General features: G+C 46.7%; 5 protein-coding genes and 2 non-coding genes across 9 annotated transcripts; 5 read left to right on the top strand and 2 right to left on the bottom strand.

Annotated features, from left to right (window-relative positions):
* The first annotated feature begins 22,608 nt into the window (after positions 1 to 22,608).
* LOC142572967 (proline-rich protein 5-like) lies at positions 22,609 to 79,838 on the top strand. Of its 3 annotated transcripts, none has more exons than XM_075682446.1 (10): positions 22,609 to 22,621; positions 45,616 to 46,010; positions 64,985 to 65,071; positions 67,415 to 67,463; positions 67,534 to 67,642; positions 69,232 to 69,323; positions 70,397 to 70,475; positions 73,239 to 73,306; positions 76,037 to 76,202; positions 79,640 to 79,838. In XM_075682446.1, exons 2-10 carry the CDS (start codon positions 45,712 to 45,714, stop codon positions 79,750 to 79,752), a joined length of 1,062 nt encoding a protein of 353 aa, XP_075538561.1. In that variant the 5' UTR covers positions 22,609 to 22,621; positions 45,616 to 45,711; the 3' UTR covers positions 79,753 to 79,838. The 3 variants fall into 3 exon arrangements, with proteins under 3 accessions (XP_075538561.1, XP_075538560.1, XP_075538559.1); XM_075682445.1 differs by lacking the exon at positions 22,609 to 22,621 and adding an exon at positions 31,862 to 31,950 and having other exon boundaries at positions 67,534 to 67,588; XM_075682444.1 differs by lacking the exon at positions 22,609 to 22,621 and adding an exon at positions 31,862 to 31,950.
* A 20,392-nt stretch (positions 79,839 to 100,230) lies between these two features.
* LOC142573472 (U4 spliceosomal RNA) lies at positions 100,231 to 100,371 on the bottom strand. The gene has a single exon (XR_012826331.1). It is a non-coding gene; the product is annotated as a U4 spliceosomal RNA (small nuclear RNA).
* Positions 100,372 to 131,645: 31,274 nt separating this feature from the next.
* LOC142573471 (U4 spliceosomal RNA) lies at positions 131,646 to 131,786 on the bottom strand. The gene has a single exon (XR_012826330.1). It is a non-coding gene; the product is annotated as a U4 spliceosomal RNA (small nuclear RNA).
* Positions 131,787 to 204,996: 73,210 nt separating this feature from the next.
* Positions 204,997 to 358,141, top strand: LOC142571087 (cytochrome P450 2C6-like). Its single transcript, XM_075679378.1, has 10 exons — positions 204,997 to 205,099; positions 237,367 to 237,412; positions 275,995 to 276,244; positions 282,165 to 282,289; positions 284,457 to 284,563; positions 286,753 to 287,057; positions 289,208 to 289,323; positions 314,083 to 314,341; positions 349,708 to 349,898; positions 357,591 to 358,141. Exons 3-10 carry the CDS (start codon positions 276,018 to 276,020, stop codon positions 357,779 to 357,781), a joined length of 1,521 nt encoding a protein of 506 aa, XP_075535493.1. The 5' UTR covers positions 204,997 to 205,099; positions 237,367 to 237,412; positions 275,995 to 276,017; the 3' UTR covers positions 357,782 to 358,141.
* Positions 358,142 to 368,351: 10,210 nt separating this feature from the next.
* LOC142572965 (uncharacterized) lies at positions 368,352 to 398,497 on the top strand. Its single transcript, XM_075682442.1, has 4 exons — positions 368,352 to 368,740; positions 373,158 to 373,402; positions 374,827 to 374,920; positions 396,450 to 398,497. The coding sequence occupies exons 1-4, from the start codon at positions 368,446 to 368,448 to the stop codon at positions 398,489 to 398,491; spliced, it is 2,676 nt and encodes an 891-aa protein (XP_075538557.1). The 5' UTR covers positions 368,352 to 368,445; the 3' UTR covers positions 398,492 to 398,497.
* Positions 398,498 to 420,609: 22,112 nt separating this feature from the next.
* LOC142570574 (uncharacterized) lies at positions 420,610 to 471,863 on the top strand. Its single transcript, XM_075678946.1, has 5 exons — positions 420,610 to 420,849; positions 444,484 to 444,685; positions 464,688 to 464,791; positions 466,601 to 466,760; positions 471,631 to 471,863. Exons 1-5 carry the CDS (start codon positions 420,727 to 420,729, stop codon positions 471,861 to 471,863), a joined length of 822 nt encoding a protein of 273 aa, XP_075535061.1. The 5' UTR covers positions 420,610 to 420,726.
* Positions 471,864 to 480,889: 9,026 nt separating this feature from the next.
* LOC142572966 (luciferin 4-monooxygenase-like) lies at positions 480,890 to 523,282 on the top strand. Its single transcript, XM_075682443.1, has 6 exons — positions 480,890 to 481,088; positions 484,247 to 484,415; positions 499,370 to 499,645; positions 513,369 to 513,513; positions 520,741 to 521,010; positions 523,124 to 523,282. The coding sequence occupies exons 1-6, from the start codon at positions 480,898 to 480,900 to the stop codon at positions 523,249 to 523,251; spliced, it is 1,179 nt and encodes a 392-aa protein (XP_075538558.1). The 5' UTR covers positions 480,890 to 480,897; the 3' UTR covers positions 523,252 to 523,282.
* The last annotated feature ends 34,501 nt before the right edge of the window (positions 523,283 to 557,783 follow it).

Below are 557,783 nucleotides of genomic sequence, written 5' to 3'. Positions count from 1 at the left end.
TAATTACCGATATACACCGCAGTATAACTTTGTACGGCACGTTTTTAAAGGGAAGCTGAAGAGTCTGTCAAATTCAATAAGACGCTCATATACGGATGCGGGAACCTTATAAACTATGTAGGTAAAATTTGTTTTTTTTTTTTCAATTAGGAGCAACGTAATCGTCGGTTAAAATTGCGCTGTAGCTCCGCCCCCCGTCGAATGCCGCGCGCTGCTGCTGACGCTGACGATGCGAGCGGAGACCGGAAACCGCGGTATTGTGACGTCAACACTAGTGTTCCGTTCCTTCGCAGCCTCCGCGACCGTGCCTGACCGTGCTTGTTTCTGCGTGCGTGCCATCGTAATCTGCTTCGATCGACCCTGCATTCCTTTGTTGGTGCGTCTGCGTGTATGTAGAGTGGTAGTCAACGTGCGCAGCATCAACTGAAGTGGTGGGCCGATCATGCCGGCTTTCTGTGCAGCCTACTGTTGCTTGAACACCAGCGGCCGCGACGATGTTGTCTTCCATTATTCCCACAAGACAAGAAGCTTTTAACGAAGTGGGAGGCTGCTGTGAAGCGAAAGAATTTCAAGCCCTCAAGAACAACAGTGCTGTGCTCCAACCACTTCCGCAGCGACGGACGATCTCCCGCCCTTGACGCAGGTTTCGTCGCAAAGCGCCGCGAATTTTCTATTTGCACGTGTGTTGTAAAACAGCCTGCATGCAGCTACCATAACGCAGTGCAAATGTAGAGTTTGCATGTGCTGGAAAGCCGGCGCACGCCAGGACGCTACGCTTCCCCCTTCTCTCGCGCACAGCAATAAACCGACCGTCTCACGTAGCCGACGGAATTCGCCGCCTTTACGACTTCGGTTACGAGTAGTGTGCGGATGGCGCACAGATGAAGGTCACTACACGTAATGCATGAACCGGGAAGCTTTTCATGCGTTTAAACCGTCTTTGTAGATTGCCGACAGCTTTGGACAGCCCACAAACGCCGACGATCGCATCCCCGCTTACGTTCCACGAGGAGGCATGCAGGAACACAACACTACAGTGGTTTGACCGGAAACGAGCTCACTAGATCGGCGAAAGATCGGCCAGATCACTAGATCGCCTTGCAAAAAACATACTCACCAAAGGGCATTTCCAACACGAGGAAATCCCAAGACTTCGCTTTCGTTCGCGTCGAAAGCACTGCTCGCACCAGCATCGTTTGCTTCTTCGAGAGGCCGGCTCTTCGCAATCGGCTCGTACATGTAGGGAGCAACGCCTAACTCCTCAGAAAAACGCAGTCTCTCTTAATTTTCCATTACCGTCTCAGAAAAACAGCACCAAACTACCTGACACCGCGCTTCGTGTGTAGCGGCAGCGGTCGGTTCGGACGAACACTAGTGTTGACGTCACGAAGCGCCCGACCAATCACAGGCGGAAACGAGACGCGCGAGCTGGGCGTGTTCGCTGCTGCACTTTTCGTCGAAATAAAATATATTTGCGCTTTCTTTCGCTCAATTTCGATACGATATTCGAATTCGGAGGGTTGAAAACCATTATGTACAGATGTTCACTCATTTTTTCTGGAAAACCTTTCAGCTTCCCTTTAAGGCAACACCGCGTTCACTAGAAGCGCGTTTGTACCGCTTTCAAGCGTCGAACCCGTGGCTGAGTGGTAGCGTCTCCGTCTCACACTCCGGAGACCCTGGTTCGATTCCCACCCAGCCCATCTTGGAAGTTGCTTTTTATGTATGAAGTGCCTGCCGTGATTTATCGCTCACGGCCAACGCCGCGGACGCCGACGCCGACACCGACGCCGACGACACCGGCTTTTCTGCGACACGAGCTCCTTAACGCTATCGCGTTAAAACGTAGGGAACCTGCGCTGCCTGCGCTCTAACTCAGCCGGCCCACTCGGCTCTTGAAAGGTATATGGCACCCCAAAGTCACGTGGTACGGTTGGGCCAATGAAAGCGTCGGCGGCGCGGGAAAAACAAATGCAGTACTCTGAAATTTTTTCCAGTGACTGTATTCGCCGTTAGTCGCCGTAGCCACGGTTTGTTTAGGCTTGCCAGTCATGGAGCCGTGCGATCTCTGGAGCGGCCGATGCCGTGACCGCTCAGGTCGAGCGCCAGCGTGTTCTATTCTCGCGCTAGACGCACGTAAGCCGTCTTCTTAGCGGTTGTGAAGTAAAACCCCTCAATGTACCAAAAGTAGCGCCATTCGTAGATCTTTCCGCCACACTGCTATCCCCGGCGTATCCTCCTCCACGCCTCCTGTCGCCCTAGCCCCCTCCACTCTCCCATTGGCCAATGGGTGTCACGTGGAAGCACGCGTCGCGCTTTTGTATTGGCGGCGAGGAGTTACGGAGTCGCCATCTGTCGGAAGCGCCTCCCTTGCGTAGTATGAGGGATCACGCGGCGCGCTCCTCATAGGTTTCGCATACGACGCTCAATAAGAACACCACGCCGCAGCCCTCCTAGACATTTATGTAGGTACCCTCAAAACGACGGAAGCTTTTGACTATCGATGTAATAATCTTGGGCAAACTGAAAGCACAGAATCGTTTACAGACGCTATCTCTTTACCGAATACGTACATTGAACGCCGCTGCGCGCGGTCGCCGTGATGGAGTCTGCCGAACCGGCTTTTTGCGTGAAAGGTAGGCAAACGCTGAGTGTGAACTATGTGAAATATGTTATTAGAGTGGGCTGTCTGTGTAGCCAAATGAAGCATAACAGAATGGAGCCTCAATCCAGCGAATATCGCACGGGTTCACAGCGACCGACTGCGCCTCTGCATGCATGTCCACGCACAAAGTTTTGCTTTCGCTGTGAGCGCGTTTTCGCACCACGCCGTGAGCTTTAGGCCGGAGCATATGAACATTTGACAGTACACTAGCATCCATTGTTGCGTGGACGCTATCAGAAGTGTTCAAAAATAATTCAGTTATAGAGACTTCGACGCCTAGCTACGGCTACTGTGATGGGCCGTCGCGGCGATTCAATCTTCCTTTTTGTCTTCTAAGTTCTTGGACATTTGAATATTATTTCTCAAGTTGCGTCGCACTGTATGTTTATCGGTCTTCTCAGCGTGAAATGTCCCTCTTCTTATTTTTCTTAATATATTGCATTAATTCATAACGGAAACATGACCATATGCCGTGGCTTTCTTTAATGTGAGTCTTACCGCTCCCTTTCCGCTCCAGTTAACTTGCCAGTATCTATAGCATCAACAAGTTCATAGACCAAACCGTCATGACATTAGCCGGGCAGCGGTCGTGGGCGAGCGTCTCAGTGCGCGTTTTCTGCTACTCTCCGAACATCGCGCAGTCCCGGCGCCGTAGCAGAAATGCTCCTCGCGTCTGTGCTTGCTGCATACCCGACTTTTAGCCGATGGCTGTCTGTCGGTTCTAAGTTTCGCCAGCCAAGCTTTACGCAGCTCCTTGCCCTGCGGCTACGTGTGAATAAGGCTGCACCGGCCTCCGTTGCGCACGTCCGACACTGCGGCACCTGAGCAGTAGCCTACCATGCTGCACGCCTCCAAAAGCAGCCACTACCTATTATAGTACTTTCAAATGTTTTCAAGCAGACACCCAAGGCAGTAAAGCCTTACCACTTAATCAGAACCGTGGCGTAAGTGGGACTTTAAACTTTCGTTTTCAGCTCGCTTCCGAAGCAGCCGACGCATCCGCTGTGTCCACGTGATCCCTCATTCCACGTCACGCCGACGGTGGCGCTAGCTTTTCCAGTGGTGGAGCTCGCCCCCGATATTTTTGCTTTACAGCGCGCTCCGACCGCCATTGCCGGCCCAGTTGCTACGAAAGTACGCGCAGACGTATTGATAGCGGAAGGGTGGGGGGGGGGGGTTGCGTCGAGGGCTAAATCGCGGCCGCGGCGGCCGCATTTTGACGGAGGCCATATGCAGAAACGCCCGAGTAGCGTGCATTCGGGGCACGTTAAAGCCAGCTGATCGAGACTAATCCGGAGTCCCCCATTAAGACGTGCCTTATAATCAGATCGTGGTTTTGTCACGTAAGACCCAAGAATAATTTTTTTCTCTGTCTTGTGTACTTTGAGGGTTCCATTTAAAGCAACACCGCTTCCCTACGAAAACCAACAACGCGAAGGAATACAGACGCACGTATTATGCAGATAGAAAAATTAGGATTAGTGTTACTGGTGCTAATCAGGGGTGGCATAATTATTTTCGGGACCTCTGTCCAGTTGTCCTATCAAGTTCGTTCTTGCTATCAAATTCGAACCACTTGCACTGTAACAAATAAATAAATAAATAAATAAATAAATAAATAAATAAATAAATAAACTGATTTCATGTTGTGGTACTTTGTTGGTACGTTGCGGAGGAGGACGGAAGTGGTTGGCGCTACTTTAGGAGATTGAGCGGTTTTACTCCGGAGGCGGTAGTTGCGCCGCTACAAATGCTCCCCGTCGCCCGACAGCACACTGCATTCAGCAACCGGCGCTTGACAGACGCCGCCGGCTGCGCTTTCGCACCGGAGCAATGATATTTTTGTTTTCGCGTCCGAGGCCGCGGATATTCCAAGCGCGCGGCGCGCCGGTATCGCCATCTGATTTCAGTCGCACAAACCAGCTGCTGCTGAGCCCAGATTCCCTATTGGTCTCGTGTGCGACCGACGGCCGCGCTGCGAACGACGCTCCGCTTACGTCAGACGAGGGACTCGCCTTTGTCGTCTGCTACGCTGCCGATAAAATAGCTTCATCTTGCCCGCGTTTGCTCACGCTCTCACTGCGTGCTCGCTTAGCATGGCGCTCGCGCATTGCTATCTGTATTTCTTGCTAGTGGTAGATTTAGAAATGCAAGCATTAGGAGTACAACAAACCTCTATGTTTAATGTATTTTTTATTTAACTTTACCCGTTGTGTTAGCTCAGTGGCAATGGCGGAGCGCTGCCAAGGCCGATATCACTGATTCGACATCGGCTGCATTTAAACGGGGGCGAAAAGCAAGAACGCTGGTGTATACTTAGATTTAGATGCACGTTGAAAAACGCACGTCGTCAGCATGCGCAGTTCTCCACTACGGCGTGCCTAATAATTATACGGCTGCTTCGCCCCGTAAAATCCCAGAATGTAATCTTTATGGACATAACTTTTTTTTTATGTCATCGCAGCCCCCTCGGACAGGGACAGCCATAAAACTCGTGACTCAGAATTAAAACATCGCGCCGAGCGAGTAAATGAGACTGTGCGCACATTTGGAAATGAAGCCGGATCACAGGGCTCATTCGCAAAATTTCGCGTCGGTTAAACGACATTGTAGCTGACTACAAATTTTAGGTGTCTCGCATAATTCTAATCACTTGCTGCGGCAAACATCAAACTTTTTTTCACGCTAAAAAATACCATGATTTTATTGACAAGCAGTTAATCTCCAACATTAGATACACCACGGTCTTTCATGTTTCGCACTCGTCAAGCATGCTGACACTATTTTCTTGCAAATAAATCGCATTACAGCTTTATAAAGCAAACATTTTGTTTGTTTAGGTTAGCATAAGACTATTTCTGTTCAACGCACTTTCAGACTGCCCGCAACGACTCCGAAAGTATCACTTTGTCGGCGTTATAAAAACATTGTTATAACGAGAAATAAAACGCCGGATAGCTTGTGAAAATTTTATTGTGCCTTTGTTTATGTGTTTAGTGTGTATTAATGCGGTGCGTGTTTAGCGTTCCATCTACTTGTTCAGTCAAGTACTAAGAAACCTAAGCCTGACAATTTTTGTTGTTTTAGTTATAAATACGTACGACGCGTTTACAAAACGAAGTATTTTGAAATCGTGGTCTAAGCAAAGGTTCCCGCCTGTTTTTGTCACACAACGAAGCTAATTATCATTGATGGAGGAACCTCACCAGTGCAATGGGCTCGCTACCGATGACAGGATCAAAGAAAAAAAAATGGTTACGCTGAGCCGACCAACATGCCGAGGTGCGCTGTGTCTGAGTGAAAGTGTCTAAGCAAGTTTAAATAAATGTTATCTTGCGAAGGTGAGCACTGTCGCACAAGACTACATAACTAGTTTCTACACTGAATTTGTCCGCCCTTGTATCAGACGGTATACAGCGCACATTTAGCTGCAATGCCACTAAAGCAGTGCATTAATTAAGGGGACACCGTGGCCACATACCTTCCTGAGAATTGCATCGAACGTCTTTTGTAATGTGCGTAACACGCTGGGCAGCAGCAAACTGGGAACGTCTGCGGCCAACGGGGCAGGCTACAGTACACGCAGCGCGCAATGCAGAGCCGAACACGGTATTACAGTGCGGACACAATAGCTAAGAGCCAAATGCTGCAGTTAATTGCGTAGAAAAAAAGGGACGACAAATCATTATGACTGCGCCACGACGGCGGAAGTGCAATGGCGAAAAACCACCGCCGTATAAACGCACGTGTACACACTGATGAGTAGTGAATGACTCCAGGAGGAATCCACCCTATAGTGTTGTGACGACTGCGACTCCACTCGCTTTCGCAGGAAATAGTGTCCTGGAACGTTCCATATATACTGTTCTATGAACCTGCCAAATGATATTTCAAATACTCGAGCAGAGCACATCGGCCGACAGGTTCAAGTTGTCTTCACGTAGCGAGCGCGAACGCGACACGGCAGCGGTGTCCCACCTCTGACGTAACACGCGAGAGGGCGTCACTCAAAGATCTCGTGGCTAATAGTATGGTCGGCAGGAAAGGGCAAGGAACAAATCTCGCACACTCTATGCAGGCGCGAACCTTTGCCCGTAGGAGAGCCCCACGAGTCATTTCACTCTTCATGTCAGTGTGTGATCGTTCGGGCGAAGAGTGGCTGAGCATGACCTCAAAGGACAAAAATTTTGTCATGGAGGGCTTGCTTCACACAAGGCGAAAAATGAGCAAAATAACGTTCCCTGATGTACAGCAGGGGTCAGCAAACCATGGCCCGTGGGCCGGATTCAGCTCACCGAGGCCTTCTGACTGGCCCACGGCCAGTGGCGGTCCATTTCTTGAGGGCCACCTTGTAGGCGGGCCGCTCTTCCTCGCAAGGACTCCGCGGCGCCTTCGCCTAAGGCTTTTCTACAAATCTTGCGCCATCACGCTTCTTACATTTGCAACATTGCGCCTAAACGCCTCGTCGTCCGATGCAGTGCCGATGAAACGGGAGCCTCATGCGACATGATGCTCCGACTGGCCTGTCCGGGCACAAACCAAAAGACGGGCCGCAGCTTTCACGGCTATGCACATTCGCGCTGTACCCTGCATGGGCCGAGAGAGCTTGCGCAAGTTTCTACCGGCAAAACTGCATGGAATAAAGCTGCTTTCTTCATTCCACAACATGGTGCAAGTTCCCGTCAAGAGCATGCTGTATATGGTGGCAAAAAGGGTCATCTCCAATGAATTGAGAGAAAAAAACAACCAAGAACTGAACCCACATGCAGCTCAAATCTGTAACAACTGATGGGAGAAAGCATCTCTCGAGTTAATAAAGCGCGTATGCCAAATAATAAAAGTTGTTGAATTTGGCGATTCCCAAAGCCAATGGTTTTGCTCTTCATAATTCACCAGACGATCTTTTGTGGGAAATTCGTAGACATATCCTTTGTTTCTAAAACCTGTTCTTCCACTTGCTATTGTTGCCCGCCGTGGTGGCGTAGTGGCTATGGCGTTGCGCTACCAAGGCCGAGGGCGCGGGATAGAATTTCGGGCGCGGTGGCCCCGTATCGATGGGGCTGATATGCAAAAACGCCTGTACACCGTACATTGGGTGCACGTTAAAAGCTCAAGGTGGTCAAAATTAATGAGGAGTCCCTACCTTCAGCGTGCCTCATAATCAAATCGCTGTTTGGCACGTAAAACCTTAGCACATTATTAAAGTTTAAAGTTTTCAGGTTGCACAGGCTCAATCGCTGCTTGTTCTGTGAAGTCTTTATGGAGAGAGATTGAAAGATTGGAGGTCTGACGTATTACAAGACAATTCTATGGCTGAAGTGCGGAGAGGTTTTGTCGCCTTTCTATAACTTTAGGATTGAATTCAAGAATTCAGTTCACAGATAGATCGGCTCGAGCAAGTACTGGCCAGCTACGAGCAACTCCAGAACGTGAATATTGTGAAGATATAAGAGAGCACATGAATAACTCAATGTGAAACGTCAAGGAGATGCACCCCTCATTCATGACTTGTACGGGCGAAATTGCAGCTTTTTTGAGAAGCAAGGTCCAAATTGGCAGTGTCGGCATTTACATTGCAGTTCGGGACTTGCGCGTACACTAATACGGCATTTCCTTCCACATTTCCGACAAGAATTATCGGCGATTTGCGCACACAATTTTGCGAGAGTTGCTCAGAACTTAATGCGTGGAAAGAGGAAGTACAAACACTCCTAAATATATTTAGCTGCGATGATGTGGTCTGTTAGCTTTTTGTCAATTACAGGAAAAAATGAAACGAAAACCAAGACGCAGGACCAGAAGGAGGCACACATACAAACAACAAACACACAGACACCGCCGACAGTCCGAGGACTATATGTGTGCCTCCTCCTGGTCCTTCGTCTTGGTTTCCACAGTTTTTTTCTTTAAACATTAGCTAACTGGTCCAGCAACTAACGCTTCTTGTCAATTACACCTAAGTGACCTGCAGTCAAACATAGAATAAATTTGATTTGTATAATTACTAGGATCTCAACAGGTCCCAAACACGAAGTAATTAGCCCGAGAGTACATGTAAATCTTTTGCTCTACTTATCTTTCTAAGGAAACTGAAAAATGGAAAGTTAAAATACACGGTTAATATACTTGACGAACATCTGAGTTCCTTGCTTTTTGTTTCTTTCTTTATTCAAGAATGGTGCCGCCTTGCCCTCGAGCGTTACAACAGGAAGACGGGGGGGGGGGGGTAATAGCATTGATATAAACATCTCTTCGTTTTGGCAACGTACTTACCCTTCAGGCAGCTGGTTCCATTGCGCGATGTACTTGAACTAGCGACCAGGCACGTCCTGGGGCTGTATTCACGTTTTATGGTATAAACGTTTCACTTGGAAATATAAAACCGTTTCCTTAGGTAAATATTCTTATTCATTCCAACCTTATTGTAGAATATTTGAAAAAAGAAATAGATTTAACCTTAGTTTTCGTCGGCCCAAGGACAGCGATTCCCAACTCAATTCTTGGTTCATTATGGTAACATTCTCCATTCTTCTATACCTTCTATAGGGCATGCCTAGCCGCTCTGCTTTGAATGAATACATTCTATTTCAGAAATCAAAGTGGTTTCTGATGAATCCTATACAGGGCAGGCATACTCTAATATTGGTCTTACACATGTTGTAAACGCACTCCATTTTAGTTCGGACTCGCAACATTCTAAATCTCGGTGAGCAAACTTCAACGTTCTACAAGCTTTGGATACTATTTCATCGAAGTGTGCATTCCATGAACAATGAGAAAAAACGTGACACCTAACTATTTGCAAGCTGGAATGAATGTGGTAACCGCATCAATTTTAACACTACATACAGACATTTTGATGGCTTTTTTGTTACTCATCAGGCATCCTGCCACATTTCACTAATGCAATAAAGTAAGAGCATCAGGTCCATCCCTCCCACTAATCCTCGCCCCACGCCTTGGTAAGAAGGCGCAATTGTCATGCATTCAATTATAATACATTCTGCTTAGTGCCCCGCGCGGCATTTTGCTGGCATCACAAGTTTCCCATTTGTATGTAGGCTAATATTGCAAGTATGCCAATGTGGCAATGTAAATATTGCATAATTTTTTCTCTCGTGTATTTTTGGGGATATTTCTTCTCCACATTTATTTACTGGCGTGATTATCGTCATTCATCTTAATGTTGTTTTTATCCAGCTGCGTATACTTTATTATATTGCAGTTTGTATTCGTTCCCATTGGTAAAATTTCATAGTAGAATGTCTTACGTATTCTACGTTGTAGTCAGTGGCTGCCGTGTTTTTTTTTTTCACTTCTTTGTAATTACGTTCCATTTTCTTTCTAACCTCATTCATATTGTGCTTCCTGCATTGTTTGAGTACTGTTGCTCGTTGTCATTGGCGTCTGTGCCATTTCCATTCATCTACAGCTCTCTTTAACTATTGTGAGATTCATGCGCGTTCTAGAGGGCCTTTATGATTGATGTGTTCATTGTCAAAAACATACAACCCGGTTATTCAGTTCCGTTCAGTTTATTGCCCTTAAAGACCTCCGGAGGGGGTATTACCTAAGCGGTGAGTTTTACGTACGTTCCGCGTTATGTACGCATCATTAGCTATATGCAAAGTGATCAATCACACGCTGTGGAACAAAGGCGGGCAAGCAATGTCAACAATGTCAGCAGGAAGCCCGTTCCAGTCTTTAGTTCTTCGAGGAATGAAGGAGGCGAAAACAATGAAGGGTTTCTGGCACGTGGGCGTGCGACTTGCTGCGGATGACTATAGTGCGGTGAGAGATGCGTGCTGCGGGAACGATGTACGGCGCACGATGAAGGACGCTGAAAAAGAAGTTCAGATAGAGCTCCAGACTAGCAATCCGTCGGCGATTAGATAGTAGTGTTAATCCAGATCCTGCGTTAAGTTCAGAAATACCGACATCATATGAATACTGTGAGTGAATGAACCTAGTAGCTCGGTTTTGAACAGATTCAAGTGACATGATAAGACATGCTTGATGTAGGTTCTAGAGGGCAGATGCACATTCTAGTTTTGCTCGAACAAGGGATTTGTATGCAAGTAGTTTTACGCTTTATGGAGCCTGACGGAGGATACGCTTTCAAAAACCCAGTGTCTTATTAGCAGATGATACCGTGTTAGAAATGTGTTTATGCCAGGACAGATTATGGCATACAGTGACACCTTGGTACTTACTTGACTCGACTAGTTCGAGAGGCATGCTTCCGATTTGGCCAAGAAATTACAGGGGAAAGCTGCTACTAGCCAACGACGTAACTTTACATTTTTTGCATTAAGTCTTACTTAACAATCGTCACACCATGTTTGCTTCTTGGCGAGATCTTTCTGCAGGGCTGTTTGACTGTAGGTGCTAAATGTAGTGTGATAAATGATACACTCATCGGCGGACATTCGGATGTTAGAGAACACACTGAAGGTAAGTCTTAATATATATTAAAAATAGTAGAGGACCAAGAACCGATTCCTGAGACACGCCTGATCTTACTGGCACAGGGCTAGGTAGGTGATTATTTATAATGACAGATGGCGAGCACTTACTAAAAAATTTATAATCCAATTCAAAACATCAGGACGTAAATTAGGTCTGTTAAGTTTCAATATTAAACGCTGATGAGGGGCTTCATCTAAGACCTTAGAGAAATCCAGAAAAATTATGTCAGTTTGTATTTTACAGTCAAGGTTAGTGTGAACATCATGAAGGAAGATGGCCCGCTGCGTCTCAGATTAGTAACCTCTGCGGAATACGTGTTGAGCGGGATAAAAAAAGTGATTGGAGCCAAGAAAATTCATCATAGGAGACTAGGTGACATGTTCCATGATTTTGCAAGGGGCGCTTGTTAGAGAGGTGGGCCGATAATTTAGCGGTGAGCTTCTGTTACTTGATTTGTGCACTGGAACGACGTTCCCAATTTTCCAGTCATTTGGAATGCAACCTGAAGAAAGAGACTGGGCAAATATCAAAGACAGATAGGGAGTGGAAACGTGCTTTGTGTTGCTTTTATTTTTGAATTTATCTCGTTCATGCCGCAAGATTATAAACACTAGACTTTGCCAATGGCCGCACAAATACCGTCTACATTGAAAGCAATGGCTGGTATTGAAGATGTTATACTAAGCGATGGTGAAATGGGAGATGCATCAGATTCGTTAGTGAACACAGCAAAGGCGGAATTAAACAAGTCAACGAAATCAAAATCAATAATAATTTTGTTGGATTCCTTAGAGTTATCTTAATAGTGTACGTGCGTTACATTATTGTTTATGACTGCAAAAATGCCTCAGATTATTAATTAACAGGTTTGATATATCAGTGTGCTAAAAGGAGCGCTTAGCATTACGCAATGTGCCAACGTAGCTCTGTTCAGCTTCCTAATATTTATCCCAGGCGCATAGGCGTCCACTTCTCTTGGAAGCGCTATAAAGACAATTTTTTAGAACTGCAGATAATTTTGTCAGAAACAGTCACACCGTAACGCCAACAATGTCCATTCTACGTTGCGGTGGAGTCGCAGCCAAGATGCAGCTAGACACAGCCTCCCCAGTTTCATTATCACTTGGCCTACCTACGCACAGCACGAGAATCCGTGGCCGAAACTGTAAGAATCCCCGCTCAAGTTGACATGATTCTTTAGGCCACTGCCGGTGCGCGGTCAGTTGCAACTGGACGTTACCTTTGGCTCGAGGTTTACTGAAAGGCACACTGGCTATTGTGGGTTATAGCGGACCCAACCTGTGTGGCCGGAACGTCATGGGAGCACTTGACCTTTTGGTGGAGCCGGTGCTCAGCGCAACACAAAAAGTCGAGATTGCAACCAGTAGCGAAGCTGGCAGTGGCGTTGAAGACCAGTTACAAGAGCTTTCCGACGTTTCTAGACTAGAGCTGGGGCTCAAGAAGGGGCCGCCTACCCATTGGCGTCTGCGTGACGATGCTGTTACTCGGTTCTGTGAGTCACGGCAGACGCCGTGCTCGTTGCGCTCTAAAATCTAAGCCGAAGTTGATAGGTTAGTTAGAGTGGAATTCTTGCCCGGATCCCACACTCAGACTGGGCGGCGCCTGTGGTGACAGTTGCAAAGCGTAATGGCAGCATTTGCTTCAGCTACAAAAAAAAAAAAAACTACCACCAACCAAGCTTGCCGCGCGATGCAATAAACTCTCCTTCAGATAGAGGACATCAAGACGGCGTCGAACGGCGGCGAAGTTTGAGAGCGCAGCTCATAGGCGCCTGTTCCTGCGTTGAGTGTCGGCGTACCTCGGCATCCCTCGGCGTAACCGAGCGAACGAGCACAGCAAAGGATGAAAGCGCGAACGCGGAGTGCAGCGGGGGATGAAAAACGGCGATAGCTAAAAATAGCGCGGGAAGGAAAGCGGAGGAGGAGAATATGGGCAAAGCGTGAGAAGAAAAGCACAGGGGTGCGCAAGACGTCTTCTGCGGCGAAGATCGCTGTGAGATGGTGCCGTTTACGCGCGCCTCATCTGTTCGCCGAAGACGCCTTCGATAAGGCATGCGGCGGGCGCGTCCACCGACATCATGTATGGAAACAAAGCGCAGCATGAGCGGAGGTCTGTCTGCGGCGGCTGCTGTGAATCACGCCCACGCGCCATCCGCGTGCTGCCTCCTGCGATTTCCCGATTAGCGAGGCAGTCGCGCCATACTTCGCTCTGCTTGCAACGGCCTGCACGAAACAGATAGTCCGCACCAGCAAATATATCGCGAAATGAAAACACATACAGACCTCCGTCCACATTTCGCATAAGCGAGTCTCGTTATCGTTGGTCAATTTTTTACTCGTACAACCATCGATCTCCGTGAGGCATACAATCCAATTCCTTTAGACGAAGAATCACAGATGCTCACGACGGCGGATACCGAGGGCCTTTTTTGCTTCCCCCGCCTCCCGTATGGAGTAGCTTCTGCGCCGGCGCTCTTTTAATGTCGCATGGAATAAACTTTGCAAGGACGGCGAGATGTTCAGGCCTATTCGGAGCATATAATTATTGTAGAAAAGTGTTAAAATGCCTCCACCTTGCGCCGAGTGCTGGGGAGATTCCGTGAAAATGAAATCCTGTGCAGCAACTCCTCCAGGTTATGCTCTGACTGGGCTGCTTGTGCCGCGCAGGCCTGCCACGTTTTTGGGCTCGAGCTAAAGCTTCCTCGCCCGAGATAAAGCTTCCTCTTAAGAGGAAGCTTTAGCTCAGACCCAGATCTTACGCTGCCTATTGAAATACATGTAAAACGCAAAAACGTTCTTCTGAGGTAACCCCTGGATCGATTTTAATGAAATTTGTTGTATTTAAGAGAGAAAGTTAAATTATAGTGACTGTTCAAAGCGGAATTTCAATTTAGGGCCTTAATTTTATGAAAGAGATTTTAAAAAATTCGAAAGTTTGAAAAAAATATCGAACTAAGAAGTTTACAAATTCATAGCTTTGCATCAAAAACAGATATCGCGCTTCCATAAACGGCATCCATTAAATAATTCAAAGCGGACAAATGCGATATGTTATTTTATATCTTACGTGAATTTGTTACGTTCTTTACAAGGGTTCTGCTGAAGCTGTATTTCCATATTACCAATATTTTTTTAGATTCATGTGTAACACATCAATTTTGTCCGCTTTAGATGTACTATCATATGCAACTCCCAGAATTGTATTATCTTTTTCGTTGCTGAGTGACAGTGTTCTAAACTTTATAGTTTAGTTTCTTGGAAATTTTCAATTTTTGGCAACTTTTTATAAAAAATTGAGGACCTAACTCCAAAATTCTAAACCAAGAGTCACTAGACTTTAACATTTTCTTTTAAAAACAGCATACGTCATCAAATTTGGTGCAATGGTTGCTGAGAAAAACGAATTCTCCTTTTACATGTATTTTGATAGCAGCACCAGCACAGGGCAGCCAGTCCGTACATACACTGGCTAACCTCCCTTTGTCTCCTCCCCGAGCTAAAGTTTCCTCTTAAGGCGGAAGCCCTAAGTGGCTCATACCCCCGCTAGTCTGGAAAACGCGGCGTGCGGTAGAGAAAGTCATGTGAGCTTGCCTAGCGCAGACACGCACTGTTGCCACTGCTCGCACGTTCGTCGTCCTCTTCTTCCACAGGTGGCTCCGATGCCGCTCATCATGCCAAAAAATAAAGGCAAATTAAGATAGAGTCAATTCAGGCACTCCAGCCTACGACCTTCGTTGGGAGTCAAGCCCTCCAGCTTATGTCGAACCCAGGACGTTTGGTGCTAAGTAGAGCGAAGTAATTATGGCCCAGTTAAATAATGCAGAGTTAATAAGCAACTCGAGCCCACGACCTTTGGTTTTCATTAAGGCTAAGTTAATAAAGGCACAGTTAATTAAGGTAGCGCCGATTAAGGCACTCGAACCCACGACCTTTGGTGGGATAAAAAAGGTAACAAGAAATAACGAGTCATTCGAATGAGAATGTCACCTAATTTAATGAATGTATCTCGAGTGCGCAGGCTTTCGCCTTCACCCTCTTTGGCGTATGCTAAAGCGACTGTCAATATTTACTATGTTACGTTTCGCATGCTTGGTGGATACAAATACAACTATTACTTTGAGCAGGGCCTTGGCCTGCCTGGAGGCGTGTACCATCTTGTACTTGTCCGAGGTGGGCGTTCGAAGGATGTGCGCTTTTGTTCGTAGACGCCGTCACAAGCGTAAAAGGGAGCAGGGCACCAGACGGAAAAAAATTCGGGGGTGGCTGAAGCTCGGGAAGACATGCTACTTATGTGTTCAAGCCGCCGCACCGATGGCACTACGCAATACATCCGTGGTCGCGTCTTCACATTGATTTTGCTGGTCCGGTAAATTACTATATGCTAGTAATTGTGGTCGATTCACACAACACGTAGCTGGAAGCTGTGCCGTTGAGAACTTTCCCAGCTGGGACAACCATCCATGCCTTGCGCACCCTCTTTAGCAGTTTTGTGCTGCCGCGCAAAATCCTCACAGATAATGGACCACAATTTTCAAGCGGGTAGTTCAATACTTTCCTAACGTCAACGGGCATAAGTCACCTGCGCGTCGCTCCGTGTCCGCCATAATCGAACGGTCCATCCGAAAGGGTGGTGGTTACCATAACAAAGCCTGCAGAAAAACAAGCAATGATCAATGCATACGCGGGTGGCCAGGAGTGTACACATATACCAACGAACGCCCCCATCTGGTGGAAAAACACCAGCTATGCTGTTGATTGGGCGCAAGGTGCGCTCCACATTAAACAAAGTGTTGCCTTCAGCAACAGTCACAGGGCGCGACAACCATCCCATTGTAAACAACTTTTTCGTCAGAAAGATTAAGCAGTTTGGGTACGAAACTATGGCTGTCTCGGAGACCCTCGGACTCGAGAACGCATCCAAAAACGGAGACGTCTCACAGAGGCCTCTCAAACAGGGGCCCAGGGACTGAAAGGAGTACCCGTGTGACGGCCCTGGGACCAAGTGAAACCTATTGCTGTAGTGCAGGACACGGAGTAAGCACAGCCGGGTCTCTCTGCCGGAGGCAACAGAGCCATCGACTAGCGCGCCGGTACTGATAGGGCAGACGTTGCTACAACCACGGGGCTACGTAGGTAGACCCGTTCGAGACGTGCCCCTGATCGGTTCTCGCCTTGATAAGGTTGCATTATCTTGACGCGGAGCACGTGCCGATGTCATACTCCTATTGGTGCAGATTTTCTTGTTATCGCTATCTTTCCTTCATTCTCTTTCTGTCCCTTCCTTTTCTGGCCCAGTGCTTCATATTACACGCGGCTACCCTAAAGAAAAAAGTCAATTCCTGGTTGCTCTTCGCTGGAGGCACGCGGTCGTTTCAAAAGGCTTAATTACTTCTTATGCCTGCAATATTTGATCAATTAACTATCGAAGAACTATTAGCAGTTCTACCGTGGTGTAATTTTTCACGGAGCTTATTTGATTGCACCACACGAGAAAATTAGCTTAGCGTGCAACACGAAAATGTGTGTGCACACTTGAAGGTTCAAGTACACCAGCGCATTGAATCCGGCCGGCTGCTACACTGCTCCCCTTCAAGAAAGCAAAAAAAAAATTGAATTATGGGGCTTGGCGTGCCAGAACCACGATCTCATAATGAGGCGCACCGTACTGGGGTGCTGCGGAAATTTGGACCCCATGGAGTTCTTCAACGTGCACCTAAATACATGCACAACACTTAAAAGCAGCGTTCCGAGTCAGTGTTCAAAAGTGAAAAATGGGCGAGCTTGTATGGAAGCATGACTAAATGCAGAGCGCGAACCTACCATAGGACACGTGCTAAGGCAGAAGAAACGGAAAAGATAACCCGCCAATGTTGATCGCAGCGGAATGTCTAGGCTTCTCTAGTGCCTTAGCTTGTGTCCTAGTAGTTCGCGTTCTGAATTTAGCCAGAATCAGTGTGTCGCAACGGTACGAAAACAAAAACGAAAAATGAAAATAAAGGAACGCTATTTCTCACCGAAACGCTACTTATTATTTTGTTTCGGAGTGAAACCGAATTATTTTTTATCGGTTTTTGTTCAAAGTGAAAGTCGATAATCCGAAAGAACCGATGCCAGGCGACCCCAGAATTAGCGCGCATCTCAGGGTCCGCATAAGCGCATATCTCTGGCAGCGACAGTGCGAGCGATAGCCGGTCAAGCGCTCCACTAATCTAAGCCTGCCACTCGGTGCACTTTCTGATTGGCATCGTAGCAAAACCGAGAGCTTGCGCGCTGCAAAGCTTATCGTTTCGTTTTCTACGGGTACAACACTTTCTAAGCGAAGCTTTATGATTCGTTTCTGACCGTTTAAGTTCATTTTATCGAAACAGCGGTCTCTCATTTCGGCTAGTACGCCCGTTGACGGGCTAGTTCTAAGATCGTGCTCAGTGCCTTGACTCGAGGCACTGAGCATGATATCAGAAGTCATAGTTCACTTATCGAGAAAAACAAATGCTATGTTTTTATCGTTACCTTGCTTCGCAAATTTGTGCATGCGAATAGAAACCGTGATTAACCGTTCATACTTTCTTTCTTTTTTTTTGGGGGGGGGAGGGGGGGCCAAGTACAACGGGAACGGCACTTTTTTCAGTGGAACGAAACTAAAACCAGAACGAAAAACAATTCTTTCCGACACCCTGTTCAGAACAGGACTGCGGCGAGGCACTGATAGCGGTGACAGCCCCGTATTAGTCTCCTCTCGGCACCGTACTGTTAATAGCGCTGTTTACTTCAAGTTAAACAATTCTTCAGGGGTAAGGTATCCAGTCTTGATTGGCTAAAACTAACATACCGCAACGTATAACAATAAGGGCTGCAAGCCTTCTATCACGCAAAACAGAAAAAGAAACGGGGTGCGTGAATTAAATTTTCAACGCGTATTACAGTAGCATTTTCGAGTCTCACTGTATTAACATAAGCTTTTGCTCCAACCAACACCAGTCGAATTTTCTGGCAAATCATGAAGCGCAAGCACGGTCAACGATAAAATATCTTTATACACAGAATGGCGAGCAAGACGAAACAGCATGGGCGCTCTCTCTGTTGTGTATTGCACTATATTATCACTGACAATGTTATACGACCTGGGCTACGCCCACACTGCTGAAACGGAAACGCTATGCGGAAGAGCCACCAACAATTCGTGGAAATACCGGAGTTGCGGTCTGTGTGGCGTTTCTCACACGTTTCCCAGACCAGCTCAAGGTCCTGTAGATATCTGCTGCGTGTTGATAGAATGATCGTGAATAAGGAAAAGTGACTACGTGCTAACTGAAAAGGTGAACAAGCCTGTGCGTTATAACGACTTCTTAGTATTTGAGATCTATATACCCACTAATATTTAACGGTGTAAGCGAAGCTCAAATTTCAAAATACTTATTTCGTTTTTTTCTTGACGTCAAGCCACGAGGTTAACGCTATTATATCAAATGAGAAATTATCCTTAAAAAGAGCATCAATTAAATGGAATAAAGCTTTCACTCAACGCCCAGTACTGTCATTTATGTTTAAGTTTTTATTTAGTCTAATATTTATGTAATTTTTATTGTCTTTCCCTAGACACCGCCACGGGTCGCCCATCCGCCGCTCTGTCCAGAAATTTTAGAGACACCTGATGCAAACAAACAAAAAGTAACTAATAAGTTAACGAACGAAACACTGTATTGTGGAAATCGCAAGAAAACAAGAACGAAAAAATATACGAACCAAACGCCGTATTCGTGAAATTGTGAATGTGCCGAATCATTGAGACCCTCCGCTATATGTGATAGGGAGCCAGTTGGAAATTTAGACGTGATGCACGTATTCCTAAGTAATACGCTATACCTTGGGGAACGTCACTGCTGAGAACACGCGATATTAGGCAGGAAGGCACTCAATGCGCGCGCGGTATTTACGCTCTCTCAAACCTGATAAATTTAAGAAAATTGTTGTAAATAATCACTATTATGGCTTGTGCCATAATGCTGAAATCCTTCATGCTCCCCGTCAGAGACAGCTTCTATTTTTTTTTGTCAACTCCTAGCTAGACAAGAAAAAGAAAAACAACTTGAAAAGAAACACTATTCACTGCCATCTGCCGCCTTTTCTCGCACTATTCTGTAGCACACGTGTTGGGCGCCCCCGATCTAAGGCACGAAGAAAAGGCGGAAGTAAAGCGTGACTCGCTGTCATTGTGAAACACGTATTAGGAACACGTGCCGAGCGCGTAAGCATGCACGCGGCGTTTCGAACGGGTATGGATCAGCGTATTTAACCTTGGAGCCAGCCGCGAATGCGAGATAAGGTCGGCGACACGTATATATCTGTATCGCGCCGGCACACCGCCAGTTGTTTACTGATTTGCATTTTGCATCGGAGCGCACGGACTCGTTGGCTGATTCAATCGAACGAGAGTGCACGTGACCTTTATCGAAGTGTTTTCGCTAGTCTCGTGAAATACCAGCTCATCGCAAGCGAGCTGTTGAGGATAATAATGACACTGTAGGGAAATTTGAACACAAGAAGAGCCAGTAGCTATACATCAAAGGCAAGGAGGTTAACCAGGCTGAGCCCAGTTGCCTACCCTGCACTGGGGAAAGGGGGAAAGATGAGTGAAAGATGAGCAGAGAGGAAACGTTCTAAGTATGCACGCAAAAAAAATGCATAAGCGTTCATTGTTACAGCCAGTCACTGGCAGTCATATAAGATGGTGTACCTCAAGAAGGGCGCCTTTTTGGCCTTCGGTCATCGCAGACGCACGAGGACACTGTCCCAGCATTTTCTGTTGTTTAAAAGGAATTGCGATCTTGTTTCCCTAAAAGCGGCAGTTACAAACAATGACGCAGGCGTTTATATCAAATTGCAATACAGGGTATAAAAGATATAGTCTCCAGTTTCCGCCACTATGCGTGGGCATTACCTTGGCATTGTTAAACACTGCACTTTTGAAAGGTTGGACAGCGCATGTTGCCAATATGCAAAGTACGCCTGGACAAGCACACCCACGCCGACACAATTACACTTAAGGATACGAGGGTTCCTTTTGTATGCACAAAACGCCATAATATGAGCTTGCTGCTGTTCGTCAAAACTGTGGTCTCGGCACCTACTCGGGAAAAATAGGACAGTATCGTTCACTGCACGCTTCCCGGTGATGCTTACAAGGAAATCGCCGCCGCTTTGCCGACGTTGTTTACACCGTGCGCCTTGCATACTCCGCTGCCGACACAGCACGCGCTCGGCCTTGGAACCGTCACGGATTCTTCGGCCGATGAAAGAACTTAGCCAATGCAGCGACGATAACCAAAAATAAACAATAGAAAGGAGGATAGGCCGCCTCCGTTTTGAAACGGGTGTACGCGGTTTACACCGTGGGCGGCAGCAGTTCGTTCGCGCGTGTGATAGACAAGCTATCCTGCTGCCAGCCCAAGACACAAGTACACTCAGCACCCTGTCTCGCGCCGCCGAAGTCGGCGTGCTATCGAGTGACAAGGGGGGCGGCGCGTCCCCGCAAGCCTCCCATGACTACGTCGCCGTTGTTTCCTCAATGCGCACGGTTGCCGCGTCTGCTTGGCAGCCAGTTTCTTTTCTTTTTTGCTTTCCACCCACGTTGGCAACGCTGTGCAAACGCTCTCTCAACGCCGCTCTCGTGTTGCCAGATGACCGCGCGTCGGGTATCGCTCTTCCCCGGAAGCTGAGCCCGAGGCACTATGACGAAATAGCGATGGGCCGGTAGCGTTTCCGCTCGCGTTATGCGTGCCCGGTAATAAGGCGGCTTCGCGACCGCAGCTCGGCGTCGTCCCAAGGAGACAGCGGACCGCTGAAAGCAACACGCCTGCGAGTTTCTTCTGCGTTTATGTTTTTTGCCTCCAAGGTGGGTTTGCAACTTACTTTGGGAATGAGCGTAAGTTTATAGTAGCTTTGTTCACTTATAGAGTTTTATCTCCTTGAAGCTGAACACTTTCTGTTTCTGTTGTTTGTTTATGTATGTATATAACGTTTCCGTTCTTGTGAGCACTTAGAGCGTTCGTTAGTAGAGTAACCATGGGCTGCCCTGCCGCTGCTGTGATGTCACGCGTGAATCAGGCTCTCCCATGTAAAATGTTATCAGCGATAAATAAGCACATACCACGAGAGCTCTTCAAATGGCGAGCTTTAGACCTATCACTCAGATAGATCTTGCGTGTGTTTTACAAAATTATGTGTCACCAACCGCTTAGCCAAGTCCCGGCTCCCTGCCCTATTATGAGGCGTGCTCACAAATGCTCTTATACGTGCATATAAACGGACTGAAATTTTGTAGCAATGTGCAAGGAAGCCTCTAGTTGATATTCCGAAACATGCAATGAGACACTAATTATATCTTAGGCCGCTACTATTGCATTCCTTGCGTTATTTGTCAGAATAGTGCACCAAAAGCAGACTACTTATTAAGCAGGAAAAAGAAGTAACAGATGATGATGATAAATAGGGTTTAACAGTGCAAGAGCCATGTACGGTCAAAGAGGTTAGGATGTATAGGATGACGTGAAATGCCATGGCGACCTTAAATTCGTTAAAAGTTATTTAGGGCACGTATTTCAATGTTAGGTGCTTTATGATTGAAGTACCATGCATGGCTACAGAGCAGAAATGACAATAAGTGAAATTCGTCAGCAAAACTAGAACCAGAGCGAATAGGTATGGTGTCAACTGAAATTTGGGAGTGGGCATAGCTGCAAAAAACGTATCTGTTTTAGTGTACCTACAAACGGCATAATGTGCCAAGGTGCGCACATAGAACACTTGCAGCGCAAGCGCCAATAGGGCTTGGCTCCCGTAGTCTCATCACAAAACAAGGCCTCGACGTGAAGGCTGTGTGTGCAGTGTATATTCGACTCTGGGTACTATTTTATCGGAACCTCCATCTTTAGCAAGGAGATGACTGTTTGAGCAGGAAACATTGATTTATCAGTCAGCAAAAAGGCAAGATGCGATGACAATGATTGATTGTATGCCGATGAGAAGTGCTTCCTTCTTTGCGTCACGCACCCCTTGCATTTTATTATAAGTACGTACGCTATTGTTGGCGTCTCTCCGCACTAATGACACTTGCAAGGATCAGCTTTGCATGTTTGTGGCCTATGCGTAGTCTTGCACAGGGAGACGTCCGCCATCTTTCTTGTCGCTCTAACATGTATGATCGGAGATAAGCTTCTACGATAGGCAGTTTGTTCGCAGTTTGCTTGTTCCATTTCTCTTGCCAAAACGTTGGCAGCTTCCTCCTAGTGTGGGGCTTAATGTCTAAGAAACCAACGCTTCAGACGCACTGCTAGCCTGCTTGACTGATGTCGCCATTTTGTCGGTGTCTTTATTGCACATTATACTAGGGTGTACGGGAATGCCGCGTGCTACTATGTTCGAGCCTGTTTGGTATGCTGCGGGAAGCGATGCAACGCGTTTATTGAAGGTAGGATTCTTGCTTTCCGTACCAGATCTAAGTTCTTGGACTAGACTAAGGGGCTCAAAATTGTAAATTATTGCTTTGGCTTGCTTACTTTGACTGACGTGTCTAACAGAATTCTGAATGGTGCATGCCTCGGCGCTAAGTATGCTGAATTGTTTGTTTATCGTTTGTTCAAGTGATAATTCAGGGCTAGTAAAGCATATGACATGGAATCCGGTGTTTTCGAACCGTCAGTATAACATTACCGCATCGGTACCTTGACTGGAGAAAAAAAAGAAAGAAAACAAAAGAAAATGTGGCTTTTAATTTCATTCAGACGAGCCTTGTTCGATCATTCTGTGATTGAAATGTCACAGTAGATAGTGGGGCGCTTCCAACGAGGTACGCCAGGACGCAACACTTGCACATTATTAAGAGGGAGTGATATATTGACGCTCTCACAGAGGTTTCTTAAAGAGCAAATGGCTCACGAATTTAAGATTTGATATTTAACACACTAATGTGGTGCATTTTAACAGATACAGATTAATTAGCAGGATAGGGTTTCCCAAAGTTAAAAACTGTCCTGGGTGCCACCCTAGTAGAAAAGACATACAATGTTCAATTTTAACAGGCAACACTCAGTTGCTTTCAGAGATATTATGCTTAATTTAAACCGAACATTCTCTACAACGAATCATCGGACTATACAGAAACAATATTAGCAAAATAACACAGCTAAGGAAAAGAAACCGGAGAAAAGACAAAAGAAGGAAACTATTAAACATACATAGAAGAACAATAACATGCGCAGTAGCAGCTAACCAGGTATATTTTCTTACAAGAATTATTTCAGTAAAGGAAGACAGCGAACGCAATAAGGAAAGTGATTTGATTTCACATAAAATGCTATACCAGTTTGATATTCCGGCAAAAAAGGCAGTTTGTTTGCCGTAGTTAGTTCTAGCTTTTGGGAGTAGTAGGTTTTGTAGCTCTGCAAATATGATTTTGTTAGTGTAGGCAGGCCGGCTGTCAGTGAAGAGCAATGTTTATTGCCGATGGGACACTGGAATATATAGAAACAGGAGCGTGACGGTCACAGGTCATGATGCCGAGTTGCTGGCAGCATGATGTCACAGTGACTCAGCTCTGCTACAGTTAGCATTGATTATACTTTCAAGAGCTACCTGTTTGCGTAGAAGACCAAAAATTAAGATTGATAGCTTATGAAAAAGCAACTCACAGAGAGGAAGGATATTTACATTTTTAATATGGCAGGGGAATGACGTATAGATGGGCGAAATGTCATGTGTCTTACAGCCCGATTTTGTAAGAGGTAAAGGTGTTTGAGGTGTGTGTTATATGTGTTGCCCCAGGATGACACGCAGTAAGAAAGATGACTATTAGCGTAAGCATAATATTGTCATAAAATATTGTGAGGCTGGAAGCAGAAACGTGTTCATGAATTAAACGCGTTCAATTACATGAATCCAAAACGGATATTTTCAAAGGAGCGATGTCACATGAAGATCAAATGTGAAGCGCCTATCAATGGTTATGCCAAGAAACTTGGTACTGTTAGAGGTATAGCGTGATTGTCAAACGAAACTGCTAAGCTGGAGTTTATGCGTAACAGGGGAGAAGGGAGTACCATAAATGTGGCCTTAGAAGGATTAATATGTAACAAGTGTGCCTTACAGCTGGACTGCACATGGCGAATGTCGTAGTTAAGTTTTTATTGAATAGGATTGCGAGATTTATGAGCCAAAATGGTGTTACCATATGAATGTAATATACAACGAGATTGGAAATGTGCTGTAGTTAGAGGATTAATGAATACAAGGAACAGTAGGGGAGGTCCAAGAATAGATAGGAACGGTCTACAGGCTCTACACCATTTAAGAAGTGGCGCTCGTGTGGAGCAATTTCCGGCAGATTTTGCACAGCTAGGTCCACTTGTAGCTATAGGCACCCTGCGCATGACCAGGCAGCGCCACTGATGATGATGATAGCAATGATGATGGTGATGTTTACTGGCATCCACTTTCAAACGGGGCTGGGACAAATAGTCAGCTAGCCTGCCTGACTCAACCAGGTTTTGCTGCATATATCGCGCTCTAGACTTTTGCCTATCTGATCTCTGCGTAACTCTCATGTTTAGAACCTCGATCACTATAATATATCATTATTAACACTTGCAATGACTCCGGTTCTGTCAATCTTTTCCCTGCTGTTTTTTCCACGAATACAATAATCGTCTCGAAATGCTCGACTGCTGGCCAGATAATGATTCTATCCGATTTGAATCAAAATACTTTTGGAAGTTGGACACTCCCTATGGGTTTCGCTGGGTTAATATCTTAAATAACGTTGTCCCCTATCGAAAAGCGCCGCCGGACGGCCGTCTTGACGTTTCTTGGGGCATGGCCTCCAAGATGAGGCAGCGCCCCAGCTCGGAGGCGATGGTTGGGGGAAGGGGAGCTGGCGCGGTTATCGCTATGGAAGTAACAGCCTGTCCGTGATCATAATGACAGGGTTCCTATAACTGCGAGGCTTGGATACCTTCTTTCGTGGCACACACTTTAAGAAGAGAAAGCTCATAATACTTCAGGCAACGTCTACGAATTGCGGAGGTGGCGGTTGCAGGTGGTTTCAACGTGACCAGGGTACATGTTCTTCAAACTGTAGTCCGCGGAGTGTATTGTCTGCCCTTCTATGACGTCCTGTTATTGTGCGCTGTTTCCGCTCAGGCAGTGCCAAGGCAGAAATTTATTATTAAGCTTCCCCGCAGCATCATGTACATCGGGTTGTTGTTTACGGCTTTAAAAACAACCGAAGAATTCATGCAGACTTTTGCGACTGCCGAGCTGGTGTCGCGGTGAGGTGAAAACACGCTGCGGCTGTGTCTTTACACGTTCACAGGCTGCCGTAAAACTTGTGCACAAGTCAGCGACGTACATGGAATCTTCTTTCGCCGTAGAAAGGGTATCGGGCTTCAGAAGAATTCACGAACTAAAGGCAGAATTTAGTAACGGCTTGTTGGCTAGCCGCGGTTTGTAATGTAAGCATGAGTTTACCCTGGTTTCAGGCGCTTCAGGTCTGGGGTATGCCGAATGCCAATCAGCTGATGCGCACGTTGCAGAGACAAAAGTCTTTTCAAAATAACCCACATTGCTAGATCCTGCGTCAATCAGGAAGCGCTGCTTTCGAATAAAAAAATAACAGCTAAACGCAGTTTCAAATATTTTATTGCCCAAGAAGCAGAATGAATGACGAGGCAAAGTTGTCGCTCACACAAAAAAAGTAGTTCGTGCGTTTGAGTTGATTTTCTGTTCAGGATGGGGTTTTCAGAAGCGTCGTTAACTAGAACCATACCAGTAACGGTTGCCTTAGCCCAATCAAGTTGCTTGGCTTGATTACAATTTGGATTGAGGTGAAGTATACTAAACACATCCATCACATTGACACGCGCTGCCTCAGCCAACTCGCAACATCATCTGCTGCTTTGCAAAATGGAGTAGTTGGTGAAGTGTGCAAGTAACCGGCTGGTAGAGTGGGGAATAGCAGATATTTTGGAATAAGAAGTCTGCTTAATGTGGGGGATTTCTAAACAGGTATTTATGAAACGGGACGGCAATCTGTAAGACGTCGGCGAGAGAGAGAGAGAGAGAGAGAGAGAATTTATTTGAATGAAGGCATAGAGGTCGGCCTGAGCTAACACGCTCTAGCCTGCTACTCTGCACATGGGGAGGGGGAACAGGGACATAAAGGCGTGATGAGGGATGATGATGACATAGAAAGAGGGGTGCGCGCGCAACGGTGAAAGCAAGTTCAACAGTCTGATAATAAACATTCAGAAAGCTCATTAATGAAGCGACTATCTGATTCCGTATCTATAGTCAGTAGCCACCAATTCAAGTGAACTTAGAGGCGATAGGACCTCCCCTGCGTGAGCCTCCCCTGCGTGAGCAGCACAAGTGCCAAACAAAAGCTTTATAGCATGTAAAGAGCTGCGATAAGCGGCTCTAGCACGGCGAGCACCTGCAGGGCACTTGCAGCGGCCGGATCATGGAGACCACCGAGAATTACGCGAATTGACTCTAGAAGGTGCTTCAGCATTTTCTGTACGCTCTCTTTCTAATTGTATCCATCTCCTTGCTTGCGCGTAGTGCCACCGGTTTCATTGGCCGTATCATTCTTGGCTTCATGGCGCAGAGAACCACTAGGGCCCGCTGACATGGCCGTGGGCCTAGAGGGCAGAAAGGGCTATTCCGTGTATGTATCAGCTGGTGGAGGTGAATGTTTGTCGCGTGCTGTCGTCGACCTTAAATTAGCAGTAGGTGCCGTTGCCGTCCTTGATGCACGCACAGGCAGAGGTGGTTGTGGCGCCTGTGCCCCGCTATGTAGTTCTTCTGAAATCGCTTTGTGGCGCTTTTTTCGCGAGCGTTGGTTACGTTGGCGAACATATTGAGCAGCCTCTTTACGTGAAGATTGGTCTCCTGCCTTTTTTCGAAGAATATGAACTTCTCGTTTCATCTTTGGGCATTCCTTCGAAGTCGCTTCGTGAGAGCCAGTATAGTTGGGACATTTAAATGAAGACGCCTCACAGTCGGTGGTATTATGCTCTCCACTGCAACGCGAGCAGGTGGCTTTGCATGTACATACAGCGCTCACGTGTCCTATCTTTAGACATTTCCGGCACTGAACAGGCCTAGGAACCAATGGTCGTACACGGTTTATCATGTAGCCAACTTTGACAGACGCTGGTAATGTCGCAGAAACAAACATTAACTTGATACATCGGAAGTTCCCCAAGCGGTGAATCACAAGAATGCGCACCGATGACCTCAAAAGACTCTTGAGGTCCGCATCCTTCATGTCAAGCTCCACGTCGGAAATCACACCAGTCGTTGTCTCGTTCCCGTAAGTACTAAAGGAGCAGACGGCGATTGCGCTTAACTGTGGAATGGTCTTTAACTTCTCCAGTATTACGGAATTTTTCACATCTATTATCATGATGTTCTTGCGAGCGTTGATCCTGATCTCGTTGATTTGACCAGGGGCCACACTTTCAAAATATTTGGTTAGAAACTCTCTGCTGAAGCAGTTCATGCTATGTGACGTCGACAGCGGCACGTAAGAAACCAGGAAGGATTCCTGCTCACTCTGATTCGATAAAGTTGTCTCAGTCGACATACGGCGCATCTTCTTCATACAGCAGCCTATGGTGTACTCGCTGTCAGAGTCCATCGCTTCTGGCGTTGAGCTCTCCCAGAAATCTAGCTAGTCCGAGCTTCTAAAGGCACGTTGTCCAAAAGTGAGCGATGAAGCGGATGACTAACCTTGTTCAGGTGGTCGTGGGAACATCTTCTTGCTCATCCGTCATGAAGTGACTCTTACGGAAATAAATGTGATGACGTTAATCGTGTTTTCAACGTCCGAGTGGCATTCATCAGCTGTTAGAATTCGCATTACTTTCATCGACTTCTTACGTATTACGCTCGGTTTCCTCAACAAAATAACCGCAACCGAGTGGAAAAGAAACGTACTGCAGGTAACTCGATCACCTTGTCATCAGAATAGATGAAATGAATATACCGAGTATGCTGATGACTTTCTTCTAAGAACCAGCTGGGTTCAGAGTTCGGGCCATTGCTTCTCCGATATGCGGGCCGGCAATATGCTTCGTACCAGGAGCATTGCTGTAAATATTGTGCAGCCTACAGCGCAGTAGGTTTTGCGGTTTGGACGAGGACGCATTGCAATTAAAGTGGAGAAACTCGGTTTTCAGGTTAAAGGGACACTGAAGCTTAATATTAAGTCAATGTGCGCTGTTCAAATACCATTTCAGAAACTTCGAAACGCTTGTTTCATGCGAAGAAAAGACTTATTTTAAGAGAAAATGCGTTCTGAAGCGTCAGCGTACCCCTAGCGCAGTTCAAGTCGCCCGCCCTCCGATCGAGGAGTGGTGACGTCATGGTCTCATAGTGACGTTGTGCTATCGGTGAGCAAAACGGCGCCCGCAGACGGCGCTACGGCTGTTCTGCGCAAAACGCAAACGCGCGGCCAGCAACAGAGTCAAGACAGAGCCGACAGCAGCGCGAAACTGGAACTATGGTAGCTAGTGAAAGGGAAAGCGCGCGACGATAAGCTGGTTCTATATTTTGCGACGCCAACTTTAACCCTCGTTGCAGTGGACGACCCTGACAACGACACATTGTTTCGCGATGCTGGGCTCGACTTCAACGATTTAAGCACTGATGAACGTGACCTGCTGCTGAGGGCTCGCGCTGCCGGCGTCGTTGCGTACTACTACGTCGGCAACTGTATGTCATGGCTGTACATATACACACATTTCTATCTTTTCCTTCGTGAAAACCAAATGCTGCACTCGCCGCCCCGTCTTCAACCTGCAGTTGTTCTTGCGCTTCGGAGAATGTAGGCAAGACCGACGGAACAGCGCTACGGGAAAGGCACTTTGAAAGGCACTCCACACGACTTCAGTAAGTCAGCGTTCAACTCGTAATCCTCTGGACGAAAGTGCAGCGAGCACACTGTGCGATTTTTCGGCTTAACGGTACGGTACGGTACGGTAGGTACGGTACTTAACCACTTCGAACGCAGGTTCACTCGTTGGTACAAAATGATGAGTAACGTTGGATTCGCCGCTGCAACTGCCCTTGGCCAATTTCCGCGGACCCTTCGCGCATCCCACGACATCACATGGACGTGGCATTCTCGCTGCTTGTTCCAAATGCAAGTTTCGCGAGTCAGCAGAACCATCGCAGGACGACGCGATAACGAAACAACTGAAACTCCAAAGCGTGCTCGGCGCCGAGTCGAGAGCGCAGAGTCGAGCAAAAACGAGACCTTTCGACCACCCATACTACTCAAGGGTAACGTCAAAATCTTATTGCTTCTCAGAATCGAACAGGTGTAGACAAGTAGCATTTTCTTCCGTCTTATAACCTAATAAAATGACTCTTTGAATACGAGTAGTTGAGTCCCTCTGACACAAATTATGATGAGTAGTGCCTTCGTCATCGGGCTAGTACCGGAATATCGCTGGGGGGTCTCAAATCGTGTCATGAATTTACCGCAATTTCTCGGTTACTAAAGCTCTGTTCGGAATTATATTGACGCCTTAGACGCTCTAGAGCACTGCGTTATCACTTTGACTTGACTTCATAGTAACCTTTAGTGTCCCTTTAAGTGTAAGGGATCCAGAAGAAAACCAAAGTGAAGTGCCCGTCTGGTCTCTGTTTATTGACGCTGCCATTACTGCTGCAGCTCTCAAATTGTGCTTGCGTCCCTGCTAGAGCGCCATCGTCGGGGCTGGGGTTACATCTGGAGGGTGCCTATAGAGAAACTATTCCTCCTCTGTATGAGGCGAGAGGAGAATAATTGAGGACATCGGGGAAGTACCGTCGTCCGGTAATAATATATATATGCACATGATGACTATACGAGTATATAAAGTGACCTGGCCGTGCATTTCCATTTATTCGGGCGGTGTCATTTACAAGCATGCAATCCTCTCAAGTGCTCTAGCGGTGGCCGTTATATAGCAGAAGTTGCAGCGCTTCAAGGGGCAGCCATCTTTTGAGGGCGCTTCAGGAGCTGGCGAAAAGATCAACCGGAATAATGCACAGCCTGTACTTCATGCTTGACGCCAGTGTTACCCTGTCATGCCTTTTTCGTCAGTTGCCCCGTCATCAAACCAGCAGCCCAGCGCGGGACGAGCCAGCACGTGTCGGCGCGGACCGATATTAAGTGTTGTGGTATGCGTGATACAATATTCTGGTCTATACTAAGCAGAGTTCGCAGATGCCCGTCAGTGAAAATAATTCTTAGCTTTTTCGATCAAACATGACTTCTAGTGAGCGGGCTGCTATATGCTGTCGCTCGCAATTCGTAGTGTACGCAAATTGCTAACTTCAGCTTAAATGTGGTATTCAGAGCCAACAACGCTGATTTCTCGCTGAGTTCGGTCATGGCTAGAAGTCCGCGCTGTCCTGCTCTCACGAAGTCAGGCTTAGAGGGAAATAAGGAAGGTACACTTCGTATCCAACCGCGCCCTCTCACTAACAAAGTGAAAGTTTTTACAACATTAATCCTGCCTATTTTGTCCGATGGCTAACAACCTTGCCCTTAAGGAGGCTGGATCTACTCGTTGATGGCATTAAATTGTTTACCAATATGCCCAAAAACAGCACACATGCATAGAAGGCAGAAATGAAGTTCTGATTTTCGGCGACAGCTTTTGGGAGGGGGGGGGAGTAATAATTGCACCAAAGCCTACCCATGCGAGAAGTGCTTAGATCACTAAAACGATAACATGAAAATTGCATAAAAATCAATTTCATAAATCTCACTGTAGGACTTTCATGTCGGATAGCTCGGTGCGCACAAGATGGTCATAATTACTCATTTACATGTACAGGAGCAGACGAAGGTGAGTCCACTTCAGAAATCATGTAATAAGCAATCACCCCCCAATTATCACCATTTCTCTTACTAGTATATCCTGCCAAATTCTTGAACATGTCATCTGCTCACACCTTGCTAGCTTCCTCGATTCGAGCTATTTTTATTAATTCGGCACAACAAGGTTCTAGGAAGTCGTGCTCTTGCGAGACTCAGTTACTGTGTTTTGCTCACTCCATGCTCATTCTTATCGACAATCGTTTTTTACCTGATTGCATCTTTCTAGATTTTTCTAAAGCGTTTGACAAAGTTGACCATTGCCTTCTGCTTAAATTCAGGTGTCTCAATATCGACGTAAGACTTCTCAGCTGGACGTAACTTTTTCTTAAGAGACGCTCGCAGTACCTGTTAACAATAACAATTCATCGCTAACATCTATCACGTCAGGTGCACAACAGGGGTCTGTTCTGGGCCATCTTTTCCTCTGAGTTTATATTAATGACCTCACTGACTGCATGACTTTCCCTATCCACTTATTCGCCGACGACTGCGTTATTTATTGCGAAATATCTGACCCTACCAATGTTTCGGCTGTACACATTCACAAGAATAGTATAGTATACTTATGTACCACTCACCTCTGTGTGCGTTTAAGGGTAATCAAATGAAATGAAATTAATGAAAAGAAGTTGTACTGGGAGAGCGTAAGTGATCCTGCCACGTTCATTCGAAGCTGAAACAGGAAACACAAATTATCGCAAAGGGCACCAAGCGCCGTCGCACCACTGCGCACCTTTTGCCCACATACGCCGATAACGACTGCTGTAATCCACAGCGCATGACAAGGCTGATAGAAACCTCTCATGGTTGCCGCGGTCGCCTTTTTGTAACGGCGCGCGCTATCTGCTGCTCCGGCTTCGCTGATGGTAAGCATGAGTGCCGCATCTTCTTTCGCGGCTCTCGCACTATTGAAGGAATACCGGCAGGACAATTTCGACTGTTCATTTCTAACGCGCTTACTAATGCAATTAGCATTCTTACGACGCTTCACGCACTTTCTGGTGTGTCTGTCTGCCTGTCTGTCGGTCTATGTATCTGACTGTGTTCCCGGGAACGTGGATCGCTGGGTACGTTCAGTGAACCTCTTTCACGCGAACTAGTTATTGGGTATGTGCCATTGGGTGTGGTTGCCGCTCATCAGTGACCATCTTTGACTGCTTCGTAGGGTCACTGGATAAGTGGCGCATTTCAATGAATCTTTCCAATGCAACCTTCGGTCACTGGGCACGTGCCGCTGGTGAAAGAAAAAGATAAGAAAAAGAACTCCCTTAAAAATTTTTTTGGTGCTGGGCGAAATCGAACTGTTTTCATATATATCCCGACAAGATTGTCTCAATATGTATATCGCAGCAGCACCGCTAGATGGCGCAGGGTGTCCAGACAAATGCGCGAGAGAGAAGTGTGGCCTCTCACACGGAGTGTTGCCGTATGGTGTTTCGCTACATTGATCCAATGCTTCAAGTAACGTCGAGAATCTCGAGACGGCTTGCACCGAATTTTTTTTTCTTTTTCTAAATAAGGTGTCACGACCACGAAAACCTAGAAAGTAGGCTGGCAAGCCTCAGAACGCCAGAAATACATTGCTATAGTAATTTTATACAACCAGTTACGGTTTCGTATTTCAGGAGGTTCTATGTCGTGACGTTCCAACGCGGTAGATGGAAGAGAACATCTAGTTGTTTTTGAACTCGCTCCGGCTTGCTCGGTGGTCTATTACGCTGCTACATTGAGCAGCATAGTGAGTAGCTGCATAGAGAGCCAACCTTAGCAAGTGGTAAAGCGTCGCAATAGCTTGCTCACACGTGACCACATTCTGTATCGTGGCATCATCACACATATACTTCCTGAGAAATGTCCTGAGAAATGAAACTGAGAGTGGTCGTACGAGCGCAACTAGAGTAAATCATTTCGGGTGCTCTGGGATTTGCCCTTATGTTCTTAGGGTTCTATGATCGCGAACATTGTTAAAAAAGAAATTGCCCAAAATCGTGACAGTGGTCCTTCAACCACTCCAGATGACCACTTTCCTTCCCAACCTTTTTACTTGTTAGTTTACAAATCCAGCTGTGGCGGTGTGACAGCACAGGAGTAAACTTATAATGCTGGAATGGCTCCGCCAAAAAGTTTCCTCAATGGATCCGCAGAGTCGAACCAAGAGACTGTAATACCATGACTGCTAACAAAAAACATCGACGCCGTGATATTGTGAACAAATCAGCACTTTCCTATTAAAACGTAACTAGGGAAAACGCGAGTGCACTTTATCTGTGAGACACCGGTAGTTAACATGTGGCACGTGAGCGCGATTCAAGGAACGTCCAGAAGCAGGCTCGCCCGGGTCTTAACACTCGGTGTACGTTTGGAAAATGCCAACACAAGAAACGCTAACGAAAGGCGATGTGTTGTGAAAAAGAGAGCGAGAAATTAATTCAGGGACTGGGCACAAAGCATTCATGTAAAAAAAATATTGAAGAAATATTGATAAGGAACTGCTAGGTCGTGGCAACTCTCGATCAGCAAGGATTGCGAGAGGAGTGGGAAGCAGTTGCATCATATGCGAACGTAGCTGAGAACCATGTGTCAACACTGTCGAAAGGAGTGATAGCGGCATATACCACTTCTTCTATTTATGCGTATTCTCGGTGATACTTCCGGCACTGATGCGGTACTGAAGCGCACCTTAGTGCGGTTTGACCAAATGCTGCCGTGTGCTGACGATGCTCTGCGTCGCACAGCTCCGACGCTTGTCGGAGCTGTGCGACCGAAAGTTGGCCAATTGTCAAGGCTCTCGCGATGCTTCTTCGAAGAATTGGCCACATGTGATAAATGAAGCGAAAGTCTTGAGGCAAATGGTCAGGGATGGTTCCTCGCACAGGGAGGCTGCCGCTAAATGGCGGCGTCAGCGCTCACATCACCGAAGATCTGAAAAATCTACTGCTATTGCTAAGGATGCACCGAGTCCACTGACAGTCCACACACTTCCACAGACAACTAGCAATGGTAGCAACGAGTATCCTAAGCAGAAAGTGTCCGCTATCATTGCCTCCTGCGAGGAGTGGCCGCCGTTGCCACGGCTAGATCCACCACCGGAGCAACAAGATGTAGCGCGCTCGCCGAATCATGATTCATCTTCTGACAGCAGCCAAGACAAGAACAAACCAGTTGTCACCATAATTAGGGCTCTTATGAACATGCTACAAGTACCACTGACTGTCATTCACACACACCGGCGGTTCCAGGTGCATTTCAAGCACTGGATGCCCTGAATCCGGCACTGCTCGGTCTTGAGAAGCACCATGGCTGCTCTACTGCGCTCGCTTCTTGAAGAAGCCAAGGAATGAGTCTATCTTCCAGTGCAATACCAGAGTCGTTAAATCCCGTATTTTGGACTTTCGTCCCGCTGTCTTTAAGAAGAAAATTCTGATCATTGCCATTTGTGAGCCAAACATTGAGACCGCTGCGTCCCCATTCCGCTCTCAAGGACCGACGCCGCGAGACAACTTGGCCTTCTGGCACGCGCGATCTCCTTAGCAGAGTGGAATACCGTACATACAAGGCGCACAAGACTGCACCGACTAAACCCATCACTTCAACTCAGACCTCCAGCCGGTGTGCACCGGCGTGAAGCGTCTCTTCTGTGTGGTTATGGCTTGGAGTGGCCTTCACGAATGCCTACTCAGCACTAATTGGAATGGCTGATAGTCCTGCATGTTATGTTTGCGAATGCGAGGAGAACATTGACCACATATTGTGCCATTGTCCTCAATTTCAAGCACAAAGACAGTATTTGTCCCACACATTGAGGAAACTAGACGATCGTCGTCTGAGTGAACAGACAATATTAGAGCACCGTCCCGACCGATCATCGGCTCAGAAGGCAGCGAAGGCACTTTTGTGTTTTCTCAGAACTTCTGGTTTGCTCGAGCGACATTAACTGAAGTGCTGTCCGTACAAGTACCTACACCTCCTCTCTCCCTTCTTTCTCTTCCCCTTCTCCCTTCCCCCAGTGTAGGCTAGCCAACCAGACTATTGACTGGTTAACATCCCTGCCTTCCTGTATTCTTCTCTCTCTCTCTCTCTCTCTCTCATTTTCGTGTCTGCCACCTGTAGCGATCGCAGTAAGGTCATTGTTTGCATCAGATTCGATTTCACTTATGTTTTACAGACAGTAGCACCTGATGATGACAATCAGTCCTTTTGCCTCACTGTAAAACGCAAGAACGTCGCACACCTCCGAATCGATTTGACAGCGCCATACTAAGTGGAATTTTAACAGCGACACCTCGACCATGGATTATTACCGGCGATTTCAATGCGCATCCTTCGCTTTCGGTAGCTTAAAGATGGCTTGTCGAGGAAGCTGTGTGCTATCCTTCGTGTCGGACAATGAACTCTCCTGCGTAAATGATGGCAGTCCCACTTTTATGTGAGGATTGAGATAGAGCAGCTACCTGGACTTAACTTTTCTTTCAAGATGCCTCAGTGCCAGTGTGAAATGGTTTCCGGACAACGAAACGCATGGCAGTGACTACGTTCCAACATAATTTATTATCAATGGCAAGCGCAAGTCATACTCTACCAGAGTTCTTCAACGCGTCGACTAGCCTAAATACACGTTGGTCATGGAGCAGAATTGTGAAAACATATAGCACTGTCTACCTGGCAACATAGAGGAGCTTATTAACGACGATGCTCAAGAAACCACGAGAGTTTCTAGGCCTCTTCCTAAATTTTATGAATTCGAAGCAGAATTGGAGTGGCTTCGCGCAATTCGCCATCGCACGGAACGAAGGTACAGGCGCACTAAGTCGATCTACGACCTAAGGGAGGCAGGACGCATACAGAAGAAGATCCAGTGTCAGATCAACCCCCTGCAGTCTCTAAGATGGAAGACTTTCTGTGATTCACTTGAACTGCATAATCCCCCTGTCACATATATGGGGAACGGTGGGCGCTCTTCGAACGTTACCGCAACAACACCACCTCTTCAAATGCCTGGCTCTCTGCCAAGGTCACCGAGAGATCGACGTAACGGAGGACTTCAGTTTGAAGGTTGCTGGTCTACCGTCCTCGTTCCGCGCACATGATCCCATGACGTTCCAAACTCGCGGAATTCTCGTGTGGAAAATATGTTTGTCATCGAGGAGTTGCATGCCGCGTTGGCAGCGTGCAAACGTTCCTCATCGCCTGGGCCTGACGGGGTGACATATGCAGCTCTTGGCAACATCGGTCAAACGGCCCGGCGTCCACTTCTAGACGTGTACAACAATTCATGGCGTGAAGGAGTGGTTCCTGCTACATGGAAGTCTAGTCGCCTTGTGCCTCCGCTCAAGCCAGGTAAATCACCCCTAGATGTGGCATCTTATCGTCCCATTGCTCTGGCAAGTTGTCTAGGAAAGGTGACGGAGAGAATGGTCCTGACACTTGTTGAGTGGTAGCTAGAACACTACAAGATGTACCCTGACGCTATGGCAGGCGTCCCACGAGGACGCTCTTCTGTAGACAACCTCATAGATCTTGTTTCGTCTGTTCAGCCCTAAAAAGGCCTAAGGAGACTGTCAGCGGCGATGTTCCTGGACGTTAAGGGCGCATATGCCAACGTGACCCATCGAACCATCCTGAACGCCTTGGGCGATGTCGCCCTAGGTGGCCTTGATTTTCGAAGGATGCTCAACTACCCGAAGGACAGGTGATTCTTTCTGCAAACAGAGGATGCTGCGTTATCACAGCAAACCTACCGTGGCGTGCCACAAGGTGGAGTCTTGAGCCCCACTTTAACCTCGTGGTCATCGACTTGGTTCATACCCTTCTGCAACCCGTCCATGTGTCGATATATTCAGACAATTTGGCCAGCAGGACCGACGCATCTCCAGGTGCGCGCCAGACTCCAAAAAGCGGCCACACTAACATCACGTTATCTTCGAGCAGTAGGTCTGGAGGTGTCATCCGAGAAGTGCTCTATGATTGCTTTCACGCGCAACGCAATGAGACCGAACGTTGTCAGAATTAGCGGACAGCCTATTGCGTGCGAGAAGACGCATCTCTTTTTAGGAGCGGTAATAGGTCGGAACTCCTCCTGGAGTCCTCGTGTCTCCTACCTAAAAAGGAAACCGGTCATGATAACCCACGTGCTCAGATTTCTTGCAGAAAAGTGACGCGGGGCGTCTGTCAGTGCGACGCTCTAACTCTATAACGCACTGTTCCTGAGTCTGCTACGCTATGGCTTACCTGTACTGGGTGGGACCTGTAAGACCAGCCTTCATGCCCTCCAGCTTGTGCAAGCTCAAGCTCTGCGAATTAGTCTTGGCACTCCCAGGTGCGCATCCAAGGCAGCAACAATAGCCATCGCGCATGACCACCCCATCAATACGTCTATTAAAGTCGACGCTTTAAGAATGCACATCAGGCACTTCGCCCGACTTCCATCGCATCATCTGGCCTCTCTTCCTGCCGCTCGACCTCGTTCAGCATTTAGCAGGCGCCAACCGTAGAACTTTACCGTCAAATTTCACGCCTGCAGCACGACCATCTCTACGGCTGTGGTGCCTGCATACACTCCAGGCCCTTCTTGTCATTCCCGGCATCAAAAAGAAAACGGAAATGTCATCTTTCGACCTCAAACAAACCGTGCTTCCATTCCTACATGACAAGCACAAAGAACGCATCCCCATTTACACGGGCGGTTGTGTCTCCTCTAAAACTTCAGCTGGAGCAATGGTAATTCCCAGAAAATCTCTCACCCTCAAATACAAAACGTCTCATATTACATCATCAATGGCTGCAGAACTCGCAGCTATCGGTGCTGCTCTGGAGTTATTGGCCACAAATTATCACTTTCATGGTCCATCTCCACGTTCCAAAACTTCCGTGCCGCCTGTGGCTCGGCGTGGCATTCAGAAACTCCTATTCTTTCGGCATTGAAATGACAAACAGCCCTACTTGCGACACCTGCGGCTGCGAGGAGACGATCGACCACCTCCTATGTGACTCTCCCCTTCACAATGTGCCAAGAGAGGTGCTCGTGACCGCGCTCGCAAAACTGGGCAATCGCCGCTTCACAGAAGAAGACGTTCCAGGACACTGGTACAGACTGGTTTCGTCATTCAAGGCCTTAAGGGCTTTGCTGAAGTTTTGAAGGGCTTGTGAATTGTGCGACCATCTTTAAATGTTGTAGCGCGTAGCATCGCATTACTGTGTCAACTTCTCTCTGTTTTTTTTTTCTTCATGCAAAAAATAAGTGAGGCGTGCAGACAGGACACAAGAGTAGAGAAGTGGACAACACGAACGCCGACTATCAACTGAAGGGAACACTGAGGCGAAAAAAGAAGACACAAAACTCATCTGCGCATGCTCAGGAATGGTAACACCACGTGTCAGTCGGGTACACGTGGCGGTCTACGTGAGAGATAACTGTTAATACACTTAATCTCTTCTTTATGCAAAGTAATCGAAGGCTGACTCACGCACGCACTTCCACCATTAAAGATATGTCATGCCTCTACCATAAGACGCGTATCTTCATTCTTATGCCTGTACAATATCGCGCATTCATCTAACTCTGGCGTGCAGTTGCAATCTCGGCAGTGTAGTGAAATATTAGAAGGTGACCCACCGGTTAACGACCTTTTATGTTCCATTAGCCTCTGATTGATACACCGCCCCGTTGGCCACAGATAAGGGGAATTTTATACACCACACCCATACGACAGTCAGTCAAACTGTTGTTCTTATTTTGCTTCGCTAGACAAATATCTGTTCGTTTTTTGCCTTTTACCCGCTCCTTTTTATTCTGTACGGCAGCACCTATCTTACCTAGCTCATTGGGAGCAGTGAAAGCAACATTAACATCATATCTACTTGCAACTTTTTTAAGCCTGTGCGACACTGAATGAATATACAGAATAGCCACTACTCTTTTTTTGCTACTACTGCTTTCTGTAATCACGTCCGTCCCTCTCGAAACCGACTTCTTTAGGCGCTCAGCCACAGTGGCCACCGCTACACTAGGATAACCTGCTTCTAATAGGCGCCGGACCTGCGCATTAAAACTGGCGCTCATTTTGTGCATGCAGGATCTGGTGAGGGAAGACATAAGGCACGACATGGCAATTCCGTTTTTTACTAATTTAGAATGCTTGGATTGAAAGTTTAGCAACGGCTTCGAAGATCTTGGGTAGTACTGCCAACAAACATTGTTTTGTTCGAAGATCAACGAAATGTCAAGAAACTGAATTACGCGTCGCTGAGGAAATTCCTTGGTAAACTGTAATCCTCCCCCATAAAGTTTAAATTGATCACTTACTGAGGTAGCAGCGGAATCGAATTCTTCCCTATTGCAGAAAATCAGGTAATCATCAACGTACCGAAATATCTTGATAACGCTATCACCTAAGGCTTTCTCTAAGCAGTTGTCAACCTTACTCAGGTAAATGTTGCTAAGAATAGGGGCAACCTTTGAGCCAATACAAATGCCTGATTTCTGCAGAAAAACGCCATCTCTCCATCCAATCAGCGTCGACTTCAAGTACATTGAAAGAATTTCTAGAAAATCTGCCGTGGAAACATCGCATCTGTCAATAAAAGCCGATTCTTGCACTTGTTCTTTAATGCAATCGTTTACGGAATTTAGTAACCCGTCTTGCGGCAAGGAATAATACAGGTCTTCGATATCCATACTAAAAGCTGTACAATCACCAGGATTTTCCTCTCTCAAATACTGAACTAGTGCCTGAGAATTACGTAAGCAAAAGGGGTCTGAAAAAACTAGTGAAGCTAAGCAGTTCTGTAGGTAACTGGCGACACAGACCTGCCACGTGCCTTTCTCTGACACTATAGCACGAAAAGGAATTTCTTGTTTATAGGTCTTGGCCGAGAAAAACAGTTCTAAGGTGAGGGATTTAGCTTTCTTGACATTACAGAGAAGCCTATCAAGATTATGTCTTAAGAGGTCAACCGCATGTTGCTTAACTATCGAAGGCTTGAGTTTTACTGGCTGTAAATTCTTTTCTATGGCTGAAATCGCTTTTTCTGAAAACTTGTCATCTGGCATAATTACGAAATAACCTTCCTTGTCAGATATTACTCGTCTAAGTTTATGCTCGACAAGGTAATTAACTAACGGTCGGACAGGGTCAGGCGCCTTAAAATGAGCATTTGATTGTTTAATGCTAGCATCGCAATCCTAAATACAGCGCGAGCGTTCTTCTTCCGGGACGAACCTGGTTATGCAGCGCAGTATGCTTAAAACGTCAACGGGTTTTATGTCAGGCTTAAAACAGTGCTGAGGACGTAAAGCAAGGGTTTTTCTATGGTTATCACTTACGATGGCGTCTCCAAGAACAAGTACGTTATTAGACGGTGAATTATTAGAAAGGTGTTTCAACTTACTTTGTTGAAGCTCCGGAAGTTTCATCCTCCAGAGGAAGTCCACGTGTAGCACGGCTAACTTATTCCACTCGGCATAGGGGCGGTTCAAATGGCGACCGTCCCAGGGCCGCGCAACGGACCCTTAGACACTCCTGGTAGAACCTAACTTGGCGCCATGATTCAGCCGAAAGAATAGCTCCAATCCTCCTGGCATGCCCAGTTGATGGTTGAAGGAAGCCGCACATCATTTGAACTTCCAATGCGACGACACGATTACGACTAAACCACGACATGATTCTAGCGCGGAGCATACATATCGCAATTAAGGAAGCTAACGAAGCAGGATTGTGCAGATAAGTGGGGGAACATGGAAAAGGGCTCAGGGTACTAGAAATGAAGCTTAGAACGACAGAAAGCTGAGCTAGTTGGTAAGGATTCATTATGCAAAAAAGAAGTAAGGCGTGCAGACAGGACAAAAGAGTAGAACCGCCCCTATGCCGAAAGGAATAAGTTAGCCATTATCATTGAAACAATGCGTGTGCACATACGACACTTTGCCCGGACCCCTACCCACCACCTAGCAAGTCTCCCAGTTGATAGGCCCCACACGACATTCAGTGCGACTGTCTTCGCGCACTGTGCCTCTTTCAGGTCAGGTTACACACCTGCGGCAAGGCCTTCCATTCCTCCATGGTGTATGCGCCGTACTCAAGTGAACCTTACAATCCCAGGCCTTCAGAAGAAGTCGGACTTGCCATCATCAGCGCTCAAGCAACTAACTTTACTTCTCTTGTACGAGAAATACAGCGACTGCACACACGTCTACACTGATGGATCAACTACATCAACCAGTTCCGGCGGCGCTCTAGTTATACCAGCAATGAGAATAACCAAGCGGTTCAAGACTTCCCATGTCACTACGTCCACAGCTGCAGAGCTCGCGGCTCTCCGCGACGCGCTTCAAGTGATAAACGCTGAAAGTCCTAGAAAATGGGCCGTCTTCTGCGATTCAAGGCCGGCCTTGCAATGTGTGCAGTCGTTTCTCCGACATGGAACTCACGATCAGCTCACGTGCGAAATCGCGGAACTTGTTCATCACTTAATAGCAAAAGGACATGATATCTCTTTTCAGTGGATACCAGGTCATTGCGGTATCCTTGGAAATGATGACGCCGATAAGGCAGCTCGGACGTCAAACCAAGAAGACCGCTGCGTCCCCATTCCTCTCTCAAGGACCGACGCCGCGAGGCAACTTGGCATTCTAGCACGCACGATCTCCTTGGCAGAGTGGAACACCGCACATACAAGGCGCACAAGACTGCACAGACTAAACCCGTCACTTCAACTCAAACCTCCAGCGGGTCTACACCGACGTGAAGCGTCTCTTCTGTGTCGGTTATGGCTTGGAGTTGCCTTCACGAATGCCTACTCAGCACTAATTGGAATGGCTAATACTCCTGCATGTGATGTTTGCGGATGCGAGGAGAACATTGACCACTTATTGTGCCATTGTCCACAATTTCAAGCACAAAGACAGTCTTTGTCCAACACATTGAGGCAACTAGACGATCGTCCTCTGAGTGAACAGACCATATTAGAGCACCGTCCCGACCGATCATCGGCGCAGAAGGCAGTGAAGGCACTTTTGTGTTTTCTCAGAACTTCTGGTTTGCTCGAGCGACTCTAACTGAAGTGCTGTCCGTACGCGTATCTACGCCTTCTCTCTCCCTTCTTTCTCTTCCCCTTCTCCCATCCCCCAGTGTAGGGTAGCCAACCAGACTATTGACTGGTTACCATCGCTGCCTTTCCTGAATTCTCCTCTCTCTCTATATATATATGCCAACTGGACTCCGCAGAAGAGAGGCCACTTTGCTTTATCACTTATGGCTAGGGGTGGCATTCGCGAAATCTTACTCATTTCGCGTTGGAATGGTCGACGACACTCTCTGCAGTGCCTGTCTTTGCGAGGAGACGCTAGAACACATTCTGTGCGACTGTCCTGAATATAATGTTCAGCGACAGTCCCTGGCATCCGTTATAGCGCACCTTGACACTAGACCATTGTCAGCTGAAACGGTTTTCACATGTCGCCGACAGAAGACATCGCAGGTGAAGGCGACAAAGGGACTACTTCGGTTTTTGAAAGAGATGGGCTTGGGCAAGTGGCTGTGACAGTGATGTCACGTACCACGCAAGAGTGACGGACTGTAACTGATGATTTGTGTGCTGTGCTATGTGCTTCCTCTCTCTCTCCTCCCCATCTTTCATCCCCCTCATCCCGCTCCCATGTGTAGGGTAGCAAACCGGTTGAGCTAAACTGGTTAACCTCCCTGCCTTTCCTTCTCCACTTTTTCCTTCCTTCCTAGCCGTGCAACACGCGGACTTCCTCTGGAGGATGAAACTTCCGGAGCTTCAACAAAGTAAGAGGAAACACCTTTCTAATAATTCACCGTCTAATAACGTACTTGTTCTTGGAGACGCCATCGTAAGCGATAACTATAGAAAAACCCTTGCTTTAGGTCCTAAGCACTGTTTTAAGCCTGACATAAAACCCGTTGACGTTTTAAGCATACCGCGCTGCATAACCAGGTTCGTCCCTGAAGAAGAACGCTCACGCTGTATTTCGGATTGCATTACTAGCATTAAACAATCAAATGCTCATTTTAAGACGCCTGACCCTGTCCGACCGTTAGCTAATTACCTTGTGGAGTATGAACTTAGACGAGTAATATCTGACAAGGAAGGTTATTTCGTAATTATGCCAGATGACATGTTCTCAGAAAATGCGATTTCAGCCATAGAAAAGAATTTACAGCCAGTAAAACTCAAGCCTTCGGTAGTTAGGCAACGTGCGGTTGACCTCTTGTCAAGACATAATCTTGATAGGCTTGTCTGTAATGTCAAGAAAGCTTAATCCCTCACCTTAGAACTGTTTTTCTCGGCCAAGACCCATAAACAAGAAATTACTTTTCGTGCTATAGTGTCAGAGAAAGGGACGTGGCAGGTCTGTGTCGCCAGTTACCTACAGAACTGCTTAGCTTCACTAGTTTTTTCAGACCCCTTTTGCTTACGTAATTCTCAGGCACTAGTTCAGTATTTGAGAGAGGAAAATCCTGGTGATTGTGCAGCTTTTAGTATGGATATCGAAGACCTGTATTATTCCTTGCCGCAAGACGGGTTACTAAATTCCGTAAAGATTGCATTAAAGAACAAGTGCAAGAATCGGCTTTTATTGACAGATGCGATGTTTCCATGGCAGATTTTCAAGAAATTCTTTCAATGTACTTGAAGGCGACGCTGATTGGATGGAGAGATGGCGTTTTTCTGCAGAAAGCAGGCATTTGTATTGGCTCAAAGGTTGCCCCTATTCTTAGCAACATTTACCTGAGTAAGGTTGACAACTGCTTAGAGAAAGCCTTAGGTGATAGCGTTATCAAGATATTTCGGTACGTTGATGATTACCTGATTTTCTGCAATACGGAAGAATTCGATTCCGCTGCTACCTCAGTAAGTGATCAATTTAAGGTTTATGGGGGAGGATTACAGTTTACCAAGGAATTTCCTCAGCGACGCGTAATTCAGTTTCTTGACATTTCATTGATCTTCGAACAAAACAATGTTTGTTGGCAGTACTCCCCAAGATCTTCGAAGCCGTTGCTAAACTTTCAATCCAAGCATTCTAAATTAGTAAAAAACGGAATTGCCATGTCGTGCCTTAAGTCTTCCCTCACCAGATCCTGCATGCACAAAATGAGCGCCCGTTTTAATGCGCAGGTCCGGCGCCTATTAGAAGCAGGTTATCCTAGTGTAGCGGTGGCCACTGTGGCTGAGCGCCTAAAGAAGTCGGTTTCGAGAGGGACGGACGTGATTACAGAAAGCAGTAGTAGCAATAAAAGAGTAGTGGCTATTCCGTATATTCATTCAGTGTCGCACAGGCTTAAAAAAGTTGCAAGTAGATATGATGTTAATGTTGCTTTCACTGCTCCCAATGAGCTAGGTAAGATATGTGCTGCCGTACAGGATAAAAAGGAGCGGGTAAAAGGCAAAAAACGAAGAGATATTTGTCTAGTGAAGCACAATAAGAACAACAGTTTTACTGACTGTCGTATGGGTGTGGTGTATAGAATTCCCCTTATCTGTGGCCAACGGGGCGGTGTATCAATCAGAGGCTAATGGAACATAAAAGGTCGTTAACCGGTGGGTCGCCTTCTAATATTTCGCTACATTGCCGAGATTGCAACTGCACGCCAGAGTTAGATGAATGCGCGATATTGTACAGGCATAAGAATGAAGATACGCGTCTTATGGTAGAGGCATGACATATCTTTAATGGTGGAAGTGCGTGCGTGAGTCAGCCTTCGATTACTTTACATAAAGAAGAGATTAAGTGTCTTAACAGTCATCTCTCACGTAGAACGGCATGTGTACCCGACTGACACGTGGTGTTACCATTCCTGAGCATGCGCAGATGAGTTTTGTGTCTTCTTTTTTCGCCTCAGTGCTCCCTTCGGTTGATAGTCGGCGTTCGTGTTGTCCACTTCTCTACTCTTGTGTCCTGTCTGCACGCCTCACTTCTTTTTTGCATAATGAATCCTTACCAACTAGCTCAGCTTTCTGTCGTTCTAAGTTTTTTCTTCTTTCTCAATTTATACTTTTTATACCTTTCCCTAGCACAGGGTAGCCAGTGGTACTTGCACTGGCTAAACTCGGTCTTTCCTCCTCTTTTTGCCATTTTGCCTCTGTCTCCCTCTTGTATTCTCTTGTATTTCAACAACGGAAGAGGGCACGCATCCTTGATTATTCGCACACAGTGTTGGTTTTGCTTACTTATATTCAGCATTCCTTTTACAAAGCGCAAACAGAAAACACTGCTCGTGAATTAAGAATGGCTATACAGGATATTTTTCATACAAAAAGCGCAAGTATATCTAGAGTATCTAGCTTTACTTACACTGAGTGGATCTCAAATGCGTGTTTTGATAGCGCCTTTTCCTCTTGTCACGCACTGCACTTTATGTATTTAAGGCGGCAAAGGCGCACTGCGCGTGTCATCGAAGGAAGACGAGGCGTCCGTTGTAGTGGTTTACATTGCTCTCGAGATATCTCTACGCAATCTGCTCAAGTGCGAAACCTAATGACACCTCGCATACCGCCTTATCTCGCAGCACGCCTCTCGGCTAATACTCGTGCTCCCAGAGAGAAGAAAAGGAAACTCCGGCGTTCATGCCACCTCTGGCTTGCGGCTAGCGGAGCTCGGAGTGATGTCGCATCTCCTCAACCGAAGTTTCAGAGCGCATCGTCGCACGCACAGCACCCCTCCTGGAGGCGCGGAGACCGAAAGGAGTCCCAGGAACGCCCTGCCCGCGTCGAGGGCTGCTCTGACCGATGTTCCTGAACACGAAGAACTGCGCAGTGGCGGCAGGAGGCAGAGCTCGTGCGGCCTCGCGTCTGCCGCTTCTACAGCGTCGGGTCCAGCGCAGGAAGCGAAGGTCTCCCTCAACAAGTACGCGACGCTGAATGCTTCGGGAGGAGTACTGCCCAAGAACCGTGATTGGCTGCGGTGAGTGAGCCTTCAAGAAAGATGACTCGCACATTGAAAGTTGCACGGAAACTGACGGTGTAACACTTTGACGGGCTGCCGCGTTGTGTGCCCTGTTTACTTCTAGAAAAAAGCATCAAAGTACATAAAAGCTTAAGGCACAGTAGCACCCAACTCTCCTCAATCGATCAATTAGCGTACACCGTTGTGGAAAAGCCAGGTATTCTCAGCATGGTCTATCGATTCTCTCGCGGCGAATACAACAATAACCACGACCATGGCCAAATGTAGAATAGAATGAGCGAATGCAAATTCAGCATTTTACAACGGGATAACCCAAACCGCCAATCTCGAAAAGCAAGAGACAAAAGTCGAAGGACGCTTAAGCCTCTCCTTTAAGAGTAAAGCGCGATAGCATCCAGAGGTCCTTGACTGCTTGTCAAACTTTCCACGACCTACAGCTTATATAACGGTAATGTTGACCGGAAAACGCTGGCGGCGAGCGCCATGCACGAAAGTGAACTTTCTGGTAGAAATGAGACCTTTTCCCTGGGCCGATCCCGAAGGTGCGCACAGCCGCGCCAAAACATAGATAAACAAGAACAACAACAACAACAACAACAACAACAAGAACATAATTTTCAGGTTTCTGTTATTGTTTCATACTTCTAATATTTCAGTCTGAGCAGATTTAACATAAAAAGCATTTGTTTGTGGGCTGTTTTTCTCAAAATTCCGAGGAATTACTCAAGAACTTAAGACAAGGTATGAGTAAGCTTAGTGATAAAATGGTGTGGCAATATAAACCGCATATGCCGCATGTCATATAGCAAGGCAAGGAAATATGTGTACCTAAATATATACGGGCATTTTCGCTCAGAGGGACGCCAGTGCCGGATGCCGACGACAAATTTACTGGGAGAGGTGGGTCCTTGATGCTATCGCGTTAAAATTGTACTGCGCTTTGTATCCGAGACGCACAAAACAAAAAGTCAACGGGTGTATAGTTTGTCTTTGTTTGCAGCCTTTGTACAAGTGTTACATTTTAATGTAAATAGTGTTCTTTGCTTACTTCAGTCGTTTTGAATCTATCTATCTATCTATCTATCTATCTATCTATCTATCTATCTATCTATCTATCTATCTATCTATCTATCTATCTATCTATCTATCTATCTATCTATCTATCTATCTATCTATCTATCTATCTATCTATCTATCTATCTATCTAATCTGTTTGCGTATGCCGCTAGGTATGTGAATCTAGTCGCGATGCCATCAAGGTCAATCAATTGTCACCATTCCCGCACTCACCTGACTCTCGTAATGCCACCCTAGTTGTCTAATAGGTGGTACCAGGAGAAATTGGCTCGGGGTCGTGATGCCATCGTGGCCATTGTGTCGCCGTCATACCACATAGTAATCCAACACTTATGTCTTCGTTGTCACTCCATCATCTTCATAACGTCGCCATGCATCCTTTGTTACACCTCTATGGTGATGACGCCGTGGTCGCTCCATAGTCGTCATCCCACCTTTGTGGGCTTATCCTCGTCATGGGTCGTCGTCACCCCTTTCCGACCCGGTGGTTCAAGTTGTATAATGGCTCGGGCCGCTAAGTGTGGCATCGTCGTCGTGATTCCGTCCTGCTCGTTGCATCATCGTCATTGCAGCTTTGTCTTCCGACACTCGTCGCGCTATCGTCGTCACGCCATCGTCGTCATGCATCTGCCGCATGCTGGGACCATTAGGTTCGTGGTCGTGGTGCCATCTTGGTCGTTGCATCTCCATCATGACATTTTGTAATCCGTCAGTCATCATGCCGTCGTCGTCACACCATTGATGCCACAACGTCGTCATGCATTCTTTTTCACACCGCTGTAGTGATGCCGTCAAGTTTGTTCAATCGTCAACATTCGAGCTTCCCCCGCAGGGGCGTCTGCGTCAGCAGGCGTTTGGTGTGTTGCGACACCACGTACCCGAGCACACGAGAGTTGGACTCTCTCGCGTCTAACCGTGCGCGGCTTAGCCGTGTCCGGGGAAAAGGGGATACTGGGGGCTGAGCTAATGCCGGGTGTTTGTACCTTTACGGCCCCTCGGCGGCGGCAACACACCCCTTTGGCCTCTGCTTCACGCAGACGGCACCTCCAGACTGACCCACCTGGAGGAAATCGGCAGTCGCCTTTTCCTGTCCTCCTCTCCAATCTTCGTCTTTCTCTCCCACTTTTCCATCTCTCCTGTCTTCTCTTCACTTCTTATTACTTCCGTATTTCTTGGCGGCAAGGCTGAACCGTGTGTAATATATCCTGTCGTGGGTATGCATATATTAGGTTATAGCGGCGATGCATTGCTGGCGTCTTCAGGTATTCTTCCAACCTTGTAGCGTCCCCTTGTTGGGCTCGGTGGTGGGTGGCCACCATCGCCGCCGAAATTTCCAATGCTATATGGCAAGCAACTTTCCTCCTCTACCTGATCGCTCCCTGAAGAGGGGGCGCACCGATGAAACATTCACTTTCTTAATGCAGCCAAAACAACCTTTTCCAAAGTACCACGTTGTACATAGTCAGCACGATAAGAAAACAGTCAGAATGATCTCACCATTTGTTGTAGCGAAATCTCCCACTGAAGCAATTCGCCCAGGCTATAAAGTAACGAAGATGGGAAGTGGTGATCTTCTCGAAGTTCGCGACAAAGCGCAATATGACAAACTCTCGAAACTTGTAGCATTTGGGGAAATTCCAGTCTCAGTGGGCCCACACAGATCCATGAACACAGTGCGCGGGGTCGTCTCAGAAGATGACCTTCTCGAACTGAGTGAAAGCGAACTACTAGAAGGATGCCAAGACCAGAACGTGGTAAAGGTGCAAAGAATAACATTAAGGCGAGATGACAAACAAACACTGACCAAACACATAATCATTACTTTCGGAACCAGCAACCTGCCTGAAACAATAGAAACCGGCTACTGCAAGCTTCGTGTTACACAATACATCCCAAATCCGCGTCGATGCTTCAAGTGTCAGCGTTTTGGGCATGGGTCGCAAACCTGCAGAGGACGTGCTACTTGTGCTAAGTGTAGTTCTTCTGAACACGCTTCTGACATCTGCACTTCACCAAACCGCTGTGCCAACTGTGAAGGAGATCACCCCGCCTTACTCGCGATCGTGCCCCTCGTGGAAAAAGGAGAAACAAATAATAGAACTGAAAGTCAAACTAAACCTATCTTTTTCAGAGGCACGTAAACGTTTCGCTCTCCACAACCAGTCTAGTCCTTCCTACACCGATGTGGCGCGCCGGGGGGCAGCGCTACATCCTTCGGTGGCCGCCCAAGTCGCACGGAATGTGACGGCGGTTACGCCATCAGCCCCCCTGGCGGGAGCAGCCACTGCTCTTCCGCCCCCTACCACGAAGGGCCAGCAGACCTCCGAGCCTGCCGGTCCCAGGGCCACTGCTCGTGCAGACAGGCCCGATAAACCCCCCGCGCGTGCCCACTGAGCGGGCGTCATCCAGCGCCTCTGACGAGGCGATGGATGTAACAAAAACTTCTCCGGCGTCGCAGACGCCGAAGGAACGGCGTTGCTCCCTGGAGCGCGCCAAGAAAAAAGATATACCCGGCATCAAGGGGCCTGGAAAGGTCCCTTGAGCCAACCTAATTCATATCTCTTGACACACAGCACATAAACACAAAAAATATGGATACACAACTATTACACTGGAACGTGAGAGGTGTGATCCACAACCTCGATGATATCAATGAACTCTTATACAAATGGAATCCAAAGGTGCTGTGTGTTCAGGAGACACATCTTAAATCTACGCAAACAAGCTTTCTTAGGCAATACGCTATTTTCCGGAAGGACCGAGATGATGCTGTTGCATCGTCCGGCAGGGTAGCAATAATAGAAGACAGAGGCGTTGCTTGTCGGCAACTGCAACTCCGAACTCCTCTTGAGGCAGTTGCTATCCAAGCAGTATTATTCAATGAACTAGTTACTATCACGTTCGTATACATCCCCCTAGTTATCAACTCTCTAGCACAGCATTTCAATGCTTTATTGATGAGCTGCATCACCCCTACATAGTCGTCGGTGATCTAAACGCGCATAGCCCACGGTGGGGCGACTGTCGCTGTGATGCGAGAAGACGGCTTGTAGAAAACATCCTGTTCTCTTCAAGTTTCTGCTTGCTGAACAAAAAAGAGCCAACATTTCACAGCTCTACAAACAAAACATTTTCTTCGATAGATCTTAGCATAGCGTCTAGTACAATTGTGCTATATCTGGAGTGGGATGTCATTAATAACCCTTATGGAAGTGATCACTTCCCCATCGGTCGGAACCTTAAAAAACAAAGCGAGTGTCATGCGCATCTTCCTCGATGGAAAGTTGACTCAGCCGACTGGACAAAGTCTCGCGAAATAACACAGCTGCCCTGGAATGATATCTCCGAACTTAGCTTAGACGACGCAGTAGCATACATAACAGCGTTCAATGATGAGGCTGCATCAGTATGCATTCCCCAAACAAATGGGTCGCCCTCGAAACGACGTATTCCATGGTGGAATGAGGTGTGTAGGGTAGCCAGTAAAAAGCAAAACAAGGCATGGAACCTCCTCCGTAACTCCCCAACAACACAGAATCTGATTAATTTCAAGGCGATCAAGTCGCAAAGGTAGCAGAATGCGCCGCCGCGCTAAACGCGAAAGTTGGAAAAACTACATAAGCAGCATCAATTCATATACAGACGAAGGAAATGCCTGGAAAAGGGTGAACAAAATAAAAGCCCGCGAAACCCATCCCTTACCTTTATTAAATACACAAGGAGACACTCTTGAGGATCAGGCAGATTGTCTAGGATCATATTTTGAGCACATTTCCAGTACATCTCATTACACAGATACATTTCTAAAATACCAGCGACTTGCAGAACAGATGAAATTGGGTCGGAACAGCTCATCCAATGAAGCATACAATCGTCCATTTGGAATGGCTGAGTTCCAGGCCTCACTGAACTGTTGCAAGAAGTCCGCCCCAGGAAGTGACAGAATAATGTATGAGATGATCAGACACCTACACCCTGAAACCCAAGAAACACTACTGTCACTCTTCAATTCTATGTTCTCCGCAGGCTGCATTCCGTTTGCCTGGAAAGAAGCAATCGTAATCCCCATTCTCAAAGAGGGCAAGGACCCTTCCTCACCTGACAGTTATAGGCCTATAGCTCTGACAAGTTGTATATGCAAATTATTTGAGAAAATGATTAACCGTCGCCTCATCCATTTTCTTGAAAGCAACAAGATACTCAATCCCTTACAGTGCGGTTTTAGAGAGGGTAGATCCATAACAGATAATCTTGTCCGCATCGAGACAAATATCCGTGATGCCTTTGTGCAGAAACAGTTTTTCCTGTCCGTATTTTTAGATATGGAGAAGGCATACGACACAACCTGGCGCTTTGGAATCCTCCGTGATCTGTCCGTAATGGGAGTTCGAGGCAACTTGCTATGCGTCATTCAGAGTTACCTCTCCGATCGCATGTTCCATGTTAGAGTTGGTAACGTTCTGTCTCGTCCATTTACGCAAGAGGCTGGTGTCCCACAAGGAGGTGTGCTGAGCTGCACTCTTTTTATTGTCAAAATGAACTCGATCCAGACTGCCATACCACGTAGTATGTTTTATTCTGTATATGTAGATGACATTGAGATATGTTTTAAATCATGTAATCTAAGTATCTGTGAGCGACATGTACAGCTTTGCATAAATAAATTGCCTAAGTGGGCGGAGGAAAATGGTTTTAAGCTAAATCTGAGAAAAAGTACGTGCGTCCTGTTCTCTAATAAGAGAGGTATACTGGCGGAACCCGCAATCAATCTCAACGGAGAACGGTTATCTGTGAGCTGTGAACACAAATTCTTAGGGATCCTTCTAGACAGTAAGCTAACTTTTGTGCCGCACCTGAAGTATCTTAAGGCAAAGTGCCTCAAGACTATGAATCTGCTGAAGCTGTTGTCATGCACAGCTTTGGGAAGCGACAGGAGATGCCTAATAAAGTTGTACAAAAGTCTAATATTAGCACGTCTTGACTATGGCGCCATAGTCTATAATTCTGCTGGACCTAGTACTCTAAAAATGCTAGCTCCTGTCCACCACTTAGGCATTCCGCCTTGCAACAGGCGCCTTTAGAACTAGTCCTGTGCAAAGCCTTTACGTCGAATCTAATGAATGGTCCCTATACTACCAAAGAACATATTTAAGTCTTTCGCATGCCTTGAAGGTAAAATCACCTGTGGATCATCCATGTCATTCAATTATTCACGACTCCTCCACGGCCAGGCTGTTCCGTAACCGCCAATGTGTCCGGCCTCCTCTGTCCCTCTGGTTGGAAGCACTCTCAGAAAAAGCAGGGGTCTATCTTTTAGAGAATGTCTTAATGGCGCCCTCTCCGCTTCCACCGCCTTGGGAGTGGCAAACTATCCAATGTGACATCTCTTTCTTAGAATTATCGAAACAAGTACGTGAGGCTCACATACAAGTACATTTTAGTGAACTTAAATAGAAGTATTCCTATGACGAATATTACACAGATACTTCGAAGTCTCCTGCTTCGAAGCATCTCCCTCATTTTCAACATCTGTGTCGCTAAACCCACACACCAATATCTTTACGGCAGAAGCATACGGTATACTTTCGGCTATTAAACACATAAGGCGCCGAAATGTCGCTAAGGCTGTTGTCTTTATAGACTCATTAAGTGTCGTGAGAGCCCTGATTAGCTTACAAAAGCATAAGAATCCCGTTTTGAATGAGCTGTATAGCTTGTTGTGCTCCGCATATATGTGCAACCAAGCGATTATCCTATGCTGGGTACCTGGCCATAAAGGAATAAAAGGCAACGTAGCTGCTGACGAAAACGCTACGTCAGTGAGTTTTAGCGACACAGATGGAAATATCCCCATTCCTGCCACAGACCTAAAGCCCTTTCTGCGCCGTAAATTGAGGAATCATTGGCAAGCAGAGTGGGATACAGAAGCATTGAATAAGTTACACATCATAAAACCAAAACTGCGGAATTGGATAAGTGAGAAAACAGCACGGTACAAAGAAGTACTTCTTTGCCGATTAAGAATAGGACACACTTACAGTACTCACTCCTACCTCTTGACTGGCGGGGATTCTTCTACTTGTAGTAGGTGCGCCGATAGCTTGACAGTGCTCCATGTTCTTATCCAGTGCTCTGCAATGGAAACATAGAGGAAAACGTATTTCCCTTCTGCATATCGGGAAAATATACCACTTCACCCTGCATTTTTTCTTAGTGATGCACCGATTTTAAACTTCAAATAGCTTTAGATTTTTTAGCTGAAAGCGACATTCTAAAAATAATTTGGCCAGGAAATTTTAACACGTGACTACCAGCCCTAGTATTCGAGGGCCGTCTTGAAGATTTAGTTTAACTGTTGTGTCGTTTTCGCATGTTTTTTATCAAAACACAACTGCCATCGTCCACGTGCATAACTAACCAGTGTCGTTATTTTACTAGCTATACATTGACGTCATTTACAGCGAAAGTTTTTAGGCCCTTATACAGCCATGTCACACCTACCATAATAAATTCACTGTCCACGCCATTCAGAATAAATCCTTTAAATTACCATTTGCAATGGTGCTCTTTGGCCATAACTGGCCCTTGCGCCATTAAAAACCACATATCAACATTCGAGCTTCGTGATCTGACTCTCGTTATGCTGTCGTAGTAACGATTTCATCTCTGAACCAGTGGTCCAAATAGCATGGGTCACCAGGCTTTTGTTCGGAGTCGCAATCCCGTCTTGCTCATTGAAAAGACGTCATTCCAGCTTTGTCAGCCAGCTGTCGTCATGCTCTCGTCATCACACCATCTTCGTCACGCTGTGGTTTCACCGTCACTTCAATAAAGTCATCGCTTTGTCGTCATACCGCCTCCGTGGTTCCATCATCATCAATCATGCTTCGTCATTGTATTGTAATCATACTGTCGTCACTGAATCACGATTATGGCGCTCTTCTGGTGCTACCTTCGTCAGTAGTTATCATGCATTCATTGTCAGATCATCGTTGTGATGTCATAGTGGTCATGCCATCATCGCTACTCCAGCTACGTCATCTGACTCTCGTCATGCAGGTCGTCATAGCAGGTCATGTCATCGTCGTTATGCAGGTTTGGCGATACACTCATCGTCACGCTGTTGTCATCACACACTCGTCGTCATCCCATAATTTGCATGCCGTTGTCTTCCCATTGTCGTCGCTACATCGTCGTAATCCATTAATCGTCATGCATTCGTGGTCATGCCGTTGTCGTCACGCTGTCCTTCCACCATCGTCATTACTTCAGTATCCTCTTCACGTTGTCGACATGCCGTCGTCGTCAATCCATCGACATCATTCCTTGTTCTTCACTCTATCGTAATTATGTTGTCATTCAATCGTGATTATTATTCAATTATTCCAAATACACTCAAACGCAAATACACTCTAGAGGGGATTGGTTATCAAGAAACAGTAATTATACAATGTTATACAATCGAAATGGTTATTACGGCAGAATACAATAAAAACAACAAAGCAAAAACGGCGTGATACAAACGAAATGACTTCAGGGTCTTAATACCGTTGGGGTCTTTGCATTGTCATCATTCCAGCTTTGTCAGCCAACTGTCGTCATGCCATCGTCATCACGCCATCGTTGTTGTCCTGTCATTGTCGTCACGATACCGTCATTTTCCTGCCATCGTCTTTATTCCGTCATCATCACACAGACGCTAACATGCATGCATTCGTTATTATAGCGTCGTTATCATACCCCCTTAGCCTTGCAATCGTCGTCATTCTCGCTTCTTCCTCCGGTTATCGTCACACCGTCCTACTCACGCCATCGTCATCTCGCTGTCCTCATGTCGTCATCGTCGCGTTGTCGCCGTTATACCACACTCATAATTTCGGAATCGACATGTCACTGTCGCCATGCCGTCCTCGTTTTGTGCCTTTGTCGTTTCATGAATAACATACCTTCTTTCTCGTCCTGTCATCACTGCGTCAGTGTCATAGAGTATTCGTCATGTTTCCATGCTCATGGGCGACTTTGGTAAGCGAGTACCATAGCAAATCGGGAGGATGTCGTAATATGAGCTTATAGCCGTATCAAGAAAAGTCCCAGGATTACCAGTAGATATGATAAATAAGCGTTATTTAAGGAATATGATATGTCGCTATGTTGCTCGATTGCTATTCGCATTGCCGTCGACAGTCATAGTGAGATGACTTCTGCCGTAATTTCATTTGTCTCGTGGCCATGTTATCTCATTATGTTTGTATGTGTGAAGAGAGAGAGGCGAGGGAAAGATAGATCAGAGAGTAACTCCGGTTGGCTACACTGTAGTTGGGGAAAGGATGGGATAGAGGGGGAAAAAGAATACGAAAAGAAAACACACATAAACAATAGAGAACTGTTTCTGCGGCCGCTGTCCCACAGTCTGCGAGGGTGTTACATAGTGTTACTGAATTTCAACGCCCCACCAATACGTTCTACGTGACACATTGCGCAGGCACAACATGCCGCACAGTCAGGTGTCTTTTAAATAATCTGGCAGTGCCTTCACAGTGGCTCGCGCTAATGTTCGTGTAGGCCAGTTTCCAAGAATGTTATTTTACATGCGCGGACGCTTATCCAGTTGGCATAGCGTGACTGAGAAGTCTGCTGCTGGCGGGTTGAAAGGAGGGCACTTGCAAAGAAGGTGCGCGATCGTCTCGCTGCACCCGCAGAAGTCATACAGTGGGCTATTGACCATTCCGATCAGAAAGGCGCACATTTTTGAAAATGTATATCCAAGCCACAGGTGGACCAGAAGGGTGCAGTTACGTCGGAGTAGGTCGAAAGGAGTACGGAGCTATCAATTAAGAGTCGAGGGTACCAAGGCGTGCACTTGTGAAATCGGTTGAATTTCATTGAACCGGTGTTCGGTTTCGAGCAAGCGCGACAAGCTTTTCCACTGCGTCGGCTCTCGAAAGAGGAATTGCAACTCGGTTGATGGGCATATCGGGCACATTGCGCTTGCTCATTGTCATATAGGTCACAGTGGCTAGGCGATCACTGATATATTACATCGTGTCCTTTGTCAACTACTCGATGATGGACTTGTGTGATCTCTAAGGCGATCTCCTCATGTGATCCACGATGCAGGGCTGACTGTGAACTATGAATGATTGCCTTGAAGTCACAGGAGATTGACTGAATGAAATGAAGAGCCGCACGGAGGGTCAGCAGTTCAGCAGCTGCCGTCGATGATACATGTGACATATTTAGCGGTGTTATAAGGGATCCTGCTGGAATAACCACCGCGGAAGCTGGAGGTACGACTGACCCGTTCATGTAAACATATACGCCGCCACTGTTCCCTTTATGTAAAACAGCTAATGTGGCCTGTTTGAGGGCAAATGACTGCATGCAAGAAAGGCGTCAGGCAGGGAGATACGATCTCTCCAATGCTATTCACAGCGTGTTTACAGGAGGTATTCAGAGACCTGGAGAGAGAAGAATTGGGGATAAGAGTTAATGGAGAATACCTTAGTAACTTGAGATTTGCTGATGATATCGCCTTGCTTAGTAACTCAGGGGACCAATTGCAATGCATGCTCACTGACCTGGAGAGGCAAAGCAGAAGAGTGGACCTAAAAATTAATGTGTAGAAAACTAAAGTAATGTTTAATAGTCTCGGAAGAGAACAGCAGTTTACGATAGGTAGCGAGGCACTGGAAGTGGTAAGGGAATACATCTACTTAGGGCAGGTAGTGACCACGGATCCGGATCATGAGGTTTACATATTCAGAAGAATAAGAATTGGCATTCTCATAAGAAAGGCATTCTCAGATCATGAACAGCAGGTTGCCATTATCCCTCAAGAGAAAAGTGTATAATAGCTGTGCCTTACCAGTACTCAACTACGGGGCAGAAACCTGGAGGGCTTACGAAAAGGGTTCTACTTAAATTGAGGACGACGCAATGAGCTATGGCAATAGTAATGATGGGTGTAACGTTAAGAGACAAGAAAAGAGAAGATTGGGTGAGGGAACAAACACGAGTTAATAACATCTTAGTTGAAATCAAGAAAAAGAAATGGGGGGGGGGCATGGGTAGGGCATGTAATGAGGAGCGAAGATAACTGATGGTCATTAAGGGTTACGGACTAGATTCCAAGGGAAGGGAAGCGTAGCAGGGGGCGGCAGAAAGTTAGGTGGGCGGATGAGGTTAAGAAGTTCGCAGGGACAACATCGCCACAATTAGTACATGACCGGGGTAGTTGGAGAAGTAAGGCAGAGGCCTTTGCCCTGCAGTGGGCGTAACCAGGCTGCTGCTGCTGCTGATGATGACTGCATGTTAGCTTTATTCGTGACTCCTCGGATGGCGAGGCGTTTTTCAGGTTTGTGCAGGCTTTTAAAGGTGAGAATGGTGTCACTGTATCCATGTAGCTCTTAGGCAACGAGGCACGATTCGCAGCAGTTATACGGTTGAAATTTGTGTGTCGGCAAGCTTCAGATAAGAAAGCATGATTGTGATAATGTAGTCGCGCAGCGTGCCCAATATGCGTCCTGTGAACGTCGGCGGCTATGTACGTTTATATTAGGTGATCTTGCGCTATGACAGTCGCTGCCGCCGTAGACCTACACTTCGACGACAGACCTAGACACGTCCTTAGAACATAGAGAACGAAATATGTCAAGAGGGGACACTCGGCGAAAAGTGGCAACAGGAAATACGTCACGCTATAGTATTAACGTCGACCGTTTGCTGCCACAAGCACCGAAAAAAAATAATGTTAAATGAGATTAACAGAAATTGTTTTATTTTTTATTTTTTCAAGGCAAGAGTAAAAATATCTGCGTATAAATTAAACTTTCCGGCATACTTCCGTTGCCTAGCAACGGGTGAATCAGCGCATGACGAGCCAGATGCATGCGTCATTCGTCAGACCCACTGCCGAAGCGAGAGAGATCGGCCGCGCATCTGAGCGTTGGTCTGTTCGGTCGCCCGTCTGCCTGTTTTTCTATTTTTGCATTTAGCCTGGTTGGGTGGGGTCCCAGCGAATCCTTGCGTTCCTTCTGAACTTCTACATGGCACCACTGCACTATTGGACTAGGGCAAGGTGAGAAACTTTGTTCGACAGTCTGCGACGCATTTCAATCAATTAGCCTTACGGCATGGTACCTAGGCTAGACTTGTGGCGCAGTTAACGAAAAACAGCGCGCCCTTCGTGGCGCACTTAATTTGAATTAATGAATCGTACTGGGAGATGTTTGCGACGCTTTCTATGAGCCCCAATATTATTTTAACTTATTTCGATAGTTTTTGGGCATCGTGGGCCTACAGGGTGCTTTGACAAAGTTTCGCCTCTGAATCTTACTGCAACAAGTTTTGGCGCTTTCTCTGACCCCCAACATTTTAGTAACTAATTTCGTTACTTTTTGGCGTACTTTTCAAGCGCAGTGGGCGCGCCTGGCGCTGTGACGCGGTTAGCGAAAAGCAGCTCGGCCGTGGCGCGCAGTTAAGTTTTGCGCTTTAATGCACCGACAAGTTCATGGCGCTTTCTCTGACGCCGAACATTGTTGAAAATTATTCTCGGTATTGTTTTTTTTTCTTACTTATGAGGCACGCTCGCCGCGCCTGTCGTGACGCAGCGAAGAGCAGCTCAGCCGTGATGACAGTTAGTTTGGCACGTACTGAATCTTACTGCGACAAGTTGGTGACAATTTTTATGGCCCCGCAACAACTTAAGTCTTCTTTCAGTACTCACGCTTGTCAAAAACGTGACGAGGAATTGCCAAGAGCGATAACACGGTAGCGTGTTGCTTGCGCCGGCAGAACGCGCAAAAGATAACGCCAGGGAGCTCAAACGCCAGGAATTTGTAACTCGAAAATGCTGTCTTGTGAACGACTCAAGACAGGCTTTCCACCCACGCATTTGTCTTGAGTGCGAGTAGAAGGAATTCTGCGAGTGTCCAGCATGGTCTGGTTGAGAGCCTGTGTTGTGGCCACGTGTGTATTCTTAGCGTACTATCGCGTCGGTTGTAGCCAATTGAGTTCTGGAAACGCGCAGTAGCCCGTGTGTATTCGTTCTATTAAAATGCAGGAAATAAGGCCCGGCAAGAGAGCAATGCTTGAAAATAGGATGTTTTTGTGGTATGTACGGTATTATTTGGGATGAGTCGGGTATTTTCCACGCTGTGTATGTAAAAGCGAACTGATTTTGTTTATAATGCGACCCACTCACCACTTTCGCACGCTTCGCCTCTACACGCACTATTCTTGCATGTTAATTGAAAAATGAGACGTGCTTGCAATTAAATTTTTTCAGCTGACGTCGTCTGGTGGAGCTTCCTACGGGAACAACAGCTGCTTACCTGGTGCCACAATGTTGGATGAATGCACAAGAAGCCCGCAATGAGCATTAATATAGAATAAAATAAACATTTCCTCATGTGACAACGCGTCTTGCATCTTTATGAAACTGCACGTGGCACATATTTGACGGAGGCTTGCAAAGATCGTTCGCAATCAATTTTATTTAATAAACGATTTCGCACGAATACCGCCCGCGTTCGAGCTATAGAAGCAAAAGAAAAAAAAAGAACGAAACTGCGCAGCCGGCTTGACGCGCACCAGTTAGCATTCAAAACGCGCGCGCACAAAACCGAAATCAGACGTATGCTTCAGGTATTAACACCGGCGGCTTGGTGCGCTGCAGTCATTTGGGCCGCTGGGCTCTATGGGAGCGTCCGCTCTTGTTGTATTCCTTCCTCTATGCTTAGGACTTGAGCGCGTAGTTCCTGAAATGCGCGCATGTTTCCAGTTCAATAAAAAGAAGTATACATACTGGTCAGCTGTGGAAACAACAGCGGAACGTGATGACACGATTGAAGAAATGTCAGTATAGCAAAAAATGACAGAACGAAACGAAATAACGATGCAGTTTGGTCGCTGGCTCTAGTTAAAAATATAGTTTTGAACATTTAAGTTTCGTTGTGGCTCAACCCCGAAAGAGGTATTGAAGCAACGAGCAGTAAAAACAGTAGAAAACAAGAACACACAGGACAGTGCTGTGACAGTCTTACTGTTAGGTCCCGCGATTAGGGCTGTTTGCTTTGTAAGCACGCACTAAATTAGTCACCGAATCACTTTTTTGCAGCTAATTGAGAGAGTAACATATTCCACAATTGTCAGCCGCGGCAATCAATTACTGTTTCAATATATAGTCTATAACACTTTGACAGGTTAAAATTGTTTGAGACGCGTCTCGTATTGTGCGATGGTATAAGACGATTCGGGGAAGTGAAAAAAGAATGCGCCTGCAAAATTATTGACATAATTTGTGGAGTTATAACTATCTCCATATATAATATGTGGAGACAGTTATATTTCAAATACCTATTTTATACTTGTTCTTGAGGAGCATAAACTCGTAAGAGCCGATTATTGTGGGTGGTAAAAAGATGCGTTTATTGACTACAGCGCGTTGTAACGCGCAGTTCGCATCTGGGCTGGCAAAGGGGCACTTATCGTTTCGCAAACATGTAATAATGCCCATGTGCCTCGTGATAAGACTCGTATCTCCTCCTCCACGACGGCACTCCTGTACAAGGGGCTAAGCCTTGCGTGATAACAGCGCTCTCGCGTGATGACCTAAGCGGCGCAGAAATTCAATTTCAACCCCCCGAGACCGCATGGAAGAATGGAGTCGTTTCAAAAACATGTGCGGAACACGAGCCATTAGTAGATTAACTCCGAGACAGCTTTTTATGGTGCAATATTATTGCCGCACGAAAACCCGTATGTTCCCATTTATGAAATGGGGCAAGTCCCATATCATCGGGCGAATGTACACGGATATCATCCATAATTAAACCCGTGCGTTCTCACATGCGGGACTTGGCTCATGTGATCTGCGGGAAGATGCCGGTTGCTGATGTCTACAGGGAGCATGCAGCATTCTTGGGAATCAGTAGCTTTGTATGGAATGCACAATTTTATCTTTAGCGAAACAATGAGTCAGAAAGAAATATCAGAAAATGCAGTGGGGTTGAGTAGGCGCAACTCGATTCGCTGTTTTAAATCAGCAGGGAGAGTGGGATGCCGGTACAAAAGGAAAATGGGAACATAAAATGAAAGGGATCAGGGAAAAAGAAAGGAAAACCTTTCCTTCGATTGAAGGATAATGCAGGGGTCCCAAGGACAAAGATTTTGAAGAATTTGCAGGAGCACATAATCGCCGGAAAGAAATGAATTGCCAGTTAATAAAATATGCTTGACGGCCTCGAATTTATTACAGATATGTGGCATACACTCCAAAAACATTTGCACCCTTTGAGGTGTATATTTGCCACGCAACACTAATCGTCATCTCTTTTGCTCGCATTTCCTTTCTATAACGGCGCGAGCCAGGTACTTCCAAGTCACAAACGGCACGCGCGTTATCAGCATGACCGAGCATTCTCGACAGGTAAGAAACAAGCGCTGCGTTTTAAGGAAATTAAATGCGGGTAAGACAGATGACGATTATTGTTGTGTGGCAAAAATACACCCTAAAGGGTGTAAACTTTTTTTAGAATGTAGAGAGGACAAAGCCAGAACATGCTTACGGATGAAGAATTCAGTGGTGGAATACGACAGCCCAATTTCGAGAAAGAAATGTCCAACTACAATACGTGGGACGATCTCTGTTGACACCCGGCATTGGTGTGCAGCATTTCTTTACTTGAATCGTCTGCCTTCTTTTATTTTTCGACCGTAGGACAAAGTGATCAAATTATTGCTGTCTTAAAGGTAATATCGCAGCATTGCCCACCACACTTACGGAAGGTACAGACTGCCGCTACCCTAGCGTTTACGGCCTTTTCTGGAGGTCGCGTCCTTTCGGAATCACAGATGGATCCTACACAATGCACGGACGTCTAGATTTGTTCTTCCGTCCAGTCGTACTTTTCCGTTTTTTAATTTTATTGCTACAGCATATAGGCAGGCACACGAGGCGCGTTCCCGCCGTCCCTGTGGTGTTGTGGGTGGGACGGCGATTGCAGTGCCCGCGTGGCTCAGCTAGCCGAGTCAGGTTTGCCTCGCAGCCGAGCAGATATACGCGTCATGCGCATTGTGTGTTGGAAGTCCCGCGCTCTGCTGTAAGTGCCAGGGAGAGCACGCGGGACTTGATGCTAGGGCTAGCCGAGAAGGCTTGATGCGTGCTGTGTTCTCGCCCGCGCCGGTGTTGGAGGTCACGTGGGCTGCTGAGCTTGCCAGGCGCGGCACAAAATGGTGACAGAAGCGGCGTCACGTAACTTTCGTTTTCGGACAAGAACGTGCGCGCCCCGTGACCGGCCCTTCTCATCACGCCCGTGTCGTGACCGCGAGCGCTCGGCTATCAAAGAAATTCTGTTCGTACGCGTCTGCAGACGCGCAACACTGTGGCTGCATGCTTAATTTGTTAAGTAGTCGAGTTTTTTTTTTTAGAACACGAGCATCAGAGCTCCTGTGCCCTTTTCTGAGTGCGCTCTCGGTGTGCACAGGGGTGGCTTTCAGCGAAACCGCTTAAAGTAGGTAAGCAGGATTTGTGGTTTGAAACTCAGCAGACATGGGGCCCTCTAACGTGAAACTATTCCAATATGTTTTTATTCCAATTTCCTGACGTCAAATTTGCGAAACCGCTAACGCAATCATCGGGCGGTGACCCGAAGGGCTGTCTGAACAGACCAATAAAATGCTCTCTCCTCGTTGATAGGAGGACATTTTTGTTTGCTTTAAAAACGAATAACATTGTCTAAATTGAGCGGCTTGTCTTATCTAATTGGCTGACAATAGGCGATGAGCACGCTCAAATGGAGAGGGCTTCGATGATGCCGAGCCATTGCCTTGAAAATTGATAACCGGATGAAGAGAGTGGTGCCGGCGTCTGCGATTGGTTCGCTTTCCTTTACTTATCTTGCGGTGGCTGGTCGAAAATAGTGACAGAATACAGCGGAAGGCTAAGAATGCTGCTAAAACGGATCCTCGGCAAAAAATAGTTGGCAGAACGAGGTTGTAAACATGCCGAAAGTGCTCGAAAACGTTACACGGCTACGCAAAAAGCTTTATTGAATGCAAATAAGCCCATGCTCTCCGGTTGGTGCGAGTAGCCAGTGCCATCGGCGGCAGCTATCTCTTATTCCTTTCGGAACGGGGCAGTCTGCTGCTATTCAGAAGAAAACTCAGTTTTTTTCGGCATATTACCGCATCTTTAACGGTTACAGGTCACTTTGACGTGGTGAGTTCTCGCGGTTTTCTGACGTCGCGTGAAAGGCACGTTAAGTGGGTGTCGCCCGAAATCCTTTGACCAATAGCCGAGCGCTCATGGCGAAAAGACGTCGAATCCTAAATAACTATTTTTCTTTTGTTCTTCCCAGTCATGCTTAATCAGTGTGTTCACGACATATCAGATGGGGGGCTATCGCGGTTTTCGTGACGTCGCGTGACATACAGACGAAGTGGGCGTGGTCGAAAAAAGTTTTTGACCACTGGCGGAGGGCTGATTGCAGAATTGGAATAGAAAAGTTTGAACTAGCTTCACGTTATAGCACCCATGGCGTAGTTCCGGAGTAGGTATAGTAGCGAAGAAATCGTGCTGGTGAGGCGTCTAGAGATTGCCAGGTGGTCTCCAGGTCCACACTTTAGGAGGTGTTAAGGAACCGTGGACTGGATCTGTTGATCAATGAGGGCTATTAGACGTTCGCTTTCTGCGGAAGCTATTCTTGATGTATGCTTGCTATGCGTTTGCACTAATTATTGTATTCTTTATGACTGCACTTGTTATTGCCTTTGGGACGAAGTCTGATGTAACGTGCTGTTCCGCGTGCCCGGGCAGCTCCTGTGAGTGGTCATTTTTTCGCGATCACGTGAAATGTTCTGTTACGCGTAACGGCCGAGATTTCCGCTCCTCCTGAAATGCACATTACTTGCTGCTGCGAGTCGGACATTTCTATTCTGTTTAGACTATGAACAAGTTGGAAAGCGAAAGGTAATATGGTGCAACAAAGGAGGGCAATGTTTAAGTTCAGTGTCAATAATTCCACTCGATGAACTGTACAGCTGAATAGAGGACAAATGTTGACAAAGAAAGGTTCTTGAAACTTTGGCATTTGACTGAGGTATGTGCATCCCAATTTCACCTGTACGAATTCCCTGATGCTACATTGCCGCTTTCGCATCATTACTAATTTTTGATAGACCATTCACTAAATGTAGCTTACGGTTCATCTGATATCTTCCGCAATTAAAAAGCTGAAGGAGAAAGCACACCAAGTATTGTTATTTGTTACACAACATACAGTCAGGCAAGTTCATTTTGGACAGGTCGCTGTAATTGATCATCTCAATGGTTATCCTATGAGGGAAATAGCTGAGGCACACTTCGTTTGAATTAGAAAGCGCTTTGTCTCATCCAGCCATTCGGATGTGGCATTATCAGTAATAATGGACTACTCTGGACAACCATGTCAAGTATTAGACGAGTAATTTTTTTTGCGTAACTCTCGCATTCTTTTACGTCTACTGAAGGAGCTTCATTGCGTACGTTTTCTTTTCCTCAAACAATTCGTATTTCTCTTTCAGTCACCTCGTGTTGCGTACCGGTCATCCGATTATCCCACGTTAGCCGCCATTCGCTCAGCATGCGGTGTGGTGGTATTCGCGGACCGGCGTCGTTTTGCAGTGCTTTGCTTGACACTTGTAGCGCGACGGCGTTTCGGGACGCGGGAAGCCTAGTGGGCGTCTTCCTGTCGCGTCAGGCTGGTTGCAGCGCCTGCTCTTCGCTGTCCATTTGCTGTCAAGTGTATATATGTTTTCGAAACAAATATATATAATAATAATTGTTGCGGCGATATGGAATATATCCCGCAGTGGCAGTCACTGTCGTAGTAATGTTAACTGGAATTTACTTACAGATTGCAGCACACAATCCGAAGTTTATTCAAGACCAAGGACTTTCGCTTAGAACCCGGAGAAATGGCCATACTGCACGAGAAAATACGGTATGCGCAACTGATCACTCAGACTGTTTCTTTTGAACGTCACTGACATCTTTGACTGCAACCGTGTTATCTCCCCATCTTACAAATTGCACAGACTTCATGCACTGTGTTAAGAGGTGCTATGTGATTGCACTGGAATCACGACGACTACGTAAAAGATGCTGACGTCATCGTCACGGGACGCTACGTGGCGCCTAGTTCCTGGGGGCACTAGAAGAGGTCAGGAAAAGGATACCCGCAATGTCCAGGCGCTCGTCAAAAAAAATCTTATCGCATTAATACTTGATAGCGTGCATGTGCCTTCACTGTGTGTTATTGCTGAATACGTGCCCCATATCAGCTGATGTTGCATGTGGTGGCACTTCCACTGGCTTGAGCACCTGAGTATACGAGGTGCCTAGCTTTAGGGCCGTCCCTTTTTTCGGTGTAAACAACCAGCCAAAAATAAATACAAGATAAAGCGAAAGCCGTAATACAGGGCTGAGAAAAAATGTCGGTAATCCGCACATTTAGATATGGTCCATCCCTTTTTTTTATTCTCATTACTGCCGCTCTCGACCAAGAGAATACCAGTTGCACATATTAAACGTAGATACCACAATATATATCGATAATATGCAAGGGGAAAGCGCGACAATAGCACCACAATTCTTGAGGAGAAACGCTGACAGTATCTCTAACGCCTCTATTCGTTATTGTAGGTATACAGTATGAACGGCAACTAGTTTGCTCAAGAAACGTCACGAGGGCATGCAGGAATGAGTGCTCAGAATCGCATGCTCACGAGGTGGTGACGTTACGATTTAGTCATGATTTAAGATGCGCAGTGAACCTTCAGGGTCCTGTGGGAGTAATGCCAGGTGCGGCAAGCCGAGGCAGCTCGCCGCGGCTGCAAGGAAAACCAGTGGCCCGTATATAAATGGCTGCAGCATTTGATAGCCCCGTGGATTGCTTGAATTTTACAGGCCTACATCTATAGGCTTGGGTATTTCTTTTGTGGTTTTGTGTACTTTTTTCTAAGGGTGTTAGATTTGTGTGCTGCTTCATGTATGATAAAGTTGTGCATGAAGGAACAAAAGGTTAGCAGTATTTAGGGAATAGAACGCAGTTAGGGCGCGCCAGATTAGAGTTTTAAGACCTGATCGAAGGCGTTGGCATGCACAAAGATACAAAACGTACAACGATTCCAACAGATCAGTGGCAATTTAACACTATCACGATATATCCACGAATTCTACGGAGGCGTAATCATGACAGTGTAAAGGGTCCGATCAAAGAAAAGCTCTAAATGCGGCACGAAAAAGTGCTATCCTATGGAGAGCGTAACGATAGCTGTTTAAATGGTCCGGTTAATGGAACGCTCTAAATGTTGCAGATAAGAGTGCTGGTTCACTAAATCAGCTGCCATGTCGCACTGGCTTGTTCCTTGAGTTCATTTAATCTGCAGTGGCAATAGAGCACGCGCACTTCTGTGGGGCACATAAGCTCTTCAGTTAATGAGCACCTTAAATTTTTAAACACACTTTCACTTTCACAGAAGGTAACCGAAGGCTATCTGGTGTTCACATTGTTGTATGTTGAGCGCTGTATATAGACCATATACCACTAAGATGCTACAAGTTTATGCTTCGATTTACTCAAACGTTCATGCGCATGACTTGAAAAACAAGTTTGTGTTTGAAGTAACCAATCTCTCTACAACAGCAGTATTACACATATTAAATACGCGGAAAAACTTCCACGTGAACTACACTTGTTCTGATTATGACCGCTTCTCTACGTTAATCTCTCTTTTTTTTTTTTGCACAGGCTGTGTCAGTGGGCTGAAACTCAAAGCGCAATATTCAAGTGCATACAGTAGCATTGGCGGTGTCAGATGTAGTGTTAGCACCAGCCGTACAGTGGTTGATTGAAAATCAGAAAAACACATGGTCAACTGCTGCGGCTACAAAACATCGATGTCGGAAGCGTATTTAGAGTCGGAGACAGAGAGAGTGGCCGTTCTTGAGAAATTCTGATGAAGCTTAACCTCTAAGATTCGTGCCGAAATTAGCGAGAAGCTCAGGGATACACTTCCTTGGATAGTTTTTGTTTTTGCCATGCGTTCGGAATTCAGTAAAGTGTGTGCCTCTGTTCTTAAAGCTTTATTCGTTATTTTAGTAGAAGTTTGATGCGGGATTCCAAATAACTTGAGCATTGCTAACGAATAAAAACAATTTTGCGAACTTTCCTCTCGTAAACATTTTATTCTTCCTCTTGTTTTCTCCTGCTTTTCGGACGAACAGAAGGGCTGTGTGGAATCATTTCAGTCGTGGTTTCAATTTTTCTTCTTTTTGATGACAGGACGCTGGGAAGCTCGAAGGCAGGGCCTTTCCTGTTCGACTCGTTCAAGGTACATTTGCGACTCGATCTTCTTCTGCACTATATTTCAGTCACTTAGCCGTTGTCTTTGGCTGTTTCAGCGCGAAATTGAAATCTGCCTCACCGCTCTGCTGCAAGAACTGCAAGCTGTGCCAAGTAAGACTTTATGCTCACGAACTACACGATTGCCAGCCAGACCACCGGTAGTAGGTATGAGAATTCCCACATTCAGTACACGTGTGGGAAAAATCCAGCAAGAGGGTGTCAAATTCACTTCGTACATTGTTGTTACTTCGGTGTTGTGAAGTACAAGTTGTTGAGTTTTACGCCCCCTTTTAAATCGTTCACATGCATTCGTTTATTTTCGGTTGTCATAACAGTCAGTTGCCGGTAACTTGTCAGGCGTACGCGTGTCGTACGCAAAGTGAGAACAGTGGCCCTTTCGAAACATTAAGCTTCTGGAACGCACTGATGACGTGCCTGTGAGTGCATTCCAGTAGTCATTCTGTGTAAGCAGCTTGCGCTTTCCAGGCGACATTCCATAGCGTTCATATTATGGTTGGCACTATGGCCTTTGTTATGGTTGCCCGCTCTGCGCAAATACATTTGTGTAATGAGATTTCGACTTAGTGACGATGCAGGTCATCACAGTACACCTTGGAAGATTTTGTATGGCGGACCACAGGGTTGATTTTTGTAGTCAAACGTTTGACAAGCAACCGCCTGACCAGGTTAAAACATAGTGTATGAAATAAATGTTTAACAGTGACCACGCGCCGACAGAGGTCACGTTTGATAGACGTTAATAAGAGCAGCATGTCTACAAACACGTCAGCAGGGCCCCCAGAAGCATCTGGACACACCTTAGATTGGAACGGTGCAAGCATCTAGGTGACAGGCCTAAATATGCTATCACTAATGCGTTTAGAATCACTGAGCATTCGAACTACTGGAAACACCTTTAACAGAAATGATGACCATCTTCACCCCATTTATGCGAAGCCATTTCGTCGCGAGTTCATTTAATTAAACATATTTGTTTAAGTTGTTACAGTGGCGACGAAACTTGCCAGTGACCATAATAGCTATACAATGATTGTTTATTTGTAAGACATATGGGAATGCCTTCTCTCAGCCTGTAGGCTGTGCAAAAAAGGCTCTTCGCTTTTTGAGGCAGATGCATGACGAAGGGAGAATTCAAACAAGTCTACGAGGAGCTCCTACTTTATTTGTAGCTCGCACTTGAATAGAGTTGCATGCATGTCAACGAAGGACACCTATGGTTCGCTTTCTAGAAACTGATTGTATGTTAAGTCACGCGTCCGTGTCCCCATTTGCAATTTGCGCATATATTATGCATTGAATAGCAATGAGAGGCCACGCATGACATCTGGGACTGCGCCCTAATAGTTCACTGGCGGTCGTAGCTTACTCCTGCTCTTAATTTACTTGCTCGAATGACGCGTTTTTGTATAGATAATCTTTTCAATGCTGGTCGACTCGCTGAAGCTATCTTCCACTCTCTCCTAAACATGCAGGGAATCTCGTGTATTTACGTGGTTCTATATAGATGAGCTTCCAGGGCCTTCTTGACCAGTGCGCGCTGAGGGTAGGAATGATAGGCTCGGTCATTTTGTGCATTTCCTGAGCCGCAATATATGATAGGTAATCCCGTATAACGTTGGGCGAAAGAAAATTACTTCGCCGCGGAAGAGATAGCTGTGAAAATTTTTACTTGCTCTGCTGCAGTTTACATCGTTGTGTTATCCTTTTTTTCATTTGTTTCTCATTTGCTGCAGGAGAGAAACTGCTGGAAGTGCTTTCCTCCGAATGGGAAAACTTGTTTCGACACGTCCTGCCCACCCTTGACATGATCTTGTACGTCGTCAAGGCACGCACGTTCCGACAATCACTTTCGCGTCAGTCCCTTAGAGTCTGGAAACTGCCCCCACTTTTACGCGACTAGAAGATTTAATTGGCAACCGTGAAATCAAACCTACTCGGAATCTCGCTGCGGCGCCTTCTAACGCTGAAAAGCTGTGAGATAGGCCACGGTATACGCGAGCGCACGAAGTACTCAGCAGTGTCAGTATCGTGCGTTTCACTGTTCCCTTCAGGTACGCACACACTCCCAGCCCGATTTGTCTGCGCAGCGTTGCTTGCGAAAAGCAGTGGTGACAACAGATGTAAGACTAAGCTGTGTCACGTGCAATGCGTTTTCAGCTTTCATTTGATGCTGCTGAAGCCGTCCCACTTGCCGCAGAAATGAAATTAGAAAATCATTTTATTTAGCATGTATTGAGCTACAGTAAGCCGGATAGCGAATTTTTTATGATAATCCGCAATTTTCTCATTGGTACTATTGCTCTGAATTTAATAGTTGATCGGTTAACCAATTAATAATTATTAATTATGCAATTAGGTGGAATACAAAAATACGCCTGTTCCAAATGATGACAAACAATTTTACCTCGGTTCTCTACAGCTCTGTGGCGTTTACATAATTTTAAATTTCGGCACAGTTGCGTAAGACACCCTGACAGAGACGCTGCAAGAATGTGGGGTACACTCCGAAAAGCGATGTCAAACGCTAAGCACTAGGCTCAGAAGGAGGGTTCACATAGTTGAATGCTCTTAGCGTTCGGCCATCTTATTGATGTTCTGCATGGTGTACGGGAGTCTCTTTGCCTAATTGTGGCCAGAGGTGGCATTAGAGTTCTAGTCCTGTCAAAATTTTGCCAGGTATTAGCGTTGAGTTACGCAACAGAACAGGCACTGGAATGCCACGCACTCTCTCTCCTTGTTTACTTTTTTTTTCTCAATGAGCTCAGAGTTCTTGGCGTCATTATTGTCGCATTGGACAAAGTGTTGGCGGGAGTTACGTATGATGCACATTGGCACCTATGATGCGCAGTAAATGATAAAGTGTTAATTTTAGCGCCTATCGTAACCGTGTGTATGCAGGGTAAGGGGTCAACAACCGTGAGACAAGCTTTTCTTGTGGTGTTCCGAGACGCAGTGGTGACAAAGCTGGATCTTGAAGGTTTGTAACTGCTATTATCGGGCACATCTTAAATCACCTAGCCTGCTCGTTGCGTGCATTGAACGCGCGTTCTCATTGCACGCGCTGTCTTGTAACCGCACAAAAAAAGCAGCGTTCTTTTCCGGAAGGTAATGTCATTGTATTAAGGTGCCTTTATTTAAAGTACAGGAAATGCAAAGATGGGCCAGCTTTGTGCAGTTCCGTCTTTTATGTTCCGGAATGACTGGAAATCTTTGTGCCGAAATCTTCATTGCTAAGCTCGCACAATCCCAGTTATCTATCTGCATTGAATTCTGTGGTTTGACGAGCCAAAACCACGATTTGAGTATGAGGCACACCGTCGCGGGTACTCCTGATCAGTATTGACCATCAGTGCCCCCAATTCACTGTACACTGGCGTGTTTGCATTTCATCCCCATGGAAATGTGGTCGCCGCGACCGGCATACGATTCGTGCCTAGTAGTGCAATACCATAGCCTCTAAGCCGTCGCGGCGGGCAGTTGTTTATTCAAATTCCTTAAATTCTTCAAATTTAAATTCTTTGAACCACCATCTGAATAAGAGGTACACCTTGTGGGAGCCTCAGGATTAATTTTGACCACCTGTGTTTCTTTACCGCTTACATAAATACAAGTACACGAATGCTTTTCTTTTCTTGCATTTCGCCTCCACTAAAACGCGTCCGCTGCGGCCGCGATCTGAACCAGGACCGCGACCTCAGCAGTGCAATGCCATAGCGACTGGGCTATACCGCGGCACATATCCCAAGTTCCTGCTAGACTGGGTTGCACTAAAGCTCTTTCGGAAACTGCGGCTTACACTTATAATTTGATGCAAAACTACCTCAAGTTTGACCGAAAGAGAACGCTTTCGTACACCACATGTGATGTCAGTAGTGCTTTCGTTATGGGGGTGTTATTCCGTCTGTGCAGTCTAACAGTGAACATCTTCATAAGCGAGTGTATCTAGATGCCCAGCCCTGTCTATAAAATCCGCTGACAAAGCGCTCACCCCTGCTATGTCTTGTCCATTGCTTTCCCCATAAGATGCACCCATAAGTGCGGTGCTTGCATTCTTCTTGGCCTATTTATTTCTTCTCGCATCGCGCGAAATCACGCCTGGACGTGCGGTACATCTGCGATGGTCCGGTGACTGTTGTCCGCAAGTGATGTCGCTGCAATCGCATCATTGCGGAAGCTATGTGTATTCTTCGTCATGTATACTGTCATCCCATATGATAACTTTGATGCCGCTGTCAGTCATGACCTTCCGAAAATGGCGCTGTGAAAGTCTGCAAAGATTGTCGAACGGTTTGCGTCACTTGCACTTGTCAAAGTCTCTCAGTGTTAAGTCATGAGCAGCTCTTCTGAGAAACAGGAAAGCCACTGTTTGGCCCTTTCGTGGTGGACGAATATCAGTGGCGATTTTCGCAAATGTTACTTATGAAAAAGGGTTAGGTTGAAGTGTTTGCTTCTGGACATTGATTGATAAAAATGAGGTTTAAATCATGCGCGAGCCAGCGCAACTATATTAATATATGTCTTTAACCCGCACAACTTTAGAGGTAAAAGTTTAACATGTGCCACGAAATGCAGCGGCGTTGCATAAAGTATATTTCCAAAAGCCCTTTCTTATGCAGTGCTCTATAAAACTGCTCGAAACGCTTTGCACATCTTAACGGTGGCATATAAAACTGTGGAGTTATAATATGCTCTGGATTCCTAATGGAGGGACGTGCACCAAGCATAAACAAGCTTCAAATGTGCAGAGGTAACACGTGTGACAACGAAGATATGAAATAATTCTTCCAATAACGCTCACTGTATGATATTTACAATTTACATCGTAAGAAATGCCGCCTATTTCGAATAATTGTGCTGAAGGGGTCCCATTGCGTTGATTTCATTGGAAGCTTATAAAAATGCGTAAATTCTAAAGAACCACAACTTATGCGTTTCCTTGCATTTGATAGTTCTCTCATTAAGTCATATTCGCAATTTGAGGTTAAGATGTACACTTGATGTAGCGGCTATATTGCAGTGGTTCAAATGGAGCGATAAATTGAGAGCTGACTCATTCTTAATGCTGATTTTAGAGAAATGAGTTTGACTGTGGCGCATATGGGATGCGGTTGTTTTGCATTTTGATTTGTAGTCAATATAAATCTGGTGCCAGTTCCGTCGATCAGGTGAATAAACAGACCCTCGCAAGACGCACGGTATGATGCAGCGTTTTAGGCGTTGGCTATCTTGCTTGCAAATAGAAAATATGTGGTTGTACTTACCTTCAGCCTTCCGCCGACTGAAAACACACCTCGTCAGAGAGAACCAGATAAAAAAGCGCCTCATTCGTGTTACTTGCCTATCTTAGTACAATATACTTGATTATGCAGTGTGGTAGTGGACCGGTACATTTACTTTAATGACGCCCCAAGTAATTTCACAAGAAATAAAGTATACCTAGTCTTGAATTACTAAAGTGACCAAATTGATAGATAAAGCTCATGTACAGAGAGCAAAGTTTATTCTATTTCGCTTGTACTGGCAGTTGTGAGCAGACATTATTTCAGTTTGCTTACACACAAAATACTAGGTTTATCACCTGCCTGCGTATTCCCGTCGTAACTCGGTAGTGTCCTGGATGCTGTTGCCTGTTAACTACATTGCATCACTTGACACTGCAACCAGGACAAGATTGCCTTAGTGTTATACAGCTCTTGCTATCCAGCAAGATAAACTCTGTATGACTGGTTTATCTCTGCAGATCTCATCAACGAGAACACTCGCCACCTCGTCCCCGATGGAATCCGGCACATGCTTCTTATTCTTTACGTAAGCCTTTATCTCGTCGTAGCAGAAACGAAACTAAATCATGCATTACTACCCTCTCATGTAGTTTCGCATTAGTTTCGCTAAGTGAAGCGTTTTTGTCAATATGATCCACTTTTTGATAATAGCGTGTGTAATCGTATTGTCCCTGTTATATACATTAGTTGGGTCCCTACGATGATTGCATGGGTTTAGTTTTGCTTTGATTCATTACCACTTTAACACAATTTACACTGACCCTTCCGTATGCTCATTAACTCTTTTCGGCTTCCACCTGATTGTGTTATTTAGATTTCTGTGCAATATTTTGCGATTTCGACCAGGCTATGTTCATTACCTGTTTCATGTAGCTGATTGTGTTCAGCAATAACCATTTGCGTACCTCCCACGGCTTCGCCTCTCTGCCAGGCACTACCCTAAAGCCCGAAGGTGTTCCGGCAGACCTGATTTATGTAGATGTATAAAAGATGCGCGATAAAATTACCATCTTTATGATTATTACTTAGTGAAACATGTCGAACGCGAATAATAGTGATATATAACATAGCAATGGAAAGAAGCTTCATCCATAGGAAGAGCCGACTTTCAAGGGAATTCATTCCGACTAGGTTCCATGTTGTACATAGAACGCTTCTGCACTTATGTCCCTCTTACTAAGTTAAACATATGCAGAAATGAGATTGAGTGTAGGTATGATGCACAAATGGCGTTCTATGTGCTCAACAAGTTATGCGCCGCGATCCTTATTTATTTCTGTTCAGTCTAAGATAGGGCATCTTTGTTCATTCTGAACTCCATATACCTTATACGCGCGAAATGCGCACTGTGGCACACACAGTTCAGGGCGATTCGTTAACTTCGCCAGGCGTAACACTGAATATGATACACGAAATGTGATTTGATGTCATCGCGGCCATATGCTGCCCGCCCTCACTATATTTGACTAACACAGATATAGAGAAAGTAATGGAGCATAAAAACTGACCTTGCAGCTTTTAGTATTGCTGGATCAATGATCTGTTGCATATTTTTCAAGGGACGCCTTCGAATGTGGTTCACCCTTAGTAAGATTGCGGAAAGTGCTGTTAACTGCAGCAACGGTACGATGAAGACTGTGAAGCTGTAAAAAGTGTTACTGTGAAGCGACGTACTAAGATGAATTACAAACTAGCCCCGCTAGAAGTTCTGTGAAAGTAGTTTGGGCACAAAAATTAAGCATACCGAGTGGGGTTTCTGTGCTTAGCTGGTGAGTCAATGAAATGAAACGGCATATAAGATGCGAATACTGTTAAAACGACTTTGATCGTAACCGTCCCGGCAGTGTTTCGTACCAACATGAACCCACATTTTATGAATCAACGGAATAGCACAAGCTTCTTTTCAGGTACGCTCTGCTATGAATTGCCTGATACGCCGCGCAGTTTGGGACTCTCCGCTGTGTTTCCGGTAGAGTCACTGCCCCCGTCATCAGCTGAACTAGTGCAATGTTTTTCAAGGCCTGTTATAATTCATCTCGAAGTTCGTCTCACTAAATTAGCTAAATGAAATCCTGGAGTATTAAGTGCCAAACCCACGATCTGATTAAGAATATAGCCGTTAGAAAATCTCAGTTTTCGCAATATGTACCTAAACTTAACACGAGCGTTTTAGCATTCATTTCGCCTCCATCGAAATACAACCCCCGCGGCCAAGATCAAATCCGCGATGTCGAACTCAGCAGTGCAATGCCATCGCCACTAAGTTACCGCGGCGCGTTTCATATGACGTAAATATATGCGTTTCATAGCACTCAGACGGTTCAACGAAACGACTTTGTGGAATCACGAACCAACGGATGCCATCACAGAACAGCAACATATGCTGGTTTATTCTTTCAACTTGTAATGAACCTAAAAAGCGATACAACAGAGTCTTGAAGCAGGAGCCATAGCTACGGTATGGCGATTCATGAGCGGCGCAAAAAGTCTGGTCGAGTGGTCCGCATGGTGAGCAGTGGCTTTTCCGTGACACGTAGCCTACTTGTATCATTTGCTGTTGTCGAGACCAGTGATGTGCCTAGGCGTGCAAGGTCTACCCCGCCTGCCAAAGCGATGATGCGGCGAAGGCTTCGCTAGATATACGCTTGTACTTGTGGCAATAATGCACCACCACAACATCTTGGACTGCGAGAACAAGGTTTTGACGAAGACCCCGCATTTTCGCTTTTATGAGTACTACATAATCCCGGTATTTGCTGTCTCTGAACTTACTGGCGTGTGTAGCTGGTCATAAAATTTGATGTGGCCGAATAGCCTTAAAACTGATAAATAATTCCTTTCGTAAGTACATTCTAAGCAGCAACATAAGGGGTAAGGAGGCAAGGGTAAGACAATGAATTGTGATACCTGGAGGCAAAAGAAAAGGAAATGATTGACCCGTGTCTGTGGAAGCTGGCGTGGCCATGCGGACAGTGCTAACATTGCGTTTGAAAACAAGAAGTCGACAACCCTTAGGACAAGAATGTAAAATTATTTTAGTCTGCTAAGGCTACAACACCTAATTTCTTATTGAGAAGAAAGGAGTGAATAAATGTTGAATGAAATAAGAGAAATGTAGCTAGTGTTATTGCTTAGCTTATTTCGCTCAAATCCCTTCAGACGCCTGTATGACAACGGTCATCATGAAATCCTTGAACATGCTTCGGCACTACATATATATATATATATTTTGTATTTTATACCTGTTTCCGCGCAGAATGTCAGCGACAGTTATCCGCCAACAAAGACCAAACTGAAGCTTGAAGTACTTCTCGCACGGCTTCTGGATCCCTTCTTGGGATTTCAAGGCTTCTACGAAGGCAAGCCTGAGCCCACGGTAAAGTCTGCAGAGCCTGAAGTCGCCGCACGCAGAAAGTCAGCAGGTACGCTTCCGCGTACGGTTTCCTTATCACGTTTCTTGTTACGCGCACGCACGCACGCACACATGCACATACACACAAAAATGCCACTGTGCTGTTATAGAAACGAAGCTTGCAACAGAGCACCGCTCTGAAAAGAATGTCGCACCGCCATTTGAGGAAGAACATACATTTCTAGGCGTGTTACCCTAAATAAAACAGAGTTTATAAACTGAGAGATATCACCGCGATAGTAAAAAAGCAAAATATTACGCTCCCGTCTTGTCACACAAGCGTTCCCAGTTCTACGGAATGCCTTCAACATTTTTACTGATCTCTTGTGCTGAGTGCACTCGATTTTCCAACGGGTGTCCATAGAATATCGTCGGATTTGAGGTTGCGTGTAGAATGCGAAGAACGTTCTTTAGGCCAGAGAAGAATCCTATTAAATACAGCTTACCTACTGGGAATTTGAGCGCCGAGAGACCAAGTGCATTACTGACCTGTTACACGGTATCATGCATAAAAAATATTATTAATCTCTGGGGCATTACGTGCCAAAACAGGATATGATTATGAAGAATGCTGAAGTGGGGGGACTTCGGATTAATTTTGACACATTGGGGTTCTTTAACGTGCATCCAATGCACGACATAAGGGCATTTTGTTATTTCGCTCCTAACGAAATGCGGCCGCCGTGGCCGGGATTTAAACCTGCACTGTGGTTTCGCAGCGCATTTCCAAAGCCACTATGCCACCACGTCGGGCACTACGCGTACAGACAAACATGCCATCAAAGTTATCATTCTTCGGCTTGTAGAAGACTTCCTAGAATTCGACTTACCAGCAGATACTTTACCGATCGTGAGGAAAGCAAGTAGACTGGCCCTATGGAAGTAAAGGGCATGCCTTAAATACTGTCACATGGTTTATGCCTAATATGTTGGCGGAGAATAAAAAAGTCGGAGGATATCTTCTGTAGTGCATTAGGTGATATATCAGGAACACAAGAAAAACAGTTTTATTATGTCCTTTCTCCTGGCCTTGATCACGGTCTTTAAACGCTCTGGGTACGCTTCGATCCCAACCGACAAAGTATTCATTGGATAATTTATCTCCAGGCTCGGTCCAGCGATGCTTTCAGGGTCGCCATGCTAGTGTGCTGAAGAGCGAGGGCATCCTGCTCAATAATAGTCTTCATAGAGACGGCCATTGCGTTTGGCCCAGGGTAGTTCGCCGGCCAATCGTCAGCTAGAATGTAGCCGAGCGTGAGAGCGCGACAGCACTGCTATGGTGTTTACTCTTCGAGTTTTGTGCTCCGACACCATCCTGCTGCAAAGTCCTAGACTACTCGCAGAAGTAGGATAGAAACGAGGGCGGCGAATGAGGCAGTAGAATATCTTTAAAAGTATGCGCGAGTTTAGAAGTCTGCGCATTTTGTCACTATAACAAGAAGAATGCGGCCGCTGGCGATCACCCCAACTCAAGCCATGACAGAAACTGCCTGGGAGTGTCCAAAAACTATCCAAATGACTGCATCAGTAATCTCTGACGTAGGAAAAAGCAAGGGACGCGGTTTACTGTGGGTATTTCTTTGTCGTCGAGGATGAGCTTGATGTGGCGTAGTTCATTGAGTTTTCTTCGGGACTTCTGTCGAACGACTAATAGTTCTGACTTCTCGGGGGAGCACCGGAGACCACTTGTTTTTGCATATTGCTGGACGACGTCGGTCGCGTGTTGAAGGGCGTCTTGTTTCTCTCCTTAGGAACCAGTGGTGGTCCAGATAGTGATGTCATGGGCGTATATTGCATGCCTGATTCCTGGTATTCCGTTGAGTTTGTCAGGTAATTTCATCATAGCAATATTGAAAAGGGTGGGTTATAGAACAGCACCTTGTGGGGTTCCTTTGTTGCGGGTAGGTAACGTCCGGAAGAGGGTACGCTACCAGCAGACTGGAAGCACGCGGACATCATACTCATTGCGAAGCCAGGCAGACTCTCCAGCTTAGAAAATATGAGACCAATCTCACTGAATTCATGCCTACGCAAGCTTCTGGAACATGCCATTCTGAACCGGCTTCAACCTTACCTAGAATCCAGCTACCTCTTTCCCGGAACAATGTTCGGATTCCGGCCCCACCTTTCTACCCACGACATCCTTCTTCAGCTGAAGGAACAAGTCCTTGAACACATCTCACAGCACCACACCGGAGCGATTTTAGCGCTCGATTTCAAAGGCGCTTTCGACAATGTGGCTGACCATATCATCCTCACAAACATAAGCCTCACGAACAGTGATCGTAATACTTACAATTATATACGCGCCTTTCTAAGCAACCGCACGGCCACAATAGGCATTGGCTCACTCAGGCTGACTGAAACCATGACCACAAAATGCCCCTTTGCTTTAAATGTGTATCTTAAGACATGCTCTAAGAACAGCCTTACACTTTTGGCTCATTGTCGTTATACTAACCGCCTCCAAGAATCCTGTCGCATAGTCGAATGAGAAGAAACGGAGCCTTAGCTTATCTTGTCGTATAGGCTTGGCAATGGCTCGTGAAAACTACGTAGGCTTGACACAGTTCCTGTACTGCCGCGTCTTCTATGCGCCAGGCGACAATATTTATAGAAGAAAGAAATCAGACGATTAGCGAAAAAAGGAAAGACTTGCCAGTACTTCGCATGATATGACAGAACGTTCTTTGATAAATGGAATAAGACGTACAGTTCACATCGCGATTCATAATACTACTTCAGTGGTAAATTGCATCAAAGCTGGGGTTGTCCTCGTTTCTGTTGCGCACTTGCAAAGCTATTCATGTCGCAGAGTCGGAACCCAACACCTGGGTGAAGGATTCTTGCACGTGTGCCCATGGTGAATGGGTTTCGTTAGTTCATTGGCCTTTTTTCGCGATGGTCGTTCGCTGGTAGCTTTCACCGCGTGTACAAAGACGCAGAAATAAAAAGCCCATGCTTTCGCGCAACCAATGTTGCCAGGCCGCGAGCGTCACCGAACGCCAACTATATTATCTCTGTGAGATGCACGTGCGCGCGCGCGCGGAAGTTCCGGGACATGTGAATGTTTAGATGCTGTTGTGGAGCGCTTATGAAGAGCCACCCACTTTTTTTACCGCCGCCCTCTCCCCTCGTAGCGACTACTGGAAAGGAGGATGGGGCTCGTCTTCCACACCGATAACATAAGTATGACGAATTGACTTATATGTATGGACACCTGTACTACCGCTACAGCTGTGGCGGTTGACGGCTCTATTCTCTACGAAATTGCGCGATGATGCAACAAACGGTAGCTGGATAAATATTCTGACGGCAAGAAATGTAGGACTCCAACAGCATCGCTACATTAATTAAGTGAATGGTTTTCCACAAGCGCTCGGCCGTTCGCTTCATTGACAACCATCGTAGATGCTTTCAGCACAATACCTTTCTTTTTACTTGCAGATGGAGTACCGCTACCTCGGAAGCTGTCCCGACCGATGAGCTCCCAGCCTCGCCAGATCGAAACACTGCATGAGCTTTTTCTCACAGCTCTGCGGAAGCAGCCAGATTTTTAGTTGTTACGCGTGTCTTACATTTATCTTGTATATACTGCATCGTCAATGCAAAAGACACGGGCTTTAATAAATTATTGCGAGGTTTCCGTTGGCGTTTTCGCACACGTAAGGTATGCAGTTGCCTCGCCGCCGGCCTTCATTGGCGGTAGCGCTGCTGTAACACACAACGTCATGCACTAATGCGAATGAGCCTGTGTTCCGTGAAGGGCCCGGTGTAATTAGCACTACGACTGTTGATTGCATCCCTTCGAAACAAGAGTTAGATCAACGTTTGGTGACATGCTATTGTTAACGACGTGTGAAATTGACAAATTAAGAACTCTTTTTTGATTTCGTAGATGGTGGTGCATGGCCATTCTTACGCGGGGTGCTTTCTTTAGTCAATGCAGATATTTAATATATATAAAATAAATCAGATGCGCGCCGCAATCGTGAAGTTTTGGAGGACAAGTTCCTAGGAAAGCTGGAAATACTTTGTCGCTAATAAGGTGAGCTACAAAATACTTTAATTAGCAAAAATTCACTTATTAACTGGCTTACAGCGCAGCTTTTCTTTGCCAACCTTGGGGGCTTTCGTAACCGTGGGTGCTGCAGCCTGGCTCTTCTCTAGCCCAACAAGCCACCCAATCACACCGGAGTTACAGGAGCCGCCTCGCGGTAGAGCATCCGCCTCGTATGCGGGAGGTACCGAGTTCAAATCCCTGTGCCGCGAGAAACGCACCGTTCTTTTTTAATGGGTAGAAATGTTCCCTGACCTAGTGCTCGACTCTCATGTGGGTTCACATCTCAAATAGGGGGCCCAATAGAGATTTACAAGTTGTCTCTGGTCACCTGGTTGTCCAACCACATACAGCCCTGTTGAAGAGCATCCGCCGCGGCTGTGGGAGGTAGGTGCTACTGCTGGGTACCTGCCGGTGAAATAGGTACAAGCGCGCTCTCGGCCTGTTGGTCGGCCATTGTGGGACCTCAAAGCTGTTTGTTCTAAACGAAGGTGTATCCACCTCAGCAGGTGCATTTCGGGCGCCGCGTGGGGAATGGCCACCATGCGCGCGACCCGAGCCATCTGCGACGGGTAGAGTCATCTATTTTGAACCTCGTGCCCAATAGTCTCAGTGATATTTAATTATTTCGAATTATTCCAGACGCTTCAGTAACTCAACTTGTGACTAAGCTTATGCTCCGATATCATATCCATTACGAAACCCATTTAATTTTGTACTGTCCTGTTGTTTTTCTTTATTTTTCTGATTTATTTTGAATTTACTCCCAGGTCGTCTCAACAGGTAAACCGGAAGTGCTGCGCAAGAAACAAAAATGTCGCTCGATGCTCGTGCCACTAAAACAGGTTGTGATGGCGTTTCGGCTGACTTGATGCGAATAGCTGCAAGATAAATACATGATTGGTCAAGTTGGCACATGTAATCGTTATAATACTGTAATAGTAGATGATTGGTAGCAATGGTAGACATTCATAACGCAGCTAAATAAGCAATCAAAAGCGAAGTAGCAGCCGACACATGGAATACTCACGCATTTAGTAGGTAATTCGCCGAATTTCTGTACCATTCTATAGCTTTATTTTTAATGCGAAAGCATTATATGCAGCATTACCCTAAAATCTGCTGTTGTCAGCAGCTTGACGGATTGACGCTACGAAAAATGGCCGACAGCAAAGAGTGACACCACATAAAAAATACTTGAATTGACGCCGAATTTCTCATAGAGGTTCCTGTAAACAAAATAAATTAACTCCTTTGAAAAGAATATTCGGTAAATTTCGGCCGTGGTGGAAATCGAAAACGGACCGCTAAGGTGCGAGATGAGCATGCTTCCCCCATGCCACAGCGGCTCCACGGTTCTAGTTGACTAAATATGTGCCAGGTGTGTGCGTCATAGGGCACGTCACGTCGCAGCCATTTCGCTGACTATGCGTGTAGCCTAGAGACCTTTTGCATCCGCGATGTGGCAGCAGTGCGTTCATGACCCCAGGGAACTTCCGGTCAGCCATTTTCGACAGTACAGTTAGCCAAGAAAAAAAGAAGTATTTTGTCGCATAGTATACTCCAGGCACATATTCTTGGTGTTTTCAGATATAAGGAACGTGCGCTGAACATCAAGCTCATGTAGGGGCTTTTTTGTTGCACTTAACACTACAATTCACCTGTCAAACGTTCCAACTCTGCAGCAAAACTTGTGCCAGCTGGAGGGTCCTATAAGTATATAGGCTATTGTAACATATTCCACTACTGAGGGCTTAACCGGAAGTCTTCTGGGCACTCTGTAAGCATGAAGAGGGTCTAGAGCGTGCGCAGTTCCGCACGCGAGGGCGCAGCCAATAGGCAGGAGGTGGGGCCACGCCACGAGTGTTTACAATGACTGTATAAAACAAAAACCATTAATGTCCAAGTGAATGCTGCTTAGCGTTCCTTCGAGTTGTGAACACCTCGTAGTCAAGGGGCGCGTCGAGTCGCTTGGCGTGTTTTCAACCTGCTAGGGTTAAAAGCCCCGTGTCGCAGAAAATCCGCCGTCGGCGTCCGGCGTTTTAGAAAAAGTTTATTTCCACAAAAAACGAACTCAGAGTCATAATGACGGCACAATTCCACGAGGACGATAACATATACGAAGTACGAAGCATTGAATACATGGCGCGTCTTGAGTGAAGTGTCCGAGTCCACACTCACTAACATATAACCAGATTGACAAACGGAAACGCACAGTTACACATAAACTAAATATCACATTACATAAAATGATGTTCAATATATACAGTGTGCACAGTGGTTACGTGTAATGCTGATGTGACTATACATAGTTTTGCAGCCATGCTATTAAATGTGTATATCCAAAGATCATGTGTACGAGAGCACACAGAAATCGGGCGCCCCTACATTCATGCATATTCAGTGAATACTTTTGATGGTCTCGCTAGAAGAACCAGGCCGGTCGGAAATTGAGCCATACGCGTCATCAGCCACTGGCAGGTAACGCCATAACAACTGTCGAATGAACTGCTCTTCCCCAGGAAAGAACAACTCCTCTGACAGAAACGACATTAGCTGAAGGCAGAGCCTCTCCAGAAGTGGAAACAGAGCACGGCGACGATGATCCGCGGCAACTGCCTCGCACCGGTTGCGCCACAGACAAAAGGCCCCCGCTTCAATTAAAAGTCGCAGCGAAGGCGCCATGGGAGAGGTGACCAGTTGTAATAAAGCGATTAACTCCAAGGCCACTGAAACCAGCCTGCACGGTTCTCCAATATAGCTTACCAACGATGCATCGCATTAGCACATGATTCTTGGATTCTGGAAGTGGGCAATTCGGACACAGCGAAGATGGGACTACGCCCGACCGCTCTAGTCGGTCACGCGTTGGTAGCACTTGCCACCTTAGACGCCACATGAAGTCGCGTTAGTGGCCAGGCAGAAATGACGCAGTTATCGCACCCACTACACATTATTGGAGCGTGCGCGGCGCGCTAGGCGGAACTAGAGAAAGCAGAAAAGCTGACATTGTATCCCCAATGCGGTTTTCGACAACGTCTATATCACGACATACCTATTATACGTGGCAATAAAATGTCACGGCCGTACAGTAAAATGCAGGTGCTTTTAACACTTGTGGTCCAAGATTTAAGTGTTCGCATGGTAGCATGTAACGAATTCTTGTGCCAGGGAAATAGCAGGCGGGTGCACGCACAGGACACTGATCATACTGTAACAGACGGAGCAGAAATCGCAGAGCAAGCGGCCGCCAGTGGACAAACACGGATGGGAACGCGAACCCACCGCGAGAGCGTGGTTGCCGAAGTGCCGCGCGACAGGCCAGTTCTGTACAGCCCGAAGAGAAGAAGGAAGAATGAAGGGACTGCAATGACCTAGTAACCCGTAATGGTGGCTGTAGAACACAAAAAACGTTCCACACATGTCCGCAAAATACAGACTGCGCTAAGTACTTTCTTTCTAATAAGGTTAAATCACACCATTGAACATCCTGAATATTTCGCCTTACTTCTCAAAGAATGGAGAGCCACACAGTCTGATATGCCATCATAGGTGTAATCAAGGCCTAAAATACGAATAGAATCGCTCTCTTGAAGACGGAGAAGGGGCTAAGGCGTGTATGTCAGGAACCAATGAACAAATAATGAAATTTTGAAAAATTTGGCGCAGCACCTTAAATATTTCCGCTCTCAGTGAAAACTTGAAGGCTACGGGATAAGCTATGTTCATTCTTAAGGTACAATGTGATGTCATCAGCGAAGGCTGTCACCATCAACACCGCTACCAGGCATTGGGAGACCGCGAACGTAAGGATATATCGGTACCGCGCACAGAAATGGCTCCAGGCTGAGCACTAAGAGTACTGGGGACAGAAGGCAACCCTGACGAACACCACGAGTGACAGGAAATGGTGAACCCCCTTTCACAGCCATCAAGAAATAATGAACTTCGGATATTTGAATAGGCATTCCTAATAACTTCAATAAAACTTGATGAAAAGGCGAACGAGGTCAATGCATTGAATGTGTAGCTATGTTCAAGGTGATCAAATGCCTTTCCTTCATCTAGTGAAACCAACCGCCCAACTGCTGACCTGGTGAGCGCATACGTTATTATGTCATGCGTAACGAACGAGAGACTTTGTATCTCTCTGCCAGGGACCTAGCGGGCCTGATGGTGTCCTATTAATGAAGGCATCAGGCTTGCCAGAGGTCGAATGACAACAACTGTGAAGATCTTGTAGAGACCGAGACGAGACTGAGAAGCGTGATTGACCTCCATTCCTCTGGGCGAACTGATGATCGATCGTGCTTAGGTATCAGCACAATACGGCGTCGCGAAAACTAGGCGAGAAATCAAAGTTGCCGAAGCAGCGGCTGATAACAGATACGAAAGTCGCACCAATAGCTTCCCAGAACGTTAGATAAAACTCAACTGGTAACCCGTCCTGCCCTGGGGCCGAGCCACGTTTCATGGAAGATAATGCTGCCTCCACCTCATCAGCTGATGGTCGTGCACGAAGACGGTCAGCTACCTCACGTGGAATCTGAGGCAGCCAACCCTACGCGCCAAGTTTTCAAAATGCGTTACAAAGAGCGAATAATCACGCGTGGGACGCGACGTAACAGCAAGTGCTCTTGGGGCCGCAAAATCGAACGCATCCGACTGTCTAAAAAGCGAGTTTCTTGCGAAGCGCAGGACTTCAGGGTGTGTACACGGATTACGTCTGGATCGCGAAGCAGCAGCTGGCAAAGACGACGCTGCGATGAGGCATTGGAAACGCCTCTGGAGCTCACGCTACCATGAACGAATCAACGGAGTCAGTAGGCTGACCCGCAGGGCAATATGGAGCTTCGTGGCAGTATCCGCCAGTTCTTTTCACATACGTCGTCTGAGTGCATGTCCTTCAAATGAACAATGCAGACGGCACTGCACCTTGCGCGCGTCCCATGACTCTGGGCCAGATCAAGAAACAGCGGCGCGCAAGACTCTTGACAAACAAGACCGCGAGCGCGCGTCATGTAGAACGCGGATCTCTAGACGCCAAGGTTATACTGATGAGGAAGCCGGGAAGCGAACTTCATGTATAACTGGTCGGGGATCGCAAATATAAACAGTGGATGAAGGTTAACTTATGACATCAGATCGGGTGACATACTGAGCTAAAAATTGGAGGACGCTTAAGCTTCGCCTTCAAGAGTGGAACGCGACAGCGTTCCCGTCGACCCGCCAAGGGGTGTAAGACAATGGGCTACGGCGCAGCGACTACGCGCCCCGCATCGGACGCGGTGAGCGTCGAGCAACGCAGCGTTCGGCGCGACAACGAAATGTGCGCCTGAGCAAGCGACGCACGCCTGAGCCTTAGAAACAGCTCGTTTCTAAGGCAACACCGCGTTCACTAGAGGCGCTTTTGTACCGCTGTGAAGCATCGAACTCGTGGCTCAGTGGTGACGTCTCCGTCTCACACTCAGGAAACTCTGGTTCGATTCCCACCCAGCCCATCTTGCAAGTTGTTTTTATTCATGAAGTGCCTGCTGGGATTTATCGCTCACGGCCAACGCCGCCGACACCGACGACACCGGCTTTTCTGCGACACGAGCTCCTTAACGCTGTCGCGTTAAAAACTTGGCAGATAGGCACGGTCTAACCGGCTTGACGATGCGCCGCGTTGCCACGTCCAGACAAGTAAAAACCACGAGAAAGTCGATATGTATCCAGCAACGAAAAGTGCTGCACGAGGCGAAACAACTCCCGTGCGTTTCAGTGAGGGTGACCCCTGCAAGGCCTTGCGCTTCTGCTCGTGTGTCTAAACCGTAATTGAAATCCCCAAGAAGAAGCACTATACTATCGTCCAGGAAATACATTTGCAGGTCACGAAAAAATAATTGGACTTTAGTGGCCTGTGCGGGTCCATATTTGCACAAAATTCGTAACCTAAATGAAGATAGCACACAATCAAATGCCAATATTCGCCCTGTTCCATCATAAAAAACATGATGATCTGGTAAGACAGCCCTGTTGAAAATACTAATACCGACTCCACTAGATCGTGATGTCGCGAACGACAAAAAAAAGAACTCTAGGTTTAAAGTGCGTTTGAATGCAAGAACGTGTCCAATGGTGAAAAGATTTGTTTCTTGCAAACACAGCATGTCACAATATTTAGCGCGGGCCACCCGGTTAATTTGGACTTGTTTTATAGGACTTCGGAACCCCTGTGCGTTTAATGAAGTAATGTTCAGGCTGCAAGCCACATTTAAAGTGTCACCAAACTGACCTGGTCGTGTTGTTCAAGTCGGCGCCCCGGGAATAAGTTCAGGGGATATGCAGTACACACATCCCTTCATCGACCCTCTCGAACAAATTGGAGCTTTTTTTGGCCGCTGTAACTCGGCGCGGCGATTTGGGCCCCCGTCTGAGTCAGAGGCTGACACATGGGCACGCTTTACGTCTCGTGGGACCGCCATTTCTACGTCGAGCCCATCCAGGCTTGGCGAGAGTCCAACGCTACTATCAACTCCGAGTGCTGAAGCTGTTTTCTGGTGAGCATGATGTCGGTAGCGGTTGGGCGGCGGAATTGATTTCATCGCCGCCGACAACTTCGGCAGCCGGAGCCTCATTCAGATGCAGCGGATGCGGCGTTGTAGGTGAGCAATTGAAGGCGGATGAAGCCATAGCAGATTTCGTGGGTGTATCGACGGCGGTAATCACGGGGTCAGGTGTTTTAGCTGTGTTTAAAACCTCGGTGCGATCAGGAGGAGTGATGGTAGCAGCCGAAGTGGAGGCGCTATCGGCCACATCATGCGTGTCTTTCGCTGCTCGGAAGGCCAGCGAACATGGCGCGTTGCAATCTCCCACGACATCTGTACTATGGTAGGTCTTCTTTTACGGTAGAGGAAGCCGGCGAACATGGCGCGTTGCGATTACCCGAGTTGCATGCCTCTTTGTCACTTGGCGATGCTGGTTGATGCGGTTTCAAGGTGACTTCTTTGGTTACGGTGTGCCGTGCAGTCGCGACCGCAGCTGTCGGCGGCGGTAAACGGGGAAAAACTCCAGCAGCAGCGTCGGAGCATGAATGCCGCAAAGGGTGACCGTAGAGTGACCATCCCCTCAACTCCGACAAGGATGGTCCCATCTGTCGCTTTCGTAGCCATGGATACCACAACGGCCAGAGAACGCTCCGGTGCACTGTGCATGGCAGTGGTCGCTGGAGCCGTACCGACGACACACGCGTTGCAAGCAGCGATAGCCAAACGTCCCGCGATGACCAGAGACTCGCAGGTAACTGAGGACAGGGGATGTGGTGGGCATTTCTATCCGAAAGAAGCGGGTGCCCTTAAGCATGCCACGTCGTCCGCTCATAAGACCAGCGTTGACAGACAGAACATTGCCATATGGTGATAGTGCCTGGACGAGGACTTCGTTCGGAACGAAGGACGGCAAAAAGAGGCAGGTTACGTTGGTGACCTGTGGGCTGACGGGAACGGCAGGACAACGCTCGTTACCGATGACAAGGCAGACAGCATCTACGATTAGAGTCATGGAAGTCATGCTCTTGACGGTGACTTGGAAGTTGAGGCCTCCCATGTGCTGAACGCTGTAAACCTCTGAGAGGCCAGATATTCGGGCCGTCGCGTCGACGATGGTCTCGGGACCATTGCCCACAAGGAAAATAACATTGAAGAGTTCAGCCTTCGAGGGAGTCCACAACGCTGTAGACGCCATGCCATGAGAAGTGGAGGAGCGGAAACTCTTGTTCCGTTGCTGCGTCGGCGGTGGACACGCTACAGTGTGTTTAGAAAACGTAGAACACACAGAGTAGCTACGGCTGTAGTAGACTACATGGGAGAGACAATCAGCTGCGCAACCATAAGGAATTGCACGGTAGCGTAGGGGGAAGAGGTCGCCATAGCGCTTGCAGCGACCGAAGGCTACCGAAGAGACAGATCACTAACCATATTAACAGATTCCAAAGCTGCATGCAGGCATTACATGCAGGGGAGAGTCTGTAAAGAGGCCCTGCGAATCCTCCTCGGAGCAGGAACCCTCGGAAATAAAGTGAAACACAAACTTTTCTGGATACCGGCTCATACCGGGATAGAAGGGAACGTGAGAGCAGACAGTCTAGTTCGCGAGATAACATACCGAGCTGGACAGATAGAGCCTCTCGAGAACCCTACAACGGTGGAGCCGACGTGTGCGGAAATATTAAACTACTATAGAGGGCAAAGAATCAAATATCCTCCGCCACACACAATACTTACACAACAGGAAGCAGCCGACTGGAGAAGGCTACAAACCGGAACTTTCTATAATCTACACATACTAAGTAAAATGTACCCGACACAATACAGAAACTCCTGCCCATGGTGCGGAGAAATACCAACTCTTTACCACATAACATGGGAATGTAAGCATAACTACACATTCCATAAACATAAAAACCCGAGTGCGGAGCAATGGGAGGGCCTGCTCACCAGCAGCGAGCTCACCGCCCAAAGGGCAATGGTGCAGCACGCGTGCGAAGTGGCCAGGCTCAGTGGAGCCCTGGAATAGGGGCACACCCGTGCTGAAGAGCCAGGCAGCAAGCGCAAGACGGCTCACCTCTAAACCCCTTGATAGAATCAATAAAGTTTTTCTCTCTCTCTTTAGAAAACGTTTATTTTGACAAGAGACGATACGAACACTGAGTTACTATCCCGGCACAATTCCACAAGGACGATAACATATAAGAACAAAACACAGCACGTTTTCAATCTAATGTCCGAGTCCTCACGCACCAACATAAAAACACATATACCCACGAAAAGGCACAGTTACATATAAACTGAATGTCCCATATATAAATTGATTTTCAATATATACAGTGCACAATTGTTATGTAAAATAATGATGTGAAATAACACTTTACACAATTTTGAAGTGATGTGCACGATATGTGTACATACAAAAATGATCATGTATACGAGAGCACACACACGGATAAATCATGGGCACTTACATTCTATGTGCATGAAATGCATAATTCTGATGGCCTGGCTACAAGAACCAGGCTGGTCGAAAATTCAGCCATACGCATCCATCCGCCACCGACAGGAAACGGCATGACCACTGTCGATGAAATTCTTCTTCTCCAAGGATAAACAACTCCTTTGACAGAAACGACAGAGTAGAGCCTCCCCAGAAGTGGAAACAGAGCGCTGTGACGACGTCCCGCGGCAACTTCGTCACACCGGTTACACCCCCCCCCCCCCATAGACAAAAGTCCCTGCGGCAACTAAATGTCGCGCAACGTGGCCACGTGAGCAGCGACCAGACGTAATAAAGCGGTTAACTCCAAGCCCACGAAAACCAGTATGCACGGCCCTCCAAAATATCCTGGCAACGGCGCATTGCAGCAGTACATGCTTATTGGATTCTTGGAGGGGGCAATCGGGACACAGCGAAGGTGGGACAATGCCCCACCGCTCTAACCTGTCATGAGTTGGAGTCGCTTATCACCCTAGACGCCACATGGTCCCGTAGGGGGCCAGGCAGAAATGTCGCCGTTATCGCAACCCCAGACACATTATTCGAACGTGCGAGGCGCATTGGGGGAACTAGAAGAAGCTGTAAGGGCTACACGGTTTTCGAGAACGTCTACATCAGGACATACCTGTTGTATGTGGCGATAAAATGCCACGGCCATACAGTAAAATGTAGGTATGTTTAACACTTGTGGTCCGCGATTTAAGTGCACGCCCGGTAACATGTAACGAGTTTTTGTGCCAAGGAAATAGAAGCGAGTTCACGCGCTGGACATTGATCATGTTGTAACAGGTGGAGCAGAAATCGCAGAGCAAGCAGCCGGCAGCGGACAGACACTGATGGGAACGGGAACCCACCTCGGCAGCGTGGCTGGCCAAGGGTCGCGCGACAGACCAGTTCTGTACGGCCCGACCAGAAGAAGGCACCAAGAGGGGACTGCAAGGACCTAGTAACCCGTAATGGTGGCTGTACGACGTGACAAACGTACCGCACTCGGCCGCAAAATACAGACTGCGCTAAGTACCTTCTTTCTGATAGGGGTAAATCATACCCTTGAACGTCTTCAATATTTCGCCTTACATCTTCAAGAATTGAGAGCCACACAGAGTCTGATATACCATTAGAGTTGTAGTCAAGGCCTAAAATGCGAAGAGAATTGCTCTTTTGAAGACGGAAAAGGGGCTTAGGCGCGTCTGTGGTGAATCAATCAACAAATAACGACATTTTGCAAAATTTAGCACAGCACCTGAAATATTTCCGTACTCAGTCAACATTTGAAGGCTACGGGTTAAGCTATCTTCATTCCTGAGGTATAATATGATATCACCGGCGAAGGCTGTAACCTTCACTACATCGCTACCAGAAAGTGGGAGACCGCATACGTAAGGGTCTCTCACTACTGAGCGCAGAAATGGCTCAAGGCTCAGCACAAGGAGTACTGGGGATAGAGGGCACCCTTGAAGAACACCACGAGTAACGGGAAACGGTGCACTTTCAGGGCCACCAAGGAACAATGTACTTCGGAAATTCTAATAGGCATTCCTAATAAGTTCAACAAAATTTGACGAAAACCGAACGAGGTAAGTGTATAACATATGTAGCTACGTTCAAGGCGATCGAATGCCCTCTCTTGATCTAGTGAAACTAAGAGACCACGTGCTCACCTGGTCAGCGTGCATGTCATTATGTCACGCGTAACATACGAGAGACTGTATCTCTCTGCCAGGGACTGAGCATGCGTGATGGTGTCCTATTAAGGAAGGCACCAGGCTTCCCAAGCGCCGGGTGACAACAGCTGTGGAGATATTTTATTCGAAATTGAGAAGCGTGATTTGCCTCCATTCCTCTTGACGAACTGATGATAGATCTTGCTTATGTATCAGCACAATACGACCGTCGCAAAACTAGACGGGAATTCAAAGTTCTCTAAGCAGCAGCTGATAATAGATACGAAAGCGGCACCAATATCTTCCCAGAACGTTAGATAAAACTCAAGCGTTAACCTGTCCGGCCCTGGGACCGAGCCACGCTTCATGGAAGATAATGCTGCCTTCACTTCATCAGCTGATGGTCGTGCACAAAGATGGTCAGCTACCTCAAGTGGAACCTGAGGCAGTCCACTAAGCATTGTACGAAAGCGAAATCCTCGATAGCCATGACCTGTTTGCGTCGTACGCGCCCTGTTTTCAATATGCGTTACAAGGAGCGACAAATCACGCGTGGGAGGCGACGTAACAGGAAGTGCTCTTGGAGCCGCAGAACCGAATGCATTCGGCTGTCTAAAAACCAAGTATCTTGCAAAGCGCAAAACTTCAGGGTGTGCGCATGGATTACGTCTGCATGGCCAAGCAGCAGCTGACAAAGACGACGCTGTGATGAGGCGTTGGAAACGCCTCCGTAGCTCACGCTGCCATGGCCGCATCAACGGAGTCAGTTGATTGACCCGAAGAGCAATAGGAAGCTTCGTGGCAGTGAATATGTGAAATAGTAGTCTGTGCCTGAAATCTTGATATTGAAACGTAGGCTGCTTTTGTTTTTAACGCGTCTTGTCCTCCTATTATGTTTCAAATGTTAGTGTCACTGGTTTATCCTACTCCATGCCTTGTAAAGGGAGTCCTAACCTCTGTCAAGTGAATTCACTTTCACCTTTTAGTTCGGACTTTCCCCGATTCAATATGGAAATAAATTCAGTTTAATTCAATTCAATTCTATTCGCCAGTTCTTCTGACATAGGTCGTCTGAGTGCACGTCCTTCAACTGAACAATGCAAACGCCACTGCACCTTGAGCGCGTCCCTCGACTCCGAGTCAGATCCAGATACAGCGGCGCGCAAGACTCAAGACAAACAAGAGCGCGAGCGCGCGTCATGTAGAACGTGGATGTCTAGACGCCAAGCTTTTACTGATGAGGAACCCGGGAAGCGAACTTCAAGTATAACTGGTCTGTGATCGGAAATATAGACAGGAGATGAAGGTAAACTTATCACATCAGATCGGGTGACATACTGAGCTAAATTGCTTGGCACATAGGCACGGTCTAACCTGCTTGACGACGCGCCGCGTCGCCACGTCCAGGCAAATACAGAGCCATGAAAAAGTCGATATGTAACCAGCAAGGAAAAGTGCTGGACAAGGCGAAACAGCTTCCGTGCGTTCCAGTGAGGGCGATCTCAGCCAGGCCGTTGCACATCTGCTCGCGTGTCTTAGACGCAGTTAAAATCCCCAACAAGCTCCACGGAACAACCGTCCAGGAAATACACGTCCAGGTCACGAAAAAAGTCAGTGGATTTAATGGCCTGCGCGGGTCCTTATATGCACAAAATGCGTAACCTATATGCAGACGGTATACTATCAAATGCCAATATCCGCCCTGTCCCATCATAAAAGACATGATTATCTCGCAAGAGGGCTCTGTTGAATATAATACCCACTCCATAGAGCGTGATGTCTTGAAGAAGAAGAAACAGCCTAGGTTAGAAGTGCGTTTGAATGTAACAACATGTCCAGTGGTGAAAAAAATGTTTCTTGCAAACACAGTATGACACAATTTTTTGCACGGGCCACGCTGATAATTTCGGCTTCTTTTACAGCACCTGTGAACCCTTGTGCGCTTAATAAAATAATTTTTAGGGTGTTAGCCATATTTAATTATAACTATCACCAACCTGACCTGGTCGTGTTGTTCAAGTTGGCGCCCCGGGAACAAGTCTAGGGGTTATGCAGTACACACATCGCTTCTGCGACGCTCTCGAAGAAGGCCGAGGTTTTTGGGCCGCTGTAATTCGCCTCGGCGATCCGGGCCGCCGTCCGAGCCAGAGGCTGACGCATGAGCACGCTTTACGTCACGTGGGGCGCCATTTCTATGTCGAGCTTATCCAGGTTTGGCGAGAGTCCAACAGTGCTATCAACTCCGAGGCTGAAGCTGCTTTCTGATGAGGATGATGTCAGTAGCGGTAAAGCGGCGGGATTGATTTTATCGCCGCCTACAACTTCGGATGCTGGGGGCTCATTGAGATGTAACGGATGCGTCGTTGTAGGCGATGCAATTGAGGCGGATGAAGCCACAGCAGATTTTGTGGGTGTATCGACTGTAGCAATCACAGGGTCCGGTGTTTTAGAGCGCAGCTCTTTGGCGTCCGTTCCTGGGTTTCGCGTCGTCGTCGGCCTCGTAACCAGCTCCGCCCCCCTTTCATCCCCCCAGCGCTAGCAGCGACCGACTGATACCGCTGGATGCCGCTGACGCCGCTAGAGAGTCAAGATAACGTGACTGCATAGAACACCGTCGCCGCCATGCAGAAAGAGGAGGAAAGGGTCCCCCCCCCCCTGTTCTTGTGTGGCGGATAGGGTGCTCTTCAGTTGCCGACGCGGCGGTTATTCGTTGTCCCTGAAACCAACTCCGCAGCTGGGGTTGACTCACTATCGGCGTCAGCGGCATCAGTCAGTCGCTGCTATCTCTTCCCTCCTCCCTTTATCGTGTTGTCCGCTTGCTGCGCGCGCTTCTGCCCCCATCGTTTGCCGCTGGGTGTACACGCCGCCCCCCTCCCCCCTATTCCTGCGAGTCTCCGGTTGTCAAAGCGCCGGCTCGAACTTAATTCCTTTCTTCGCTCCTCCTCCAATGCAACCCCTGTGCGGTGCCAATCAGAGAGCCAGATCGGTGGCGGCGGATCTGTATATGTGCACCGCCCGAGCCGAAATTGCCGCTGCCGTTCGCCCTGTGCGGTGGCAATCAGAGAGCCAGATCGGTGGCGGCTTGACATAAAGACAAACAGCAATTTCCTAACACTTATTCGGGAGTACATCCCGTTCCTCTCGCTCGTAACGCGTCCCACGGCTGTGACAACCTCGCGAGGCACTTGTATAGATCTCGTCTTTGAGAATCAAGCATTGGTGTACCAAGTCGAACATATATCAGTCTATTTCTCCGACCACAAAGCTTCCTTCATGACTGTCAAGAACTGTTAGTGGAGTCTTTGTTAAAGGAATACGTGTGAAAAATAAAAAAAAAATTCTGTGATAGCGCATACATGTGTTGCTCGATTTCTTTGCCTCAATCTATCGAAAAGGCGAAACAGCTTATTTGCTGCGCTCAAATTTCGCATTAGGAAGTAACGTAATCGTCGGTAATTTTTGTTGTTTCCCTGCTTTTCTTCCACCAAACCTCCAATCGCCTCTTAATAATCCCTATTGCGGACATGTTTACTTTTTTCTGTGTTTAAAACCTCGGTGCGGTCAGGAGGACTGATGGCAGCAGCCGAAGCGGAGGCGCTTTCGGCCACAGCATGCGTGTACTTCGCTGCTTGGAAGGCCAGCGAACATGGCGTGTTGCGATCCGCCATGTCACGGTCTTCTTGTTTAGTACAGGAGGCCGGCGAACAATGCTCGTTGTGACTTCCCGAGGTGAATGCCTCTTCTCTTTCATTTGTCGACGCTGGTTGAGGCAGCGTCAGTTCAATTTCTTTGGTTACGGCGTCACGCGCAGTCGCAACCGCAGTTCATGGCAGTGGTAAGAGGGGAAAGGCTCCAGCAGCTGCGTCCGAGTATGAACGCCGCACAGGGCATGCGACCGTAGGATGACCATCCCGGCAACGCCGACAAGGACAGCCACGTCCATCGCTTTCATGGCCATGGATACAATAACGGGCACAGAACGCTGCGACGCACTGTGCATGGTAGTAGTCGATGGAGCCGCACCGACGGCACACGCGGTCCAAGCCGCGGTAGTCAAACGTCACACGATGACCAGAGACTCGCCGATAACTGGGGACCGGGGTTGTGGTACTCATTTCCATTCAAACGAAGCGTGTGCCGTGAGCACGCCACGTCGTCCGCTCTTAAGACCAGCGTTGACAGACATAACCTTGGCATATGGTGATAGTGCTTGGACGAGGCCTTCGTTCGGAACGGACGGCAAAAAGGACCAGGTTACGTTGGTGACCTGCTGGTTGACGAGAACGACAGGACAATGCTCGCCACCGATGATGAGGCATCGAGCATCAACAATTCATGGAAGCCATGCTCTTGACGGTGACTTGAGGCCTCCTAGGTGCTGAACGCAGTAGACCTCAGAGAGGCAAACTATTCAGGCTGTCGCGTCGACGACGCTCTCGGGACCATTTCCCGTAGGGACAACAATATCAAAGACGTAGGCCTTCGAGCGAGTCCACAACGCTGTAGGTGCCATGGCGTGAGAGGTGGACGCCCCCAACGTGGCATCCATCGGCGAACGTCGCTTGATCAAAGGAATTTCGAACCACGCATACCCAACCCCGCAGGCCCTCCATGTGGTGCAAGGAAATTACTGAACTAATTCAATTTCTCAAATTAAAACAAGTAGAAAAAAACGTAAAGTAGGACTCAAGCACAACCTGCAGTCATGATAGCGTCAGATTATAATTTGAATATACCAGGAAACATAATTCTGTTACGCGGAAACTCAAACACAAACCGGATACCGTTTTCCAGCTGCCACTTGATGTCTGTCTTGATGGTATCTTCGACTGGTCGCCTCCATCCCCTGAAGCAGAGCCGGGCAGATCCAGATTTCCCATAGCCCAGAGGTAGGTGACAAGCGCGCAAGCCGAACGTGCGACTGGCTCTCGGAGGAGGAAATGGCAGATGCGAAACCACGTGACTACTGCCAACGTCTGATGTTTCGTCTATCCCGCTGCCGGGAAAAAATTGGAGGACGCTTAAGCTTCGCCTTCAAGAGTGGAACGCGACAGCGTTCCCGTCGACCCGCCAAGGGGTATTGGGCTACGGCGCAGCGACTACGATCCCCGCATCGGACGCGGTGAGCGTCAACCAACGCAGCGTTCGGCGCGACAACGAAATGTGCGCCTCAGCAAGCGACGAACGCCTGAGCCTTAGAAACAGCTCGTTTCTAAGGTGACACCGCGTTCACTAGAGGCGCTTTTGTACCGCTTTGAAGCATCGAACTCGTGGCTCAGTGGTAACGTCTCCGTCTCACACTCCGGAGACCCTGGTTCGATTCCCACCCAGCCCATCTTGGAAGTTGCTTTTTATTTATGAAGTGCCTGCCGTGATTTATCGCTCACGGCCGACGCCGCGGACGCCGACGCCGACACCGACGCCGACGCCGACGACACCGGCTTTTCTGCGACACGAGCTCCTTAACGCTATCGCGTTAAAACCGGCGGACGCGCCGATGGGCGGAGCGTTCGTCGAGACGCCAGCATGCAAAGGCCTTTGGTGGCCTAGGTTACAGTGGGTCGTCGCCAACAGCAGCGACGCGGCGCTGCGTTGACGTTTCAATCTCGACGACTGCTCCGACGACAGGGCTCGGAGCGCTCAGAGCGTTTCGAAGATGGAGGAGAGCCACCGAGACTAACCAGCCGAACGCGGGGCGCGCACCCTCTTTCAACAAGCCGAAGACAACGCCACTCGCGAGAGCAGTCTAAAGCGCTCATAAACGACCAGCAAAAGATGACATAAGTAGGGGTGGCGCTTCCCTTATGCTGCCCCCTTGGTTCCTTGCATGCGATAAAAAATCATAAATAACAACTACAAAGCCCGTTTTCGTGCATAGCGTTCGCCACCGGTGTTTCCCGGTGAACAATATGGTTACATAAGCTGCAGTTGCCGAGAAGTGTGTTATCGCGTTCCACTCTTAAAGGCGAAGCTTAAGCGTCCTCGAAACTTTCATTTGGGAGCTTACCGAGACTCAGGTAAACACAGGCGAGAACTTGCGTGGACAAGGACACACACACACACACACACACACACACGCACGCACGCACGCACGCACACGCACACACACACACACACACACACAAAGAACATTTCAGAAATCCCAAAGCGCCTGTATAGGTTTCGCATGCTCACACGCAAGCAGTCTTGTGTGTCTCCGCCGAATTTTATAGTGAAGCTGATTATGCGGGCCCTGTGCAATCGTTGTCGCACTTCGCTAAAACTGTCATCATCAGTAATGGCTCGAGCGTCGTCGTCCTCCACAGCTAGCTCGTTGGTGGCCCTCGGCGCTTCCGCGTGAACACGCTCCTGCCACTGCTCCCGCGTTCGTAGTCTTCTTCCACAGCTGGCTGGGTTGCCGCTCGCCAATCCAGCGTAGAATTTTAGTTCTCGTCGATGGTCTGAGATTCTCGATCTGCAGCTTCTTGCCTGGTTTGGGAATCTCAGAGCAATCTCCCTCACTTCCTGCCTGGGAAACTATACGGAGAGGATCGTCACGAAACGCATCCAGCAACACCGAGAAAACAAGAGGCTCTACCAAGACACCATGTTTGGCTTCAGGGCGAACCTCTCGACGCAGGACGTGCTTCTGCACTTCAAGCAAGAGGTCCTGGAGACAATGCCCAAGAATGGGGAAAACATAGTCATGGCACTTGATAGAAAAGGTGCTTTTGACAACGTCAGCCGCGATAATAGATAATAGCGGGGCTAAATAACACCAACTGCGGGCGAAGAATTCATGACTATGTCAAAGATTTCCTGACCAACAGAACGGCCACAGTGGGACTACGGGAGTTGAGGAGTGATGTCTTCACCACCCCAAGCCTCGGTCATCTCGCCCAATGTGGCGATGATCGGCCTAGCAGAAAGACTCAGCAGAATCCAGGGCATCTAGCACGCGATGTACGCAGACGACATCACGGTATCGGTGAACCATGGATCCCTGGGAGAGAAACAGGAGAAGCTACAACAAGTAGCAAGTTGTGTAGAAAGATACGTGAAGGAAAGAGGACTAGCCTGCTCTACAGAGAAGTCTGAGCTACTGAGGGTAGGAAGGCACCCCACTGATGCACCACTCGAGGTGAAACTGGAGGGGCAATACATCCCGGAGAGGAACATGATAAAAGTCCTGGGAATGTGGCTACAAGCACACAGGAAATGCAGCCACACACTCAGCCTGCTCAGCAAAGGCGCTGAACAGGTAGGCAGAATAACCAGAGTCTTCCACCGAAGGCATAGGATGAAAGAAGACGACACGCTAAAGCTCGTCAAAAGCCTCATAGTCAGCAGGGTAATCTACTCACTGCCATACCACCCTATTATCAAGAGCGAAACGGAACAAGCAGGGACAATCCTGCGGAAGGCCTACAAGACGGCACTCCACCTACCAAGAAACACACCGAACGATAAGCTGCTACAGCTAGGTATTAGCAACACCTTCGCCGAACTGGCAGAAGCACAGCTTGGAGCACAGTTTCACCGACTCAGAGACACGGCTACTGGAAAAGCGCTCCTGACAAAATTAGGTCGCGACCCAAGGAGGCATCTCGATCGATCCACCGATATACCCGACGAGATCCGTAAGACCCTGCAGGTCAGTACCATTCCGAAAAACATGGATCCAAATCTTCGCACGGCCAGAAGGCAGGCGCGAGCAGATTATGTGGAAAGGAATTTAGCCAAACTAGAAAACACGGTTTTCACGGATGCAACACTGTATCCACGGAATAGACATACAAACTACATTAAGGCAGCTTTGGTAGTGGTTGACAACGCAGGCAAGCTAATCACCTGCGCAACTACACGTAGCGCCAGGATAGTGGAAGCGGAATCGGCTATTCAGAGTTACTGAACTACCACAAAGGCAAGAGAATTAGATACTCCCCGCCACACAAAGCCTTAAGACAGCAAGAAGCAGCTAGTTGACGGAGACTGCAAACGGGAACCTTCTCTAACTTAGATATACTAAGCAAGGTGTATCCTACACAATTTAGGAACACATGTACGTAGTGTGGGGTAACCCCCACGCTTTACCATATAACCTGGGAGTGTAAACGTAACTACACATTTCACCAACACAAAACCCCGACTGCGGAGCAGTGGGAGAGCCGGCTCACCAGCTGCGAGCTCACCGCCCAAAGGGCAATGGTGCAGCACGCAAGCGAAGCAGCGCGGCTCAGTGGAGCCCTGGACTAGGGGCCCAACTCTGCCAAGAAGGTCAAGCGTCTGCAGCGATGAAGACGAAGACCGAACGCTAAACCCTTAATGGACCAAATAAAGTTTTATCGCTCTCTCTCTCGTCGATGGCTGTCGTCGTAATGAAGACACCGCGTGTACGGGGATATGAGCTATTGCTTAAGGGGTATGAGCCATTCATTGTCTTGCGCGAGGAACATATCGAATTTTGAAGCAATTTTGAAGAATCGGAAGTAGCAATGGCGGGTGGATGCTGCTAACTAGGGCACCGAGCACACTCGAGACATCAACCGCAAGCGACAAGGGCGGACTGCGGGCATACCTTCACTATGCAGGATAAGGTGAGGCGTGCAGACAGGACACAAGAGAAGAGAAGTGGACAACACGAATGCCTCACCTTTTCTTGCATAATGAATCCTTGCCAACTAGCTCAGCTTTCTGTCGTTCTAAGCTTCATAGCTTCACTGACGTCCTCCTCTCTGTCGCAGCCGAAAGTGTGAGTAATCTCATTAAGAAACACAAAACGTCAATCGTAAAATCAATCCAACCCATCGTAAAAATGATTGCAGCGCCCGCATCTCCGGTGGTGGGCCTTGCGACAAACACACGGGGCTTGGATTAATGGTTCCGCACATTCCACGCCAGCTGCAACTATGGGAAGTCCACGAGCAGTGCGTACCGCTGAGGAAGAAGCTAGCTACCGCGAGCGTCAGCGAAAGTTGGCTCGTGAACGAGCTCGTCGACGTAAGGCTGACTCCTAGCTACACGTCAGAGATGCCAAGCTTAAACGGCAGGGCCTACCCCGATCTGCGCGTCCGAGAAGGCGAAGCTCAACGTCAGCGGAACACAGCTTCGCTTTTCCACCGTGTTCACGAACTCGAAGGCTAGGTGTTTTTTTTTGTACCGTAGCCTAGCGGCTGCTAATATATTTGTTATTTGTGCGTTGTTGGGCCTCGGGACGTTATTGTTAGAAGGTAAGAGTAGCGGGCTTGAGAGAGCGTCATCACGAATCCACTTCGAGTAAGCTATTTTTTGAATTGCAGAAAGAAGCCCCGTAGGGCCAGCCAAAAATTGCCGTGGCCGACGGTATTTCACGTCGCCCTAGCGGGGTATTGGGAAAAGTTTTCAACTAGCAATAGTCGCCCCTCAGCAGCACTTCATTGGGTACGACACCGCCTCTGCGCAAAGCTGACTACAAGAGCGGTTCTACACGACCCCATTGCAACACACGGTATTACATTGGCGAGGGGCTTGTTTAAAATATTTGCTTTCTTCTCAGCAAATACTAGCACAACTGAAAGAAATGAAGTGTTTTTCTAGATGGTACGGTCAGTGCAACTACTTCTTTTATCTAAAACAAGTTATTTACGCCATGACATAAGTGTAAGTTCATTATATTATTCATGAATATTACATCACCTACGAAAATGCTATGAAACACCGCAATGTTTTGGCTAAGCCACCATGTTACGGCCCACTTTCGTGGCGTTTAGCATGCTTTTAGGGTGCCTCCATGTCCTGCACGCACGCCGCGCCACAAGAGCGGGAGAGGAAGTGCGCATTGAGGCATCCTGCATGCTTAGGGAGCTGGTTACTTGAGCTGCTGGCCGGTCTCCCCATGCATCGCTGTCACAAAGATGGTACGGCCTGTAAGGTAGGTCGTGATCCATTGAAACATTCTGCCTCGAATGCCTAGCTCCTTTAGTGCACCGAGAATGGTGTCGTCCTAATGGCTCATCGTCATATGCACTTTTGACGTCCACAAAGAGCACTCCTGAGCCTACGCTTCTTTTCCTGTTCGGCGGTGGAAACCAAGTTAATCACGTTGCCAATGGAGGATACTTATTTGGGAAAGTCCGTTAGCATGTCTGGGTAGAGGACGCACTTCTGGAGAAATCGTGCTAATCTCAAGACAGGCACGTACGCGAGGAGGGGGGGGGGGCCCAGGCTGCCCCCCCCCCATTCCCGCCCACGCCACCACTTCTCATACACATTTCTAAAGCGCCGCCAAATCAATGTTGAAACTTGGGAGCTATTCGGCGGGATACACGCTGTTATTGCTTAGTGGCTATGGTGTTGGGCTGCTAAGCATGACGTGCGGGATCGAATCCCGGCCACGGCGGCCGCATTTCGATGGGGGCGAAAACACCCGTGTGCTTAGATTTAGGTGCACGTTAAAGAACCGGAGAACCGGAACCTCGAAATTTCCGGAGTCCCACATTACGGTATGCCTCATAATCAGAAAGTCGTTTTGGCACGTAAAACCGCATAATTTAAGGCTATTCGGCGGTCAACATTCTGCTGCCTTTTTGACGCCTTTTAGATGGCGGTAGTTGTATCGGCATCTCTTGGGGTGTGAAAGCCAGTTTTATCATCGATTCGGTGCCCGCGTGATTAACTCGAGATGCATTCAGTTGTCGCCGTGTTTTCGACGGTCATGCGCATCGCTGTTGCTTCGCTAGTTCAGCCTTGTTTGTTTAAAATGACCCAGGGACCAGGAAAGGGATTCGGTTCGTGGTCAGCTGGTCTGTATGCACGTGGAACGAGTTGTGGCCAGAGAAAATGCCAATTGCGCTGAACTTTTCCTTTTGCTTCATTATTTCCTCGAGTAACGGTTTACCGCGACGCTGGCAGATCCTCGGCACCATATACCCGTGATATGGGTTAGATAAGGTGAAAAATGAATAATGCGAGACAGCGTCCATCATCAAACCCTGCAATAACCCCTAAACTCATTGGCAAAATTGACTGTCACCCCTTAACTTGTCTGGTTTTTCCCTAATTCTATAGCTATTGTCGTGCAAAATTTCCAACTGGAAACTGGAGTCGCAAGGGGTTGAGAAATTAGGCGATCTACTAAGGAAGAGAGCCAACAACCAAACAAGAACAAAAAGCGAAAACTATCAAATTTCACCGTTGTTTATGAAAATATTTATGGATCAACATCTTTTTATTTAAATATGAAGTAGAACAGGAAGAGGAAGTGGAGAACTGTTTCGTGTGTTCTGAATGACCCTTCTACAGTTAAAATTGGAGCCGCCTAACGTAGCCACTTCTCTGCTGTGCTTATGTAGGTGTTTTTATAACCTTCCACGGTGGGCGTAGTACGTCTATAGAATCGCAGCGTCCTGCGCCTTACGCGATTGTACGGCGCTGGCAGCCACGCATCGTTACGTACCTTCCCAAATAACAATACCAGTCGGTTGTGGCACTTGGTAGAGCATAAACGAGGGATCCAAAAGAACTGTGATTGTTTCACAAATATATAGTTCAGCATACTTCCTCCAGAGGTAATTCAAAAAACGTTACTATAGTCGGATACAAATTAACTCTGCAGTCAAGCCCCGCCCACGTCCTCATGAGTGCCAGCCACTGTTCCTCCGCGAGGCTGCAAATAATTCGTACTTCAAACTTTTCCTGTTACCCAAATAAGGCGGTAACCACAAAAAGAAAATTATTAGCGCGTAATTTTTTACCTTTTCCCTCGCCTATTATTGTGGAATGACCAAAGCCTAATTCTTTATTAAACTGAAATAACATGCTTGGTTTGCTGCAACTATTTATTGTCAAGTTTAACTTCAGTTCGCACTGAAGTTTCATGAGTAAAACGGGTTCAGAAGTGAGATGAGTGGCGCCGCAGACTTTTGAAGAGTGAAGTGCTCAGAGTCCATACACTTTGTCCATACCTGTTGCGCACTTCATTGCTTCCGCCGATGAAAAGACCCTTCAAGAACAGCAGACGCTCCGGAGATATCAAGTACGACGCCATATTGAAAAGGCCGCATGACGACGATTTCGTTTGCGTCTGTAATTGGCTGGCGAAGTAACACAACTCCGCGCGGGCTGTGTGCCTTGGTTGCCAACTGTTGTGTTTTTAAAGTGAAAGCTTTACTGGCCGCGAACTTGCGGTTTCGCCGTGGCCATGCTCCGATGAGGCACATGACGTCACACCGCGTTTCTCGTCACACCACGTTCCTCGTATTCGTTAAAACTTCTTTCTGGGCGAGTTGGTGCATACTTGACTTAAAAATTGCAACAGCGGAAACACATGCAACCACAAAGTATCAAGGACGAGACACAAGCGCTGACTGTCAAATAAATTTTATTGATGGAAGACGGATACCTTATGTGAGGGGAGAGCCAGAAGTGAAGGGGGAAGGGAGTGATACAATCGGGGGAAAAGACATTGCGCATCGACGAACGAACGTGCCAGCAGTCAACGGAATCAGGCGCAGAAAAACAAGAAAACGAGAAAAAAACTAGAAAAAAACTAGAAAAAGGCGAGGGATACTAACATACAATCAAATCCGCAGTCGCTTCCAAAAATTCCAGCTCTGCAGCAAAAAGCGATGCAGAAGGCGTGCTTACGCACTTGCTGCCGTATTTATGTATGTGGAACGCTTCCAAACTGATGCGCGCCGTTGCGTCGGCACTCTTGCCGAGAATCTTTGTCTCTCCCAATCGAGCCTCGCATCCTTTGCGTTCAATTACGTGCGCGACCAAATGCGCGTACTTGTCCTTTAAGGTATACTTAAATTTCGGGCATGTTCCCCCAAGCGTTCATTAATGCAGCGGCCGGTTTGGCCGACATAAGCCTTTCCACACTTCAAGGGAATGGCGTAGACCACTCCTGCGGAACACTTGATGAACGGCTTCTCATGTTTTAGCTGACAACCTCTTTGTTTAGAGTTGCATATGCGTGGGCATAACTGTGCCAGCTTGTTGGGTGCCGAAAAAACAAAGGACACCCTATGCCTGTTGGCCACCTTCTTCAGACTGTGCGAAGTCTTGTGCAGGTACAGCACAACCAAAGGCTTGTCGGTCTTCCGACGGTCATCTTTTCTTCGTGTTCCCAGTTTTAGCTTCTCAAGGAGGGTCTCAGACACAGCAATGAAGACCGAATGGGGGAACCCCGCCAACAAAAGTCGGCTGGCCTGATTCTCGAAACCTTTCTGCATTATGTGCGGGCACGATTCCGAAGAGAGGATTCCAAACAGTGCGACGCTATAGCTCTTTTCACAGTTTTGGAATGCGCTGAATCATATGGTAACAAGTCTTTTTTGCGCGAGGCAAGTAGCCCAAGCAAACGTGCTTTTCATTTAAGGTTAGTCTCAGGTCTAAAAACTGTAAAACATGTGCGTCAGGTAGTTCGTAGGTAAAATTGAGCCCAAGTGCATGCTTGTCAAATGCGTTTAAAGCTTCACCCACTGTAGAGAGGTAGGTGAAGGCCGTCTGCTTTTTTAAAAGCACTAAAAAGTTGTCTACGTACCTAAAAACCTTTAAAACAAACCCCCCACCCCCCAAAAACAAGAAGACCTATCTAAAGTTTATCTACTTTTGCTATATATATATCATAAAGAATTGGGTCCACGCAGGGCCCAATGCAGATACCGTTGCGCTGCAAAAAAGGCGAGTTGTCATAAACAATAAAACTAGGTTTCAGGTAAAACTGCAATAACGATATAAAATTATCTACTGACAAGCCTGTTGAATTCCGTAATGACACTTCGCCGTTTGCTTCTACGCATTCTCTAACAGCCAACAAAAGCTGATCTTGAGGCACAGAATAAAACAAGTCTGGTACATCTACGGAAAAACCAAAGCCAAGCAACAGCGCGACATCCGTAGATTTCTTTGTTAGGAACGGATCATCCAAAGCAAGCGTTTTGAGATGCTTTTGCAGAAACCGACTAACGTTTATTTGCCACGAACCTTCTTCACTAACGATAGTCAGGAATGGAATATCTGGTTTGTGGGTCTTGGCCGTAAAAATGCGTTTAGGCTATTACCTCTGCTATTAGCAACAGCCCTTGCAAGTTTGTCAAGATTTAGTTCTTTACAGAGGTTAATAAACTTGGTCTTGACCCTAACGGCACTCTTCTTAACAGGCTCAAAATTGTTATTGATGGCCACTTGGGCGTTTTCAATTTACATTCCGCTTGGGGGAACATGCCCGAAATTTAAGTAACTTAAAGGACAAGTACGCACATTTGGTCGCGCACGTAATTCATTACACAGGGTGCGAGGCCCGATTGGGAGAGACAAAGACTCTCGGCAAGAGTGCCGACGCGACGGCGCGCATCAGTTTGGCAGCTTTCTACATACAGAAATATGGCAGCAAGTGCGTAAGCACGCCTTCTGTATCGCTTATTGCTGCAGAGCTTCAGTTTTTGGAAGCGACTGCGGATTTGATTGTATGTTAGTATCCCTCGATTTTTTCTAGTTTTTTTTCTAGTTTTTTCTCGTTTTCTTGTTTTTCTGCGGCTGATTCCGTTGACTGCTGGCACGTTCGTTCGTCGATGCGCAATGTCTCTTCCCCCGATTGTATCAGTCCCTTGCCCCTTCACTTCTGCCTCTCCCCTCACCCCCTCACATAAGGTATCCGTCTTTCGTCAATAAAATTTAGTTGCAGTCAGCGCTGGTGTCTCGTCCTTGATACTTTGTGGTTGTATGTGTTTGCGCTGTTACAATTTTTATGTCATCTTCCTCGTCGTTGCGTTCGCCTCCGCTTGCTTCGCCAGCTGCGCCGCATGCCTGATAACATGTCGGAGGATTGAAAAGGAGAGTTCGCATGCGCCGCAACCGCAGTTGAGGCGGCAGTATGGACGACGACAATTCTGATAAGCAGGAGGAAGCCTGGAATCAACATCGGAACGAGATGAAGAGGAAACGAATCGCCCAGGAAACAGACGAACAGGGCGCCGAACGACTGGCTAAACGCCACAACATAGCTAGACAAGTAGACTAACCTGGACTTGCAATCAACATTAACCAAGGCTAACCATGCTATGCCTTAGCTTTCGCTACATATATCCTGGCATAGCCGAGCCAAGCTACTGCCAATTTTTTTTTAAAGTTGTATTTTGCTAAAGTAATCCTTATTTTACACTTTGGGCTTCTTTACTTGTTCTTTGATCGAATCCCGGCCACGGCGGCTGCATTTCAATGGGGGCGAAATGCGAAAACACCCATGTGCTTAGATTTAGGTGCACGTTAAAGAAGCCCAGGTGGTCGAAATTTCCGGAGTCCTCCACGACGGCGTGCCTCATAATCAGAAAGTGGTTTTGGCACGTAAAACCCCAAATATTATTAATATTATTACTTGTTCTTTCACCCTCCGTGGTTGCTCAGTGGCTATGGTGTTGGGCTGCTGAGCACGAGGTTGCGGGATCGAATTCCGACCACGGCGACCTCATTTCGACTGAGGTGAAATGCGAAAACACCCGTGTACTTAGATTTAGGTGCACGTTAAAGAACCCCAGGTGGTCGAAACTTCCGGAGTCCTCTACTACGGCGTGGCTCATAATCAGCAAGTGGTTTTGGCACGTAAAACCACATAATTTTTTCTTGTTCTGGGCAGTGTTCTGCGTGTGTTTCTTTCCTGCGCAAGTCCATTTGGCGTAGTTCCTTGTTTGCCAAGTAAAGGTCAGGTGTATCGCACAGGCGTATCTGTGAAATACACCTTATTTCATTTATCATTTGAGGGCTTACGCGTTGTTATGGCGAATGGTGGACGTTATTCACATTTGTACTAGTAGAGGTAACCCCCCCCCCCCCTCATTCCCTTAGAAGTTACCTTGGGTTGAGCCCCTCCGGAAAAACAAATCCTGGGTACGTGTCTGTCTCAAGACCATTCTTTCCATGATGTTAAATACACAGCATCGTCCCTTGACAGAGGAAAACGTTCTCGGACACGGGCACAGACGGGTTTCGGCACTCAAGGCCTTAAGTGCTTTTTCTCAAGTTCTTAAGGGTTTGTGAATTGTGCGACCGACTTGGAAGGTTGTAGCGCGTAGCATCGAGTGATTGAGTGAAATTTTCTCACTTGTTGTTTGTTTATTTTATCACCTTTTATTCCTTTAGCCCTTTCGCCAGCACAGGGCGGCCATCCGGTACTTACATTGGCTAATCTCTCTGTCTTTCCTTCAATTTTTTCCCTCTCTCCTCCCTCGCTCGTGCAACAGGTCTGTAAGATAATATGGCAGGGGGCACTTGCCAGGCTTCACAAGCGCCACGATGCGACTGATCTTCCACTTGTTTGTCACGGTACCTGAATGCCACGATGTGCTAAATATAGAGAAAAGGACTTTAGGCGCTGCTTCTCCGAGAAAGCGGAGCGCAGTGTACGTGTTGGTGTCTGGTCCGGCTGCTGATGAACGTCTTGAAGCACCAAGTGCGGCATGTAGTTCTAACGAAACGATGGACATTTGGGTGAGTTGGTATGGCAACATATTTTTGGTTTACAGTGTGAAGGGCCACAGACGAAGACTAGAAGCAGAGAGGACGAGTGTTCGTCCTGTTGGCTTTTAGTCTTTGTCTGTGTCCCTTCGCGCGATAAACCAAGAATAAGTTTAGTTCTTGCATCGCGAATATAACATCGAAGCGGTCATACAATGCTGGTGGTGCTTATCCTTCATAGGATGCCAGTGGGCGAGAAGTTATGCGGAAAATAATTGTGTAGTGATCCTCTGTAACTTCCACCTCGTTTATACATTGCACAATGCCAGAGCCTGAAATGGGTGCTTTTACTGTGCAGGAAACGGTAAGCTGCGCATTACCTCTCACGTTTTGCAAAGGGACTTTCGAAAATTTGGGGAAGCACAAAATCCCCTCTAGCGCTTAGTGCTAAGTTTTTAAAGGTGTCAGCGGCGAGTTCAAAGTGAGTTCGACCACATGTAGAAAAGTACGAGGAATATTACGTCCTCTATTTCCTCTCTGCGCGGCGATATACAGCACGTAATTTTTCGTAATAAGCAACGACAGAGGTTCTAGGTGCGAATGCGTGTAAGTACTTCGTCGTGTTCAGTAGTGCAGACACAATGACATCTTCTAGATGGCGTGGCGTGGGCTGGTTCGAACAAGCGCTCTCTACCGACATCTGATAAGGGGGCCAGACAGTGCATCGCACCTATAGTGGGCAGGTTTGAAGGAACCCTTTTAGCTGTACTAAGGTTGGTTCATGGTCACTACCACGTGTCTCCAAATCGGTACATTAGAATCTTGAGGACAGAAGGGTTCCGGACACAGACGCAAGGTCCAAGCAAGTACTATACGAAAGACTTCGGGGAAGCGTAGGCGAACCGTCATTAACCATAGCTAAATTCTCGTCAAGTATCGTCAAGTATGTAGGTGGCTAGGTCAACACCTCGCCTATTGCGACGCTACTCCGTAAAGGGCGATCGGCATGAAAGTCTCAAATGATTATGTGTTTTCTAAGGTGCACTTTGATAACATAATTTAGGTATGGGCGCTGAAAGCTCTTTTTCGACAGTATCTAGCCTACAATGATCCGAAATACTGTGTTTTTGCTTCACAGTCAGACAGATGTATTCATTTGAAGTATGTTCAGGCACCGCATATCCGACGTACACAAAGTCGCGACGTATGCAAAACAGAACTTTGCTTTTGCATAAGTGATTGCGGGACCGCAGTTGTACGTATGCTCATAGTATAAAAGGAGATGTCATTTTCGACTCGCATATAACCAAAACCGAAAACTAATAGTTGAATATTCGTTGGCGTGAATTCGAAAGGCGACTCTGTAAGTGCAGACGTTCCACTGCATAATGACAGATCGACGCATGAGCTCTTGAAAACAACCAGTTCCTACTGATAGCGCTATGATGATCTACTAGTGTAGAGTCACTAGAAACGGCTCGAGTGTGTCCATAATTTGTAACGCAGCCAACTTTGATGGTGCATATAAGCTAGAAAGCGCATCACGCATCGTATTCGTCAGCTGTAGAAGCATGCTCTCTACCTTAGCTATATCAAGCTGGTTCCCAGAAAGACGCTCCGCCGAATATTTATGCGTATGACTCTTGCGGGAACCTATCGACGTCAAGGGAGTGCGGGCAAACTCAGAATAATGTTGCAGATGTCCGTTCCCTGGTAAAGCTGTAGACGTGCTTGATAAGCCAGCAGTGGTCGTCTGATCATTTGATTTGCTTTCTGGTTGTGGTAATGGCGGTGCAGGCAAGGTGTGAGGGACCAGTTGAACCTCGAGATTATGCGGTGCGGGCGTTCTGGAGGCACGCTGGTGTTTGTGCTATGTCCCCAGCGGCGCACGGATTTAGCTGCCTCTCTGGCACATCGTGTGATCCAGAGAAATTTGCACACACAGGCCCGTACACTTCACAGTCATCCACTTCACGACTTCCGCCACAACGCTAACAAGTGATGTTTTTGCAAACCCCATTCCCGTGTCCTATCTGCTGGCATCTATTGGGTTACCAAAGGAAATGGAAATAAAAATAATGTCAAAAAACCTAGAAGCTGCTGTATAAGACACAATGGGTGATTGCGTAAATTGGCGATTCAGTATCGTAAGAGGTGCTCTGACGAAAAACCTAAAGTCTTGTGCAACGTCAGACACAGGACGAATTATCTTGGCTGCATACAGAAGGTTCTGTAGAGAATTCCTTTTTATGTGGCGCCTGCTAAGTGCGGCAGACTGACGAATGCCTTAATGATCGTTCGCGTGAAAACGCGCGCAATGTGCGCAATTCCAACGGTTTTTTTTTGCCCAGCGTACTAACACGTGCGCCTGTATTGCTTAGTTCGAAAGAATCTGCTGTTTACAAGCACCACGGCTATCGAACCCACACCATATATCATCTGGTACAGATGGCGCGAGAACAAAACGCATGCTCACAAGCCATCCATTGCCATATCTGACAAAGAACTAGAGTTTTTAGGAAGACACGGATGCAGCAGGAGATTGTAATGCTATTTTAGATCGCCGTGTTTATATATTGCTTTTATTTTTGCTTTGTTAATTTCTTTGCTATTCATTTACTTTTCTCGGCTCCACTTTTACTGGTTTTAGTTTTTTTTTTGTTCAGGTAGCTCTTTCACTCCCTTGTATGATTTCGTCGCATTGGTAAAACTTCAATTGGTAGTCAGCGCTTGTCTGTCACTTGTCCGTCCACACTTAACCTTTGTCCTGTACACATACCTGTATGAGACTGTTTGAACACTTAGTCTCATCTAATTGCCGACGCAAAAAATAATAGAAATATCTCGCAACAACTCTCAGACGATTCATTCAATCCCCATTACATAATTGTTCAATTCATCTGTTGTACCCAAGACAGTAATCACCGGACGTTGCTTGCTCAAGTATGGTAAACACAATCGCGCCTCCTTTACAACTGTTAGTACGGCGCCAAGGGTGGTTATTCGCTTGGTATGCGGTAGGCCCGTGTTCGATTTCTCGCAGCAGACTAAATTTTCCTAATTAGCCACCCTTTTATTGTTGCCTACAGTTGCCAACGTTCTACTGTCGGATGTTTCGACGCCCTTTGTCAACTGTTAACATTTGCCCTTAGGATAGTTATACGGTTATCATGCTGCAGGCCCGAATGCAACTCTTTGACACGCATGTGATATCACGCGTGAACATTAGGGCGTCTGAATGATTAACTTCTGGGGTTTGTGGAGGCCAAGACGACTATGTGGTGATGGCGCTCTGTCCTACTTATCCGCTGCCCGGACTGGCAGTTGCGAGGCCGGTTCTTCGCCGAAATCCGACGCACATCTTTTGTGCACATGCGTGGTTTCATTCTGCCGGCTCATAACAGTTTTGGCTAGACCGATTCTTATAGTGGATAGGATCTGGATTTTATGCGAGTTATCAGAAGAGTTTCTGCCTCCATCTAGTACACAAGCTGAGAAAAATCTGCGAGCGCCCTACTGTTGAGCAGTTGTCATCAAGCTATCACGCCATCGTCTCAAGCTTTTGCAATTTCGTTGTTGTCTTGGTGGCGCTGCTGTCGTAATCGTGCTGTAACCATCTCTGTCGTTATTCTAGGGTCGTCTTCGCTATCTAAATTGTGCACCATCGTCAAACACCATTATCAGCGCCGACAGTATACTTGGGAAGTATTGCTAGTGCGTCCACCTGATTACTGTGGTCTGGATCGAAAATTCGCTTTATTTACCTATCAACATCGATGGTTTCTACAATTGTTGCTCACTGTATACATAAAGCACTTGTTTCACAACATTGCCATATGCCGGCGCAATCCTTCGTGGAACATGCCAAACGGGTAGTGTGATTATGTAAGAACTGCTTTTAGTTAACGTGGTCGGTGACCGTCAAGTGACCTTAAGCCAAAGGCCAGAGCTGTTACCCAGTCACTCAAACGAGAGCACGCGGGCAATTTGCGAGAACAAAACGAGATTGCCCCACCCTTCGTGCAGGACTGCATTACATAGGCTAGTTAGTTCCAAACAAGTTACAAAAATACTGCTTCCGAGTTCTTCCTAATGTTTTTTCACAATATCACTGAAGCTGTAACTTCTAGTATGCTGAAATTTTATTTGTCATTTTTAAAAGGCAGATCCAGGACACCCTACACTTCAATTCCGGGAAATGGAATTTGTAGCGGTTCTACTGCACTCGCCGAGGTGCTGTGTAGCGTGGCGTCGGACGCCTCTGGAAGCGCGCTCTGCCTTCGATGCGCGGCGCTCGCCGAGCTGCGGCGTGACGTGGTTCCGAAAGCATCTGACGCGCTGTTTTGCTTCCATGAAGGAAGGAAAAAAATATGCAGACCCGACGCATAATGGGAATCGATGTAAGCGAAGCTTTCTCTCCTGTTTGCACTCATTGACGTTATTTGGCGGTGACGTATTGACGGCATACGACAGTCGTGACGGGATGTGAAATGTTAGCTTGCCTCCTCCGCTTGTGTTTTCTGTTCTTGCTCCGCTCGACGCTTTATGCGAGCCTTCGTCTCGTCGGCACTAAATGCACGCTTCGGCGCCGTCCTGGGTTGTAGCGTTGTAGATCACAAAACTGCCTTCTCTCTCTATTCATTCGCTAACAATCCCCCCACTTCTTCCGTCTACAGTCGTTGCTGTTGTGGGTGAGCACGGAGACAAGCGCGGCAGCTCCTGCACAACATTTTCGAGGGGTCAAGCGTAGTCAGTTGCTCAGATGCGACGCGGCGTAAACCTCGACACGAGTTTCTCCGGTCGTCTTTCCGTTGCGCCACACTCCTGTGACGTACTAAGGCGATAGCCGTAAGGGCCCCGTGTCCCAGAAAATGAGGTGTCGACGCCACGGGCGTCGCATTACTAATCATTCCAAACCACAACCATGCAGGCCTCCACGTGGCGCATATCTTGTCTTACATCCTTTACAAAATGATTCCTCGGAATTTCGAAAGTGACAGCTCATAAGCCAATGTCATGAAAGAAAACACTGACAGCGCATCCCCTTTATGTTTTGGCGACATGGCTACGTGTCGACCACGCCTCGAAGCGGCCGGCGTGAATGACATGCGCCTCCACTGCGTCCTGACGTCGCCTGCGTTAGCGACATCCAGGACCACATCATGAGCAGCAGCAGCAGTGGCGAGTTGAAGAAAGAGACAAAGAAAGCTTCGCCTTAAAAATTAGGAGAGAACATCGCGTCACACAGCCAGTCTTGGCAAGCGAACGCTTCGTGAAGCCAGCCCTTTGCTCAGTGGCTGCCAACACCTGACCTCTTGCGTCGAGAACAACGGAGCAAGAATCAAGATTTGCTAAGACGTTTGGTCGTACTTCCTACGGGCGCTTTTCTTACAGCTGCGCAGTGCGCTCGGTCTCCCTGGCGTCTTTCCCTACCTGCCGTGCCTCCTTCAGCCGGTTCTTCTAGCTGGGAAGCGTCCAAATGGACTAGCACTCCATATGGCGGGATGTGGTGTGGTAGGGTGTGCCATTGAAAACATGCACTACACCGACTTTAAGATTGCGGCTAGTATCTCCAACCAATCTGCTTTGCCGATTGCCATTTTATGCTTACGTCTACTCTCGATTAGAGGAGAGTTAGCAGTATTTTTCCTATGGGTTTAACGTTGCCGCCGTCAAAGTAGATCTGTCGTCAGAGGGAGGCTTCGGCAAGTAGCTCTATAAACGCTTCCGTATGCCGTGCAACCGCGAGTGCCGTAGCAGGCTACTTTTTCGCGCAAATCTCATTCCGCACTGCTGGCACACGAAGGGCTTCTCACCAGTATGAATCAACACGTGGTCTCTAAGCGTAGTATATCGTCCGAATGCAGCCGGACACAAGTGACACGAGTACGGCCGCTCCCCAGTGTGCGTCATTACGTGATTACGCAGCGTTGAACTTCGTGCGAAGGCAGCCGGGCACAAGTGGCACAAGTGCGGCCTCTGACCTGTGTGAGTAAAAATGTGGCGCACGAGGCTCGCTTTCTGAGTAAATTTCCCGCCGCAGAGGTGACAACCGAACCGCTTCTTTCCTGAGTGAATCAACATGTGACGCTCGAGGTCTGCTCTGCTTGTGAATCTTCGCCCGCATATACCACACTCGTGTGGCCTTGCACCAGAGTGTGCCAGCTCGTGGCGCCTCCTACTGGGCAGGTGCGCGAACGTCGCAGGGCACAGCCGACATTCGTGAAGTCTTTGATTCGTGTGCGTTCGAGTGTTTCTCACCATCTCCGCATTCCGATTAAATGCTTTGTCGCGCATAGTAGAAGTATGTGGACTTTTCGCGCTGTGCGGCAGATGGTGTGTACGGAGCTTCTGTTTGGAGCTCACAATCTTCTGGCCCACGACGCACTCCCAGGATATGACGTCCACGTGCTTGCCTTGTGGCTTGGCTTGGCCTACTCCAATTTTGTCAGGGACCCTGCGATTGAGAATAAGCATTGCTGAGTGTGACTGCAGTCGCAGTGGGCTCAGACAAGAAAGGAAAGAACCCTGACCCATGATTTACTAATACTCGTCTAAAATTAAGACGCATTTGTCTTACTAGATTGCAACACAGCCCGCTCGATATCTCTATATTTCTGTCCCTAATACGTCGGCTTCTTTGTTTGGCTGCCGTAGGATACGCTTACTTTACTTTGACTGCTTGCACCAGCCAAGAGCACAATGCAAACAATCAGGTTACAGGCACAGAAATATATTTACATAATAGCTACTATGTCTCCCAAAACCACATAGCGTTCGCGTACCACTCATGTGTAAGCACAATACCTCTAACGACCTAACTAGAGCTTAATTATTATATGCTATCGTACACAATGTTTCCTTGTATAAATAACTGTGGACCGAAATAAAATTAGCCTTTGTAGGAAACGTACGTTTGCTAAGTGCATAAATTTTGAACGTTCGAATCACGGAATATCTGAATCGAATTCAGACCACACCTTTGAGAAAACGACCGCCTAATGTCAAATTGATTACCATTTTTTTAATTTCTAGAGACTGACATTTGAAGGCGGCATGCAGTCGCTGGAGCAGCAAATAAAATGTATTATTTACATTATTTTATGTATAAAATACCGTTTTGAAGCGAGACTTTATCCTGTCATATCCCGAGCTTGTAAATCAAAAGTAAATAAAAGGTTATGACAAAAACCGGATACGGATCATAACAAATCCATGAGAACACAGGAGAAGCATGACCCCAGCTGCTGAAAGACGAAAGGTTTCTTGCTTTCCTATGCGCACAACCCCCCCCCCCCCCCCCCCCACACACACACACCGGATGTCCTTTTATGGATTTCGAAACATGATGACGCTGCGAAAATGGATTCAGTAGCCCAAATTTATAAAAAAACGCTAGGTTACCTAAAGTGTAGGCATTAATTATTACTGAACTACTGATAATTACTGAAATCTTCACGACTTCATGCGTTTGTTGAGCAACTTGGGCTTCCCCATACTAACGATGGCTCCCTTGCAGCTTATTCGTTGCAAAAATTCACCGGTGGCACCTCTCTTTCCCTCGCTTGACACAACGTCCGTTGCACCTAGCATTTCAAAGGAAATGAATACCGTTCAAGTTTCAATATGGAATCGCACTCCTGTAATAATGTGAATCGCACTCCTATTGTACTTTTGTCGTGCTGATAAATCAGAGGTTCCTGGGAAGGTGGCTCCCTGACCACTATGGAAGAATATTTAATGAAACAACTAACACGACTAAATGTTCCCTTAAAGAGCTATTGCGTTTCGCCTTCCGTCTTCCTCACACATCAAACAAAATGGCGTGGTGCGTAAGGTCTAATGAAGGTAGAGAGCGATTGAGAACACCCTGAAAACTGTCAAGTGCGACAAACTTTGCTAAGCGTCTGGTGTGGTCGTCCTAATCTGGCACCTGCGTACACAATTTCAAAATGAAAGTTACACACGCGTAACAATAACACTAAATATATGACGAATTGTAAGTTGGACTGGTATATTTGTGTGACTTGTAAGCTTATGTAGTGTACTTAACTATGATGTCACACGAAGTTGTGTCCTGCGTGTTGCACAATCTGCACAGCCACAAATATTAGTTGACCTTACGAGACACTGGGGAATCTGAGGGCAAACCTATAATATAACTACTCCTTAGCAGTGGATTGCCACGCAGCTCAGCTCAGTCTAGACGTGCAAGTCTGTAATGCAGCGGGCGCGGGCCGCCACGAGTATCCATGTACTTCTACTGGCCGCACGCCAATTGACATTTTAGTGCCATTTTATTACGGTACTTAAAAAAATATTGTTCCTCCTCCTTGGCGTTAGGCGACATGCATCCGATCAATTTTAAGTTATATGTACTGCAACGGGGAACTCACAATTCGACGCAGTGCAGGGTGGATGAATATTGATCCTCTTGAGGGTGGCGTTGTTCTGGTTCACTTTGAACAGAAGCGCAGCCTCCAGTTGCCCCTCGGGTGAATCGCCTTTTGCCCATACCTTCAAAAACACAATAACAGACTCCCAGCATTAATAAAGAATATTCTTAAATCGACCAAAGATAATGCATGCTTCTAATGAGAAATGCGCGATTTTGTCTAGACTACTTAAGGACAACTGTCGTAATGTATGAAGACATATCAAGTTCCCGCAAAGGAATTGGCTAAACCTATTTAAACGCTTGCCATATTTTGTCATATTAAAAGATGTGTCAATTGTTCTGGAATGGGCACACAAATCGGGCCGACGATATCACATTAAGTTTCATACTTTGCGGTGTGCCAAGTCGCGAGGATGAATAAACGCAACGACATGAATAATGCTGAAAAGCAGGTGTGGCAGGAACACATGATATTTTGTCACTAATCCACGTGACACGCGCTGTCAGAATCAACGCTCTTGTGAGTTGCAGGTACCGGAGTTTCAAGGTTACCACTTGGCTACACTCATGCCTTTCGAGATCAGATACAGGGTGTCTTGAAGACAAGTTCTTCTTAACTGACTTTAAATAGGCCAGCTGTATTTGGGATCTCATTATCTTGTAACCCCTTCTGAAAAAAAAACATTGTTTAGGTGACTTTTAGGTGTCGTATGAATACGCAAATTCTATCAAGTAATCGCTTCAATGCCGAGAGGAAGTAATAATCAGCAACTAAAGGTGTAATAAAAAGAGTATATTCAGCCGTAAATGGTGTGGTATTTAGGCGCCTGCATTGTCTGCTGTACCACCGCCAAGTGGACTTTAACTGCGCTGCTACACGTAACGCGAGGCGACCGAGTTCTCTTTAAAGTGGACGGAAGCATCAATTGGTCAGCAGTCGAGATAAGTAAGAGAGGAAGTATTGTTCAAAAAAAGAAGCAGAGAAGCGATTGATACGACCCAATCCGTTTCAAGCGTAGATAATGGTACAAGGTATATCAAGAAGTTTCGAGGAAGGGAAAAGATTAAAGAGAACAATACAGAAAAGTCTAGAACGAAAAACATGTATACCATACCTGAGTAACCCTAGAAGGCTAGGTCACTATTTGTAACTGCTCCGTTGCCAAGGGAATGCCAATAAATTATCGTCATCATATGTCGATTGGCGCCGAAATAAGCGGTCATGCGGTTTCATTTGAGCGGACTCAGCGCAGCAGGAGCAGCGCGCCAAAGCGATTCGTGTTCGGCGCAAGTTGTAGACGTTCATTCACACACATTGTGCTGCATTTTCGGTTCATCTTTCTCTGGTGGTGTTCCTTTTCAGATATCTCGCGTATATATTTGGCAATATACGGATCCATTTTCTGCAGTTGGCGAAGGCATTGCAGCTAGCCAGTGTTCGCTCCGTCGTATGCTTGGGTGGCAGCTCGAAACCGATATGTGTTAAAAGTGCCCGCCGTTGATGTTAAGAATGCAATGGTTGAGTAATTGGCAAGTATACATTAGCTTATTGCTCTCATGATCGTGACCAATATTGTTTTGCGTGTGAAATGTTTCGCTCGTCACAGGTGGCAAGTACTTTCACGCGCCAGCCGCATCACCAGCTCCTTAGGGTCATAAGAAAAGGACCATGAACCGGAACAAACTTTCTGAAATCGAAGCCCAAGCAGGTCGGCACGAAATTTTATGCGTAAAAGACGCATCCGATATTCTGCTTTTTCATGTCTTGTTAAATGATGACACAACGTCAACTCATCAATGTCGCTGGTGGCCGACGTGATCGCTGCGAGCAGGCATCCTCGAGTGATTGTTTTTCGGTATAATCACTTACGCGCGATTTCGGGTCTTCCCAACGAACGCGTTGGAGGCCGTCTCTTGCGCTGTGCAAGGTGCGGTTGGCTTAGTGCGCGTTTGGTGCCGAGTCGCGCGAAATTTCATGAAAGTGATCATATCCCTGAATGCAACTACACGTTTTCAAGCTGGCAACGCATTTATCATTTATCCCGCGGCCACATGCCCCCTCGTTTGATTTTGCAAACTTCGAGTTGTTTTCGGGTCCGAGCCCAAGTGACTTCCCATCAGGACCGGAAATAGCCGCTGCCAGTGGGCTGCCAAAACTTCGAAAGTCCAAGATGCACAGGTTCATGCTGGCCGGGGCTTCCCCTAGGGTTCCCTAGGGTTTCCTTCCCCTAGGCTTCCTAGATGTACTTAGCACTTCCGGAAGTGCGAATGGCCGTGCTCTCTAGGGCATACACTTCTCCAGCGCCGACTAGCCGGTATGCCAACCTCTATACAGGCGCCATGCGACAATTTAAGGCAGAACAAGCACGTGAGCAGGAAGGCCTTTCCGAGCGCAAATGTTGTCCGATAGGCTGTCGTCCCGCAGTCTGTGCACATGCCCTGCCAAATTGATCCCGGTGGTCAGTTTCCGGTGGTAGTAAACATGTGCATGCTGCCAGGTTGCGTTTCTCTTCAAGTTGACGTCGCTGTTGTGCGCATGCAGTCGGAAGCTACAGGAATTCTTGAGACGTGAATCATCACGACTGCACGAGCGTTGTCACTCCTGGCGCATCTGCAGTGATACTCCCAAAGTGGCAAAGGATTGCGACATGTATAATACCAGATAGAACATTCGCTCATCATCGCGTGTGCTGCTTTTCTGGCGCCCCTGTCACGAGTCATATCACCGCTTTGCACATCTTCAAGGTTTCTGGTGCATGCGCAGTAATTACAATGGTGCTATGCATAAACTAAGAAATAAACGCAAACCAGTTGCGTGCGCTATTGTTGTCTTCAATCGGCCGGAAAACTGGCCACCGAGTTAACCTTGCCACGTGCTGTATTGTTCTTGTGGGAAGCGCCTGCCGGACGACAGTTGTGCTCGGAGCAAGCCTTCCGGTATCCGCTTATTATCGCTTATTGTGTCACTTCGCCCAGCTATAAGACACCGAGATTTCCGCCGCTCGATCCAAGGAGCTTCATGCAATAATTTCGAGAGGGAACTCTGGCGCTAGTGTCTAGGGGAGCTGCAATCGGGGCGGTTCAGCGAGCATGGGAAGTACATAGATTTGCCTACATTTTGTCCTTCTGGCTTCAAATGGCTCCGCGGCTTTGTAATTTAGTCATATTCAACAAAGTGCTGCGTAATAAACAATTCAACAAACATTATTGAAATTATTTAATGGCAGGATTCGGACACAGTACTTCTAACACAGAGGCCCGATAAACGAAAACATTGTGCCACGCACGCATGGATCGGTATGTGGCGTAGGACGCCCTTATGAATTGCTTGCGTGCAAGCCAGCGTGTTGAGGCGCTCGGCGCGTTTCAATTTGGCTTTTCGAAATGTTGAGCCGCTCCACTTAGCCATTGTGCGTGTTCGCCGAGTTTTCTGCACTTAAAAAAAGTACAGCTCGCTTTAAAACTTAGGACAATTCAAGACAGACAAAGCATAACGAACAAAGCCACAAGAAAGTCTGAACCTACAAGTACGAAGATCAAATGCATGTACTTACCATGATTCTCATGGTGGCTGAACGATCGCAGCGCCAAAGTTTCCTTTAGTAGTAAGAGTATGAGTCTATGGGTTGATGCACCTTGGTCATCACTTACTCAAAACAAGAGTGAAACTTTGCGGAACACCTCTATTTTCTACAACTGCCGTCTCCGCCGGCTGGATCCTAAATTGAAGCTGCAGGTTTCATGGAACTTCTCCCGCCGTGATATAACTTCCCTATGGTTAGGGGTAGCTTTCGCGAAAGCATACTCATTCCTTATTGGCATGTCCGACGCACCAATCTGTGACTCATCCAACTGTGAAGAGGTAGTGGTGCACGTGTTGTGTTTTTGTAAGGTCTATGACATGGAACGCGACGTTCCTCCGAGGGTGTTAAACCGATTAAACAGGAAACCATTTTCAGGCGCTAACATTCTCGGACCATGGCCCCACGCGTCGCAGGCTTAAAGAGCGACGCTGGCACTCCTACGATTCATGAAATCGACTGGCTTCAGTCACCGATTGTAGGCGGGAAGTGTTGGACAATCGCTCGTTTTCACACTGAGAGTGCCGTCTTCTTTCCCTGTCCTTTCTTTTCACCCCTTAAACTCCTTCCCCCGTGTAGGGTAGCAAACCGGACGTGCGTCTGGTCGATTTTCTTACCCTTTTCTCCTTTCTTTTCCTCCTACTCCTGCGACGGCGCTACTGTTAGAGGATCGGAAGGAAGTAGCAATGTACGTGAATTGCCAAACCGCGTCAAGATTACCTCAGGGCTATAATCAGCGCCAATTCCTCCCTTGTCGTTGAAAAGCGTAAGAGTAAATCACAAACAGAACAAAAGCGGTGGTTGCGTAACGTTCTTCCTTTCGACCTACAGCCTCCTTTCCCCTCAAAGACTCTGGGATCCTCAATCGCCTGCCTCAGTCGTACATAGACACCACGCAAATTCGTTTGGTTGCGAAGTTTCCAATGGTCGTTCTTCCAGTGAAAACGTAAATTTTTAAAAGAAGACGAAACAAGCAGACTTTCAACTGACGTGAAGAAAACCGGTTCCATTTAATCCACGCAAAGAAAGGTGTTACTTTGTTATTGTATTCGTTATAAAAACGCTGCAACAAGCATTTGACACATTCTAGTTATTCCGATTTTATAGCTTAAATTTTGTGTAAACCTCCGCCAGAGTGGCACGGCGGAACTTGAGAAAGAAACTCGCGGTTGCCTTCCGGGAGTTAGCCTTACGAGTCTAGAGTCTAGACGAAGCCTAATTTCGAAGTCGCAAACACGTTGTGTGCTTCCAATGTTTGCCTTGCGTCGCCGCTACAGTCGCCGGCTGTAGGAGAAGGAGGTTGAGAAACACGCGCCAGTTTATCCACGGTCAGAATTTATTATGAGGTGGAAGAGGTGACGTCACCGAGGCGACGTTGCCAACTGTCTTGTTTTAACCCGTCTTTCCTGGCTCAGGAAAGTTCTTTTCAGAGAAATTATAATAATAGTAGGCTTGTTGACATCGTAGAAGGGTAAATACCAACCACGACTGCCAAACCGCTGATCATTCATCGCTATGCATAGCCGCTCGCCATGTTAGTTATAGGAAACTACGAGCTTTCACAAATAACGCACAACCTCCTCAGAGCCCTCGACCCTATCTGCACATAGTAAGCTCTTTTTATGAAAGGATTCTTTGCGACGCCTCTTTTTATGTCCCGAAGCAATCGTGCAAATATGATTCTCCCCCACAAACGCACGCAAACACACGCGCGACATGTCGTTCTTGGATAGGAAGAGACGAGATAGCTATGCATCAAAATTCCTATTAATAGCTGACAATGCAAAATCTGAGGCCGAGAAGCGGTGGGTTGCTGTCGCGGTGGACGCAACAGCCAGAGGCGGCGACTGCTCCATCCAGCGTGCATAGCTGCCGTACCGTTGTCAGCGTTGTTCACGGAATGAACCTTGCTTTCACTGGAAAAAACAGTAATTTAGCTTGGTACTTATGTCATGAAACGACACGTAGTATACGTCACCGACACTAGCCGAAGATTCTTATTGAAACCGATGCTGCCCCGATGAATTCCAACTGCCATGAACAAGGGCACGGAAGAGGAGGGGAGCGGTAGGAGGGGTGGTCGGCTGTTATTTTTTTCTAAAGTATGCCAAGAAATTGCGGCTGAGGAGCCCTAGAATAGCCCCCGTCCACTAAATTCCAGCTTTTTGTTGGAGCAACGATACGAACGATTCAAGTGCCTCGAGCCTGCGCAGCATTTATACCCTTTCGCGACACAACAAACTGATTCGCTTCCGTCAAAAATCAATCACATTTATTTATCAGCTTTCTTGCATTTCGGAGCCCAAGGGAACTTCGGTAGTCAACGGAAATTACAATTCCGTTCAAATACAAACTGATTCCACTGCTAAAACTTGTAAAAATAATTTCCGCGCTTTGCAACCAAGAAATATGAGTGTCGGCATACCGGTGTTGTGAAGCAGGCTTCCGCGCAGAAGTACTCTCCGGAACGTCCTAGAAGAGTTAAAATACGCACTCCGGAGCTTTGCGTAGCCAGCCCGTTCCACACTGCTCAGCGTCTCCAGTGTGTAACTCAGTCACATTTAATGTTTCGCCACCCTGAGCATGCGTGGGTGATGTTTAGACACTACGTGGGCAGATGGGTTAGCATCGGTATCTGGCAAAAAGCGTCGCCATCTCTCTGGTGGCCAACGAAAAATTGAATACACCTTGCTTATTTGGCTCTATCTCAGGAACCTACGAATACACAAAGTAATATCGCGGAATTATGTGTGCAAAGATAATGTGTTCCCGAGAATTCTCATTTTCTTTCTTGCGTACTTTTTAAAAATTTTCTCGGTTCATTCGCTGCACCAACAGGCAGCGTTATCGCGGTTATCACTTCGGCTGTTAATATTTTAGTCTGATCCTGGTTCTCTCAGCACACGTGCAAGGCTTTGCCATCTTAAGTGCGTTGCAGGATTTTATTTCTGTATCAGCCAGTGTTCTAGTAAACTAAGGAAAACAGGAGAGGCCGCAATGCATTCTGCGCGGCTGTATGTTAGGACAACACGACAAGGCAGAGCAGGGACACTTTTTTCCGCTTCCGCGAAAATAAAAGGTAAGCACGCTTTTTATGCAGTCGTTATGCAGAGAATAGCCGCTTACATTATTGAAACAGCTTTAAGACTAAACGAAGGGTCTTCCACACGTAGTGCACTTGTCTGTGGTTTGTAAATGCATTGAAGCTACTTATTGACACCAGCTTCTGAGTCGAGTGCTCACGCACTACCGCTGACAGAAATTGCGCTTCGTTATATCCCGGAGACTGCTGCTCCTTCTGCGGAGGAATAAAAAAACTGACCATTTATCTGTGCTAAAAATGATTGAATGCTTTCTGTATGGACGAGGGGCTAAAGTTAGGCGACACTAGGCGTGCCTGTTCTTGGTAAACCATTACAGACTGCCTGCAGTTTCGCGAAGTGCGGAAACCAATTGAAGGAGCACTGCGCAATGCGAACAGCTCTGCAAGCGCTGTTTTTGCCGCTTTGTCCGCCACTGCAACGGACGCATTTCGCATTTAAAGGCAAAATTTTACAGCGAAGGTCTATGTGGCTAGGGTTCTATGTAGTTTGCGTGTTTGTGCATGAACAACAAGCGTGAGCCGATCCCGGATAGTGCAACACGAGGCCATCCGGCGGTGGAGCCGAAGTAGGCTTGAAACTCTCTGTGCCTAATAATGTAAATAAATAATAATAATGAAATAAATCAATACAGATGCATTGTTTTAAGTAGATGGGTATACTGGAATCGTCTGCGCACCGCACATGGGTTCACAAGCAGCAGGCGTTGCTATTACGCGAAGAACAAAACATACGTACTATCGTGCGCAATATGAGAGCGAAAACACGAATAGCCTCGAAACCGAGTTGCAGCGACACGCGGATGGCGCTGTCGAAAACAGAGGGGTAAGGGGGACGCTCTCCCGCTAACTGTTGGCACTCCCACCGCGCGTGTGATTGTCGGAAACGGCAACTTACGAAATTTCGCTGGCAGCCGATGGCCGATAAGACGGTCACGTGCATGGTAACTTAAAGCGGATCAATTTCTTTAGTCATGGTTTTTTTTGTGAGAGTGCAGCTTTGAGGCGCCTGTTCCTGCGTTTAGCGCAAGACATCTTCAGATATACCCCCGTAGGATCTGATGTATATCGTATGGAGCGCATCGTGTCACGTGTTCCAGACAGAGGGACAGATTTCCCAGGAAAGTAGCTCTCGAATGTTTGCGCTTCAAAGCAGTGCTGCTATTGGACACGCTTCGGTGCACAAAGTTAACAGTAACCGCTATATCAAACAGCTTTATCAATGTGCACTGGCGATGCAAAGTTTCACACTTTGTATAAAGATACGCATGCTGCGGGTGCCAACAGTTATTAGAACAACGTTCTCCTTTGCATTTTGCTTCCAATGGCGGCCGCCAGGTATCGCCAGTAGCAGGGTTCGAGGCTATGTGACACGTGCTCCTGTGTTCCTGCTGATATTCCTCACAATAGTACAGTACAACCATAGATCCTTGACTCGCAAGAGGAAAATGCCACCGACTGTAAGAATATTTTTACCGTAGAAATGAAAGACGGAATTGTGATTTCCACTGTGTATATATCTCCAGGCACGCCGAAGTGTGACGTCGATAAGTTTATGACCACGCACTTTGCGTGGGTTAGCCACGATGATATTACCCCTGCGACTATTGTTGCAGGCTTAAATGTGGGCATTTCAAAGTCAGACAAGAAATGGTTCACTCAGTTTGCGCTAAAAGAGTTTGGCTTGAAGTGCCACACCAATCTAAGTCACTCAACTACTCAATAACGGTCGTGCATAGATATAACTTTGGCCTAGAATCTCTAGAGGGTTGTAACCGAACCAATCACTGCATACATCAGTTATCACAAAGCTGTCCTCACTATCATTACCAAAAGACGAAAATTAATACATCTACCTTTGCCTAACCATGTGTGATGTGCTACAGCTTCGCTGGTCATCTACCTTTAATGGCTCTATTAGTTTTGTGTCTCCCCCGCCTATAAAATGGAAAGGCTGCTTGTCTGTTCTTCTTCATTATCGGATATTCATCTCCGATGTGCGAGGTTTGCAGTTGTTAACTGCGAGCTAAGCCACCGAGCAGATTTAGCTGAGAACGAGCGAATTTACCTTTGCGGAAAGTTGCTCGGCCGCGCATTCCGTACGAAGGTGCTTACGCCAGGGCTTAGAGACCCACGTGATCCGGTCTTCCCGCAAAGTTTTGTTCCCCCTATGCAACCCAAATTCTTCTAGAAGGGAAAATGATTATGTACAGTTGACCAGCGGTTTCCGACTTTTGGAAGCGAGTCTTCCTGTCACAGGCATTCGGCAGAACGAAGAAGACAGTAATTAGGACAAAGGTTGAAGAATGTTATCCGCTAATGCCTTGTATATATAGAAGTCAATAAAGCCTTCACGGATCAAGAATATTTGGCTGCCTGAACCTGATCAGCATCTTCAGACAGATGTTTAGAAGGCAGCATAACCAAACCTGCTACTTCAATCTAGTAGCAGTTAAAGAAGAACCTGGCGTGTTAAATGTTTTTGCTACGTTCTTAGCATATATGGAACAATGAAATATTATGAGAGTTGACTTATATGAATTGAAAGCACTATTTTTCGGGAACAGTTCCGAAATTTGTTCTGAAACTACAAGCCACCCAAAGTTGCCCGGTGGCTTGCAAATCAGCGCTCGAGGGAAGCTCTAAGTTCGTCCATGTAGGGTATAAACGTCGCTGGCATGTAGTATTCTTCTGTTGAAGTTGAATAGTAGTTAGCCCGATGTTTCTGCGTGCTAACTACTGGTGACATTTCGTATCATTCATCGACTGTCTTTGGCATGCGGAAAATATTTTGTGAAACTCCAGCTCAGGGTTACCAGCTATTCCTTATAGCTGGTAACCCTTATAGCTGGTAACACGAGGCCTACGTAATCTAAAGCGACGTCCATATCAACAGACGTGCTCTGTAAGTACCCAGACAAAGAATGTGTTAAGCTCAAGAAGGTGTCACAAACAGTAAGACATGACGAAGTTGAAGGAGCATACTCGATGGTGTATGGCAGACGCGGTGGAAGCGCTTGTTGCATTGTGGGAGGCTTACATGAGCTCTTCTAGTATTGAAGCTATTCGGGGCAATGCTTCACTAATCAATGGGACCGGCTCGTGGCGTTCCAGTCACAATACCGGTTCTACAATACCGTAGTAAGCGGCAAAACGATTTCGAGGCAGTTTCAAGGTGCATTTTCAGGACCGCAGTTCTTTAAGTTTATCCCCTGAAGAAAGCGCAAACATCTTCAACCGCGCCGAAGGCACTTTTAATGTCTTTAACATTCGAGGCGTCAGTCAGGCAGAGATTGAGGGAGTGCAATGAGAAGTGCCTATTTAACGCAGTGGGAGACTCTTCGTGAATGAACGCCTGGACGCCACGGAATGCTCCACTCATCACTGCCGCGCCGTCGTCACCTTGACCTCTCACGTGTTCTAGCAGCAGACTTAGTTTAACAAGCTCACGTTTCAGTATCTGAGCACTGACATCTTCTGCAGTTTCAAAGAAGAAGAGATCCTCTCGAATGCACAAAGTGCTCGGGACAACCTATCGCAAGCGCAATGAAAATTGTGCTGTTTGCTATATGTCCGACGTTTCGTCTGCTAGCACGGCAAAAAAAGCTCTCTCTTGTTGCCTTCTCTATTTTGGCTTGGATTAGCTTCCAGATAATCGAAGTCATCTCATTGTGTATACGTGGACTTAAGTACAGAGCGTTGTTTCCAGCTGTTTAAGTGTGATCAACCAAGACGGTGGCCCTTCCATTTGTTCTGTAGGGTAAACACGCCCTAATGTTACCGACATTGTTTACTGGCACTTGAAGAGCAAGTCTTCCTAAATCTTTTTCGCCCCTGAGAGCGAGGCCTTGTCTTAATCACAGCCCGACAGTCTCGACAATTGCGCGCAGTTTGGCCTTCGTGTCCTCAAACAAGTTCTTCGCACGCTGGTTGATCTGTATGTGGACGCTATCCACTTTACCTGCCGTCACATCAAGAAAACTTTGTGCTTCAATACTAGCCCTCTTTTGGTAATCTATCCGTGAATGGTTTTCAAAAGTACCAACGGCGTGTTTCGATTTTCTAAATGGTGTAGTCACGAGGCATTTGCATGTTTGGTGAGCACCTTTACCAGCTTCCGTTTTAGCGCGAAAAAGCACCCAATTTTTACAAAATGCTCCATTTTTACCATCACAAAAAGCAAGCCAACTATATCATTGAAGCCAAAGGGGACAGGAACCTGAGTCTCTTGTAATTTTTAGATACCTATACCTCAAAGTTATAGCCGGAAGGTGGCGTGCAGAACTCGAAGAGTGCTCGATCTTTGATGTCACCAGGTATGTATGTGCAATCAACGTGCAGTCCAATGTCATATTCACTAACTGGGATGACAGTTCTTGCTGCTTCTTCAGCATGATGAGATGTTTCAGAGTCCCCACGTGTCTCTGCAACGTTTCCGTTTGTAGAAGTTGAAGCTGGCACTGAACCAGTGCATGACTCCAATAGTAAGAAAAGAATGTATAAAATTAGCCTGAATATAAATTGTAAGCCTAAGTGCATAAAGACATTGTTTTTTCTTTTGGTAACGATGCCTATGGCTCACCAAATAAGGTTACGTGGCCTGACTGCTGGTCGCATTATATAATCACCATCTGATGATCTTACTATACAGTGTCCCCGTTTTCGAGGCAGGCACACCCGCCGGCCGTTAGAAGTATACAGCCCGTTTAAGTTTGCGAAATTTAAAAAGAAACAGTAACAATTTTAAAAATTTACATGAACTGCACCTACTGTACAAAAATTACAGATTCCTTCTGGTAATGTCAAGGCATATTTCTGGAACATGCTATAAGTTAGACGCAATCGAAGTCAGCAGAGATAGCAATGCGCGTAAGCGCTGCAGAGTCCACATCCTCGTGATAAACTTTTTACGCTTCGATATTTTACTCCGAACAACACCTCTGATTCTTGGTTATGAAGGAATTAAACAAAAAATGCTAGTTAACTCGTAAATATCATCGGATCACCCCTTGTGTGATACTACACTAAAACAATTGAGCTCAGATTTCAGAGTTTAATCACCGACCATTCAGAGCGTGAGTGATTCAGACCATGGCAATTGTGGGACCGAGACAACTTGCTCTATGTATAAATGAATAAAAAGATAAATCATGACGAGCGTCACGCCGCCAAAAAAAAGTTGCCCAAACAAGTTGGAAATTTCCTATTGGAGCCAATGGGAATGAATGGGAAATTTTACATTGTTTTGGGCCGCCCATTGGAAAAATCCACTGGGCTCAATTGGTTGCCCCAGCTATTTAAGAGGGGCCTAACCAACGTAACCAATCAGTAACAAAATCAAAATCCGTATGGTTTGACCAATTAGGCTTGTCGGTGAACCAAGTGCACCCTTTAGGAACATCCTGTAGTTCCAATTGGACTTCTCAGTTGTACTCAATGAGCCTAACCAACTTAGCCAATTGATGGTAGCACAAGTAAATTCCAAATGCTTTCACCAATTATGTCACATGGTCAGGCTCATTATTCCATTGGTAATACCAGTAGTTTCTAAGGGTCTGACCTGTCGCGTTAAGTTCTCAGGCCTGTTATTCTTTTTGGAGACAAACCAACAAGCTTTGAAATGTGACAATACCATCATAAATCCGAAGGTGTTTTCCTAGCTTGTTTATCTTACCAGAACCATAAATTTGGTGAGAAAACAATAAAGGAACACTAGAACAGATCCATATTCAGACCTGTTCACTTATGGGTGGTGGACTATCAGGGTTGAGGGCATTGACACTACATGTCAGTAATGTTCTGTGAAGTGCTCTATAGCTATCCAAAGGACCACGAAAACGGAAATAAGGTGAAACAAAGTGTATTTTGACAAGGTGCTGTACAAAGTTCTTGAAGTGGCAAAGTTCTTGAAGTGGCACTGAACTTCTTATGGCACAGAGTCCGAAGACTCAGTCTTTTCAGTCCTTCGAAAAAGATTAAGCATAACAAGATTAAGCATAACATTAAGTAAATAACAGCACATGTAGAGACGAAAGCAAAAATGAGACACACGCGGTGCAAGGTGTGTCTCATTTCTGCTGTCGTTCCTTGTCTACAATGCACTGATGTACCTATATTTAAGCAAGGTGAGCTATCTTTAAGTTCGATAATATTTTGGCCATCAAATCAAGATGAAAGTTGTATAAACGATACCAGCATGCACGAAATTGAACGATAAAGTGAATGAATTGATGTACCTCCTGGCCACTTTTTCTATGTCGGCTAACTTTTTCATTACAAAATGGTTGAACAGGTTCAGGCTGTTTGGAGTATTTTAGTAGGCAGGCCAAGTCGCAGTAGTAGTAGTAGTAGTAGTAGAAAATGTTATTTGTTATTTTGTAATGAAGCCTCAGAGGCTGGACCCCTCAGGCCAGAACCCCATTTGCTGCTGCTATCCGGCTGGCCTGGTCAATTAGTTGGAGCAGCCTTGCCTTGTAACGTTCCGTCATGGTAGAAAACAGTAAAAATGGGCAGCCCAATTCGAGCAAGTCCTTTAACCAGTCGACACAACAAAATCCTGCAGATAGCCTTTGTTGAACAAGTACGAGTCTAATAAGGTAAATCATTTTGCACTGGTGAAAGTATGTTCCCCCATGACAGGAAGCTTTCGTCATAAGTGCCTCAAAGTTCGTGCAATAGAATTATGCGAAAGCTAATGTTACATTCACTTAGCACGCATCACTGATACCCTGCATGGTGTCAAAGGTTGCTTCACGGGACGATACCGGAACCTCTGACAGTGCTTGCCTGTAAATAAATCAAAGGGCCAACTAGCAAGGAAAAGACAGAAAATGCCCCCAAAACCAATTATATCCCCATTAAAGAGGTGCTGGAGGAACCTTAGTAGTCATGTTAATGCATTAGTTTTTTAGGGAGCCAAGAAAATGCTCTGCGTAAATCTCTCATTTCTAAATGTATTTTCGAGTGTTCACCCCCATTGATCACATTCATCAGTGGCACCACAAGGTACGATGGCACCAGTGATTGCACAGGAACCTTCGACGAGCGATGTATGAAAGCTGAAGCGCTTGACTTCGATTTTGAAGATATCGACGATCCCGACTGTGTTCGCCACTGTCGCTGTGCTTTGAGCGGAATCTCCTTCTGTGGTGACTGGTTCGCCCAATAAAAGCTTAGCTTCCTAATTCCTAAAGAGTTTTGCTATTGAGCCCTTCACCGTCTATATTGCGTGACAATGTATTTATTTTATTCATATGCGAAGATTCCTTACCTATTTACATGCCTCTCAAAACAAGTGGACCCCATATACGCTATAGCATATCAAGACACATCACACATGCAAGAAAAAGGCGAAAAGCATTTGTTAATGACTGTACTGGATTTACTTCATCCAACATGGAGTAGTACGGTACATTATGCCGCCCCTAATTACCAGGGCATAATATGCATGTGGACGAATTTGCATTTTAATGAGCTGGTTCTTTGGTGTATGAAATATTCTACTACATTTGTGTACATAGGTATCAGTGTGGATGTGTGTTCCGGGAAAGGAGTTTGTTCGGACAACAAGAGGCTTCTGCCTACCCCCTCACCCACCCCGCCCCCCCCCCCCCCCCATGAAAACGAAATCCGCTACTATTGTCGATAGAGCTGTGATTGCATCAATAATAACATGGACAGAATTTCAGCACCTTAAATTTCCGTGGAAAATTCAACGGTGTCCATCATGGCAATCAGAAGTAGTGATACCTGATTACGCTGCCATGTCCCTCCATTAAACCTATATTTACACAGTACTGGTTTGACGTTATCCCTCTGTGTCCATTCTGCCAAGAAACAGAATCCCTACACTATGTTTCTGTTATGTCGCCGACACAAATTGTCAAGAAAAAGATTTCTTAAAATTCCGCTTGCCTAATTAGGGTTAATCTTATCATCAGAAATAATACTCTTTCGGCGCTACAGTTATGTTTCAGCCACAAAGGACGTGTTTGATGCCATGTACGATTACATAAATTCAACTAAACAAATAAATTTTTAATGTTCTTTCGTCATTTATTTGTTATTTCTATGTGTTTTCCTTGCTTTAATCGGATATGTGATACTTCAAAAATTAAGTAAACATTTCAGCCCACAATTCTTGGCCAATCCCTCAGTCTTGGTAAGAGCCATAATATGAGGCAATAATAATAATAATAATAATAATAATAATAATAATAATAATAATAATAATAATAATAATAATAATAATAATAATAATAATGTCTGTTCTTCAGCAACTACTTCTTTTCTTTAGAAATTGTTTATGCAATTATATTAGAATAAAGTTATATAGTCACAAAAAATCACCGTCCCTTCCAGTTCGTGAAGTTAGTCAAACAGCGAAGTTGCTTAGCGCTGCCGTTGAGCTTCGGATTCCCGGACACGCAGCCCAGGGTCGACATTCCGGCGCTGATGATGTGTTTCCGCGTCTCGGGTGCGCACTCCGGGATCGGCCTCCCGGCGCTGCCGTTTGAATTCGACACCTCTGGCGTGCAGCTCGGGTTGGCCCTACGACGACGAGCCCGTTCACGAGCCAACTCTGACTGACGCTCGGGGTAGGCAGCTTCTTCCTCAGGAGCACGCTCCACTCGTGGTCTTCCCATAGTTGTAGCTGAGATTGGAATGTACGCAGCCACTAATTCAAAGCTCCGTACATTGGCCGCAAAGCCCACCACTGGAGATGCGGGCGCTGCAATCGTTTTGACGATTGGTTGGATTGGCTTGACGATTGACGTCTTTATGTTTCTTAACGAGATTGCGCACACGTTCGGCTGCGATGGAGAGGACGTCGGTGACAGTATGCCTGCAGTCATCCGTCATCGCGACATGAACCATCTGCCCAGCATTGCCGCTTGCAATTCTTCGAAATAAATTCCTTCAAAATTAAATCTGTCCGTCACGCAAGACAATGAATGGCTCATACCCCCTTAGGATCTGCTCATGCTCCCGTAAACGCGGCCTCACCATTACGACGGCGCAAGTGAAATTCTACGCTAGAATGCCAGCTGTGCAACAAGACAAAGACGACGACTAACGCGGGAGCAGCGGTACGAGCGCATTCGTGCTCGTGAACCTCTGCCGTCGCATGGCTCGTTCGCGCTGCCGCACGAACTGCGACGGCACAGGTTCTTGAGAAGTGTTCTGTTTTTTGAATTCTTCAAGAAAGCCCCGTAGGGCCAGCCAAAAATTGCCGTGGCCGGCGGTGTTTCACGTCGTCCCGGCGGGGTATTGGGAAAAGTTTTCAACTAGCAATAGTCGCCCCTCAGCAGCACTTCATTGGGTACGACACCGCCTCTGCGCAAAGCTGACCAGAAGAAAGGTTCGATATGACCCCATTGCAGCACACGGGTTTACACTGGCGAGGGACTTCTATAAAATATTTGCCTTTTTCTCAGCACAATTTACCCCAACCGTAAAAGTGCAGTGTTCGTCTAGTTAGTATACTTAATTTACCTACTTCTCTTATCTAATATGTTTTATTCTTGTAACGAGATTAATATAAACTTGTTATATTCCTTACAAAAACGCAATGAAACGCCGTACAGTTATGACTACGCCACCACTGGTAAGCCCCACTTTCATGAAAAATTTATCAAGGAAGCTCCGTCGCGATCTAAGTTGGCGTGTAGCATGCTTCGCGAGGCGTTTGATAGTGGCGTTATGTTCAGCTATGTGTTATGGGTGGCGCTCCTCTTACAACATTTCCTTACCCGTAAGCTAGCTGCCACAAGGGAGGCGCCGTGGTTTCTTAGTGGCTATGGTGTTCGGCTGCTGAGCCCGAGGTCGCGGGATCGAATCCCGCCCACGGCGGCCGCATTTCGATAGGGGCGAAATGCGCAAACACCGATGTAATTAGATTTAGGTGCACGTTAAAGAACCTCTGGTGGTCCAAATTTCCTGAGACCCGAACTACGGTGCGTCTCATAATCATGTCGTGGTTTCGGCCCGTGACACCCCATCCTTTAATTTTAAGCTGTCACAAGCGGAAGAGTGCGAAAATGCTCCCCTTACCGTGCCGTTTTTACTGACGTGTTACACGTCAGTAAAAAGAGAAAATTGCAGCTTGGTAAGACAGTGAACACTTTAGAAGATCACCTATCTACGTGATTCGCTGCAAACAAGGAGGTTCAGGCGGCAAATGGCTTCAAATTATGCTGCGTCAATAACCAGCAAAGAAGTTAGGTTAGCGCTGGCCTTACCTGTGGTAAGGCCACATAAATTGATTTTGGCTATTTATTATTCACAGATAAAGCATGACCAGTCTGTGCTCTTGAGAAGCTTCCGTAAGAAGTGGGTTAAGGTTGAATAACTCGCAATGGCAATGCCAGAGAGTGAGACGGCAACATACATACGGAAAGGTCCGTGTAAATAGGTCGCGAAGCTTGGAAAGAAAGCGTGCCAAAACCTACCACCAAAATATGAGTTAGTGGTGCACGATTGAAGCGCGACTACGTGACGGGGGACAAACATTGAAACTGAAGAACCTGTGGTGAGAAATTTTCCGAAAATTTTTAATCACCATAGTGTCATACGAATAAATATTCTATTTCAAATATTTTTGCTGTACTAAAACAACAAATGTAACTTTTTTCTATTTCACAATTTAGTAGTTCATTCTTGGTAACCCCTAACAACCAGTGATTCTGGCGCAAGACTTCGCAAGACTGTGCGAACAAGTTATTATGTCGTGCGGAATGGCGTTGCTCACTTGAACGCCATGGTTTCATCCGAGCTTTTTTTTTATTTCTTCGCGTGTTTGTTCAAAGTGTGGCGTGCGCTTCGCTTCAAACTATGCGTGACCTAGCACACGGCATTCATTGGCGAAAGATGTGAGTGCTGGTTTTTTGTTATCGTGCAAGTTCACGCTGTGGCATCCGACGCGCTTGTCTTTTCCTGACGATAGATGCGGAGCGCTCCGCAAAAAAAAAAAAAAAACGTCGCGCTATGTTCGCTTGCACTCTGTCACATAGCTCTGACTGTCCGATGGACAGCAGCATTAGTAAGCCGAAAGTTTTCTAAATTATAATGTGGGGCAATACATTGTCTGATGAGTGTTGCATACGAATACATGGTGTCGCAAGGAATTGCGAATGCTTCTGTCAAAGGAATCCCTGTATGCTGCTATACATTACGACTATCTGCTGGCCATAGTACTTTTCACCCATTGAAACACGTTTTGTTCGGTGAATTATATTGGTTGCATTAGTCTAGACGAATAAAAGTGAACTTTCTTTGGAAGCCTCTGTGGCAGTGTTATCTATTTTTATGCTATTCGATGACTTTCCTAAGAAAGCTACTGGAGAAATCGCCGTCATTAACAGCCTGATGGTGTTCACAGTAAGACATACGTTACTCCTATAATTCAAAGACACGCTTACGTTTCACCTGAGGTGAGTCGCAAGCTCGCCTTAGCCTCGAAAGAAAAATAACTGCTGCAGTAGTGGTCGAAATGCCGGACGCTAAACAAATTCAAGCATTCGCGCCCAGCAGCATAATATCTTGACGTCACTTCCATTTTTGGTTGTGATGTCACTTTTTATTTTTAATTTTCGCTTGCTGTTATTTGTCCAGACAATACGTAGATGGCAACGGTTGCAACGAGCCGCTATTTTCTTGGCATGTGGGCTCATATGGAAGCTTCGCTACCAATTTACATATACCTCGCATACGGCTCTGTACGTTTTATGTTTGTATCCCAGCTTTTTAGGACTATCTGTTTTAATAGCTCTTGTCGCCATAATAAGACACAATTACTGGTGCAACAAGAGATGTACTAAATAATGAAACCGGGATCATGCTAGTCCGTGTTCTTTCTTTAGTTACTGTCTTGTTAGACGAGTAATCATGTCTTATTATGCTCGATACCAACTAGTCAAACTTCCTGCCTTAATCTTGTCACCAATTGCTGACCTCCTTTTTTGTGATATGTTTTGTTAAGTCTGAATGGAAAAAATTGTTTTATTAAATTGCAATACGAAAGCTACGAGATATGACTGCTACTACTACCCTTTAGTCACTTCAAGAACCTGCGGACACGTACGTGAACCACTGTATGTTTGTGCCTAAGTTTGTCCAGTGGTATGCTTCCAGACATTCGTGTTCCTAACGCATGACAGTAACTTTAAAGCAAAAGAATTTTAGCACGTGTTTCACGTTGGTTTTGTAACACATCTGTTTTGGTGTATTTCAGTGTTTGTACTAAAGACAAGGCATCGCGAAAAAAACATGGACGAAGAAGCGACGAGAACACAGAACTGGCACAGTCCTTTTTGTCCTTTCTTCGTCTGTCTTTCTTTTTTCGCGCTGCCCTGATTATGTTATTACGATACCATACGGGCCTATACGGGCCTTTCCCGCCGCAACCTTGCACCCAAAGGGGTCGTCGAACTGTACGCACAGCTTTTCTTTCAAAATGACCAAGCTGGTTAACTCGTTCTCATGTGTTTGGAGCCACACGCGAGGGGTGACGCTCAGATAAACGATGACATTGGTGAGCATAATCACTGGGCCCCTTTTGTTATTAGCAATGGTTTGGTGCCTATGGATACAGCTCAACCTACTATGGGGCATCGGTCATGAATCGGGTGACAGTAGCTTAGCACTCGCGAGTTCACAGAATTTGATCCATTCGCCAACGTCGTCTCCATACAGACCAGAAAACACACCAGGGTCACGACGGTGGGCAACCACGTGGTAGGCGCCAAATGATGATGATACCATACGCAGATGCTCATGGGGTTAGCCGCCGCAAGAAAGGCCAGGAAGTCCTTGGGCTATTGGCGCCCACCACGTGGTTGCCCACCGTCGTGACCCTGGTGTGTTTTCTGGTCTGTATGGAGACGACGTTGGCGAATGAATCAAATTCTGTGAACGCGCGAGTGTTAACCTACTGTCACCCGATTCATGGCCGATGCCCCATAGTAGGTTGAGCTGTGTTCATAGGCACCAAACCAAATCAAACCAAACCATTGCTAATAACAAAAGGGACCCAGTGATTATGCTCACCAATGTCATCGTTTATCTGAGCGTCACCCCTCGCGTGTGGCTCCAAACACATCAGAACGAGTTAACCAGCTTGGTCATTTTGAAAGAAAAGCTGTGCGTACTGTTCTACGACCCCTTTGGGCGCAAGGTTGCGGCGGGAAAGGCCCGTGTGACTCGTGTGCAGACATCTACAGAGCCGTATGTTTCATCCATCCTAGACGTCTTGGCTCTTTGCCGCAAAGGTGGCGACGATATGAACGAACTAGCCCGAATCGAAGTTTTAAGATTTGTGAAGTGGTACAAAAATATCGATTGCGATAGCACTAATATGCACATTCCAGGTGAACTTTCGCCGTCACCGTAACGTTCCGTACTAAGCCCAAGGTGGTCCAAGTGCGTAAGAATAAGCGGCCCGCGCGCCGTACACTGCGGATACAAAGCAAGAATGGGATAGCGGACCGATGATAATGGTGGCTTGACGCGTGCCGTCTTCACCCGTGTCCAATGTTCGAGGTCACTGACGCTAGGGCAAGAATACGCGTGTCATGAACAGTAGCGTATATCGCACAGCCTGAGAGCGGCTGCATGAGGCTGACCGCGCACCTGGTGTACGTAGCCGGCGCGCTGTTTTTATGGATGTCACGCCTTCATGAAAATAGCTTTTATTGCGACAGCAATGACAGGGACGCTCTAAGCGAATTTCCCCCGTTCTCACCGCCATTGTTCTGACGTTGCGTATAAAGTCCAAGTGCGTTAGGGTCTCATCGCACACCGCGGCGCAGTTCCCTACAGGCGCGAGAGAAAGCGTGAGTGGGTGACCTGAGAAGGGTGCTGGCTCGGTCTAAGCGTTGTTTCCGTTCGCCCCATTCTGTGCGCAAAAGGGGGAGCGCGCTAGCCAAGCCATTGCTGTGCTTGGCACGGCTGAGCACGGCTTCGGGCGCCATATCTTAGAGGTAAACTGCGGCGGGTACAAAGGTTACAAGAGCCGAGATCGCTTGTGGCCTTGTGTGCACTGTGCTCTCGCGTGCCTAGGGTTGCAGGTCGCGCTTTCTGTAGTTTCCTAGACGTGATTATGCTAGAGGCAATACATCGCGTTGCCTCGCCGCTGGCGCCGCTCTGCATCACACCAACGTTCTGATAGCGAGGGTTCGCCATCATTGACTGAGATATGTTCATGTTTGCGTATTTGTGTGTGACACCATGCTTCTTATTTATTTGGTAAGCCTATGAGCACTGAAAGGTATACCGCCGATAAAACTACTAACATTTATTCGTATAGGTGTCTAATGATTTGCCACTGTAATCGAAACTCAGAATGCAGAGCCCTAGGTGCGGCACAGCGTACAACACCTGAATTTAATTTATATTGAAGTCCTTTATTACGTATGACCGTGAGAAGTGAGTGGCATAATGTGGCACGCAAGTTCAGCGCATCTCCTCCAGGACAGCAACCCCCGTCGCCTGAATTTTATTACCCTCAATTTCCTCTTGGGACTCTGCGCTGACCAGCTAGCGCCCGTAGTTTGTCATTGAACTGAAACCTCCAGCCTGCGCAGAAGATACCACACAAACCGCCCTTGGATCCAGCAATACGGAAGGGCGATACGTTGGCACGACGCAGCACGCGAGACACATGCTGCCGCGCAGCAGAAACATTACCCTAGTCGATGCCAAGCATCTCAAAATGCTGGCGAAGGGAGCCTTTATGCGAACGCCTACGCCCTGTTTTGGAGTATTCGCAGCGCGTGACGGTGCGTATGCTGCCGGTTCATGTGCAGGTTCATGTGGAATAAGGTAGAAAACTGGGACAGCTAGTGGACATTCTTTCGAGGAAGCGCAGCCCTAAACAGTACATGAGAAGAGTAACCCGATTTACACTGACATAACCATTTATTTAGAAAAAGGGCAAAAAAAAGCAACAACAATAAAACAGACGTTCCGGTTTGAAACATGATGCGATGCAGCCAGCGATAGCTGGTTGAATGCTAAAGCACAGCATTCGGTGCCCTTCTCGCTCCTGCACTTTAAAGGTGGTGGCTGCCCAGTGGACACAAGCCCCCTACGTGTACGTCCACGAGCACTACACTTTACAGCACTACCGACTACCTACCACTAAAATAACCCCCCCCCCCTTTGCCCACCTTAACCACTAAGCAGCTACCGGCTGCCCATGTCGTGTGCGGACTGGAGCTACCAGAAGCGGAAATTGAAGCCTGTGGCAGTGAAGCGAAGAAGGAGGTAAAAGAGGCACCTCAATGTGGAAATCATTTGTATATAATAATTTCTGGTTATAATATTCACATCATTATTATAACAACCATGTCTCAATACCATAATCAGAGGGAACTTCTCTTAACGGTGACTCTCACATAAAGGCCCCTCTCGCCCCCTTTGACCCCGTCAAGAACTCAGTAAAGTTGTTTCCCTTTCAGTATTCACGCGATGCACCAAGTTTCCAACGCAGTAAGTGCTGCCCTGTTTCACCTAGTATAGTTTAGAATAAAGATTCGCAGGTTCGCCTGAACAATGTACGTTAGCGAACAAGAACCATTCTTCGATGTCGAATATAGTCTATGTTGTTTTCGTTTAGGCAGGCGCGGCACCTCGGTGACGGAGCGAAAAAAGAAATTGGGAGTTTATGTGTCAGAACCACGATATTATTATAAGGCACGCCGTAGTCTGGGACTCCAGAATAATTTCGGCCTCCTGGTACTCCTTAACGTACAACGAAGTCAAAGAACACGAGTGGTTTTGCATATCACCGGCATAGAAATGCGGTCGCAATTGCCCGTTTTGAATCTGCGCCATCGCGTGCAGCAGCTATTTCCGCATAGAGCTCAGGATCGGGCTGCTGTGATGAAAGAACAGGGCGGGAACGAAGCTCGGGCGTGTATCTTAAAGGAAGTCATGCGATGTAGCAGTTATATAGTAGCAAACCAAAGTGGGGTTTGCTACTATAGACTATACTACAAACTTGAAAAAGATTGCTATTCGCATTGATATTTCCTGCAGAAAGCGCAGACCTTATGATCACCATCTTCCGGTGCAGCGACCAAATGCCGAATTCCGGGGCGCACTCCGTTTTAAAAAGCATAGTTGAAGTTTGTAGCATTTATTTTCTGCATACACACATGTCAGTACTTGCCTCACTTAAACGGCATAATTAAGTTGTTGTCTCTTCTTTCTGCACGACCAAAGAAAACACGCATTCTGAACATTCCTCTTAATCCAGCCATGCGGTTGTTTCAGTCCCGGGGGAGTTGTCGACCGCAGTGGTCGAAACTGGATCAGTGACGCGCACTTTCTTCGAGCGCCAGCGGTTTCGCCCACGCAACACCGAGCGGCCTTTGATGGTGCTAGTTGTTGCATCGGGCAAATGCTCGTCGTTGCCTCCAGTCCGACTCCAGTTGGTGGCTCTAGGTGGAGCTGTGACATTGTAGAGGACAGCCGCCGCCGCGTCCTCACCGTAGGCGTGCCCCGACGATGGCCCCTGAATCAAAGGCTGATGGGCGATGGCCGTCACCATCGGCTCGTCAGCTGCGATTTCCCTCGTCTGCAGCAGTTGGCTGACGATGAACATGACCGCCACCGAGCCAGCGAACGCTACCAGTGCCGATACGAAAAATGCCATGCCACGACTCCACGACCCGTTGGCTGGTGGCTTAATCGGGAAGCTGGCGTCCAGGCGTTCCGATGAAGTGGCAGCTACGGCAGCATCTTCTTCGCCTTGCTTATCCACGGGAATAACGTCGTCGCATTGACCGAATGACGGCGCAGCGCCTCAGTGCAGAAGAGCGGCGGCCGAGAACGGTGCCAGCAGGGACTGGACCTCGTCGACGCCAGTGCAAGACACCGAGGTGCGCGGTATCCAATAGTGCGGGGACATGGCTGGTGCCGAAGTGCTGCCCCGGGGGTGCTGCGTGACTGCGCCTCGGTAGATGAGCATGGCTATCGTGGGCAGGTTAACAGTTAAGTGGCTATCAAGTGAGGTTCCGAGGCTATTCTCTGGCACTTCAGGTGAACCTTGCCGATGTAGAACGGCAGGCACGGAGATCTTTACCTCAAAAAATGGCACGGAAGTTGCACTGATTGAGCATGAAGGAAGAGCATGCAGACTTCTTCTCTTTCCTCGTTCATGTGGTGCCTTAGCAAGGGCGTTGTACAAGCTCTTTCTGCTCAGAATATTTAGCAAATAAATTTGGCCTTTACTTTACAAGTTTTAGGAAAATAATAGGTGACAAAAAAAAAAAAAAGAAACACGGCCTGGTTCCCAAGCAGCAATATTTGTGGCTATGTAAAGTGTTTTAAACTTGAACAACCAAGTTTACTTGAGCGCTGTAGGACTGCAAGGAATTTCGCAATTGATCTTATTAATAACGTTTGGGCATTATACAGAAAATTATACAGAAGTTAGATAGTCAGAAAATTGTACGGGCATCTACAAGGGCATCTGCTCAGTAGAGGGCCGGTCCTCGAGGTTCACGAGCGCTGTCATGCGCAACCGTCTATGGTCTATGCCTGCTGAATTCCTATAATCTGCTTCGAATCCTAGCAGTGACAGTTGTGGGCAATTTTTTAAAGTCAAGCTTTATATGCCTAGGCGAAACCTGAAATGCGTCTGTCTGCGCCTTTGTACAGAAGAAAATCATGACCAACGATGGCTCAAGTGTCGTCGTTTTCTTCCACAGCTAGCTCGTTGGCGCCCCTCGGCGTACCCGCGCGAACGCGCCGGTTGCCATCATAGGAAACTCTGTTGTTGTTGTTGTAGCCTGTGACTTGTATATCCTACCCACGATGGGGGATTGGCCAAGAAATGGGTGGATTATTCCAAATTATTATCTCAACTCGTGCCACTGCTCCCGCGTTCGTCGTCTTCGTCCACAGTTGCCGCTCGTCATTGTCAAGGATTGGTGGTAAGCTATTCGCACTCTCCGAACCGGAGGGGATGGGGCGACAACAAACCCACCCAGCGAGCGGTTACTGATGGTTCGAATGCTGACCGGCGATAAGGTCCACGCCTGATCGACCGTGAACCAGAGGCGTGAGACGGAGGGCGATGTACAAACACACACTCAATTTATTAAAGTAAAATCATGTCCGACACATAATGAAAAAAAGAACATACAAACTACAAGCAGTGGGTCCTAGATCGCGGAAGGCGTGCGGGATACACAACACACGCCCTGACCCCACGCGCGACACAAAGCCCACCACGTGGGAACTCCTAACACTGGCGAAACAACAAAAATACGCGACCCAAATGCAAAATACACGCGACAATAAACATGCAGACTCTACCCTAACGCGACATACAGTGATGAAAGATTAAACGCGATAAAAAATCCAGTCCGGCGGAAAGTTCTGAGAGCTGCTGAACACGTAGCGTAGGCTTATCTGCGAAGTGTCAAGTAGGACGTCCGAGCTGGGGAGGCGCCGGGCTGCTAGGTCCGTCGTCACCGCACGTCGCTGCCGAAGAATGGAAAGGACTCGGGCCCGCGTCGACGGAGTCTCCGGCTAACGGAACTCAGGCCGCCGTCCACACCTTGCCTGACGCCCAATTCACGTGCCGCTTGCACCGCCGGTTCAACAACTCTGCCCGCTTGTCGCAGTTCACTCTACGCTCGTTCTCTCTCTCTCTCCTCTCTCTCTCGCCGCGCGCCGGCTGTCACGTGAGGAACCGGTCTGGATGCTGGCGGGATCTAGGGAGAGCGCTCTCCGCGCCGGGCACGCCGCAGCGGGATCTCTTGGCGGCGGTGGGCTGACGCCGAGGAGTACACGCACTTTGCGACACCACCCGGCGACAAGAATGTTATAGAATAGCATTCAGAACAAAACACAAAGTCGTGTACGCCCACTGAAAGGAGCCCCTGCTCGCTGCTGCGCAGCCGACGGTTACCCGCACCACCGCTTCGGTGAGCGTTCTTGGGTGGCACGAACACTCGCGCACAAAGCATTGCACCACACTTCCGCAATGTCCTCGCACTGGTATGAGCACATGACGTACAATGAACAAGAGAAGAAATACAAGGCATACCTGAACGAGGCTACGAAGCAACACGATGCCCGGAGTAGTATTAGTGGAAAAAAAAAGAACAAACCGGAGACAACTAATGTATGGCCGAACTCTTCTACCCATTCCTGACAATTCAGACCCGGCTAAGGTACTCAGAGCCCACGTTCTCTGCACCCTTGATGCTAAGCACCTTAAAGTCATACTCCTGTAGGAGCAGGAGTACCCGCGAGTTCACGAACTGGGCCTCCTTGAGGTATCTGTGGGGTTGGTGATCCGTCTGGACCGTGAATCTTTTACCGTAAAGGTAAAAATTGAAGCGCATTACTGCCCAGACAATAGCCAGACATTCCTTCACTATGGCCGCATAGGGCTGTTCTCTCGGCAGGAGCTTTCGGCTGGCGTATGCAACCGGGTGAAGCACTCCCCCCTTATCGTGTAGCAGGACAGCGCCGAGCCCCTGGTCGGAGGCGTCGGTGCGTAGCACGAATGGCTGGGAGAAGTTGGGGATCTGTAGAATGGGGGCTTCGGAGAGCAGCCTTCGCAGTTTATCGAATGCCTCCTGCTCGGGATCTCGCCATGGTATCTGATTCGGCGCCCGCTTCTTCGTCAGGTCCGTCAAGGGCGCTGCGATGGTGGCATAATTTTTGATAAATTCGCAATAGTATTCGGCCAGTCCCAAGAAGGCCTAACTTGGCGCTTGGTCTTCGGTGGGGCAGCCTTGCGTATTCTATCCAAAGTGGACTTCATGGGGCCCAATTTCCCTCCTCCAATCTTGTGTCCCAGGAAAGACAGCTGTCGAACCCCAGTTAGTATTTCTTGGGGTGGACAGTCATTCCCGCCTCTCGTAGCCTCGCCAGTACCTTCCCCAAGGCATCCAAGTGTTCCTGCCAATTATTTGTCGCGATCAACAGGTGGTCGTATTAAGGGTAGACGTTGGCGATGCCGTCGAGAAGTTTCCGCATGAGTTTCGCGAAAACAGCAGGAGCCGTTTTGATGCCAAACGGCATCTTCTTGAATTGATAAAGCCCACTGGGGGCGGAGAACGCTGTTTTCTCCTTGGATTGTTCGTCTAGAGGCACTTGCCAGTACCCCTTTGAGAGATCCATCTTCGAAAATATTTTCCGGCCTCCCACCTCAGCGATCCGACAGTCCGCTCAGGGATCGGTCCCGAGTCGGCAATCAGAACCTCGTTGAGCCGTCGGAAATCCACGCAGAAACGGTTCATGTCGTGGGGTTTTTTATCAGTACGGTCGGGGCGTTGTATGGTGAGTGAGACCTTTCTACCACCCCCATGTGGAGCATCGTGGAGACTTCGGCTTCCACTTCTTGTCTCACTGCGAAGGGAAGTGGGTACTGTTTTACATGTGCACGTTCTTGCGTCGTTGTGGCCAACCTGCACACAGCCCAGTCGGTGTATCCTGGGTGCTCCGAAAACACATCATGTTGTAGGGCGATTATTGCTCGCAACTCCTTCGCTTGCTGCGAGTGGAGTTTATCGGAGACAGTGACGCCGCGGTAGTCTTCTCGCTCCCCTCAGGGCCACATTGGCATTCCTCGGTCGCTGGCACTTGCCACCACTGTCACGACTGGTGTCTCAGCTGCTGGTTCCCTAGTGTGGTACTTCTTTAGCATGTTCGCATGAAATGTTTTCACACCGACATTGATTTCAACCACGCAGTCCATCTCGCCTTTCCTTTCCTTCATGACGTACGGCCCCTTCCACTTCATAGCGAGCTTGTTATGATCGGTAGGCAGCAGTAGGAGTACTTGGTTCCCGGGCGCATAATCCTCGCCTTTGCTCTGCGATCATAGTATGGCTTGTAGCGCTCTCCTGCCTCTTCAAGGGCCTCATGTGCTTCTGACATGTCGTTTCGAGGCTTTCTCTCAAGTCGACGACGTACTGGTAGGCCGTCTTGACTTCCTCCTCTAGTCTCGTTCCGGTCCAAAACTCCTTGAGTATGGGCGGAGGACCCCGCATGTTCCGCCCATACAATAGCTCGAATGGGGAGAAACCGGTGCTGGCCTGCGGGACTTCCCTGTAGGCGAATAGTAGCGGCTCAATGAACCTGTCCCAGTCCTTGGGCTGTTCAGTACACACGCACCGCAACATCTTTTTCAACTTCCCATTCAGCTTCTCCACGAGGCCGTTGGCCATGGCGTGATACGGTGTCGCCGTCGGAAGACGCAACGAAAGTAGGCGTCCTACCTCTGCCATGAGTTCGAAGGTGAAGTTGGATCCCATATTACTCAGCATCTCTTCAGGTACGCGTACCCGAGAGAAGATCTGTAGCAGTACCTCGGCCACTCGCTCGGCTTCTATGCTCGGCAGGGCAATGGCTTCGCGAAAGCGTGCTGCATAGTCGACCAGCGTCAAGATGTATCTGTTACTCTTTCGGATTGTTGGTTTCAACGGCCCCAGGATATCAATCGCGAACTTGCGAAATGGCGTGTCCGCCAGCGGCATCTTCTCGAGTGGTACCTCCCTTACGCACCCTCGGCTGGCCGTCTTCTGACAAATGTCGCATGAAGCGACGAATGCGTGCGTATGTCCATGCACTCCCGGCCAAAAGAAGTCGGCCAGTATGCGGTCCGTGGTCTTCTTCTTTCCAAGGTCACCCGCCATTAGCCCTCAGTGTGCCAGGTGGAGGACCTTGTCGCGATGTTGTCTCGGCACTATCAGCTGCACCGTGCTATATCCCGAGTCTGGCACGTATTCACGGTACAGCAGACCGTCCCTCAGTTGGATGTTGAATGATCCGCCCCCCTTGCACTTCATGCTGCGTTGCTCTCTCTGTAGCTGAAAGAGCTGTCGCAGGGTAGTGTCTCGCTGCTGGTCCTCCTTCATTTGTTCGGGAGTGACTTCAGCCAGGGTGGACGGCGCCGGCAATAAGCGGAAGGCCTGGGACTACTGCTGTTGGGTCTGCCGGCATGTGTTAACAGCAGCTACGGGCGGAGGCTGGGCTCCTGCTATCGATGGCTCCGCCCAGTTATCTTCATCCCGCGCGGAGGCTTCACCCGCGCGGAGGCTTCACCCGCGCGGAGGCTTCACCCGCGCGGAGGCTTCACCCCACGCACCGTATGGCTCTGCCGGGGCTCGGGCACCCTCGATGCTCCCCAGGATGAGGTCGAAGAGTGGGTCCTTCATGCATGCCGCCAAGACCTCCCCTCGGTAGAAGGGCGTGTCATTCCTGATTCGAGCCTCGGGCAAAGTTCTCACTGAACGCTCCACGAAGTAGAAGGCTCGGCATCGGCCTGTCATATCCGATGACTGGAAAAGGTCCCAGCTGCCGATAACGATGTTGCAGCTACTGTCCTTCAGGGCCTTCACAGCCTTCCGGGCAACACGGCGTTCGACTACAGGGACATCACCCGCAGCTGGTGAAGTGCCCAGATTTACAACGGGCAAGCGCTAGCCGTCCTTTAATTCGAGGTAGCCATCCTCCTCAAGGCAGGCTAAGACATTCCTAGCGGCCGGCTGTTCCCTGTTCGAGTGCTCCGGCGTCTTATTGGTACTCGTGCATTGTGACGCAAGATGTCCCGGTCGGGAGCATAGCTAACAACGGAGCCCTGTTGCACTGTTGGGCTGTCGCCTGCCTCGGCCCGCATAGGGATTGTCCCCGGCTTGGCCTCCTTGTTTTGCTTCACGCTTGCCGAAGTTGATTGTATCTCGGGCGCTCACATATTCGTCGGCCCTCTGGAGCATATCCAGGATGTCCCGGCTCTTTTTTCCCTAAGGAATATCGCCAGCGCGGGCTTGCAGCTCTTGAGAAACTGTTCGGCTAGGAGGATGTCTTTGGTTCCCTCGTAGGACTTCGGGGCCTCCGAGGGGTGGACCCATCTCTCGCAGTAATTTTCCAGCCGGGCGAAGAACTGCGATGGCGCTTCGTCTTCCTGGGGCGCTTCCGTCCTGAATTTCTTCCGGAAGCCCTCTTCTGTCATGCGGAAGCGACGTAGGAGGGCCCGTTCAACCTTGTCGTAAGCCAACGCCTCCGACGCTGGCATGCGGCCGAACACGCTAAGCGCTTCTCCCGTCAGGCACGTACTCAGGGCGGTGGCCCATTGTTCCCTCGCCCATCCGTGGGCTTCGGCCACTCTCTCAAAGCGCGTCAGGTATGCGTCCAGGTTGTCCGCCTTCTCGTTAAGGGGTGCCAGTAGTCTCTCAGGGCTGACCCCCGCGAACTGCGCTGTCACCAGGCTTCGATTGGGTACGCTTTCTGAGCCGCCACTATTGCTTGCGCAATCACTCTGTGCGCGAAGTACTCCAGCTCCTTTCCTATTTCGGGAACACGCCGGTCGTTCTGCGCCTTGTCGCGGTCATCGTTCTCGCGCTTTCGCTGCTCCTGTTCCTTTAAGGTGCTCGCGATGCACCGCTCGTTCCTCGAGCAGAAATTCCTGAAGCACTGTCTCTTCTAGGACCAGCTGCTTCCCGACCGTAACAAATCGCTCCGCTTCCTCGGCCATATTTCGGCCCCTTTAGACTTTTTGACAGACCGCCTTTGTTCTGCCCTCTATGCCTCGTGGTCACGACAGATCGTAGTCAGCAGGTCCTGTCGCGGACGCCGCTTGTCAAGAATTGGTGGTAAGCTATTCGTACTCTCCGAACCGGAGGGGATGGGGCGACAACAAAACCACCCCGCGTGCGTTTACTGATGGTTCGACTGCTGACTGGCGATAAGGTCACGCATTACGCATTATCGACCGTGAACCAGAGGCATGAGGCGGAGGGCGATGTACAAGCACACACTCAATTTGATAAGTAAAAGGATGTCCGAGACATAATGAAAAAAATAACATCCAAACTACAAGCAGCGAGCCCTAGGTCGCGGAAGGCGTGCGGGTCACACAACACAGGCTCTAACGCCACGCACGACACAAAGCCCACGACGGGGGAACTCCTAATGCTGGCGAAATAACAAAAAATACGCGACTCAAATGCAAAATACACGCGACAATAAACGTGCAGACTCTACCCTAACGCGACATACAAGAATCAACACGCGATGAATAATGAAATGAAAGATTAAATGCGATAAAAAATACAGTCCGGCGGAAAGTTCTGAGAGCTGCTGAACACGTAGCGTAGGCTTATCTGCGGAGTGTCAAGTAGGACGTCCGAGCTGGGGAGGCGCCGGGCTGCTAGGTCCGTCGTCACCGCACGTCGCTGCCGAAGAATGGAAAGGACTCGGGCCCGCGTCCACGGAGGCTCCGGCTACGGGAACTCAGACCACCGTCCACACTTTGCCTGACGCCCAATTCACGTGCCGCTTGCACCGCCGGTTCAACAACTCTGCCCGCTTGTCGCAGTTCACTCCACGCTCGTTCTCTCTCTCTCCTCTTTCTCTCGCCGCGCGCCGGCTGTCACGTGAAGAACCGGTCTGGATGCTGGCGGGATCTAGGGAGAGCGCTTCCCGCGCCGGGCACGCCGTGGCGGGATCTCTTGGCGGCGGTGGGGTGATGCCGAGGGGTACACGCACTTTGTGACAGTCATTCCAGCGTAGACACACAGTTCTGTCGTCGTAATGGGGACGCCATGTTTACGGGGGTATGAACCATTGCTTAAGAGGGTATCAGCCTCTCACGGTCGTACGTGACAGAGAGATGCAATTTTGGAGCAATTTTATTTTGAAAATTGCAAGCGTCAGTGGCGGGCGGATACTGCTGACCACGCCGCCGAGCAAACTTCAGACATTGAACGTTTGTGTAACCTCATTAAGAAACACAAAGACATAAACAGTAAGTGAGAAAGACTAATGCACCGTCGGGATTAACCCAGTTATAAACACTGGGGCCGCACGTTTTTCGCTTCGCTGGTTAACCCTCTTGCCTATGCCGAAAGGGTCGCTCCTCGTGAGGGGCCATCCTATGACCGATTGGCCTGCCAGGTCATAACTGAGCAGAATCTGAATAAAGTTGTTACGACCACTAACCCTCTGTGCAGAGTGTATGGTAGGTGATCTTTATTTTTGTTCGGCTAGCCTTATGGTCATGGTGAAGAGTGGGATGATGAAGCAGCCTGACGGCAGCAAACGACACCACGATGACGACCATGGTCATCCTCAGCGTGGCGGAAGGGTCCAAAGGACTAGGCAACCTCAGTTTTTCGCACTTAAATGAGCCCTGAACCACTTTTTATCGAAGTGTACCCTCCCTCTTCTTCCTATTCCCCATTATAGGCCTTCGAGCCATCCCTTAATAAATACAGTATGTAATCATCATCAAAGTGGAGAAAGGCATTTGAAGGGAAAATAGGTTATTTCAGAAATACTTTGCCACAAAAAGTACTTCAATGTGTACAGCAGAAGCGGAGTTATTGACGATCAAACACGGCCTCCGCTCTGCTGGTTCCTTCTTCAATGCATTGCACTGCGAACGCTATGGCGCAATGGGGCGTGCCCCCAGAACGCTGCGCCTTCCAAACACCACCGTGGCGCGCAGTTCGTTTCATTTTCTAAGTTAACGTAGACGCCATGACTTCCACCTTTGGTGCCTACTGTTGGCTAAACAAAAGCCAAACGCGGTGGTCCTCAGCGAGCCGCACTGCGCTTAGCCAGCGGACTCGTGGTGGCACCCCGTGGCGACCGCGGTATCTACGCCATGTAGCCGACCGCAGCTTGAGGTCAGCTGTCGGCCAATAGCAGCCTTCGAAGGGAATGACAAACCAGTGCCTCCGATGACATAATAAAGTGTCCAGAAAACAGACAAGACAGGGCCTTCTGTTGAAAAGAGAGCGTTTGAGGGAACAGTGACTTCGCGATCCGCTTGCGAGCTCCACGCACCGGGTAAGACAGCAAAACTTGGCTGAAACGTTCACATCAGTGTATGCTACCAACGGACTATGTTATTTCACCAAGCCAGAGGGGTGGTTCAGGGTCACTTTAACTGCTGCCAGAGTAAAAGAATAAAAAATACTGCGCATCCGACGAGCCCGTGGAAATTCGTGTTTACTGAAGCGTTGTAAGATGATTACGCAAATGTGCACGCAAATGTTGGTGTTGGACGCGTTTAGGTCGATATTATTGCGGCAGCAATTATATGGACACTCCAAGCAGATTGTTGCCGTCGCCGTGATGTTCTGTATAAAGTTCAAGGGTGATATAACACTGTCGCCGCGCGTCGTATGCTGTATGTGCGATTAAAGGCACGCAAGGGAAGCCGACGATCGTGGTTCAATCATGCGCGCGCGAACGAAGAAAGCTGAGAGCAAACGCACTGTTTTCCGTCGCGCGACAGGCCGTGGGGGGACAGGAGGGAGGGTGGGTGCGGCTTTGTGCTCCGGCAGCAACTGCGTAGTTCGCGACCGGGTGCAAGCGGAACTGTTGTTCGCGGCTCAATCTCGCGTGGCATACATGGAGGCAGGCCAACCTATTTAGATTGGACCTAATCTAAAGACGTTGAGGCAAGCGAAGGGGTACCGCAGGGGCGAAGGCGGCTTCGACTCCGCCATCAAGTGTGTATTTTGTAAGTAAGCGCCTGGTCTCACGCCTATACTGAAATTGATCTGCAAGCGGTTCGTACCTTTGTGCGCGCTGTGTGCTCGCCACGCTTGCGTTGAACCAGTGGACCACACCGTCACTTCGCTCGCTGCTGCTGCCGCATTGTCTCACACCAGCGTCTTGACAGCGAGTGTCTGTGCTCATCTTGTGGGATGTGTCCTTGTTTGCTCATCTGCGATGACACCATGTGCTTGTTAATACAGTTTGTAAGCGAATGTTTCTAAGTTTATACCACCGAGAAAACTAGTATCCTTAGCCTATACTTCGTATAGGCTATTTTACATATATGTGTTTATGTCCCGCCACCCTGGGCTGTTAACGCCGCTGTTTTCTGGCTTTAACGACGAAGTGTACTTTGCTACAGTCAATTCGCAAGCATGAAAATAGTTGTATAAATGCGTTCAGCATTTCATGACCACGAAGTCACTTTACTTCTAATAAAACATAGAAATGTTTGTGTAACAGCCAAAGTCGGCGCCCATGGAGCGAATATAAAATCGTGTATAGCTGTGCACTAATTTGCTGTCAACCGATGCCTTGCCTTTTGGGCGTAATTGAGATTCTTTAATACATGCGAATCTCAGTGTAAATGTATTTTTCTCTCGGTACAAGCTTAACTGCACACGCACGCACCCACACCCACCCACACGCACCCACACGCACCCACACACACCCACACGCACCCACACGCACACACACACACACACACACACACACACACACACACACACACACACACACACACACACACACACACACACACACACACACACACACACACCTACGACGGCCGCGACGCCTCAATTTTGTCGCCTTCGGTTATATTGCTTGACACGCTTTGCGTGTACCCTGGCTGCCACATGACGTCGTTCAGCAGCACATTTCTGAATCAGCATATTCTCACGTTCTGAACCATTTTTCTGAACCACATTCTGAACCGTCCTAAACGCGCCAGTTCTACGAATTTCTTTCGCGCTATAATCTCCGCGGCACTAAGAGCCCGTTCTGATGGCTTCTATTGCTCCACGGAGGAAGGAACCTGAGGAGAGGCCCTATCCCCTCCGCTCGCTAGGAGAAAAATGTGGAGGAAATAACGTAGTAGGTTCTCCTGTTTTTTTGGTGTTTTTTATTTTTTTGCTGTAGCGGCCACGCCTTTCGGGCCACAATGGCGGCTTTGTTAGGGTCCTGTACGCTCCCACGTGTTGCTGCGTAGGTTTCGTATGTGGCAAAGGCGCCCTGCGGGCCGGTTTGCGCTGGTCTCTATAATTTGGGGCGCTGCGTTATCTGGACCGTGCTCTCCCGGGTGTTGCTGTGGCCAGGTGGCACAGGAGGAACTAAACTTGGTGAAATGAACGCGCATGCAACGTTGTACGCAGGGCAAGGTCGATCCAAATAGGTTGCGAAGCTTCGGGCGAAAAGCGGTTCAGTAGAAATTGTCATCGACATCAGCAAGGGTGGTAAGGGAGCAGCGATTGAAGCGCGACCATGTTTGGAGGGAACAAACATTGGGAAAGAAAAATGCGTTTTTTAATTCAAGGGAGACACAGTTATATGCATTCAACGAAAATAAGATTTCTGGTCAATTTTACATATTCGTGATCAGTTAAGAAAGTAAAAGTTTATTTAATTAAAATATTATAATAAATATGTTTCTTTTCAGCGCCCATCGTTACAGGGGTGTTCCGTACTCCAGCGTAGCGTATCGTACTGCTGTCGAGTTGTAGCGGCGCCTGCCTATCGAAGCTCGACCGACGTTACTTATTGGGTAGCGTGGCGTTGTCGGCGGGCTGCAGGCATCCGGTAAACCATGGCGACCAGGCAAGGGCGAGACAATTTCTAGAGCGAAACTTGCACGGTTTATTCAATGGTAGATGAAAGATAATGAGAAGAGAATGAAGTGATCGAAAGTATACACTTCGGATTCCCTTAAATTGGCTCTCTACAAAATGTGGGAGGGATCTTGCTTCCGTCGACGTTACGTGACCGGCACAGAAAGAGGGCCCCTCCTCCTCTGGTTATACCGTGACTGCTGCAAGGAGGAGGCCATCCCGCCTCCTGGAACCGTAGACGCCTGTCCATCTCTTCTGCGCGTTGCGGGTTCGTGGATGTTCTCCTGTAGTTTGTACGAGGAAAGGATCCCTCTAAGCTCGCACCCCCTCACACGTACACGCACACACACACACACACACACACACACACACACACACAGACACACACACACACACAAACAAACAAACAAAAGAGGCCTGTACACTGCGGGGCTTCCGCCAGACCGGCAGACACTCGAAATGTTCATGGCGAATTAGGAAGTCACGCTTCATTTCGACGAGGCCTGGTGGAAGAAGGTCGGGTGAGCGAAAGTTCTTTCTGCACGTGGTGCGGGACGCCAACCATCGCAGGAGAAGTCACACCTCATTTCGATGAAGATGGCCGGATGAAATACGTTTCTGCACGTGGTGCCAGACGCCAACCCTAACTTCATCTCCGGCGGGGGAGGAAAATCCAGACGCGTAGGGGCCAGCAGCCGCTGCGCGAGGGATCGGCGCTTTAGTAGCTGAATTCCCCTTAGAGGTGACGAACCCTTAGTTCGTAGATGGTAGATTCCTGGGAGTTGCCATCAGTCCCCGTGGCACCCTTGTGACTTTTCTTCATGGTGCGGTCCGGTGAAATTGGTCTTGCAAGCAGGTCTCGCAACATTTTGTCTCCTGCGCGGGCAAGCAATCACCCCAGAACAGTGCCGGGTCCACAACCACAAAGCAGCGAGCTCAAGGCCACCCTCCTCCAAGACACACCCGGCTTTTAAAAGAAAGAAAACCCGCTGCACCGTTCCCATTCTTTAGTCGCGTCCTCCCCCCTGGACACTAAAAACAGCCATTTCTTGAAAGCATTAAGACGTGGTTATAAAAATCAGCTAAAAATTGGCTACACTTCAGAAAAAACGTATGAACAAACGTACAAATGCCACGCAAACACGGGTGAGCATGAGGCTTTCGTTACTCTAGGGGCAACGACTGAAACCTACGGCTTTGCCGTTAAGCTTACCCTTCTTGTAGCGAATATCGAAGCTGTACTGTTGAAGAGCCAAGCTCCAGCGCAAAAGAGGACCGTTTTTCGTAGACATGGACTGATGCCATGTGAGGGGACTGTGGTCAGTCTCTATGGTGAATCTTGAACCATATAGCAAGCTAGCTTCTGCACCGCCCATACTACACAGGCGCATTCCTTTTCCCATGCACTGTATGCTTCCTCACGAACTGAAAGCTTTTTACTGGTGTACAGTACAGGGTGTTCGTTCTCGTCATCTCTCTTTTAACAGAGCACCACCCCCATACCCCTGTCGCTGGCATCACAATGAAGAATGAATGGCTTAGAGTAGTCGGGCGCGTTCAACACTGGCTGTCTTGTTAGTGCGTTCTTCAGCATACGAAAAGCCTTTTCTTTTGCGTCATCCCATTTTACCATTTGTGGTTCTGTCTTTTTGAGAGCATCGTCAAAGAACTTGCAATCTTGGAATACCGCGGGATATATCTTTGCTAATAACCCGCCAAGGCAAGGAATGATCTGATGTCCCGCTTGGTGCGTGGTTGTGGGAAGTTGTCTATTGCGGTCAGTTTAACCTATAACATGACCTAGATAAGCTATATCCGCGCGCCCTAATTGGCATTTGGGAGCCATAACAGTTAAGTTGGTCTCTCGTAGAAGACACAGCACGGTTCGCAAGTGTTGCGTATGGTGGGCCCACGATGAAGAAAAGATTGCTATGTCATCGAGATACGGAAGTGCAAAGTCCTCCATTCCTCGCAGCACCTGGTTCATAAGCCCAGAGAAGCAGTACGGCGCATTCTTCCATCCAAAGCTCAGGACTTTCGGACAAAAGGTTCCTATCGGGAAATAAACGCCGCAAGCCTGCTTGCCCTCTCGGTCAACAGAACCTGTCAATACCCTCTGACTAAATCGAGCGTAGAGATGAAATTAGTACTGCTCACGTTCTCAAGCCTTTCCTCGATATGCGGTATTGGATAAGACTGGTCCTTCGTGATTAAATTGAGCCTGCGCTAGTCGATACATGGTCACGGCTCCTTTCCGTGGACCTCAACTAAGGTAAGAGGCGAAGTATAATCACTCTCCCCTGGCTCGATTACACTTAGCTCTAACATCTTGTTTATTTCAGCAGCCATGACTTCACGCTGACGAGGTGAAACGCGATAAGCTTTCGAACGAACTGGGTTCGATGAGGTTAAGTCGATGTCGTGAACGATCGCAGTGGTCCTGCCCGGTGTGTCTGAAAATACGTCTTTAAATTCAAACACCAGTACCCTCAGTTCGGCCCTCTGATTGAGATTCAACTCCGCCTGTTCTACTAACTTGTCAATGGTCTCGTGAATGTCTTTTGCCTCCGTCACTGCTGTTAACTCCGGAAACTCGACAGGCATATCCTCAGGATGGTTAAGGGCCATGTTCACAATGGCCTCCCACTGCCGGTAGGGTTTAAGTAGATTGCTATGGTACACTTGTGATGTCCTTCGTTTTCCCGGTACCGTGATTACGTAGTTTCTTTCAGATAATTCCTGAATTATGTCAACCAGTCCTTCCCACTGAACCTCCAGTTTGTTTTTCAACGAGGGTCTCCGGATCATTACCTTTTCCCCAACTTCAAAGCGTCGCGTGCGAGCCGTCCTGTAATAGTAATGCATAGCATTGCTTTGGGCCTTACGCATTTCCTGCTGAGTGATCGTTGTGGCAGGGGTTACGTTCAACAACTTTCTCCTGCATTCTGCCTCTCGAGACATTTCAGGCTCCGGCGTTTGCCCGACCTCTTCCTTAGCTGGTGCACTTTCCGCATTATCCCTTTTAGGGCTGTACTGTTTAGTGCTGGTTGACGCATCCTCCGTCAAACCTGTTTCCTCCACCTCTGGATATTCGTACACTGCCTTGGCCAGGAGCTCCGTTGCCTTGGAATGAGTTAGGGCTTGTACTGGTGCCCTCACTAAACCCGATTCCCTTGCGTCGTAGCAAATCCTCTGATTTGTTAGAAAACAAGTACGGATACTGCGGTGGGAGATGTGCCGATACGGCGGCTTCAGTGTCCAGTACTCCAAAAGGGCCTTCGATACGAATCTTGGATACAGGGAGACAAACACTGAAGGCCTCATCGGCTTACCTTATCGAAGCACATTCTCCCGTGAACTGGCCTTCCTCTACGTACGACGGTTGCACCACGTCCATTGTGGCTGCCGAGCCGCGAAGCACTCTACACGGTTTGCCATTTACCACGAGGTCTCGAATGTATGGTTCTAGCAAGTTCAGATTTTCTGCGTTATTACTTAGTGACATCAATACTAGTTTGGGATTTCTGCCCCCCCACGGAGGTATGCCCCGTTTGCTGGCTGTTGTAGCAAACTACTGCCTTCTTTCCATCGAAAGCCTTTTTTTCTTACCTTTATGCCCTCCGTTCGGGTGGTTCCTTTTCTACCTCGCTTTACTCGTCACTAGTTTTCACCGAGTCTGACCTTTCCATTTTTTTATACCCACTCGACTTTGACCATCACTTTGGCTTGTCGGGTCTGTATTTATTCATCCCCTTCCGAGGAGCTTCGTTGCCTTCGTCAGCACGGCGAGTTACGTACTCCTCAGCGAGATTAGGCTGCTCTCGTAACAGTGTCTACACCTGGCCTATCCTGAGCCCAATACTTGATGCTCAGTGGCAGCCGGTGGCAGAACTGTTCTAAAGCAACGCACTGCATTGCCTTCGCGGCGTCGCCGAGTGCACCCTCTTCTCTGAGCCATTCTTTCAGGTTTACCACCAAGGTGTATGCAAAATATGAGTGTGACTCGCTTTTGGTCTTCTCGACTTCCCTGAATTTTCGCCTGAATGCTTCGGCTGATAATCTATACTTTTTAAGCAGATTTGCTTTGACTTCATCAAAGTCCTCTGCTTCTTCTTTCGCCTTGCGGGCAATGATACCAGCTACCTCCCGTGGCAGTAACGCAAGCAAGCGTTGCGGCCACGTGTTTCTTAAGCGTGGATTGTCTTCGATCACGCTACAAAACAACCTTCTCGAGAAGTTCTATCCAGTCCACGCGCCAATTACCTTCTTTTTGTTCCGTCAGCGCTGCATCCAGAAGTACTAGACGCGCTACATTACGATCCAACCGCTGGGCACCAACCGCTGAGCACCGGATGCTGTCGAGGATAGAGGAAAGGTATTACTGGCCGCGTCTGACTGTCGACGTCGCCCGATAAATTAAGACGTGCCGAGACTGTCAGCGACTCAAGACACCACCGACAAGGCCAGCAGGATTACTACTGCCGAGCGAACCTCCTTCCTGTCCATTTCAGCAGATCGGGATGGATTTGTTGGGACCGTTTCCGAGGTCAACATCCGGAGATAAGTCGATCGTCGTGGTGACGGACTACTCACCCGCTTCGCTGAAACTAAAGCTCTATGGAAAGGAAGCGCAGCAGAAGTGACGAAATTTTTCGTCGAAAACATGCTGCCGCGACTTGGTGCCCAGAAGTCCTCATCACCGACAGAGGAACGGCCTTTGCAGCAGAGCTCACCCAAGCCATTCTGCAATGCAGCGAGACAAATCACAGGAGGACAACTGCCTACCCGCAGACAAAGGTCTCGCGGAGCGCCTGAACTAAATCCTCGCCGACAGGCTAGCAATGAACGTCGACCTCAACCACAAGACGTGGGACGCGGTCCTGCCCTACGTAACCTTTCCTTACAACACGGCGGTGCAAGAAACAGCACAGGTCATGCCATTCAAGCTGGTTTACGGCAGGACTCCGACGACTACTCTCGACGCCATGCTGCCGCACGTCACTGACGAAGAGAATCCTGACGGCACTACGTATCTCCAGCGCGCCGAAGAAGCCCGACAGCTCGCCCGCCTACGCATGAAGAACCAGCAGCGTACCGACAGCCGACACTACAACCTCCGACGACGCTACGTCGAGCACCAACCCGGCGACCGTGTTTGGGTTTGGACGCCGATACGCCGAGGAGGACTGAGTGAGAAACTATCGCGACGCTATTTCAGACCCTACATGGTCGTCCGACTTATTGGCGCACTGGTCTATGAGGTCATGCCAGACGGAATTTCGCATTCACAGCGGCGCCGCGCACGATCTGAAGTGGTCCACGTGGTGCATCTTAAACCCTTTCACGCACGCTGACGAACTTCCTTATTTTGTTTTCTTTGCTTCGCGCGTTTTTCTTTTGTTCGTTTGCAGGATCGGTTCGATGCTTTTTAAGAGGGGGTATAGACACGTGTACTTGTTTATCTTTATCGGGCGACCACCTTTCACTGCCTAAGAAATGTTATCGCACAGCGTAGGACGCGCTTGCATGTATCGGAGGTTTCCGGAATGTTATCGATGGTTCCTTCAGCTGTCTGTGACCGAACCTTGTGTAATATTATTCCTTGTGTGCGCGACGCGAATAATGTAGAACTTAGGGAAGGCACGCGGGTCCGAGCGATTACTCTGGAACATTCGACAAGTGTTGCATAAAAGCCGACGCGCTTGAGCCGCCGATCGTGTTCCCTGCTCCGTTGAGTGTAACTTGCTTTTGTGGGCACACGTTCTCCCAATAAAACACTAGTTTCGCCATTCACCCTTTCGCTTTCTTCATCGTCACTACCACGTGACCATATATACGGAACCTCACGGCGACGACGACGGCACAAATCGCTTGGAGTGGAGAAATTGTACGGAGGCAAAGGGGAAGATTAAAAATCGGCAACTCTGCACCAAAAGTATACAGCAACTCCGCCGGAGTTGTCTATGCGGGGGCATTACCCAAACTTTGAAGTTGGCCTAGGCCAATATTTCTGCTTCCCTTACTCCCCAGTTTCTTGTTGGCTCACGCCCAAATTTAACTTGGCCCACCCCAAGTTTTCAGTTTGCCCAACACCAAATTTCGGATGGCGTACCCAAATTTCAAGTCACCGGGAAATTTCACTTGGCCCACCGCTATATTTTGGTTGGCCCACCCCCAAGCTCAAATTCGCCCACCCGAAATTTTAAGTTCCCCCACCCCGAAATTTCATTTGGCCCTTCACTACTGCAGGCTTCGACGTGCATTTTCTATGCAGCCCTATGTATCCCGACGGGTATGCATATTCTGATAATGTGGATATTCTCTCTGATCAATTTATTTTTGGTTTGAATTGTTCCTGATCGCTCATAAAGCTACCAGTCACCTACACGTACTCTATTATACCAATTACATGTCTCCGTAAATTACACATTTTTGGCAGATATAAGGCATTATTACAGTTGGTGCGTGACTCACTGATATGGCCGGAGTACTCGCCAAAAATGCTTACGCCTATGACGAAGCTTTATCTCATGCCCAACTCCGATGCCGCCTATTCAAGCACATGTAAAACACAGAAACATTTTTCTGAGATAACTACTGGGCCGATTTTTATAAAACTTACTGCATGCGATAGAGAAAGCTATAGTCTAGTGCCTCTCGGAAGCGGAATTTCTATATATGTCTCAAGTTTTTAAGCGAATTTTCATAAGTGGCAAATCTGAAAAAAAATACAAGCTCAAGGTTTACAGATTGTAGCTCTACAGCAAGGAAAAGTATCGCAGTTCCATGAACTTAAACCGTTAGAACATACAAAGCGGATGAATTTGATATGAAAATTGATATCTTACCTGCATTGGTTACGTTGTTTACAGGGTTTTGCAACTGTTATACTCACAAATTGTGGTTTATTTTAGAGCCATGGATTACACAACGATTTTTTTCGCTTTAGATGTATTATTACGTGCAGCTTACACAATTGTGTTGTTTGATTGCTATGTTACAGAGTTACATACTTGATATTTTGGTTTTTGAAATTTTGCGATGTTTTCCCATTTTTATTAAGAAATCAACAACCTAAAGCGAAAGTTGGCAGCCATCTTTATCTTTTTCTTTCAATTTCAACAAACTTCATCAAATTTCGACAAGTGGTTGCCGCGAAGATTGATTTCCCCCTTCCTATGTACTTAAATAGGAGCCCCCGAGCTAAAGCTTCCTTCTAAAGATTGGCTGAAGTACGAGCACTAATCGGCCTTTTGTAGTTGAAGGAGGCAATGCCGAGGAGCTGCATGCCCAGCTGATGGCAGTGTACGGCGACAATGCCCCAGACTATGCCTTTGATGTGCAATGGCCCAGAAGAATTCAGCGCGGTGGAACAAGCCTGTTCGACAAGGAATGGAGTGGCCGACGGTCGTTCAATGGGGAACCAGAAATCGATGTGCAAGTGGAGGCTGATAAGTATTGAACAAATAGCGCAGTACGTTAAGCGTTAGTGGGGGCTCAGGTTAAAATGACACCCGCGTCTATGTGGCAAATTTCTCACCCTCTATGGCAATAACGCGAACTATATGAAAGCCCCTTGTAGTAGATTGACACAATACGGGACCGCAAGTTCCTTGGTGTCGTGAACATTTGTGCTAGCGCGATACGTGTGAGACCGCGCCCCATGCCGAAAAAGGAGAGCCTGTTGGTACCATGCGTCCCTAGTAAACGTTAACTGGTATAGGTATGACCTATCCGTTTCATAGCGGAGCATTTGCGTTACTGTAATATATCTTGTGCTGTAGTCATAGAATCGGGACAATGTGACAACGTACAGTCAACAGCGAAAGATTGCGGGATGCGCGAGCGCGTGTCAAAGCGACCTTCCTGCCCTTCTAGCGGTGAACCCCTGGTGTCGAGACCGCTCGCCTGCACGCATGCGCGGCTTTCCGAAACTGCAAGCGTGCATGTTTCCGCGCTTTTTCTTTGCGCGCCGGCTATATTTAAATGTAGCCGCGAAATAGCCCTCATGAGATATGCGCCGTGGCGGCTTCGACGGGCAGAACTTCGTTTATACAACGGAAATCAATTGTCCATTTTCGTCTTGCCGGTCTCCTTCTATAGAGCGCGTCTTCTGCCACGCTTTTCTGCGGTAGAACGCACCGTTCGTAAAAAAGAAAGAAACAAAGAAAGATTGGCCACGACAAGGTGCAGCTCAGAAAAAAAAATGATCCTTTGCGTTCGCCACCGGGCCGACCCTATGCGTCAGCGCTCGTGACTCGGCAAAAAGCGGAGGCAGTGGCGCCCGCAAGTTAACGCTTCTAAGCACGTTTCACACAGTTTCGCCCGTCGAAGCCGCCACAGCGCATATCGCAAGAGGGCTACCTCGCGGCCTACATTCGGATATCGCCGGCGCGCAAAGAGGAAGCGTGGAAACATGCACGCTTGCAGACGCGCATGCGGGCAGGCGTCGGTCTCGACACCAGGGGCTCACCGCTAGAAGGGGAGGAGGGTCGCTTTGACACGCGCTCGCGCATCTCGCAATCTTTTGCTGTTGACTGTACAATTACGCAGGTGTGACGGTGGGGTGCCACTCGCGCCAAAGCTTCGCATTTGGCGATTTCCTGCGCTAAAGCCGAAGCGGAGCTTGGCGTTGCACTCTCGTTTTCGCGGCGTCCTACCCTGGCGCGTATGCACACAAAGTGGGAGCAACTATAAGGGCATTGGCTGGGAGCATTGAACAAGCATCCAACCTGACTGACATCAGTGCGCATTCTTTAATATCTCAAACTTCCTCTGAAGAGGCTATTCGATGCTCTTAGGTTATTACCTTAGCGGCTATTACAGGAAGTACGCACATCCAAATCGAAAAAGAATGTCTCACTGGTTAATTTTTGTATTGCTACCGATGAGGGTTGCATAAAAGAGCCCGTGAAACTGCTGTCGATGCTCTTCATTCGTTTCATCCACTGCCGCGCTACTTGGGCTTTCCCCCCAGACTGGTCGATGAGTGGCTGATCTTTGACGGCCTGCGCCTACTGAGCGACCGCTGCTGCGATGCACCAGCTTGAGACCTATCCGCCAAAGTGGAGCGGTCTTCGCTCGGCTTGACGCCAGAGCCTTCGCCAAGGCTCACGTTGCTCGCTTTGCGCTTCAACAGCGGCACCGACGGCGCTGACATTTCGCTGACATTCTTGCCCACCAAATCGGTGAGCGACTTGGTGCTGGACCTCCGACGCTCCAAACCCATCGATGACACTGTAGCCGCACCAGGGTCCGGCACCGCCGGTCCTTCGCCGGTTGGAGCGTGACTTCCGGCAGACAGGCTCGCCTTGCGACTCACTAAATGGATGATTTCGCTGGCCCTTCGAGCCATGCTCTGACGTCTCGAGTCAGCGAGAGCTGGTCCTGATGGTACGAAAGAAAAAAAAGAGTGCTGTTTAGTCTCCATTAAAATTGTCCAATTTTGTTCTTATTTTATGCCTAAACAATAAACATGAATCTTGCGTGCATTTCCTAGTCAACGCTGAGTACCAGGTGCTTTCAGGTGACGAACAGCATCTGTTTATCAGCACGTCACATGTTGCAGAGAAAAAAGGGGGCGAGCGCAGTTTGTTAATGAGAGGAAAAACACAAGTGACATATGACAATAATTATTCAGGGGCAAAATAAGCTCCGCCACCCTAAGGGTTTTAAACATTTTTTATAAGTTTCGTCAATCTCATAAGCCTAGCACAGTGAGGCTCGTAGAATGAGAACGAATGAGACAAGAATCGCGGCAAAGATGCTAGCACCCGCCGTGGTTGCTCAGTGGCTATGGTGTTGGGCTGCTGAGCACGAGGTCGCAGGATCGAATCCCGGCCACGGCGGCCGCATTTCGATGGGGGCGAAATGCGAAAACACCCGTGTGCTTAGATTTAGGTGCACGTTAAAGAACCCCAGGTGGTCGAAATTTCCGGAGTCCTCCACTACGGCGTGCCTCATAATCAGAAAGTTGTTTTGGCACGTAAAACCCCAAATATTATTATTAAGATGCTAGCGGGAGACTGATTTATTCCCCAACGAAGTAGTACGAATACACTAAACGCGTAAGGATATGATAAAGACGAATAGTCCGGGCGAATAGTCGCAGCCTTTGTGAACGTTCTACACCATCGTATTGTAGAGAGAGTGCGATGCACGCCAGCACATTCATTCTACGCGAGCCTCATCAATCTGTTGAAACGGCGGGGGCACCAAACGCGGACACATGAACGCATGGAGAAAAAGCCGTGTAAATCAATATTGATGGGAAAGAAAACTGAGTCAACGCACATGGTTTCTGTACACATGTGAAATAAAACTGAGGCGCGAAATATGATGGATGGTTGCTATTTTCATGATATTGATAAATGCATAGTGCGCGTTTCTTGCGTACGACGCAAATGTGCGCCCCGACGAATTCGACGGACGCTCTCTGGCTCTCGAGCTGTCAGCTGAACTGGCCAGCACTGCATTATCCTTTGTAAATATACTTTGTAAATAGTCTCCACTCCTTAATCCTGCGTTCGCGTAACATATTGGTGGGGGGGGGGGGGGGGGCGTTCCGCGTCCTCGCCACGGAGCTCCGCAGCGGCGACACCGTCCTGCTTTCCGCCATGGCTCCCGGTGACGAAACCTCGTCTGCTTCTATTCCTGCGACCCCGCCAACAACGTACGTTACGGTTACCAGCCCTGGCGATCCTGGCATCCTGGCAGCGATGCTGGCATATTCTCCGGCCAAGACAACGTAGAAGTTAAGGACTGGCTCAACCTGTATGAGCGTGTTAGCCAAAACAACCGCTGGGACCCTACCGTTATGCTAGCCAAAGTCATATTTTAATTGGGCGGAACTCCTCGTGTCTGGTTCCGGACACGCCAGGACGAGATCTCTAGCTGGGATTCTTTCAAAGAGAAGGTCAGTGACCACTTAGGAAATCTCACTGGTCGGCAGCTGGCTGCTAGAGAAGAGCTTGGTACCCGAGTTCAGTCTTGTACTGAATCGTATGTTTTGTACATACAAGACGTGCTCGCTCTTTGCCAGAAAGTCGACGACAAAATGACCGCGGTTGACAAAGTCGGCCACGGACATAAAGGGATCGCGGACGACGCGTTAAACTTGTTGGTCTTCAACAATGTGTCCACCATCGACGCCATTGTCAAAGAATGCCGCCGCTTTGAGCTCGCGAAAAGCCGCCGCGTCATTCCATAGTTCTCCCGGCTCCCTAACACGTTTGCGACTTCATCTTACGTCGACCTTACCACTTCACCACCCTTAAATGAGCACGTCACACGTATTGCTTGCGCGAGCTCGAGGCTACAAGTCCTGTGCCGTTCTATCCACGCCCACTTCACGCTACCATTGACCAACCAGTCCCAGCGATCTCTCTCATTCAGGCAGTTGTGCGGCAAGGATTTGCCAACCTAGGTTTTCCTGCTGCCTGCTTCGTCTTCCGACCGGACGCCCGACCGGTGCAGACGGCTACGCCTCAATGCGATCTGTATTCCCCTCCCAGATACCGCAGACCTACCGAGTGGAGAACTCCGGACGACAAGCCCATTTGCTTCCGTTGCCTCCGCATTGGCCACGTCGTTCGCCACTGCCGCACCACCTGGATATCGCCATATTCGAGCTCCTTTCCTTCGTGTGGTCGCCCATATGCCGACCTTCGCCGTTACTCGCCGCTCTGTATGCCTCCCACTTCTGACGTATCCGTCGACGACAGTCGTCCTGGTCGTTCGCCCTCCTCTCAGCGCCGTCGGCCACCGTCGCCCCAGCCACGTCGCTATTCACCGCCGACGAATTATGGACTCTCCTGGGCGGAAAAATAGGCCATGCAGCTCGTGGGGTAGTGCTGCATTATCTTCGTCGCGCCGAAATCCTCCATTGACGCTGCCAACGAACCAGTACTTGATGTTCACGTCGACGGTGTCCCTTTGACGACAGATACTGGAGCCCAAGTGTCCATAATGAGTTTTAACCTCCGTCGTCGACTGAGGAACGTTCTCACGCCTCCTACTATTCGAGCCGTACGCGTGGCCGATGGTAGCAGTGTTGAGGTTACTGGAATGTGTAGTTCCCGTATCAGTATCGCCGACCACAACGTTCCTGTTCTTGTTACAGAGCTGACCAATTGTCCCTATGACCTAGTCCTCGGACTCGACTTTCTTACAGCGCATTCAGCTTTGATCGACTGTTCTGCCGGTACGCTTTGCCTCGAAGTTCCTCTACTCGCGCATGTCCGTGCCGTAGTGCCGAACAACTTTAGTACGATCGCCTTCATCCGCCTGCCGCCTAAAGCCTTGACTTTCGTCGATTTCCTATCATCTTTTCCTGTGCCCGATGGTGATTACGTCGCCGCATCTGTTCCTGATGTCCTTTTGATGCGCAATATCATTGTGCCCCACTCCGTCGTCACCGTCCCCAATAACCGGGCATACGTTCCCTTCGTCAATTTTGGCCTGACAAGGGAAATTCTACCCCAAGGTATATCGGTTTCAGCGCTGCGTGCCATAGGAGATGACCACGTCACGACGTTTTCAGTAGACGTCTGCTGCAATTCTTCAGCACGTCCTCAGGATGCTATTTGCCGTGACGCAGCATTTCGTCTCATGATTGCTGCGCACCTATTGCCTGAACGAGCAGCAGCTGTGTGTCGCCTTTTGGTTTCCTACCACGCAATCTTCGACCTCAACAATCGCCAATTAGGCCCGAATTTTAAGCGTCACATAAATACTGGTGATGCCAGTCCCATTCATCGCCGGCCATATTGAGTATCTGCTTAGAGCGTAAGGTTATTCAAGATGAAGTGAACAAGATGCTTGCCAAAGGTATTGTTGAACCTTCGCTGAGCTCTTCGGCGTCTCCCGTGGTACTTGTTCAAAAGAAAGAAGGCACATCGCCTCTTTGCGCAGATTATCGTAATCTAAACCTTCTACCCCTTGCCTACCCGTCTACCCTACTACGTCTACCCTTGCCTCGCATTGACGACGCCCTCGATCGTCTCCACGGTGCCAAATACTTTTTCTCAATAGACCTACGCTCTGGTTATTTGGCAAATTTCTGTGGATGAAAAGAACCAAGAGCAGAGCGCGCTCGTCACACCAGATGGTCTATATCAATTCAAAATTATGCCAATCGGTCTATGCAACGCGCCAGCTACGTTCGAAGGCATGATGGACTCTTTGCTTCAAGGGTTCAAATGGTCAACATGCCTCTGCTAGCTAGACGACATTCTCGTGTTTTCACCTACATTTCAGAAAAACCTTAAGCGCTTATCAGCTGTTCTTCCAAGTTTCCGCGAGGATGGGCTGCAACTAAATTAATCTAAGTGTCACTTCGGTCGTCGGCAGATTACAGTGCTGGGCAACCTCGTCGATGCTTCCAGTATTCAACCAGACCTGGAGAAAATTCGTGCTGTCACGTCTTTTCGTGTACCTCAGTCTGTCAAAGACGTCCGATGTTTTGCAGGACTTTGCTCCTACTTCCGACGCTTCGTTAAAGATTTCGCCGCGATTGCCCAACTGCTTACTGACCTTCTGAAGAAGGACGTGCCGTTTACGTGGGGAACCGCTCAAACTTCCGCGTTTGCCCAGCTCACCAACTTTCTCATCACGCTGGCCCACTTTGACCCGTCGTCTCCTACAGAGGTGCGTACCGTTGCCAGTGGTCATATTTTCGCAGCCGTCTTAGCCCAGCGGTAACAGGGTCAAAATCGTGTTATCGCCTACGCTTGCCGCCTCCTCACAGAAGCGGAGCGCAACTATTCCACTACAGATCGTGAATTCCTGGCTCTCGTCTGAGCGGTTTGCAAATTCCGCCTGTACTTGTATGGAAAGCACTTCTCTGTAAACACGGACCACCATGCGCTCTGCTGGCTTTCCTCACTCAGGGATCCTACCGGCCGGCTTGGTGGCTGGGATCTGCGGCGGCAAGAATATTCCTATGCAGTAGTGTACAAGTCAGACCTACTACATCAAGACACAGACTGTTTATCACGCTATACAGTGGATGAAACACCCACCAAACCTGACCCCGTTGCCGACGCTTGCGCTTACTCCGTTTCTCGGCTGCTACACGTTACCGACGAGCAACGCCATGATGCCACCTTGCGCGCCATCATTGATGGTTTGAAATCTTCGTCTTCTGATTCGTCCCTTCACCTGTTTGTTCTCTGGGATGGTGTCTTGTACCGCCACAATGTACGTCCCGACGGTCCTGCCCTACTCCTTGTCATTCCTAAGCACCTCCGGTCAGCTGTTCTCCAAGAACTTCACGATTTAACAACGGCAGGGCCCCTTGGCGTCTCCCCCACCTATTACCAGAGTGGACGACGCTTCTGTTGGCTAGGCCTTGCATTCTCCGTCGAGAAATGCGTTGCGGCGTGTGAGAAATGCCAGCGCCGAAAAACACCATTGACGCTTCCTGCTGGCTGCCCTCAATCGCTCGACATTCCTTCGGAGCCGTTCTTTCGCGTTGGCTTGGACTTACTTGGCCCTTTCCCTCTATCCACGTCTGGCAACAAGTGGATCGCTGTGGCGACAGATGACGCCACGCTGTACGCCATCACCAGAGCTCTTCCGACGAGCTGTGCCACAGATGTCGGCGATTTTCTATTACGCGACGTGATTCTGCAGCATGGCACTCCACACCAACTGCTCACTGATCGTGGTCGGACATTTCTTTCTAAAGTCATCGCCGACATCCTGCAGTCCTGCTCAACCAAGCGCAAGCTGACTACGTCTTACCATCCATAGACTAATGGTCTCACGGAGTGTCTGAATCGTACCCTAACAGACATGCTTGCAAAGTATGTCCCGTCCGACCATACTAATTGGGACCTTGCCCTACCCTATGTCACTTTTGCATATAATTCTTCGCGTCACTACACTGCCGGTTATTCCCCGTTCTTTCTGTGGTTCGGCCGAGAACCTGCATTGCCACTGGAGGCATCCTTTCCATCTGCCGCAGCAGAGATCAGCGAGTATGCACTTCACGCCATCAGCAGGGCAGCTCAAGCACGCAAAATTGTGCGCGCCCGCCTGCTGACCTCGCAAGAGAAGCAACGGCGTTTGTACGATCGCCAACACAGTCATGTCCACTTTTCACCTGGATCTCTGGTACTCCTGTGGTCCCCGACTTGTCACGATGGCCTATCAGAAAAACTCCTGTCTCGGTACACAGGCTCATATCGAGTGCTGTGTGCCGTGACTACAGTTACGTACGAAATAGCCCCAGTCAGTACTGGTGCCTCATCTGCCCCGAATTTCACTGACGTTGAGCATGTCGCACGCCTCAAATCATATTACTCTCCTGTTATCACCGATATTTAGACGCACCGCGACGGTGCTTGCGCCGCCGGGGATAATGATACATGCATATTGCGTGTTTCTTGTGGACGATGCACGCGGGTGCCCCGACGAACACAAAGAACGCTCTCTGGCTCTCGAGCTGTCAGCTGAACTGGGCAGCGCTGCATTGTCCTTTGTAACTATACTTTGCCAATAGTCTCCAGTCTTTAATTCTTCTTTCGCGTAACAATAATGTTACGCTGGGAAAAGAGAGCAAAGTCGTCGACAGTGAAGAGGACGTAGTGGCAAGAGCCTCTCAGGATTCTCGGCAGGTGTTTATATACTCTTTGTAAATACACCTTGTAAACAGTTTTGTACCACTGACATTTTCGTGGGCATGCGGGGTACGCGTCTTCGCCATGGAGATCCGCAGCGGACGTCTTACCCAGCCTTGGACCATGCTTCCAGTGCACGGCAACGCATATGGAGCTGCAATGCCGACTACGCATGCCCAGTACGTTGCTCTACCTGATCCGCACGACCCCGGCAAGTTCACCGGCCTCGATGGTGTTGACGTGGAAGAATGGTAGAAGATGTATGAGTGCGTCAGAAAGGTGAGAAGGTGGAATCCGACCATAATGCCGGCCAATGTCATGTTCTATCTCTACAGAACACCGCGAACGTGGTTTTATACACATGAGTAAGAGTTAACCAGGTGGGACTCGTTCAAAGAAAAGGTGTCCGACGTTTTTGGTAATCTGGCCGGTCGACATCTAGCCGCCAAGCAACAACTCGCCGCGCGTGCCGAAACTGCTAGCGAGTCGTATGTCTCCTACATTCAGGACGTCCTAGCCCTCTGTAATAAAATCGACGCGTCCATGCCAGTGGCGGACATGGTTGGACACAATATCAAAGGCATCGCGGGCGTCGCATTCAACCTACTGGTCGTCAGAAACTTATGGACTGTCGACGCCATCATGAAGGAATGCCACCGTTTCGAGCAGGCGGAAAGTTCCCGTATATAGAATCAGATTACATGGCTTCCAAATACTGCAGCGGCCTTTTCCTGTACGGACCAATCTAGCTCGCCACGACCAAGCGAAAAGGTGACCTGAATTGTACGCCATGAACTCGAAGCAGAGTTCCTGCCTCCTCTCAACAGACGTCTCGGAACAACACTGCTGAGACGATATCGTTGATCCAGTCCGTGGTTCGTCAGGAAATCGCTAATATGGTTCTTCTAAGCGCCTGCTCCTTGAGTGGCCCTGACACCCGCCCTGCTCCTATTCCTCGGTTATGTCGCAGTCCACCTCACAGTGTCGGTTAGCCCTACGCTACCAAGAATCCCTCGGACTGGCGTACACCTGACGACAGGCCGATTTGTTTTTGCTGTGGCCGAATATGTCACGTTTCCCATCTCTGCCGGAGCCATTGGCCGTCCCCTCCTCGAAACACCTTCTGGTATTGAAGTTAGCCCCGAAGTTCCTCACCCCGTCGCTTCTACGATGCTTCCGACGCCACCACCTCGACTCGCCGGTATGCTCGCTTACCCTCGCCTCAAAGTCGCCAGCCACGTCCGCACCAGATTCACCGCTCCCCGTCGCCGACCTACCCAGGACAGTCCCAGCAGGAAAACTAGGCAATGCGGCACCTTGAGGTGGTGCTGCAATGTCGGACTCGCCGCAAAATGCTCCTTTGACGCTGCTTACAAGACATAACCTTCTTGATGTCCAAGTTGATGGCACACTCGTCACAGCCCTTATAGATACCGGAGCACACATATCGGTTATGACCAGCCACCAACGCCGAAATTAAAAAAAAATAGTTACGCCTACCGTTACTCGGTTCGTACGAATCGCCGACGGTAGCACGGTGACCGTGTGAGCATTTCCGGCCGCCATACTGCCGTTCTTTTGACTGTGCTTGACCAATGCTCCCACGACCTCATCCTAGGCCGAGACTTCCTCTCCACCCTTTCAGCGCTCATCGATTGTTCTTCAAGTACTGTGCGTCTTGACCTACCTCTACTAGACGTTCCTCCAACACCACACGAAATTCGCCTAAGACCTGCTGATTTTGTTCACGTTCCACCTCATGTCTTGACATACATCGAAATGTCGCCTTCTACGCAAGTTCCCTATGGTGATTACATCTCCGCTCCCATAACTGCCATCGTTCTCACGCACAGCGTTACTGTCCCGCATACAATACTGAGCTTCACAGATAATCGCACGTACCCCCTGTGGTGAATCGGCGTCGCTAAACAGATTATGCTTAAAAATATCACCCTGGTTACAATCACTGCTTTAGAAGTTAGTTGTGTTGAGACTTTCGGCGTCGACGCTTCCTGTGAGCCTTTCCAATCTGCCACATGTACTGACAACGACATTAGGAAAACGATCGCCCCGAATCTCACTCCTGCGGAGACTGAACAGCTCTGGAGTCTATTGCTTTCTTACAAGGATATATTCGACCTGAACAACCGACCCTTATGCCAGACGTCACTTGTCGAACATCGTATACACATAGGCGATAATCCACCCGTCCATCAGTGACCCTATCGAGTTTCAGCTTCGGAGCCGCACGTTATCAAAACGAAAGTAGACAAGATGCTAGTGAAAGACATCATCGAACCATTGTCGAGTCCCTGCGCGTCTCCTGTCGTGCTGGTCAAAAAGAAGGACGACTCATGGAGATTCTGCGTTGATTACCGCCACCTCAACCTCCTCACGAAGAAGGACGTCTACCCGCAGCCTCGTATCGATGACGCCCTCGATTGCCTATACGGGGCAAAGTATTTTTCGTCCATCGATCTGCGGTCCGGATATTTGGAAATTGCTGTCGATAATCTAGATCGTGAAAAGACCGCCTTTATAACGCCTGATGGTCTTTACCACTTCAAAGTTATTCCTTTTGGCCTATGCAGCGCTCCGGCTACCTTTGAGCTTATGATGGACTCATTACTCCAAGGGTTCAAGGGGTCGACTAGTCTCTGCTACCTAGATGATGTTATTTTATTCTCGCCCTCATTCAGCACACACTTTGAGCGCCTTTCAGCTGTACTTGCCATCATTCGCAAGGCCGGTCTACAGCTCAACTCCAAAAAATGTAACTTTGGCCATCGTGAGAATACTGTTTTTGGACATGTCGTGAATGCGAGTGGCATCCGACCGGACCCCGAGAAAATTTGCGCGGGGAAATACTTCCCTGTTCCACAGGTCCGCGAAAGATATGCGAAGTTTCGTGGGCCTCTGCGCTTACTTCCGGCGCTTCATTAAAAATTGTGCCACCATATCACGCCCTCTCACAGATCTCCCGAAGAAAAGTGTGCCGTTTTCATGGGGATCCTCTCAGGCCACCACCTTTTTACGCCTTACCACCATGCTCACCTCCCCCCCCTCACGGATTCTAGGACACTTCGCTACTTCAGCCCCTACAGAGGTGCGCACCAGTGCCAGTGGCTAGGGAATCGGTGCCGTCTTGGCACAAGTTCAACACGGCCATGAACGTGTCATCGCATACGCTAGCCGTCTTTTGTCACCTGCGGAACGTAACTACTCTATTACCAAGCGCGAATGTTTGGCCGCTGTGTGGGTAGTGGCGAAATTCCACCCCTATTTATACGGCAGGCCCTTTTCCATTGTAACGGACTACCACGCTCTCTGTTAGCTTTCGTCCTTGAAAGACCCCACAGGGAGGCTTGCATGATGGGCTTTGCGGCTGCAAGAGTATTCCTACTCGGTGGTGTATAGGTCTGGTCGCCTACACAAGGACTCCGACTGCTTGTCCCGTAGCCCTGTACACATGCTCGCCATTGCCGTCATGGGCGCTTCCGCAAGTGTTCTTTCTATTTCCCAGCTTTTGGATATGGCCAACGAGCAATGCCATGACGCTACTCTGAGGACCCTCCTTGACCGAATGGAATCTGCTCTTACTGATCCATCGTTACGGTGGTTCGTTCTCAACGACGGGATATTGTACCGCCGCTTTTGTCATCCTGACGGTCCTCCCCTTCTCCTTGTCGTTCCTCAACACCTCCGCTTAGCCGTGCTTCAGGAGCTCCATGACACCCCAACTGCCGGGCACCTTGGATTTGCTCGCACTTACGAGTGCGTGCGCTGCCGCTTCTAATGGCCCGGCCTCGCACGCTCCGTACGGCGCTATGTAACTGCTTGCAAGCCCTGTCAACATCGCAAAAAGCCAGCAAAGCTTCCCGCCGGGTACTTACAGCCGATTGACATTCCACCTGAGCCGTTCTTTCGCGTCGGTTTGGATCTCCTTGGCCCTTTCCCAGAGTCCAGGTGCGGCAACAGGTGGATCGGTGTCGCTACTGATTACTCGACGCGCTGTGCTATCACTCGGGCACTTCCCACGAGCTGCGCAACCGAATTCGCAGGTTTCCTACTCCGGGATATCATTTTAGCACATGGCGCCCCGCGACAGCTCCTTACTGACTGCGGCCGCACTTTCCTCTCCCAAGTCATCGCCGATATCCTACGCTCATGTTCTACCAAGCACAAACTGGCTAACTCCTATCATGCCTAAACTTAATCGGGCCATTACTGACATGCTATCGAAATATGTTTCACCAGACCACAAGGACTAGTATGTGGTGCTCAATTATGTCACGTTCGCCTATAATTCACCACTCCACGATACTGCTAGGTATTCCCCCCTTTACTTGCTCTTCGGTCGTGACCCCGTATAATTCTTGGAAACTTCGCTCCCCTTGATACAGGATTCGAGGACCGAATAATGCCCGCGACGCCATCGCCCACGCTGACCGTGCCCGCCAGCTTGCCCATACTCTCCTATTGGCATCGCAGGAATCTCAACGGCACGCTTACAATCGCCGCCATTGTGACACATATTTTCACCAGGCTCTCTCGTGCTACTTTGGTCCCCTTGCCGCCAAGTGGGGCTCTCCGAGAAACTTCTTCCATGCTACAAAGGCCCTTACCGTGCTCTTCGTCAAGTCGCCAATGTCACATACGAGATAATCCCGGAGACCTCCGCCATGCCACCCGGTTCCGCATCACCTGACGTCGTACACGCCTCTCGACTTAAACATTACAATCCCCTTACCGATGGTCCCGTGTGAAGCACCGGGACGGTGTTTTTTCTGCTGGTGGTCGTGGTACGGTGGGAAAAGAGAACAAGGTCATCGACGGTGAAGAGGATGAAGTGGCAAGAGCCTCTCGGGATTCTCAGCAGCTGTTTATATACGCTTTGTAAGCACATCTTGTAAATAGTTTTATAACCGTGACAGAAGTTTTGGATTGCGGGCATTATTTTCTTCGTGCATTTCCTAATCTGTATGTCTTTCATTCATTTCCAGCTTTGTCCATTTCTTGTAATGACTATGTAAGCCGACTTTGTCTTCTATCGTCTCGACTTTGGTTGGCACGCCTTTCTTGTTTTAGAACAAGATACCAGTTGGTCTGATCGCGGAGACTGTGTTTGTCTGTGATGTAATGTGGTTACTTTACGACTGTATTGGCACAAATTACACCCGTTCGCTTATTTTTACAACTGTGGGACTAATCTTGACTTCTTACAGATTAGAATATTGCTATGACGATTTCTTTTGGAGTGTTGGTACGTGTGATACCGATTCTCAGTGGTTGAAGTTTAAGAATACACTTATGCTATCGGGTCCCCAATTCTACGATTCTCCGCTTTCGTATGAGGCAATCGGTGATATCTAATTGATTCTAATTATTCCAGACACTTTAGCAGCTCAATTGAAAATTCCTGGAAACCCGAAGTTAGAAAGTGAAAGTAATTACATCTCTAATGAGGTCGCACACAAGAAGGCGACATGATATTTTACCGGCTAATTAATAGAGAACAGTTGATCCGAGCTCTGTTCGTGCGTTGCGTTCCCCTAAAATTAACCTGAAAAACATCTACGCCGAGGTTCGAGTTCCACTAAGAGGCACCTAAGACAAACATTAGTGTCGGCTACTATTTTTTCATGTTTTTTTTTCAGATTTATGTTTAATTTCGTCACCACTCGTCTAAGTGTATTCTAATTAATTAAAATTATTCCAGACACTTCAGTAACTCAACCCGTAAGTAAACTTAAGGCCTGATATCATATATATAAAGAAACCCATATATTTTTTACTGTACTCTTTTTTTTTCTATTTTTGCTGATTTATTTTGAATTTCCTGTCCGGTCGTCTCAGCAAGTGAACTGGAAGTGCTGCGCAAGAAACAAGAGTGTCACTCCATGCTCCTGTCACTAATAAAGGGCACTTTAAAAGTGACACATCTAAACATGTGCATTTCTCTACAGGTTATGCTTTCAGAAGGCGCCATATTCTTTCAGTGTTTCTATTTCAGCAAAAAAAAGAATATGTTTCAGTATTCTTTCTTCCCGCGAACGATAATAAAGCGGAATGACTTATACTCTCGCGCACTTGAAACGGAAGACATCGAAAATTAAAAAAAGAAGGGATTACCAGCTGACTGGTTAGTGTATGCGTTTTTTTCTTCTATATACGTATGCATATTCTTATGCATGAGATCACGATGTGCCTTCTTTCTTTTTGATTTTGTCTATACCGCTCTCAGTTTGAGAGTTGTCATAATATAACCACCGTTTGCTGGCCACTCTGCAACGACTTCCACTGGAGTCAGCAGTATTGTGAAATAAATGAAATGAGGAAATGTCTACCGAACGGTTTTCCGGGGCCAAATAAATGAAATCCGCGTACTGAACGGTGTGGGGATGTGTTATCAGGAAGTACCGTGTCCCCTTGAAAGCGATCGTATCAACTGAACCGGAACGCCGGGACAACCACTTCCGTAGGCACTGACTACGTAAGGGGGGGGGGGGGGCACGTGAACGTTTTGTGTCTCAGTATTGCTTCACTTTCCAGTAAGCAATGCTAATGAATCACAAAAAAACATTTCTAATAATTTACCACATTTATTCGGGATGAAAGCATCGTCGCTTGCATGCAAAGGTCAAAAATAAATACAGGGTGTCCCATTAGCTACCATGCACCAAGATTAAAAAAAAAAGAGCAATGCGTTACTCGAAAGAAACCAAGTGCATATTGTTTACAGTACAGGGCAGTAGCTGCTAGTAATTTTTTCGTTACTGATATTTAATTAGGTAATTGTAATTAATTATCTGACCCGAACGTACTATCCTAAATTTCAAAGCAGCAATGAAGCATTTGTAAGCACTGCCAAGGGACCTCTCACTGTGAAATCTTCAGCGACGTACAAATTACGTACTAACTTATTCCGTCGATGCATAAACCCAGAGACATATGAAAAATACCACTTCATTACGCTCCCAGAGGCATCATAAAGCAGCGTCCTCGAACAAACTCCCTTTGAGTTAGCCAGAACGAAATCAAAGAAATAAAGAAAAACACCGTGATCAAGCTAGTGCCTTATATGCCGCGCTTCTGCCAAAGTAACGCGTCGCGTTTGGTGTTAGTTGGAGACAAGTTGTGATAGCTGTTGTCTGATAAAGTGGACGGATTGTGTTATTTTCTTTTTGCCGCAAAACCTATCTCCACAAAAGCGAATTCACAAAGTCAGTGCAAATGTTCAAAGTTGCGTTTTGTTTTGTCCCAATCGTCATGTCTTTTGCTAATGATCAGAAGGCAAACATGATCCTTGTCTTGGGAGCTACAAATGACAAGAGGAAGGCCGCAAGCATATAGATCAGTCGCGGAAGTGTGGCGGTAGAGCAAACGCGTCGGCTATCATCAGGAATGATGAAAACTTGAGACAAACCGACTGCTTCAAGAAATAGCAGCGGATGACTCTATCTCCCATCGTTCCCTCGCCCATCGATTGGGTGAGGGAAAAAGCGCGAGCTAATGACATCTTAGTTGAAATGATGAAAGAGAAATGGGCATGGGCAGGACATATAATGAATGAATGAATGAATGAATGTTTGATGTTTTAAGGCGCAAGGGCCAAGTATGGCCAAAGAGCGCCATGTCCGTGTTAATGACTTCGCAGTGTAATCATGAGTTCGATGAAGTTGGTGTGACGTGGCTGTAGAGGGGCCTTAAAAATGGTCGCGCTAAAGTGCGTAAAATCTGTATAATAGGATTATAGCGATGACTTATGACGTGTACTATGAACATTAAGATGCATTTAAAAAGAATGATACGATGTGTAAAAATATATAAGGTTATAAGATATGCTAGAGCACTACTGCCTCCTTAGAACCCTTGAAAAACAAGCGCATGGAGGCATGTGCTACGCAAAACTTATCGCAGTGGCATCCTCTGGAGCGAGGATGCTCTACGAATTTAATGGGCTTATAACGTGTAGAACTACATCCTTTAAGAAGTCGAGGACTGCCTTGGTATTAAAAAGCGGTTCCTTACCAAGAAACATAGGCGGGTGTAAAGGGATGTAATAACGGTATGCAAATGGAAAATGTTTCTTTCTTTCAGGTTCGGCTTTCCGACACTCCAAGAGGACATGGAAGACGGTCAGCCTCTCACCGCATCTACCACAGGTTGGAGGTTCACTTCCAGAAAGTAGATATTGATGGGTCCCAAATGTGTGTCCTATTCTGAGGTGACAGAATAGGACATCTGTTCGCCGAGATTTTGTTGGGGAGGGCCAGAAACCTAGCTGTGGCTTTATAACGTGTAGTTTATTATTTATTTCTGCGTCCCACATGCGTTGCCAGTGGTTTCGCAGTTTTTTCCGTATGTAAGGTTTCAGATCTGTGAGAGGCACCAAAGCAGTATTATTACCAGCAGGGGGTGCAATTGACGTAGCCATCTGGTCTGCCAGAACGTTACCTTCGATTCCCCTATGGTCAGGGACCCAGCATATTATGATATTCTGGTTAGATGAGTACGCTTTACACAAGACCGAATATAGTTCATTAAATACGGGATTTTTATGTTTGCTGAGTGACATGAAGGCCTTCACTACGCTTAGAGAGTCTGTATAGATCGCTGCTTTTAAATGTTTCGATTTTCTTATATGCTTCACCGCAGAGAGTAATGCGCAGGCCTCGGCCGTAAAGATACTTGTTGCCGGGTGCAGTGCATCGGATTCCGAAAAAGATGGGCCGACGGCTGCATAGGATACCTCGGTATTTGACTTCGAAGCGTCTGTGTAGATCTCTGCGCAGGAGTGCTTGTACTGAAGTTCTAGGAAATGCAGTAGGATTTCGGCCTCAGGAGCGTGCTTCGTCACTTTTGTAAAGGATATGTCACATTGTATCACCTGCCACATCCCAAGGAGGTTTAAGAGCTTGGTTAGGTGGATTAAGCGATGCTCGAGGAGTGGGACATGCATTTCATCGCTAAGCTCCTTCACACGCAACGAGAAAGGCTGTCTTATAGATGGACGATTGCGGAAAAGTGTAGCACACGTTATATCGGTAACGGTATTAAAACATGGGTGTTCAGGATTGGAGTGCACATTAAGGAAATATGTAAAGCTGATGTATGATCTCTGCAAGTGGAGCGGCCACTCATCCGATTCGGCATATAAGCTTTAGATCGGGCTTGTTCTGAAAGCGCCAGTGGCTAGGCGGATATCTAGATCATGAACAGGATCCAGCATTTTTAGCGCGCTCGGGGCGGCAGAGTTATACACTATGGCGCCATAATCTAATCGTGACCGTATTAGGCTCTTGTAGAGATTCATTAGACACTTTCTGTCACTTCCCCACGTAGTCTTAGATGGAAGTTTCATTAAGTTCATTGTTTTTAGACATTTTTCTTTCAGATATTTGATGTGTGGAATGAAAGTGAGTGTATTGTCAAGTGTAATACCTAGGAATTTGAGCTCTTCGTTGACAGCAATTTGTTGTCCACACTGTTCTAAGCAAGGATCCGGGACCAGGCCTCTCTTTCGTGAAAAAAGAACACCAGAACTTTTCTTAGGATTGACTTTAAATCTGTTTTTCTCTGCCCATTTTGTTACTTTGTTCAAACCATGCTGTACCTGTCTCTCGCACACTGCGCGGTTACAGGATTTAAAAGCTATTTGAATGTCGTCCACATAGACAGAGTAAAAGAGGGTTGGTGGTAATGAAGCACGAATCGTGTTCATCTTCACGATAAAGAGCGTGCAGCTGAGCACGCCTACTTGGGGTACACCCGTTTCTTGCGTAAAAGGACGTGAGAGTGCATTGCCGACTTTTATCCGGAAGGTACGATTGGACAGGTAACTTTCTATTATGTTGAGCATATTACCGTGGATGCCCATTTCTGACAGGTCTCTTAAGATTCCGTAACGCCACGTTGTGTCATACGCCTTTTCCATATCGAGAAATATCGATAGGAAGAACTGTTTATGTATAAATGCGTCCCGGATATTCCCTTCAACACGTACGAGATGATCGGTTGTGGAGCGCCCTTCTCGGAATCCGCACTGATAAGGATCAAGTATTTTGCTCTGTTCAAGGAAATGAATGAGTCGCCGATTTATCATTTTTTGGAACACCTTACAAATGCAACTTGTGAGGGCTAAGGGGCGGTAACTGGCCACTGAGGAAGGGTCTTTGCCTTGTTTCAAAACAGAGACCACAACGGCTTCCTTCCACGCGGTTGGAAGGTACCCTGCATCCCAGATGGTGTTGAAAAGTGTGAGTAGTCTAACTTGCGTGTCAATGTGTAAGTTTTTGAGCATTTCATAGATGATTCTATCAGATCCTGGTGCGGAGCTCTTGCATGCGCTCAAGGCAGCTCTCAATTCGGCAATACTAAAAGGACGGTTGTAAGGCTCATTCTCTCGACATTTTCTTCTTAATGGCTTACGTTGTTCTATTTGTTTATATTTCAGGAAGGATTGCGAATAATGATTTGAACTTCATGCGCTCTCAAAGTGCTCCCCCAGTGAGTCTGCCTGATCTTGCAGTGTATCGCCCTGTGTATTTACTAGAGGGAGTGAATATGTTTGTCGCCCTTTAATTCTATTTACCCTGTTCCAGACTTTGGCCTCATCTGTATAGGAGTTTATACTTGATAAAAATTTCTGCCAACTTTCTCTTCTAGCCTGTGGGCGGGTTCTTCTGCCTTTGGACTTTACTTTTTTAAAGTTGACAAGATTTTCTGCAGTGGGCGAAGCGCGTAGCAACCCCCACGCTTTGTTCTGACTCCTACGTGCGATTCTACATTCATCGTTCCACCACGGGGCACGCCGTTTGCATGCCGAGCCACTTACTTCCCGTATGCATTTAGATGCAGCATCTATTATGAAGGCTGTGAAGTACTCCACAGCGGCATGAATTTCTAGAGAAGACATATCAGCCCATGAGATGCTAGATAGAGTTCAAAATTTCTCCCAGTCGGCTGTATCTATCTTCCACCTAGGAGCTTGTGGGGGGAATCCATTTTCTTTAGATGGTCTTAGCAGTACGGGGAAGTGATCGCTCCCGTAAGGATTGCTCGTAACTTCCCATTTGAGTTCGGGCAGTATATACGCGGAAACTATACTAAGATCTATTGACGAAAAGGATCTGTTTGCAAGAGAGTAATATGTGGGTTATTTTTTATTTAGAAGGCACGCTCCAGAAGAAAAAAGGAACTGTTCAACGAGACGACCTCGCGCATCGATAGGAGAGTCTCCCCACAAGGTACTGTGTGCATTGAAATCGCCAACATAAGGTTCTGGCAATTGATCTACATAGGATTGAAATTCATGTTTCGTTAATTTGTAATGTGGGGGTATGTAAAGAGAGCTAATGGTGATGAGTTTGTTTAGGAGAACAGCTCGAACCGCCACTACTTCGAGAGGCGCTTGTAGCTGTAAAATTTGACACGCAATGCTCTTATGAATAACAATGGTGACACCGCCCGATGATGCGACAGCATCATCGCGATCTTTGCGATAAGTTAACTACTGTCGGAGAAAGTTTGTCTGTTTTGATTTTAGGTGTGTTTCCTGTAAACACAGCACTTTTGGATTGTGTTTGCGTATGAGTTCTTGTACGTCATCCAGGTTTCTAAGAAGACCTCTGACGTTCCATTGAATAATTTGTGTATCCATATTTAGAGTAAATTGGTTCTGTGTGTACGGAAACGGAAGTGATGCCTTAGGTTACAGAGCTTTTCGAGGCCCTGTAACGGGGGTTCTGCCCTTTCTGGAGCGCTCGAGGGAGTCTCGCCGCTCCTTAGGCGTTTGGTGCGCCTTGAGGACAGGTGTAGTGTCCATTGCCTCTTGTGAGGCGCCGGACACGTGCTCTTGCGAGCGAGCAGTTACAAGGGAGAGTCCCGCCTTGGAGGGCAAGACCCCTACGCCCACCAGCCCGGAGGTCGATGAGGCTCCCTGAGGGATCTGGCTGCGCCGGCTCTTGCCAGCGCTGGATGGGGCCGGGGAGGTTGGGGTAGCCTCGGCTGCGCCCACTATCGGGGTCGATGCCCCCCCCCCCCCGCGTCTGCTGTGTTGGCGTAGCAGCGTTAGCTGCAGCCGCCGAGGGGGCGGATGGCGTCACTGCCGCCTCACTGGGTGTTGGTCGGACATCCGCCGGAGGCCGTTGTGGCGCTGCCCCCTGACGCGCTACTTCGGCAAATGTGTTCTTAGGCAGGTATGCCACCCGCCTACGTGCCTCCTTGAATGAAATATTTTCTTTCACTTTGATCGTGACAATTTCTTTTTCTTTTTTCCAAGATGGGGACGACCGCGAGTACGCGGCGTGCTCTCCATCACAGTTTACACAATGCAAAGAGTTCGCGCAAGCTTCAGACGTGTGTTCATGGGCACTGCATTTTGCACATGTTTGGCGGCCTCGGCAGCTCTGCGAGCTGTGGCCAAAACGTTGGCGTTTGAAACATCTCAGAGGATTTGGCACATGCGGTCTTACACGGATCTTGATGTACCCGGCCTCGATTGACTCGGGCAGGACACTTGAATTGAAGGTGAGTACTAGGTGTTTGGTCGCAATTTGTTTACCATCTCGCCTCATCTTGATTCTTTTGACATTTATAACATTCTGTTCATTGAAGCCCTCCAAGAGTTCAGCCTCAGAGAGCTCCAGCAAGTCATCGTCCGAGACAACGCCGCGGGTGGCATTCATCGTACGGTGCGGCGTTACTGCTATTTGGGTCGCCCCAAATGATACTAGTTTAGGCAGTTTCTCAAATTGTTTCTGATCGCGGAGCTCCAAGAGGAGGTCACCGCTAGCCATCCTCGACGCCTTATAGCCTGGGCCAAAAACTTCGGTAAGGGACTTAGGTACAAGGAACGGGAGATTGCTCGCACTGGTTTAGCTGGTTTTTCAGAATGGATGACGTGGAAACGCGGGAAAGATTATTTTTGCCGACCAAAAAATTTGAATACTTCATCGGTGCGCCCTCTTTTCTGAGGGCGATCAGGGAGTGGGGGGAAGGAGTTAGCCATAAAGATATGTGAGATTTCGGTAGTAACGCCAGCAACCCACCGTGGAGTCCTACAAGGGGACGCTGCAGGACCTGTAAAACACGGCCTGCAAACTCCAGCTGTACATTAGCTCTGTAACCAAATATGAAATAACCAAGGTTGGCTATCCACACAAGGTTAACCCTTGCTGCCTGGAAAAATTGGAAGTAAAAGGAAACCAGAAGAAGACAGTAAATGTGGAAAGTAAGGGAAAGACGAATGTAATAGGGAGAGAGAGACAGGAAAAGGCAACTACCGATTTCCCCCGGGTGGGTCAGTCCGGGGGTGCCGTCTACGTGAAGCAGAGGCCAAAGAGGTGTGTTGTCTCCGCCGAGGGGCCTTAACGGTCCGAATACCCGGCATCGGCTCAACCCCCAGGATCCCCCTTTCCCCGGACATGGCCACACGCGGGAGGGTGCAACCCTCGTATGCTCGGGTACGTGGTGTGGCAACACACCAAACGCCTGCTGATGCAGACGCCCCTGCGGGGGACATATAATGAGGAAGGAAGATAACCGATGATCATTAAGGGTTGGAAGCGTAGCAGGGGGCGGCAGAAAGTTAGGCGGGCGGATTTGTATAAGAAAATTGCAGGGACAACATGGCCACAATTAGCACATGCCCGGGGTAGTTAGAGAAGTATGGGAGAGGCCTCTGCCCTACAGTGGGCGTAACGAGGCTGATGATGATGAGGATGATGATGACTCAAACTCTGAGTCCTAGCCTACGCACGCATGTTCTAGCATTTATGGCCTCAAACCCTTATGCTAGCCTGTGGTACGTGGCCGCCCAGGTGCTAATTTCCAAGTCATCAGTTTGGAGGATTCGAAACGACGGCATTTCACACGTACCATCTTAACCAGCACCAATGCTTGAAAGATAGGGACCTGTAGAATCGTTCAGATTTTTCCAATTGGGTCCTCAGAAAAGCCGACGAGTCACCGAACTTTTTGAGCAGTATCATGTGCACAGATGAAGGCAATTTTCGAGAAATGCCCAGGTAAATTTCCATAATGCACACTATTGGAGCGACTACAATGCACGCTGGGTAAAGCGCAATCCGTACCAGTAGCCGTGGTCGACCAATGTGGGGTGAGGAATTTACGCCGGTGCTACTATAATCAGTCCTACCTTCGATCTCACGCTGACTGGACAGCATTACGTGGACGAAATCCTTGAAGGAGTGGTGGATGAGTTTGTCCGCGAAGTCCCGCTGTCACGTCTTCCATTTATTTGGTATCAGCAAGATGGGGCACCAGCACATGGCAGCAGCCAAGCACGAAACTTCCTGGATGCGACTTTTCAGAAGCAATAGATTGGAAGACACTGGCCTGTAAATTGGCTGGCTAGGTCACCTGACCTCTCTCACTCGATTTCTCTCTTTGGGGTTATGTGAAAGATCGAGCTTACTTGTTCTAGATGGACGTCAGGTTAGCTGAAGACAAGGATGACAGATGTCTGCCGTAGCGTTCGAGCGTCGGTCATCAAGAAAGCCACTGATGATGCGATAAAACGGACTCAGTACTGCGCAGATGTAGAAGGAGACCAATTAGAACACGTCCTTTATAGCAGTAACTGGTGTTCAACTGTGCTTACGAATTCATAGATAATAAGCGCAGACTGAAATCTGATGTATTTTTTTGTTTCTTTCTTGTGCAGGAGTCATGGTTTCCAATTCGGCTGATTTAGAACTGGTTATTTACTTTCTTGAAGCGTCGGTTTTTACTTTTCTCAACACGTGAGTCCCTTCGTGGTCTGTTTATTTCGCTTTTATTCTATGCCATGAACCTGTTTTTGCAGCAGGTATACACTCTCATGAAAACTAAAATCGTCACTTTAATTTGGATTTGGCCCAAACAAGTTTCTGGCGCGAAATATAGCTGCGCGCGCACTCTGTTGAGGGAAGCCGGGATTTTGAGACATTACATGGCTATTCCATTGCTGTTCGCGTTTCGTGCGTGGTCAGAGTGGCGCTTCGGCCGCGTTATTAAGGGGCTCTTGTTGCCAATGTGATCAAGTCAACCTTGAGAGACGGATTATAAGGGTGACGCAGAGAGGAAGGAATAACTGCAAAGCGGCGAAAACTGCTGTTGGTGCTCATTCCGTAGCATTATAAAGGTGGCGCGCTGTCTCTTCGTGTTTGCGACAGGCAATGCAGTTGCATTCAATCAGCTTATTTGAGGGCGCTGCTTTATGATGCGGGTGGGAGCGCATTCACGTGCTATTTTTCATATTTCGTGAGATTTGCCAGTCGGAAGAAATTGCACGCAATTAGTAGGTCTCTGAAAACACAGCAGCTAGATGTCATTTGGGGGTTCCTGGGTGTGCCTACAAATTCCTCATTGACACTTTAATAATTAGATCGGTACTTCTCAAATTCCATAATGAAATATAATTGTCTATTTACATTTCAGGAACAAAATATTACTGGCGGCTACTCCACTGTACTGGAAATAATATGCACTAGGTTTTCTTCGAGTTACGCAACTGCTCTTTTTTTAAGTCTTGGTGCATGATAGTTGAGGCACGCTGCATAATTCACTCACTAACCGAAATTCACTCGAAATCAGAATTAATAGCCGTCATGAGCAAGAGCGCTTATACTCGGACTCAGAGAAACAGAAAGAAAAAAAGAAAGGCTGCAGTTTCGCCGGAAAAGCGAAGCATATTAGTGATAGCGAAGTATTCAACAATTAGACGAAAGAAGATTACACCACCGAGAGACGCCAAATCCTCAGTGGTGGAAGAGGACTCAGGCTGTGCAACTGAACTCTCCCCTACTATGAGGTCGTTATACTTATATATATATGCATGATTCGGAAAGCTGGTCGGGCCTAGGAGCGCCCCCCCCCCCCTCGGAAGTATGAAAGCATTCCCTCGTGACCCCTTTCACCACAACAGTTTTCCTTCCTTTATTTCATTTTATTTTAACTTTTCCATTTTTCTTACGACCTTGACGCGGCGACAGTGACGTTAGCTCCTTTTTTAACGTTACCAATTGCCCTTGTTATACTACTGTTTCATGTACCAGTCAGTTGTTCATATCATCGGCAGCCCGCAGCAGGCTTCCCTGCGCACAAACTGCAATGCGAGAAAGTAAGCTTTCTAGGTGGCCTGACGGAACGGTTTTCTCTGTGGCGAATTTTTGTTTGAATTCTTTCTTACAGCGCATAAAGCTGCCAATCTACATTTACAATATTATAACAAATAAATGTGTCATTCTCGCAAATAGCACAATTTCTGCAGGTACAAGGCCTTACTCTTTTTGCGTGACAGATTTTGCGGGGGTGCACGCCAGTAATGCTTGCACATTAAATAACACTGATTAAACCTTAAACCAGCCTAATCCCGGGGGCGTCGGGTTTCTGCAACCAAACATGGGCGCAAGCTATTGAGCAAGCTTGCACTACGAATAAATATGGGGAGCCTCTCGGTGACTGCACTTGTAACAAAAAAAAAAAAGAAAGACAACTCACACAGAGACTCGTCTGGGAGTTGTCCCAGTGTGCGTAAGCATTGTGCCATATTATCATCTCCACGCAGCCCTGTGTCATTACGAATGTTACGAAACCTTATCCGGCCAGTGCAAGCGATAGCGCTGCGGCCACACACACTGCTGCAGACAGCGGCCTAAGGTGCAGTGATGACACAAGAAAAGTACTGCAGGCGGCGGCGTCACGTGCGCTCATGACGTTCCGTTCCATTAAGAGTCGCTATCGCTGTTCAGCGCCGCATCCATCGGCGGCGAACCTTTATGAACCGTGATGGATCGTACTCCGGCGGCGGGTGCGTATGGCACAGCCGCGCGGACCATATCCTAAAAGCGGTCTGCGATGCAGACAGAAAATGCCGACTGCTGATGGGTTCGCGCGCCGTTTTGTCGCCGCTTACTTCGCGTTGACGGGAGACGCGCCACCACTCATTTCGGAGAGAGAGAGAGAGAGAAAAAACTTTATTGCTCAGTTAATCGGAGTTATGGCAGGTCTGGGTGGGGCCCTCAGTCCAGGGCTCCACTGGCTCTTGCGGCTCGCTGGGCTTGGTCCAGGAGGGCCAACTGGCTCCCCTGATCCTCGCGTGCGAGTAGTGCCTCCCACTGCCGTACGAAGTCTGTGACGCTGAGAAAAGGTGAATTGACGGTGCTTGGCCGAGCCGTACATTCCCACGTTATGTGAGCCAGCGTGGGTTTCGCGCCGCACCACGGGCAGGTGTCGGTGTAATATGTCGGGTGCTGCTTGTGTAAGAGGTTTAGGTGCGGGTATGTATTGGTTTGTATGCGACGCCAGTCTTGGGCTTGTCTTCTATTTAGTTTGCAGTGCGGAGGGCCGTAGGTCCGTCTCTCGCGACAGGAGGGCATTTCGGAGCGATCTGCGGAAAGTCAGAGTGCGGCCTGTGCTTGCCGCTTCGTTCGCGTTGAAGCGAAATGCACGAAAGTAAATTCGGACGCTGCCTCGGGCCCTGTGCTGTAAGCGATCGGCTTACGTCATGGACGGACATGCGGGTTTCTTCGCTACGCAGGCACAGAAATGCTTACGCATTAGAAAAAAGCCATTTCACTTTATACATCAGCATATCATAATGAACCCAAAAAGCCTAAGCCACTACACACAAAGTCGGAGTGTAGCGGCTCGAACGCACTTATAGTTGAATAACAACATCCTGGCAATGTTCTGCGAGAGGTGGCCTCACAATATCCAAGGCATCGCTGCGTCAGACATGCTCCAAACTAGGAGGTTTTATAGGAACCATACATTCTATGCGAAAATACGAGCAGAAAATATTACGAAAACGATGATGACTTCAGGACGAGTGGTTGTCTTCTCTTCCTTGTTTTTGTGCTACTTTGTGTCCGTCTTTTCCTATTCATAAACTTATCTCCACTCGTTAAACGTACTTTGCCAAGCACGGTCTGTAATGCTCTCACCCGCTATTTTGCCATCGACGAGGCTGGCCTTGCGCGAGGCAGCACCCGTAGCTGTCACAGCCGAAGCAGTTGCTTTGTCCGGTTCCGTTGAAGGGCCGGCGCCTGCACGTTGGTGGATGTCGTGCGTAGAGTCTGTGGCCAACTTGTAGCCACTTGCCGTCGAGCCCCTGGCGCTGCTGCTGGCTTTGTCATACGCGGCCTTTATAACGAACACCACGAACTGCATGGATAACGGAAAGTAATGGAAGCAAGCACTGATTGGGAGCGACAGCGAGAAATATCGTTTCAGGGCTATACTTCTGTGGAAGGTTGATTCTCATAAAGCGACGACCAGTAAAGCGCGCACACACTTACTCTGTCGCTTACATATATCTATGTATATATATATATATATATATATATATATATATATATATATATATATATATATATATACATATATATATAGTAATCGCGAAGAAAGGGGAACCGAGACTCGATTTAGCAGCCAATGAGCAATGACCGATAGCATAAGCCAAATTACTTGCACTTTCTAACTGAAGTGAAGAAATGGTAAATTACTGGGAATGAAAATGGATAAAAATACAACTGGCCGGTGGTGGGGAACGATCCGACGTCTTCGCTTTACGCGTGACGCCTGCGGCAAGAACGACGCTCCGCATCCGCCGTCAAGGTTTGTGAGTGGTGGCGCTCGCCAACACTAGCGCTACTAGTTCTAGCAGTAAAGCACAAATGCCCCAGAAAATGTATGGCAAAACAGGGCCGCTCGAGCTCAAGTGGTGAGAGCGTCGCACACGTAATGCAAAGACGTGGGACCGTTTCCCAGATGCAGCCAGTGTTGTCATTCATTTTCATTTCCATTAATTTATCATTTCTTTACTTCATCCAGTTAGCACAAGTATTTTCCTCTATGTTGTTACTGCTTTCCTTGTTAGTGGGCTCCTTATGGTGTCTCCCTCTCCGAGGAGGGCCAGTCGCTCTTGCAAAACGTCCGTGAAGTCTTCTTTTTTCTACGTGCTGCTTTGAACTATTCCTGTGCGGTATCTGGTGATTCTATGCTTCACTGATTATATATATATATATATATATATATATATATATATATATATATATATATATATATATATATATTCGGTTAACGTTCTAGGATTTACATGTTTTACAGCATTTTACTGACTTTGTTGTGGCTGGGGACCGGCTTTCACGTCGAAGGAGGCTGTGCTCCAGCCGAAACGTTCTTTCACATTTATATATAAAGTGGTCCGGCCTTCGTGAGAGTGATCACGCGTATGAACCTCTGACACAACTGTGGGTTACCTGTATAACACGCCATGTATTCCAGAATCCCTGTTCCTGTATCCTACACATGAAGACGAAATCATGACAGTGTTTAGAAATCTAAAAAATAGCAGAGCTGAAGATAAAGATAGCTTTCAGGTCAAACCCTTCAAGTTTGTAGTTGACATACTAGTCCCAATGCTAATGCATATCTATAACTTGGCTTTAGCATCTGGCGCCTTTCCAGCGAAATGCAGGTAGCAAAAGTGACTGTCATTCACAATGGTGGTGCTACCTCGGATATGGCTAATTACAGGCCTATTTCAATTCTTCCGATATTATCCAAAGGTCCAGAAAAGATTATTTACGTGAGAATTCATAGTTTTCTAGTTAAACATTCAGTTTTATCAGACAGTCAATTGGTTTCAGAAAACAAAGGTCCACAGAACTGGCACTAATTAAGAAAAAAGAGATAATAATAAATGCGATTGAGGAAAAGCTCCTTGTACTCGGAATATTTGTTGATTTTTCAAAAGCATTTGACCTTCTCAATCATGATTTACTGATACATAAACTCAATTATTACGGCATTAGAGGAACGAGCTTATCTTTAATTCAATCATATTTGAAATATCGTAAACAAATGGTCTCCCTTAATTACGCTATATCAAACTCACAACCTATCCTCTCTGGTGTACCCCAAGGCAGCATTCTGGGGCCGCTATTATTTACTATCTACATAATGATATATTTTCTGCTCCTCTTCCTGTACACATAATAGCGTATGCAGACGACCTGACAATGCTTGCCTCAAGTAATACAGAAACTGACCTGCTAGCTCTCGGCAATCAGTCCTTAGAATTCATGCGTCAATGGTCCTTTCAAAATTTCCTAAAAGTAAACATTACCAAGACGAAAGCAATATTATTACGAAGTAAAAACAGAACGGTGCGTGCAAATCTTGACATTTGGTTAGCAAACAAAAAAAATTGAGGTCGTGCCAGTTGTGAAATGTCTTGGTGTTGCTTTGACCGAGTCTCTTAATTGGGATAAACATATTGAGAATATCTGGGCTAAAATAAACAGGATTAATGGCATCCTGTGTCGCCAGAGGCACACACTTCCCGCTAAAGTGAATATATTAATTTACAATGCATTTATATTGCCACATATAACTTATTGTCTCGTGGTCTGGGGTCAAGAACCAAGCAGAACCAAATGAAAATTCTAGTTGCTGAAAAACGAGCAATTAGATTAATAGCTAATGTACCGTGGTGTACTCATACGGGCCCCTACTTTGCAAGGTTTCATATCATGACAATATCAGAGTTATTCCCATTGAAGTTGATCTCTATGTATAAAAACGCTGTTTCCACTAAGAATGAGTTCTTTTTATGAAGTCTCAACCTGACTCGTTCGATTCTATCCTACAATACACGGAACAAAATGCCATGGAGTGTACCTTTCTGCCTCACAACATACGGTAAGCAGTCACTGACATATAATTTATCACATTATCTCAATATTCTGCAAAAGAACAACATCATACTTGAGGAGACTTCACGGCATAAATTAGCCAAACTTATTCCCATGTTTTAATGGATATAGTTCGTGATTAGAACATAGATATAGCTCCATGTACCTTCATTTTGCTTGCATTGTATCTCGGTTGATTGTAAATGATTTTCCTGTGCATAGAATATGTGAAGTAGTTTTTGTCCAATAAAGTCCATCTGATAGTAGAGGCGTTACTTCACGCAAATGTCAGATGTAGATATTTTTCTGGCTTTATTTCTTTTGTGTTTGTGAGTGCGCTTTTGCACTGCTGTTGTGATCAGCTGCTGGGCTATGCACCCCGGCAGAGGGCGCAGGGTGGCTCTGCTGCAACAACGCAGCATTTTGCCTTGCGTCCTCTCTCCTTTGTTGCTGATGTAACCTTGAGAGAGTTAATAAAATATATTGTATATGTATTGTAAGGCAGGACCACCTGTCTAAGCGTTATTTATTTTTATTTTTTCAGAATACCCCTAAAGGCCCTCTCTCAGGAAGAAAAGACGGGGGATGCGGCAGATGGAAATTCAAGACGATGAGCAAGACGTGAACAAGACGAATGCAGGAGCCAACGTTTCGAGAAGTGGACTTGTCTTCTTCAAGGCAACATACGCTTTCCTCGCCACAGTATATATAGGTGGGGTTCTTCCAAAGGGGAGAGCGTGTGAGGCGTGAGGGTGCGGAAACGAGGGAAGGTGTGTTAGCGTGTCGAATTGAGAGTAAAGGAACGCTGTGCACAAGGTCAGAGCCAAGGCCACCCCTCACCCCCCACCCGGTCTGTCAACCCACGCGTGTTAGCGGGCGTGTCAAGGGCGTCTGACACGCCGGCTGAAAAAAAAGGAGAGGAATAAAAAAAAAGAGGGGGGGATACGCCAACAATTCCAACGAAGTGTTGTTGCCTATAGCTTGAAGTTTAGCATAGCGAATAGATTCTAAAGCTCCCTTTGAAACTTTTATGCCTATTGGTTGTAATGTCTTGAACTTATGGATAAGGTATGATTCTCTGTATATTCTTTCGCGTAGGAGGGTATTACACAGGGGGGGGGGGGTGCAATAATGCATACAGATGTAATAAGTGAGCAATAAGTCGAAAAAAAACGGGAACTGCTAAACAACAATCACAAAAAATAATAATAGAAGGCCAATAAATTTGCCGTAGTACTAATAATAATCAGAAGTGTACAAAAAGAAAATAGGAATCAAGCACACAAAAATGGCGAGTAGTCTGGGTAATAGAAAGCACTCAGACCATGAATGTATAACACATAAGAAAACAACACAACACGCGATCTTAAAAGGAAAAGGCAAAACACCGCAATTAGTAATCTTTCGTATGTTCCTGCGTCATATATATATATATATATATATATATATATATATATATATATATATATATATATATATATATATATATATATATATATATATATATATATATATATATAGCGAAACGAGGGGCTCAATTATGGTTAATGACGACCAGAAAAAGCCGGTAGACAATGAAGCCAAGGAAATCATGGATGAAATTAGTTACTGCGGTGGAAATTGAAATCGTGACAGGATATTGAACAACCTTAGGGCACTACAACGACATATCTTGTGGTTTCACAACTACTTGCCTACAGAAGCGTAGAATGTTCATGCGTGTTTGGTATAACACAGCACTCCTAATGCTCGACTTAACGAATGAAAATTACCTGGTAAGCTAAGGAAATAAAGAGGAACCTTCATGAATTTACGAGCAGGTAGCTTCACGCTCACGTGGCTCATGAAATAGTATGTTGTACCAGAAACCTTAGAAGAACAAGGGCGGTGAACTTCGTGTACTGTGTCTCAGAGAAATACATGCACCAGTACGGTAAACTTGCTTTCCGGTTTTCGTTGACGCCACATCAACGCATTACCCGCGATTAAATCATTAATCGAAGCATTGGAAAGTTAGAACTGCCCCTCATAGGGAACTACTGGTAACAAAAGAAACTCTAGCTCTTGTGGAATGGGTGCCCCAGTGATACAGGGCCCAAGCGTTCCCTTAAAATGTGGAGGCCGGGGTGGGGGGGGGCGCACCCTGGTGGGTCCACCTCGTTTTAAGCACTGCATTGATTCGAAATTAGAAATAGTGCTACGTGAAATATGTTGCTAACGTGTCGGTGTGATCGCGGAAGCTCACCGCGGGGGTCTGGGTTTATCGGTCATGTGACCGATATGATTGTGTCACGTGCGAGAGAGTCCGTAACCCTAAAGGTCTCCTATTGCCGCGCGCATTCGGTACGGAATTTCTCCACCGATGACTGATTGCTGTTGTTTACCGTCCGAAAGCAACTCCGGGCCATGGCAATAACTAAATAGTGGGGACAAAGTTTCACTTACGCATTAGAGCCTAAGTGGAACGCGGGAAAAAAAAGAAAAACCTTAAGCCCTCAAGTGTTCTTTTCGACTCACCTCAAAAAACTTTTTCCAGGCTTCCTCGGTGGCCGGTGTCATGAGGTCCTCGTGGTTAGCATGCAGAACGTCCACGAGCACCTGACCGAAGCTGGCGAAATGCGCAGGCGTCACTCCGCGCATGCGCTGGTGCAGGAGGGCGTTCTTCTCGAGCAGCTCCAGCAACACGGGTACGTTTTCAAGTGCCTCGACAATGCTCGTGATCTCCTCGCCCACGCGGCTGCAGTGCGCGCTATGACGTGGGATGGCAGGTGTAAATGCACAGCCAAAGTGCCTGAGCCGTCAGACCGAGCGTTGCAAGTTCGAATTACACTACACAGGACTTATCACCCTTGGACAAGTCCAAGGGTGATAAGATTGTCGCCGTGCGCCATGTGCTGTATGCGGCAGTGAAAACCTGCGAGGGTTAGCCGGCGACGCGGATGGATCCAGCGCACGAAATAGAGGAAAGCAGGCAGGAAGCGTGCCGTCTTCCCTCACGCGCGAGGCTCCGGGGTGGGGTCAACGAGGGGGGCGCATTCTCCTCCGGGCGGTCCGTGCACCCACACGCGGCCGCCCGGGCCTCTGTGCCTTGAAAGACATCTGCGACGTGTACAGAGTCCGCCGCGCGCTGTGTTTTCGCGGCTTTCGCTCACTGCTGCTGCCGCGTTTACTCACTCCAGCGTTTTGAGAGCGAGTTTCCGTGGTCATCGAGTGCGATGGGTTCATGTTTGCTTGTGCGCACGCGACACCGTGCTTGTTAATTTAGTTAATATTCATATGTTTGCAACTTTGTATGGCCAATACAACTACTATTCGTGCTTGGTATAGCTCTCCACTAATTTTCTAACCAGGGTGTCTACCAAGTTGACATTTCCATATTCCCTGAGTTTTCCAGGTTTTCCCTGAGTGGCTTCACAAAATTCCCTGAGTAACGCAGAACTATGTTTTATGTCAAGACGGGCTGAAACCATTATTGCCCGATGCTGCCACTCTCTATAAGCATATGAAAAAAAATTTAAAAAAGAATGACTTAATCCAATTTGAATACTAAGGAGTAAAGTTTATGTTATTCAAAAAGAGAATCAAGGGAGGGGTTAGTAAAATGCACACCAAAAAAAGAATGTCTTAAGAAAATGCAAATCCAGTCGGACGTTCACAAATAGGAATAAAAAGGAGATACAAATTGAAGCAAATATTTTCAAATATGAGCTATTTCTATCAACTGATAGCAAGCTCAGTGGTATGAGGCCCGAACTTTGTCCCAATTGGATTTCTCTTTCAACAGCTCGTAACTCAACCTCAACTGTCCTGACATACTCTCAGCCCGCCCACGACACATCAGTGTTTTGTTTCACTGCTATAAAGAGTTTATATTGGTTTGGATCAGAGACACCTTCATCTCGGCATCAGCCAACACTGTTTTTTGAGCTCAAGCTTCTTCAAAACGGCGGCAGCACGCTTCCTTTCCAGTTCATTCCTTAATGCGTAGGTACTTTATGTTCTTGTCTTCCTTCCGCCACTCGTTCGTCCTACGGACCATTTGAAGCACCCTCTTGGTCAGTTGCACAGTTCACGTGTAATTTTTTTAATTTCCTAGGGGCCGCAAAAACATCCAAAAAATCGACCAGTTGGAAAAAATAAATGGTTGTCATTTACTGCCCTTAAGGGCTCAAACCGCCACAGGGACATTCGAAAATGCTCTGAAGGCCTGTCGGTACACGTATTAGGCATATCGGTGCTCGTAATGTGTCAGGAAATACAAGGTGCATGCGCGTATAATTAAGGAATACATACTGTGTCCCGTGGCAATAGCCTCTTTCCACGCTTGTTATGTTTCACTGCAATTCTTTTGCGTATGCTTCACCGAGTAACACTTCTGTACGTAGGCGAAGCTGACTTTCGGGAACCGGCTTTCTGCAACGCACCCTGCTTTGCAAGCTACTAAGCCAATCGCGAGGACCACAACGGCGGAATCCGTACCATTGCTGACAGTAGCGAATTGTTTCAGTGAAAAACACGGCACCCAACGGCAAGAAGCTTCATAGCGAAAGCCGATGCAGCTAGGCCTAGCGTTGCCGCAGTGGTGGCTACGGCTGCCAGCGGATATGCATGCGAGAGCGCCGATTCGAGGCGGCGAGCTTATCCAAATGGCAGTGGTGGTGGCTTTGATTAATGCCGTTTCGCACCTGCGGTCACAGCAAGACTTCCGGAAAATCGGACGGTAAAGAGTTCTTGCGTCCGAAATTTCAGACGTTCTGATACATTGATTCTATGGGGTACGTGTTGGTGCCGCGTGGCCGTCCAAATTATCGCGAATCCGGAAAGTCGGTCGTTGACAGCAAACAGTCAACTCCTCCAGCCGACGACAGGGCGTCAAAGACGATTCATTACGATTCCTGTCTGCTACTCACGCCAGTATTACCGCCACTTTCGACACCTTCAATAAAATTACAGCTAATTTTCTCTGATAGAGGCACAAATTCCCTGAGTTTTGCCTGAGTTTTTTCAGACTACTCAAAATCCCTGAGAATTCCCGGTTTTCCCGGTTGGTAGACACCCTGTCTAACGCAATCGATGCTTCGCCTGTCGGGCAAGACTGCGACTTTTTTTGGAGTCCGATTGCTTGAACAGGATTATTTTCCCCAATACTTGCCATTTCACATAGCATTCATTGCGTATTCTGAAGTAGTTCCATAATAACTAATGTATGAAAATTGAGAAACAGAAATTATGAAAGTCCAGAAGAGATTTTACTGGGCGCTCGGACATACACTGGTATCTACCGCAAGCGCGTCACTGACGCATTATGAGGAATAACACTGCGCGCTCCTCACACAGTTTAGTTAAGCACCGCCTGGGGACCCTCCTGATGATTTCTGGATGTGCCCTCAAGTCAAAAGAAGCTGGTAACTGCGAATTGATTGGTCCTGAGCAAACTGTAAAACAGAAAACAATTCAGCGCGCCGTGGTTATAGAAAACACAATGAACGATCAATGTGTGAAGTCGTCGCATTCGAGTCCCCCGAGCTACTTTTTTACGGTGAACGTAAAAATGAAATCTATTCGACTTGTACGCTACCTGTAAAACAGCTGCGAATGCTGCCTCAATGGAGCGATACCATGGTTTCTCAATTGTATGTCATCGCATACACGCACATCATCGCAAACATATCATCGCATACACATCATCGCAAAGCTGCAGTGGAAGATCCCACAGCTGCTCACTAGCCGACGTGAAGGTAGTGTCTGTCCCTCCTTCACCATTAAAAGAAGACCTTGTCGGGTCGTGTACGCTTAAGGATAAGCGCTCATGTTTAGGTAATTACAATGTTTGGCTAATTCAAAAATGAAAGCTTATCATTCCCACCAAAATAATTATTTTTGGCTGAATGTCAACGGCGTGCACTCTAACGAAATTTGTCAACACGTTAAGACTTCATCCTAAAACCAGCAGCACAAAGCCACACGCCGACCTGTATCTGTACGGCAAAATTAGTCATATTAATGCTGTAGGGAGTGTTGTAGTGCTGTTGTAGTCATATTAAGGTTGCAGAGAGAACACAAAAACGACCGTGTCGTTTTTGTGTCCTCTTCCACTGTCCCCGTCTTTATTTGCGGTACATGCAAGAGTACGGTTTGACCATGCTGGCGTGAGCTTGCATTTGCTTCGAGTTTGGCAATGTCCTGCAGTGAAGTGCGATTATACTTTTTTCTTCTAATGCAGTGGAGTATGAGCAGCTGTTCGTAAAATAAGCAAGGTGAATTGACCCAAAATCTTTGAATATAAATTTCGCGGGAGAGCCGCAAAGAATGTTACCAATAGTACGGAGGGCTTTCTTTTGTACAGTATACCGTTTATTAATATTGCTAATGGCGGTTGTGTCCTCCCATGATAAGTATGCATATGGCAAACGAAACGACAAAAGGCACTCGTAAATGAGAAACTTTTTGTTTAAGTAGAAAGCACCTAATGAGAGCTTTGCATGAAGATTATGAATGTATATGTTAAAAAAGTGGTTGTTAATTATCAATTTTAATCTTTTTATACGATATACACAGATGATTGTCGATGCTAGAAAGAAAAACTTACAGGGCCTTCTATTGACGTGTTTGTGCTCGGGAACATAAGGGCTTTGGTTTCATGTGTTTAATTATTTGGGAGGAAGTCAGCAATGATCCACTCATGAAGTTTGTTAAGGAAGTCGTTACCTAAGCAACTCATTTTGTTAGTACTAGTAGCACTCAGGAGGATATTTGAATCACCAGCATAGATAACGAATGTCGCATAGGAGCTGATCTGGATAATATCGTTATGGGTGTTCCACATAACTTGAGCCAAGCCTTTAAAATTAAAGGTGCGTCGGAAGCGTATTGAAGCGAACGCATACTGTTCACAATAGGCTATAGTAACTCAGACAATTTTTTTGTTTTCCCCATAACTCAATTATTAATTAAGTTTAATTACCCGATTCTTTAATTAGTGGATAAGGGTCCCAAGTATGATAGGCAGATTTGTGGAGCACTTTCAGAAACCGCCGATCGAGCTGTTTCCTTTACGGTACGTCTCACGTAGTCCTTTTTTCCGGGTTGCAATGAAAGCGCGCGAAATATGAAAAAAGCCACGTGACGGAGCGTTTGCGCAGTGGTATTGTGCTGCTCTCAAGCAGCACAATACAGTGCTGTTTCCTCTATACAGTGCATGCTTTCCTTTATTTCGTGCGCAGGATTCATCCGCGTCGCCGGCTAACCCTCGCAGGTTTTCACTGCCACATACAGCACATGGCGCACGGCGACAATATTATCACCCTTGGAGTTGTGCAAGGGTGATAAGTCCTGTGTAGTGTAATTCGGACTTGCAACGCTCGGTCCGACGGCTCAGGCACTTTGCTTTTGCATTTACACCTGTGCATTTACAGTTCGGTGGACAAGGTCTGCTGCATCGTGACTGGCGACGAGGAAGCGGCAGGGCGTTCTTTATCTCACCGGCTGCGCTCGGCCAGCAGCACGTATTTTCGCAGTCATCTGACGGCAGCGGACCTTGTTCACTGAACGCACGCTTGAGAGCAGCACGATACAAGCGCGCAAACGCTCCGCCACGTGGCTTTTTTCATATTTCGCGGGCTTTCATTGCAACCCGGAAAGAAGGGCTACGTGAGACGTACCGTAAAGGAAACAACTCGATCGGTGGTTTCTGAAGGTGCTCCACAAACCTGCCTACTATATTTGGGGCCCTCAGCCACTAATTGAAGAGTTGGGTAATTAAACTTAATTAATAATACAGTTATGGGGAAAACAAAAAATTGTCTGAGTTACTATACGCTATTGCGAATATTACCCGTTTGCTGCATCTGACGCGCCTTTCATTTTTAAATTCTTGGCTCAAGCTATGTTGGACACCCTGTGTGTGCGTGAGCGTGTGTGCGTGTCTGTGTGTCGCCCGTAGACCGCCTTTATTCTTCGTCTTTCTCCTTCACCACTAGTGTAGCTTACTGACCTTGTGTGATTAGTCTCACACACACACACACACACACACACACACACACACACACACACACACACACACACACACACGCACGCACACACACACACACACACACACACACGCACACACGCACACACGCACACACACACACACACACACACACACACACACACACAGATATATATATATAGATTTAGAATAAAGGTCCTAATATAATACCTTGTAGCACCCCTGCACAAAAGGGTATATAAAGAGAGATTGTTTGTTGTTCATTACTACGGAGTGTAGATGGTGCGTAAGATAACTTTTTTATTAGGATCAGCATAATGCCACATATTCGATTGGTATTCCATATGGTTAAGCCTTTCAAATGATTTTGAGATGTCTATGAAAATTCAATGAGGTAGTAGTTTAGAAAATGAATTATTTTTCTTAAAGTAGCGCATGCATTGTGGACAGGCCGAGGCAAAATATTTACTGTGGATTAGACAGAACTTAGTCTCAGAAAATGCAGTTATTCGTTAAGGTATTAATTTTTCAATTCTTAAGAAAACACTGACCAAACCGATATTGACCATATGATACTTCCTTACGTCAGCTGTCTTACGCTTGTTGATTAACTTGGAAAGTTCTGCCAGCCCTATTCTAGCTGCAGGGTTAGAGGCTTTCATATATTGGCGTTTCTTGATCAGATCTTTCGTCTCCTGCGATAGCTTACTGGTATCCTGTCTAACGGAGTTACAACCGACTTCTATTGCACACTCCTTAATGACGCCCACAAGATTTTCGTTCAATATTTCAACACTAAGGTCCTCTTCCTGAGTTAGAGCCGAATACGTGTTCTGTAGCTTCACCTGGAATTCCTCTATTTTCCCTCTTACCGCTGACTCATTGATCGTCTTCTTATGTAACAATTTCTTCCATTCCCTCTTCAGGTCAAGGCTAATTCGAGTTCTTACCATCCTATGGTCACTGCAGCGCACCTTGCTGAGCACGTCGACATCTTGTATGATGCCAGGGTTAGCGCAGTTGCGAAGCAACTGACCACGGCGGCTGTCCGACCTGCGACGCAGCAGAGGGTGCTAAGAACCCCTGGCTCTGGACAGGCCGCCACTGGAATATAAACCTGGCAACGTTTAACGCTAGAACGTTATCTAGTGAGGCGAGTCTAGCAGGGCCATTGGAGGAATTAGAGGGAAGTAAATGGGATATAATAGGGCTCAGTGAAGTTAGGAGGCCAAAAGAAGCATGTACAGTGCTAAAAAGCGGGCACGTCCTGTGCTACTGGGGATTAGCGGAGAGACGAGAACTAGGAGTCGGATTCCTGATTAATAAGAATATATCTGGTAACATACAGGAATTCTATAGCATTAACGAGAGGGTGGCAGGTCTTGTTGTGAAACTTAATAAGAGGTACAAAATGAAGGTTGTACAACTCTATGCCCCTACATCCAGTCATGATGACCAGGAAGTCGAAAGCTTCTATGAAGACGTGGAATCGGCGATGAATATATTGAAAACAAAATATACTATACTGATGGGCGAATTCAATGCCAAGGTAGGCAAGAAGCAGGCTGGAGACAAGGCAGTGGGAGAGTATGGCATAGGCACTAGGAATAGCAGGGGAGAGTTATTAGTAGAGTTCGCGGAACAGAATAACATGTGGGTAATGAATACCTTCTTCCACAAGCGGGATAGCCGAAAGTGGACGTGGAGGAGTCCGAACGGCGAGACTAGAAATGAAATACACTTCATACTCTGCGCTAACCCTGGCATCACCACTATCATGCGGGACTAAACGTTGAAGGAATAAAACATTCGCCGTCAACATCGCCCCTAATTATCATCAATCAATGCTAACATCACAGAAAGCTACGCTTACATTGATGCCATAGTGCGTGGGATCTGCAAATATTTTTTGTCTCTTTTGGAACTTGAGCGGTGCGTACATTTCATGCAAAGTTGCCTTACGCGTGCCGCTACCTTCAGTTTCCTTACGAATCACCGTTGCAACGCATATGATTAAGGGAGGTAAAGAGTGTGGCTTATTTGAAATACCAAGACATTGTTCCCGAAAGACGTTCAACGCAAATCTACATCTCAGTCTGCCTTGGTGACATAACTAGTGACGCTGAACCATTTGGCAAGCCAATTCACAAGGTTCAGGAAAGCTTCGACGAGGGCTAGTTGCTATAAGAAAATGACTGTAAAGAGCCGGTGACGGTGCCCCATCTTCACTGACCCGCAGAACAACTTACTTTCCTCCTTTCGGACTTGATGCCCGTTTCATGTGTACACGTCAGCGTCACTGTTTGTGCGCCATCTAAGCAGCGGAACCAGCACCATACTGTCGCGCTATTTAGCAACATGCGCTTCCATTTTATTATGGCTGGCGCTGATGAGGTTGATCATGGAGATCGTACCAAATCGTTTTCTCATCGCCAAACGCACAGACGGTTGTATTCGTAGGAAGGCGCCCACCTGAATTCGTGGTCCATTCCGAGCGTCCTGAGGCTCTTCCCCTTGAAGTGCTTGAAGAGATCGATGTAATCGGGGTACTTGTGAAAGTACGCCTGGAAGAGCAGGACGCCGTACTCCGGGTGCGCTTTGCAGAAGGCGCTCCAGACTTCGCGTACGGCGTTCTTCTGGTACGGCGTCAACCCTGTCGCATCTGCAGGCTCGCCCCTGGGCCAGCACCGCGGAAACAGATTTCCCATTGTGGAGAATGCGAGGCTGCAAGCTTTGATGCCGCTGTGTTCTTCTTCTTTGTCTTTGCTGTCGAGGCCTCGGCCCATGGCTCACAGCCAGGAGGGGGACTGGCCTCACCGGAGGGGGTAAAAAGTGTGCAAGAAAGTGAGAAGACAAAACGAACAACAAATAAGGTGACCATAACAAAACTCATCTCTCAAAAAAATATAGCGTGGCATCGTTGTAAACCGCAGCAAAGTAAAATAGCAAACACTTCAATGAACTTGCGCAGATAACATATGACAGACAGTTGGCAGACAGCCAGCTCACGTGCACAAGAGGACCATGGGTTCGATGTTCATAAATGTAAGCCTAGGTCACAATTCGGAAGAAGGAGAAGCATTCAAGCTATTTTTTTTCGATAACAAGGAGGCAGTAGCCGCATCAAAGCTACTGCTTGGAGCAGCTTGACGGAGACGATGCCCCTTATCTGGAAACAATGGAACGGTTAGCATCAAACATGTTTCAGATAGGCATATAAAAGCGATAATATTACTGTACGCGCACATCTGTACCTATGCAAAAAATTATGTGCAGACAACTGCATTAGATAATAAAATTATAGGGACACTGTCCATATAACGGAACAATGGGATTGTCGGCCCACTATATATAAATTTAAATAAACGTACAACTGGTTCAATGTTCAATGACGTGCAGGCAAAGACAAGAAAGCAAGAAGTGTTTAAGTAAATGTGAAGCCACACGATATTTCGACGTAAAATGAAATACACATTCTAATAAACCAATGCTCTAACAAGCAATAAAGTTGAACCAAGGGCCAGAAAGTTTGCAATAATACATCATCTAATTGTTTTAAAAAAGTAAAAGCAATATCTTAGCCATGCTTTCATAAGAATTCAATTAAATATGTTTGAAACGGATACCGAGGCATTTGTTTTCCATAGTTTAATTCTGCGGAGGGAAGAAAAGGGACGAAACCAAATAAAGAAGTTATCAATTGTTTCTGGTTCGTTGAAAAAAAGATACAGCGCTGTTTTCGAGAAATTTCATTTGATTTCTGCAACGCAAACTTGATGACGGCCATTTCACATAGTCGTGAAAGGCCCTTGCTCTGGTTCCAGGAGAATTTGAGGTGTCGCAGTTAGTAGAGAAAACCCAGAATGATTATTGATTGGACTTTAAAAGTAATTATCAACGCGGATGCAGACCGCCTTTCATTGCCTTCTTTTGTTCTGTAGTCACGACGAGTTAACCGCTGCCTAATTGGAGACGCTGGGAGCAGTGTCATTCCAGCAGTGCACTACATTTCAGCAATACACGGCAAGAAAGAAATTCGCTTAGAAATAACATTAGCGTAGAGATTGTACGCTAACACGGGCAAACAGCGCAGTGTGTATGAGACGGGGAAGAAAGACAAAACAACAACAATAATAAATTGTCTGTGCCCGATACCATGTAAATACAAGCGCAGTTCTTATGTAGTTTAATCGCATGGCTATTATTACGGATCAAACCATGAGAGTATTGCTAAAAAAACTGGTACTAGGAAATGTAACAAGGTTGAAAAAGGAATTAGCAAGAAAGTAATAAATAAGAACATTAACCGACCAAATGCTTCCAATCAGGAAAGAAGTTTTGGACGGGGAAATATAAATTTATGTTGCTAAACCGGCGAGTGAAGGCTCGAAGAGACCCGCCATTTCATCTCGCTGGCTATGGCGTTGCGCTACTAAGCTCGAGGTCGAGGGTTCGATTCGCGGCCACGGCGGCCGCGTTCTTATGGGAGCCGAATGCAAAACCTCGTGACCGTTAAAATTGGTGAAACACATTCCAGGGTCCTCCGTCAAGGCGTGCCTCATAACCAGTTGGAGGTTTCGACGCGATAAAATCCCATAAATTATATTATATTTTTGAGCGTTTAAAAGGAAACAATAACACGAATCGTCAATTCCCGGAGAAGCCTGCAAATCGGAAAAGCCAGAACATACGGATCCCGGGCGCTGTGGGCATTGGTGGACGGGAAAATTTTTTCGGGGTAGATGCTTATGTTAATGCATATATGCGTACTGACGTTATATGGTTGGTACATATTTGAAGGCACGATAATAAAAAGTGTAAGCAGTGCTCATTACACAGGAAGTAGACAACGACAGCAAGCAGTGATCTCGAAACCACCCGACGTCGAGAGCGCAGTTTGTGCTTAGACGACTGTGCTCTGTTTTCTTTTCCGGATGAACCAGGGAAGCAAATACGCCAAGTGTTATATTTATTCACTTGGACCAAAAAATTTAATGCTGTAGTGACATTTGAACGCCCCCAAAAAATCTGCAAATTTCACGGGAAACGATTTTTTGAGCACAACTCTTAGGCGCCCGTTCCCGCGGCGAGTGTCGGCGCTGTACCTCTCAACCGAGCGAAGGAGCAGAGTGAAGGATGAAAGCGAACGCCGAGCGCAGCGGGAAATGACAGGCGGTGACAGCGAGGACTGCGCGAGGAGAAAGGCGTAGGAGCAGGGCGCAGCGGAACCCTAAGGCGGAAAGCGGAGGAGGAGGGTAGGGCGAAAGCGAAAGAGAAAGAAGAAAAGCGTAGTGCCGCGCAAGACGGGCTTTGCCACGACGATGGCTGCGAGAGGGCGCCTGAGTAGCGTGCGCCGTAAAGCCCCTCAATTTCCCAAAGTAGCGCCATTCACTTCCCTCCTCCTCCGCTCGGCGCGGCCTCGTCGGTGGCGCCGCCGGTGGTGGGCCTGCCGTAGCAGACGACGGCTAACACGCTACGGGAGGAAATCCGCAGAAAAGTTCGTTCGAGCCCTGCGGAGCAGTTTTTTCAATCGAGATCGTTCTTCGCCAGTCGGTAACTGGCCTTTAGAATTTCGTCTTGGAATTGCGGAAGAAATAGAGAAAATTACCATTATTCCAGGAGTATTTAAGGCGTAAAGCGCGCGACGTTGAGAGTTCGTGTTGCTGAAACACGACGCAAGCACGCGGTGTACTCAAACACGCGCGTAATTACCAAAGTTTCAGGTGTTGACAGCGTGAAGGTATGTGTACGTGGTTTCGTAGGTTCATTCACGTACCTGCAGGACACTTTTGTTCGGTCGGCGCGTGAGAGATTCCGGCTGTGTGCGGTCAGCAATGCCTGGCAACAGGGCCGTTTTTTTCATTGCGGGTTGCTTTGGTAATCGTGACGATATATTATTTTTTTTTTACAAGTACTGCTCCAGGAGGGCACATGTAATGGCTAACGGAGGCCTCTGAAGAGCACGTAACATTACACTAATGCAGGCGTCGCAGGGAGTGTTCACATACAAAATTGGCTGTCCGCGATCTTATACCCCCTTGGCATGCACAGGCTTCGGCAAGCCCCATCCAGCCCTGGTTCTAGCTTTGGTGTTCCCGTTGCCGCTTTGGTGCCCTGGAGGCGCCGTCAATAATACGAAATAATGACAAGTTGTTACAACTAGCAAATAAAATTTATTGAAGAAATAAAATCGCGCCGAGGAGGCAACTTCTAAAGCAGCGCTAGCGCGCGAGTATTATGAAACGCCAACGAGGAATTTACCGGCCCACGTACGACTCTACGATCAAAGTGCACGTTAAACATCCCCAGGCGAGCTAGATAAAGTTATCCTGAGCCATCCACTACGACCTCTTAGCTTTAGTCGCTTCGGAACGTTAAAAACGTTAATCACCACAAACCAAATCAATGCATGCGGGCGTACATTCGAAGCTAAGACTGCGTCGTAAGTCATAGTGAGCCTTGCAAAAGCGTCGATAATGTGCTAACTTCTGGTGGAGCCCAAAACACACCCTGAATAAAGTCGCTTTTATGTCACAGGCCAGCTGCAGATGCGTGCATCTCACCGCAAGACAAAACTACATGAAACAAAGAGAGCACATTCGAAAAAAGAAGTCAAACAACGCGCTAAAAACCACGCAGAGCATGAACACACACTTTTTCGAAGCGGAAGGCGTGAACTAGGCTCAAAATAAGAGGTTGTGAGTAGCCGTGGCCCTTACTTCACTAAGCCGTGCGTTCTTTGTCACTTCCTCGAAGTCAGCCCGCCCGATCCTGCGTATCCACACTTCTTTTTGTGTAGCGCCCGCCGGACGGCAAAGCAAAAAACTTTTTGCCCTCGCTGTGTCTGTTGCGGCAACCGAAGGCGCAGCAGCATGGCATCGCAATTATGTTCTCGGCCCTGCACATTCTATTACGCTAACGCACTCTGTCAGTCCGCCTGCCGTAGTTTCGTCGCGCAGGCCCAATAATGGAGGTCGGCGCGCGCTGGAAAGAAAAAATATACAAAAGCGCGGCGCCTGCTCCGCGCTGGAAAGAAAAAAATACACAAAAGCGCGGCGCCTGCTTCCACGTGACACAGATTGGCCAATGGGGGAGCGGAGGAGGCTGGGGAGACAGGAGGCGTGGAGGAGGACCCGCCAGGGTGAGCGGGGTGTCGGAAAGATCTAAGAATGGCGCTACTTTTGAAAAATTGAGGGGCTTTAGTGCGCCGTCTGCATGGAAAGAAAGCGCTCCAGGGGCGGAGGGCGGTCTGCGACGGCTGCTCTGAATGACGCCCACTCGTCACCCACGAGCTCCCTGCCGCGATCTCCCGCTTAGCGAAGCATTCGCGCCACACTTCGCTCCGTTTTGCGACTTTCCGCAGAGACAGAGTGTCCGCACCAGCCAATATATCGACAAATGGGAACATGTATAGAGCTGTGCTCTAATTTTGCATTCGGGGGTATAGTAATCGTCGGTGAATTTGTGTCGTAGTTAGATGTGTAGGTCACTGTAAGCTTCCAAAGGCGGCGAAGCAATGGCGGGAGTTAGGGCTGCCTAAAAAGCTAATTATAAATGGGTCGACCGGCAATATACGCTATATCTATTTAAAAATAATAATCATTGCTCAATCTGTCGTCCACAACAGGGAAGGCTACATTTTTTTTACTGTTACTATCTAGTGCTTAGTGGAAACTTCAGTAGAGCTTCTACGCTGCAAAAAATAGTCGGTACGGACGTCGTCGTGGCGCGCATAATATTTGGTAGTTTAATAGGCAACTAATTTCAATATGAAAGCTTGTGCCGAAGAGTCCAATCGGCGACGTCTGCTGATAAGTATCGGTACTATCAGCGATAATACGCAACTGTTCCGCTTACTCGAACGTCCATTGTTCGGCCATATGTCTCGATTAGGAAGGACTCAAATAAATGTTTTTAGTTATACGGTGTCGCAATCTCGATACATATTGCGGCGCAGGCAGTCACGAGCGCCGAGTCACGTGTCAAGCACTCCTTTAAGGAACCGAGCCGCCAGGCTCGAAATTCGCGCTTTATGTGCTCCTTCAAAGATTACTGTCGTGAAATTTTCCACATCTAATTTCATTCGAGGGTTAAATGAAACTTGTTTTGAAAGGTTAAAAAAGATACCGGCTTGCGTAAGAGAGGCCTGAATAATTTACAGTGATGCTTGTTTCTATGAACTAGTCTAGTTTCGTTAGCCAGGAGGTGGACGCGTCACGACGTCATTACACACATGGCTTTCTCCGTTGCTGTGAGAGATGCAGCTGGGAGGACAAGCGGAAAACAACGCGAGCAGCACTCTTGTGTGTTTTTGATGAGCAAGACCTTCATACCTTACTGCCACGAAACGTCAGCAAATTTTGCTCTGTGTGAAGACGAAGTTTGTGATGCCAAGTGCGCCATCTTCAGGCAACTTTAGCATCTACTCAAAAGATCTTAGTAGTCTTTCCAAAGTTTCACTCTTTCCAAGTGTGATCCTTTTACGCCTGAGAAGCCTGTGGCAGAGTTCGCATATCTTTAAGCTTTGTGTGCACACTCGCGCATAGTGTAATAAACACAGGGCGCACTCTAAGATATGCCAATGTGCCAATGTGCCGTAGGAACGAAGTCAGGAAGTAATACGTAAGCACGATAATCTATTTCGTTGCTGTTCAACTCCAAAGTGCGGCGAAAAGGTGTGAGTGTGCATCAGCTTTTGCTGGGCCTCAGAAATTTTGCCAATGCGCCGTGTCGGCATGTCGGCGTCTTGCTATCTCGAAGGCAATGTTGTTGTTTATTTCTAATAGAAAGTATCCGCAGCCCGTGGAAGGGCACTATTGCGTCAAAATTATTGCAGAGCGCCCCACTATGGCGTCTCTCATAACGCACTATGCAATTTCGGGACATTAAAACCCGCAATTAAAATTTTTATTGACCCGGAGGCCTAAAAATAGAACTGAAGCAGGGCTGGTGCACCTGCGCCATCTAAAAAGTACCGGAGGTCTCAAGTGCAATGCCGTCCCCGCGCCGAACACAGCTGGAGCATCATTTTACCACGCCGCATACAAACGGTGGCCAGGTTATCGCAGGCGACTTTCGTATGTGTCTTCGGCGATAGTGGCGGTGGTTATCAACAGACGACCTGGCGCTTGCGCGTTGCTAAATGCTCGAAACTGGAGCACTCGCTACAGGTATATTCATGAACTTTTGGATATTGCCAATGTTGGTTTGTATCTTCCTCCTAAGAAGCCGCTACTGCACCTTTACAGTCAATTCTGCATGGCATACTGTATAAAATGAATTTAACAGGACTAGTACAACATTGTAGATATGTATCGCAAGAACTAATCGTGTGGCGGAGTGGTGGGCTGTATTAGAAACATGAGTTACACGAGACAAACCTGTTCAAAAATCCCGCAGCTTAGAATCGTGGATATTACCTACGATATGTTCCACTAAACGCTTGAAAGTTACGCCTTCTGATATTTTAAACACGTTAAACCTGAGGTGAAATTGGTGAATCTTCGGCGATAGTGAGACAGATGGACAAATTTATTTGCAAATAGGCACAGAGGTCGGCCTGAGCTGTACCTTGCTCTGGCCTGCTGGGGAAAAGGGACGCGGAGGAAAAGGGCTGATGAGTGACGATGATGAAATGAGGAAGAAATGCGTGTATACAAGTTCACAACGTTATGCATCCCTAAAGCCGTTCGTCCAGCCCAGTGGCTTGTAGAAAGGTTGTTATCAGGGCTGCGGTTGTTATCAGGGCTTGAAGAAAGGCAGTTGTTATCAGGGTTGCGCTGTTTGCAATAGCCCAAGGACCTAAAATGAACCCATCTGATAGCGGCTTTTATCGACGTTTGCAATGGAAGAGACCAGTTGCCATCGTTCTTGCGCGTAGGCGGGACACGCACACAATGTATGATCAAGTGTTTCTGGTAGCCGAGAGTATTCACAATTTCGGCTAGTACCACTGCAACCTATCACATGTCTGCAACTCTGGGTGAGCGCGACACCAAGGCGAATTCGGTTCAACGTGCTGGTTTGCCTTCTTCATTTCCTTTCTGAGTCAAACGTATGCTTGTGTCGTCGATCTGGTTGGTTCGAGTGCTCCAAAGTACAGCTGCGTATTGCGCAACGAAGTAGGGCGTTTGTATTTGTTCGCCAGAACGGAATGCGTACCTCCGAAGGATTATCTAAAGCAGTTTTTGCTTCAGCGTCCGCCTGCCCATTGCCTATCACGCCTCCGTCTGAAGGTATCGCCTGGAAGGTGATAGTATGGCCATCTTTATTTGCATGGTCAAGATGCTCTGTAATTTGTTTAATAATACGAGCCCCGTCTGAGGACAGTGAGTTGTTTGGAGAGTTGGCATATCCAGCTTTTCCGGACACGTACCAACTAGCGCCCCAAGCGGCCCCGGCACGAAGCTAGCGCGTTTTCAATGGAACGAGCGGGTTTTTCGCGAATAACAAAAGTTGCAGGCCGATTATTGAAAAACGCAGGTGACACACGTGTTCTAGAAGACAATCCACGCGAGCCAAATGCAGTGATCACTCTATGGCACGTAAGAATTTTGTCCCCACAGCGGTTAAAGTTTTAGCAATGGAAGCCTATGGAAACGACGAAAATTGTACTCCATTTTTGAGGCAAGAACGATGACTGTAATAAAAGTATCCCGTCTATCGTAATACGCAGTGCAGCGTATGTAGTCCGGAGACTCAGATTTCGATTGATGCCTATCTCGACTCTCCACATATGGCGTAAGACAGTTCCCGAAAGCGATTTTTGTAACACTGTCGTGAAAATTCACGTGGTATGTATAAAAACATGAGCGTACCGCTTGGCGAAGCCTCGGTAACCGAGGCTGAGTGGTAGAATAGCGAGCACCTTTAGTCCCGCGTTACGGGGGCCGCGGTTCGATTCTCGCTTCGCAGTTTTTTTCTTACCGCATAGGACCTAGTTTTGTAGTCTCTCACTAGATGGCAGAATCACAAAACTCAACATTTGCTTTCGGTTCTGGTTTACCAGTGGTGCTCTTGAAATATTATGCTTTCTATTTTTCCTTCATAAAACGTAGCAGTATCGTGTTCATTTGTTAAGTCATCGCTTTTATGAAGATTTGATTCATTGGACATCATAGAAGCTTGCGCATGGCTTTGTGTTATGAAAAAAAAAACAACTTTCGTGCTTTTTAGCGTGGAACCTGGGAGAACAAAACGGCTATTCTTATTGCGTTCTTCTGGAAGGTCCGTTTTCTTCGACTTTCGGCTGTCCTAATGGCACACACATCGAGCGAATCACGTCCACCTGTGCCACAATGCCACCTGGTGGCCAGTGCCATTCCTATGCAACATTCGTGTGGAACAAAGGGTCTGCTAGGCTGAGTCGCTGCCCGAACGTTAATTATTTCGAAAGATTCATCCAAATAAGAAATGCACCAACTAGGAGAAGATGTGCAGCGTCTGGATTAATAGCTACTGTTAATGTGTTCTCTACAGCCAAGTGGTATCAATCCGTAGGTGTGGCTGTAAAAAACCATTTGAATAAATGTCACGTGCTGTATCTGCCCCGGTCGCTCTACAGAAAAGCTAGCTTGGCTAGCCCTCAGCATTTAGGATCAACATATGGTTTCCTTCGTTCGGCGCATTTGCTTTTAATGCGCAGCATTCTTTGGCGAGTACCTCAGCAGTTTGGTAGCAAAATCATGCAAAATCGTGTCTGTAACGCCAAAAGCTTGACGCATTTCCCATATAAACATATTGGTCTTCATAAAAAGGGTTGGTGTGGCCAACTTGAAATTGGAAGTGGCATCAGCACAAATTTGGGCGTGATACAGAGATGGGTCAAGCTGAATTTGGTAGTGATATGGGAGTGGCCCTACCTAAATTTGGGGTGAAATGGTAGTGAGCCAAGCTGAACTTGAGGCTGATATGGGGGTGGGCCAACCTAAATTTGAGGTGATATAGGTGTGAGTAAGCCTAAGTTTGGGGGAATATGGGGGGTGGGCCAGCCTGGATTTGGGGATGATATCGCGGTGGGAGAACCTAAATTTGAGGCTGATAGGGGGGGGTGGGCCACCCTAACCATGGGAGTGATGTTTGGCTGGACCAAGCTGAATTGGGTGGTGGGTGATGGGTGGACTAACCTATATTGGGAGTTGATTTGCGGTGGGCCATCCTAAATTTGAGGTGATCGAGGGGTGGGCCCGCGTTAGTTTGGGGCTGATATGGGGGTGGGTCAACCTCGATTTGCAGGCGGTATTGGAGTGGGCCAATATAAATTTGGTGGTGTTGTGGAGGCGGGCCAATATGTATTTGGGGGTGATATGGGGTTGGTCCTAACTAAATGTGGGGGCAATCTTGGGGTCGGCCAATCTGAACTTGAAGGCGATATGGGGGTGGGCCAACCTAAATTTCGGGGTGCGTCAACTGGAAATTTGGGGGACGATTGATGGAATTTCGTGGGTGGACCAACTTGAAAATTAGGGGTGTCCCAAATGAAATTGGGGATTGGGCCAACTCCAAGTTTAAGGCTGGGCGAAAAGAAAATCGGGCGTGGCCGACTTTAAATTTGGGGGTGGGCCAATATAAATTTGAGGGTGTGCCAACTTGAAATTTGGGCGTGGGCCTATTTAATGTTTGGGGGTGGGCCAATTGAACTTTGGGGGCCTGTTTACGAATAGTTAGACAACACCAGTGGTGTTTCTGCAGCTTTTTCATCATCGCAAAGTACGTATATTAATAAGTGTTACTTAATAAGTGTTACACCTCAAGGTGAGCTACCACTCGAGCCTTCCCAGCCCACTGGGCTAATAAAGTCACAGAAGTACTCTCATCGTGACAACTGCGACGTTCAATGTGGAGATCACAAGAACAAATGGCAGACCGAGCTGACCATTTTCACACCAATGTCATCGCTAACACTACTCGCTCGTGCTAGAGGCAACACAAGCTTACAACGTTCATAAATCAACTTTCACTCGCACGCTAGTCGACACGACCTGAGTGCACAATTTTGCCAATCATTGGATAGAACCTGGCTGGATGTTTTACTGTCATGTTGTGTCGTTTTTCACGAAGGCCGTCTCCCGAAAGGAGAATACATTTTTGAGACTGACGAGGCAAGCTAGTATATAATTCATACGAAGCAAGTGTATAAACGGTCATAGTGATTTTTCAAAAATGAATATAAGTAAATAAGATTTCAGATGGTATTGTTTCGACCGGGCATGACAACGAGTTTTTCCCGCCTGTCACAGTGCTTTGACCTAATCATTTTGCTCAAACGTGTTGCCCCAAAACTGCATGTGCTAAATGTACAAAAGTGTGGTGCGTGGTCAGAGCTTCAAAGCCAGTCTATTTTATGTACGGTTGCTGATATTGTAGTAATGTGGAGTTTTCTTCTTTATAAGAGCACAAAAAGAAAAATATAACAGATGGTAGCTAAGCGCAAGTTACATTGGAAGATCTGAAACCAGCAATTATTTTTAATTTGAGGGTTGGTCTTCTCCGCCGGTAGATCACTGTCCGATCACTTCAGAGATGTTTGTGTGCAACTGCAGCGAAAACGAAGATACTACCATTTCATTGCCAGAACCTTTATGCCCTCCACAGACACAAGAAGCACACCAGATAATTGGCAATATCAGTTTAAAAACTGACATTCTTTTGCTAATTTCAGTGTAGCGTGGTGCCTGCGGACGGAGTATTTTCTTAGTATCGGTCCAGTGTTAGCAGTGAGAAGCAGTTCGGTCTACCATTCCCATGAGGGCATACTAGCCATTGTAGCGCTTTACTGTAGGACAAGTTAAGTGCTAAAAACTTGGTGTGCCTTGTCCTTTCCGCAGGTCGTCCATCCATTCTGTTATGGTGACGGTCAACGTTGTGTCCGTCAGGCCTCCTCCCCATTTTTAGCTTCACCATCGCGAGAGTGGACAGAGAAAGGAAGCTTTCTTCACAATCAGCCCCAGCGGGATTCCACCACTCGTAACTGCTGCAATTTGCATTCCGTGGCTGCGCATGCTAACAACATCCTTAGTTTCACAATGACTAGAGTACGCAGAAAAAGTAGAGCTTTGGTCACTATCACTACCACGAACTCATGTCAATGCAGATATAAGTACGTGCAGGGGCTGGGTATGCTAACTTCTCTGCTACCACCTGCTTCCACCACCTTAGATTTTCCAGGCATACCTGCTTCTTGTTTTCATCGCAGACGCATGTAGGATAAACGCGGATAACTAAAAAATCTCAGTGCCCTTCCACTCTGGGAAGAAACATGACATGCAAAGCTGTGTATGTGGGACCCTTAATGGCGAACTGCACCTCCACCGTATTTCAGCCCCGCATTGCACTGTATTCGGGATCGGCCCACGTATGGGGAGTGCTTAACACATGCTTCATCTCCGCCGCGGGTCTCCCCGGCATGGCGTTACATTCGGGATCAGCCCACGTATGGGGAGCGCTAAACGCATGCTTCACCACCACTGCGGGTCGGGCCGGTATCACGCTATCTTCGGGATTTGGCTCTACACGCGGACCCGATAGCGGGGAAAGTAGCCCTTAAGAGGAAGCTTTAGCTGTGGTGGTCCTATCTAAATAAATGTAAAAGGAGAATTCGTTTTTCTCGACAGCCACTGCATATAATTTGACAAGGTTTGTTGCATTTAAAACAAAAACTTAAAATCTAGTGCCTGTTGGTTTCGAATTCTTGATTTAGGTCATCATTTCTTTATTCAATATTGTCAAAAATCGCAAATTTTAAGAAAACGAAACCGTCAAGTTTACAATTCTCTTTCGGCAATGAAAACTAATATCAAAATTATGTACATTGCATCTAACAGCACATCTAAAGCAGATAAAATTGATATATTACGCATGAATCTCAAAAATTTAGTAATATGGAAATACAGCTTTTACACAACCCTTGTTCACAACGTAACGACTTCACGTAAGACATTATTCGGCATATTGGATTTGTCCGCTTTGAATTGTCTAATGGATGCTGTTTACAGAACCGCGATCTCAGTTCTTGATATGGAGTTAATAATTTGTAAACTTCGTGCTTGTGTACTTTTCGCACTTTCGAATTTTTGAATATCTCTTGTCTAAATTCAGGCCCTAAAGAGAAAGTCCGATCCCTATAGTCACTAGAATTTACCTTTCTCTCCCGAATCCAACAAATTTCATTAAAATCGGTCCAGGGGTTATCTAAGAAAAGCGTTTCGGCGTTTTACATCTATTTGAATAGGCCGAGTCGGAGCTTCCTCTTAACGACTTCGCTGTAAAAAAAGAATAAAAGAATAAAAGAAAAAAAACGCTGCAGCCATCAATATTGCCGCCTCAGATTTCGTCATGATGGCACCGTCACTATCGGCACGGCTCCGCGAGCAGCTACCAAGCTGTTCACTTTCGTTATCTTCCTTCCCTTGGCGGTCGCGCATTGTCTTGATGCCAGCGACGCGCTTAATCTGCACCATCATTCCGTCCTGCATCGCTTCTGCGACCAAGCAAGCTTTCGGCGGCACACGTACACTGCCGCATTGACACCAAAACTTTAAACTGCCTGCCTTCGAGAAAACAGCCCGAATAAAAATGGAACGCGACTATAAGGCCACGGGGAACATGTTCGCGGGGCCATACTCTTGATGACAGCATCCCAAAAGGCTAGATGTGGTCAGGTTGACTTTACAGGTTTGGAAGGAATGACTGACGGTCTAGTTGCTTCATTATCACATAAAGAACAGCTCTTGAAGTTGTTAGCACAGTTTGTGTGTGGGTTCCTCCTTTGTGTCCCGTCGTGAACTGCTGTTCTTTCTGTGGCTTTACATATGTTCCTTTTCTGCGTCAGTTACGCCTTCCAAGAGTGTTTACTCGGAAAATTTTTCTTCCCATGGCTCTTATAGAAGCATGTTTAGTCGAAAGTTTTTCGCTTGGCTGCATAATCTCGAGGACGGGCTCCAAATTGCTCATTTTCTTTAGCCATGTAAGAACCATTACTGAAAATTTAATTAACGTAGCTTTGTTAATTGCGCAAACAACTTCTCAACTTACTCCGCATCTAGAGATTACCAATCTGAACATTCGAATGATAAAATGATGTTAACGTTGTTTGTATCGTTTCAATAGTTTTGTTTCGTGCAGGTAAAAGCAGCCGGCATATTGATGGTGCTGTAGACTTCTTATAAAGTAAGTGTGAAAGCTTGGACAGGTTATCTTGGCACAAATCAACTTCATGAGCTTAAGCACATATGCCCAACCTTGCAGGACTGCCTTTACAACCGATTCTCATACATTATACAAGAAGCACCTCAGTGCTACGGTACATCCCACAATATGTGCGAGAACATTGTGCGCGCTCCCGATTAGGTTTTTGAGCGTTGGTGGCATCAGGCTCTGTTTTCTGGCATCATAATGAATAAAAACAGCTGCCTGGAGGAAAGCATTGGGTAAATTTTAAGTACTTTGTATGGATCAGCACGGATATGTACATGTACGTTAGAACAAAAAGTACTGAAATATTAAGATGAGGATGTCGCTGGATGTATTTTAGCTGTCTAATGATAAGATCTAAAGAAAAAATACTGTGATTTTGTGACAATTAATGCTGACATGAAATATGAGCTCCGACCAGTACCCGTGGTGGAACTGGCCCCGGGACTACTGGGCTACATTGAACCACGATACGGTGGTTTGATAAATACCAGTAATTGGAAAGTGGTTCGCGCTTGAATTTCCTGTATGTCGGCACCGCTGTGCAGTGTTGGAGGCCCTTCTTAAACCACAAGCACTATTTTTCAGATAATATTGAAAGCAACTGTATTCTTTCTTTTTTTTTTGGGATGGGGCTTCCTTTAGCGTCTAATCACAGTTCCAAAGTTATCAGTTAGCTCAAGATGCGCCTGCATGTGTTTCTAATATCCAGTATGTTGTCACGGATTCAATAGCAAAAGAGCGTTATCTTATCAGATTGCACGCGTGGAGCGAATACTGGCGTACATTCTCCATCACATTTGAGGACCCGAGGTTGCGCTTCAATGTGCGAGCATTTCAATCTGACGAACTGACGCCTTGATCCGTAGATCGGAATCAAAGGAAGCACTTTGCGCGCAGCCATCGTTGCGCTTTGAGCGTTTTTTTTTTCCAGCGCAAGCTCACCTTATAATGCGTTGTATTCGTGACTCACTCTTTTGGGAGTGTTTTGTTCTTGACATCCCTACAATGTGAGAGTATAGAGGCGCTCCATCTTCATTGAGTGAATACTGGGAAACGAACTAGGCCTTTTCTTGCGTCTGCGTTTGCACATTTACCGCACCAATTTATTTTTATAACCTAATTTGGCGGCTGTAAAGCACAGCAACCTTTTGTTAACAGGAGGTTTTAATAACACAGAAAATTGACATGCTTATTATTGGGCTTTCACCTCATGGTAAGGAATTTCAATAAAGATATCCTTATGATAATTAAAAGCCTATCCTCTTGACAACGTTTAATCTGAGTTCCTCTTTGCAAGCTGATACAGACTTGCAGGTGGTTCGTATCGGGGGCCCTCGACATATGTCTAACCCTCAAACAAAGAGTTATTCCGAATGTTTCATTTGAGGAAGGCGTGTTACCCTCCTGTCTTTCATTCCCGTTCACAAACACGCATAAGACGAAAGTGCTGCATGAAGAGCGTCGTTAGTCCAAACCAACGAGCTACCGTAACTCACCTCGCTTATATCGCTGTCATTTAGGCTTATATAAGAAATATATATATTTTAAATCGACGCATCACGATTTCAAAAAGAGCTGTCCGTCATCAGCCCAGCTAGGTTTCTTTCATTTCGTACTTCGTAGTAGCGGCTAATAGTACCTCACGAAGCAGAGCACTGAGTGTGGATATGGCAGAGAAGGTGTTCTCTATACTGTCTCGTCACCCACCGAAAATTGCCCGCCGTGCTACTGGCCATTCCTAGAAAATTGTATATGTGACGCCCAGCCATTTGCAACACTGCAACTTTGTTTTGCGATTGGAGAGTCCAGGTGAGAGAAAGGGTGGCTATGGAGATAAAGACACGCTATTTTCTGCAGTAACTTAGGAATGCATGAATGAATGGCTTCATTTATTGAGAAAAAAGAAGAGCAAGCATCAGTGGAAGCATGTCTCAGCAGATTGGGAAAGAAGCGGGGGACAAAGAGGAAAAGCTGGAGCGCGGGTGGCAGGCGAAGTCGCAGTTTAGGGGTGAAAGAATATAAGCAAGAGTTGGTGAAACCAGTTGAATGCCAGTGTATATAGATGTGTGATGTGGCGAGTAAATGATTGGAGTCACCGCCCAGCATCCGTCCTTTGCGGTAGTATAAGCAACCCCTGTTCTTAGTTACAAACGTTTACTAAAAACCAATCTTCGCAATGAATTATTCGTCAGCCATACCTCGCCACGTATTTCTTAGTGGCAGGGTCAATGGATTTCAACTACGCTGTCGCGACAAGTTGCGACCATAACGTGACGCTTGCGGTTACGGTTGCCATACTCGTGACTCTTGCTATTGCGCGAATACTATAATCATGGGTTTACTGCACAAGTTAGTGACCAGACATTTTATAACCGCGTTTCTCACCTCACATACGCTCAACGCAAGCACCATTGCAGCATGTTACGGTGCGCGTCCCTTCAAGACAGAGACGAAAACAAAAGAACGCGTTAGAAGACAGGGTGCCGACTTGGGCCCCGTGCCAAACATATCCAAGCCAACCATATTTATTTTATTTCAATACCCTAAAGGCCCAATGCGGGCGTTACATAGGGGGGGATTCATCAAAGAAAACTTAACAATATACTACACAGAATATAAACGGCTTAAGACAGGAATAAGCAAGTTAATAAGCCAGGTACAAGTTAATAGGGAAAAAAATGGCTAGAAACAGGTACTGAAAAAATGCACATGTAGCAAATCCCACAAAACAAAACAAAAGTCGCACCTTCAGAATTACAAAACATGTCATCTAACATTCCACGAAACGTTACGGCTCACACGCACACACTGAAAAAAAAAACGAAAAAAAAACGCACATCATTCTAAAGTGGAATTCTCTAAGTATGACCAAAGAGCTGTTTGAAATGATGATGTTCCAGCGATAGCCGCAATGCTAGAAGGAAGCGAATTCCACTCTTCAATAGCCAGGACCAAAGGTGAGTATTTGTATTGTTCTGTCCGAGCGACAATGGGTTTAATCTTCTTCATGTGATATACACGAGCCCATGTGTGCGGCACCGGGAGATGTGAACTTGCGAATGGTGTGTTGCTGTGGTAGAGAGTATGGAAAAAAGATAAACGGCTGAGTTTTCTGCGCATGACCAGAGGCGAGAGATGGAGCGATATTTTCAGTGCTGTTACAATTTGATACCGAGAGTAACGGAAAAGGATGAATTGAGCAGCCTTGTTTTGTATAAATTCCAACATGTTAACAAGATAGCTATAATGAGGGTTTCAGATCGCGGACGCGTATTCTATCACAGGCCTGATTAGCATGTTGAATGCGTGTAGTTTTGTGTCCTTGTTGGCTTGGTGTAGCCGGCGTTTAAGAAGACCAAGTTTTTTGAAGTCTTTGGTCTTAATCAGTTCAATATGAGTGATCCAGGATAAATACGAGGTAAAATTTACACCGAGATATTTTACCGACGCTGAAGTTTCAATGATAGTATTATTGACTGTGTAGGCATTAGGAATCGTCTTAGCAGCGGAAGTAAACTTGAGATGTATAGTTGTGTCTGCGTTAATTACCATCTGCCCTGCCGCACCAATGAGTTAGTCCATCAAGATCAGTCTGGAGAGCAATGATGTTAACAATCATGCCGTCGTTTCTATGCAAAGAGGTTATGCATTTAAACTTCTGGAGTGACAATCCAATCCGCCACGTACGGGAGCGCGTGAAGCCGCCGGCGGCCATATTGTTAGAGGAAAAGGAGCACAACTACAGTACGTGGCTGCGGTATACGCGCGACGCAACTGTGCTTGCGGTTCTGCGATGAAAAATAAAATGAGACCCCTTTAGAAAGTATATCAGTCCGGCATTGTGTGTCGCTGTTCTCAAAAAAAATTGTCATGGTGGTGAGTGCCTTGTGTTCTGTGTACAATATTGTAACGGACAGATAAAGGAATTGAGATAAAACTATTTATTGTGGGCGAACTTGTGGCCTGGTGGTAAATAAAAAGCACTGCCGCGTTCTAAACGGAAGATCAGGAAGGCCTTCTCCTTCTCTCTCGAGCGTCGCTTCACCTCGTCTTCTTGTAGACGCCGACAACGGCCACCTGCGATGCGAGTGCGTGCGGCGAAAACATGTGCCATTATTTCTTCGTCTTTTCCTCCAATACGCCGTTGTCGTCTTGAGGGGGCGAACGAACCTGCGCGCGTTGTTTAAATGTTTCTTCCTTGTATCATTATCCCCCCTCCAAAACGCATCGTCCCGATGCGTAAAGCGACGAAATTGTTCCCCAGCAGTTGTCCATACTAAAATGGCATATGGCACAGAAAAAATGTTTGGTCGAATATTCACTGCCTGTGATAATATATTCAATGCCTGTCATAAGTGTCTGTGCGACGCCGGCATCGTGATGAGCTCTTTTGTCCTACTGCCGTAACTTCGTAGTTCAGGGGACTGATGCGGCGAAGTACTCGGTAAGGGCCGAAATAACGGCGCAAAAGCTTTTCGGACAGGCCGCGCGTCCGCACGGGGGTCCACACCCATACTCTGTCGCCTGGTGCATACTCGACTTCCCTTCGCCGCAGGTTGTAACGGTCCGCGTCGATGCGCTGCCTTTGTTGAATGCGATGTCGCGCCAGCTGACGTGCTTCTTCGGCCCTCTGTGTAAAGTCACTGATGTCAGGGTTCTGTTCTGTACTGTCGCTGACAGGCAGCATTGCATCCAATGGTGTGGTAACTGTTCGACCAAGAACAAGTTGGAATGGCGTTACTTGAGTGGTCTCTTGCAATGCGGTATTGTAGGCGAATGTCGCATAGGGCAGGATCTTGTCCCATGTACGCTGCTCTAAGTCTACGTAAATTGACAACATATCGGTCAGCGTCCTGTTCAATCGCTCGGTTAACCCATTTGTTTGAGGGTGATAGGCAGTTGTTTTCCTGTGGCTGGTATGAGTCAATTTCATGATGGATTGTGTCAAATCGGCTGTGAACGAAGTTCCTCGGTCCGTGATAATAATTGCAGGGGCACCGTGTCGTAATACTATCTTGGTGACAAAGAATCCAGCCACTTCAACGGCCGTTGCACTTATTAGAGAGGATGTCTCGGCATATCGGGTCAGGTAATCGGTCGCTACAACAATCCATCGTTTTCCTGATGACGATGTCGGGAAGGGACCACGCAAGTCCATTCCTACTTGTTCGAACGGGGCTCCTGGGGGTTCTATTGGTTGAAGGAGGCCTGCGGGTTTTAATGGAGGCGTATTGCGTCTTTGGCAATCCCGACATGTTCGTACATAATGCTGTACTGAATTCAATAGCTCTGGCCAGTAGTACTTAGCATGAATTCGGGCGAACGTTCTGCTCACTCCGAGGTGTCCTGCTGATGGGTCGTCGTGACAGGCTTCTAAGATTTCCGATCGCAAAGCTGAAGGAACGACGAGTAGAAATTTTTCTGTGCTGTGCTCAAAATTTCTTTTGTACAGGACGCCATTTCTCATCACATACGATGACAATCCTCGGCAGAAAACTCGTGGAACATGGACGGGGTGTCCCTCGAGGTGCCTGATGAGTAGAAGTAACTGGGTGTCAGACTGCTGGTGTTTGGCCATCTCAGATGTGGTCACGGCTCCAAGAAACGGAAATTCGTGTCTATCTTTCACAGGAGCAGATTCGACCGGAGCACGTGATAAACAATCAGCGTCACTGTGCTTGCGACCTGACTTGTACTCGACCGTTATGTCGTATTCCTGCAGCCTCAGACTCCATCTAGCAAGTCGTCCAGAAGGATCTTTCAGGTTTGCAAGCCAGCACAATGAGTGATGGTCACTGATTGCTCGGAACGGTCTACCGTATAAGTATGGTCGGAATTTTCCTATGGCCCATGTTACTGCGAGGCATTCTTTTTCTGTGGCTGAATAGTTGGTTTCAGCCCTCGAAAGAGCGCGGCTAGCGTATGCAATCACTCTTTCCTCTCCGTTTTGCCATTGCACGAGGACGGCACCGAGTCCTAAATTGCTGGCGTCTGTGTGGATGTCTGTTTCCGCTTCCTCATCAAAGTGCGCAAGGACCGGGTGGTTTTGAAGTCGCCGTCGCAGCTCATTGAATGCATCTTCTTATTCACTGTGCCATACGAAAGGCATATCTTCTTTCGTTAATCGCGTTAACGGCTCGGCAATCTTCGAAAAAATTTTAACGAAACGCCGGTAATAAGCACAAAGTCCAGGAATCGCCTAACGGCCTTTTTGTCGGTTGGTCTAGGAAGCTTTTCCACTGCTGCGGTTTTCTCAGGGTCAGGACGGATGCCTTCGGAGCTAATCACATGGCCGAGGAAAAGGAGCTCATGGAAGCCGAGGTGACATTTTTGTGGCTTTATCGTCAGCCCTGCTGAACTAATAGCTTTGAGCACAGTCCTTAGTCGTTCCACATGCAGAGCAAAGGTGGTAGAAAAAATCACGACATCATCAAGATAAACCAGACAGGACTGCCACTTTAACCCGGAGAGCACAGTGTCCATCATCCGCTGAAAGGTGGCAGGTGCGGAACAGAGGCCGAACGGAAGCACCTTGAATTCATATAGTCCGTCTGGTGTCACGAATGCTGTCTTCTCACGATGCCGTTCATCCACTTCTATTTGCCAATATCCGCTTTTGAGGTCGAGAGAGGAAAAGAATTGCGCATCCCGTAGTCTATCGAGGGTGTCATCGATCCTCGGAAGTGGATAGACATCCCGCTTTGTGACGACGTTTAGCTTCCGATAATCAACGCAGAAGCGCAAGGTCTGATCCTTTTTCTTTACCAGCACCACAGGCGAAGCCCACGGGCTGGTCGTTGGTTGAATTACGTCGTCTCTAAGCATTTCTTCGACTTGTTTGCTGATGATCTCTCTCTCCTTCGGTGACACTCGGTAGGGATGCTGGCAAATAGGTCTCACAGCTTCGTCGACAATGATACGGTGTTTGGCGATGGATGTTCTCTGGACTTTCGATGTCGTTGAGAAACACGAGGCGAATTCTCGTACAAGGTTCTCTATTTGCTGCTTCTGGCTCGGTGATAGTGCTGCTTCGATGTTGACGGATGCAAGTATGGAGTCTACGTTGTCAGATTCCAGTAGTTGAGCATCGGAAGAGCTCAAATCCGTAATCTGTTCATAATCGTTAAGGCGGGCAATGACGGTTCCCTTCGCAACATGCTGGACTTCGTTTCCAAAATTATTCAGGAAGACATTTGAACACCCGTCACGCAGCCGAACAAGACCCCTTGCCATACAGATCTTTTTTAGAGTAAGAGTCCAGTGTTACTGTCTGCTATTCCTTCATAGTCGCTGAATACGCTGCTTCTTACGGCGACAGCTATGCTGGATCTTGGGGGTATCGTGACGTCGTCGTCTATAATGTGAAGCGCATCGAATTGTTCTTCACACTCGAACGTCGCGATGGCGTGCTTCGTTGAGAACGACACACAGGATTCCTGCAAGTTGATAACTGCACCGTTCGCCTGCAAAAAGTCCATTCCAATAATTAAATCCCTTGAGCACTCTGATAGGACAATGAAACTGGCGACGTATGTAAAGCCGCGTATTCCGATTCTTGAGGTGCACCTGCCCAACGGGTTGATAAGGTGTCCACCGGCGGTCCGAATTTGCGGTCCTCTCCAAGGGGTCAGCACTTTTTTCAGTCTTCTGGCAAGTACTTTGCTCATCACGGAATAGTCTGCGCCTGTGTCTACTAAAGCAGTAATTTCGCAGCCGTCTATAAACACATATATATCGGAAGCTACGTCACTCTTTTCGCAACTGTTCTCGCGTCCGTTGTTATATTTCAGAATCAGCGCTGGAGGCTCTGTTCTTGCGTCGACAGCGGCCTCACCTCCACAGGTCGCCGGTATTAGTTTTCCCGACGTGGGCTTTGGGGGTGTCGCCTTGGGGAGCTGGAGGTTGGACGCGGGCTTGGTGATCGATACCTCAGCGGCACTGTTGACCGAGGTTGGTGTTGCTGTGAAGTCTGCTGGCTTTGGCGCGTTGACAAATACTTCTGGATCTCGAAAGGGCGTTCACCGTTTCTTGGGCAAGGAGCGTTTACGGAAAACCCCCGAAGTCCCGCTCTGCGGTATTCGCACATCCTGTAGAGATGACCAGCTTCGCCGCAGTGGTAGCACAGCGAGATTCTATCAGGAGTGCGCCATATGTAAGCCTTCCGGAATCTCGTCTCCGGCGGAGACGGCAAGAACCGAAGTTCGGGTACATGCGCAGTTGCCGCGACGAAAGTACGTCCTGGAGATCCTCTGAGTACCTCGGCGTACGGTACCATCGGCCGTACCGGTGACGACGCTTGCGACTGTGCTGGCGGGTGCTGTTCGCGGACTGCTTGTCTCACTTCTTCGCGAACCACTTCTGCTAACGAAGAGACCACTGTGGGGCCGTTGTTCAGCTGTTGCCTCTGGAGCTCTTCTCGAACCACAGATCTTATGAGTTCTCGTAAGACCTCGACGCTGTTCCCGAACATCGCCGACATTGCATCCATAGAGGTGACGTTCATATCGCGGTAGTAGAGTCTCGCACGCTGTTGAAGAGTCCTTTCCATAGTTGTCGCCTCGGAGCGGAATTCGGCGATGGTGCGTGGAGGGCTGCGAACCAAACCAGCAAAAAGCTCCTGCTTCACACCGCGCATCAGGTGCCGAAGCTTCTTGTCCTCGCTCATGCTCGGGTCGGCCCGGCGGAATAAGCGGGACATATCTTCGAGATACATTGCCACGCTTTCGTTGTTTCGCTGGCTTCTTGCTTACAACGCGGCTTCAGCTCTTTCTCGGCGGCCTGTGCTCGGATACGTGGCCAACAGCTCCCGTCGGAAGTCATCCCCCGACCGGAGGACAGCTTTGTGGTTTTCGAACCACGTTCGCGCACAGTCTTGCAACGCGAAGTAAACATTGCGGAGCTTCCAGTTTTCGTCCCATTCATTGTAGTCAGCGACGCGCTCGAAGCCTTCCAACCAGTCCTCGGCGTCTTCGAAGGTGTCGCCGTGAAAAGGCTCGGGCGTTCGCGGCTGATCAACAACGATGCGGGTTGAGGCTGTCCGGGATGTCATTTCGGTGTTGTCTGCTGCTGCTATTAAGTCTGCTCCGGCAAAAGAGGAAACTCGTGCGGCTCACCACGTAGGCGATGGCTCGTGCGCTGGTGGACAGGCGTAAGCTCGTTGGGTCTGAGATGGCGTGGTTCCGGGCTGCTTTCTCCAACTCGAATTGGGCTGGAAATCGTTACCCAGCACCTCCACCAGAATTGTAACTGACAGTTAAAGGAATTGAGATAAAACTATTTATTGTGGGCGAACTTGTGCCCTGGTGGTAAATAAAAAGCACTGCCGCGTTCTAAACGGAAGATCAGGAAGGCCTTCTCCTTCTCTTTCGAGCGTGACTTCACCTCGTCTTCTTCTTGTAGACGCCGACAACGGCCACCTGCGATGCGAGTGCGTGCGGCGAAAACACGTGCCATTATTTCTTCGTCTTTTCCTCCAATACGCCGTTGTCGTCTTTAGGGGGCGAACGAACCTGCGCGCGTTGTTTAAATGTTTCTGCCTTGTATCAATATGTTGCGAGAACTGAAAACAGTCGTTTCCTGTTTTCTTCCTTCAATAACCTGCCGCGTCCATCGGCACTGTGATGCCCTTTCGTCGATACGTGGTGCCGGGCCGTATTGACAAAACATGACCTTGAAATATAGTATCCTTATGCCAATTCTTAAAAAAGATCACTATTTGTGTAAATGAGCGTTTTTGCTTTAAACCTAGAAAACAAGAAAAATATTCAACGGTAGGTCTCATTTTTGCCCGGCGTTTCAGTACTAGCTGAAAAGAGTTGGTGAAAGCAAATATACAATAAAGCTAAGGCGACCCACAGTCGGCACGAAGCCGCAAGCCTACATGCGCTCCAATGAGGGTGACCTGCCAAAGTTGAAGTCATGCGTCACTGGCGGCTCAAGCAATCCTTACTTTTTTTTAGTTTCCGCATCCATTCTTCCTGCGTCTTTGGCAAAAACGAGAAGTGAGAAGGTAGATGAACAGAAATTGGTGGAGGCAGGTGGTGGCGTAATGGTTAGACCACCCTATCTCCCATATGCAAGATGCTGCATTTGGGAGATGGGCTCGAATCCCGGTGGTTTGTTTGGGAAGACAGCTTTTTGTGCTCTCTGGTGACTGCGACGCTCAGAATTAGGCGGCAGCCTCACGACAACGGTCGTCGTCAACGTAACAGAATAAGCGGGCGGGCAAGGTCACACTTAAAGCCGAAAGTACGTTCAGAGGAAATACGCTATGCTCTTGTCGACAAAAAAAAAGTGATGAGTAACGAGCGGTGTTGTTGAGCGAAACTGTAGCCCGATAATGTCACCATAGACAGGACCACGCTCCAATCCCGGTGCTCAATGGAAATATACGTCGACAGCATGTCAACTCGCGTGTTATTGATACTTCATTAAGGTCGTTGCGTGTTTGTGTTGTGTCTAGCAGGAGCGAGTAGTATAGGAGACGAACATGGAGAGAAGGCGGTGAGCGAAGTCCGCGAAAAGTAATTGAGGATAGCCATATTGAACGTCGACGCCGTGTTGAAGAAAGCCTGCGACTTCAGTTGCTCAGCCGACAGAAAGGCTTGAGTGGTAGCATACCGCTGGGCGTATTTGGTAACCACAGCGATAGACACACCCTTGCGGAAGTAAACAGAGGAAGGGGATGCAGTGAGTTGGCCGCCCTTTTTGAGCTCTGGTATAGTTTGAAAAATGAATGTGGCGAAGTATAACGCACCAAATAGTATATGCCAACCCAAATGAATCAGCGTGGTCATGCTTGCGCGACATGCCATGGTGGCCTGCCACCAGGACATCATGAAGTTGCAGCGATGACAGTTTTCATTGGGTACTTGAGAATAAAAACGAGCACATCAGAGACGTCCGAGGGATGTTTCTACGGTATAAGAGCACATCGCTCCCCCCCCCCCCTCCTTGCCCAAATAACTAAATCACGAATAGAAGCTTACGAATAGGGGCATCGTAAGATCGAGCACTAGGGCGCTTGTTGATCTTGTTCAGGATGACGTCAGCGTTTCATTCAGCGTTTATTTCTGAGAAAATGAGTTGGAGTTACGTTTATTTGCATCACAATGGCGGGCGTAATCAGGCAAACATTGACAGCATTTCATTAGAGGGTGCCTGACTACTCTGTGGAGATTACGTTTAACAATGACAACAAACACAGAAAGCTTTGCTTACATCGATTAGCACATACGTGGGATCCGCATAATTTTGTGACTATTAATTTAGATGCTTCAGAATGGCGCTCATTAACGCAATATTTCCATCCACAGTGAGCAAAAGCGGCTGTCGTATCCACAGTAGAATTGATTTAAATGGCTTTAATCCCATGGACATTATATCGTCGCCAACTTCCGTGGGATTGGAGTCGTCAAAATGGGATACAGGTGACAGGGAAATCAGGAGCTTGATGAACGGCAAGAAGGCAGAAGCTTGCACAAGACCTCAGGGAAATAAAATGACTTTTTGAGCAGCTTGGTCAGGGGGCCAGGCAATGGTTTCCACGTCTAATAAAGACCCTCCGAAATATGAACAGAGGCCGACAAAAATGCGGGCATTTTGGGAAAGGTGAAACCGCTGGAAATTTCAGGACAGCATTAGTCTAAATATGAAAGATGACTTAAAAATAAAAAACCATAACGTTGACAGGGTGCCCAAATTTTCGGACAAATAAATTGACTGTTGAAGTTACTTCATTAAAACTTCTTTCTGGGCGAGTTGGTGCATACTTGACATGAAAACTGTTTACAGCGCAAACACATGCAACCACAAAGTATAAGGGACAGGACACAAGCGCTGACTGTCAACTAACTTTTATTAACGAAAGACGGGTGCCTTATATAAGGGGAAAGGCAGAAGTGAAGGGGGAAGGGAGTGATACAAGGGAGTGATACGATGCGCATCGATCAACGAACAGTGTTTGTCTACTTTTTTCGTTTCTTGTTTCTTCGCGTCTGAATGCGTTGACTGCCGGCACGTTCGTTGATCGATGCGCATCGTATCACTCCCTTGTATCACTCCCTTCCCCCTTCACTTCTGCCTTTCCCCTTATATAAGGCACCCGTCTTTCGTTAATAAAAGTTAGTTGACAGTCAGCGCTTGTGTCCTGTCCCTTATACTTTGTGGTTGCATGTGTTTGCGCTGTAAACAGTTTTCATGTCATGACTGTTGAAGCAGTTCAGCTGAAACGCAATGGTGCGAAATAGGGCGAGAATGTCGGTAAGAGTTGAACAAAGGTCAAGTAGGTCCTGTGGCCGACGCCAGCGCTCGGCAGCTGTCAAGCGACTGCACGTATCAGCCAGATGCCTGGTCGTCAGTAGTTACAGTATGATTCGGGTCTGAAATATTGGACGCGGACCCCACCACATTGAATACAGTGCATTCTACGGTGTCACTCTTCGACAGCTGGCACCGATTCTCGGGCAATGAGGATGGGAACAAATTGTCTCACGTGCCGGCTGTCACCTTCCTCGAACTGCCAACTTTCCTTGCCCTCCGTAGTTGCTTCGCTTTTATTGGGTTCGGCTGCTAATCACGAGGTCTCGGGATTGAATCCAAACCACTGCAGCCGTATTTAAGTGGGTGTGAAATGCGAAAACACCCGTATACTTAGGGTTAGGCGCACGTTAAAGAATCCCAAGTGGTCTAAATTATTCTCGAATCCTCAACTACAGCGTGCCTTATAATGAAATCGTGGTTTCGGCAAGTAAAACCTCATACTGTGTTATCTAACATTTGTTAAGGATATCCTGGGCAGTCGCACAACTCCTGAATACAATTAAGTGTCAGGAGTTGTGCGCCAGGTCTTTGAGTATGTGGATAGCCTTTATGGCGTTCGATAGCTGTGAGTCTACGTTGCGGCGGAACGGTAACATGGTAGAGAATGTGGAGAACATGCACATCCCGCATATATTACTGCACAATAATTTGAAATAGCGTTCTTGCTTCACGCACGTGGATAACCGTCATTGGAGACTACTTTGGAAACTAACTGCAAGTATTGTATATGTAATACCCAAAGGTGTACTTGGCCTCGTGGCCAGTAAATGTGACGTAATATTGCGAGCAGCTTCGGCCATAGCGTGCTAACGGATGACGACACAGGCTAAAGTGACTAACGCAACAGTGGACAGGAGACACTAAAGAGGCTAGAAGGACAAGCGCCCAGTTGGAAGTTTGCGCGTATCCTTGTCACCTCTTTAGTGTCCCGTGTCCACTCTTGCGCTAGTTACAGCAGCATGGAATACCAACTAGCCCGGTCTCACACCCTTCGACGATACAGGGACAGTTTGCTGAATTATTGGGTCGTGGCTTTTGTGTCAAGGTGAAAAACCAACATATCCATATATATATATCTTAATACTTAAGCACATCTAGATGTGCAGCTGCGGCGGTAGCCCATGAGTGCGCATTGCAATGTCGCTAGTGAAATAATTGTGTGAACCTTAACGAATTCGATCGGTGAAAATCAAAATCCGTCCACGACGGCGTCTCTAGTAAACGTTGTGCGATGTTCGGACGTTACCAATGCGTGCCGACTGGCGAAAGGCTGCCACGAAGAGCTTCTGACGGTTGGCCTAGCTTCTTTACTACGTAGAATCAAAAGAAAAAGAGAGAATAACAAGAAGAAAAAAAGAACCATATCAAAAGCCCAGAATCAACCATTGCTCGTCGCGACTAAACGCTCTTAGGATGACGAGTGATTTCCAGGTGACGAGCGGCTGCGCTTTATCAAGAACACTGATAACGCCGGCGGGACAAGCATTGTGGCGAAGTTATTTTATTATTTTATTTTAGAGCGCAGCTCTTTGGCGTCCGTTCCTAGGTTTCGCGTCGTCGTCGGCGTTGTCGTCGGCCTCGTAACCAGCTCCGCCCCCCTTTCATCCCCCCAGCGCTAGCAGCGACCGACTGATACCGCTGGATGCCGCTGACGCCGCTAGAGAGTCAAGATAACGTGACTGCATAGAACACCGTCGCCGCCATGCAGAAAGAGGAGGAAAGGGTCCCCCCCCCCCTGTTCTTGTGTGGCGGATAGGGTGCTCTTCAGTTGCCGACGCGCCGGTTATTTCACGTAGGCCCCGGCACGTCGACGAATACGTGACCAGCTTCCCACGGCTAGACCTGGTTCTTAGCGCTGCGGAAGCGAGGGTATCATATTGTTTGTGTCGGCATCGGCGGCGTTGTCCCTGAAACCAACTCCGCAGCTGGGGTTGACTCACTATCGGCGTCAGCGGCATCAGTCAGTCGCTGCTATCTCTTCCCTCCTCCCTTTATCGTGTTGTCCGCTTGCTGCGCGCGCTTCTGCCCCCATCGTTTGCCGCTGGGTGTACACGCCGCCCCCCTCCCCCCTCTTCCTGCGAGTCTCCGGTTGTCAAAGCGCCGGCTCGAACTTAATTCCTTTCTTCGCTCCTCCTCCAATGCAACCCCTGTGCGGTGGCAATCAGAGAGCCAGATCGGTGGCGGCGGATCTGTATATGTGCACCGCCCGAGCCGAAATTGCCGCTGCCGTTCGCCCTGTGCGATGGCAATCAGAGAGCCAGATCGGTGGCGGCGGATCTGTATATGTGCACCGCCCGAGCCGAAATTGCCGCTGCCGTTCGCCACTGCGAAATTATCTGCCAGTTCTTTCTGAGCCATGAGCGAGACGACCGATGGAAGTCCTCCGTCTGCTGCTGCTGCTGCTGCTGCTGCTAAACGAGCTGCTAGAGCAGAGGCCCAGCGCCGTCGCCGTCAGAATCCAGAGGTGCGTGCCGCCGAAGCAGAAGCTTACCTAGTGGAGTCTTTGTTAAAGGAATACGTGTGAAAAATAAAAAAAAATTCTGTGATAGCGCATACATGTGTTGCTCGATTTCTTTGCGTCAATCTATCGAAAAGGTGAAACAGCTTATTTGCTGCGCTCAAATTTCGCATTAGGAAGTAACGTAATCGTCGGTAATTTTTTGTTTTGTTGACGTCATCACGCGTCACCGCGGGAAGGTTGAAAAGCTTAAGGTCAGTACGCCACGTGGTGGCACTCACGCGAACTAAACTCTTGTGTCCAGAAAAGCTGGATACGCTTGGTATCGCAGAATAATGTCCATGCACGAGGAGGCTCCTCGGAGAGAAATCAAAGTGCCTTCCGGACGGCAAGTTTGGCGGCAGTTGATGTTTATTTGTGATGTAGTTTAAACAGCCGTGCGATGATCATATGTCGGATGATGAAGGCTGCAGTGGCGGCGTATGGTCTAACAGAGTGATTTGTATACACGTGCACAGTGTCTCTGTACTCTTCATAAATGTGAATGAGGGTACGTTGCTTGAGTCCAATGGGTGAAACTTATGACTTTTTGTAATTGCATGGATGTGCAGATTAACGACAGGTCCAGGCACGACCCAGAGGGCATTCTCGGAGTACAGGAGGGAGAAAGTCTTGACGGTAGAGTATTCTGATGACGCGATAGAGTCCTTGAAAAGCTGCAAATTCGGTGGGTGGTAGAGAACGATGACAAAAGATGGGGTCTGTATCGGGTCAACACACGAAGGTACATTCGAAATGGTTCACTGAACAAATGTACACAAATGTACACGAGCTTCCGCTATCGTGAGAGGTCCTAATATGTGCGCAATGCTTGAGCTTGAAGGCTCTCCATCGAGCGCATACATTTACGTCCGATGCTTGAGAGCACCGGCATGCTGTAACGTATATAGCCTCTAAATATTGCTTGGTACAATTGGAGTAATGATGACTCCGAGGGTTTCCATCTTGTTTCTGCAACGATGAGAAGGACGTGAACGAAACTTCTCAGGTTTGACACCAGCGCGGCGACGTGTCTTGACCAAGATAGTCCCTGATCTATGACCACGCCAATGAATCTGTGGTGTATTACTGCAGGTATCGCTCTTCCATTAACTATTACGGGAAACTTGCTCATTCGTTTCCGCGTGAATGCAATCACGGAGCATTTTTCTGTTGAGGGCTGGAGGCCTTGATGCCTTAGATACTTAGCTGTGACATTCACTGCACGTTGACGCCTAGCGGGCATTTCGGGACGGGTGGCTCCAGATGCCCATATGTGTATAGCGTGCGCATATATGCTAATATTCACCGTCTTAGGATGTTCAGATGCAATGCCAATCAATGTAATGTTGAAGAGAGTTGGACTCAGAACTTCCCCTCATGGAACACCTCGGTGGATATCGTAATGGCTGTTATCACCATCACATGACGACATATACACGGTGCGGCCACTGAGACAGCTAACCCACTCCACAGCACTCCATCCAAATAGCTGACTACCGTCGTCCAGATCTTCCAGTGCATCAGGAATTGTATGATGGAGTACATTGTCGCATGCACCTTCAATATACAGAAGAACAGAGCCACCGCCAAATCAGAGACATGTTCTTCGACATCTCGACAATCTTGACAGACAGCGTTGGAGGACATCTTGTGGATACCTAGACCCGAGACAACCTCTAAGATCGGGCGGATCATACGAAGTCTCCAGGAAACTCCGCAACAAAAACACCCAATGCGTGCCGTGGCTTCGCATCAACGGCGGACCGAATCGGAGTTTGCAGAGTACTACTGTAAGCTTATTGTGGATCCTTCTTAATGTAGTGACTTCCTGTCTTGTCACTGTCGAGCCCCCGTCACCCCATGAGTGACTCGAAGTACCTTTCACGATCCGAGAACTTCACACTGCGATTTCGGTTTCCCGAAGCTCATCGGCACCAGGATCTAAAGGAATCACGTACGCTGCACTCTGGCATCTTGGCACAGAATCGCGATGTGTCCTTCAGTCTTCTCATAATACGACGTGGGAGACAGGAAAGGCTCCAGATTTTTGGAACTCGAGTCGAATTGTAGCGCTGCTTAAATAGGCGGAGTGCCCTAACGATCTTTCCTCCTTCAGATGGACGGTTTTAGGCAGTTGCGTCGACAACGTAATAGAAAGAATGACCTTGTCAATGACTGAGTGGTTCCTAGATAGCAATAATTGCTTTCCTGATTTTCTGAATCGACTCAGAAGAGGCCATTTCCTATTGACGGTGTTGTCGACTTTGTCTCCACTGTTGAAAAGGAAAGAAGTCGCCGCCAGTTAGTTGAAGCTGTCTTTCCGGGCAGTGAATTTGTCTTCAGCTTTAATCAGCGACACAACTAATGCCACTCCCAGTTGAGTTAGTACTCTGCTTTCTCTGAAACCGCCGTGGTCGCTTAGTGGCTATGGTGTTGTGCTGTTAAGAACGAAATCGCAGGATCTAATCCCGGCCACGACGTGCCACAATTCGATGGGGGGGGGGATTGAAAAAGCACCCTTGTGCTTCATTTAGATGCCCGTTAAACAACCCCAGGTTGTCCAAATTATTCTGAAGTGGCCCAATACGACATGACTCATAATCAGATTGTGCTTTTAGCATGTAACGCCCGAAAATTGTTTGCCTTCTTTTAGCGATATTGTGACAATTGCTACCGAAATGAGAAATATATTAGCAATATGGTATCAATAATTAAAATGATACCATATCAAGCCTTGGTAGCTTTTTCTGATTTAATGGCAATACCATAGCTATTATGCGGCTTTTATAAATGAGAACACTATTGTTACGACTTCTTTTAAGGAACACACGCAGTAGTCGTTTCTGGGGTAAATACTAAGTTACGAAATATTTTCGAAGTCTTGAGGAGCTGAGGGCGGATTATGACAATGGTTCATTTTAAACGACCAATAGTATAGTTGACTTAAGATTTTAAAAATACCTCCAGAACATTTTAGGCGAGTTTCCCCTAAATCCTCTGAGTGTAGATAATAAAAATGCCACTTAGGAGTTTTATCTCTACCCGAACTTGCGCATTGAATTTAGAAGGTCTGTAGGCTCATTGTGAATTTTTCGCCGGTGGGCCTTAGCCATCGCTCTCAGTGAATAATATTACCGGATCTCCAAGGACTACATTGCAGTAAGCACATCTAACTTTCTGGCACGAGTGGATGCAAATTTGTTTACAAGAAATTTTATGATTGTGAAATGTATCCACGCCGTCTAGAGCCGCAGTTGCATAGAACGCTAAACCCACATGGAAGATTCAGGTACGTTCATGAAGGTACTGAAGCCAAGTTACGCGCGAAGTCAGGGGCTTTCTTTAAACATTTATTATCAACTCGAAAAGTAGCCACGACAACGCCGTGATCTGAAATTCATTCCTACACGTTAGTTTAACCCAGAAATGTGTCCTTGGTAAAGAATGCGAATTTCAGTATCGATAGAGCATTGCTTTCTATTAGTGTTGCTTTATTAACCGTAGGAGATAAATCATACTTGCTATAGCTTCTAGCATACTATTCGCGCGTTCCTGTATGACGTTTGCAGAAAGCGCAATTTCTGTCAACCCCAGACTTCTCGAAAATGTCCAGTAATTATAAGCCCAATTCTTCTATCTTCTACTCCCAAAAATAATTAAATAAAATGGTACAATACTACACCTTCTTGGGGGTCTCTAAAAGACGCGAACTTTTGTTGAAGTAACAATACTTGAAGTTACATTTGTGTAATGTGGAGGTTGCGGGTAGGTTTCCACTGACGACAAGCTATGCTTTCGTTCTCTTTCATTTCTATTTTTCTTTCATTATTTTCTACATTTAAATTTCAACCACAGCTAATTATCATTATGCTTTCCTTGGCTTTATTGCCAGTTTGCTTTACATCGTCGTGATATACAGAAACTGGAGCCCCCCATTTGCCTTCCTCTCGTTCAGGCATGGCTATCACGCATTTTCACTCCTAATTGTGCCAGTAAGGGGCTGAAATTTAAGAACTCTTTTAAACGAGTAAACCATTTCCACCACTACGAGTTTCTGCATTGTTTCGACACACATTTATGAACTCAACCATAGGCGTCCTTAACACTGCTATGCAACCCAGTAACAGTTAGAGGAAGTAAACTGGGTGGACGCAGTAATGTTTCATATACTAGTTCATTAAAGCTTGTTAAGAACACGTTGTGTGTTCACAAGTTTATTTCTTAAGTCTTCTGACGGGATGATTAACTCGAGAGGAACGGCGATTGCGATCTCTTGTCGTTATCACGCGAGCTTTCGACTGCAGGTACCAAGTGCCAAGGACGTTTTGACTCAGTTTTGACTCTCGAACAACTACGTTAATAACTCAGTGAAGATTGCCAAAGCAACTGTCTTTTGTAAAACCTTTCCTGAGAGAAGACAATGTCACACTCTCATCTTGCCCGCCGCGGTGGCTTAGCGGCTATGGTGTTGCGCTGCTAAGCACGACGGTCCCAGGATCAAATCCCGGCCGCGGTAGTCCCATTTCAATGGGGATGAAATGCAAAAACTAGGGTTGTTAATATCGATGAACGATTAGTCTACTAAATGTATAGCGCAAAACGATTAGTCTTCACCAATGTTCACTTTTCATTTCCCGGGCTTCATCGATTAGACCTGTTCGAATAATAATTTTCGAGAGTTTGACAGGAGTGGCGCGGAAATTTTGAAATCGTTCTGGAATGGCCGCGCACGAGCATTGAGTGTGCGGCTCTGGTAGAGAGACTGTCGACTGTTTTTCCTAGGGATGCCGAGCCGAGCGCTTCGCCCACACCACACATTCCAGCGCGCTGCCGAAGGCCGGAGACTTGAAATGCCCTCGCCATTCAAGGCACACGACAGCAACCAAGCTGTTGAACGTCGTGCCACTCCCAGTCCACTTAAGACGTGGTAAAACGTGCAGGTCAGTTAGAGTATGTATTAAGACAAGGCGATGGGGTTCATTTCGATTCCCCCAAATCTATAGCGCCCGATCATCTATTCTGGCATGCCTGTTGTATGGCCATTCAAAGAAGGTGTCGCATTCACCCAAACACCCTAGTCAATTGATATTCCTTCGTTCTGTAGAAAAGAGCTTGCGGTTTAAAATCCTAAACCAGTAATTTCGTTTCCCCTTGAGGATATTGCAATTTCTTGCATATTTCATTTCGACTTGACCTTTCACTTCAATTTTACTTTTTTCTTGTTTAACTGTTGTGTGCTGGGGTTTACTAGTGCCATGTATGCTATTTAATTGTGCTCCAAGTACCATTTTATAACATGTACTGCTTCTTGTTTCAAAAGCCACTTGTGCCAAATATATTTAGTCTTTAGCAAATTGAAGATTATCCATTATCAAACGTTTATACACTTGGTTCCACTTCTCAAACTATGAAATACGGTTCTACAAAAGTACGTAACTGTATTTTAACCTTTTTAAAAGTGACCGGTAAAATTTGGATTAATTAATTAAGCAATTAAAAACCCCGCATCGACAGCGATTATACGATTAAAGGCTCAATGAGCAATCATTAATCTTTAGTGAAGTAAAAAAGCTTACCGACCGTTCCTAGCAAGAACGCTCGTGTCTCGTCCATTGAGGGCACATTTAAGATCCCCTAGTGGTCAAAATTAATCAGGAGTGCACCACTACGGCATGCCTCATAATCAATCATGGTTATGACATGCCAAACCCAATAATTCAATGCAGCATTCTTATCTTAGTTTCGTTCAAACTTTAGTACTTTCTGAATATCTCTGGCTCCTCGTTCTAATGATCTAATCTAGTGACAAAGGGCCTCGATCGGTCGAGCCATTTTTGGAAAGTCTGCGACTTATTCACACATAAGGTAACGTTACACCAAGACGCTTAGAATAAATGTATTTTAAAGCCTCCGACTCGTTTTCATTTTCCGCTTATGAAACGTCCTCCGAGGCGCCGAATACATTCAGTTATTTTCTTGGTGCCTTATCTTTTATTTCAGTTAATCGGGGCTGTGACTGTTGAATCACACACTCCACAGCTAGAGCAGTTTTTTTAGCTCTGTCACTTGCGCGCATCGCTCAGGCAAAATTTCAAGTTTGCCTAATGCAAGGCAACGCGACTTCTGCCCACGTTTTTTTTATCCTCAATGAACTGCAACAATTACGCTGTTGGCCCAGGGTTGGTCTCGAGGCCACAAGAAAGCAGATTTGTGTAATTCATCTTTATCCCAAAGCGAATATTGCAAAACAACATGAAATATTGCTTGAGTGGCATTGCGTTAAGACAGCGGTAAGTGGCCTGCGAAGTAATTTATGCCAGTCTGAGCAACATGATTGTAGCAGTGGAACATTTCCCATTTACGCAACATTGCAACCGCGTTGTTGTATTGACATGATGAACTCTTAGCTAAGCATCGCGTATTCAAAAATAAGATGTGTTAACACACCCACTGCTATTCAAAAGTTTGGAAAATTTCGCGATTAAGTTTACATTCACATTTTAAAGAGGAACGGAGCTAAGGGATGTAACGATGGAATAAATGCGGACGTCTCTTTGTTTGACCCTCTATGTTGCGTTAAAAAGCAGCAACTGCTTTAAACCTGTTTACTGCTTGGCTGTTGCCACATAAGAACGCGGACATTGCTCAATCGTTATCTGGCGCACTTACCGTACGTCAGACGTCGATCCGGGCTACCGCATAATTAAGCTCGCGGAACGCCACTTTCATTCCGACGTACTGCCAGCTAAAATTTATTTACTATTACATAAGCGTGTACTTAATTCGCTATCTTGGCGGTCCTTGCGCTTGGAATTGTCGAATAATTCACTCTGGCACTGTGATCTCCTCGATTCCTGGTTAGTTCAGACGGTTTAACGACTGCCTTGGAAAGACGTTCGTCCTGGATTTGATCTACGGAGGAGGACCGATTAATTCGATCCACGGAGGACCGAAGCACTTTTCCGCTACGTATTCCGTTGGTAGGCTTGTACTTCTCCCTGGTGGACCAGAAATGTCGCCTTGCATTAATGTCCGTCCACCTTGCTGATGTCCGCTGGAATAATTTGCCCATGAACTTTCACCAACTTTGCCAATTTAAGGCCATCCTGTACATGCAGCCTCTGGTATGGCAGAGTGGCTGAGGTTAGCAGCATAAGACATAGCTAAACACACGAGCTGATTTGCAGATGTGGTTTGCCGTGTGATTAATTCACCGACGGCGCACTTGAAGAGAAAGCCACGTGCTCGAATTATTTCGCCAGATTCGACACTGGAGGTGAGACTTCCGCTTACCACCGCCTAGATGCTGATGTTCAAAAGCATTTAAAATCGAAAAGTCATGAGACAACGTCAATCCCGTAGCTTTGGTAGGAGTATTATACGTTCGTCGAACGTCTGTTATCACAACATTAGAGTGTTAAGTATAAGGGCGATTTGCGAGCTCCTTTTCTTTTACCGTTTGCTCCAAGGGAGTTGCCGGGTTCAACGTGTAAAAGCAACGACCGGCTGTGAACGGCGCCGTTGTGGGCAGGCTCTGGATAGATTTCGACCACCTAATTATTTTCTGAATTTTCAATTGCTTCGTCAACTGCAACCCCACTCCTCTTTTAAACCTTAAGTGATTGACGGTATCAATAACAAATTACTTGATTAATTAATTACTAATTAATTAATTAATTAATTATTAATGTAGAATTAAGCAATGAATATATACAAAGTAATTAATAGATCAATCTATAATTAAACTGTTAATAATTAATTAATTAATTAATTAATTATGATTGATTAATTCATGCCGTCTCATCGAAAAGTAGTCGCCGATATCTGGAATCGAACTCTTGACTTCGCAGTCAGCAGCAAAACGCCATGGCTACTCCGCCACTGTGGCATGTCTACTATTTACTGCGATTGCACACCTTCAAATATGCGACAGCCTTCGTAGTATCAGGCTGTCATAGGCGTATAATGCCTGTGAAGGCGTACTGCATTTATCAACTGCCGCCAACTCCAGATGACCAGTTAACAAAAAAATTCGCTTTCGCCTCACCTGCGAAAAAGCTACAGTGATATATTAGTTACGGCGAGGATTGCTGTGGTTTACGCAGTAATTTTTGTAAACATTCACCGTGGTGGTGCAAGGTCAATGTTCGTAGCACTATGCCACTGTTGTAGGGATATACACGACAGGAACCCACGACATGCTGTAAGTGGGGTGCATGTAGAAACACGAACATAACAGATAATTACAGGAAGTGCGGGGCTAAGACATAAAAAATTGAATGGTAGGATTTTACGTGCCAGAATTGCAATATGAGTGAGGCAAGCCGTGGCATGGGGCTACAGAATAAAATCATGGGCAATTCCACTGCGTGAAGGAGGTTCACCAGTGAAGCTGTTTAGCACACGACAACGAGGTGACACGTAATTTTGAACAAAGGTACGAACTCATTTATTTTTTCAATGGTTGGTCATCGTGATGAAAGGTACGCACACTCATTTATTCTCTTACTCGGTGATTATTATTTCACCCGCAACTGCAATTACATTTTTTGATAATGTCAAATCGATGCACGTACGCCACTGGGTGGTCGGTTGGAGCGGATTGGTGTGGCTTCGCAAAGAATATATCTGCAACACGGAACGCGTAAACCGCTCCCTTTTCGTACCAACACATCCACATTGAAATCCCCGGCAACGATAAACAGGGGTAGCGTCATCGCAGCTAATTCACGCAACGTGAGTAGCCATGAACCATACAGGACTATGAGTCATTGCATTCTTTGCTTGCTTACGGGGGTGTGAGCCATGGCTCACGGGGGTACGAGCCATTGCTCACGGGTAGAAGCCATTGATGATGACAGTTTTCGACATGCTGTTCTGCATATTGTATGCGTGGTTAGAACAAATTTAGGCACTGTTTCTTTCCCTTTGCTGCATTACGGGGCTATGAGCCATTACATCTTTTGCTTGCTTGCGGGAGCATGAATGCGACGGGGGTTTGAGCCATTGATGATGATAGTTTTTGTTCGCGGAGAGGAAAATTGCATGGAACCCTAGTCATATACAGCTTCGCTGTAATAATTTAGACCTACTGGGAAGACTTCGTTATGAGCGACAGAACAAGAAAATTCTCAGCTTCGAAGCCAACCATTCCACACGAGAACTTGTATTCTCCAGGGATCGTTTGTGGGACTGCGGCTCTGCTCACGCCCCTCTGCTGGTCAAAATACGGTGTAAACCAGCCTGCGAAAAAGCTGAAGGGATAGGCAGCCAATAGCTTAGCGTAAGTAGGTGTCCGTGTCATACATGTATTGTCTCGCTTTTAGTAGCCCTCGCGCTCTTCTAACATCCTAACAGTAACCCTATCCACAGAAGTCTATTTCTCGGTCTTTCTTCGACGATGCTATCACAACGATTATTCTTAATGCTGCTTTCCATTTTCGCGGCAGGTGGTAAGAGCAATCCAAAAGCCTATTGCTTCCAGCCTTCCGATTTGGACCCCAGTCTAAATGCGTTATAGGTTTAAATATAACAACTTTATAACGAAGTGCTTGGGCCCTCCGGAATCATTCGCTATACAGGTCACTTCGTTGTAAAGATCACGCGCCGCACTGTAAACTGAAGAGTATTGTTCCTTCATTATACAGGCCATTTTGTTGTACAGCTCAATTCGTTGTAGAGGCGTTCACTGTAGTGGCATTCGACTGCATACTACAAACCTGTCACAGTGAATTGCTGAACGGTCCGGCACGTGGCACCAGATGTAGCCAATTTCTTCGGTTTATCGCCTAACGACGAACCAGAGGTCGCATTTGGCGACAAAGACGCAAATACTGCGGAAGAGCTACAACCACTGCGCTGTTGGAAACTTCCGTAGAAAGCACAGTAACGATGCTTATGAACAAACATTACGCGCTGAAGTGCTTTCCAGGCAGAGGTCATTGTCAGGAGATACTTCAGACAGGCAAAGATAAGGTTGACGGCTACAAGCAAGAAGGCTGCCCAGTAATATAGTCGAGAGGCTTGATTGCGGGGAGGGGGGACGAGGGAGACGCAGAGAAGGGAGAGGGCGTTGAAGGACCATGCCATAAGCTCTACTGGAGAGAGAAAAAAACGAAAAGAATGCGGGGAGACGCAGCAAAAATGAGTACAACTAGTCTTGTTAAATTATTTATTCATTCACATAAAACTTAAAGGCTTGAGTGAGCGACGTCAACTTAAGGGGGCAGAGAGAGGCCAGAGGGGAATCATCTGTCACAACCTGGGCAACGTCCTGAGTCATTGCCTGAGCCTCTAATCTGGGAAAAAATTCCAGATATGAAATCTTGTCTTCAACCGGGACTACGGAAACATACGAGGGCTAACCAAAAATGTCGCTGCCCCTTATTTTTTATTATCCAAAATGAAATCCATAAATGTACTTGCAAATATAGGTATTATTCTGCGTACCCTACACTATTTTCCCACATAGTCCCCACACCGGCTCAGACATTTGTCCCATCGCAGCACGAAATTTGTGATGCCCTTGTCGCCAGTCAGCGACGCACCCGGTCTCCCTGAGGGTTCATTGTCTCGCAGGTCTTCGTGTCTTTTTGCGAACTCGCAACACCTTCACCTCATACTTCTCAAATCTAGACACATTTCTCCGTGCATGAAAAGCATTTCCCTGTGTATTTCGATTAGCGTTCATCCCTTGCTCGATAGAAAACGAATCACACCTTGTTGATTGTACGCCGCTCATGTGTGAAAAATAACCACCATCTTCAAAAACTGACAGCAGCGTCGTGCCGCTAAGCTACTCGCAGATAAGGCCGGTTCGGTGCAAAGAAGGTCCACCGCCGGGAATGGATATGCTGACCTCGCATTTATGGCCGTACTTACGCTAAAAAAATAGAGGTAAATACCTTCTGATTGACCTTTGTACTATCGCGCTGGGTATGAACTCCAACGCGCGACCGCTTCATCACCCGATAACGTGCTGTAGCTCATACCGAGCGCGATAGTACTGACGTAATTGTCACTGTGCGATTCTGTCAACAGGTGTTTCGTTGCCTCAGAGCAGTACAGGCCTTAGCATTCTAACAACAACGGAACGTCTCCGGCTTCTTCGTGGCGTTGGCAATTGCAATTATTGATTGAAGTATCGACAAAAAAAAAACGTATGCCCTTGCCGTGGTTGCCGACTTCACTGCATCCAGAGAAACTCCACTGCCTGACAGAGCCTTCTTCCGCAGCGCTCGCCGACACTCTACCGAGACGCCTGGATCCACTGACGTGCAGGTGAGATATCTTATCCGAATTTAAATGCGTTAGCATTCTCAGGCTACTTCGCACACTTTCCGGGGGCTATGCATTTGTCTCTCTATGGGGTGATAATTTCCGCAATTTTTCCGGAATTTTAAATATATAAACTGCTGCATGTAACATAATACTTGCCCCTGAGCTACATACTCGAAGAGCCAGACATCGATAGTAGAAAACATCGAAACACGCGTGCAAATGATTATAAATATCACTAATTAATTACTTTACGGCATATATTGTCTACGAATTGTAGCGGGTGAGCTCACGAGACTTTACACTCAAACTGGATCACCAGGATGACAGTAGTTTCTTTATATTATTTTTCAATATGTGGAACAAAATACATGGACGTTCCAGTTAATTTTCTGTTTCAATGCATCAAACAGCGTTTAGATGAAACAGTAATTCGGACAACAGCGAATATTTACAGCGGGTTTGATGGTGCATGTCACCAAATTGTAGTTATTCTAGAAGTTCAGTCCAAGATGATACGCGTTGTGAACTCACCGGCTACAGTTCGTAATTACAATATGTGCCGTGCAGTAAATATTTACGCAGTTAATTAGTGAGTTTTCGTTAAAATTTTTTATTTGCGGTTCGACTTCTCGTGCAAATAGCACCTGCCTCATTGATTAATCCAGCTCAAGGAATATACGTATGCTGTCTGCCATAGGCGATGTCTAAAAATTTCGGTAAGCCTAAAAAATTATTGATCCGTGTGTATCTATCTGTATATCTATGTATTGGGCTTGTATCTGACCACGTTGCTGCCAGTTGGGTCACTGGGTAGTCCGTGCTCGAATGGATAGGGCATGGGTTGGCTGTGCTGAGGTAACACGGTGCGAAACTGACCATCGGACCAACTCGAGTCACTGGGCATGTGACATGTGCACGTGGGAGCAGCTTTTCCACGAACCTGTTTCACGCCGGCAAGGGTCGCTGTAGATGCGGGACTGGATAGGTCATCATCATCATCATCATCAGCCTGGTTACGCCCACTGCAGGGCAAAGGCCTCTCCCATACTTCTCCAACAACCCCGGTCATGTACTAATTGTGGCCATGCCATGCCTGCAAACTTCCTAATCTCATCCGCCCACCTAACTTTCTGCCGCCCCCTGCTACGCTTCCCTTCCATTGGGATCCAGTCCGTAACCCTTAATGACCATCGGTTATCTTCCCTCCTCATTACATGTCCTGGCGATGCCCATTTCTTTTTCTTGATTTCAACTAAGATGTCATTAACTCGCGTTTGTTCTCTCACCCAATCTGCTCTTTTCTTATCCCTTAACGTCACACCCATCATTCTTCTTTCCATAGCTCGTTGCGTCGTCCTCAATTTGAGTAGAACCCTTTTCGTAAGCCTCCAGGTTTCTGCCCCGTAGGTGAGTACTGGTAAGACACAGCTATTATATACTTTTCTCTTGAGGGATAATGGCTAGATAATGGATAGGTACCGCTGTTCTAATAAACACTTTGACGCCGTTGCGGTACATTGCATAGGTGCTACTCAGTCCATGCTGGTCTTCGAAGAACCTCTCCGATGCGAACTTCGGTAACTGGCGTGTGCCCCTAGGTGGGTGTGCTGCTCTTCAATGATCATCTCCCCAACTATAGGTCCCCGAGTATGTGTCACTGAGTGCGTGGCAAGCGAAGGTACAATTTTCAGCCTTCGCAAGCACCGGCGCTCTACGTTTCTCGTCTCGGAAGCCATGCGGGAACTTGTCAGCAATGCCACTAGATGGCTGAGCATGTCCAGAAAGAAGCGCGAGAGAGGCGCCTGGTTGACGCATGACGCGTTTGTCGACGTTGGCAAGCACCGGTGCACCAGGCATTTCGGAGGCCACGAACAGGCTTTGCGACGGCGGCGCTAGACATCGCGGGATGATCTTACCGTAATGCCAGAAAAGAATCCTGCTGCCGTACAAGCCCCACAGATAACGTGCTTGGACCGTGGGATTACGGTATGTCGCTATATTGATTCAATCCTAAACGCGTTGTCACTTACATACATCGTTAGATGGGTTCGTCACATTTAAAAAAAAATGTGTAGATGCCCATGCATACATCGAGAGATACGTTCACCATGCATACATCAAGAGATACTTTCACGTTTGGCTATATAAAGATGCCAAACAGCTCCACCATACCGCAAAAAATAGGTACCTCTGCTCATCACTCAAATGATAAAGAGTAATTTAATGTATTGTAGACACACTTGGCGTTCTAGGACAGTCATTTTTTTTCTCGATGATTTGTGGACCATTTATATTTGAGAGCAAAACATGGATGATGGGAGGCGATGTACCGAAGCACTGCATTAATTAACGAACCTAAACTGTCAATCGAACGTACCAAAGCAGCGTATGTGCTGTTGTACAGAGATACCATAGTTGGAGGCGTTGTGATAATTTCACTGGGCTGACGGTCGCACTTTGCGTCGAGCTCGCGGTACACGGACGGTTTTCCGTTTTGGTCCCATATCAGAGTGCAGTATCCCCGCTCGGGAGTTCAACCCGAAAGCTTGTTTTGAGCTAGGGAAGCAGATAGCAATTGCGAGATCTATGAAGGGGATGTCCTTCCTTTAGTTTTGGGTAGTCGCAGACGTAGGTTATAACGATGACGTGTGGTCAGTATTCACCGGTCAACCATTATGCAGCGGACTCGACACTGTGGCGGTAGAAATACAGGCGCCGACAAAAGTGGTATACTCCACGCAGCGGAAGCCGGAGCAACGGCAAACTGCACCACAACGCCATCTACAGGCAGCATCTGGGATCGAGACAGCCAATGGGTGCCCTTTATTATTTGCAGGCATATCGCTTGACTCGTGTCAATGTTTCGTGCTTCAGCTCGCCAAAATGCCGAGCGACGCCGCTGCAGTAGCAATCTGCGTAGAGTATATCACTTTTGTCGGCGCCTGTACATATATATAAAAGTCGTTGGTTCTCGAGAGCCTGTAAACGTTTTCGTTTTCATCGTCGTCTTTTAAGAGGCTGTGCTGACGATGTTTATGCCGCTACAAAATGTGGTCGTCCCTCGGTTTTCTCCCAGCAAGGAGGAAGAAAACGAATACCAAAACAAGACAGAAGCAAACAAAACATGAAGAAATTGCAAGAGAACTACAACAGCGCCTACAAAGACCAAATTGTTAACACTAAGGGCCAGGATGTGTAGATAGCTCTATATACGGAGCAGAATGATTTAGGTGTGAAAACAGCTGTAAGCGCACAGACTCCCACGTGAGGTCCCAAATGTTCGGCGGTGGACTTCCCTGGTTGTCGCGTAGGGGTCGCAGTTCATTTTAACTGGCTGTCCAGCGTTATCAAACAGGCTGTATGTGGACAGAGAGCTCTAGCGATATGCGAAGGCGGGGGCGCAGGATGCCGATGTAAAATGGAAGCGGTCTACGCTGGTCCACTGATATGCCGGCTTAGCGTGCAAACATCTATTAGCGGCAGGTCTATCCACATTGCAAGTCACGTACTCCTGTAGACGTCGGCGACGAGATTGATTTCGGTGCGCGCGATGAGGAGCAGTGGCTACATGGACCCTTCGTATAAACGCTACGTAAAAGGAGAGGCACTATATACCGTGTGTTGAGGCGAACTTGCACGCGCCGGTCCTGTAGTCGATGGAGGCAGCGGGTCCGATAGTGACGGCTTTGTCCTTTGCAGAAAAGTAGCTCGCACGTGGCGCACCGTTGTCCCTAGGCACGTGCGGGAAAGTTGACAAGATCGGACGGAGTTGAGTGTGGTAGACTTCATTCGGCAGGGTTGAAGGCTTCGGGTTCGCGTACGTCACACTGCCCGATGCCGTCATGAACTTTGGCCCGAAATAAAGAGTTACGAAATCTGCTTGCTGGATAGATTTCAAAGCGGGGCGAGTCCACTGAAAGCGTCGTGTGGCATGGAGTCTCGTGCGGAAATGCTATGGGCGCTTCAGTGTGCACCGACTACAATTTACTGTGACTGCGTTAATTGATCGACAACTTCCACATTTTTCCAGGAGGTTTGTTTGCGCACCCATATTATCTCCCTTCAAATTGTCAACGCGGTACACACACAGGGCAAGTGAGCTTAGGGCAAGTGCTTTGGTTTCCTCGCAAGACTCTAAACGCGCCGCAGTTATCGCCCTTGCGACATTACGTTCTGTGTCTGCAGCTACAGCATTACAATATCTCGAACATGCCGTCCGATGTATATACACGATTTGTACAAGGCCCCTACCCGCCATTTCCAGTATTTACCGAGTGGTGCTTTTATGCTGTCTTGAAATGGGCCAGGGTATCGAATTCCAGAATATTTCATATTTTCCGAGAACACGCCCAGTTTACGAAACGTTTGGCTGCACGGCTGAACGTCGTGACCTTGTCACATCGTCTGAAATTTGAAGCACCGTTGGAATCGTTGAAACAAGCAGATACGTGCGCGATAGCGCTTGCGCGCTTTCGTTAGCGCGGCTCTCTAGCACACGGAAGTAACACATTCGTTTGCACATTTTATATGGAAACTCTTCGAAATACAGATTCGCTTCAAAAGAGGGGCGTAAATGTTCAATTTATAGAAGTAACTTGATAGGACATTTCTGCGACATCATTTTTTCCGCAGAGTTTATTTCCAAGGTTGACTACATAAAAAATTTCGAATAATGTTGCTTACTTAGGCAAAAGTGCGCGCAAGCAACACAATATTCCAACTCACAGTGACGGCGAGCATTGTGCCACCGGTCACATTCGCATGACATCGACAGCTTTGTAATGTAGCTTCTTTAAGGTTTCATGAAACAGGCCAATATAAAGCCAGTAAAGACTGTATCTCCGCGTATAAATATTATGAGTTGACGTCAAATAGATGAAAAGGGAAGCACGATTTATAGACAGACTATTTATTGAGAAGGCCAATATGACTGAACACGTGCAACGTCCCGATGACAGCCGTCTTCATTAGTCCAAGGAGGTGTCTTGTAACATTTTATCTTCCCGGCGGCCGGAGCGCCGTTTCGGCGCAGACTAATTATACAAAGGGGAGGTGGCGGAAAAGTACGCCTTCAACCGCAATACGTGAACGGCGACAGGAGATGTCTGAGCAGATGATGAAGAACTGTCTAGTGGCACGATCTGACTGACACATAAGGTTACTGAGTTGCCCTAAGACCTTGTAAGTTCCGGTGTACGCGACAAAAGATTTTTGCAAGGGCGCACAAGACGAGATGGATTCCAGGGAAGTACAAGAGATGCCGGAGAAAAAGCAGAGGTGTCGGTGGCTGAGCTCATAGCGGTCCTTTAGAAATAATTGCGAGTCGGAGAGTCGCTCATGAGCGATGTGACGTGCCAGATGGGCTCGAGTGGCTGCAACGTGGCAAATTATGTGCTATGTTGTACAGCAGCATATCATATTGACAGCAAATAAAGACGGGAAGAAGTAAAACAGCAGGTACTAGCGCGTCGTAAGGCCATGCTGGATGGTGGCTAAGTAGCAGGCAAATGGCGGAAAAACCGGCGGTGTCGTGAAGGGATGAGCTGTACGCGAACCTGACGTATGGCAGAGAGCTTTCCTAGTTCCCATGATCGTCAGACATGTACATCGTCAGCATGTCGGTCAAGCTGCGTTTCAACTTCTTCGTGAGCCCGTTGGTCTGCGGGTGGTATACAGTAGTGAGCTTGTGCTCCACAGATCACGAAGAAGGAGACGATTGATGACTTTGGACAAGTAGCGGTCTCGGTCTGTGAGCAGTGGAGTAGGGGCACCAAGATGAAGGACCACGTCATGAAGTAGAAGATCAGCGACATCAGTTGCGAAACTAGTCTACAAAGTTCATGCGATGGCTTAGCGCATATTGTAGTTGGTTGCAACGGTGACCCACCCGTTTCCGGATGTAGACGTAAGGAATGGGCCGCAGAGGCCAAGATCCACGCGGTAGAGTGGCTCCTGGGTATGTGAATGGGCTGCAGAAGGCCGGCAGGCACCGCCGAAGACCGTTTACGTGGTTGACAAAGGTCACATGCAGCAACGTATAGCGTGCAACAGGACGATAAAGACCAAGCGAAAATAAGCGGTGCCGCACGCGGTCGTATGTGAAGGACAATACATGATGGCCAAAGGTTTGGACATCGTGGAGTTCTTTAAAAACAGTTGCGTGAAGTTGCTTTGGGAGAACAAGAAGAAGCTCCAGTTTGTCGGGAGTGGTGCTACGATGGTAAGGAATATCGTCGTGAAGCTCAAGCAGTTGAAGCGATGGGTCGCGCAGACTAGAATGCTGGCAGCTGATTATAGACCATAGTGTGTCGCTGCTTTTCTTTTCAGCGCGGATGTTCGCCAGATATTAAATAGCTATCATGAACTCGCGGGTATCACGCTCAGCGGGGTCGTGAGGGTCGACAGGGTTGGGTGATAACCAGTCAGCAACTTCATGCATCCGGCCAGACCTTTAGAGAACGTCAAAGGTGCAGAGTGCCTGGAGCCGTGTTGCTCAGCGACCAAGCCGCCTTGTAGTATCTTTCAGTGACAGGAGCCAGGAAAGGGCGTGGTGGTTCGTGACGACAGAAAACCCGTGGCCATACAAGTAGGAGCGGAATTTCGTCACAGTCCAGGAAAAAGCGCGGCATTTGCGCTCGGTTATGGAAAAAGTTCGCTCCGACGACGAGAGAAGCGGCTGGCGTAGGCAATGACACTTTCTTGGTCGTTCTGGCGACTAGCATCGATGCGAACTTCTGTAGGGGTCGACGGGTCAAAATGCACAAAAATGAGAGCTGATGCAAGTAAATTAAGCAGTGTGGTGAATGCGGTAGCTTGCTCATGACTCCAAGAAAAATTTTACTGACGATTACGATACCCTTATTGCGAAATTTTAGTGCAGCTCTGGCGCCATCTGGTTGCCATTGTCGACACTTTACTCCCTACTTCTCACCCTTTTGTCATACCCTCCCCCTCCGCTTTGCTCCTCGCTTATTGGATCCCCCGTGAACTCTGCGTTCGCTTTTTCATCATTCGCTGTGGTCGTTCACTCGATTATGCCGACGCCGCCGCTCGCCGCAGGAACCGGCACCTGAGAGCTGCGCTCTATAAGAGGCGTCCTTCATGAGTAGGTCACTAAGCGGCAGGACAACGTCGGGAAAATTCCTGACAAAGCAGCACGAGTAAGACCATGAGCTTAACATAGCTGCAGGAATCTCTGACTGAGCGAAGAACAGGAGCATCTTGGATGGCACGCACCTTGTCGGTGTCAGGTTGGACATACTAGCCCTAACAAGGTGACCGAGAATGGTGATTTAAAGTCGAGCGAAGCGACTATTTGAACGACAGAAAGCTGAGCTAGTTGGTAAGGATTCATTATGCAAAATAGAAGTGAGGCGTGCAGACAGGACACAGGAGTAGAGAAGTCCACTTCTCTACTCTTGTGTCCTGTCTGCACGCCTCACTTCTATTATGCATAGCGACTATTAGAGAAGTCAAGTTTCAGGCCAGCGCGGCGAAACACATCGAAAATGGCCGACAGGCGGGTCGGATAGTTCTCAAAAGTAGGCGAAAAGACAATCACATCATCTGCATGCACGTAGTCGAGAGAGAAGAGACGGGACGAAGGCGTGGTTGGAGCTTCGGCTAAGTCAGGTAATTCTAGCTGCCGGAGGTCAGTCACGCAGTCAATTAGTGCAGATGAAGGCTTTATAACATCATAAGGACATTGCTCAAGAACGGCAAATAATACAGAATTTGGGCGACCGACGATGGTGGTGCGGGCGGTGCACATGCTAAGGACGGTAGGACTTCCTTCGTCGGCCACTCTAACAGCGCGGGATAGAGCAGGTGTGACCATCTTCTGTAGGCAATGGCGATGGCCAGAGACATTACAGAAGTAAAAGCCTGGTATCGACAAGTAAGGGATGGTCACGCCATTGACGTGAACGTCCAGCGTACAGCATCGAGTCGCCAGAGTAGCTAGAGTACTTTGGGGTGGAGTAGTGGATGCAGCGTTACTTTCGAGCACAGCATCGTCTAGTTTTGCAAGGTAAAGTAGCCACTGTAGCTTGGTAACGTCGCGCGGCGAGGTAGCGGGGAGCTGGAGGATGGATGGCTGAAAGGTTGCGAACGCAACTGGTGGCCTCTCGGTGATGGCGAGTGGCTGGAATATGTAGTGGGAGCGTCAGGATTATATGGCTTCACCGCAGATACTGTATTGAAATGGCTGCGCTCAATGCGGTGAGCATGGATGGGCAAACGGTGGAGTACGTGGCGGGAACGACTAGCGGTTATTACAGTAGCGGGCAACGTGACAGACACAGTGGCAGTTAAAGCAGAAAGGGCGGTCGTCTTCAGTTCTCCAATGAGCGTGGTTCCGAGAACGTGGAGCGAACGACTGACAAGGAGGGAACGATGTCGGGACACCAGAAGCGGATTTTAGACTGACCACAGTGCAAGCAGCGGAACTCCGAGATTCGCGAGTTCGTATAGCATGATATATTGAACAAGTGAAACCCCCGGTGTGTTCGAGTCACCAGTGTTAGAGTTGGCAAAGAGGCTAGCGGTAGCCACCACTTCAATTTCGTGGCCAGCAATCCTCGTCAATTCGGCTGAAGGCGGTGAAAGGTGAGTTGACGGCCGCTCTTCACACGGAGACGTCGTGGCGGCGTGGGGTAGGTAATAGCCAATGGCCGTTCAATAGGCGGCTCTTGTCCCGTTCGAAGCGCTGGCCGTCTTCGATGATGGCATCGACAGTAGCACAATTTCTGCTCATCAGTAGGTGAAAGGCAGTGTCCGCCATTCCTTTCAGAACGTGGTCAGCTCTTTCAGACTCTGGCATGTTGCTGTAAGTTTTGCGGCAGAGCCCCAGCCTATCCTGTATGAACGACAGGTATTACTCTGTGGACGTTTGGGCTCGAGTGGACAGCCGTATCTTCGCAGCGATTTTTAACTGGAGGCCTTACTGGAAAGGGCACAGAGCTTTTGCTTAACTGTATCTCGTCTCCCAAGTTCGGCCGTATGATTGGCATACCACAACTTCGCGGTTTCACTGAAATAAAAGACCACATTGGCCAGCATTACTGTCAAGTATCAGTAATTGTGATCTCTCACCCGTTCGTATTGCGTCAGCCTGTCCTCAACGCGGATGTCATCGGTCCCGTTGAACATCGCAGGGTCTCAAAGGTGCGCTGATATAATCGTGGTCCGCTGTGCAGAAGCAAATTTCGGCTTGTCTGTGATGGTGGTCGCATCACTGCACCAACTGCTTCGGATCTCCGTCGTCTGACGAGAATACCCAGCGTCTCCACCAATGTGTGACAGGCCTTCAAATAGACGAAACCCGAGGCGCGATTTATCAAGAGACTGTTTACGTAGATGGCCAAGGTGGGTTAAAAGGCGCAACGTGCCAGTGATCGTCGTCTTCCTCATTAGTCCAAGGAGGTAGCTCGCAACAGTATGCATCAAATGTCAAGCGAATAGAAATGTCATTTAGGTAGTATGTTAGCTTCTTCCCGTTGCGCTACAACCAGGCGAGAAAAGATTGTGCTGTATAAAAAACATAACGGACGATTTCTAAGCTTACGCCCCATTTCCTAGAGTCCGCGCTGTTTTCGCTGTACACACCAGGCGCACCAATGCCGTGCAGATGTAACTGTATATTCGGACACCTACTGCGCACATTTCTTTATTGCTACCTCTTTTTAAATTCTACATGGCCGATATGTAAAGACAGAAAGTTGAGCAAGTTGGCAGGAATTCATGTCATAAAAGGTTGTGTTTTCCGTCTCCCTCTTCTAGTGACCGCGTCCATACGCCTAACTTTTAATAACACGTACCCAACACACGTCCTTGGTGACACTCAAAAGTACACCAGGAAAAGCACGTCGCCTAAGAGTTAGGGGGTTCCTGTGGAGATACCTGGGAACGGAGAAATTGCATTCCTATGCCATCGCCGCATTTTATTAAATCGGTTGCATTCAGAAAAAACAGTGAAATGCTTGTGGCAGAATCTAGTAGATGTGTTGTTTACGCCGACATTATTTTCATAAAACGGTTGGAAATGAAACAACGCAAGAAAGAAGAACAGAAACTATAAATTTTACAGCTCTGGAACTGAACAATATTAAACATCATCAAAATTTTGTAAGCTGCACCTACTAAAATATCTGAAGCGTAAAAAATTAATGTTACATACCCCTTTCCAATATCCCACAAATATGTGACTAGGACTTTTGCAAAACCCTTGCGAACATGGAAACAATTTAAGCAGTTGCGTGAGTTAGACGTGAAGGAAGCAAACAGTGCCGATAACACTCCCAACGAGTTCTTGAAAAGATATGCTGGATATAATAGTAAATATCTTGGGCTTATTTACTGCAAGTCACTTTCAACGTCAGACCTATCCGAACATTGGAAAATTACTAATATTGTACCGATTCATCAGTCGGGCGATACTAACCTACCAACTAAATACAGACCAGTTTCACTTACCAGCACATCATGCAAAATTTTGGAACACATTATTCTCCAACATTTAACCGCATATTTTGAAGAACATATTCTAGTAGATGTTCAACACGGTTTGAGAACAGGATTATCCACAGTCACTCAGCTAACAGAGGTGGTACACTATCTTACTTTAAGTAATAATAAACTGATCTACTTTTACTGGATTTCAGTAAAGCGTTTGATTGTGTGTGCCATACTAAACTAACTGACAAAATTACAGCTGCGATTGGCAATGGACCCATTACTTCATGGATAAAAAACTTCTTATCTCACCGATCCCAATTTGTCCTCATCGAAAGTATCCCACCTGCTTCGGTGCCTGTCACATCAGGGGTCCCACAGCGCCCAGTAATAGGTCCGCTGTTATTTTTGGTTTTTATCGATGACATTACAAATAACATTGATTGTAAAATTAAACTCTTCGCAGACGACTGCACAATATACAGATAAATACGTAATCACAATGATCAAGTTCTGCTCAATAATGCACTAGCAAAAATAATCGAATGGTGCGATAACTGGCAAATGACCATAAAAACAAACAAAATGGTTTGTATGACAGTAACAAAAAAAGCAGCTATCGCTTTTCTACTGCACACTTAACGGCAGCCTCGTAAATAGAGTTCGACAGCATAAGTATCTTGGTTATCAATAACGTTCGACCTTAACTGGACATCACATATTAACATTACTTCTTGTGCATTACGAAAACTCTTTTTTTCTCAAAAGGTGGCACCAAGTAACGTCAAACTTTGAACTTACATTACATTTGTGAGACCTGTCCTTGAGTATGCTAATGTCGTGTGGTTCCCGTACTCTAAAACAAACATATCTAAACTGGAGAGCATTCAGAGAAAGGCAATTAGGTTTATCCACCGAAAATACCGGCGCAGTGACTCCCCTACTCTTCTCGTAACACAGTCAGGGCTTGCAACTTTAGCTGTTCGAGCAAAACGAGCTCGTCTAAAATTTCTGCATCAAATACTACACAGCCAACTAAAAATAAATGCCTCTGCATACGTTACCTTTTCAAAATTCCGCGAAGTTGGTCATAATCGTCCATATGTACTAAACAAGTTCCTTTGTATTAACGATACTTTTCAGTCTTCCTCTTTCCCCTGTGTTGTTCGCGGGTCGAATAACCTAGATGCAGCTATAACTTACACAGTATCGCAGTCTGATTTTGGTAAGTTATTAGAAGATGAAATAAGTAGTTAGGAAAATATAGTTCTTATGCACATATAATCGCCAAAACTCCCCTTTTCTGAACTATAGGTAAACATTTACCTCCTTTGTTTCTTTCTTTGTTTTTATAACATCGTAATATTATTTACGTACATGTAAGCTGAAGTGTGCTATTTTTGTGAGTTGCTCTTGTTATTCGTATTATAAATGTTGTAAAATTGTGCATTGAACCTGTTTGATGCATTTGCATTTAGATGTTTTGATGCTTTTACCATTAGGTATATAAAACATGCACTGTATGTATAATCATATGCCCACCTTCTAAAGTTTCGATATGAGACCTTAGAAGGGAGGCTGCTAATCTTTACAATTTTTTTGCTCTTTAGATGCAGAAGTTTTTAAACTGATGCAGTTTAGAATGTTTTGACATCACTTTTTGGTGCAGAGTTAAAGATTTGCAAAATTCCTGCTTCTATTCTTCTGAAGCTTATCAACTTTTGACATCTTTTCGTAAAAAAATTTCAAGCCCTAAATCAGAATGTTGCGTCATAATGTGAACAGAATCAACTTTCTACTTGAAATGCAGCTCAAATGCAATACATGTTATTCAAGTCTGTCAAGGGGCTGTCTAATAAAAGCATTTCTGCGTGTCATATCTGCTTTATTAGCGTGCATTAAAATATGCATGAAGATAACACTTCCTCTTAAGTCTCTTACCTCTGAGCGCTATACTATGCAACAGACAGCAATCGGTCGCTGCACTCGGAAACGGAGTACGAGAGAGTTGTGATAAGCCACGTGTCTTCCTCTCGAGCAACAATATAATCGTGTTCGCACGTTGTCTCTCGAGGACCCTGTACCTCTTACTGCGGTCAGATTACGAGAATAAATAGAAGGGAAGCGAGCAACGGCCGACAACTACGCGAATTGACGACAGTACGAGATTAACGGGTTTAAAGTTTGTTTGGTTTGTGAAGGCGCAGTTATTCTGATCAAGATTATGACCGCCGTCTGCTCGTTATTGTCCAGACTAAGTGTGAAATTCTGCGCTGCACAAGTCGCGGAACAAGTGGCATTGTTGTTACGCGCTAGTTTTCCAGGAGCCAACTTCATCTGCACACGCTCTATTGTAAGGCCCGCAGTGTGCTGGTGCCCAATATCTAAAAAAAGAAAAAGAAAAAAAGGAGGGGAAACGAACAAAGGGGGCGTTACAGCTGACCCATTAAATGCACTCCGCGCCAATGCGCCAGACGTGCGGACAGACGCCCAACGACCAAGAATGTTGCGGTCCTATCGGCGGAAGGCACTTGAGGTTAAGCGCAGAGCCGGCTGTCGTTTTGAAGCCTTGCCTATTGTGACGACTTTGTAGTGCGTTTGTCACTATGGGGGAGGGAGGATTCCGTTGCCCTAGTATTGCGCATTTCGTTGATCCAAATGCATAATAAATGGCGCAAGTAGTTCGCGCGTCGTCAAAAGCTTTTTTTTCCTTTTCCATTGCTTCCTTTTCCAATGGGACTGTTTGCTGGCGCGGACACACTGTGTGCCACGACAAGGCAAATTATATGTGCATGCAGGTTCATCTTGTCAAGTTTCTGACATAATTTCGCGCGACAGACAAGCTCAAAAGCTTTATTGAAATCCACAACTAGACAGAACTGTCCAGGTTTATCCCAAATTGTACCGAAGTCGCGGGTGACTGAAGCCATTAGCCATTTGAGTACCGGTAGAAAACACCTTCCTAAGGCCATGATGCACAGTGTAAGAATATTATAATGCCGAGGCAAACGAAGTTCTCGAGCGCTGTTTATTCCAAAAAAGGCAACGCTCCAGCTCATGCGCTAAGAAGAAGAACAGGGAAGATAATGATGATGATCATCATTATTATCAGCCTGTTTACGCCCACTGCAGGGCAAAAGCCTCTCCTATACTTCTCCAACTACCCCGGTCACGTACGAATTGTGGCCATGTTGTCCCTGCAAACTTCTTAATCTCATCCGCCCACCTAACTTTCTGCCGCCACCTGCTACGCTTCCCTTCCATTGGAATCCAGTACGTAACCCTTAATAACCATCGGTTATCTTCCCTCCTCATTTCATGTCATGCCCCCCATTTCTTTTTCTTGATTTCAACTAAGATATCATTAACTCGCGTTTGTTCCTCACCCAATCTGCTCTTTTCTTATCCCTTAACGTTACACCTATCATTCTTCTTTCCATAGCTCGTTGCGTCGTCCTCAATTTAAGTAGAACCCTTTTCGTAAGCCTCCAGGTTTCTGCCCTGTGGGTGAGTACTGGTAAGACACAGCTGTTATAAACTTTTCTCTTGAGGATAATGGCAACCTGCTGTTCATGATCTGAGAATGCCTGGCAAATGCAGATAATCTGTTTGGAAGATAATGATGGCTATGTACAAATGAAAACGACGAAGTACGTTAATAGTGCGTGCACTAAATTCCTCCCGTCATGGAAGTGGCCAGCGTGGCCGCAGATTAGAGATTATCTAAACAAGGAGAGAAGGTCTTCATCTCCGAGACGTGAACAATTTCGGCATTACGGCGGCGCCTATCAGTGACGGAGTGTACTTGGCGGACGAGATAGTTCACTGCAGATGTTTGCTGCACAACGCTGTATGGGCCAATGTAGCCTTGAAGGAACTTCTTACAGAGGCCTGGAGTGCGGACTGGAGTCCAAAGCAGGACTTGGTCTCGAAGGTGAAAACGTAGGTCACGGCGTTCGTTGTCGCAGTGACGTTTGCGCTCAGCTTGCGTAGCTTCTGTGCTTTGCCGGACAATTTGGCGGCAATGTGCAACTCGGGCAGCAAAATGTTCTGGAAGCGACGTGTTAGGCGAAGCAGGTGCGGACGTGCAAACATCGGCTCCCGATATCATCAATTATTTCACGAGGTTATTCACCCTAAACCGAAGTCAATTGCGTACCAACGAAAGCAGCAAGTTACACGAATTCCGTGGATACGGGATTTATTTCGGTGGGTGGACTCTTTCTCAACATTTTCTCAACCTCGACGTTGATAGGCGGGTAGGTCTAGGCCTGACACCGAAAGTCAGTCATTGCCGCCATGGAAATCGTCACCGGTGAGACGATATCGCCGGAAGGCGCGAATGACCCGGGCTGGATTGCGGCATATAACCGCAAACCACGCAAGGGAAAGGCCAGTCAACCACAAGGAGCTAGTTCGTGAAGTACACGTGGCAGACGAAGGGACGGCGATCGCACCGCCGGACCGAACTGCTCATACCAGCGCCTCGTCGCTACCTCGAGACTCCCTCAGCTACCGAGGGACACGTTTCGTATCATCGTGGGACCCCGAGACGGTCTTAACGTGGCCAAATCTACACCAGTGCAGGTTGAGCAAGCCCTGGCAATGGCGGCAGCCCTGACCCCTCAAGACCTCACGGAAGACTCCATCTGCCCCAACGTAACTCAGAATATCATCATCTGCACCCCCAGCGAACGTAACGCAAGAGCATACGCCACGGTGCAACAGATTCGCATGAAAGATACTACGTATCGGGTCGCAGTATACCCGGCGCCACCCGATGATACCTGCAATGGCGTAGTGGGAGGCATTGACCTCGAGCTCAACGACTCCCAGCTCCGAGAACTGATCGTCACGAAACGCAACCCCAACGCCTTGGAGGTGAAGAGAATCAAGAGCACCACAGCCATGACAATCCTTTTCCAAGGAATGGAAGTACCAACTTACATCTACTGCGGAGCAAGCATTGTTCGATGCACACTCTTTCGCAGACACACGGAAGTTTGCTACAAATGTGGCAACATCGGTCACCGCGCGGATGTCTGCCCTAACCCCAGCACCACGTGGTGCCGGAAGTGTGGCCTCAAAACGCCAGCAGAAGACCACCAGTGTTCCCCTCACTGTACCCTGTGCGGCACCCCGCACCCCACCTCCGACAAGCACTGCAAACGCAAGTTTCAAGTCCCTTACATCGTGCGACAGATGCCGCCGCAGACGCAACTGATGCGGCCGTAGCCACTCCCGAGGAGCGAGCGGCGCCAGTCACAGTAACTCGAGCGCCACCTCGGGCATTCCCGTAGCGACCACAAGGAGTCGCTCGGTCATGCCGACACCTAAAGAGGGACCTTACGGCACCCAAGCGCCGCAGCGCCCTCCGCAGCAGCCGCTCCCACTCCAGGGGACGACGCAACAGCTGCTCCTGCTCTAGGGGACGCCCTACATCCGGCCACACCGAACTGACGTGGGCCCACCGAGTACGAGGGAGACAACACCAGCAGCAGCAACGGGACGCTTCATCTACCAGACAAGTAACGCGGTCTTCATGGCCCGAGCATGAGAGCGAGATAGTCACAGCCCTACGACAGGAACTAGCGGGTCTCCGGGCCACCATACAAGTGCTTACAGCGCAGCTTAATGACGCAAAACAGCAGATTCAAAACCTTAAAGCTCCTTGGGTCTGGGGAAAGGGGGATCCTGGAGGTTGAGCCGATGCTGGCTGTTTGGACCTTTAAGGCCCCCCGGCGGAGGCAACAGACCTCTTCGGCCTCTGCTTCACATAGACGGCACCTCCAGAATGACCCACCTGGGGGAAATCGGGAGTCGCCTCTTCCCCTCTCCCTCTCCTCAAACCTTCGTCTTTATCTCTCACTCTTTGATCTTTCCTGTCTTCTTCTCTCCTCCATTTACTTCCTTCTCCACGGCGGCAAAGCTTAACCTTGTGTGGCTATCCTACCTTGGGTACACCATATTTGATTATAGTGACGGCGTACGGCTGGCGTCGTGCAGGCTTGTACACAAGCTCTGCCGCGTCCCATCGCTGGGCTCCGTGGTGGGTGGTCGGCGCTGTTGCCTAACATACACATTTTCTTATGGCAGCGCAAGCCTCTGTTGTTTATGATCGGCGTCTGAAAAGATGCCGCACCGAAGTACCATTCCAATTTTCCTTTCGAAGCAACGCCCCAACATTTCCAAAGTACTATGTAGTGCACAGAGAAAACAACATACCCGTAAAGAAGCTCTCTCCATTCCTGGTAGCGAAGTGTCTGAAAGGCAAAATTGGACCAACAAACAAAGCATCAAAAATGTCTAGTGGGGACCTCCTCCTAGAACTGAATAGCAAAGATCAAGCAGATAAGCTCTCTGAACTTACCAGTATTGGCGACGTGACAGTGACTGTTTCAGCCCACAGAACACTTAATACAAGCAGGGGAGTAATATCTGAAGAAGACTTTGTTGGCTTAAGCGACGAGGAACTGCTGGAAGGTTTCCAGGAACAAAATCTTACCAAAGTACAAAGAATAGTAATCCGCAGAAACGACCAAGAAATCCCCACCAAACATGTTATACTCGCCTTCGGAACAAGCGTAATGCCTACTTCGCTCGATTCAGGTTATGTTAAAGTCAATGTGAGACCATATATCCCAAATCCCAGACGATGTTTCAAGTGCAAAAGGTTTGGACATGCTTCACATGCATGCCGAGGACAAACAACTTGTGCTAAATGCAGCTCCAACGAACACCAATCTGAGAATTGCACCTCTTGACCACATTGTGTTAACTGCAAAGGAGATCATCCCGCTCACTCGCGGTCTTGCCCTTGTTGGAAAAAGGAAAAGGAAATCATTCCACTAACTGTAAAAGAAAAAATTTCGTTCTTCGAAGCCAGAAAGCGACGGTCGTACCTACCGCGACGCAGTTATGCCGATGGTGGGGGCATCGTCACAGAGGCCTGAGGAGTCTTGCGAGCCCACGCACAGTGGCCCCGTAGTGACGCCTCCCGCCCCCGTGGTGGAAGCAGCCAGTGCTGCTCCATCTTCGCAGACCCTGCAGAGACCAGTCCCGCAGGGCCCTCAGATCAAACGAACCCCAAGGCCCGAGACACGAGTCTCGGCGCCAAACTCTCGGTCCTCCAGCGCCTCAGAGAGAGCTATGTAGGTCGAAACAAAAACCCCGGTGTCATCGACACCGAAGGACAAGCGCTCTCTCGAGCGCAATAAGAGGGACAAAATCCCATTAACCACTCAAAATAACAAGGCTATAACCTAAGGGTTATGGCTCCGTTGTATCTGCCTTCTTCAGATCCATGTCACCTAAAATATTTCTCATCTCCCATTCACTCGTTAATACCACTTTTTAGCTTGAGTATCATAATGGATTTTATGATCCATTGGAATTGTAGAGGTCTCTTGCATAACTTAGGTGACATAAAAGACCTGTTATTTAACTTCTCTCCCGTAGCATTATGCTTACAGGAAACGAACCTAGGCGGAAAAAAACATTTTGAAAGGTTTCGCTATTGTACAGCGCGACCGTACTCAGGCGAACCGGCTGTCAGGTGGTGTAGCCATTGTTCTGCCAGGCGGTATAGCAGCCAGAGAAGTTCCCATTAACACTCATATAGAAGCCGTTGCTGTCACCGTACTATCTCATAAAACCATCACCATTTGTCCAATGTACATTCCACCACATTCACATTTTACCGTAAGAGCTCTAGAGATAATTTTAGACCAGCTACCTGAACCATTTTTAATAGGCGGTGACTTTAATTCACATGACACGTTATGGGGTAGTAAAACTACTGACACCAGGGGCCAAACACTTGACGATTTTATTCTAACAAACAACATATGCCTTTTAAACACTGGTGCGGCAACTTACTATTGCCCAAGCACAGGAGCTATGAGTTGCCTAGATCTGTCACAGTGCTCTCCATCTCTTTTTGGTGATTTTCAGTGGAGTATTATTGAGAACCCCTATGGCAGTGACCATATGCCTGCTGTCATTAAGAGAACATCTCCTTTTCCTACCATCCCACTGAGGCCACCCCAGTGGAAACTCCATCTAGCAGACTGGCCTCTCTTTACTGAAAAAGCAACTCTAGATAACATATCAGATGAGTTAACCATAGATGAAATGAAATAGAAGATTACCGCCTGCATACTCGCTGCAGCAGAACAGACAATCCCACTATCCTCTGGCTTCTTAAGAAAAAACCTGAAACCCTGGTGGACGAAGGAACGTACACAAACAAAAAAGTACAAAACAAAGCGTGGGGTATCTTTCGGCGATACCCAACACACGATGATGTACTCTCTTTCAAAAAAGCAAAAGCGAAAGCCAGGTACACACGCAGACAAGCCGAAAGACAGTCCTGGAAAAATTATGTCTCGTCTATAAATAGCTCAATAACATCCAAACGAATGTGGGATCAGGTTCGTAAGTTTAGAGGCGACTACGCTTCTTACACTATCCCCATACTATCACCTCCAGGCACGCAAACAAATTTAGAAGAACAAGCAGACATATTAGGGCAACATTTCCATGATATATCAAGCTCGGTAAATTATTCAGCTGCATTTCTAAAACATAAGCAATTAACAGAAAAACTAAAGCTTTCGACCACAGGAAGTTCAGAAAGAGTGTATAATGCCGCTTTAACACTACCGGAAATCAATAGCGTACTCACAACTGACAAAGACAGCACCTGGTCCGGACAGAATACATTCCGCGATGCTCGCTCATCTATCTCCTAATGCAGTTGAAACCTTGCTTCGTTTTTCAATATAATCTGGGAAACGGGAAAAATGCCGAAAGAGTGGAAGAAAGCGATCATTATCCCTTTCTTGAAAGCTGTAAAACCTCCAACAACAGCAACCAGCTATAGACCCATAGCACTCACAAATTGTCTTGCAAAGTCCTATGAAGCCATCATCAACATTAGATTGACATACGTCCTTCAAACAGAGAACACGCTAGATAACCATCAGTGTGGATACAAGAAAGGTTGCTCCACTAAAGATCACCTAGTCCGGCTAGAAGACGAGATACGTGCGGCCTTTCTACACAAACAATATTGTCTCACTGTTTTATTTGATTTAGAAAGGCGTATGGACACAACATGGAGGTTTGGTATCTTAAGGGACTTAGCAGATTTAGGAATCCCAGGTAGACTGCTCAAATGTCTAGCCGATTTCATGTCGGACCGAACATTCGAGGTGCGTTTTGGAACGGCGCTGCCACGTGTATTCATCCAGGAAAATGGTGTTACAAAAGAATGCGTATTAAGCACAACATTGTTTGTGGTGAAAATGAATTCGGTCAATAAGGTAATTCCATCCTCTGTAATGCATTCATTATATGTGGATGATCTACAAGTTGCGTGTCGTGCATCCAACCTGACATCCTGCGAACGGCAAATTCAAATTCCATTAAACAATCTAACACTGAAACGGTTTTCGTTTCTCAAGTGAAAAAACTATTAGTGTTGTCTTTACACAAAAAAGAGGCCTCGAACCAGATCCCACCCTTAAGCTACAAGAAGCCACACTACCAATAAAACAAGAACACAAATATCTGGGTGTTCTGTTTGAGAAAAAGTTAAACTTCCTGGCACACATAAAGAGCCTTAAAATAAAAGCGAACAATGCACTTAACGTCCTCAAAGCACTGTCCCGGAAGCGCTGGGGCTCTGACCGTGAATGCCTGCTACGCACCTACCGTACTTTGGTGCGCAGCATATTAGACTATGCTGGCATCATATACGGTTCAGCCAGACAGTCTTACGTCCGTCGACTTGATCCAGTTCATAAACTTGGACTGCGACTGGCATGTAGCGGTTACAGAACATCGCCTGTCCAGAGTTTGTATGTTGACTTTAATGAACCTCCTCTACAGCAGCGCAGAGTGCTACTAACTTTTTCTTACGTACTCAGAATTCAGTCCTCACCACAACACATATGCTTCAACATTGTCACACAGTGTAACTCACGCTTACACTATACAAACAAACCAAACATGATTAAGCCGCTTGTCCTATGATATGAGGAATATATTCGGGGTTATAACATTCCTCGCCAAGTCCTCCAGGTTGCGACAAAGCCACAGCGTTTGCCCCCGTGGCACGATTTCGCGCCGTTCTGTGATTGGACATTGACACACTTAACCAAGAAAGACACCCCACACGAACACATTATACAAGAATTCCGTTTTCTACAGGACAAATATCAAAATTACACAGAATTTTACATTGATGGCTCTAAAACAAAAGAACACGTGGGTGTGGGGGCCGTAACAGAACATTGGGAAAGAAGTATTCGTTTGCCACAGCAAGCCTCGTTCTACACAGCTGAAGTTTATGCAACATGGACTGTGGTTAAAAATATCATCGCTGAAAAACTAGAAAACACGATCATATACACCGATTCACAAAGCACGTTAAAGGCTCTTCACATGAAATCCGAATGTAAACCCCTGATAGGGGATATCTTAAACATGTTAACAATAAACAAATACGGCAAGTCAATTAGGCTTTGCTGGTTACGAAGTCATGTTGGTATACCAGGTAACGAAGCAGCGGATAGGTGCGCATCAATGGCAGCGTATGAAAACAATAGAAATACAGCACTTCCATATAAAGACAGTATCAATGCGATTCTGAAGGCCTTGACGTCAAAATGGCAATACGATTGGGACAAATGTTTAAACAATAAGCTACATCTTATCAAACCTGTAATTGGCGCGTAGAAATCATGCAGGCACCAGCAACGGTTCTACGAGGTGATCTTGTGTCGACTTCGAATTGGACACACACATCTGACGCACAATTTCCCCCTCCGAAAAGAAAACCCGCCAACCTGCGAAAAATGCGATGAATCTCTCACAGTTATACACATCCTAATAACATGTGCACACATCAACACACTGAGATGGAGGTTTTTGCACAGCCTGTATAATTTGCACACTCCATTAAACCCTGCCCTATTACTAGCAGATGACCCCCTAGTGCCATATTCTCACCTGTCCGACTTTCTAGAAAAAAAACTGGTTATTTACACCAACTTTAATGTAATGCAGGTTTACCTGCTCTAACCTTGCGTTTCATTCTGTCTTGCGTCTGGCGCAGCATGTCCTTAGTTGCTTTGTGCCATTAAACCCAAACTAACCGACCGACCGACCGACCGACCAACCAGCCAGCCAGCCAACCAACCAAAGCTCCGAAACAAGCACCACCTCAAGAGACAAACGTAAAAGTAAGCACAGCCAAACGCAAACCCCCTCCGCTCCCAGAGACGGAAGAAGAGAGTAATGCGCCGCAAGACGCCCTAGGCGAAATTCTCTGCCTCACGCGAGAGAACCTAGAAAGTATTCGTATCCTAACGAATCGTGTAGAGTTGGTCGAAAATAAAGTCGCCATAAAAATTAAAAACAAAGCTAGTCAGCAACAACAGATGGACACGACGACGCACCTTTCGCCACCAATAAATCCCCCGCAAAACCATCATGGCTAACACTACACGGGATACCTTATAAATTTGGCAGTGGAAATGCGCTAGCTACGCGAAACGCAAATACTCGCTGCGACAGTACCTCAAAATTCAACACAAGAAGCCGCACGTAATACTATTACAAGAAACCCTATGCGAAACCCTCACGCTCTCAGGGTACAGCCCCGTCTCCCAAAGAGGAGGGGACGCCAGGAGAGGCATCGCCACGCTCGTTAATAGAAAATTCGCGCACATCGTTCATAACGTCCTACAGAAAAACAGTCACATCGAGGCAATCCTAATCGAGCTCGTACCTAACCGACTATTAAAACAAAGCGTTTTTGTACTAAACGTCTACAGCTCCCCCGCGCACTACAGACAATCTTTCCATGCGATCCTTGCTAAAGCCACATTATTGGCACGAAACTCACCGCTCATTATCGCAGGGGACTTCAACGCCTCCCACCCGTCGTGGTGTTACCCCACAATCAAGCCTAGCGGCAACAACCTCTCGCGCGCGATCGACGACCCGTCCCTCACCCTGGTGATGGACCACAGGTTCCCCACCAGATTGGGTACATCGACCCGACGCGATACTACACTGGACCGCACGTTACTCCGAAATGTGGCAAACTACACACGGACGAGCACGCAAGAGAACTTGGGCAGCGATCACTTCGTCATACGCACAGTAATACCAAACACGACGGCCCCACCCCGGTCTTTCAGCCTCACAGACTGGGATAGCTTCCGCCAGTTACAGAAGGAAGACACGAACACGTACGACTCCTTCGCGGAGCTCCTCTCTGCGATAAGGAGCTCCGCGAAGGAGTCGTACGTGTCCGTGTCTTGCTTCTGTAACTGGCGGAAGCTCCTCTCTGCGATAAGGAAGAAGAAGCGCTCGTCCCTAGTCAGAAATCGGCTCCGTGATTGCTAGCCAATTACGCAGTGCTAATTACCTCGAACCAAAGTTTTGCTTGCACCAATGTGTCTGTGAAGGCGAGCGGCATCGACCGATACCAGCTGACCCCAGAGGTGCGTTTTTCTTTGCCACATTTCGTGACTACTTCTACTGCCGCCGTGCGAAGGATTGCTAGGCTTAGGCGTGTTCCGCGGACACTAGTCCCAACACCGTCGCACCGACAGCGGCCTGCCGTACATCCCGGCGGCTGCCGCTCGTCAGCTCCGAGATGGAGGCGCCCTCTCAAACAACAATGATCGTGAACAATCACATGTGCGTTCAAGTTCAAGGAAAAGAGAAAAGAGTTCAAGGAAAAGAGTGACGCCGGACGGGCGCTTGCGGGGGAACGCATGTCGATACTGCGCCAGCGGACCCCCACCAGCGGCAAGCCCAACGGAACCGGCGGGATTCAAACAAGCACGAGGTCGAAATTCTACAAGAACGTCAGTGCCTCGGCCATCAAGGCAGCACGCATGCCAGCCATGCCACTAGAAGAAACCAAGATAGTTATCAGACCCAGAGGGGGACTGGACATCGTCAAGACCGGCACGACCGCCGTCGCTGCGGCCATACTCGCTGCGGTCAAGATCACGAGCGAGGAATGTGCCGCGGACACCATCTGCCCCAACACGCAACAGAACGTCATGGTCGTCAGTACACCGAACAAAGACAACGCGGCAAGGTACGCTAAAATCCAGGAAAAATCTATTCAAGGCAAACCCTACGAGGTCAGTGCATATCGCACGGCACCTCACGACACCGTAAAGGGCGTCATCAGAGGCATCCCCATCGACGCGAGCGCCGACGAGCTAGATACATCGTCAACGAAAGTAACCCGCTAGCAGTGGCCGCAAAAAGGATTGGAAGCACGACCACTGCGATTGTGGTGTTCCAGGGACCCAAGGTACCGAACTTCGTCCGATACGGAGTCACCCTGACACCGTGCCGGCTCTACAAGAAACAGATCGATGTCTACCAGCAGTGCGGCCGAGTGGGACACCGCAAGGACGTGTGCCCGACCCCCACTATTAAGGCTTGCATGGACTGCGGACTCGCGAACCCTACAGAAGACCATCGCTGTGCCCCAAAATGTAAGTTGTGCGGAGACGAACACCCGACCGGAGACCGAGCGTGCAAGGCGAAATACAAGATCCCCTACGTAGTGCGCAAGCCACAATGGACGCGCCGACAGGCCGAACGCCAGCTGCTGTCGGAGAGCGATTTCCCGCCACTCGACAAGCCGCTAGATTCGCGAAAGTCAAGGACCCCATCGGAAAACCGCGCGCCCAAATCCAGAGACAGTAGCTGCTGCAAGAGAAGCGTCAGCAGGAAAACGTCCCCCTCACGTGAGCGAGAGAGCTGGGTCGATGCAGCGAAAGGGAACAATATAAGGAACGTGCAGAAAATCACAGAAACCACGATGAAAGAAGATATGAACAAGGTGCGGGAGGCAAATGAGATCCTAAGACAAGAAAACGCGGCGTTGCGAGCGACCATCAACAACCTCACGAAAGAGATCGCCGAGATCCGACAGTTGCTGCTATGCAACAACGAGCCTCTACAGAGACCCACGCCAAGCACAAGCAAGACCGAGGAAACGACAACGAACATCCAAGAGAAAGCCATAGAGGAACCGGCACCGAAGAAGCGAGCCATCGAGGCCACGCGCACGCAAACAGAAAACGATCACATCGACAGCCTCGAAAAGAAATTCGAAGTGACATTCAGCAAACTCAAACAGCTAATCACGACGAACATCGCAGCAGTGACAGCATTGAAACAAACTATGGAGACCTACCAAGCTGCGAACACGAACAGATTCGCCTACTTCGAAAAGACCCTACAGCCGATGGTAAGCCGCTCGACGTTTGGGCCCCTCTTTGCGCAGCATCCACCCAACCAGGGAGCCCCGTACACGCCAACGCAATGATGGCCGCCAACGCAACACCAGCAGCAGCAGGGTGTAGCCACGGGGCAGTGGAACTGTTGCGGCTCCGGAAGGAAGAAGGCGGTCACCCAACAGAACATCGTACATGCCGCGCGCAAGCCAGACGTTATAGCACTACAAGAAACACTAACCGACGCACCATCCCTCCCCGGCTACAGAGTGCACAAGGGACCGCCCGGCGGCAGAGGCCTGTGCACCCTGGTCAGGAAGGGACTCACGTTCGTCGAACACAAGCTGTAAAGCAATATCAAGATCGAGCACACACTCACCGAAATCATCCCGGGCAAGAAGAGAAAAGGAAGCATATTTCTGCTCAGCGTCTACAGCAACCCATTGCAGAGAAAACAGACATTCAAAACATGAATCTGCACAGAGCCAGCACCGTAGCGGGTCGCAACACGCTAATCGCTTGCGGAGACTTCAACGCGATGAACCCTGCCTGAGGCTGCAACAAGTACACAGCAAAAGGTCGCGACCTGTACCAAGACGCCACGGAACTCGACTTCGCCCTCACCACGGACCCGACACATCTGACGAGAATTGGTAACTCCGTGTCCCGGGACACCACTTCGGACCTCACGTTCGTCAAGAACGACATCCGGGGTGCCATCACCTGGAGAAATACGGGTACCGACCTAGGCAGCGACCACACCATCGTGGAAATCGACATACCGGAACACAACAACACCAGCATAAAAACACACAGATGGATAGACTAAGATGCTTTTCGAGACGCTCGAAGCCAGAAGAGCGACGGTGACGACGACATCGAAGACATCGACTCGTGGACCGCCGAAATCACCAAGAGCGTACGCGACGTGACCAAAGAAATTACAACGGGCGCGGATATCGACAAAGCAGACAGCCGGCTTGCGCATCTCATCGAAACCAAACAGTCGACACTCAATCGCTGGAAGAAACAACGGCTTAACCGCAGACTGAGAAAGAAGGTGGTGGAACTGAACTGAGCGATCGAGGACCACTGCCGCGCTCTGTGCACGCAACAGTGGAACGAGATCTGCAACGGGGCAGACGGGCAGATGCACAGCGGGAAGACGTGGAACCTGCTGCGGCACCTGCTCGACAAAACCAAGACCAAGTCGCACCAAAGGGACAGACTCGCCAGGCTCATACATCGGGCGGTCTCAGCACACGGCTTCGATGAAGTCACCAGGCGCATTAACGACAAATACCTGCCGACTACACCCACCTAACAACACGCGCCGTACAGTGGCCTGCCTAACGCGAAGCTCGATCGTGACATCGACGTCGAGGAGGTACGCGCGGCCCTGTACGACCTCAACAGCCGGTCGGCAGCCGGCCTGGACCTCGTCACGAACAAGGCGCTCAAGAACCTCGATAACGGCTCAATTGAAAACCCAGCAAAATACTTCAACAAGTGCTCGAGAGCGGGCGCGCTGCCAAAGCTGTGGAAGACAGCCAAGACCATCCTGATTCCCAAGCCAGGGAAGCCGCCGGACACGGTTAACCTCCGGCCCATCTCGCTCACGCCCTGCCTGGGCAAGGTGCTGGAGCACGTCCTGCTCAACAGGTGGCAAGACTACCTGGAACGAGAAGGGCTGTACCCGGCCACTTTTATCGGCTTCAAACAGCACCTCAGCATGCAGGACGCGATGCTGCAGCTCAAGTACCAAATCGTCGATGATTGCGGCAGCACCCGCGACAACAAAGCAATCCTAGGGCTCGACCTGCAGAGCGCCTTCGATGAGGTGAAACACTCGGCGATTCTGTCCCAAGCCTCCAAGCTTAGCATGGGCGAAATATCCTACAATTACATCAAGGACGTCCTCACGAACAGGACCGTCGAGCTACGAGCAGGCGACCTACATACGCAAGAGAAGAAGCTCGGGAGCACCGGCACACCGCAGGGATCGGTCATTTCGCCGATGCTGTTCAACTTGGTAATGATCGGAGTGGCGGAAAAGCTTGGGCACATCTAAGACGTCAGGCACACCATCTACGCAGACGATATCACGCCATGGGTGACCGGTGGCAGCGACGCCCACGTCGAGGGCGCGCTACAAGCCGCCGTCGACGCAATAGAAGACCAGCTGGAAGGCACCGGACTGAGATATTCGCCGAGCAAATCGGAGCTTCTCATACTCCCACCTCAAAAACAGCAGAGGCAAGACCAGACAACGCGAAAACGAAAAAAATCAGAATCGTCACCAAATCCGGCAACGTGATTCCCGAGGTCGGAAAAATTAGGATCCTAGGCATGGTCATCGAAAAGCACGGAAGAAACGACGAAACCTTCACCCGTCCCACGGCAAAAGCAGCCAACGTGATTCGACTCCTCAAACGAGTCACTTCCCGAAAGGCTGGCATGAGAGAGGAGAGCCTAATTAGGCTCGCCCAATCCTTTGTCATCAGCCACGTCGCGTACGTTGCAGCCTACAACAGATGGCTGCAACACGAACAAAACAAAATCAACGTGCTCATCAGAAGAGCGTACAAGACGGCGCTGGACCTGTTCGAGTCCACGAGCATGACCCGCTTGTTACAGCTCGGGATACACAATACGCTCGAAGGAATAGCCGAAGCGCAGCGGACCTCTCAACTGGAGCGGCAGTCCATGAACAAAGCCGGGAGGAAGATACTGGAAGATTCTGGACGAAGAACGAGGTGAAGATGAAGCTCCCCGTCCCCGAAGTGGTCCGACGCCAGACCAGAATCGACCCCATACCGAAAAAACTTGAATCCCGAGTTCAACAGGGAAGAAGAGCGGCGAGGGCCAAGGCTCTCATCGACCAGCATGCCAACGACGAACACGTGCGGTACGTGGGCGCGGCCGAATACCAACGGAACGCCTTCGCAGCGGTCGTCATAGAGGCGTCAACCGGCACCAAGAGGACGGCAGCGAGCGTGAGAAACGCCGGAGCGGAACAAGCGGAGGAATTAGCCATCGCCCTGGCCATCGCCGACGCAGACTGCCACACGCTGCTGAGTCACTCAAGACAGGCGGTGCGAAGCTTCGCCAAAGGCCAAATCTGCAGGGAGGCTGAGCGCGTACTGCGAGCGGTCAAACTAGAAAAAACAAAAAGTACGACGCAAGTGGCTCCCGGCGCACGCAGGCGACGCGTCGGAACGCAATGAGAACCATAATGAGACGGCACACCTAGTGGCGCGAGCGTTAACCAACCGCGCGCCGGCGACAGGCCGTCCAACGTGGTTCGGAACCAAGGACCGCATGACAGATTACAATGAAATCACGAAGGCCTACCGCCTGGCTCGCAGGACTCTCCCACCCCCGCACCCGAGACTAAGTCGAGCGGAGGCGGTAGTACTGAGACAGCTCCAGACCAGATCGCTACCGAGCCCGCGAGGGATGAATCGCACATACCCCGAGACATATCCGACAGATATGTGCAGAGTCTGCCGGAGGGAGACCGCAGACTACAAGCACATCTTGTGGGACTGCGTAAGATATCCAGAAGAAGAAAAATCAAGAACGCTCCCACCGCGGCTCGAGGCAGCCGGAAAGAGCTACGATCGAGACGATCAGCCCTGGGCCGTCCAGCAGGTCCTGGAGGCGCTCGAAAGGCTGGAACCCAGTGAGCCGGCAACGGTGAGCGGAGGCCCGCGCCGAGTAATGGCGACTTCGAGGATGACGTAGGCCCTCGTCGGGGCGCGCGAGCGCCCAAGTGCAGGCATAAATAAATTTGGCTCCAATCCAATCCAATCCAATCTCTGCGATAAAGGGCGACGTAACTAGAGCCACGAAAACCATACAAACGGAATTGGAAGTCTCAAGGGTTGACCCTCACCTCGCACACTTACTCGAGGCCATGGATGGCCTCGATACTTGCGCGATGGAGAAAGCAACGTCTCAACAGACGCCTGCGCAAGCGCATCGCGATACTCAACCGAGACATCGAACAATACTGTACGGAGCTCACAAGACTCCAATGGCACGAACTATGTTCGGCGGTCGACGGCCGCATGCGGACCGGAGGTAAGTGGAACCTCCAGAAATGCATGTTAGACGGCAGCCAAACAAAAGATAATCAAAGCCATGCGCTAGACCGACTTTTACACTCACACAAAGAGAAAGGGGGAATAGAAGAGTCCTTCCTAGAAGAAATTGCCAAACGTTACCATCCGCCAGGCGACGCTCACCCCAATGAGTACCTGAGCATAAAGTGCGAAACCATTCCCGAACTTGACGCTGCCTTCAAAGGAAGCAGAATTCCGAAAGGCGCTACACAGCCTCAACAGCAGGTCGGCCTCAGGATCCGACGGGGTAACCAACCGAATGTTACGTAACTTAGACGACCAGGCCATTGCATTACTCAATAAAGACATCAACCACGTGTGGGAAACAGGAGAGGCACGAACGCAATGGCGCAGGGCCACGGTGGTCCTTATCCCAAAACCCGGCAAACCACTTAACCTCTACAATTTACGCCCCATCTCTCTTACTGCATCGTGGGTAAAGTAGCTGAGCACGTCATTCAAAGCCGAGTGTTACGCTACATTGAGGAACACGAACTCCTCCCGCACAACATAGTAGGGTTTCGACCCCACCTATCCACGCAAGATGTCATGTTACTCCTAAGGAGACAGGTCTTCGACGTTAAAACAAGAGACGTTCGAAGCATCCTCGCCCTAGATCTCACGAAAGCATTCTACACTGTTTCGCGCCGCTTCATATCGAAGTCTGTGGCAGGCCTCGGCCTCGGCCAGAGATTTCAAGAGTACGTGCGCTGTTTCCTAAAACACAAAGAAGCCCGACTGCGAGTCTCACAACTTAAGTCGTACTGCTACACGCTGGGCTCCCTCGGAACACCGCAAGGCTCAGTCATCTCTCCATTACTATTTAACATAGTGATGAAGGGACTCGCAGACAAACTACGAGACATGCCGAACGTAAACTGCGCTCTATATACAGATGACATCGCCATCTGGAGCCCGGGAGGCTCCCTGGCAGATATAGAGCAGGCATTACAGTCTGCCCTAAATGCCACGGAGGAGTACTTACTAGACACAGAAATGAAACTATCCTTCAAGAAATCGGAACTCTTACCAAGGAGTCCGCTACCTAACTCCTCTAGACAAACTTCCGATCGCACTACACACAAGAGACGGACAACAGATTCCGCGAGTCAACCACATAGGCATTCTTGCGCTCGTAATCGAAGCCACCGGATGCCACGGACACACGACCAAACACTTAACCGCCAAAACCGAAAGCATAATCAGACTCATCCACAGAGTCTCAGGGCGCAGGAAGGGTCTCTGCGAAGATAACCTTCTGCGCATATACCACGTGTTCCTTATGAGCCACATTAATTACATCGCCTCTGCCCACAATTGGACGAAAATAAAAAAGACGTAGCTAAACACACTCACGCGCAAGAGCATCAAACAGGTCTTGGGCATTCCGCAAAGAGCAAGTACAGCAAAGGTTGATCAGCTAGGCATGCACAACAACATCGACGAAGTGGTCGAGGCTCAGAATATGGCGCAAATACTCAGCCTATCCTCGTCCAAAGCCGGTAGACTAATTCTAAGCGAAGCTAATGTCTCCCCATCTCCCTATCTGGAGCACGCTGTTGCCGTACCGAGTGAAATTAGAGACAACTACAGAGTCTCACCGTTTCCCAGAAACGTCCACCCACTAAACAACGTGGGTAGGCGCCGGGCTAGCGCCCGCGCGATTCTCGACCGCACCGACGTGAATCGTGAAGTCACCGCATTTGTAGACGCGGCCCAGTACGGCAATACATCAACTTTCGCGACAGCGGTTGTCGACGGCAATGGAACTTTACGATCATCCGCATCGGTTCGATCGACCACCAGCGCTAAAGCAGAACAGATAGCCGTGCATCGCTATGGCAGACCCCACATTTACCCATGTCCTCGCGGATTCGCGTGCTGCAATTTGGGCTTACGGAAGCGGCAGCGTATCGGAGGTAGCGCATATACTACTAGCGAGCTCAAAAGAGGGCAAACGATGCCTCTCCTGGTTCCCCGCTCGCATGGGGAAAGACGTTCACCCGCAAAAACCCAACGTCAATGAAACCGCCCACGATTGTGCGCGAGAACTTGTCCGGCGCGACAGTCCCACGGCTTCCGAGGTGCTGCACATTCAGCTTAATGACCCGCTACTCACTTACCAAGAAATCAACTCGCACTATCGAAAAGGCAGAACGAAATGCCCACTCCCGCCCGTCAAACTCGAACGCGCGCAGGCGACCGCGTTTCGAATGCTGCAAACGGACTCCTATCCGTCACGAGGCCTACTAAGCCACTACAACTCAGAAATGTCGGCAAATTGCCCAGACTGCCCAGAACTCTATTGCTCACTCTCGCACATGCTTTGGCAATGTACCGCGTTACCAGATGGCCCTCTCTCCTGTGAGCCCGAATGGGAAGAAACCCTCAAAAGCCCGGACCTCCAACTCCAACTCGAGGCCGTTCAGAGGGCCCAAGAACTGGCGGAGCGTCACCACCTTCCCGTCCTGACTTGGGTGTCGCCTACGGTTTCGGCCCGAGGAGCTCGGCGCGTGCGAACTCCAACGGCTTAAACCTCCTCAGGACCTCAATAAAGTTCTTGACTGACTGTCGAATACGGTGGAAGGAGATCGTCCATACACAAACAAGAAAGGGCTGTAGCCGGTAGACCGTTCAATAGCAGTATTATATGCTTATGTCACAAAAGGAAGAATTTTATCCCAGTCTGTGTGGTCAGGACGGATGTACATGGAAATCATGTCAGACAGCGTACGGTGGAAGCGCTCAGTATGGCCATTGGTTTGCGGATGACAGGTAGAAATAGATTTGTGGACGGTATTAGTGGTCCGAAGAACTTCCTCGAGAACTTGGGAAATGCACGCCTTGCGACGGTCACTGAGAAGAACGCGAGGAACCCCGTGGCGCAAGACGATGGAGCACAAGGAAAAGTCGGCGACCTCAGAAGCGGTGCGGGATCGCAGAGGAGCAGTCTCGGCATATCTTGTTAAATGGTTGACTGGAGCGTGTCAACGGCAAGGGACCATATAAATCAATACCAACAAATTTAAAAGGTGCGTCCGGGGAAGGGAGAGGTTGTAGCAAACCGGCAGGAGGGGATGTCGAGCGTTTGCGGTGCTGACATGACGCACAAGAGGCAATGTATTTGGCCACCGTTGTGGATAGGCCAGGCCAGAAGCAGCGGGTCTTGATGCGGTCGTAAGTCCCGTGGAAGCCTAAGTGGCCAGCCGATACGTTGTCGTGAAGTGCCTCTAATAATTGCAGGCGAAGGCAGCGAGGTAGAACTGGGACCCACCGGTGACCTGTTGGGTGGTAAACGTAGCGATGTAGCACGCCACCTTGAAGGCGGAATTGTCGAAGTTGGCGTCGCAAGCGGCTATTGGGTGGTTCGGCGAATCCACTAAGGCGATTTATGAGAGCTCGACAGTAGGAGTCGGCCCGCTGAAGCAAGACGAAATCAGAACGTGATGAAAGCGTGGCTTAGTCCAGGGGCGTTATCGAGAGCTGGTGTGAGGCAGGCGTCGCATCGGAACGATGTGGTGGGGAAGACGACGGCGCGTTACCGGGGGAGAGCGAGAGCGGGCAACGAGACAATGCGTCTGCATCATGATGACTTTTTCCAGGCTTGTACGTTATTGTAAAGTCATATTCCTGCAAGCGGAGTATCCAGCCTCATAAGCCTCCTGACATGTGTTTCATTGATGACAGCCAACACAGAGCATGATGGTCGGTGACGATGGTTAAGTGGCGGCCGTAAAGGTATGGGCGAAATTTGTGAGTCGACGAAACGATAGCCAGGCACTCTTACTCTGTAATGGTGTAGTTCCACTCAGCTGGAGAAAGTGTGTTGCTGGCCTATGCTATGACTTTCTCTGACTATGACTGTGCCAATAATACCTTGTGCGCTTGCCTCAGTATGGAGTAATGGGCGGGGTGAGGGGGGGGGGGCTCGATTATCGAAGTGGCGAAGCACGGGTCCGGAAGTAAGATGCCACTTAAGAACTTGAAAAGCCGACTCGCGGTCGCTAGTCCATGTGAAAGAGGGACCGCTAACCAGTAGATTGTGTAGAGGAGCTGCTATCGCCGCGAAGTTGCGTATAAATCGACGAAAATATGACGCCAAGCCGAGGAAACTACGTACATCTTTCTGTTGCTGGGGGCGAGGAAATTGGAGAACAGCACTAATCTTTTCGGGGTTTGGCTGGATGCCATCTTTTGAGACGACGTGGCCCAATACTTTTATTGCCTTGCTTGAAATGCGATTTTTTTATTGATCTGGAGACCAGCATTTGCAAGGCACTTGAGAACTTCGTCTAATCGATGAAAATGTTGGCTGAATTCAAACGAAAAGATGACAATACCGTCCAGATAACAGAGGCAGGTCTTCCATTTTAGACCATGAAGTACGGTGTCTATCATGGGCTCAAATGTGGCAGCAGCGTTACAAAGGCCAAAAGGCATCACGTTAACATCGTAAAGTCCATCAAGTGTAGCGATTGCGGTCTTTTCTTTGTCAGTCTCGTTCATCGGAATTTGCTAATATCCTGATGGAAGATCAAGGCTGGCGAAATACTCCGCCCCTTGTGGTGTGTCCATAGCGTCGTCAATTCGAGGTACGGGATATACGTCATTGCGTGTGATCTTATTGAACGCTCGATAATCGACGCAAACGCGAACGGAGCCATTTTTTTTTCTTTACCAGAACCACGGGAGAAGCCCATGGGCTAGATGAAGGTCGTATTATCTTCCGCGCAAGCGTGTCAGCAACCTGTTGTTCAATGACCTTTCGTTCGGACGGCGATACACAATAGGGGCGTCGTTGTATTATAGCGGAACCATCGGTTTTGATGCGGTGTAGGGCCGCAGAAATTTCGCTCTACACAGGAGAACAGTTATCAAAACAGGCTTTGTGCTTTGCCAAGACCACCAGTAAGGCTTCGGAATGCGCGGCTGTTAGGTCAGAACCAAGAATGGTTGGATGAGGGAAAGAATCATCCAAACCTGAGGTTGGTGCTGGCGATGAAGAAAGGCAAATCGTGACTATAGAAATAGGTTGGGCGTTGGTGAGGGTTGCCACAGTCATCCCTTTGGGTAGCATCACAGGATCTGAGGTTGTGTTGCAAGCAGTCAGAAGGGCGCGGCCACGTGAAAACCGGACGAGACAGGTGGCAATGAGAATTCCTCGAGAAGTACAGCGGGAAGAAGGGGCGACTAGGGCGTCTCCGTCGGCGATCTGACTGGATATTACAGCTACAACGTCTTCGCGACCAGGACGCAGGACGTAGTCTACAGCGATGGCCAAGTTCACGCATGAAAGGGAAGGGTCCGTAACAGGTGCAAGCGCTGTATCCGTGATATAGACAACTTCCTCTCTACACGAAATGACGGCTGAAGGAGAATGTAGGAAGTCCCAACCCAGTACAAGTTCGTGGATACACGTTGGAAGGATGACAAACTCTTTGTGGTGGCGTATGTCATCGATGAGGACGCGAGCAGTACACTGTCCATCGGGGTGAATGAATGCATTATTAGCACCACGCAAAATTGGTCCAAGATAAGGCGTTTTTACTTTCCGGAGCCGGTAACACAGATCGCTACGAAGAACAGAAACGGCGGCACCGGTATCGATGAGCGGCGCTGACGCGGAAACCCCTTCGGCAGTTACAGAAAGCATGTTGGCTGGGCGAACAGGAGGAATTTTTGAAGACCAATAGGAAGCAGTTTGCGCTGCAAAAACTGCAACAGTTAGTTTTCCGAGTGCTGATCGACAAGATGGGAAGTGGGGCAAAGCGGTGATGTAGAGCACCGGTAAAGCGATGGAGAACGACGTCTGGCCGTACGGGAACTATGAGGCAGATGGGGAGCAGCTGGAGGAGACGGAAAACGCTGTTGAGGGAACGAGTACGATCAGGGATAGTAGGTGTCTGGTCGGCAGTGCGGTCTCTCTCGTGCCCAGCATAGCCTCGTCTTTCATCCTGCTGGCGACGGCGGGAGAAGCGAGATATATGGCGGCGTCTACCACAGTAAAAACAAACCGGACGAGGTGGACGCCACTGAGGGTAGGACGGCGCAGCAAGTGCTCTGGTTCCCATCGAAGCCAAATGGCCGTAGGAAACGTCAGTAGGCACGGAGGTCACGGTAGGGGTGGGTAGCGAAGAAACATCCGCGTAGGTAAGTGTAGGGAACGCTACCGGAGTGAGTGTAGTCATCGCTGTCAACTTGCTTTTCGCTGTCAACTCTTGCTTTACGACCTTGCGCAAGTCGAAGGTAGGGGTTGGGGCGCAGGCAGCAGGTGGACGCCTTAGGTCTTGTATTTGCAGCTCTTCGGGGATGATGGTGCGGATAACAGCACGTAGATGTGTAGAATGCGGAAACTGAGAATCGCTGCGGTCATGTTGGAGACGAATAGATTGCAGCTTGTCAAGGCGTTGACACGTGGAATTGATGTCTTGGACAGAAGCCGGATTTTGCACGATTGAAGCGTTGAACGTGGCAGACCCACTGCCTTTTATTATGTGGCGAACGGGTTCGGCTTCCGTCATGCTAGGGTTCGCACGGCGGCATAGAACTAAGACATCCTCTATCTATCAGGTGTAAGACTGTTGTGGGAGTTGGAGGCGCGTGCCCAGCTTCTGTTTGGCGATTTCCGCACGGCCAGACGAGGAAGCAAAGATTTGTCGCCGCTTGGAGGTAAACGGGGACCAATCCGCGGTGTCGGATTCGTGGTTGCAATACCACGTCTTTGCAACACCGGTCAAGTAGAATGCGACGTGCCTCAATTTCTGGGTGTTGTTCCACTTATTGCAAAAACTCACGCGGTCGTAGTGTTCGGTCCAATCGTCGACGTCATCACCGCGGAGTCCCGCAAAGACAGGGGGATCGTGTTGAGGGCTCGTCACAGGCCAAGAGGGCGCCGCAGGTGGAGTCGTCTGTGTGGTAAGATTAGAGGCGTCGGAAGAGCCGGAGTTGGAAGTTTCCATCGTTGTAGGGGTAGCCGGGCGCAGGCGGCGACCGGAACGTAGCTCCAGGGATCACGGGAACGCGAGAGGACGTCGGGGTCTTGACGTACCTCCACCGCTTTTTAATGCCGAGACCGACCAAGTTGTCCAGGGCTGTTTATTAAAAAAAAGAAGGCAACGCTCATGCGCGAGGTAGCAGAAGTAGTAGAAGAACAGGGAAAATGATGATGGCTATGTACAAATGAAAACGACGAAGTACGTTAATACTGCTTACAGTATTCTTTTGTTCAACTTTTTTTATCTGGTTGGTTATCATATGCCCCATCAGTTTGCAGCAGGACCACGTTAGGGAGATTGGTTGATATTTGTCTATCAAAGCTATTCGCTATTTTTATCCGCCGCGGTAGTATAGTGGCTGTAGTGTTGGGCTGTTAAGCGTGAGGTCACCGGATCGAATCCCGACTACGGCGGCCGAATCTCGATGGGGGCGCAATGCGAAAAAACGCGTGTACTTAGGTTTAGAAGAAGAAGAAGAACAAAACTTTATTGGTAGAAAAGACTTCGTTGCCCCTCAAACGGGGTGACACCGTGTGGTCGCGCCCCTATTCCAAGGCACCGCTGGCCCTCGCCATTCTTTTGCCGTCCGGACCAGCCTGAGCTGATCCCCGAGGGCGGAGCTGGATAGCAATGCCTCCCACCTCGCTGTCGTATTATTATCTTCTTGTTCCTCGGTGTGAGCTTTGCCCTCCCATGTGATGTGGTAGAGTGTCGATGTGCTCCCACACACCGGGCATATGTCCTTGTACGCTGTTGGGTAGTATATGTGCAATTTATGGAGGTTTGTATACGTGTCCGTTTGTTGCCTGCGTAACGTCGCTGAGTACACGGCTGAAAGGTTCCGATGCGGGGCTGGGTAGAGCCTTCTGAATTCCCTGCAGTGTTGCAACATGGCTTTATAACTTGGATCGATGGGTGTCGGGTCTTCCACTATGTTGCCATGGGCAGCTCGGCAATTAGTGAAACCTCGAGCCGCCTCATCTGCATGGAGGTCCCAGTAACACCCTCGTGTCCCGGGGCCCATGTTATCGTTTGGGTATACCTGATGTCAAGGTCTCTGTTGATTTTGGTAAGTATCCGGCGTGCCCTCGCGCCGATTTGTCCCCTCTGATAGTTCCTACATGCGGCCAGAGAATCTGTGACTATTGTTCTCTATTTTTACCGCCGCGGTTGCATAGTGGCTATGGTGTTGGGCTGTTAAGCACGGGGTCACTGGATCAAATTCTGACTACGGTGGCCGCATCTCGATGGGGGCGCAATGCGAAAAGAAAGCGAGTACTTAAGTTTACGCGCACGTTAAAGAACTTTAGGCGGTTCAAATTTCCGGAGTCTCTCACTATGGCGTGCTTCGTAATCAGATCGCGGTTTTTACACGCAAAAATGCATAATTTACTTAATTTTATTAGCCGTCCATAGGCACTCATAGAGCGCGCGTTGCTCAACAATCCCCAAGAAGGGTGGCCTGAAAAAAGAAAAAGAAACGCCTGCAAAATAATCACTAGAAAGCGTGCAGTCATCTACGCATATCGACTCAAGGATGCATTTGGGATGGTATCCTGTGTTGGGGTAATTAGGTTTTTAGATTGGGCGCCATAGGAAGCACGCCAGTAATAGATGTCATTTAAGCACCTACATGAGCTAAGAAACGGCAGGGAGATGCGCCATTCGATGCAATGGAAAACGCGCTACTAGAAAACTTGACAAACTATTCTGGAAAAGAACTGTTTGTCCGTGAAAGAAAGATCATTATGCGCAATGCAATCAATAGGCTTCTTTATGTCGTATAAGTGCTTGAAAAATTTGTTCGTAGGGCTGCGCATAACGCTGCCTGCAATATACTGATAATATTATTTGTTGGCTTTTTACGCAGCCTATTTAAGCACTTCTCAAGCGCTCTTTATCGTAGCAAAAGGGGCTCGTTGTCGCCTGAGACATTTAATCTTCCTTTTAAGGTGTAGCCTTTTTCTTTTCCCAGCTACTGTTGGCCGTCTTGACCATAACACTATGGTTAGAGCGACTTTGCACATAATACGGAAAAATAAAGCAAGAGTGAACAAAAGCTGTAGAAAAGAAATATAAAAGATACGACAACATTTCGGATAAAATACATACTTGTGAAACTGTAACAATGATAATGCCTGCAACACTGGCATTGAAACGCTGCAAGATACATTCTAGAATTACGGGAATGTCGGCTTGATCGTTACAAAATGCATGTTTTATGAAATGCTTGTAAGACGTTTTTCGAAAGCTTTAATACTGATAGAATGACGAACAGGCAATGATAAATAGTTCCATTCTTTTATAGTTGCGGAAATTATTAATACGGGTGCGCATCAAGAAAGGCGCTTGGATTTGCAAACATGTAATGGTTGCTTGATCTAACATTTCTAGTTTGCCTGAAAACGACGGAAGGTGTGATTTTAGTATTGAAGTAGCCTTTTTATAGCAGGAAAATAAATTTAGGGCTACTTTAGTTTCCCCGGTTATCCAGGAATTAAATTAGCAATTTTTTTAGCATTTTCGGCACTAAAGCGATAGGAAGGCCTGGTTTGTCGAAAGGAATTTCCGGTCTCAAACGACAGAAATAACATCTATTCTTAACTACTTGCGTTATATCTTGTTTGTCAATGAAAATAGTGCTAACTTCATGAATGAGCGTCACTTGATGTCATCGGTCATGCCGCTTGATAATATATAATTGCATTATTTTCATTTTTTTTCAGCGCCCTCGCGACACGCTGCTGACATGGAAATTTCATTAGTGACGATGCTGGTACCCGGCGTGCTGCTCGTACTCGTGTGGCTGGCCCTTAAGTCATTTGATGGAGGGTACCGGGGACGGATTCCGAACGGTGCGCATCTGCCTCCGGGGCCCTTAGTCCTGCCATTTCTCGGCGACGTCAGGACCCTGCTGACTGGTCTGAGCGCACAGCGGGCGCTTGCCTGGTCCCGAATATACGGACCTGTTATCAGGTATCGACACCGTTGTTTATTTTCAGCGATATGAAGAGAAGTCTTTATAAAAAAGCAAGAGTGCTTTTTTTCACGTGGTCCTGACAAAAATGGTCCGGTCGAGTATGATGGTTCCAGCCTTTGCACCATCTGAAGCGCCTCCGCCTGTTGCGAGAGTGTAGCTTATAGTTATAAAACCGTTGGAGAAACACTCAAAAGGTGCGGCCGCCGTTCGTGTTATTTAAAGGTCCTAGGCAAAAGTTTGAAGGGAGCGTGAGGCTTCGGACGCGGACCCATGCTAAAGAAATTCTCGATTTGACGCTATGGTTTTACAAGAATTAAACTGATTAGCCCGTATTTGGCACTGATTTATTGATATTCACCAATACCACCTCCCTCCCCTCTACATGTAATAGTCACACGCAAGAAATCTGGCCGTACTGCTAACACTTTCTTTGATAAAATGACACTGACACGGGCGATTCATTGGATTACCTAGTTATATACCGATGGTTCGGTCACGCCATCTGCCACAACGACCGCATTTGTCATCCCACAACTTGGAATTACTCAACGATTTCGATTAGACCACAAATCGACATCTACGGCTGCGGAACTTGCGGGAATACGGGAGGCTATCCGTTTTATGAAAACGCAGTCATCCCATAAATGGACGATATTGTGCGATGACAAATCAGCGCTACAGGCGCTAAAATACTTTTTAAAGAAAGGACCATACTATCTGCTCGTGCTGCAAGTCGTCGAACTTTATCACAGTGCCGAGTTAAGTGGCCACGTGATCACTTTTCAGTGGGTGCCTAGCCATTGTGGTGTTTTTGGTAATGAACTCGATGACAGTGAGGCAAGATCGGCCTCCTCTTCCTTTGATGAAGTGCGGATCGCCTACTCGCGACCTGACACCAACTCCATGATCAAGGCACTCATGCAGGACCTTACAAAGGCTTACAGTGCCCACTCTTATAACATTCACAGACGTCTATATATGATTGACCCAGACGGTAAATTCTGTTTGCCCCCGAAGCTTACACGGAGCAAAACATCATTGCTACACAGGATTCGGCTCGGCGTTGCTTTCACCCGTCGCTACGCACACCTCATCGGCCAATCGAACAGCCCTGATTGTGTACACTGCCAGATGCCTGAAACACTGGAACACCTACTGTGCGACTGCCCAGCAGATATGCTGGAGTGAAGGACGTTAGACAGTTTCCTAGCCAGCGTTGGCAGACTACTGTCGGAGGAAGCTATCTTTCGCCCATGGCCTGACACTGCAATTTCAATGCGTGCAACAAAAGTATTGTTGAAGTTCCTGCAGGACACCAAGCTCGACGAGCGGCTCTAGCGAGGCAACTGTCTCATGTACATAAGCACTCACCACTTCTCTTATCATCATCACCCATCCCAATACTTTCACTCCCTTTCCCTCTTCCCCAGTGCAGCGTAGCAGACTAGAGCGCACTAGCTCAGGTCGACCTCTCTGTCTTTCCTATCAATAAATTCTATTCATTCATTCATACTATTGATCGAAACCAGATCGTATATCTGGTTTTTGCACCTGGTATTACTACTTCTGAAAGCATTACTGCAGAGGAGAAAATGATTGTGGATGGGAATGAGACGTCAGCAACGAAGGCGTTATAAAACACTGTACTTGAAAAACTTTACTGTTGATCAGATTCACAGAAACAATGCCTGCCTTCCCACTATAACGGGGTTATCGCCTTCATCCTGAAAGGCTTAGTATCATTCCAGATCCTTGGGACAATTTCAATAACATGATTTCTTCCTGGTATATTGGCGGATGTTTTCGTACATCTAAAATTTAGAAAAAGAAAATTCAGACAGCATACTAGATTTCACTCACTCAGGAAAAATTGCAGGTTCCAGAGATAAACGAAAGTTATGCTGTTGGGGACCACGGAACGTTGACGCTAACGAAGGCAGCACAAATAAAAAAAATATATTTTTGTCGAATCGACGCACGTATAAAACATGCGAAACAGCATCAGTCCCTAAAGCCGTAACATATTCGTGATCAAGCACTGTGAAAGGAGCAAGAATGTAAGCCGATAGCGCACAAACGTAGCTGGCGTCATCGCCTCAAATACCGCACTAGACGTTTGCCTTCACGTCTTGCCGGCAGACGGAGCTTTGTCACGCAACACGCTCCAAGTCTGAGATTTTCTGTCTTCTATTGTTCGAAATTGAATAATACGCGCTGCTTCGCATAACACGGCTATGTGGCCTCCAGAGTCAGGCGCTCATGAGGCTGCGTTAGCGGCGCGTCACGTGGTGACAAGAATAAGCGTGCCGCGCCCTGAAGGCGGAGCTGGGTGTTGCGGATCAGCAGCGCCACCATACCACCTCTCGTCGCCCATATATAACGTGTGAAATGAGGTCTAGTGAATCAGGACGCAGGCGAACGGGTAACAGTCGCAGATGTTCAACCAAGCATGCAAACCATGAGCTCATGCAATGCTGCTTACGCACCTGCCGCTCTTCTTCACTATGATCACGCCATTTTGGTGGCTTAAGGCGAAGGCACAACAAGTGGATCGTGGTGTGGCATGATGGGCTCGGCGTTGGATAGATCGCGGCCACGATGGCGCAGGTCTGTCGTCGGCGTTACTGGCTCCACGAGGCAGTTAACGGAGGACGTTTGCCCCAGAACGCGGTAGGGCCCGTGATAATTCGCGACAAGTTTAGTAGGGAGGCCTGCTATGGTCGCGAGCACGCTAAACCAAACTAAAGAAGCGGGAGAAAAAGCGCGTGAAGAACAGTCGTCCGGTAGCCGGTATTGCTGGTGCCACTGGTCCTCGAAAGAAAAAGAACGGGCAAACTGGCGGAATTCCTTGGCCTGTCGAGCAGCTTCGGACAGTGGGGTACTTTCGGATGCATCAGGCGTAGAAAAAACAATCGTGTGTCAAGATATTAGAAGGTACTCGTTCATATAGCAGTAGGGCAAAGATCCAGTGCAAACTTGTGGAGAAGTATTGCATGCATATGTTAGGAAAAAAGGAACCTGGTCCCAATTAGAATGGTCAGACACGATATTTAGTGCCGCTAAATTGGCGCTAAATTTTCAAGCGAAGCTATTAGCCTCTAGTTGATCGAGATTTCTCGTGGTGCCGTCCTCACGAAAAAGAAAAAGCCTTAATTGATTAAAAAAAAGCCTCCAGCGACCGAAGCGAACCGTGCATACATTTTTTGGCATCATGTATACAAGATACATCCCAGCATTCGTTCCAATAAAGAACAAGCACAAAACAAGATTCTAAAACACATTATTCATAATAAAGCGCTCCTGATAGCAATGCGAAGCACGTAGCGCTCCCTTTTTACGCTTCTCGGTTATGATCACTGTTGCGCACGCTGCCTCCGCGACGACAGTTTGCGACGTGGGGATTCACGTCAATAGCCTTTCGTATATAAAACAACCAGCCTAGTAACAGATTTCATTGTTATTTCAGCACCGCTATGGTTAGGCGACGCATAGTTGGGACTCCGAAGAGCAGCGTGAATACGAGGAGCAGCTAAAGTCACAGAAACGGCAATATGACCGGCGGAGGCGAGCTGCCAAAATTACCACTACACTAAATTACCATTACTACCATTAACCTAAGGCAATAAAGAATTGCACACACCCTTCAGCAGTAGCAGTGGCGGTTTTAAGCAGCTTCGCTGGGCATTCACTTTCGCAATGCCGGGTTGGTGAGTAAATTTTTATAACGCAACTCTTAGGCTCCCGTTCCTGGACTTCTCGTCGGCGTCGTCCCTAGGCGTAACTGAGGGAACGAGCGCAACGAAGGATGAAAGAGCTCTCGCGGAGGGTGAGGGGGAGGAAAATGGGAGAAAGTGACGAGACGGTGCGGAGGAAAGCGGAGGAGCAGGGTGCAGTGGGACCATGAAGCGGAAAGCGGTTGAGGAGGGTATGGCGAAAACGTAAGAAAAGCACGTTGTCGCGCAATACGGGCTTTGCGGCTAAGACCGCTACGAGATGGCGCCAGAGCGCACGGCATCGACTGTGCACCGATGAAATGCGGCGAGCGCGTCTACCGATACCATATATGGAAACAAAGCGCTACTTGAGCGGAAGTCTGTCTGCGGTGGCTGCTCTGTATCGTGGCCTCGCCTCAGCCAGGCGCTGCCTCTCGCGATCTTCCGATTAGCAAGGCAGTCGCGTGACACTTTGCGTCACACTGTGCCGCACGAGAGAGATTGTCCGCGCTAGCGAATATGCCGCAAAATGAAAACGCCTATAGAGCTGATCTCAAATTTCGCATTAGAGAGTATCATAATCGTCGGTGAAATGTTTTTTTCTTTCGATCTCTCGTTTCTCGGGCCTTACCTTGCACGAGAACTTCTTCGTTAACATCCAAGTTTCTGCAACATACGCTATTAGCTGTAGAATGCTATGATTGTACACATATTTTGAAGGGTAGCTCTAAACTGGCGATCATGATTTGGCATTATTACATTAGTCATTACTATGAAGAAAATGTTCGACCGAATATGTAAGCTCTATGTATTCAACTGCCGAAGAATAGTGGTTTGCTTAAGTATTTCCCCAACCATATCACTCTCGGATAAGTAGGTTTAAGTTAAACGGGAATATGGAAATTGTAATTCTGATTACGCTTATTAATGAACAAGCCAACTTTTTTAGATATGTCGTCACGTCTTTTCCTCTGGCAGCCTTCTGCATAATTATCGGAAATGAGGTATACTTCAATATTGCTCTGCTTTAATAGAGACGTCAACATTTGTGCCGGAGCCTAATTTGCTTTCGTTTTCCTGTTTTTAGTATACAGTAAACTCGCAGTTGTACGAACGCCGGTTTATGGAATATTTCGGAATAACGAACTTTTTAAAAATCCCCGGCGGTTTTCTTATAGATCCTATGCAAAAATGTTTCACTTAAACGAATTTCGGAAAAGTCAATATCTCAGTTTAACGAACTTGTTCAAAGGACCAAGCCTTGCACTGCAGGCGGAACCGATACCCGCCCTCACCAAACCGCCGCTCCAGCGGCAATGTAACATCGCTGGCGCTACAGCGCCCCTGGGGCAAAGCGGCGGCGCGGAAAACGAACGGCAACGAGGCATGGCCTCCGAGATCGCCCGCACAAAACGAGCAACCGTGTAATATCGCAGGCCATGAATAAAGTAACATCGCTGATGCTTACAACGCCGCCAGAGCAAAGCGGTGATCTGTCACACCACAAACCACGTGGTGTGTGTGTTTTTTTTCCCGACCGGCTAGTCCGTGGCATGGTCGTCGTCTCTTTCCAGTCTTGTCGGTTCTGCGTGTGCACACAAACGACCTACGTGGTGTGTTTTTCATTGATATGTAGAAATTCCATTTCACACATTTCTAACACTATGGATGCCATGTCTTTTGCTCCATGAATTGCACTTCAAACTTTTCGCTCTCTATGCCATGTCTTATGTTGGTCTAGTGAATATTCAGTTTAGTGAACTTTCAGTTAAGTGAACTATTTCTTTCGGTCCCTTGAAGTTCACTCAAGTGAGAGTTCACTGTATATGTGTCTATATAGGTTCCTTTTTCTTCAGTGAGGTTTAGCCAGTGTTTAGCCAGTAACCCATGTGACCATTTTGTAGCATTGTTTTCCGTGACAGTGCCGTTCATGCTTATCTTCCATGAATTAAACTAATGGCTAGCTTCCGTAAATAATGCTCATGTATTGAGTATCTGGTCGTTGGGGGCATTCGTCATGTCATCATGCGAACCGAAGCCAGCGACTTACTCTTCTCCAATTGATCGAAAATGAATTCATCTCCAGCTTGCAAGGTGCTGCTAGAAGGTACAGTGCGGCTTTTTTTTTTATTGAACCACGACACTTGTCGCAGCGACACAACGTTAGCGGACGTTCTTGGTGTTGCCTCTTTCGCCATTGCAGAGTTAAGGCCGGCTCATCCGAAACCATCGTCTTGAACGACTTCGACGTTATCCGGACCTTCTTGAACCACAAGGACTTGCTGTATCGGTCCAGAAGTTGGGTCCTGAGCGAGACTGTTGACTTAGGTAAGAATGCGCACAATGTAAGACGTGGAAAAAGCAATGAAACAATGCGCTTATACACAATTAGTAGGAGAAAGAAAATGAGATAGAAATATGAGTGTTTCTCGTAGAACGTGCGCCCAGTCGTTCTGTCCTCAAGTGTGAATCAGGTCTCTATTTTCGCGTCACAACGTGACGTTTCTTTTTCTAATGCATACCTTCTGATAATAAAACGTAGACCTATCTGACATGCCTTCTCAATACAATTTAGCACGCACCACTGCTCCGGGACCATTTATTGCTTTCCACACCTGTGCTACCACTCTGAACAGTGACCGCCCTTGTTGCATGGAATATGAATTAACATCTTTAGGCGGTAATAATCAGTGCCACACTTCAGAGGCACATTCCATGCACAATGCGCAAGATGTCCGTTTGGCTATATGGGCACTAACTGGCGATAGCTCTCCTTAAAATCCGGTTTAGTTGAGTATATAAAGAAGCTTGCTGATCAGACATACGTCAGCATAAATCTTAAATACGCTTCCACCGTACGGCATTCATCACAGGTATACTCGACCATATGCATATAAGCTGCTCAGAACCGCGCCGCTCGCTTCATCGCTTCCGATTGCTCACCACAAAACAGCCTTCCGCGAATTCAAACAGAGACTCTCATTTCCGACTCTTACACCTCATCACACCATATCACGTCTGACTCTTCTACATTACTTCTACTACCACCCGAATTCAAGACGCGCATTCTTAAAGTGCCCACCGAGCGCCTGCACGCCTCCGTCATAGTTAAGTCATCTCAAGTATACAGTAAGTAGCTGCACATTAGCATTTGATTCTTTTTTCCCGTAAGAGTAATATGCTCTGGAACCACCTACGTAATACAAATATCTGATACACAGACCGCAAAACATCTTGCGCAAAGCTAAATAATCATCTCTTCTAACGCACACCAAACATGGTACCCATCAAGCATAAACCCCATACTTCGCAATCTATCTCGGTATGTTTACTTTATATAAGTGACCTTGTACTCCAACTTAAAATTTATATTTACTCTAAGGGATTCTTGCTTATCGAATATTTCGTTCTAAAATTCTCGTGAGCTTTATTGTTGGTGTTGTTTTTGTATTTTATTGCAGCAGATCATGTGCAACAGTTCAACCCTTAAAGAAGTCCAGACTCCCCCCCCACTCTCTTGTGTAACGTGGTCTGGCATTTCAGTTGGAAATCAATGAAATAAAGTGGGGTACACTATGGCTGCATTCGCGAGAGTTACGCTCATATAATACACTGCCAAAATAACGGCGTGAGAAAGGCGTTTCATGTTACATTGTATCCTTATGGGCGTAACACGCTTTGCAGCTTACTTGCGGTATGCAGTAAACTGTATCATGACCTCCTGTCATCAATTACGGTGCGCGCGTTGGACTACTTTCTTGTCCTTTCTCTTTTCGCCGTTTCCTCACAGGGGAGCGCACATCCCAGAATATCCCAGCGTAGTGAGTTCACGCCGAAACGCACAAAATAAGTATACAATAAGTTTCGTCGTGGGCTTGCCTGCATCGCGATGTTTTTCGACAGTGGTTTCCTCAGTGCGGTTCGTACAGGAAGTGAACTGGATGAAGTTCGGCGCAACTTTGCCTGCAATCGACGTACTTTCGTTGCTCTCGAATTGCGCCGCCAATAACGACGATATATATATATATATATATATATATATATATATATATATATATATATATATATATATATATATATATATATATATAGATATATATATATATATATCCGAGCTGTGCCAGCTGTCTAGAGAAAGCCTTATATACGGCCATTCCTATGACGCCAAGCATGGCGGTTGAGATGGCGGTTGAGCAGAGCAGCATGTAAACAATGACCGCGTGGCAAAAGAAAATGAAAGTGCTGTTGAACTGTCCTTTTACTAGAATCGCTATAGTATAAGGTTCTGAGCAAAGACAAAACACTGCCTCCTACGCTTCAAGTCGCAGCTCTGGCAATGGTTGGCGGTTACGTGGCCAGGACGCTATGTACCATGAGTGCTCCAGCTTCGTAACAAAGCCTGAATCTTGGGGGCCGACGGAGGACTTCATCAAGCAGCAGCATAGAGGAGCGCTTGCTGTCAAAACTTAAAGTGGGCTAACGTATATATCTACAGGGTTCGGCGGTTACGGAGGCCAGTCTTGGGACGAAAACCGCCGTTTCTCATTGAAGCTACTCCGTGAACTGGGATTCGGGAGACCCCCTATGGGAGAGATCATTGCTGTAAGTACCTGGTGTCATTATTTGCTGTGCAGATAGTGCTATGTGGTCGTTTCATCAAGATACATAAAGGAAAGCTAAGATCTAGACTGCGTGCTCGTGCAACTCGTTCCCGTATTGTAACTAAATTCGGGATAAAAATACCCATGGGCCCGTACCATAATCGTATATGATTATTCGAGTTTTATGCAAACAGGAAGGCTTGCATACACCATTCTATATGGCCATGTGTAGGATAAGGCCAACAGGGTTGAAGGAGACACACGTGTTTCTGCAATACTTCATCGAGGGCATATTCGTTAATGAACATGTATTGCAGCTTTTGTCGAAATTAGAGAGTTCAGGAAAATGGTGATAAGGGCTAGTGGCGTTACGATGTTGATTATTTCAAGCAATAGCGTGGCAAGCTAAAAAATAATGTAGGCGATTTGCTTTCCTTAGCTTCAGGACGAATATGTGCAAGCTCAATGAAGTTTCGTCAAAGCTTGATCTTTCCTACTCCGACAGAGTTTCGTCAGACGTGTAGAGCTACTATTGAAAGCGTAACGCAGCCGGTCAATGTGACGAGATATCAACCTGGCTTGACGGGTAGCATTTACCTTATGAGCGAAAAAATGAGAACGATGAATGAAATTTTGCGGGTGATCCTGATACTGTACGGCGGTTTTGAAAGAGCTTTCTCGTAGAAGGGCTTCCTCGTAGTGGGGTTCTTTGCGTTGCACAGAATTCGGCGTATATATGCATAGTGGCGTTTCATTACCAGTTTAAGCGCATCATCTGCCGCTAGTTTCAGATGCACTTTGTTTATGCAGACAGTTCGTAATTTTTTCCTCATGAACCGTAACATAATGTTTTCTGTCTTATTCAACATGAGAAGAAGGTGTGGAATATTTCGCATATTTGCAGTGTTACTGGAATGAATAAGCATCGGTCAACGCCACTTCAATATAATTTACACCACCAGCATATATATATATATATATATATATATATATATATAGAGAGAGAGAGAGAGAGAGAGATAGTATTTTCACTGAAGCATACCGATTCTGGGCTACAAATCTGTATTTCACCACACGAGTCTTTAGTACAACAACTTTATTTGATAATTGCAATTACCAGTGAGCAGTGCAGATAGGATAGTTTAGTGATTGATGAGGTAGTTTCCCGAACACCAGTATAGCTAAACTTTGTAACCCGATATGCAAGATTTATCAATTCAGCGACATTCCAAAATTAACGTAAACTGCTACCAAGGCATGTCTTATTGTCAACGGTTCGAGAGTACTGCTTCTCTTCCAACAGTGCGAGTTGAATCGATGAACTCCTGTGGAACCCACACTGAGAGGGCATCGGGTTATTATGTTAACGAAGAACCTTGGAGAATCCGCAATTATACTGAAAAAAAGAAAGATTTAGTTAAATGCATGCAGAAGAGACAAATGTACACACACTGCTGCAAAAGAAGTTTCTAGTTTCCCTTTAGAACACGTGGTTTTCGTTTTGAATATCTTAATTGCGGACAACAGTTGAATATGGGCAATGACGAGGAGTGGTAAGGTGCGTTCATTCGTTCGTTGTGCTGTGTTGGTTGAGACGCGACACAGAAGATATGTGAAGAAGCATATCCCTGATTGAACTAATTGCGTTCGTTTTGAATACTGGCATTGTGGTCGCATTAATAAGTAACTTATTTTTTATTTATCGCACTACAATACAATCGCTTTGCGCAAGCGAAAAAACAGGACGACGACGGTTTATCGTCGGTCTGATCTCATGCGCAATACGTAGGACTTTACTGAGCGCTGTTCTTTTACTCTAAAGGTGTCGGTCTTGCACTGCACAGGCTACTGAATCGATACTGAGCCGTGGTGCCCACATTCCTTTGGGTCGCGGCATATTTAAACGGTAGTGCACTTGCATTTATGAGCACGGTAAAGAACGCGAGGTTGTCAAAGTTACTGGGTGTCCTCTCTGAATTGTGCTTTCGTAGCATTAGTGGCACTTTAAAATATTAAGCCTAATGAAGCACTGACTCTCCCGCATGCATATAAAGAAAGATCAATAACGCGATGTCAGCAACAGGCATGCAGGCAAGTGAAAGTAGAATGTTCGTTATTTGAATTTCTTCGCGCGCTTGTGGCCTCATCTTCTAGTTATGCGTTTCCCTAATGAATAACATTTTCACACAGGAGGGATGTCGACGGCTGGTAAATAAAATAGCCGAGTCTCAAGGGGAACCCATCGACCTGTTCGACCTCATCCTTGCCAGCGCGTCGAGCAACATTGGGGTGTTTGTGCTTGGCTACCGCTACCCGTTAGGGCACCCAGAACACCAGCGCCTGTGCAAGGCGCTGCGTGACGAGTTTATGACTAGCCGGGCCGGCGGCGTGCTGTCGTCCTTGCCGTCAGTGGCAGTGGCGTTATCTCAGTACCTTCCATCCTCGCGGACAGCTACGCTCATCGCAGCCATGAGGTCGATCGACGAATTTGCGAGGTGAGCCTGAATCACTGCGAATGCAATTATAAATTTTACGCCACCAAATTACAGCAGATTGCGCACATTGGGTTTGAATGCTCAAGGGGGAGTAAATGATATTAAAGGACGCTTTCGCGATTCATGTCTCTTCTTTTATTAATGATTTTATGAGTCTTTAACAATTCAAATCACAATACTTAGGGTACGGCCGAGGGAGTCACATTGCAAGTTCCGTTGCAGTGCCTGTTACTCTTACGTGTGGTACGCCGAGTTCGTGGAAATCTTGAGAGTGGTAGCAGTTTTGCGATACTCATTCGTAAAATAGAATGCATCAGCGTTCAACGTTGTGCTGTTTCGCCGTGTTGAAGGAGCGCTTTGAAATGCGCCCGAATACCACTGGAATACTAGTATACTTGAATGCCAATGATTTTTTCGACTCGTTTGGGAAAGAACTTTTACAAATTGGTAACTGTGAATAATACATTTGTTAATGACCATGAATTAAACAATAGAAGGCTTGTCCGCCGCAGTGGCGACATGTGCTTTAGAGTAATGAACTTAAACTCAAATGTATGAATATTCGATATAACTTCAACTACTGATCACGGACTTTATGACGACGGCAGTCCCTGGACCAGTGTTGCTGGCGCTATCCAGATTAGACACGAAGTTCGCTAATGTTGCGCATTAATTGAATGAGCCTTGTCAAACAGGGGTATGTGTACGTGCAGACGTTATATGTACATAAGTTTGTGTTACAATTCACATCATTAAATGAGTTTTTATTGTTTCTTTCATTTTTGGACATTTGTTACTGTTATTTTAATTCGCGATTGGTAGTTTAGAGCCAACATTTTGTCGCTATGATTTTTGCGTAAAGCATAACGTAAGGATAGATAAAGGTCACGCAGACTATTCGTCCAGTATACCGACCTTGTAATACAGCATACGTAATGCCTTACAATCTATTTCAATTCCCGGGCGCTATAACGTAAAACTATTCCAAACTATTCTATTCCAATTCTGCAACCAGCCCTCCGCGATGGGTCGAAAACTTTTTTGGACCACCCAGATTTGCCCTGTCTGCCACGCAACGTCACGAAAACCACAAATAGCTCCCTATGTGATTTGACGTGTACACACTTATTATGCATGATTGGACCGAACGAAAGAAAAGGAGTTATTTTTTATACGACACCTTTTCGCCATTAGCCTTCGGCTATTGGTCAAAAGATTTCGGGCTGCACCCACTTCACCTGCCTGTTGCGCGACGTCACAAAACCGCGAAAACTCACTGCGTCAAAGTGACGTGTACGCGTTAAAGTTGCATTAATGTGCCGAACAAAACAGATTTTTTTTCTGAATAGCCGCAGGTTGCCCCGTTCCGAGAGGAATAAAAGATGACTGCTGCCGATCGCTCAGGCACTGGCTACTCGCAGATGCCGGAGACCATTGGTTTGTTTGCGTATAATAAAGCTTTCTGCGTGGCCCTGTTACGTTTTCCAGAACTTTCGGCATATTGACGACCTCGCTCTACCAACTCTTCTTTGGTGAGGATTCGTTTTAGCGGCATTCTTAGCGTTCCTTTGCAGGCCGCCGCAATTTTCGACCAGTCACTGCAATCTAAGAAGGGAAAGCGGACCAATCGCAAACGGCGGCCCCAACCTTTTCATCCAGTTATCTATATTTGTTGCGCTGGCTCGGCCCCATCGAAACGCTCTCCACTTAAGAGTGCTCCTCGCCTCCTGGCAGCCAATTACAAACGAAAAACTACTCAATGCAGGCAATGTTATTCGTGTGGAAAGAAAATTGACCTATAAACTAAGAGAGCGCTTGACTGGGCTGTTGAGGCAACGCTGCGGGTCACCGCCCGGTGCTTGCGTCGGCGGTTACGCAAATTTGACGCCAGGAGATTGGAATAAAAACATACATATGTTGGAATAGACTTACGTTATAGCCCCCCCCCCTCCTTTCCGATTTGGAAGTTATAGTTGCCACGGTGATGCGCGGCATTTTGTCAAGGTGTTGCTGATGCGTTCGACTGTGTGCCTTTGCAACAATGTACGAAGTCAGTGAAGAACACATGAATGATGCATAGTTTCACAAGCAGTTCTATCTTAATAAAGTGGCATACTATGTAACGCATGAGGTGACATGTTCTTTTATAGCACTCACCTGTCCCACCACATGGCAACATTGCACGACAAGGAGGATCGGGACTTTATTGACGCGTATCTAAGAAAAACCAAGGGACACGAACATGAGCCCGGCTCCACATATAGCCGTGAGTTTGAGTTCTTGTTCTCTTCATTTTGTTTTGCCGATGTGCCATCTGAACTGAAATGCAAACAAACTTGGACTTACCACTTACTTACAAATATTCGAATTCTTTCCATTCACTCTTCCCGGATCATATCATTGCTAAAGTCGGGGACAATCTCACAGATGAGATGCTTGAGGCATTCACCGACACAGTGCTTCATTAGCAAACTTCTCTGGCACAGTACAGATCAAATTGCCATACTGCGGATGTGCCGATTCCCCGTTGACATTACGGAGGCTCGTTATCAACAGCAATACAAGTTAGGCAGCGATGATTTATTAAACGTTACTCTCTATACCTTAGCGTGCTGTTAAAAGAAATGGCAGAGATTACTGAACATTACTTTTAATTTTTACCTGTATTTCTATGACACCGCAAAAACTATTTGGGGGAACAGAAAATTTTGTATCCAGTTATCCTTCTCCGTAGTTTTTTTCCCGAAACTAGAAAACCTAACTCCGGCGGGGTGGTACAGCTTGTGTCTGTTTTGTGGTCGTATGTAGTAGGCCATTAAATATATTGAAAATTCTTTCACCAGGAAATCGCAGACATTGACTGTGGTTGAAAATTTATAACTTTGGTGCTTCGATCTATAACACAGCTGGAAAGAATAGTATGAGCCTGTGAACAAACTATCGTCCCTGCAATACGAGCTGCGTTAAAAATGAAATTCACTTGACTAGGAGATGAAACTATCGTGCTAGGAGACCTAACAGCAGTATTAAGAAAACGGCAAATTAGAAATTTCGCCTTTTTCTATGCACAAGAACCCCTCTCAGTCAAAGATTTTCAGTTTTCATAAAACACAGGATATTGTTTCAATGGCGAACTTCTGGTAACAGTACATGTATGTCTAAATAATTCAGCTCATCAATAGCATTGAAGCAATGCAGCGACAGACCGTATTACCGCCGCAGAGACGCCTTATGAATGATGTGTGTCTCCAGCCGAGATCAACTCGAGCACTGTCCTCTGGATGCGCTGTTCATCTAGCAGAGCTCGCCCGAAGTGCGCACGGGGCGCGTGTGTGAATGAATGGCCGCGAGACAGGAGAAGAAAACTGCAGCAATAGGGTGGTATCGATTAAGAATAGATAGAGGTGGCTCCTCGCCATCTTGGCTGCTGTTACGCCTGTGCTACTCGCCTTACTTGTAAATATTTCTATATATACGTTTTTCGTACAACACCTTTGGTGGCGGTCCTCGGTTAACCGCCTGTTGATCACTGCCGCCCAAGCACGGAAATCCGGAGCGGTCGCCGCGTTCTTCCCCTCGGCGATGGTCGCTGAAGCATACACCGCGCCGGTACCTACCGCTCCGGAGCCGTCCCCGCAATCTGCGACTTTGTCGTGTCCACTAGGTCCAGGCGCCTTGTGTGACACATATAACGTGGGCGTCGAAGATTGGATCTCATGTTATGAGCGTGTCAGCGAACAGAACATGTGGAATAATACGCTTATGCTGGCGAATGCGGTATTCGACCTGGAATGAACCGCGCGTGTCAGGCACGAGACGCATGAGCACAATGTGACCAGCTGGGATCTACGCGCAGAAAAACTGATGGCTTGTTCGGCAAGTCTTTGGGTCATCAGATATCCGCTAAAAATAACTAGGCGCTCGCCCATAGTCATCTACTGAATCATAGATTTAGCATATTAAGGATATTCTAGCGCTTCGTGGTAAAGTTGACAACATGTCTGAAGGGGACAAATTCGGGCACATATTCAAGGGCATCACCTATGACGCATTCAACCTCTTGGTATTCACGAACTGTGCTACTGTGTGAAAGAATGTCGGTGATTTAAACAGACAAAATCACGCCGTATCGCCCAGCACTTCACCGCGCTCATCAGTGCTGCCGCATCATCCTGCGAAAAACCACCACCGACTTCACATTCACCGCTTTCGGGTACTTTGGCACGTATCGTTCGTCGTGAAATAGAAGCAGTGTCAGGAGCCTCTGTTGTTCCCGATGTCCTGACTGCCAACTAGCCTATGGCTTTCTTTTCTCAAGTCGGGTTAGCCAGGAGGTCGCACATTTGGGACTATTCTGTCTCCATTGTGCACGTTCCATTAGTCATCACCCCCTCCAGCCGTCACACTGAGGAAGCAGCCCTTTTACTCGTGATACCGGATCAATACCGCGGAGTAGAGGACGCCGGATAATCGGCCAATATTCGATAATAATCGGCCAATAGTTCGGCATATTGTGCGACCAGCTCGAACGTCCAGGGCCTGCGTCCTGAAGGCTACTCCCTCGCAACATCGTCGCGCTCTCTGCCCACTGACACGCCCGATGCCGACATTCGCACCAATGTAATACCGTAGCAGGTGACCAACACTGCCCGACCATCGGTCTCGCTAGCCGCAATTCCGCCGTTTCGCGTCGCCTGTCAACATCCCACGCTAGCCGCCGTAGTTACTCAGTGGCTATGGTGTTAGGCTGCTGACCACAAGGTCTCGGGATCGAATCCCGACCCCGGCGGCCGTATTTCGATGGGGGCGAAGTGCGAAAACACCCGTGTACTTACATTTAGGCGCACGTTAAAGAACCTCAGGTGGTGGAAATTTCCGTACTCCTCCACCACGGCGTGCCTCATAATCAGAAAGTGGTTTTGGCATGTAAAACCCCATAATTTATTTTATTTTTAACATCCCGCGCAATGCATCGGAAAACTAACGAGTGTGGCGCCCGGAGGTGACGCTGCATATTCTTGACCCGGATCTACTCTAATTTGCTGGAAGTCGAAGCCTACGGTGTTACCCTTACGGCCCTTATTTATAGCGGTGCACAAATTCCCGTGATGGGCGCTAGTCGTCGTGAGAAGCTGAAGCAAATCATGACAACTGCCGCGCAACGTACAGTAAGAGTCGTCGGTGGAAGCCCACCTACCATTGTTGGAACGTGTACCGCCTGCGTATCTATATTTGGCCGTAAGACAGGTGCTTGAACACTGAACTCTTGTGCTTGAACAGTGCTCGTGCGGCATGATCATGGGCATTGACTTTTTGTTCACTCATGCAGCACTTGTCTGCTGTGGCACCGGTGTCTTTCAACTCAAGCTCCCTTCTGCCCCTTGAGACTCTTGCTGCCATGCCAACGCAACTGTGTTCTCTAGAGTTCGTTTGATTGCCGCCCCAATCCACTACTTGTGTTATTTTGACTACCTCTTCTGTGGCTTACGGGGATCACGCTGCATCTCCTATTATCGACGTTGCCTTGGCACACGGTGACCCTACTACACGCGGTTGTCGAAAATGGCAACGTGAAGCTTATCTGCCGGAGCTCAACTTCAGCTTATCCGCTCGTGTTCGACCTTCCGAAATGGCACTTGCAACTTTGTCATCCCGAAAGGGAAGTCAGATCTCCACCCTAACATCTGAAGCCCCTTCAAGTCCTGCGGGTACAGCAGGATCTATCAATTTGCCCACCAGTGAATTCCACAAAATGATAGCCGCGGACCTTGCGGCTGCGCACGCTGATGAGCTTTGCCGTGTCTTCGTGTCGTACCGGCGTGTTTTGACTCTGGCAACCGCCCACATTGTCAGACAACGGTTTTTATGCATCGAATCGACAGTGACGGAACGGTCTGTTATAAAAAAGGAAGTTCACAAGAAGGTGGAAAAGGACCGTACAGAACCTTCGCGTAGTCCTGGGCCATCTCCATTCGCGCTAGTGAAGAAAAAAGACGGCATCTGGCGGTTATGTATCGGTTACAGACGCTTAAACAAGTTCACTATGAAAGACGTGTATCCGTTGCCACGCATAGATGATGCCCTCGACTGCTTCCATGGAACGAGTTATTTTTTGTCATCGACCTGCAGTGTGGCTAGCGGCAGGTTGCCGTAGATACGAAGGACCGCGTCGAGACCGCATTGGTATAGTCTGACGGGCTATACCAATTTAGATTTATGCCCTTCGGTCTATGCAGTGCGCCAGCTACATTTGGCGCATGATGAATTCGCTCCTTCGAGGCTTCAAATGGTCGACCTGCTCATGGTACCTATAGTCGGACACAAGGCTACAGTGAAGCCCCGCCCACGGCCTCATAAGCGCCAGCCACTGTTCCTCCACGAGGCTGCGTATACTTCGTACTTCAAGCTTTCCCTGTTATCTAGATGTAGTGTCACCACAAAAACAAACTTATAAGCGCGTAACTTTTTTCGTGTTCGCTCCTCTAGTGTAGCGAATGGTGAAATCCTAATTTTTTTGAAGTGAAATAAAAGACTCCCAACGTAAAAAACCTGGCGTGCGACACAGATCTTCTCAAGAAGCAAGATCAGCAATTTGTCACACTTTTGTACAAGATTGGATATACTGTGACGCTTTACAATAAACGTTCATATCCAATAATTATTCTTATCGTTTACTGCGTTATGTGCTGTCTGTCCTCAGGCTCGCTCCATATTACTGTGATTTTAACCCCATAGAACTAATTTGGGTACAGGCAAGGAATAGAGTGGCAGCGATGAACTCAACATGAAGGATGCGCACAACCTTTGCTGAAGTGAAGAAAGTCACACCAGAGAGCTGCGCCAAGGCTGTGCAGCCACGCCAAAGGTGTCAGAACACACTTCAGGGAGATGGTAGGGTTTACTGACAAAACAGAGCCAATCATCATCAACATGGAAAGTGGTAACAGCACGTCTGAATCAGAGCTTTCTGGCGTTGAGCCATTGCAGTGAGCTAAACAGCGTCTCGAACTCAGTCATTCTAACTTAAAGCTGCCATCCTCTGGCTCACTAAGTCATGGTTGGGTAGCCGTCTTAAAGCCTCGTCAAGCTTATTGCCCTTAACGAACAACTTGCAGTGCATCACGTGCTGAAGTGGATGCAGTCATGTGCACGTATGCCTATATTTTAAATTGTGGTGTTTAACGTCTCGAAGCAACATATGGGCTATTAGGAACACCGTAACGGAGGGCTTTACAGTGCCCGCGACCTCATCTTACCTTGACTACACGATAGCTGATGCACGATCCCCAGGTGTCCTCCCTGCTACTCCTTGACAATGCCTACTACCACATCTCATCTCGACTGCACGATGGCTAACGCACGCTCCCAAGATGTCCTCACCGCTCGAGCGTGACCGTGCCCGCTGCCACATCTCACCTCGACTACATGATGGCTGACGAGTGTTCCGTAGATGTCCCCGCTGCTGCTGATGCTTTACTGTGCCCGCTGCTATATCTCACCTCACCTACACGATGGTTTGCGCACGCTCCCTAGGAGTCCTCACTGCTGTCCTTTGAGCCCTCTGCCACATGTCACTTCGACTACACGGTGGCTGATGCATGCCTTCCAGAATGCTATGATTCCTCGCACACGCACTTCTATGCCTCTTGAGTGCAGCGTTTTACAGCCCTTTTGTATCAGGCTGCACATGACAGGGCCAAGACAATGGTTTTGGCCTGTCACTCGCAGTATTACCCGCAGTATCGAGGATCGAACCCCAGGCTTCTATTAGCTTGCCCAGTTGTAGACCCTGCACCTGCTAGTGACAACATGCTGGCAAGCTTAACAAGCATCCTAGCATACAAAAAGACCTACTTCATCTTTTTCTCGACCTGCAGGGCCATATGAGACGGGCCATGAGGGCTCTTCTGAAGCCACATCCTGAGGCTACTTATGCATCACCAACCAAGGTGGAGACTCCTGACGATAAATAATGTTGTACAGAGTGTGTCGCCCACATGTATCTCCGTAGAGGCGCACTGTGTCCTCAGTGGCAACCATTCGGCGAATGTTCAGTACTGTGAGTGATGCAACTGTATGACGGCACAGTGTGCCGCTATTCAGTGATGTGAAATTTTCCGTATTAATAAGACTAGGTTACTGCAATCATCTCTGGTACCAGAAACCTGCTCACCGAGGCAATCAAAGTGTTCTTGCTGAGGACGTCCACTCAACGTCAGTCATTTCCAGAAGGCATTGACCAGAGAACTGGCTCAAGGACTACGCCCAATATAGTTATTTCCTCTGTTTTTCAAAAATGCTTTATGAATGTCCATGTTTTCTTTAACTAGAAAGTGCTATAGAATGTAACTGTAAGGAAATGTCTTTTTCCATAAAGTCTATGGCGTAATATATATTTGGGCGATAAATGTTTGTTCTTCCAGAAATTGTACTGCATGATGTAAAGGCATGCAGATGGGTCCATTAGTCGTAATTACGCTACGTGTAATTGAAATGTCCAAAACACGTTTTCAGTTACAACATTACAAAGTGTTAGGTAGGTTCTGTTATCACAGCTGTGGCCAAGAAGTTTAAAGCATCCACCCCGCATGCTGGAAGTGTGGGGTTATATGCCGAGTGCCACCGGGTACCCATCGGTAATGCAATGGGTACAAATTTTTTTCTTGACTGGTGCTCAGCTTCTCTGGGTTAAATTCTTGGAAAAGGGGTATTTAAACTCCCCTTTTGTAAATAAAGCTAATGTGAGGAATAGGGCTGTCTGGCCAAAGGCGCCCTTGCGCCATAATATTCAACTTCAAGTAGTGCTATTGTGAATCAGTGAATGGGCAGGTATGAGCAATTTGTCACTCACTTTTGTACCAGGGTTGTTTGTTGCATATATAGTGCTTTTTTCCATGCACATAGTAGTTAAAGACTACAGTTAAGACGTGTACTTTGCAAAAGAATACATTTCAAATGAAGTTAAAGTGTCGTAGTAAGTATGGGCTTGTTACAGCGAAGCTATTCATGGCTAAGCATCTGTAAAAAAATTTGCCCTAGATGCTGACAAAAACAAATGATATGGGTAGATCCTGGTGATAGCACAGAAAGGGTCTAAGATCAATCGCGCATACCTCTTTGGGCTCGGGGACCTGTAATGCACCCTTGAACTACCCTTGCCACACTTGGAACCAAGGAGGTCCCAGGCACAAGGGTAAGAACAGGCGTTTTTTGACAAATGTGTTGTACAACTTCTTCATAAGGACTGTTATAATAATGTAGGCGCCAACCACGCACTGGCGCGTCCGTCATCGTTTTCTTCCGCAGCTGGCTAAGTTGTTGCAAAAAACTATCATCATCGGCAATGGCTCGAGCGCCATCGTGTTCCTCAGCTGGCTCCATCACCGCTCATAATTCCACCATATAATTTCACTTCTGTTGTTGTAATGGTGAGGCCGCGTTTACGGGAGTATGAGCCATTGCTTATGGGTGTATGAGCCATTCATTGCTATACGTGACCCACACATTTAACAAGATAGCTGATACGGGAATGTGTGCGCGTACCTATCTCGCACGCTGACCACATATTAGGACGATAAAGGTGTTCTTACCATTATTCAATATTCTAGGTCAGCTATGCATGTGTCGTGCGCTAGACAGCTTCGCTGGTCATCCACATTCACAGAGTGCAATGGCACTGAATTTTTTCCATAATGCATGTAAATCAACTTGTTGACTCATGCATGGCATACAATACTTATGCAGACTTTGTTCAGTAGCTTCTGTTCTCATGCAGCTGCTCACAAATATTTTGTGGCTATAATTTTCTGTAGCTAACTACATGGTTTCAGTTGTCCTGGACAAGTGGCAACTGTTGCTGCTAGGGACGCCAAGTTATAGGGTCCCTGAGGACGCCCAATGGGTCAGCTGTTTCTTCAGATAGGCAAGTGCAAAGGAACCAGTTTCACAAGTTCGTTTTCCTTCTCTATAATGAACAAGTACTTTGCAAAGAATATCGTTATGTAGCTCTCGCCCTCGCTCAAAAAATAAAATGAAAGTGAAAACACGCACAGGTGGGTGCGTCGTGTCTCGTTTCAATCAATAAAATTCTTCTTAATGGAATTTTAGGCAGCGATTTCAAGTACGTGGGTTTTCTTTTCTTTTTATGGGCTTTCAGTTGAGCTTCATGGAAAGTAGGCAGCTTTCCGCTATTGCGGGGAGGCTTAATAATACTGAGGCAATAAGTAAACCTGCCCCCCCCCCCCCCATTGTGTCCGCTATTAGAATATAAAAGTTCAAGGGTGCAACACCGCGACTGGACACGGACAGATATAAAAAATTATGCAATCCCAGGCACTGTGGGAATCGATGTAAGCTATGCTTTCCGTGCTGCATGAATTGACTGAAGATAATTAGCGGTGATATTGACGGCTAAAGCTTTATTTCTTCAACGTTTAGTCTAACACAAGTTTGGTGAGTTGATGTTACACGTTACCTTGCGTGCACCAGTGCTGTTTCTCTGCGTAGTACACAGAACACAGAGGGAGAGGTGTTGGCATGAGGCGTTGTTCTGCGCCATATTTCATAACCTCTCTGAGGGTTGAGCATTGCCATTGCCTCACACGGAACAGTCGGGCGGAGCGTTTCTGCACTCCCAAAGCACGTGTGCGAGTGTCGCCGTGACGCCGCACGAGGGGCACGCATCGTCGGGGTAAACGTCCGGGTAGACGGTGTGTAAGGCGGCGGGGTTGGGATAGGTATGTGTTTGTAAAAGCGTAGCGTGTGCCTGCGGCCTGTTTAGATTGGGGTGCGGGCGTGGAAAGAGACGTCATCTTTGGGGAGTCAGTGATAATTACAGCTGTCAAGAGGCTGGCTTGTCGACGCCCAGGGAGCTCCAGAGGGCATTGAGCACATTCGACGCGGTGGGGTGAAAACGGGTTTCTCCTTTATTACCACTTACAACACGCACTAATAAAAGGACGAAGAAGGAAGACGAAACACGAGCGATCACTCACGACTAAAGCGCAAACAATGAAACGTTCCTTTCCTTCCAGCGCTTCCTAACCTTACAAAAGTGAGGCCTCCTTACAGCGAAGGACTGATGGAGGAAGCAAGAGTAGTCTGAAAGCTCCCTTCACCCGTCCTCACGTAAGGAGCGATTGCCGCATGCCTGGGTTCGAGATTATCTCTTAAAAGCTTTTCGCGAACACCATTATTCAATCAAATATTTTGTATCGTCGCACAATCTTTAAATTGAAGAGCCAATACAGAAAGCATGGACGCTTTCTTCTAGTTTTGTTTACTCAAATTAAAGAAAGTAGCGCATTACAGTGCAAAACTTGATGTGCTCCATCAACGCTGGCACGCCGGCGTCGTCCAACGCCTAGCAACGCTTTCATGCCGCACGCGTGACTGTGCGTGAGTGAAACGAACATGCCTGGCTAGGCGTACCATGCTCGCGCTTCTGCGCAGGTGGGCGACAGCGCGCATGCGCAAGCAAAGGTCACGTGCTCAAGCACTGAGGTGAAGCACTCGTTCAGAGCCAGGAGCGGCGTAAGGACGCATGAAGGCAGCTTTGGACCTTTGCTTGCGCATGCGCGCTGTCACCCACCTGCGGAGAAGCGCGAGCACGGTACGTCTTGTCAGGCGTGTTTATTTCAGTCACGCGTGCGGCATGAAAGCGTTGCTAGGCGTTGCTAGGCGTTACACGACGCCGGCGTGCCAGCGTTGATGGAGCACATCAAGTTTTGCGCTGTAATGAACTACTTTTTTAAGTTTAGTAAACAAAACTAGAAGAAAGTGTCCACGCTTCTCTGTATTAGCTCTTCCATTTAAAGATTGTGCGACAATAGAACATTTTTTATTGAATGATGGTGTTCGCCTAAAGCTTTTGAGAGATAATGTCGAACCCAGGCATGCGGCAACCGCTCCTTATGTGAGGACGGGTGAAGGGAGCTTTCAGAGTACGCTTGCTTCCTCCATCGGTCCTTCGCTGTAAGGAGGCCTCACGTAAGGTTAGGAAGCACTCGAAGGAAAGGAACGTTTCATTGTTTGGGTCCAACACCTTAACAGTTCGCGATGTTTTCGAGGCCATGTGCCAGCCAAGCTTTTTAGTTTTTTTTTTCTATCAGCATCTTCTCATTAAATTTATCGGAATTCTTGCTTTAGCGCTCGCCGTTCTTGCTTCACTTTTCGTTGAGCGAATGTGTGGTGTGAGGGTGTACGCATGCGTGAATTTTCCTATTTATATGGCTGTTTAAATGCAATAAACCTTTAGTCGTTATTCAGAACTCCTCTTTCATGCCTCTTCTTCGTCCTTAATATTTGTTAATATTTGTGCGCGCCGAAAGTAATGATAAGGCAGATGTACCGACTCGCCCAGCTAGCTACCATACTAGAGTTTCTCCCGTCGCCTTTCCTCTCTGACGCACTCCTGTCACGTATACACACGTTCTGAACCAGCCCCTGACGTGGTGTACCGGACAGCAGCAGCCACAGGAGCCACAGCAGCAGCAGCAGCAGTGGCAGGAGCAGTAGGAAAGTCGAAGGAAGAGGCAAAGAAAGCTTCGCTTTAAAAGGAGGGAACGCCACATGGCGCTCACAGTCAACTGAAGTTTATTTCAAGAAAAGATATAATAAGTGAAGAATCGCAATCACATGATCATTCACCAACTCTCTCGGCAAAATCACAGATAGCTATCCATAACACAGTATTCATGTTAAAATTGTGCAGACGCTTAACTTTCGTTTTTAAGAGTTGACCGCGATAGCATTCAAACATCCCTGAGCGTTCCTTACGCTTTCGGCAATTAGTACTTATGCAGCCTCAGTGTATACGGCGAAAAGCTGGCGGTGAACGCTATGGAAGAAGCGCGAACTCTCTGGTAGAAACGCGGCCTCTTGCAAGGGCTAACCTTCTGTTATTCTTTCGCACTTTCAATATTTCAGTCTAAGAAGATTTAACATAAACGCCATGCACGGTCGGTGTTGTATTTCATGACATTTGTTTGGGGCTGTCATAGTCAGAATTTCGAGAAAATGTAAGACAAGATATGAGCAACTTTAGTGATGGAAGAACCTTAGTGCGGTATAGAATATATACGCCAATTTTCGCCCACGGGACCCCATTTTGTTTGCGATGGAGGGCCCTTAAAGATATAGCCTTAAACATCCGCAACTTGCGAAGGAGCGAGAGCGTCACGAACGGAACGACTACGAGCAGATTAGGAAAACCAAAAATACAAAGCAACATCGCTAGGAACCAGGCAAATTGGTGGCCTCAACCAATAAATAATCAGGTAACTTCGCTTTCCTGCAGCCATATGAACAGCTGATTAAAGGAATCTGACCCCTTGTTTCTTATACGGTAAGATTGAATTTTTTTTCAGATGCTAGCTTATCGTGGTGTTTAAACAGGGCAGAATTACTCCCAAGGACCGGCTGACACCCACAATCACAACATTGCACTGTACCCCTTAGCGAACTATGATGCTCACTTGGCGTTGTATTCATTCATCGTCCAGTCATTATTATGGTATTCATTCATCGTCCAGTCAGTGTTATGTATTGAAGGCTGTGGAAAAAAAATAGAATGCACTGCATGGTCTGTTCCTTTTTTTGCAATACTGCAATACATTTATGTTCAATTAGTTATATGTGCGCTGCACCAAGCGTTTTCGAGGGGCAGACGCGTATGCCAGAGGGAGGTGAACAAAAAAATCCGAAGAGACGCGAAGGCGAAAGCTTTGTAAATGCTGTAATTCACCTTAATCCTCTTTATTACACCCTAATACACCTTAACCGGCCTTAATACTAATCCACCTTGATCCGCCTTAACCCAATCACTGATCAATCATAAATTAACTTTGCTAATCATGAATTATCTCTTATACAGGGCTAGATATACTTTGCTTCGCTTCTGGTCTTCCGTGAGTCAACTGGTGTTTTCTGTACTTCACAACGCGACCTTGAAACGTAGAGACTAAAGCCTTAAAAGTTTGGCAGATATAATTTAAGAAAAATATAATTTAACATATAATGCGAAACCATTATAAACCTTTTGGTGAAATAGCTTTTTTCCCCGAGTTCCTCCTGCGCACAAGCACTCGCCTGAGTTCTAACTGCCGCTCGATAAGGCCAAATAAAAACGCGTCAAGCGTCTGAATGTGCTCGCTTGCCAGTGAGGAGTTGGAAACGTGCTCGTCTCGCACCTTGAATAATCGGGCTCAAATCACACCCAGACCCAAATTTACCAAATTTTCTTTTAAAAGACATTGACTTTATTTACAACGACCCCGCTGACAAATACGACTTCAGTCCTAGCATTTTTTTACCGTGTTCTTACCGTTTCCGCCATCGATCATTTTTGGTGCCCTCTTTTTGCCACGCCAACGTCGATGGATTTTACCGCAATGGGGCATATAATGCTTTAGCATTAAGAAAATGCGTACCTTCATAAAATAATAAACAAAAAAACGAGCCTGTGCTCACTAGCACAGCTAGGTTAAAAGTGATACGCATGCGGCATTGCGGATTCGGAAGTTCAGTGCTCCAACCACTGAGCTGTTACTACAATTTTCAAAAGCGTAGCTTTTCCCTGTGAACCTCGCCGGGTTTCATGACGGTGGCTGCAGCGTGACTGTTTTTTGCCGGAAAGGTCAAGCAGTCACAGCGGAGTAGGCGCGTCGCTGGTTTGCTTAAACTACCCCCACATGGAGCTCACCTCCGCGGCAGTGGCGGCGCTGGCCATGCAGGGCAAAGCAAAAAAAGAACCTGAAAGCTCGCCTTCGTGCGTCTCCGGATGCATAGTAAGGATGAGGCAAATGCTTCTTTCGGATAGAATGGATTCGAGTTGCCCTACGTACGTATTCGCATGCTGCCTTTGTAACCGTAATGCGTTCGAGTCGTTCGTCATACTCGCTAGTAGTAAGGAACAGCGCTTAACAAAAGGCCGGGTGTAGTTTGCGTTTGCCTGCGTGGTTGTGTGCTTGTGTGCATGTGTGAGCGCGTGCGTGCGCGTGCGTGCGCGTACTCAAATTATGACTCTTGAGGATTTTTGAGCTCTTTGGATCTGCTACATCTTTAATACATGAACATAACGTGAGGTCTAGAAAAAATGAAACAAGCGATCCATCCTCCGGTAAATAACTACAAGCACACAGTAAGTACATTAAGTAAAAGCTTACCATGGCGGCATGCACATATAAGCAGCATAGGCCCGAAACAAAGATCTAGTGCTCTCAGAAGTTCGAGCTTGTTTAAGCGTGTTTGTCAAACATTCTACTGCGCCAAAGCCGAGTAGCATAAGCATGTCATATAAAATGTCGCATGCATTGCTGAAAAGTTGAAATCTAGTTGTGCATGAAGTCCTACGAACGTAACTATTTCACTCGACGCCTGTCGGTGCTTCATAGGTCATGGAGATGCCGTGTACAATGGGGTTCAGCAAACAACATGCATACTTGTCTAGTTGATAACACTGTAGTTACTGATCCTGCAGTGATTGCTTCTTCTTACAACGAGTTCTTCCAGTCTGTGTTTTCTGCTCCATCACAATCCAGTACTGAATCCATAGTCTCCTCATCGCTTCGCTCGGAAGAGATGCCAGACGTTGAAGTCTCGTATGAGGGAATTGTAATTCTTCTACTAGACATTGACGTCAAAAAATCGGTAGGCCCCGATGACATACCCAACGCATTTCTGCGCAGGTATGCGGAATGGGTTGCGCCTTACTTAAAAATTATGTATGACGCGTCACTTGCGGAAGGCCGAGTCCTTGATGAGTGGCTTACGGCAAAGGTTATACCTGTGCACAAATCTGGAGATAGACAGATCATTGATGATGATGATGATGAAAAACTTTATTTATCCCTTTTTAAAGGGAAGGGGGCAATGGAATAGACGGTGGGGGGAGGAACTACTTGAAGTAGGCCTCCTTTGTCCTCTCAGCCCACTCCAGGATGGCCTCCTGAAGATCGGGCCTGGAGCTGCGCAAGGCAGCCTCCCACTGCTCCTCACTAGATATTAATTGCTTGAGGAGAGGGGGAAGGGGGTGCTTAGGGCACCCCCACATGATATGGTTTAAGTCTGCTCTGGGAGATACACAGAATTTACAAGAGGGAGAAAGGTAAATGGCGGGATGAATGCGGTGGAGGAGGTAAGGGGACGGAAAGGTGCGAGTCTGCAGCTGTCGCCACAGAACTTCACACCTACGCGGGGATTTGCCCATGAGTGGCGGAAAGGTTAAGCGGCCTAATCGGTAGTGTGTGCAGATTTCGTGGTAAGTAATAAGTCGATCCCGCGCTGTGAACGGCGCCTCCTCCGTGGCGAGGTCCGACGCATCTGATGCCTGAGCCCGGACTGTAAATCCTCGGGCACTGGCATGAGCCGCCTCGTTTCCGGCAAGGCCCGCATGCGCGGGAGTCCAGATTAATGCCACAGTTTGATAGAAAGGATGAGCCAAGAGGAGAGAAAAAGCTGGCTTAGAGACCCTACCCGCTCCGAAGTTATGTATGGCTGCTTTGGAGTCGCTAACGATAACTGATGAATTTGGAATTGTGAGGGCCAGGGCTATGGCCGCTTCCTTCGCCTCCTCCGAGGAAGAGCCAGGAATGGAGGCGGCCGCAGCAACCTGCCCGTGAGAGTTAATGACTAATATTGCATAATGATTTCTGTTCCCATATTCGGCTGCATCAACATAGAGCACGTCTTTAGAGGTGGAGAATTGTTTTTGGAGAGCCTTTGCTCGCTGCATCCTGCGCTGTTTGTGATGCACAGGGTGCATGTTTTTAGGAAGTGGGGGGATGCAGAGGTTCTCGTGTATGTGATGTGGAATGGTGTATTTAGTCTTGATGATGGATGCCGGAGTGATAGAAAGAGTTTGTAGAATGTGTCGACCTGTTGCGGTGTTAGAAAGTCTGCTATATTGGGATGTGAGGTGGGCTTCTGTGAGTTCAGAAAGTGTGTTGAAAGTTCCAGTAAGCATTAGCCTTTCAGTGGAGGTACGTATGGGGACTCCGAGAGCGAATTTATATATTTTGCGTAAAAGAGTGTCGATTTTATCTGATTCTGATTTAAGGAAATGTAGATATGGTGTTGCGAATGTAATCTTACTGATAACGAAGGCCTGAATCAAGCGGAGAAGTTCGGCCTCCTTTAGTCCGCCATGTTTATTGGAGACTCGCCCTAGAAGACGCAGGGTGTGATCGACTGTGGTCTGGAGTGTATGTAGAGTATATGTGTTGAGCCGGTTGCTTTGAATGTGTAAACCGAGCACCCGGAGCCTGTCCACTCTAGTAACGGGGATGGGGTTTAGGATTACCTCTATGCTAGACATGTGTTTTCCGGTCCCCCGGTGGGATGGCAGAAGTAGCAGCTCGGATTTTTGAGGGGAGCATGTGAGATTCATAGCCCCGGCATGAGCCACGACGGCGTCTGCTGCGGCCTGTAGAGTGTCTTGAATCTTTCCGTCGGAGCCGCCAGTCGTCCAAAGAGTGATGTCATCGGCGTAGAGTGAAAACTTGAGATCGGGAATAGACCGCAATGCTTGCGCCATCGGCATCATAGAAAGATTAAAAAGAAAAGGGGACAGCACTGAGCCTTGGGGCGTGCCGTAGCTACCTAAAGCGTATGAAAGGGATTGCTCTGTGCCTATGTGTATCGTTGCGGTACGGTTGGATAAGAAGGTACATATGTAGTCATATGTCTTTCCGCCAACCCCAATGAGATTAAGCTCTCGGAGGATGGCGGAATGTGAAACGTTATTGAAGGCGCCGTGGAGGTCCAGACTGAGAATTGCTTGCGTATCTAGACTGCTATTGGGTGTAATGATGTCATGCTTCATTCGAAGCATGATATCTTGGCATGAGAGAGATTTTCGAAAACCTACCATTTCTGATGGATAAAGATTGTTGTCCTCCATGTATTTACTGAGTCGGTTGAGGATGACGTGTTCGAGTGTTTTACCTAGACAAGAGGTTAGTGATATAGGCCTGAGATTAGAAGTGTTGAGGGGTTTGTTTGGCTTTGGGATAAAAATTACCCTGGCATCTTTCCACGAACTAGGGAGGGTGCCAGTGTCAAAGCAGTGATTGAAGTATGCCGTGATGGCTGTGACAGAGTTGTCGTCTAGATTGCGGAGTATTTTATTGTTAATAAGGTCGGGGCCTGGTGCTGACATTGTGCGCAGAGTGGCGAGGGCATGGCGAACCTCTGCTTCCGTGATAGCGGCGCTAAGTAGGTCGTTGGGTTCGCCAGTATATTTTGGCATGTCATACTTCTGAGCGGGAGGCAGATGTTTATGGCGGAGGTCGTCGAAGAATCCGTTGAGATTGTTTTTGTGTGCATGTAGCAGTTTGTTTATGCTATGGTTGTGGTGTGTGCGCGATGTGGTAGGGTCTAATAAGTGTCGCAAGAGTTGCCATGTGCGCTTGTTATCGAGGTTGTCATGCATGCTTTCACATACCTGGCCCCACTGCTGGCAGGCCAGTTGTGTGGCGTACTCCTGGATCTGGAGGTCTAATTTGGCAATTCTGAGTCTTAGTTTTCGGTTGAACCGTTGCCTCTTCCACCGTTTGAGAAGAGACTGTTTGGCTTCCCACATGTGTAGAAGCTTGGAATCAACCGTAATGAGAGCGGTTTCGGGGGGCAGAGTGGTAGTGTGCGTCTGGGCGTCTGCGTGAAGTTGCTGAACCCATTCTGAAATGTCTTGAATGTTTGTGGGAGCTGATATCTGGCGGGCCTCTCGAAAATTGTCCCAATTGGTAAGGCTGAGGCGTTTGGGTGCAAAGGGTTTGTGTTTGAATTGTAGTGTGATGGTAATGATGTAATGGTCGCTGCCGAGGTTAACTTGTGAGTTGTGCCATGTGACGTGTTGGATTCTGTGTGTAAGCGTAAGATCAGGGGAGGTGTCCTTAGCTACGCTATTGCCTAGCCTGGTTGGTGCATCGATGTCGTTATGTAATGTGAGTCTGTGGTCTTGTATGTGGATCCATAGGGCTCTGCCCTTAGGAGTAGAAACGGAGTGACCCCACAAATGGTTGGGTGCGTTGAAATCTCCAAGGATTAGGAGGGGGTGGAAGGTGGCAGCGGCAATAGCTTGAGCGAAAAGGGAGTCAAAGCGGTGATGTTTGTCTTGTGGACGACTATAGATATTGAGAATGTAAAGGCCAGGTGCATTATTTTTGCGAGGAATAATTTCTAGAAAATCGTGCTCTATATCGACGCTGTCGAATTGGGAGTGATTGGCAGTGAGGTGCTTTTGCATAAGAATTGCCGTATCTGGCCGGGAGACCTTATTGTTCTGATAGACATTATAACCTGGGAAGCTGATTAGTCCGTGAGTTTCCTGAAGCGCAATGACAGCTGGGAGATTAGAAGAGGAGGCTAGAAACTGCTGGAGGTGTGCTTTCTTTTTTCGAAACCCCCTACAGTTCCACTGCCACCCTTCAAACTCGGAGCGGGTCGGGTTATTGGCCATTGTTAAGCGGAGCTGGTGGGGAGGCGGATCGAGCAGGTGCAACTATGTTATGATGATTCGCGGTGACTCCAGCTATCCAACTTGTAGTTTGTTGGATGTGTGCTTGTACGAATTCAATAAATTTGTCTAGCTTTTCATTCCTGGCTGTGTAATCTGTATTGATTTTTTCAATTGCAGTGAATATATTATGGAATTTAGTCTCCAAAGCGGTTAGTCTGTCGTTATAATTTAAGATTGTCTCGTCTAGGGTGTCGTCTGATCGCGGAGTGCTCGGAGTTTTACGTTTGCTGGGGGGAGGGTGAGGCGGTTCCCGTTCAGTGGAGGGGCTAGTGTCCATGGGGCGGTCTGAAGAGGTTTCAGGTAGGGCTGATGGATGATGAGTCGAAAGGGTCGTGTTAGAGAGAAAATTATCGTCCGATATCGCTGACCTGCGTTTGCTGCAAGCTCCTAGAACATGTTGTAGCCAAGTCAATTTACACGTACATCGAAAATTCGAACTCATTTTTTCCCAACCAACACGGATTCCGACAGCGCCTTTCCACAACAACACAGCTTTTTGAAACAGTCCGTGACTTTGCCAACGCATTAAACAATAAGAAACAGATAGATGCCATCTGTCTTGATCTGTCGAAAGCATTCGACAGAGTGGCACATGTAGTATTGATTGTGAAACTGACTTATATGGGAATAAACGCGAAAATAGTAAAATGGATAACCGCGTACCTCCGGGGCAGAACCCAATACGTAGAAGTGGAACACATTAAATCAAAGCCGTTGAACGTAACGTCTGATGTCCCACAAGGGTCTGTGTTAGGTCCTGTGCTACTTTTAGTATATATTAATGACATTTCTTCTGCAATTGACGAAGGTATCACGGTGCGACTTTTCGCCGATGATTGCTTACTATGCAAAGAAATTAATAGCACAGAAGTTCAGAAATTACTCAGTGACGCTCTTAAGGCTATAGAAAAATGTGTGACAAATGGAAAATGAAAATAAATGACAGTAAAACGGTTGTATTGCGCATAACGAATGAAACAAATCATATTTTTGATTTTAATTACACAGTGAATTCTTCGGCGCTTTCCTCGGTCGACGTGCTGAAATACTTTGGCATACATATATGCGCGAATTTAAGCTGGTCGAACCATGTTACAAAAATATGCCAAACTGCGGAAAAGAAGCTTTGGTTCTTGCGACGAAAATTGCAGTTAGCCTCACAGTCAGTAAAACGAACAGCTTGTTTAACGTACGTTCGACCCACGTTAGAATATGCCAGCATAATCTGGGATCCTTATCAGTCAAGGTTAATTGAGAGACTGGAAAGAGTTCAACGACGAGCAGCAAGGTTTATTCTATCGCGTTATGCTCGCACAGATTCAGTCTCCGAAATGCTCGGTTTGCTGAACTTGCCTACACTCGCGGAACGCAGGCGCATAGCTAGGTTAAAGTTCTTTTTTCTTCTAAGGCGGCGAAGCGACCCGGATACTTACTTTACAGACGCGAGTTCGTATCACAAGAATCCAGGCACCCTCAATACATTTGCAGCAGTCGTGACTAGCCAAGGACGAACAACCGTAGCAGCATCTATACACACGAAATCGGTTGCAACGGCCGAAGCTGTGGCCATAGCCCTTGCTATACGCGCCGCGGAAGCTAAGGGCCAATCGGCCTACGTGCTGATAGACTCGCAGGACGCCTGCCGCCTCTTCCTTGGGGGGGCTTTACCGGGCTGCGTCTTCCGCATCCTAGGAACGAACCTCACCATGGATCATTGCGTGACCTGGTGCCCGGCGCACACAGGGATAGCGGGGAACGAACGGGCGGACCGCTTGGCTCGAGGCATGACAGGCCGAGCCGCGGGCCACACCGCCCGGGAGAACACCTCGACACCCAGTGCGCCAAGACAAATCCTCGAGTTACAACGGCTCAGTAGGCGAACCAAAGCCCTTCCTCACCCAGACCTAGACAGGAGGCAAGCACGGGACTGGCGCCGCCTGCAAACAAACGCTTTCCCACATTTATACAGGCTACACAAAATGTACCCAGACAAATACAGCAACACATGCCCGTGGTGCGAAGGAACACCGACATTGGAACACATAACATTCCAGTGCGCGTCACGTCCGGCGGCTGCCACCTCGCCGCTGCTAGACAACACTCCACATAACTGGTCGTGGGAGGCGCGACTCGCGGAAGTGGAATTGGGAAGCCAACTGGCGACCCTTGACCAGGCCCGGCGAGCCGCTGTAACCAGTGGGGCCCTGGAGGAGGGGCTCCATCCACTATAACCAAACAGTCTCTTTTAAAATAAACGTTTGCTCTCTCTCTCTCTCTCTTCTCACTAAAAATACATTCAACATCAATAGCGAACAGTATTTGATAGCGCGACAAGGTAGAACACTACGGAAAAGCAAATGTAATACTTTACAATGACCTCAGACGCACATTAACGCTTACGAATTTTTCTTCTTTCCAAGAACCATTAAAGAATGGAATGGATTACCGGTGTCCACGCGAGAAAGCATCAATGCAGGAAGAACTTGAGAAAAACTTAAAGCAAGATTGAAAGAGGCACGCACGCATACGTGCTTTTTCTCTTTTTTTTTGGAGGGAGGGGGTGTATGGGGACCTCGTTTATTAACACTGCATTTATAATCATATTGATCGGAGTATCTGTAGAATATTTCGCTTATGTTTCTTCTTTGTTCACTTATGTTCACCTATTAAACACTATGAGGCTTTTCTTTCGAGGAACCCGTATGGGTTTCCTTTGTAGCAATTGCTACGAACGGGTGGTTGTCTGATTTTCCCTTTATTCAAAACACTATTCATGTACTGCCTTCATGTAGCGTACTAATTGCCGAAATACTGCTATTTACTTGTTTTATTTCTGTGCTGCATGTATTATTTCAATACCATGTATTGTACTAATTGTTGAAGTGCTGCTTTGACCCCCCCCTGTAACGGCCGACAGGCCAACAGTATGAGTAAATAAAATAACATAAAAATGTGCGCATAGTGCGCGCACGTTCTGGCGAAGCGAGCGCGAAGCCCTACATGAGAATCGGTGCCATGCCAACTCTTAATTCCAGCCGAATTTCGATTGGGGTGTAATAGGAAAACACGCGTGTACGTAGTTTTAGGTGCACATTACAGAACCCTAGGTGGTCCAAATTACCGCAGTGCCACACTACGGCGTGCCTCATATTCAGATCGTAGTTTTGGCACGCAAAACGCCAGAATAGAATTTTTACATCCAAGCTGTTAAGGGCTAGTTCCCCCAGGAACGTGTCCATGTGTAGAAACAAAATCCCGAACATGGTGCCATGATGTGCCGACCCGCGGTGGAGGGGAAGCAGGCGTGAAGCACTCTCCATACGTGGGCCGATCCCGAAGAGAGTGCAATGTCGGGCCGACCCACGGTAAAGGTGCTGTTCCCCATTAAGGCGACCACATACATAGCTTCGCTGGCCGTCCTTTTTAGCAGAGTGGAAGTGCGCTGTGTTTTATAATGCCAAGTGGTAGTTTTTCATCAGTTGAACTTAACCTGTGAAACATTGTACTTAAGGTGTAGCGCAAATGAGGGATCTCCATCTTAGAATAAATGAACATAAGGGCTAACATTGAGAAACGTGGCATTTACGCCTGCACTGCCGAGATTGTGGGCACAAGCCAAATTTGACGAACGATGCTGTTCTGCCTATAGAGAGGAGCTCCATGGTGAGCAGAATGTTACGAAAGTCTCATCGGAAGTTGTAAGACGTCAATGAGCAAAGCTATATGAGCTAGACGCATACTTGAAGAACTACGAACCGTGGTTGTTGAAACAGAAGGAGCGATTAAAAAACGGCCTCTTACTTACGTCTATCTCAATCGCAACGAGCCACAGCTTATTGCAGACGTTATACGAGGCAGGCGCGTACTTAGCAAACACGAAGAATTGCAATAAATTCTGGCATCGGACTTGCCAAAACCACGAGTTGATTATAGGGCATCCCATAATGGGGGACTCCAGAACGATTTTGACCGCTAGAGGATCTTCAACGTCCCCTCAATGCACGGGACAGGGGCGTTTTTGAATTTCGGCCCCATCGAAAGGCAAAACGCGGCCTCTCTCGGTCCCAACACAGTCTGTTGAATTACTAGGGAAAAAAAGAGAGGCGATAATAATGTGGTAGGCAACATGTAAACAAGAGTATCTAAATCAACTCAAATGTGCTAGTACAAAAACGGCAGGTAAAACAAATATCCAATAATTTGTCCTGCTTGGAGAAGCATGTAAAAGAACCAGTGGAAGCTCTGCAAGGTCGGAAAGACTTTCTCAGGCAAGGGTGGCCTAGTAAGGGCATGTTTCCTTCGCACGCCTGAAGGAAAACTAGCCAAGAGACCGATTCAGCTCTTACATTCGTTCGAAGGCTGCTTCGGTTGAATCTGGTCGGCAGGAATATGTAGAAACCAGATTAAAGATAGAGCTGAGAGTCGGCCAAGAAAAGTATGTTGCCGGGGGCACGCCCTATTTCTTTTTCTTGTGTTTGTTTTAAATAAGGCGAAGACATGTCGGTTCTGCTGTCTCTGTGGTCCTTCCGAAGCAGGGGCATTTCATATTAACAAGAGGTAAGAGGAGTTCGTGAGCCACAGCTCACAAGACGTTCCAGACAACGAATGTACCTATTTATGTACGGCATGCATTATACGACGCTCAATTAGGCAGCTGGTTTTATTTGACATCTACTTTTGAGTCGACCATATATTATTGAATTTTCATTCCACGATATTGAGATCTTCTTAGTTTTCCAGTTGCAGTTCAGCGCTCGTACGTGCCATTTCTTTGCTGGTGGCCCGCCTAGGCTACCACAGCTGGCGCTGTCTATTGAAGGGTCAAGAAACAAGCTTCCTTCGAGGTAGCATCTACCACCGCAGTATGTGTAAGCGGTAACGGCCGTCAAGGCCAAGTCTTTAAAATTTCTACAAGCTGGCTGTCATGGAGAGCGTATTTTACGAAGCAAGGCGTCAATATCGACGGATTCTGTGTGAACTGTGTCCAGTCCATATTGCCACTTGCCTCGAGGTTGCATCGTATGCGGTAGCGAGGCTACAACATCAGAGGCTGAGTCCAGCAAGGTGGGGCGACCATGGGCAGAGGCCTAGAAAGAGTTACACCATTCCGATTGGCCGAATTAAGTTCATTAGCCACCCTCGTCGGGTGACCTGGGAATGACGGGTGCTTAAACAGCACATGCTCGCGCTGTGCGAGGGTTGCGACGTGAGTGCGCTCAGACGTGTAATGTGATCAGGCGTGCAAACTCCTACGCACTGAAGGTGCTCCTGTAGTTCTATTTATGGAACCCCTCCTCGCCATCAAGCAACTCTTGGCGATAAAGACGCACAACCGTTTGGACCCGCTTAGTCAGCTTACTGCAGCGCGCAAGTATAGCGCTGGCAAGCTACAATGTTTTAGGTGCACTGGGGGCGTAGGCGAACGACCACATGACTGACGTGCAACTTCAAATCATGAACCCTCGACTAGGATCCCAACTGCACGAATGAATCACTGCGTGAACTAGAATATTTATATAATGCTATCGCGAGTTGCTTGCCCAAGAATAGCATGTGTAGCAGCGGCGCATTTCCTCTTGCCCGTTCTTTTCGGAAAATGCCATTCAAGTCCAGAGGTCACATTTTAGAAAAGAACGTACAAACCCTCTAAACTCTAGACAAAAAATGACAATCCCTCCAGAGTGGCTTAGTGGCTGTGGTGTTGCGCTGCTAAGCACGAGGTCGCGGGGTGGAATCCCGGCCGCGTTTCGATGGGGGCGCAATGCAAAACGCCCGTGTCACGTGCATTGGCGGCACGTTAAAGCATCCCCTGGTGATCAAAATCATTCCAGTGTTCCTCGATGCGCTGTTCCTTATGGTGGTGGTTGTAAACTTTATTGAAAGGGGGAAAGGCAAATAGGGAGGTGGCAGAGGGATCGGGCTGAAGTAAGGCCCTGGGCCTCCTTGGCATTCTCCGCCTCATAATGAAATCGTCATTTTGGCACGTAAAACCCCCGAATTCAATTCAAAACAATGGAGAGCGTCAAGAACCAGCCCCCTCGACCTTCCCCCCACTCCCCTGCAAATATTTGACAGCAATACAAGTTGCTACGAACCAGTTTAAGCACCTTGGAAGTGAAAGCGTCGTGACCTCATGATACATTTTGTCGCTCCATTTCTGTTATCTCTTCGGCTGCCGCAAGCTAGTGCAGCCAGAATACAAGTGCGCAGCACTCCTCCTGCATCAGCAACGTCCCAATACCTCAAGTTATTGCAAGGTGATGTCAGCAAATCTCTTTCTGCATAATGATGAGTCATAGTATTGCGAATGACGCCACGGCGGCGTTTGAAAAAGAATTTAAGAACAGTAACATATATATATATATATATATATATATATATATATATATATATATATATATATATATATATATATATATTTGTAACGACGTGGGATCGACGACGAGTATGCGGAGCAGCACCACCAAGAAATATCCTTTATCACTCGTCCAAGGAACAACCATAACGTCTTCTTCGTTTCCACGCTTAACCTAAACACCCGCGCTACTTCAGCGTCGTCCCCACTGGCGCATACCCACGGCAATATAGTTGTGCCCAAATACAGTTGTGTCATTTGCTCCCCCTTTAGAAGAGATCATCGTCCCAATGATAGAGGCTTGCAAAGCAGCGGTAAAGAACTGCGCAGTCTTGTCAGTCCTCATAGTACGGCTTTATACGAAGCACGTAAACGATCTCGGGTAAATGCCGTTGGCGCTTTGAACAGTGAGAGCTTTCTGGAACGACTTTGTAGTTCACGTCACTGAGGCGTCGGAGAACTATGTAAGGCCCGGAGTACTTGCGCAGGAGCTTTTCAGAGAGCCCACGCTGTCGAAAAGGTGTCCAGACCCACACTTTGTCGCCGATGTTGTATGTTACGGCTCTGTGCCGATGATTGTAGCGTCTGGCGTCACAGTCCTGTTGTTCGTGGATTCGCAGACGCGCAAGCTGCCTAGCTGCCTCTGCTCGGTGTGTTATCTCTTCAGCACCCGTCTCGTTGTCGTCAAATTCACGAGAAATCGTGCTTGTCTCGCACCCCGGAGGCCCGGGTTCAATTACCACCCAGATAGAGATATGACAAATTTTCTTTGCAAAGTTGCTATTTTACTTTGCCTACAGGAACCTCTCTGAGTAATCGGACGTCAGTCTGAGAATTCGTAACGTGTTTTTACTCTTACGCCGTCGGCCATTCTTGGTGCCATTTTACGTCACGCCGACGCAGATAGATTTTCGCGTAATGGGGCATTAATGCCTTCTCATTAAAATAAGATTACCATGGGACAACACGGTTACATGGACTTCTTCACGCTATAGGAAAGAAATTTAGAACTCCTAAATAAAGGATGTTCCTTAAGCAGTTAGTCGTCACATGTGTAATGTTTCACCGAGATTCGAAGGCAACTCGATCGTATGTCCTGCAATGTGCTCCTTCAGGCAACGGTACTGAGCTCACTGTTTTGTTCTCGATTTCAGTGTCCTCCTTGGTAGGCAACGTTGTGAGTTTTTTGTTGGCCGGTGCTGTCACTGCATCGGGATCATTGATGCGGGAGCTGCTGCTGGTAGCCGCCAACCCGGACACAGTGCAGGCGCGCATACAGCGCGAAATCGACACGGTCGTGGGCAGCGAACGCCCACCGGCTTGGGAAGACAGGGTCTCAACCCCCTACACGATGGCCTTTATCTGGGAGGCTCACCGGCGATACACCATGATGCCACTCGGAGTGCCCAGGCGGTGAGGTGCCATTTCAAAGTAGAATGTACGAGACGGGTCCTTATTCTTGGGTTACCCACGTTGGAGATAGCAACAATATGGAGAACGGAGGAGCTGTATGGTTGTTGGTCACACTCATAAGATTTTATCGGCAACAGAGAGAGAGAAATAAAGGTTAACGACAGGGAGGCAATGGAAGCAGCTAAAACGTAGAGGAGGTTAGTTTTATGCCTAATTTAAGTAAACAAATACTAAGGTAATGGCAAATGAAAGTGGCCGAAAACAGAAGTAACCGCCTTTGGGGATCAAACCCACATCTCCGCATTACGCCTTAAGTTCAGTACCCATCCCGCAGCCTGCTATCTTGCTTTTTTGTTTCCAGGATTAACATTGGGAGTGCTGGGCCCGCGTCGCTCATAGCCATTGCGGTGAACGTGATGTGCCGTTTGAGCGGCAGATGAAGCATAGGGTGTCACCTACTACGCGACACCTAATCGTTTATTTAACGTAATCGTCTGTGACTTCGTATGAATACGTGGCACTTAATAGAGAACTGCCGCGGTATGGGTCACTGAGGTGTCACGTTCCTGTGAAGCTGGATTCCCAGTACCGGACGGATCGCCTAATCAAAAATTACGCCGCACACGGGTTCGCGACAGACAATCTGGTAATAGTGTCATTCGTAACAGTGCAGACGACATTCTAATGAGTCATTCATCTATACCTCTCGTCTAGTCAATCCAGCTTTGTGAGCCATGATTTTTGCGGACAACACGCATTATCCATTACTGTACAAGAGTTCCTCTAATACAACCTTCGCAGATAGAATAAGGGGAATCCTTATCACGACTCTTTAAGCCGTTTCCCTCGGTTAGGTTATCTCAGCAGCCGCATTGTTTTATTAAGATGAATGAGTCAAGTAACATCGCCAGCAGTCTAAATGTTTGTGTTTCCTCGTGGGTTGATTCCCTGTAAGAGCACGTAAAATAATTTATATATGTAAGCAGTGCTTGTAATTTATGAAGAGGCAGCGATCCCGTGAAACTGCTCATCTGAATTGCTTTATTTGCTACTGCTTGTATGCTTTGTTCAGGGAGAGTAAGTTCAGTTTAACTAAGAGAAATTTCCGAATTCCATACGCTGAGTTAATTGGTTCGGAAATTGAGACCTCAAGACTGAGATGGAGATTTCCACTAGTAACTGCCTCACTTAACCCTAACTACTTGCACTTAAACGTGCACATGGCAGACATGACGACGAAGGAAGGATAACGCTGGGATGAGCACGACGACATCAAGATGACGGCATGATGACAGCGCTACTACTGCGACGAAACGACGATAAATATATTACAAAAGCTGCATGAAGACTCTGGAATCGCTACGACGAAATGACCAAGATGGAGACACCGAAACGGCTCGACGACTATTGCACAACGACCATGCAATGACAACGATGGGCTAACGACGTTGCTTTGACCATGAGTTCGTGACGACCAGGACATGAGGCCGCTTGTGTGGTGACGACTTCATGTGGAATATGGGATGACGACCCTGCAGTGACAATGATAGGATGACGACGATAGTGTAGTAAATATGGCATGACGACTAGGAGATCACGACGCAGGAGCGATGACATGGTGCAGCGACGACGGTGGGACAACTTGATGACGGTTATGGAGTTATGCTAACGGGATGACGACGATGGTGTGACTAAGAGCAAGAGAGAGCTAGAGTAAAGGCGCTGGCATAACGACAGTGGTATGACGACGACTTTATCCCGACGATGGCTTGACGGCCAAGGCAAAATGACAATGTGATGACGAGAGTGGAATCACTACGACCAAATGACGATGACGGTAGAGGACCACGACAACATGACCGCGACTCTGCGTGCCCGGGTCGCTGTCATCTGGTGTTCGTTCGCTCTATGTCCGGTACTGTCCAACTAGGCCGCCCTAAAGAGCACTGTTTGCGGTGCTCGTTTGCGCAATGTCCATAACCCTGGGCCACGCTAGTTCGAACTGCATGTGCTGTTTGTTGGCACTATGTCCGGCACCGGCCAAACCTGCCGCCTTGATTCGCACTTTATTTGATGGTTAATTGCACTTTGTCTGGTTGCGAACAATGGTGCAAGGCTGTACGTGGCAGGTATGACCAGTATGAAGATGACGGCGTGACAACAACTTTACTTTTGGTATGATTCACGCATTCGGCAGGAGCTGTTATGCAACACAGCAGTAAGCAACAACAGAGGGAAAGTCCATGGGAGAGGTAATGAAAGCTTCGCTGTAAGGGAGCGTCATTGTCAAGGCGCGAACTCGGTCGCTTCGAGTCACAAGAGGGTGAGGCGCAAACGGTCACGTCACTCATGGGCGTGACGATAACAACCTTGCAATCGCTGTCAATACACTGCCCATCAGAAAATATTTACATGTTGTAGCGGAAATCAGAATGTGCTTTAGAGTGATATAACGCAACAGTATTTTAGCGGTTGAAGAATGTGATATACTTAGAAATCAGCATAATAAACCATGTAAAACTGCATGCTACAACACTCTAGTGGGAGACAGGTACTAACGTTGTTGATGAGCATTTTGCAAACCTAGACAAACTACGAGAGCCCGAGCTTGAATAGTCTGTAGAGCAAGATGATTTCTCCTTCTAGTGTTGCTGACTATCGGCGAACTGTATTTAAAGGTGCCTGAAAAAGGGCCCTGTACAAGTTCAACACTGCACGCCCTAACACTCCCGAAGTCTGTTCGCCCCGAAACTTGAGACCGTGGGAGATTGCTGTCCGGCGCTGTTTCACCTAAGTCTGTAGGGGACTCCACGAGAGATATCTCTCAGTGATTACGCCCGTAAATCGGTGGGGACTATTGCAATACGCGATATCAACCAATACGAACATACATTGCGTTGGAAGTGCTGAGAGTGCACATTAGGCACTTTCGCCGATACCGTTTCCATCTTCTTGCAACGCTACCGGGAGAAAAGCCGTAGACATCATTTTACCTTATGATTTTCAATTATTACACCCGCCATCCATCCCGCGGCACCCTCACAACTAAACCATCAATTGCTCCACGCTATTTGGTTTGACTGGAATTCACTTCACCGTACCAGGAATCTGAAAAAAATCTGCGCTGTCATATCTACTATATGCTATTATCTAAATTCTACTATCTACTAACTATCTACTTATTTCGCACGATGGGTACGTTGACCACGCACATATTTATGTTGACGCTTCAGCAACTTACCCGTGTTCCTCTGGAGCCATGGTTTTTCGAACAAGAGTCACCATAATCACTTTCAAGAGGTTTCAACCAACGACATCGATGGTTGCGGAACTTGCAGCTCTTCGCGCTGCACTTCGTTTTGTAAGCCGAAACAACCTCGAAGTTGGTCAATCTTCAGTGACTCGATGGCAGCGCTGCAGTATTTGCTATGAGCCCCGAAACTCGGACCACACGAACGATCGGCATTTAAATATACAGAACTATGCACACCTAGGCTGAGAAAGAACACCACGTTATATTTCCGTGGCTTCCAAGTCACTGCGGCGTCATAGGTAACGAACACACCGATAACGCTGCTTAATCGGCGCTTCCAGGCGGCACCACTAGAACCACTAGAAAACTTCAAATCCTCAGACGGCATCTCACATTGTTCATCTGGAACACCGGAAGTTTACAAGGCAACCTGCTGCACTTCGCTCCGTCTTCGTATTTCAGCTGGACTCTGCTGGCATGAGGCTACCGTACTTTGTCGGGTATGGCTAGGAGTGGCTTTGACGAAGTCTTTTGCTTTCCGAATCGAATGTGCTGGCGACGCCCCATGCAACGTAAGGAGACTCGTGTGATGCAAGTAGAGCAGCAAGGAGACTCTTCAAGACGTTCTCTGTGGCTGTCGCTGCTACAATGTACAGAGACGATCGCTCACAATCGCGAGAGCACGCTTTGATCTAGGATCTTTAACATAAAAAAAAATCATTCATAAAACATAAAAAAACAAAAAAATCATAAATAAAAACATAAAAACATAAAAAAGAATCAAGGGCGACGAGGGCAATGTTGCAGTATTTAAGGACAACAGACTTGGGCAAGTGGCTGTACCCCGAACTAATGTTTATAGTACTGCAATTGCAACTGTGAAGTGCGGTGATAGTATGCGGTGATACTATCGGTGATAGTATGCGGTGCGGTGATAGTATGCGGACCGCGATAGCGTATTTGTGCTCCCTTTCTTTCTGGGTTTCTATCCCTTTACCTTCCCGTCCACTCTCTCCCCAACACTGGGTAGCAAAGCGAATCTTTCCCTCTGATTAATCTCTCTGAATTTCCCCTTTCTTATGTCTCTCTCGCTTTTGGTACTAATGTTCGAATAGCACCCCCACATGATCACAAGTGTGTACGTGTTCAACAGATATAAAGCGAACCCTGCTTTATTTTGTTAACAGTTCAGATAATTTCATATGCATTTGTGCACTTTCAAATTCCCAATACAATCAGTTCTTTTTCCTGTTTCATGCAACGAGTGAAATGGTAGCGTTTGGCGGCGTCCCTCATTGCATGCGGCGTGCGCAATTGCTTTTGTTCACATTTAAGCCTAGTAATGTATTCAACAGTGTTTAATTGTTTTGGGAGTATTCAACAAGCTAGGCGGCAGTCGCCAAGCTATACAGCACAAGAACAGACTTTCACGTTGCTCTAGCATTCAGTTACGCTCACATCGCTGGTGTCTTCAATAGTTTAACCAAACATAATACCAGCCGGATGAAGCACCGTCCTGGTGCATGCTACGGTTGAGACCGCATATCCTAATTATAAATTTTCATTCGAGAAACATACACGATGTACCTTGGTAATGCGACAGTCGATTACTCGCGTGTCAGCGGAGATATTTCGCATGTGATAGATGTTGGTGCAGGACTCTATAGGGCCCGACATTGTGCGGTGGAAGCTTTTCGAGCCAGAGCAGATCGAGAGAGCCCAGATGGAAGTACACACCTGTATATCGGCTGTCAGATAGGAATGTTTGTGAGACAAGTGGTAAAGAGAGCCGATCGTGGGCTACTGTGCGTGCGATGAAAACACGGGTGAGAGCGCCATGAGCACATGAAGTGGTTGACGCTGGGTTAGAGGGAAACATATTGTCGAAGGGCAAAAGGGAGCCACGAAGAAAGACAATATGAATGGACGAATAATTGAGTGAGTGAGTGAGTGAGTGAGTGAGTGAGTGAGTGAGTGAGTGAGTGAGTGAGTGAGTGAGTGAGTGAGTGAGTGAGTGAGTGAGTGAGTGAGTGAGTGAGTGACGGAGTGAGTGAGTGAGCACAACTTTATTAGAGGCCAATGCGGACGCCGAGGTTGCCCCGCGCCACCAGGCTACTCCCACGCGGGGACCGGCAGCCTACCGGCCCTGGAGCGGGCGGGCTGGATGGCCAGGGTTTGGCCTTGAAGGCTTGTGCTATGCAGAAGCGCATGCCACTCGTTCTTGCTGTAAGTCGGGCCGAGCGACCAGCACTCCCAAAGCCTATGTGCTAACCTAGAGGTCTGACCGCAGGCATGCAGGCGGCGTCAGGGAATTTCTATGGATATATTTCATTTATATATCTTAATGATGGATACGAATGGGTTTGGAGACTGCCTGTGCTCTGCTTAGTCTTGAGTGTGGGGCAGGCAAAGCCTCCTCGCCATGTAGTATTATTTGGTAATCTCGTTGTGTGTGATCGGAGTATCCTTATGGCAGGCGTTGCCGGCGCTGTAGCCGTCGCCCATCTGTAGAGCAGCGCGCTCAGTGAGCGCGCGCGCAGCTGCGTGGGCCGGTTAGTTGTGGTTCATAGCAGCTCCCTTTACCGAGCCCACGTGCGCGGGGAACCAGTAAATTGTGTGAGGGGCGATTCCATCGAGCATCCGATAGTTGCATAATGGCATAAATTGCAGACGAAGGCCGCAAATGGTGGAGCAGTGTCCCGCTCGCTCTAATCGGCGGAAGCATTGATGGAGAGCATGCCGGTGAGCGCATGAATGTGAGGTTCGTTAAGGACGTTAGTCTGCGAATGATATGAAGTTGCCAACTTTTTCATGAGCAGCACACGAGTGAAGAAGGACGAACCACATAAGACAAAAACCTGCGACCACAGCCTGAGCTGCTGATGAGGCGCCCCATGCTGATGGTGATGTCATAAAGCAGGCAATCAGAGACGTCGCTTACGCAGCTAGTCGGCAGTGCTCGAGTGATGACATGTCGTGTGGTGTAATACGTAGCGACCGCAACTCGTTTCTTCCCCGTGCTGCATGGCGGGAAGAGGCCTACCCACTCCAAGTCCACGCAATAACACTTCTAAGTAGGGTGTTCTACACACTAAAAACAAAGAGAGTTCCGGGCACTCTCTTTGGGGGAGTATCAGCTTGTCCCATATTTCATTCTCGTTCCGAGAGTAAATCGGACCTCTTTGAGAGAGCGTAGGACAACTCCTCCTGACAGAGGTTTGTTACTCCACCGCAAGGGATTGCTAGTACTATTACGGAGTGCTAATACTCTCCCCACAGGGGTATATTACTCTCCCAGACTAAGTGCGTCTGCTCCTCCAAGCCGAGTGTTTCTACTCCCCCAAACAGAGTACTTGTGCTCCTGTACCGCTTCAGAACAAAGTGCTAGCACTCTTCCCAATAGTGTGAAAGCACGATGTAGATCCATGGTCACCTTAGAAGAGATTCGTAATACTTACATGTGGGGAATATTTGATTCCTTCATAAGCAGCTCCTGCACTTAAGCTTGGTGAACTGGATGTAATCAGTAGTCGTCGCCGAGTTACTCAAATGAAACGTTTTCTCTTAAAAGGTCAAAATCTTTACTTATCAGCCATAAGAGAAACTGAATAATAATTTGAGAAACATTCTGACAAACACCTAAAATGAGATTACAATTATGTCCATGAACTTTAGAACACATCTTGTAATAAAACATAAGTAAATTCTCGGAAGTTTCATCAGTATTAGTGTAGAAATATCCTTTGATTTGAACTGGCTCCTTCTTTTCAAAAATAAAGTATACAATGAAAAGTTAAACAGAGACCAAACATATGCAAACTCACAAAGTATTGACACTATGATCGAAGAGAAATACGCGCCACATTACTGGCACAAAACGCGTGCACTTACATGGCAGAGGTTACCAGATGAGCTGCTAAGCATGGGGCTGGTAATGTAGACAAATTCTGCAAGAAACTTTTTTGTGTGCCATATTCTAAGACAGTAGCTCATTTGATAACGTCCTGTACAGCGTATGGATATTCCTGACTGAGAGTACAGTGCATTTAGACTAGTGTTATACAGTCTCATGTGAGGCCGTAGATCTAGCTAGCTTTGCTTATATTTCACATAAAGTTATTCATGTATGGGCTACGCCCCATCGTTTCTAAGTGTGGCTTGTCGTGGTTCTGCAGCAATATATTCCCCGGTCTCAAAGCTGTACAGAGGCGTATCATATCTCCTATTCGGTTGGCCTCCTCACGAAAGTAGCTTCCTGGTGCTGTTGGGATTGATCCGTTACACTTTCACAAAAATAAATAAAATTAAATTTGCAATATTATCTAGTGTGTAGCAAATGAGTAGAAAACTGCAAGGAGCATTGGCATTAAAATCTTGCGCATCAAATTTCTTGTCATATATAGCAGCTTTTCATTCCCATTACGGTAAGAATGCTATACTTCTGAGGAGCAGCTTGCATAATTACATGATAAATTATTGTTACTCATTGAATATGCAATCAAACTCAAGTGTAGCATGGCTTCAGATGTGAACGAAAAATCACATGTGAAGAATGTGATGCATCAAAGGCAACATAAGCACAAGTACAGGCAGGGAAGTGCACGAAAAAGACAAACAAAGCAAAACACACACTGAGATTGGCACTATTCTGTTTCACATATCCCTTCCATGCACGTCGATTTTGCATGCGACTTTTCATATATTTGCAGAATGAAGCAACTACCTGAAACAAAAGCTTTTTTCCTACTGAAGTGGTTAAGATGCAATAAAGTAAAAGAAAAATTTCGCTCTTCACAGAATCTTCGTCTCAAAACAAGTACATGTGTCTGGGAAGGTTAATACATCGCCTCACTGTGTACGTTATACTCAGTCTACAAATTTTACCATGTGGAAAATGCTTTGATTTTGTTTGGCCTTACAAAAATTATGTCTACAGAAGCCATGAAACTAATGGGCTTTTGCTTAACACTGTAAGTTCACATCCGCCAATTGATGGACAAATGTTCTACTCAGATGCTCTGTTTACATTGAACGCATCTCTACCTCCAGTAGCATACTTGGTTGGCAAGTACATTGAGTCACCCTAATCAAAATATCGAATACCTGCCAGAAGCTATCATATGGCTATTTCACAGAAGAAACCACAATTTTACATTTTTAATATAGTTCTCAATTCCAAGTGACTCTCCGGCTTCTAAGACGGAAGGTGTGCACCACGGTACACAGGGGCCTTAACTGTTCCTTGCTTTCGCTTCGGGAGGCGCGAGCGGTTCTAATGAACTGGTTTCGTGAGCATGCACGTAAAATATCACGAATTCTTAAACATGGCATTCTCTTCCCCCAATGCTTCCCATTTCTGGAACCTAAAAGCAAGCCATACTTCTAATATTAGCTGTAAAAAATAGATAAAAGGGAAGACATGAAAATCCGTCTGCCTCATGTCAGCATCTAAAATACAGAATCACAGTGGTTTGTATCTGTACCCTTGAATTCACGCGCTGTTAAGCGTAAGCTACTAAAGCTCTTACATGTGTGTAAGTACCTAACCAAGCAGGCGCTGTTGCTTTTTACAGTGAACACAGGCACAGTGCTCATTGCAAGTTTGTACTATGTCACTAAGCAAATATGCAATTTCATTGTACCACTATTTTTTATCACATGCATATATCTGTTCAGAGGCAAGACAAAAAGTACTCACTTCTCACAAAACCAATCATCTTTTTTTTTCAACTTTTCAATGACAGTTGCTCCTATGCGTTTGTCTCTAGAGAGCATACTTAATTTAGACTTTCCCATCAGAGACATCACATAAATATACCATGTTAAGACGGCTGCCTAGAGCAAGCGAGAATTTTCATCTTGGTGCGACATACTCTATTTCGATTTTGTTGACATTTAGTGAAATGGCACACCCAATATCTCCACATTCTTGTTTTCTTGTCCAAATTGCATGGCAATGATTTTGATTATTTGGCGTTCGCTCCTCTGCACCACGTGGAATCACGCGGGGCTGGCTCTTTGACATCCTTGTATCCTAGCAGCTGTCTTCTTGCGTTATATAAAACGGGTGCCTCAAAAATATCGTGTGCAAAAGTCAACACGAGTACGTGGCGTAAGACAACATCAAGACAGTCAAGGTCATGGCGTTAAAAGAAAGTCTTAGCTCTCAGTCTTCCTACTGAACTGCATGTTAACCATGTCAATGACTGCAACAGTCAACTGCTGAACTAACATCAATTTTTGCATTTAAACAAAAAGAAATAATCCAAAATTCATGCTCGTTCAGCATCAATGTTAAAATACTCCTGCTAATAAATCTAATATTGGCTATTGTCAGATGTCATAAATCTGTCATTGGTCTGGTGTTTCGCAAGCACCACTTGTTACACATCCTAAGCACGTCGCCAGTGTGCCCCCAGCACCATCTCTGGTTGTGACACTGCTCAAGCCATAATTTGAGGATCATATCTCCAAACATGATGCTTTGTAGGGATCAAAATATCGTCCTCCAGTTCAATGGATATGACTGGATGTGCCTATAAGAAAGGGCAACAAGGCTTGTTATGGTAAGCTTACCCACATTTCAATAATAACAAGAAAGTTCACTGCGACCTGCATCTAAGCTTACTAAAAGGCATGAACCTATTTTCATTTATGAGGGGCGCAATGGAGTTTATTTCTGACAGACTCGACTAGTGCTGCAATTTGAAATCTCGCAGTTTACTTCCTTGAAGGCATGCAAAAGTTGCAGTTAGACCGCAGTTATTAGTTTATTAGAGTAAATCTTTGTTTTTGCCCGACAGACGACTTGTAACACGGAACTAAAGGAACGTTTTATTTTCATGCTTTATTTCTCTGATAAAAATAATAAAGCGATAAACACATTTTCATCCGCCATGCAGTAGCAAGATGCACAGATTACGCTTGTGACCTCCAGGGAAAGAGTGATTTAGCTGTTCATATGATGTAACTCTGAAGCGCCAACTCATATCAGCAACTGCACTGGCATATCCAAAATAATAAGCGGATGCAATGCGCCCCTGCAATTGTAATTCCACACAGCATCCGTAATATTCGATGCAGATGCTTAACTCGCTGCTTGACAGTTCACCGAGTTCGTAGACATAAGCACCCTTTCACATTCGCACTGTGCTCGAAAACCGCAACAGGAGACATAAAATCCGACATATAATCGCACCATTTCAATGCACAAGCAAAATCAGTTCCCTTAGGGCTAAACACCATGAGAGCGATTTAGTGCGGGACGGTGACAAGCGACGGCTTTGAGCGACAAAATGGGCCGTCCCTTGAACAGATCACTCGGTTCTAGAAGTCTAGAATTCCTTGATCGTCGCCCGGAAGTGCTGTGAGCGACTAGACAATAACGCGAAGCCAGAGCTGGATGTACATCACTCAAATACTACCGATTGCCGCTCGGAAGAAGCGAACGATTGAATTTTTATACGTGCAAGGATAAGAACCTACTGCCAGACCTTCGCAATTATTTTATTCTACTTCTTACAGTAAAATACATCAACCCGCGTCGCGGTAGTTTTGACAAGTATTTGCAGCCCTCATACCGGCAACACTGGGGAGACGTCGCTGAAGATCGTCGAACACACGGAGTACGACTTGTAGGCGACGAGCGAACACGATAGCCATCTCCATCGCATCACTTGTAGCTGTCGCGCGCAAGATCGCTTATATGGGGTTTAGACTTTATTCAGCATAAAACATGATTTCTTTATGCGTTTGCAGTAACTTCAATATAACGCGCCCAATTGACCACTTGCAGCATGCAGCTAAATGCCTGCGACGAAGTTTCTAACAAGCACTGGCGCTGCACCTAACTTCAGTGGTCGCAGATTACCCATGGGCGAGACACCGTCAAGCGCGCGGCTTATTTCTTACGGAAGCGTTCCGCCAGCAAAATGACGCCGTCTGTTATTTGACTCCTTATTTCAACAGCGCTTTGTACAAAGTAGACTGTCAAACTGAACAAATTCAAACAGACAAAATGCACGCAAAGCACGTTCCGCGTAGGCTCGGGATCATGGGCTGGTGAACGAACCATTTTAAGTGTCCTATCGCCTCACGCCTTATTGAACATACCATGGTTCTTGCAGCGTTTGCGATTTTCAATGCTCTTACGGATAGCGGCAACTGATAAAATCACATGCAGTTATCGCGAAGACTGGCTTTTTCGATTGACATCGAGAGACACAGCGCGCTTGCCTTGTCCAGTGTCAATCGCGTCGGCTAAGCGCCGCGACGACTTCCTGGCGATAGCATGTCATATACGCAGAATGAGCACCTAAGTTAGAATTCACTTACCGTGGAGGATTTGTTGTTATATCCAATGAATAACGAACGAATGTCGTGTTTTCGCGGCGACGCGAGATGGCTGACACACGATCTCCCTTGGATGGCCTTCGTTGCTGCTCGCTGTAGGGATAACCTTTCTCCGGTGCTGTGCTGTTCCGCGATGTTGAGCGCGCGCGCGCGGGAGAAACTGCGAATGAAAAATTAGAGCGCTTGCTCCGCGTTCGTTTGAACTGTGGCTGCCTGTTAGAAGCAAAACAGTGTCTTCTTTGTTCAGCGTGCGTAAGTGATACATTGCCATGTTCGGGGCCAGCCTCCTACAGTTGAAGCAGAAGATTACGCTATGTTTTGTTCTCTATTACTGCAAGAGTAGAACGGGCATTCTACTCCCTCTCAGAAGGGCAGAGTGAAAAGGGCATTTCATTCTCTCGTTGGTGACGGAATGAACAATGCATTTCATCCCATTGGACATTTTGCGATAGTAAAACAGCGCTTTGAAGAGTAAATCGGCCGCTTCACTCCTGCTATACCCTCCCTTGTTTTTAGAGTGTATTGGCTGAAGGGGAAAAGCAGAAATTGCTCAACCATGACATTATGGTCTCCCTGTCAAACAGAAAACGCGTTTATATTATTGCCCCACGGATGTTCCATGCTAAAGAAGTGTCGACACTGTCAAATATGAACTACGGGCGGTGAATGCCTGGGTTGGCTTGAAAATTATCAAGGCAGCTTTGTTTGACAGAAAACAGTATCACAGCGCATATTTCGTGCCTGCGATAGACAATCAATCAATTCTCAAAGCATAAACCGAATTGACGATCGTGTTGATAGGCCAATATATGTATATATATATATATATATGGTGCTATGTCGTGGACTTATTTTGGCTCAGGCCACACATGTCTACTTAGATTCTGGCGTACCTTTGCTGCAGCGGTCATTCATCCTTCCCAGCATAGGTCTACATAAGCACCATGGTCACCATGGTTCGAAATAAATTTTCGAAATGTGTCGTTCCGTGTAGCCGATACTGGGCTGGGTACCTTAGATGATAGACACGGCATTGAACTAAAAGGAATAGATATACCAAAAACCACAAGTGCTCCGAACTTTGTGTCCTCAGACCGTCTTTTCATCATTTCTGCTGGGGTCTTGTCATCGACATGCTTCTTCCGTTCCTGTATTTTGCGCTCACGCACAGTATGCGGCAAATAAAAAGATAGTTTCGCTCACTCCGACCACCACTACACACTAAGAAAAAAAAGAGCATCTCTTACTCTTTTCGGAGAGTCTGGACTCGCCACGTATACGACAAACTTTGGGGGAGACATCCGAACTCTCTTTTGCCAGAGAGTTCCGAGACTATCTGTGCTTTATACAAGGTTGTTACGTGACTCAACACAGAATAGTCATGCACACTCTGTTGTGGCAGTCTCCTAACCCTCTCAAAAGGGTTACACGACTAGTGCTGAGGGAGTCCGTTAGGTATTCTACATGAGTCAGTCGACTCAAGATAAAGGTTCACATGACCACTGCTGAAGGATTCGGGTAACTATTCTTGATGAGTCTGATGACTCCAGCAGTGTGTGTCAATTTGCCCTTAGTGCGTGGTGCAGGACTCTAGCAAATAGAGTAAAATGACTAATCCATGTAAGTCGTTTGACTCTCGGATAGCAGTGTCGGGCCGCTTTTCAAAATGTGTCGCCAACTGTTGCTGTAAGTAGACATGGCTATGGCTAGTTCTCAAGATGACTACTGTGAAAAGACAACATATACGAAAGAATCCATAGCAAACTTGCCAAAAAGGACATGGCAGGTTAGCAAGAAAAAGTTAATATTTCATCACCCTTTGTTATTGTCTTCTGGAAAATTCAAATCTATCAGTCAGCACAGAATCACCATGAAAGCAAGACAGTTCTCGTTACTATTAAACTGGAATCAACAGCCAACCAACCAAAACAGTCTTAAGTAAGCATCAAATATGTAGCCTGCAGGTGCACATTCATGACACTGCAATGCCACTCACAACCATAATGAGACCCAAAATATTATGTAACTCATGTAGAACTTCAATTCACCATTGCACAATACTCTTATTATATGTCAAAAGATTTATAAATTAAACCTATTTCACTGTTTTCCAAGACGTGTTTTTATTTGGAATTTACGATTTAACATCATAAGCAAGTAAGCTACACCTAAATAAGCAAGGCTGTAGTTGTGTACAAAGGAGACCCAGGTAATGAAGTCAATAAAAACAATATTCCAACTTAGGTTACATAATCTATGTGTTATACTATACTTGCTGAAAACAACTGGTTGGCAATTGATAATCCAATGTAACAGTAAAAACAGCCGTCTTACTTTATGGTACGCTTGTTCGCACTTCTCCCACACAGCTTGTGCGTGTTAGTGTGAATTGAAAATTGATCTGAAAAATACCACATTAAAAAGTTGTACATCAATTTTCTTCTGCCATACAACATGCAACAGCGTATAAGAACTTCATAATCAGCAATATTACAAAAATAAATACAGCAACATTCATACCAATCGTTTATTTATGTTGACGAACATACTTTTCCAAGATGAAGTATAAAAGCTGACACTGACAATTTCACAGATTGCAATAACCACTAATACAAAACTTGCCATAATGCAAACACGCTGACAAAATATGTGGCACTGGTAGCTGTATTTTGTTACGGCAAAGATAGCACATGCATGACTAGGACAAGGGAAGAAGCAGAACACATAAACAAACTATAACCAGCTGCATGCACGCAGCTGCAACAATACACATGGTGCACCAAGATACAAAAGAAACAAAGATGAAGGTGTGAGGAAGGCTTCTTTTACACATCACAAGTCATTCTGTAAGAGCAGATTATGCACTGGCTGTAATCTACCCTCAGCACATACATAAATAAGTTACATAGGGTGCCACATTTACAAATCACTCATTCAATGTTCTTGTGATTGTCCTTATTCCAATTTTTACCTTGGAAACCATGACTGTGTTACGTAAAGCCTCCCTACGGCTTGGCACATATACACTGTGGGAAACCAAGTGTGAATACCTGTTCTTGATTTCTGCCTTTCTCTGCTGTCCCGCTAAGTTAAGATTAGCACAAAAAACTGTCTTCCCAATGTATGCGTTCCTACAAACAAAACAGGAGCAGATGATAAGCCACATTTATGGTGCGTGAAATAAAACATCTCTGCTTAACTTACTGCTGCCATTCCAATCTGGAGTGATTTTCTGCTTTGTTGTATACTCTAGTACAGGTTCATAGTAGATTATTTAAGGACGCGCACAATTGACAAAGACACAGTACCAACTTCGTACCAACTCACCCAACTATCAGTTCTGCTCTAGCACAGGTGCTACGCAGTTCACTTGGTGCCCAAAGCAACTCTCACACCATAGCAGGATGTCAATTCTTTTTTTCAAATTCTAAGCGAAACTCTGGTTATGGGGGACGATTGCAAACTTATAGTTTTGCTTTGTATCTTCATTATGTTGTTGACATTTAACTTTAGCCACTTCACTACTTTTCTGCAGGTGCAGACAGGCCATGGCACCATGCTAGGTTACGAAAACACCAGAGCAGGGTAGAAAGCAAGAACAGATATTTATAATTTGGGTTCCTACTGTGCATTGCATGGATATGTTTCAATGAACGATAAAAAACCTTGGTAGATAAACATATGAAAGATAAGAGAATTAAGCTCGACGCCTACCATATCAGTAACTCAGAATTTTATGTGTAAATGGAATTTTGTGATTCCCAGTGAGGAAGAAACAGTTTTGATAATATGTGCCAAGGCAACCAAGTCACTCATGCTCTCAAAGGAAACAAAATAACAACAAGCAAGATTACAAGAATTTCTAATTTGGAACCTAAAGTGAGACACTTCACATGACTGATTTATGTATTGACTGAGCATAAATTACATCTGGCGCATAATCTGCTTGTAAAGATGAACAATGAGTTACTGTAGCTTTCTCTCTGGGGCATTTGGCTCTTCAGAACACAGGCAGCTTGTATGGCACAGCTGTGTGGATGTAGCTGGGCACAGCTGTTAGTCAGCCTCAATCTGAGTTTATGGTCCTGTAGTATTATCGCTGTAATTTAAAACTACCAAATAGCCTAGCTATTGGGTTGATCAGCACAATTTTAAACAAAACATACTGGCAGATTTCCCTGTTTATCTGTAACAAAGAGATGGGTACATCATTTCAGATTTCACGAAACAGCTGTGGAACCGAACAAATGCTGAAGGTAGAAAATCCACAATGACCAGCACCTTTTTTATTAAATGACATGTATCAGCTCTTTCTGCAATAAATATCATTATTGCCAAAAAATGTAGCCTGAAAAAATAATTGAAAAATATTTACAAAAGTGACATAGATCAGAACTGCGTGATAATTGCAAATGTCTTCTTAAACAAGATCACAATAATTGAAGCTTCATTAATTTCAGCAAAATGCCGACATCGCATTATTGAAGCTAGTCAGGGCTGAAGATATTGTTAGTTTGTAGGAATTTGTAGACTGGCAGCTCTGAAATATTTGTCACCATACTTGGTGGAACATGCTCTGCTCTTTCAGATATTACTTTGTCAAAAACCCTTCTGTAGGCCTTATGGGACAATTCTATGTGGAAGAGAAATCTACTTGGTCATTACTTTTTAGGTATGTGTATCTCAGAACTGGTGCTAGTCTGAGTTGTTACAAAGTAGACGTTATTGAGTACTGTAATTCTAATGCCTGCCACTGCTATAAATTTCTGTTAGTGAAAACTGTCGCACTGTCATGAAGCAGTTATGTTGAATAATTAGCGGCAGTCACCGCTGAAACACTCAGTACAAAACAGAAAATAAATATATGGAATCAAAATGTAAATGTCGAACAAAGTTACAGTTAGGTCTACATTTCACAAAACTGTCTTTTTTTCTGTTAGTTTGCCAATACGAATTGCACATTCACAAACATTTAGTATTGCACTTCTGGCAAACGCAGGAAAATTCACAGTCTTTAACAGAAGCCCCTGGGACGACAGCCCAGAGTCGCTTCGACAAGAGGACTTGCCTGTAACTTTGTGTCGCTATGTTGTAGGTCACTGTAGCAAGAGGGACGTTTTGCTAATTGAATATTACTCGAAATATTTTTTTACTTGCACTAGGGGTTTAAAAAAAGATCCAATTCTAGAGTTCCTCATGTAGATTTTATATATTCCATTAGTTCTTGTTTAACTGCTTCTTGAGTTATGTCCTACACAACGGCAAAATACATAGTGATATTTGCGGGAACTTTCTTGTATATTAAATTTTCACAAAAAGCAGTGTGCTGCAGCTAACTCAGCTCCCTGTAGACCGCAAAGTGGTGATATCAATTCAAACAGCATGTAAAGTTACTACAAGTATGAAAGATTAGTAGGCAGGCAGGCAGGCATGCTTACTAATCTTGCATACTTCTCACGTACCGTTAAAAAATTATTGAGAATACTTCAATAATTTTTCTCTCACAATAGCATGATAATAACCTTGTGCACTTAAAATTGTCCTATACAAACGAAAATTTGGCATACATACTCTTCAAGATATGCATAATACTGATATCTAATTGAAGTTCCAATCTGTAAAAAAATTATTTAAAGCGGCCTAATATTTTCTGCATTGTTCCAGCAATTGTACAAGCTGTTTGGATAGGTATCGCCACTTTGCGGTATACAACTAGCTAAATACGATACAGCATGAAATTATTTGCGAAACTTTTATACACAAGAAAGTGCCCATAAAAATATTTTGTCACTATGTAGGACATAACTAAAAAACACCAGCTACACAAAAACCAATAACAATTCAAATCTAAATAAAACTCCCTATGAATGGCAGTATATTCAAATCTCTAGTACAAATAATTAAAAAAATGTTCTTTCGAGGAGCATTTCCCCTTAATAAGTGGGCGTCAGTGTTTCTACGAAAGGGTTAGAAAATGCCTTGAGGCATACCATAGGAAGTTCTATATATAGCACACGCACGCATCTGCCTAAGAAGCCTCATGCCGTGCTTGCATTCCTTAGTCATTTTTCTGCATTCTGTTGTATGTCACCATTTGCATTCCTTAACAATGAGTGCGCAAGACCAAAAAGCAGCCTATTAATACACTGAATTTTTAGCCTGTGAAGGGATTGTATGCGAATGGGGGCAGCCAACTCTAGCGTGAGAATAAACAAATATTTCTTCTCGCCTTAATGAAACCAGTCAATATATAATCTTGCAAATTTGGAAATTAATGCACAAAGAACCTTGCTGATTGTCACGTTAGTGTCCCGAACAAGATCTTTTGATGTTTATAATTGCTAGTTTAATTCACTTTCCTCTAGTAACTGGGCTCTGACCTAGAATACTCAGTGTAGGAGACTAACCCAGACCTGGAAGCCAATATTTAAATTTGAAATAAAGACATTCATCCCCCCACCACATGGCAGTTCTACGTCATCAGAAGAAGCATGCATCCAGGGACATATAGTCTGTAAAATTATTTTTACATGATCTGTAGCGTTATTCTTGCACTAACAAATTCTGAAAATTAGGAAATACATCTGCTATTTAAAGCACTGCTGTAAGCCTGTGTGTTTGAGAAATGCAATACTCAAAGGGTGTAATACAACCAATGTGTGCATGAACCCTATGCTGCCTTTGACATTCGTCAGTGTGGCAAATAAGCACTGAGAAATGCCAAGGGTACCATAGCCTTCATGCCTCAAACCTTGTGAGTATTACTGGTATCTTTGCAGTGAAAGGAAGTCACATTATTACAAGACTTATGAGGGGAACCCATGTTTCTCTAGTTTAATATTTTCTTTCTTGTGCTCCTATATCCTCGTGTTTTTAAAAAATAACGAGTGCTTGAAATAAGTACTCTATACTGCTCTTAAATTTATCCTGCACCAGAGCCCGTGTTATGTTACATTTCTTGAACACATTGCAGTGCTATAGATTGTCAAAGGAAGAAAAAATGCTGTAAGTTTGCATTTTAGCCTTATATACAACAAGAATTAAGAAACTATTAATTAAATTCACAAGTACTAAAGAACTACAAGAAACGGGGCATAAAGACAGGTATACATTATAATAGCAGGAGTTGATGGTGAGAATTCTAAGAGAAAGGAACTATTAACAACTAGGTATTAAAGACACATATGAATTATAGCAACAGAAATATTTGCGAAGAATTTGAAGAGACAAATAGAATGTCTTTTCAAATCACTCCACCCCAACATTCATCCTTGGTTCGATAAGTAACCACAGCTGCTGATGCTGTTTGGATAGATGGTAGCTGAGGTACAGCTGTGAAATAGGTGGAACACATAGAGGGGTCACCGATTGTTGCGCGCTGGTTGCACAGCAGGTTGCCTTCATCTCCACACTCACTCGACACTGATGCGTTGAGCCTGGTTATACGTCATTCGCAAGAGGCCTAGCACGAGTGTGCGGCATGACTTGGGTAAAATTTCGAGGCAACCTGAAAAACACAGATCCATTATATAAGCACCAAAATATTCTCCACCATAGGGCAAATTTGAAGTTTACCGTCTGCATATAGCAGATGATGAAAACAGACACAAGTCAGCAGACTCAAGGTATATAAATGTGCAAAAGTGTAAATGAATGTGAAGAGCTGCCTAGAGGATGGAATCCTTCATTCTGTCTTTTGTGGATCAATAATAGTATCTAAAGTCAAGCGTACATGACCCTCCCTATTTGTGAAAGTAGGCCAGCTACTAGTAGGCCGTGCCAGCTAGTAGCTAGTAGGCCAGCGAGTAGGCCAAGCCAGCTGTTCCAACCTGGCACACGATCACTTGGAATTTGTTTTAGAAAACTGGGGGCACTTCACTATAGAACAAATCTCAATTCTACGCAATGCTTAAAGCAAAAAGAATTTTACTGGCGTAAACACTATCTCAAATTTTGTGTAACACACCAAAGCATGCATCATAAAATGGCTCGCCAAAAATTTGGTTCCTTCATTAAGAGGGCCAAATTTTCAACGACAATGAAGAGAGGCCTTACACCAAAAACTTCACTGCTTATTAGCCACTGCTCAGTTTATCATGGCTGAATAAAAATGGACAAAATGGCTTATTAACGTTATTTTCACACAAGTGACCTACAGCAAAAGCTGCAAATTTATGTAATCCACGTGTTTAGCATTTGTGCTGATTGCAAGAACTGGTTTCACAAAGACACATTATGCAGCAGTGCAGAGAGAGGAGGATTAACTTGGAACAGAAGTCAGTTTTCGTGTATGTTTATCGGCCTACGTACCATTGCGGCAGCCCTTGTAAATTTATGCCAAATACCATGTATAAGAGTACATTGTATGGTTTTAAATTGGTAAGGCTTTATCAAAGTAGTTTTTGTGTTAAGCAATAAAAAAATTGTACAGGTGGTCTGTTGTAGTTTCAAAATTTGCATCGCGCTTCGTCTAATACACGTAGCCTCTTGGCGGCTACGAAAAAATACCTGGACTTGAGCATCCCTGCACAGACAGCAGGGAGCCTAACTGCTTCGAAGTTACGTCTTTCATTGCTGAGTGGTCGTGAATGCAACAAAGTGCAAGCTCGGAATGAACCTGCCCAAACGGGGCAGTGAAAAATGACAATGTGGTTCTCTACATCTTGTTTTCCTGGCTTTCGCTCTAGCACTGGAATATACAAGAATTTTGACATTCCTGATATTTCACCCTGCTAATTTTTATTCCATAATGCATAGTACTTCATCAAGAGCCATAATGCTTTCTTTCAACCGTAAATAGTGATAGAACAAGAAAATTCACTGGAGCCAATGTTTTTAGAAGAAAAATGTCCTTCTCTTGGGAGGTTTTCTGCACGGCGTCTCGGCTTCGGCCGCGCGACACATCGGCTCTGTCAACTTTTGACAGGATCCGTCGAGCTTCGGATGTGACCCTCCTGAATTTGATACTACTGGATCCCCAACATCACGAGGAACCTGTCGACAACCGTCTCGTACAGGTGGGCCAAAATGTGGACATTCTACGACAATTTGTTAACTTCGCCACGCCACGGATAGCTACCCCTCAAGAGGGTTAGCTTTGACTCCGCCGGCGCCGGGGTTTCCCCGGGACTTACCGGCCGATGGCGACAACCAAGACGGCTGGATTCGACCCTACCACCATGGCTTGGGCAGAAATTGAGACTCGTGGGCAAGACGAGGACCTGCTACCCACAGAAGATGAGTGTCTTTCCATGATGGTTAATCTCTGTCGGAGACGCAAGCAGAACAAGACGGCTACAAAGGGCGAGGCCGCAGCTGCGTCGCCCACGTCAAACACGGCAGCTAGGAATCCCAGCCACCCCGGCAAGCCCGGCAATGCTCGCGTTGCAGCTGCCGCTGAACAAGGAGACGGCAACCACCTGGCGCCCGAAGGAGACGCCAAAAATCAATTCGGAGGATCTCATCGTGCTATTGAAGGCGCGTATGACCCTGGACCTCAAGATGGCCTTTCGGCATGGAGAAGTGGGAGCGGCAGTGGCCCACTATGTGGGTGGGGTGGCAGGAGCTGCTCTCAACGTCTGGCCGGTCTGGGACCAAAATCTCATCGTCTGTGGAGCACAAGTGGTGCAAGCAGCGGACAAGCTTGCCAAGGAATCTGACTTGAAAGTGGGTGAACGCTCCTTCCCGTTTCGGGGCCATGTGAAACTAAATGGTGAAGTGTGCCGAGGTGTGGTCAGTGTACGGGCTGACGAAACCTCCGAATCCCTAAAGGCTAAGCTTGAATGGCGAGAGGGCGATATTGCCTTCATACGGAAACTTGGTGCATCCAATGTGGCGGTGGTGACCTTCGCGGGCCAGCGGTTACCGCGTTACATTCACTACAACTGCGAGTGTACCCCGGTCAGGCAGTACAAAACGACGATCCCCGCCTGCTACAAATGGGGCACGATGGGGCACCGCGTGGACAATTGCCCCAACCCAGCCGTAGGACGGTGTGGCTACTGCGGCCAACACGTTGGAACTTCGGACCAAGGCCTGGCAGAACACGAGTGCACCCCGACATGCGTGATATGCGGAGGGGCCCACCTCACTGGCTCCACAGATTGTGTAAGCAAGTTTCGGAAGCTACAGCGACCTGGACAACCTACCCAGCAACAACTGGGTCAACCACTGAAGACGGGCAAGAAGGGACACGTCACCCAGCAGGCCCACCTAACCCCGACCAACAAGAAGACGGGCAAGTCCGGGCAAGGCAACCGAAAGCAACCTTCTCAGAACCAACGTGTGAAGTCTGGAACCAGTGACAAGCCGCCAGCCTTCAAGGCAGAGGATTTTCCACCGCTTGGCAACAACCCTACTGCAATCTAGGTGAGTAACTGGGCGGGGCTTGCCTCTACTTCCTCTCAACCCTCCCCCACCCCCATGGTACTGGAAATGAGAAAAGAATTAGAAATTCTCAGAAGTCAGAACGCCCAGCTGGCAGCTAAACTCAATGCACTGGAAAAGGCTAGGGCAGAGCCGCTTTTTCTAGGAACAATGGATGAGGGGGACGACTCGGCATCTGTGTGCTCGAGCTTTTCTCCGATGTCACGCTCCCCTGTAATCGCTAACATGGAAAGCCGCATAACGGCGCTTGAGCAAACCATGGCCGAACAAATGGCCCAGCTTCCCGGTCTGATTGCGGAGAGCATTCAAGCTCGGTTGCAACAAAGTGCAGCCACTGTAGCTCAACAGGTGACGGTACAAGTAACTGAAAACATCAAGGCCTGGATCCAGGCCAGTCCAAGGTTGTTTAGGCGCGCAGGACCTGTCAAGGAGGTGAGCCGCCCATCAAAAATGTCTCGTTCTGTTGACGACGATGAAAATGATGATTCCCCCGTAGCAGCTTTGCAAAGTGCCGGAGCAGTTGCGGCAGTGGGCGGGTTCAACCAACCAGCCTCGAGTCAGCAACATGGCTCAGGGGATTATTCGGTCACCTCGCAAACCAAAACGGGAACCTTTATCATTAGTACAGTGGAATTGTAGAGGATTCCGTGATCGGCATAAAAGAGCACACTTCAGCCTCTACCTCGAAACTCTTGAATTCCTAGCAGCCGTTGTAGCTCTGCAAGAACCTGGTGCATCTGCCAAAATGTCGGGCTACAACACATTTCAGAAAGTCCCATCCACCTGTATTCTTGTACACAAATCGTACACGGCATAGGAAGTGGATCTAGACATTAATCTGGCCTACTCGTACACAATGGTCACTGTGTTTCCCCTGCGGCGCTCTGACTCATCAGTGCACATTCTTAATACCTATTGTCCGCCCAAACTCAAACGTTAATTTCTCTAACATATTTAGTCGGGCGCTTAAGATAGCGGGTCGAGACCCATTGCTGATTGTGGGCGATTTCAATGCTCCCAGTCAACTATGGGGTTAACAAAAGGAGGAAGCACGTGGGCGTAAGCTATCGGAGCTTATCTCAACGCTAGGCATCACTCTGAAAACCGACCCTGCACACCCTACGCGTATGGGGAATTCCGTCACCAGGGACACGTGCCCTGAACTGACGATTTCCAAACACGTACAAAACATCGAATGACACAACATGGAGGACACTCTCGGCAGTGAACATTGTATCATTAAAGCATTAATACATGTACGACCTCTAAAGCGGCCACTTACTCACGCCCGACTCCCAAACTGGCAGGCATTCCGTAAGTCCTTACCAGCTACCGATCTCTTTGAACATGGATATGAAGCATGGGCACGAACACTCGCCTCAACCCTCAAACAACACGATAAGCACATCCAGACAACGGAGGACTGCGAAGCTGTGGGTAACAATCTACTCCACCTCTGGGAAGCCCGCCGCAGTCTTGCCAAACGCTGGCATTGACAAAACACAACCGTGCCCTCAAAAGACGAATTGTAGAGCTCACCCAAAAGGCCGCGGAATATGCCTCTCACCTGGCTGACACTAACTGGGTGGACCGGTGCAACACAGCAGCTACACAAATGTCTGGTAAGAACACATGGAGATTTTTACGCCATCTGATTGACCCCTCACAATCAAGAGGAGAAAGACAAAGACATTTACAAGGTGCACTCCCCAACTTCAAAGGCACCTCAACACACCTGGCCGAAACATTACGGGACAAGTATTTGTGCCAGAAACAGGACCTCAAAGGCATGGAATATCTTTATGCAGGCAAAGATAATCCGGAGTTGGACCAGCCGTTCCAATTCAACGATCTCAAGGCGGCTCTCGCCAAGATGCGCAGGGGCATGGGACAAGCTCACAGTCACACTGCTGGGCAACCTCCCTCACCAGGCATATGAAGCATTGCTCGAATACATTAACGTAATTTAGAAAGGGGAAAATCGGTTCCCTTACATTGGAAGACTGCACTGGTTACATCAACATCATCATCATCATTATCATCAGCCTGGTTACGCCCACTGCAGGGCAAAGGCCTCTCCCATACTTCTCCAACAACCCCGGTCATGTACTAATTGTGGCCATGTTCTCCCTGAAAACTTCTTAATCTCATCCGCCCACCTAACTTTCTGCCGTCCCCTGCTACGCTTCCCTTCTCTTGGGACCCAGTCCGTAACCCTTAATGACCATCGGTTATCTTCCCTCCTCATTACATGTCCTGCCCATGCCCATTTCTTTTTCTTGATTTCAACTAAGATGTCATTAACTCGTGTTTGTTCCCTCACCCAATCTGCTCTTTTCTTATCCCTTAACGTTACACCTATCATTCTTCTTTCCATAGCTCGTTGTGTCGTCCTCAATTTGAGTAGAACCCTTTTCGTAAGCCTCCAGGTTTCTGCCCCGTAGGTGAGTACTGGTAAGACACAGCTGTTATACACTTTTCTCTTGAGGGATAACGGCAACCTACTGTTCATGATCTGAGAATGCCTGCCAAACGCACCCCAGCCTATTGTTATTCTTCTGATTATTTCCGTCTCGTGATCCGGATCCACCGTCACTACCTGCCCTAAGTAGATATATTCCCTTGCTACTTCTAGTGCCTCGATACCTATTGTAAATTGCTGTTCTCTTCCGAGACTGTTAAACATTACTTTAGTTTTCAGCAGATTAATTTTTAGACCCACTCTTCTGCTTTGCCTCTCCAGGTCAGTGAGCATGCATTGCAATTGGTCCCCTGAGGTACTAAGCAAGGCAATATCACCAGCGAATCGCAAGTTACTAAGGTATTCTCCATTAACATTTATCCCCAACTCTTCCCAATCCAGGTCTCTGAATACCTCCTGTAAACACGCTGTGTATAGCATTGGAGAGATCGTATCTCCCTGCCTGACGCCTTTCTTTATTGGGATTTTGTTGCTTTCTTTATGGAGGAATACAGTGGCTGTGGAGCCGCTATAGATACCTTTCAGTATTTTTACATATGGCTCGTCTACACCCTGGTTCCGTAATGCCTCCATGACTGATGAGGTTTCGACAGAATCAAACGCTTTCTCGTAATCAATGAAAGCTAGATATAAGGGTTGGTGATATTCCGCACATTTCTCTATCACCTGATTGATAGTGTGAATATGGTCTATTGTTGAGTAGCCTTTAAGAAATCCTGCCTGGTCCTTTGCTTGACAGAAGTCTAAGGTGTTCCTGATTCTATTTGCGATTACCTTAGTAAATATTTTGTAGGCAACTGATAGTAAGCTGATCGGTCTATAATTTTTCAAGTCTTTGGCGTCCCCTTTCTTATGGATTAGGATTATGTTAGCGTTCTTCCAAGATTCCGGTACGCTCGAGGTCATGAGGCATTGCGTATACAGGGTGGCCAGTTTCTCTAGAACAATCTGTCCACCTTCCCTCAACAAATCTGCTGTTGCCTGATCCTCCCCAGCTGCCTTCCCCCTTTGCATATATCCCAAGGCTTTCTTTACTTCTTCCGGCGTTACCTGTGGGATTTCGAATTCCTCCAGACTATTTTCTCTTCCATTATCGTCGTGGGTGTCACTGGTACTGTATAAATCTCTACAGAACTCCTCGGCCACTTGAACTATCTCAATTCAACTATCTGTTCAATTCTTTCCATATTATACTTCCTTATGTCTGCTGTCTTACGCTTGTTGATTAACTTCGAAAGTTCTGCCAGTTCTATTCTAGCTGTAGGGTTAGAGGCTTTCATACATTGGCGTTTCTTGATCAGCTCTTTCGTCTCCTGCGATAGTCTACTGGTATCCTGCCTAACGGAGTTACCACCGACTTGCATTGCACTCTCCTTAATGATGCCCATAAAATTGTCGTTCATTGCTTCAACACTAAGGTCCTCTTCCTAAGTTAAAGCCGAATACATGTTCTGTAGCTTGATCTTGAATTCCTCTATTTTCCCTCTTACCACTAACTCATTTATCGGCTTCTTATGTACCAGTTTTTTCCTTTCCCTCCTCAAGTCTAGGGTAACTCGATTTCTTACCATACTGTGGTCACTGCAGCGCACCTTTCCGAGCACCTCCACATCTTGTATGATGCCAGGGTTAGCGCAAAGTATAAAGTCCATTTCAATTCTAGTCTCGCCGTTCAGGCTCCTCCACGTCCACTGTCGGCTATCACGCTTGCGAAAGAAGGTATTCATTATCCGCATATTACTCTGTTCCGCAAAGTCTACTAATAACTATCCCCTGCTATTCCTAGTGCCTATGCCATATTCCCCCACTGCCTTGTCTCCGGCCTGCTTCTTGCCTACCTTGGCATTAAAGTCGCCCATTAGTATAGTGTATTTTGTTTTCACTCTACCCATCGCCGATTCCACATCTTCATAGAAGCTTTCGTCTTCCTGGTCATCATGACTGGATGTAGGGGCGTAGACCTGCACAACCTTCATTTCGTACCTTTTATTAAGTTTCACAACAAGACCGGCCACCCTCTCGTTAATGATATAGAATTCCTGTATGTTACCAGCTATATTCATATTAATCAGGAATCCGACTCCTAGTTCTCGTCTCTCCGCTAAGCCCCGGTAGCACAGGACGTGCCCGCTTTTTGCACTGTATATGCTTCTTTTGGCGTCCTAACTTCACTGAGCCCTATTATATCCCATTTACTGCCCTCTAATTTCTCCAGTAGCACTGCTAGACTCGCCTCACTAGATAACGTTCTAGCGTTACACATTGCCAGGTTCATATTCCTATGGCGGCCTGTCCGGAGCCAGGGATTCTTAGCACCCTCTGCTGCGTCGCAGGTCTGACCGCCGCCGTGGTCAGTTGCTTCGCAGCTGCTGGGGACTGTGGGCCGGTTACATTCATTCCTAAATCAGACAATGAAATCAACACAGACAACTTAGACCTACCTCGCTCCCATCGTTTGTGGGCAACCTGACGGAAACGATGGTGCGCGATAGACTCTTAGAATATCTGGAACACCGTAACACTTTCTCGCACAGAATGTTCGGCTTTCACCCCCACAAGTCAGCGCAGGACATCCTGCTCCAACTGAACAGAGATGTAATACAGCCTGTCGAGCACCCTCATGACAAGGTTACCTTAGCCTTGGACTTGAAGGGTGCTTTCGATAACGTTGAACCCAGCGTCATACTGAGTCACCTCAGTCAGACATACTGCGGCGGCAACACTTGCAATTGCATAAAAGATTTCTTGACAGATCGGGCTGCACTGATCCGTATTCAAGACACCGAACATGGACCCTATTTAAATGGGCACGTGGGGTACGCCACAAGGCGCGGTGTTGTCCCCACTGCTCTTCAATTTAGCTATGCTACACCTTCCGGCACAGTTGAATGATATTGAAGGCATACGGCATGCACTGTAGGCTGATGATATCGCGATCTGGGCCACCGAAGCCAACTTAGGGCACATGGAGGAGAGCCTGCAAGCAGCAGCACGGGTAGTGGATCGCTACGCGGAGCACTGCGGCCTCCAATGTGCACCAGCAAAGTCAGAATTTGTTCACTTTAGGGCTCCCCTAAGGATAATACAAACATCCACTTATCCCTCAGCAGTGGCCCCATCCATGAGTCTAAGGACATTAGAACTCTGGGACTCTTCGTACACCACCAGCGAAAGGTCGACACAACACTTGAAAAGCTCCGGAAGATTGGAGACCAGGTGGGTTGAATGGTCCGCCGGGTCTCCAATAAGAGAGGAGGGTTACGAAGCAAGGATGCGGTGCGGCTAGCTCATGCCTTCGTAACTAGCCGCATCCTGTATTCAGTACCCTACCCCCACTTGCGGAATCACGGTGAAGACAGGGTAGAGGTTATCCTGCGCAAAATGATGAAAAGGGATCTTGATCTCCCGGTACCCACTTCCAACGGACGACTTCTCGATCTTGGAATGGTCAACACCTTCCAGGAGCTCAAAGAAGCTCATCTAGCAAATCAATACACAAGGTTAGCCCAAACACGATCGGGCCAACTATTGCTGGCTCGACTACACATCCAACACGATTTTCACATAAAAGAAAGAGTCAGAGTGCCAGAACTATGGAGACGCACCATCCGAGTTCGACCTCTTCCAACCAAGATGGATAGAGAACACCATATTGGACGCCGCAAAGCTAGGGCGGAAGCTTTGAAGCGTCACTATGGCAAGAAAGATGGAGTTTACTATGTAGATGTCGCTGGGCCAAGCCACGGGGGATGGTATACAGCAGTAGTCATACATCAGGGAACACAGGTGGATGGGCTCACTTTTCGTGCACCAGGTGCAAGACAAGCAGAGGAGGTAGCGATCGCCCTAGCTGCCTCGGACTGTAATTGTAAATATATCATTACGGATTCGCGTGGCGCGTGCCGTAATTACGAGGCTGGTTGGGCCACCCTATTGGCCGAGCGAATACTGAGAAACTATAGGAAGAATGTTGATCCCACCCCCCCCCCCGCTCTATAGTTTGGACTCCTGGCCATCAGGGCCTTCAAGGGAATGAAGCTGCTGATGCGGCAGCCCGAGCATTCTTATCGGGCGTCCCCTTTGGCCCCTGAGGTCCTAGAACAAGACGACGGAATTCTCGTAACTTTCAAAGATAGTTCTACCTATTGTAAAGATAGCCATCGCCGCTACCCAGCCCCAGCTAAGGGACTGGGGAAAGCGAACGAATGCGTTCAATTTCGCTTATACACCAACACAATGCTGTGCCCGGCAGTAATGAAACATTTTGATCCTGCGATCACTGGCAGGTGCCAACACTGTGGCGAAGTGGCTGACACTTATCACATGGTGTGGGCCTGCTAGCGAAATTCGGCTCTCACCCCCCCCCCCTAACCCTACCCGAGAGGACTGGGCGACGGCCCTGCTTGGTTGCTCAGACCTTCAGACCCAAAATGCCTTGGCCAAGAGGGCCAGGCTGGCGGCTTCTACCAATGGGGTCCTGGACTAGGGACTCCACCTAGTATGTAGGGCTCCTGCGCGAGTCCACACCTCTCTTTCTTAATAAATGCTTTCCACCACCACCACCTTCTCTTTGTCGAAACATTGGCTCCAGCGATCCTTGTTCAACGGTTCTTCATCGTTTGAAGTCGCTGTCTTCCTGTGTACCTCTGTACTTTCAATGTTATGTCAATGAAATTGTAATAACGGATCATTAGTAAATGTAGCTGATGAGGAACTTGGGCTTGTTGATAGATAACGACAGAGTAACTGCGCAACATAGAGATACGGACAAAGGAGGCTTGTGTGTGTTGTCTCCTCCAGCCATGTCCCCTCTTTGGGTGATTACTCTGTCTAAATGTAAAACTATTACCCTTTGCACAACAATACTAAAATGCATAAAGACAGGAAAGTGGACACAAAAATTACAACATATAGCATCATATGCTAATGAGATGTGCGAAAGTGCCTACTACGATTTGTCTCACCCATAAAGTGCTGGATGAGATGGTGACTTATGGTTGTTGCCATTTCTTGAATACATAAAATAAAATACATTTCAAAATTATAAAATACACAGGGCAACAGCAGTAGCCGAGAACATAACGCATTGTTTAGTACAAGAAGGTAAACTAATCTCTGATACGCGGCGGACGAAATTTCCTTTATTAGGTTAGTAGAAAAATACACGACACTTCATTTCATTCAATGCTGTCAGCGTTCCTTGGTACAAGAAAAAGGTAGTTCTGCATGGAAGCAGTAAAATAATAAATAGCCTTCTACGTTTACAAAATATGCTGCAGCGACTAAGCCAACGACAGCTGTACATACTTAAAATTGTTTTATGCACATTACAATAGCCATGACAGGATAAACTTCAATCAACTCATTTCTGCTTGGCAAATATACGCCCTAGCATAAAACTACAAATAAAAGGACCCTTTCTTTCATAAAACACCGGACTCAATATAGAAAATCTAGTAGGAACATTACAAGTTCACCACATAACACACCCAGGTTTTGTAAGCCTAGTAGGATTTACTATATTAACGTTGCAGCAAATTCATACTTTTAAATATTTACAACCGTGAAAATAAAGATTACGTAAAAAATAGTACACTATATATAGGCTTAGAGTGTGAGCTAATATGTTTTCTACTTACAGCCAAATGCACATAAAATTTGTTCTCTTTCAGCGCTTTTAAAGAGCCGTGTCCGCTTGTGCATGCAACCGCTTTACCGCTCTGAAAACATCTGTGCTGCCACAACGCCTGACACTGCCAGATAGCGTTGCAGCGCTTTTATTGTTCGCGGTAATATACCTAAAGCGCTAGCAACTCTTCAGAACACACAAGCTGTTTTTTCGACTACCTGTCTTCGCCAGCGAAAGTCACACTGGTGCGAGTATTGTATCTACACTTCAGGTTACGCAGTACTTGATATTCTACGGATTTTTCGATGCGACAGGCCACTCGTCACTAGAGTCGTTAAGAACGGTGTTTCTCCTGGCAGTACAGCTTTGCAATAGTTTCAGGTGCTCTCTTGAGGCTTCCGTCTGCCTGTAGTATTTTCGCATACATACGCACACGCATACCTAAGAAACGTCTGTGAACTGCCAAGATAAACGTGGCGCAAAATGTAGCCATACCGGAAGGGCCGAGTACGCGCCGTTTGTAAACCCGGAACAAAAGCTGATATGCTTACCTGAGACGTTAAGAGAAATATGGCACAGGTCACTTCCCGCTGGTAGTCTTTCGTATGCGTCTAGTCGTATCTGTCCGTTGCGATCTCCCATATTACAATGAAAGATGCAGTGCAAACCGCAGCACTTCGGGCGCTTGTGCCGGTCCGGCGAGCTGCACTTGCTGGATGTCGGCAAAGACGAAATCGGCGACCCGCTGCTGCTGGCGGCGGTCCCCCTCGTCGCAATCACACAACACCGAAAGAACTTGCCACCGTAACTTGCCGCAAAGCCTCGTTACAGTCGCGCCTAACGCAGCGCCTTCAGAACCACTCAACAACAACCTACTCGCGCACATGGAGCTCGCGCATGATGAAACGCCACTGCAAAATGGCGTCATGCTATAGACGGCTTCGGCTTTGGATAATTTTGTACGCGCACAACTGCGCAAACCCCTAGTTTCGGTTTCCTTGCCTTGCGTTGAAATAAAAACTGTTTTGCTCGCTGATAATTTTGCGTCACGTAAGTAATGTTCACGGAATGAAACAGTCATGAATTTAACATGCGTCTCGAAATACCCGCTACGTTCACTTCGCAGAAGCAAAATTTGCTCGTCCGAGTGTGGTTGCGTTTGAAATATCTATCGTTGGGCTCTCGGAGCGTGCTCGAAGTGTGAATACGCGGCGTAATTGTCCTTAATTTGCTCAGCTATAACGGTGCGGCTGCCCTTCATTTCTCTCGAGTGCAGTTTGCAGTGATGTAAGGTAGAACTACAAAGCCGCCCATGTTACTGAATGATCTAGTGCACCTGAAGTTGTCAGAACTCCGGTATTTCCTTCACAAGTTCTTGCGACTGTGTGCCGCTGTCACCAAATGCGAGCGTAGTCATTTGGCGGAGATTTAGCAACACATCTTCTAGAAATATCGTTCACCGCTCTGTCACGACATGGAGAAGTAGCGTGGTTGGCCCTTAGTAAAATTTTCTATTTATAGCAAATTTTGCAGTAGCAATTATATGGACACAAAGTCAAGTGCGATAAGATCCCATCCAGCGCCGTTGGCTGTGCGCGTTAAAGGAAGTGTACGAGGGTGAGCCGAGATGAATAGTGACTGGATGGGTGCCCCAAGTATCTAAAGGTGGTCACGTGATAAAACGCGCGCAGGCCAGGGAAAGGAGGCGCTGGTTTAGCACGCTTCTCCTCTGGGCGTTGCTCTAGCCCTGACTGGCGCCACTCTCGCTCTGTCTTGGAGTTAATTTCCGATGGGTACATAGCTGGGGGGCGCTTGGATTGCGCCATTTCAAGTTTCGGAGACGCTTCGAAGGACGAGGCAGCAGAAGCGTTCAGTGCGCTCTGTTTGTGCCCTTCATCACGCAGACGCTGTGACAGCGAGTGTTCGCGTTCATTGAGTGAGATCTGTTCATGTTTGCACGTGCGCGCGTGGCGCTATGCTTGATAATTTAAGGAGTAAGTTAATGTTTACTGCAGTTTATTCAGGCGATGAAACTACAAACCTTGGTTCGTGCTGTTGTTCGTGCAGTGGTACATGCAGCATTAGGGGGGCAGTGCTGCATATTTGTTCTTATATTTCTAGGGGGGCTCAAAAGCAGTGCTGCGCACGCTAATGTTTGTTTGTGGTCGCGGAACGCAACGCACTGCGGTAGCCCAGTGGCTTTGGTGCTGCGCTGCTGAGCTCGAGGTCACGGGTCCAATCACAATCTCTGCAGTCGCATTCCAATGGGGGCAGAATGCGAAAACGCGCGTATACTGTGCATTCCGTGCACGTTAAATAACCCAAGCTGCTGAAAATAAATTTGCAGTTTTCCATTACCGTGCGCCTCATAACAAGATCTTGATTTTGGAACCTCAATTCTCCAAATTTATTTTACGTAGCGGAATTGCATTTACAATCGACACTGTTGAGGGCGCCTACTGAACTTGTTATCTTGTTGTCTCTCTTTAGTAGCGAATGCTTTTTGATTTACTTATGGTCAGAATCCAGTGTGACAAATGCGGGTCTTCCTTAGCATAGTAAACCAGCTATCGCTTAAGCGTAAGAGATATTAACCAACATGGTCAAGGAAAATCGATATTTAGAATTCGATGTAATTGCAGAACATGACAAGGACGAAAGAAGGATACATCGCATTACAACCAGGACAGGAACCCGAGGGCCTGCCTGAAAGAGAAGACGTTATCTCATATTTCTTCTCCTGCATTTTAATCTTTGTCTCGCCAGACTCACTTCGAATATCGGAGGAGTCGCGATCTTCGACGACGACTCTTCGCGTGATATTGAGAGTCAAACGACCCATACACAAATGTTGGCTCTTGTTTTGTGACTCTACCCGCGCAAAAATGAGTCTTCGGAAGAAAAAAGAGAGTCAAGTTGCTGTGACTCACTTTTTACTATCTTTTTTTTTCTTAGAGTGTAGGTATTGATCACATACCGCGGCGGTAATGTGTACCTGGGAGCGCTGCTTCCTAAATACTGAACTTCCGCGCAACTACCCGGCTTCTTAATTTGTGCGGGGACTACAGCGAGCGCGATGTAGACTCGGACTGCGACACAGTTTTATGAGGCAGCGGTCGATTGGAGGGTGGATTTCAGTGCTGCTTTTCTCAGCGTTCTTCTCCAGGAGGCCATTCTTCGCTGTCTTAGATGCCAGCTAGCAAAATGTTAAGCCGCCATGACTATCATGGTCATGCATGTGTCACCTCTGTCCTTATCATGTCGCTGTCATGATGATGCAACCATCGTAATCACTGTGATCATGCAGTAGCCATCGCACACCAAAGCGGTTGAGAAGGGGGTGCAGTCGTTGCAGTAACTTACGTAGCTGTAAGGGAACCAGAGCTGTAGAAATCGATGAAATCTAATTTTGTATTTCAAGCATTACTCTTCGTCCTATTTTACCCTTAACCGAATATGTGATCCTCAGTTCTTTTGCGAAACGCGTGATCAAGTGGTAGCCTTAGACTCTTGGCAATAACAAGTGATTGAAATAATGCTGTCTTCGTTCTAATGGTGTAGTCTTATTTCCCATCTCAGCTTGGACTCTAAGTGTTGCATTGATGGAGTTGGAGCGTATGAATAACGTACTGTCGTGGACTTGCTTAATCACTCTCGGTCAGTCATTTGAAATTAACGTGAACTGACTGCAACGAATCTCAAATTTAAGAAACGTGCAGCGATTGCAGACCACTTTGTTTGTCCCTTTCATTTCTGCTTTAAATTGTTTGTTTAACTCTGGTATAGCGTGTGCCGGCTGAATGGAAGCGCAGTCTTTTTCATCCTGCTTGGATAAGCAGTGCCCTGTGCCTCGTATTTACTCACACCATTTCTTTTACTTTACCAATCACCATAATATGGACATTTATATCGTTGTTTGAATCTTGGACCGTTATATCACTAAACTTAAAGTGAGAGCTAATGAGAAGGTCATAAGAAAGCAAGCTGTTTGAATTCATTGCCACACTTTACAAACGCAAATGAGTGCAAATTAAAAATAGCTCCTAAGTGGACATTTTCTGTCAGGTTAAAATGTATGTACCAACCCGTGGCACTATTGTTTCGAAGCCTTTGAGCTTCCAGGTCCAACTGAAACATACGCCGTCACCAACCACATGTTCTAGACCATAGCCTGTACGAGCTCCCTCCGGTAACAGCGCCCTTACGGGGCTCAAGACTACTGTAGTAGCGCCAGCCGAATTTCCACAAGGTAGCAAATGCATCAATCAACGCGTCCTTTCAAACCATCTAGAAAAATAAGCCCACGCCATGTGTTACATCGCGATGTGTTGCGACAGCATCTTAGTCTCTCGTAGCCAAGTTTAGCGGCCCCTTGTGTGTACGCACAAATCATTTAGAATGGTGCTCCAAAATATTACTACTAGCAGTTTATAGGCTATTACGCATTTATCAAACAGACAGGTAGTGATAACATTATGACATGGGCCACAAGCTCCTGCCGGACAACATGACATGCGTCATTTCAATTGCATAAGTAAGTCATAGTGTCACCTCTACGTGCTGTCGGCTACTCTGCATCAGCAATTTCCCTAAGAGACAATGAACAATAAGGAACCAGAAATATACATGTGCATATCGGAGGTTTTATCGGCAAAGACGCAGCGTAAACAACATGCATATGCTTACGCTTGGGCATATGCATATGCATATGCCCAAGTGTGTTTGCACTATGTCTTAGCGAACTCTTCCGGGTATTTAATTAACAACAAAGTGCTTCCTCTCAACTTTGTAATTTGTGATGCCGACTATCCTAAATACACAAGAAAAGAATGAAAGTAATATATTTACTCCAACACTTGGAAGAACTTAAGCGATATATTTAAGCGTTTTGTGTAAGTTGTTCACGAGGGACTTCTAGAATATGTCATTTATTGCAAGTAGTCTACAAATTTTAGATCGTGTAATACTGTTTTCAGGTGTGCAAACATTTGAATGCCATATATATGAATGTTTACTCTTTCAATTGCTATTCGTTCGAATTTAATATTGTATGTACATATCATGTTATAACTTAGATCGTTGACAGCGTTTTCGTCTCTCTGCCATGTATTTGCTTATACTGGGAATCTCGCGGACTGAAGCAACCCTTCTAAAGCTTTAAGTCTTTGGTAATTTTTTTTCTCAATTTTGTTGCACTGGAAAAATAAAGGCAATATAAAAAAACACGTGATAACGCTTGCTTACTGCCAAGTTTCTCCTTGCAGAGCATGTCAAGACGTCGTCATAGGCGAACACTTCATTCCGCAAGACGCGACTGTGGTGGCCAACCTGTGGGCAGTGCACAACAATCCAGCAATATGGAACGACCCGGATAAGTTCGATCCGACGCGTTTGTTGAATAGTGACGGCTCGATTTCCGGGGATAAGCTCCAGAGGGTGATCCCCTTTTCGGTCGGTGAGTATTTGGTATTCTTCATTGATTAACTCCATTTTAATTATCTTACAACAAGTTAACAAATGTTGTTTAATAATGTGAGCTCCCTGGCTCTTGAATATCTTATATTCGTACAAGTGTAACAGTACGGGTTAGCTGCATTGGTCAAGCTGCGACAGTATTTTCAATGCGGTAGCTTGCGTGAGGTAGCCCGGAATTCCAAGCAGTAATGACATGGACACAGTCTGACCCCAACAACTGTATTACTAAGGCACATACGGATTACGATATATCTTTTGCAGAATATAGCTAAGCAATATGTGCTTGTTCCTTAGGTATAAGAAATGCTTCAGCTTTATAAATCTCAGGTGTTTGTTTACGCGCGATGATTCGGATCATTCTTTCTGTCAAGACGAGCGTGATTCCGCATTCGTAATTTTGAGAGCGGGGTAAGCCAAACAAAGAGAGAAACACACAGCTGCATTTTGATATGACCAGGTTATAGCTTACGTTAAATATTTAGCACTAACTTCGTGATTACAGATTCTTCGTTTCAGTAGCAGACACACTTTATCAATCTCGAGATGTTATGGCTGCTAGTGAAGTGCGTGGCGAGCAGCGCGAAATCAATGAACAAAGTGCAGCTTCTCATGACACTGAACTGAAGAAGGACAAGGACGTTATTTGTGTTGCCATAGACTCCCAAACTGAAATATTCCTTTAAATGGTCTTGGAGTGCGCTTGTACGTTCTTCAACATTTCTCGATTCGAGCCCCTTCATTTCTTAGCCAGCTTATAGTGTTGTGTCTTTTCTAGAAACTAACTGTCCGTTATACAGTGATGTGTCATTATAGATGCGCAATTCATAGCACATACGCATGCTTTGACTTTATTCATTTAGACGTTTACCATAAGATGACCAGACATGCCTATGCGATGTCCGGATAGTTGCATTGCGTTCACGACATATTGTGAATTCAGGATTGTTGCGCTCATTGAAGCTGCCACCTTTTCAGAAAGTAACAGATTCACAGCACATAACTTCATAGCCCATTCCTTCATCAAACAGCAACGTTGCTATCCCAAACACACATACACGCACACAGGGACACGCGCGCGCGCGTGTGTGTGTGTGTGTGTGTGTGTGTGTGTGTGTGTGTGCGTGCGTGCGTGCGTGTGTGTGTGTGTGCGTGCGTGCGTGCGTGCGTGCGCGCGTGCGTGCGTGTGTGTGTGTGTGTGTGTGTGTGTGTGCGTGCGTGCGTGTGTGTGCGTGCGTGCGTGCGTGCGTGCGTGCGTGTGTGTGTGTGTGTGTGTGTGTGTGTGTGTGTGTGTGTGCGCGTGTGTGTGTGTGTGTGTGTGTGTGTGTGTGTGTGTGTGTGTGTGTGTGTGTGAGTGAGTGTGTGTGTGTCTCGAATTTTGAGAAGAAATACTTCGGCGGTCCAGTTCATTTTCCGCTTCAATGTTTAAATGGCGTTTTGTTTAAAAAGTAATGCCAACTCAGCGCATTTTTACCACGAGTTTGGTGGCTCTTTTCTCCAAAATGACGTCATTCACAGCATCCTTTTCAAGTGGATGTGGCTTGCAGTCTCACCCGCTACATTCGTATGTTGTAGCATGGGCCGTAGGGATATCAGTTAAAATCTAGTTCGTATATTTTATCACGAGTCTGTTAGCCCTACTGCATAAACCGGCGTCTTTCAGTGCCTTCCATCGTGAAACCCGCTCGTTTTCCGACACTGGATCGCACTGGGGACGCTGGCGCTGGCGCGGAGTCCCTAGGACACCAGTGAGAACGCTGGATAAGAGCCGGGTCACACTGGACGAGAAGCCGGTTTCATTGCCATGACGCTGGGACACACTGGTTTATGCTGCATACGCACAGGTTCTCGCTGCAGTTCGCTGGCTCGGACATGAAACTCCCGCACTGGTTCCAGTAAGCAAGGGCATAGATGCTGCTGAATATTAAATTGTTTATACAGTTTCATCGCTACATACTAGTCTCTTGTAATAAAGAACGGTATATCTTGGGGTCATAAAATTCTATTTCGTGTCGCAGCATGGAATAAAGGTGCGTGAGCTGGCCTGTTTGCATATTTGACATTGAAGATCATTTTCGTGTTTTACATTTGCCCTTTTGACGGGGCGGATAACTGTGTTCTTGAACGAAACCATGCAAGCACAGAGGACGCCTAGTTTTTTTTGTAGTTTGTGTGTAAGCGTTGACTGCGATTTGTCGCCGTTGTCGCATGTTGCAGAGTCGACACGAAACCCAGAGGTTGTTCAGACGCGCTCGAACGGACCCTGAGTTCAAAGCCTAGCGCTGATTGATATTGCTGCCACTATCATTATACATTTTATTCTTGCGATAACAAAGCTGAGGTGAATTGTTCGCTTCTACTTTCCCTAGTGTACTAAAAACTAATAGATAAAAGGTTCTGAGGCTCAAATACATACATTTTAGCATTCGCGAAGTACTCGCGCCGAGATCGGTTCCTTCAACAGAAGCTTAGGCCTAGCGTAACCGCCGAGTCTGTCTACACGCTGTAGGCCCGCCGGGACTAAGGAATCAGGTCTAACAAGGATAAATCATTCCGTATTTTAGCTTTCGCATTGATGTTCTTAAATAAGTCATTTTTTTTAGTCTACATCCTTAGCACAAGAAGCGATGAGGGCCGATATGACGCGTTATAAACATACGTATATGTGCTGTCTCCGAATGCTGCCAGCGCTAACCTAGATTTCTGTAACAAAGATATGTGACTAGAGAGACGTCTCCATTGAAACGGATCGTTGAACTAAGAAAATTTCCCATATCGGTTGCACGAACAACAAGAAATGGCTACCAAAAGCGGCAGTAACAGCGCGAACTGCGTTCCGGGTCGGCGGTTCAAGGACCTTTTTCGAAGTTCAAATACTGATCGCAAACTAAAATAGGCATTAGGGCACTTCCAAGCATACTACTGAATACGGACAACAACGTTTTGCTTCTGATACAGGCGCACATTTTAGTCGTGGGGCGATAGCGCACTTACCATGTCTGTCTGAGACGTCTGTCTGTGAAACTAAAAATGCGCCAGCATCTTGACATGGCGAAGTATCCACACTTACCCATGTGCTGGCGTAGTGTAGAGATAAAGTACTGGGCATGGAGTGTGTAGGTCAGACGATCGAATGGTGGGCCGAAGGCTTTTAATTTTTCTTTTCTTACTTTTTTATTGCACTAAAACGCTCGCTGCTGCTTTCTGTAATAAAAATATATACATCTACGGTGTTCAGGCACCGCGTAATTCAAGCTCTAGAGCTACTTTCCGCAATGGTGCCCAGTGCCTCGTAGTGTGCTGCGCCTGGCTAGCGCCCCAGCATCCAGAGCGCGCCATTGGGCCCATAAGCCGACATGGCACTGGAGACGGGATACTGGGCTTTGCAATACGGAAGCGTTTAGGCTTCTCGTGCAAAGATTGCCTGCCCCTCTGAGTAATGCAGCTCAAGGACAACAATTGTACTATGCACTCGAAGCTATATTCTATAAATGATATTTATATATATATATATATATATATATATATATATATATATATATATATATATATATATATATACACATATACATATATATATACATATACATATATATATATATTATATATATATATATGTATATATATATATATATATATGTATAGTCGTCTGCAGAACGCTACGAGCAAATACATAGAACATAGACAAACGTGGGAAACGCCACAGGATATCCAGGAAACATTGAGAATAATTGTCAATGTTAAATAGCCTGAACGAACGAACGAACGAACGAGCGAGTGACGTGCGTGTTCACCCTCCCCTCTTTGACGCCCAACATCGCAACAGAGCTTCGTTGTCTGTTGGCCTTCTGTGGTAATGATTACCAGGGTCGAGCCCCTTGGCTCCCCTTCTTCTATGGTTTATTCTTGCCGAGGGTATCGGGTCTGGCGGCCATCAAGTCATTGGGTGGCATACCAGGGTTTATTGGCCACATAGCCTACTCGATTAAGACCCACGTGTTACTTCACGCCATCGGGCAAAACGGGATGTTCCACATGCTCCCACAATGGCTCTGCGTAGCGCTAGCTGCACCGCTAGGGGCAGATCTAGTGGACATGAATACCGAAGTCATTAGACAGATATACAGCCATCGCTGTAGCAGTGCAACGTACGCGTGTACAGATGGGGGTTCCCCTCCCACCGGCGACGGGTTACCTTATCGTGCACTTTCGTTTCGCTTTTCTTCGTTATTTTCCACTCGCCAATTTTAACTATGGCTGTTTTCCCTGATGCTTTACTTGGCTGCATTGTCTTTTGCCGTGAAAGAAACCTTTTCACGCTCGGAAAAGCACTTTTATGTAGTACGTATTCAGCAGCATAAAGCTGTATCACGAATTCTGCATGTTGCTCTGCAACATTCTCATGGACGCTTTTCATGTAACTATAATGTTTGACAAGTTGATTAATTAATTAGTACTAATGCTGCAATTAGGTGCAATGCCTTAAGTAATCTTGAGTATATCCGATCGCCGGCTAGCATTACCTTAGTTCTGTCAAGTTTCATGACCTTTGCATAGTTTTAAATCTATGATATTTGGCACACAACGTATATATATGGTGTGTAAGTGTTGCCCCCCTTTTTTAAGGCTTACTATTATCACGCCAGCATTGTCGCAAGCTGCCTAGTACGTTCCTCAGGATTGTTCTTAGCAATCCAAGCCCGCGATATTTGCCGGTCTGGTTCAGCTCGTGCTTAACGCTTGACGACGACTTCGGGGTTAATTGACTCACGCTCAGCCTGCCACCACTTGCGTCGCCGCTCTGACCTCGAGTTACTGTATATGCTAACAAAGGTAGCTTTGGTAGCACAGACAGTAACTTTAGTTCTCGCTCACTGCCCGTTCTTTCGATCACGCGACGAATCGGGTACGCCCGTAGCACACACAGAACCCGTTTTACAGTGCACTATTATATAAGGGATCTGTTCTCAGTGCGCGCCAGTGGTTATGGGGACAGGTGAATCCACCGATGTTAACGACGGGTGCTTTCCCTGTGGCACACCAGGCGTCGCAGTCGCAGCGTGGCCGTGCATTTAACGTCCGCAACCGCGCTTTCGCCCTTTCCGTTTCTGTTTCCACGCCGCTGCGCTCACTCTGCATGTTCGTGGCGTCTCCGTACCAACCCCGGCGCACGATTGTCTTCTCCACTTCCAGGTGCCTTCCACTGTGGCCATCGCTTCCCTCGCGGCGACAACCATAATGTCGCCTATTTCACAGACGGGGCATGTACGCTTGTGCGTAAAATCAAGTATGGCATAACGTAATTCCTGGAAGCAGTCACACAAAGGTTAAGAAGCCATAGGTTGCCTGCATCTCGTGTTCATCGTACGTGTTCAACGGAGACGTTGCGAACGGCGTTTCGGTGACGTCAGCAAGGGGACTCGCGTTTGTCGTATGCTACGCCCCGGCTAGAATAGTTGCATTTGCATTCGTTTGCTCGCGCTCGGGCTGTGTACTCGTCTAGTACGGTGCTCTGCGATTACTACCTATGTACGCGCCGGCAAAATTCTCAGTTTTTCTAATAAAGAGCCCCCCCCCTCTCTCTCTATTTGTTTTGCTAATGCTAGCGTTATACACGGCAGCATTAGGAGGACATTCAATGTTACAGATTCAGTGTATATTCCATATAACCACCTCACGTGATAGACCAGCGGGTATGGCGTCGCGCTGCCGTATTCGAGTTTGCGGGGTAGGTGCAGGCAGCGCCGGCTGCATTAATATACGGGCGAAATGCAAAACCATTAGTTTACTTCGATTTAGATCCACAATGAAAAATTCAGATGCTCAAAACACGCCGTACCGGCGTTACGACGTGACTCAATATCATATCGTGGGTCTGGCACGCAAAAACCCGAGAATGATTTTCTCATATAACCACAGACATGATCAGTGACATGATGTCGCGACTCAGTCACAAGACATCCAGCCGAGCGAGTAAAAGAAAGTCAACGCAGCCATCGAAGTAAACCAGGATCGCAGGGCTCATTTGCAGAAATTTTCACCGATGAAGGCACATTGCAGTTCCATGCGAACTTTACATTTCGCTCGTAATTATAGTCACTTGGTTTTGCGTATTGTTACCGACTGAACATGCTACACAAATAGGAAGGAGAAAATGTTTTACTTGAAGGGAAATGAACAAAAAAGCGAAGCTACAGAAACTAGAAGCTGGTGACTGCTGTAGTATTATAAGGTCTCGTGATTAAACAGGTATACATATGACGTTCCCGTAACGATGGATGAAGGTTTTGCTTACTTCTATTGTTATGAAGGTTTTGCTTACAAGAAAGTGTGCGGCGACAATGACCGACTGCGATTGTATATCTGTGCTCCTTTCTTTCTTCATCTCCACTTGGTTATCACTTTACCTCCCGCTCCCCTCTTTCCCCAGCGTAGGGTAGCAAACCGTATCTTCCCCTCTGTTTAACCTCTCTGCCTTTCCCCTTTCCTCTCTATCTCTCTCGCTCTCTCTTTTCCTTACAAGAAAAATCTCATTTTGCAGACAAGCGGTTTATCTTGAACACTAGTTGCAGCACGGTCTATCATGTTTCGCCATCGTCAGGCATGCTTCACACTATTTTCTTGGAAATAGATATTATTACCAAATTCTAATACGAAAAGGTTGCGTATTTTAATTACACCGAAAAAATTTCTGTTAAACAGTATTTTAGACTACTGACGACCATTCGGAAAGCAAAACTTTAGATGAGCGTTAAGAATTCATAATTTATGTTGAAAGAAATAATGCACGAAAACGTGTCTCCAATTTATTGCGGCAACATTTTACTGCGCCAATGCCTGTTTGGTCACTTTGGTGACCCTGAAACCAACGCAATAAGATCACAAAATTACTAAAACGCTTTTTTCGTGCGTAACTCCTCTTTTCTTGCGACAAGCGTATAAACTTTCTATTCAATGGAAATATGCGCCACATGTCAGGAAAATCTCAGATATAATACCGAGCTCCATAATTTGTGCCTGCACACCCTTTCGTGCTTCCTGACCAGGTTCGGCTTGCGTCGTGTCGGACCACTTAAAACTGCTTATCCATCACCTGCTTAACCAACCTAACTAATGTCATTTGGCACTCATGGCCCTATTGCACCAAAATACGTAATTTTGCTGTAAACCAGCTAAACTAGCAGATGCATTATGGAACTGTGTCGGCCGCCTAATTTTTTGAGAATGGCATCAAACGTGTTTCTTAATGTGCGTAACGTCCTCGGCAGCAACATAAAAATACCTTCAGTCGCGGAGCGGGTGACCAAACACACAGCGTGCCCTCGACAAAGACAAACACTGCATTACAGCGCTGACAGAATAGCCACGGTCAAACGCTGCAGTGCATTGTCAAAACATAATTCAGTAGTCATTACACGTGCGCCACTACGTTGGAACAGGAATGATGACAAAGCAACGCCGTACACGCGCGTGTACGGGAAGCATTACTATGGGAAAATGGGAAATATTACTATGCCGTAACGTACCTGGGAATTTGCTTGCTCCCTTGAAAAACCCAGGCAGTTAGGAACTCGCACAAACAACGTTATGCACATATCGTTAAAGATGCTTTAGAGTGCGTTGATCCGGTTTCGAAGCCTAAACTTATGACGGATGATTCTTTTATTCCTTCCAGGCAGAAGAATGTGCCCCGGAGAAAGCTTTGCATCAGTTGAGATCTACATGTACTTGACAAGCATCCTGCAGAAATTCCGTGTACTTCCTGCAAAAGGTCGCTTGTTTGACGTGAATGTGAAAGACAGCGAAATTATGCAGCTTGGCCGCCACAAGGTGCGCTGCATCCCACGGATAAATGCAGCGCCATGATGCCAACAGTTCTCAAGTACCTTGAACATGAGTGTTTGCAATCCTAACAGAGATGCGTGGGGAGGCTTAATGTCGTTTTCTTGCCCGCGAATGTCCGGCAAAGTGCTCTGATTGTATAACTGTGTGCCATTCATGGCGTACACTAGGCCTCTCCATGTCTGCTGAAGCCATATTGCGGAATTAGGTTACTGTGTAAAAGGTAAACGCGTGTTGGCTGAGCTTTTGAACAGCACAGAGACACTTGCAAGAAGGAATTGACGAATCGCGGACCTTTACAGCGCTTCCGGAAATGGGGAGCCCCATACGATCGTTCAGTGTCTTCATGTGGATGTGAAATAAAATTTATGCCTCGGGGCTCAACATTTTCTGAACTTATCTACTGCAGCAGAAGCGCAAAAAGCAGGAGCTTTGCAAGAGACGATACTTGGTAGAACAGATTTTCAAGAGTACTCAGATTAGCTTTGCGTTCAGGACAACAGGCCTCGCCTATTGTGATTACGTAGGCACGCAGTACTATTGCACGCAAGATAAATTTAAATGGCAGGATGGTTTCATTGCAACCTGAATAGATATGAAATAAATCCTGTATGTGGCCCAGAGACCACACAATAGAAAAAGCGAACTCTTTAATGAGAAAACTCCCTCGGAGTTAATTTTACCGGGGATTCCGTCATCAAATATTGGGAAAGTATAATACCTATAGAGACTTCATAGAGGATCAAGTGCACCGAGGACACGCGGTGTGTGAATTTTGTAAGTTCAGTGTCGCTATTCGTGTTTTCAATGACGCATGAACATAAGCTCTCATTTTCGATAAAACGACAAGCTGGACGTTGGTGAAACCGTTGGTAAACCGACACATTACCGGGATAGCTGCTCCACCATCTGAGCTTATCAAGAGAAAATATAATGCTTGGATAACTCCAGGCATTCGGGTACTCGATATAAGAAATCCGTTCTGGGAAAAATCATTGAATGGACGATGTTTAAAGAAAGGAAACAGCGTCCACCCGACTGTAGCGCAAACCTACATCGGGAGGCCCATGTGGGTTTATCAGAAAGCTTCCCATTAGAAAGAAACAAACAAAATAAATGTTTCGTTTCCCAATTTTTCTACATTTTGCTGGCTTCCTCAAAATTGATTTGCTCAAAAACAAAAAACAACTTCTCTTTTGAGTTTATTCTCTTATTATAACGAATTCTTATTATAACGAATCTTATAATAGTATTTCATTTGCCCAGATTCCTTACCACGCAAAGCTCAGTTCTTCTAATGGTAAATTAGCAATCATACATAAAAGTTCAGCTGCGTGCATTCTTCTTGTAGAACATGTGCTTGAATTCACGCTAAAATGCAATGTAACAAAATTACAAAATAGTAGTCGCTGTGGACAATAACTTACTGGCACAGCCAAACGGCTTTCATTCGTGTACGCGAACATGCACGCCTCGCTCTAAATGCGCAGTACGCGCGCCCGAAAGAAGTTCGCCAATAGTGAAGTGTCTCGAGCAAACGCTCAATAAAGAGGCGGAGAAGCAAATGCGCGAAATAACGAAACATTTCGTTCACTGCAATTTTACAGCTAGACCAGCTTGCTGCACAAACAGGTGGCCACGTCAGTGCACCTTCGGAGGAGGCGGTCGCGTCGTCGACGTAAACACGCTGCAGGGACAAACGGGAGCTGTCTGGCTTCAACTGCGCAGCTCCATTGCGATGTGTTTGAATCGGACTTGGTTAATCTTGCAGGTGTATTAACGCGACAGCGTTAAGGAGCTCGTGTCGCAGAAAAGCCAGTGTCGTCGGCGTCGGCGGCGTTGGCCGTGAGCGATAAATCCCAGCATGCACTTCATGAATAAAAAAACAACTTGCAAGATGGGCTGGGTGGGAATCGAACCAGGGTCTCCGGAATGTGAGACGGAGACGTTATCACTGATTTTTTTCTTTATTCTAGAGAGAGACGTTACCATTGAGCCACGAGTTCCATGCTTCAAAGCGGTACAAAAGCGCCTCTAGTGAACGCGGTGTTGCCTTAGCAACGAGCTGTTTCTAAGGCTCAGGCGTGCGTCGCTTGCTCAGGCGCACATTTCGTTGCCGCGCCGAACGCTGCGTTGCTCGACGCTCACCGCGTCCGATGCGGGGCGCGTAGTCGCTGCGCCGTAGCCCAATACCCCTTGGCGGGTCGACGGGAACGCTGTCGCGTTCCACTCTTGAAGGCGAAGCTTAAGCGTCCTCCAATTTTTTGTACCGGGCGAACGATACAAGTCGTACTGGAATGCGTGGCCCCGACCACCACCGCGGACACGGATCTCGGGATGTCAACGCGAACACTGGCAGTCCGCCTAGACACCTTTACGGGGCTCTGATTGAGGAGTTGTCTCGAGAGACGCGATTGGCGCGCACTGCGTTCGCCTAGGAAAAATAACGAATGAGCCAAACAGATGCGCCCTCACGCTGCGCTCAATCGGTTCTACAGCGGAGCCGTGTCAGCCTTCTGCGCACCACTGTTGTGCATGGGTGCCGTGCGCACATGCACCAGTGTTCCAGCTGTGTTGATGCCCGACCGAGATGCGTGCAGGGGTTTGAGCGGAAGGGAACGAACGCTGCAAGCTTCACACTTTGACGGTATCGTTTGTGTCTCGTCTGTTACGCCACTGATGTGCGACACCTGCGATGTCGGGGGCGGCGTCTCTCATAACGCGAATTTAGTCAGGCAGGCGGCACAGGCGCGCCTACACCCTGGCAGTGCTGGAGCGAGTGTGCGCGTGGGTGCTTCCTACGCCGCGGTGTGAGACGCCTTCCTACGCCACGGTGTGAGCTAACAGGGCGCTGTTCCTGCGGCGCAGCAGAAGTTGGCCTCCATGCTGTGTTGGTGCCAACATGTCACCCCTGCCTAATCTGAGAACAAAGTCGGAGGAGCTTCTGTAGGACGCAAGACTTTCCTGCCCTTTTCAATACCTCGTTCTTCGGGCGAATCCACCCAACAGTTATTATTAAAGGAACGTACATATAAGAGCATAGAAGGCGTAATGGTGATCCAACACTATACAGCAGGAAGGCGACAATGTCGACAGCAGGAATCTTTCCATTAACTTGTATCTTAGAAAAAACTCGACAAAAAGCAAAAGGGCAAGAAATCGCAAATTAAAGGGTGCACTCGTCCGAATAAGCAAATTATTTTTCAACACACAGTCATCGAAAGGCGACTCGCGCTACTCTCACCACACTATTTTTAGCGATGTTTGCGTGCTTTCACTATAGAGTCCCCTGCGCGCACAAACGGGCCCGTATGTCAGGCGCGCCTATGGTTGTACTTCTTCCTTTAACAACAAGCTGATACTCTCTCCGCACTTCGGCACTTTTCGCTGATTTTATGCCATATACAACGTTTTCACCAATCAGAAATTGTTGGACGGCAAAGACGGAAGTGGCGTCTTCTTCGCCATGCATAGGAAGGGTTACAACAGAAAAAATATTTTTTTCATCTATTTTAATTTAATCAGTTAGCGCAAATATAGGCCGAGTATCTGGAATAGAGGAAGTGCAACATCATAGTTTCAAGCACAAAACAACTAAGAACCTGCTTAAAATATGTGATAGGTATGTGTTTACAGAAACGTGGACAGAAAAAGCCACAGAGCACGTAATCCGCATGACAGCAGATACGTGTTATAGGTACGATGAATCCGCTGAAAACGTTGGTAAAGAAACACGAAGTGAAAATACGTAATAAGAAAAAGAGTGCGACACTGCAATGATAGCGTACAGTGTTAAAGGACATCAAAATTTAAGAAGGGGAGAAAAGAAACACCAAAATATTTGCAACAGAAAAAGTTCAGAGAGAACATTACGGACAAAACTCCCTATATGGGAATTATCGTCGTGCGAAGCACTATATACTACGTCCTTATTTGCACGTTCGCGAGATAAAAGTTCTTGCTGATCTTCATGTGTTGGATTAGGGTGACGCTGCCTGTACCTGGCTGTTGTGGCACACGGTGTAGAAGCAACGATTACTTGTTTCGCCTAGGCAAGTGTCGATGTATACTCGCCGTCCTTGCGAGAGCGTCAGCAGCTGGGGACAGTTTTCAGCGGCACCCCCAGTCCAATCATTGCACTAATGAGCGGACCCTTCCACAACAGGTGCGCACAAATTTCGTTGTAGCTGCGCCTCTAGGGGATGAAGCGGGCCCAGAAGACACAGGACCCGCACATTATCGCACGGTCAATCACCCACCTTAAAGGAAGCATTTCTACATAGATCATATACACATCGGCCATTTACAGATTTACAAGTTAATATATCACTTCGCAGAAGATCTCAAATTTGAGTTTAATTTTAGATTTGTATATTTAATGACGGCAAATTATCGCGTGATATTTAAATAGTGTGTAGTTTATTAGGTCTAGTGTAAGAGTGTAACATTATTTGGTCGCATATTTAAGCAGAAGATTGTGAATGATCTTGCCTGATATTGTGGAAAGCTTTCTTTGTAAAGCTTCGCATTGTTACATCTCATGGCAACTTCAGATATATCAGCAGAGTTAGTCTGAAAAGAAAAATTACCAATAATACATTCGATTCGTTTACCATACGAGAAAAAAAAGCGAATGATTAAACACATTCGCACGGTGGATGTACTAGAACAAATTTGAATTAAACTTCTTATTAAATTGAATGGCTGCGCAGTGAGTTATGAAGGACGCCGTAGTGGGAGACACTAAGCTGTTTTGGCCACCTAGGGTTCTTCGCCAAAGCGCCCAAGTGCAATGCACTAGCGTCATTTCTACAGCGAAAGGCAGCCGCCATGGACGTGAATCGACCCCGCGATCTCGTGTGTAAGATCAGACTGTAAGTGGGACCGTGCATGTGTGTATGAAAAAGCAAAGGTTTCACGCTGTACTAGACGTTAGTCGCAGTGAACAAGTAAACTTCAGTTTCCTATAGCCCCATAATTACTCGAGTCAAGAGTTTAAATATCAAATGCCGAGCAGCAGGGCGCTATCACAATGCGAGTACTAGAGTTTGCCAAATTTTTTGTAATGCTGGTCGACTGCCGCCAAGAGGATGCTGCGAATGCAAGTTCCAGCTGCTCAAACCACAAATGAGAAAGAAGACAAGGCGTACTTGATAGTGGATGAGTCGTTCTGAAATTAAATATTATCTATGACATTAGCACGTGGGTCATTTCGTGCTTTCAGACGTAAATTCAGCGTTAATTTGTAAGACGTTGTCATATAGGAGACTTGGATGTGATCAGGAAATACCGAAACTTTTGCAATGCCAACTGTAAAATGACGATTTTACAAATTTTGTTCTTCGTTCCGATGCATTGAATGGGATCGTGTTAATTATACAGATGGATAACGTTTCTCCGCAGCTGACAACTCATTTATTTTGTGATCTCTCTGTGGTTCTACACGGACGTGGTAAAAAACAACAACATTGATAATCAGTAAATATAACGCATTTGTTTTTACGTAACCTCCGAGCTAGGCGTTTTCTTCACGTCTCACGCTAAGTTCAGGCGCGAAATGCATCATCATCATCATCATCATTATCATCATCATCATCATCATCATCATCATCCTAGTTACGCCCACTGCAGGGCAAAGGCCTCTCCCATACTTCTCCAACTACTCCGGTCATGTACTAATTGTGCCCATGTTGTCCCTGCAAACGTCTTAATCTCATCCGCCCACCAAACTTTCTGCCGCCCCCTGCTACGCTTCCCTTCCCTTGGAATGCAGTTCGTGACCCTTAATGATCATCGGTTGTTATCTTCCCTCCTCATTACATGTCCGGCCCATGCCCATTTCCTTTTCTTGTTTTCAACTAAGATGTCATTTACCCGCGTTTGTTCCCTCACCCAATCTGCTCTTTTCTTATCCCTTAACGTTACACCCATCATTCTTCTTTCCATAGCTCGTTGCGTCGTCCTCAATTTCAGCATAACCCTTTTCGTAAGCCTCCAGGTTTCTTCCCCATATGTGAGTACTGGTAACACACAGCTGTTATACACTTTCCTTTTGAGGGATAGTGGCAACCTGCTGTTCATGATTTGAGAATGCCTGCCAAACGCACCCCAGCCCATTCTTATTCTTCTGGTTATTTCAGTCTCATGATCCGGATCCGTGGTCACTACCTGCCCTAAGTAGATGTATTCCCTTACCACTGCCAGTGCCTCGCTACCTATCGTAAACTGCTGTTCTCTTCCGAGACTGTTAAACATTACTTTAGTTTTCTGCAGATTAATTTTCAGACCCACACTTCTGCTTTGCCTCTCTAGGTCAGTGAGCATGCATTGCAATTGGTCTCCTGAGTTACTAAGCAAGGCAACGTCATCAGAGAATCGCAAGTTGCTAAGGTATTCTCCATCAACTTTTATCCCCAATTCTTCCCACTCCAGGTCTCTGAATACCCCCTGTAAACATGCTGTGAATAGGATTGGAGAGATCGTATCTCCCTGTCTGACGCCTTTCTTTATTGGGATTTCGTTGCTTTCTTTGTGGAGGACTACGGTGGCTGTGGAGCCGCTATAGATATCTTCCAGTATTTTTACATATGGCTCACCTACACCCTGATTCCGTAATGCCTCCATGACTGCTGAGGTTTCGACTGAATCAAACGCTTTCTCGTAATCAATGAAAGCTATATATAAGGGTTGGTTATATTCTGCAGATTTCTCTATCACTTGATAGATAGTGTGAATATGGTCTATTGTTGAGTAGCCTTTACGGAATCCTGCCTGGTTCTTTGGTTGACAGAAGTCTAAGGTGTTCCTGATTGTATTTGTGATTACCTTAGTAAATACTTTGTAGGCAACGGACAGCAAGCTGACCGGTCTATAATTTGTCAAGTCTTTGGCGTCCCCTTTCTTATGGATCAGGATTAGGTTAGCGTTCTTCCAAGATTCCGGTACGTTCGAGGTCATGAGGCATTGTGTATATAGGGCGGCCAATCTTTCTAGGACAGTGTTCCCACCATCCTTCAACAAATATGCTGTCACCTGGTCCTCCCCAGCTGCCTTCCCCCTTTGCATAGCTCCTAAGGCTTTCTTTCTTTCTTCTGGCATTACCTGTGGGATTTCGAATTCCTCTAGGCTATTCTCTCTTCCACTATCGTCGTGGGTGCCACTGGTGCTGTATAAATCTCTATAGAACTCTTCAGCCACTTGAACTGTCTCATCCATATTAGTAACGATATTGCCGGCTTTGTCTCTTAACGCACACATCTGATTCTTGCCTATTCCTAGTTTCTTCTTCACTGCTTTTAGGCTTCCTCAGTTCCTGAGGGCCTGTTCAATTCTATCCATATTATAATTCCTTATGTCCGCTATCTTACGCTTGTTGATTAACTTAGAAAGTTCTGCCAGTTCTATTCTAGCTGTAGGGTTAGAGGCTTTCATACATTGGCGTTTCTTAATCAGATCTTTCGTCTCCTGCGATAGCTTACTGGTTTCCTGTCTAACGGCGTTACCACCGACTTCTATTGCGCACTCCTTAATGATGCCCATAAATTGTCGTTCATTGCTTCAACACTAAGGTCCTCTTCCTGAGTTAAAGCCGAATACCTGTTCTGTAGCTTGATCTGGAATTCCTCTATTTTCACTCTAACCGCTAACTCATTTTTTGGCTTCTGATGTACCAGTTCCCTCCTCAAGTCTAGGCTAATTCGAGTTCTTACCATCCTGTGGTCACTGCAGCGCACCTTGCCGAGCACGTCCACATCTTGTATGATACCAGGGTTAGCGCAGAGTATGAAGTCTATTTCATTTCTAGTCTCGCCATTCGGGCTCCTCCACGTCCACTTTCGGCTATCCCGCTTGAGGAAGAAGGTATTCATTATCCTCATATTATTCTGTTCCGCAAACTCTACTAATAACTCTCCCCTGCTATTCCTAGTGCCTATGCCATATTCCCCCACTGCCTTGTCTCCAGCCTGCTTCTTGCCTACCTTGGCATTAAAGTCGCCCATTAGTATAGTGTATATTGTTTTGACTTTACCCATCGCCGATTCCACGTCTTCATAAAAGCTTTCGACTTCCTGTTCATCATGACTGCATGTAGGGGCATAGACTTGTACTACTTCAATTTGTACCTCTTATTAAGTTTCACAACAAGACCTGCCACCCTCTCGTTAATGCTATAGAATTCCTGTATGTTACCAGCTATTTCCTTATTAATCAGGAATCCGAATCCTAGGTCTCGTCTCTCCGCTAAGTCCCGGTAGCACAGTACGTGCCCACTGTTTAGCACTGTATATGCTTCTGTTGTCCTCCTAACCTCACTGAGCCCTATTATATCCCATTTACTACCCTCTAATTCCTCCAATAACACTGCTAGACTCGCCTCACTTGATAACGTTCTAACATTAAACGTTGCCAGGTTCAGATTCCAATGGCGGCCTGTCCGAAGCCAGGTATTCTTAGCTTCCTCTGCAGCGTCACAGTTCCGACCGCCGCCGTGGTCAGTTGCTTCGCGGCTGCTGGGGACTGAAGGCCGGGCTTTGATTGTTGTATTCATATAGGAGGTTGTGGCCAAGTACTGCACCAGGGTGGCCAATCCTTCTCTGGTGAGAGAGTGCGTTACCGGTTCTGGTCACCGGGATCAGGCCGCACTCCAGGCCTGTTTGTGCAATTTTCGCAACACACGGTTATTTTTTTTTGCATGAAATGCATAAAGCACCTTAAATAAGTATAGGTGAAGAATTCATGTATTGAGTAGAGCAGACAGACGTTGGCGTTTTGAAGCAACTGTACGGATTCCAAGAGAAGGGAAATGCCCCATGGGCGACACGTAATTGGCTGGTGTGGCGTGAATCGGAAATTTTTATTCTAAAGCCGATCCAAATTGCAAATCTCAAGCCAAATTACAGATTGGTCGGAGAGATCTTCGTCAGACAACGGACATGAAATAATAACGATGATGACAATGAAAGCGTACTCGCATATAATAACAGGCCGAATACAGCCAGCACTACGAAACTCCACCGTGGTTGCTTATGGTTTTTCCGTTGCGCTGCTAAGCACAAGCTCGCAGGATCAAATCCCGGCCGATGCGGCCGCATTTTGACAGGGGCGAAATGAAAACACACCTGCGTTCCGTGCAGTGGGTGCGTGTCAAAGAACTGGTCAAAATGAGTCCAGTGTCACCCACTACGGCGTGCCTCATGACCAGATCATGGTTTGGGAACGTAATACCCCAGAACGAATTATTAGCAGCATCAGACACAACATCTTTATAAGATAGGCATCCACATTTCTTCCGCTTCAGTTGAATTGCTTTCGTCTAATACTAGCGGCGATCCGACTGATAACTCTGCTGAGACTACGAATACTTCGGGTGGTTTACAGGACTCACCGCCGCAGAGATTTGTTTCGGCGTCATATATGCAATGTTCGCGCTGGCGATTGTAGATCGCTATGCCCTCTCGTTTTCAACAGTCATATTTTAACAGCGAAGCATTTCGTTGGACTATAACCGCTAGAAAAATTTAGAGGTGTGCTTTACTAGTGTTATAATAATAATAATAATAATAATAATAATAATAATAATAATAATAATAATAATAATAATAATAATAATAATAATAATAATAATAATAATAATAATAATAATAATAATAATAATAATTATTATTAGTAGTAGTAGTAGTAGAAGTAGTAAGTAGTTGTAGTAGTAGGCCTAGTAGTATCCTTTTCTTGCGTGCTGCTTTTACTTAGCGATATGCGAAATGTAAGCTATTTAATCAATTAGAAGGTGAACGTTATGCATCTAGCAAAAGCATGAGAGCCTTGTTACTGTTTGTTACTCAGAAAAAAAAAGCAGTGAACCCCAGCAATACCTGACATCGCGTCTTACTCATCGCTTTTACACAACGTCACGTACGCACCTTCAAGATTCGAAATTGTCTCGACGACGCACGAAGTGTACTGAATGAAAACAGAATAAACATAAAAATGGCTAACAAACATCAGCCTTCACCGTATATTCTTTGTCTTGATATTCCCGCTGCGCGAAAACGAATAGCCGTCACTATTAGAGGGTGACTACATCTTTTTTTTTATTTTATATTCATTGTGATCGGGCCCTCAGGACGCAAGCATCCTTCGGTAACTCTTCGAGATCTGTCCCCATATCCCTCTTTTCTCTTTTGCTACTTCCCTCGGAGGAGAGGAGCTAACGTTACGTCATAGCTACATCTCTGTTTTCCCTGAAATTATTTCTGTTCTCTCTCCGTCTCAATGACTGGTGTATCACCCAGACATGGCTTCCAAGATCGCGGGTTTCTTCTTCTCGGAGGGCAAGGACCATAAATTACGTTCACAGTCTTAATGGTTTCTCGCCACCAATATTTAAACGTTGCTGCAGGACTTATGAAAGATATATCTTTCCAAGTAAGAATAATTGCCCTTTGCGCAAGCAAAGCACGCATTTTGTTCGCAAGTTCCCCTTAAGAAGAAATAAGAGCCGCTCGTTCCCAAAGTTACCTGGCAACTCCATGGTTAAGATTCAGTAAGCATCGTGCTTGAGCGAGCGCGGGGGAAAGAAGAAGACGTGCCAGAAGAAGTCATAGAGTAGAAAGAGGCGCCACACATTTTGTCTTGGTTATAGAAGAACAAGCGTGCACGTACAGCAATTTCTTGCCTTGCCGAGCGTCGATATGGAGGACAAGGCCAACGACGGCAGCAAGGTGTTCAGCGCGAGTTCTGAAGTAACTTCACTGAACGATGCTTTGTCGCTTACGCCACGAGCTCGTACTAATTCGTCGAGAAAGAAACGCCGTCAGCGTTCGATGGCGGACAGGCCGATGAACGCTGCGTCCAAGAAGGTGCCGCCTTGTCTTCCATCCCCATCGATGCTAGAGATGACGGCACCCGGACCTGCTGGGACCGAGCCTTGGGTGCACACCAACGGGGCCGCCAGCGCAACGCAAGGGAGTCCAAATCATCTACAATGTAAGTGACCTGCCATACTTTTCCAATCGAAGAACGTAACATGCGTTCCCAAGGAGCATCAAAAATAGCGTCCACCCACCTGACGACCAAGCAGGCCGGCGGACGAATATAAATTTAGAAAACCTCGTACGATGTCTATGCAGCTTTCCTATTCATAAAGAATACGAGGTTATGTCTTCCGTGTCTGATGGCCGCGGCCACATGCTTATTTGCATGTACTGTTAAGGTGCTAAAATACTTGTTCGTTAACAAATACCAAGAGAGGTAGCAGGTTACAATAACGCGGACGTCTGCTTTCATGAACTGCTCAAGTGATGGCGAATTCCTGAATATGGTATAAACTAGTGCAAGGACCGCGGTAATCGCGCGATGTGTTTATTTCTACTGCCTCCCTAAGTGTGCTGAAACAACTATAACATGAGTGCAAAGCTATACCCTGAGAGCATCATTCACAACAGTGTCTATAGGGAACTTGAAGTATACTTGAGAAATAAAAAGTCACTAGGGACTCACATGAGCAAAATAATCGCACCTAGCATGAAATGAGACGTAGCGCCGACGGGGAGAGTTTGCCATGTTTCTAGAGCGAAAGAAGTCTCACGCTGTCAACATTCTCTTGCCAAGAGAGAACATGTATTTGTTTTAACGTGGAAATTCACGGATGACGGTGAGCATGGCAGGTTTCAGCACACTGAGGTGCACGATTCTCATGGAGACACTGCAGGTAAAAACTCTTCGCGCTCTTCAAGTTCCTCTTAAGGCGGTCGCTGCCAGAGCACAGACACCCGGCTTTTACGACAAACGATCGTACCATTGCCGTTGGCCAAATGCCGAACGATTGTACTGTTCTGTCGACCATAGGTTCACACATATAGGCGCCGACTACGGGCGGGCTCCGGGGGCCGGGCCCACTCCGGAGATTTCCCCCCTGGGCGATGACAAAGCCCCCTCCCCCCTACACTCACCTAAAGTGCCATTAGCAGAGCTTTGTCACTGATACCATTTGAGGTTTCTAACTTTCCTCGACCTTTTCACTTAAAATTTTATTGTGGCTAATAGCTTACTTGATCATTGTTGGCGCGGACCTGCGTGGATTATAATTCCTACTTGGCTTTATTTCTGCAACAATGACAATAGGAAAACAGGCGCATTAGAAGTACTGTACCAGTGGCGGCTGCCTCATCCGTATTTTGTCACTTCAACATTGTTTTAAATTTGCGGTGTAAACACTATGCACATACACAAAATATATTTAGAGATTAACACAGGGCACAGTTTATTATATTTACGAAGAAGATGGAGATAGCATATTAAAGATTACTTCTAAAGATATGAAGAGTCTATGGCTAGGGAATGAATATCTTGCTCTATGTTCACCACGCTTCAAATTGATTTGTGTGTTTTTTTAACCATGACGAAAAAAACCTATAGACTTCAGTGACCTCTTCAGCAGAGTCTTTTATCAATGCCGTGTGAAATGCACGTGAATGTTGTTTGTCTCAGTATTGCCTCTCTTTACAGTAAGCAATGCTAACCACCCACAAAAACATTTCTGGTATTTTATGACATTTATTCGGAATGAAAACATCGTCACTTACATGCAAAGGTCCTAAATATATACAGGGTGTCCGAATTAAAAAATTAAATTATTGGGTTTTACATGCCAAAACCACTTTCTGATTATGAGGCACACCGTAGTGGAGGACTCCGGAGATTTTGACCAACTGGGGTTCTTTAACGTGCATCTAAATCTAAGTACACGGGTGTTTCCGCATTTCGCCGCCATCGAAATGCGGCCGCCGTGGCCGGGATTCGAGCCCGCGACCTCGTGCTCCGCAGCCCAACACCATAGCCACTGAGCAGCCGCGGCCGGTTGGGTGTCCTAATTAACTATCATGCACCAAGATTTAAAAAAAGAAAGCAATGCGTTACTCAAAGCAAACCTATATAGTGCATATTGTTTACAGTACAGTGTAGTAGCTGCCAGTAATTTTGTCGTTACTGATATTTAATTAGATAATTGTAATTAATTATCTAACTTGAACGTACTATCCTAATTTTCAAAGCAGCAATGAGGCATTTGTAGGCAAAGTCAAGTTACATCTAATCGTGGTATTGCCGGCGACGTACTAACTGCACAGTCATTTTTTTACGACTGACAAATAAACCCCGTGATATATAGAGAATACCACGCGCCTGCACACCCACCCTGATCATAAAGCAGCACCCTCGATCAGACTCCCTCTAAATTACCCCGAACGAAACAAATGAAATGAAGAAAAATATCGTGATCGAGCTAGTGCCTTATCTGCCGCGCCACGGCCAAAGTGACATGTCGCGCTTGGTGTTAGAAACAAGCTGTGCTAGCTAATGTCTCAGCCTAGATAAAGTGCAAGGATGTATTTTTTTTTTTGCCACAAAAGCTATCACCACAAAAGCGAATGGACAGCGTCATTGCGAAGGTTTAAAGGTACGTGTTCTTTCGTCCCAGTCCCCAGGTCTTTCTCTAATTAGCAGAAGGTAAACATGATCCTTGCCTTGGGATCTGCAAATGGCAACATGAGGAAGGCCGCAAATGTATATATCAGTCATGCAAATAGAGCTTCGCGCACACTGTTTCGATGCGATGCGAGCAAAGCCGAGATCTTGAAACATTCTGCGCTTGTTGCATTGCTTTTCGCGTTTCGTGCGTTGTCAGAGCGGCGCTTCGGCCGCGTTATCAGCGGGCTTTTGTAGTCAATGCGATCAGTCGGCCTCGAGAGACGGATAATAAGTGTGACGCAGAATTGACAGGAATAACTACGAAGCCGCGAAACCCATAATTGGAGCGCCTTTCGTACTACTATCAAGGTTATGCGCTGTCTCTTCGGGTTTGCGACAGTCAATGCAGTTGCCTTCAGTCAGCTTATTCGAGGGCGTTGCTTTATGAAGCGGGTGGGAGCGCACTCACATGCTATTTTTCATACTTCGTTAGGTTTCTTAGCCAGTCGGAAAAATTGTACGCAATTAGTACGTCGCTGTAAACAGCGCTGTTGGATGACATGTTTGGGTGCCTACAAATGCCGCATTGACAGGATAGTACTTATCGAGTTAGATAACTAATTGGATGTACCGAACGAAAAGGGGTCTACTTAAATTGAGGACGACGCAACGGGCTATGGAATGAAGAATGGTGGGTGTAATGTTAAGAGATAAGAAAAGAGCAGATTGGGTGACAGAACAAACGCGAGTTAATGACATCTTAGTTGAAATCAAGAAAAAGAAATGGGCATGGGCAGGACAAGTAATGAGGAGGGAACATAACCGATGGTCATTAAGGGTTACGAACTGGATTGTAAGGGAAGGGAAGCGCAGCAGGGGGCGGCCGAAAGTTAGGTGGGCGGATGAGATTAAGAAGTTTGCAAGGACGACATGACCACAATTAGTACATGACCGGGGAAGTTGGAGAAGTATGGGAGAGGCCATTGGGGGCCTTGCAGTGGGCGTAACCAGGCTGCTTACTAATATTATTATTATTATTATTATTATTATTATTATTCACTAGGTTTCCTTCGAGTAACGCCACCGCCCTTTCTTTAAGTCTTGGTGCATGATAGTTGGGGAGCATTGCATAATTCACTTAGGAACGAAAATGATGCCAAGCCGGGTTCACTCGAAAGCAGAAGCAACAGCATTCATGTGCAGATGCGCTTATACTGGGACTCACAGAAAAAGAAAGAGAGAGAGCGGGAAAGGCGAAGCAGTATTAGTGATAGCCAGGTATACGAAAATTACACGAAGGGAGATTACACCACCGAGAGGACTCAGGCTGCGAAATTAAACGGTCTCCTACTATGAGGTCTTGAGGTGTTGTATATATTCACATAACGCCGGCACTTCAGCGCTGAACTCATGGAGGTTACGCGAAGTGTCGAGTAGAAATATATATATATATATATATATATATATATATATATATATATATATATATATATATATATATATATAGATGGGGTTCGTCGGAAAGCGGGTCGGGCTCTAGCGCCCCCCCTCCTCCCCGCCTCCGGAAAAATTAAAACTCTCCGCCCATGGGCTCACAAATTGCTATTAAGAGATGTGTCTTGCGCGCACATAGTTTACAATCTGTCAATATGTCCTGTCAATGTGCTTTGTGTGATTGTGGTGATTTTTGTTTGTGTGGGACAAGTTTTGTTAACAGATATGTACCAATTAGCCCATAAAAATGTTCTTCCCAATTAATTCGCATGGACCTCATGCACCTACACAGCACCGCTGTTCGACCGTACGTACACACCCGAATATCAAATGGTTGAAGGAATATTACCGTACATCATTTCAAGCAATCCACCTGCATAATGGGAATTTCTGGGCACACCATTCACACGCTTTTAATCTTATGCTGTGACGTGTTCTCCAGTTGAAGCCCCTGACTCACCCGTGGCTTCAGCTGCCCTATCGCCTGCTCCATTCCTATCGACGCCGGAGAAAACAACACTGAACGCTCAACTCAACCGCGATAGAACCAGTAACAAGACGGTGGGCTTCATGGCATGGGCTACTGGCAACTTGGGGCAGCCGTCAGACGCCGATGGAGGGCTCCCTACCTGCGACCTTTCTCCATCATACGGGCTTCCGGGTTCACACAGCGATTCAGCAAAACAGGTGCGGTCTGCGGCGAAGAGCTGCCCCCCCCCCTCAGCTGAGACTAGAAAATCTCTAAAATGTAAATGAAACTGACGTATGCGTAAATGAGAGGAGGCGCGCGAAAAGAAACGTAGGCGAAAGCCAAGCATTTGTCTCAGAAAAACGGTGGTCAGGAAATTGGATGCGCTATTGGAGCTAACAAGGAGGATGCATGGGCAAAGCCGCGCGCATTTGGGTCAGCCGGGTCCTTAGTCGGTAAGTGCGCTAGTTTCAGCTGTAATTGCCTTTTTGGGCCCATTTGGGGTTGGCACGGATGCCCCTCGAAATAACTTTTGAGTGCGTCAGCTTTAAATCAGTATAAATACAAACGTCGCCGCGTTTAAAAAATTAGCTGCACTCCTGCAAGTGAGAAGATCTATAGGTCGGCCTAGCATGCAGCTGTTGGGAATAATCAAATGCTTTGGGGGAAATTGTGTAAGCTTCGTTAATTGCTTGCGCGGACCCATTTGGTGAGTCCATAGCAGCTAAAGTGACTAAACTTAGGTTTGTCAGATTTAAATCTTGTACGAATACAGCGCGTAGCTTCGAAATCTCGTTAATGAAATTCGAAAGTCCAAGGAATCATGTAGAACAAACGAGATAACGCCAGAATTTTACTACATTGTGCTGCGACTCCGTAACTAGGTGTTGGACGAGTATGCTGAGAAACACCTTGGAACAGTAACATTGACAGTCAGTGGGGCTACAAATTTGTGGGGCGCTTAAGTTTAAGCACAACAAATAACCATTTACGCGACAGTCGCAAAAGCGACCAATGGTGTAGCGAAGTCCTAAATTAGTTTGTGCAACGAAATGAGTAAATAACTCAATATGGCAATTTACTCTGTGGCTTTTGCTCCATCTACGCATTCAAGAGCGGGTTAAAATTTTTCGTTCGGGTCTTGGTAACATAAATACCAGGTAATGTATGGCTACAGAGTGTGTTTCGATATGCCGCCATAAAAGTAAGGTAGATTTCAGTCCTACATACTTTGTGGAGCCTCAGCACCATTGACAAATAAACTAGGAACTTATTAAATCGAAGCCGCAAGCTTACCGGGCCGCAAGCAGCAGCCACATTGCAGTCCAGCGGTAAGCAGGGACGGACGCGTTTTAGTGTAGGTTCGTTTAGCTTTCGCGTTTACGTAGCGCTCACGTCTCGCCACCAACTAAAACGTGAAGCTGGGGATAAAGAATTTAGTGTGGCGAGTGTGCTAACAGACATAGATGAGCGCAGTGACGGTTGCTCTTTTGAGCACTAGCAAACCAAACAGAATCAAGCGGCATATGCATTTGTAAGTTTCTGATACATGTCTAGCTTTATATATGGTTGACTTAGGAAGAAATCAACCGCACTATGTGACTTGTGCGACAATCTGTTGCTTTTCTTCAACTTCCCTTAGTACGCCATGAGCGATGTGGCCACGGAATACCCAGATCGGATGTTATCTGGCACAGAGTCGACCGCCCTACGTTCACGCAAGACGACCGTGCGATGTGAGTCAGATTTTTAACCATTCTCTCGGGACTTTGTCATTGAACGAATTGACACAGTGTCGAAACGTGCATGCAAAGATCATCGGAATGAAGAAAAAATAATAAAACGACAAAATTTTTGAATAAATCGGATCTTGAGTACGTTAGCAGCACCACTTGAGGTTTTAACATTGTACTCTAGTGCAAACGCCACGATGCCTAACATTTATATTTAGTATGAATAACGGTGAGCGATTTGATCATTACACGTAGTCATGCACCCCAGGTTGCATGCGCGTCACACGGCGCTTCTCTGATGCTTTAATGTCAGCCGTGTAGGGAGTGATTACAGTGTTCTGCCGCACTTCGAATACTTATGGCGTTAAAGCGTTACTCACGAAAACAGTAATCATAGCACTGTTAAATGTTTGTGGATGGAAAAAAATATTATGGTGTGGATGAAAACGTTCCTGTGTTGGTCTTCACGTCTTATATCTACCGCGAAGCGTCGAGTAAATAGGCCAGCAGATTGGATAGCCTCTGACACAAAAAACAAATGTGAAAATGCCAGCAAAAATAGGAGATTTGGCAAAATAAAGGTGACCAAATATTTAGCTATTCCTGACACACCTCCTGTACTAATTGATCGTTTTCAATGTCTGTATTCCCAAGCTTTTCACTAGTGAAGTCATGCGTATTGCTGTCCTTGCCTATTCCGGCATCTATTCTGTTCTAGCGTTACTAACCACGTCAAAAGGAATTTCGCCGTCGCCAGAAATTTGACCTTCATTTGCCCGCAACTGCACCGTAGCTTTGGCAACGAATCACGTGACTCATCGAGCCGAGATCCGCCAGCGCCGCCGGCTAGGCGCATGCACCCTCCGCAGCTGGGTCGCCGCCTGACCACGTGACTCACCGCGCGCCTCGCTCGCCTAGTCAGTGCGAGCTTGGCCACGGATGAGGGAGGCTGGGCCGTCTTGTCTGAGCGTTGCGCGGGAGCGGGACGCTTTGAGCTATCGTCGCCAAGCGGCTTCTAACCACCCCGCGAGAGACGCGCCCGGGGAGCTGCTTCACTGGAGAGGGTCCGAAAGGCAACAGGCGTCGCACCGTCGAGTAGTAGTAGAAACATTTATTTCGAAGGGAAATAAGTAGTTGTCGAAGACTTGGGCGGCGGATCCAGAACTCATTTCAGAGCCCCTGTGGCCTGTGCTGCTGCCCTTGCCTGCTGTACCAGGCTGCGCTGGGTTGTCAGGTCCGAGCTGGACAGAGAGGCCTCCCACTGCTCCTTCGTTTGAAGTGTTCGTAAGTGTATGGGTTTGTCCCCCGTGCACCCCCAGGTAACATGGGAGGCGGTGGGGTGACCGTCGCACCATGGGCAGGCAGGTCTGTAGCGTTCTGGCAACAGAATGTGATATTTATACAGGTCGGGGAATGTGTCCGTCTGGAGTTGTCTCCAGTCGCGGGCTTCCTGCGCAGTAAGTTGTCTATGTGGTGGTGGCAGGAACTGGCGCATGAGGCGTTGGTGATGGAGCTTAATATTATAAACTGTTGACATCGGTGGAAGTAGTGAGTGGTCGGGGGAGATTGTGTTTTGATCCGCTCGGCTAGTGTAACCTCGAGCTAGACCGTCAGCTATCTCGTTCCCTTCCAACCCAGAGTGTGCGGGGGTCCAAGTGATCTGGTGTTTAACGTGAGTGTTTGATCCTGGGCTGCTTTGAACAAGGTGGAGCTGTCTTTTATGGATTCTTCCTGCTAGGAGGAGCCGACAAGCCGCCTGCGAGTCGGTGATAACATGAAGGGATTGGTTGATAGCATTCCCGTGTTGTATGGCGAGTGCTATCGCAGCCACTTCTGCTTCCAGGACGGAGCAGTTTGATATGGTTAGACTTGTGATTTCTTGATGTTTGGATCCCACCACAGCTGCTACCGCTGCATGTCCATCGGGAGGTCCGTACAAGGCTCCATCTACGCAGACGGCCCTGCCGCTTCTTCCCATTGTCCGTCTTATGTAGTTCACTCTTGCTGTTCTTCTGCCTTCGCAGGAGTGGGACGACATGTTCTTTGGGATGGGAGCTACGTGCAGGCGTGCGCGGTCTTCTGTTGGAATGTTAGTGGTAGATTGTATGACGCGTAAGTCCGCTGGGTAGCCGACTCGCTGAAGTATTAGTATACCCGTTTCCGTTTTGAGTAGGCGTTCCCGCTGAGATAGGAGAACTGCTTCTTGGATTTCGTCGCAAATGTTATGCGCTCCCTGAGCTTCAAGCTTGTGGTTGGCGGTATACGGTGGGAGGCCTAGTGCATTTTTAACAGCTCTCCTAATGATGGCATCAATTGTGGTTCGTTCTGCTTTAAGGAGTGGGAGATATGGAAGGCCGTAGGACAGTCGGCTGATAAGCGCTTGAACCAATTTCATGGTGTCTTGTTCCTTCATGCCTTTACGGGTTCTTGCCACGCGCCGTATCATGCGCGATACTTGTGTGGCCGATATTTTGAGTAGTTTGATGGCGTGTGTGGCCTTGCGGTCAGATTGTAGCCAAATGCCGAGTGTGCGGATGAGTGATACTTCTTGGATGTGTTCTCCTCGAAGCTTAATGTGGATGGGGTCTTGGGTGTTGTAATTGTACCCCTTGATACCGATTACTTCGGATTTCTCCGGAGAGCATTTCAAGCCACACTGGTGTGCTGTTGTCTCAACACAAGTGGCGGCTTGTTGGAGATAGTGCTCCTGCTCCATGAGGGAGCCTGTCCTTGTGCACACCGTGATGCGTCGGCATATAAGGTGAATCCTATGTGGGGTTTGGCCTGTAATGCCCTAGGGACTCTTGTCATGGCGATGTTAAATAGGAGGGGTGATATAATTGACCCCTGCGGTGTGCCTTTGTTAGGCACAGCCTGTGGGTCAGATCGTGTTTCTCCCATGCCTATGGTGGCCGTTCGGTTTGACAGGAACGTTCGGACGTATTCATATATGCGCTCGCCGCATTTGATGTTAGATAGCTCCTCCAGTACAGCTTGGCGCGATACGTTATCAAAGGAACCTTTGAGTTCGAGTGCCATGATTAGATGTTCCCCGCCTCTTGGTATGTTGGTCAAGACCTCCTTTCGGATGAGTAGGAAGGTGTCTTGTGCGGATAACCCCGATCTGAAGCCGATCATGGATGGGTGAAAGAGGCTGTCGTCTTTAATGTAATTTTGGAGGCGTTTCTGTATTACTCTATCATAGAGTTTGCCCATACATGATGCTAATGGGATAGGTCGCAGGGCATCGATTGTTGGTCGCTTCCCTGGTTTGGGTATGACTATGATCTCGGCATGCTTCCACTGTGGTGGTAAGATGTTCTTTTGCCACAGAGAGTCGTTGATATATTGGTTTAGCTTTTCGATTTGCTCCTGGCTGAGGTTGCGAATCATGGCGTTGGTAATTTTGTCAGCGCTGGCTGCGGTGTTCTTGGTGCGGGCTCGTGCGGCTGCGTATACTTCGGATTCGGTTATGGGGGCGTCCAGCTCTTTGTTGGCGCGTCCTGCGTATCGCTGTGTGCTTGGAGTAATAGTCGTCCCAGTTGCACCAATGTAATTGTCTTGTAATGCTTTTAATAAAGCTCCATCGTAGCTTGGGAAGGTGTGAGCGATGCGTTTGAGAGTTCTGTTTGCTTCGGATTTCGATTTTGCGGGATCAATTAGGTTCCTTAAGACGGTCCATGTTTTTGAGGTTCCTAATGTCCCTTTGAGAGATTCACAGAACTGGTGCCAATTTTGGTGTGTCAATTCAGTGGCGTAGTTTTGCGCCTCTTCCGTGATGTTTGCGATCCGTAGGCGTATTTGCCTGTTTAGTTTTTGTCGTTTCCACCTTCGTATCAACCGGCGACGTAGCTGCCATAGCTGAATGAGGTGTGTGTCGACTTCTGGAGTTCCTGGAATACGTTGTATAGTCTCCGTGGTCTCTTCGTATGCCTTACAGATACCGTCAGTCCCTTCTGTGATAGATGTGATCTTTTGACATGTGTCTGTGGTGATTGCACGGAATTGGGTCCAATCAGTGATGCTTGCTATGCCAAGATTTCTTCTGATTTTTGTAGTTGAGATAGAGCTGCTTATGATGCAATGGTCGCTCCCAAGGGTCTCCCCCAGGTTGTACCACGTAGCTTATTTGACATTTTTGACTATGGTGAGGTCGGGGCATGTGTCGCGGGTGACGCTGTTTCCCTCCCTTGTTGGGTATAGCGGATTGGTGAGGAGTTGCATGTCCAGCACAGTGAGTGCATAAGTATGGAATCTCCTCTGTGCGAATTTGAACGGTACCCCCATTCTGTGTGTGGGGAGTTAAAGTCGCCTACAATGACCATTTGGTTTGGTTCTGCGAGGTTGTAGGCTTCTGTGATGATGTTGGTGAAATCTAGCCTCATGGCTTTAGGCTGTTTATAGATGTTCGTTATGAATGTACTCTTCCGGCCCCTTCTGTTTGGAACAATCTCAACAACGAGGTGCTCGATGTCCGGGTCCGGAAGGGTATGTTCGATGGCTGTAATGTTCTTCGCTACGAGGATTGCCACCGTAGGCATGCGAGGTTGACAGATTGTGTAATATCCTAATAGGGATGGGGTCTTCTCGGCGCCTATCTCTTGCAGGCATATTACGTCCGGTTTGATTAGTGTATTGGCTACGAACTGTTTGAGCAGGCCTTGTTTTCGTTTGTATGCCCTACAGTTCCATTGCCAGATTTCGAGGTTTTCGTTTACGGCTGCACGGGGGTGTTTCGCCATATTAAGCAAATGTAGAGGTGCTCGCGTAGCTGGTCTCGCTACCGAGAGAGTCTGTGCTGTGCCTCATTTTGGACGGCCCTGCTTCCGTGTTGGCGCACCTTTTACGGTTTCGGTGGGAGTGGAGCTCCTGTATGAGTTGTTTCATGTGTTGCATCATCCGTTCTTCTGATTCCTGGATGGCCTGATGCATTTCTGCTACGATCTGGACTTTGTGAATCTGCACTGCGTGTTCAATCTTGTGGTGAAGAAGCTCAATGACTTCAGGTGTGATTGTAGTCTCAAAGTGATCGTTCCGTTGTGTTGGCTGCGGTGCTTGTGGTACTGGGATTTGTTCGCTTTGGGTGTTCGTGCTGCGGCTTTGCGTGAATTGTTCGAGCTGTGCTTGTATTCGTGCTATTGTAGCGCTTTGTTCTGCAAGCTGTTTGTTTTGTTTGGCAATCATGGCTTGGAGTTGTGGAACTCTGGGGTCAGCTAGTGGAGTATGTTGCTTAAGCCTCTCTGACCAGCTCACCCGTTCGTCCTGTTCTTGCTCCATTGGCCGTGGCGCCTGCTGCGGCGACCTGTGGCTCAACGTTGAGTGGTTGGCGCCTCCCGGCACCTGGGGGGCTTGCTTCTGCTTCGACGCCAGCTGCGTGTCATGTTGCTGCGTCAGCCGCGGCGGTGTAATCGGATGCTGCGGGCGTTGCTGCTCCCGCGATCCGGTGTTGGCCGTGGCCTTGGACTGGTTCGGCGCGTGACTCCTCGTTGCGCTCTCGTTGCGTTGTTTGCTTGCGGCCCGCTTTCTGCTGGCGCTTCGGGTGTCGGCCACGTTGCGATGTTGAGTGGACCCGTCTTGGTCCTCGGAGCTTAACCACCGTTGCCTGTTTTTCGTTTGTGACGCGTCTTTGCGGGAGACGTGTCCCTTTTGCTTTTCTTGTGGCTTGTTTGAACGGGCCGGCTTGAGGCGTTGATGACATTCCCTGCTGCTGGTGACGTGCGGGCCTCCACAGAATCCCCACTTGGGCTGGCACGTGTGGTCTTCCTGGGGGCTCGGCACTCCGCAACCTCGGGATATTGACAAATTTGGATTTGGGCAGACGTCCGGTCTGTGGCCTGCCTGCATGCCGTATTGGCAGAACTGTCGTGCAGGTCTGTACTGATAACAGGGATACTCGCAACCGCCGTGGTACACGAGCTTGGGCAGGTTCGGGCCGTCCATCGTAAGGAGGGCAGTCGTTGAGAACCCCAGAATCCTGGCGTCAAGGATCTTGATTCTTGTATCTCGGGTCCAAAGGCCTTGCATCAGCGTTTCGCGTGTGTTGCGGGAGTCCAGCCCATGTATGGCCGCACGTAGCAGTGGGGGAGAGAACGGAACGTAGGCCCGCACTGGATAAATTTTGTTGCCTAGCGTTAGGTGGGTAAGCTGACGGAGTGTCGCTGCCACGTCTTCATATTGAGTACTGACCACGATAATGTTAGAGCCCAGGTGTGGCCTTATGATGTATTTTCCTTCAATGAGGGTTGGTTGTGGGCAGGAGTGGGTGACGGCTGCTGCGATGACGTGGTTGGGAAACTCTCTTAGGTTTAGCCCTCTTGTGGGACGAATGACGATTTTGATGTCTCCTTTAGGCAAGGGAGGGAGTCTTGGCCGGCGAGCCGGGCCTTGTTTACGGGTTTGCTCCGAGGGGTTATTGAAAAAAGTCTGGCCACTCACGGGTTGGTTGGCGTCTGTGATGTTCTCTTGTTTGCGGGCCGCTCTACGGAGCTTCTTTGCCCGGGTTTTGCTGATGGCGTATTCCCATGCTGGGTCGCTCGGCCCTGGGTCTTCGGCCGCCGGCTGGGGTCCGTGTTCGATGAAGGTATCATAGTTAGCGGCGTCGGGTTCTGGGGTCTCGTCCATGGAGTCGTAGTCCTCGGGGTAGGGTGCGTCCACGAATGCTTGATGTGAAATACCGCTGGATGTACCGGCTTCACCGTGAGCAGTTCCTGTGGCCATGGTGGTGGTTGTGGTCCCCGTGGGCAACGAGTATGATACCCCTGACACACGGGCACTCTAAAGTCCTTTAGGTAAGGGGACATCTACCGGAAAGGCGTTCAAGTGCAGTGACACACGACAAAGGAGTATCTCCTTTACGGCAAAGTTCCTTTTCGGGAAAGGAGATCGCGCTACTGCTTTTCGAGCGGAAAAGGAGTTACTCTCGCACACAGCATGCACAACTCGTCAATAGGAGGAAACCGGCCACACAACTACGGTGCCCATAGGTATTTTTTTTACCTTGCGAAAATGTTTTAATTGTTAGCGGTAATACAATTTGTCGAATAGTGAAGATTTCCTCTAGCTATACTCTCAAACGCTCGCATAACGTCGCTAGTGCCGCCATGTTGAATTCCGGCAGTGTCGTCGTCGTTTGCTGCGCGCATGTGGTGTGTTCACGTCGCGAGATGGAGACTGCACAATCAGCGCCCGCAGGAAATACCCAGAATAAACCACAGTTGTTGGAATAACATATTGAATAAAACGCGTTACGCCTGCGCGCACAAAGGAAGGGACGACATAGACGTGAAAAAGGACGACAGAAACGTGGGCATCACCAGAATGAACAGCACGCACAGCAAAACACCGGCTGCACATAGTTGCTGGACCAAGTTAAATGGCTGCTAACAACGCAAAAACGCGAATAAAATAAACGACTATAAGCATTATTAGCCATCAACAATGAAAAAAAAATATATTTTTAGGTTCTACAGTAGCTAAGTGTAATTAAATGCGCAGCTTTTTAAGAATGTTTTCTCTCTTGTGGCTTTAACAGCCAGCGCTATTTTTCTTGCGGCGTTCATCTGAAGAACTACCTAAAGAAGTTCAATGCGGTGCCGTCTGTCATCGGCGCAACTCCTTTCTGCAAAGGGTCCTTCAGAGTAGCAAAAGGGGTTTACTGGAAAGGACTTTAGTTTTGCCCGTGTGTCAGGGGTATGACTCGCTGGGGCCGGCTGGGCAGGCAGCTGCGTTGGCCATATGATGTGCTGACGTGCTTCGCTGCTCCGCCGTGCGCCGCCAAGGCGGCGTTAGGCTTAGTGCGGCGGCGTCGCGTCGGAGGTCTTCGTAAGCCGCTTGTGCAAAAACAAGGGGCACTCACGGGCAAAGAAGTCGTCGTAGAGGTTTCTTGGGTGTTCACGAAGGCCCGAGGTAGAAATTTCGGGCACTATAAAGAGGTAAGTTGGTGAAGAAAGTAGGAAATGCGCAGAGCCCATGTGAAGCGCGTCCGCTCCGCTCGGCTCGCAGTCGCGTTCCTTCCGCACCGTCGAGGTGAATGTAGCAACCGCGTTCGCACCCTGTCCGTTTGCGTTTCGACGCTGCGCATGTTCGCGGCGTCTCTTTGCAGGTCTAGCACTTGCGCTTTCCCTGTGGCCCAACAGGGGTCACACCGTCGAATGATGCATGCCGACCCAAGTGTGACATGTCTAGCCACCGACCTAGGCACAGCCGTCATACCTGGCATAACGATGATTGTATACCTAAGTATAATAAATACAGCTAAATCAAATGTTAACCAAGCGAAACCAAGTCTCAACCAGGCTAAACCAAGCTTTCGCTTTGAATATCCAGGATTAGCTGAGCTAAGGCACAGCCAATTTCTATATATTATATTTATGAATACCTCAGATGTGCCAGGTTTGGGTCATTGCATCCTGTCCCCACTCTGAGGGAACATATAAGTAATATTCACGTGCCATGTATGCACAGTTACAGATACTGAATGGACAAAGTTGTCTACTGCGGGACGTGCCCTGTGGCCGAAGATGTATAATCGGCAAGACAGCCGCAACCATTACCAGCCCCACAGTGTGAGGAAAAAGTGAAGAAAGCCGCCCTTTGAAAGGTTTCAGAGAAAGGGAATGCCAACGGAACAGCACCAGAAGGTCACAGACTAGGCAGAGAATATACTTAGTGGGTCTGAACGAACACGCATTCTATAAATGTATTCGTAACGTCAGGCAGGTGCCGAGCTCCGATTGACATTAGAGAAGAAAATGATTAAGTAGGTACGGCAAGGCCTAAAGCGCCATTTTGGAAAATGAATCACACGTTACTGTAAAGAACAGAAATAAGAATGGTCAGAAATTAATAAAAAAAGATTACTGCTGAAGATTTTAGTGAAACTTGTCAGACAATGCGCCATCATAATTTGCAGTCGCTCATCTGGTACTTGTGCGACCGATGAATGATTGTGTGCGAGTTTCCCACACCGCGCCTCACTGTGTCAGGGAAGACGCGGTGCGCTGCAAGTATTGCAATGGCCTGTTGCGTTTACATAATTAGTGAACCTAATTTCTCGGAATTAATGTTATTTGACGGATTTAATGCTATCGTAGTTAATCTCAATTAAGCCTATGTAATGTAAGAATTTAATGTCATTGTCCTCATTGTTTTTGACGGGGCTTAGCTAATAAAATCATAATTATTCATCACTAGGTTGGGGTTATCTTTATTGCCCTTACACAATCTTGATTCACCTTAATAAATTTAATAATCGATGCGAAGTAGGCCTAAGTAATATTAATTGCCGTAATTTCAATTAGGCGTAATTAATGTATTGGAAATCTATCAAAATTAGGTTTAGATAATTGTAAGTACCCATAATCAATCTTGATTAGGCCTACTAAATTACCTCCCTAAATAGGCTTAATTACTTCTTGCGGCGACTGTAATAACCTGCTTTGGTTCTGCGCTTACGCTATGGTATACTTGTTGCGACATCTGTAGTGACCTCATTTTCTTTCTGCAGTAACCTGAAGCAACTGTAGTGGCCTGTTTTCTTTTTGTGCCGATTGTATGATTTGACCTACTGTATGGTGCACTTACTTGCTGCGGCAACTGTAGTGTTCCGCTTTTTCTCTGCACCGACAGTATGGTAGTGCCGACGGTTAGGTGTACCTGTCGTGGCAACAGTGGTGGCCTAAATTCTTTCTGCGCTAACTGTATAATGTAATTACTTGTTGTAGCAACTGTAGCGGCCTTCTTTATTTCTGTACAGATTGCATGTTTCTTTTCAGAATCAGAATATTTTATTAAGTTACAAATGGGTGTTTCAAAAATGAAGATACAGAAGGAGGTCCCAGAGCACGAACATGGAACGGGACCTCCTGATATTGTGTAAAACTAATAACAATATTGACAGCATGGTAATACCAATGAGATACAGAAAATAGTAAAAGCAGAAAATACAAAGAAACCCGAAAATGAAATGGGATTCGATGAATACAAAAATGTAGCAATGAGCAGCGCAATATTGCTCTAACATACTAAAAGAATAATGGAGATTATGCTGATATAACAAGAACAATACAACAAAATACAAATATTATGGACTATATACAAAGGATGTTTAAAAAATGAAGATTCACCGACGATTAAGATACTCCCTAGTGCGAAATTTGAGGACAGCTTTACGTGTTTTCAATTTGCAAATCTATTGAGGGAAAGAATTTGATCGAGACATGTAGCAAAGTCGGCAATCGTGGAATATCTGATCTGCGAATCAAGCACGTCGGCTTTTATAGATGACTCGTCGAAGGGTCCAGTGTAATCGTTAATGCCGCGTGACCTCCAGAAAGTACTACTCAATTAGCGTCGCGCCTACAATCAGATTACAAAACAATCTCAAACCATGACAATCGAAAAAAGCTCGAGCTGACGCGAGCAGAGGATAGTATGAAACGAGCGGTCCGGCTGAGACCAGATACGAATACGCATCGAGCGCTCGGGCGGGTCCACATGTCACCAGTTTCCCGCGCGCATCTCACTGAAGGGGTCGCTCTCATCGGTCTCCGCCGTTCGCTGCTCGCATCTTTCATCTGTCGCTGCGCATTCGACCTTTCATCTTTCAGTGTGCTCCTTGGCTCCGCTACACCGCCGACGCCGCCGTCGCTCACCACAGGAACTAATATGTTGCACAAGCACAACTCAGAATGCAGTGCGTAAGCGTTTTAGAAATGTGAGAACAAAGAAATCAACTACCTATTATGAAACAACAACCACAAAAATTCCTTTTTAAAATGCGATAAGTAAGTGGTTTCCTTGAGGTGAGTCGGGAGGAGGTTCCAAAATGATGTTAGAAAAGTACATTATTTTTTTGTATCACTTAGTAATAAAGGTAAAAACAAAGTATGATTGAAAGCAAGTCTAGTTGTATTACGTATTGTTGTTAACAAGTTTGAATCCGCCCAATATGTTGCATGGCAGGAGATTATTAGGACACCGATACAATATGATCACAAGAACAAATTTGCGCAGTTGAGCTATTGTTAATATTCGGCAATCGCGAAGTACTTGAGAGACACTGCAACGAAACGAACTAACGGAGAGAATCCTGACTGCTTGATTTGAAATCTGTTGTAGTGAGGTTATATGTGTAGGATATGGCCACACCCCATGTCGCATATAGTAGGCAAAGTTACTGTGAATAAAAGCAAAATAAACCATTAGCACTGTAGGGGTAGTAAATAATGTCGCGTTTTTAGCATTATTCTTATTCCATGAGCTGTTTTACGCAGCAAATTAGCGATGCGACCTGTACAAATTAAATAGTGGCCCATAGTGTGACGCCGAGAACTGAACACTGCGCAAATGGAGTGAGATATAACGGTAACTTTCGGAGTATATGAGATACATTTCCGGACAGAATGGAAAATCATTAATGTGGTTTTGAACAGGTTAATTTCGACGGAGTTACGCGGCACCGTTCAAGTGTGTTAATTAGATTAATGTTTATTATAGTGGTAAGGCGACCGAGAGACCGGTCAGTAGCAGCTATAGTAGTGTCATCTGCATAAGGGAATGGCTCAGCATGGGTTAAAGAATTAGGGAGATCATAGATCAGAAATGGAAGTCCACTGTGATTCGACCCCTGGGGTACACCTCTTTGAATGAATAATTATACTGATATACTCATGCTGGTCTGGTTATCCATAACAGAATTTATTAAACATGAAATGCTTTTAGCTCTCGTTCTCGGCGACCTTCGAGTGACCTTGAGCCAGAACCCATAGCCGTTATCTGGGCCCTCAAACGAGAACGTCCGGAGAAGTTGCGAGAATAACACAAGATCCCCCTCCCACATCCATAGTACAAGACTGCATTACATAGTCTAGTTACTCCCGACCAAGTTGCTTCCGAGTTCTTCCTATTGTTTGTTCACAATATCGCTGAAGCTGTAACTTCTAGTACGCTGAAGTTGTATTTGTCATTCCCAATATCGACGTTCAAAAGGCAGATGCAGGGCAACATACACATCAATTCTGGGAAATGAAATTTGCTGCGGATCTACTGCGCTTTCCGAGCCGCGGCTCGGCGTGACGCCCGAAGCGTCTGATGCGCTGCTTTTCCCAAGGGGGTCTAAAAATTAGCTGCGGCTATGCAAAGCGAGGCTTGATTTCACTTGGTCAACATTTGATTTAGTTGTACTTATTATACTTAGGTATACAATCAACGTTAAGCCAGGTATGGCGGCTGTGCCTAGGTCGGTGGCTAGACGTGACATGCTTGGGTCGACATGCATCATTCGAGAGAGAGAAGGAGATTCTTGAATATGGGAAGGAAAGGTTGGGGTAAAGTGCAGCGCAGTAACTGTCTCTCAGCAGAGGACACCTCAACCGCGCTGCACAGGGGGTAGGGAATGAAAGTAGGGGGAGAGAAAGAGCACCATGCATCATTCGACGTTGCGACGCCTGTTGTGCCGCAGGGAAAGGGCAAGTGCTAGACATGCAAAGAGGCGCCGCGAACACGCCCAGCGCCGAAGCACAAGGGGACAGGGGGCGAACGCGGTCGCTACATTGATCTGGAGGGTACGACGCCTGTTGCATTCCGGACACTGTACGCTGAAGCAGTTCGCCGGTGATATCCGCGGGGTGGTCAGACGCCGTTTGGCGATGACGGCTCACAGCCTCCCGCCCACGCGCAACGCTCCGAGAAGACGGCCTGGCCGCGTATTCGCAATTGCTAGTAGGTACAGCAGAGCGCGGCGTCTCTCGCGGCGCTCGACGTTTCTGCGTAGGCGCGAGAAAAAGCGGGTGCGATCTGGCTGCCTTTGCTCCTTGAATATGTGACTCTGCAATGCCTGGGCACTACGGTGGAGAAGTTTCTTCGCGCGTGTTGTGTGCGTTTGACCCTAGGCGTGCCGGCATAGTGGAGTTGGGTAGAGATTATTTACGCTCGGACGCTGGCTGCCAGCGCGGTGAAACAGGTTAAGCAGCAGGCACTGGATGCGCCATTTGGTGAGCGCTGGCTGCCAAAGTGCGTCAGATAGATTTTATCAAGCGTGCGGCGCAGGTGCTGGCTCATTCATGCCGTATTATGACATTGTCGTGCCTTACGGCACTCTACCTTAAAAAAACATCACCGATTCTCACGGGAGAGCGATATGGGCCATAGTATAGGCCAGGCTTACTCTCCTGGACTTTTAGGGGGCATTTTTGAGTGGTACCGTTTGAGTGAAATAAACGCACAGCGCCTTAGCAACCACGCTTGAACGCGATTGCCTGATGTATCATTCTGAGGAATATTGGCTTTGCGTCTCGTCCACGCTAGGATAGGTTGGCTTAGCTTACGTTAGCTTAGCGTAAAATACGTTATGGTGCCGCGGCGTATTCTCACAGCGGTTACGCCGTGCGCATTATTGTCCTTGCATCTCGGCCACGTTAGGTTAGGTTAACGTTAGGTTAGGTTACGTTAGGTTCGGTCAGGGTAAACCGCATAAGGGGGGGGGCGGCGTATTCTCTTTGCCGGCGCCCTTTCAGACACTCGCGTTCAGACGCGGTTGCTAAGGCGCTCAGCCACCTAGATTTTCAATATATGCGGACCGGCCTCTTGCGCGGTGCCTACTGCTCCCACAAAAAACATCTGCAATGTTATCACCTGTTTCACTGCGCCGGCAGCCGGCGTCCGAGCGTATACAAACTCGAGTCTAAATAAATAAAGTTTTTCGTGTCCTCCTCGTCTGCTCCAAGAGACCGTCCCGCCACCACGACCCCGAGTCGTAATAATGGCCAAACTCGCACTGGCTAGGCGAGCGCAGTGCTCCTCTTAGCCAGGCACACGGCGAGTCATGCGGTCTGGCGGCGACACCGGAGCTCGGCGCGGCGAGTCACATGACGCGTTGCCAAGGCTACGGAGCAGCTGCGGTCAAATGAAGGTCAAATTCGGGGCGACGGCGAAGCTCGACTCGACAAGGTTAGTGAAGGTTTCGCTTTAAACGTTCTTGGCTTTGTCTTCATGGAGGAAGGAAAAAGCTAGGAGAGAACGTTACGTAATGCAGTCAGCCTTGGCAAGCGAACGCTCCGTGAAGTTAGCGCTTTGCTCAGTGGTGGCCCAACACGTGACCTGTTGCGTCGAGGTCATGGAGCAGGAATCGAGATTTTCCGAGACGTTTGGACGCACCTCCTTCTGGCACTTTTCTTCTAGCTGGGCAGTGTGCTCGGTCTCCCTGGCATCTTTCGGTGCCTGTCGAGCCGCCTTCAGCCCGTTTTCATCTAGCTGGGCATCGTCCATATGGAGCAGTGCACACTATGGCATGGTGCGGTGTGGAGTAGTGGGCTGTACTGTTCAAAACGTGCACTACACCCATTTTAAGATTGTGGCTAATATCGTCTCCAACGAATCTGCTTTGCCGGTTGACAGTTCGTGCTTACACTACTCTCGATTATGGGAGAGAGAGAGAGTGAACTTTAATGAACACCAGCAGTTCAGTCGGCTGGGCCTAGGCCTCCCACGATGGGCCGTCGAGGTCTTGCCTCTTCGCCGCTTCGTAGGCCTGCTGGGTCGCCCAGAGTTGGTCGTCGAGATGGGAGCTGCGCAGGGCGGCGTGCCACCTCGACGAGAGGGTCACGGGATTAAGGTGTTGGTATAGATGTTTGCACTCCCATAGCATGCGGGGGAGTGTTGCTGATTCAGTTTTACAGACCTTGCACGTCTGGCTCGGGTAGATGTCGGGGTACATAGTGTGGTAGCGTGTGAGGGAGGGGTATGTATTCGTCTGTAACAGGCGGAGGGTGGTTGCCTGTGCCCTGTTTAACTTGCGGTGAGGGGTGGGGAAGGTTCTTCTTGCGAGGTAAAATGACTTTACAAGGTCGTTGTATCTTGTAAGGCGGTCGCGTCCTGCGGGTGCACCTGCACCGTCTGCGGCACGGTTGACTAGTCCTCGTTCTACGGAGTGTGTAACCTCGTTGAGGTTGGTGAGGTGCGGGTGGACAACGCCGGCGTGTGCTGGGATCCAGAGGAGGGTGATTTGATTTTCAGACGAATGCGGGGCTTGTCGCAAGATACGGAGTGATTGATGAGAAATACGACCTCTGATGTAGTTGTTGACTGCTGCGCGAGAATCGCTCAGTATGGTGTGACAGGCAGGGTCAAGATTGGCCAGGGCGATGGCCACTTCCTCGGCCGTCTCGGCATTTTTGGTAATGATGCTCGCAGCATGTCGGAGCAAGCCGCCTGCTGTGGTAACCGCCGCAAGGCGCCGTCCATCTTGGTACTCAGCTGCGTTGACGAAGGTGACGCCCGCGATGTTGGCGTAAGCTTTGATGAGAGAAGTAGCTCGTGCCTTCCTGCGTTCTTTGTTGTAGTCTGGGTGCATGTTTTTCGGAATAGGGACGGCGTGTATCCATTGCTGAATGTCGCGTGGTATTGGGTGTTTGTCTCTATGTTGACGGTGGTAGGTGATATTAAGCTTGTTTAGAATGCTGCGGCCCGTTTCCGTGAGGGTAAGCCGCTCTAGTTGAGATCGACGTTGGGCCTCGATTAACTCGTTTAGCGTGTTGTGGATACCTAATTGTAGTAGAAGTTCCGTGCTGGTGTGGTTGGGTAGTCCTAAGGCCTGCTTATAGGCTCCTCTAATGATGATGTCCACTTTAGTTTTTTCAGCTTTGTACCAGTTGAGAAAGGGCGCAACATAAGTAATGTGACACGGATAAAAGATTGCACAAGGCGGATGAGGCTTTCTTCATACCCCCTCGCCGGTTGGTCACTCGTTTCAGCAGTCTGTATGTATTGGCGGTGTGTCGAAGGATCTTTGAGATAGCCGTAGAGTTAGCTCCGTTGGCTTCTATGGTCATACCAAGAACGCGGATGCAAGGGACCACGGGTATAGGTCTGCCATCCCTTAGGTTGAGCTCAATTTCCTCGTATTGGCGTTTAGTCGTGGAGCCCCGCGGGGGGCGTCCAGGGAGTGTGGGGCGGTATTGGAGAAGCTCTGACTTTTCAGGGGAGCAGCGGAGTCCAGTGCCTTCAAGATAATTTTCTACGACGTCAATGGCATCTTGTAGGGCAGTTTCGATTTGGCCGTCACTGCCCTTTGCAGCCCAGATTGTAATGTCGGCGTATATGGTGTGTTCAATGCCATCGAGTTTTTGTAGTTCTTGTGCTAATCCGAGCATAACCAGATTAAACAGTATTGGGGAAATGACAGAGCCTTGCGGTGTGGCCGTGCTGCCGAGGAAGAGTTCCTCCAATCGGATGTCTCCGACCGACAGGAAGGCCTTCCGATTGGATGGAAAGTCTCTTACGTAGTTGTAAGTACGTTCTCCAAGGTTGAGCGAGGAGATGCGTTCGAGGATGGTGGAGTGCCTTATGTTATCGAAGGCGCGCTCGAGGTCGAGGCCCAAGATCGCCTTCGTGTGACGGGATTTGCCATCTAGGATTTGATGCTGAAGTTGGAGCATAGCGTCTTGGGTGGAAAGATGCTGTCTAAAGCCAATTATCGAGTGGGGGTAAGCGCATGTGTCTTCGAGGTGAGTGTTTACACGGGTTAGGATTGCGTGCTCCATGACCCTGCCTACACATGAAGTTAGCGATATGGGCCGGAAATTGGCGAGGCTAGATGGCTTACCGGGTTTGGGGATGAGAATTATTTTGGCCGTTTTCCATGTCTGGGGAATGGATCCCTGGCGCCAGCAGTTGTTGATGTAGTCGGTGAGTTGTTGCACCGAGGGGTCATCTAGATTTCTTAGTGTTTTATTCGTAACACCATCTTGGCCTGGCGCCGAACGGCTGTTCAGCTTATGCTGGGCCGCATGAATCTCTGCCACGCTGAAATCTTCATCAAGGGCAGGGTTGGAGGTCCCTGTGTATGGCCCGTGAGGTTGAGTGGGCCCAGATGGGATGTACTTTTGACATAAGCTATTGTTAACGTGGTCCTGGCCATGCATCTTGCTTTCTGTGAATAAAAGCTTGGTGAGGCGATCTTGTTGATATGAGCGGGTGGTGGTGCGGTCAATCAAATGTTTGAGGATTTTCCACGAGCGGGGGTGGTGGAGTTGCCCGTCTAGAGAGTGACAGAGCTCTGTCCATTGCTGTTGACTTAGAACGCGGCAGTGTGCTTCAATTTCCTTGTTGAGAAGTGCGACCTTCCGTCTGAGTCTTCTATTGAGCCGTTGTCCCTTCCATCTAGAGAGGATGGATGATTTGGCTTCGATAAGGTGGGCGAGTCTACTGTCCATGCGCTCAGTCTGTTGTGATAATGCGGGTGGCCGATTTAGTATCAGACAGTAGATCGCATGACCATGATTCGTTGTCGGTAATGGTAGTGTCCGTCGTTGCTGTTATACGGCGTTTACGGAACGCATCCCAGTCCGTCCAAGTAAAGTCCCTTGTTCTTCTCATAACGGATGTTAGGTGTGGGAGAGTAATTTCGATGATAGAGTGATCACTCCCGAGGTCGTGTTGGGTGTTGCGGCCAATGGGCGTTGTCTGCGTTTTTGGTGAAAGTGAGGTCTGGCGCCGTGTATCGTTCAGTAGAAGTGCCGAGGCGAGTGGGGAAGGCTGGGTCAGTAATGAGTGTAAGCCCGAGATCATGGGAGTCTTGCCATAAGTTACGACCTGCAGCAGAGCTGTGTCTGTAACCCCATCCTGTGTGCGGGAGATTGAAGTCACCTCCGATGATAAGGGGGCTGCTGCCTGCGATGTTAAGGGCCTTTTTGAAGAGGGTTAGAAATCGGCTATGGCGTTGAGATGGAGTATTGTAGATATTGAGGATAAATATTCCTTCCTTTCGTTTTCTGTGCGGGATGAACTCAATGAAGAGGTGTTCGGTGCGCCGATCGTTGAGATCGTGTTCGATTGCGGTAATTCTTTTTCGAACGAGTGTGGAGACTCCGTGTGGAGCGTTGTTCGCAGTGAAACAGTGATATCCTGGAAGGCTGACCGGAGTATTGTGCGTTTCCTGGAGCAAGATTACGTCGGGTAGACATGAACTAGTACGGAGGTGTTGACGGAGAACGGTTTGTTTATGGAGGTAACCTCGGCAGTTCCACTGCCACAATGTTGTGTCAGTGTTAGTTTGGGCCATGATGAAGGATAGGAGATGCCACAGGTGGCAAGGTGGCGGCGACTGTGGCGGCTGTGGTGTCCATGGCTACGGTTTGAGCGGTGGAAGCGGTTTGTGTGAAAAGGGTTCGAATATTAGCTTCCATGGCGGTGATTCTGTACATAAGGGCGATTAGAGAATTCTGTAAAGCTTCCACCGTGCTTTGGAGTGTTACGAGCATATCCTTGACCTCGGAGCGTTCTTGGCCCTGAGCTCCTTCTTGGAGGACTCGCTTTTTTGGGGATGGTCTTGAGAGTTCTTCGGTTTGGCTGTTGTTGTTGATGGGAGAGCCACCAATTTTTTATCTTCCATTACCGTTTGAAATCATTACCAGTGTTAACAATTTTGGATTCATAGTTTCTTTTAGCTTCCTTGAATGATTTGTCAAGTGGTGTTGCACTACGTATTGTACCGCGATTTTAATGACGCTAAACAGAGACATGTACAAAGGAGAGATGCTAAACGGATGTTGTTTTCTTACTTTCTGTATATTTTTTGTTTCTGCAGATACATTTCAGTAAACTGTTAGTCAGTAAACTGTAATTTGCCGAGGAGTTACCGTGACATTTCAGTTCTATAGACGCCTCACTTATACAACGGCGGATTGCTGCTTAAGACTTGTCAAATGCGATATTATCGTCTCTTTTATTTGTTATGAAGGACCATTTCATTTCAGCAATTCGGCCAAAGAATTCTTGTTTGTTGAGAATATTTTTTTTAACGAGTGAACAACTTTCGGCGAGTCATGCTGAAAGCGGAAATCGGATAATAGTGATTAATAATTTGTTCAGGAACCCCGCGGTCGTCAGATGTAATAAAATTAGAAAACACGTCTTCGATAAGGGTGTTGGAAGATACAGGAATGCATCGAGTGGGTAGCGTTATAAGCGCCTCATATCCATATCGCTAAAAACAGTTAGTATGTTTACTGGAGTGTGGATCAGAGGCGTCAAGAATGTTTATGATGATATCACCAACAACTATAACATTCTTATTTTCAAGCGCAATATTATTACGGAGAGTCTGAAGTTCAGTGCAAAAGTCTGAAGCTGACGATGGTGGCGAAGGGTAGTGCCGCCAAGAATAACGTCTTTTGGTTGAGAAGATGAATTCAACACTTCCACCGAAATGGATTCGCAGCTAGTAACACAAAGGGCTAGATCATTCCTGAGCTTATATTGAAGGAATGACGAGATGTAGATGGAAAGACCCCCATGATTTCAAAATAACTTGTGACAATGTTCCGTAACATACGATTGAAAACAAAATAAGTTTTATGAGCCTGTGATAGCCACCGTCACAGACAGACAAATCAAGAGAAAAATGATGTCCGAGTGAAAACAAAAATGATTGTATCTCATGTTAGTGCATTTTGAGGCTTCGAGCGTTGAAATGGATTCTTGACAAACAGGGATCTTTAATAAAAGGTGTGAGATTTTTGAAGAAAATATAAAGCCGTGATAGAATACTACTTGGGTGCTGCGAGGATGATCCATGTCAACCATTGGAAAATCGCAAGATCTGCTTGTGTCGATATATGGAAAGCCCGGCTTTCACTGTTTTTCATTTGCAGTCCACAGGTATTGCCAGTTCTTCTTTCTTGAGTTGCAGTGCTCTGTCAAAAAGGCTCTTGTTTTTAGAGGTCAAGTGGTCATTCGCAAAGACTTCGCAAAGATTCGCAAGACAGTCCCAGTGAATTCGAGATCCGTCTTGTTAAGGCGCGCCGCACGCGTTTTGATGAGGACTGTTTGTTTCTTTCGCGTGAACAGAACCGGGCAATGACATTCTTATGTTCGCCAGCCTTGGTAGGTACAAGACATGCAGGAGCGACTGCATGGTATTGCCGATTGTATGGCATACTTGTTGCAGTGGCCTCATATTTTTTTCTTCACGGAGTGTATGGTATGGCCTACTCTATGGTAAACGTGTTGCGGCAACTGTGGTGGCCTACTTCCATTCTGCATTCTATAGTTACTTGTTGTGCAACTTTACTTTCGGCTTCCTTTTTTGGGATGACCTTTGCGGCAACCGTAGGTGTTCTGTATGCGTTCCTAAGTAAAACTAATTCAAATCTCTTATACTGCTTGCCTTAAGTAGCATTCGTTTTTTTCGTAAACATGGTAGCGTTACTCGTTACGCCGACTTTGGTGGCCTATATTCTTTCTATGCCGCCCGTAAGTGTAGAAGTTCTACAGTCATTATCATAAAATTGGGTAGTTATACGTAGTCGTTAGACATTGTCATGTACGTGTACCCCATAAGACCTAATGTAAATCTATGCAGTACGTTGAGTAAGGCGTTACGCACGGACGGAAATATTTACGAAGGAAGTAGCTCTACAATGCTTATACAACGAAAAAGCAAATATCGCTATCAAGGCACATGTGCGGCGTGACCAGGAGATCCTCAGGCTCATGACATCGTGGGGCACGTATACTCGAACCTGTACCGCTATCGCCGTTTTTGTTCTCCAAAACTTTGCTTTTGGTGACGCGGTCCGTTAAAACCGGATTGCTGGAAGCAAATCGCTGCACTGCTTCCGATTTCTTTGGTTTAACAGGAAAATGCTCATGCCTTATTGAGAGAGAGGGTTACCTGGCTCTTGTAGAACAACAGCGCCTTATAGAATTAGTTGCAACAATACTGCATATTTATGCTGACAAGACAAGCCTATGTCGCTCAAGTACTAGCGATGAAATTGTCGCGAGAGGATGGCATGACATTTGGACTGCTTTCGAAATGCATGATTGGTATGACTCCAATTGATTATAATAGTGCTGGGCGCATAATGGGAAATGTATCTTTTACACTTTTGAGCAACTCTTGGATCTGGATTGGCTACTTAAAACTTGAAAACGCAGCGACACAGCTAATGCACATTTCGGCTCTGTAGCCTCGTATGCTGTGAAGAACGGCTAGAGAACTGTTGGGCAAGAGCTATGCGCTCTGCACTGAGGTAGCATGAGACAGAATGAAAAAATCTGATGACACCTAAGCACTACTTATGAGTTGTAAAATTAAAAGGTTTATAAGCAATTCAACGCCGTTGAGCGGTCCTTCGAGTTTTGCGTGAAGGTTAATGTTTTGGAGTTTTGCTACAGTGTGTGTTATGCAGTATTGCGATTAAGTTCATGCAGGTTATTTTTTTACTGTTTCTACGCTTACATCGTACTAGGTGGTCGAGCAAATTAGGAGCATCGAACTCCAACGAACTCCAACAGAGGGGAGTGGGCATGTTGAACGAATTTCAGGCGCTATCCCGTCAAGAAATGCTCATACGCCGGGTATTTCCTCACGAATACACAGCTTCTGTAACATACACAAACATTGAGTTCGCGACGAAAAGAAAACAAAACGATGATTAAATAAATTAAACGGAAGTTATGCTAGCATTTCGTAGACCGAAGAAAAACAAGGACTTTTTACTCATATAACGTCCTCCCTTTTTTTTCGCAGTCGGAAGCACAACGGTGCGGGAGATTTCGTTGGCCACGTTGACCATGCTGCAGCGCCATGCACCAGCGATAGGAATGTTCGCGCTGGTATTGTTCGCACTAGTCTTGCTGACCACCGGCATTGTGGTGTTCATGAGTCGCACCATCCAGAAGCAACGGCGCCAGGTCCGCTGTACGGCACCCGCATGCAACCGTGCACTAAAAGACCTCCAGAATCTTCTCGACGATAGAGTGGACCCTTGCCAAGACCTGTACACGCACGTTTGTCGAAAGTGGCGCGAGACGGCTGATGAGGGACTCGATTTTCTCGACTACGCCGCTCGACTGACGATGTATCGCGTTAACGCCCGACTTCTCTACGACACATCTCCCGACACTGTCGTATTGCGTGACGTGCATCCTGTGGCTAAGTTTTTGAAGCTGTGCTGGCGTTACGTCAATAACGCCGCTCCTGGGGCAGACAGGCCAGCACTGGACTTTTCAGAGCTGCGACAGTACGCAGACATTGAAGTTTCTAACATCGCCAATTTCCTCGAGCATCTAGTGTGGCTTTCCCTCGCACGGGCCCTGGTCACCGTAATCGGCATGAAGCTCGTGCGGTCGAAGAGTGGCGCCAATATGTTGCACCTTTTTCCCGGTCAGAGCATAGCGCAGAAGATGGACGTACCAATGCTGACGGATGAGATTTTAGAATACATCACAGCCCTCGTGGCGCAATCCAATTTCTCGAGAAGCTTCGACGTGAGCTCCATCTCCACTCAGGAGCGCCGTATGCAGAATTTCTTGTCATCACCGATTAGGAAGCAAAGCTACAAGCTGTTAGTGTTGGGAACCCTGAGCAACAACTTCAGCACAAATAGTTGGATCTCAACTCTGAATTCTATTCTTCCCGAGGAGAACAGGGTGGACAGCCTCTCCCCAATCAAGATCCACGGTCTGGACACCATCAGAGGAATCGTGGCCTTCTTTCAAGGGCGTGTTGACTACGGCTCAGCGTACATCTACGTGCAGATCCTCATTGAGGCATTCCGATTCGACTTCATGAGAAGTTCGGCCAAGCGTGGAAGTAGGAGCGCCAACAGCTGCCTGGGGGCAACGTTGGACGTGATGACGCAGGCCGCTTACGTCATAGGAACTAAAGTTCTAAAGTGGCCCAGAGACCGGGAAGACGACGTCGCCCTCAACATACTCAGCGAAGTCGTCGCCACTGCCACGGCAGAAGAAAACGTCGTCTGGATGACCGGCAAGAGCAAACGCCGCATCAATGCGTTCCTAAGGAACGCGCTGGTTTACGCACAGGCGGAATCTTTCACCGATAATCTGTCGATTCCTGCAGAAGAGTTCAATGAATCCTTCGCACAGGGCGATTTTCCTGCCATTTACATGCGTTTGAAATCTAAGCAGCGCGACACTCTCCTCAAGACACCTTTGCACGAGACGGACGATGTCTACGCTTCTCATTTTATTAATAGCGGCGTCTTTTATGATATTGACATCAACACCTTTTTTATTCCCGCGGCGTTCAGAGGCGAACCAATTGCGTACTCCGCCGAGGTTCCCGTCGAGTACTCCATCGCAATACTAGGAGCGGTGCTCGCCAGGGAGCTGATACGCGGCGTGTTTCCAAGCAGTGAAGTGAGCGGTGCTGAGTGGACCAGTGACGAAATGAAACGCGTTCGATTTTATCAGGATTGCTTGGGCGCTCTAGCGCGTAGTGTTTTCAACGTGTCCCTGGAAGAGATCGACGGAAGCGGCACTGAGATTGCAGAGTGGGTGTTCGCGGCCCACTTGGCGCATAGCGCTTTGCGAATTGCGCTTGAAAAGTCGGAACGACTACTTGACTGGAACGAGTCCTGGGTGCAGGCGCAGCGAGTATTTTTCCGCCGCTTCTGCCTCATGTCGTGCACAGCTAAGGAGGATAGATATTTAAAGGCAGCCCGTATCCGCTGCATTTTGCCTTTGATCAATATGGCCGACTTTGCGAATGTGTTCAGCTGTCAGGCAAATTCATCGCACATCTCCGGTTTTTGTAAATTAAATTGAGCGCAGAAGCCACAGCTTGCCTTCTCTGATGTTTTAGTGCCTTATTGGTGTTATAGAAACCGGTAGTCACATAATAAATATAAATTATTCGTTCATATCTATGTATGTTAGAGTAAAACACGATTGCTTTGCAGGAAAACGCGAATAATTGTTTCATGTATGCAAAGCCTAATGAAATGCAAGAGGAAATCGGGCAAGCGGATATGTCCAGAAGCAAATGACGGACGGAAATAATGGGAACCATATGGTGACGGTATCGTTCAGTATAGCGTAGAGTGCCGGGATTCAAGAGAGCCACAGGCAGTGCCGAACTCGAACCTCGGTCATAGAGAAAGAAAAAAAAAGTTAAGAGTGGACGCTCCCATACACCCTAGCGGCCCAATCGAGCCTAGCACGCCTGGCGGCTGATGAGAGCTACTGGCCTGCACTTCTTGTTTCGGTTTCGCTGGCGCGAAATTTGGATTACCCCTCGTAACCGACGTTGGGCTGTAGCGGAAGCTTGTCATTTCAGACCACTTTTCGTCACCCAAATGGCAACGCTTTTATTGGTCGTTTTGATTTGTCGATTCACTATTTTGTCTAGTTCAATATTCGGTGTGAACTGAGGTCGTGACGCAATTTTTATTTCGATTAAGTTGTAACAGATGGAGATAGAGGTAATCAGAATACACTACGGCTTTATCCATCGCGCTTGTCTTCTGTGTTTTGGTAGAAGCGATCATATGTATGAAAGAGACAGAGTTTCCGCAAAGTTTTTATTCCAAGCTGAGCTAGGCTTCTTCTGGGTTCTGCCGTTGTCAAAGCACCACGACACACAGCAGTGGCTGCCGTAGTTTGGACCGCCGGACGGCATGGCATCAGCACGGTCTGAAAATGTCAATAAGTGTACGCTTCGTTAATTACCAAAAACATATGTACACGTCATAACTGTACCAGGAAACCGCTTTGAATGAATAGCGAACCGATGCACAATATAAAACCACCGACACATCCTGACCTCTGACCCACATAACTCGGACTTACAAGGATAAATGTTAAGACCCCGTACAGGGGTGTTCAGAGGTTCCCAGGCCGCCATCCTATGTAATTCCATGGTATCGCGGCCTGTGAACTTTTGGACACCCTTGTACGTACTCAGTGTAAGGAGTACATTGATAGGCAAAATAGCAGTTCACATCAGCGTGATAAACATACATTTGAAACATCCAAATACGAGGCCTTTGTTCAAATGCGCGCCACGCCACGCCTACGCGACAGTATGTTGTGCAATGTCTTCCGCCACGAAAAAATAATAAGGAACCGAAAATGACTAGAGTGCGCAGTACTTCCCAACACGGCCGCCGCAATAAGTACTTGCAGTCTTTGGTGACTTTTCCGCACCGTTACTTTTCTGTATAAACAATCCGCACGGACGTATACACCAGCGTGCGTCCGTGCGTCGTAGATACGCACCTCGCTGAAGTACAAAACGCAATAAGCTATGCTCGCTGTCTATGTCGCATGCCATTGTTTGCAAGCAATATGATTAAAATATTCAGGTGCCCTTACTCTATAAGGGAAACGAGCAAGCAGAGCTTGGCGCAAGCTATAGCGTGCCTAACGTCCTGCTTTTCTTCATTTAGGTAGCGCCCGTCCCCAGAACGCCGTTTTCGGTGTGAATCGGCGTGGCGTCTTTTATGTTCTTTCCAGCGTTCGTCAGCCTCTAGAACGGGCCAACGAAATGACCGTCAACCGCGACGCGATCATTTAAACGCGGGTTAGGAATTCAATTTTCTCGAAACCGGAATTTTCCTGAAATGTGCAATTCATGATATTGACCTTAAGCGTTGTCCAGCATATCGTTTTTAGTCCGCCAACACGAACCATTTCAATGGAACGCCGATACCGTGGTTTTCGCAAACAGCGCTGTGCAAGAACGGTTTACCCCCGCAAACCGAGACGCAGCGTCTCGATGGCGTCTGACATGCTGTCTCAGTGCAGTGCACAGCCGTGAACCGGTGCAAGTTAATGGCAGCTTCGAGTTATGGTTTTCACGGAACGCAACCAACAAAGATTATTCCGTTCTCGGCGGGCGTAGCAAGAAAATACATGGTACAGCCCTTTCGCTACGCGTTTCTTGAGGGGGCCTGCTTTTCGCATTGTTCGCGTCTAGCCGCCTCGTATAGAGCCGCAAACTGGTTTCTTTAGCGAACCTCATCACCCTCACAAGTCAGTCACTCCAGGCTTGGCTTGAAAACGTGACTCACCTGTCTCACACATAAAAACACCGCCGCAGCTGACGTTGACGAAACCTTCCCGCTGGCACGCCGCTGGTACACGAATCGTTGATTTTTTTTCTCGATGGACGAATGGTGACTGGTGTTGATGGCAGTACGGATGAAGGACAAAAAGCACGGTTGGTGTCTTGGATAAATTCTGTTTTTATGCATAAGAAAAACGCGAAATTTGGGCGTATAATTATTATTTTGTAAAAAAATTGAGCAGAATTCATTACAACATTTTCTTTTTTTGCGCCTGCGTCCTCTGGCGTTTGGTGAGAGCACTAGTTCGTTACGTAGCCGTTACGTAGTTCCTGAGGCCAGATTTCTCGCAGTGTCCGCTCTTAGTCTTTTTCTTTCTCTATGCCTCGGTACGAAGCGAAACCACCCTCTCCATAGCAGAAAGCATTGCCGGACGGCGCAGACAGCGCTTTGCTGTACAAGTGCACGGAGAAAAATGGCATACTCCGTTGTCACAGCTTTTAAATGTAGCTTGTCGCCAGGGTTATGCTTCAGATACTGTGGTTACGCTATGGTTACAATGTTGTAGCAGAGTAAACGGTACCACAATAAGATACGCTTCCACCATCATCCTTGAAATGCCTACAACACAACCGACACCATCAGTTAGCCTTCTGATATTGTCTATGTGAAACGGTGCCAGTCGCCCCTGTCGCGTTGAGTAATGTTTGGTTGTCGTATGTAGCACTGTCCTGCCACCGCGGCAAGTAATCTGTATCATAGCCTTTGGGACGGTATGATAGTTTTCAACAGTCCGCTATCCACAAACGACTACACTTGAACGTCGTTACAACAGAATGCGATATAACGAAATAATGTATGTAGCGAAGTAAATTCAATTCCCCTTGAAATACTGATTGAGATCCATGTGTTCAAACTTCTTTTTAACGAAGCAAAATTGTTCTGCCAATGGATGTAAGGGACGAAATTCGTTTCCGAAACCAAATAATATTGACGGTTGCGAATCGAGCGCACCGCTTTCCGCCGGGTTTCGCACTGGTTCAGCCCGCAGTTCATAATTTCCACGTCGAATACACCGTCGAACAGTACGGCGTCTCGTATCCAAAACTTCTTGCAAAGCTTAAACCAATACTGAAAAATTATACTTTAATTTCGGTGATTGAGTCCTAAATTTCTTACCGAAATCAAATAGTTACTATCGATGACGTATGCTCGGATCCACAGCCGGTGAAGTCCGGAATTCCTCGAGGTTCAGTGCTTGGGCCACTGTTTTCCGAAATCTTTATTGACTACATCATCCACGATATTCCGGTTACTACAAGGCTATTTCCAGATGACTGCATTCTTTACCTAGACATGTGTGGCCCACGCTACCAGGCTGTTCTAAACACAGCTTTAACGAAAATGTTCACTTGATGTGCAACCTGGCAAATGAAGCTTAACGAAAAGAAAACGGTGGCTATGACTTAACTTCTTAACGGCGGAACATCTTATCCAGCTTTTCTGGACACGTACCAAATAGCGCCCCGAGCGGCCTCGGCAGGAAGCTACCGCGTCTTCAATGGAACCAGTGCGTTTTTCGCGTATAACAAAAGCTGCAGGTCCATTATTGAAAAAGGCAGGTGACAGACACGTTCTGGGAGGCAATCCGCACGAGCCAAATGCAATGATCACACTGTGGCGATCAAGAATTTTGTTCCCAGAGCGGTTAAAGATTCTGGAATGGAAGCTATGGAAACGACGAAAATTTGTGCTCGATTTTTGAGACAAAAACAGCAGCCGTGATAGAACTACGGCATGTACTGTAATCGTCAATGCAGCGTATGTAGTCCTGAGACTCAGCTTTCGATTGATGTCTATCTCGACACTCTACACATGGGGTAACACTGTTCCCAAAGGCTATTTTTGAAACGCAGTCGTGCCAGTTCACGTGGTTTCATAAAAACCTAAGCGTATCACTTGCGGAAACGTTGGAAGCCGTGGCCGAGCCGTTGAATTGCTCGCACCTATCGTTCCGCGTCGTGCTGGCAGCGGTTTGGTTTGGCTTGGTGCCTGTAGTTATAGCATATTCCACTGCGGGGGATTGGCCTTAAATCGGGCGGCAGTGAGTTGAAAAAGAATAAATACCTAAATAGGATTTTTTTACTGAAAATGAGATATTAAAGGAATTCTAATCGGTAATAATTTTCATGCTATACTTTCTTAAAATTAGAAGTTAATATTTTTTGTTTCTTGTTGTGGAAAATAAAACAGTAAGATTAGCATGGTAGCCTCCTTGTTTCCATTATAAAATTATATATGGCACCACATACGTTCCTATGACAGTGTCCTAGTGCCGACGCCCCCAGAGACAGAATGATAGGTAGCGTAATGGCAAATCCAAGTTGGCGGAATGGACCCTCTAGAAGTCGTTTTCTATGCACGTTGAACCTACGACACTCTATGAAGAAATGATCCATAGTTTCGGGTTCATTGCAGTAAAAACATTTAGGAGAAGGTGCCAAACCAGACCTATGGGAATAGAAATTAAGCCGTGGTATTCGGAAACGCAGACGCGTAAATGAAACCTCAAATTTTCTTATTGCACACCATCCGCTGTGCCAAGGAAATCTAAGGTGCTGAAAATCGTCGTTATCTAATACACATAATTTGGCATGTTCTTCTTGAATCGAAAATTTTTAAAATCTTCCAGAAGTGACGTATGCCGAAGGTTTTAGGATCCTCAGTACCGGGCCTTTAAGAGATGCCCCTGCTAGGGTGTCTGCTGACTCGTTTAATGTGAACCCCACGTCCTCTGGCACCCATACCAGGTGGATGAGGCGTAAATGTTGGGGAACCAATGAATGAAATTCTCGGAAAACGATACTTGAATTGGGCACAGATAAAGCGGAGCAAACAGACAAGGAGTCGGTTAAGATTACGGCTGAGGAAATAGATATGGGAAGTTTCCGTAGAGCTAATATGATCGCCAATAACTCTGCTTGAAATATTGGCGTAAAGTCGGGTAGCCGAAGAGAGAAAGACCAATTTAATGATGTAGAAAAAATGCCCATTCCGGCCTTCTCCTCACTGACAGAAGCATCTGTGGCTATTACTACATTTATTTGGAGGTTTTCAAGGTGGTCATCTAATAAACCTTTTAGGTATCGAATAGGTAGGAGCTTAGCATTATTGGGAAATATATCGCCAAATTCAACACTTACTGTCGAAGTAGGTAAATTTTGAAAAGCCAGATCACGGATTGATATTTTGTAATGGCTCTAATAGCTTCTGCACAAAAACTACCTGGGGACAATGCAGTCTGCACCATTGATTCTCAAAGAATGCAGTTGGTTCTCGAGTAAAAATACAGTAGGAGCGTCTCTGGGGAGAAGCATAGATGTTTAGAAATGTTTGGACTGTCAGTATACGAAGTCGAGTTTGACGAGAAGCCCGGTTTCATGATATAAAATATTATTGGCTACAAATTTTGGAAGGCCGAGATACAGACGTAGTGATTCGCGTTCTAAAAGAACCAGAGGACGTAACTTATACGTAGGACCTCCTGAAAATAACACGCATCCAAACTCTAGAATGGGGCGGACATACATGCAATAAATCATCAACAAGGTCTCCCTGCGCATTCCAAAACGACTGCTGCAGACTCTTCGTAGTAAACCAACAGCGCGTGCTCCCTTAGATGCGATGTATTCTATGTGTGTCTGCCAATTAAGCTTTTCGATGTAAATCATTCCCAGATATTTTAAAGAATGTACCTGCGGAATCATCTCCTGGCCATATGACAGTGTTTTTCGGATAGGAAAAGTTAAGGGAAAGACAATGATCGCACTTTGGTGACATTTAGCGACATTTGTATTCCTTTTAGCCAAATTTCAATCTGATTCAAATACGACTGTAGAATTTTATATAGGCTATGTATATCATTCGATACCGTGAAAAATGCGATATCATCAGCGTATACGTATACATGTACGTCATGATGTGTCGGGATGTGATTTAGTAAAATATTGAATAATACTGGGGAAAGTACTGCACCTTGAGGAACGCCCCTTGTCTGTTTGAAACTTTTAGAAGAAACACCGCTTTGATAGCAATAAAATGTTCCTCCGCTCAGAAAATTTTGAATCCATGCAATTATATACTGGGGAAGATTCACACTCTTGAGTCTGTTGATTGAAGTACTGTGGTCGACACTGTCATATGCCTTCGTAATGTCTAATGTCACTAGGGCCGCGTACTGGTTGTTGCGGCGAGCGAGTTGAATTCTACTCTCCAAGTCAACATGAGCACACCAAATTCAGCAGCCCGGCCTGAATACTATTTCAGAAACACTTAATATTTGGTTCTCGGCTATCCACCTATCGATGTGACCATAAGGAACTCTCTCGGTTAACTTTACAGGATTTACAAGTGGTTCGACGCCCTGTAACCTCTTCTTTCTTTACGCCACGTAGGACTCAGTTCGACCAGATGGCCAAAACACAAAACTCAAAATTTGGCTTCAGTTTTGGTTTTTTCAGGAGTGCTCTCCAAATATAATGTCTGTTTTGGCTTCCTAAAACCTACCTATGGCTTGCTTATTTGTTAAGTCATCGCTTTTATTATCAGGTTTTATTACTTGGAGTTTCCGTGCCTGCTATCAAAAACCATGGTTTACTAAAACACTTAAAAGACTAGAAAACAAAAAAAGACGCCTCATCCGCTCCGCCAAGCTGCGGGATAATGAAAACGCCTGGCTCAAATATTATACAGCTGAAAAAACATATCCAACGGCAATTCGCAACGCTCAGCATTCTTTTTTTCACGCTGACTTGCCGAAAATGCTGACTACCAACCCAAGAAAATTCTGGCAGATTATAAACCCAAACCACGCATCCACTGACGCTCTCACGAAAGAATCAGATGAAGTGGCTACTGACTTGAATGTGCTAATATGTTTAACGCCGCGTTTTCATCCGTATTTAGTAAAGAAACCGACATGCCACCCCCTGTACGCTCCGATGTCTTCGGAACTGTTATGCCGCCAATTTTCTTTGTCGCATCTGGAATTTCTGCCATAATCGACAAACTTAAACTATCCTCATCAGCCGGGATCGATAACATTAACTCAAAATTTCTAAGGAACACTCAAAACATTTGTGCATCATTTTTGTGTTTACTGTACTCACAGTCACTTTCCACGGGCCAGCTTCCTGCTGATTGGAAATACGGAAAGGTCATTCCAGTCTTCAAGTCAGGTATCAGAGAATCACCGCTAAACTACCGACCCATTTCTTTAACCAGTATCCCGTGCAAAATCATGGAGCATGTCATTTACACACATATCATGGACTTTCTCGATTTCACTAATTTCTTCAATCCTGCGCAGCATGGATTTCGCAGGGGTTTTTCGTGCGAAACACAACTGGCCATGTTTGCGCACGACTTACATGCAAAATTAGACTGCAATTTTCAGACTGACGCCATTTTTCTGGACTTCGCGAAAGCGTTCGACAAAGTACCCCATAAACGCCTTCTACTCAAACTTTCAATGTTGAATGTTCACCCCGACATCATAAATTGGATCCGTGAATTTTTAAATAACCGCTCTCAGGCTGTTTTTGTGAACAATGCTACCTCTGCTTCCCTTCCAGTAACATCAGGCGTTCCGCAAGGGTCCGTCCTTGGCCCGCTTTTATTCCTTATATACATTAACGACCTACCAACTCATGTATCTTGTAATATCCGAATGTTTGCCGATGGCTGTGTTATTTATCGCACTGTTGCCAACGCCTCTGATCAATTAACCCTTCAAAGTGATCTTAACCATGTAAAGCATTGGTGCGATGATTGGCTCATGGAACTTAACCCTCACAAATGCAAAGCCTTATCTTTCAACCGCCGCCGCTTTCCACTTGTTTTTTCTTATGCGATTAGCAGCGTTCCTGTCGAAGCAGTTCAATCGTTTAAGTATCTGGGAGTCCCTTTCTGCCATGACCTTTCTTGGGCTTTGCACGTCACTAACGTCATATCATCTGCAAATAAAACACTTGGATTTTTGCGACGTCATCTACATAACGCACCTAAGAACGTAAAATTGCTCGCTTATAAAACTCTCGTGCGAACAAAATTGGAATATGCTTCACCAATTTGGAACCCGCGACAAGCTTATATTCAAGACGCCCTTGAGTCACTTCAAAGCCGTGCCACTAGATTCATTCATCGTTCGTATTCTTATGATGTGAGTGTGCCATCACTAAAATTAGAATCTAATTTACCCCTTCTCTCATGTCGCCGCCGTATCGTCAGTCTTTGTTTATTCTATAAACTCTTTCACAGCTCGATGGACATCCCGCCATGCATTGTTCCACCAACACGCATATCTAACCGCACTGGTCATCCTCTTCAAGTCGCGCGCCCACGTGCACGCACCGTTACTTTTTCTACGTCATTTTTTCCTCGCACAGCGGCTGACTGGAATGGCCTTCCGGGTGGCACCGCTGCCATCCCTTGTCCATCCACCTTCATGGAAAGCGTCACCAATCACCTTTCACCATAGATTAACACATGGTTTCTCCTTATTTCTGTGTAACCCACCCCTTATGTAATACCCCGTTACGGGGTCTTTAAGGAATAAAAATGAAATGAAATGAAACACGATAACAAGCATGCGCATGTCTTTGTGTTACGTCAAAAAAGTGCTATGGTGCCTTGTAGCATGGACATACTCAGGAATTCTGGACATTGCACCTTCACCATTTTGTGGAACTTCATGGCAATGCACATGTTTGGCGCATTATAGTCTGCACGGCTGCTTCGCCATAAAAATCCCAAATCATCATCAGCAATGCACATGCGTAACTAAGTGGGCAAAATTTTAGACAATTTTATTTCTGTATAACAGCCGAGTATCAACAAGCTTCAACAGTCTGCGCTAATAGGTTGTCGTTTGTAACAACATATGCATTTATGGCACTTAGTCGGAACATTGGTGGCGCGTTAAAGCAGTGTTTTGTTCGGGGGATGGGCGGTCATCTCACACGACAGTAGCAAATAGTATTGCACCCTCTCGGCAGAGGGCACATTGACTCGAAGAAGCGCGAAATTTAAAGCGTAAACCGAGTCATTACAGCTGGAGTTTCGAACAGTAATTTGTAGAGCGAGTGTCATTCAGTCGGTTTGCACGCGCATGTTTCTGCGAAGCAACAGGGAAGAAAAGAGAGTATATTTGTGTGTGCACACCTTGAGCATGCGTGCGCATGCACTCGTATTTGCATGAGCGCGCATGTTTGTGTCTTAGTATTTGAATATGCGCGAGCACCAGTGCGCGTATCCGTGTTGGAGCATACGCGTGTTTGTGTGTCCATGCAGTTTTGTGTGCATGCATGCGCACACTTTCGTGCTTGCGTGCGCGCGGGCTCGTGTACATGTGAATGCGGGCGAATATGTGCCACCCACACAGACGCGCGCGCGCGCGCGCGTTTGTGTGTGTGTATGTGTATGCGTGTGGGTGTGTGTGAGCGCTTCCCCGCTTACGGGCCTACTCTCCCGGATAAATGGTATACAGAGTTTATTTAAGCTCTTATTTAAATATACCAGACAAGAAAGAATGATTGCATCTATAGCACTATCTGCATCTGAAAGCGAAATCAAGGCAAAAATAGCAACAACAAAAAAACGCCTGAGCCGTCAGTATCGCCGCCCCAGATTTCGTCACGATGGCAGCGTCACCATCGGCACGGCTCCGTGAGCCGCTGCCTAGCTGTTCACCTTCGTTACCTTCTTTCCCATGGCGGCAAGCCGTCGGCAAGCCGGCAAGCCGCGGCAAGCTGGCGACGCGCTAAACCTGCACCATCATGGCGTCATGCACTACTTTTATGACCAAGCAAGCTTTTGGCGGCACACATTCGCTGGTATATCGATATTAAAACTGTGAACTGCTTACTTTTGCATAAACAGCGCTAAGATATATCTTTTGCTCGCGTGCTCCTATCTACAAATCTAGAAGGAGAAATCGTTTTTCTGGGCAACCACTGCAACACATTTCGTGAGGTTTGTTGCATTTAAAAGAAAGATTTGAAGTCTACTGACCATTGGTTTTGAATTTTTTATTAAAAAGTGGCAAAAAGCATAAGTTTCTAGAAAACTAAACTATCAAGTTTACAATGTTCTAACTCAGCAAAGAAACATTGTGTAACAAATATGTGAATAGCATCTAATAGTACTACTAATGCGGACAAAATTGATATGTAACACATGAATCTCAAAAAAAATGTATAATATGTAAATACAGCTTTTGCAGGACCATTGTACACAACGTAAGAAATTCACGTAAGATATCAAATGACATATCAAATTTGTCCGCTTTCTTTGATGTAGTCGAGGCCGTTTACAGAACCGCGATATATTAAAAATTAAATTGTGGGGTATTACGTGCCAAAACCACTTCCTGATTATGCGGAACGCCGTAGTGGAGGACTCCGGAAATTTTGACCACCTGGCGTTCTTTAACGTGCACCTAAATCTAAGTACGCGGGTGTTTTCGCATTTCGCCCCCACCGAAATGCGGCCGCCGTGGCCGGGATTCGATCCCGCGACCTCGTGCTCAGCATCCTAACACCATAGCCACTGAGCAACCACGGCGGGTCGAACCGCGATATATGTTCTTGATGCAGAGCTAATAATGTATAAAATTAGAACTTCTATTTCCTTTTTCAAACTTTCAAAATCTGAAATGTTTAAAATAAAATTGAGGCCCTAACTAGAAATTCCGCTTCCAACAGTCACTAGAATTTAACTTTGTCTCTCAAATGCAACAAATTTCATTAAGGTAGGTCCCGGGGTTATCTCAGGAAGACGTTTTTGCGTTTTACAAGTATTTGAATAGGTTGCGTCGGAGTTGGACCTGAGCTAAAGCTTCCTCTTAATAAAAATTAAAAGCGGACTGGCCGCCAGGAACACGCCTACGGAGCCACATTAGTGACATCACAAAAGGCTACGTGCGGTCAGGTTGACTTTACAGACTTTTTATTTCTTCGTCAGTTACGCTTTCCGAGACCGTTTAATTGTAAAATATTTGTTCGCATAGCTCTTCCAGAAGCATGTTTAATCAGAATGTCTTCGCTAGGCTAGATAATCTGGAGGACGTGCTCCAAACTACTTTTTTTCTTCAGCCATTTAAGATCAATAATTTAAAATATCATTAACGTAGCTTCGTTAATTACGCACACAACTTCTCAACTTATTCTTATCTAGAGGCTACCAATACGAACATTCCGATGATAAAATGACCTCCCCAAGCGCTATATTGGTTAGTGCTTTTATTTGTTGCAGTTAAAAACAGCCCGCATATTGATAGTGCAGTAGGCTTCGTATAAAGCGAGCAGGAAACCATGGTCAGGTTTTTTTGTGCAAATAATGTTCATTAGCTTAAACGCACTTCCTCAGCCGTGCACTTCTGCCTTTACAATGGATTCGTCTACATTTACAAGAAGCACCTGAGCGCCACGATACATAACAGAAGGTGTGCGAGAACATTGTGTGCGCTCCCGATTACATTTGTGATCGTTGCTGGCATCGGGCTTGATTTCGTGGTGTCATTAGGAATAAAGAGCCGGGGAACGGTTAAGCTTTGCTTTAAGAGTGGAACACGATAGCTTTCAAAGATCCCTGATTGCTTCTGATGCTTCCCAGCAACTGCAGCTTATGTAACTGTAATGTATACCTGAAACAGCTGCTGGCGAACTCTACGCACAAAGGCGAACGTTCTGGTAGAAACGCGGCCTCTTGCGTGGGCCGAACCCGGAGGTAGTGCACAGCCGCGCCAAGAAAATTACATCATTTGCAGGTTTCTAATGTTGTTTCGCACTTTTATTATTTCAGTTTTAGAATAAAGGAAGGAAAAGAGAATCAGAAGGCAGGGAGGTTAACCTAATAATGTCCGGTTGGCTACCCTACACCGGTGAAATCGGAAAGGGGAAAGCAAAGATGACAGGGAGAGAGAGGAGGGAAGGAAAGAACGAAATTAGTGGTTAGTTCGCTGATGCGTGTGATCTAAAAGTAATCGGACTAATAGTCCCAGCAGACGTTCACACAAGCCCGTCGTCCTCAAAAGGCACAAAAGTCTCTTCACCGCTTTATGGGCCGACGAGGTGCTCCAGCAGCAGCTGCACGGAAAGCGGCCGATTGTCCAGTTTTTGGAGAGCGTTAGCAAGTTCTTGTGTTCCTGGGGCAGTGGCACTGCAGGTGATCGATATTTTCTTCGGTGCCCCAGATCTCGCATGCTGCACTGTCGGTCACTCCAATTAATGTAGAGTATGCCTTTGTGAAGCCAACTTCTAACCAAAGGCGACAGAGAAGCGTAGCTTCAAGCGGAGGAAGTCCGAATGGAGGTCGGAGTTGTAGTGAGGGGCTTAATCGATGCAGTCATGTAAGTGTTAAGTTTGGCGAGTTCCACTCGGTCAGTGTGAGACTGCGTGCCAGGGGTCGAAGCTTCCTCGCAGCGTCTGTCATCGAAGGCGGAATCGGAACGCTGTGTTCTTCTTGATGTGCTGCGCGAGTAGCGTTATAGGCGGATTCATTGCCACTGACTCCACAATGGCCGTGTACCCATTGAAAGAGCACCTCGTGAGCTTTTTGTTGGACGTGATGGTGAAGTTTCACGATTTCGTTGTCAGCTGTTCATGACAACCGCGTCGGAGAACTGACTGCGTGCACTGTAATGCCGGTTTTGAGTCACAGAAGAGAGCCCATTTTCTCAGTTTTAGAAGATTTAACATAAAACGTATGCGCTGTCGATCTAGCAAGGCATGGCATATACACATGCCGAAATATGTACTAAAATTTTCGCTCACTGACAACGCCGCCGACGCCAACAGGAGATTTTCTTAGACACAGGGCCCTTAACCCTCTCGCGTTAAAGCAGCTGCCTGGAGGAAAGCATCGAATATATTCTTCAGTACATTGCAACAGGCGGAGCAGCGCGGACATGTACGTCAGAATGAAAAGTACTAATGTATTAGGATGGGCGTTCGCGGAATATATTTTGGCTGGCTATGTTAAGACCTAAAAAAGTAAATATCGTGATTTTGGGACGATTATTGCTGACATCTGTAATGTCACGTGAAATATGAGCTCCGACACAGTGCCCGTGATGGAACTGGCCCCTGGACTACAGGGCTACATTGACACGTGAAATACTGTTGTAATAACTACCAGTAATGTGAAGGTGTTTGGCACTGAAACTTTTGGTATGTCTGCGCCACTGCGCAGTCTTGGCGGCCCCTTTAACTACGTGCATTAAATTTCAGCTAATTGAAGCAACAGTACATTATTTCTTTTTACGGGTGAACTTCCTTTAGCGTGTCACTACTGTTCCAAAGTTATCGCTTAGCTCAAGACGCGCCTGCATGTATTTCAATTATCCAGAGTATAGTCACGGTTTAAATAGCGAAAGAGAGTTATCTAATCAGATTGCACACGTGAAGCGAATACTGGCGTATACATTGTCGATCACATTTCAGCGCCCGCGATCGCGCTGCAATGTGCAACCATTCCAATCTGATGGACCGATGCTTTCATTCATAGATCAGATTCAGAGGAAGCACTATTTTGCGCGCAGCCATCGTTGTGCTTTGATTGTTATTTTCTTTTGCAGCGCTAGCTCGCCTTTATAATGAGTTACATTCGTGACTCACTCTTTTCGAACTGCTTTGTTCTGTACATCACTACAACTTGACAGTATAGACATGCTACATCTTCATTGAATGAATACTGAGAAATGGACTAGGATTTTTGTTGCGTGTGTGTTTACTCATTTATACAAATAATTTATTATTCACAACTGACTTTTCAATGTAAGAAATTGTAAATGACAGCAACCTGGACAGTCACAGAAAGCCTCAAGAATACAGACAATTTAAATACTTATTAGTCTGCTTTCGCCTGATGGCGTGGAAGGAAATTCCAATAAAAATATCCTTAGGAAAATGAAAGGTCCATGCACTAGAAAACGTTTCATCTGAGTTTCTCTTTTGAAAGCTGATACCGACTTGAAGGTGCTTCGTATTAGGGGTCCTTGACGTATGTCGAACCTTCGAACAAAGGGCCATTCCGATTTTTTCTCTACAGGAAGGCGTGTTACCGTCCTGCCTTTCACTCCGGTTCACAACCACGCAAAAGACGAAAGTTCTGCGTGAGCGGCGTCGTTAGTCCAAACGGACGAGCTACCGTAACTGACCTCGCCTGTATCGCTCTCATATACGCTCGGATAGGCAATGTATCTTTTAAATCGACGCATTAGGAATCCGAAAAAGGCTGCCCTCGACTGGCGCAGCTAGGTTTCTTTCATTTTGTACTTCGTCCTTTGAGAGATGAGGCAGGCCACCGACAAAAGAAAAGTGCAACATACTAAATAATAGGGCAGATAATGGAAATGCGCAAAGCAAGGAGTTTAACCATGGACTTGCCGTACTGTACATATAGAGAAGGAAAAAAAATTAATGGTAATTTAGTGCTAAATGCGAGAGAAAGGCGGTAAGCATTACGTTGCACCTCTCTCTCTCTCTCTCTCTCTCTCTCTCTCTCTCTCTCTCTCTCTATATATATATATATATATATATATATATATATATATATATATATATATATATATATATATATATATATATATATATACCTTTCCCTCGGTACCCGCTTGCCATACTGCACACGCTTAACTTTTTATCCACTTCAACAATCCTAATGCTACGTATTAAAATATAAACACAGAGATAAGGAAAAAAGAATGAAGAGGTCGCGAAAGTGCACCCTGCAGTACACACTGTGCAGACACTTTCAAGAACCACAGTTGGTTTTGGTGGTCTCTTGTATTGAATAATGCTTAGACCATTTTCCCAGGATATTCGTCTCCGATAGTGGTCTGCCTTCGAACTGGGTAATAGCTGCTCACTGAGCAGAGTGTTGAGTGTGGAAGTGGCAGAGAAGGTGCTTTATAATGTCTCGTCACCAACCGAAAACTGTATGCCCGCTGCTGGACATTCCCAGAAAACTGTATATGCGACGCCCAGTCATACGCAACATAGCAGCACTGTTTTGCAATGACAGATTCCAGGTGAGAGAGAGGATGATTATGGAGATGAAGAGACGCTATCTTTTGCAGCAATTAAGGATTGAATGAGTGAGTGAATGAATTCATTAAAAAGAAAGGAGAAACGAACGTTGGTGGAAGCACGTCGCCGTACCTTGGGAAAGCACCTAGGTACAGAAAGAGAAAATATTTAGAGCCCAGGTGGCAGGCGAAGTCGCAGTTAAGGGTCGAGAAAATGCAAGCGGCAATTTCAGAAACTAGTTTAATTTCAGTGTAGATCTGTGATACAGCGAGCAAATGATTGGAGGCACCGTCCAGCATGCGTTCTTTGCGGTAGTATAAGCACCCCCCGTTCTTGGTAAATAACGTTTGCGAAATACCAATCTTGGCAATTAGTTATTAATCGGCCATACCTCGCCGCGTATCTATTAGTGACAGGCTCTGTGAAATACAGCTGCGCTGTTGCGTCAACTTACGACCATACTGTGACTCTTGCGGTTACGGTCGCAAAACTCGTGACCCTTGCGTTTGCGGGAATACTATAAACGTCGGTTTACTGCACAGGTTAGAGAACAGACGGTTTAGAACATCGTTTCTCGCCTTACATGCGCTCAACGCAAGCACCTTTGCAGTATGTTATGGTCCGGGTCCCTTCAAGACAAACGAGAGTTATAGCTCAGCGAGACAGCAGGCCAGCGTGCCCAGGGGAGGTATTCTGTAAGAGTCCACCCTGTGGACTGTCCATTTCGGCCGCTGCTGATTGGATGGAGCTGTACGAGCGAGGAGTATACGAACAGCCCTAGCCAATCAGCAACGGCCGAAATAAACAGTCCACTAGTTGGACTCTTACAGAATACCTCCCCAGTAATTTAGCGTGGACGCCAGTGTGCATGCGCGGTAAAACATGCGCAGTGGCGTCTACGCTGGCTCGCTGTGCCCGGTGGCTCAAAGACGTGAACGCCAACATAAGAGCGCATTAGAAGACAGGGTGCCGTCTTGGGCCTCATGCCAAACATATTCAAGCCAACAGTCTATTAGCAACCATGCTGTTATTTCTATGCAAAGAGGTTATATACTTAAACTTCTGGAGTGCCAGTCGCAGCCGCCGCATACGGGAGTGCGTGAAGCCGGCGGCGGCCATATTGCTAGAGGAAAAAGAACGCTGCTCCTTCATATATGTGGCCGCGGTGTACGCGAGGCGCTCCCCGTTCAGCGATGAAAACGAAAATTAAACCCCTTTAAGAAGTATTTAAGAAATTTGTGACAAATATCAGTCATGGTGGCGGGTGTCATGATGGTGTGTCATGGTGGCGGGTGCATTGTGTTTTATAAGATCTTGTCGTACAAGCCATCGTTCGCCAGGAACTTGAAAACATTGGTTTACATTCAGCGTGTGCTGTCGCCCATCCCAGAGTTAACAAACGCCCTTCTTCTATTTTCGCTCCACCTCGACGCTTCTCTCCGCGTTATCGCAACCCGACTGAGTGAACTGCGGACGACCAGCCAATATGTTTCACCTGTCGCCGCATTGGTCATGTAGCCCGATACTGTCGCAACTCGTGGCACTGAACGCTTCGCACGCCTACCAACCTGGACCGTTTTGTTGGAAATGCCTGTGATGTTTCGCCCACCGCCGAGTCTAACAGCGCCGACAACTCTGCTACACATGGTACAGTCACTCACCATCGCCGCGCAGACACCAGTCTCGTTCACCGCAAACACGTCGCCCATTTTCCCGTTCGCCACAGCCCCGTCGCCTTTCGCCCAATGGGTCTCATACATTCAACACATCCCGGACGCGCCAGATACAGTGGCCCTGCAGGAAACAGGGTCCATGTCTCTATCCTTGCAGGGATATCACGTGGCATCCGTAGCATCGCGTTCCGTTATTCTTATTAATGAAACCCTTCCCTTCCTAGACGGACCCCTACGGGGGTCCTTCAGAAAGAAGAACCGAGTACACGAGATGATCCCGTCCAACTCACCATCGGGAAAAGGACTGCTACTTGACAATATATACAGACGCTCTAAAGATTTACCACATAAGATTTACCACATAATGCAGATGATGCATTATGGTCATTGTGCGCATGTCTGATTTTCCTTAAACGTGCTGATTTTCCGGTGATTTACCTCCCCCTCACCATTCCCTTACCACCCATCAGGGTTCGATGTGGCGCCATATCCAGACCAAAGCATTTATTTTACGTTGGCCTCCATAATCCACAATGCAGCATCTGCTGAGCGCCCCGGGTTGATCTTTTGCACTATTTGTGGAGCTGCCCCAAGCCTATGGCGGTAAAGCATATTCCCAACCCTTGCTCTTCCTCGTGGAAGGCCGCTCTTCGGACCACTTGCTCGCATGACCAGCGCTGGCTGGTAGACCGTGATCTCATTGACATGTCGGCTGGGGGGCTCCCGGACGTCTAGGGGCCCACCCAGATTTAAATAGATCGAATAAAGTTTTATCCATCCATCCATCCGCTCGCTTCGGCGGCGTGTCTGTGGCTTGACGCATGCACCGGGCGCGTGTGGCGTGTCACTGGCGTGTCGATTGTTAACGGAAGAAAAATAAGCCGCAAAGCATAACTTTAGTTGCACAAAAAACTATATAGCTTTAGCGGGAACGAATAAAAAAATTAGAACAACGTGTGTTAACTTAATTTCACATTCCTTTTTTCCGGTGGTCGCGGCAGTTAACGGACGGTATCAATACAACTGGCAATGACCTTTCCCGTTGCCATTTGTCACCGAGTGTCCCCTCTTGTTGAATTTCTTTCTTTATTCCCTGCCCCATCGCGTGCGCAGCACACTGCCGCACCAAGCAACAAAGTATTAGGGCCCCAATAACTTCGAGCGCACTTTCCCAGCTTGTGTGGTGTCTAGGTGTCCGCGCAGAGGAAACTAGTGCAAAACAACGCTCTTCCAATGGGAAAACAGCGGGAAACCGGGGTTAAAAAACGCGTTCCAACCGCCCGCTTCCCTTTATCGGAACAAGGTGGGAGCACGTGATCTAACTTTGTACGTCAGAGCGATTTCAGCGCCCGCATCTCTAGAAGTGGGCCTCGCTCCCAATATTGACTCAACACGCCTAGAAAAACAGCCATCGCAGATTCTTACATCGGACCCACGGCAGAATAGCTCTCCCTTTTTTGCCGTGCAGCGTCAGGGGTGAAGAAAACGTTCAACACCAGAAACACCCGAATTAAACCAAGATCAAGCAAACCGCAAAGGCGTCCGGTGAATGAATTGCGTATCTGACACTTGCAGCAGATGAAAAACAGCAAGTGGCAAAAGAAAATGCCCCTATATCACAAAAATAAAATGCCCGCTAAGTTTTAATGGCCGAAGGAATGGAGCATTTCACCTACGAGGCAACGACTGGTCGCCTGGGGGATTGTACCTGGTGGGAAACTCCCCAACTGCAATGAAATCGAAAGTATTGATCATGCAACCTTCCGATGCCGCACCGCCAAGACAAGTGGGAAATAAAAAAAAAATCTGTACACCTAGACATACATAAAGAAAAACACTCCAACGAATACAGAGGTTACTCATCGTCTTGATAATCATGTTTATAATGAAAACAAGAAGTTTGGCAGAAGCTACAAGAAAACCGGTAAGAGCCACCTTCTCAACCACGAAGGAAACGAGACACCTCCTCATGTGTTAGAACCTCACTGAACAGATAAGAAAAATCAAAGAAACTAGCTCGTTACCTAAGTGCCAAACACGCATATTTTTTTTAAAGGAAAATGGGAACTGAGAAAATAGATAGTTTCCTTTTAACACCACAACCACACCACAACACTCATTGCCACTAAGCGCCTGTCATGGCCCATTTATCGAGGCTCCTTATATATAAAAATAACAAAAAAAAAACAAAGGAAAGACACCGTATAAGCTCCCTGTTACCTAGATTACCTGCACTGCATGATTAGGCGGAAAGTGCTTTACACTTTTTAAGCAACTACACCCAGACCTCTAGATGGCTAGACTAAGCTTTCACGATTAATAGTATCATAGCGAGGGCATTTATTTAACTCAATTGCGCCAACCTCCGTGGTTGTTTAGTGCCTTTCGTGTTGCGCTGCTACGCATGAGGTCTCAGGATCAAATGCCGGCCGCGACATCTGCATTTTGATGGGGGCGAAGTGCAATAAATAAATAAATAAATAAATAAATAAATAAATAAATAAATAACGTGTACTTAGATTTAGGTGCACGCTAAAAAACCCCAAGTGGTCCAAATTAATCCTTAGTCCCTTACTATGGCGGGCCTCATAATAATATCGTGGTTCTGGCACGTAAAATCCGATTTTCTTAAAGTTTAGGCAATTGCGGCACAAGTGGTGGTGAGCGAACAGTTATTACATAGCACCGGATCGACATTTCAATACACAAATTACAACTGTGAACTTCTTGTATGTGCAAAAGAAAGCACGTTGCGCGGAGAAGCCCGAAGTGGCGGCATGAAATCCAGGACGTGGCAGCCGCATTTCCAGAGGGGCGAAACCCAGCAGCACTCGCGTGTTGCGCACTGACCCAGGTGCTCAAAATCAGCCCGTACTCGGCCATTATGGCGTGTCACAGTATATTTTTGGCACGCGAAACCCCAGGATTAACTTTTTAAAGGAAGAAATCTGCAAGTACCATTTTGCTCAGTTAGTTCATGTTATATAAAAATTCGCAGTTCCGCCTGAAAGGCGAAGTGCCCATTGCGATAGCGAATGAGTAGATAGCCGTGCGAAGTAAGCATAGTAGTTTTACCAGTCGTATAAACTTGTAAACATTCTCTTACTAACTAAATTAAGAATGATAGATTATGTAAGCGTGACTCAACGAGGACGTACAAAGAAACAGACGCACGGAGACAGCGCTTTCTTTGCGTGTCTGCTTCTTTCTAAGTCCTTGTTCTATCGCCTTCACACATTCTATCATGGATTCAAACCAACTAGCCCGCCAACGTGTTTTATCTAAATTATCCAGCATGGTGTCACGCGCGCAGAGGTAAACATGAACACATGTCACTCGATGACAATGGAAACTGCCTGTGAGGACGCTGTAATTTGGAATCGCGGCAGCAGCGGCTAGCCCATTGACCTCCGTGCATCTGTCGCTACAACGCGAACGAAACATAGAAAGCACAGCGCATACGAACCTGCCGGTACTAGGTGCACTCCGCAACCATCGAAGATCGCTTTGAATATGAAGCCCGCGCGCGCGCACTTTGGCCGCGTCGCAGGATGCCTTCAAGAGACACGAGCGCCGGCAACGCGTCCCTTCGGCGTCCGCCAAAAGGTAGTTTCACATGGCGCGATTGGGGCGAAAAAGATTGTTCTGCCGCGCACGTCGCAGAGCGATTTTCGCTGACAGCTTTCACATGCGTTTGCGGCAGCGCGATTTCCGTCGCAGCGACGCGCAAGGTTTTCCCCTGCTCACGGAGTATCCATGCCTGCATCGTTAAATAAAAACATGGAACCTAATCAACTATTCGAATGTTCCTGTTATTATTCGATAATAGAATAAGTAAATCATTTTTAACGTTTAAAAACGCTGAGACTTTATGACAGCTTGCAGATGCGGTGAGTGAGACGCTGCATAGCACCCTAAATATCAGCGTGCAGCTTGTGAGGCGTCGGTGGGGTGGTTCGGTTTGGTACACTCTAGTTTCGTTACGGTGACGGTGCTTCAATCCTTTCGTGCTGAAGCGGTAACCATCATTATTTCTTTTTTAGGTTCATGTTCGGTTTGGGGTCACGAACGTTCTAAGCGTATCTTGGTTTTGGTTCAGGTTTATTTCCGGCTAAAATTCTTGTTCGGGTGTGGTCTTCGGTTCAGGCTTGGTTTGACATTCTCAATTGCAACACAGATTTGCAGAATTCTTTCACCGAGTTATTCGATAGGTGTGATTTTTTTCTGTTATGTTCAGACAACCAAGGTGAAGACAGATTCGGATTGAACATAACTGCGAATAATATTGTGACTTATAACTGTGGCCAAAAGTTATGAGTCCTGGTATATCAATACGGTTAGATATTCGGAGCAGGTCTTGCGAAGAACACACATAAATAGTATGGCCCACTCTCTTCTGAAGCCACAGGCGATGGCGAACATTGCACACGGTCTGCGACTTATTGGTGATGGATCTGTTATAGCACGTGGCCGGGGCGGTCAATTCACAATTCTTGTCACCGCAGATGTACCACCCACCAGCTCTAACATACAAATATTTTCCATCAATACCCGAGTAACGCATCAAACGGACGGTAAATTCGTTGTACCTTTTGTTGCAACCGATGATACTCTTTCGTTGTAGGCCAGGGAAGCTCCTCAGCTGCATACTTTCATTTCTTAGCGTATACCTTGTATGGTTGTAGATAGTGCGCTTGTCTTAACGACGGTGATGACTTTTTTAGATTTCTACGCAATCTCACAGTATATTTTTGTTTTAACTAACATGGCAAGAGGTAAAGCTGTGCGCCCTGAGAGTGCATAAGTTCCAGTTTTTTGCGCTTTACGCCTATATTAAAAAACATACAAACATCGAAGAGAAACAGGTAATGAAATTCTTTTGACATCTTCAAATAACGTGCTTTTCCATCAACAGCGCGCAGGCAAATTAACCCTTTTGTCGGTCAAACCAAGTGCCATTTCAAACGACCATGATAAAACAGACGTAGGGGACGCAATCAATGCCAAAAGCTCGATAAGGCGTTCACTTTTGTGCTGCGTGTTGTCACTGCGGTCGGCACAGGCGAGACGAGAAATGTGAGCTCGTAGTTTCATTCTGCCCGTAGGCCGCCGTGAACCCTAATAACGGCTGTTTATATTCCTCCTCGCCAGTGCGCCTGGCTTCCCCGTCCGCAACGCCTCTGCCGAGCTGTAGTCTGCGAAGTGTAGCAGAGTCAGTGCAGTTTAGGCGAAGCATGAAGGCGCGCATAGAAAACGGCGTTGTGTACTCACCCTTCCCGAGCGTGGATATTCCTTTGTGTTCAGCCTACACAGTTATCAAGGATGCTCTGTCCAAAGCTCCTGAACGGGTGGCATTGGTGAGTGGTTTGATAATATACAAGGTCAATGTAAGTTCAACGTTTGCTGACTGCTGCGTAATAGCTTGGCGCTGGAAATTTCCTAGAAACTTGGAATGAAGCGTTGCACTGCACTTGAAACGTTTTCAACGTTGAAGTGGAATACAGGTGGAATGCGAATTTATATACGAATTTATTTTTTGTGGTTGATTTTCTGGTACTCTGTGAAAGATGCTGGGGATAACGGAGGCTTTATTCTGGGGAAGATTGCCGTGACATCCGTACACTGCGCAGTAGTGACAACTTGACCAACAAGTGACACACATTTAAAGATAATGAGAGAAAACAAGCTTGAACAAAACAGCTTCTGCGCACGTTGAACAAACGGAACAACTCTGTTCGTGCCATCATACAGTTATTTGAAATAAATTACCCAAGGCAATGCAGCTGACAACGCGCCTTTCACTAGAAAATGCTCTAATCAATATTTAGCACCGCAAAACTAGGCAAGCGCGGAGGTTGAAGTTTTCTATAGCAACTGCACCGTTAAGCGCCCAATTGTTTCACTGCGAAAGCTGTCCTCTTCTGTCGCAGGGAAAAAGGTTGGGCCGTGTTAAATGCACTGAGGTGTTCGCGGATGCCAGAGAAGGTTGCGCGCGCTACCGTGATTCGGTGCCATTCAGACAGTTTTGTTAAAGTCGCTTCGCAAGCGTCTTCACCTGTGGCGGCACTTGCGAAAACCTGCGAACTGTCAGAGGCATGCAGATCCGACGCAATGTTGGGATCGAAATGTCAAGAAGCGCGTTTGAGTTGAGGCGGAAACAGTAGTCGATGGCGCGAGCACATTGTCATGTGTAGCTATTAGCTCTCAGTGTCACGAATAATGCAGGCGATGTACGGCAGGCGGAAAGTTTCCGTTTTCCGGGGGTAGGGGGAGGGGGCGACCAGCTGTTCTAACCCCACCCAATATATAGACATTTACAGTAGGACTTGAAGATATTTTGAGTGACCTCACCTCGTAGAATTGTTCACAGAAGTGACTGCCTTATATGACTGTTAAGAAGACCTCGTACAATGAGACAAATCAGTTTCACACTCTGGATCGCCTTGCACCACGAAGAGACTGGCTTCTCCCGGTGGTGTAAACTTCCTTCGTGTAATTATAATGTGTAGTAATAATGTGTAATTATCTCATACTTCACTAACAAGAATACTGATTCGAAATTCTGATGAAACTGAACTTTCTTTACTGAGTCCTAAATGAGCGCTACTGCGCCTCTGAGATATTGATTCTTATTCCGAATGAATCCGGCTTGTCCTAATTTCGGTTGCTGGGTGAATTCTATATATCTATGACTTCTGCATAGAAGTGGCGATGAGTCCATCCCTAGTAAATGCTGTAAATTATTGTATATACTGGAACCGGTTGCAGCAACATATATCGCTATCTGCGTTCGGTTATGTCCGGCAAGATAGTGCATTTTTTTGTAGTTACGCTAGCTAAAGCTTCCAGCAACACGCACGCGCACGTATGTATTTAAGCTAATAAACAAGGGGCATGTCGCAGCAACAGCGTTATACGCTGTTGCTCTGCGTCATCTATCCTTCATAAAGCTGTTCGATTGTCGCGGAATACAGTTGCGTAGATATACAAGTCACTTGTTATAAGTGAGCGCGCGTCTTCTAGTGCGCTTGGTTGATTTCCTTGAACTTTGCCGTTCTCATTTTTTTTTAGAATGTCATTTCTACAACTGAGAATACTTTGATGCGTGGAAGGATTTCTCTTTTTTGTCTTTCATACAAAGTCATCACAGCGGAACTGCGGCATCATGCAAGTGTTGTAGGGATATTATTCTTGCTGCCTGTAAACTTTTCAAAGAAAAAGCCTTAACTCAACCACAAAAATAAAACATTACAGCCATGCATAAAATGCCTACCGGGCGTACAATATTGGGCGCAAGTGTTCAACTTCGTTTAGCTAGGAAATAACGGCAAGCAATCAAGCCATGCAAGTACAAGATTAAGCACGGCAAATATAAAAGCATAATGTCTGCACGGCAGCCGGATTACGATGGGGAGCGAACAGCGAAAACATCTGTGTACTTAGATTTAGGTACACGTTAAAGAACCCCAGGTGGTCAAAATTTTCGGAGTCCCCCACTACGGCGTGCCTCATAATCGTATCGTGGTTTTGGCACGTAAATCCCCATAACTAAAAAAATCATAACGTTTAACAGTAACTTTAAGAACATGTTCTTTAAGAACGTTTTCAACATCAATATGCTTGTAAGAAAGCAAATATGCATTAATATTGCTGACACGACTTATCGTTAGGACGGAAAACACATGTTTAAAGTTCAGTTTGTGTCCAAATGTCTACACAAAATAAAAGTACTATCTCATACATGCCTTAAGAGATGACCCAGGTTTTCAGGGGCACACAAGCTAGCAATGCCCATGCAGAAAGGCCTAAGTGGTAGACCTGCTGTCCCTTAGCTAAATTGGTCACCCCCCATTTAGCGCTAAAACATTTTATGGCATAGTATAATGTGCATGAAAATTGAAACTTTCCATGACACGCACGCTCCCTCCATGAAGTACGAATTGCCTTTAGCCAGTTTGAAGCTATCAGCATAATCCATACGCGTCCTAATACATTTTCTATATAAAACAGTTTGCAGAGGATGGTTGAGGTCACTGAGCTAGAGCTAGCTTTACTCATGTTATTTGGATAAGTAGAGCTTGAGCTTGATATCGTGCGTGTAGAAACAACCTAGGCAGCTCATGCGCAGTGACCGTTAAAAAGAGCGCATGATCAAGTTGCCAGTACCTACATGTGATGTCAAAGCAAATGTTATAATGAGTTCATATTCATCTGGTGGTGTTCATCTCCTGTGTCTTCGAGTCCTAGTTTTTTTTTCACGCAACTGTCTGAAGAATATTTACCATGTCACTAAGCTTTGCAATGAGTACAGTGATCTCACTAGTAAAACATTTAACACCACATTAGGTGGTTCTGTTTCCCTTTGTTAATTTATAGCTGCTTAAACAGGCATCTTGGAACGAAATGAAGTACTGGCTTATATGGCACAAGACACAACTAGGGCAGAAGATTCAATCATGCCTGCTGTCACATAAATTTTCACCCATTGCAGCTTGTAGCCAATGAATGCATGAACATAGTGTCTTTGGCAATATGTGCTGGCTTACACTGTAAGAGCACACTGCCCACAATAGTTATTATCTGCTTAGCACCACGTACTGGAAGCATAAGAAAATCGGGAAACATCTGGTGCAATTTTGTGTTATTTTCATAACAAACCCGCACATAAATTTATGGGTGCAGCTTTGTTACTAATGCGCAAAGCTCTTTGAGCACTGTGAAAGATAGCACGGAAACTTACAGTTAACAAGCCACAGTTGCTCAGCCTCTGTGCTGAACGCTGAATTGTTCCACGAAAAAAAATTGCGTAGTGGCCAATCGAGTGGGAGTTCCCATGTAGCATACAAATCCACGCATCACAATAGCCTTTTATTTCGTCTCGTCATGGTTATTATTGCAGAAAAATTATGCAGCGTTCTATGAAGAGTAAAATGGCCTGTATAATTACAACGGTGGCCATTTATTGAGTTGAAAACATGAGATGTCAGTAGTGCTTAGGATATCCTGCTCCTATGTGTAGATCAGCTTAGTGTGGACCACGTTCCTCAAAACGTCTTCATAATAGTACGTGTATTAGTTCCCAGGCACTTCTTTCTATATTCGTTAACACTTGCTTGAACATCATGGTCATTGCGCCACGAGTGATTTCCATCACCTAGAAATAAAGGTTGTGCACAGTTAATGTCAGAATGTGAATCAGACTATAATCTTTTGTAATTTTTCAGCTCTCCGAAAAGTAAGGGTGGACGTTCAGTCTTACTAGTATGGCATTTTCTCATGTTGATAACGCAAAGACAGCCCTGGACAGGAAGCACTCAACACAAGAGCTTCTATTGTGCCCTACCACGAATATGTCAGAGCATTTTCCATCATTTGAGCCGTTCTGGTGCTGGAGAAACTCTCCATCGCATAGAACGCCATGCACACGTTTTTCCAATAAAGAGACAACCTGACCAAAGTACATTTAGCCAAATTTTATGAAGACATGACCGTGTCGTGCAGAAACTGAAACGTGGAGTCTCCGCGAGTCATTTATACTCACATGCTTTTCTGGCTTATCACACCTCGTCTGAATGCAAAATGGGACCTTTCAGTTTTTAAGAGCACAATTACTTATTAGAAGTTAATTTTATATTCCACTTCAAATCCCGAATACGCTTCTACAAACTGGGTAAGTAAAACGAGTCAATTTCGCAACCCACCATCACATCTGGAACCAAGAAATATTGGAATTATCTGGCCAGGTCATGTCATTAGTACGACAGAGGTCTTGCTTCACAGAGGTCTCTGTCTGCCACCTTCTTCCTGATTTCGTAGTAGCAGTAGTATATTTATTTCTTGCACACACACACAAGCAAAGGTACAGAAGCGAAAGGTACTTCACACGCCAGACAAAGGCTTCCTGACCCTGTGCTTCGCACCAGATACACATGTAAAGAAAACATTGAATGCAGTATAAAAAAACATGAGCAATCACACCGTAATATTTCGAACTTGTGAAGACAGCTAATCACACACTTCTCATACTATAGCAAAGAAGAAGCGAAAAAATCTATGCACTCACACCTACGTATGACAAAAATAATTTTATTTCCATTAGAAAATGAATTTAATTTAATTTCCATAGAAGATCTGCACAGTAATGTTTAGCGTGGAGAAATTATGCTTTTCAAACAAGATTTCTTCACCTTTAATATTAAAAGCGTGTGGGCTAGCATCAAATACAAGCTATATTCCAATTCTATAACCCAGCTCATTGCCTTTTGTCGCATTGTGTGTTTTCCATTATTCGTCCTAGTTCTTGGCGATTCTAAACTTCTTCTAGGGGCGCAACGCTCACTATTGTCCTTGCGTATGTACAGCTTATTTTTATACGTGTATTTTAGTAGTTTAATACATTTGGCTCAACATTTGATGATTAATAAAGAGCGTATAAAAGTTAAAGCTACAGCATGTCTTGCAACACAACATGTAACGGGATTTGTACAACAGCCGATACTTCCTTCCCTTAATCACTACAATTACAAACTAGCCATGCTCTGTGCTTTCTGATATGATTTTTATTTGTTTGGCGAATTGGAGGATGCATTTTTTTAGTTCGCCCTTAGAAAATTTGTTTGTACAATCCGTTTTTATATAAATAAACAAACTGTCTCAAAGCATTCCCGCAAAATAAATATGCAGGCTTCACAGAAACACTATGCATGTATCCTATTACAACATTTTATACGTGCTTTTTTTATATATCCTGGCGCCAACGAGCGTAACTACGAAAGGCAGTTGAACAGGGTGTGAGTTCATGTGTACTAAAATGCTTATTCCATTGATAGCTTGGGTACTTTGCCGAGGAGCGAACGCCCAAGGCAAAGCTGATTTTCCTCACCATTGTCTGCAACAACGTGGCACTTCCTAAAGCACATCACAACTATGACTTTGTCATGCTTTTGTGGGTTGTGTAAAGAAGCTTGTCTGCTGACTAATTAGTGATTTATTTGGGCTACCAAACACGCACCTTCCTTTACGCACGCCAAATGATGTTGTGGTTAGTACTTGAAGCACAATATAACGATTGAATACCGTGCCCCTGCTTTCATGTATAATGATAATGTCACCAAGTACTAGGAATCAGCTTGAGGCCTTACCGTGTGTAAAATGTGGTACATTATGAGCATTTACTTGAACAATCTATATGGTGGTACTTTCTTTGCATGAATTGCTCAACCAACCTGGACAGAGCTGTTAAATGGGATGGTAAATGTTGTGTTTGTGCGTCCCTGTGTGGTGTCATAGAAATTGCACAATTCATAAAATCAATAAATAAATATTGTATTGTATACAGGACTAATTCATATTGGTGGGGGTGACCTCATTTGCTCTTTTTCACACTCGGCAAGTTAAACGTGGGGTGTTTAGCTAACTAGGTTCAAGTAAACTGAACAAATGAACTGTCACTTCTTGCATATGAAAAATACAATTGCTTCTCTGCTTGTGGCTTCAGCATTGATAGTTTGCCAATATTTTTCTGATTGTGTGCAAAAAAAAATATGACGGACTGTAACCGAGCGAATATCGCCAATTTTAGCGGGTGGGCGTTCTGCTCGTACAGTAACTCGAATCATTTTGACGGCAGTTCATCCCCATAGGCCGACTTTGATCATTTCGCTACTGCTCGCATATTTGGGAGATCTTGTGGCCAGAATATTGACATTTGCAGATTGTTTTTTTTGTTAACCGTTTATCCATAGCAAAATAAAACAACTAAAGAGTGCACCCTCCCAGGGGGCTCAGAGGTACAATTGACTGTGGCGCAACGGGCGACCGACCGGATCAAATCAACCCGACTTCCGGTTTCCGTTTTATGAGCGCGCAGTTGGAACGCTAGCTTGTATGCGCTATACTTGTATCAAACCTTTTGTTGCGTGCTATGTCGTTTTTGGTTAACCATGCAATACGAAACGCGTTATGCAAGAAAATAGATGCGAGACGCGTTGCGAGGCCAAATATTTACGTATTTTGCTTTAAAAGAATGCTCCATCCTGACTTCAACATTCTCCCATTATCAGCTAAAAGCTTTATTTATTTACAAGCATGTGTCATTTTGATATTTACACCTAATACAAAAACTGCGTGATCAGGCGTAACCTGCGAAAGCGTTTAATGAGCGACATTACGAACAAGGGAAATTTGCTTTGAAGGACATTACGTAGAACACTGACGCATGACATACGAAACCGCATACATGAGGTACAGGCGGGGACTAAAATAATGCGGGATGGGGAGCGCGTATCAAAGAGCATTACTGCGCTGTCTCACGAAGCAAGCACTTGTTTTCGAGACATGGTGTTGTGCTTGCATATCCGAGTTTTGCCCAGCCTAGGTATTGAATTGTGATAATTCCAGAAGGTTCCGTGGGGAGAGATGTGTCCGTTTCGGCCATTTCAGCGTGCCACAACGCACTGCAGCCTCCGCCAGCCGAAACAGACAACGCTGTCCTATCTTAATCTAATACGCGCGCTAATGAAGCGTGCAAAGTATTTATTAGTTGTTTTATTAGTTTTATCTGTTATGCGTACTTTCTCGTTTTCATCATCAGTTTGCGCAATGACGAGGATGCCTTTTTTTTTAGGAGAAATGCATTGATACGTGTACATTGTTTATTTTATTTTTTTTTTTTTTGGTGACACTGTCGCACCGAGTGAAACCTGTTAGAACTTATCGCTCGGGGCTGGGCCTGCGTTCAAGAATTAGAACTTTCTAGAGCATTCTCGCCAATTTTGAAGCGCAAGAGTGTTGTCCGTAATATGACAGCATGCTCGACGCGAATAGTAGAGTACATTCCAGAGCCTGCGCAGTCGTCCTCAATCATGATGACATGCACATTAACCTATATATATATATATATAGACGACGTGCTTCAACCGTAGTTGATATTTTCGCCGACTGCAGCTGATATCACGATAGCCGCTGAATTCTCAGGTGCAACGTGCCGTGGCTGCGCACCTGCCAACAAATGAAAGGAGGTACAGGTGCCTCGTTCCTGAACCCGGTGGCGTAGCTGAAAATATGTCAGCTAACTAGAGGTACCCCGGCATGTGCAAAACAATGGCCAATAGGACAGCCACTTGGAGCATTCAAAATGCTACACCTGCACATGGTTGACGTCAGTGTAATTACAGCTGTATGGAAGAGCTCTTGCAAAATATTTTAACTGTAAACTCCGAGGGTAGCAGGTCATATTGAGGCACATTATGTCGGAACTGACTGCTGGCAAAATCAAACGGAAGATCGAGCGTGTAAAGCACTTCACTGGAATATTATCTTGGCACTAGTCACAAATTTATTGGCGTGTAAGCAAAGGCCGATAAAAGAAACAGACGTCATGAACGACAGAAGTAAATAAGGCGGATATACAAGGCACCGACAAACTTTCCTTTGGGCGGCTCTGCTAAAATTGCAATGTGACAGCGTCTAGCCAATGAGAAAGAATCACTGGCTAAAATTTTCTAGTTCTGCGAGGAGGTCACAGCCTCTCTCAAACATATCTACGATAACTTTTCGGGCAGTGATTTACGTGTTTATTCTTTTTTCACCCGTATGGCTTCCTATCAGAAAAAGACAATTTGTAAATTACCAAAAAGAATCTTCCAATTACGCTCCACAATGTGATCTTGGTGAGGTATGGGGTGTTGTGCGACAAGGGCCAATGATGACAAAAGAGCGTAGGTAATGGTATGGTGCAGTAAATGGTGCGGTCAATCAATACCAAGGGGTCTTTGTGAAATCGCTGTATAGTAGCCTTAAATATTCCCTTTAAATAGCGTAATATATATATATATATATATATATATATGCTGATGATACGCTACGATGCGCATCTGTATCTGCCATAGCACAGGCATCTGCAAAGAGTTTGCTCGCTTGGGCACCAGCACAAGCGAGCAGCTTAGGTGCTTGTAAACGCAAGTTGCTTATATCCCCCGAAAGTACAAATTTTGCTTCGCGGAATCAAACGATGCATCTCATGATTGCTGATGTTCACAACAATATCTATACAGTAAAAATGAAGGCTTCCCTAAATTTGCATTCATGGAACTAGAGTTATCAGGCGCTTTCACGTTTCACAACGCATGTAACTGTTGAGAAATGAGGATTCTTTTCAAATACTAGTTTTCTACGCAAAAGCATTATTCATATTTATGACCCGCCGCGGTTGCTCAGTGGCTATGGTGTTGGGCTGCTGAGCACGAGGTCGCGGGATCGAATCCCGGCCACGGCGGCCGCATTTCGATGGGGGCGAAATGCGAAAAACACCCGTGTGCTTAGATTTAGGTGCACGTTAAAGAACCCCAGGTGGCCAAAATTTCCGGAGTCCTCCACTACGGCGTGCTTCATAATCAGAAAGTGGTTTTGGCACGTAAAACCCCAAATATTATTATTATATTATCATTTTTATGTTCTTATGTAACCACGTGCACTCTTATACCTATCATAGAAATTATCATGGCTCTATATTGCGCCACTCAAAAGTTACAGGCTAGTTTGTAGCACACATTCTGCTTGGTTAAAGTGAAACTGGCAAATTTTGGGCTGATATTTTCGAAATTTTTGAATGATAATGTGTAACTTATTACTTTTGCTAACGTCATGTTAGAAATACACCAAAAACCTATTTTATAATATTTCTGAAATATTTGGTAGCAGTCCCTTAGGAGGGAATTGAATGCCCTCATTTGGGTTAGAATGCTAGACGAAAAGCATGTATAGCATAACTGATTAGCTCAAGCAGGCTAGGCGATAAATAAAGCAGGCTAGTCAATAAATCATCGTCGTCATCATTGGAAATACCCGTAAGAGTCGTCCGAGTAGCGGAATCGGGGGAATGAAATAAGATTATAGGAATTACTTATCAGCAGTCAAAATAAGTAAGAGACGTTTAGAGCATTAATACAAAAATGAGGAAATAGATTGATAGAATCTGGGTCGTTAGAAGCAGGTGTTACTGCACAAGATATAATGATCATTATATTCGGCCTATGTTTTATGTCCGCTGCAGTTCAAAGGCGTGTCAGTGATCTCCAATTGCCCTGCCTTGCGCGAACTGATTCCATATATATATATATATATATATATATATATATATATATATATATATATATATATATATATATATATATATATATATATATATATATATATATGGGGTTTCTTCAACCTTCAGCACGCACGACCTGACGTAGCATATGCAGGAAAGTGACGACGAACCATTTGGAAGTAAGACGTGTTTACTTAACGTTTTCGACTGGTGGACCAGTCAGAGTCCAGTTTACTGTACGCTGACGAAGGCTGGTCTACCAGCCGAAAACGTTAAGTAAACACGTCTTACTTCCAAAAAGTTCGTCTACTCTTTCGTGCACGTGTGTGTGCGTGCGTGTGTGTGAGCGTGTGTGTGTGCGTGTGTGTGTGTGTGTGTGTAAACTAGCGAAGAAGCAAACCGAGGGGCTTGATTTTATTTAATCAGAATCACAAAAAAATTGGCTGAAGGCTTAGCTTGGTTAAGCCTGGATGATTGCGAAAGCAATACCCTTGGCTGCGCCTTGGTTCGGCGGATGATGTGGACATGGTTGCCCTTTGTTAAACTTATTGCTATACATCATCCGACATAGCGCAAGGCAGCGCGCCGACCACTGCGAGGAGCCGAGCTGTAGCCCCATTTATCCTCCTAGCGTGACGTCACACCAGCGAGCGCCCTCTCTCGGTAGCGCCGCGGCAGCGGCGCTCAAGGCTTCGCCTCCACCATCGATGCCGCGAGCTGGGGCCCCGTTTCTTGGTCTGGCGTGACGTCACACCAGCGAGCGCCCTCTCTCGGTAGCGCCGCAGCACTGGCGCGCAAGGCTTCGCCTCCACCATCGATGCCGCGAGCTGGGGCCCCGTATCTCGGTTTGGCGTGACGTCACACGGTCACGTGACGCGCAGCTGTGTAACGAGGCACCACGACCACCGAATGGCCGAAAGTGCGAGCAGTATTGCTTTCGCAATAAAAGCCAGCAGTCAATGAAGTCACGGAAAGCATAGAAGAAAATAGCTGTGGTTGAAATTGAAATGAAGAAAAAATATATATAATCGAAATGAAAGTTGACGGAAATATAACTTGTCGCCACTGGGAACCGAAATCACAACCTCCGCATTACACGTCCATTTCACTACCAATTGTGCTACGGCAACGGCCGTCCACTTACTTGGGTATTTATGTTTCTGCTATATGTAGCCTTGAGAGTGTTAGCCAGCGCCATCCAGAGCCAACGTGGGCGGATGTGGAACATCTTTTTTTGTCCAATGGCATCAGGTAGCCCGTGAACTTATGAGAGCAGCAGCAACAAGCAAGCAAGCAAGCAAGCGAGCAAGCAAGCGAGCAAGCCAACGAGCAAGCAGGCAAGGAAAGCATGCTGCTGCTGCTCATTAGGAGAATGACTGGATGAATAAACAAAAGAATGGACGCATAAGACAAAATTATTTTCGGCATACGTGTGAAGCAATAAATGCGATAACATGTTAGAATATTGCACAAATTTTAAGACTCCTAAGTGTAGTGGCCGAATGAATCAAAGTAAATGTAAGCTGACTAAGTAAAAACGAGCTGTTGTGCTAGGGACGTCATCTGTATGAATCATGCTATTGGGAATTTTAACCTATGCTTATGAATAAAAGCCAACGTTTTTCTTAGCGAATTTGCTATCACAGTTCAATGTCGGGTCTGTTTTGGATGTCTCTTTCGTGGGCCGATCCCTGTGGTTCTACACGGCCCAGCCAATAAAGTTACATCAAGTTATGTTTTTAAGGACCTTAGTGTTGAAGACAGGACATTAGTGTTGAAGCAATGAATGACAATCTTGTGGACACAATTAAGGAGTGTGCAATAGAACTCGGTGGTAACTCCGTTAGACACGATACCAGTAAGCTATCGCAGGGGACGAAAGATCTGATCAAGAAACGCCAATGTATGAAAGCCTCTAACACTACAGCTAGAATAGAACTGGCTGAACTTTTCAAGGTAATCAACAAGCGTAAGACAGCTTACCTAAGGAAGTATAATATGAATAGAATTGAACATGCTCTCATAACGGAGGAAGCCTAAAAGCAGTGAAGAAGAAACTAGGAATTGGCAAGAATCGGATGTATGCGTTAAGAGACAAAGCCCGCAATATCACTACTGATATGGATGAGATAGTTCAAGCGGCTGAGGAGTTCTATAGAGATTTATACAGTACCAGTGGCACCCACGACGATCATGGAAGAGAGAATCGTTTAGAGGAATTCGAAATCCCACAAGTAACGCCGGAAGAAGTAAAGAAAGCCTTAGGAGCTATGCAAAGGGGGAACGCAGCTGGGGAGGATCAGGTAACAGCAGATTTGTTGAAGGATGGTGGGCAGATTGTTGTAGAGAAACAGGCCACCCTTTATACGCAATGCCTCATGACCTCGAACGTACCGGAATTTTGGAAGAACGCTAACATAATCCTAATCCATAAGAAAGGGGACGCCAAAGACTTGAAAAATTATAGACCGATCAGCTTACTGTCAGTTGCCTATAAACTATCTGCTAAGGTAATCGCAAATAGAACCAGGAACACCTTAGACTTGTATCAAGCAAAGGACCAGGCAGGATTCCGTAAAGGCTACTCAACAATAGACCATATTCACAATATCAATCAGGTGGTAGAGAAATGTGCGGAATATAACCAACCCTTATATATAGCTTTCATTGATCACGGGAAAGCGTTTGATTCTGCCGAAACCTAAGCAGTCATGGAGGCATTACGGAATCGGGGTGTAGACGAGCCCTATGTAAAAAATACTGAAAGATATCTATAGCTGGTCCACAGTCACCGCAGTCCTCCATAAAGAAAGCAACAAAATCCCAATAAAGAAAGGCGTCAGGCAGGGAGATAAGTACTCTCCAATGCTATTCACAGCGTGTGTACAGGAGGTATTCAGAGACCTGGATTGGGAAGAATTGGGAATTGAGGAAAACCCCGGACCTATGACAAAGGCTCAAGAAGAGAAGTTAGATGGTGTGGCCGAGGCTGTAAAGCGTCTTGAAGCCAGCAACGCAAGTCTTCTCGAATCAATAATGAAAGTTCTAAATATGCACACAGAACTCAAAACAGACCTCGAAAGCTTAACCAAACGTGTGCAGGAACTGGAAAACAAATTAGAATCTGCTCCATCTGTTCATGCCTCAACATCTCTCGATAGTGGTTTTTCTAGCATCATTAACAAAATCGATAACCTAGAAAACCAGTCGCGTAGATCAAATGTTTTGTTTTATGGTGTTACCGATACTAACGAATCCGAAAGCTGGGAAAGTTCAGAGCGACTTGTGCATGAGTTCTGCCGTGATAAGCTTGGTGTCACTGTAAATTCCATTGCTAGGGCACACCGTGTGGGCCGTTTTTCAACTGTGAAAAAACGCCCCATTATAGCTAAGTTCTTCAACGATAAAGAACTTGAGGTTATTTTAAGTAAAGGCAGCAAGCTGAGGGACACAGGTTTCAGCATAGGACGCGACTATTCCCAAGCCGTTCGTGACAAACGCCCGCAACTTCTGCAGTTCTCTCGATCAATTAAAAAGCAAGGTGACCGTGTGCGCCTAACATTCGACAAGCTGCACATCAATAATGACACCTATGTGTGGGATGTCGCGGGTAACCGTGCTGTGCCAGTTCGTCATCCCACCACAGTATGACATGTGCCGGCTGATAAGTCATCTACAGAATCTACGTCATTCTAGCCCAATGTGTGTCATAATTTAAAGAATAATACACATTTCCTGTTCACAAACATCAGAAGTGTTCTTTCCAAAACTGTCGCACTTTCTTCGCTCATAGATTCTACGTGCGTTTCACTTCTAGTATTGACTGAAACTTGGCTGGACGATACCGTTCCGGATGATTACATTCTTTTGAGTGAATCTGAATTTTCCTTTTTCCGGTGTGACAGAATAAATAGAAAAGGAGGAGGTGTCCTTATAGCCACAAAGAAACAATTATCTGCTGTTCCCCTCGCTGTTGATACTTTCCTCGAATGTGTATTGATATGGTGCAAATTCGGAGTTACTGATGTTATTATTGGTGCTTTCTACCGGCCACCCGATATGTCTGATGGATTCTCGGGTGAATTCCATAGAATACTCAGCGACTTACATGTGCGTTTTCCTAACTCTATTTTCCTCGTATTTGGCGATTTTAATTTTCCAAGCATTGAATGGTCCACTCTCTGTGTTAATTCCAGTGATAAAGAAGCCCACACCTTTCTTCATTCCTGCTTGGATTTTTCTTTTGCTCAACTTATTACTAGTCCTACCCGTCGCTCCGCTACCACGGCTAATATCCTTGATCTTGTCCTAACAAATAACCCGGACGTTCTTTCTGATATACTACATTTAAATGGTTTATCCGATCACGAAATTATCACTGGTTGCATCACGCATCCATTTACTGAAAAGAAAACTACCATTAAGCAAATTCATTGCTACAATCGCGCGAATTTTGAGATGATTAACTCGGAACTAAACACCTTCTCTGAAAGCTTCCTGGCTCAGTATTCATCACGCTCAATCGAATCAAACTGGCTGGCATTCAAAACCACCTTGACTCACCTTGTTGATAAGTATGTGCCAATCATCACCATCCGACATCATAAAAATTCACCTTGGTTCACACATCGTCTTCGTCGTCTTAATAATAAGAAAAAACGTTTGTACCGCCTAGCAATGACCACACGTCTCCTGTCATCATGGAACAAGTACAAAAATTGTGATAAAGAGTATCAGTCCCTGCTTAAAACAACCCGTCGTAATTTCTTCACTCACGACCTGTCTACTATGTAAACCAATAATTCTCATAGATTCTGGCGCATTATCAATCCGAGTTCCTATCCTGATATAGTACTAATTAATGCTGACGGACAACCAGTCACTGAAACTGAGTGTTCGCAGCTTCTAAACGATTCATTTTCATCAGTATTCACCAATGAAGATATAACTTCTTCGCCTATATTAGAGCCATTGCCTAACATTTCCATGCCAGAAATTGTCATCAGTGATTCGGGTATTCTTGCCCTGTTGAATAACCTCAAAACTACTACTAGCTCTGATCATCTTGGTTTCAATAACAAGGTACTTAAAAACGCTTCTTTAAACATTTTTCAAGTGTTATCAGCCATGTTTTCACAATCATTATCATCTGGCATTATTCCTCATGACTGGCGAATAGCTAAAGTAATACCAATATTTAAATCAGGTGATCGCTCTGTCCCACTTAACTATCGTCCTATCTCATTAACTAGCAACATATGTAAACTTCTCGAGCACGTCATACACACACAAGTCATCAACTACCTAGAAGACCATGATATCATCTTCAAGTACCAGCACGGTTTTCGCAGGGGTTATTCATGCGACACTCAGCTCGCCGGATTTACTAACGATATATTTTCCGCATTTAACGAAGGATTCCAAGTTGACGCAGTGTTTCTTGACTTCTCTAAAGCTTTTGATCGCGTTCCTCATCACAGGCTTCTAATCAAATTAACACACTTAAACATTCACCCAAACGTTCTTGCATGGATTAAAGATTTTCTCTCCGACAGACAACAGTTTACCTGTGCTAATGGCTGTAACTCTTCTTCTGTTCCTTTAACATCTGGAGTCCCCCAGGGCAGCGTCCTCGGTCCCCTACTTTTCTTAATTTTCATTAATGATCTACCCAAATGTGTCTCATCTCGAATTCGATTATTCGCAGATGATTGTGTTATATATCGTAATATTAGTAATGACGCTGACCGACTTTCCTTACAAACTGATCTTGATGCTGTGACCGCTTGGTGCTCTTCGTGGTTAAGGTCTTTAAATACATCTAAAACCAAGCTAATGTCACTTACCAACCATTCCACTCGACTTCCTACCACCTACTTTCTCAATAATGCTAGAGTAGAACTTGCGCCAACTTACAAGTATCTTGGCCTTCATCTTCAGTCCAACTTAACTTGGCATTACCATATTAACACCGTCTTAGCATCAGCTAACCGAGCACTCGGTCTTCTTAAACGTAACCTCAAGCACGCACCTTCTCACTTAAAAAAACTTGCTTATATCACGCTGATCCGCCCAAAAATTGAATATGCTTCTGCCATATGGGATCCCGATCAAGCATACATAATCAACAACATAGAATCTTTGCAAAACCGTGCTGTTCGCTTCATCTTTTCCGATTATTCACGCTTCACCAGCGTCACATCGTTAAAACAACGTACCGAGTTGGAATCACTATCACGTCGACGCCAGTTTGCTCGCCTAACCTTATTTCATAAGCTTTATCACCATTCCACGCTTCACGAAGACTTCTTTTCACCACCCCCTGCAGTTTTCCCGCGCCGTGACCACGCTAACAAAGTAAAACGCATAATGTGCCGCTCGTCGCTCTACGCAAAATCTTTTATTCCTCGCACAATAATAGAATGGAATAACCTACCATCACACATAGCTACTGAAGTTAGCCTACCTACTTTCCAAACTTTGTTGAAAGAAAACGGTTAGTGGTAGCAGATTAGATATTACTTATGCCTATATGCACATATTAACATATGTAAAATGTTCTTGTGTTTTCATGACTAAGTGCATTTACCCCTTGTTCATATCTATATATTTTATGTTCCTTGTGTGTATGTTTATTTTATGTAGTTTTATTTCTTGTGTATATTTCATGTTTGTACCCCCCCCCCCTATGTAATACCCTCATGTGAGGGCCCTTAGGGGTAATGTAAATAAATAAATAAAAACGTTAATGGTGAATTACTTATTAACTTGCGATTCACTGATGATATTGACTTGCTTAGTAACTCAGGGGACCAATTGCAATCCATGGTCACCGACCTGGAGAGGCAAAGCAGAAGAGTGGGTCTAAAAATTAATCTGCAGAAACTAAAGTAATGTTTAACAGTCTCGGAAGAGAACAGCAATTTACAATAGGTAGCGAATCACTGGAAGTGGTAAGTGGAAGTGGCAGGTAGTAACGGCGGATCCGGATCATGAGACGGAAATAACCAGAAGAATAAGAATGGGCTGGGCTGCGTTTGGCAGGCATTCTCAGATCATGAATAGCAGGTTGCCATTATCCCTCAAGAGAAAAGTGTATAATACCTGTGTCTTACCAGTACTCACCTACGGGGCAGAAACCTGGAGGCTTACGAAAAGGGTTCTACTTAAGTTGAGGACGACGCAACGAGCTGTGGAAAGAAGAATGATGGGTGTAACGTTAAGGGATAAGAAAAGACCAGATTGGGTGAGGGAACAAACGCGAGTTAATGGCATCATAGTTGAAATCAAGAAAAAGAAATGGGCATGGGCAGGACATGTAATGAGGAGGGAAGATAATCGATGGTTATTGAGGGTTACGGACTGGTTTCCAAGGGAAGAGAAGCGTAGCAGGCGGCGGCAGAAAGTTAGGTGGGCGGATGAGATTAAGAAGTTTGCAGGGACGACATGGCCACAATTAGTGCATGACCTGGGGTTGTTGGAGAAGTATGGGAGAGGCCTTTGCCCTGCAGTGGGCGTAACCAGTCTGCTGCTGATGATAATGTTTTAGTTCACTTATTATTGTTTCGCACTTTTAATGTTAGTCGGAGAAGATATTAAATAAAAGGCACGGGATGTGTTTTTTGTTTTTTTTTTCATTGCATTTGTCTCTGGTCTGCCATTCTCAAAATTCTGAGAAATAATGTTGTCAAGACTGTAAGACATGGTATGAGCAAATTTAATGATGGAATGGTGTGGCTATATAACCAGCACACAGCCCATGTAATATAACAGGACCTGGTTTATAGCATACGTATACCTAAAGAAGAATAATGATGGGTGTAACTTTAAGGGGGGATGGATAGGAAGAGAGCAGATTGGGAGAGGGGACAAACGCGAGTTAATGACAACTTAGTTGAAATTAAGAATAAGAAATGGGGCATGGGCAGGGCATCTAATGAGGAGGGAAAATAACCGATGGTCACTAAGGGTTACGGGCTGGATTCCAAGAGAAAGAAAGTGTAGCAGGGGAAGCAGAAAGTTAGGTGGGTGGATGAGATTAAGAAATTTGCAGGGACAACATGGCCACTATTAGCACATGACCGGGGTGGTTGGAGAAGTATGGGAGAGGCATTTGCCTTGCAGTGGGCATAGCCAGTCTGATGCTGATGATGATACCTGAATATAAGCGGAACCTTGCGGTGACGCCCACGGCATAAATTCCTTTGGAATGTGAAGTAATTTTTTTGCAATTATATGCGCTTAATGAAGGGCTGCATTCGCTGAAGGAGTGATGCGTGATACTGCATCGCCGTATATCGTTTTAAGAGAATCTAAAATAGGACATATTGAACAAATAATAAACATTTATTCGCCTAAATTTGTAGGATATTTCAAGGCGCAATGTTGAAGTATGGAACGCACAAACATTATCGTTGTAAAACAGCGCTGACTCAGTAGATCTGATAAATTTTTGGATGTATTAATTTGACAACAAACATGTGAGCGTCTGGTAGGTATTATTTTGAGTGCTTGTATGACTACTCTCTGTAGTTTTACCCCTCCTGCTTGGGCCCGCATACGCCTGCAGTATTTTGTAAATAAATAAATAAATAAATAAATAAATAAATAAATAAATAAATAAATAAATAAGTGAATTCCTTGGCTGCATAAGGCGAGCTATCCTAATTCACCCAGAGTAACTATTGATCAGGAGTGAATTTCTCGATGCACTCGTTCACCAACTGTTTTGACGGCGCAGGAACCACGGCTGAACTTAAGCACAATCATGCGGAAGAGCACCCACTTGCGTCGCCATTTCTCCCTCTTGAGTGCAGCTATATTTCGCTCGCGCTTGGAGTATTCCATGGAAGAAAATATTTGTCAGCATGGAATGCCTAAACCTACAATCGAATACGAATCGCATACCAAGGACTACTTGATTCCTATTCTAAATTTTGAACGTTCGAACATCCCTAAAATACCTATCACTATTTGAGGACACTCCGCAGAAAGAAGTGCACATGGCAAAGACAGCTACGCGAGAATATTCTCCCGCGCCATCAAGAAAGCAATGCACTTAGGAGGCCTTGTATGCCTTCCGGGCTAGTGCTAATAGAGGAGGCTGAAGTAGCGTACCAATGAGTAAACGCGCTAAGCTAGGTAAATATTGCCTCATAGAACATGCCAACTAGGCGCTTACCTAATAAGAACTCGCTAGGTCGTGCGCTGCTAGGTCTGCTAAGAAACTTTCCTTGTAAAGAGTCACAGTCCGCGCACAACACGTGCACGTCCTCACCCGTTCTGGTGTCTACACGGCACGACCAGACCCGTTGTCGAGCTCAGTATAGTCATGGTACGTGGTGTGACCTTCAATATCTCAACGTGGAAAACGGCTTATGAGATGCGTGGCCTGTGCAACCGCAGCTCACATTCTGGCTCACGCTCGCCATGCGGCTGTCATTACTGGTACATTCCACTCCACCCTCATTTTCCTGCTATTTTTGGTTTGTGCTATAGCAATTCTTTGCTTTGTTTAGGTATACGCCGAAGTATTTATATTGCTTGACTCTGCATATCTGCCACACAACAATAATCGCCATCTGGCTTGCTTGCGTTTGCTTTCTTGAAAACGCCGCGCCGGCTACTTTCCTGTCGGGAATGCTATGTTATGCTGATAATGCGCATGTCGTTCGTTACTCGGTAGTACTGGACTCGCAGCGTTAAAGAAAGAAAATGCGGACGAGACAGATTACGTTTACTGTTGTGTGGCAAGATACCACCCAAAAGGTGTAATTTTGTTTTAGAGTGTAGGTATTAGCTGCTGCGGAATCGACACCACGTAATCATTCGTCTCTTCATTCAAGATCCTAATTCCAGATTTTTCTGTGCTAAAGTTAAGACCTAGATTTGTTGCCGCGTTACCAGCCATACTCTCAAGGCTCTGTATAGATCTCACATTGTCCGCTAGTAGCACTATGTGTTCCGTTTACACCGGTGCAGGGGCGTTCTGTTGCACCCTCTGCCCTTTATGCATGTAGCATAAATCACCGTGACTGTTTTCGAATCGTTGTTCTAGGCCATGAACATAAACCATGAACAACAATGGACGCAGGACATCCTTGCATCACTCCTTAGTGAATTTTCGCCACGTTATTACACTTTCCGCCTTCACATAATATTTGTAGTTGGTTGTCTCTACATATCTATCGCAGCAGTTCCACGAAACTGTCATCGAACACGGGCGTTTGGTGCCATGTGGTGTAGGGTGCGGAATTAAAATAGTATGGCACTTGGTGGCGGCACAGCAGATGGCGCCTGCAACACAGGCATGTACATAGCACCCCATTTACAGCTAAATATAGTTGTTTTCGATTGTATACTTATTTGCAGACTATAGCTACTTGTTCCCGGTATGGATATGTGTAATTTCGACATTTTCGTGCCCCGCAGAGGCGTCTACGTCAGAAAGTGTTTGCTGTGTTGCGAAAACACGGATCCGAGCTCACGAGCATCGGACCCTCCCACGCTGAATCAAGCGCGTTTTAGCCGTGGCCGAGGAAAAGGGTATCCTGGGGGTTAAGCCGACGCCGTGAGTTCGGAGCTCTATCGCCTTCGCTTCCCTCCCCCCCCCCTGCCGGAGGAGGTAACACACTTCCTTGGCCTCCTCTTCGCGTGCGAGGCACCCTCGGACTGACCCACCCAGGGAAAATAAGGTTGCCTTTTCCTGTCCCTCCCTCCAACCTTCGCCTTTCTCTCTCACTCTCAATCTTTCCTGTCTTCTCTTAACTTATTCTTGCTCCAGATCTTTCAGGCAGCAACGGTTAACCTTGTTCGAAACAACCAATTTCGGCTATACGTATTTGTTTGTAGCGGAAACATACAGTTGGTGTCCGTAGGACTTGTAATTTGTAAGTTCTGCGGCGTCCCCTTGTTGGGCTGCAGAGTGGTGGCTGGAGTTTATACTGAAATCAGTATATAAATCCATGGTTCTTTCTCTCCCCAAATCACTGATCGCCATCAGATACGAGGGCGCTCGGAACATGTGTTCCAATCTTTTGGCACCCGATCGCAGAAGTTCCCCCGATTTCATGTTATTCAGCCTGATAAACCAGAAAAGACGATGAGAATTATTTGACCTTTCTTCGTCTCAGAGTGCCTGACCGAAGCTCTTGGCTTTGGCTAGAAAGCAATGACAATTGCTAGCGGCGATCGCATTTCGGAACACAGCGATGCGAAACAACAGTCCACGCTTCCTAACCTAGTCTTATTTGAGAAAGTCCCAGTGACAATATCCTCGCACCGCACGATGAATACCACCCATGGTGTTGTTTCCGAAGATGGCCTGATGGAGCGGGTAAAAGTTGAGCTATTAGAAGGCTGGAGCGAGAAAAATGTAACCAATGTTAAACTAATTTTACTAAGGCTCGCTCGCAAAGAGATAAAAGCCTGCCATCTAATACCTTTCGCTGAAGCATTCTGCCCGACAAAATCGAGGCAGTCTATGAACATCAGGGTCAATCCATATGTGTTAAACCTTCTGCGACCCTTCAAGTGCGAGATTCGGCCAAAGTTCAGAGAACGGCCGAGGCCGGCAATACCACGCTTCTATATGTTTATAATTTATTCAGCGTCATATGTTGTGTAATTTTATGTAACCCCCTATGTAATGCCTGTAAAAGGGTCTTTAGGGTACATAAATAACAATAACATGCAGGGCTCATGAACGCTCCTCTTAATCCCGTGAAAATTCTCTCCCCTGTCTGGACTGTGGTAGTGAGCACGCCGCGTGCTCGCGGCCGTACCCATGCTGGAAAAAGCCAAAAAAGAAATTGTAACAATTAAATTTCCCGAAAATAAAGCGTTCACGGAGGCACACAGGCGCGCATCGTACGTGCCAAAAAACAGCTTTCCGAAGTGGCGCGCCAGGGGGCAGCGCCACAACGGCCACCGGCGGTTGTCCGACCCACATACAGTGAGCCGTCGGTGACGCCACCTGGTGCCATCTGCGGCTGCACGTAGTGCTGCTCCGCCATCTCGGAAGGGGCTATCGATCACCGGACTCGCGGTCATGAGCTTCTCGTCCGCCGAGACAAGGCCTCAGGGCAAGCAAATCCTTGAAAGAGCAGGTGTACAGCGCCCCGCAAGGGGCTATGAACACATCTGCAAAGCTAACGGCACAGCTAGCGCTTAAGGAGAGGCACGACTCCTTTGACCATTTCAAAAAAGATAAACCTCGCATCATGGCTACAGGAAAGGGCTCTGTGAGCTAGCTACTCTCTCTCAAACCCACAGCGCGAAAACCACCTTTAACATGCATGCAGAAATATTACACTGGAATGTCGTAACTCTCTTCCGCAATATTGATGACATGAAAAAAACCAAAGAAGTGTAATCCAAACGTGTTGTGTGTTCAAGGGACGTATTCAAAGCCGGTCCCCCCCAGAAAAAGAAACTTTCTCCGGCAATATGCCACCTTCTGCAAAGATCGTGATATTGTTAATGCCCCATTCGGTGGCGTAGCAATAATTGCGGACAAGGCTGTGGCCTGTCTGCATTTAGCCGTTCAGACGTCCCTCGGAGCAGTATCAATAGGAGCAATTCTATTAAATAAATCGGTTACTCTCTGCTACATATAAATTTCTCCGGATTAATTGCTCAGCTTCCTGTACTTTACGTTGTGATTGGCGACCTCAATTATCACAACACTCTGTGGGGAGACTCTTGGTGTGACTTGAGGGGTCCACTAATCGAAAACTTTGAAAGGACTTCGGTTACTTGCCTGTGTAATAAGAAAGAGCCAACACGTTATAACATACATTACAATTCCTTTTGTTTGATCTATTTAGCGATTGGTACTCCTACTGTTTTCCTTGAGCTGCAGTGCGGTGCCATCAACTCTCCTTTTGAAGGTGACTACTTACCTGCGACGCTAAATTTGTGAAAGCGAGAAAACTGTCCTCCGGATGTCTCTAGAAGGGAACTACCTTCAGCAGATTGGTTGTGTTTTAAAGAATCAATATAACGCGATATTTTATCAGCGATTATAACATAGACGATGCAATAGCGTATTTTACTATAGACGCTGCAGAGAAATGTATTCGTCAAACAAAGGGAAGATCATTTAAAAGTCGGCTTCCCTGGTGGAATAATGGCTGGAACCAGGCGTGAAATAAATGAAATGAAACATGGACCATTTTGCGCCGATTCGACATTGCGGAAAATATCATTGAGTCGAGTTACAGGGAACGCGGACGCAGAGATAGGCAATGAGGGCAAGCTGGGAGAGGGTTCTCCCAGGCATGAACTCCCACACGCAGAAGGCGAAAGTGTGGAATGGTCAGAAAAAACCTAATGGCCAGCAAACCGAGCCATTACCCCTCATCTGTGACCAAGGGAACAGACTGGAAGACCAGGTCGATGCTCTCGGTGAAAGCTTGGTCAGCAAACCTGTTTTGTTGTGGTCATATGACTCAGCGGGAGGGTGCGGTAGCTGCCACAGTGGAGTTAGACCGGGCTTTAACAGCGCGTGCTCGGGGAGAGAAGCGGGCCGCTGTCCGGGCGTAGCACGTGCAGATGCTTTGCTGCATGCTGGAGAAGTAAACGCTTTCCTACAGTAGACGGCGGCTCTGCCATGGCGCCGCCATCCTGGGCTCGAGACATCAAGGAACGCCGCCTCGGACGAACACCTACCATCATAACATGTTTAATTGAAGGTTATTGTGTCAACCTTGACAAACCACAGTACAGGCTAATCACCTTGGGAACGGACCCTCTCTTATTCGCGATGTTCGAAGTTTACATGCGTCTTGTTGACAGTATATTGTGCATGTTACGTTGGTTTCGGCTTCAGGACACGAGATCTGGTTACTGTTAAGTTTACGTATGATTGAGAATAATTAGAATCTTCCTCTTTTCGCAGGTCGAGGGTTCTGTGCGAACAACAAGGGGTGACTTATTGGCTTTGATGGAGAGCTATGCCGCTGGCTTCCAGCAGCGTGGCGTTGGTCCCGGGGACCGTGTGTGCACTCACCTGAAGAACAGCGTGGAAAACCTCGCTGCCATGTACGGCTGTATTTTCGCCGGGGCTGCATTGGTGCTGGCGAAGACTTCCCTCACAGAAAGTACGTAGCACATTAGCCACCAAAAATCTATCGTTAAAGCTCTAAAAATACAGTTTATAGTGTGGCGTCTTCAAATATCACAAGATTACGAGCTGTTGTCTACAAATTATTTTTGTTACGGCAAACATGTGGTGTCACAACGTTCCCTTTATTTGTGACGGTAGCAAGGGCTTTCCTCACTTTAGGTGCGTAGGTCATTAGCGAGTCGAAAAGCCTACCACTGTAGTTCATTTCTCATATCGCTTGCAAACAAAATGCCCTTGTGTTCTCTGCATATGCTGCGACATATGCTGCAGATTGCTCTTTAGCGTGAGCCCGTGAACGTTGAATCTGCTGCCTTATTCACAATAAAGTCCTTACACAAGAGCTGTTCGTAAAAGCAGTAGCTAGATAAGCGCGATGTTGGAAATATTATCACGAAGTGGCCAGCCAGTGGGCAACCACAAACACCAACAGAAAGCTAATTTTTGAATTCAGACCCCGCTGTAGATAGGTCTCTCACTTCAAGCGCAAAATGAAGCCGTCAATGGTTTTTCTTTCTACCGATATCATCTGCTTCATTTAGATAATAAAAACAGGCATCTTCTGTACACGAAATACTTCGAGAAGGCGCTATGTTCCTCACTCGAGTGTATTTAAATTCGTTTGTGGAACTGAAAATAAAGATTCTGTCTGTGGAAGAGATGGTATTTGATAATTCTCATCCTTTACTCATTGTACGAGGAAGACCAGGCACACGCAAAACATTCACTGGTACCAATTTTTGCCCGCTATAATACATTTAAAAACAGCTTTTTCCCTAGAACTGTATCTGATTTGAATGCCTTACCGTCTCATATTTCTCAGCCGAGTAATATTGCAACACAATCGGAACGTCACCTTCTTGTTTCATGAGATTTTCGTTTGGTTTTTTATGCTTTTCATTATTGCATTACTTTTGCTTGTTTGTTTTTGTTTTTATTTCTCCCCTAATATTGTATGAATGTGCTTGCTATTTCTTGTGTTGCAAAATAATTGACTCTGCCCCTACGACCAGGAAGAACATTATCTGCAGTATTTGAAATAAATAAATCATCCGTCACTGCTGCAATTCGGATTGGTAGTGCTCCTTTCTGGTCTTTTTTCCGTGCTAAAAGTGCTTTAGTTTATTTATTTATTTTATTTATTTATTTCATAATACTGTGAATCTTTCTCAGGCTGTGACAGGAGTGGAATGAACACTCCTGTCATGTTGTACTAGGCAGCACAACAGGTTTGGTGCTCTGGAACGTGAATGAAAAGACACATAGCTTACATAAACAATCGAATCAAAAGTGTGCAGAGCTTTAGAATCATTCAATACATGACTCATAATCAAGAAAGCTATGGCTACAAACAGATTCACAAAAGGGACTGCTCTTCAAAGAAATATTCAACATTCGCAACAAAAGCATGAAGTGACATGATCAATCATATTATGGTGAGGCAGTTTATTCCATAGTTCTATGGATCGCGGAAAAAATTTAAATTGAAATAAGTCACATCTAGCAGCAAATGGTCGTATGCACATGTCGTGGTTGATTCTTGTGGAGCGGTGGTGAGGTGGCTTTAGGTACACATCTTTAGTCATGCTGATACAATCATGATGTATCAGGAAAAGAAATTTCACACATGCAGTCAGTCGTCGGTATTCTAACGTCGAGATGCTAGCCCTTTTACGGAGATATGTCACGATATCGTAGCGGGAGTAACGGGAATAAATCAAACGGAGTGCTAGGCTTTGAATTCTCTCAAGTTTCATTTTGAGATAAGACTGATGCGGGTTCCAAAATATGGCGCTGTACTCAAGAATGGGTCTTACTAGAGTTTTATAGGCGTTTAGTTTTACATGCCCATTCTACTACATACAAATTCTACTTGCTTCTAGTGTTAAATGCGGATTTTATTTGACTAAGTTTGTTTTAACTGCGGAATTAGAGCTATGAGCTACCGTGCGCAATAAAACGTTTCAAACAGCAATGTTTAAATGCAGATTTCAAGAGTAATACACAGAAAAGTAAGGTATCTTGAAACAGCCTGGCTAGGTGTTGAGACCTCGGCCGTCAGCCTCTTGAAGCTGGCTAGGTGCTCCGTTACCTCCGGGAATAGAAATACTGCACCATATTTATGGTAACGAATTCTCCAGAACATCTGTTCACAGGAGGAAGAAGAAGACGCCGGAGTGTGCGGAGTAATTCAATTCGGCTGTTGTTTCTACCAATGTTGTCGTGGCGATTTTTCACGATTTAAGGGGAATATTTGAGCACGACGGCTTCTTGAAGATGCACGGACCCTGTGCACACTTTCCTGGACACTGTGAGTGTTTTTATCTACCGCCTACAGCGGTTTTACTGTCGTCACTCGGCCACCGCCTCGCTAGCCCTAACGAGGGGAGCCTCTAACCCGACGTGTCAAGCTCGGCACCTCTTCTGGCGCATTGTTCTCTCTTCCACGTCGTCGCCGCCACCGCTTGGGCTGCAATTTTCGTGCGCAGACATGGAATACCAAGTAGCTGGGGAGGACATTCCTGAGGAGAAAATCACCCCGGATCAAGGCTGGCAGACTGCCGCGTTTCGCCGCCCTGCAGCCAAACGTGAGAGCGTTAACCCTACCCCCCCATATGGCGTGTTGAAACGTGGAGGAACTGAGACCCCCGGCCGTGAAAACGTTAAAAACACCATCATCCGCGCGAGCAGGATGCGGCCATTGCCAAAAGATGACATCCGTATTATGATAAGGCCTCGTAGGGGACTTAACACAGCAAAGGTTCGCTCTGCGGTGGTTGCCGACGCCATTGCCGCCTCGGCGGGCCTCGGTCCGGGACAACAACACTCGGACACGCTTTGCCCCAACAACAAACAGAATATCTTAGTGACAAGCGCTCCGCTCAGAGAAAATGCTAACCGCTACGTGCAAGTAAAGCGAATTTGCATCCAAAGCTTCACCCACGTGATCAGCGCCTACGAATCGGCACCACAGTCCACTTGCAAGGGAGTCATCCGCGGGGTCTCCGTGCACGACGGTCCGACGGACATCGACTTGAAAATCGTCAATGAGAAAAATCCGTTGACATTGGCCGCCAAGCGCATAGGCACCACCACCGCAGTAATCGTGGCATTCGACGGTCTTCGAGTGCCCAATTTCGTGCGCTATGGCTCGGTGCTCATGCACTGCACGTTATACCGCAAACAGATCGACATATGTTACGCATGCGGTCGGCTCGGCCACCGTGCGGACGTGTGCCCAAACCCCGGGGACGTTATTTGCCGAGGCTGTGGTGCCCCAAACCCCACTCGGGAGCACCACTGTGCGCCCAAATGTAAGCTATGCGGTGGCCCCCCCTCTCACCGCCGACAAAGCCTGCAAGGAACGCTATCACATGCCATACGTGGTCCGTCGACGGCGATGGGAGAGAGCACGCTCGATGAGGAACGGCGACGACTGTACTACAATGCCCAACTCCGCCATCACTACCACCGAAGACGCCTACCCGCAACCCCCTGGAGGTACCCGGTCCGCTGACAACCGATCCCAGTCCAGGTCCAGGGGCCGATCTCGGAGCCTCTCCAGGCGGGCATCGATATCCCGGAGCCGGTCCCGGGCCCACTCCCGTGGTGCACCGCGCGGCGCATCACGGGACCGCTCCGTTTCTCGTTCCAAGTCCGGGCACGGGTCCCGTCCGGCTCCAGTTCTGGATCCCGCTCCGGGCCCTCCTGTTAACGATTGCCAAGTTCGCCGGCACCACCAACGAGCATCAAGAAAAGAGGCACCATCACCTAGACGGACGTCGTCCGGGGAAGAAGAAACGACACCACACCACAGGTAGGGTCGGGATCACTCCCAGAGCACGTTGCAGACGCTAACACATCCGAGATAGCGTTACTCAAAGGCGAAAACGCCGCTATGAAATAGACAATCCTCAAACTTAAGGCCGCGATTGCCGAACAATAGAACGACAGGAGAGCGCACGCAGCCATTATGCCCACCGCCGAAAACGCCGCCAAGCCAGTAGCCCTGTCACCACCGCCACAACCTGTTAGCACTGATAGCGCCGATGGCGAGAGCGCGCCCAAGAAACGCGCCGTCGCTCGCGCCCTACCAGAACTGAAACCCGAGTTAGAAGACATTAAAGGTAAGCTGTCGGCAATTAAAGAGAGCCTCCGCTTTCTCGGAGAGAATATGGCCCGCGTGCAGTCCACGGCCCACAGTAATCGGCTGGGGACAGTCGGACATAATCTCGAAAGCGTCGTAGCGCCCGCCGTTGCCGCTGCTAAGCCGGTCTCGCCAGAGCACCCCACGCCGAATCCACCCACACACGCGGCCCCCTTCCAACCGTCAGGCGCCCGGGCTGACCCCCACAAGCATCAAGATGGGCAGGCGAGATGAAGCGTTCTGCATCTGGCAGTGGAACTGCAGGAGTTTCACTACGCGGAAAGCCTCCCTGCAGCAATACCTGCGCAGCAACGACGCCAAGACCCACGTAATCCTACTGCAAGAAACTCTAACACACACCGCCACGTTCACCGGTTACCAGTGGTTACCAGCCCTCGCGGGAGGACGTGGTAACGCCACGCTGATCTCTAAAAAGCTCACCTGCTTCGTGCACGGCCTCGGCACGTCCGAGGTGGACAACGTCATGATGGAGATTCCCCTAAGCGACGCGTCCCGACAAAGTATGTACATCCTCAATGTGTACAGCAGCCCCAGACAAATGAGTCAACATTTCCGATGCCTCTTCCAGAGAGCCATCCGTCTTGCAGGCTCAAACCCGCTCGTGATAGCTGGCGACTTTAACACTGCGCATCGCACCTAGGGTTACGTATATGACACCCCCAAGGGCACCGGGCTATAACAGCATGTGAACGAGCTCGATCTCACCCTAGTGACAGAAAAGACGTTCCCTACCCGCATCGGCACGTCCACGCACAGAGACACCATTCCAGATCTCTGCTTTGTGAGTAACGCAGCCTATGCCCGCTGGTCCAATCTTGCGGAGGATCTTGGCAGCGACCATATCCTACTGGCCATGCACTTACCCAGCATCGCCAAGAAGCCCAAGTGGTACACGTGGGTCGACTGGGACCTTTTTTGCAAGACTCACGCCTCACGACTCCCTCCAGACACTGCCCCGAACCTCGAGACGTGGACGGCTCAGCTCAAGGCCGACATCGGTAAGGCCAGGAAAACATTCAGCACGGATATCCAACCGAGAAGATGGACAGCCACCTCGCCCACTTCCTGGAAGCCAAACAGTCTCTACTGACGCGATGGAAGAGCCAGCGTCTCAACCGGAGGCTCCGCAAACGCATTGCAGAACTCAGCCAGACCCTAATGGAACAATGCAGCACCCTATCCAAACAGCAATGGGACGAGGTGTGTAACTCGGTCGATGGGCAGATCCGCAACAGGAAGACGTGGAACCTCCTCAAAAACCTGCTCGACGACACCAACACCCGCACGAACCAGCGCCGCTCGCTAACCAAAGTCCTTCACCAGGCTAAAGGCACCGCTTCGCCGGATGACATCGTCAGGACGCTTCTGCATAAGTACCTGCCGATACCCACAAGCCCGCCGACCCTACATCCCGATTAGACAGGTACCGACAACACCCTCCTCGATGCCGAATTTTCCGTCGAAGAGATACGCCGGGCTCTCCACGAACTAAACGGCCGCTCCGCCCCCGATGGCATAACGAACAAGCTCCTGCGGAACTTTGACTACCCCTTGGTCGTGTACCTCACGGGTGCTATCGATGACATGTGGGGGCGGGGCGTGTTACCTGATGCCTGGAAACTCGCCCAGACAATCCTCATTCCGAAGCCGGGCAAGGCACCTGGCGTCGATAACCTCCGCCCCATCTCGCTCACGTCGTTCCTGGGTAAGGTGGCCGAGCATGTCGCACTCAACAGAGTTGGCCGGTATCTCGAAGACCAGGACTTTTTTACACACCACATGATCGCCTTCCGACCCGGGCTCTCGATGCAGGATACGACGCTTCTCCTGAAACACCAGATCATAGACGCCGGGGCTACTTGGGGCACCCGCGCCATACTCGGCCTTGACCTGGAGAAGGCTTTCGATAACATCCACCACTCGGCAATACTTAAGGCGATCGCGGCCTTATTGCTCGGGTGCCGGTTGTACGAGTTCGTCAGCTTATTCCTAACCCGTCGCAAGGCCATGCTCCGTGCCGGAGAGCTCTCGTCGGAAGAAGTCGAGCTGGGACAGCGTGGTACCCCCAGGGCTCCGTCCTCTCGCCGACGCTGTTCAACCTGGTGATGACTGGGCTCTGCGAACGCCTCTCAAAGATACAAGGCCTCAACCATACGGTATACGCGGAAGACATCGCCATCTGGTGCTCCGCGGGGTCGGACGGCTTTATCGAAACTGCTCTGCAGGAGGCAGTCTAAGCTGCCGAATCCTACATCGACCACACGGGCCTCAAGTTCTCATCCGCCAAATCGGAGCTGCTGTTGTACAACCGAAAACGACAAGGCAAAAAGCCTAAGGGATGGAAACCATCGACCGAGCGCAACATCACCGTCCGCACGAGAGACGGTCACCCAATCCTTAGGGTTGACTCCGTCCGACTACTGGGAATGATTATTGAGGCGGGCGGATCAAACATCGAAACGGTCCACACGCTGATGACAAAGGCGGGCAACGCAATACGACTGGTACGCAGGGTGACCAACCGTCCCCACGGCCTCAAAGAAGACAATCTGCTGCGTCTCCTACACGCGTTCGTCCTATGTCACTTTACCTACGTCGCAGCAATGCATAAGTGGAAACAATCGGAGCGTGACAAGCTCAATACACTCACCCGAAAGGTAGTGAAGGGGGCCCTTGGGCTCCTGATCACGACGCCGACGTATCGACTCCTCGAGCTCGGGGCGCACAATACCCTCGAAGAGATCGCTGAGGCTCAGGAGAGAGCGCAGATGATACGACTGACGATGATGAAGACCGGCGATCACATCTTGCGCGAGCTCGGGTAATTCCCACCGAACACTCAAGAGCCATAGGAGTTTACGCCGGTTCGCCGCGAGCTCCGCGACCTGACCACGATCGCACCTATTCCGCGAAACGTCCATCCGGAACAGAATTGAGGCAGGCGACTAGCCCGGGCCACCGCATTCCCGCGCCCGCCTACCGATACAACCGAGCCTTCGCCGCAGTAGCGGTCTCGTCTTCGCAACGGACTTTAAACGCCGCCACGGTACGCCCACGTGACCCCGAGGTGGCGGAGCAAGTGGCTATTGGCGGCGAGGAGTTACGGAGTCGCCATCTATCGGAAGCGCCTCGCTGGCGTAGTATGAGGGATCACGTGGCGCGCTCCTCATGGGTTTTGCTGTCAGCGCTCACTGAAAACATCACGCGCGAGCTCTCCCGGACATTTCTGTAAGTACTTTCGAAACGAGAGAAGTTTCTTACTGTCTAAATAATAATATTGGGCAAACTGAAAGCACACAATCGTTTACAGACGCTATCTCTTTACCGAATACGTACAGTGAACGCCACTGCGCGCAGTCGCCGCGATGGAGTCTCCCGAACCGGCTTCTTACGTGAAAGGCAGGTAAATGCTGAGAGCAAACTATCTGAAATATGCTCTTATAGTGTTTGTATAACTAAATGGAGCGTAATAGAATGAAGCCTCAATGCAGCGATCGCGCAGATTCGCAGCGACCGACTGCGCGTCTGCATGCTTGTCCGCGCACTCTTTCGCTTTCTCCGCGCGCGCGTTTTCGCACCGTGCCATGAGCTTTAGGCCGCAGAATATGAGCATTTGACAGTATACAAGCAACCATTGTTGCGTGGGCGCTATCAGAGCTGTTCAAAAATAATTTCATTGTAGAGACTTCGACGCCTACGGGGACTGTGATGTGCCGTCGCGACGATTCAATCTTCTTTTTCTACTAAATTCTTTGACCTTTCAATACTATTTCTCGAGTTGCGTCGCACTGTATGTTTATCGGTGTTCTCAGCGTGCAATTCCCCGCTGCACCTTTTTTGTAATCCAGTGCATTAATTCATAACACAAACATGACCATATGCCATGCTTTCTTTAAGTGTGCTTCTTACCGCTGCCTTTCCACTCCACTGAACTTGCCAGTATCTATAGCATCGACAAATTCATAGACCAAACCGTCATGACATTAGTCGGGCAGCGGACTCGGGCGAGCATCTCAGTGCGCGTTTTCAGAACATCGCAGACCGGGCGCCGTAGCCGAAATCTTCCTCGCGTCTGTGCTTGCTGCATACCCGAGTTGTAGCCGATGACTGTTTGCCGGTTTTATGTTTCGCGAGCCAAGCTTCATACAGCTTCTTGTCCTGCGGCTACGTGTGAATAAGGCTGACACCGTGCTCCGTCGCGTGCGTCCGGCATTGCGGCACCGAGCAGTAGCCTACCATGTTGTGCGCCTTCAAAGGCAGCCACTACCTATTGTAGTGCTTTCAAGCGTTGTAAAGGACACTCTAAGCGGGAAAATCTCGCCACTAAATGAGGACCGCAGCGTACGAGGGAATTCAAACTCGTTTTCAGCTCGCTTCGGCGCGCCCGAAGCGGCCGACGCGGCCGCTATGCCCACGTGATCCCTCCTAGCACGTCACGCCGACGGTGGCGCCAGCTTTTCCAGTGGTGGAGCTCGAGGCCAATAGCCCTGGCAATGCTCGACGATAAGCGAACGACATTATTCAGCGACTCGAGACCGGCCATCAAAGCGTTCGAGAGAGGAGTCGTCTCCGACAAGGCTTCACACGTCCTCCGCGGCGCTGATCCGAGCACCCTCAAACACCACAACGTCACCTGGTTTCCCGCCCACCTGGGTCGGGTCCGGGGCGCCCCGCCCAACATCAACGAGACAGCCCACGACGCAGCGCGCGCGCTTACCGACCGTGCCGTCACCCCCGGGCAACCACGTCTCGATGAGTTGGAGGCGAACAGGGACGCCCCAGTAACCTACAATGAAAGCACCGAACACTTTTCCTTGGGACGACGTCTCTTTCTGCCCCGCACCCTTAACTAAACAGGCCGCAAGCGCTAACGCTATGCTTATTACAGACATATACCTATCCAAACCCCGCCACCTTATACATCATCTACCCGGACGTCTACCCAGACGATGCGTGTCCCTCGTGCGGGATCCCGGCGACACTCGCCACATGCTCTGGGAGTGCAGAAACGTTTCACACGACTCTACCTCCGAAAAGTGGGAGAAGACTATTGGCCTCGAGCTCCACCACTGGAAAAGCTGGCGCCACCGTCGGCGTGACGTGCTAGGAGGGATCACGTGGACATAGCGGCCGCGTCGGCTGCTTCGGGAGCGCCGAAGCGGGCTGAAAACGAGTTTAAATTCCCTCGTACGCTGCGGCCCTCATTTAGTGGCGAAATTTTCCCGCTTCGAGTGTCTCCTTTACAACGCTTGAAAGCACTACAATAGGTAGTGGCTGCCTTTGAAGGCGCGCAACATGGAAGGCTACTGCTCGGTGCCGCAGGGCCGGACGCGCGTAACGGAGGCCGGTGTCAGCCTTATTCACACGTAGCCGCAGCACAAGAAGCTTCGTGAAGCTTGGCTCGCGGAACATAAAACCGGCAAACAGTCATCGGCTACAACTCGGGTATGCAGCAAGCACAGATGCGAGGAAGATTTCTGCTACGGCGCCCGGTCTGCGATGTTCTGAAAACGCGCACTGAGACGCTCGCCCGAGTCCGCTGACCGACTAATGTCATGACGGTTTGGTCTATGAACTTGTCGATGCTATAGATACTGGCAAGTTCAGTGGAGTGAAAAGGCAGCGGTAAGAAGCACATTTAAAGAAAGCATGGCACATGGTCATGTTTGTGTTATGAATTAATGCACTGGATTACAAAAAAGGAGCAGCGGGAAATTGCACGCTGAGAACACCGATAAACATACAGTGCGACGCAACTAGAGAAATAATATTGAAAGGTCAAAGAATTTAGAAGAAAAAAAAGATTGAATCGTCGCGACGGCACATCACAGTCCCTGTAGGCGTCGAAGTCTCTACAATGAAATTATTTTTGAAAAGCTGATAGCGCCCACGCAACAATGGTTGCTTGTATACTGTCAAATGCTCATATTCTGCGGCCTAAAGCTCATGGCACGGTGCGAAAAACGCGCGTGCGGAGAAAGCGAAACAGTGCGCGGACAAGCGTGCAGACGCGCAGTCGGTCGCTGCGAATCTGCGCGATCGCCGCATTGATTCGTTCTATTACGCTCCATTTAGTTATACAAACACTATAAGAACATATTTCATATAGTTTGCTCTCAGCGTTTACCTACCTTTCACGCGAAAAGCCGGTTCGGGAGACTTCATCGCGGCGACCGCGCACAGTGGCGTTCACTGTACGTATTCGGTAAAGCGATAGCGTCTGTAAACGATTGTGTGCTTTCAGTTCGCCCAAGATTATTATTTAGACAGTAAAAAACGTCTCTCGTTCCGAAAGTACCTACAGAAATGTCCGGGAGAGCTCGCGCGTGCTGTTTTCAGTGAGCGCTGACAGCAAAACCTATGAGGAGGGCGCCGCGTGATCCCTCATACAACGCCAGCGAGGCGCTTCCGATAGATGGCGACTCCGTAACTCCGCGCCGCCAATACGAAGCCCGCTCCTACAAGACCCGCAATGGGCCGTCCAGCAGGCTCGCGCAGCGGCCGCCAGGTACTCCCTGTCGGTCGCTGCGTGGGAGACGCCCACTGCGCGCTGCAGGGCGTCCTGTAGGATTTTTGTTAAAGTTTTTTTCAATCCAGTCTGTTCACAGCGCTTAAGGTATACTACTGCACTTGTTGTTCTTACCTTTGTTTTGTACACTACTTGCTGTGTATTGATTGTGTATTTCTTACTGCCACGTTTGTACGAATTTTATATTGAACAATGTTGGTCAGAAACTGTCATTGTTATGTTGGTGTGATGTAATGGAGTGCCCAGTAAGGTGACCCGCAGTGTCGCCTTTAGCCACGGAGATGCCGCGTCTTGTGGTAAATGGTTTAGGTGAAGAAATCAACATAAGTAAAATATTTATTTTTGAGGGACTCGACGCTTCAAGCCAGAGTGGCTCTGTGTTCTAGGGTGAGGTGGATAGAGCCAGCTCTGCTGCTTTTAAGCATTTTTCTGTTTGTGCGAAGCGCTTCATCTTTCGTATGGTTGGCAATTATGCGGCCTTCGTTCGAAGTTGTAGCGAAGAAAAGAAACCAAAGCGCACAGAAACACATATAGCACACCCAATCACGCCACACTTGCCTCTCTTTGTATCATTTAAATGCTTCGAAGCAAAAAGGTACCTATTCAGTTCATCGGACTCACGCTCACCAAAATTCTAAGCCGGACTCACTCACATTCAATACGCTGCAATTTAATGCAACCTCGCTCCAGTTCCGTTTCAGTTCGCAAAACAAGTTCGCTCTAGTGCATTTTGTCCTCGGTTTCCCATGTTGCTTGTACAGATCGACATAGCAAATTAAACTTGCTCAGGTTCACTCACGAAGCATATTTTTGGTTATGGTTGAGTTGAGTTGAGTTGAGTTGAGTTGTAGGCTACTGGTGGGATTAGCCTTGCAGTTGCTGCGGGCAATTGCTCCACCGTAGCGTCACTTAAAATAAATAAATCACATAATCAGACACAAACCTCCCAATTACAAATGGTCACTCCTCAGTTCACCATGTGGAAGCCAAATCCGTGTCCTGTAGGTAATTTAACAGAAGGCGAGAGACCTCCTTCCTACACAATCGGTTCCCGCGCGGGAAAACAATGTCCTGAAGAGAGCTGTGAGGAAGTCCTGTGTTCTTGAGGGACCCGAATAACGCCCTCCTTTCCGCGTTATACACAATACAGCACATTAGGTAATGTTCTATGTCACCGCGCACACCACACGTTGAACATAATGGTGATAACGCCAGGCCAGTCTTATACTTCCACGCAGGGGTACGAGCAGAGCCCGTGCGAATGCGGAGCAGTAAGATGGCTTGGTTTCTTTTGAGACCCTTGATCACACATGGCTTGTGAGGTGAGCTCCACAAAGAACTGAAGTGGCACGACACCGCTTCTCTGAAGAGTATCTTGTCTTCTTGAGGCACTTTTCTCAAAGAATTCCCAGACAGCGCTCTATGGGCGAGGCTGTCCGCCATCTCGTTGCCTATGATACCTATGTGTGATGGCACCCATTGGAATCGTATGGAGAAGCCTTTGACACGGAGATTTTGCACTGAACGTAGGGAGCTTAGAGATAAGGCATCAGTATGGAACCCGTGCTCTAACCTTTGAAGGGCGGATTTCGAATCTGTAAGAATGACAACAGGTTGAGGCGTACAAAACCGTAGCTTTTTCAGAGCTGCCTCAATGGCAACGCTTTCTGCCGTTGTGGAGGACACGACTGCAGTGAAGCGAACGGACCAATCATACTTCAAAGAGGGAATGTGAAAAGCAGCTGCACTAGATCCTCTGACCTTGTCCACAGAGCCATCAGTAAAAATTTGAAGATGACGTGCATATTCAGTTTCAAGATGTTCCAGTACGAGCGAACGCATTGCCGCCAAAGGAGAACTCCGCTTAGCACGAACGTGAGGAACTGCCAACGAACAATCGAGGCTCTCAAAAGACCAAGGTGGTTTCAACCTCTTAGTTCGACATCTAGCGTCAAGACCCAGGTAACCAAGAGTATTAAGGGCCAAGTATGCTCGGGACTCGGATCTCTTTCGAAGGCGCTGTAGAAGGGTTCGGCCGGTTGCCGTCTGTTTGAGGCTGCCAATTTGCATCAATAACCTTTGTGAAGCGACTAAGGTAAGAGGTCTCGATAGAGATTCATAAAGTACTGCATTGTTAGGAGCAGTCTGCGGAACGCCAAGAGCCCTTCTTAGGCCCTTTCTGTGCAGAACCTCAAGTCGTTCCAGCTGTGATATCGATGGGGAAATTAAAGGGAGCTGATACATTATTCGACTCGTCACTAGTGCATCGTGCAACCTGATCATTGAAGAAGGGTGATTTCCCCATTGCTCACTTGCAACTCTACGGATCACATTGAGACGCGAAGACATCGATGTCACAACCGAGTCCACAGCTCGTCGCCACTGTAGGCGGTGGTCAATAATGATGCCCAAAAAGCGCTTGTGTTTCAATTGTCGAAGACAAGATTGATTAAGGTCTATCTTCAGCCGCGCATACCTTCTTACTCTACCTGGAAACATGATTAAGCCAGATTTTTCTACCGAGAGAGTCAACCCAACACCTTGAAGGTAATTTTGTACTGAAAGTAATGCCTGTCGAGCTATCAGAGCTAAACGCTTGTGTTGATATCCGGTTAACCAAAGACAAATGTCGTCCGCGTATATCGACATATGGACATGCCTGCAATGTTTTTGCACTTCAGCGGGAAGACCAGCCATTGCGACGTTAAAGAGCGTTGGGGAAAGAACACTTCCCTGAGGTACACCTCGCGATACCGCCCTGGCAATGACTTCCGTCATTGGCCACGCACAGGTCCAAACTGTCGATAACTTCTACAAGTTTCCGTCCGCGGGAATCTGTGTTCCTGTCACCCCAGACAGAGTGATGGGCGTTGAAGTCCCCGCAGATAATTCGGGGCGCTGGGTAACGGTCACAAAGCTGCTGGAGAAACAAGTCCATTGCTACCTTCTTCCGCGGAGACACGTATACGGAGGCAACAGAAAGAGTTCGGAAGCCAAGCCGTATCCTCACAGCCACTACCTCAATACTATCGGTGCAAACATCGGTGACGTTCAAAGCCACATGAGGAATCTCTCTTCGTATGTAAAGGGCGGCACTTCCCGCGGGAAATGAGTTTATGCTGCAATTCTTATGGGCGACATATCCAGTCAACGATCTCCCGCTTGGTAGGCCAGCCTCCGAGAGGGCTAATACTGGAACACACGTATCTTTCAGAAATAAATTAAGTTCTTCTAATCGACTTATAATCCCAGCGCAGTTCCATTGCATAATAAACGGCACTTTTCGGTGATTTTTTGTTGCACGAGGTTGAAGAAGACTAGCCATATTATAAGGTAAAGGTCGCTGCGAAGGTGGTAATCATGGGCTCAAAGGAAAGAACGAGCTGAAGAAAGTTCTTCAGGGTTCCAGTCTCCATCGCTTGAACACATGAACGCAGGACTTCAAACAAAACTCGCAGAAGGTCGGACAGGTCCTGATTTTTGAGTTCCTTATTTTGCTGTACACACTGCCTCACAACTTCAACAAAGGTTGCCGACTGGGACCCACTCTTGGCCACTGCAGCTGGTTTCTTCATCTCTTTTGAGGCGAGGGAATGTCCTCCATGTTGTCGAGTCTGGCTGTGAAACTTGTCTGGCTGTCTGGCTGTCGAGTCTTGTCGCTGAGAAACTTGGACACTTTTTGCTGCAGCAGATCGAACGACCGACTCACCCACAGAGGACTTCGCCGTCTTGCTAGGCTCAGGTCGCTCACTGACGTTGCTGGTTACCACGCTACGAACTTCCGACTCTAACGCAGGGAACTCAACTTCCGAATCTAACGCCGGGAACTCGTCACTTCCAGTTATCCGCTTCTCAGTAGGTTGTGGTTTGGGACCACTAATGAAGGATACTCGGCGGTGTAAGGCGCTTACATGGAAGCAGCCACCGAAACTCGCTGGATGGTCACCACCACAATTAGCGCAAGCAAAATCTGCCTTGCAGGCTTTGTAATCGTGGGCGCCACCGCATCGTTTGCAACGTTGATCTTTGATATAGACTTTAGCTACATGCCCAAAGCGTTGGCACCTAAAGCATCGGGGAGGAGGTTCAACGAATTCTTTGACTGCATGCTTGGTAAAACCGAGGTCAATTTTTTCGGGGCGCTCGGTGTTAGGAGCAAACGTTATCACAACAGAGTTAGTAGGTTTCGCTGCCCATTCTTTTTCTTGAGTCTCCACCCGGCGCATGAGACGTTTCACGTGCAGAACACCTTGCGGTTTCAAGTAGTCAAGAAGGTCACTTTCCGAATACCACACTGGTACTCCCCTAATAACACATGTGTTAGTCATGTAGGAGTGGGGCAGCCGGGCTTTTACTCTTATGTCACCAATCTGAGAGCACCGGAGAAGAATGTCCACTTGCTCTTCCGTTGCGATATCTAAATAAAGAGCGCCTTGTGATGTGAAGCGGCTGCGAATCGGGGCAGATCCCAGCAGTACTTTAATGGCTTCGAAGAGCCTGATAGGTTTCCGCTCTCTCAAATCAACACCTTTCTCTGTTGGCAAAACTATCACTGGGATTCCGACCGTTCTTTGCTTCCGATGACTCACCACCTTGAAGCCGTCGCTGTCCACTTCCGCCATATCAGCCACTTCCTCGTCAGGGTCGACGATAGTTGTGTCGCCCCCACTGATCAATGATGACGCACTGGACTGCTTATCGTCCCTGATGTCTGGCAGCTCCACACCTTGCAAGGCCATGGCCGCCTCCGCCACGCTGGCTTCCTTCGGATGGCGCTGTCCCTTTAAAGATGCCGGCACCGGAGCAGCCGTACTCTTCCCATAGGGACAGTACCGCCTGAAAGATGCGGCCGTCTTCCAAGGATATAAATAACTCACTTGATGAATAGCAAAACCTATGCAAAAATTACAGAGCTGAGGTGCCAAAAGATCGAACAGCGTCGTCTTCCTGTTCCTCGATCCTCTAGGTTATGGTTCCCTGACTCAGACTTATTGACATTCTTCTCAGCCGTGCGCACTGACACTCAAACTCACGCTTTGACCTGAGTCTGGGTGAGTTGATTGGTGGGTGAGATTGCTCACATATAGAAAATGGGGACCGCTTAGCTTGTGTAAGGCGTTCTGTGATTATTGTTATTTAGTATAATTTTTGCTACCTTTTATGTAGAGGTACTTTGATAAAAATTTACTTTCGAAAAGCTAGCACGTTTTCAGTTTCTACCAAGTATGAATAAAATGCCAAGTGCAGTTCTCTTAGAACGCGAGAGATTACCATGGAAAGTAGTCTTTTTTACTTAGGCGACAAACTGAATCTGAAGAAAAATATAATGGAGTTATATGGGGGGCGGGTTCGGAGTGAAATTGGGCACTACAAATGGTTTTCTGAAAGAACTTATGTATACATTTTATTGTCATTAGAACTATCTTTCTATATCGTGCGCCTCGAGCATATGCATCTATTATTGTGATTAGCATTCTTTGCGTTATTTCGACTGTTTTGAGCATATCAATCTGTCTCGTCTCCTACTCCACTTTAATGGGCCAAGTTCTCTACCTGCTTGGGCCATTAATTATGTGGTCGTGATCGCGATACGGTCATGAACGTTTGATCATCGTCGTTCCCATTTCACTACCTTCATGCCGGCGTCGTCAAGCCTTCCTACCCGACAGAGTTGCTCAGGTTGTCTAATAGATTGCGCCACTAAGCATGAGTGGTGGTGATGCTATCGAGGTCGTTGCATCGTCATCATTCGAACTTGTCACCCAACTCTCGTCATGCCATCGTCATGATACATTCGTTGTCACACCATCGTCATGATGCCGTCCTCATCTTTCAATCGTCATCATTCAAGCTTCGTGATTCGGTTCTTGTAATGCCATTGTAATGACGCCTTCTACTCCCACCCAGTGACGCATGCCGTCTGATAGCTTGGGCCACTAGGGATGTGCTTATGGTGTTGATGGCCTGCAGGTAGTTACACCGTCGTCATTTACTTTGTCAGCGGACCATTGTCACGCCACTATCGTCATGCAGTCACCATGCATTAATCGCCACACCGACATCGTGACTTCTTAATGGTCGTTCCATTGTTGTCGCTCGAATTTCGTCATCCGACTCTCGCTATGCTATCGGCGTCGCACCGTCGTTTTAGCTCCGTCATAAATTCAGCATCGTCATTCCATCGTTGTTAAACCGCCTTTGTCGTTTCATTGACATCAATCTCTCCATCGTATTGCAATCATACTGTCGCCATGAAATTGAGATTAAGCGGCCGTTGTCATGCCGTCGTCGTCAGACAATCGCAATAATACAACCATCGTCACATCGACATCGTCATGTCTTCAAGTTTGTGTCATAATTTGTGTCGACGGCAGTTGACACGCCATTTTCGTATCACGTTCGTGTTATCCCGTTATCCTGATGCTGTTATACGATAATCATTGTCAATGCGTCGTTGTCATACTGTCGGCGCCATGCCTTCGTTGTCATAACGGCGTCGCGGTGCCCTCGCGATCATTCAACTTTCGTCATTCTTTCTAACTTTCATCGTGCCGTTGTCGTCGTACAATTTTGATCATTAGCCGTCGCCTCGCTGTCGTTTAGCCATCGTAATTTCAATACTGGCTTCCTACTTTCGCCATGCAGTCGTCATGCCACCTTCCTCGATCCATCGACACCATCCCTTGTTTACGATTTTATCGTAATCATGTTCTCCTCGTGTACTTTTATTTCTGCCGCCGTTGTCATGGCATCTTTATTTCTCCGTCATCGTCAGACAGTCGCTATCATGCATACTTTTTCACACCTTCATTATCGCACCCTCATCTATGTGCTGTCGTCATCATGCCATACCGTCGCCGTCACACATTCGTGCTCATCTCATTGGCATCATGTCTTCGCCGTTTCACTGCCGTCGTTATACTATCGTCATCATTAAAACATTAAAATCTCGTTGTCGTCATGCCATCGTGGTAACAGCGCTTTTGTTGTTTTGTCGATGTCATTCCGTCGTAACTGCGTCCGCGTCAAGCAGTCGTCTTCATGCCGCCATACTCACGGGCGCCCTTGACAAGTGACTGGTAGAGCAAAGTGCGATCATATGTGAGTACATCGCTTATAGTCAAAGCAGCGAATGTCCCAGAATGACAAATATTAAGTAAGTGTTACCTCAGGAGTATGGTTTATCGTTACATTTCTGAATGATAGTCGCAATACCGTGGACAGTTATTGTGAGATCAGTTCTTCCGGATAATGTTTAATCTAGATGACCTTGTGGCCTAAGTTGTTTGCTGTCTTCGACCACTAGAAATGTTCTCGTGGCCCTTGCATCGTCGGCATTCCAGCGTCGGCACCCACTTCTGTTCGTGCCGTCGTCATCTCCCCGTTCAGTTTGGCCCTTCTACAGAAGTTGTATAGTAGTTGTATAATAACAATATCAATGTGCTCGTGGTGGTTTTGGCGTCATGGTCTTTGCATCATTGACATTCCAGCTTCTTTATTCTACAGTCGTTATACAATCGTCGTCATACACTTAATCGCCAGGCAGTCGCGTCATGCCTTCTTTGTTACATCCTCGAGGTCATTCCATCATCGTCACTCCAGAATCGTCACCCGATAGCTGTCATGCCATCGTCGTCATGACGTCGTCATGCCATCGCTGCCAAACAGTCCTTGTCACGCCATCCTGGTCCTACTCTCGTAATCATCCTGATGTTTCCTCACCGCGGTCATGCATGCGATCGTCATCATGGCATCGTCGTCTACAGTAGTCCCGATGCATTCGTTGTCATATCTTTGTTGTGAGGGGGTCGTGTTTGTTGCATCATCATCATTCTAACTTCGTCACCTCACTCTCGTCATGCTGTCGTCGTTACACTGTCGTCTAACCGTCATGATCAATTAGTAGAGATTCCTCCATTGCCGTCCTGCCATCGTCGCCATGGCGCCTTCGTCGTTCCATAAAAGATCATCACTTCTTCGCCATTGTATCGGAATCCTGCAATTGTCATTAAACCGTGATTTTATGCCGCTGCCGTCTTGTACAATGTGTCGTCCTCATGCGTGCGCTGTCATACTGTCGTTGTAATGTTATTGCAGTCGTTCCGTTATCGTCATTCTATATTCGTGAAGCTGTTGTCCTCAACCTCGTCGTCCCGCTTTCGTCTTCAGCGAGCTTTCCTGACACACCTGTCGTAATTCTATTGTGTTAATGCTGTGGTTGCCGTCACCCTGTAGTGATTATACCGTTCACATAATTTGAAAATTATCAACTAAAATCGTCATGCTAACATCGTCATGGCGCCTTCATCGTTCTATTGACGTCACTCCTTATTGGTCATTCTATCATTGTCACTGCTTCGTTTGAATGCAGCCGTCATCATGCCTTCAGGCTCATCGCGTCCTCGGCAAGGAGAATGTAAAGCAAAGTGGACCAATACCGGAGACAGTCAGTCTCGTATCTCGCTGAAACGAGGAATTCTCAGAATAACTGCTACAAATTGTCAATAAATGTGTCTTCAGGCTGCCGCACTTTGGTGTGTCGTTACAGTGCATGAGTGCTAATAGCATTACCGTCGACCGTCATCGAGAGATGGGTTCTGTCACTTTTTTTGATAGACTGAACTGTTTTGTATTTTAACTAGCAAGCTTGAGCAGGTTGCGGCAACGAAGAATGTAGTGTTGCCTCCAACATGTATCCCTGCAGGAATAACACAATGATACGTGCTAGTCTCGCTGATCTGTTTATTTTACGTTAATTTGTTTGGTACATCTTGAAGAGTTCTGCACGTTCAGTCACAGTTACTCACGGATAAAACTTATTGATGGTCATCACGTGCCTAGGTTACCGCGCATGTGCTAAATGTTAACGTTAAATAAACTACCGACACTATTCTGTTATGACCTAATATTTCCATCACAGCAGAAATAGCATGTTCTTATTATTCAGTAACGAGAGAGAATGGCTACGGACACTGTCATCCTAACTGCAACCGTCGTAATCACTTTCGATAGCGTGTGACGAAACTAGCCAATGTGTACTCGTACTGAGAAAACTTCCTTTATGAGGTAATATTAAACATTCGCAAAGCACATCAATCAACAAAGAAGGCCAACATTTTTCGTATCCTTTTAGTTCTCACACTAACACTGCACAGTTTCTGATCCATCGCTGTTGGGAAATATGTCGTAAAAATAAACAACACGACCAGAAACGTTTTCTTAGACAATTCTCTCACAAACTTCGTTAATCGGTGTATGTATTGGGTCCATTGTTTTGTGCAGGCGAACTGCGTGGCCATATCATCGAAAGCGACAGCACGCACATCCTCACAGACGTGGAATTGACTAGCAAAGTCAAGAAGGCAACTTCGACCCTCGAACTTAAGGTATGAGAATAGCAGATACAAAACGTGTGAACGAATGTTTTTAAAGGAGTCTTTCATAGAGAACTACCACCAATTTTCTGTTTCAGGTATGTTTCTAGTATCTAATCGTGAGCCGATCCCTGAGATACTGAAGGCTAAATATGTATAGATGACTGAAAACAATTTCATTTGCCACCATCTTTTCACTGGACGAACAATAATCGTGCCCGTCGGTTTTCTTTCTTCTCGTTCGTGTGTGTGTGTGTGTGTGTGTGTGTGTGTGTGTGTGTGTGTGTGTGTGTGTGTATGTGTGTGCGTATGTGTGTGCGTGTGTGTGCGTGTGCGTGTGTGTGTGTATTAAAAATATATGAAAGCGCTCGACGGCAGGATTGGAATCGAGGACTGCAAGCGCAGAAGCCTGATGCTCTACCATTAGACCCCGCAGGGGCATCTGCGTCACCAGGCGTTTGGTGTGTTGAGACATCACGTACCAGAGCACACGAGGGTTGGCCCCTCCCGCGTTTAGCTCTGCGTGCCTTAGCGCAGTCTGTGGAAAAATGGATCCTGGGGATTAAGCCAATCCCAGGTGGTCGGACCTTTGAGGCCTTCGGGCGTATGCAACATACCTCTTTAGCCTCCGCTTCACATAGACGGCACTACCGGACTGACCCAGGCGGGGGAAGTCGCCAGTCGCTTTTGCTGTCCTTCTCTTCAAATTTTTTCTTTCTCTTACACTCAATCAGTTCTGTCTTCTACTCACTTATTCTTATTTTCGAACTTCTGGGTGGCAAGGATTAAGCATGTGTAATATATTCAGCCTTGAGTATACAGATTAGGTTATAGTGGTGGTGTATAGCCGGCGTCTGCACGTTTCTTGGAACCTGTAGCGTGCCTTTATTGGGCTCGGTGGTAGATGGCTACCACCGCTGCCGAATTTTGAAGCCATCCAATAGCAGAATTGTTGCCCCGACTTTCAGATCGACCTCTGAAAAGAAGTCGCATGGAAGCAACTTTCCAGTTCTTTTTGAAACCAAACGAAGGCACATTCCCAAAATACCATGTTCTTCACAGTGAAGGCAGTACAACCTTAAGAAAATTGTCACCAATCCTACTTTCTAAATGCCTAGCAACCACGATTGGACCTGACAATAACGCCTCAAAGATGGCTAGTGGGGAACTTCTCCTTGAACTGACCGAGAAAGATCAACTATATCTCTCCACACAGAGTGACAATTTCTCCACATCACTCACTCAACACAAGCAAGGGAGTTATATCACAATACTTCCTGAATCTCAGTGACGAAGAGCTCCTTGAAGGATTGCAGGAGAAAAACGAAATTATGGTTCAATGAATTACACTTCGGCGAAAAGACCAACAGATCCCTACAAAACACGTAACACTCACATTTGGTTCTTATACTGTGCCCACTTCACTCGAATCTGGATACGTGAAAATGGACGTGCGATGATACATACCGAACCAGAGGCGATGTTTCAAGTGCCAGAGGTTCGGGCATGCAACACGATGATACAGAGGAAAAGTAACGTGCGCGAAGTGTAGTACCAACGACCATCCATCTGACAAGTGCAGTGCTCCTGGGCAATGTGTCACTTGCAAGGGTGATCATCCAGCTTACTCACGGAGCTGCCGTTGCTGGAAAAGAGAAGAAGAAATAGTCGCAATAACTGTAAAAGAAAAGATCTCATTCTATAAAGCGACGAAAAGACTAGGGCGTTTACCTCACGTAACCTATGTCAGTGTCACGCGGCAGGAGGCAGCTCTATACTGGTTTCAGGAGCCTGCAGGGCCCACCTCCGGTGTTCCTGCAGCAACTGCCCCCTTGGTGGCTGAAGCGAATACTGCTCCATCATCATGGCAATGACAGACCGCAGTACTACGGGGCCAAAGTTGAACCGAACTGCACGGGCCCAGACGCACGTCTCGGCTCCTGGCTCTCTATCATCCGATGCCTCGGAGGAGGCGATGGAGGTTGACCCGAAAAACCCGGCGTCATTGACGCTAAAAATCCGCGCTCCTTGGAGCGCGCCTACAAGGACAAAGTTCTTGCAACTGCGCCAAAAAAGAGGGACAGGTAATTTCAACGGCCACAACCTTTAATAAAAGCGATGAACTTTTTAATAAAGGCTACCTACAACACTGTAAGCTCACGCACTCACACAAGTAAATTTTTCCAATTGCAATAAAATGGCTTTCATCTTCCATTGGAACAGCAGAGGCTTAATCCACAATCTAGGTGGCATCTAATACATTATAAATAAGTTATCAGTAGTAGCATTCTGCCTTCAAGAAACAAACTTAGACGCCGAAAATACACATTTTCCCGAAGGTTATACTGCCGTACGAAAGGACTGCTAGCACTACAGCCATCTATCAGGAGGTGTCGCTGTAGTTGTCCAAAGTGGCATTCCCACCATGGAACGTTCTATTAAATGCTCCGTACAAGGCTGTAGCTGTCAGCGTTTTATCATTTAAGACTGTCACCATCTGTTCATTGTACATTCTTCACCATAGTCATTTCACTACTCGAGACCTGGAAATTTATCTGACCAGTTGACGAAGCCTTTTCTTTTAGTGGGACATTTTAATGCTCATTGCACTTTTAGGCAAGCGATAAAATTGACCAAAGAGGGCCATGCATTGAAGATTTAGTTTTATGGAATAGCATCTGTCTTTTAAACTCAAGTGCGCCAACCTATTTCTCGCCTACTTCTCGGAATTTTCGTTGCCTGGATTTATCCTTTCGCTCACCATGCGGTTTTACTGGTTTTAAATGGAAAGTCCTGAACACCTCATATGGCAGCGATGATCTACCTGCTGTCATCAAACTCGCGTCATAATTACCCATTACGAATTTGAAACCTCGTCACTGGAAAATACATCTTGCTGACTGGCCACTTTTCGCGAAGCATGCAAAACTCCAGGAAGTCTTTTCAAGTGAACTAAGCGTAAACGAAATTAATGAAAAATTCACTGCGGATTTTATTTCAGCGGCAGAGAAGGCAACACCGCAACATCTAGCCTAGTGCGCAAAAAAATCTATCCGTGGTGGACTCCTGATTGCACGGAAGGAAAAAAGCACCAAAATAGCGCCTTGGGAATATTACAAAGATACCTGACCCATGCCAACCTCTTTGGCTTTAAACAGGCCTAAGCATAACTTATTCCAAGGCAGGCGGCAAAATCATTGCAGAAAAAGATATTCTTCCCCAATAAACAGTTGAGTCAAACCTAAACGAATGTGGGAACAGGTGGTAAAGTTTCAGGGTGATTACTCATCGTACACAATACCGTGTAACTTACAACTACAGCCATGCAAACAACACTACAAGAACAGGCAGATGTACTTGTCGAACACTTATGCGATGTCTCCTGTTCAGTGACTTATTCAAAGGAATTTTTAAAGTACACACAGTTTGCTGAAAAACAGAAGCTGCCCACTTCTGGCGCATCAAATGAACTGTACAATACCCCTTCACACAACAGGGAATAAATAGAGCCCTGTCTGCAGGAAAAGAAAAAAACAGCGGCAGGTCACGACCGCATTCACTGCGTCATGCTGGCACATCAATCTCAAGCACCTGTAGATGCTGTCCTATACATTTTCAGCATAATATGGGAATCTGGATAATACCGGAAGACTGGAAAAGGCAACAGTACTGTTTTTAAAATCTGCTAAATCCCCAACATCTGCAAGCAGCTACGGGCCTCGCAAGCTGTTTGGCAAAATCGTATGAAAACTTTATTAATATAAGACTCTCATTTATTCTAGAATCAGGAAACTTAATGGACCCCTACCAGCGTGGATATTAAAGGGGTTGTTCAACTACTGACCATCTTGTCCGTCTAGAACATGAAGTTTGATATGAATTTTTACACGAGCAACACTGTCTTGCAGTTTTATTCGTTTTAGAAAAAGCTTACGACACCGCGTGGAGATGTGGCTACCTCGCTGACCTCTGGATCCGTGGTAAAATGCTGAACTGCCTAGCTGAGTATATGTCTAGCAGAACATTTCATGTACCGTCTTGGCTCATTATATTCTCTTACATTTACACAAGAAAATGGCGTTCCACAAGGATGTGTTCTCAGCATGACACTGTTCACAGTAAAAAAGAACTGAGTTAATAATACCGTTGTCTCTTATGCACGCTATATACAGAGGATCTCCAAGTGGCTCGCCGCGGCTCAAATGTGTGAACCTCTGAAAGGCAGCTTCAAATCACATTAAATAATATTGCACAATGGGCTCACAAAAATGGTTTCCGTTTCTCCGCGCAGAGAACAGTTATTGTTTTATTCTCTCAGAAACGAGGGCTGCACAGCGCTCCAGTCCTTAGATTGAAAGGTGCCATACTGGCGGCGAAACAATACTGTAAGTTTTTGGGCATAACCTTTGAAACCAAACTAAACTTCCTAGCCCACATTCAAACAACTTGTGTAACATTGATATAACAACTTTTTATCTACAGAATTGAATGCATTATAACACTTGTTTGTATATGTTGTATTCCCACCCCTTATGGAATACCCCAACTACAGGGTCTTTAAGGAAATAAAATGAAATAAAATGAAACGAAGATTCAAGAAAATAAGGCGTTGAATATCCTCAAAGTTTTATCTCATAAACACTGGGATTCCGACCTAACATGTCTTTTACGTATTTACCGGTCTCTTGTGTGTAGCCTTCTAGACTACGGCTGCGTGGTTTATGTCTCAGTCAGACAGTCTTACGTTCGATGACTTGATTCGGTACATAACTTTGGACTGCGACTGGCATGTGGTGCCTACACAACATCCCCTGTTGCAAGTTTATACGTTGAGTGTACTGAACCACCCTTACGGCAGAGCAGAGCGTTACTCATATTATCCTACGTACTCAGAATACCTTACCGCATATACGCTACCAGCATATAGGCATATGCTACAACATCGTCACACAGTGCAACTCACGCTTACACTATAAAAATAAACCTAACATGATTAGGCCGCTTGTCCTGCGATATGAGGAATGCTGCCGGGATTAGGACATTCCTCTTGAAGTCCTCCAGGTTGCCGAAAAACCACACCGGTTGCCCCCGTGGTTTAATCGCACGTAATTATGTGACTGGACATGAACACATTTAAAGAAAAGAGACACACCACACGAACACATCATACGAGAATTCCATGCTCTTCAGGACAAATATCATGAATATAAGATGAAATTTTATGCTGATGGCTCTGAAATAAAAGAAGGCGAGGGTGTAGGGACCATAACAAAAAAGTGGGAGACCAGTATTCTATCACCAAAAGATGCCTCTGTTTTCAACGGTGAAAGTTATGCTGTATGATATTTAGTTAAAAAATTTATCCCTGAAAAACACACCCCTCCCCCACCCCAAAGTAGTCATATCCACTGATTCCTTAAGTACACCAAAGGCTCTACATCTGAAATCTGAGAGTGAACCCTTCTAGGGGATATATTAAACATGGTGGCGCTTAACAAATACGAGAGATCAATTCGCTTATGCTGGGTACCAAGCCATGTTGGGATACCTGGTAACGTAGACCCGCCGTGGTTGCTCAGTGGCTATGGTGTTAGGCTGCTGAGCACGAGGTCGCGGGATCGAATCCCGACCACGGCGGCCGCATTTCGATGGGGGCGAAAACACCCGTGTACTTAGATTTAGGTGCACGTTAAAGAACCCCAGGTGGCCGAAATTTCCGGAGTCCCTCACTACGGCGTGCCTCATAATCAGAAAGTGGTTTTGGCACGTGAAACCCCATAATTTAATTTTTTTTCCTGGTAACGTAGCAGCTGACAGATGTGCAGCGATGGCAGCGTATATAGACATAACAAACACAAACCATCCATATAAAGGTAGTATCCTTGCGATTGTGAAGGCCTTAAAGTCAAAGTGGCAACACGAATGGGATCATTGTGCAGACAACAAGCTACATCTTACTAAACCCGTACCTGGTGATTGGAAGTCATGTAACCACCAGGAGCGGCTCTTTGAAGTAGTTTTATACCGACTACGCATTGGGCGCACACACCTCATTCACAAATACTTACTAACGAAAGAAGACGCCCCAACATGCGAGAAATGCCAAGAACCACTAACAGTTATGCATATGTTACTGAATAGTACATATATTGAAGTACACGGACGAAACCGTTTGCACAACTTATAACTACACGTACCGTTACACCCTGCTTTCATTTTAGGAGGTGATCCGATAGTTACATTATCTAACGTGCGTAAATTTTGAGATGATACCGGCTTTTTACATAAAATATAGATTAACAGAGCCTTTCTCTTCCTAAATTGGATTTTAAAACACCTTGTGTTTGGCGCAGCATGGCCTTAGCCGCTTTTGCGCCACTAAATCACATTTAACTAAGTAACTAACTAACCGAATAACTAACTAACTCTACCATTAGACCACTGACGCATGCCGGAGTAGGAAGAATATAACATCCTTAAGCATTTCCCGCGTGCAAGCCAGTGCGCTGAGGAGTTTGGGACGTTTTGTTGTAATATCTCTTATATAAACATTTCAAGCAGTCTTTCGCCTTACTCGATAATTTAATATAAAAATCCTGGTTTCCTTACTTTTACTTCATTGTTTGAAGAACAGCACATACATTACTTGTACGCTTTCCCTTTGGGTCAGAATTTGAACGTTGGGTGGCGATGTATGTCCTGCGTGTTCGTGTTCCAATGGCACAGACTTGACCGGACCAGCTGTAGTCTAAGGCGTCGGCTTATACAAGTTTCATTGCTGGAAGGAATTATAACACAGCTACGTAGACGGTGTCAGCTTGCGCCACCAATTTTCCACTTGTTTGGTGCAGGGTTTCAGTTCCGAATCATCGCGTCCCTCACATCGCTCAAATTGTCAGTACGCCAGCCGTCAGGTTCCCGTGAAACGCTAATCACAGTGATGGAAGGAGGGCCCTCATATGGCGTCAAGATCGCTTTTGTGGTTCAGACGCAGGAACAACGTGCTGCTGAGGCGAATGCTGGAGTCAAACGCCAAGGGCACCCAGACGCGGCGCTGGGGAACAAGAAAGAGGCCGAGGCTTGAGTGACAACGCCGACAAAATCCCGCTGTTCAAAAGCGCGATGCGAAGGCAAACCGTGTACGCAGTAGGCATGCCGCAGTACAGGAGAGCGAGGCCGACGTAACGAGACAACTCCGAAAGGGCCCTGTAGAACTAGCCGCTTCTGCTCTTAGTCTTCGAGTTCTTTCTGTCCATGTGCGTCTGCGCATGTCACACCCCGATTGTTTACTTAGCCAACTTATGTTTACTGCAATTCATGCTGCCACTATAGCTACGAACTTCGCGTAGTATTCTAACATGTTGCTATCGTATTCGTTCTTTCGCCCGTAAGACAAACTTGTGATGTTTTAAATAAATTACTCAGTAAAGTTGTGCCACACAGGATTGCAATAGATATCTAGCACCAAAGCCTGATACAGGAACGATTACGCTACCGACGCTTTTCTCCAATAACGGCGTGTCTCCTAATGAGATCGTAGTTTTCATATGGTAAATGCCAAAGATTATTTACAAATAATTTCCACACCATCTGTGGGCCGATTCCGCAGATAGTGGAGTCTCAAAATGTGTGGCAACTCCGTAGATAGTGCTGCAAACGAAATTATAAGAACGTGAGCTGCTTCTACTTTCCTGACGCGAGGAGAGACGCGATAAAGTGCTTTGAGCAGTGGCTGCGCCCCTATGTCACCTCGAACTCATACACGAACACTTTTTCTTTCATTGATTTCAACTGGAGGTAGAATCGCCTTCAAACTTTTTTTTTACTAAAAGAGATGCTGCAGATGGGAGGAATACTTGTATCGCTGCTGGTGGAAACGCACTGGGTCTGACCGTCCTTTGCGAGAAGCTCGCATTTACGCCTTGCAGCTTTGAGGCCGCCAATTAGAATTGGAAACTGCCCCGGATTTCGGGCAAATGTTCCATGTTTCTATTTTACCCAGTAGGACGGCCAAATGCACCGACATTTCTAACATACAGCATCAAAGCTCGTTCGTATATACTTTTTTTTGTTCACTCGAAGTGTCATAAACTTGGAGTGAGTCTTTTTTATGGTGCTAGTTCTGTTCTATCGGTCCTAACTGGTCACAATAGCTTTTTCTGTATTTGGAGCCATGTTAGGTTACTATACGGTACATTTCTTGTCAATAAGAATTGGTACGGTTTAAAAAGTTCTTACGTTTTGTTGCACGTACAAACTGGTGGCTCCTGGCACTAGATGGTTGTTCTTCGCCAGCCCCCCCCCCCCTCCTCACCCTCCAGTGGTCTCACCTTTCTCCACTATAGAGTTGGCCACGCTACGCCGATTCACGCGTCAGGCGTGCGGTGCGCTGAAAGAACGGTCGTGTAAATTTGCGTAGCCTAAGAATTAGGATACCTCTTGCGATACCGGCCTTATGTGGCCCCGAAGACCGCAGTACTGCCACAGCATGTTTACCGCTAGCAAGCGTGTGCAGCCTAGACACATACGAACTGTCTGTGAGCCAAAACGCTATTTTTCTAGCTCATCTGGTTTCCCCTGATTTCTGTGCTATCTAGGGAGAACAATCATGGGTTGTGGCACACATTTAAGTTGATGTCCGCGCGCCTCTGTCCGAGATGGCGACTTCAGCGGAGACTGCGTCTAGGACGCGGATCGGCATCCAAAGCGACACCGACGGTACTAGTGTCTACTTGGCCATCAGTGAGTAATTCTCCGATAACGACTTTCAGCTCGTGAGAAGTCGCAAGATGAAACAATCAACAGGGCCTACTGTCTTCGAGAACGTCGACTGTAGGAACAACTCGGAATGCCGCAGTCAGTACGATTCTCTTTGTACCAGCAATCGCTACCAGCAAACTGAAGTGACTCAACAAACTGTCTATCTCGGTGCTCGTTGAAGCTGTTACGCCAGGTGAAGTCACGGACGTCTGAATAAATGAGAAGACTGGTGGGCTAGTTGGTTCTGCATAACTTGAGTATAATCGCAAGAAAGCAAGAAGCGCAACAGAAGGGGACGAAGAGACAGCGCTACTAACTCTCACTGTTCACTTCCATCTTCGTTTCAATTGTTAGTAGCGCTGTGGTATCGTCCTCTTCTGTCATACTACGTGCTCTCTTGCGCTAAACCTCAAGTTAGTCACAATCAACACACGAAAAAATATCTTGGTTATCGACGCTGTACATGAGATTGCTCTGAGCACTTTGCGCGAACTTACGGAACACCCGACACAGTGGCTTAGCTACTTGTGCATTGCGCTGCTGAGCACTAGATCGCGGAACCAAATCCCGGCCGCGGCGACCGCATTTCACTGGAGGCGAAATGCAAAAACGCCCTTGTTAGAGCACGTTAGAGATCCCTTTGTGGTCAAAATTAATACGGAGTCACCCACTACGGCGTGCCTCATAATTAAATAGTGGTTTTGGCACATAAAACCACGGAATTCAATTCAAGCTTACGATACTTGGCGGCATGAAGGCCCGTTAGCATATCCCTCTAAACAGTGACTCCATGACTGGTGTCTTCTACGACGTGAACGGCTTGCATCTCCAGCGCTGACTTCTCTGTTCTAGTGCAACTAGCTGTTTATCGCTTCGCCATTACTCATGTATCTCGCCTGGACACACGCTGTGCTGTGTGAGGGCAATTTTCAAGGGCCAATCTCTCCCTCACAAGTCAAGGTGGGACACCTTAGATGCCTCGTGCGACCAGTTAACCGAAGGCCACTCCAATGCCGCAATTGCATGATGATGGTACACGTGAACGAAGTCTGCGAACACACGAGTTTGTGCGAGCTGCACAGAGCCCCACGCTGCAAACTCCTGTGCAGCCATGGTTCTCAAGTGTCTCAATTTCATTGGGTCCCAGGATGTTACCTCAAAGTACTGCCCCAACATGAAGAAGGAAAGGGCGCTCTTGAAGCAGATGGCGAGAGACCGTTTTCTCATCGGGAAGATATTGCGCCAGTTAGAAAGCGACGCTCCCGACATCATCGGACTTCAAAGAACGCCGATGCCTCTGTGAAGAGCGCCCCACATATGACTACTCTTCCTTATCAGCCCCCTCTAGGCCTAGCAGAGTGGAGTCTAGCTGTGACAACAAGGTGTTGCAGGACACCACCAATACGGAAGCTTCGCCCATGCTGTGATAGCTACAGCTCAAGTAAGAGCTGAAGCCACAGCTGAAGCCGCTTACCGCGCTATAGGCAGACCCACAGCCAGAACCGCAGCTGAAGTCACGACCCGAGCCACAGCTCAAGCTACAGCCCGTGCCACAACCCGAGCCGCAGCTCGAGTCACAACTTATACCGCAGTGAAGCCACAGCGGCATAAAGGACATGATACAGCGCATCGCGGTACAATCCACAGCGCCGACTCCCGAAAAACTGCCAGAAGACCAGCAAGTGGTTTCGATGCTTCCATCCCTCATAAATACCCTTTGTATACCCTTAAAGAAGTTGCATACTCCGTCAGTGCGTAGTGCAGTGCAAGTCCTGGATGTTCTAAATCCATTGCTTGCAACTCCCGTGTTTGCCACATGGCTCACCCACAGCCTCCTATTCACGTATGGACTTGTGAGATTTTGATGTCCCGGTGCTTCGCTGCGCACACAGTCGTCACTGTCTTCCTCCTTTCCAATTTATATTCTCCCTTTCCCTTTCCTCCAGTGTAGTTCAAATCGGACGCTCGTCTGGTTCACCTCCCTGCCTTTCTTATCTTTGCTTTCTCTCTAACTCGCTCTTTTCGTTTACGTGATTTGCTTTTCTTACGCGACAGTTTAATTACTTCCTTTCGCAAAATTATTGGATACCGTCTTAGTGGCATCTCTCTACGTCGCATATGTGGGTTAAGCGTGAGGTGGTGGGATCGATTCCCGGCCACTGCCGCTGCATTTCGATGGGGGCATAATGCGACAACACCCGTGTACTTAAATTGAGGCGCACGTTAAACAACTCCAGGCAGTCCATATTTCCTGATTCCCTCACTACGACGTGCCTCATAATCATATGGTGGTCTTGGCACGTAAAACCCCCTAATTTAATTTATTTAATCAAGCATGTGGCTACTGTAGCGGGTCTGCTGCATACATTGCCGAGAAACATTGATCATTGCGTAAGTTATTTGCAGGCTTGTACGCGTTAGAGGGAAAATAAGCAATTACAATAACAATAGCCAATGAAAAGAATTATTGATTAGGATTTCTTGTTACTACCCCAACAGTGACTTCGTTTGATTTGGTAATCTTAATTCGTTCCTTCGTGGAAACATGTGCAGCGACACTGAAAGCTTGCTCAATCTGCGACCTGGAGAAGAAGACTGTGTAGTACCGTACGCACAATGAAGGACCTTGGTCAAACGTTTGTGGCCACTCAATGCCGCGATGCGCGGGCTGCGTTCTCCGCAATGCAATGTGCTTCATTGTTGGCGGGGCTAGTGGAAGGCGCTTCTGACATCCCAAGTGGAAATATGAAAAAGCGCATTCGGTTTCGACGTCCGAAGCGGCCATCGCTATGGAACGCTAGAGGCGCCGTTTCAATTTGTCGGCAATTATCTGGTGTACCTCGTATCTGCGCTCATCACTCGTTAACATTTCAGACTTAAACGACTAATTGTAACGGATGGAAGCAATGACATTCTCTTTCCTCAAAAAGATTGTAAATCATTATACTTCATTATAACGTTGTCTATTATTGAACTATCGAAGTAATGTTCGTGTGTGACACTCTTAACAAAAGTTGTATAGAACAAGTAACGTAACGTCAAACTGACAGAAATATATGAGTTTGCTGGCTAAAAACTGCGGTCTATGTGAGAGAAGTTATAGACAGCACAAAGCGAAGATGACTTGAGCAGCATGTTTTACCGCCTGTGAAGGCCAGCTCAATGGACGGACTTCCAAGAGAAGTGTGCAAAAGCGGAGAGTGCAGGATGTGAGGAGATAACCCATGAACATGTTTTCATCCCTCTGGACTCTGTCATCATCATCAGCTTACTATTATGTCCGCTGCAGGAGGACTGCCTACCCCACTGATCTCCAATTACACTCTCTTGTGATAGCTGATTCCAAGTTGCTGCAGCAAATTTCAACGCCCAACCTATTTTTTCTGCCGTCTTCGACTGAGCTACATTTCGCTTGGCCCCCGTTTTGTAACTCTAATAGTCCACTAGTTGTCAGCCATATGCTTTACATAGCCTGACCATCTTCAGTTTTTATTTCGCTTAATGTCCAAGTCTCTGCCCCATATGTTAGCAGTGGCAGAACGTAATCATTGTACAATTTTCGTTCCACTGACAATAGTAGGCTTCAAGTCAGAGTTTCTTAGTGCCTGCTTATGTACCTGCAACGGTAGGCAATTCCTGTAAATTGCCGTGCCATGATCACGGTCTTTTGTGAGTAAATGACCAATATAAACGTGATTCTAATTGATTCTTGAGGCTGACTGGCGATTAAGACCTATTTTTTTCTTGCCAGGCTATTGAACATCACCTTTCTCTTTTGCATATCAATTTCCAACGTACTTTAGTAATTTCCAGGTTGACCTCTTCAATGATTTGTTGCAATTTATAACCAGTGTTGCTTAACAGGAAAATGTCTTCTGCAAAAGAAAGTTGTTGAGATATTCGCCGTTGATCTTCACTTTTAATCCTTTCCAGTCTAATAAGTTAAATACTTCTAAGCATGAAGTGAATAGCATTGGACAGATTGTCTCCTTCTCTCGTCCGTTTTTAAATAGGTAATTTTCTAATTTTTCCCGTGGAAAATAAATGTAGCTATGGAATCTGTGCAGCTATCTCAAGTTATTCCCGTATGCCGCCCATACTACTTGATACGCAATGTCTCTATGACTGCTGGTATCTTGGCTAATTAAAATACATTCTCATATTATATGAAAGCCATATAGAGAGGTTGATTGTATTCAACACAATTCTCAAAAGCCTGATTGGTGGGTGGCATGTACGCATGTGATTCATTGTAGAGTTTCCTTTCCTGAAGCCAGCCTACTCTCCGTTGTTCGGAGTCAAGTGCTGCCCTGAGTCTATTGGAAATCATCTTGATGAATATTTTATGCCAAAGTGAAAGCCAGATAATGGGCCTGCAATTGTTATGTGCATTAATGGGACCCGTTTTATTGATTAGTGTAATGTTGACATTCTTCTAGCTCTCTAGTACACTTGAAGTCATGAGGCATTGCACGTAAAGTGCAGTGAGCTTTTCAAGCATAATATATGCCCCATCCCTGAATAAATCGTCTGTTGTTTCATATTCTCCTACGTGCTTCCTTGGAACATGTCTTACAAGGCCCTAGTCATTCCATGGATAGCTATAGAATGAGCCTCTGTAGCCTGTTTATCACTGCTTCCAGTGAAGGTTGCGTTGCTACTATCGGTACTCTACAGGTCAGCATCGAATTCCTCCGCTGTTATTACGATATCATCGAAATTGATGATGTTATTACTCTGCTCATACTTCACCGCATGCCTCTTGCCCCGTCCTATGGCAAGTTTTCCTCTCACTGATTTCATGCTGCGGCAATTTTTTACTGCTTGCTCAATTTCTTTCGAACGCTCTAATTTTGAATATCGCAAACTGAACAGCGTTCTGTAGTTCTCGCATCATTCATGGGCCCACAGCTGCGTCACTTGTGAGAGCTTGTTTCATTAAGAATGGAATTGGTTACGCGTAATTGGTTACTGAAAAGTTAATCGAAGTGCGGTGAGGGTTACTGAAAAATAAAGTAGTCGCTAAATTGGAAAATTACGCAAAGACGAAATTCATTACAAATAGTTAATCACGCGAAATCGGTAACGTAGAATTCTGGTTATTAGCAAACCATTCATTCATTTTCAGAGGGGGAAGCGCGATGCATTGCAAGATAGGCCCGTTTCGAACTTCTTGCAGTTTCCAGGCCAGTAGTCCGCTTATACATTGCTATCGTCTCGTAAGAATTGAAGGCAGTTTTTTGCTCCCTGCACGCGTTTGCTCGCGGCTGGACTTATTTGTCAGCTTGTTCGGGAATTGATTATTCAGTACCTCCGCGCTAGTAGAATTTGGCCCGAGTTCAAATTGTGTAAGTGTTTCATTAGGTGTGGTTGATTTTCATCCTGTTACATATCAACAGCTTTTATAATTATGCGGTAATTGGTTATTCCAGCATTTCCAATATATCTTATAGGATTTTAAAGCTTAATACAGCTTCGTCCTAGCTTGTAAGAGAGCAAGCACTCAAATCTCGTTTTACATGTAGATGTTGCAGGCGAAGAGATGACCAATTTTAAAGGATCGCACCGTGACAATGTCAATTGCGGACTACCAGTGTATGTATGTGCGGGCAATGTATGTCAAAAGTAGGACAGGCACTCTCACGTACGTGAAAGCTCTATCTACTCGAGGGTGACCTTTTGGTTTTTGGACGCACGCGCAGAACGCAATGGTGAGCTTGTAATGAATGCTACGTGCGTAGGCACAACTACAGTCCTTCAGAATTGGACGTTTTTCTCCTTTTACTTCCTGAAACAAACTTTCTGTTCTGTTTTACAATCAGAGACAGAGCTACAATGGTGTAAAATAAACACCAGTGCAATTACTCTTAACAGCTGAAACCGCGCTATAAGAGGTACTCTAACTGGTAGCAACGCAGTAAAATCAATTCTGCTGCAGCTTCTCCCATCTTGCACAGAAGAGCTAAAATACGTTATGGCTACCTTTCTCTCTCTCTGTATGTGTGTGTGTGTGTGTGTGGAAGTAGCCGATCATATTACACGCTACCCCTGATGAAGCCCTTGTACTCTAGAAAAAGCGGTCGTATATGCTACATCCAACATCTCCACCGATAGAGTCACCTTCACAGCTTTAATTTTTAGAGTGTACTTAAAGCGGTGACATGCTTACGCCGCTGGAATGCATCAAAACATCGTATTTGGCTTGTTCTAGCGGAGCGTCAAAATAAACTATCGCACCCAAGCTGTCTTCCTTCTGTACGGCTGAGATTTTCTCGCTAGTAAGAGTTCTGGCTGGGGCGTTGAAATTGCAGAAAAACGTTTATTTGCATTTTTACATTAGGTTTTACCACATTTACACATTATTAAACTGCAGCTATCATTTCAGCACGTTATTATGAGCAGTGTACATGACTGAATCGAAGCGCACAGTTACATGGTGATCAAGGCGTCTTACATGTCAGAGCACACTCAGATGCGCTGATTTATATACCGCGCTGGAAAATAAGCAGTTTTTATTCACTAATTACTGCTGCTACTACGACTGCAGTAAAGCACTGAATAATTGGGTCCTGATGCACTGAGGGCATAGCACTAACGGTGCGAATAATACGCAATATTTTACAGACGTATTTTCCCATATGTTTATATATATGCTCTGGACCCTCGTCATCGCCCAGTCAGAGTCGCTGTCATTTGTGTGATAGATCACTATACCGCCACCGTAGTGTCTGTAGTTATACTGTGTTTGATGTATAAATCAGGATGTAAGCGCAGAGTTGCAGAAATTCATACAAAGTTCGGGTCGTTGAAGGTGACCCGGAATGCGTCGTCTATCGTAGTAAACGATTTCAAAGTCATTCATACCAGCCGAATAATTTTGCTTGGGCTGCAGAATTGGAGGCACTCAGGCGCACGCGAGTTATACTTTTGTATCTCTTAGTTTGAGGTCCTTTCCCAGATTTTGTTGTCTAGGAAGAAATAAAGACAATTTTTGATTTTCATTGAACCATCGACGTCTCCGTGATGCATTTGCTTCTGAGATCAGTATTAGGTTGCCTTAGTTTCGTGTGTAGGCTTATTTTGCAACGACAATTGCGCCTAGCCGTTTCATCCCTAGAGGTACAGGATTTAGCGCACAACATATTCAGAAATAACAAACGCGCCTTGAAGTGTTCATTATCCTTTAGTGCTCTAGAATCGAGCAACACTTTCCATTCGCAACTTGTAGTGAACGGCATTTATTAAGAATGTTCTTTGCTACGCGACATGTTTCTCTGATACTTATGCAAGTACAATCGTTCGCAGTAACTTGCCTAATGCTTACGTAAAACCTTTAATATATGCAGGGGTTATTCGCAATGGGCTGTGTGGACGGATTTGTTTCTGCGGATTCCTTCAAATACCTGCACAAATCGGCCTTCAGAGGGTGTCCTGTCGAAGATCCTCGAGAAGCGGTGATCGTCGTCGTCTACACGTCGGGCACAACAGGACTTCCGAAGGGCGTGGAGCACACGCACTACAGCTTCGTTGCCAACTACTTCATTTCTAAGTACGCAAGATTAGAATTGATGACGTTGTATGTGTGTGGCCGGCGAATGTGTCATAGCTGCGAAAGTGCCGACAGGTCGTGCTGAAACATTGGTGTATGAAGCACCTGCAAAGACAGATTAATGCTTAAATGTTCTTATGTCGCTGACAGTCCCCAGAATTGCTGGCCAGTGAGGTGCACAAATTTTTTTTGCCGCAGGAATAAGGCAAGAAACAGCAGTTACAGTCGTCTTTGACTCTACGGTAAAGAGCAATGGGCACTCTAATGGTTTGGGCTTGCGTCGCTGGTGTTAATGCAGCAACGTTAGCCTGACCAAGCGGGCGGATATAGAAGCCGCAGGCGTTTTGAAAAGAGATCGGCAGGTGACGAAAAGATTGCACTCGCGTTCGGCACAGGCACGGACAATCATGTCAAATTTGTCGCTGTGTAATGCGCCGAATACAATGAGATCGAAGCGCGTTAAGGGGCGTTGGATGCACACGCAGAAATACGCCAGTAGTCGAGCGGCGGCTGTGTGTCTATAGTTTAGTTCTTGATGGAAACGCGTGAGTGGAGAAATCAAAGGTCACCGTTGAAAGACAAGCTCTGTTTTTGCAGAAGGTATCGACGATTTTCGCAAGAGAGACAGAGTGCTTGAAAACAATGTAAACAACTGGGGTTAAGAAACTGTGGCCATTTGGAACTTGAAGTGTGATAGCGAAACCGGCTGGCATGACCGCTATGAGGCTGCGGGTGGAAAAACTCTAGAAAGCTTAGCCGGCTTGTTGCATTGTAGATATCTCTATCAATTGGAAGCACAAGCTGGAGGACGCTGGTAGAGTACGGAGACTAAAACACTGTTCTTTTAGTTGGCTATGCTCACAAGGACGTCGCATAAACCACGGTGGCGCAAACTAAGAACGGCAGATGTACTTCCGTCGATGGCACGTAGCCTATGCTCCGCAGCCGGTGAAGGAAATTTCTTGAGCTGATGCCACAGATCAGCGTTAATAACTGTGGCTTGAACTCCACCGTCCATGAGCGCCGTAAGTAAAACGCCGCATCCATGAATGTTCAGTTGGGTAAGCACAGCCAAGAGAAGATTACCTAGTCATGTCAGTCACCTCCGAGAGCTGGGGCCCTATAACGTAAAACTATTCCAATATGTTTTATTCCAATCCTCTGACGTCCAATTTGCGCAACCACCGACGCAAGCACCGGGTAGTCATCCACTGGGTGGTCTCAACAGACCAATCAAACGATCTCCTCGTTCATAGGAGGTCACTTTTGTTTGCTTGAAAAACGGATAACATTGCCAACACTGAGCGGCTTGTCCGATCTAATTGGCTGAAAAGAGGCGAGGAGAACGCTCAAGTGCAGAGAGATTCGATGGCGCAGTGCCAGTGCACTGAAAATTGATAACCGGATGAAGAGGGTGGTCCCGGCGTCTGCGATTGGTCCGCTTTCACTTATTTTGCTTGCGGTGGCTGGTCGAAAATCGCGGCGTCATGCAACGGAAGGTTCAGAATGACGCTAAAACGGATCCTCAGGAAAGAAAACTTGGCAGAACGAGGTCGTAAACGTGCTGAAAGTGCTCGAAAACGTTACATGGTCGCGCAAGAAGCTTTATTACACGCAAATAAACCCATGCTGTCCGGCAGGTGCGAGTAGCCAGCGCCTGAGCGATCGGCGGCAGACATCTTTTATTCCTTTCGGAACGGGGTAGCCTGCGGCTATTCAGAATAAAATTCAGTTTTGTTCGGCATATTAATGCATCTTTAATGCGTAACCGACACTTTGACGCGGTGATTTTTCGCGGTTTTGGGACGTCGCGTGACAGACAAGAAAAGTGGGTGCAGCCCGAAAACTTTTTACCAATAGCCGGGGATAATTGCGAAAAGACGTCGAATGAGAATTAACTGTTTTTCTCTTTTCGGTCAAATCATGCATAATCAGTGTGTGCACATCATATCAGATGGGGAGGTATCGCGGTTTTCATGACGTCGCGTGACAGACAGGTGAAGTGCGGGTGGTTCAAAAAAGTTTTTGACCAATCGCGGCGTGCTGATAGCAGAAATGGAATAGAAAATTTGTGAATAGTTTTACGTTATAGCGCCCCTGTATGTAGTAGTTGCACAAGAAGTAGTCACCACGGTAGAATGGGGACAAATACCAGTGGGTTTGCGACGAAGGACAGCGTCGTCTTGGCGATGACGGCGAATGGCTGGTTGCGGGTGTTGTAGGTACTGTAACGCGGTCCGTGTAATTCGATTCAGGATGGCAACAAAAGTAGTAACATAGGTTTTGTAGACGAGAGTTAAATTTGGAGCTGGAATGGGATGCTATTTGCGAGCGACTGCGGAATTGGCGTGCGATGTGACAATCTCGAGAGCAGCGGAAACGTATAGGTCGGACGGCAGCCGTTTGCCAGTAACCAGTGTTGTGGTAACCGACAGAGACTTTAGTTGCATTGCATTTAATAACCGTTTTGTTAAAGTTTCGCCTTACATACAGTCCAAGCATGTGTGTTCCTATCCATAATTTATTTTAACTTCTTCCTCGAAGTGAGCCTTACATGTGTAAGCAGTACTGGCAAACTGAAGTCCCAACAAAACATCACTGACGTTCTCTATGTTAAGTGGGCAAGGAAAGCTCAAGGCTTGATCTGGTGTACCCACTCGTTCTCTAATGTGTCCCTTTATAATGTTATGTGACTCGCCGCTTTTTTGACAAACACTCCCAGTTCTCGTTTTTTATGGGCCGATTAGGAAATTTTGACTCATTACAGCAGCAGGCAATAACATTTGCTGCGAAGGTACTGTTTCATGGTGTTCTAGCTAGAAAGTTGCATTTCTCTGCTAAAACATTCATTTGTTTGCTGTCATGTTGATACCTGGGAACATCAGGTAGCATCACCTTGGTCAGTTACTTGTTTCTTTTTTTGTGGGGGACGGTAGTTACATTTCTAACCTCTGTATCCACCACTGTTGCCTTATCCAAAATGAATTGTAATCTCGGTATAGTGCTACTAACGGGGCAGCGTTGGTACAGTCACGTATATAAAGCGGAATCTGACTGTGCACCAAGGTACGAGCGTGTATAGAGAGCAAGGCTCGAATTGTCTGTATACATATATAATAAATTGGCAAGATTAGGCAGGATACCTTCTTGCTTTTCAGGCCGTGCAAGTCGTCCGACGAAAGAGATACTGTGCTCGCTTCAGCTCCCATCTCCCACGCATCTGGATTGCTACTTGGGTTGATGGCTGTGCTCGAAGGATCAGTCTGCGTCCTCACGCAACCAGGCCTCCGCTTGCAAGACATGACTAAACTTGTCATGGAACACAACGTAAGTACTTTATCAGGTGAAAAAAAGAAATTCCTCTACCGACCTAACTAAAAATTCCGCCTCCATTCCGGCCTGTGAATGTGGGTGCACAACGTATTTGTTGCCGATGTCCGACAAGCGCAGTCGACGTTACGTTAGATGACGTTACACGAGCACCACACTACAAGCAACGCACGCCACACGCGCACGCATGTGTGCGGAAGTGCAGCATACATCCTCTTTCTTGTAGGCCCACGGTCCAGCGCAAGTGCCTTATTGAAGTAAATGAATGTTTAAAAGTAAATTACGTGAGCAAATGAGTATAGTACAACTTACACACTACCTGCCAACATGATAGCTTAGGATCGTAACACAAATATACGAGAAAAGAATTCTGTTACGCGGGAACTGAACGACAAAGCCCCTTCTTTTCAGCTCCCGTTTGAGGTGTATCTGAGAAGCCGCGGGCGCGAGGTGGCAGTACTGTATTTTTGACAACAATTGCTCTAATGTGGATTGCGGTCACAGCACACGCTGGGTGACGGATGTGACACCGTTAGAGCGCTCACGCATCTAGACAGATACATTGTGTGCACACGTTAGTCAGGTGCGTTTGCGCGAGTGCAGCATACATCCACATTCTAGCAGGCCCTCCGCCTAGAGCAAGTGCGTAATTGAAGTAATTTGAATTTCTCAAATAAAATGCGCCAGCAAATTCGTAAAATGAGGCTTGCGCACACGCTGCAGACATCAAATAGCAATTAGATTACACGAGAAAACTTAATTATGTTAAGCGGGAACTGAAGAAACACAAAACCGTTTCGCCGTTTGAGCTCAATCCGAGGGGCCGCGGCCGCTAGGTGGTGGCACTGTTTTTGGGTTAGCATGGAAATTCCCCACCAACTAGAAGCTAAGAGTTTCGCTGTAAAAGAATTATCGCAGTAGGGACGATAATTGAAATAATAATTGCTGAATTTATCTCGTATACGCGAGAAAAACGTAGCGAACGTAGCATTTTGATCATCATCATCAGCAGCAGCCTGTTTTATGCCAACTGTTTAGGACGAAGGCCTCCCCCGGCAATCTTCAATTACCGTTGCCCTGCGCCAACCAATTCCAACTAGCGCCCGCGAATTTCCTAATTTCATCGCTCCACCCTGTCTTCTGTCGTCCTCGATTGCGTTTCCCTTCTCTTGGTACCCATTCTGCAACCCTAATGGTTTAACGGGATATCTAACCGGCGCATTACTTGACCTGCCAGGCTCCATTTTTTTTCTCTTTATGTCAATTAGAATATCGCCTATGCCCGTTTGCTCTCCGATCCAAACTGCTCTCTTTGTCTCTTAACGTTATGCCTAGCAATCTTCGTTACATCGCTATTTGCGCGGTCCTTATCCTATTCTCAAGCTACCTTATTTATTTGTTTATTTATTTATTTATTTTTATAATTTGTACAATATTCCCCTGAAGGCCCTCACGGCTGAAGGTATTACTTAGGGGTGGTACAGCGAATTCATAAAAAAAAATAGAATACACCACAATTTCATTGACAAAAAAAATATGCACACATCATGCGACATTAGGATATGAGCACCAAATACAGTTAATTTTTTTGACGCTCGAATATATTCTATTGATGAGAGTTATTAACAGTAAAAATGAGCTTGTTCTGAAAGGAAGGAGATGATGCGAACTAAAACGCTGGCATCACTAGGGTTTTCTTCTGATGACCTGAAAAGTCGAATAAAAGCTGTTGTAATGTCGACATTTCAAAACTAATTAAATACACTGGGTCACACAACTGGCATGAAACAGGAAATCATTGTTCTTCTTGTTCGAGACAAAAATTGTCGATAAAAAGCTGGCCGAAATTTTAAAAGTACTCACTTATGACTTGAGCAAGCATCAGCACCAAAAATACGTCATAATGTGACTTCTTTTCGAAAGTATCAGAACGCTACGAAGTTTCATAGTTTCTTTATTTGAATTTGACGTGGTGTAAACTTATACGCTAATTCCCAAAATTCACGACTAAAGAAATAATAAGGCCAACGAATGAAAAAGGCATCTTATGGCGAAAAGTACATGCAAATTCGTAGAGATGTCGAATGTTTGCAAACTACCATTATAATGTCAGTTTAAATTTCATCATTGCCATTTGTTGGGCGTGTTCGTAAACTAACTTGGAAATCATATTCTGGTGGCGTCTCCCTTCTGTCCTTGCTCGCTGGCGCCAAATATACTTTCCAAGTCAGTTTAGCAATGATGTAGCACATAGCGCATTGTGGTGTCGTCTACCTTGCTCGCTGGCGCTAAATATGCTTTAAATTTCATGTCGTGCTATCATGACCCAGTTCAATAACTAAGCTGAATAGACATGTCGGATCAAAGTGGTGCCTCAACTTACTCTGACTCTCTCAAATGTATAAGGTATCTTTCGCACCGCTTGTATGATATCCATAGTTTAGGACATTCCCATTCCTCTATGTCTCCTCATAAAACCATCAGAATCTTTTGCTTCGTAACATAGACGTTTTTGCAGTTGGAAGCGTCTAACCACTGCAGTGAATATGCACCCTCTAATTCAAGCCTGCCGCTGAGTTTTACCTAAGTGTTGGTAATGAAGAGGGGCGATGTTCGCAATCCACTATATTTCTGTTTCTTTCCCGCTTACCCTTTCACAGCTCAGATTAACTGAACAGAGGAATCTACCTCTGGACGAGCTCTCTGGCTTTCACATAATTTATTTATTTCACTCTATCTCTCTACCTACATTCGAGGAAATACGGCATTCTGGATTAGACCTGCTATCGTTAACTGACGCTGGGTTTTGTAGCTATCTTCGCGACCATAATTCGAGTTCCGCTGTCACGCTTGTTATTCATTTATTTCGATGAAAGCTACTCATGGCCAGAATCCTCGGAAGTAACAATCACTCGAATATTGGCTCTGAACTTTCGAATTTTTACCTCCGAGAAATATATCGCGATCCTTATATTAATAGTTCTGATGTAGTGGTTCTAGGACATTATCTTTTTTTCTGAATTTATCAATAAAGCCTCCCACACGGAAAATATAAATTTCCGTAAAAAAGCACCTAACAGCGTTATTTTGTTGACTAAAGCTCCCCTTCGGGTATTTTACAAAATGCACGTGTCATGGACCTTTTATGCTAAGATGGCGTGTTCATAAGTGAGAGCAACCGTCTTCAATACATGCCATGATTCTCTAATTTCAACCTATACGCTTTCATTACCCTATTTTTCAAAACAAAATAAACAGACTGAGAGAACCAAGTGCGACTATCACATCATTTCGGCGCGTAAAGTAGAGGCTTGTTTCAATAAACAGGAACTTGAGAAGCCAGAAGCTGTGCGCTACTCCTTTTGTAAAACGCTACATGTTAACCAAGGGCAGTATAACGTAAAACTATTCCAATATGTTTCTATTGCAATCTCCTGACGTCAAATTTGCATAACCGCCAACGCAAGCATCGGGCGCTCACCCGCAGGGTTGTCTGAACAAACCAATAAAATGCTCCCCTCGTTCGTTGGAGGCTCACTTTTGTTTGCTTGAAAAACGAATAACATTGCCTGCACTCAGCGGCTTGTCTCATCTAATTGGCTCACAAGAGGCGAGGAGCATGCTCAACTGGAGAGGGATTCGATGGGGCAGAGCCACTGCAGTGAGTATCGATAACCAGATGAAGAGGGTGGTGCCGCCGTCTGCGATTGGTCCATTTTCTTTTTCTTAGCTTGCGGTGGCTCGTGTACAATCGCGGCTGCATGCAATGCACGCTTGAGAATGACGCTAAAACGGATCCGCAGCAAGGAAGAGTTGGCAGAACGAGGTCGTAAATGTGCCGAAAGTTCTCGAAAACGTTACACTGCCACGCAAAAAGTTTCATTACGCGCAAATAAACGTATGCTCTCCGGCAGGGGCGAGTAGCCAGTGCCGGAGCGATCGGCGGCAGCCATCTTTTATTCCTTTCGGAACGGGGCAGCCTGCGGCTCTTCATAAGAAAATTCACTTTTGTTCGGCATATTAATCCATCCTTAACGCCTGCACGTCACTTTGACGTGGTAAGTTTTTGCGGTTTTGTGACGTCGTGTGAGAGGCAGGTGAAGTGGGTGCAGCCGGAAATCTTTCGACCAATAGCCGAGGGCTAATGGCGAAAAGGCGTCGAATAAGAAATACCTATTTTGGTTTTGTATGGTCAAATTATGCATAATCAGTGTGCACACGTCATATCAGATGGGGAGCTATCGCGGTTTTCGTGAGGTCGCGTGACAGACAGGTGAAGTGGGGGTTGTCCAAAAAAGCTTTTCACCAATAGCGGTCGGCTGATTGCTGAATTGGAATAGAATATTTTGGAATAGCTTTACTTTATAGCGCCCCACATTAGACGTGAATTTAAGCAGTTTTGCGTGGAACTGGGTCTATTTCAGAGATGCTCTCGAGGTTTGCTGTATTTTTGCTTAGAAAAGCACGCTTAACGACGCAAAGATTATGCTTATGTAGGGTGTTTTTTAGCTGAATGAAATTATTAAAAATTGCCTGTGGCAGGCAGCACATTACCCTTGATCTCGATGAGGGCGGCCACTGTTTTTACGAGCAGTCAAAATACATAATTTAATGCATAACCTAATTACACTTAGTAACTGCATAAGTAATCACTTACTGCACATATATAAATCTACGAATTGTAGCCACTGAGGTTGCAAGAGTATTGACTTGGAACGAATTCTAAGGATGACACCACTTTCGATATATGTGCCGTGAAAATTAAATAGGCATGCACTGTTTTTCCACTTACTTTTCTACAAAGACGCTTTCTCATGCATTGCAGCGCAAAGGTACCTGGGACAACAATGGATTTCTTCAGACAGTTCGAAAATTATCACTTCGGCACTGGTGTATTCCTGAGAATTCGTTCCAAGCCTTGCGAACTCGCCAGTTGTAATTTTAAGTTTGAAATATGTGCCATAATGTAGTCAATCGGAAGTTACTGCAATTATTTATTCAATTAAGCATTTTGATTTCGCTTAGAAGTTGTGGCCACCTCATTGTGTAATTTTGCTCCAGGGTTAGAATTGCGTCATTTGCCACAGGTAATTTTGAAAAATTCTTGCAGTTATTATATATAGCACCGCGTATGTTATTGCGGGTGAAAAAATGCTGATTGATTGCACCTGGTTTCCTTGTACACAGGTGAGCTGTGTGCGATTGAGTCTCCTTACAGGGAGTACTCTATATTGACACGTGTACTTATCTTTATCGGGCGACCACGTTTCGCCGCCTAACAAATGTTATCGCACAGCGCGGGAATCGGCTGCATGCATCCGAAGTTGCTGAAAAGTTATTGATGCTTCTATCCGCTGTCTGTTGTCGCCGAATCTTCTGTTATCTGATTTCATCGCCTGACGCAAATGGTGTCGAACTCTGTGGAAGGCACGCGGGTCCCAACGATTAGTCCGGAACGTGCGACGAGTGCTCTATAAAAGCCGACGCGCTTGAGCCGCTGATGAGATTTTCGACGATCGCCGACCCTTTTCGCCGCTATCGTTGTGCTATAAGTGTAGCCTGTTATTGTGGGCACAGGTTCGCCCAAAAAAAGTTAGTTTTGTCCTTCACAGTATTGCTACTGTGTTATTCAACGTCACCACCACGTGAGAATATGAACCTGAGTTTTTCTTACGAATACAGATACGCCTGAAGCATTACAAGTTCAAATCAAACGTTTAGGCATAGAACACTTAGAAAGAATGTGATGAACCACTGCAGTACTAAGGGAAAGGAGGCCGCTCTGTAGAGAAAAACATTTTCTTGCGATAGCCGCCAAGTCGGTCTTTCGTGAGCGCAATAGAGAACGTCGTTCTCCGTCGGATATGGGATCACTGCAACTTCTATGTAAATAGCCGGTATGAGACAGGAAAATGAACGGTCAAGAGAATCAATCTCGCAACTCACGAGAGAAATACAAGAACATAAAGGGACACTAAAGTGAAAAATGATATCTTTTGCATCAGTAAATTACCGTTCTACAACACCAAAAACACCACTCTTACAGCGATAAGATGTTTGGTAAGCCAGAAAAAGCGCAATAACCAAATGCGGGCGGCGACGCCTATTTATGTACCCGCACCTGGGGGTTGTGACGTCTTGGATTTTGATGGCATCTTCTAGGGCCTACTAATTATATATAGCGGTGCAGATTGACCACATTGTATTATAAAGGAACGAAATATTAAGCATGCACAGTTTCGGGAACCTTTATTCAGCCAACGCGGCCCAAATGCGAAAACATAGTTTGGTATCCCTGACGTCACGCTGACGTACCGGCGCTGTGGTTTCGGCGCGAAATTCAAATACTGAGACTTGAACCTTCATTTCCTCATCTAGTAATGAAACTATTTTTTTGAAATGACTGCCGCCAGGGTTCTGAAAAAATGTTTCATTAGTATAAACTGATTTATTCTTTCGGTTTAGTGTCCCTTTAAGAATAGTCGAAGGACAGCGATATCAACCCGCCCGAGTACTTGTAGTGGAGAGGCAGCTGAAGTAATCCCCGGTAATCGCAGAGAGGAGGTCGACAACCCTCCGTTGCCTAAGAGAAATGGTACCGCCATTACCAGGCCAACCGGATCGCAACTGGTCGACCTGTAGGGCAGAAAATAACGGAAATGCAATTGTACTCAAAGAACAAGTAGAAGCCGTCGGTAACCTCCCGCTGGTGGTTTCGACGGTAATGTCGAGACGACAAATTCGAACACAACGTGGCCAACCTAAGTCCTAGGGTAGCCAAACTTCATTCACCGCTTAACGCCGCTGCAAACACCATAGAAGCATCTGGGGTCGTTCAGACCGCCACGCTACGACCAGACCAAAATAGGCAAACACGGTAAAACAGGGGCGCTGACGATATGGCAGTCGAATTGAAGGAGATGCGCCATGAAAGAAAGCGGTCCTGCCACAACACCTTAAAATAGAAACCTAACGTAATGTTACAAGAAACACACGAATTAGCAAAACTACTAGCTTACCAAGCCATCGGTCCCCCATGTGGGGAGAACCACGCGGCCACTATTTTGGTCAGGAAAGGCTTAGTGGTGGCTCGTCACGACATATTAAAGTAGCGCAGCTACTCGTAAAAATCATACCCAACAGCAAAAACCCATCCGGCACGTTTATCCTCAATCTATACAGTAGGACAGCCCACATAGGACAGCGTTTCCTAACCCTATTTAGTATTGCCACCGATATTGCGGGCTCCCACCGCCTAGTAATCGGGGGAGATTTTAACGCGCCGCATGGTGCGTGGGTCTACGCCTACACGAGAGCCAAACGGAAGGCTTCATGGCAGGACATAGATTAGACGGGCCTGACACTCATCACCTACCCCAGCGGCCCCAACAGAATGAGAACCGGGCTGACAAGAGACACCACGCCCGACCTAACATTAGTCAAGAACACGAGAAGAGCCAGTTGGAAAAACACGCTCGAAGAACTTGGTAGTGAACACAAAATTTTCTAAACAAAATTATCGGGGAAATTAAATATGAAACCCAACAAAACGTTCAAATGGACGGACTGGGACCAGTTTCGTAAGAATCGAGCCCAAATGACATACGCACCCATCACACACATTCGACAATGAGCCGAAAAATTGATGGCTGACGTCAAAGAAGTAACAAAGACCGTGACACTAGAATTCCCCGTCGAGAAGATCGACAGGCACCTCGTGCACATGTGGGAGGCCAAACGATCGATACAGGTTAGGTTGCACAAACAAAGACACAATAGGAAGTTCAGGAAATGCATAGCATTACTGCACTGGGAAACCTGCAGGACGCGCTTAGCGCGTAGCAGGCGTCGTCTCAACAAACAAATAGAAGAACACTGCAGAAGTCTCATCTCAGTAAACAGCAATGGAATGAGACCTGTAAAGCGATGGACGGACGTATTGGCACCGGTCACTCATGGCTTCTGCTGCGACACCTGCTAGACCTAACGAAGACCAAGGCAATAGGTAGGAAAACCATGCACAACATAATACACATACACGCCAAGCACGAGCAAGAAATCCTCTCCGAACTCTGCGACAGATACACCCCGCAGGACCCGGCTATTCCACAGGGGGAATGCACGGGAAAACCCAACTCTTATCTGGCGAGAGATTTTGACAAGGCGAAAATCTGGGCCGCTCTGCAAAAGCTCAGCACCATGTCGACCCTGGGACCGGACGGCGTAACCAATAAGACCTTTCGTAACTTGGACAAACAGACTATCTCCGAACTGACCAAGTAACGTAACGATTGCTGGACCCTAGGATGCATCTCCGAAAAGTGCAAAAGAGCAAAAGTGGTGCTCATCCCCAAACCAAGGGTACCCCCAGATTCCGTCAACCGTCGAGCGACATCGCTTACGTCGTGCGTTGGCGAGTTGATGCAGCACGCGTTCCTCAGCCGGATTTATGCACACTTGGACGACGGTGAAGTGTATCCGGGCACCATGTCCGGGTATCAAGCTCATCTCTCCACGCAGGATGCAATGCTGCAAATCAAACACCAGATACTCGACAACGAGACAAGAGATAGCAGGGCCATTCTCGGATTGGACCTCAGGAAAGCGTTCGACAACGCGGCTCACGCAGCCATACTATGCAGGATCGCCGCAATCAATCTAGGAAACTGAACTGAGCGAACACCTACGTGGAGGATTACCTCAAAAGCAAGAAAGTCTCCTTAACTCTGGGCAAACAAGCATCCGAAGACAGAAACATGGGCAGCGTTGGCCACCCGCAAGGCTCGGTCATCTCGCCGATACTGTGTATTCTCATTATCATCGGCCTCCATTAGCGCTTCCACAACATCGAGGGAGTGTGTCACACCATTTACGCAGACGACATTACTATTTGGGTATCAACGCCATCGAGGGAGTGCGTCACACCATGAACGCAGACGAAATTACTATTTGGGTATGCGAGGGAAGCGACGGAGAAATCCAGCAGCGGTTACAGACCGCGCTCGAGATGGTGGAAGAGTGCCTCGTCGGAACCAGTCTTGTCTCCTCGCCAGAATAATCCGAACTTCTCCTCTATCACCCGACACTTAGTGGAAGACCCCCCAAGAGTTACATCCAGCATACTGCGTACGAAGAAATTTTCTTTCGCACTTAAGACGGGCAAGAAATACCCCGGGTCATGCTGATTAAGGTGCTCGGACTCATCACAGAATCCAACGGCGCTAACAGAGAAACAGTCGGGAATATGGAGACTAAGATCATGAACACAATGAGACTCATCAGAACAATCACCAACAGACATCAGGGTATGAGGGAGGCCAGCGTCGTCAGATTCACACATTTCTTCGTCATTAGTCGCATCACCTACGTGGCCGCCTACCACAACTGGTACACGGCCGAAAAGGCCAAGAGAGCGAGAAGAGAATACAGAGAAAGGCAGGCAGGTTAACCAGAGGTAGTTCCGGCTGGCTACCCTGCACGGGGGAGGGTTAAGGGGGATAAAAAGATAAAGAGAGTGGAAGGGGTAGATTGAGAGAAAGCGAGACGACCACGAACAAAGCGCGTACACTATAGAGTAGCAGGGGGCGGCATTCTTACAGTCTATCGTGAAGCCCCGTAGACCGCAGGAACCTTAATAACGCGAGTAAGGCCTTCAACGCGGACGTTCTTTTGGAGCAGTGCCCAAAGCTTTGATTTCTGATAGTGGACGATTGTCCACCTCGCCTATTACTCTGCACATCACTTGCCTCTGGGCCCTATATCGCGGGCAGACACAGGTAATATGTGCGAGCGCCTCATCGAGATTGCTTGTGTCGCACATGCGGCTGTTGGCAATTCCAATAAGGAAAGCATATGAGTTCGTAAAGACAACACCTAGCCACAGACGCTACAGCATGGTCTGTTCACGTCGTCGTAACCCAGGCGGGAGGTGCATCCGTATGTTCGCAGACAACGAACGCACACGACTCAAGGTGAAAGCGTTCGAGTCCCACAGGGGCAAAGTGCAATCACTGGACATCAATCGCAGCCCAGCCACAGCATCTGTTCGCGAAAGCGGAATGAAGGCTCGTTGACCACTTTCATGCGCAGATCGGGTAGCTTCGTCGGCGTGGTGATTCCCGCTGATGTTACGATGTCCTGGAAGCCATTGAAATATTGTGTTGTGTCCCTTGTCATGGTTGTGATGATATAAAACTGATCACCCTCATTAGGAGAACACACACGATGGCACTGGACATTCCAGATAACACTAGCACGTAATTCGTGCTACAGCTGGGCGAACACAACAAGCTCAAAGAGTTAATAGAGGAAGAGCAAATATCGGAACTCAAGAGACTAACCCCGACACGAACGAGCAGGAGCATCGTGGACAAACTCGGTACACCCATCACAAGCAGCATGGGGACAAGACATCATTCCCAAGCTCGATCAGGCAAAAGCTCCAAGTGGCTAATCTACCCAAGAACATGCACCCGGAACTCAAACAGGGTCTAAGAGAGAGTAGGGCCAGAGCTGTACTAGAACCAAAGCTGTGCTAGGCTAAGAATTTCGCGGAGTTTCAGTTAGGCTGTTATCAATAACACCTGCTCGTAGAAGCCAAAATCGTGTCAATTTGGGGCTGCACGAGCGCTGAGTAGTCGCGAAACGTTCGCACTTCACAGTTTTTCCGTACATTTGCGCTTCACTAAGGGGATATCGGCGCTTTGCTTATCCCGCAGCCCCTTTAAAACATGCCGATAAGAGCAGCAGCAGCAGCAGTAGCAGGCGGCAGTTTTTCGGCATGTTTTAAAGGGGCTATAGACCTCAGACTCTGCCCAGGCGGCGCTGCGGCAAACCGTCACCAGCGCCCCCATCGCAGCCTTGGCGCGAACTGAGTAGTGCAAGAAGAGCTGTCCGGCAAGCGAAAGTGCATAGGCCACAATGGACCCTTCCTCTTTCGGTTGTGTTGAGGCACGGTTTCCTCATAATCAAGGACCTGGAAAGCTTCTCTGCCCATCCAAGCTTCGGAAAGGCAGGAAGCTCATGAGGGCGAAGTGCGTGTACAATATAAAGGAAGTATCAGGTGTTATTTCGGCGTGCTGCAACTCGCAAGTACAGAGAGCCTCAGGCTTGTTTATAGGCATATTAGCATAAAAATCTAAGCATTTAAAATTGGGCAGCAAACAAAAAACGTTTTCCAAGGCAGCAAACAGCGCGTGAACATAACGAAAGTAAGCTTCCTACAGTGCCTGCGCGCCGCATCTTTCTTCCTCGCAGGAGCTACAGCATCGCTCAGTACCTTTGAAATTTTCGCAGACGCTTCAAGCGACACGCGCACAAATGAATGTAAATAAACTCAACTTTTCTTTACAAACGTGCGTTACTTCGCAATTACTCACCCAGTGCTCCTATAGCAACATTATTTTTCACGTTTGAAAAACGCAGTCGAGCAGGCGCAGCACATTGCGGAACGTGCTTGCTGTATCGGCGCAGGACATATAAAATACGGAAACTAGAAATGAGCTAGCGATACAACAATGCTCTAGAAGAGGATTTTGAATTCATAAACGAACCAAAACTGACCTGTCAAATATCTCCGTTCTACTTGTTGAGTCAAGCGGAGGCGGACGTCTGTTAACAGGTGGAAATATCGATGGCACATACGCAGGGTGGTTCGCAACGTTGTTTTTTCTGTTGCCAATGAAGTGGCGGCTGCAGATTCTTGAGTTTCGTTTGATTGCCACGTTCCTACGTCAGGGCTACGCACGTAGGACAATTACAGCAGAACAACATTATCGCACACTCTCATGCGAGCCGCTGTGTTTTGGAGAATGCAAGTAAATCGATTACCCAACACGTTGAACGGCCCGTATCCAGCGCTCTCGCCTTTCCCTTCATACGATCGCGTTGGAAATCGGTAAAACTGAACGTTGTTATTCAGTCCTTCACGTTCACGGCAATTTACAACACAAAAGTAGCGTCGATTGCGGCGTTGCTCCGTAGCGCGCGAACCTATCGATGTTGCCGTCGTTGACGCGATCAGTCTGACGAGAGAGCCAGCAAGCGCTTTATGGCAGTTCGGCGACGCGTCCGAGTAGCGGAGAAATTCAGAGCTCTGTCTGGGTGTTAAATGCGCAAAACACTGCAATATGGACCAAAAGCTAGTTAAATCGTTGTTTCGCCGTCGCTAACCGCATAGGCAACTTAGCAAGGGAGTCGAGCTTGGCACTACTCAATTACTGCCTCTTCGCACCGGCAGGTGGCGCTAGGCGTCTTGCAAAACTCCAGAGTGTGACGTCCATGGCTGCGGCGGCAGCAGCAGCAGCACCTGCCGCCGCCGCCGGTTGCGAGAGTGTGCTGCTGCAGCAGTGGTTTGGCAAAGCGGGAGAATTCGCTAAGGTCTGTCGGCTTTTTGCAGCAAACTTTCTGAGGCCACCACACAGTAGGCGGAATAGAGGACAAACTTATGCATGCTAGTAGTGTGTTTCCATTCAAAAAGTGAGATGATCAGTTTGTTTCCGTTCTCTGGACTGGCACACATGTTGGCTGTGGTCGTGACTTTCTTGTATCGTCGACGAAAAAAGGCTACTTCATCGGCATTACCATGTTTCAGACACGATGATATTAATGGGTTAGCATTATTTTGGTACTTCACTCACTTTCCGGGAGCTGTCTATCTATGTGTCTATCTATGTATCTTACCGTTTGCCCGGCTACCTGGGTCACCGAGTAATTAGTGGTCGAATGGTTAGTGCACCTGGCTGTTGTGCTGGGGTAGCAGGGGTTAGAAACCAACCGTCGGATCAAATTGGGTCAATGAGTATGTGCCAATGCGTGCATACCTGCCTCTCTTTAACGAAGCTCTCTCATGCCGACAACATGGGTCATTGTAGACGCGATACTGGGTCGGCACCGCTGTTCGAAGAAAGTCTTTTACGCCGACTTGGCGTACTCGACAGGAGTCACTCAGTCTGTGCTGGTCTTCAATGACTATCTTTGATGCTAACTAGGGTCACTGGGTATGTGCCAGTAGGTGTGTGCCCCTCTTCAACTTGGTAACTAGGTAGGCGCCACAGGGAATGTGCGACTCTACAACGACATAATCCTTGAATTTCTCCAATGTTGAACGAACCCAGCCAACGTCAAAATGGTTCCTAAAGGAAAGTAGCCTGAAACAATAACAAGCTGTAAACACAAATTCGCTAGGTACGTGCCGGTTTTCAATGAACGCCTTTCACGCGAATGGTTTAACGAGCTGCGACAGGAATACACAGGGTTTGCGTCGCTCTTCAATGAACCACTCGCAAACGTGGGCCACTGAGTATTTGCCACTGAGTGCGCGGAAAGCGACGGAACAATTACCAGTGCTCGCAGGCACAGGCGCGTCATGCTTCTCTCGCAAAGGCTTCACGCGACACTGCTCAGCAGCGCAACAAAGTTTTGCGGCGTGCCCTGAAGGGAGCGCGAGGGAGGAGCCCGGTTGCCGCATCATCCGTTTCTCAGCTTTCGAATGCACTGCCGCGCCATGCATTTCACAGGCCATGCACAGGATTCACACCGGTGGCGCTGGATGGCGCCAAGTGTTCTCCGGGACGCGCGAAAGGGAAGTCCCGCTGCAGCAAACTCGTCATTCATAACTCGTTTCGACGACGGCAGTTTGTTGTATCGCTGTAAACAATGTAAGCGCTTTGCCGTCCACAGTCATCGTGAAATGTGTTCTGCCAGCATTGAGGCTTCAGCATTGGTAATGCCAAGTTTGACAGAAATGCTGATATCTATTTTTGGCTCATTTAATCCTGCTATCACTTATTCGAGAGAAGAATGTATGAAGTCCTAAGTGCAAACCCTCCCCAACAACTTGTAATATAAATCTACAACATGCGGTATATATAACGATGAGGTACGACTTGCGTAGTTGCTCCGACGCATGCATATCATGAGTTGCTGTATAAATTTTTTCCTACTTGATGTTCATGGTTAAAGCTTTTGCCTATGCACCTCGCGCATAGTCAGTTATTTTATAGCGAAGCTGTTTACGTCAAGCCCCTTATGATGCCCCAAATCTGTTCCCAGAGGGGGTACCTGGGCGGCTTGCGTCCCTATCATGCACACGAATGTGCGTGCGGCTGACTATTTTGTGGAGAGGGGGAAAGAGTGCGGCGATGGCGCCTGTTGTGCACGTGGCCTGCTCTTCTGTGGTAGTAACTTCATGCGCGTATGAGATATCGCCGCTGCTGGATCGCAGGAGGGTAGCGGAAAGGGGAAAGTGTGTAGCGACGGTGCTGCAGCAATAGAGACGGGTAGAGGAGAGGGAGAAAGATTATTGCGACAGCGTTGCAGCAATGGAGACGGGTGGCGGGAGAGGGACAAAGAGTGTAGAAACGGCTCCTATGCAGGTGGCTTGCGTTTGTGTGGTTACAATATTACGTGCGCCAGCAGGCGCGTCAGAGGAGCCGGCGTGGCTGCGCCGGCGGTTGTGGCAGGTAGATGGGAGGTGCGGTGACCGCGGCGGCACTTGCGTCGACGTAGTGTTGTGCTGTGTGAAAAAAAATGTTTGATTTCATAACGTTTGCAGCCCTTCTATGCAGCCTAAACAACTTCGCTAGTAATCTGTCCACATGTGAATGTTGCGGTCCCACGAATTTACGAGCGCCCGAAGATATTAAATATCCGAGGCCCACTAGAGAACGTGGTGGAGCACCATGCAGTACCTTTCCGAAACCATGGTTGCTAATGATTTGCTTCCTTGCAACGATAATAAAAACTATTTCTCTGGGGTCTTACTTTACTCAAGATTAAATTATTTCATTGCGCTGTAAATGCACTGACCGTGGGTTCCAAGCAGTGTCTTGAAACAGCAAACACAAGCTATTAATCCGCGCTTCCGGTATGAGGCTTCATACACAAAGGCCTGTAATAAATTTTGTGCGCGTGTTTCACCTTCTGTCGTCACCGTGTTCTTTTACACGCAGATCACTTCCATGTTCTCATTCCCGACCCACCTTCAAGCTCTGATAGAGGAGATGCTGCGTACTGGAGAGCGGCTCAAGGGTATTCGTCACATCGGAGTTAGTGGCGAGGCACTTCCGCAGGCCACGTATGATGCAGTTTTCAAAGCGTTTGCTAACCTTAAGTGCATCGTCATCATGTACGTGATGACGGAGAGCGGCGGCATCATCTGCTCGCCTTCTATGCGGGGTGCCAAAGGAACTGACATGGGATTTCCCGCCGCCATGGTTCAAATCAAGGTATTTAAACATATTTTTGTGCTGCACACAGCTTATACAAGGAATTGGACGTAGTCCCAATTGTGTAGATGACAGGTCATGAGAATTACCTAACTAGGAAATGTTGACCCATTGAATGACGCTGTCAAAGAAAGCACTTATTTGATTTACGCTTCCTTGTTTCACATCGTCAAACAATGCCTGTTTTCCCCTACATCTCCTCGGCTTGGCGTGAAAGCGTCGTCTGTCACACCGACTTAAGGTCGACGTCGCTCGGTCTGTTGCTTTCTCTCCCCGACTCCTTGGCACAAGCAGTAACCCAAGATGAAACACATGAACCAGATGATGGGTTTAGCATATTGTCACGTTGTAGTAGCTCTCGAGAACACAGTAGCGAAACTGTGTATGGCAAAGCTAACTCTCGATTGGGCAAACTTACGCCTCTAAAGGCAAGTTAAATTTAAAGCACAACGACAGCGGCGAGCACAGTCGGCGATCTTCGAAATTCTGATCTGTGGGCCAAGAACGCCGGAATTTACAAGATTCGTCGAACGTTCCAGCGTAATCGCTGGCGCCCGCATGCCTTCCAGAACGTATTACACAATTCATGTTCAGTTAGTGTCGCGTATACAACCTGATTACCAAAAGCTCGGTGAGAATACATACAACACATGGCATCCACGATAATATTCTATTAAGCTCCAAATCATGCAGCCGCCTCTTGGACTGAGCAATATCTTTATGTTAGTGGGTGAAATACAGTCTCGGGAAAATGGGCAAAAAAGTATACGCGTGAATATGCAACCCCGAGTTTGCGAGTAGAGTTTGCGAGTAGAGTTTGCGGAACAGAATAATATGAGGATAATGAATACCTTCTTCCGCAAGCGGGATAGCCGAAAGTGGACGTGGAGGAGCCCGAACGGCGAGACTAGAAAGGAAATAGACTTCATACTCTGCGCTAACCCTGGCATCATACAAGATGTAGGACGTGCTCGGCAAGGTGCGCTGCAGTGACCACAGGATGGTAAGAACTCGAATTAGCCTAGACCTGAGGAGGGAACGGAAGAAACTGGTACATAAGAAGCCGATCAATGAGTTAGCCGTAAGAGGGAAAATAGAAGAATTCCAGATCAAGCTACAGAACAGGTATTCAGCTTTAACTCAGGAAGAGGACCTTAGTGTTGAAGCAATGAACGACAATCTTGTGGGCATCATTAAGGAGTGTGCAGTGGAAGTCGGTGGTAACTCCGTTAGGCAGGATACCAGCAAACTATCCCAGGAGACGAAAGATCTGATCAAGAAACGCCAATGTATGAAAGCATCTAACCCTACAGCCAGAATAGAACTGGCAGAACTTTCGAAGTTAATCAACAAGCGTAAGACAGCTGACATAAAGAAGTATAATATGGATAGAATTGAACATGCTCTCAGGAACGGAGGAAGCCTGAAAACAGTGAAGAAGAAACTAGGAATTGGCAAGAATCAGATGTATGCGTTAAGAGACAAAGCCGGCAATGTCATTACTAATATGGATGAGATAGTTCAAGTGGCTGAGGAGTTCTATAGAGATTTATACAGTACCAGTGGCACCCACGACGATAATGGATGAGAAAATAGTCTGGAGGAATTCGAAATCCCACAGGTAACGCCGGAAGAAGTAAAGAAAGCCTTGGGAGATATGCAAAGGGGGAAGGCAGCTGGGGAGGATCAGGTAACAGCAGATTTGTTGAGGGATGGTGGACAGATTGTTCTAGAGAAACTGGCCACCCTGTATACGCAATGCCTCATGACCTCGAGCGTACCGGAATCTTGGAAGAACGCTAACATAATCCTAATCCATAAGCAAGGGGACGCCAAAGATTTGAAAAATTATAGACCGATCAGCTTATTGTCTGTTGCCTACAAAGTATTTAGTAAGGTAATTGCAAATATAATCAGGAACACCTTAGACTTCTGTCAACCAAAGGACCAGGCAGGATTCCGTAAAGGCTACTCAACAATAGACCATATTCACACTATCAATCAAGTGATAGAGAAATGTGCAGAATATAAGCAACCGTTATATATAGCTTTCATTGATTACGAGAAAGCGTTTGATTCAGTCGAAACCTCAGCAGTCATGGAGGCATTACGGAATCAGGGTGTAGATGAGCCATATGTAAAAACACTGGAATATATCTATAGCGGCTCCACAGCCACCGTAGTCCTCCATAAAGCAAGCAACAAAATCCGAATAAAGAAAGGCGTCAGGCAGGGAGATACGATATCTGCAATGCTATTCACAGCGTGTTTACAGGAGGTATTCAGAGACCTGGATTGGGAAGAATTGGGGATAAAAGTTAATGGAGAATACCTTAGTAACTTGCGATTCGCTGATGATATTGCCTTGCTTAGTAACTCAGGGGACCAATTGCAATGCATGCTCACTGACCTCGAGAGGCAAAGCAGGAGAGTGGGTCTAAAAATGAATATGCAGAAAACTAAAGTAATGCTTAACAGTCTCGGGAGAGAACAGGAATTTACAATAGGCAGCGAGGCAATGGAAGTCGTAAGGGAATACATCTACTTAGGACAGGTAGTGACGGCGGATCCGGATCATGAGACTGAAATAATCAGAAGAATAAGAATGGGCTGGGGTGCGTTTGGCAGGCATTCCCAAATCATGAACAGCAGGTTGCCGTTATCCCTCAAGAGAAAAGTATATAATAGCTGTGTCTTACCAGTACTCACCTACGGGGCAGAAACCTGGAGGCTTACGAAAAGGGTTCTACTCAAATTGAGGACGACACAACGAGCTATTGAAAGAAGAATGATAGGTGTAACGTTAAGGGATAAGAAAAGAGCAGATTGGGTGAGGGAACAAACGCGAGTTAATGACATCTTAGTTGAAATCAAGAAAAAGAAATGGGCATGGGCAGGACATGTAATGAGGAGGGAAGATAACCGATGGTCATTAAGGGTTACGGACTGGATCCCAAGGGAAGGGAAGCGTAGCAGGGGGCGGTAGAAAGTTAGGTGGGCGGATGAGATTACCAATTTGCAGGGACGGCATGGCCACAATTAGTACATGACCGGGGTTGTTGGAGAAATATGGGAGAGGCCTTTGCCCTGCAGTGGGGTAACCAGGCTGATGATGATGATGATGATGATGCAACCCCGAGCTCGGCAGGCTAATGGTCTACTCATTAGGCCACATGCGCATGCATAACACGTAGCACCCTTACCAGATTCATTGTGCATCCTAGTGTTTTGAATTGAATGCTGGGGTCTTCCGAGCCAAAACCACCATTTTAATATGAGGCACGCCATAATGGGAGAGTCTTGATTAATTTTGACCGCTAGGGGATCTTAAAGTGCCACCGATTAACGGGACAAGGGCGTTTCTGCATTTCGCCCCCATCTAAGTGCGGCTGCCGCGACCGGGATTTGGTGACGCGACCTCGTGCTTAGCCGTGAAACACCAACTCTTCGGCTTGTTGGTCAAGCGTTGTGCATTCCAAGTACGGCTCAAAAAATACACATACACATAAAGAAGACACGAAGTGCTTGTCTACCTCTTTCGTGTCTTCCTTATGTGTATGTGTATTTTTTGCGCCGCATTTTAAATGTAGAGTACAGCACCATAGCCGCTAAGCCACCAGGGCAGGTACCTAGCGCCTTCAGAGGCTGGGTGCATGAGTTCTGACGATTATCAAGAATGAGGAAACAGCGAGCGGACATCTATCAGATGTCTTATTTGCGGAACTATAATTCTAGGTTCCGTAGACTACCTTTAGGTCCCCGTTCACTTCTCCAGTACAAAGGTATAGCAGGCTGGGGCATGCGAGCCCCGACCGACCTCTGTACCTTCCTTCATTTACATTCTATCTCAGGGGCACAAAATGTGCAGCAGCTGAGAGCCCTTGTCTAGTGAACGGTTCTGCGTAGGGCTGAAAGGCCGAAAGCTGTGTCGAGTTACGGCACATTTGGCCATTTTGTCTTGACGGCTCACTATTACTTTGGCCACACAGCTTTCAACACTGCGTGGAATAATTACAGCGAAAGCATACCAGACATTAGGTTTCCTGCGTCGAAATACTAAGCTGTTTCCTTCAGACATAAAATAGCTATTTTACACAGTAAATATTAAGTACACACTTGATTACGGTTTTACCGTGCGGGATCCCTGGCTCAAAAATGAGATTTAGTGATAGAAGGACTGCGAAATTTAGGAGTTCGATAAGTTTTTGAAAATTACAGAAGACTTAAGCGCAACACGTGCTAAGGAGAACCTTGGCTGAGTTTCATTGGTGAAACATGGGAAGACGCTAAGGCAAATTTTTTTTCATAACATTTTTTTTTCATTCTCGAACAGGTATACGGCGCGAAAGTTACTTGCTCCAGAATATCTTATGATATGGCTTCTTGTGATATTACTAATAAAAATCGGACCTCAGGGTTAACCCCTTTTCTGATCGTTTGCTCGTGAATATTTTTCTTTATGACGCGACCATGTCAACGAAATAAAAGAAATAACGTGCAAAACAGTAAGATTTATTGTCATTTTTCCCCGTACAATTTCGAATTGGAACCAGCCACCCCGAGAAGGCGCCACCACCAGGGGAAATCATAATTTTGTTTCGTTGCTCCAGTAGAGTACTTACGTGGGCCATATAATTATGCGCAAAAGATTTTATTGAATTCACACAGTATTTCTTGTAATTGCTAGACCTTGTGAGCTATGCTCATGTTAATATTATTGCTTTTTATTATTGTGGTGGTTCCTTGCAGTGTTTGTTTTCATATGTATGGGTCTGTTAATACAATGTTTTATGCACATCACAATTCACCTGTATATTTTCTTCGTTTTACTTTCATTGTATTGTACCATCCCCTCCCCACACCCCACTGTAATGCCATTGGTGGTACTGTGGGTGAAGTGGTAAATAAATAATTAAATGCGAAGGCAATGTTTTCCTGTGAGAGACACCTCGCACTATTTACAATGCGACGCGCTTGTGAATAACAGAAAGGCACGCAAAAGTATGTAGTATAAGAACCCGAATCCAGCATGAAAAAAGAAGCGTCGCTTGCCAGGCAGATTAAAACCTACGGGTTTTAATCTGCGTTGTTCCCGTGTCGTTGCTGACGGTACGTAACGCTTGCGCAATTCATGACTACGCTGAATTAATTGCACTGTTCAAGGGTTGTTGAGCCAACACTTATAGATATAAAAAGAAAGTGTCGATTTGAGCGACCGACGCCATTTCCCAAAACAGACCAAGCCATAGCTACCGCAGTTCTCGGCGCAATATCGACAAAAAACTGTTCGACCAACCGGTTCTTCGCAGCCGCAAAAGGGGAAGGGTCGAATCGACACCTGCGACTGCGATTTCCTTCGCATGCTATCGAAATTGCACTTCCGGTGTGATTTAAATTGCATCATGTTAAACAGGCTTAAAAGGGTTGATAAGATGACCTAAGATCTGTGCATGTAACGCCGGCTTAATCGCAACTTTAGAGCATCCAGACCTTTTATCAGAAGACATCATCCTCAGCTTCCTTGATTTTCTCATCCGTGATCTTTTGGCTTCACCATTTATAGGTCAATGGGTTCGTCCCACTGGGTACGTGACCATTCTTGGCGAGTAGCCCACTACGGGTATGTGCCACTCTGACCTAAGGGGTGTAGAATCTTCAAAGGTATCTTCATAAGTGTCGTACTTTTCGCATACATCTCTCATCAATATTCTTCCATCGCCAAGTATCACACGTAATAGTCGTCGGGGGTGGATGGATGTTATGAGGGTCCCCTTTGGAACGTGGCGGTGGCTTGCGCCACCAAGCTGTTCATATTATACTGACTAATGTCCTACCTAGGCTTAAAAAAAACACGAAAAACACGGCGAACTTTCATAACCAGATATTCTGATCCCCTATGTGAACATTGCTTTTGTACGTCTCCGTTTCTTTTCGTTTCCCTACTTTTGCTCCACAAATCTTCCTATCGCCTCTTACTAATATCTACTGCAGGCATGTTTACTTTCCCCTGCTCTCGCAGAACCCAAGGGCTTCAAGGAGGGTAGTGAGGCCTGATTGGACCGCTGGGTACATGTCTTCACATTCTAATAAAACATGCTCCATCATTTCTCTAGCATTACCGCAGCAAGCACATGCTTCTTCCTTCTTATATCTCGCTTTATAAGTGCGTGTTCTAAGGCATCCTGATCTCGCTTCGAGAAGTAATGAGCTTCCCATAGAGTTATGCCAAATTGTTTTTTTTCCTCTTAAGTACTTACTCATGGCAGGTTTCTTTTCCATTGCCGCCACCCATGAGATGATTTCAGCCTCACTGACTTTCCGCTTGACCTTCTTTGTTTCTGTGCTGCCCATCCTACAGGCCACATATTTGCTGGTAAGCTTCCTAGTTCTTTTCCTCCACTGTGAATCAATGTTTTTCCTGTACAGATATCTGAACATTCTCCCAGCCCATTTACTCTCTTCCATATTCCTCAGCCGTTCTTCATACTCAATTTTACCGCGAGCCTCACTTAAAATCTAGTCCAAACATTTCGACACAATTGCCTGTTACGTATTCGACGGCTAGACGCCGAGGGCGGCAGGACGACCGGCCCAAGGAACAGACGACCCACGCAGCGCCAGGAAGACATTGACGGTTATTCGCTCGGCGACGCGATTTTTGAGTGCTAAGCAGCCAATCAGGAAGTGGCAAAAGAAAGGAAGATATCGCGGGAAGCGGGGCAATGTTATCTGTAGATTACAACGTAGGATGCGACCAGCACCGCGAATGTTACAGCTCGGCCAAAGCTACCCTTTTCGGAAGGCGTTCAAGAGGATGACGCTCCTTGAACAACTGAAGGCGGGGACAGGTGGGCAACAAGATTGTCCAAGCACAGCACTGAAGCGTTTTGCAAGATCACATTGTCCTTGCGCTTGGAAAAAACGTTGAGGTGCTTGGTGGCACAGGCGGGCAAGTTGAGCGAGACAGCGCAGAAAGGGTGGAGAAGGCGCCAAGCGTCTTCAGGCTCGAAGAACAGGCCCGTGGAGAGGGGCTGACACGCCCAGGAGGAGGTGACGCTCATAATTAGCACTGCTCGCGGAGTGACGAAAGGCTGCCGAGCACGTAGCGACAAGGAGCGGGCCGCAGACCTCTGGCGTAGGGTTCATCCGTCAGCCGGTACGATAGGATCTGAAGGGGCATTTGTAAGAGCGGAAGAAACGCTGTAACAACATCAGAAGTAACCTCGCGCCCAAATTTAGGAAAGCCCGGCAGTTGAATTCACTGGGAGCAGAACACGCGAAAACTGAACACGAGAATGAAAAGACTTGCATTTACTGGCTTGGACACGAAAAAAAAAAAGAAGAGGAAACTAGGGAATGGGGCTAAGGCAGTCAGCAATGGCATGGCGTTTGCCTTTCTTGTGCCGCACTGGAAAATCGAACTGTTGAAGCGCCAGACCACATCATCAAGCGACCATTTTTGTTTGACGTTTGGTCTAACCACACTAAGGGAGAATGATCGGTTTCAAAAATAAAGGAAAAACCTTTCAAGTAACATGAGAGCTTTTCGAGAGCCCACGCTAAGCAAGCGCATTCCTTTTCACTTGTACTGTAGGCTTGCTCGTTAGCTTTCGACTTGCGTTGACAACAAGGTGCTCCTCGGCTTTTTTCGTTAACCTGACTTAAAACAACGCCCATTCCGTGGTCACTGGCGTCACACTGAACTAAGAAAGGGAGAGAGTAACCTGGTGCCGCGAGAACCGGTGCGCTGACAAGAATCTTTTGAATCGCAGCAAATGAGTCCTTACGCGCCGTATTCCAACTCGCTATAGTAGGCTCGGTCTTGCGCAGAGCATCTGTAAGAGGAATAGCGATATGTGCGAAGTTTGGAATGTAGCTTCTGTAATAGTCAGCTAAACCCAAAAATGAACGCAAGTTAGTCTTTTATTTTGGCAAAGGAAAGCTAGTGATAGGGGGGGGGGGAGGGAGGGGGGCCTCAACATTTAATTCGGAAGGGCGTCGCTTCCCTTGGCCAACAACGTGCCCCAAGTAGTGGACTTTAGTGTTTGCAAGACAGCATTTGCTCAGTGTGGGAGTCAAGCCTGCTTCGCGGATTCGAAGGAATACCTGCTGCAGATGGCACAAATGCCGTTTCCAAGTACTCGACAAAACAGCGATGTCATCGAGGTACGGCGCATCGAAAGACTCGGTGCCTGTGCGTGCAGAATTCATTAGTTTTGAAAATACGAACGGTGCATTCTTGAGGCCAAAAGTGTGCACCAGAGGGCGATATGTGCCTGTCGGAGTCATGAAAGCGGCGAGCTTACTGGCGTTCTCCGTCAGTGGCACTTGCCAGAAGCCGCGTACCATATCTAACATAGAAATGTACTGTGCCGCGGAAACTTTCTCGATCAAGGCTTCAACATTAGGAATGGCGAAAAGTCTTCGTTTTTGTTATTGCATTCAGCTTACGATAGCCAATACAGGGTCTGGGTTCCTTGCCAGCACTTTCTACGATAAACATCGGTGACACGTATTCGCTTTCCCCTGGCACAATTAGACCCAGTGTCAACATGTTCTGAACGGAATCTTCAACAGCTTCTCATGACGGGGCGAAAATCTGTGCATCCTTGTACGGAAGGGTTGGTCCGATGCCAATGCAATGTCGTGTTCCACAAGATTTGTCCTGCCGGGATAGGGACTGAACAGATCGCTGAAGCTGTGTACAAGCTCTTTTAACTCCTTACTTTGTGCGATTGTTAAGCTCGTTTAGCGACAGATTCGAGTATTTTTTCTGTTGGCGGGGAAGAGCAAGGGGTCGGTACTTGAGGGACTGGAACAGTTAATTCCTCTGGTTCGTTTAGGACGATGCTCAGCGTCTCCATAAGTTCGATAAATGGCTTCATTAGATTGCAGTGGTAGATTGTCACGTCGTTGCGTTTACTGGGCGTCGTTACCAGGTAATTGTGGTCCGAAAGCTTTTGCTTAACCGTGACCGGGACATCCCATGCTACTTCCAGTTTGTTTGCCTTCGATGACTTCAAAATTAGCACTTTGTCGCCTTCCTTGAAGGCTCGAGTGCGTGCATATCTGTCGTAATGCACCTTCGCGCGTTGCTGCGCTTCTGCCGTGGTTATCTGCGCCGATTCTTCCGATTCACGAAGGCGTTTCAACACGGTCATCACGTACGCGACAACGGATTTGTCTGCGAATTTGTCTTCCCACTTTTCTTTTAGCAAGGTGAGCGGGGATGAAGCGCTCGACCGTAAACGAGTTCCGCCGGGGTGAATCCAGTTGCTGCGCGAGTGACTGAGCGCAGAGCAAACAGTATTGCGGGAACAGCTGCGTCCCAGTCGGCGCCCTTCTCAAAGCAGAGCGCACGCGGAATGCGCTTCCTTACCGAGTGAAGTTTTGCAACTGAATCGCTTTTCGGGTGGTAGACAGCTGTGGTGAATGGATATGCCACATTTCTGCAAGAATGTCGTGGTAAGCGCGCTTGCAAACACAGAACCTTGGTCGCATTGGATTACACTGGGAAATCCGATTCTGGCAAAGACGCCGAGTAGCGCGTTGACTACAGCTGTGAAGCTTAATTCCGGTAACACCACTGCTTCCGGAAACTTCGTGGCAGGGCAGATGAGTGTTAGCAGGTATTTGTTACGCGCCGATGTTACTGGTAATGAAGCGACGATGTCAACTACTAATCTGCGAAAAGCTTCGCCAGTCAAAGGAAATCGGATCAAAGGCGCCTTGAATTCTTCGTTTGGCCGTCCGGTCCTTTAGGAAAACGTTGCAAGAACGTACCCAATGCTCAGATTCATTCAAGCACATCGGCCAGTAGTAGTCGTGCAATAGTCTGCTCTCAGTTTTATTTATCCCTAAATGGCCAGCCGGGCTATTGGTATAAACCAGATCGAGAAGTGCAGCACGATACTTCTGGGGAACTACCAGCTGTTCGAAAGAGCGGCCTTTCTTGTTTTCGAATGTTCAGTAAATGAGGCCGTATTTGACAGTAAACGATAGTGGTCCCTTTTGGATCCGTCTTGACCTTTCCCAGCACGTTTGCAGTGACTCGTCGTGCGCTTGATCCGTTTTGAGAACGCTTTTGTGTACTTTTGCACGAAGTTGAAAGCTATCACTGACTGGGCTCATCGTTTCGGCTCCGGGCGCGCAAGTGACCGGAGAGTTATCAACGGATGGCGTGGCTGGAACGGCTTCGCTCGTTGCGGCAGCTTGTGACGAATCACTTTGCACTGGAATGTCGGCGGCACGAGTAGCGTTAGTAGTTTGCGCTCCGGTGTGGGACCTTGTGACGACCATTACAGAGTTGGCATTTAGTTCCATTCCAGCGTTTCGCAAGTCCCTCATTGATCTGTTAGAAAAAATATGCTACCGGCAAGCACTTTGTGTCGGGCTGTAGTGCCTGACTCAACCATACACACGATCCGGTAATGTCTTCGGGCTTAACAAACGACGGGTGGACGATATCAAATGTAGCTCCTGTGTCTCGTAGAACCTTACAACTGACGCCATTCACTGGCATGTCATAGGTGTAAGGCAAGAGTAAATCGCTCTCTTCAGTTAGCAAGTTAACGGACGCAGTTGCTTGTCGGCACCCTACTGCGATATGGCCTGGCTGTTGGCATTTGTGACAGACGAACGGTCGCTGTTCTTACTGGGAATACTGGGAATAACATAAACCGCGTGAAGGGCAACCTACCCTCCGTGTATGTCCATGGTCTTGGCGACGTGACGAAAAGAAGAAAAAGACGCACAGCCTGGTAGACTCCCGCTTGTTTCACCAACACAAGAACGTCGGCGCGACTCTGTAACCTTCCCCACCCCTCGCCTCCCATCAAGGGCACCCTCGCCGGCACTCTCCCCAGCACCTGTCATTCCAGCACCACGGCAGCTTAACAACCCCCCCCCCCTTTGTTTCCCCCCACTTTCCCGTCTGTGAAGTGTCTCACCACCTCCCGTGCTCTCCCTTCCTTTCTTTACAAAAGACGCTTTAAAAGCTGCGCACCGCCACCCCCCGAAGAACAACCCTTCTGAAGAAGGAGCCGAATGGGCTCCGAAACGTCGGGCTAATAAAATTCAGTTATTTCGTTGGAGTCAGTCTCAAGTCCTAAATCTAGTCCAGCCCATATGACCCTGCACAGCTTCATTTGTAGTCTTCCCGTGAGCACCTAATGCGAGGCGACCCACTGACCTTTGGTTCCCATCATGTCCTGATTGTACCCCTGATTTCAAGCAAACGACCGCATTTCCAAAAGTAAGTCCATGAACCATTACACCTTTCCACATACCCCGGTGCACGTTGTACCTATTGTATCTCCATAGCGCTCTGTGATTCATTAGGGCTGAATTTCTCTTCGCCTTTGATATGTTCCCCTTTACCTGTCTTCACCCGCAGAGAAACGCGACCACCTACAGACGACGATGTCATACTCTTCTTCCTCAAGGAAGCTGTCCGTCTAGTTGGATTTCAACATTGCGTTGAATCCGCTTGTTTTTTTTTCTGACGAAGTATAATTGTTGTCTTCACCAGCAAAATCTAGGAGTAGGTTTAAAGGAGACTATAGAAAATGCAAACGTATTGTCCAATAACTTGGCCTCAAAAGGAGAATTCATTATTCGTAGTAAATATCTAGGATCTGTTTGCACAGTACGTTTATCTAAACCAAAAATTCACAAAGAATATGATCATCAGAAATAAATTTAAAGAAGAATGAACGGGTAGCAGCGCATGCAATAAAATGACTGGCAATTTACAGCTCTCCTTGAATAGAAAAGTGTACAGTGGTTGCCTTCTACCGGTGGTAACACATAGGGAAGAAAGAGCTTAAGAAAGCCTGAAAAAGAGTTCAGGAACGTTCAGTGAATGATGTGGCGAAATATTTGCGGCACATATCCTTAAGCGAGAGGAACACAGTGGCGTGTATTAAAGAGAAAAGGGGCGGAGTCAAATTCTAACTGAAATTAAGAAAAAGAAATTGAGGTTGGCTAGCGGCGGATAAGCGATGCTATAGCAAAGCTTCTGAAAACGGTCTGAAGAAAAGAGAAGCGCACTTGAGTACGGCAAGGAATTATTGATGCGATGGCATTACGAAGTTTGCAAACATATAATCTCATCAGCTAGTGCAAGACAGGGATAATAGCAGATCACTTGGAGAAGCCTTCGTCATGCAGTGGATTAGGCACTTCGATGATGGTCGTGATATGGTTTTTTGTCTTTCTTTAGAGAGGCATCCGGCATGCTTGCATTGATTGAGGCATCCATGTTTGCGGCAGAACTGCTCAGTTTCCTCCAGGTTCAGATTGCCAGCAGCCCGTGGTACTCAGTACTGCACACTGTAAATTTAGTTTTTAGTACAGAAGCTGCAGACTGCGGGTGGCGCATCCTTACCTGATCCTACTTCTGATGTTCGCTAAGTAACTTCACAAGACAGGACATTTTAGTGAACAGGGCGGTGCAGTCGTTTTTGGAGTGATATATGTGCTTGATTACGAGAAAACGTTTGATTCCGTCGAAACCTCAGCAGTGATGGAGGCATTACGGAACCAAGGTGTAGACGAACCGTATGTAAAAATACTGAAAGATATCTATAGCGGCTCCACAGCCACCGTAGTCCCTTATAAAGCAAGCGACAAAATCCCAATAAAGAAAGGCGTCAGGCAGGGAGATACGATCTCTCCAATGCTATTCACAGCGTGTTTACAGGAGGTATTCAGAGACCTCGATAGGGAACAATTGGGATAAGAGTTAATGGAGAATACCTTAGTAACTTGAAATTCACTTATAATATTGCCTTGCTTAGTAACTAATGGGACCAATTGCAATGCATGCTCACTGACCTGGAGAGGCAAAGCAGAAGGGCGGGTCTAAAAATTAATCTGCAGAAAAATAAAGTAACGTTTAACATTCTCGGAAGAGAACAGCAGTTTACGGTAGGTAGCGAGGCACTCGAAGTGGTAAGGGAATACATCTACTTAGGACAGGTAGTGACCGCAGATCCGGATCATGAGATTGAAATAATGCGAAGAATAAGAATGGGCTGGGGTGTGTTTGGCTGGCATTCTAAGATCATGAACAGCAGGTTGCCATTATGCCTCAAGAGAAAAGTATATAACTGCTGTGTCTTACCAGTACTCACCTACGGGGCAGAAACCTGGAGGCTTACGAAAGGGGTTCTACTTAAATTGAGGACGACACAACGAGCTATGGAAAGAATTATGGGTGTAACGTTAAGGGATAAGAAAAGAGCAGATTGGGTGAGGGAACAAAAGCGAGTTCATGAGATCTTAGTTGAAATCAAGAAAAACAAATGGGCATGGGCAGGACATGTAATGAGGCCGGAAGATAACCGATGGTCATTAAGGGTTACGGACTGGATTCGAAGGGAAGCTAGCAGGGTGCGGCAGCAAGTTAGGTGGGCGGATGATATTAAGAAATTTGCAGGGACAACATGGCCACAATTAGTAGATGACCGGGGTAGTTGCAGAAGTATGGGAGAGGCCTTTGCCCTGCAGTGGGCGCGACCAGGCTGATGATGATGATGATGATGACGATGATGATGTGCATTTTTATGCGCTCGGCAAGACAGAAGAATGTGCCGTCGGTTGTGCTTCCACTACTTACGCTAAAATATGTTAACATACAACACACCTCACGCCTCCTGATATAATTGATAGAATACAGCCAGCCACAGGGATTAAAACAAAGCCTATCTGACATGCGCAGGTTGTAGACCCTGTGACTCGAGTTAAGCTGGGCCCGAATGAGACTGGGGAGATTTGCTTCCGCATCCCTACGGTGATGCGCGGCTATTACAAGCTACCCAAGGAAACTGCTGACTTCTTCGACGAAAATGGCTGGTGCCTATCAGGTGCGTGGAGAGAGATTGTTTATGCACTAATACTCGGCAGAGCGCCTTGGCTTCACACGCACTCAATGTGCCAGCAGATTGAACTGGCCATCTAGTATGTTTATCTACGACCACGATAATATATGATCCAGTATTGTTGTTATCTTCATGACTTATCTGACTTTTGGCCCATATTCAGAAATTGTGGTTAGGTAACATATTATGGAACAAAGGCAACTAAAGCCATCTTGCACCAAAATTTCACGTAGAATGTATGCTCCTGTCCACCTTAAGGAGGCCAGCGAGCAAAAACATAAATCTTCTTAATAGATAATCGGTTGGCGATGGCCAATAACCAAAGAACTAATGTTCGAAACATCAGTCATTTTAGGCTTTCGTGAACAAAAAGGTGCTTCCGGTATTTCTCAACACCTCACTAACTTTTGACATTAATCCATATAAATTATTACTTATTTTCGTTTCATTTATTTTTACTTAAAGGCCCGGAGGCGTTACATAAGGGAGGGCTTTATTCCTTGTAACAATGTTAGAAGAAATGTATAGAACAGTAAAGAAACAACAATAAACAAATACAAGCCATGAACAATTGTGAAAATAAAAGGAACATCGTGTTAGAGTAAGGGTCGGTGGGATCGGTAATTAAGCAGTGTGGGTATTTAACATTTCGCGAAACGTTTTACGGCCACTGCATGACACGATATCTTCTGGGAGATGGTTACAATGGGTCATAGCGTCGGGAAAGAATGAAGTATGCATAGCAGATGATCGGGTGTTATTGTTTGCTATAGGACGACTGTGGCTTAAGCGAGAGGATGTACGTAAGGGTGGATTTAACAGGGATTGCCTGGAGTGTGGATGGTAATAACAGGTGGAAAGCAAGCAGAGACGAGAGATTATCCGGCGGGAAGCAAGTGATGGTAGTTCAAGTGTACGTTTTAGTGCGGTTATGCTGGGATCACGAGAGTAAATGGAAGTTATAAACCGAGCAGCGCGATGTTGTATTGCTTCTGTGTCATAGGTTAGATATGATTGGGAAGGGTGCCAGATAGATGACGCATATTCTAACTGCGGACGTACGAATGTTAGATATGCTAGCTTTTTATTTCTGGTGATGCGGCTTTCAGGTTGCGTTTTAAATATTCAAGGGTGCGTGAAGCATTAGAACAGATGGTGTCAATATGAGTTGCCCATGAAAGTGTCGATGCCATGTGAACGCCGATATATTTGTCAGACGGGGCATGATTGGTAAGAGCTGAATTTATTGTGTAGGTGTGATTGGTTAAGCTGTGGTTGAGGGTGAATGACAGAGCTTTGCATTTAGTAAGGTTAAGCGGAATGTACCATTTCTCCCACCATACTGCGATGGAATCGACATCCTGTTGTAGTGCGGCGATTTCATTCGAGCTTTTGATCGAGGAATATAGGACAAAGTCATCCGCGAAAGCACGTAATTTATTCTTAATGTTAGCAGGTAAGTCATTGATGTAGATGAGGAAAAGTAGAGGCGATAAAGCAGCGCCCTGTGGCACACCGGATGTTACGCTGCTAAGAGATGAATTGCGGTTATTTGCAGAGGTAAACTGTGTGCGCCCTTTTAAGAAGTGTTCAAGCCAGGTAAGCAAACTATTTGGGATTCCGATAGATGCGAGTTTTTGATGTAGGGGAGTGTGGGAAACGCGGTCGAATGCTTTTGAGTAATCCAAGAAAATGGCATCAATCTGCAAATGAAGGTCCATGAAATGTAGAATGTCAAGCGTGAACTCGGCGAGTTGGGTCTCGCATGAAAATAGTTAGGTTAAAAGGTTAGGTTTTCTGAAGCCGTGCTGGTGAGGGTAAAAGAAGTTGATAGTTTCCAGGTGAGACATTAGGTTGGATGAGATTACATGTTCTAGAAGTTTAGAACGAATGCTGGTCAGAGAAATTGGACGATAATTTATAGCACAGGAGCGGTCGCCAGTCTTGAAGATTGGTACGACATGGGCCTTTTTCCAGTCGTCGGGCAAGCTTTCAGTCTTTAAGAATTGCGTAAATATTAGATGTAGCACCTGGCTAGAAATGTTACTGGTGTTAACTAGTATTTTGGCGTTAATTCCATCACACCCGGCTGAGGTGGTTCGTTTGAGTGAATTAATGAGGCTACATATGCCATCAGGGTTGATCTTGATGTCTGGCATTAATTTTACTGGGAGTGATGGTATTGGTTCAATGGGAGTGTCATTAGTGTTGGAGAAAGCTGAGGTGAAGTAGTCGTTAAGAGCGGACGCGCATTTCTCAGAATTAATGAGATTACCATCCGGATCTGTTAGTTTAATCTGTCTAGAATGTGTCTTTACTGAAAGTAAGCGCGAGAATTTATTGGGGTTTGATCGTCGAATCGTCAGAAGGTCATGATTAAAGAAGTTATCTTTGGCTATCGTCAGCTCCTGAATATATTGGTTAGCGCACAGTTCGTATTTTCCCCATGTTTCTGAGTTATCTGTAAGTTTGGCTTTTCGGTAAAGCCTTTTCTTTTTAGCAAGGAAAGCTTTCAGTCGTTTATTAAACCATTCATTGTTAGAGTCGGATTTCACGAGAACTGTTGGTATGTATCTAGCTTCCAGGTTGAGCAATACATTCTTATAAAGTTCCCAGTTGCTATCGACAGTTCTTGATAAGTAACGCTGCTGAAAATCATTAAAAAATTTTGGAGTTCGGTATTTATGGCGTCAAAGTCCGCCCTTTTGTAATCTTTTACTATTTTTGTTGTGGGTGACTTTTTCTTAAGCGCTATTGTCATGCAGATATGGATGAGGTTGTGATCGCTAAGACCGGGTAGTGTGGTAACGCTCCTTAAGCTATCGGGGCAAGATGTGAGCATAAGGTCAAGGGTGTTATCCTCTCTTGTAGAACATGATATCACCTGATGTAGGTTGAAGTCTAGAATAAGATCAATAAATTGTTTAGCTTCGGATAACGGTGACCTGTTGGCTACAGAAAGCAGAGGCCAGTTAATGTTAGGGTAATTGAAATCGCCGAAGAGGTGAATAACTGTGTTAGGAAATTTATCAGTGATGTCGGTTAGTGCTTTACGGAGTCAATCGCAGAATGACGCATGGCTGTCCGGCGGCCTGCAGCACACGCCAAAAATTGGCTTGCGAGCACCGTTGTAAGCACAAGTCCACAATAGTTCGAGATTATCATCCCGACTGATCAGGGAAGATGAGAAGGTGTTTCTGATAGCTAATAAAACATCCCCTCCTCTCCGGTTGCTTCGATCATGGCGATACAGAGCATAGCCGGAATTAGGAGGGAAAATTTCGCTATGTCTTACGTCTCCGTTTAGCCACGTTTCAATTAGTACTATGATGTCGGCATCGATGTCGTGAGTGAAGCAGCGAAGTTGGTCTCGTTTGGGTAGCAAACTGCGCATGTTAGTGAAGGCTATGTTAAGGAGAGGTAAAGATAAGGGACGATTGCGGGATGAGGTTGAAGTGATTGGCTTCGTTGTCCGTCATTGCACGTTTTCGTGTCTTGTTATTTGGGATGCGCTGTTTCCATGCGCCTTTATGAATGGTTTCGTAGCCTCAATCACACTGTCAGAAGTAGCGTCGCAGTGATAGCGCTTATTGTTGACGAGCAACTTGTCTACGTGTAGTTTGAACGCACATTTTTGTGGTCGCATGAAGCCTAACAATTTAGAACGTGCGATGCGAGTAGCAGGAGCGAAATCTTCACGTATGGCGAAGTTTGTTGCCTTTAGTTTCCGCCCACAGGGCAGAATGTTTTCCTTTGACTTGAAATGAGCCAACTTGATAATTATCGGGCGCCTTCTTTCAGGACGGTATTTGCCTATGCGATGAGGAGGTTCCATAGCGCTCGGTTCTAGATGCATTTCCAGCTTGCTAGCGCGGAAATTGATTATTTTTTCCTCAGACTCTTTCCATGTTTCTTTTTCATTGTCTTCCAGTCCGAGGAAAAGAAAGTTATTACGGCGCATTCTGTTGTTTGTGCCAGTGCTCTCGGCTTTCAGCAGCGCTATCTCTTTGTTGGCATCATTCTGTCGAGTCGCAATTACTTCGTCCAGATGGTAATTTTCTAGCACAGAAATACGTTTTGTCAGTGCAGCAATCGTTTTGTCTTTGAGAACGTTGGCTTCTCTGAGCTCATCTTTATTGGTACGTATTTCTGAAATTATTTCTTTTAGTTCTTTGATCGTCTGGGAAAGGGAAGAATCTTTGTCTCTGTCGGGGCCTGGGTTAAGTTCAACATCTCCGGAGAGCAAGAGGATTAGATCGGACAGAAACGCAAAGGCAACAGCTTCATAGTACAGACGCACGACTCTATACCATTTCAAGTCGCAGGGGCACGACACCGCGAACACGCAATTGTCGCTACGAAATCCCTTAGTATTTTTTAAGTAACTAACCTAGGAGGTTAGGAAAGCGATGAGCATCCTGCGTGCAACGGTGTTGTGCCCCAGCTGATCAGCTTTGCACGCCGAATCAATACTGCTTGGCTTGACCCTGTGATTGGTGACGTCGCCTTCGTAGGGTGTTGCCAGGTGAAAGAAGCTTCTGCCGCTAAAACTGGACTCGTCTTCACGGCTTCGGTGACGAGAGGCGGACGGGTAGCATAGGGTTGTGGTGGTTTCAGGGAAGGCGATCCGGTTTGCAGAAGGGGTTCCGGGGTAGGGCATGTACCAGCACAAGACCTGTACGGCAGCATCTTGAAGGTTAGGAAAGCGATGAGCATCCTGCGTGCAACGGTGTCGTAACCTTTTAGGCCATAAAACATGCCAGCTTTATTAGTTGAACGCATTGCTGATTTTGAAGTGGGAAAGCTTTGCGTGGCCCTATAAATTTGGAAAAAATAAGCTTGCATCGCAAACTAGTGGCCCATTCATAAACTCAGTCATAGCGCAATGCTATGCTTCAATACTAATTAGTGGCATGAAGTAGCAGGTATTAAATGAAGATGTTCAAATAATTATTCTCCCAGTGGACGTTTGCGGGATGAGTGACTTCGTAAAACTGTCTTAAATAGTAGTAGCCGCAATGTAAACGACGATGCATGTTATAACCTGCGAAAGGACGCGAAGCGATTACACTAGGGCAAGAAAATTGGTTAGGAAATTGGACTGTGCAAAGGTTAACAGCTTAGGACGCATCGAATTAGTGCCGTGTGTTTTAGTTACTGTAGAAGACGACCCCAAAGCTTGGAGGGAAAGCAGTCGAAACCTTCTGCACTCGCTCGTAGTCCGCAAAGGGACTGAATGGAATCAAGAAATTCTGGCTACCACGGCAATACCCAAAGAAAAGTGAAGTGGACCATTCAAGGCGAAATTTTGTACGCAAAAGCAATGTTGCGGCGATAGTATTTGTGCAGTTATTTGGGCAAGAAAAATATTTTGGCTCAGCTTAATATGCAGTTACCTGGTCAAGCAAAATAAAAAAATCCAGCCTATCGCCAAGAGTCCACGGTACGTAGCTGTTTACCTACATAATTTTTGGATGAAATCAAAGCGTCCGTGCATTTTTGAATACCGTGAGTTTCTGCGAAGCCGTTAAGCAATCGTTAAAAATTGCCTGTGGTAGACAGCAGGTCCCCTCGAAGAGCCGTATACTTCTTGCTCGAGAAATGGAATTGCAGAATTGACTATTTACAAGGTTTTACTAATTAGGTTTTTAATAGCCTTACGGCACATATTGCAATTTACAAAATCCAGCTGGGGAAATCGCAAGGCGGATTCACTTGGAACAAATTGTCAGGATGCCACCAGTTTCGACATATTATTTCCCAAACTTTGTGAAGAACTACATTGGTGGTCCAGTTGGTCTTGTATGTGGATGCATAAAGTGACGTATCGTCAAGAAAGTAAGCGGAACAACAGTGCATTTTAACCGCCAGTTTAAAGCCGCATATCTGGAAAATGGTGTCATTGACACAGTTATTTTCAAGTAGATGTGCCTTGGCAGTCTCGCCGGCTGCAATCTGTAAATTGCAATATGTGCCATAAGGTAAGTGGTTAAAAACTTAATTAGGCAATTTTCGTTAATAAGTCGATTTTGCCTTTCAATTTCCTTAGCAAGCAATGTCCGCCTTTTCCAGTAGAGTGGCCCATTGACTGGAACTGCGCTACCTGCCACAGGCAATTTTTGAACATTTCTGAAAGTGTTCGCTGAAACGCTCTGTATATATATATATATATATATATATATATATATATATATATATATATATATATATATATATAGTGAGGCAACTATGCAACGGTGGTGATATACCTGATGTTGCAGCGAACACTTTCACAGATTTTTAAAGCATGTCTGCGGCATATAGCGCAACTATTGCTCATGAACTGGTGCACTCGAAGAGGGGGACATTAGTTGCAAGAAAAAATGAAATGCGTAATCGACTAATTGACAAAAATGAACAAATTAAGTCCGGGGATAGCAGGCGGCCAAGCCAGAGTAGAGGAAGTAATCTCTCTGGTGAGCAGTGCTTTTGCAGGAGTTTGAGCTAGGTTAACCGAGGATAGCCTCTGTTGGGTCGATCTGTTGGGTCGATCGACCCAACAGGCACTGTTGGGTCGATCTTAGAAATGGTAAAGCAGCGTGCAAGACATGTACGCAAGGCCGACGTGATACACACACAGACCCTCCCCGTGTTTTTTACACTTTAACAATCACAATGCCCAGATCTGCCAGACTGTCAAGCCTTTGGAGAAGATACACTGCACTGAATAAGCGAAAATTTATTTGAAGTTTAACAGAAACTACTTCTAGATAGGTCATCAAACTCGCATCATTCGCTTTAAGTCATTAATGGTATGGTTGAATGGGGATAGATATATGGAAATTATGACAACCTCAGCAGGCATATTTTGTGCCCCCCCCCCAAAAAAAAATATAGATGCGCTTCATAAACACGTGCTAAGCAATTGTAGCTTTATTTATTTTTTCTTTAACCTCCGAAATTTTTTATCTAGGCTGAAGGAATAATGAACGCGAACCCTAAGCAAATGTGATGCTTCGGCGCAGAAATATTCCACGAATATTCTGGGCCATGCTCGCTGCTCGACACCTTGTGTTCAAGAGCAGAATATAATAGCTAATAATAGACAGGATAACTTTGTTTTGAGGGAGTGACTTTTTTTACATGCGTTGTTTTAGTCATGCAGTGCACGCATAAGAATTCTCGTAAGCCTGTGAACCTGTAGGGCGCTATTTGTTGAATTATTCCTTCCAGGAGACGCTGGCTACTACGACGAAGAGGGGCGCTTTTATTTCGTCCAGAGGATGAAGGAATTAATCAAGTGCATGGACAACCAGGTTGTCCCGGCTGAACTGGAGCAACTGCTTCTTCAGGAACACTCGGAAGCGATTGCGGAAGTGGCAGTGGTCGGAATACCGCACCCTCGATACGGAGGAGCACCAGCTGCTGCTGTGGTGCTAAAGGAAACGTCCATGACCTGTAGCGCCTCCGAGCTGTCGGATAAGATCAAGAGAACCATCGCAGGTATGGCTACCCATCCGGGCCGTTTATGAGCAATATGCGATTATTCACGACATAAGCTAGCTCTGTCGTGTAAGGCTTGTAAGCAGCTAAGACGGAGAAAATGTCTGAAAGGACACCTTTTCGTTTAGTTTTCTGAAAATGTGTGATTTAAGCAATTTTAGTAAAAACAACTATGGCTTAAATAAAGAACCGTCTTCCTGCAGGTACTATATATATGATGTTTCTTTAAAATACGTAAGCCTAAGAACATTTGGACTGGTTGCCAAAAAAAGCGATTTCTTTATTTGCAGGTATTTAGATAGGATCCCCCGAGCTAATAAAGCTCCGTAACACGTCTGCAACAAAAATATTATAGTGCTTTAACCTCCGAACCATGAATTACAGCTTATGTTGCGAGAACGTCGTTGCGATGCTCTATTTTAGTTTTCTCCCATGCCCACACTTCATGAATTGAGGAACCTCTGCCGATCAATCTTCTAGGAATGTAAGTCATCGTAATCGGCTACGCTGCTGGTGCAAGGACTACACTCACACAGGTTTCCTAAGCAGCTGCGAAGAATGTCTGCAGACAAACGTGGTGTTATGCAGTTAATTGACTGATGCCTCTTCAAGGAAAATTGAACTTAATGCACGATGATGTTCTATCACCTTAGACCAGATCTCATTGCAAGTACGACAGTGGTTGGGGAGTAGGGGCACCCGTCGCAACCACGTCATTACGATGCTCCAGCAAGTGCACACTTAACCTGAGCCATTTGTCGTTGCCGATAAGCTAGAGCAAAAGATCCGCTCGGATCTCCAAACGGCTTCTGTCGTTCCGTCAGTTATCCACAGCATTGGCAGAAGCATTTGTTGCTTATGGCAGAACATTTGACCTTGTACAATGCTGTTAGAGCTTTCTTTGGTCCCAAGCACAAAACAACGCACCTCTCGTAGCGACATAAAGAACGCAACCGCTGCGACCATTATGGCGTAAAATAAATTTCAGATAAAACAAAGACACATCATGCGCTCTCGAAATAATTATGGTAATGTTGAACAGCAATATTTACACACAGAAAAGTGCATATTAAGGTTTTGAACTTAATCAAGGAATCTGTGATTTTGCTGCATGTTAGTTTACTAATTGCGTACAGTTCTGATGTTAACTTGATGTTCCTAGAAGTGGGCGGCACAACCCGTACGAAGGGCAAATGAAGTAGGCGATAGGATCGCCGAATGACTACTGCTTATTTTTTTCAAAGTGTATAAGCATACAGAGAACGGAATCATCTGACGCGTGCAAGGGGTAAAAAAGTGTCAGCCTATTTTGCGATCGAAAAACTTGATTTCTTTGTCCTGCAGGGAGATAGAAGGCTGGCTTACGCATGCGCCTGACTGGACTGTCACTACTTGTACGCGTCACATGATCCCATTCTGCGTATATTTAATCACTTCTTTGAGAAAACCAGTTGTCAGCCTGCACTCGTGTCGTATGCTTCCTTTGTTCTTAGTTCGGGTTGTGCCGCCTGCCCCTAGGAACATGTTAAGTTAACATGGCTCGCCTAGCTAACAAGGCCTAGCCTAGTTAACACGGCTCGCCTAGCTTGCCGTGTTAATTCAGTTCACTTGGTGCGTTGTGTAGGGTTGGTGGCTTGCTATAGCAGTGTCGAAGCTCCTGACGAGAACTACCTTCACGTTATCAGGCTCTTCGCCGCTTTAGGCAACGTCAGGACTTCCAGATTGGAAATTCCTTGTGTACTTTTTTACGGCAAGACTAATCTTTAAAATGATGGCCGAAAATGTAAAACACATTCTTTGTAGCACAACGCTTCTATAATATGATGTGCGACGCACACCTTCATATTTAATAGCAGCTAACTCAGTGTGCATGGTGCTGAAGAATGCAATGCCTTATCAACTACCTTACGGTATAGCCTTTCTTTAACAATTTGTTGAAGCCTCCACGCAGTGGACTGTTTGTAGAAAGGCAAAGGAAGGGCTATAAATTTTTTAGGCGAAGCGATAGGAAATCCTAGTACAGTAACGACATTGAAGGTTCTGCAATATTTTTCCCCATACTATTTTATGACATTTTTTGTTCCTGATAAACTGCATTGTTCTCGGTTCGCAGAAAGGTTGGCTGTCCACAAGCAACTTCACGGAGGGGTCTTTTTCCTGGATTTCCTGCCAAAGACTGAAACGGGAAAAGTAAACAGAAGAGCACTCGTGGAACAGTGTGCTGTTAAATCGTGCTTGTAATTAATAAATAAATTGTGAGCGAAGAAACGCCGGTTTGCATTTCATGGACTGTCTTATTAAAGGGCCAGAACACGAAGTGGACTCATGATGCTCGGCACATCACTAGTTCTCAGGTTGAGGGAGCGTTTATTTTAATAGCTGACAACGTATTACCATGCAGCTATTAGTGATGCAAAATTTTTTACGATATGTGCTAATATAAAGATGCTAGTGACAATTTCGTTGAAGAAAATTCCGGTGAGCAGCATAGTCGGAGCAGAACTTGTGCAATAATTATGGTTGAGGAACACACGAGATTCCTCACACATTTGTTCTTGGTACCGATGTGTTAGTGGCTACAGCTGTCATAGAAATGTTTGCCTTCGCCATTCTTTTCTAAACAAAAGGTCACGTTACTGTTCTAATTTGTCTTAGGTAGATCAGTTTAAAAGCGGTCACGGCGTTACATTACCGGCCGCGGCTGCCGTGGTTCGATGGCTGAGGAATGCAAAAATATTCAAGATATATTCATAATTACACCGTCATTCAATTAACTCGGTGACAACCTCCCTGGTAAAAGGCACAATTGATCAGATTCAATGCTTTTGGGATCTTGTGAACTTTCTTGTTAGCAAAGTCGTAGAACACTCTGTCAAGAGTACAATGACATTCCGCTAGGTCGTGGAAATTATTGATGAACACGGGGCATGATCAACCAATTACAACTTCTGCATAGCCGATCGTCCTCTTTATGTGAGCAGCAAATATAAGCCCGCCAGATGGAGGATCTAGTTGCCGAGAGCTCCGGCATTGTCTAAATGTGGCGCTAACTGTTGCTGCAAGTGGAGACAGGTCGCCTATTACATCGCCGGCTAGACTGTAATTCCACAGATTATTGTAGTTTCAAACACGTCAACAAGCCACGAACTTAAAAGTAAAATATCAAAGGTAAACACCTAGGAACAAGAGTGCGACTTAAGAAAAAGTGGTCAGAGTCGTTCGGGCTCCTTCACAGGTCCTCTTGAATCTTGCATGAAGACACACCTGAATCAAGCTTTTGGAGTCACGCATCGATGCTTGCGAGAACGGCTGGAACAGGTTTATAACGCGCGCGCGCACACACACACGCGCACGCACACACACACATAAATAAATAAATAAATAAATAAATAAATAAATAAGTATATATATATATATATATATATATATAACCCGCCGTGGTTGCTCAGTGGCTATGGTGTTGGGCTGCTGAGCACGAGGTCGCGGGATCGAATCCCGGCCACGGCGGCCGCATTTCGATTGGGGCGAAATGCGAAAACACCCGTGTGCTTAGATTTAGGTGCACGTTAAAGAACCCCGAGTGGTCAAAATTCCGGAGTCCTCCACTACGGCGTGCCTCATAATGAGAAGTGGTTTTGGCACGTAAAACTCCAAATATAAATATAAATATAAATATAAATATATATATATATATATAATCAGGCGCGTACCCAGGGGAGGGGGCACGGGGGGGCCCGGGCCCTCCCCGAAATCATGTGGAATACCCCCCCCTCCCCACCCACGCCACCACTCCTCACACATTCCTAAAGCGCCGCCAGATCAATGTTGAGACTTCGCAGCTGTTCATCGGTCAGCATTATGCTGCCTTTTTCACTCCTTTTAGATGGCGGTAGTTATCGGCATCTCTTGTAATGTGAAGGACAGTTTTCTCGTAGATTCCGCACCCGCGCGATTAACTCGAGATACGTTTAGTTGTCACCATCTATTCAACCGTCACGCGCATAGCTGTTGCTTTTGTTAGTTCAACCTTCTTTGTTTAGGCTGATCCTGGGACCAGGAGAGGGATGCGGCTGTTACTCAGCTGGTATGTACTCTCATACAACGAGTTGCGGCCGGAGAAAACGCCAATTGCGTTTAACTTATCCCTGTGCTTCATTGTTTCCTTGAGTTACGGCTCGCCGCGACGCTGGCAGATGCTTGGAACCATATACACGTGATATGAGTTGGATAAGGTGGGAAATAAAATAATGTGAAAGAGCGTCTGTCATGAAACCCTGCAATAACCCTTAAACCCATAAGCAAGATGACTGTCGCCCATTACCTCGTCTGTTTTTCCCTAACTGTATCGCACTTTTCGTTCAAAATTGGCAACTGGAAACAAAAATAGCAAGTAGTTGAGAAATTAAGCGATTTACTAAGGAAGAGAACCAAGGCAACAACCAAACTGCAAGCAAAAGCGAATAATAAAAAAGTTAACTGTTGTTTATGAGCATATTTATGGATCAACATCTTTTTATTTAATAAGGAAGTAGAGAAAACGCCGCCGGAAGTGGAGAACAATTACTTGTTTTGAATGACGCTTCTACAGTTATCGGTCGAACCGCCTCACGTAGCCACTTCTCTGCTGTGCTTATGTGGGTGCTTTTCTAACCTTTCGCAGTGAGCGCAGTACGTCTACAATCGCAGAGTCCTGCGCTCTACGCGGTTGTATGGGACTGGCGGCCGCACAGCGTTAGGCAATTCGCGGAACTTTCAAAACTGATCAACAAGGCGAAAACAACTGATATTCGAAACTATAACATGAGAAAGACTGAAGAAGCCGTAAAAAATGAACGCAGCCTGAAATCAGTAAAAAAGAAACCTGGCATAGGACAAACCATGATGTATGCACTAAAAGATAAGAGGATAATATCATCAGCAATCTCGAAGATATAGTAAAAGCAGCGGAAAAATTCTGAGCTGACCTGTATACAATACCCAGAGGAGTCACGATAGTTCACTTAGAAACAGTAATGAACAGTATACAGAAACTCTCCTATAACTAGCGATGAGGTCAGAAGGGCCCTGCAAGACATGAAACGATGAAGAGCGGGAGGATAACGTGGAATAACAGTCGATTTAATCAAAGATAGAGGATACATAATGCTTGGAAAACTGGCGGCTCTTTATACGAAGTGTCTATCGACTGCAAGGGTCCCAGAAAACTGGAAGAATGCAGACAATATACTAATCCACACAAAAAAAGGAGACGTTAAAGAATTGAACAATTATGGGACCATCAGCTTGCTCCCAGTATTATATAAAATATTTACCAAAATAATCTCCAATAGAATAACGTTAACAATGGATTTTGTCAACCAAGGGAACAGGCTGGCTTTAGGAAGAGATACATTACAATGGATCACATCCATGTCATCAATCATGCTATCGCGAAATCTGCAGAAAGCCGCTCTATGTGGCTTATATAGATTACGAAAAGGCATTTGATTCAGTAGAGATACCAGCAATCGTAGAGGCACTACGTAATCAAGGAGTACAGAACGCTTATGTAAAAAGCTTGGAAAATATTGCTACATGCGTGAGGTATTTGTTTGTTTGAACAAGGCGCGTAGGCGCCATCACTCCAGAAAAGAGGAGAAAGAACGAACTGGGCTCGCGCTGTGAATCTAACCGGTCAGCGCTGCAACCGTTGTTGTAAATATAATCTGTAAATAGTTTCTCGTCTTACTGACTCGTCTTTCGCGTTAGAATATCTACAGAGGTTCTACAGCGACCTTAATTCTACACAAGAAAAGCAGGGAGAGACCTATAGAGAAAGGGGTCAGACAGGGAGACACAATTTCTCCAAAGCTATTTTCTGCGTGCTTAGAAGAATTCAAGCTATTAAACTGGGAAGGCGTAAAGATCGACGGCAAATATCTCGGCAACCTTCGGTTTGCCGATGACATTGTTCTATTCAACAACAATGCAGACGAGTTACAACAAATGATTGGAGACCTTAAAAGAGAGAGTGTAAGAGTGGGGTTGAATATTATTATGCAGAAGATGAAGATAATGATAAATAGCCGGGCAAAGGAACAAGAGATCAGGATGGCCAGTCGGCGACTAGAGACCGTGAAGGAGTACGTTTACCTAGGTCAATTAATCGGAGGGAACCCTGATCATGAGAAGGAAATTCACAGAAGACTAAAAATAGGTTGGATTGCATACGGCAGACATTGCCATCTCCTGACTGGAAGTTTACCATTATTATTGAAAAGTAAGGTGTGCAATCAGTGCATTTTGCCAGTGCAATATGTCTAGTGCCAATGCATTTGCCAGTGCATTTCCCAGTGCATTATGCCAGTGCATATGGGGTAGAGACTTGAGAGCAAGTTAAGGACCACGCAAAGAGCGATCGAACGAAGATTGCTAGGCATAACGTTAAGAGAGAAAGAGAGTGGTTTGGATCAGAGAGCGAACGGGTATAGACGATATTCTAATTGACATCGAGAGGAAAAAATGTAGCTGAGCCGGTCATGTAATGCGCCGGTTAGATAACCGTTGGACCATTAGGGTTACAGAATGGGTACCAAGAGAAGGGAAACGCAATCGAGGACGACAAAACACTAGGTGGAGCGATGAAATTAGGAAATTCGCAGCTGCTAGTTGGAATCGGTTGGCGCAGGACAGGGGTAATTGGAGATCGCAGGGAGAGGCCTTCGTCCTGCAGTGGACATAAAACATGATGATGATGGAGGTGGTGGACCCCCCCCCCCCCGAAAAAAATCCTGGGTACGTATATTATACATACATATATATATATATACATACATATATATATATATATATATATATATATATATATATATATATATATATGATCACGAAAACGTGGCGCTGTTCTCGACGCAAGTTAAATTGATGACGGCTGAAATAACTTAATGGCCTCGTAGCTTGAATACCATCTATCTACATTACAGAACTGAACAAATCCGCAAGACCAAGATTATATTTTGAAATCATTGCTTTTATCTGTTCCCATTACCAGAACCTACTGACTTTATTTGCAGCTTTTAATACCCTCCCTGAGGATCTAAGAATTCCCATAGCGTCATAATAATTCATCGGGGTTTTCTTCTCCGATAACTTACAATAAACGGACCCCGTTTCAATTACATGGTCGAGGATGGTTACGAGAGCGTTACTATCAGAAAAATAAAGAAAGGCACGCAAATAAGCACTGATAACGGCTCTATTTCAAATTTTGTTAGACTGAATCGAAATAAAACATGATATGTCGCGATGATAGGAGCATTGCTTTAACATCTTTACGGCAATACAGCGCATTACTACATGGGTTGCAGAATATCACGGTGTGTGCCAACGTACTCGCAAGGTACCGTAAAATTCGTTAAGGACTTGCACATAAACCCGCTTGAAAATAAAATGAGACAGGCATCACTCACGCTCTATAACCTCACAGAACAAAGAAAAGAGCTTGACGAGAAACAAATAGAGAGTATGCGCTGTAAAATGATTATTTAAAAGGTAATGAGCTAACTATGTTAATTATTCAATCAAGTATTTTAATTTGTAGCAGAAATAATGGCCGCCTCATCGAGTAATTTATATCAAGGGTTATAATTGTGCTATTTGCCAAAGGCACTTTTTAAATATTTGGTGCACCTGAAAAGCACCCTGTATATAAATTAAACCTCGATATAAAAACTACAATGCAGCGAAATTTTCGCTATAACGAAGTATTTAACTTTTCATAACCTCTTGACTATACAACACCATGTATTTAAAACGTCAATATAACGAAGTGTGTTTTTATGTGATATCAATGTAACGAAATTTCACTGTCGCCGCAGAGGAGTGCCGAGACAACAAATTATTGAAGTACAAGCGGGGGCTTGCAAGTGCACGTGTGAAATTGCTTGCCGCGGTACAAGAGCGACCACCGAAGTGGAGCCGCACCATCATGCGTGCAATGTCCAATAGCGATAAGATCCTATCGCCGCACGCACACTGTGTGCTTTAGGTGCGTACGAAAGTGTGCGAAAGTGAGAGAAGAAGCATGGTGACTCAAGGAGTGACGCCTTAAAGAAAGAGGAGGAGGGTAGCGGGTTCGCTGTAACGCAACCAAGGACGCCCGAGGGAGCGGAGTGGAGGGGTAAGTTGGGGCCCGATTGTCTTAGTCATGTGTGCGCATGGCTGTAAGCTCGACTGATCGCAAACGCTGCCGCGCACTTGGCTTTGGAGTTAATCTGCCCTGTGTACCAAAAGTGGGCGTGCCGAGACGGCGTGGCAACATGTAAGCTGTCTTCCCACGCGTTTAGTATTGGAGCTTACCCGCCGTGGTTGCTCAGTGGCTATGGTGTTGGGCTGATGAGCACGAGGTCGCGGGATCGAATCCCGGCCACGGCGGCCGCATTTCGATGGGGGCGAAATGCGAAAACACCCGTGTGCTTAGATTTAGGTGCACGTTAATGAACCCCAGGTGGTCGAAATTTCCGGAGTCCTCCACTACGGCGTGCCTCATAATCCGAAAGTGGTTTTGGCACGTAAAACCCCAAATATTATTATTAGTATTGGAGCTTGCGTAATCTCAAATTTTAGTGACCTGTTGGAGCGGGAGGCAGACGATGCATTCGCTCCCCGTTGCCGGCGCTTTTCCTGATAGCGTCGTCCTAGTGCGGGCGAAGCTATCAGCCGCGGGGGCCGTTGTATCACACTTCCGCTAAAAGTTCCCCGCCTAACGTTATACGTTCAACGATCTTGTTTATCCATAACTAACCTCCGCTGTTTCTGTGATGAAGCAGGGACTATTGGTAATTTTTTCCTTGCCGCCGCTTCTACTCCCTTCGCAGAATGTATTTCATATTTTCAACTAGGGAACTAGGTTTAGCGCTTACGACACCAAACCTTTTTTTCTTTTGGTGCCTGTCAATGAGGCACAAGCCATGGTATGATGATTAGTGCTCTGGATGAGTTCATTAAAGTATCTGGAAGTTTACGCTGCTAGGGTTCCGACCGTGGGATAGTATATTTTATTATTATTATTTTACTTTAGCTTTTTTCAGTGTAAGATTATTTCGATTAGTTTATGTATAGGTAGGCTCAAAATATGTTACCAATTAATTACCGAATGATTCGTTCTAAATGTTCGCCTTTAAAGGGGCACTAAAGGCACATACTCCAGAAACCTCGCAACGCTTGTTTCGTGCCAAGAAAAGACTTAGATTACGAGAAAATCAAACTTGAACGGTCGGAATACTTTTTTTCAAAATTTAAATCTCCCGCCACCCAACCGCGGCAGTGGTGCCGTTGCATACGCCATCACCGCCCTATGCTGCCGTCGGTGAATAAAACGGCGCCGACGGACCGCGGTATCGAGCGAAGACCAGTATCGGGCCAAGTGGATTCGCCGCTACAGCTGCATTTTGGTCAAGTGGCGTAGACCGTTCGGGGATCTCGCGACATCAAATAGAAGTTGAATTCTGTGCTACTTGCGGTTTCTGCGAGTTTCGGGAGCCAGCAAAATCAGCGCAGCACTATGCGATAAGGGAACTACTGAATCGTGAAAGCGTTGGTGGCGCAGAGTCGAGTGAAAATGAAACCTTTCGACCCCCCGCGTCTCTCTCAAGGCTAATTTAAATGAGTTATGTTTTCTAAAAACAAGATAGAACAAGAGAATAAGCATTTCATTTCGTCTTATAATACAAGGATGGTTTTTGCAACGAGTGGTTGAGTACTAGTGACAGAATTTACCTGAGGAGTGATTTCGTCAGAGGACTGATTTCGTCACAGGGCAAGAACTTGATTGCCACGTGGGATTCTCTAAACATGCCCTGCATTTACCTCAATTTGCCGATTATTAAGGCTCTGTTGGCGTTAATTTTGGCGCCTTAGAGATGCTCAAGCCCTTACCTATCACTTTAGCCTAATGTCTGCATTTAGCCTCCCTTTCGCCCTTTTTTCATGTTGTCGCATGCACGTTCCAATCCATGCAGTGTGGCCAATCCCCCTCGTAGGTACGAGCAATCTTTTGAGGCAACAACAACAACACGCTAGCGCGCTCGACTTGAGCGACCGCAATATCGGCCGCTCCCGAGATCCCTCAGCAGCACGGCTGCTCGCCCTAAATAAACCGTGGCTACGGTGGCTACCTCTTCCAGCCGCCCCCCATAAGGCTTTAGTAAGGTGACTTTTCGAGTAACGGTTTACTTGGGTGTCGCTTGTTATGGCTAGGTGTGCAAAAATAGGGCAGCGCGAATAACACCAGCCACATGGATATTGATGAAATAAAACCAATAGGACATATGATGCTACCAGTACTATCGCGTGTCATCCCCTTGCAGAACGAGCTTCGCGATACCGGGGAAGCTGAAACTAACAAAGTAAAATTCCCTCACCACCGAAACGCTCTATTGTAAACTTAAATAAATTTTTGCCTGAATTAGTTGCCCGCATAGTGCTCTGCATAGCTTCTTGTCTGCATTTCTGCTCTGAGGATTTCCGAATTTGCGTAGACTAGATTCTTCATCGTATAATCATTAACACAGCGTTATTATGATTTCTATATTTGTATGCTGTCTATACCACGTAATAATATGAAGTTTTATTCCATATTGCACGGCCCATTCTATGGGCATGTAAGGTATTTTGAACAAAGTTAAATTAAAATAAAGTGGAACACGAGTGCCTGTGGTTATAAGGCACTCATACCAGTGCCCCCTGAAACAGGTCACGTGTTCGAAAACCTGTTAGCTCACGCTGCCGAGAAGGCTGATGTTAATATTTCATAAAACAATCACCTGTTTCCCTTATAGTGAAAGAGTCTTGAACACATACCTTAACGATGAGCCAAATTCAGCGATCGATGATGATGGTGAGCGATGCATGCGAGCAATTAAATTCATATTGGCATGTGAATACAACAACAACAACAACACGCTATCCTGATTCTCGGTTCATGATGTTCGATCCACATGGATTCGCATTCAATAGTAAGAAATGCAAAAAGGCAGGCTGAATAAGTCTTTTTAACATTCACATAGCCATGTTTCTCTAACACATATGATAGACTCCCGGTGACCAATGCACGTGAAAACAAACTGGTGATATTTTATGGCAGTTCTTCTTAAACATCGAGCGTTTAAATGAATAAATTATCTATATGGCTAGAATATCTGTGAAGCAAGTTCAGTAGGCGATAAGTATGCGATCATGTTCTTACTATTGCGTAATGAAAAGATTTATAGCTGATAATAGATGCGTCAAGTTCCGATGTCATGTGAAATACCCAGCTGTGTGTTGGTTTTCTTGCTTTGGCAATAATTGGTCCACAGGAACGCCCGCTATTTCTCTCTTAGCAGTGCTACGGCCTTCACAAAGGGCGTCCTATGGTCTCGGGAAAAGTGATCGTTGACAAAGACAGCGTGCGTGTTTTTTCTAGAAAAACCAAAACTACAAAAGTTGGGGCGAGTTTGCCGTACTTTCTTAAGAAAGTTCTTTTTTTTTTGCACGGGGACATAGACTATAGGTACAATATTTTGTGTCCCAGATCCTGCTGGCACTGGTAGAAAAATTTTGAAGCCACTTGTCACTGGACAGTAAGCTTTATCACTTATGGTATGCTATACGGGGACACAGTCCTCCCCTCGGCTCCTGGGAACGCCCTTGATCTCAAGATTGTTGAGCCGACTCTACTGTTCGACATCAGCCAGTTTCTTCTTCTGAGCCTGATTGTCGCACGGCAGTGCTTGGTTAGCAGAAGAAACCTCAAGCTGTTGCTTACGTGCACATCTAAGAATATCATTAAGCATTTTGAGGCTCGCATCCATGCCCGCAACATCCAATCTTAGAACGTGAAAATACTCCGTCGGCTTGATTTTTCTGTCAGCTCCATTGTATCGGCTAAAAAAATTCTGTATTGAATGGCAGTAGTATGAAACTAAGTCTTAATTAGCTGGCAGCTGTCAACTCAATGGAAGGCGCCTATAAAACTGCCATCAAAATATGGATATTCGGAATAAAATTCGAAGACTAAATACTTCTACAACTTAGAGGTATAGTACAAGGGGCACTTGTTTTCGTTTTGTGCGTAATATCAAGGTTTATAAGCTTTATAAGCTTGGTTTCATACGAGGTAAAGTTAACAAATAGAAATCAGTCGAACATGCTCCTCCCCAGTATAGTATCCAGTACGTTATTTTACACAATATATACTAGAATAAAGGAAAGCTTCTACGCATACAACTTTCCGTACTTTCCTGCTGGAGTGGCGTCCGGATATAGAACACGTGTATTCCACAGTTCATCGTAAAATATAGTGCTGGGCGTCGAAGCCCAGTGGCCTTGATTTTAGCGCCTGGTGCTATCACATTCGGCACGATCCCACATTATGCCTTTTGTTGGGCCTCTCTTGTTCTGCGTTGAAAAACTCAGGTGTCGTTTTTCAGTAATGAACCAGTGATCACGATATGTTATATTTTGGCAGTGTAAAATAAAACTGTTCCACATTTTCTATTGTAATGTTGTTTCTGGTAGTTTAGCTAGAACAGAAAAGTGTGATCGGTGCTAGATTAACTGATAAACTTCATATATTGCCGAATGGATTTGAGATTTATAAATATGTTTCCTTCTCGGTACAAGCCCTCTGCTTGAAACTTCAAGGAAAACAAATGAAGCTCGTGGTCATGGTAACGGTTGTGCTGATCTTAGAAAAGGAAACTTTATTCATGCGGTTGGAATTCGCTACAAGCTTACTGCTTACTCAACAAATAGGCAAGAAGTGTAGCCGTTTTGCTAATTGGTTTGCCATAATGTTAAGTGGTGCAGCGCGAAGCGGGATAGAGAGACACAGCTCTCATGCTCGCCTTTTCTCTGTAACTCTGTCCTCTTTCGCTCAGCGCCACTTAAAATAAACAAAAGCAAGATGTGCTGTCTTCGTTCGTCAACTATTCTGTTTCGAAAGGCCCGGCTTTATAGTGAAGTTGTTGAGTGTTTCAAGCATATGTTGTGCAGCATAATTACGTTAATTGTGAGGTTTTACATGCCATAACCAAGATATGATCACGAGGCACGCCGTAGTGGGAAACTACGGTTCAGTTTTGACCACCTGCTGTTATCTAACCTGCTCCTAATACACAGCACACGGGTGTTTCTGCATTTCGCCCCCATCGAAATGCAGCACGCACTGTAGGGATTCGATTCGGCAATCATTGACTTAGCATCGCAACGCCGAAGGCACTATGCTATCACGACGGTATTTGTGGGGTATACGTGGCCTGCTAGCCAAAAAAGCGAGTGCCACAATGACGATGTCTAGCCCAGCCAGAATCGAACTCGAAGCCGCAGTAAAGTGATTACTTTAAGCCGAATCGGAACCAACCGAACCGTAGGTTTACTGTCGTCCATGAGATGAACTTCAACCTGTTCCATGCGGCGCATAATGGAGTGAAAGATAGCTCATCAGCTTATTTGTCGCAACGCTCGAGATGTTACTTCGGGACCTGCCGCAAGGCTCGCTACATTTATCTCACTGGCTTACTGAATTGTACAGGCATGGAAAAAATTGCCACGCGACTGGCTACTTTAGGCAATTTGCGTGTATTCGCAGGCTTCTCTAACGCTCAGAAAAAACTTTTGTGTAGCACGTATTGAGCAACAGAAAGCTTTATCGGGAGCAATTTATGTCGCTCTGTACTTTTCTAATTGACACTTTAATCGATTTATAGTATTTGAGAGTTTGATGGATTAATTGAGGCTAATTCTCTAATTAGGCGGAATGGGAAAAAATAAGCTGAGTATCTATCTCCAAGCGACGGCAAACAGCATTACTTTGGTTCTGTACAGCTACGTGGCATTCGCATATTTTTAAACTCTGGCTGAAATTGGCTGGGACCCCCTGCATAACCCTCGTTTGTGTCTCCTAATATGAAAAACTACGTAAGTTGAAAATAAAAATAGTTGGGGACCTAAACTGCTGGAAAGTTCTAATAAAGCTGGCTTTACTACACCGCATGTTATGATGCACAAGACGAGAGCATGATGCATAGCTTAAAGCGTTTCTAACAACGCACAGAAATATGTTAGTGTTCTACGAGAAAAAAAAGTGGCAAAGCTTAGGCATAACTCCTATTCGCTAGGGTAATAAAGCATTGCATGATGCTTCAAACACACCCTAGGGATTACATTATTACCGTGAATTTCTTCCCAAAGTTCCCAGTTATTATGTTATTCTCTTTCTGCATAACAAATCATAGTTTCTTTTGCGTGTCATGACAAAAAAAAAATAACGCCTTGCTCACTGTCCGCGCTTTGAATGTTAGCAATCTCAATTCATAAGAGCATGAAATACTTGAATATGCAGTTCAAACTCTATAACTTTTTACAGGATTTCAGCAAAACCCCGAACAAGAATTGCGTAATATAACGCTACTTATGCAAGATTGGCGCCTCGAAGATACACTTCAAAAGATACAGCACGACTCGCATGCAGACTTTTACAGTGCAGTTAAGATGGCCAAATCTGGTCTCCTTTTTGCAATGGAAATAGAAAGAATGGAATACAATAAACAAAAGGAAACAGGTGGGAGCACGTTGGAACAACAGGTGATTTATCTGTTTTCTTTTTTTTTTTACTGATGAAACGTTCTACTTCTGACTTCCGTTCAATGGGAACTACGTGATTGCTAGGCGTCGCGCCACTGCGCCAGCCCACTTCAGGCCGACTGGGTAGCCGTTTGACGAACATTTAAGCCTTCACTAGAATTTCGCGGTGTTAGAATATTTCGCTACCCGTCATCTCACCTCGCGGCTGCAGATTTCGGGCGTTATTTCGGCGGCGACCTTTAGATTGGTTCCCAATATTGAAGGAATAACGCCTAGCCTATTTTAACGCAGACGTGACACGCCAGTGTCATCATCTATAATTTGCCTGGCTTCAGGCAGCACGCGCTCTCCTTTCGTGGCAGATCGTTCCCTCAAACGATTGATTCATTGATACACGCAGACACATGAGCACGTCAGAAAGCCTCCTTTCTAGATATATTATGATGTGAAAACAACAACAACAGGAATATAGCGGCACACTTGCAACAGAAAGCATCGCAAAAATATATACAATTACATGAGAGGGTATGAAGAGCAAGTGCAAAAAAGAAACATGTTCCCCGTTACATGTCTCTCAGCAAAACTTCAAGATGCTTGAATTTGCATATATGAAACACATGACACGTTCTTACCCTTCCTACTATTTGCTCGCAGGAGCTCGTGTCCTGACCCACGAATGTGTCGCAGGATGATCGACCAAGAGAGGTGCGTATCTCGGAAGGAGTTGTATACATACGAAGAAAATGAAGCTTGAAGTCCAATAATCATGCTAAGACAGTGTCCAGTAGATCAAATGCAGTAATCTCTATCTCCCACTTGCTCATTAAGAAGGTGTGATTGTGCTTATGCAATATACATTGTAATTATTGAAAAGCACAATGGAATTGAGAATATCTTTTCGAACGCTAAGGATTCTTTCGCTAAGTTGATAGAAAGAGCTCAGCAGCTATGGAACAAGGTAAACTAATTTCGGTGTTTAATACACTCAAGATATAAGCTCGGAAGTAGACGTCTTGACTCATTTTTTATCCAGTATGCTCGAGCAAGGCATTCCACTGCGGACAGGAGTTACTGAGAAAGGGTCTTGGCAGAGGTATTTTCAATGTTTCTTTTGTAGTGGTTGTGTGCGCTACATGTGGAAGATTCCGTCTTGGTTCAAAATACAAATGATGTTATTGCATTTTTTGCCGACAGTGAAATTACGTAGCCCGTGTCATCTTTCTCAGTTGACGTGGCTCACTTGTTTTATTCTGTCCCGAAAGCTGACCTGATCACAGGTGTCACAAATTTCTCCAGAGAATCTCAGCCAATGTCTTTTATTAACGCGGCGCTTTTACCTATTGATATATGTCCTCAGTACGTAGATATTATTTGCTCTCACTTGTTTTGCTTTTAATGATGAAACCTTGTAACATTGAAACAACTTTATATTGTCTCATTGCTCGCGTTGTTCTGCGACCTGTTTTCAGCCCAATGCCATAAGCGCAAGAAACTGCGGATTTACCAATTAGAACGATGATAAGTTCAGTTACGTTGATAAGTACCTGGTTGTCTTTAGGACGGCCTGCCCGCAGCAGTGTCAGACTGTTTAGAACAACGTCCTTCAGGTGTTCAAACACACCAGCAAGGTCTTGAATTCACACATGAGATAATTCTTGAATATCACCGGTAACTACCTGATCTCAGCCAATTTCTTGCTGAACGCGTGTGCTGGAAGCATAATCACGCTCATCAAAGTAGATATTAAGCCATTATTCGTCTCATTCAAAGCTTGTCGAGCGTGGCATAGATATGAACTGCTGGCGCAGCCCCCTCAATAAAGCGTGTTAGGTACGCTTGGCAACGAGTTGGCAACAGCAAGTACAACGGCTGAGCAAGGAGGGCTTTCCGCGAAATGCCGCTGCTTCTCAGCTTGAGAGCAACGAAGAGGCAAGAGCAAGTACAAAGGCTGATCAATGCCGGCATTCAATGAAAAATCACTGCTACTATGCTTGAGAAAGTCCTCAAGAGGTTAAGGAATTCGAAAAAAAAAGGCATCTGGACTCGGGCAATCAAAGGACCAGTTAGGCTTATGTGCACCACCTGTCGCAGCCCTTCAAAAGGATGGCCGCCATATGCGGTGTTCCTGTGCTGTATTCTGTGCTTTAAAGGCTCACACGTACGTGCCCAGTCATCAAGCGCGAAAAGCACAAAGGTCCTACTCGCAAAATAGCATGCCTCTTATTTCTTTGAGTGTAGTAGAGGGGTCGTACATAGCGTCCCTGTTTGATGTTGCAAATGCTGCGTCGGCCAGAACAGACGCTGTGTCCTCATGCACGCAATTTTCGAGCGACGGGTTTTACCGTCGCGTAGAGCGATCCGTCGCTGTCGCTTGTTACAGCGCCAGTTTTTGGTCAGACAAAAAAATTCGCCTGTCGCCCTGAGCTCCACGCGGTGACAGCGTGAATACGCAACAAGATGCCACCAAGCCGTCCGTCCGCTTCGATCTCAATTCACTCTTGCAACTTTGTTTCTCTCTGGACAAAAAAGAAAGTGAGTCAGCCATCGCTCTTTCTCATCTCAACCTGAGGACAAAGTATGGGCGTTGTTTCGAGGTTATCAATGAGATGAGTTGTTTGTTTTGACGCTGTTAATGCTGAGATGCCACAGAGACCAGCGCGAGTGTTTTGAATTTTCCTCACCAGATGGCGCCAGGGCACTTCCTGATGGTGGCATGAAACTAATTATCCCTGCCCATGCCAGCTCATTAACACTAGCAGGAGTACACCTTGGCTAAAACATTAGTCTCGTAGCACGTTTCTGATTTCTTTACGGGCGCACGAGTCTATTTATTCGAACAGGAACGTAAATTCGTGGCTACATTTTTTTGCGATCTCGCGTCTGCGTGGTTTCTCCCCACCGCGACGCGACAGCGCGACATCGTCTGCTTGTCGCGTTACTTGTCGCTGTCGCGTCAACATCCCGTTCATGTGGTTGCTGCTTAAACAACAGAGTGAGGGAACAACGCGCACAGGTATGGCCATTAGCGGAACTCAGTCAACAAGTGCGTGTAAGCGATGATAATTCGCACCCTGGTTTTCTAGCACACATGTTCAGGGCAAATAGAAGGATGACAGGGTTTTGTGAAACAGGCTTCATATAGCTGCAATGACTGAAAATTTTCTTTCAGTTGCCGCGTGACCGCTCATTATATCTTTTCGGGCAGTAAAGTCAGTTGAGGACCAGTTTACTCCTTTTCCACTTCTCTTACAATTTCCTGTTGCACCTTAAGCGCTTCAAACTCATAAAATGTCAAGTCCTAATTACAAATATATCATTAGGAATACTTCGGTTAGCGGACTAAACATAACAAAGTCATACTTACTATCATTTCTGTCTTGTTACTGTTGCTGAAGCAATGAACAACACTCGTGAAGAAGATAACAGGAAATCCACCTGTTATACAATAGTTGAAATAGCGATATCGTCCGCATATAGTATGCATGTAGAATGTACAAGCGATTGCGGAAGTTGATTAATATAAATGAGAGATAAAATTGCGTCCAACATGGGTCCTTCAGGTACTGCAATATTGATGGTTTTAGGGCTAGAATAAGGACCAGACACATAAACCATTTGTCCTCGGTCATGGAAATATGTAGGAGTTATTTTTAATGGGTGCCCAGTCGTAACTATAAACTCTGGTTTTATGCAGGATGTCGCACACAATGGAATCAAGCGTGTTCGAAAGATCAAGAAATAAGCCACCAACGACGTTGACGGTGTCATTCGCAGTTTTATTTTCACCTGTTATTGATGTCGGAGCTAATTAATTTATCAACCTTGTTTAAAATGAAACTGATTATTAGAAAGAGTGTGCCCTCTCTAATAACACCTTACACATATTTTAAAACTAATTCTAGGGATTTACTTTACGTTAAGGAACTTCATAGCACAGTAGAGGGAGATTAAATGCTTGTCGCGTTTCTTAAAGATAGGAATAAATTTAAGCTTCTTGAACACTGTACGGAAGAACCCAGTTTAAGTGACATGATAGGCGATGCTGAAGTACACAGATTGAATGCGCAGCCAATTTTATGTTCGTAGCGCTGAACTTATCTAGTACACCGCTGAAATTTTGAACTATTGCCGACTGTGTAAACAAGCCGGAGAAAGAAAGTTGGAGGTTAACGCGCGTCAGTGCACCTGAAGAGTGATATCGGCTGTGGGGGATCGATGCAGAATGGTTCATTAAAGGCATTCCTTTTCCAACACGCGGTTTCCTGATTTTCTGATCGTGCGCAGTGAGCGTGAAAAGAACGAAATTTTCGATTTCCTACTGTTTACCGCTGACGGTTCCAGCTCGCTTTATTTCATCTTCGAAATGCCTTATTTCAGCGGCTTTAGGCAGCTTGCCTCATGCGTTGGAGTAATACTAATAGCGCTTACGTAGATTACGTAGTTAAATGTTGGCCTTGTCTTTGGGAAATATATTTGTTCGTGCGGAAAAGCAGTGTTGTCGCGGGTTTAACACCCGTGGTAATTATTTAAAAATGCTGATGAGAGCTTCCTGCACTGTTTTACCCCTAGACTGAAGAACAATCACACTGCTGAATAATTATGATGAATGAAACCCTGGTGAAGTGTCTTATGGACTACCGGTTTACTTTTTGTCGCTTGCTGTATCTAGGTGTGCAAAACCGGGGCATCAGTCAGTTTCAGGTGGCAAGGCAACACTAGCCTCATGTGAAATAATGAGGTTGTGTAAATGTGAAATGAAAAAAAAAGCAGCTAGAGGCGAAGAAAGCGCGAGGAGAAAAGCGGACGAGGAGGGTGCAGCGGAGGCATGAGGCGGAAAGGGGAGAGTAGGGTAGGTCGAAAGCATGCAAAGAAAAGCGTAATGCCGCTCAAGACGTTCTGCGAGGGCGACCGCTACGAGTGGGCACCAGAGTAGTGCGCCGTCCTCTGTTCGCCGATCACTTTACCTTTCTTCGGTGACTGCTTTTGACCGGCTCACAAATGTTGCGTTATCCCTCGACGCGCGATGCGCCTACATGTGTGAGGAGTTTGCCCAATATTATTGGTAGTTTCTGCCATTGGCCCTTACATCAAAGCTTTCTCTAATGCGATTGTGTGGGCGACGCAAATCGTATAGTACTTTCTGGAAGCTACGTAGACACCAGTGATTACACCGGAGCCTCCGACGAGTCACGTATCAAAGCCGACGCGCTTGACCCGTCGGTCTGATTTTCGACGATCACCGAATTTGCTACATGTGTTCCTCAAATCCTTTGCCTGAATAAATCTCGAGATGAAAACACGGATAGAGCAGCGCTGAACTTTCGCATTAAGGAGTATCGTAATAGCTGGTGAGTTTTTTTTTTTCGCACGAGAAATAGAAACGGACTTCAATGTTCTGTTGGCAAGATTTTGTTGCTAATCGGAAACCAATGTCGAATTCAGTGGCTATTACATGACATTTAACTTTATCTCCAATGGACTGCACTAGAGAGACAGACATCTCCCATTGGGTTGAGCGAAGGCCCTTGATCTCAGCATTGTTAAACGAACTGTATCACTCAATGTCATTCGCTTTCTTCTTGTGAACCTCATTCTCGTGCTGCAAAGCTTTGTTAGCGGAACTAAGCTCATGTTCTTGATTACCGGTGCCTTCAAAAATTCACTAGGCGTTGTTGAGGTTCGTATCTATGCCCGCAACTTCTCATCTGAAAACTCTGAGATCAAATACTGATTCTTGAAGCATCATTTGAATATCAACTAAAGTTTGGTCTACATGCTGTGCAGTAAGGCGTCCTAATTTAGTGTCAATTTCTTCGATTGTCTTAGCCAGTTCGGCATTTATAGGTGTCGTGATGCTGCGAGCTGTAGGACACATGAACAGTAATTAGACTTTTATGTTCGAATTCGCAAATTCTACTGCTTTATCTTGCAGACTTTTTAGGGTTTCTAGCAATTGTGCCTCCCGCATGAAGATTGCGCACTCATCTGCCGTGGAAATTTCAACTATGCTATAAACGCTCTTATTACAAGCCGCCGTACTTTTATTGTGCCTATTGTTCACTGATGTCGTTTTTCATTGACAGCCACGTCGTTAAGGTACGGAGAGTAGTGAATTTTGGTAGCTGCTTCTTTCATTAGTCTCAATTAAAAATGAAGTATTTAGTCGAAGTAGCATGAAATAGACTCTGCCTCTGTCAGCATCGACCGGCCGTGGTTGCTTAGTGGCTATGGTGTTGGGCTGCTGAGCACGAGGTCGCGGGATAGAATCCCGCCCACGGCGGCCGCATTACGATGGGGGCGAAAGCACCTATGTATTTAGGTGCACGTTAAAGAACCACAGGTGGTCGAAATTTCCTAAGTCCCCCACTACGACGTGCCTCATAATCAGAAAGTGGTTTTGGGACGTGAAACCCCATAGTTTTTTTTCTGTCAGCATCTCTCAGCTCAATGAAAGGCGCATATAGGAATGGCATCGAAACATGCATATTGACGTGAAAATACGAAGGATACATTTTGGTTTTTCAAATTAACACGGTGGTACTAGTTGTCATTCATCTTTTAGCCCTAACATCAACGTTCACGAGGTTGGTTTTATGAAACATAAAATTAATATCTACAGGTCAGTAACACTCCCTCATTAGTAGAGTTCCCAGTAGGTTATCCACATAATAAATTCAGCAATAAGGAAAGTGTCTACGCATAAAATTTTCTGCAGTTTCCTGCTGGGTCCGGATATTCAACGCCTGTTTTTCGGAGCTAGTTCATAGGAAAATATTATGCAGACATAGTAGGCCAGCAGCGTTAATGTGTGCGCTGCTGTAAGTTTAGCGTCCTCCCAAAGCATGCTACACGGGCGTTTTGCATTTCCCCCGCACCACAATGAAGCTGCCACGTAACAGGATGTGACCTCACGACCTCGGGCTTAGCAGTGCAACAACAAAACCAGTACATGTAGTACACGTGTCCCTATATTCATAAAATAGTTGCCCATATCAGGGTGTTGAACCGAGTTGGAACTGAAACGAAAGCCGGAGCTGAACCAATATTTCAAGCACAACCTGAAAGAATCGAACAGATAGGTTTCTCCGCCATATTCGAATAGAACCTTAGCTTCATTGAACCTAGCCGTCCTGAAGAAAGCAGATGACGTCGTTAAATGAATTTGAAACAGAATTGCTCGTCGGCCTAGTTGGTGCTTGCTAAACAACACCTCTTTTGCCGCAACGTAAAACACACACAAAAGGAAGACACGTAGAAGACAACACGGGCGGCACTTCGAACTGATTTAATATTAGCTGTGACCCAGGAATATATACACACATACACGCATGCGCAGGCTGTTCACGAACCTATGTTATCCAGCGGCCAAACAATCTCGTTTCCTATTTGTAGAGCACGATAGATGTATGGCTAATGCAACTTGAACCTTTCTTTTTTATATAGTAAGCTTCGATTAGCTCGCGTGCTGTTTGATTTATGCTTCTACTAAGAATCTTAATCTTATGAAAACATGGTGCAGGTTACATCGGATTCTGTGTGAAGAAAAGACTGACGCCTTCTGAAGTGAGTGCCGTCTTTGTTCATCTTGCACCATCCAGGGGACACAGTAATCGCCTGTGCAAGATGCTGCGTTCGCAACTGTGGACACAAATACGTTTGCATAATGATTAGCTTCGTATAGTCCATTTTAACAAAGTTACTGTTTGCTTAGCAGAGAGGAAGCAGAAGACACCTAGACGCGTCATACATCATATGACGGAGCACTGGGGGAACCAAGCCCTAGGACAGCTCCGCAAAGCCTACGGTGGAACGAAGACAACGGTAGAAACAAACAACCTGGCGCTGATCGGAAGTGCCAGCACTCTGGAGAATACCACACCTCGACTTATGAAAGGGCGCAAATATAGCATTGAGGACAGTGTTCCTGTGTATGAATTAGCAGCGTTCAACAGAAATGGGGCGAGGGTGGTGGCGGTGATAAACTTTATTGAAAGGGGGAAGGGTAAAGGGGGACGTGGCTGAGGGATTGGGCTGAAGTAAGTCCCTCGGCCTGCTTGGCCTTCTCCGCCCAGTCTACCAGTTCAAGCTGTCGGTCCACGTCCTCGGAACTGAGCCAGGCTGTCCAGTCAGTTTCGCCGCTGACGACGGAATGAGAAAACGGGAACGACGTGCATTCCCCCATTATGTGTGTGAGTGTTCCTGTTTCTGAATAGAGCCTACATTGGTCGTTTTTTTGCCCCCTGTGATTTTAATAATGTACTTTGGGTGTGGGTATCTGTTTGGCTGAAGTCGCCGAAACGCGACCGCTTGCGGTTTATCGAGTTGCTTGGCCGGTGCTGGAAGCGCGCGACGCCTCAAGCGATACCTATGGGCTATTTCATGATAAGTCTCGCAGGGTCCCTCGTGTCTCTCCACCTCATTCACGCCGTCCACATCTGCGGACGAGGTTCGGCGCGCGAGATATCGAGCCAAACTGTGAGCCGACGCGCTGCCGGGCACAGCCGCGTGAGCGGGGGTCCACACAAGGGTTTTCAAGCCGCTTAGGGGCCGTCGTGTGAGGACATTGTACGCCTGTTTGGAAATTCTACCGCGGACGAAATTGCCGATGGCCTGCTTGCTGTCGCTTATGACGGTATTCGCTTCCGCATGCATGGTCATGGCAATCGCTGTTTCCTCCGCTTCCACCACTCCGCCAGCCGTGATTGTTGTGTGTTCTATCAATCCTCCGTTGTGATACGCTACCACCGCGATATTGAGTTCGCCGCGAGGGTGTCTGGCTGCGTCTGTGTAGACCACCCCATCTTGCGAGCCGTAGCGTCGCCAAATGGCTTCACTACGGGCTTGCCGACGGCCCTGATGGAACTCAGGGTCCATGTTGCGGGGTAGAGGTGGGGCATAAATGCGCCTGCTGGCCTTTCGCGGAATCGTCATGTGCTCTGTAACCTCGGGGATAGCCTCTAGACGGAGCTTCCGGAGGCCTGTGGGGCCAGCCGGGGTTAGCGAGAGACGACGGACTTGGGCTGTGCGGTGGGCGTCTAAGAGTTCCTCGATCGTGTTGTGCATGCCCAAGGCCTATAGCCTTGCGGTAGCCGCGGGGTCCGGAAGGCCCAGGGCTGCCTTTGTGCTTCATCTGAACATTGTGTTTAATTTGGCTAAGTACGTGGCTGCGATTTTACATATGGCGTCGAGTACATAGTTCTGCTGGTTATGTATGCCTGCACAAGTGGAAGCAGATCACCCTAGCCCATGCCGTGGTGCCGATTAGCCACTCGGCGAATGAGTTGTGTGTAGTTGGTCGTCCTCTGGAGTTTCTTTAAGATGAGCCCACAGCGCAGCGTGTTCTGAAAGTCTAGCTCCAATAGTTCGTTACTGGGGCGCTACGGGATGGTAAATTCTCCAACCTTAAGTTCGAGGTAGCGCCTTTTCCGTGGCAATCCCCTGGGACAGCTACTTCTGCCGGGCTTGATCAGGAGGTATTTGGACTTTTCCGGTGAGCACGTCAGGCCCCTCGACTCCGCATAAGCTTGTACGACGTCCATGCCGCGTTGCATGGTCTCTTGAAGAGTTTGCTGATCATCCGCCACTGCCCATAACGTGACTTCGTCAGCGTAGGCGCTGTGGTGAAGCCCGACGATAGAGCACAGCAGGCCCGGGAGCCCGCGCATCGCCGCGTTAAAGAGAAAAGGGGGATGACTGATCCGTTCGGCGTGCCTCGCGCCCCCCCCCCCCCCGCGCTATAATGTCAGTTTCATGTTCGCCGACTTTGATCCGGCACTTCCGGTCGGTGAGAAAGTTTCGGGCGTATTGGTATGCTCGGTTTCGGACATCAAGTTGGGTCAGGCCCTCGAGCACCGCTGCATGGGCGACATTGTCGAAGGCCTTCAGGTCGTGGCCCAGGAGGCACCGAAATCGGCCAGCGTCTGCCGGACTTTCGGGTTGCATCACCTGCCTTTTTAACTGAAGGAGTACATCTTGGGAGGACAGGTGTGGCCTGAAACCAAACATAGAGTGGGGGAACTCGTCCCCATCTTCTATGTGTTCATTGAGAAGGTCTAGGACCACGTACTGCATAAGTTTGCCGACGCATGATGTGAGTGAAATCGGCCTGTGGTTGTCCCCGTTGAGTGGTTGGCCTGGTTTTGGTATAAAGACGATCGTGGACGTTTCCACTCTTCCGGCATGGCGCCCGTCTTCCAGCATTCGTTCACGAACTCGGTGACCTGCTTCATTGCGGCCTCATTCAGGTTGCGTAGGATCTTGTTGGTAACGCGCTCCGAACCCGGCGCCGAGTTCGTCCGCAGCTTGAAGGCGGCGGCCGACACCTCAGCGAACGTAAAGTCTGCGTCTATGTGCACGTTCGGCCGGCGGTGGTAGGCCGCAGCTAACGGTGTCTTGAGAAGCGGGCCGATGTACTTGTCTCGCATCTCGGCCAGGAACGCCCCCGAGTCCTGAGCATGTCTGTGGATTAACTTGGCCATGCTTTCTCTGCATTCGGCCCTGGTGGTGTCCGGGTCCAGGAGGTGGCGTAGGAGGTGCCACGTCCAGGCTGCGCTAAGGCGTCACCTCATGCGATCACATATTTGGCACCATAGCTGCCGGGTGACCTCGGTCGCGTGATCGGAGATCTCTGCGTCGAGTCGAGTGATTATTTCCTTTAGGACTTGGTTATCTTTCCGTGCTGTTGCCAACGCCAGAGCATGCTCGACCTTGCCTGCCACATGTGGAGCAGCCTGCTGTCGACGCTGGAGGTTTACGGGGCGTCTTCTGGGCCAAAATTTTCCGTATGCTCTTCCACGTCACCCAGGAGTCGCCCAATATCTCATCCTGGATGAGCCAACTCCTGGGACGAGGGAAGCTCTCCAAGAGTACAAAAAAAGGTGTTTGCTTGCTGGTGTGTAGAGTCTAGAAGAAGCGTCTCAAGGGATTGGTCAAGCCGTGATGCTGTTGTTATGCGGAAGTCTGTAGAAGCGGTCTGCTCCAGAAGTCGTAGAAGACGATGAATAAGGATGAGAAGAGGAGGAAGAAGGAGATACTAGGGCGGAGGTGATTAAAATGGGGGACCACGCTCGTCTCTTTACATATCGGCTAAATGAATCACTTTAGGAACGCTACATTTTGGCGTAGCCGTCGAAGCGAATACATGTGTGACTCTCTTCATTGAGAGAAAGTCACAACCAGGCATATCCTATAGCCGTTACCAAATTCAAGGTGAGCCAGCGAAAGACCTTGCCTAGGATATCGTAACGGCCAACCTCGTCGAAGTGGTGCTGGAAGGAGATTCCATGAGTCGCGAAGAACGTCTGCAGACGGGATCCGTTAGAGTGAGGGTACAGGTACAGAAACTTGTGAACTTGGTACTGGAGACTTCGCACCGACGTACCTTTAAGCATGAAACATCGGCAGATACGAGCCATATTTTTAATGTCATCGAGTAACAGCAACGACAGATGACGCATCAGAGCGAACTTATGTGAACTATGCTGAGGTTACATAACCTCGTACAGAACATTCTGGAACAGCATATATTCGAGGAAAGCTCAGCGAGTCCCAACCACTGGCTTTGGTTTTACGAATATGTATGCGAGAAGAATGGGCGACTCTCTGACGATGAGAAGATTCAGAATATGCGTCGCTACCTTGGTACCATGGCCAGAAAGTGCTATGACATGTAGTTTTCTGATAAGCTACCAGCTTGCTGGAGCAATTGGAAAATAAATGTTTTCGCGGCTTTCCATCGAAGCCTTTTTGAAAGTTGGGATGTACCTCTTCGCTTTACATACCAATGTGGTTCTTTGCTAGAGTACTTACTCGAAAAACGCCGTGTTGTATGAAGCGGAACCGAAGCTCACTTCATGGGCCGTTACAGCTTTAATTAGACAAGAGCTATCTGTTTATGTACAAAACCAAGTTAAGATAAAAGCGCCAGTAACACTTGAAGACCTTCTGCAGTGCATATAATTCCTCTTACCAACCACGGTGTCGACGCAACAACAAGAGGCCTGCAGAACAAGAGATATTCCTCATTCAAGTGAGCTGAACGCAAAAGATGGTTTCACCGCCAATCAACGAAGTGTTCCTCCACCCACCCTCCACACCGTACCGATTGTGTCTAGGGCAGTAGTCAACATGCTACACTGAAGGATCTGACTATACTTCAATTGTTGCCACAGAAACAAGTCAGTGTCGATGAAAATGCTCAAATGTATGGTACTCTGTACTTAGTGTCCACATAGAACGGAGGTGAAACAGCGCGAAAAAGATGAGGACACAAGGAAACAAATACCACGGACAAGCGCTGACTGCCAACTGGAAGTTTATTTGAAATTCACTGGACATTTATACGTATTTCAGCATAGGCATGCGCACATCAGTCGTAAAAACATCTGCAAATCAACAACATTTTAATCTTTCTTCCCAAAATGTTATTTATTTTTCCGACAAGGCAAGACACGGAGTGCTGATACATTTATTGTCTCCTTCCTTTCTTATATGAAGGGCCTCTACTATTTCTCTTTCCTTCTTACCCTTTTCTTTCCCTATGAATTTTGTCTTTTCAAATATGGGGGTGCATTGACACTTGTTACAGTGTCCAGCTAAATGACTCCCATAGCCATTCTTTAGGTTAGTGCTGTGCTGACGAGCTCTTTCATTGAAGCACTGTCCCGTTTGACCTATATAAGATTTTCCACAGCTGAGCGGTATTTGATAGATCACGTAGCGCCTCCGCTCAGTGAAACGAGTTTTATGATTTGTGGTGCGCAGGTGCCTTTCGCGCTTGTTCATGCGATTACATATCGAGGAGCGATATGTAACAAGCGACAGCGACGGATCGCTCTACGCGACGGTAAAACCCGTCGCTCGAAAATTGCGTGCATGAGGACACAGCGTCTGTTCTGGCCGACGCAGCATTTGCAACATCAAACAGGGACGCTATGTACGACCCCTCTACTACACTCAAAGAAATAAGAGGCATGCTATTTTGCGAGTAGGACCTTTGTGCTTTTCGCGCTTGATGACTGGGCACGTACGTGTGAGCCTTTAAAGCACAGAATACAGCACAGGAACACCGCATATGGCGGCCATCCTTTTGAAGGGCTGCGACAGGTGGTGCACATAAGCCTAACTGGTCCTTTGATTGCCCGAGTCCAGATGCCTTTTTTTTTCGAATTCCTTAACCTCTTGAGGACTTTCTCAAGCATAGTAGCAGTGATTTTTCATTGAATGCCGGCATTGATCAGCCTTTGTACTTGCTCTTGCCTCTTCGTTGCTCTCAAGCTGAGAAGCAGCGGCATTTCGCGGAAAGCCCTCCTTGCTCAGCCGTTGTACTTGCTGTTGCCAACTCGTTGCCAAGCGTACCTAACACGCTTTATTGAGGGGGCTGCGCCAGCAGTTCATATCTATGCCACGCTCGACAAGCTTTGAATGAGACGAATAATGGCTTAATATCTACTTTGATGAGCGTGATTATGCTTCCAGCACACGCGTTCAGCAAGAAATTGGCTGAGATCAGGTAGTTACCGGTGATATTCAAGAATTATCTCATGTGTGAATTCAAGACCTTGCTGGTGTGTTTGAACACCTGAAGGACGTTGTTCTAAACAGTCTGACACTGCTGCGGGCAGGCCGTCCTAAAGACAACCAGGTACTTATCAACGTAACTGAACTTATCATCGTTCTAATTGGTAAATCCGCAGTTTCTTGCGCTTATGGCATTGGGCTGAAAACAGGTCGCAGAACAACGCGAGCAATGAGACAATATAAAGTTGTTTCAATGTTACAAGGTTTCATCATTAAAAGCAAAACAAGTGAGAGCAAATAATATCTACGTACTGAGGACATATATCAATAGGTAAAAGCGCCGCGTTAATAAAAGACATTGGCTGAGATTCTCTGGAGAAATTTGTGACACCTGTGATCAGGTCAGCTTTCGGGACAGAATAAAACAAGTGAGCCACGTCAACTGAGAAAGATGACACGGGCTACGTAATTTCACTGTCGGCAAAAAATGCAATAACATCATTTGTATTTTGAACCAAGACGGAATCTTCCACATGTAGCGCACACAACCACTACAAAAGAAACATTGAAAATACCTCTGCCAAGACCCTTTCTCAGTAACTCCTGTCCGCAGTGGAATGCCTTGCTCGAGCATACTGGATAAAAAATGAGTCAAGACGTCTACTTCCGAGCTTATATCTTGAGTGTATTAAACACCGAAATTAGTTTACCTTGTTCCATAGCTGCTGAGCTCTTTCTATCAACTTAGCGAAAGAATCCTTAGCGTTCGAAAAGATATTCTCAATTCCATTGTGCTTTTCAATAATTACAATGTATATTGCATAAGCACAATCACACCTTCTTAATGAGCAAGTGGGAGATAGAGATTACTGCATTTGATCTACTGGACACTGTCTTAGCATGATTATTGGACTTCAAGCTTCATTTTCTTCGTATGTATACAACTCCTTCCGAGATACGCACCTCTCTTGGTCGATCATCCTGCGACACATTCGTGGGTCAGGACACGAGCTCCTGCGAGCAAATAGTAGGAAGGGTAAGAACGTGTCATGTGTTTCATATATGCAAATTCAAGCATCTTGAAGTTTTGCTGAGAGACATGTAACGGGGAACATGTTTCTTTTTTGCACTTGCTCTTCATACCCTCTCATGTAATTGTATATATTTTTGCGATGCTTTCTGTTGCAAGTGTGCCGCTATATTCCTGTTGTTGTTGTTTTCACATCATAATATATCTAGAAAGGAGGCTTTCTGACGTGCTCATGTGTCTGCGTGTATCAATGAATCAATCGTTTGAGGGAACGATCTGCCACGAAAGGAGAGCGCGTGCTGCCTGAAGCCAGGCAAATTATAGATGATGACACTGGCGTGTCACGTCTGCGTTAAAATAGGCTAGGCGTTATTCCTTCAATATTGGGAACCAATCTAAAGGTCGCCGCCGAAATAACGCCCGAAATCTGCAGCCGCGAGGTGAGATGACGGGTAGCGAAATATTCTAACACCGCGAAATTCTAGTGAAGGCTTAAATGTTCGTCAAACGGCTACCCAGTCGGCCTGAAGTGGGCTGGCGCAGTGGCGCGACGCCTAGCAATCACGTAGTTCCCATTGAACGGAAGTCAGAAGTAGAACGTTTCATCAGTAAAAAAAAAAAGAAAACAGATAAATCACCTGTTGTTCCAACGTGCTCCCACCTGTTTCCTTTTGTTTATTGTATTCCATTCTTTCTATTTCCATTGCAAAAAGGAGACCAGATTTGGCCATCTTAACTGCACTGTAAAAGTCTGCATGCGAGTCGTGCTGTATCTTTTGAAGTGTATCTTCGAGGCGCCAATCTTGCATAAGTAGCGTTATATTACGCAATTCTTGTTCGGGGTTTTGCTGAAATCCTGTAAAAAGTTATAGAGTTTGAACTGCATATTCAAGTATTTCATGCTCTTATGAATTGAGATTGCTAACATTCAAAGCGCGGACAGTGAGCAAGGCGTTATTTTTTTTTTGTCATGACACGCAAAAGAAACTATGATTTGTTATGCAGAAAGAGAATAACATAATAACTGGGAACTTTGGGAAGAAATTCACGGTAATAATGTAATCCCTAGGGTGTGTTTGAAGCATCATGCAATGCTTTATTACCCTAGCGAATAGGAGTTATGCCTAAGCTTTGCCACTTTTTTTTCTCGTAGAACACTAACATATTTCTGTGCGTTGTTAGAAACGCTTTAAGCTATGCATCATGCTCTCGTCTTGTGCATCATAACATGCGGTGTAGTAAAGCCAGCTTTATTAGAACTTTCCAGCAGTTTAGGTCCCCAACTATTTTTATTTTCAACTTACGTAGTTTTTCATATTAGGAGACACAAACGAGGGTTATGCAGGGGGTCCCAGCCAATTTCAGCCAGAGTTTAAAAATATGCGAATGCCACGTAGCTGTACAGAACCAAAGTAATGCTGTTTGCCGTCGCTTGGAGATAGATACTCAGCTTATTTTTTCCCATTCCGCCTAATTAGAGAATTAGCCTCAATTAATCCATCAAACTCTCAAATACTATAAATCGATTAAAGTGTCAATTAGAAAAGTACAGAGCGACATAAATTGCTCCCGATAAAGCTTTCTGTTGCTCAATACGTGCTACACAAAAGTTTTTTCTGAGCGTTAGAGAAGCCTGCGAATACACGCAAATTGCCTAAAGTAGCCAGTCGCGTGGCAATTTTTTCCATGCCTGTACAATTCAGTAAGCCAGTGAGATAAATGTAGCGAGCCTTGCGGCAGGTCCCGAAGTAACATCTCGAGCGTTGCGACAAATAAGCTGATGAGCTATCTTTCACTCCATTATGCGCCGCATGGAACAGGTTGAAGTTCATCTCATGGACGACAGTAAACCTACGGTTCGGTTGGTTCCGATTCGGCTTAAAGTAATCACTTTACTGCGGCTTCGAGTTCGATTCTGGCTGGGCTAGACATCGTCATTGTGGCACTCGCTTTTTTGGCTAGCAGGCCACGTATACCCCACAAATACCGTCGTGATAGCATAGTGCCTTCGGCGTTGCGATGCTAAGTCAATGATTGCCGAATCGAATCCCTACAGTGCGTGCTGCATTTCGATGGGGGCGAAATGCAGAAACACCCGTGTGCTGTGTATTAGGAGCAGGTTAGATAACAGCAGGTGGTCAAAACTGAACCGTAGTTTCCCACTACGGCGTGCCTCGTGATCATATCTTGGTTATGGCATGTAAAACCTCACAATTAACGTAATTATGCTGCACAACATATGCTTGAAACACTCAACAACTTCACTATAAAGCCGGGCCTTTCGAAACAGAATAGTTGACGAACGAAGACAGCACATCTTGCTTTTGTTTATTTTAAGTGGCGCTGAGCGAAAGAGGACAGAGTTACAGAGAAAAGGCGAGCATGAGAGCTGTGTCTCTCTATCCCGCTTCGCGCTGCACCACTTAACATTATGGCAAACCAATTAGCAAAACGGCTACACTTCTTGCCTATTTGTTGAGTAAGCAGTAAGCTTGTAGCGAATTCCAACCGCATGAATAAAGTTTCCTTTTCTAAGATCAGCACAACCGTTACCATGACCACGAGCTTCATTTGTTTTCCTTGAAGTTTCAAGCAGAGGGCTTGTACCGAGAAGGAAACATATTTATAAATCTCAAATCCATTCGGCAATATATGAAGTTTATCAGTTAATCTAGCACCGATCACACTTTTCTGTTCTAGCTAAACTACCAGAAACAACATTACAATAGAAAATGTGGAACAGTTTTATTTTACACTGCCAAAATATAACATATCGTGATCACTGGTTCATTACTGAAAAACGACACCTGAGTTTTTCAACGCAGAACAAGAGAGGCCCAACAAAAGGCATAATGTGGGATCGTGCCGAATGTGATAGCACCAGGCGCTAAAATCAAGGCCACTGGGCTTCGACGCCCAGCACTATATTTTACGATGAACTGTGGAATACACGTGTTCTATATCCGGACGCCACTCCAGCAGGAAAGTACGGAAAGTTGTATGCGTAGAAGCTTTCCTTTATTCTAGTATATATTGTGTAAAATAACGTACTGGATACTATACTGGGGAGGAGCATGTTCGACTGATTTCTATTTGTTAACTTTACCTCGTATGAAACCAAGCTTATAAAGCTTATAAACCTTGATATTACGCACAAAACGAAAACAAGTGCCCCTTGTACTATACCTCTAAGTTGTAGAAGTATTTAGTCTTCGAATTTTATTCCGAATATCCATATTTTGATGGCAGTTTTATAGGCGCCTTCCATTGAGTTGACAGCTGCCAGCTAATTAAGACTTAGTTTCATACTACTGCCATTCAATACAGAATTTTTTTAGCCGATACAATGGAGCTGACAGAAAAATCAAGCCGACGGAGTATTTTCACGTTCTAAGATTGGATGTTGCGGGCATGGATGCGAGCCTCAAAATGCTTAATGATATTCTTAGATGTGCACGTAAGCAACAGCTTGAGGTTTCTTCTGCTAACCAAGCACTGCCGTGCGACAATCAGGCTCAGAAGAAGAAACTGGCTGATGTCGAACAGTAGAGTCGGCTCAACAATCTTGAGATCAAGGGCGTTCCCAGGAGCCGAGGGGAGGACTGTGTCCCCGTATAGCATACCATAAGTGATAAAGCTTACTGTCCAGTGACAAGTGGCTTCAAAATTTTTCTACCAGTGCCAGCAGGATCTGGGACACAAAATATTGTACCTATAGTCTATGTCCCCGTGCAAAAAAAAAAGAACTTTCTTAAGAAAGTACGGCAAACTCGCCCCAACTTTTGTAGTTTTGGTTTTTCTAGAAAAAACACGCACGCTGTCTTTGTCAACGATCACTTTTCCCGAGACCATAGGACGCCCTTTGTGAAGGCCGTAGCACTGCTAAGAGAGAAATAGCGGGCGTTCCTGTGGACCAATTATTGCCAAAGCAAGAAAACCAACACACAGCTGGGTATTTCACATGACATCGGAACTTGACGCATCTATTATCAGCTATAAATCTTTTCATTACGCAATAGTAAGAACATGATCGCATACTTATCGCCTACTGAACTTGCTTCACAGATATTCTAGCCATATAGATAATTTATTCATTTAAACGCTCGATGTTTAAGAAGAACTGCCATAAAATATCACCAGTTTGTTTTCACGTGCATTGGTCACCGGGAGTCTATCATATGTGTTAGAGAAACATGGCTATGTGAATGTTAAAAAGACTTATTCAGCCTGCCTTTTTGCATTTCTTACTATTGAATGCGAATCCATGTGGATCGAACATCATGAACCGAGAATCAGGATAGCGTGTTGTTGTTGTTGTTGTATTCACATGCCAATATGAATTTAATTGCTCGCATGCATCGCTCACCATCATCATCGATCGCTGAATTTGGCTCATCGTTAAGGTATGTGTTCAAGACTCTTTCACTATAAGGGAAACAGGTGATTGTTTTATGAAATATTAACATCAGCCTTCTCGGCAGCGTGAGCTAACAGGTTTTCGAACACGTGACCTGTTTCAGGGGGCACTGGTATGAGTGCCTTATAACCACAGGCACTCGTGTTCCACTTTATTTTAATTTAACTTTGTTCAAAATACCTTACATGCCCATAGAATGGGCCGTGCAATATGGAATAAAACTTCATATTATTACGTGGTATAGACAGCATACAAATATAGAAATCATAATAACGCTGTGTTAATGATTATACGATGAAGAATCTAGTCTACGCAAATTCGGAAATCCTCAGAGCAGAAATGCAGACAAGAAGCTATGCAGAGCACTATGCGGGCAACTAATTCAGGCAAAAATTTATTTAAGTTTACAATAGAGCGTTTCGGTGGTGAGGGAATTTTACTTTGTTAGTTTCAGCTTCCCCGGTATCGCGAAGCTCGTTCTGCAAGGGGATGACACGCGATAGTACTGGTAGCATCATATGTCCTATTGGTTTTATTTCATCAATATCCATGTGGCTGGTGTTATTCGCGCTGCCCTATTTTTGCACACCTAGCCATAACAAGCGACACCCAAGTAAACCGTTACTCGAAAAGTCACCTTACTAAAGCCTTATGGGGGGCGGCTGGAAGAGGTAGCCACCGTAGCCACGGTTTATTTAGGGCGAGCAGCCGTGCTGCTGAGGGATCTCGGGAGCGGCCGATATTGCGGTCGCTCAAGTCGAGCGCGCTAGCGTGTTGTTGTTGTTGCCTCAAAAGATTGCTCGTACCTACGAGGGGGATTGGCCACACTGCATGGATTGGAACGTGCATGCGACAACATGAAAAAAGGGCGAAAGGGAGGCTAAATGCAGACATTAGGCTAAAGTGATAGGTAAGGGCTTGAGCATCTCTAAGGCGCCAAAATTAACGCCAACAGAGCCTTAATAATCGGCAAATTGAGGTAAATGCAGGGCATGTTTAGAGAATCCCACGTGGCAATCAAGTTCTTGCCCTGTGACGAAATCAGTCCTCTGACGAAATCACTCCTCAGGTAAATTCTGTCACTAGTACTCAACCACTCGTTGCAAAAACCATCCTTGTATTATAAGACGAAATGAAATGCTTATTCTCTTGTTCTATCTTGTTTTTAGAAAACATAACTCATTTAAATTAGCCTTGAGAGAGACGCGGGGGGTCGAAAGGTTTCATTTTCACTCGACTCTGCGCCACCAACGCTTTCACGATTCAGTAGTTCCCTTATCGCATAGTGCTGCGCTGATTTTGCTGGCTCCCGAAACTCGCAGAAACCGCAAGTAGCACAGAATTCAACTTCTATTTGATGTCGCGAGATCCCCGAACGGTCTACGCCACTTGACCAAAATGCAGCTGTAGCGGCGAATCCACTTGGCCCGATACTGGTCTTCGCTCGATACCGCGGTCCGTCGGCGCCGTTTTATTCACCGACGGCAGCATAGGGCGGTGATGGCGTATGCAACGGCACCACTGCCGCGGTTGGGTGGCGGGAGATTTAAATTTTGAAAAAAAGTATTCCGACCGTTCAAGTTTGATTTTCTCGTAATCTAAGTCTTTTCTTGGCACGAAACAAGCGTTGCGAGGTTTCTGGAGTATGTGCCTTTAGTGCCCCTTTAAAGGCGAACATTTAGAACGAATCATTCGGTAATTAATTGGTAACATATTTTGAGCCTACCTATACATAAACTAATCGAAATAATCTTACACTGAAAAAAGCTAAAGTAAAATAATAATAATAAAATATACTATCCCACGGTCGGAACCCTAGCAGCGTAAACTTCCAGATACTTTAATGAACTCATCCAGAGCACTAATCATCATACCATGGCTTGTGCCTCATTGACAGGCACCAAAAGAAAAAAAGGTTTGGTGTCGTAAGCGCTAAACCTAGTTCCCTAGTTGAAAATATGAAATACATTCTGCGAAGGGAGTAGAAGCGGCGGCAAGGAAAAAATTACCAATAGTCCCTGCTTCATCACAGAAACAGCGGAGGTTAGTTATGGATAAACAAGATCGTTGAACGTATAACGTTAGGCGGGGAACTTTTAGCGGAAGTGTGATACAACGGCCCCCGCGGCTGATAGCTTCGCCCGCACTAGGACGACGCTATCAGGAAAAGCGCCGGCAACGGGGAGCGAATGCATCGTCTGCCTCCCGCTCCAACAGGTCACTAAAATTTGAGATTACGCAAGCTCCAATACTAATAATAATATTTGGGGTTTTACGTGCCAAAACCACTTTCGGATTATGAGGCAGAATGGTTCATTAAAGGCATTCCTTTTCCAACACGCGGTTTCCTGATTTTCTGATCGTGCGCAGTGAGCGTGAAAAGAACGAAATTTTCGATTTCCTACTGTTTACCGCTGACGGTTCCAGCTCGCTTTATTTCATCTTCGAAATGCCTTATTTCAGCGGCTTTAGGCAGCTTGCCTCATGCGTTGGAGTAATACTAATAGCGCTTACGTAGATTACGTAGTTAAATGTTGGCCTTGTCTTTGGGAAATATATTTGTTCGTGCGGAAAAGCAGTGTTGTCGCGGGTTTAACACCCGTGGTAATTATTTAAAAATGCTGATGAGAGCTTCCTGCACTGTTTTACCCCTAGACTGAAGAACAATCACACTGCTGAATAATTATGATGAATGAAACCCTGGTGAAGTGTCTTATGGACTACCGGTTTACTTTTTGTCGCTTGCTGTATCTAGGTGTGCAAAACCGGGGCATCAGTCAGTTTCAGGTGGCAAGGCAACACTAGCCTCATGTGAAATAATGAGGTTGTGTAAATGTGAAATGAAAAAAAAAGCAGCTAGAGGCGAAGAAAGCGCGAGGAGAAAAGCGGACGAGGAGGGTGCAGCGGAGGCATGAGGCGGAAAGGGGAGAGTAGGGTAGGTCGAAAGCATGCAAAGAAAAGCGTAATGCCGCTCAAGACGTTCTGCGAGGGCGACCGCTACGAGTGGGCACCAGAGTAGTGCGCCGTCCTCTGTTCGCCGATCACTTTACCTTTCTTCGGTGACTGCTTTTGACCGGCTCACAAATGTTGCGTTATCCCTCGACGCGCGATGCGCCTACATGTGTGAGGAGTTTGCCCAATATTATTGGTAGTTTCTGCCATTGGCCCTTACATCAAAGCTTTCTCTAATGCGATTGTATGGGC

The sequence above is a fragment of the Dermacentor variabilis genome, chromosome 2, assembly GCF_050947875.1.
Source record: "Dermacentor variabilis isolate Ectoservices chromosome 2, ASM5094787v1, whole genome shotgun sequence".
Lineage (NCBI taxonomy): Eukaryota > Metazoa > Arthropoda > Arachnida > Ixodida > Ixodidae > Dermacentor > Dermacentor variabilis.
Note: the sequence above shows the minus strand (reverse complement) of the source record. Positions and strands in the feature narration are given on the sequence as shown.

Bases quoted from the DNA above. Each gene is read 5' to 3' on its own strand.
- LOC142572966 (XM_075682443.1), top strand. From the start codon at position 480,898: ATGGGCTGTGTGGACGGATTTGTTTCTGCGGATTCCTTCAAATACCTG. The intron at 481,089-484,246 runs GTACGCAAGATT...CTTGCTTTTCAG, and splicing joins GCCAACTACTTCATTTCTAA to GCCGTGCAAGTCGTCCGACG. The intron at 499,646-513,368 runs GTATTTAAACAT...TGACATGCGCAG, and splicing joins CCGCCATGGTTCAAATCAAG to GTTGTAGACCCTGTGACTCG.
- LOC142570574 (XM_075678946.1), top strand. From the start codon at position 420,727: ATGAAGGCGCGCATAGAAAACGGCGTTGTGTACTCACCCTTCCCGAGC. The intron at 444,686-464,687 runs GTACGTAGCACA...TGTTTTGTGCAG, and splicing joins GAAGACTTCCCTCACAGAAA to GCGAACTGCGTGGCCATATC. The intron at 466,761-471,630 runs GTTGACCCGAAA...TGTTTGGTGCAG, and splicing joins CCTCGGAGGAGGCGATGGAG to GGTTTCAGTTCCGAATCATC.
- LOC142572967 (XM_075682444.1), top strand. The intron at 67,643-69,231 runs GTATGAGAATTC...CATTTGCTGCAG, and splicing joins AGCCAGACCACCGGTAGTAG to GAGAGAAACTGCTGGAAGTG. The intron at 73,307-76,036 runs GTAAGCCTTTAT...GTTTCCGCGCAG, and splicing joins ACATGCTTCTTATTCTTTAC to AATGTCAGCGACAGTTATCC.
- LOC142572965 (XM_075682442.1), top strand. From the start codon at position 368,446: ATGGAGGACAAGGCCAACGACGGCAGCAAGGTGTTCAGCGCGAGTTCT. The intron at 368,741-373,157 runs GTAAGTGACCTG...CGTGTTCTCCAG, and splicing joins GAGTCCAAATCATCTACAAT to TTGAAGCCCCTGACTCACCC. The intron at 374,921-396,449 runs GTGAGTCAGATT...TTTTTTTCGCAG, and splicing joins ACGCAAGACGACCGTGCGAT to TCGGAAGCACAACGGTGCGG.
- LOC142571087 (XM_075679378.1), top strand. From the start codon at position 276,018: ATGGAAATTTCATTAGTGACGATGCTGGTACCCGGCGTGCTGCTCGTA. The intron at 289,324-314,082 runs GTGAGTTTGAGT...TCTCGATTTCAG, and splicing joins GCCCGGCTCCACATATAGCC to TGTCCTCCTTGGTAGGCAAC. The intron at 314,342-349,707 runs GTGAGGTGCCAT...TTCTCCTTGCAG, and splicing joins CCACTCGGAGTGCCCAGGCG to AGCATGTCAAGACGTCGTCA.